We start from the raw sequence: 576716 nt of genomic DNA on the forward strand, positions 1-576716 counted from the left end.
TTTGTAGTGGAAGTGCCGTCATTCTCTTTGTTACCAGCCTCTGTTTGAAGACGTCCATTGAAGGGGAACTCACCACCTCTCGTGGCAGCCTGTTCCACTCATTAATCACCCTAACTGTCAAAAAGTTTTTTCTAATATCTAATCTGTGTCTCCTTCCATTTAGTTTCATCCCGTTGCTTCTAGTCTTTCCCTGTGCAAATGAGAATAAAGATGATCCTTCTACAATGTGACAGCCCTTGACATATTTGTAGACAGCTATTAAGTCTCCTCTCAGTCTTCTTTTTTGCAAGCTAAACATTCCCAAATCCTGCAACCGTTCCTCATAGGACATGGTTTGCAGACCAGTCACCATTCTGGTCGCTCTTCTCTGAACTTGTTCCAGTTTGTCTATGTCTTTTTTAAAATGTGGTGCCCAAAACTGTACACAGTATTCCAGATGAGGTCTGACCAAAGAGGAGTAAAGACCGATAATGACTTCACATCCAGCAATCCTCGAAGGAGGTAGAATATGCGCCAAAACGCTGACCACCTCAGGCCTAGCTGCTACTACATACATGCACTTTCATTCCAAGGAACAGAAAGCTAAGGAGGTGGATGGCCTCATGATCATGAATAATTTACTCGTTGTGTAGGAGGCCGACCACTGCTGCTGTCTACCTTCTGAACTTTGTGTTGAAGCCTGATTGACCCAGGACCCGCAATCCTCTATGTCTGGAGGACGTGTTGCATCCCAGTGTCCAACTGTGTCCCGGCTTCCTCAATATTAACCCAGTGTGAAGGCGTCAGTGAGATGGACCATTCCTGGCCACATTCACTTGTCCACGTGTTTGTGGTTAGGCTGTCCTTCCCACTAAATGCACTGGGGAGGGCACAGGTAATGTTTTGGTATGCGCGCTTGTGTATAAGGCGCACCGGGACAAATAGGGGAGGCTGGGGACCGTTTATGGACACCCGGCCACCCCCACGCGGCTGGGGACTGTGTGTGGGCACCCGGCTGCGGGGCGGCTGGGGACTGAGTATGGACACCCGGCTGCCCCCTGGCGGCTGGGGACTGAGTATGAATACCAGGCTACCGACGCAGCCATGACGTGGTGGCCAGATTCCACCTCCACATGCCTAAAAGGCCCAATTTCAAGTGCAAGCAAGCTAGCAGTATGGTATTGCAGCCTGGGGGTGGGTGGGTGGCAGGCTGCATACTTGCGCTTGTATTGCAAGTTATGGGGGAGGTACAATTGAACACTGCCCTGGGACAAGGACTTGCACGGGGATAGTTGCAAGTCTGCATCTTCCGATGCGGCAAGGATCACTTCTGATGGGCACACTTTTAGGCAGTGACCTGGGTGTCAGAGATGCTTCCAGGGGTCTTCCCCATGCTGTTCCCATGTCTTTTTAGCACTGTATGCATGTGTCACACAGCACATGGCCAGATAAGGTTGTAAAATGTTAAAATGACATTTCCCGGTGAATGCATTTGTCACGGTTGAAAGCAATACAAACGTGCAAAAACGCATAAAAAATGCTACTTGTGAACATAGCCCAAGGTGTGGAGGAGTATTTTTGTTTTTGGTTATTTATTTTACCTTATACACAAGTGTTTACCCTGGAAAGGATGTTCCTTAACCCCTTTCCGACCTGGTCAGTAATAGTACGCACCAGGTCGGGAAGGCCGGTTCAGCGGGGGCTCCGGCGGTGTGGCCGCACTGAAGCGAGCACATGTCAGCTGATTATTGGAATCGCAATCCACCCGCGGCTGTTAACATGTTAAATCTCTGACAGTGGCATTTAAATCGCGCTTCCGGGAGTCCTAAGCCCCGCCCATCAGTGACCCCGTCACGTGATCGCGGGTCACCAATGGGTGGGCATGACAACTCAGGGTCTGCAGCAGACGCCTGTCGTTGTCATGTCTCAATTGCTATGAGCGCCACCTAGTGGTCAGCGCTCATAGCAAGTGAGCATTTCTCCTGCATACAAGCGATCTGCTCATCGCTTGTATGCAGTAGAAGCAATCAGACAACTGCTGCTTCTAGTCTCCTCTGGAGACTACAGAAGCAACCAGAAAGTGTAAAAAAAAAAAAAGTTTTTAAAAAAATAAAAAATATATAAAGGTTTAATTCACCCCCCTTTCGCCCCATTCAAAATAAAATATATATATATAAAAAAAAAACCACATACACATGTTTGGTATCGCTGCGTTCAGAATCGCCCGATCTATCAATATAAAAGAAGAATTAATACAATCAGTAAACGGCGTAACGAGAAAAAAATTTTAAACGCCAGAATTAAGTTTTTTTGGTCGCTACAACTTTGCAATAAAATGCAATAACGGGCGATCAAAACATCGGATCTACCCCAAAATGGTATCAATAAAAACGTCAGCCCGGCACACAAAAAATAAGCCCTCACCTGGCCCCAGATCCCGAAAAATGGAGAAGCTAAGGGTCTCGGAAAATGGCGTCATTTTTTTTTTGTTTTTTTAGCAAGCTTTGGATTTTTTTTTCACCACTTAAATAAAAAAGAACCTATACATGTTTGGTGTCTATGAACTCGTAACGACCTGGAAAATAATGATGGCAGGTCAGTTTTAGCAATCTGTGAACGTGGTAAAAAAAGGACCCAAAAAACAACTGTGGAATTGCATTTTTTTGCAGTTTCACTGCACTTGGAATTTTTTTCCCATTTTCCAGCACACGATATGGTAAAACCAGTGATGGTGTTTAAAAGTACAACTCGTCCCGCAAAAAATAAGCCCTCACATGGCCATATTGAACGAAAATTTAAAAAGTTCTGGCTCTGGGAAGAAGGGGAGCAAAAAAGGACAACACAAAAACAGAAAGACCCATGGTCGTTAAGGGGTTAACATATTTCACAGGAAAGCACTTTCACTTTCGTTTTTGAACGTTTTATTGTGAGCCTGTAAAAGTGGCTTAATACCTCTGACCACGTTGTTGACAGCAGTGACCTGGGGGTCAGAAATGCTTCCAGGGGCGATCCCCATGCTGTCCCCATGTCATTTGAGCACTGTCACTATCGTTTTGGGCACTTTTTAGGCTTTCTACAGACTGCCGGGAGAGCCGCTGCAAAAATGTTCGGGTCTCCGATAGACTAACATTGGGCTCGTTGCTCGGGTCGAGCACCCGAGTATCACAGTGAGCTCGGCCCGAGCTTCGAGCTCCCGAGCATTTTAGTGCTCGCTCAACACTAGTAAAAATCATTACAATGGGATTTTCTGAATTTTCTGATTCTGTCTCTCAAATTTGAAGTGTACCTACGATAAAAATTACAGACCTCTCCATTCTTTGTAGGTGGGAAAACTTGCTAAATCGTCGATGTATCAAATACTTATTTTCCCCATTGTACATGTCTAGAGCTCACACAAGTCATATTAATAAATTCTTAGAATTTACTGTGAACTGTAAACTGTATGATAATAAATAAAATCACAGTAACCTGTACACGTTTCTCTAACTTCAAAAATATCACACACGCTTTTAATTTTTTTTATGGACACTGGAAAAAGTCACCTATTTTTACGGATTGCTCAGGAGTTTACAGATGGCTGGCAAACCTGGGTTGTCTGTGTAATTCAGAACAGGATAAGTCGCCCAAATTCGTCAATAGGGTAAATAAAATTGTGTTTTCTTACATTCCTTTTAACCATCATGAAGCTGTAACCAACTCTTATCCACCAAATAAACTGTTTCCAGTACAATTATTTTTTGGTAAATCCATTGATAGAGAAATTCATTTTGTTGCGCCCCCGGTAGTTGACTTCAAGTTCTCCATCATACTTAACCTAATACGGTGATTAGGGTCTTTTCTTATCAAATGTATTTTATAACCCCTTGCCTAACCCTTTCTGTTATCAGAAGCTCCATTTAGCATCTAAGCACCATCAAAACCTGATAAAATAGATCTAATTTATCACATCGCCATTTATGCCATTTATTATAATATTGTTCTCATTCTATCTGCTATGAGACAAAATGTTTTGTGGAAGACATTGTGACATCTTCATGATGACTCGATTGGAAGCATGGGGGTGAATCTGACAAAGACATTTATCAGATAATACTTTTTTTCCCTGTTATAAACAAGCACATAATCAACATCCGGGAACAGGGAAATTCATGTACTGCATCAAAGGAGCAATGGATCATATCTTAAGTAGATGACGTGTGTAGGCCTGTAGCATATGGGATGTCATTTATCTCTGCCAGCATGGAAGGAATGAGCCAAACACATTTTCTACCTAATTTGTCAAACCATAATACTGTAATGAGATAGATCCTTGTAGCAGCTTCAGCCGAAGCTTCAGAACAGCAGCTTTTAGATTGTCTTTTTGTGTCACATTATATAGTTTTTCTTGGTCATGTTGAGAGGAATAACTTTTTTTAGCTAGTATTAATTGCAAATGTAAACTATATAGTAAAATGTTAATATAAACATTAATTTACACTATAAAAGGTAGACATTTTATTACTTTCCATCAATTTTCCAACATTTACAAACTGGGTTGTTTTTCTTCCAGAATTAAAAAAAAAACAAAAGCTTTGTCCCACAGGTTTATTGACGCTGTATACAATAATCATAACTTACGTAAAAAGTTTATTATGTGTGTTTCACTGGTTGTAATCAAATATCTTTATTTTTATTAATTTCTTTTTGTTACTTTTATTATTTTATGTCCAAAAAGTTTTTGTTTTCTGATCTCCACTTTTAATGGCTATATATTATTACATAAAGGCCATACACATATGATGGCTGAAGCCAAAGTGTTCATTCAGCCATTGGCTATCTTTCACAACTCCCCATATACATTGATGTTTAGCTCAAGTGACTCTGGCTGCAGCTTAGGTCATGACAAAAGAGTCAGGCATTAGAATTCAAACTGCCCGACCCTTTTCTCTCTCGACATCATGTGTCGGGGAAGATTCGAGAGGATGCTGTATACATTAGACCATCTAACCCTGCCAATATAGATTTGTTTGGCTGACTTTGGTCTAATGTGTATGGGGGCCTTTAAAGGGAACCTGTCATGTAAAATAACGCTACTAACCTGCAGATATGGGGTCAATCTGAAAGTTAATAGTGCTCTGACACCGTGCTGTGCACGCACTGAGAGCCCCGCTGCTGGAAGGAAATGAACTTTAATCCCCCCAGCAGCATTCGGCATTCAGTCGCAGGGGTGTCATCAGCATGGTTTCAGTCATCGCTCTGTGTATAGAGAGCAGCAGCTGTAACCGCGCCCCCAGCACTGACTGACAGCCGGACCTAATGAAGAGCCTGCTGTCAGTCGGTGCTGGGAGCATGGTTACAACCACTGCTCTCAATACACAGAACGGTGGCTGAAACTGTGCCAGCGCCACCCCTATGACTGAAAGAGCGAGCCTGCCTGGAGGAATAAAGTTAATTTCCTCCCATCAGTGGGGCTCTCAGTGCTGGTGCTGCGTAGTGTCAGAACACTATTAACCTGCAGATTAACCCCATATCTGCATGTTAATAGCATTATTTTACATGGCAGGTTCCCTTTAAGCTCAGTGTTACTCAGTAATTCTAAGCCTACTTTAATATTTTACACTAAGAGCATAATGGCAGTGTCCATGATCAGCTATTGAAGAACATACAGAGCGTCTTATATATTGTCTTTGCACGGGGGTCCTCAGATGTCTAAGACTACCCCTGGTGCCCCTCACCTCCTATTCTGCCCTTGCAGCGCCCTTGCAGCTTTGATAGCAGCACATAGGAGGCATCAAAATGATAATCGTAGAATTCAAGTGCTTGAGTGTGGGGAAGGACATATTATAGTTGGTTCACAGAAAAAAAGGATAGTCCTAACATAATATTCTACAAAATATTCCTGGTTGACAATGACAATGTAAGTTTGGTGACCAGGTGCATAACTACTGAAGTGTTGTCTTGTAGGTACTTTGGTTGACATATTACAGAATGAACAGATATACTGGTAGGTGGGACTGGAAGTCAGTGAACGATAACTTTATCAAATGTACATATGGAACGTTCTACATGTAGAGGTTTTCCTTTACCTGGGGAAAAGATTCAGTTTGCAGCCCTAGCATCTAAATTATCTGCACATTGGCTCGTTTCTAACCCCTTGGCACCCGGTGCTTTGGGCAACTACTACATCTTTACAGCTCCATACCTTCATTATAAAGTTTGTGAAAGTCCTGGGTGGGTTGGAAGATGAGTAAATTGTGACAGAGAACACTGTACAGTCTATAAAATAATTGTAAAGGATTTATATACAGGGGACAAGACACTACATTATTATAGTATGTGGCCTGTGGCCAGAGTAGACAACTCCAAGCAGAAGTCGTCACCCGTGGAGACATGGATTTATGATCTGTAGCTGAAATTAAAGGTAAAGCTCAGGCTATTAAACACTATTTATCATTTCCTCTGTCACTCATATAATTCCTACAAGATTATTATCCACAGTGATTACTTAACTCTTTCCCCTTTTATACTTTCTTGTTCATTTTTCATAAAGCGATGATGTACGGCAGCTGATGACATATGAATTGTTTCTAGAGACATTCCTTGGTAGTTCGAGCTGGACTGGAGTCAGTTTTCCATGAAGAACTGTATTTTTCTTTTCTTTCATACATCTGTTTTGGTGATTATCAGTCCTTTCCCTGAATTGTTGCAATTTATGTGGCATTATTTATACAATTATTACAAAAGTTTATTTTAAAAAAATATCTAAAATGTTGTATTGATGTTTTCTGAGGTTTCATATCGTGAGATAATATCCACTTGCAGGGTGGAGAGATGAAGGATAGGTACTATAAATAAGCATCATGTATCCGTTCTGCAAAACAAATCAAATAGACATACATTGATTGGTAAAGGTAATGCAAATGTTTGATAGTTGTGGTCAGATCTATTGCAGGGCACAAAACAGGTGTATTTAGAAAACTAGTGAATTGTCAGTCCAAGCTATGTAACTTGCACTTGGAATATCCACATCAAACCTAAATCTTACATAGTTATTACTTTATTTGAAGATCATTTCTCTCTTTGAATAGAATTTTAAGGCCACATTCACACAATCAGTATTTGGTCAGTATTTGTGAGCCAAAATCAGGAGTGGAGCAATCAGAGGAAAAGTATAATAGAAACACGTCACCACTTCTGTATTTTCCACCCACTCCTGGTTTTGGTTTACAAATACTGATATAAAATACTGACCAAATACTGAACGTGTGGACGTGGCCTAACAATTCTATTTACTGCCAATTTTTACAATTTGTTAAAGCTGTAGTCTGATCCAAATCGATAAGTCTGCAGTCACTCTGTATGGAGCGGTCATGCTTGTGTGGAGCGAGGCTGCGCCCATTGGACAGGCTCTGGCGGGGAGTATGTATAACTTATACCGTTGAAACCATAAGTTCACATACGCTATATAAAAAGACACATCTGCATGTTTTTCTCGATATCTGACATGAAATCAGAATAAACCTTTCCCGTTTTAGGTCAATTAGGAATACCATAATTTTTTGTATTTGCCAAATGCCAGAATAATGAAAGAGAGAGAATGTTTTAAGGCATTTTTATTACTGCAAAGTCAAAAGTTTGCATACATTTCATCAGTATTTGTTGCCATTGCCCTTAAACTGAATTGCTTGGGTCAAACATATGAGATATCCTTCCACAAGCTTCTCACAATAGTTGGTTGGAATTTGGGCCCATTCCTCCTGACAAAACTGGTGTAACTGGTCCAGGTTTGTAGGTCGCCTTGCTCACACCTGCCTTTTCAGCTTTGCCCATAAATTTTTAATAGGATGGTATTGTTATCCTTAAGCCAAAATGGTAACAAAGTGGCTTATGGATAACAAAGTCAATGTTTTGGAGTGGCCATCACAAAGCCCTGATCTCAATCCTATTGAAAATTTATGGGCAAAGCTGAAAAGGCAGGTGCGAGCAAGGCGACCTACAAACCTGGATCAGTTACACCAGTTTTGTCAGGAGGAATGGGCCCAAATTCCAACCAACTATTGCGAGAAGCTTGTGGAAGGATATCTCATATGTTTGACCCAAGCAATTCAGTTTAAAGGCAATGGCACCAAATACTAATGAAATGTATGTAAACTTTTGACTTTGCAGTAAGTAATAAAAATGCCTTAAAACATTCTCTCTCTCTCATTATTCTGGCATTTGGCAAATATTATAAATTATGGTATTCCTAATTGACCTAAAACGGGAAAGGTTTATTCTGATTTCATGTCAGATATTGAGAAAAACATACATATGTCTTTTTATATAGTGTATGTAGACTTCTGACTTCAACTGTACATACCCTCCGGTCCCGGCTCAGAAACTGCGTTTAGATGAGTACATTTTTGCACATAAACATGTGTTAGTCAACTATTTCAAGGTGATTGACACTTGTTTAATGGTCCTTATACACAGGCCAATACCATCTGTATGGAGTCAGAATGATCGTTAATACAATTATTCTTCCCTCGTATAGCATGCATATTGTCAGTTTACACAGGGCAATGTGTGGCAAGAACAGTGTTTTCCATGGCTGAATAAATGATCCATCGGTCGACAATTGAATGTTTTGCTGGCTGATTGGTGCCATGTTTCCACAGGCCAATGATCGGGAATGGTAGTTCTTAAGCTCAAATTTAGAACTGTAGAAAATGGGCTTTTTAGAGAAATTGCTATTACTAATGCAGTCAGACAAACATCTTTCTCCTATGCCAATCTCAGCCATGGAAAATTATAAAGTTACATGCAAAAACCTGCTAATTTCATAATGATCTTTCTACATTATATATGTGTATTGACTTTTTTCCCCAAGTAATTGTGAGTCATATATACACTACTGTGCAAAGGTTTAGGCAGGTTGGAAAAAAATACTGCAAAGTAAGAATGTTATCAAATATAGAAATGTTAATAGTTTATTTTAATCAGTTAAAATATGAAGTGAATGAACAAAGGAGAAATCTAAATCAAGTCTGTATTTGGTATGACCACCCTTTGTGCAAGTTACCTAGAATAATTGATGCTGTTTTGAAGGAATTTGGCAGAGAGGTTGTTCCACACATCTTGGATAACTAACTATAGTTCTTCTGTGGATGTAGGCACATGCTAATCCTTCTGTCTCTTCATGTAATCTCAGACACACTCATTGATGTTGAGATCAGGGTTCTATGGTGGGCATTTCATCATATCCAAGATTTCTTGTTCTTCTCTACCTACACTGAAGATAGTTCTTAATAACATTACCTGTGTGTATTTGGTCATTGTCCTGCTGCAGTATAAATTTAAAGCCAATCAGATGCCTCCCAGGATAGATAGGTATCTGCTTGTATTTCTCAGCATGGAGGACATCATTAATCTTGACCAAATTATCAACTCTATTTGCTGAAATGCATCCCCAAACTAACAAGGAACCTCCACCATGCTTCACTGTTCTTGCAGACATTTAATATTGCACCACTCTCCAGCCTTTTGCAATGAAACTGCCTTCTATTACATCCAAATATTTTACATTTTGATTCATCAGTCCAGAGCACAGGCTGCCATTTTTTGCACTCTAGTTCTTACGTTTTCCGGCATAGTCTAGTAATGTAATCTTTCCATGTCAATGGTATTGTGTTTGGTCGCAATTCTGCCATAAAGACCACTTCTAGCCAGACTTTTCCGAACAGTATGTGAGTGTAGCAGGGACCCATTGATGGCTGCCTCCTGTGAGCTAATGTTACTGCTGGACATCTTCTGATTTTGACGAGAGGTTAGCAAGATGTGTCTTTTATCTGCTGCACTAAGCTTGCTTGGCTGACCACTCCATTTACTGTCCTCAATGCTTCCCATTTCTTGGTGTCCTAACTGGTATTGCAGATACTTATCCATCATGCAATCCTATCAGGCATCTAATTGGCTCATTCTGCTGCACGACAACAACCCAAAACATACTGCTAATATCATTAATAATTTTCTTCAGTGTAGAAAAGAACAAGGAGTCCTGGAAATTATGATATGGCCCCCAAAGAGCCCAACCTCCATGCCAACAACTGTTTGCAAGTACAACTAGAAGAATTGATGTGGTTTTGAAGGTAAAGGGTGGTCGCACCAAATAATGGTTTAATTTAGATTTCTCTTTTGTTCATTCCTTTTGCATTTCGTTAATTGATAAAAAATAAACTATAAACACTTCTATTTATGAAACCATTCCTACTTTGCAACATTTTTTCCACACCTGCCTGAAACTTTTGTACAGTACTGTATACTACAACTCTATGTCGAAAGTATTCTTGCCAGGCTGGCAGAATGTAGTTCTTCTGCCCACACAAGAAAAGCTTTGCCTATATGCCCAACTAGACATATTGATATCATAACATGGTCCTCTTCTTATGACACCCCCCATACTCATAATAGTGTAACGTGGCGCGGGGTGGTAGCCGTGGGAGAGGTACTTGTCTGTTGCACCTCGGCATGTTACATGAAAGTGGGGGTCCTGGCTGGGTGTGTGGGCTTGTGCTGTGAGGGTGCTACGCCATGCAGGCCACATTTAACCGATGTTGCTGGTTTGCCAGGACCAGTAGTTTGATATTTTAAAAAGGGAGAGACCACAAGTTCTTTGAAAAAGTAGTTTACGGAACAAAAGTCTGATGACAACTATATACAAGAGGTAGCGGGCACATTTCTTCTCTTTCATTACAATATCACAGAGCATCTCTTTACATATTCTCTTCACTTCCTTCACTTCTCTGGTTCCAGTCTCCACTAGTCTCACTTCTTTCTGCACAACCCAGCCTAGTAACACATTACATTCTGCGAAAGTCATATTTTCCTCCCGCGGTTCCGCATCTTTTCCCTTTTGAAGAAATACTGCCAATATGGCTGAAACTAGCTTGTCGTTTGTTGACACCTAAGGAACACCCGCCCGGGACACTCACTTCATTCCACGTTCTGGTCCGTCCAGTACCAGGACCCATCTCACTCAGTGTCCTAGTCCTCCGGTCAGTCCGCTGACCCTTCTCACCTTGATCACTCTGTAACTTGGTCAGTTCTTTCTATCTCCCAGTATTCAGAATCTCAATATTCTTTGCTTTGATCTCCCTTCTTGGCTAAGGGACACGCAAGAACGGAGGCACTGCACACACTGGACCTTAGGTCTGTCTCTGTCACTCGCGGTGCTTTAACTGACTTTCTAACAGGAATCTGTGTGTCTGTCCCTTGCCCTATCCCCTCCCACTATGGGCTAGTCCTAACGCTTAACTCTATCTTACCCTATTCACTGTCTGCTGCTGGACAGAACACTACAATGCATCATAACGCAATTTACATTACACATCACCCTCACAATAACGCATGACATTACACACAATACACTTTACATTGTGTATTGACCAATTCCCTGTAGATTTGGATTTCTTTTTCCCTTAATAATAAAGACCTTCATTTAAAAACTGCATTTTGTGTTTACTTGTGTTATCTTTCTCTAATATTTAAATTTGTTTTGTGATCAGAAACATTTAAGTGTGACAAACATGCAAAAGAATAAGAAATCAGGAGGGGGGAAACACTTTTTCTCACCACTGTATATATATCAAGATGGGGCTCAGAATAAAGGACATACACCAGGATGGGGGACATTTATACCAGGATAAGAGACACTTATATCAGGATGGGGGATATATATACCAGGATGGGGCACATATATACCAGGATGGAGGGCATATACAGTGTATATATATATATATATATATATATATATATATATTTATATACCTGGATGAGGGACATATACTGTATATCAGGATGGGGTATGGGGGCCATCATACTCTAGTTACGCCACTGCATACAATAGTGCAATTCCTCCGCAGTGGGCACTGCAATTGGGCCTAGCCAGCTAGAGCTTTCTGAAGTGATAATGGCTGATCATCAAGAATTTGACCTAGCGATTATCATTTATGACCAATGGCAATCATTAAATTAATGTTAACCAAACTCCTCAGATTCAGTAGAATTGGTTAAATATATGTATTAAAATATTTTTGCATACCTTAACGTCTTCCATTCAAGGGGTGGTGTATGCTGAATATTTTTTTCCATTTGATGTCAGTGTGAAAATGACCTAAGGCTCTGTTCATACTGCTTTAAAATTTAGCTATGGAATGATATTTCTAATGATGGGAATAATTTTCTCCAGTAAAGGGAACCTCTCAGCAGGTTTTTGTATGTAATCTGAGGACAGCATGAGATAGGGGTTAAAACACAGATTTCAACAATCACGTCAGGCTGTGTTCTGTTTACTTAAACTGAAGGTTTTATCAACTGGTGATTATCATTGTCTGGACTATAGCAGCCACGGCAGCGCCTTCTTGCTAGTCTGACTCTTCTCCTTCCTCTGATAGGCTCCTCACTGTCTACAGACATTGTACATAGAGAGCCTGGTGTGAGTGGGGTTAGCTTTCTCAGCTCTGTTTTATGCTACATCTAAGAACTCTGATTGTGTCAGAACGGCTGCACCCAGTAAACTAAGTGATACATCGATGGATTCAGGGTCTCTGCCTACATCATGCTGCTCTCAGATTAGGTAGTAAAAACTTGGTGACAGATTTCCCTCAATAATTCCCTTTCTTGTAAGAATCATGCCAGGATCTAAATCATGAAAGTTCATATTATTATGCTTGTTCAATGAAAGAGAATCTTTAAATCCATGGTCTGCTAGGCACCACTACAATTTATCCTTCCTTTGCTCAAACTCCAATACAATAGAAAATACATCTGCGCTATTCTAATCTGTTCCTTGGCTTTCTTGTAAACTAATCTATTTCCATCAGCACAATGACCTTGCGGCTAGACAACAAGGTTATATAAGTATATCCTTCTAATGGGCAAGTTTGAATTTGATGTTCCTGCCTGTGTTTGCATCCTGTGTAATACAGGTGTCGAACACTCCGGAGAGATAATCTAGTACATCAGAAATGCCAAACTAATAGTGAAAGTAAAAGAATTGTGTTACTGACTCATTTTCATGTTTTAGACTGGAATAGTAAACATGTCTCTAAATCCAGAAACAAGATTTAAATTAAAGCTTAACACTAAAGATGCATTGATTGCACTTAGGATGATTGTATCAGTTACATTTTAAGGAGAAATTGAAGATAAGCTGATAAATATTACTAAGTGTTCAAATTGATGATAAATGTGGATTTCACGCCACAGTGCTTTATGATAGGTCCATAGGGTATAAAAAAAACTGATCAGTGGGACCCGCACTGCTACGGAGAATGGAACATTTTTATTTACCTTCTTCACTGTCTTCACTACTGTCACTTTCACTAGCTGCCATAGTTTTGAACGAAGCCAAGTGCAGCAGACTTCACTCATCTGGTGGCCAAGATCAACTTGGGATTGTGAAGCTCACAAGCATGAGACGTCAAACAATGAGATGTCCTCTGGACCAGGATCAGTATAATGGGGCGGTAGAATCAGTGGTCACCTAGTGCACCATTGAAGGGGGGGCATAATTTAGAAATTTATTCTGCCACTTTTTACCAATGTAATATGGGGTTAATCTGCAGATAAATAGCGTTAAAATGATGCTGCTTGACCACCTTACTGAAAGTGCAGCTACAGGGAGAAAATGAAGTTATCTCCTCCCATGAGCCGCCGGCTTTCAGTCATGGGGTGGTGCAAGAGTGATTACAGTCATCACGTACAGCACTGATCACTATACTATGAGCTGCAGATGTAATTATAGTGAGTGCTGCTGCGAGATGTGAATGTAACTGCACTGTGCATGCAAGACTGAAAGCTAGCAGCTCGTGGGAGCATTGTAACACTATTTGCCTGCCGATTAACCCTATACTTACACTTAAATAGCATTTTCTGATGTGACAGTCAGTTAAGCTATGGGGTTAATTCCAGTATGCTGTTGTGATCTTAAGAATATCTTTCTTTTAGGTGAGCTGCTGTGACATTTCAAGTGGGTTAGCGTCAGGTAAACGTCTGTATTATCACAAATAGGTTTCTGTCAATCTTACTTGACTCATCACAGAATCAAAATTGAGTCATGGGAACTACTGTAACATAATATGTGAGGAAGGTTTACTGCCTGGACATAGGCATTACTACTAGGGTAGCCTTGTAGTCGTCGCTACAGACCCAATAGATAGTCAGATTCTGCTGATGGAAACCATGACAAAGTGGGGTCATTGGTTGTCAAGCAAGGTGAGGGAAAGAATAAGTTCAACACCAAGGAAGAAGGGAAGGAAGCCCAAACACTAGGGAAAGGGGGAGTGGAGACCCCTAGGCAGATCAAATATCACCCTGCCTACCCTACCATCCCTATATAGGTTCCACACCTATCGGCGAGCAGGAACCTAAGCCCTGAATGTCCCTAGGTCTTGGCCCTAGATAGGGATCGGACAGGGTGAGCACTAGTCAAGCCCCACAACAAACTACAGACAACAAGTTAGACAAACAAAGGGGATACACTTAGCTTGAACAGACACCATAGAGATAACACCAACTGTCCTCCAAGGGCACCAGAGAAGAAACTAGCCAACTGCTAGTGCTCCAAGCCAACACAGAGGTACATAAAACTATCACTGGAGCCTCTCTGGAGAAACTGAGAGTTTTTAACTACCAAGCAAGGGTGTGTCAATCAGCAGCAAGAAGGATACAACAATACCAAAGAGGTGAGAGGATCAAGAAGGCATCTGCAATGACAAGCACAGTGACCTTCTGCAGCCGGCTCCAGAGCAACTGTCTGTCACTCCTCACACATTCATGACATTGGTATATCTTTTGCAAAATAGTCTTAAAGGGAACCTGTCATCAGAAAAGACAATCTGCAGGATAATAGTGTTATTAACCTGCCCGGCACCTGCAGTTAGTTGAACACTCTGGGGAGAAAATAAACTTTATTCCCCCTAGCAGTGTTCCGTTTTCAGTCACAGGGGCAGCGTGGCACTGGTTCAGTCATCGCTCTTAGTATACAGAGCGGCATCTGTAACTGCGCCCCCACCCTGACTGACACTTGCTCTGCATTGGGGCCCGTTGTCAGTCAGTGCTCGGGGCACGGTTACAGATGCCGCTCTGTATACTAAGAGCGGTGACTGAACCAGCGCCAGCACCACCTCCGTGCCTGAAACCGGAATGGTGCCAGGGGAATAAAGTTTATTTTCTCCCTGCAGTGTTCAGCTAAATGCCAGCACCGCACAGGCTAATAATACTATTACCCTGCAGATTAACCCAGTATCTGCAGGTTAATAGCATTTTTTCTGATGACAGGTTCCCTTTAAAGAAAACCCATCACTTGCCCTAAATATGCCATTGTTTTAACCTTTTGACAATCCCACAGTTTTTCTGAATTTGGTGTTATTTTTCTCTTGTTCCTGCACTTCTCTATTCCAGTGATATGGACCCACTTCCTATTTGCACATGGGGCATACAGCTACAGAAAAATATGCGTATTGTTCCTTAGCCGACCCTGAAGCTAAAAATATGTGTCCCATTATTATCGGAATTATAGACCTTCCGATATTCCATATTTCGTGTCGGTGCCGGCGAGACTGCAGATTTCAGCTGGGACTCTCCTAGCCATTGTGAGTCATGTGACAGGATTTCTTTGAAGCTTAAAGGAGCCATTTCCTCTTTTGCCCTGTGTCTATTTATCGCAGGCCTGTGCCACTACAAGCTCCATTCGTATGGTAATGAGTTTGCCACCTCTAGCCTGTACTGCTATTTGCATAGAAGCAACTGGTTAAAGCGTCAGCTCTTCTACTCTGACAAATGGTAGATAGGGGAGGAGGGAAGAGTGATTTCAGAGGGAGAGAGAAATTCTTAATATTTTCTATGACAGTCATCAACTCTTCTCCATGGAAATTGTTATAGCCAACACCCAGTAAGCTAAAAAAAAATAGATTTTTATACAGGGAAGAAGAGGCCATATCTTATAAATAAATAATAACATCCGATTCAGAACAATGGCAATTGATGAATATTTAAAAAAAGTACATATAAAGTATATGGCAAGTGACAAGTTGTCACGCACAGTGTAGGAAAGACAAAGTGAAACATGAAGGGATGAGGGGAAGGGAGCCCAAACACTAAGAATGGAGGGGCTGGAGACCTCCTAGGCTGATCTGATATCACCCTGTCCTTCCCTACCGTCCCTATATTGGTTGCTCACCAATCGCCGAGCAGGAACCTAAAACCCTGTTTCTCCCTAGAGCTAGGGTCTGGCTAGGAAACATGGGGGATGAGCGCTAGTCAGTCCCCACTAACACTAAAGACAGCAAGGGGAGACCGACACAGAGGAAGTAGCTTAGCTTGAGTCGACTTCAGAGAGATTGCACACACGTCCTCTTAGCACCACAGAGGAAGTAAGAACTGCACTTGCTACAAGTCTTCACAAGGGGTCATGTGAATATCACCGGCGCCTCCCTATTTCAAAGGGAAGGTATTTATACACCCAGGCCAGGGTGTTAATTAGCAAGAGGAAGGTAGCCGCTGGTTCGTAAAGTGAGACAGATCTAAGAAGGTGTCTGTAATGCCAAACGAAGAGATCTCCTGCAACCAACTGCAGGGTGACTGTCTGTCACATCGGACACACCTGTGACACAAGTCCTCCTTAAACAGTAGCATCTACATTAAGATTATTTTTCTGTTTGAAAGGGGATAGCCAGGCTTGCTAAAAAGGTTTACTAACCTTGGAATAAGGCTTTCTTTAGTTATTAGTCCGTAAGACTTTAATTCACCATATCATATGAGAGATGAGCACATTTTTGTGGGGGTTTCACCTATTTACGTGTTGCCAGGATGTATTGGGTAAATCAGATTGCCAGGCGTTGGATTCATATGGTTGACCACATCTGCTTACTAAGCTGTTTTGTAGGGAAGAATGGGGTAAAATTCCTCCAAGCCGATGTGCAGGACTAATCAACAATGAGCAGAGATGTTTAGATGCAATTATTGCTGCACAAAGGATCACACCAGACACTGTGAAGCAAAGGTTCACATACTTTTGCTATTCACAGACGTGTGATTTTTTTTGAGTAGAATGATCCAATGATAAAGTCTAATATTTTTGACTCGTTCGTGAGATTTGGTTCTCTTTATTTCCTTTTAGGACTTGCGTGACAATCTTTTAGGTCAAATTTATACAGAAATGTGAAAAATTATGAAGGTTTTACAAACTTTCAAGCACTGGTTTATGTTTGCATAATTATTTTTACAAAATCTTTTTTTTGTTTAGTTTATGTGTTGTTTTTTTCAGATTTTCCTGTATTTCTCTTCTACTACTTGAAAACGAAGGTTCCAGATAAAATGGAGATTTAAGGACACCGACATGCAGGTGCTGCAGCATTAGTGACAGATGACCTTCATGCCCCAGATGGATTATGTACAATATTACCTATGCAACACATCAATCAGGAGCTCCTATTAATGTATTGATTTGAGTGTACCAAACCGTAGAATAGACTAGAGATCTATTTGGGCCATTAAATCATCCTAACAAAACTGCCGAGTGTGGATTGCACCTTCCTGCATAAGATATATCGCTGAGGAGGCTGCAAGGACGGAGGTTTTACTATAGAAATATTCTGTGCGTGCAGCCTTTTTGTGGCTGATGTGGAAAACAAACCTAAACGCTGCATGCATTGGAGACGCTGTGCTCTTATTGACATCTCTGGCCAGAGCAGAGACAGCCGCACAATGCTAATGGAAGGATGCTATACAGGATGCAATTGACTCTGCGCCAGCCTCTGCTCCAGCAATCTTTATAAAATAATTGCCTAGCAACAGGGGTGCGCTCTAGATGGAAGGATTGATTTTGTCTTTAATGAATCCCATGGAGGAGGCAGGAGGTTTGGAAATTGGCTGGAAACACATTGTGGGTGCCAGTCTCTGGCTGCTGTTTTTCAGACACATAATAAGGACTTTTAACGACACTTTCTAAAGCAGCGTTAACAACATTGGCCGAGACATTGTTTTCCTTCACACGTTACTGGGAGATGAAACATTTGGAAGGATAATAAAGATATTATCATCCATCTCCACTTTTTGCTCATACAAGAGATAATGAAGGACATTCATGAGCGGAAATAATATGGGTTAAAGCGGGCAAACTTGCCTGTCTAAGAGATCTGCAGCGCTAAAGCAATTTCCTTATCTATAGCCGGGTGTGGATTGATTGTGTGGCAATAAGGAGCCCAGGAGAACGCCATAGTCTATAATCATCCTTTTTACTGAGGCAGTGAGATGCTGGAATGGTGTAAATACATACTGTATATATTTTAGACACTTGTACCAGGCAAAAAGAATGAATTTGCAAACAGAGATCATTTGCTAATGTAGGGGGCATTAAAAGTTCTCTGTTTCTAACATTTACATCTAAAGATTATTATTGCTCTGGATTATAATATAGAGATAATAAAGTTACCAGTTTTCCACTTTGTTTTGCTATAGAACAGATGTTAGAGAGGACTCATCACTTGTCATAAATATGTAATTTTTGTTAACTTGGTGTAAATGCCTGGAAGGGGCATTGATTATTTTTTTGTTCCTGCACCTCTCTATTCCTGAGATATGGCCCCCTCTTCCCTGTATGTGTAACCGTGCACTGCAGGTGGTAGCCCGGCAACTCTTAATAGGGCTTGCATGGACAGGCTTTGCACAAGACAGTCAGCTTAGCAGGCCCCAGGTGAACCCTGGCCTTCATCCTTTAACCTCTATAAGTGTATCTAGACTTATGAAGGGCTCCCAGTGTTACATTCAAAGAGTGGCTGCTGGCCGGTGGAGATGGCTGGCAGAGAATTGTCCTGATGCCATATCTAAACCAGGAGCTCAAAGTTAATAAGTTAATAAGTTAAAATAAGCCAAGGTCAAGGACTAAACAACAGGAAATTCAGGATACAGGGCTAAACAAAACAACAGACCAGGATAAATACAGCTGACAACTAATGGGTAACCAGCGTGACTACAACTGATAATATCCACACTGCAGAAAGACATAGACTACCTGTCTGGCCAGGACCACAAGTCCCAACCAGAGAAACATAAAAAGGATTGGGCCTACATCCTCAACGTCGTCTGCAGTGCAAGCGCGGCACCACCTAGCGTCAGAAGCAACAGTCATAGAAGAGGGTTCCAACACAGACATAATGGTATATAATTCTTGTCTTATTATCCAACTGTGTGTAGTCCTCAAGAAGATGTCCACAGAGATGAGTTGAATACCATGTCCATTTGACTAAAAAGACTAGATTTACATAGAGGGAAGAACGGGGGCATATCTCAGGAATCAGAAAGGTGCTGTAACAAAACAAAAATAACTGTAGAGTTTGAAGAACAACAGCATTTACACAATGTAAAAAAATGATATGTTTATGGTAAGTGATGAGTCTTCTTTAACTTCCCAAAAGCTTTAACTCTCCAGACAGTCTGCATTTTCCTGTGCAATGACAATCTAAAACGTCACTGCAGAGTAAGCAGCGATCAGGCTATCGCCGGGTGCCAGGAGGGAGCAAGAACTGCTAGGATCTACCACCCCAGGCTAGCTCTGTTGTTCAACCAGGAGGTTGAATTTGCCCTGTAAGTGGAGCTAATATACCAGCCTCAGTTACAGATAAAATCAACAATATACGAATGCATTACAATGTTAAAATGCCTCACAAAGGCCTTTTATGTCTTTATGGGTGGGGGCACAATGTGTAAAATAAATAAATAAAACAAAATTGAAAAACGAAAGCGACAGCCAGTTCAAATCTCTATTTCTAATTAACTGATAGCATTTTTAGAGCAATTAAAACTACATTTATGAAAAAAAATCTGAAAATGTGTCCAGTCAGGAAAAGGGAAAAATGGCCCAGTCCTGAACTGGTAAAAAAGAAATATCTTTACGACAGAAGTTAGTAAATTAAAGCAACCTATAATATGACCTAATAGATTAGTAAAATGCAGCTTGCTCTAACCCAAGAGCAAGAAGGTGGAATTTATGTAGAAAAAAAATAGCCAAATTAGTTCTCTTGCTTTGCACTGAGGAAAGGCAAATATCCCAAAACACGTCTGCAAATTGCGCTTCTGGTTTTGCTTTTTATCCTAAGTCATATGGTAATGCTCGTTAAAGGGTCGATATTGACTTTTAGGATTGCTACTTCCAACAGGTGGCACTAGAGTTCCAGTTCTCTTCCTCTCTGAAGAGGTGATTTGCATATTTAAATTCCCCAGGAAGCATTGCACAGCCTATAATTCTCTTTATTAACTTGATCTTTTTTTTTATTGACAACGAGCAATATCCATATTTCAATCTCCAGTAAAATATCAAAAAAATATTTTAGCTCATCTAAAAAAGAGGAGAGTGCCTGTTCACATGTTCTCCTGCTATCTGTTATAGCTTCTTACATTAATTTGTAAGTCAAACACGTAAAAGTGAGATGAAGGAATAAGAGGTGATGCAGGTAAGTGTTAGGTGGATATCAATGGGGAAAATTGTGTATATTGTAAATGGGATTGGTGAAAAACTTTGGGGTAAGGCATATCTCCCAAGTGTCCCGTATTCAGCGGGACTGTCCCGATTTGAGGGCTCAGTCCCACGTTCCGTCGCAGCATAGCTGTTCTTTCAGAAAGTGCACTATGGGCCCAGTGAGTCGGGAGACCCCGGTACCAGCGCCCGAGAGTGGGCCCCCCCCCCCTCTTCCTCAGGGCCCCGGCACTTGCCATAGTAACTTAGCTCTCCTTGCTCCTCCGCCGCTCTGACGTCTTCTGTGACGTGTCAGGGCAGAGGTGTGCTGACGTCACTACACTGCGTCCTCTGCTCTGACAGTGCAGAGTGCGGGAAGACACTGAGGACTCCTGACCTGCCGCCAGCGAGGAGAGGTGAGTATTTGATTTTTTATATATATATATATATATATATATATATATATATATATATATATATATATATATGAGGCCCATAACATCCGTGACTATATATGGGCCCATACTGTATGTGGCTACATATATGGGGCCTATACTGTATGTGGCTATATATGGGGCTCATACTGTATGTGGTTATATATGGGACCCATACTGTATGTGGCTATATATTGGGCCCATACTGTATTTGGATATATTTGGGGCCCATACTATATGTGGCTATATATGGGGCCCATACTGTGTGTAGCTATATATGGGGCACATATTGTATGTAGCTATATATGGGGCCCATACTGAGTAGAGCAATATATGGGGCCCATAGTGAATGGAGCATTATATGGGGCCCATACTGAATGGAGCAATATATGGGCCCCAAACTGAATGGATCATTACATGGGTCCCGTACTGAATGGAACAATATATGGGGCCCGTTATACTGTATGGAGCAATATATGGGGCCCATACTGAATGGAGCAATGTATGTGGCCCATACTGAATTGAGCAATATATGGGGCCCATACTGAATTGAGCAATATATGGGGCCCATACTGAATGGAGCAATATATGGGGCCTATACTGTATGGAGCAATATATGGGGCCCGTACTGAATGGAGCTATATATGTTGCCCATTATTCTGCATGGAGCATTATATAGGACCCATTATTCTGTATGGAGCATTATATGGGACCCATTTTCTGTATGGAGCATTATATGGGGCCCATTATTCGGTATGAAGCAAAATATGAAACCCATTCTGCATTGAGCATTATATGGGGCCCATTATTCTGTATGGAGCATTATATTGGCTCACTAGATGGTGGCCCGATTCTAACGCATCGGGTATTCTAGAATATGTATGCGGCCGACCGGGCGCAACTAATCAGCAAAGCAATGTTTAAATGGGTTGCGCACTACTTTAAATTAACCCCCCAATTTATCCCCCTGGGGCCCCTAATGAATTTTGGAGGACCGGGGAGCGAGGCCGCCGGTCTGGGTACTTCTGCTGCGAGCAGCCGGGAGATGACCGGCTAGCACAGGGTGAGCATGGGAGCGGGTGAGCGTGGGAGCGGGTGAGCATGGGAGGGTGAGGGTGTGAGCGTGTGAGGGTGAGCGTGGAAGCGTGTGAGGGTGAGCGTGGGAGCGTCAGAGTGTGAATGTCCGAGCGTGAGCGTCAGAGCGTGAGCGTCAGAGCGTGAGTGTGAGCATCCGAGCGTGAGCGTCCGAGCGTGAGCATCAGAGCATGAGCGTGAGCGTCAGAGCGTGAACGTGAGCGTCAGAGCGTGAGCGTCAGAGCGTGAGCGTCAGAGCGTGAACGTCAGAGCGTGAGCGTCAGAGCGTGAACATGAGCGTCCGAGCCTGAGCGTCAGAGCCTGAGCGTCAGAGCATGAGCGTCAGAGCATCAGAGCGTGAGCGTAAGAGCGTGAGCGTCAGAGCGTGAGCGTCAGAGCGTGAACGTCAGAGCGTGAACGTGAGCGTCAGAGCGTGAGAGTCAGAGCGTGAGTGTCAGAGCGTGAGCGTCAGAGCGTGAGCGTGTGAGCGTCAGAGCGTGAGCGTGAGCGTCCGAGCGTGAGCGTCAGAGCATCAGAGCGTCAGAGCGTGAGCTTCAGAGCGTGAGCGTGGGCGTCAGAGCATGAGCGTCAGAGCATCAGAGCGTGAGCGTCAGAGCGTGAGCGTCAGAGCGTGAGCGTCCGAGCGTGAGCGTCAGAGCGTGAGCGTCAGAGCGTGAGCATCAGAGCGTGAGCGTGATCGTCAGAGCGTGAGTGTCCGAGCGTGAGCATCCGAGCGTGAGCGTCAGAGCGTGAGCGTCAGAGTCTGAGCGTGAGTGTCAGAGTCTGAGCGTCAGAGCGTGAGCGTCAGAGTCTGAGCGTGAGCGTCAGAGTCTGAGCGTCAGAGCGTGAGCGTCAGAGCGTGAGCGTGAGCGTCAGAGCGTGAGCGTCAGAGCGTGAGCGTCAGAGTCTGAGCGTGAGTGTCAGAGTCTGAGCGTCAGAGCGTGAGCGTCAGAGTCTGAGCGTGAGCGTCAGAGCGTGAACGTGAGCGTCCGAGCGTGAGCGTCCGAGCGTGAGCGTCAGAGTGTGAGCGTGAGCGTCAGAGCGTGAACGTGAGCGTCCGAGCGTGAGCGTCCGAGCGTGAGCATGTGAGCGTCCGAGCGTGAGCGTCCGAGCGTGAGCGTCCGAGCGTGAGCGTTAGAGTGTGAGCGTCAGAGCGTCAGAGTCTGAGCGTGAGCGTCAGAGCGTGAGCGTCAGAGTCTAAGCGTGAGCGTCAGAGCGTGAACGTGAGCATCAGAGCGTGAGCGTGAGCTCCGAGCGTGAGCGTGTGAGCGTCAGAACGTGAGCGTCAGAGCGTGAGTGTGAGCGTCAGAGTGAGCTCCGAGCGTGAGCGTGTGAGCGTCAGAGCGTGAGCGTCAGAGCGTGAGTGTGAGCGTCAGAGCGTGAGCGTCAGAGCGTGAGCTTCATAGCGTGAGCGTCAGAGCGTGAGCATGTGAGCGTCAGAGCGGGAGCGTCAGAGCGTGAGCATGAGCGTCAGAGCGTGAATGTGAGCGTCCGAGCGTGAGCGTCCGAGCGTGAGCGTGTGAGCGTCAGCGTGAGCGTCAGAGCGTGAGCATCCGAGCGTGAGCGTCAGAGCGTGAGCGTCAGAGCGTGAGCGTCAGAGTCTGAGCGTCAGAGCCTGAGCGTAAGAGCGTGAACGTGAGCGTCCGAGCGTGAGCGTCCGAGCGTGAGCGTCAGAGCGTGAGCGTTAGAGCGTGAGCGTCAGAGCGTCAGAGTCTGAGCGTGAGCGTCAGAGCGTGAGCGTCAGAGTCTAAGCGTGAGCGTCAGAGCGTGAACGTGAGCGTCAGAGCGTGAGCGTGAGCTCCGAGCGTGAGCGTGAGCTCCGAGCGTGAGCGTGTGAGCGTCAGAGCGTGAGCGTCAGAGCGTGAGTGTGAGCGTCAGAGCGTGAGCGTGAGCTCCGAGCGTGAGCGTGTGAGCGTCAGAGCGTGAGCGTCAGAGCGTGAGCATGAGCGTCAGAGCGTGAGCATGAGCGTCAGAGCGTGAATGTGAGCGTCCGAGCGTGAGCGCGTCAGCGTGAGCGTCAGAGCGTGAGCATCCGAGCGTGAGCGTCAGAGCGTGAGCGTCAGAGTCTGAGCGTCAGAGTCTGAGCGTCAGAGCCTGAGCGTGAGCGTCAGAGCGTGAGCGTGAGCGTCAGAGCGTGAACGTGAGCGTCCGAGCGTGAGCGTCCGAGCGTGAGCTTGTGAGCGTCAGAGCTTGAGCGTCCGAGCGTGAGCGTTAGAGCGTGAGCGTCAGAGCGTCAGAGTCTGAGCGTGAGCGTCAGAGCGTGAGCGTCAGAGTCTAAGCGTGAGCGTCAGAGCGTGAACGTGAGCGTCAGAGCGTGAGCGTGAGCGTGTGAGCGTCAGAGCGTGAGCGTCAGAGCGTGAGTGTGAGCGTCAGAGCGTGAGCGTGAGCGTCAGAGCGTCAGAGCGTGAGCATCAGAGCGTGAGTGTGAGCGTCAGAGCGTGAGCTTCATAGCGTGAGCGTCAGAGCGTGAGCATGTGAGTGTCAGAGCGTGAACGTGAGCGTCCGAGCATGAGCGTCCGAGCGTGAGCATGTGAGCGTCAGAGCGTGAGCGTCCGAGCGTGAGCGTCCGAGCGTGAGCGTCAGAGCGTCAGAGTCTGAGCGTGAGCGTCAGAGCGTGAGCGTCAGAGTCTAAGCGTGAGCGTGAACTTGAGCGTCAGAGCGTGAACGTGAGCGTCAGAGCGTGAGCGTGTGAGCGTCAGAGCGTGAGCGTCAGAGCGTGAGTGTGAGCGTCAGAGTGAGCTCCGAGCGTGAGCGTGTGAGCGTCAGAGCGTGAGCGTCAGAGCGTGAGTGTGAGCATCAGAGCGTGAGCGTCAGAGCGTGAGCTTCATAGCGTGAGCGTCAGAGCGTGAGCATGTGAGCGTCAGAGCGGGAGCGTCAGAGCGTGAGCATGAGCGTCAGAGCGTGAATGTGAGCGTCAGAGCGTGAGCGTCCGAGCGTGAGTGTGAGCGTCAGCGTGAGCGTCAGAGCGTGAGCATCCGAGCGTGAGTGTCAGAGCGTGAGTGTCAGAGCGTAAAAGTGAGCGTCCGAGCGTGAGCATGTGAGCGTCAGAGCGTGAGCGTCCGAGCGTGAGCGTCCGAGCGTGAGCGTTAGAGCGTGAGCGTCAGAGCGTCAGAGTCTGAGCGTGAGCGTCAGAACGTGAACGTGAGCGTCAGAGCGTGAGCGTGAGCTCCGAGCGTGAGCGTGTGAGCGTCAGAGCGTGAGCGTGAGCTCCGAGCGTGAGCGTGTGAGCGTCAGAGCGGGAGCGTCAGAGCGTGAGCATGAGCGTCAGAGCGTGAGCGTCCGAGCGTGAGCGTCCGAGCGTGAGCGTTAGAGCGTGAGCGTCAGAGCGTCAGAGTCTGAGCGTGAGCGTCAGAACGTGAACGTGAGCGTCAGAGCGTGAGCGTGAGCTCCGAGCGTGAGCGTGTGAGCGTCAGAGCGGGAGCGTCAGAGCGTGAGCATGAGCGTCAGAGCGTGAATGTGAGCGTCAGAGCGTGAGCGTCCGAGCGTGAGTGTGAGCGTCAGCGTGAGCGTCAGAGCGTGAGCATCCGAGCGTGAGTGTCAGAGCGTGAGCGTCAGAGCGTAAACGTGAGCGTCCGAGCGTGAGCGTCCGAGCGTGAGCATGTGAGCGTCAGAGCGTGAGCGTCCGAGCGTGAGCGTTAGAGCGTGAGCGTCAGAGCGTCAGAGTCTGAGCGTGAGCGTCAGAGCGTGAACGTGAGCGTCAGAGCGTGAGCGTGAGCTCCGAGCGTGAGCGTGTGAGCGTCAGAGCGTGAGCGTGAGCTCCGAGCGTGAGCGTGTGAGCGTCAGAGCGTGAGCGTCAGAGCGTGAGTGTGAGCGTCAGAGCGTGAGCGTCAGAGCGTGAGCTTCATAGCGTGAGCGTCAGAGCGTCAGAGCGGGAGCGTCAGAGCGGGAGCATGAGCGTCAGAGCGTGAATGTGAGCGTCCGAGCGTGAGCGTCTGAGCGTGAGCGTGAGCGTGTGAGCGTCAGCGTGAGCGTCCGAGCGTGAGCGTCAGAGCGTGAGCGTCAGAGCGTGAGCATCAGAGTCTGAGCGTCAGAGTCTGAGCGTCAGAGCCTGAGCGTGAGCGTCAGAGCGTCAGAACGTGAGCGTCAGAGCGTGAGCGTGAGCGTCAGAGCGTGAGCGTCAGAGCGTGAGTGTGAGCGTCAGAGCGTGAGCGTCAGAGCGTGAGCTTCATAGCGTGAGCGTCAGAGCGTGAGCATGTGAGCGTCAGAGCGTGAGTGTGAGCGTCAGAGCGTGAGCGTCAGAGCGTGAGCTTCATAGCGTGAGCGTCAGAGCGTGAGCGTGAGCGTCAGAGCGTGAGCGTCAGAGCGTGAGCGTCAGAGCGTGAGCGTCAGAGCGTGAGCATGTGAGCGTCAGAGCGGGAGCGTCTGAGCATGAGCGTCAGAACGTGAGCGTCCGAGCGTGAGCGTCCGAGCGTGAGCGTCAGAGCGTGAGCGTGTGAGCGTCAGCGTGAGCGTTCGAGCGTGAGCCTCAGAGCGTGAGCATCCGAGCGTGAGCGTCAGAGCGTGAGAGTCAGAGTCTGAGCGTCAGAGTCTGAGCGTGAGCATCAGAGTCTGAGCGTGAGCGTCAGAGCGTCAGAACGTGAGCATCAGAGCGTGAGCGTGAGCGTCAGAGCGTGAGTGTGAGCGTCAGAGCGTGAGCGTCAGAGCGTGAGCTTCATAGCGTGAGCGTCAGAGCGTGAGCGTCTGAGCGTCAGAGCGTGAGCATGTGAGCGTCAGCGTGAGCGTCAGAGCGTGAGCGTCAGAGCGTGAACATGAGCGTCCGAGTGTGAGCGTCAGAGCGTGAGCGTCAGAGCGTGAACGTGAGCGTCCGAGCATGAGCGTCCGAGCGTGAGCGTCAGAGCGTGAGCGTCCGAGCGTGAGTGTGAGCGTCAGCGTGAGCGTCCGAGCGTGAGCGTCAGAGCGTGAGCATCCGAGCGTGAGCGTCAGAGCGTGAGCGTCAGAGTCTGAGCGTCAGAGTCTGAGCATCAAAGCCTCAGCGTGAGCGTCAAAGCGTGAGCGTCAGAGCGTGAGCGTCAGAGCGTGAACGTGAGCGTCCGAGCGTGAGCGTCCGAGCGTGAGCATGTGAGCATCAGAGCGTGAGCGTCCGAGCGTGAGCGTTAGAGCGTGAGCGTCAGAGCATCAGAGTCTGAGCGTGAGCGTCAGAGCGTGAGCGTCAGAGTCTAAGCGTGAGCGTCAAAGCGTGAACGTGAGCGTCAGAGCGTGAACGTGAGCTCCGAGCGTGAGCGTGTGAGCGTCAGAGCGTGAGCGTGAGCTCCGAGCGTGAGCGAGCGTCAGAGCGTGAGCGTCAGAGCGTGAGTGTGAGCGTCAGAGCGTGAGCGTCAGAGCGTGAGCTTCATAGCGTGAGCGTCAGAGCGTCAGAGCGGGAGCGTCAGAGCGGGAGCATGAGCGTCAGAGCGTGAATGTGAGCGTCCGAGCGTGAGCGTCTGAGCGTGAGCGTGTGAGCGTCAGCGTGAGCGTCCGAGCGTGAGCGTCAGAGCGTGAGCATCCGAGCGTGAGCGTCAGAGCGTGAGCGTCAGAGTCTGAGCGTCAGAGTCTGAGCGTCAGAGCCTGAGCGTGAGCGTCAGAGCGTCAGAACGTGAGCGTCAGAGCGTGAGCGTGAGCATCAGAGCGTGAGCGTTCGAGCGTGAGCGTCAGAGCGTGAGCGTCAGAGCGTGAGCGTGAGCGTCAGAGCGTGAGCGTCAGAGCGTGAGCTTCATAGCGTGAGCGTCAGAGCGTGAGCATGTGAGCGTCAGAGCGTGAGTGTGAGCGTCAGAGCGTGAGTGTGAGCGTCAGAGCGTGAGCGTCAGAGCGTGAGCTTCATAGCGTGAGCGTCAGAGCGTGAGCATGTGAGCGTCAGAGCGGGAGCGTCTGAGCGTGAGCGTCAGAGCGTGAACGTGAGCGTCCGAGCGTGAGCGTCAGAGCGTGAGCGTCAGAGCGTGAGCGTGTGAGCGTCAGCGTGAGCCTCAGAGCGTGAGCATCCGAGCGTGAGCGTCAGAGCGTGAGCGTCAGAGTCTGAGCGTCAGAGTCTGAGCGTCAGAGTCTGAGCGTGAGCATCAGAGTCTGAGCGTGAGCGTCAGAGCGTCAGAACGTGAGCATCAGAGCGTGAGCGTGAGCATCAGAGCGTTCGAGCGTGAGCGTCAGAGCGTGAGCGTCAGAGCGTGAGTGTGAGCTTCATAGCGTGAGCGTCAGAGCGTGAGCGTCTGAGCGTCAGAGCGTGAGCATGTGAGCGTCAGAGCGTGAGCGTCAGAGCGTGAGCGTCAGAGCGTGAACGTGAGCGTCCGAGCGTGAGCGTCAGAGCGTGAGCGTCAGAGCGTGAGTGTCAGAGCGTGAGCGTCAGAGCGTGAACATCAGAGCGTGAGTGTGAGCGTCAAAGCGTGAGTGTCAGAGCGTGAGCGTCAGAGTGTGAGCGTCAGAGCGTGAGTGTGAGCGTCAGAGCGTGAGCGTCAGAGCGTGAGTGTCAGAGCGTGAGCGTCAGAGCGTGAACATCAGAGCGTGAGTGTGAGCGTCAAAGCGTGAGTGTCAGAGCGTGAGCGTCAGAGTGTGAGCGTCAGAGCGTGAGTGTGAGCGTCAGAGCGTGAGCTTCAGAGCGTGAGCGTCAGAGCGTGAGCGCCAGAGCGTGAGCGTCAGAGCGTGAGCGCCAGAGCGTGAGCGTCAGAGCGTGAGCGTGAGAGCGTGAGCGTGAGAGCGTGAGCGTGAGCGCCAGAGCGTGAACGTGAGCGTCCGAGCATGAGCATCCGAGCGTGAGCGTCAGAGCGTGAGCGTCAGAGCGTGAACATGAGCGTCAGAGCGTGAGCGTCCGAGTGTGAGCGTCCGAGCGTGAGCGTCCGAGCGTGAGCGTGTGAGCGTCAGAGCGTGAGCGTCAGAGCGTGAGCATCCTAGCGTGAGCGTCAGAGCGTGAGCGTCAGAGTCTGAGCGTGAGCGTCAGAGCGTGAGTGTCAGAGCGTGAGCGTCAGAGCGTGAGCGTCAGAGCGTGAGTGTGAGCGTCAAAGCGTGAGTGTCAGAGCGTGAGCGTCAGAGTGTCAGCGTCAGAGCGTGAGTGTGAGCGTCAGAGCGTGAGCTTCAGAGCGTGAGCTTCAGAGCGTGAGCGTCAGAGCGTGAGCGTCAGAGCGTGAGCGCCAGAGCGTGAGCGTCAGAGCGTGAGCGTTAGATCGTGAGCGTGAGAGCGTGAGCGTGAGCGCCAGAGCGTGAACGTGAGCGTCCGAGCGTGAGCGTCAGAGCGTGAGCGTCAGTGTGTGAGCGTGAGCATCAGAGCGTGAGCGTCCGAGCGTGAGTATCAGAGCGTGAGCGTCATAGCGTGAGCGTCAGAGCGTGAGAGCGTCAGAGCTTGAGCGTCAGAGCGTGAGCGTCCGAGCGTGAGCGCCCGAGCGTGAGCGTCAGAGCGTGAGCGTCAGAGCGTGAGCGTCTGAGGGTGTGAGGTTGAGCGGGTGAGGGTAAGCCGCTAACGGCCGACATCTTGTTCTCAAATCCCGCATCGCTGATTGGCCGCGGCCTGACCAATCAGCGACGTGGGATTTCCTGGACAGACAGACACACAGACAGACAGACAGACAGACGGGATAAGACAATTATATATATTAGATTACTCTGTATTGAGCATTATATGGGGCCCATTATTCTGTATGGTGCATTATATGCGTTCGATTATTATCTATGGAGTATTATATGGGGTCCATTATTCCGTATGGAACATTATATTGGCTCATTATTCTGTATGGAGCATTATATGGGGCCCATTATTCTGTATGCAGCATTATATGGGTTCCATTATTCTGTATAGTGCATTATATGCGCTTGATTATTATCTATGGAGCATTATATGGGGCCCATTATTCTGTATGCAGCATTATATGGGGCCCATTATTCTGTTTACAGCATTATATGGGATTCATTATTCTGTAAGGTGCATTATATGGGGTCCATTATATTCTGTATGGAGCATTATATGGGACCCATTATTCTGTATGGAGCATTATATGGGGCCCGTACTGTATGGAGCTATATATGGGGCCCATTATTCTGCAAGGGGCATTATATGGGACCCATTATTCTGTATGGAGCATTATATGGGACCCATTTTCTGTATGGAGCATTATATGGGGCCCATTATTCGGTATGGATTATTATATGGGGTCAATTATTCTGTATGGAGCAAAATATGGGGCCCATACTGCATTGTGCATTATATGGGGCCCATTATTCTGTATGGAGCAATAGCTTGGGTCACTATTCTGTATGGAACATTATATGGGGCCCATTATTCTGTATGGTGCATTATGTTCGATTATTATCTATGGAGCATTATATGGGACCCATTATTCTGTTTACAGCATTATATGGGGTCCATTATTCTGTAAGGTGCATTATATGGGGCCCATTATTCTGTATGCAGCATTATATGGGACCCATTATTCTGTATGTAGCATTATATGGGGCCCGTACTGTATGGAGCTATATATGGGGCCCATTATTCTGTATGGATATTATATGGGACGTACAAAATGAAGTTAGTGTATCAGCTCACCAGTCCTTGTATAAAGGTTTTTCCGGCTGTGCACGGATCATGAAGCTTGTTTCAGCAAACAAGTTGAAATCCCAATAGAAAAAATAGGATCCAGCACCTTCAGTCCGGAAATTTTTATTTAAAAAAAACAAAAAAAAAAACAACCAACAACATTATTCTGTATGGAGCAATATATGGGGCTCATTATGCTGTATGGAGGATTTAGTGGTGCCCATATCACTGTATGGAGGACTGTACTGTCCGGTCTGCACTGTCCGCTGCGAGGATTTGCTGGTTTCTGAGCTATTGTAGAATTTACAATAGATATCACTCATGTAATGTAAGAAGTGAAATCTTTGCATTGTACTATACCTATATTTCTCTGCGGTATCTGTGCATCATGAATCATGGTATGTGTGAAAGGGGCCACTGAGACTCTTTCGCCCGGGGCCCGTGAAAATCTGGAACCTCCCTGGGAGAAAGAAATGGTAAATGGGCGTGGATTGGCGTGTGTCTAGGGGCGTGTCCAAACTTTGCCACAACGCCTAACGCGCGCCACATGATGTGTCCTTCTTTCTCTTCTTCCAAAGTTGGGAGATAAGGGTAAGGACAGAACGGAGGACAATTACAGGAATGACTGTCTAATTGACAGATAGTTGAGGGGGTGCATTCTGAAACCCCTGCCCCAAGCACCAAGAGATTTTATTCTGTTATTCATGAACCTCCAAAGCCCACAGCCACTTGGTTAAAACCAGTGTATCGTCTGACAATACTTGCTTTAATGTTAAATGTGAGGAAAAAGAGCTATTACAGATTTGATGTGTATTTTTAATTCCTATTTTGGCAATAGGAGACTTAGTAATTATAAAATGTAGGCCTATTTGCCCTTCTCTATAGTGTCCACAATCTAATGTCAGAATATGATCCCTGCCACCTGTAAAGCAGAGTTTTATGCTAATCACACTTTACCCTGGTCAGTATAGATAAGTTGCTTGCTATCTGAATTCTTCTTTCAGTTGGAGCCACCTAGTGGCAGCATGATGAAAGTGTCTCTTACCTTGTGCGAAATTTGTTCTCTTCTTCCAGGGTGGACAAGCGACAACCTGCAAATGCAGAGCGCCGTATAAAGTAATTCAGTAAGGTCTTTTAGTAGAGACACAATGGGGAGTATATATTACATGTCACAATGTAAGCAGATAATTGATAAATTCTTATAACAGTTGCTACTATTGTTGAAATCCGTGTGTCGTAGGCCTCTTTTACACCATGTTTTTGTGGTGTACTAAACAATTCATTTTGTTCTGTGAAAAAACGTGTTTATATGGATATGTTTGTATTTGGATAGAATACAATAAGAAAGCGTATTTCAAATGAGTATCAGTTTGACATACTGAACATTTTTGGACATATCCGTTTCGTTCTGCTTTTTTACAGGATGAAAATAATGCAGCTGCTGCGCTTCTCTATGCTTTAAAGGGAATCTGTCACCACATTTGAGTGATCTAATCTATTAATTTGGGCATACAGGTTATAGACTGCTGAAAAAAGTCATCCCTGTATGCCTCATATCAGATGCCTTGTTGTTGAGAAATCTGCTTTTATCCAATTATGTATCTGACCTCTTCCAGGCTATGGGGAGAACACTACCTGGAAGATAAGTCTGCCTCCGCACTTCATTATGCTATGCATCGCCTCCCATAGCGTCATTCGGTCCCTGTGATGTCGGGCGCTTGGTTGGATATCTCGGGCCTGCACATTCCCAGTGCTGTCATTCCTCTTTGGTGTTCCGTGCTCCTATGGACATAGGCTTCACATTGCTTCTGTGCAGTCGCATCACTAGTACTTCCACTCCCAGTGATCTCCAGCGCGCAGACACCTTGTGCTACACAAGGGACTCTCTGTCATTTGACCTCTTGGTCTGCAGCAACTGGCAGTACGCCACTGGTCTAAATTGAAGATCAGGTCTGTGCCTGTTACTGATCCAGCCACGGGCCCATCACCCTCATCTCATCAGTCCATAAGACCTATGGAGAGTCTGTGTTCAGACATTTTCTTGACCAATTTTGATGTGTGAACTTCTGTGTCTTGTTCAGTGGTGGTCGGGTTTCAGCCTCCCTTACCTTCCTCATGTCTCTGAGCACTGAACATCTTGTACTTCTGGGCTCTCCACAGAGGCTGCAGGGCTGGAATTTGACAGCACTGGAGGATAATGGGTTCCTGGTCGCTTCATGTTTGATTCTTCTCAAATCTTTGGCTGATAATGTACGTCTTTTTTTCTCAACACATTTTTTGCAACCCTGTTGACTATTTGCAACAAAACTTTTGATGGTTCTGTGATCACGCCCCAACATCTTAGGAATTTCAAGAGTGTTTGAATTGCTCTGTAAAACATTATACAATTTTTGATTTTTTTACTAGTACTTGTGTAGTCCACTGCCTCCTCCTTCATTCTCCCTTTGCATTTTAGCTCTGACGTGTCAGTGCATCGGGCGCGATGGAGTCACTACTTCACGCCCGCTGTGCCGAGCAGTCAAGAGCTTCAGAACATATGCTATGGAGACTGGAGAAGTGGGGGAACGAGGAGGAAAGTATTCATTCATTTATCTTTTTAAATCAAAGATAACATTGTGGGGGTCATTATACTGATTGGAGTTCTATAAGGGTGCATTATATTATATGGAAGGCAAGGTGGGGCACATTATACTGTATGGAGGACTGTGTGGGGACCATTATAGTGTATGGAGGACCAGGGCCGGCTCCAGGTTTTCGTGGGCCCCGGGCGAAAGAGTCTCAGTGGGCCCCTTTAACACATACCACCAGTCATGACGCACAGATACAGCAGAGAAATATAAGTATACAATACAGGGCCCAGGCTGTCCCCTCATCTTTCACATATGCAAACATGCACACACACACAGTAGGCAGACGTGCACGCACACGCACAGTAGGCAGACATGCACACACGCATACACAGTACGCAGGCATGCACAGTACGCAGACATGCACACACGCACAGTACGCAGACATGTGCACACACAGTACGCAGACATACACACAGTACACAGACATACACATAATACGCAGACATGCACACGCACACAGTACGCAGACATGCACACATACACACAGTACGCAGACATGCACACACAAACAGTACGCAGACATGCACACACAAACAGTACGCAGACATGCACACACACAGTACACAGACATGCACATGCTGTCACGGGTGTGTCAGATGTGAAAGACAGTCGCCCTGCAGTTGGTTGCAGGAGATCTCTTTGTTTGGCTTTGCAGACACCTTCCTAATCTGTTTCACACTAGAACCCAATGGTTACGTCCCTCCTGCTGTAATTGACACCCAGGCCTGGGTGTATAAATAGTTTCACATTGCAACAGGGAGGTGCCGGTGATACTCACATGTTTCCATGTGAATGCTTGGAGCTCTCAGACTGCTAACTTCGTCTGTGGTGCCAGGAGGACGTTTTGAGTTATCTCTCTGAAGTCGGCTAAAGCTAAGTTACTTTCCCCCGTGTTTGTCTCTCTTGTTGTCTTTAGTTGTTAGTAGGGATTGATTAGTACTTACCCCCCACTTTCCTATCCAGGGCCAAGCGCTAGGGAAATACAGGGCCTAGGTTCCTGTGCAGCGATTGGTGAGGAACCAATATAGGAACTGTTAGGGGAGACAGGGTGATATCAGATCAGCCTTGGAGGTCTCCACTTATCCCTTTCCTTAGAGTCTGGGCTCCCTTCCCCTCTTCCCTTTGTGTTGCACTTAGTCTTTCCCACACCTTGCGTGACACATTCACACAATACGCAGACATGCACACAGTACGCAGACATGCACACACACATGCACACAGTACACAGACATGCGCACACACACAGTATGCAGACATGCGCACACACACGGTAAGCAGACATGCGCACACATGCCGGCATGCACACACATACACAAACATATACACAGATACGTACACATACAGACATACATACATATTTGAAACAAATTCTTAAAAACACATATTAAACAGACATAAATATATACACAGTTATACACCCTGACGTACAAAGATATTCACATCATACATGCACACATACACACATATTAGAAATATTTTTAATATGGGGATTGGGGAAGCTGGCAACTAGCCTCGCTCACCTGTCCCCGGCCTGTGACCCGTTCACCTCCTCTGGCATGTAGCTGTGCAGGGCCACCGGTATGTCTGTCTGCTATTAATGATGCGGCAGGGGCGACACGAAAGCACAATTAAAGGCGCAGTGTCTCCCCTGCCGTGTCATTACTACCAGACACAGACACACAGTGCACTGCGCGCAGTCATGTCTGGTAAAGTGCCGGAAATCAAGCAGCGCTGCCAGTCCTGCAGAGTGGCCTGGGCCCTGATGGCGAGTGGGCCCCTCTGATGGTCCAGGACCCCGGCACTTGCCCGGGTGCGCCGGGTGCTGATGCCGGCCCTGTGGAGGACTATGTGGGGCTCATTATACTGTATGAAAGACTATGTGGGGCCCATTATACTGTATGGAGGACTATGTGGTGCCCATTATTCTTTATGGAGGACTATGTGGGGCCATTATTCTGTATGGAGGGCTATGTGGGGGCCATTCTGCTGCATGGAGCACTATGTACTATGTGGGGTCAATTCTATTGTATTGAGGACTGTTTGGGGCACATTATACTTCATGGAAGGCAATGTGGGGCCCATTTTACTGCATGGAAGGCAATATGGGGCCCATTATACTGTATGGAAAGCTATGTGGGGCCCATTGTTCTATATGGAAGGCAATGAGTGGACCATTATACTGCATGAAGAGCTATGTGGGGCCCATTATACTACATGGAAGGCTATGTGGGGGACATTATAATATTTTGAGGACTATGTGGGGGCCATTATACTATTTGGAGGGCTATGTAGGAGCCTTTATACTTTATGGAAGGCTATGTGGGTGCCATTATACTGTTTTGAGGACTATGTGGGGGCCTTCATACTGCTTGGAGGGCTATGTGGAGGCCATTATACTGTATGCGAGCAATTATACAGTGTGAAGGTTTGTGTGGGGTCTATCATAATGTGTGGGGGCCTGTGTGGGACCATTATGCTGATTGGAAGGCTGTGTGGGGACATTATACTGTTTGGAGGGCTAGTGGGGGCCATTATACTGTTTGCAGGGCTATGTGGGGGGCCATTATACTGCTTGTAGGGCTACAGAGATACCATAATACTGTATGCAAGCCATTATACAGTGTAGAGGGCTGTGTTGTGTCCATTATGCTGTGTTGGGGCCATTGTATTGTTTGTTTGGAGGGCGGCATGGGGGTCACAGTTGGGGCATCATACCGTGTTGGGGTCACCAAACTTTGCCAGGTGAGTTGAAGGGGGGTACAGTAGGGTCATAATAAGGTGCGTGTGCAAGGTACTGTGTTGGGGGGGGGGCAATTTTGTTGGCATCATACTTTATGGGGCAATCTAGAGGCTTCAATGGGACGAAAATTACTTTGTAAGCTCTACAACATTGTGAGATATGCTCTTCTGTGTGTTTGAATATTCTTTTCTTTTCTTTTATAGGGAGGGGGGGCCAATTAGAACTTCTGCTATGGGACCCCATGATTTCTATATATGCCGCTGATTCAGACACCAGCAAGGTGGAGGTGGGATACTGCTATGGGTTGGTATTATTAAAGATCAGCTAATTGGGCCTTTTGGGTTTGAAGATGGACTCAAAATCAATTCCCAAACACACTGCCAGTTTTTCGAAGACACTTTCGGTCTAGATTTTCTGTCTACTTTCATAATAAATAATAGAACCAGCATAGTGTATGGGATTTTACAACATCTTAAAAGTAATCTATAATCAGAAAATGACTTATTATTTAAATCAGATTTTTATGTGAAATGAGGATAACTTTTTAACCCCTTACTGACATCTGCTGTACATGTACGGCGCAAGCTGGTAGCGGGTGTATGGAGCAGGCTTATTGTTTAAATCAGATTTTTTGTGAAATGAGGATAACTTTTTAACCCCTTACTGACATCTGCTGTACATGTACGGCGCAAGCTGGTAGCGGGTGTATGGAGCAGGCTCATGGGGTGAGCTCGCCCCATACTCGGCAGGTAGTGATGAGCGATAGTGATGAGCAAGTATGTTTTGTTAACCCTTTCGCCGAGTATACTTAGCCGAGCACCGAGTATTTATAGCGTGCTCCGGCTTTAAGTTTTCATCGCTCCGTGAACATGATTTGCGACTGTTTGACAGATTTAATACATGTGAGGAATGCTTGTTTTTCCAGCATTCCTCACATGTATTAAATCTGTCAAACAGTTGCAAATCATGTTCACGGAGCGACGAAAACTTAAAGCCCAAGCACGCTATAAATACTCGTGCTCGGCCGAGCATACTCGGCCAAAGGGATAACAAAACATACTCGCTCATCACTAATGAGCGAGAACTAAAATGCTAGGGTACTCGTTGCTCGGGTCGAGCAAATTGGAATACTCAGGTGCTCGACCCGAGCAACGAGCCCAATGTAAGTCTATGGGAAACTCGAGCATTTTTCAGGCGGCTCCCCCCGGCGGTCTGCAGAGGGCCTAAAAATTGCCCAAATCGATGGGAACAGTGCTTACATGGGGACAGCATGGGGAAGACCACTGGAAGCATTTCTGACTCCCAGGTCACTTCTGTCAACAATGTTGTCAGAGGTATTACACCACTTTTACGGACTCACAATAAAACATACCAAAACGAAACCAAAATGGATTTTCCTGGGAAATATGTTAAGGAACATCCTTTCCATGACATGTACAATGTATATAAAGTAAAATAAATAACCAAAAACAAAAATACTCCTCCACACCTTGGGCTATGTTCACACGTAGCGTTTTTGCACTTTTGCATTGCTTTATCTGGCCATGTGGTGTGTGACACATCATCAGACACATGCATACAGTGCTGAAAAGTAATGGGAACAGCATGGGGAAGACCTCTGGAAGCATCTCTGACTCCTAGGTCACTGCCTAAAAGTGTGCCCATCATAAGTGATCCTTGGCGCATGCGAAGATGCCTCCCGCCATGAACCTGTCGTTGCAGACTTGCAACAATCACCGTCCACGTCCTTGTTCCACTGCAGCATTCAGTTGTCCCTACCCCATTCCTTGGAATGCAAGCGCAAGTATGCAGGCAGCCAGGCACCCACAGGCTGCAATACTATACTGCCAAATTTTTGACAGCTGCTTGCACTTGAAATGTGGCCTTTTAAGCTCGTGGAGGCGGAAGCTTTTCATAACCTCATGCCGGCGGCAGCCGGGTGTCCATACTCGGTCCCCAGCCGTCACTATATTTCACGGTATCGCCTCCGCATTCCACAAGCACGGGTCCCACAACATTACCCGTGCCCTCCCCAGTGCACTTACTGGGAAGGACCGCCTAACCACAAACATGTGGACAGGTGAATGAGGCCAGGGACGGTACGGAGCCAGTCCACAACTTTTTTTGCTGACAGTTATATTTAGCTCGGTGAAAGGACTGGCATAGAGGGAAACCCTATCTACCCTGCATGTCATTTCTCACAGGAAGTCCTGTAATGCAGCTTGTTGCAGAAGCAATGGCAGCCCGTCCAACATCAACTCGCCCTTGTCGGTGGTGCTTTGACACACACACATCTGTCTTTGCGCATTTAATTTCTTGAATACAGAGTTGGACAATGGCCTGATCTGTAATGCGGTTTGAGAAATAACATGCATAAGCATGGCCAATCCACATTAAAAAAGCAGCCATAGAGTGTCCGGGAACCTTCCCCCACACTTCTCTTAGCCAGGGCTGCTTTTCGGCAGGGTTGGATGGGCCCACCAGAGAACTGGAGACTCCTCCGGCGGGCCCTGGCTTCTCTTTCAGGAGAGTTCATAGTGCCGAGGTGAGGCCATGATGATGATAGAGGCCACCATCTGCTTAGTTTTCTGTTACTTGGAATGCAAGTGCAAGTATGCAGCCAGCCACCCACCCACAGGCCGCAACACTAAACTGCCAGATTTCTGGGCAGCTTTTTGCACTTGAAATATGGCCTTTTAAGCTCGTGGAGGCGGAAGCTTTTCACAACCTCATGCTGGCGGCGGCCGGGTGTCCATACTCGGTCCCCAGCCGCCACTATATTTCCCGGTATCGCCTCCGTCTTCCACAAGCACCAGTCCCACAACATTACCCGTGCCCTCCCCAGTGCACTTACTGGGAAGGACCGCCTAACCACAAACACGTGGACAGGTGAATGTGGCCAGGGACAGTACGGAGCCAGTCCACAACTTTTTTTGCTGACAGTTGTATTTAGCTCAGTGAAAGGACTGGCATAGAGGGAAACCCTATCTACCCTGCGTGTCATTTCTCACACGAAGTCCTGTAAAGCTGCTTTCACTTGAAATGTGGCCTTTTAGGCTCGTGGAGGCGGAAGCTTTTCACAACCACATGCATCATGTCCATACTCGGTCCCCAGCCGTCACTATTTCTCCCGGTGTTGTCTCTGTGGCGCCCTGCTGCGCATTGGTGCCACAGAACCCAGAAGGGTGCATGGATGGACTTCTCCACAAGAGGCCCTCACACATTCACACACCTCCACCCTACCACCTCAGAGCAGCAGAGGAAGCCCTGAAAGGGACATATAAAGGGAGGGTGGAGCTAGGCAGCGCAGTTAGTTGTTAGCTCAGACAGAAGTGAGTCTGTGAGCTGAGAGCGTGCCGACGCTCAGAGAGCGGTGAAGACGCAGCACGCCAGCTGCGGAGTAGTGAGGGCCCCGAGTGTGGTCGACGGCGAGGAGAAAAGGAGAGTGGAGCTAAGGGGGCAGAGGAGCATAGTAAGCTCACCCCGTTATACAAACCGGACACCGGGTCCGAGCCTACAGGGACCCTTTACACCCAGTAGGAATAACCAGAATCCCAGGAGGACTACAAGTCCCTGGCAAACCTGAAGCTAGACATCTACAGGACCAGGAACCAAGAAGGCCCCGACATCCAGGGAAAGTGGTTACCAACCAGAGGTCCTACTTCAGAGCAACAGGTGAAGTAAAAGCAGGACACATAGTCTAGGCTCAGTTGCAGGCTGGCCAGGAACATACACAGAGACAGACACGGATCAGGAGGCCCTATACCCGCTCACTGGGGTGAAGTCCAAAAGTGCACCCTTCACCTGGAGTACCCTGGACCGTACCTAACAACAGCACCAGTAAAGGTAATGAAGCAAATCCCCTGTCTCTGTCCGTTACTTCTGCTGCACTATCACTCCCCCTGCACCACAACGCCCAGCGCAACCTGCATCATTCTCACTGCCCTGAGGCCTACTCCACCTGTGGGGAGCCGTTCCATCTCAAGCTGCCCTATCATCTGCCTCAGTGGACTGTTGCAGCGCTGGTGATCCTCACCAGACACCACAGGTGTCACGACAAATCCCCTATAAATATCCCCTTTTTGCACTGACCGCCCTGGGTCATGGACCGGGCCAGCCACCGTGATCTCCCCCAAAAGCAGCCATAAGGTCCGGCTGCGGAGTACCCTACGGCCCTGGGGGCGAGTCATCTCCGTCTTCTACAAGCGCGGGTCCCTGAACATTACTGCTGGTACTTTTCTGTGGGAATTTTCTTGCCTCCTACCAGCCTGGAATATTTCCAGCAAACTATGGTACTACGCCATGGTATTAGCACTGCCCCCAGTACCAGTAGCGAAGACATCCCTAATTTCCTTCTCAGGAATTTTATTTGGCAGACTGAGTGGCTGCCCAAATACATTTTCTCACAAAGGAGCTGAAGATAGAGTGGCAGTAGGTGCAAGTTTCTCCAGCCTGTTGGATATTAGAGGCTGAACGGCAGCACATTGGATCAGTGGTTAGCACTGAAAACTTGCAGTGCTGGGATCCTGGGTTCAAATCCCAGCAAGGACAACATCTGCAAGGACTTTGTATGTTCTCTCCATGTTTGCATGTGTTTCCTCCTCAGTAAAAAAGCAGCCATAGAGTGTCCAGGAACTGTTCCACACACTTTTCTTAGCCAGGACTGCTTCTTGGCAGGGTTGGACGGTCCCACTAGAGAATCCTCTGGTGTGCCTTGGCTTCTACCTCAGGAGAGTTCATGATAGCGCTAACTTTGCAGCTGCTATGGGGCTCTTGAGCGGGTGAGAAAGCTTAGCCCTCAGAATCAAATCCTCTGGTGGGCACAATGTTTTTCAATCTGAAACAGCTTCTCAGTGGGAGTTGTATTTCACCACAGCCATATTCTTTAGCTCGGTGAAAGGACTAGCATAGAGGGAAACCGTATCTACCCCGGCTGTCATTTCTCCGTCACCAGGTTCCGCCCATTGTCACACACGACCATGCCTGGCTGTATGTTCAGCGATGAGAGCCACAGATCAGGCTGCTGTGTTACAGCTTTCAACAACTCTGCAGTGCTGGGCGGTTTGTCAATTAACCATTAAGCATGTTATCTTCAGCACAGCCTGTTGCCGCTTGGCCAAGGCAGTGCTGCAGTGCTGTCAGCTTGTGACTGATGTGGTCATTTTGGAGATGGAGGAGGAGGTGCATGAGCTGAACAATGTGATTACATTGTTGTTAAATTGGTGACGCTGTTTTTTATACTAAAGAAAGATCTTATTGTTTTGGGGTTTTTTACGTTTTTTTTTTTAAGACAAATGCATTCACCGGGAAATGTCATTTTAACATTTTACAACCTTATCTGGCAATGTGGTGTGTGACACATCATCAGACACATCCTGTTTTATTTATGATGGAGGGACTCTGAAAGTCATAAAGCCTATTTTTATAGGGACATCAGACGGCCCTTACTATTCTTAAAAGGCCAGTAGTCGGCCGTAGCTATTGTTAGAGAGCCATCAGCCGGCTATGCTTTGTTGTTCCCATTATTAACAAGTGGGTCTCCTATACTGTTATTGCGTATCCAGTGACTGCAAGGGTTGGCAAAAATTTGGACACAACCCAATACCCCTTTGAAGAGACATAGTGGAGGGTCTCAGTAAAAAAAATGTTCCCATTATAAAGGAGCGGGTCTCCTATAGTGGTAATGCCCATGCTGTGACTGCAAGGGCTGCCAAAATTTGGGAAAAACCCCGCTAAGTATTTAAAGACACATAGAGCAGGGCCACAGTAACAAGTTATGACATGTTCCCATTAGAAAGGAGAGGGTCTGCTATACAGTTATAGGGTATGCAGTGAGTCCAACGGCTGACAATTTTAGTAAAAACCCCACTTAGAATTTAAAGACACATAGAGCAGGGCCACAGTAACAAGTTATGACATGTTCCCATTAGAAAGCAGAGGGTCTGCTATACAGTTATAGGGTATGCAGTGAGTCCAACGGCTGACAATTTTAGGAAAAACCCCACTAAGAATTTAAAGACACACAGATCAGGGCCACAGTAACAAGGTACGACATGTTCCCATTAGAAAGGAGAGGGTCTGCTATATAGTTATAGGGTATGCAATGAGTCCAACGGCTGACAATTTTAGGAAAAACCCCACTAACAATTTAAAGACACATGGAGCAGGGCCACAGTAACAAGTACGACATGTTCCCATTAGAATGGAGACAGTCTGCTATACAGTTATAGGGTATGCAGTGAGTCCAACGGCTGACAATTTTAGGAAAAACCCCACTAAGAATTTAAAGACACACAGAGCAGGGCCACAGTAACAAGGTACGACATGTTCCCATTAGAAAGGAGAGAGTCTGCTATACAGTTATAGGGTATGCAGTGAGTCCAACGGCTGACCAATTTTAGGAAAAACCCCACTAAGAATTTAAAGACACACAGAGCAGGGCCACAGTAACGACAAATTCCCATTAGAAAGGAGAGAGTCTCCCATAGTGTTGGCCTATGCAGTGAATGCAAGGGCTGCCAAAAATTTGGAGGCGCTTCAATGCCCATTGGAAGAGACGTGGAGGAGGGCCTCATAAAAAATGTTCCCATTAGAAAGGAGCGGTCCTCCTATACTTGTAATGCCCATGCACTAAGTGTATGGGCTGACAAACATTTATCCCATTTACATGAACAAACTGTATAAAAAAAATTTTTTACGGGCATCATAAACACCCTTTAAAAAAATTAGGTGGGTGCTGCATCACGGACCACGGACACCCTGGTGATATGGTGGTGGAGGATGGGGAGAAGGAGGAGGACAAGAGCAAATAGCCAAAATCAGGAAGCGTATACCCATGTGTGGGTGTGAAAAGGTGCATGGGAATACACCTCCCAAGAAAAGACACTGGATTGGAGTTTATGTTACGCTGCTCTCATTCGATGGTGTTGAGAAGTCTGGCTCAATCCAGCCCTTGTTCATTTTTATAAGAGTCAGCCTGTCAGCATTTTCAGTTGACAGGCGGATGCGCTTATCAGTTATTCAGTTATCAGTTATAATTCCACCAGCGGCACTAAAAACCCGCTCTGATAAAACGCTGGCACAGGGCAGGCCAGAACCTCCAAGGCGAAGAGAGCCAGTTCATTCCACGTATCCAGCTTGGATACCCAATAATTATAAGGCAAAGCGGAATCACGGAGGACGTTGGTACGGTCGACAAGGTACTCCCTCAGCATCTTCCCAAACTTTGCACTCCTTGTGAGAGTACCCCGTGCCTCAGGGCCTGTCCGATGGGAGGGTCTGAGAAAACTCTCCCAGAACTTTTACAGTGTTCCCCTGCCTCTGCTGGATTGAAGTTGTGTCTCTCTCGCCTGTACTCCTTGGTTGTCCAACAAGTGTGCCCTCTGCCGCCAGCGCTTTCAGATGGGAATTTTTTTAATAGTTCCGCAACAAGGGCCTTCTGGTCAAGTTTTGGGGGTATAGCTCAGTGGTAGAGCATTTGACTGCAGATCAAGAGGTCCTTGGTTCAACTCCGAGTGCCCCCTGAAGATAAATTTTCCACTGCGACCTTCACCCCTCTTCCAAGGAACATTGATATTGTCTTTTTTTTCCACTGTAACCTCCACCAGTCTTCTAAGGGGCATTGATATTTTCTTTTTATTCCACTGCGACCTCCACCACTCTTCCAAGGGGCATCGATAATGTCTTTTTAATCCACTGCGACCTCCACCACTCTTCCAAGGTGCATTAAAACCGTCTTGTTATGCTACTGTGACCTCCACGTCTCTTCCAAGGGGCATTAAACCGTCAATTTAAACCACTCTGAACTCCACAGCTCTTGCAAGAGGCATTGATATTATCTTTTTATTCCACTGTAACCTCCACCACTCTTCCAAGGGGCATTGATTTTGTCTTTTTAATCCACTGCGAGCTCCATCACTCTTCCAAGAAGCATTAAAACCATCTTGTTTAGCTACTCTGACCTCCACGTCTATTCCACTTTGCCTTAAAACCTTCTGGTTAAACCACTGTGAACTCCAAAGCTCTTCCAAGGGGCATTGATATTGTCTTTTTATTCCACTGTAACCTCCACCACTCTTCCAAGGGGCATTGATATTGTCTTTTTATTTTACTACGACCTCCTCCACTCTTCCAAGGGGCATTAATATTATCTTTTTATTCCACTGCGAACTCCACCACTCTTCCAAGGGTTATTGATATTGTCTTTTTATTCCACTGTAACCTCCAACACTCTTCCAAGGGGCATTGATATGGTCTTTTTATTCCACTGCGACCTCCACCTCTCTTCCAAGGGGCATTAAAACCATCTCCTAGACGTTAAGCTTACTGGTCTATAGTTCCCAGGGTCACTTTTACACCCCTTTTTGAATATTGGTACCACATTTGCTTGGCGCCAGTCTAGTGGGACAGTCCCTGTCCATAAAGAGTGCTTGAATATAAGATACAGCGGTCTGTCTATCGCATTACTTAATTCTTTTAGTACCCGGGGGTGTATGCCATCTGGGCCTGGTGACTTGTCTATTTTGATATTATTTAGGCGTTTCTGAACTTCCTTCTGGGTTAGGTGGGTGATATTTAGCGGAGGGTTTACTTTATCACTCTGCATTTCCTCCGATAAATGTGCCAGACGGAAGCTGTAGCTGACTTTCTAAAATGGGCACACAGGCGGCGTACTTTAACAAGCAGATCCGGCAGCTCCGGGTAGGATTTGAGAAACCGCTGAACCATGAGGTTAAGCACATGGGCCAGGCATGGTACGTGTGTGAGCTCACCTCGCCTCAGAGCCACCACCAGGTTCCGGCCATTGTCACACACGACCATGCCTGGCTGTAGGTTCAGCGGTGTGAGCCACAGATCTGCCTGCTCTTTCAGAGCTGTCCACAACTCTTCAACATTGTGCGGTTTTTCACCTAAGCATATTAGCTTCAGCACAGCCTGTTGCCGCTTAGCCGAGGCAGTGCTGCAGTGCTTCCAGTTTGTGACTGATGTGGTCATTTCGGAGATGGAGGCTGAAGAGGAGGAGGAGGCTGAGGAGGATGAGGTGCAGGAGCTGTTGACCGTGGGGGCAACCCTGATTGACCTAGGGCCCGCAATCCTTGGCGTCGGGAGGACGTGTTCCATCCCAAGGTCCGACTGGGTCCCGCCTTCCACTATGTTAACCCAGTGTGCAGTCAGCGAGATGTACCGTCCCTGCCCACAAGCACTTGTCCACGTGTCCGTGGTTAGGTGGACTTTACCGGTAACTGCGTTGTTGAGAGCACGGCTAGTGTTTTTGGACACGTGCTTGTGTAATGCGGGGACGGCACACCGGGAGAAATAGTGGCGGCTAGGGACCGAGTATGAGGGATGGCCGCCGCCATCAGGTTGCGGAATACTTCTGTCTCCACGAGCCTAAAAGGCAACATTTCGAGCGCAAGCAGTCATGAAATGTGAGAATTTAGTAGTGTGGCCTGTGGGGCGTTGGCTGCATATTTGCGCTTGTGTTCCAAGGACTGGGGTATGGACAACTGAACGCTGCGCTGGGACAAGGACATGGACGTGCTTCCTGATACTGCTACTTGAGAGTGTGCAACGACAGGTGCAGGGCAGGAGGCATCTTCGCATGCACCATGGACAGGGGATTGGCTTGCATGCACAACAGCGGAAGAAGCAATGGTGCCACCCGCAGACACTGTTCCTGGACCCTGGGGTTCGGCCCACAAAGTTGAGTGCTTTGCTGCCATGTGCCTGATCATGCTGGTGGTGGTCAGGCTGGTCGTTTTGCCACCCCTGCTGATGCTGGCCCGGCAGGTGTTGCAAATGGCCTTTTTGGGGTTATCGGCAGAGTCTTTAAAAAACAACCAGACTCGGGAAGACCTAACAATTGTACTGGCAACTTCCTTCGTGTTGGTGTTACGGGGAACGGTTGCCTGCCTTCTGTCTGCAGCCACCACACTGCTTCTTCCTGCCTGTTGGGGTGCTCTGCCTCCCTCCCCCTGTGTGCTGCTGTCCTCGCTCTGCATGTCCTCCAGGTTGGGTCAGTTACTATATCATCCACCACCTCGTCTTCCACTTCCGCACCCTGGTCCTCCTCCTGACTTTCTGGCAATTGTGTCTCATCATCGTCCACCTCTTGTGACACTTTCCCACCGTCACCTTTGTGTGACCGTGGCTGCTCAAATATTTGGGCATCTCTACACGCGATCTCCTCTTGCCCCGCTTCGAGTGGACCGGCCAAGAGGCCCAAGTCTATAAATGGAAAAGTGAACAGCTCTTCAGTGTGTCCAAGTGTGGGATCAGTTGTCTCTGGGTACTCGGCATGGTGGGATGAAGGAGGATCAGGGTGAGGAATATGCGGTCCAGACTCACGGCTACTGAGACTTGACCGTGTGGAAGACAGTGTGGTGGTGGTGGTGGTGGTGGCTAAGTGACTGGAAGCATTATCCGATATACAACCAACAACCTTTTGACACTGCTCTGGGTTCAATAGTGGTGTGCTGCGGTCCTCTAGAAATTGGGACAGGAAGGTCAGACGAGAAGATGTGGGCTTTTGTTGTGGCACAATTTCGGCTTGCCCATGGCCTTGTCCTCGGCCTCTGCATGCACCATTACCATCACGTCCAGTTACCCGTCCCTTGCCACGTGCCTTGCCCATTTTAAATGGAGGACAGTATCTTCCACGCTGACTACAAATGACTGAGTTTGGAGCGAATTTATATGTGATCCGTGTGACGGAGAAAACAGAGTTTTAAATACCTGGCCTGTAGGTAAGTAGCTTGACCAGCAAACTGCTGTGAATTGCTTCACTGACACACTGAAAGAAATTTTTAATGGAGGCCAGAAATGGCAGTATTTTCTGACAACGTATATGTGAGCTGTGTGATGGAGAAAACGCAGTTTTAGATACCTGGCCTGTAGGTAACTATTTTGAACAGCAATTTGGTGTCAATTGCTTCACTGACACACTGAAAATTTTTTTCAATGGAGGCCAGAAATGGCAGTATTTTCTGAAAACGTATATGTAATTCGTGTGACGGAGAAAACACAGTTTTAAATACCTGGCCTGTAGGTAACTGTTTTGAACAGTAAACCAGTGTCAAAAACTTTGCTGACACACTGAAAAAAAAATTTAATGGAGGCCAGAAATGGCAGTATTTTCTGAAAACGTATATGTGATCCGTGTGACGGAGAAAACACAGTTTTAAATACCTGGCCTGTAGGTAACTGTTTTGAACAGCAAACCAGTGTCAAAAAATTTGCTGACACACTGAAGAAATTTTTTATTGGAGGCCAGAAATGGCAGTATTTTCTGAAAACGTATATGTAGTCCGTGTGACGGAGAAAACACAATTTTAAATACCTGGCCTGTAGGTAACTGTTTTGAACAGCAAACCAGTGTCAAAAACTTTGCTGACACACTGAAAATTTTTTTCAATGGAGGCCAGAAATGGCAGTATTTTCTGAAAACGTATATGTAATCCGTTTGACGGAGAAAACACAGTTTTAAATACCTGGCCTGTAGGTAACTGTTTTGAACCAGTGTCAAAAACTTTGCTGACACACTGAAATTTTTTTTTAATGGAGGCCAGAAATGGCAGTATTTTCTGAAAACGTATATGTGATCCGTGTGACGGAGAAAACACAGTTTTAAATACCTGGCCTGTAGGTAACTGTTCTGAACAGCAAACCAGTGTCAAAAACTTTGCTGACACACTGAAAAATTTTTTTTAATGGAGGCCAGAAATGGCAGTATTTTCTGACAACGTATATGTGAGTCGTGTGATGGAGAAAACACAGTTTTAAATACCTGGCCTGTAGGTAACTATTTTGAGCAGCAATCTGGTGTCAATTGCTTCACTGACACACTGAAAATTTTTTTTAATGGAGGCCAGAAATGGCAGTATTTTCTGAAAACGTATATGTGATCCGTGTGACGGATAAAACACAGTTTTAAATACCTGGCCTGTAGGTAACTGTTTTGAACAGCAAACCAGTGTCAAAAACTTTGCTGACACACTGAAAAAAAAATTTAATGGAGGCCAGAAATGGCAGTATTTTCTGACAACGTATATGTGATCCGTGTGACGGAGAAAACACAGTTTTAAATAGATGGATTTTTAGTGCTGTAATATGGAAAGGACCTGGCTGTATTCTGAAGTGCCAACAAGCAAATGGCGCAGAAAAACCGTGTTTTCTGGATTGCTTTTTAAGCAAATAATGAGGATTAAGATGCAAAAAAAAATATTCCTGGCCCCTGAGACCTGGGCCTATTTCCAGAAATATCTAACAGCAGCAGCCGACAGAACTGGAATGGAGCCTCTTGTGCTATATGCACTGCAGTCTGCTATATACCCTGCCTGCCTATATACCCTGCCTGCCTGATATCTCTGCAGATGGATTAGTTAGTCCTCAAAAGGATTGTTTGTTAAAATGGATATGTGTAATGTACACTACCTAATACACAAGCAAATCTCTCCAGAGCTCAGCAGCAGCTCTCCCTACACTGTCTGATCTGGAGTGACTGTGACGCCAGGTCTGATATACACCTGATGACGCTGTGCGGCCAGCCAATCACTGTAATGCCCACAACCAACATGGCTACGGTATTACAGTGCATGGCAGGCAATCCCTGTATGTTCATTGGCTCTCTAAAGAGCGCCAAACATGCAGGGAGGGGACCCGAGTTCCCGCCCGAGCAACCCGGAAATACTCGCCGAGCTTGTCGAGCACCATGATGCTCGGGCGAGTACCGAGTAGTGGTGAGCACATTCGCTCATCACTATCGGCAGGTCATGGCTGTGTGTTAAAGCCAGGACCTGACTCTAACAACCAGCCATTATTGTTAACCTGTTAAATACCGCTGTCAAACTCTGTAATTCCATGCACCTATTGGCGCATCCATGATATGGTTGCAGATTGCCGATGGGTTGCTATGACTGCTGGGGTTCTGTTGAAGACCTCCAAGCTTGTAATTAAGGCTGGGCTTCAAAGGAGACCGTGATTTTACTATATGCAGCAATACTGAGGTTTTGCTGTTTATAGCACAAAAAATCAGACAGTCAACATGTTCAAGACCCTGCCTTAAGGGGACTAATAAGTACAGTGAAGAGTAAAAAAAAAGTTTTAAAAAATATGAAAAAAAAAAAAAAAAGTTCAAATCACCACCCTTTTTTACCCATCTCGTAATGCCGTGTTCAGAAAAGTCTGATCTATCAAAATATTTAAATAATTAACCCAATCGGTAAACACCCTAAACAGAAAAAAATCAAGACCGCCAAAATTACTTTTTTTGGTCGCTGCCACAAAAATTGCTGTAACAAGCGATAAAACTCTTATCAAATCTGTTTCAAAATGATTTCAATAAAAGCGTAATCTCGTCCCACAAAAAATAAGCCAACACACAGCTCGATCGACCAAAAACTTAAAGCATAAACAGTGGCACAACCCCCAAATTTTTTTTATAAAACTTCTGATGTTTTTTTACCACTAAAATAATAAAAAAAATAGACATGTTTGATATCACCGTTATCGTACTGCTGAGCAAAATCATACTGCAATGTCATTTTTAACACACAATGTACACCATAAAAACAATTCCCAAAAAGCAACGTCAGAGTTAAGTTTTTTTTCAAAATTTCACCACACTTGGAATTTTTTCCCCTTTTTTCAATACATTATGTGGTAAAATTAATTGTGTCATTCAAAAGTAAAACTCGTCCCGCAAAAAACAGAAATTTCTCTGGTTTTATGTTAGTAGGTTTGACACAGCGTGGGGGGTTTATCTTATCATGGATTTCCCCTTGTTTTTTCATGTTTTCTCATGTTTGGTATTTTTCGCATTTGGTATAAATAAAAGTATTGATTTACCTCATATGCTCCCACTGTTTGTTGCTTTTTTCTACCTGTGTATTATAGTGCATGTGGTGAGCTGATCCTTCCACTTTGGTAGTGCCCACTCCTCCATTTTTTATTAACACATTCATAGCCACAATGATTAGATTCTAACCTTATGTTTTGTACTGAAACATATAATGGTCATTGTGAAGGGAAGGGGAACAGGGTCAGCTGTAACATTGCCTATTATAACTGGTGGATCAGTTATACTAGCTGAGTATACAGGTGTTACCTATCATTGTGATCCTGCCTCTGCTGATAAGGAGTCTGCTGAAAACTCTTCCTGAAAGGACAGGAAGTATGCGACTAAAACAGCCCCAGTGGCCAATGTGAAAATTGCAAGATTACTCATTTTGTTTTTAATAAATATCTTTTTAAATACATGTAACACAAAAACATGATTTAAATAATAAGTAATTTTCTGATGATAGCATCCCTTTAATTATATACTAAATAAACAATCTGCAGCATAAATGTACCTGCAATGTTGATATAAAATCTGCAGCTTTTCTGTTTATGTTGCGGATTCCCATTGTAGATTTCACCCGTTACAATACAAGGTTGAAAGCCGTGGCGCATCTGCAATGATTCCACAGCAAAATCTTCTATATCTGGTGCTGACATTGTCCCTTTGGATTTTGCTGCAGATTAACCCTGTGTGGTTGTACCCAAAAAGTGATGATATATTGTAAAAAAAAAGTAAAAGCTTAAGATAATAGATCCTGATAGACTGATCAATATCAGTGTTGCAGGCATTTGTCTATTTTGTTATAAATATCACATTTTTGTGAATGTGATCTAGTCATTTATATGTCGTCTCCAGTAAGAGGATACATTTATATTTTTAGCTTACGGGGTAAGAATCAGAATTATCCTTCAACAAGTGATCATTTGCGACACAATAAAGCAGAGTACCTTCTCACAGCATAGTGATCTGCTATCTAACAAAAGCTAAATTACAGGCCCCTATAGAGATAAGCGATATAAAAACATGAGGCAGACATAATGTATCAATGGGTATCTGCTGGAGCTGCGGAGATAAACCCCGCAATTTCATAGTATTATACAGAAACGTGTATGAAGTGCTTACTGTTCTTCATGTCGTTCATCCATTTGTCAAGATCATCCATCTCAATCTCCATTACTGATGGAGTGTCCTCTTCAAAGATAGGACTGGAAAAGATGTAGAAAACAGCTGCTCAGTAATAGTAAAAGATGAACTGAGAATTAGAAAGAAATATGATAGAGAGCCACACGCTTAAACACGTGTGTGAAAAAATGGTACCGATGTCATCAGTGTTTGGTCCGTGTGTCCGTTTTTACCATCAGTGTTTTTCACATATGCATAAAAACAGAAATTACAAAGCTTCTCCTATACTTTGCAATGTACAACGGTTTGTCAAAAAGGGGCATGGTCTAACATACCTCACCCAGCACCCGATTCAGGACTGAATTCTTTCACACCAGTCTTAATGAGGAGGCGGGGTGGAGCGCGAGGCACCTGATCCACTAATGGGGTACACACCTCTTAATGAATCAGGAGAGGGGTGAAGTGTCGGGCACCTCTGTGTGCTTCCCAACAAATCTTACTCCAGTTAGGGACTGGAATAAGATTTGTGGAGTAAGGAACGCCACTGCTCGTCATGAATTTGACAAGCAGTGGGTCACCTCTCACTATCACACCCCAGCTCCTTACACTTATTCGAAGCCGGGTGAAAATGGTTTGATCATTACCACTGTCAATCAAGGCCAATGCTCATTGGGAGCATTCCCACAACTTTATGATGAACAACCTGGTGTGTGCAGGGAGAGCAGGGAGGAGGAGAAGAGAGATGGCTTCTCCTCCGCCTCCCTGCTCTCTCCGCACATGCCAGCATGTTAGTCACATTACAATGGCATTGACAGACAGCGGCCCCAGACCAGTCCGGTGGCTGCAGACAAGGACAATTAAACTCAGTTTTTAAACACTTACATTTAACATTTAGGGATAATACAGGCCTCATTACAGAGGTATCAGGAGGCTAATATGGTAACCTTCTCTTTAAAATAGTTGAAAGAGAGACACAAAAACACATGAACAGAGAAGGGAGTAAAGGAAATTTGCTGTCAAAGTACAAAATTTACTGGGATTATAAAACTAAGGACTTGCTCACACTTGTGTATAAAATGGCCGAGTGCTATTCGATATTTTATCAGATAGCACTAGCCCCAATGTTATACCATGGGGCAGTGCAGACTAGCAGCGTGAGAAAACAATAGCTGCATGCTGCGAGTGCATCCAAATCGGATCGCACTCACCCATTCAAGTCTATGGGTGTGTGTGAAACATCAGACTGCACTCGGATGACATCCAAGTGAAGTCCGATGTACTCACACAGAAACAATGGAGAAGATGGAGAAATTAATTTCTCCTTCTTCTCCGCACCTGTGATGCGATTATCTCATGCAAGAGAATCGGAGCACAGTAAGATGACACTGGGATCAAACTCTGACAGTTTGATCCGAGTGTCATTAGCATAATCAGTCCAATTCACTCGCATGAGAGAATATACGCATTGTGAGTGTACCTTTAGTTAAAAATACATTGAGGTTGTGTTCACTTACAGTCATGGCTGAATGTGTTGGCACCCTTGAAATTGTTTCAGAAAATGAAGTATTTCTCCCAAAAAATTATTGCAATTACACGTTTGGTTATACACATGTTTATTTCCTTTGTGTGTATTGGAACAGCACAAAAAAAAAACAGAAAAAAAGGCAAATTGGACATAATTTCATACAAAAGCCCAAAAATGGGCCTGACAAAATTGTTGGCACCCTCAACTTAATATTTGATTCCACACCCTTTGGAATAAATATCTGCAATCAATCACTTCCTATAGTCATAAACAAGCTTCTTACACCTCAAAACTGAAATTTTGGACCACTCTTCTTTTGCAAATGGCTCCAGGTCTCTCACATGTGAAGGGTGCCTTTTCCCAATAGCAATTTTAAGATCTCTTCACAGGTGTTCAATGGGATTTATTGGTGTTCATTGCTGCCACTTCAGAACCCTCCAGCGCTTTGTTTCCATCCATTTCTGGGTGCTTCTTGCAGTATGTTTAGGGTCATTGTCCTGCTGGAAGACCCATGACCTAGGACGCAAACACAGCTTTCTGACACTGGGCACTACATTACAACCCAAAATCCTTTGATAATCTTCAGATTTCATGATGTCTTGCACACAGTCAAGGCACCCAGTGCCAGAGAGTCAGCAAAGCAATCCCAAAATATCTTTGAACCTCCACCATATTTGACTTTAGGTTCTTTGTAGGCCTCATTCCGTTTTCGGTAAACAGTAGAATGATGTGCATTAACAAAAACCTTAATCTTGGTCTCAGCTGTTCACAAGACACTTTCCCAGAAGGATTTTGGCTTACGCACATACATTTTGGCAAACTGTAGTCTAGTTTTTTTATGTGTCTGTGTCAGCAGTGGGGTCCTCTTGGGTCTCCTGCCATAGAGTTTCATTTTTATTCAAATGTCGACAAATAGTTTGCGCTGACACTGATGCACCCTGAGCCTACAGGACAGCTTGAATTTCTTTGGAACTTGATTGGGGCTGCTTATCCTCCATCCGGACTATCCTGCATTGCAACCTTTCATCATTTTTTCTCTGCTATTCACGTCCAGGGAGATTAGCTACGGGGCCATGGGTTGTAAACTTCTTGATTATGTTGCTCACGGTGGACAAAGGAACGAACATCAAGGGCTCTTCATATGGACTTGTAACCTTGATATTGTTGATATTGTTCAACAATTTTGGTTTTCAAGTACTCAGACAATTCTCTTCTCCTCTTTCTGTGCTCAATGATTAGTGTGGCACACACAGACACACAATGCAAAGGTTGAGTCATCTTCTCCCCTTTTTATCTGGTTTCAGGTATGATTTTCATATTGCCCACACCTTTTACTTGCCACAGGTGAGTTTGAACGAGCATCACATGATTGAAACTAAAGTTGTTTACCCACAATTTTGGAAAGTTGACAACAATTTTGTCCAGCTCATTTTTGGGGTTTTGTGTGAAATTATGTCCAATTTGCCTTTTTTTCTCAGTTTTTTTGTGTTGTTCCAATACAACAAAGGAAATAAACATGTGTACAACAAAGCATGTGTAATTGCAATTATTTTCTGGGAGAAATACTTAATTTCCTCGAACAATTTCAAGGGTGCCAACTCTTTCAGCCATGACTGTATGAGAATTGAAATAAATAAAAGGTGAAAGGAAGCCTAGAAGTTTGCTGCATACTGTTTGATTAAGGCTACAATCCCACGATGAGCTTTGGGTGAGTTTTTGATGCTGCAGAATTTCTGCACCACCTCTTCACCCATTATTTAAATTAGGTTACTTTTTCATTGCGTTTTTTTGTCTCTTTTTGGTGAGTCATGCTTTAAATAAAGCTGCGTTGTTTTGATACTTCCTGGTATTTGGCTTTGACAAAACTTTATTGACATACATAGGTGCGGATTACATGTGTTTTTATGCGTTTCTGCTGCAGCAACGCACTTAAAATGCATGTGCCTTTCTTATCTGTGGAATTTCCGCACCTAATGTAAGTCTATGTGGAAATTCTGCACAGAAAACTCAGTGTACCAGCAAGACATGCTGCGGATTGGAAACACGCACGGCAGGTCAGTTTACGCTGCGTTAAAAAGAAGCACAGAGGGCATGTGATTTCTATAAATCCCATCCACTTTGCTGGAACTGTAAGCTGCGTTTTTGACGCAGTAAAATTACGCTGCATCAAAAACGCTTCTTTTGGTGAGTTTTTGATGTTGCAGATTTTTGCACCACTTCTGCACCCATAAAGTAAAATAGGTTACTTGCATTTTTTCGAAAGTACGCAGCGTAAGAAACTCACCAAAAAGTCATTGCGGGAACGTAGCCCAAGGGGTATTTAGGGTATGTGCACATGTTCAGTATTTGCAAAAGTAAAATTTGCTGCATATATTAATGTATTGGCTGAACAAAAATTTTTTTGCTACATTTTTGCAAGCGTTTTTGATGTGGGTTTTTAATGCGTTTTTTTCACATTTGTTAAAATGGGTGAAAAATGCTCAAAGAATTGACATGCTGCATATTTGAAACGGTTTCAAATCTGCAGGTAATAAGTAAGCAACAAGTGTATGAGATTTCAGGAATTTTATTCACTTTGCTGGGACAATAAAATTCTGCATTTTTATGGCAAAACGTGGAAAAAATACAACTTGTAAACATAGCCTAACAGGGTTTTCCAAAACTGCCCCCAATAAATAAAACTATATATAACCATTCAATTCTTACTGTTACAACATTGTGTTTCCCATTCCTCCTTACTTGTCATCTGTTTAATGGCTTCAACAGTGACATCACAAATTTCCCAAGTGACCACATGTCTTGTGCCTCGTACCCCAGAGTCCAAAGATTAGCCGCAGTGATTATGTGGGGTAACGGAACCGCTGCTGCATGTTAAGATGACCAGCAGAGAGGAACATGGATGCGGCACTGGAATAGCAGAATTAAATGGACACTTATACATTGTTTAGTTCTTTTATGTGTATGAGTTGCTGTGGGAAGATTTTTAATAACTTTGAAAACCCTTTTAAGGGAATAGATTTTATGCAGTGGGTTACTAAGTTTCCTCAAGGGGCAGTTACAGGCAGCCAAAATTGTATGTTGTTATTGTATTTTATGACTATACAGGACATTTAGAGAAACAAATAGCTCAAACTTGGTAGAAAGGTTTATTAAGAAACTAATAAACACTGAGGCCCCAATTCATCAAACTGTTTACCCCAGAAAACTGATATAAAACAATTTAAATAGACGAAGAATCTTTGGAAAAAATTTTGCGAACTTTACACCTTACAGGGTGTAAGGTGCAGCTATGCAAACCTGTCAAATTCAGCAAAACTGATGGAAGCGCACGCCATTGATAAGATGTACCGAACTCATTAAGTGGCATGTGCCCCTTACTAAGATTGACACATGATACACCAGTCTTAATGAATCGTGGACGAAATCTTGAATCCATTTAGAATAAAAAAGGGGAGGAGCATTGAATTTATAATGACTGTCCTGCAAAATATAGCAAACCTTGTCTAATCACTAAAGCTTGATTCGTAAAACAGTGTACCTGTTACCTGTTATTTATCACTGTTCCAGCTCATGCAAACACCTACTGTCAGACTGAAGAACATTGGGCCCACCAGAGGATTTGATTCTGAGGGACCACCTTTCTCCCCCACTCAAGAGCCCCACCGCAGCTGCAAGGTTTGCACTATGAACTCTCCTGAGGGAGAAGTCAGGGCCCACCGGAGGATTCTCCGGTTCTCTGGTGGGCCAGTCCAACCCTGCTGACACACCTGTATTTTCGGGCTGAGTGCTATCTGTGAAATAAACAGATCGCACTCGGACCAATTTTATTCAATGGGGCAGTGCAGATGAGATATATTTTTCACTGACGGAATCTGCGATTGAAATAAATCGCAGCATGCATTAGTTTCTTCCGGAAATCAGATGATATTCGCCCATTCATGTTTATGGGTGCCTAAAAAAATTCAGATACCGTACAGAACCACAGTAAGGCTATGTGCCCACGATGCAGAAATGCTCCAAATTTTTCCTGAGCGTTTCTGCATCTCCCTGGCAGAAAAAACGCATGCGGATTGTACATGCGGATTGTACATGCGGATTGTACATGCGTTTTTCCTGCCAGGGACATGCGGAGGTGAAGCGTTCTTCACATGCATTTCCGCATGCGGGTTGACAAGCGCTTTCCAAGCGATTTTAGCATCACTTGGAAAGTGCTTGTCAACTTGGTCACACTAAACCGGCATGGATTTATATAATGTGACCGAAAGAATGTTTAAAAATAAAAAATAAATCTATACTTACCTTCCAATGGCCCCCGGAGTCTTGCTTCACTCCGTCCTGGCTGCCGGCAGATCGCGGTACACTGAAGGACCTGCCAACGTCAGCATCGCGTGACCCGTCACATGACTATGACATCAGCGCAGGTCCTCCAGTCCATCGCGATCTGCCGGCAAGGGAGGAGGAGCGCACCGCGGGCCATCAGAAGGTAAGTATAACATTTATTTTTTATTTTATTCTTTTTTTTTACAGTTTTCTATGGTATCCGGGTCCGGAGGAGAGTCTCCTCTCCTCTAGACCTGGGTACCATCCGCACATTGAACGCATGTATTCCGCATGTGCTTATCTAGTGAAGCGTAATCTATGCGTTCCAATGCAAGTCAATGGCGGCGAAAACGCAGTGCTTCTGCAAAATAATTGGTAGTGCTGCGCTTTTTTCTGCAATGATAATCCGCAGCGGAAATTTCCGCAGCATGTTCACAGCACATGCGGATTATCATTGGGGACATGGCAGGCCTTCTACCATGCGTTTTTTAAGCGTTTCTGCAGTGTTTTTGCCGCTGCGGAAACGCTTAAAAAATACATCATGGGCACACAGCCTAAAGCATCCGATTTTTAGACACATTGCAATTCTGTAACATAGGAAACTGTAAATGATTTTGTAAAAGATTAATAGCTGCTTCTGTGAAAAAAAACAGATTGTATATGGATGACAAGTGAGAAAAAAATCATTCAACTTTTCTGGATGAAGCTATGACTCTCCACTACAGCAGTTTGTTTAAAAAAAACAAAAAAAAAACAAGCTGTGCTTTACTCACCCAACCCAAGTCCAAGCCTGAGATTCCGCCACTACTTGCTTTGTCTGTTATGGTCTGCAGTTCTGCCGTCACATCGACTGCACTGCAGACAATAGGCGAACTCATTGGCTATGCCTGAGTAGATGGCACAAGCCACTCAGAGCCACTATCATACATACAGTAGTGTTCAAAATAATAGCAGTGAGTTCAAAAACATGAGTTAAGCACAAAATCTATATACTAGTTTTTATTTCCGTGCATTTGGCAACATTGCACACTGTTTTCTAATTCAAAACATGAAGAGAATTGTATATAATCTTTAACTACTTTACAGAAAATAACAAAAAATGAACACTGGGCTGTTCTAAAAAATAGCAGTGTCTGCATTTGTCTTTACAAACTCACAATATGTACTCTTTTTTTTGAGGATTTAGCATTCATGTGAGTCACTAACCTAATATTTCGTTGTATACCCACAGTTTTTTAGAACTGTTTCACATCTATGTTGCATAGAGTCAGCCAACTTCTGCCACCTGTTAACTGTTATTCCAGCCCAGGATGCTGTGACTACATCCCACAATTTTTTGGCATTTGTTGGCTTTGCCTCAGAAACTGGATTTTTGATGTCACCCCACAAGTGTTCTATCGGATTGCTGGCCACTCCATAACCTCAATTTTGTTGGACTGAAAACAAGATTTTGCTTGTTTACTGGTGTGTTTGGGGTCGTTGTCTTGTTGTCTTTTTGAAACACCCATTTCAAGGGTATATCCTCTTCTGCGTAAGGCAACATGACCTCTTCAAGTATTTTTATATATGCAAACTGGTCCATGATCCCTGGTATGCGATAAATGGGTCCAGCACCATAGTAAGAGAAACATGCCCATATCATGATGCTTGCACCACCATGCTTCACTGTCTTCAGAGTGTACTGTGGCTTGAATGCAGAGTTTGGGGGTCATCTGACAAACTGTCTGCGGCCCTTGGACCCAAAAAGGACAAGTTTACTTTGATCAGTCCACAAAATGTTTCTCCATTTCTCTTTAGGCCAGTTGATGTGTTCTTTGGCAAATTGTATCCCCTTCAGTACATGTCATTTTTTTTAACAGTGAAACTTTACGGGGACTTCTTGCTAAGAGATTAGCTTCACACAGGCGTCTTCTAACTGTCACAGTACTCACAGGTAAATTGAGACTGTCTTTGATCATCCTGGAGTTGATCATTGGCTGAGCCTTTGCCATTCTGGCTATTCTTCGATCCATTTGAATGGTAGTCTTCCATTCTCTTCCATGTCTCTCTGGTTTTGCTTTGCATTTTAAAGCATTGGAGATCATTTTAGCTGAACAGCCTATCATTGTCTGCACTTCTTTATAAGTTTTGCCCTCTCCAATCAACTTTTTAATCAAAGTACGCTGTTCTTCTGAACAATGTCTCGAACTACCCATATTTCTCAGGCTTTAAAGGAGAAATGCATGTACAACATGTGCTGGCTTCACCCTTAAATAAGGGCCACCTGATTGACACCTGTTTCTTCACAGAATGAATGACCTCACTAATTGAACTCCACACTGCTATTATTTTGAACATACCCCCTTTCAATTAATTATTCAAATACACAGACTCAAAAACATGCAGATCATGAATGCTGAGTCTGTTGGTTTTCTTAGAATCTACTGCACCAACTGGTCAATTGTTTGACATGTGGTAATATAATTTATACCAAAAACAGAGATTAATCTGGTTAGTTATATTGGACCTCTATTATTTTAAATACTACTGTAGTTGTATAGGTTGAAAAAAGGCAAAGGTTCATTAAGTTCAACCTTACTCCACCAGTAATACTCTCTCCATCGCTTATTTATAACCCACAATGCCATGTCTTGTGAGAAAAACATTCAGCCCTTTTTTAAATGCTGTATCTGCCACTGCTACCTCTTGTGGTAGGGCATTCTGCAGTCTGACTGCTCTAACTGTAAAGAATCCTTTCCTACTAAACTGCTGAAATCGCCTTTCCTTCACATGTAATGAATGCCCCTGTTTTCCTGTAAGGTCTTTGTAAGGAATAAGTCGTGTGCCAGTCCTTTCTATTGACCACACATGTATTCATACATATATATATTAGATCTCCTCTGAGATGTCTTTTTTCTAAGCTAAACAAGTCCAACTTTTCCTCCCTCTCATCATATGAGATGCCTTTCATCCCATGTAATAATCTAGTTGTTGCCTTTAAACTGATTCTAACTTCTGAATATCCTTTTTAAAATTTGGATCCCATAACTGGATCCCATATTCTAGATGTGGCCTCACCAGTGATTTATAAAGGGGTAACAATACGTTGGATCACAGGATTTTATCTCTTTTTTTTTTTATAAACCCTAAAATCTTGTTTGCTTTTGCAGCTGCTGCTTGACATTGAGTACTGCTGCTCAGGTTACTTGTAACCTGAATACCCAAGTCCTTCTCCTGTTCTGTAATCCAAAGTATACTCCCATTTAAAGCAATAGGATTATTCCAGCCTGGGTGCATGAGGTCATAAAGCCCACAATTGATAAACATACTTAAATTAATAAAAGAACCACACTACCATTATATATGGGGTAAAACTTATTTATTGGTCGGGTACCTTTGTCAAGTTTAATCAAATAATCAATATAGTAAATCCATAAATAATCAAATACATTAAATATTAAAAATGCTCCAGACATAAATAAATAATTTAATAAATAACTCATTAATAATTATCTCCATACGGATCCACCCAAGTATCTGGTTGACCCATCCTCTGACCAAGCACCCAAACCTAGCAGTATAAATACCAAAAAACAAAATAACAGGGGCGGGAGGGCGGGGCTTCTTCAGCTCTTGAGGTAAAACTGACCCCTCCTGACAGGAGCCGTCGTCTTATATAGGCATATGCCCCCACTCTCCCCCCCTTTCAGAACCAATCAGCTGTTTTCCATTTACCGCTCAAAAAAACGGTTCAGGCCACATTTGTACCACTTCTGAACCTTCCAAGTAATATTGTCAGTTACCTCATAACCTGACTTGACCATATAATACATTAGGGGCTTATTCCCTCATGATGTCCCCATTTAAGGCAATGTGGCCATCTCATGAGGTCATAAAGCCCACAATTGATAAACATACTTAAATTAATAAAAGAACCACACTACCATTATATATGGGGTAAAACTTATTTATTGGTCGGGTACCTTTGTCAAGTTTAATCAAATAATCAATATAATAAATCCATAAATAATCAAATACATTAAATATTAAAAATGCTCCAGACATAAATAAATAATTTAATAAATAACTCATTAATAATTATCTCCATTCGGATCCACCCAAGTATCTGGGTGACCCATCCACCAGGACTCTGCTTAAAAAGCAGAGGCCCCCCCCCACAAAGCCACCTGACCAATGCTCGATCATAGTCTGAAAATCTAAATTCAGAATGTCATAACCGACATCCGAAAGATGAACGGAATCTCTACTATACATCCCTACTACATATCCCTCTAACTCTCTGTGCCTATGTAGAACAGGCAAGAAAGCTTGTAAGAGAACTTCAACATGACGTTTCAAGGATGGAACTAGACTGCCATCTACTGGCCAGATACAGTCAAGTGGAACCAAAATATGCAAGGGAAGTTGCAGGGAGAGCAGGTTCAGACGCTGGACCCGATCAGGTGACTTCCAGGAAGGAGTTCCGGGAGATAAGAGGCCAGCGCGCCAAACCTGAGGGGTCTTTGGCGCCAAGCAGCAGAAAGGAGCAGACGTGCTCCCTGCGTCCTGAGAAACCCCACGTGACAGGCCAAATCCAGAGGCCTGAGAGGTGCTCCAGCCCGGCACCGGTAAAAGAGCTCCGGATCCCTCACAGTTGTGACCCGAGTGCTGTGCCTGCTGAGGAGACTAGTGTTAGAACTCTCCTGTTAGGTTTTTTCTATTTTGCTGGTCACATGACCTTTTTGCCTATTTAATCCTGCTCCGCCCTTCTGGCCATGCTGGACTTCATTGTAATTTTTACTCTTAATCTAGCCAGGTGCTTTGTAACCTTTCTCAGTCAGTTTTGCTAGGTCTTTTGACCTTTATGTTCTATGTTGTGTGTTTGTCTTTTTACTGCTACAATTTCTGCTAGGAGGTGTCCATCTTTCTCCCAGTCCCTAGTTCTTGTAGGGATCCCTCCCTCACATCTATAGGTCTTCGTTCAGACTAGCTGAGGACTTTAGCGGGTCTGATCGCAGGATCAGGTTCCCCGTTACATCGTAGGGATCTAGCTTAGTTATATTGTAGGGACAGATCTCCTGTCTTTCCTTAGTGCTTGTAGCCTATCATAACAACTAGGAACCTGATCGCGGTGCTGAGTGAGTTCGCGGAACCCGACGACGCCCGCCGACAGACAAGGCCTGGACCCCCCTATCCAAGGCTCGAGAGACTGCCTCCAATGGCCAAGCAGAGAGGAGTTGAGAGACGGTTGCCCCAGGAAAGTCACGCCAGCGGAGGCAGAGGAGCTGCATACGTGAGCAGGGCCGTCACTTCCACTGTTCACCCACGGTACCGGGGACAATTGGGTTTAGGTACTCAAGTTGGGAGGGGAACGGTTGGGGCTAAAGTAGCACAACGTGATTTAATTGAATTTATCCAGAAGAGACTCACGGCCTAGCGGGAATAACCGGTGACCCCCGCTAGGGCCAAATGCACAGTTAAAGAACGTGCGTGGCATCTCCCATGATTGAGGGCATCACCTTACTTTGAGAGACTGCGCCTTACTTTGAGAGACTGCGCCTTACTTTGAGAGACTGCTCCTTACTTTGAGAAATTTCGTATTTTTCTGATATTTCAAACCACTGTTCATTACCCTTGTTGCTAATCCCTTGTTTCAGTATACCTGTTGTATAAAACTGTTTACAATCATCTCTGACTGTTCTCGCCTTGTGTCTCTGTGCGTTGCATTCCGGCACCTGCATTACACCTATAGCAAAAATGTTGAGGCTTGGCAAAAATTTGGAAAGATCCCTATTCACCTTACGCTTGATCTTTTCAAGAAAAAATACCCCATCCGATTTCCAACGGAGACGGGATATTATCTCCGAAAAGGCAATCGTAGTGACGCGCCCCTGGGCCTGTGTCGAGCTGCGTTGCGCATGCGGGAGCTTACCCGGAGCCGGATCTCTTGAGGGTTGTAGTCTCGTGGCGGTGATCCGGTCCGTGCCCAGGGTGTCAAACTAAGTGGCAGTCTATGGCAGTAGATGTTAACTTGGATGTCGACTACGCCACCCGTCGAGTGCGGCTTTACAGCCGCCGCTGCAGAACAGTCCGCTGAGGCCGGTGGTATGGGTGCAGCGATGATGTTATAACCCCCAACGGGAGGGGTATGGCCTCAGGGCAGCAGGAATAAATGATGGGGGTGATGGTGGTACACGAGCGCAACAAAGACAACTCGGAGTCTTGGTGGTGCAGTTCAGGGTCTTTACTCACGGTTACTCGGTTACTGCTCCAGGCCACCGCTGCAGAGGTGGCCGCCTGCGTCGCGCTGTGCTCACCAGGTGAGGGGCTCAGTTAACTCCCAGGTCTTTCTGGAGTGCTTTGCAGGACCCCCTTTATGTCCCCTGTCTCTGGTCTTCAACCCCACTAGTGACCACGCTTATGTCCAGCTGCCTCGGACCTTCTTGGTGGGCAAACGTTGGCCTGCGTTTCCCAGGTCCTATGTGGTGCCTTTCTAGCGGGTGTGGTGAGGGGCTGCTCCACATATAATGTCGCAGCCTCCGGTTCTTAGTTGAGGGTAGTTTCTCTCCTCCACTAATTTGGGATCCGGTTCCCATCTTCTTGACCTGACCCCCCTACTCAGGTAGCGGCGGGCGTGTGGTGGCTACCAGCCAGTCCACACCCCTGGGGTCCCCTCCGTCCTTCCTGGAGCCCAGTCTGCTCCTCTTCCTCCTTCTTCCCTCCTCCAGGCTCAGGCCTCCTGACAGGGCCTGCCTGTGGAGCAGAGCCCATAAAGCAGCTCTGCTCCCTGTCTTCTCCTCTCTCAACTCCCTCCCTTTCCAAGATGGTGCCTCCCTTTATACTCCTGTACAGAGTGCACCCAGGATCTACTTCCCCCACGCACACACTACCGGGTTCCCTTCTCTAGGTGTTCCCTCCCCCCACTCCAGCCAGGGACATGCTCACTCGTGCCTGCATAACTAATGGGAGCACCGTCGAGCTGTCCCCCGGAAATGTGGTGTAGTGCATGTGGGTGTTAGGGTCCTGAGCCACACTCCATCCTTACCTGGAAGTGAGATATCGCACATCTGGGTGAGATGCAATACCTCTGTAGCAACCGAACCCTCGGGGTGCTACATTCCCCCCTGGCAAAACCCAGCACGTCCGCGGGCTGGAACTGAGCAAAAGACAGGGTATACATTAGAACATGCAAATTTTTCATAAACAACAAGTATAACAGGTATCAACATTCAGTTTCCCTTTATGGGAACGGCTCTCTCTTAAACGGTATAAGTGCATATGTACTGTTCTGGAACTCTTTTTCATAGTAACACATTCTAGCATATAAATTTTTCATATCAAACATTTCTAGCAGCAGATCCACGAAGAAGTCTCTTTATAACAGGTCACAGTTTATTCTGCAACCAGGTGTCCATTTTCCTAAAACAGGGAGACGTAACCAGGTAGGGGTCTGTCCTGCCCCGAGTCCTTAACAGTCTTTTAGTCCATCCTGGGTTACGCTCCACTAACTGTACAAAGGATTCCCGGTAAATCCACCAAGGACTCCTATACATTACTAGAAACACATAATTATTTACAGGATATGGCCGCTCTCAGTCCTCGGCCAGGTAGGGGTGGCTGTTCTCAGTCCCCAGCCAGTTAGAGGGAAAAAGGGGTGGCTGTTCTCAGTCCCCAGCCAGGTAGGGGGTAAGGGAAACAGTTCTCTTTCTGTCCCAACGGGGACCACACTCTTAGTGGAAACAGTCCCACAACAGTCCTTATACCCGGTCGGGTAACTATTTACATCTCCTCTTTTACCGTTTACGATTAACGGTGTGCTCCACCCGCTCCTTTCTCTTTCTCAGGTTCAGACCCGTCCGGGCCCTCTTGGTACTCGGGGTCTGAGTGGTACTGTTAATGACGCCCGGGGTCAGGGGGTGCGACTTTGGGCCTGGGCGCGGGCCGGTGGTGGCAGTGCCCAGGTCTGGAGGGCTCGGCTGCAGGGCTTGTTGCGGGTTCCGGAGCAGGTCTGCGTCTGCAGCGCCCGGGATCGGCGGCTCCACCGGGTGGCCCGGGAGCAGGCTGATGCTGGCAGCGTCCGGGACAGGGAGACTCCTCTTACCTGCTCCCGCGACCGCTCCTGCGTCACGCGTCTTCTCCTGGTGCTGGTCGGGGCCCGCGACGGCTGGGGCGCTGCCGATGCTGGGCAGCTTAGTCTGCTGCCGGTCCGCCATCTTGCTGTCCGTTCCTGGTGTCCTCCTCCCCCCTGGTGGACCGTGGCCTGCCTGGCGATGATCCTCTTCCGTAGGCCGCGGCTCCGCAGTTGATCATCAGGGTCGAGGACCTTCCGTCGCGCTCCAGTGACGTCGGCGTCTGCTGGGCTCCTTCCAGGACCTTACGCAACGTCCGGACGTGAGGCGGGGCTTCAGTTCTCGCGCGCTTTCGGAGTCCACGCCCCTCTTCTTCCCGCGCGGCGTCCTCAAGATGGCGCCCAATGGCGGGAAAACTCCACAGATGGCGGGAAGAAGGCTGAAGATGGCGCCGGATGGCGGGAAAACTTCACGGATGGTAAGTTTTAAAAGTCTCTTTTTCAGGCACGCAGTACCCGGTGGTTGCGGGCACGAAATCCTGCCGACTACGCCAAAAGCTGACGCGCCCCTGGGCCTGTGTCGAGCTGCGTTGCGCATGCGGGAGCTTACCCGGAGCCGGATCTCTTGAGGGTTGTAGTTTCGTGGCGGTGATCCGGTCCGTGCCCAGGGTGTCAAACTAAGTGGCAGTCTATGGCAGTAGATGTTAACTTGGATGTCGACTACGCCACCCGTTGAGTGCGGCTTTGCAGCCGCCGCTGCAGAACAGTCCGCTGAGGCCGGTGGTATGGGTGCAGCGATGATGTTATAACCCCCAACGGGAGGGGTATGGCCTCAGGGCAGCAGGAATAAATGATGGGGGTGATGGTGGTACACGAGCGCAACAAAGACAACTCGGAGTCTTGGTGGTGCAGTTCAGGGTCTTTACTCACGGTTACTCGGTTACTGCTCCAGGCCACCGCTGCAGAGGTGGCCGCCTGCGTCGTGCTGTGCTCACCAGGTGAGGGGCTCGGTTAACTCCCAGGTCTTTCTGGAGTGCTTTGCAGGACCCCCTTTATGTCCCCTGTCTCTGGTCTTCAACCCCACTAGTGACCACGCTTATGTCCAGCTGCCTCGGACCTTCTTGGTGGGCAAACGTTGGCCTGCGTTTCCCAGGTCCTATGTGGTGCCTTTCTAGCGGGTGTGGTGAGGGGCTGCTCCACATGTAATGTCGCAGCCTCCGGTTCTTAGTTGAGGGTAGTTTCTCTCCTCCACTAATTTGGGATCCGGTTCCCATCTTCTTGACCTGACCCCCCTACTCAGGTAGCGGCGGGCGTGTGGTGGCTACCAGCCAGTCCACACCCCTGGGGTCCCCTCTGTCCTTCCTGGAGCCCAGTCTGCTCCTCTTCCTCCTTCTTCCCTCCTCCAGGCTCAGGCCTCCTGACAGGGCCTGCCTGTGGAGCAGAGCCCATAAAGCAGCTCTGCTCCCTGTCTTCTCCTCTCTCAACTCCCTCCCTTTCCAAGATGGTGCCTCCCTTTATACTCCTGTACAGAGTGCACCCAGGATCTACTTCCCCCACGCACACACTACCGGGTTCCCTTCTCTAGGTGTTCCCTCCCCCCACTCCAGCCAGGGACATGCTCACTCGTGCCTGCATAACTAATGGGAGCACCGTCGAGCTGTCCCCCGGAAATGTGGTGTAGTGCATGTGGGTGTTAGGGTCCTGAGCCACACTCCATCCTTACCTGGAAGTGAGATATCGCACATCTGGGTGAGATACAATACCTCTGTAGCAACCGAACCCTCGGGGTGCTACAGTAGCAGCAGGAAAAAAATTGGAAATCCAGAGAAGATCTTGTTTGACTTGCCAGAGAAGATCAGAAGACCGAAACTTGCCAATATCATTACCCAATAAATGTAAAATTAAAAAATCAGGCATGGGATAACGCAAAGATAAATCTAATAATACTTTCTTCAACTGTGACCAACGCATACCACGAATACCATGCCAGAAGATTTGAATTTTGGATGAACTAAACGATAAATTTTCAGAATAATTTCTTTTACTCGCCCTTCTCTGCGCCCAATAGATGTAAGAGTGCCCAATAATCCATATACATTTGGGCCCTACAAAATAAAAAGAATCAACATGTAAATAACAAGTCAGGGCGAACACCTCCCTAATTGCTTAATCAAATTCTCATCTAGTCCAGCTTGGGCAGCCGTAGTTGCTGCCCCTATCCTAAACTAATCACCTGTAATACGTAAATTCCCCAGTTTCAAATCGCTCAAGCATTTCCTCAATATGAAAGAAAATTGGAATTTAGTTACTGGGCTACCATTTTTATGAATGAATAAAAGGGAAAAACCAAGGGGGCGAATTGACAGCCATCTTCTCATGTTAGTCACAGGGCATAAGGGAGAATCACTGATTGCCCTTACTATGATTTTAGTGCCCCTGCCTATCTGATCTGTCTTAGACCTCCTTAAGAAAAGGAGTATACTGTGCTGTAGCACTGAAAGGTCAGATAACAGAAGCCCCGTAGGCCGAAGCCCATTATCTGACAATAACTCCCCCGTCCTCATTGCTGAAAAAAATAAAGTAATAAAAATGGCCCTAAAAAGAGTTGCTTCAAAAAGGTCGAAACAAACCTCAGAAACAACCGAACACAATTTAGACAAAAGTTCAATCGTAACTGGTCGTCTGGTATCTGCACAAAAAGAATTAGGTTTAAAACCCTTTAAAAATTGTTTCACCACAAATAATGACGACAGGGGAGCTGACCCATAAAGCTTTAAAAAAAAAATGATATCCCTGCTACATTTTTTGCCAAAGCCGAGTGAGACAACCCTTCATTCACTAACATGTCTAAAAATGACAAGACTGAAGTAGCAAAACATGCATGAGGATCAAAGCCATTAACTTGACAAAATCCCCGCCATCGCTCCCACGCGCATGTATAATCAGCCCATGTGCGTGGAGCTAAGGAATGAATAATGTATTTAGGAACATGAATTAAACCAGATCCCACAGGGACGTGGGAAACCACGTTCTGTCCGCTTCTGCCTCTGGATACTGCACAAGGAATTCTTCCACCCGCTGCTGAGACATAAGATCCGCCATTACATTACTATAATCTGTTGAAACGCAGGCTTTAAGCCAAATGTTGTGCTGAAGTAATATTAACATCAAATGCCTCAAAATTTTAGGGATCAACCCGTTTCTAGAAGACATAGTGTTAAGTGAAAAACAAAGACCTGGAGATCTGGAGCGCAACAAAATTCTACAATTATCGAGATGAGAACTCCAAAGGGAAAAAATAGCAAAAACTGCAAAGACTTCAAAAAAGGATATAGTAAAATCCCTACCGCAGAAAAAACCCGGTCAATGCTCTGAAATCCATGCACCGCTGAAAAATCCTCCAAAACCGGAAAGACTGGCTGCACAAAACAATTGCAGTTTATCCGCCGATTGAAATTCTGACTGCCAGCAAGACACACCATTATACTCGTCCAAAAACCAGTCCCACACCCATAAATCCTCCTTCAGATCAGGAGAAATAATAATCAAAGACGTCGGGGAGGTGTGGCCTTTGATAGCATCGTACAAATGCCTCAAAAAAATTCTCCCGACAGGTATCATGCGCAAAGCAAAATTTAATGCTCCTAATAAAGATTGAAAATCCTTCAAAGAAGCAGTTTCCCGTTGCAGAAAAAGGTAGACTAGTGATTTCAGCTTAATCACTTTATCCAGTGGCAGCCTACATACCATTTCATTAGAATCTAACTCTATCCCTAAAAATTCCAGTGTCGTACAAGGAAAAACCGTCTTATCTTCTGCAATGGGGACCCCAAAAATAACCATAATGGACAAAAAACGTGTCAACAATTGGGAACAAATGTCAGAACCGGAAGGGCCTAAGAATAAAAAATCATCTAAATAATGTAACACATGTCCTTGTGGGAAAATAGATTGAAGGCACCATTGCAGAAAAGAAGAAAAAATTTCAAAATAAAAACAGGATAACGAAAAACCCATTGGGAGACATCGGTCAAAAAAATATAATCCCTCAAAAACAAAACCCAATGAACAGGATGAACAGGAAGCAGGCGAAAAGCCGCTTGAATATCTTAGCTAGCATGGCATTGCAGCCGACATTCCGGAATAAATCTATGGCCATGTCAAATGAGGCATAATGGACAGACGCCTTAGTCTTATCCACCTGGTCGTTCAATGAATCGCCGGGAGGGAAAGATAAATGATGTATAAGGCGATAGGAACCCCGCTCTTTTTTCGGAACAACCCCTAATGGGGAGATCCTAAAATTCAAAAAAGGGGGATCAATGAATGGACCAGAACACCTACCGAGCTGTATTTCCTTAACGATTTTCTCTCTCGCTACTTCAGGAAAACGCCTGGCTGAAGGTAAATTCTCAATTACCTTGCAACCAGACCCTTCAAAACTAGGTACAAGAAAAAAACCTCTGTGAAACCTTTAAACAGTAGCAGGGCCTTCTCCCTGTCGTGATATTTGTTTAGAAACGGTAGCATTTCTGCCACCTTCACCGGTGTCTTTGCCATTAAGAAATGGCTCTTTTGCAATAGCCCTTTGAGGCGACTGAGTAAATTTCTTGAAGCATTTATTCATTGGGTGAGCCCCCCCGCAAATGGAACACTCATGCTTATAACGCCAATTGTGTAGCCATTTGCAGTAGGACTCATTAAACACGAAACATAGCCCTTTCCGAATCTGTTGAGAAACAGGGTTTTTAACAATATTAGGTTGCCTCTGTGGGACCATCATTTGTAGCCATAAGCCTACGTCTTTTACCCCCCATTTTAATGATGAGTGAACAGACAATTTTTGCCTAAAGGCTTCATCATACAGCAGCCAAGCAGTACCGCCAAAATGGCGGTAAGCCTACAATACGATATCTATATGTTGGAGTCCACAGCAAAAAGACGCTGATTTCTCCCCCAACACGGCCGCATAAATTAAGAAGGCCTATAGCCACGAATGAAAAGATTTAAAAATTTTCTTTTTTTCCTCATCCGGTTTATCGGTCCGAAAAGTATCTTTACCGGGAAGCAGGGAAAAAACATCCAAATACTCCCCAGCCCAGATCCTTTCTTTCACCGACACAGACAAGTAAAAACCCAAAGGGGAAACCTCGCAGGACAATGCTTCATTGAAGCAGGCTGCAGGTAAATGAGGCCTCTGAGAAACCTTAAGGGAGGACCCCATATCAAACCTAGAAAATCCCCTAAGGGCATCCTGCACAGCAATGTTAACTATCTCTTTAAGAGAGGCTGAGCTAGAAATAACATTATCAATTAAACTGTCATTATGCATTAGTATCTCACCATCCGAAGATCGAGCCAGAGATGTCTGCCTCTGTCCTTGTGTTCTCTATTCTCACACCAGACCCCTGAGTGGTTTGAGTGAAAGGGGCCATCCCGGTACTAGCCACAACCGCTGGGCTCCAGGCCTGGGACACAGCTGCAGCCGCCTGACAGCTCTTTTGCTGCGGCTGCAAGCCGGCGCCCTGGCTCCACGGAGTGGTCCCGACAGCTACAGCTGCACCACTGTCTTCATCCGTGGTGATGCCGGCTGGCTCACGGGACCACGCCCTCTCGCGGGACTATGCGAGAGCCTGCTGACAGGCTCCCCGCTTAACGATGCCGCCGGCCTCTTACTGCCCTGGCTCCGCCTGCCTCCTAATGGCGGCGGTGATGGTCGTCCTGTATGTCGCCATCTTCCGGCTCCTCAATCGCCCCCTCAACTGCCTTTTCCTGCGCCGCTGAATCTTCCTCCAGGCACCGCAGAAGCCAGTCCCGACCTCCCCCAGTGCTCGCCTTCTCCAGCAGCCGGCTCAGGAGCTCCTCCATCCCGTCTTCAGGCTTCTTCAGCTCTTGAGGTAAAACTGACCCCTCCTGACAGGAGCCGTCATCTTATATAGGCATATGCCCCCACTCTCCCCCCCTTTCAGAACCAATCAGCTGTTCTCCATTTACCACTCAAAAAAAACGGTTCAGGCCACATTTGTACCACTTCTGAAACTTCCAAGTAATATTGTCAGTTACCTCATAACCTGACTTGACCATATAATACATTAGGGGCTTATCCCCTCATGATGTCCCCATTTAAGGCAATGTGGCCATCTCATTACTCTACATTTATTTGCATTAATCCCCATCTGCCAAGTTTTTCCCCATGCAGACCTCTCATCCAGATTGTTCTGTAATATTATACTGCCAAGCTCAGATTGTATTAGACTGCATTGTTTTGTGTCATCAGCAAAGACTGACACTTTACTCTTACCCATAGGCGGATTATAATGAGGACGATCTGGGCTACCGCCCGGGGCCCGTTGCTCTGAGGGGGCCCATGGTCAGATCGCCCTCATTATAATGTTTTCTGCAGAGGCAGGGGCAGGGGGACCACACTGTACCATTAGACGCTGGCCGCATCAGGGAGACAGACACGCCCCCTGCACTGCACGCTGTGTGCTGCGTCTCCAGGACTGACGTCACACAACGGCGCCTGGAGCTGCTTCTCTTCAGCCTGCCGGAGAGGAGCTCCTGCATCAGTGGATGGCGGTAAATAGTAAATACGAGGTCGGGCCTAGGGCAGGATGTCTGGAGTCACAGTGAGGAGGGGGCTGCAGGACGCTGTTCCCCTCCTGATCAGTTCACATGGATCCCTTAGTGTCAGGTCAGCGGTCGCTCTGCTGGAGCTCAGTGTGACTTATTGCCAGAGTCTGACCTTTGCTGCAGATCAGGTCGCGCTGTCAGTGCCAGGTCATCTGCTCCAGTGTCACCAGATCTGCAGGAAAATTCACAGTCCTGCAATAAATCACACTGAACCCCAGCAGAGACCACAGACATCAGCATAGGGGATCCTGCACTGACTGATCAACCCTGAACCTGCAGGACGTCACATACTATACTGCTCCATATATGATATGTGAGGTCCTGTGTGCAGGTCCAGGTGTGATCAGTACAGTGTAGATACCTGTACAAAAAATGTCATCCAGTATACAGATTAATGTACGGTATACTGTGGTACAGACATCAGATGGGATATTACAATGTATATAGTATATAACATCTGATATCTGTATCACAGTATTACATACTAGCTATTGAACCTGTTCTACGCCCGGGTGGCGAGCTTTTTTTATTGGTATATGCTCCCCCATCCTGACCCCGTATCCTGGTATATGCTCCCCCATCCTGGTATATGCTCCCCCATCCTGGCCCTGTACCCTGGTATATGCTTCCCCATCCTAGTGTGTGCTCCCCTATCCTGGTATATTCGCCCCCGTCCTGGTATATGCTCCCCAACCTGGTATATGCTCCCCCATCCTGGTATATGCTCCCCCATCCTGGTGTATGCTTCCCCATCCTGGTATATGCTTCCCCATCCTGGTCCCCCATCCTGGTATATGCTCCCACATCCTGGTCCATGCCCCCCCCATCCTGGTCCATGCTCCCCCCCCCATCTTGGAATATGCTCCCCCATCCTAGTCCCCTATCCTGGTATATGTTCCTCCATCCAGGTCCCCTATCCTGGTATATGCTCCCCCCTCACCCTGGTCCATGCTCCCCATGTCCGCATAGCGCGATATCCAGTTTCATTTGAATGAATACAAATGTGCAGAGTGTATTCAACAAAATGGCACCAAAGTACGCGCATGCGCATACCACGCTGTCCATTTTGTCGAAGACACTGTTCATATTTGTCTTCACTAAAATAGCGCCGGAAATCGCAGTATGCGCAGGCGCCACACTCCTCCCCCGGCCTCTCCAGAGATGACAGGACCGAACAGGTATGTGTTTATGGTGCCGGAGATCGTGGTATGCGCTCAGTGCTTATGCATACCGCGATCTCCGGCGCCACGCTCCTCATCCCTGTCTGGGATGTGGATGTGTCTTTCTGTCTGCGGCCAGACTGTGCAGGTATTGCGCTTGCGCAGTCTATAGAGGCTTCTGACAGAAGGACACATCCCTGATTATACTATAGATACCAGTCATGTATTGTCGTATAGACTGTACAGGGCCATACCTAGGGGAATGTGGGGGGGCATGTGACCGGGGTACAGCCGTCAGGGGGTTGCCTTCGGGCCACCTCATGCGGTGGTCAGAGGTGTCTCACAGGTAGCTGCATTTTGCATTCGACCATTCATTGCATATAGGGAGCTATGTGGGTGCTCATACTGTATATAGGGAGATATGTACAGGCTCATATTGTATATAGGGAGCTATGTGGGGCTCATACTGTATATAGGGAGCTATGTACAGGCTCATATTGTATATAGGGAGCTATGTGGGTGCTCATACTGTATATAGGGAGCTATGTGGGGCTCATACTGTATATAGGGAGCTATGTACTGGCTCATACTGTATATAGGGAGCTATGTGGGGGCTCATACTATATATAGGAGGCTATGCGGGGGCTCATATTGTATATAGGGGCTATGCGGGGGCTCATACTGTGTCTAGGTAGCTATGCGGGGGCTCATACTGTATCTAGGGAGCTATGTGTGGGGCTCATACTATATCTAGGGAGCTATGTGCGGGCTCATACTGTATATAGGGGGATGTCAGCATACTTAATTCTGCTCAATATTAAGTCATACAATTAATATATTTTTTTTATTATTTTGTTAATATTTTTAATATTGAGCAGAATTAATTTCAGCCTATTGGTTCGGCTTCTACAACAGTCACGGTCTCTCATGTGGCCCCTCAAGGAAATTAATCTCCCACTGCTGTTCTACTATATATAGCGCTATTTTATGTATAGGGCTATGTACATAATGGAAAAATTTTTCCATCATTTTCCGTCTACAGATGTGACCAAAGCATCTGTGTGTTAGTCACATGACCTATCACATGATCTATCAAAGGGGATCATGTGAAATGTCATGTGATACATCGGGTACCTGTGGGGGGGGCCCACACCTTCTAAACTGCCCGGGACCCTGACTACTCTTAATCCACCGCTGCTCTTACCCCATCCACAAGGTCATTAATAAAGAGATTAAAAAGAATTGGCTCAATGACGTCACTTCGACAGCCCTGCAGACAATGACAGACACCTGGAGCAGCGGCGGAGACTCAGCGTTGGACCCGGGGAGGGTGAATAAAGGTCAGTTTGCTTTTAAAATAAACTGCTCTTGGGGCCAGAGGTTTTCTGAAAGTAGAAAACTCATTTAAGTAATTCTAAAATATTTATGGGAAATAGTACAGTATAGTAATAACAGTAACAGTAGGCAGTGACAGAAGCCATACCAGTGGCATAACTCCACAGTACCCAGTGTCCTACCTTAGCTTTTGTTTTAAACCAATGATTACATATTTTCCCCCCAAAAAAATCAAAGCCTAGCTACAATATTAGATTTGTGTCTTTTTCTTGAACAAACTCTTTGCAGAACATTTATTTTTGTTTATTTCTTGCTTTCATTTAGAGCACACATTTATGGTTTATGTTCTGATTATATTAGTTACAATTCAAACTTTTGCATGGGTGCGCATGATCTCTATGTGCGCCCCTGAGCAATACTACTGCTAAAAATGTGAACTCTGTAACCTGACATAAAAGTCCTGACCAAAGGAACAATTCCAGTTCTGTCTTGTAGAATATGAGGGTGGATTACACAATGCGGCACTGCAGACAATCAGGATAATCCTCCAGAGTGGTATATAAAAGTTTACCTTTTTGCATCTTCATTTCCTGGCAAATCTAAAAATGTTAAGGAAGAAAATGTATAATTAAATGGAAACCAGAAAGATATTTATGAAAATGTACATATTTATATTTAGTCTATACACCTTCATTTAACTTATATAGAAAAACAGCAGGAGGGAAAAAAATAAACTTAGAATCCTAGGAAACAAATGGCAACATTGTGAGCACTATGGCCAGGCTGACACATTGTGGTTGCTATGAATTTGTTGCAATTTCTTTTTCTTTTCATGTAAAAAATGTGAAATAAAAAAAATGTAGACAGTTTGGCCATTTTACCTGAGCCTAAGATACAGAGGATTTGTTAAAGATGTTATCCAGAGTTGGGGCAAAAGTCTGCAGTCACTTTATATGACTGCTGGCGGTATATGACTACCAGCACACACTGTCACAATCTTAGTATTGCCGATGCGAGCAGGCAGTTAAATGACCATATATATATGCACTTTACATAATATTGGTTACGCGGCGACCAGACTGGTCCGGCTTCTCTCAAATTTCTTCTTTTAAGACAAGCTGAGCACAAATAGTTGACACATAACCGCCCTGTCACATGGGGAATAACGTGGAATTGTGACTGTCAAAGTGACTGCAGAGTTTTATCCCATGCCTGGATAACACCTTCAAGGGCTCAGTAACATGAGCGTATAACACGGCCGAGTGCTATCTGATGGTTTATTGGATAGCACTCAGCCCAATGTTATACCGTGGGGCAGTGCCAAGTAGCGCTTTTTTCCTCATGCCAATTTGGCATCCAAAAACAATTGCAGCATGCTGGGGGTGCATCCAAGAATCGGACCATGCGCACCCATACAAGCCTACGGATGCGTGTAAAACATCAGACTGCACTTGGATGTCATCCGAGTGCCGTTCAACAACCGCACATCTGTTCTGCAATTTTCTCATGCGAGAATCGGATCACACACAGATCAGACTCGGACACAGTATGAGTGTCATTAGCATAATCGAGCCGATGCTCTCGCATGAGAGAAAATACGGCCGTCTGACCGCAGTCTTATACCTCACCAGTATCTCCCCTTTTCGCAGTCTCAGCTCCAGAACTATCGCCCTGTGATCAGAGCTGATGTGGGCTTAAAACAACCTCAGGTTTGCGGCGCTCTGCTTTGGAGAGATCTTACTTCTTAAGAGGGTCTTTTGGCAATAAGTTGATCAAAAAGTGTCTCCTGTTGGGACCGCCAGGAATCAGCTGTAATCTGTTGTAATTTTTAAGTAAGAGATCAATGTTTCTTAAGTGTCTCCAGAGGGGTATTGAAGCATTACATGATGCCCATACAAATTATAGGGGTTATCCCAAAATATATTATTTTTTCAACCTCCATGAGTGTAATAACCGCTCTAATGTACCCTAATTATGCCTTCAGATCGTCTCCGCTCAGTGATGCCCATATGACCACTGTAAACTACATGCAAAGTTGATTACGGTAGTTACTCTTCCAACTGCTCTGGGAAGTACTAGAGGCCTCTGGGGAAGAGCTGACAAGAGGAGACACGTGTGGTCTCGCTGCACAGTAAGGATGAGGTGAGGATACCCATTATAAAGAATAGCAGGTATCTACTGAGCATGTGCAACTTGTAATGAAAAAACTGCCTGGGCCGCTAGCAGGCAAAAGCCTCGGACACGCCTGTTGTCAGGGAATGCTAGCAGTGGCGAGCAGATTTGGAAATTGATTACATGTCACAATTTTATTTATTTTAGGATTTTAAGACACTGAACTCTGATTAATGTTGTAGGTTTAACTCTTTAATGAGCCATCTGTGAATGCAGGTCAGGTCTTACCCAGGGGGAAAATTCTATCTGTCACCACTCTCTACCATTCTTAAGAGATGAGGATCCAGAAAGAGAGACCCTGTCTATTAAAGGAATTTTCCACTTTAGAAACATGGACCCCAAAGGATACCTATTATGTAAAATAACAAAATCAGATAATACAAATCAAATCAAATCAAATGGGCTTTATTGGCTGGACTAAGAACATGTTAGCATTGCCAAAGCAAGTGGTAAAATAATAGGGGGGTGGGGATAGGGACACATCCAGGGTGGGGTATCTCAGTCCATGACATATCAGGCTGCTCTTGGAATATTCTCCCTGCCTGAATCCAGCTCAGGCTCTCCGCTTCTGCTCTGGTGCAGTGTTTTGGTTACAGTGGTGATGTCACATCGGCCGCTCACATCACTACTGCAGCCCATCACTGTGGTTCACAACATCTGCGTCAGCATGAGCTGCTGAGATCAGTAACTGGTGGAAGCGGTGATGTGAGCAGTCGATGTGATGTCACTTCTATGGCTAAAAGCAGGGGCGTATCTAACGGGGCAGGCGGGGCATGTACCCCGGGCGCAGCCGGCACTGGGGCGCAGTCGGGCCACCTAATGCGGCGGTCCGATGTGTCCCCCCTTTCCCAGCGTTCTGCCGCCCCCTAGACTGGGAGTCGGCAGTTCTCTGAGCAGGGTGTGAAGCTGACACCACACTCAGAGAAGCTGCAGATGCAGGCTCCCAGCATTGAAGCTCTGATCTCAGGATTACAGCGACGCCAGCAGCGTGATCCGGTCATGTGATCACACTGCTGACATCACTCACCGGCACTGCACCTCAAGCCGAGGCGGCCATTGGTGGAAAGTGCTCCAGTGAAGACACCGAAGATGGAGGTGAAGATTAATTGTGGGGGATGATTTATGCTATGGCTGGGGGGGGGTGATTTATGATATGGCTGAGGGGGTGAGTTATGCTATGGCTGTGGGGGATGATTTATGCTATGGCTTTGGGGAATGATTTATGATATGGGTGGGGGGGTGATTTATGCTACGGCTGGGGGGGTGATTTATTGTATGGCTGGGGGGTGATTTATGGTATGGCTGGGGGGTGATTTACTATGGGGGGTGACATGGTAAGGCTGGAAAAGATTTACTATGGGGAGAGATTTATTGTATGGCTGGGGGGGACATTTAGTGTGGGGGGAGGGGTGGGCGATATTTTGTGTGTGGGTGATTGGTGCGGACACAGAATGGGGAGGATGGGTGCATACGCAATATGAGGAGCGAAAGAGGGGAATGTATACGGACACAGTATGGGGAGAGAGGGTGATGTTATGTGTGCAGACCTAGTATGGGGAATTGGGGGGATGTGTGAGGAGTTAAATATATGAGGAGACAGTATGGTTAGCAGGGGGATGTCAGAGAAGACAGTATGAGGAGGAGGGGGAAATAATGGGGGGAGAAAAGTGTGAGTGGACACAGAATAGAGGCTAAGTAGTGTGGTGGGACAGTGTAAGGGCACAGCCATGAGGGCACGGAAAGCTGATGAGGGGGCACAGTATAGAGACTTGGCCCTATAGGGGGGACACAGTGTGAGGACAGTGTGAAGAGGGGGCCCAGTATGGAAAGGAGAGGGCAGTGTGGAGAGCATGTACCATAAGAGGGACAGTGTGGGGTCATATTTTGTGCAGGGAATATAGTGAGGGGCAATTATTTATTCAGGGGCTCAGCGTAGGGCAGATATTTGTATTCAGGAGCATTATAATGACACTGCTATCTTTAAGGGCATCGTGTGGGTATGAGCAGCAGAAGATCGGAGAAGATGGAAGTTTGCAGAGACGGCTGTGAATGAGAAAAGTCATCATGGAGTCTGGACAAGATGGAGAAGAAAGAGAACGACTCCGGAGACAACATCATCTATCAGGTACCTGGATGTAAATTTTATTTTTGATACTGACTAATGCTCATATTTTTATTTATGTTGGGAGCATTAAAGATGTTGTCCACATTTGTGATGAGTCTGCAGTCATTCTATGTGACTGCAGACTTCTGAATTCTCACAGTGCGCACTGCACACTGTCAGGATTCTCTGGTGCCGGCGATTTCTATACATGCGGTCATGTGCTGACTAGACATGTGTGGCCTTACTCAATGACAATGAATTGAGCGAGGCCGCACACGTCTAGTCGGAATGTGGCCAGAAGTAAACAAATCGCATACTTGTGCTGACATGACCATCCATTGTTGCCACCTGCAAGGTAGAATCCTAAAAGTGTTCAGTGCATGCGCTGTGAGAATTCAGAAGCCTGCAGGCACATAGAGTGACTGCAGACTTTAATCTCAAACCTGGACAAGCCCTTTAATTATAAAATGGAGCCCTGTAGCCAATCCTAATAGTGTATAATATACTCACAGGATTCAGCTCCGCTTGCAGGTTCCAGCAGTCATGGCCACTTCACTCATATGCGATTTTCATACTTACGGTCACCTGACTACGAGCTTCTCTTCCTGCTTCTCTCAGTTTTTCACTGAACATTGAGAGAATTAAGAAGAGCAGCTCGTCCGCACGTGACTAAGTATGGAAATCACATATGTGCTGAGGAGAGGGAGAGGGGGGCGCCAAACTGAACTCTTGCCCCGGGTGCCAGAAACCCTAGATACACCTCTGCCAAAAGACTGAAGCCAAAGCTGCAATGGAGATTCACAGACAGTACTGGACCCAGGGAGGGAGAATACTGTCTGAATTTGTTATTTACATACAATGCATTGTGAAAGTATTTGGCCCCCTTGAACTTTTCTACCTTTTGCCACATTTCTGGCTTCAAACATAAAGATATAAAATTCAAATTTTTTTGGGAAGAATCAACAAGTGGGACACAATCGTGAAGGGGAACAAAATTTATTGGATATTTTAAACTTTTTTAACAAATTAAAAACTGAAAAGTGGGGCGAGCAATATTATTCGGCCCCTTTACTTTCAGTGCAGCAAACTCACTCCAGAAGTTCAGTGAGGATCTCTGAATGATCCAATGTTGTCCTAAATGACTGGTAATGATAAATAGAATCTACCTGTGTGTAATCAAGTCTCCGTGTAAATGCACCTGCTCTGTGATAGTCTCAGGGTTCTGATGAGCGCATCATGAAGACCAAGGAACACACCAGGCAAGTCCAAGATACTGTTGTGGTGAAGTTTAAAGCCGGATTTGGATACAAAAAGATTTCCCAAGTTTTAAACATCTCAAGGAGCACTGTGCAAGCGATCATATTGAAATGGAAGGAGTATCAGACCACTGCAAATCTACCAAGACCCAGCCGTCCCTCTAAACTTTCATCTCGAACAAGAAGACTGATCAGAGATGCAGCCAAAAGGCCCATGATCACTCTGGATGAACTGCAGAGATCTACAGCTGAGGTGGGAGAGTCTGTCCATAGGACAACAATCAGTCGTACACTCCACAAATCTGGCCTTTATGGAAGAGTGGCAAGAAGATATCCATAAAAAGTCCCGTTTGAAGTTTGCCACAAGCCACCTGGGAGACACATCAAACATGTGGAATAAGGTGCTCTGGTCAGATGAAACCAAAATCGAACTTTTTGGCCACAATGCAAAGCGATATGTTTGGCATAAAAGCAACACAGCTCATCACCCTCAAAACACCATCCCCACTGTCAAACATGGTGGTGGCAGCATCATGGTTTGGGCCTGCATTTCGTCAGCAGGGACAGGGAAGATGGTTAAAATTGATGGGAAGATGGACGGAGCCAAATACAGGACCATTCTGGAAGAAAACCTGTTGGAGTCTGCAAAAGACCTGAGACTGGGACGGAGATTTATCTTCCAACAAGACAATGATCACAAACATAAAGCAAAATCTGCAATGGAATGGTTCAAAAATAAACGTATCCAGGTGTTAGAATGGCCAAGTCAAAGTCCAGACCAGAATCCAATCAAGAATCTGTGGAAAGAGCAGAAAGCTGCTGTTCACAAACGCCCTCCATCCACTCCATCCAACCTCACTGAGCTCGAGCTGTTTTGCAAGGAAGAATGGGCAAGAATTTCAGCCTCTCGATGTGCAAAACTGATAGAGACATACCCCAAGCAACTTGCAGTTGTAATCGCAGAAAAAGGTGGTGCTACAAAGTATTAACTCAAGGGGGCCGAATAATATTGCACGCCCCACTTTTCAGTTTTTAATTTGTCAAAAAAAGTTTAAAATATCCAATAAATTTCGTTCCACTTCATGATTGTGTCCCACTTGTTGTTGATTCTTCCCCAAAAAATTAGAATTTTATATCTTTATGTTAGAAGCCAGAAATGTGGCAAAGGTAGAAAAGTTCAAGGGGGCCAAATACTTTCACAATGCACAGTAATAGGCTACAATTGGGGTCCATTTTTCAAAATACATAACTCCTATATGGTGCCCAGAATTTATAATACGGACAGTCACCACTGAATATTATTTTTAGCCTTCTTTGGTGATTGTATTGCTCCTTTACATGGACAGTAAGCATTTAGTTCGCATTGTGTCATTACTCCTACTGAAAATGTACAGATGCAGATAATAAAGAAAGAATATACATACTTCAAATATTGCCATCCACAGAAATAATTAACTACAACAGTAAAATACTTGTTCCATTTAATGTCCCAGAAGATAGGTTCAGAATATCATTTAAAAAATTACATATTTTACCTTCTTGAAGGTTTTTCGTCTTTTGCGCTTTACAATGAAAATAACAATGGGTATCAGCAGCAGCACTAGGATGACGGCAGGAGCAGCATATGTCAGGATAGTGATCAGTTCTGAATCAGACCCATCAGGGGCTTCAGTGACTTTACTGTTTGATTCACTGAATACATCGGATGTGATTGTGGACAGGGTCTGGTCTCCATCTGTAAACACAGTGTATGTCTGGCTGGTTGGTGTGAGCTCTTCCTCTGTGGTAGTCTCCGCCATCTGTAAGTAAACACTAAGATTGTATACATTTACAACAACTAACCTAATACACCCATATTTCATCATAACAATTTTGATTGTCTGGTGACTTTACCCCTTTTAATGCTATACTGGCTCAGTAAGGTTTTACGTATGGAATTAGTTGTAGAGCTTTATAGGTGTTCATACCTTTTTGTAGAGATCTGATGTGCCAGTCAATAGAAATTTAGGGTAGAAATGTGTTAAAGGGGTGGTCCAGGTTTGGGATGAAAATCTGCAGTCACTCCATGTAACTGCAGACTTCTGAATCACCATGATGCGCACACTTCACATTGTCAGGATTCTCCGGTTCCGGCGGCGAGAGTGAGCATTCAAGTGACCACAAGTGTGCGATTTATATACCGTACATGCGGTCATGTGCTGAATAGACATGCTCATCCTCACTCAGTTCACTTGTATTCAGTGAGGCAGCAGATGTCTAGTCGGAATGTGGCAGGAAGTTAGTAAAACACATACTTGCGGTCACTTGACTGCCCACTCTTGCCACCGGCACCGGAGAATCCTGACAATGTCCGATGCACATGCTGTGAGGATTCAGAAGTCTGCAATCACATGGAGTGACTGCAGACTTTTATCCAAAACCTGGACAACACTTTTAATGATAAAATCTCAATCTAGTATTGAAGCTATAAGCAAATCAGGCTGGAAGTGCACAGGGGGCGTGTCAGTGCACTTGGATTGCTTCTTCATAGTGCATTGACACTCCCCCTCCCTCCCCTCCAAGTACACAGCCATACTATTGCCTTTAGTGCTCGTTCACACTGGCGATTAGCATCTGATGAATCTGTCATGCGAGAGAAGTGGATGCTATTTGCAAATGACCCTCGGCTCAAACTCTGCTGTGAGCGTGAGCCGAGGGCCACTTTACTGTGCATGAATCACAGGTGCGGAGAAGATGGGGAACTTCATTTCTCCATCTTCTCCATTCTGTGAGTCGGCGTATATCGGACTGCACTGGGATGACATCCAAGTGCAGTCCCATGTTTTGCACGCACCCATAGACTTGTATGGGTGTGCCGTCCGATATACTCTGCCAATTGCAGCATGCAGCGTGTTTTTTTCTCATGCCGACTTGGCATGAGAATATAAACGCTAGTCGGCACTGCTGAATAGTATAACATTGGAGTGAGTGTGATCTGATGAAACATTGGATACGCTGGCTACTAGCCAGTGTGAGCGAATCCTTATATGTAGAAATGTGCTTACAGTTTCCCTTTAAAATGTCAGGACTCGGAGCAGCAATCTATTACATATTGGCCAATGCAGTTGAGTTAGTATCACCGGGTGGCCCAGTCCGGGCATGCGTTCCACACTGGAATACACACACTATCCACTACCCACCAATGATATTAAAGCAATATAGAGGGATTTTTTGAACATTTACCCTGCACTTAATTGATGGGTTCATCTCACATCCTCTGTGATTGGCCAGAGGGATATATATATATAACATTACCATTGCTCTTTTCTATTATACACTCCTTGAGAAAGCAATCCGGCGAAACGGCGTTGGAGGTGGTGGGGCCTAGCTATATGGTATTTACAGTTAGGTCCATATATATTTGGACAGAGACAACATTTTTCTAATTTTGGTTCTAGACATTACCACAATGAATTTTAAACAAAACAATTCAGATGCAGTTGAAGTTCAGACTTTCAGCTTTCATTTGAGGGTATCCACATTAAAATTGGATGAAGGGTTTAGGAGTTTCAGCTCCTTAACATGTGCCACCCTGTTTTTAAAGGGACCAAAAGTAATTGGACAGATTAAATAATTGTAAATAAAATGTTCATTTCTAGTACTTGGTTGAAAACCCTTTGTTTGCAATGACTGCCTGAAGTCTTGAACTCATGGACATCACCAGACACTGTGTTTCCTCCTTTTTGTTGCTCTGCCAGGCCTTCACTGCGGTGGTTTTCAGTTGCTGTTTGTCTGTGGGCCTTTCTGTCTGAAGTTTAGTCTTTAACAAGTGAAATGCATGCTCAATTGGATTGAGATCAGGTGACCGACTTGGCCATTCAAGAATATTCTACTTCTTTGCTTTAATAAACTCCTGGGTTGCTTTGGCTTTATGTTTTGGGTCATTGTCCATCTGTAGTATGAAACAACGACCAATCAGTTTGGCTGCATTTGGCTGGATCTGAGCACACAGTATGGCTCTGAATACATCAGAATTCATTTGGCTGCTTCTGTCCTGTGTCACATCATCAATAAACACTAGTGACCCAGTGCCACTGGCAGCCATGCATGCCCAAGCCATGACACTGCCTCCACCGTGTTTTACAGATGATGTGGTATGCTTTGAATCATGAGCTGTACCACGCCTTCGCCATACTTTTCTGTTTCCATCATTCTGGTAGAGGTTGATCTTGGTTTCATCTGTCCAAAGAATGTTCTTCCAGAACTGTGCTGGCTTTTTTAGATGTTTTTTAGCAAAGTCCAGTCTAGCATTTTTATTCTTGATGCTTTTGAGTGACTTGCACCGTGCAGTGAACTCTCTGTATTTACTCTCATGCAGTCTTCTCTTTATGGTAGATTTGGATATTGATACGCCTACCTCCTGGAGAGTGTTGTTCACTTGGTTGGCTGTTGTGAAGGGGTTTCTCTTCACCATGGAGATTATTCTGCGATCATCCACCACTGTTGTCTTCCGTGGGCGCCCAGGTCTTTTTGCATTGATGAGTTCACCAGTGCTTTCTTTCTTTCTCAGGATGTACCAAACTGTAGATTTTGCCACTCCTAATATTGTAGCAATTTCTCGGATGGGTTTTTTCTGTTTTTTCAGCTTAAGGATGGCTTGTTTCACCTGCATGGAGAGCTCCATTGACCGCATGTTTACTTCACAGCAAAACCTTCCAAATGCAAGCACCACACCTCAAATCAACTCCAGGCCTTTTAATTGAGAATGACATAACGAAGGGATTGCCCACACCTGTCCATGGAATAGCCTTGGAGTCAATTGACCAATTACTTTTGGTCCCTTTAAAAACAGGGTGGCACATGTTAAGGAGCTGAAACTCCTAAACCCTTCATCCAATTTTAATGTGGATACCCTCAAATGAAAGCTGAAAGTCTGAACTTCAACTGCATCTGAATTGTTTTGTTTAAAATTCATTGTGGTAATGTCTAGAACCGAAATTAGAAAAATGTTGTCTCTGTCCAAATATATATGGACCTAACTGTATATGGTATTTATTCCTTCCTATGTGTTTACTTGGTCACATTTAATGCATTTAATTTAGCACTCTAATTTATGCATATCCACTGTGATTTAATTTATTTATATTTTTGAGTTGCTGCTATATGTATTTATTGCACTATGCACTTTAACATATAGTTTGGATTTGCCATTTATATTCTTCTTTTTACTGATCTATGCCCCACAGCAAATGAACTATTGGGTATTTATTATATATCCCTGAGTCTGTTTTTCTGTAATCATGTTTTTTGATTTATACATGTATGTATTTTTAATAGAAATTTATTAAATGAATAATTTTAAAATGATTGTGTGGTTGTTCATTGTTTATTTGAGTGGGTCTTGTATTTAAGATTAATGAATAACCCATTATAAATATACTATGCTATTTCTAGATAGTTGTGTTGTGAGTTAGTATCATGTTCAAGCACATCTTTCAGAATAATACGCTACTTTATGTAAGAAAAGTATATTAGTTGCCACTACGAGCACTGTGTATGTACATACACAGCAGCGTGTCAATCACCACTCTGAGGGACCGTAATTTTTTAGGCCTCCTAGTAGCTAAATGGCACAAGATTTTTAGTGCTGTTTTGATTTCTTGGAGTATGGACCTATAGCTGTAATATGCTGTAGCATGCTAAGCTGACAGATGTGTATTAGGATGAATTCACACATTGCATAATTTGTTGTAGAACGTTCTGCAACTGTCCCATTTATCTGAAACAACCACATTCAAATGTATGGAACCAATTTTTTAGTCGCAGAAATTAATCCACAAAAAAAACTTGCAAATTTGGGTGCTGAGTTTGCAGATGTGGATTTAACTGAAGATTTTCCTCTGCAGAAAATTTGCTTTGCATCAGTCCCATGGAAGCGTATCTTTTAGTCCATACCTTTGGACAAGTAATGGAGCAACGTTTTTTATCATAAACTCACCCATACTTCGTAAATATTGTTGGGAAAATCATGCGGGTCATCCTCACATTTCACCCTTTGCATTGCGAAAAGGGCAAATTATGTAGTGACATCCGAGGGATAAATTGACATGCAGCAGGTTTCAAGTCTATAGTGCTGATTACTTTATGCTGCAGATATTATTTCCAGCTTTCTTAAAGGGAATCTGTCAGCAGGTGTTTGCTCCTTCATCTGAGAGCAACATGACGTAGGCAAAGAGACCCTAAATCCATAGATGTATCACTTAGGTTACTGGGTGCAGTGGTTCTGACACAGAATTTTTAGATTTAGCATGTAGCAGTGCTCAGAAAGCTGCCCTGCCCACACCAGACAGTATGTATATAGTCTATAGACAGTGAGCTGCTTATCACAGGAGGGGGCGGAGTTGGAATAGCATGCAGGCCCTGCTGTAGTCCAGAAAATGATAATCACCAAGTGATAAAACCTTCAGAATAAGTAAACACAGCTTGACATGTGACACACCCTTGAAATCTGTATTTTAACCCCTACCTCATGCTGTCCTCAGATTATAATGCAAAAACCTGCTGACAGATTCCCTTGAAAATGTCAGTTACAATTCCGGTATTGTAAAACCAACTGAGCCTCCAACACCTCCCCCTCCAGTTCAGGATACAATGCCGAAATGACTACCCCCTTCTGTAATATCAGAGCAGGGTTCTCATGGTCACCACCACCAGGGAAGCTCCGGGACAAAGCATCAGCCTTGACATTTTTGACCCCTGGATGAAAAGTGACAAAAAATTGAACCTAGTAAAAAACAGGGACCATCTAGCTTGCCTAGTGTTGAGACGTTTAGCTGGCTGGAGATATGACAGGTTCTTATGGTCAGTAATAACAGTAATAGGATGGACAGTCCCCTCCAACCAATGTCGCCATACTTCGAACGCCAATTGGATCGCCAAAAGTTCCCTATTACCCACGTCATAATTTCTCTCAGCCGAAGACAATTTTTTAGAAAAGAAGGCACATGGACGCCATTTACCAGGGGACGGACCCTGAGACAACACAGCCCCAACCCCCACATCCGACGCATCAGCCTCCACAATAAAAGGTTGGGAAACATCGGCTTGACTGAGTATAGGTACAGTGGCAAAATGATTCTTTAAGGAAGAAAAAGCCTGGAGGGAAGCATCCGACCATTTGGAAAAATTAGACCCCTTCCTAGTCATGTCAGTAAGGGGTTTCACGATTGCTGAGTAGTTTTGGATGAATTTTCGGTAAAAATTAGTAAAGCCCAGAAAACGTTGTAGAGCCTTCAGATTCTCGGGACGGTCCCAATCAAGGACTGCACGGATCTTCTCTGGATCCATCCGAAAACCCAAAGATGACAACAACTACCCCAAAAACTGCACCTCCTGAATGGCGAAAACACATTCTTCTAGTTTGGCATATAGTTTGTTATTAGTGTTGAACGAGCACTAAAATGCTCGGGTGCTTGAAGCTCGGGCCGAGCTCGCCGTGATACTCAGGTGCTCGACCCGAGCAACGAGCCCAATGTTAGTCTATGGGAGACCCGAGCATTTTTGCGGCGGCACCCCCGGCAGTCTGTAGAAAGCCTAAAAAGTGCCCAAAACAATAGTGACAGTGCTCAAAAGACATGGGGACAGCATGGGCATCGCCCCAGGAAGCATTTCTGACCCCCAGGTCACTGCTGTCAACAACGTGGTCAGAGGTATTAAGCCACTTTTACGGGGTCACAAGAAAAAGTTCAAAAACGAAACTGAAAGTGCTTTCCTGTGAAATATGTTAAGGAACTTCCTTTCCAGGGTAAAGACTTGTGTATAAGGTAAAATAAATAACTAAAAACAAAAATAGTCCTCCACACCTTGGGCTATGTTCACAAGTAGCATTTTTTATGCGCTTTTGCACTTCTGTATTGCTTTCAACCGTGACAAATGCATTCACCGGGAAATGTCATTTTAACATTTTACAACCTTATCTGGCCATGTGCTGTGTGACACATGCATACAGTGCTGAAAAGACATGGGAACAGCATGGGGAAGACCCCTAGAAGCATCTCTGACACCCAGGTCACTGCCTAAAAGTGTGCCCATCAGAAGTGATCCTTGCCGCATCAGAAGATGCAGACTTGCAACTATCCCTGTGCACGTCCTTCTCCCAGAGCAGTGTTCAATTGTACCTCCCCCATTCCTTGCAATGCAAGCGCAAGTATGCAGCCTGCCACCCACCCACCCCCAGGCTGCAATAGCATACTGCTAGCTTGCTTAGGCATGTGGAGGCAGACGCCGGCCACCATGTCATGGCTGCGTCGGCGGCCTGGTATCCATACTCAGTCCCCAGCTGCCCGGCGGCCAGGTGTCCACACATGGTCCCCAGCCGCCTGGGGGCGGCCGGGTGTCCATAAACAATCCCCAGCCGCCCCTATTTCTCTGCTGAACTTCCCCCACACTTTTCTTAGCCTGGCCTGCTTTAGGGCAGCATTGGACGAGCCCACCAGAGAACAAGACTCCTCCGGTGGGCCCTGGCTTCTCCATCAGGGGAGTTGAGAGTGCCAAGGGGAGGAGCATGATGATGATAGAAGTTAGCATCTGCTTTGTTTTCTTGGAATGCAAGCGTAAGTGTGCAACCTGCCACCCACCCATCCCCAGGCTGCAATATCATACTGCTAGCTTGCTTACACTTCAAATTGGGCCTTTTAGGCATGTGGAGGCGGAATCTGGCCACCACGTCATGGCTGCATCGGCGGCCTGGTATCCATACTCGGTCCCCAGCCGCCCAGCGGCCGGGTGTCCACACACGGTCCCCAGCCGCCTGGGGGCAGTGGGTTGTGCATAAACGGTCCCCAGCCACCCCTATTTCTCCTGTCAACTTCCCCCCACACCCTTTTCTTAGCCCGGCCTGCTTTAGGGCAGCATTGGACGAGCCCACTAGAGAACCAGACTCCTCCGGTGGGCCCTGGCTTCTCCATCAGGGGAGTTGAGAATGCCAAGGGGAGGAGCATGATGATGATAGAAGTTAGCATCTGCTTTGTTTTCTTGGAATGCAAGCGTAAGTGTGCAGCCTGCCACCCACCCACCCCCAGGCTGCAATACCATACTGCTAGCTTGCACTTCAAATTGGGCCTTTTAGGCATGTGGAGGCAGAATCTGGCCACCACGTCATGGCTGCGTCGGCGGCCTGGTATCCATACTCAGTCCCAAACCGCCCGGCGGCCGGGTGTCCACGCTTGGTCTCCAGCCTCCAGGGGGCGGCCGGGTGTCCATACTTGGTCCCCAGCCGCCCCTATTTGAAGGACAGCCTAACCACAAACACGTGGACAAGTGAATGTGGCCAGGGATGGTCCATCTCACGCCTTCACACTGGGTTAATATTGTGGAAGCCGGGACACAGTTGGACACTGGGATGCAACACGTCCTCCAGACATAGAGGATTGCGGGTCCTGGGTCAATCAGGCTTCAACACAAAGTTCAAAAGGTAGACAGCAGCAGTGGTCAGCCTCCTACACAACGAGTAAATTATTCATGATCATGAGGCCATCCATCTCCTTAGCTTTCTGTTCCTTGGAATGCAAGAGCATGTATGTAGTAGCGGCTAGGCCTGAGATGGTCAGCGTTCTGGCACATATCCTACCTCCTCCTCCGAGGATTGCTGGATGTTTTCCTGCTACTATCCCAGTTCTATGACTCCTGTTAAAACAAAGCTTGAGGTGATGAATGATGGATGAGGTGGTGGCAAAGGAGAAAGAGCAGGAGGAACAGGGACCATTCACATCAATATCAGGCCAGTCAACCACTCATGTCTTGTAGGATATGTTTCTGTACCAAAAGGAGCTGTTCGGCTACACAGTTATAGGGCATACAGTGAGTGCAATGCCTAACAAAAATTTCGAGGCACTCCAATGCCCCTTGGAAGTGACATGGAGGTCAGAGGGCCTAACTAAATCGTTTTTTCCATTTATAGCAACTGTGTCTCCTGTGCACTGTTGGCCTAAGCTGTGAATGGAAGGCTTTCCAAAAATTATGAGGAACTGCAATGGTCTTGAAACAGATGTGGATTACAGCACACTAAAAACCTTCTACCCATTATTGGGGAGTGGGTCTCCCTTAGTGTTTGCCTATGCACTGAAAAGCAAAAGCTGACTAAAATTAGGAGGAAATGCAATGCCCGTTGGAAGAGTCATGGAGGTTAGAGTTAATTAAAAACAACATTTCAATGCCCCTTGGAAGAGCTGTGGAATTCAGAATGGTTTAACAAGATGATTTTAATGCCCCTTGGAAAAGTGGTGGAGGTCACAGTAGCTTAACAAGACGGTTTTAATGCCCCTTAGAAAAGTGGTGGAAGTCACAGTAGCTTAACAAGACGGTTTTAATGCCCCTTGGAAAAGTGGTGGAGGTCACAGTAGCTTAACAAGATGGTTTTAATGCCCCTTGGAAAAGTGTTGGAGGTCACAGTAGCTTAAAAAGATGGATTTAATGCCCCTCGGAAGAGACGTGGTGGTCCCAGTAGCTTAACAAGACGGTTTTAATACCCATTGGAAAAGTGGTGGAGGTCACAGTAGCTTAACAAGACGGATTTAATGCCCCTTGGAAGAGACGTGGAGGTCACAGTAGCTTAATAAGACGGTTTTAATGCCACTCAGAAGAGACGTGGAGGTCCCAGTAGCTTAACAAGACGGTTTTAATGCCCCTCGGAAGAGACGTGGAGGTCACAGTACCTTAACAAGACGGTTTTAATGCCCCTTGTAAAAGTGGTGCAGGTCACAGTAGCTTAACAAGACGGTTTTAATGCCCCTCGGAAGAGACGTGGAGGTCAGAGTAGCTTAACAAGATGGTTTTATTGCCCCTTGGAAAAGTGGTGGAGGTCACAGTAGCTTAACAAGACAGTTTTAATGCCCCTCGGAAGAGACGTGGAGGTCACAGTAGCTTAACAAAACGGATTTAATGCCCCTCGGAAGAGACGTGGAGGTCCCAGTAGCTTAACAAGATGGTTTTAATGCCCCTTGGAAGAGACGTGGAGGTCCCAGTATCTTAACAAGATGGTTTTAAAGCCCCTCGGAAGAGACGTGGAGGTCCCAGTAGCTTAACAAGACGGTTTTAATGCCCCTCGGAAGAGACGTGGAGGTCCCAGTAACTTAACAAGATGGTTTTAATGCCCCTCGGAAGAGACGTGGAGGTCCCAGTAGCTTAAGAAGACGGTTTTAATGCCCCTTGGAAAAGTGGTGGAGGTCACAGTAGCTTAACAAGACGGTTTTAATGCCCCTTGGAAAAGTGGTGGAAGTCACAGTAGCTTAACAAGACAGTTTTATTGCCCCTCGGAAGAGACGTTGAGTTCAAAGTAGCTTAACAAGACGGTTTTAATGCCCCATGGAAAAGTGGTGGAGGTCACAGTAGCTTAGCAAGACGATTTTAATGCCCCTCGGAAGAGACGTGGAGGTCCCAGTAGCTTAACAAGACGGTTTTAATGCCCCTAGGAAGAGACTTGGAGGTCCCAGTAGGTTAACAAGACGGTTTTAATGCCCCTAGGAAGAGATGTGGAGGTCCCAGTATATTAACAAGACGGTTTTAATGCCCCTCGGAAGAGACGTGGAGGTCCTAGTAGCTTAAGAAGATGGTTTTAATGCCCCTCGGAAGAGACGTGGAGGTCCCAGTATCTTAACAAGACGGTTTTAATGCCCCTTGGAATAGTGGTGGAGGTCACAGTAGCTTAACAAGACGGTTTTAATGCCCCTTGGAAGACACGTGGAGGTCCCAGTATCTTAACAAGACGGTTTTAATGCCCCTTGGAAAAGTGGTGGAGGTCACAGTAGTTTAACAAGACTGTTTTCATGCCTCTCGGAAGAGACGTGGAGGCCCCAGTAGCTTAACAAGACGGTTTTAATGCCCCTCGGAAGAGACGTGGAGGTCCCAGTAGCTTAAGAAGACCGTTTCAATGCCCCTTGGAAAAGTGGTGGAGGTCACAGTAGCTTAACAAGACGGTTTTAATGCCCATTGGAAGAGACGTGGAGGTCCCAGTAGCTTAGCAAGACGGTTTTAATGCCCCTTGGAAAAGTGATGGAGGTAACAGTAGCTTAACAAGACGGTTTTAATGCCCCTTGGAAAAGTGGTGGAGGTCACAGTAGCTTAACAAGACGGTTTTAATGCCCCTCGGAAGAGACGTGGAGGTCCCAGTAGCTTAACAAGACGGTTTTAATGCCCCTTGGAAGACACGTGGAGGTCCCAGTAGCTTAAGTAGATGGTTTTAATGCCCCGCGGAAGAGACGTGGAGGTCACAGTACCTTAACAAGACGGTTTTAATGCCACATGGAAAAGTGGTGGAGGTCACAGTAGCTTAACAAGACGGTTTTAATGCCCCTCGGAAGAGACGTGGAGGTCAGAGTAGCTTAACAAGATGGTTTTATTGCCCCTTGGAAAAGTGTTGGAGGTCACAGTAGCTTGACAAGACGGTTTTAATGCCCTTCGGAAGAGACGTGGAGGTCACAGTAGCTTTACAAGACGGTTTTAATACCCCTTGGAAAAGTGGTGGAGGTCACAGTAGCTTAACAAGATGGTTTTAATGCCCCTCGGAAGAGACGTGGAGGTCCCAGTAGCTTAACAAGATGGTTTTAATGCCCCTCGGAAGAGACGTGGAGGTCCCAGTATCTTAACAAGATGGTTTTAATGCCCCTCGGAAGAGACGTGGAGGTCCCAGTAGCTTAACAAGACAGTTTTAATGCCACTCGGAAGAGACGTGGAGGGCCCAGTAGCTTAACAAGACGGTTTTAATGCCCCTCGGAAGAGACGTGGAGGTCCCAGTAACTTAACAAGATGGTTTTAATGCCCCTTGGAAGAGACGTGGAGGTCCCAGTATCTTAACAAGATGGTTTTAAAGCCCCTCGGAAGAGACGTGGAGGTCCCAGTAGCTTAACAAGACGGTTTTAATGCCCCTCGGAAGAGACGTGGAGGTCCCAGTAGCTTAACAAGATGGTTTTAATGCCCCTTGGAAGAGACGTGGAGGTCCCAGTATCTTAACAAGATGGTTTTAAAGCCCCTCGGAAGAGACGTGGAGGTCCCAGTAGCTTAACAAGACGGTTTTAATGCCCCTCGGAAGAGACGTGGAGGTCCCAGTAACTTAACAAGATGGTTTTAATGCCCCTCGGAAGAGACGTGGAGGTCCCAGTAGCTTAAGAAGACGGTTTTAATGCCCCTTGGAAAAGTGGTGGAGGTCACAGTAGCTTAACAAGACGGTTTTAATGCCCCTTGGAAAAGTGGTGGAAGTCACAGTAGCTTAACAAGACAGTTTTATTGCCCCTCGGAAGAGACGTTGAGTTCAAAGTAGCTTAACAAGACGGTTTTAATGCCCCATGGAAAAGTGGTGGAGGTCACAGTAGCTTAGCAAGACGATTTTAATGCCCCTCGGAAGAGACGTGGAGGTCCCAGTAGCTTAACAAGACGGTTTTAATGCCCCTAGGAAGAGACTTAGAGGTCCCAGTAGGTTAACAAGACGGTTTTAATGCCCCTCGGAAGAGATGTGGAGGTCCCAGTATCTTAACAAGACGGTTTTAATGCCCCTCGGAAGAGACGTGGAGGTCCTAGTAGCTTAAGAAGATGGTTTTAATGCCCCTCGGAAGAGACGTGGAGGTCCCAGTATCTTAACAAGACGGTTTTAATGCCCCTTGGAATAGTGGTGGAGGTCACATTAGCTTAACAAGACGGTTTTAATGCCCCTTGGAAGAAACGTGGAGGTCCCAGTATCTTAACAAGACGGTTTTAATGCCCCTTGGAAAAGTGTGGAGGTCACAGTAGTTTAACAAGACTGTTTTCATGCCTCTCGGAAGAGACGTGGAGGCCCCAGTAGCTTAACAAGACGGTTTTAATGTCCCTCGGAAGAGACGTGGGGGTCCCAGTAGCTTAACAAGACGGTTTTAATGCCCCTCGGAAGAGACGTGGAGGTCCCAGTAGCTTAAGAAGACCGTTTCAATGCCCCTTGGAAAAGTGGTGGAGGTCACAGTAGCTTAACAAGACGGTTTTAATGCCCATTGGAAGAGACGTGGAGGTCCCAGTAGCTTAGCAAGACGGTTTTAATGCCCCTTGGAAAAGTGATGGAGGTAACAGTAGCTTAACAAGACGGTTTTAATGCCCCTCGGAAGAGACATGGAGATCACAGTAGCGTAACAAGACGGTTTTAATGCCCCTTGGAAAAGTGGTGGAGGTCACAGTAGCTTAACAAGACGGTTTTAATGCCCCTCGGAAGAGACGTGGAGGTCCCAGTAGCTTAACAAGACGGTTTTAATGCCCCTTGGAAGACACGTGGAGGTCCCAGTAGCTTAAGTAGACGGTTTTAATGCCCCTCGGAAGAGACGTGGAGGTCACAGTACCTTAACAAGACGGTTTTAATGCCACATGGAAAAGTGGTGGAGGTCACAGTAGCTTAACAAGACGGTTTTAATGCCCCTCGGAAGAGACGTGGAGGTCAGAGTAGCTTAACAAGATGGTTTTATTGCCCCTTGGAAAAGTGTTGGAGGTCACAGTAGCTTGACAAGACGGTTTTAATGCCCTTCGGAAGAGACGTGGAGGTCACAGTACCTTTACAAGACGGTTTTAATACCCCTGGGAAAAGTGGTGGAGGTCACAGTAGCTTAACAAGATGGTTTTAATGCCCCTCGGAAGAGACGTGGAGGTCCCAGTAGCTTAACAAGATGGTTTTAATGCCCCTCGGAAGAGACGTGGAGGTCCCAGTATCTTAACAAGATGGTTTTAATGCCCCTCGGAAGAGACGTGGAGGTCCCAGTAGCTTAACAAGACAGTTTTAATGCCACTCGGAAGAGACGTGGAGGGCCCAGTAGCTTAACAAGACGGTTTTAATGCCCCTCGGAAGAGGCGTGGAGGTCCCAGTAACCTAACAAGACGGTTTTAATGCCCCTCGGAAGAGACGTGGAGGTCCCAGTAGCTTAAGAAGACGGTTTTAATGCCCCTTGGAAAAGTGGTGGAGGTCACAGTAGCTTAACAAGACGGTTTTAATGCCCCTTGGAAAAGTGGTGTAGGTCACAGTAGCTTAACAAGGCAGTTTTATTGCCCCTCGGAAGACACGTTGAGTTCACAGTAGCTTAACAAGACGGTTTTAATGCCCCTCGGAAGAGACGTGGAGGTCCCAGTAGCTTAAGAAGATGGTTTTAATGCCCCTTGGAAAAGTGGTGGAGGTCACAGTAGCTTAACAAGACGGTTTTAATGCCCCTTGGAAAAGTGGTGTAGGTTACAGTAGCTTAACAAGACAGTTTTATTGCCCCTCGGAAGAGACGTTGAGTTCACAGTAGCTTAACAAGACGGTTTTAATGCCCCATGGAAAAGTGGTGGAGGTCACAGTAGCTTAGCAAGACGATTTTAATGCCCCTCGGAAGAGACGTGGAGGTCACAGTAGCTTAACAAGACGGTTTTAATGCCCCTCGGAAGAGAATTGGAGGTCCCAGTAGGTTAACAAGACGGTTTTAATGCCCCTCGGAAGAGATGTGGAGGTCCCAGTATCTTAACAAGACGGTTTTAATGCCCCTCGGAAGAGACGTGGAGGTCCTAGTAGCTTAACAAGACGGTTTTAATGCCCCTCGGAAGAGACGTGGAGGTCCCAGTATCTTAACAAGATGGTTTTAATGCCCCTTGGAATAGTGGTGGAGGTCACAGTAGCTTAACATGACGATTTTAATGCCCCTTGGAAGAGACGTGGAGGTCTCAGTATCTTAACAAGACGGTTTTAATGCCCCTTGGAAAAGTGGTGGAGGTCACAGTAGTTTAACAAGACTGTTTTCATGCCTCTCGTAAGAGAAGTGGAGGTCCCAGTAGCTTAACAAGACGGTTTTAATGCCCCTTGGAAAAGTGATGGAGGTCACAGTAGCTTAACAAGACGGTTTTAATGCCCCTCGGAAGAGACATGGAGGTCACAGTAGCTTAACAAGACGGTTTCAATGCCCCTTGGAAAAGTGGTGGAGGTCACAGTAGCTTAACAAGACGATTTTAATGCCCCTCGGAAGAGACGTGGAGGTCCCAGTAGCTTAACAAGATGGTTTTAATGCCCCTCAGAAGAGACGTGGAGGTCCTAGTAGCTTAACAAGACGGTTTTAATGCCCTTCGGAAGAGATGTGAAGTTCCCAGTATCTTAACAAGATGGTTTTAATGCCCCTTGGAAAAGTGGTGGAGGTCACAGTAGCTTAACAAGATTGTTTTAATATCCCTCGGAAGAGACGTGGAGCTCACAGTAGCTTAACAAGATGGTTTTAATGCCCCTCAGAAAAGTGGTGGAGGTCACAGTAGCTTAACAAGACGGTTTTAATGCCCGTCAGAAGAGACGCGGAGGTCACAGTAGCTTAACAAGACAGTTTTAATGCCCCTCAGAAGAGACGTGGAGGTCCCAGTAGCTTAAGAAGACTGTTTTAATGCCCCTTGGAAAAGTGGTGGAGGTCACAGTAACTTAACAAGACGGTTTTAATGTCCCTTGGAAAAGTGGTGGAGGTCACAGTAGCTTAACAAGACTGTTTTAATGCCCCTCGGAAGAGACGTGGAGGTCATAGTAGCTTAACAAGACGGTTTTAATGCCCCTTGGAAAAGTGATGGAGGTCACAGTAGCTTAACAAGACGGTTTTAATGCCCCTCGGAAGAGACGTGGAGGTCCCAGTAGCTTAACAAGATGGTTTTAATGCCCCTCGGAAAAGACGTGGAGGTCCCAGTAGCTTAACAAGACGGTTTTAATGCCCCTTGGAAAAGGGGTGGAGGTCACAGTAGCTTAACAAGACGGTTTTAATGCCCCTCGGAAGAGACGTGGAGGTCCCAGTAGCTTAACAAGACGGTTTTAATGCCCCTTGGAAAAGGGGTGGAGGTCACAGTAGCTTAACAAGACGGTTTTAATGCCCCTCGGAAGAGACGTGGAGGTCCCAGTAGCTTAACAAGATAGTTTTAATGCCCCTCGGAAAAGACGTGGAGGTCCCAGTAGGTTAACAAGACGGTTTTAATGCCCCTTGGAAGAGACGTGGAGGTCCCAGTATCTTAACAAGATGGTTTTAATGCCCCTTGGAAAAGTGGTGGAGGTCACAGTAGCTTAACAAGATTGTTTTAATACCCCTCGGAAGATACGTGGAGCTCACAGTAGCTTAACAAGATGGTTTTAATGCCCCTCGGAAAAGTGGTGGAGGTCACAGTAGCTTAACAAGACGGTTTTAATGCCCGTCAGAAGAGACGCGGAGGTCACAGTAGCTTAACAAGACAGTTTTAAGGCCCCTCAGAAGAGACGTGGAGGTCCCAGTAGCTTAAGAAGACGGTTTTAATGCACCTTGGAAAAGTGGTGGAGGTCACAGTAGCTTAACAAGACGGTTTTAATGTCCCTTGGAAAAGTGGTGGACGTCACAGTAGCTTAACAAGACTGTTTTAATGCCCCTCGGAAGAGGCGTGGAGGTCACAGTAGCTTAACAAGACGGTTTTAATGCCCCTCGGAAGAGACTTGGAGGTCCCAGTAGCTTAACAAGACGGTTTTAATGCCCCTTGGAAAAGTGATGGAGGTCACAGTAGCTTAACAAGACGGTTTTAATGCCCCTCGGAAGAGACATGGAGGTCACAGTAGCTTAACAAGACGGTTTTAATGCCGCTTGGAAAAGGGGTGGAGGTCACAGTAGCTTAACAAGACGGTTTTAATGCCCCTCGGAAGAGACGTGGAGGTCCCATTAGCTTAACAAGATGGTTTTAATGCCCCTCGGAAAAGACGTGGAGGTCCCAGTAGGTTAACAAGACGGTTTTAATACCCCTTGGAAGAGACGTGGAGGTCCCAGTATCTTAACAAGACGGTTTTAATGCCCCTTGGAAAAGTGTTGGAGGTCACAGTAGCTTAACAAGACGGTTTTAATGCCCCTCGGAAGAGACGTGGAGGTCACAGTAGCTTAACAAGATGGTTTTAATGCCCCTCGGAAAAGTGGTGGAGGTCACAGTAGCTTAACAAGAGGGTTTTAATGCCCCTCAGAAGAGACGTGGAGGTCACAGTAGCTTAACAAGACGGTTTTAATGCCACTTGGAAAAGTGGTGGAGGTCACAGTAGATTAAGAAGACTGTTTTAATGCCCCTCGGAAGAGACGTGGAGGTCACAGTAGCTTAACAAGACGGCTTTAATGCCCCTTAGAAAAGTGGTGGAGGTCACAGTAGTTTAAGAAGACTGTTTTAATGCCCCTCGGAAGAGACGTGGAGGTGCCAGTAGCTTAACAAGATGGTTTTAATGCCCGTCGGAAGAGACGTGGAGGTCCCAGTAGCTTAACAAGACGGTTTTAATGCCCCTTGGAAGAGACGTGGAGGTCCCAGTAGCTTAACAAGACGGTTTTAATGCCCCTCGGAATAGACGTTGAGGTCCCAATAGCTTAACAAGACGGTTTTAATGCCCCTCGGAAGAGACGTGGAGGTCCCAGTAGCTTAACAAGACGGTTTTAATGCCCCTTGGAAGAATCGTGGAGGTCCCAGTAGCTTAACAAGACGGTTTTAATGCCCCTTGGAAAACTGGTCGAGGTCACAGTAGCTTAACAAAACGATTTTAATGCCCCTTGGAAAAGTGGTAGAGGTCACAGTAGCTTAACAAGACTGTTTTAATTCCCATCGGAAGAGACGTTGAGTTCACAGTAGCTTAACAAGACGGTTTTAATGCGCCATAGAAAAGTGGTGGAGGTCACAGTAGCTGAACAAGATGATTTTAAAGCCCCTCGGAAGAGACGTGGAGGTCCCAGTAGCTTAACAAGACGGTTTTATTGCCCCTCGGAAGAGACTTGGAGGTCCCAGTAGGTTAATAAGACGGTTTTAATGCCCCTCGGAAGAGACGTGGAGGTCACAGTTGCTTTACAAGACGGTTTTAATACCCCTTGGAAAAGTGGTGGAGGTCACAGTAGCTTAATAAGATGGTTTTAATGCCCCTCGGAAGAGACATGGAGGTCCCAGTAGCTTAACAAAACGGATTTAATGCCCCTCGGAAGAGACGTGGAGGACCCAGTAGCTTAACAAGATGGTTTTAATGCCCCTTGGAAGAGAGGTGGAGGTCCCAGTATCTTAACAAGATGGTTTTAATGCCCCTCGGAAGAGACGTGGAGGTCCCAGTTGCTTAACAAGACTGTTTTAATGCCACTCGGAAGAGACGTGGAGGGCCCAGTAGCTTAACAAGACGGTTTTAATGCCCCTTGGAAGAAACGTGGAGGTCCCAGTAACTTAACAAGACGGTTTTAATGCCCCTCGGAAGAGAGGTGGAGGCCCCAGTAGCTTAAGAAGACGGTTTTAATGCCCCTTGGAAAAGTGGTGGAGGTCACAGTAGCTTAACAAGACGGTTTTAATGCCCCTTGGGAAAGTGGTGGAGGTCACAGTAGCTTAAAAAGACAGTTTTATTGCCCCTCGGAAGAGACGTTGAGTTCACAGTAGCTTAACAAGACGGTTTTAATGCCCCATGGAAAAGTGGTGGAGGTCACAGTAGCTTAGCAAGACTATTTTAATGCCCCTCGGAAGAGACGTGGAGGTCCCAGTAGCTTAACAAGACGGTTTTAATGCCCCTCGGAAGAGACTTGGAGGTCCCAGTAGGTTAACAAGACGGTTTTAATGCCCCTCGGAAGAGATGTGGAGGTCCAAGTATATTAACAAGACGGTTTTAATGCCCCTCGGAAGAGACGTGGAGGTCCTAGTAGCTTAACAAGACGGTTTTATTGCCCCTCGGAAGAGACGTGGAGGTCCCAGTATCTTAACAAGACGGTTTTAATGCCCCTTGGAATAGTGGTGGAGGTCACAGTAGCTTAACAAGACGGTTTTAATGCCCCTTGGAAGAGACGTGGAGGTCCCAGTATCTTAACAAGACGGTTTTAATGCCCCTTGGAAAAGTGGTGGAGGTCACAGTAGTTTAACAAGACTGTTTTGATGCCTCTCGTAAGAGACGTGGAGGTCCCAGTAGCTTAACAAGACGGTTTTAATGCCCCTTGGAAAAGTGATGGAGGTCACAGTAGCTTAACAAGACGGTTTTAATGCCCCTCGGAAGAGACATGGAGGTCACAGTAGCTTAACAAGACGGTTCCAATGCCCCTTGGAAAAGTGGTGGAGGTCACAGTAGCATAACAAGACGGTTTTAATGCCCCTCGGAAGAGACGTGGAGGTCCCAGTAGCTTAACAAGACGGTTTTAATGCCCCTCAGAAGAGACGTGGAGGTCCTAGTAGCTTAACAAGACGGTTTTAATGCCCCTCGGAAGAGACGTGAAGGTCCCAGTATCTTAACAAGATGGTTTTAATGCCCCTTGGAAAAGTGGTGGAGGTCACAGTAGCTTAACAAGATTGTTTTAATGCCCCTCGGAAGAGACGTGGAACTCACAGTAGCTTAACAAGATGGTTTTAATGCCCCTCGGAAAAGTGGTGGAGGTCAAAGTAGCTTAACAAGACGGTTTTAATGCCCCTCAGAAGAGACGCGGAGGTCACAGTAGCTTAACAAGACAGTTTTAATGCCCATCAGAAGAGACGTGGAGGTCCCAGTAGCTTAAGAAGACGGTTTTAATGCCCCTTGGAAAAGTGGTGGAGGTCACAGTAGCTTAACAAGACGGTTTTAATGCCCCTTGGAAAAGTGGTGGAGGTCACAGTAGCTTAACAAGACTGTTTTAATGCCCCTCGGAAGAGACGTGGAGGTCACAGTAGCTTAACAAGACGGTTTTAATGCCCCTCGGAAGAGACGTGGAGGTCCCAGTAGCTTAACAAGATGGTTTTAATGCCCCTCGGAAAAGACGTGGAGGTCCCAGTAGGTTAACAAGACGGTTTTAATGCCCCTCGGAAGAGACGTGGAGGTCCCAGTATCTTAACAAGACGGTTTTAATGCCCCTTGAAAAAGTGTTGGAGGTCACAGTAGCTTAACAAGACGGTTTTAATGCCCATCGGAAGAGACGTGGAGGTCACAGTAGCATAACAAGATGGTTTAATGCCCCTCGGAAAAGTGGTGGAGGTCACAGTAGCTTAACAAGAGGGTTTTAATGCCCCTCAGAAGAGACGTGGAGGTCACAGTAGCTTAACAAGACGGTTTTAATGCCCCTTGGAAAAGTGGTGGAGGTCACAGTAGATTAAGAAGACTGTTTTAATGCCCCTCGGAAGAGACGTGGAGGTCACAGTAGCTTAACAAGACGGCTTTAATGCCCCTTAGAAAAGTGGTGGAGGTCACAGTAGTTTAAGAAGACTGTTTTAATGCCCCTCGGAAGAGACGTGGAGGTGACAGTAGCTTAACAGGATGGTTTTAATGCCTGTCGGAAGAGACGTGGAGGTCCCAGTAGCTTAACAAGACGTTTTTAATGCCCCTTGGAAGAGACGTGGAGGTCCCAGTAGCTTAACAAGACGGTTTTAATGCCCCTCGGAACAGACGTTGAGGTCCCAATAGCTTAACAAGACGGTTTTAATGCCCCTCGGAAGAGACGTGAGGTCCCAGTAGCTTAACAAGACGGTTTTAATGCCACTTGGAAGAAACGTGGAGGTCCCAGTAGCTTAACAAGACGGTTTTAATGACCCTTGGAAAAGTGGCAGAGGTCACAGTACTTTAACAAGACTGTTTTAATTCCCCTCGGAAGAGACGTTGAGTTCACAGTAGCTTAACAAGACGGTTTTAATGCGCCATAGAAAAGTGGTGGAGGTCACAGTAGCTTAACAAGATGATTTTAAAGCCCCTCGGAAGAGACGTGGAGGTCCCAGTAGCTTAACAAGACGGTTTTAATGCCCCTCGGAAGAGACTTGGAGGTCCCAGTAGGTTAAGAAGACGGTTTTAATGCCCCTCGGAAGAGACGTGGAGGTCACAGTAGCTTTACAAGACGGTTTTAATACCCCTTGGAAAAGTGGTGGAGGTCACAGTAGCTTAATAAGATGGTTTTAATGCCCCTCGGAAGAGACGTGGAGGTCCCAGTAGCTTAATAAAACGGATTTAATGCCCCTCGGAAGAGACGTGGAGGTCACAGTAGCTTAACAAGATGGTTTTAATGCCACTTGGAAGAGAGGTGGAGGTCCCAGTATCTTAACAAGATGGTTTTAATGCCCTTCGGAAGAGACGTGGAGGTCACAGTAGCTTAACAAGACGGTTTTAATGCCCCACGGAAGAGACGTGGAGGTCCCAGTATCTTAACAAGACGGTTTTAATGCCCCTTGGAAAAGTGGTGGAGGTCACAGTAGTTTAACAAGACTGTTTTCATGCCTCTCGTAAGAGACGTGGAGGTCCCAGTAGCTTAACAAGACGGTTTTAATGCCCCTTGGAAAAGTGATGGAGGTCACAGTAGCTTAACAAGACGGTTTTAATGCCCCTCGGAAGAGACAAGGAGGTCACAGTAGCTTAACAAGACGGTTTCAATGCCCCTTGGAAAAGTGGTGGAGGTCACAGTAGCTTAACAAGACGGTTTTAATGCCCCTCAGAAGAGACGCGGAGGTCACAGTAGCTTAACAAGACAGTTTTAATGCCCCTCAGAAGAGACGTAGAGGTCCCAGTAGCTTAAGAAGACGGTTTTAATGCCCCTTGGAAAAGTGGTGGAGGTCACAGCAGCTTAACAAGACGGTTTTAATGCCCCTTGGAAAAGTGGTGGAGGTCACAGTAGCTTAACAAGACTGTTTTAATGCCCCTCGGAAGAGACGTGGAGGTCACAGTAGCTTAACAAGACGGTTTTAATGCCCCTCGGAAGAGACTTGGAGGTCCCAGTAGCTTAACAAGACGGTTTTAATGCCCCTTGGAGAAGTGATGGAGGTCACAGTAGCTTAACAAGACGGTTTTAATGCCCCTCGGAAGAGATATGGAGGTCACAGTAGCTTAACAAGACGGTTTTAATGCCCCTTGGAAAAGGGGTGGAGGTCACAGTAGCTTAACAAGACGGTTTTAATGCCCCTCGGAAGAGACGTGGAAGTCCCAGTAGCTTAACAAGATGGTTTTAATGCCCCTCGGAAAAGACGTGGAGGTCCCAGTAGGTTAACAAGACGGTTTTAATGCCCCTCGGAAGAGACGTGGAGGTCCCAGTATCTTAACAAGACGGTTTTAATGCCCCTTGGAAAAGTGTTGGAGGTCACAGTAGCTTAACAAGACGGTTTTAATGCCCCTCGGAAGAGACGTGGAGGTCACAGTAGCATAACAAGACGGTTTTAATGCCCCTTGGAAAAGTGGTAGAGGTCACACTTGCTTAACAAGACTGTTTTAATGCCCCTCGGAAGAGACGTTGAGTTCACAGAAGCTTAACAAGACGGTTTTAATGCGCCATAGAAAAGTGGTGGAGGTCACAGTAGCTTAACAAGACGATTTTAAAGCCCCTCGGAAGAGACGTGGAGGTCCCTGTAGCTTAACAAGACAGTTTTAATGCCCCTCGGAAGAGACTTGGAGGTCCCAGTAGGTTAACAAGACGTTTTTAATGCCCCTTGGAAGAGACGTGGAGGTCCCAGTATCTTAACAAGACAGTTTTAATGCCCCGCGGAAGAGACGTGGAGGTCCTAGTAGCTTAACAAGATGGTTTTAATGCCCCTCGGAAGACACTTGGAGGTCCCAGTAGCTTAACAAGACGGTTTTAATGCCCCTTGGAAAAGTGATGGAGGTCACAGTAGCTTAACAAGACGGTTTTAATGCCCCTCGGAAGAGACATGGAGGTCACAGTAGCTTAACAAGACGGTTTTAATGCCCTTTGGAAAAGTGGTGGAGGTCACAGTAGCTTAGCAAGACGGTTTTAATGCCCCTCGGAAGAGACGTGGAGGGCCCAGTAGCTTAACAAGATGGTTTTAATGCCCCTCGGAAGAGACGTGGAGGTCCCAGTAGCTTAACAAGAGGGTTTTAATGCCCCTCAGAAGAGACGCGGAGGTCACAGTAGCTTAACAAGACAGTTTTAATGCCCCTCAGAAGAGACGTAGAGGTCCCAGTAGCTTAAGAAGACGGTTTTAATGCCCCTTGGAAAAGTGGTGGAGGTCACAGTAGCTTAACAAGACGGTTTTAATGCCCCTTGGAAAAGTGGTGGAGGTCACAGTAGCTTAACAAGACTGTTTTAACGCCCCTCGGAAGAGACGTGGAGGTCACAGTAGCTTAACAAGACGGTTTTAATGCCCCTCGGAAGAGACTTGGAGGTCCCAGTAGCTTAACAAGACGGTTTTAATGCCCCTTGGAAAAGTGATGGAGGTCACAGTAGCTTAACAAGACGGTTTTAATGCCCCTCGGAAGAGATATGGAGGTCACAGTAGCTTAACAAGACGGTTTTAATGCCCCTTGGAAAAGGGGTGGAGGTCACAGTAGCTTAACAAGACGGTTTTAATGCCCCTCGGAAGAGACGTGGAAGTCCCAGTAGCTTAACAAGATGGTTTTAATGCCCCTCGGAAAAGACGTGGAGGTCCCAGTAGGTTAACAAGACGGTTTTAATGCCCCTCGGAAGAGACGTGGAGGTCCCAGTATCTTAACAAGACGGTTTTAATGCCCCTTGGAAAAGTGTTGGAGGTCACAGTAGCTTAACAAGACGGTTTTAATGCCCCTCGGAAGAGACGTGGAGGTCACAGTAGCATAACAAGACGGTTTTAATTCCCCTTGGAAAAGTGGTAGAGGTCACACTTGCTTAACAAGACTGTTTTAATGCCCCTCGGAAGAGACGTTGAGTTCACAGAAGCTTAACAAGACGGTTTTAATGCGCCATAGAAAAGTGGTGGAGGTCACAGTAGCTTAACAAGACGATTTTAAAGCCCCTCGGAAGAGACGTGGAGGTCCCTGTAGCTTAACAAGACAGTTTTAATGCCCCTCGGAAGAGACTTGGAGGTCCCAGTGGGTTAACAAGACGTTTTTAATGCCCCTTGGAAGAGACGTGGAGGTCCCAGTATCTTAACAAGACAGTTTTAATGCCCCGCGGAAAAGACGTGGAGGTCCTAGTAGCTTAACAAGATGGTTTTAATGCCCCTCGGAAGAGACTTGGAGGTCCCAGTAGCTTAACAAGACGGTTTTAATGCCCCTTGGAAAAGTGATGGAGGTCACAGTAGCTTAACAAGACGGTTTTAATGCCCCTCGGAAGAGACATGGAGGTCACAGTAGCTTAACAAGACGGTTTTAATGCCCTTTGGAAAAGTGGTGGAGGTCACAGTAGCTTAGCAAGACGGTTTTAATGCCCCTCGGAAGAGACGTGGAGGGCCCAGTAGCTTAACAAGATGGTTTTAATGCCCCTCGGAAGAGACGTGGAGGTCCCAGTAGCTTAACAAGAGGGTTTTAATGCCCCTCAGAAGAGACGTGGAGGTCACAGTAGCTTAACAAGACGGTTTTAATGCCCCTTGGATAAGTGGTGGAGGTCACAGTAGATTAAGAATACTGTTTTAATGCCCCTTGGAAGAGACGTCGAGGTCACAGTAGCTTAACAAGACGGTTTTAATGACCCTTGAAAAGTGGTGGAGGTCACAGTAGCTTAACAAGACGGTTTCAATGCCCCTTGGAAAAGGGGTGGAGGTCACAGTAGCTTAACAAGACGGTTTTAATGCCCCTCGGAAGAGACGTGGAGGTCCCAGTAGCTTAACAAGATGGTTTTAATGCCCCTCGGAAAAGACGTGGAGGTCCCAGTAGGTTAACAAGACGGTTTTTAATGCCCCTCGGAAGAGACGTGGAGGTCCCAGTATCTTAACAAGACGGTTTTAATGCCCCTTGGAAAAGTGTTGGAGGTCACAGTAGCTTAACAAGACGGTTTTAATGCCCCTCGGAAGAGACGTGGAGGTCAAAGTAGCATAACAAGATGGTTTTAATGCCCCTCGGAAAAGTGGTGGAGGTCACAGTAGCTTAACAAGAGGGTTTTAATGCCCCTCAGAAGAGACGTGGAGGTCACAGTAGCTTAACAAGACGGTTTTAATGCCCCTTGGAAAAGTGGTGGAGGTCACAGTAGATTAAGAAGACTGTTTTAATGCCCCTCGGAAGAGACGTGGAGGTCACAGTAGCTTAACAAGACGGCTTTAATGCCCCTTGGAAGAGACGTGGAGGTCCCAGTAGCTTAACAAGACGGTTTTAATGCCCCTCGGAAGAGACTTGGAGGTCCCAGTAGGTTAAGAAGACGGTTTTAATGCCCCTCGGAAGAGACGTGGAGGTCACAGTAGCTTTACAAGACGGTTTTAATACCCCTTGGAAAAGTGGTGGAGGTCACAGTAGTTTAAGAAGACTGTTTTAATGCCCCTCGGAAGAGACGTGGAGGTGCCAGTAGCTTAACAAGATGGTTTTAATGCCCGTCGGAAGAGACGTGGAGGTCCCAGTAGCTTAACAAGACGGTTTTAATGCCCCTTGGAAGAGACGTGGAGGTCCCAGTAGCTTAACAAGACGGTTTTAATGCCCCTCGGAATAGACGTTGAGGTCCCAATAGCTTAACAAGACGGTTTTAATGCCCCTCGGAAGAGACGTGGAGGTCCCAGTAGCTTAACAAGACGGTTTTAATGCCCCTTGGAAGAAACGTGGAGGTCCCAGTAGCTTAACAAGACGATTTTAATGCCCCTTGGAAAAGTGGTCGAGGTCACAGTAGCTTAACAAAACGGTTTTAATGCCCCTTGGAAAAGTGGTAGAGGTCACAGTAGCTTAACAAGACTGTTTTAATTCCCCTCGGAAGAGACGTTGAGTTCACAGTAGCTTAACAAGACGGTTTTAATGCGTCATAGAAAAGTGGTGGAGGTCACAGTAGCTTAACAAGATGATTTTAAAGCCCCTCGGAAGAGACGTGGAGGTCCCAGTAGCTTAACAAGACGGTTTTAATGCCCCTCGGAAGAGACTTGGAGGTCCCAGTAGGTTAAGAAGACGGTTTTAATGCCCCTCGGAAGAGACGTGGAGGTCACAGTAGCTTTACAAGACGGTTTTAATACCCCTTGGAAAAGTGGTGGAGGTCACAGTAGCTTAATAAGATGGTTTTAATGCCCTCGGAACAGACGTGGAGGTCCCAGTAGCTTAACAAAACGGATTTAATGCCCCTCGGAAGAGACGTGGAGGTCCCAGTAGCTTAACAAGATGGTTTTAATGCCCCTTGGAAGAGAGGTGGAGGTCCCAGTATCTTAACAAGATGGTTTTAATGCCCCTCGGAAGAGACATGGAGGTCCCAGTAGCTTAACAAGTCTGTTTTAATGCCACTCGGAAGAGACGTGGAGGCCCCAGTAGCTTAACAAGACGGTTTTAATGCCCCCCGGAAGAAATGTGGAGGTCCCAGTACCTTAACAAGACGGTTTTAATGCCCCTCGGAAGAGACGTGGAGGCCCCAGTAGCTTAAGAAGACGGTTTTAATGCCCCTTGGAAAAGTGGTGGAGGTCACAGTAGCTTAACAAAACAGTTTTAATGCCCCTTGGAAAAGTGGTGGAGGTCACAGTAGCTTAAAAAGACAGTTTTATTGCCCCTCGGAAGAGACGTTGAGTTTACAGTAGCTTAACAAGATGGTTTTAATGCCCCATGGAAAAGTGGTGGAGGTCACAGTAGCTTAGCAAGACTATTTTAATGCCCCTCGGAAGAGACGTGGAGGTCCCAGTAGCTTAACAAGACGGTTTTAATGCCCCTCGGAAGAGACTTGGAGGTCCCAGTAGGTTAACAAGACGGTTTTAATGCCCCTCGGAAGAGATGTGGAGGTCCCAGTATCTTAACAAGACGGTTTTAATGCCCCTCTGAAGAGACGTGGAGGTCCTAGTAGCTTAACAAGACGGTTTTAATGCCCCTCGGAAGAGACGTGGAGGTCCCAGTATCTTAACAAGACGGTTTTAATGCCCCTTGGAATAGTGGTGGAGGTCACAGTAGCTTAACAAGACGATTTTAATGCCCCTTGGAAGAGACGTGGAGGTCCCAGTATCTTAACAAGACGGTTTTAATGCCCCTTGGAAAAGTGGTGGAGGTCACAGTAGTTTAACAAGACTGTTTTCATGCCTCTCGTAAGAGACGTGGAGGTCCCAGTAGCTTAACAAGACGGTTTTAATGCCCCTTGGAAAAGTGATGGAGGTCACAGTAGCTTAACAAGACGGTTTTAGTGCCCCTCGGAAGAGACATGGAGGTCACAGTAGCTTAACAAGACGGTTTCAATGCCCCTTGGAAAAGTGGTGGACATCACAGTAGCTTAACAAGACGGTTTTAATGCCCCTCGGAAGAGACGTGGAGGTCCCAGTAGCTTAACAAGACGGTTTTAATGCCCTTCAGAAGAGACGTGGAGGTCCTAGTAGCTTAACAAGACGGTTTTAATGCCCCTCGGAAGAGACGTGAAGGTCCCAGTATCTTAACAAGATGGTTTTAATGCCCCTTGGAAAAGTGGTGGCGGTCACAGTAGCTTAACAAAATTGTTTTAATGCCCCTCGGAAGAGACGTGGAACTCACAGTAGCTTAACAACATGGTTTTAATGCCCCTCGGAAAAGTGGTGGAGGTCACAGTAGCTTAACAAGACGGTTTTAATGCCCCTCAGAAGAGACGCGGAGGTCACAGTAGCTTAACAAGACAGTTTTAATGCCCCTCAGAAGAGACGTGGAGGTCCCAGTAGCTTAAGAAGACGGTTTTAATGCCCCTTGGAAAAGTGGTGAAGGTCACAGTAGCTTAACAAGACGGTTTTAATGCCCCTTGGAAAAGTGGTGGAGGTCACAGTAGCTTAACAAGACTGTTTTAATGCCCCTCGGAAGAGACATGGAGGTCACAGTAGCTTAACAAGACGGTTTTAATGCCCCTCGGAAGAGACTTGGAGGTCCCAGTAGCTTAACAAGACGGTTTTAATGCCCCTTGGAAAAGTGATGGAGGTCACAGTAGCTTAACAAGACGGTTTTAATGCCCCTCGGAAGAGACATGGAGGTCACAGTAGCTTAACAAGACGGTTTTAATGCCCCTTGGAAAAGGGGTGGAGGTCACAGTAGCTTAACAAGACGGTTTTAATGCCCCTCGGAAGAGACGTGGAGGTCCCAGTAGCTTAACAAGATGGTTTTAATGCCCCTCGGAAAAAACGTGGAGGTCCCAGTAGGTTAACAAGACGGTTTTAATGCCCCTCGGAAGAGACGTGGAGGTCCCAGTATCTTAAAAAGACGGTTTTAATGCCCCTTGGAAAAGTGTTGGAGGTCACAGTAGCTTAACAAGACGGATTTAATGCCCCTCGGAAGAGACGTGGAGGTCACAGTAGCATAACAAGATGGTTTTAATGCCCCTCGGAAAAGTGGTGGAGGTCACAGTAGCTTAACAAGAGGGTTTTAATGCCCCTCAAAAGAGACGTGGAGGTCACAGTAGCTTAACAAGACGGTTTTAATGCCCCTTGGAAAAGTGGTGGAGGTCACAGTAGATTAAGAAGACTGTTTTAATGCCCCTCGGAAGAGACGTGGAGGTCACAGTAGCTTAACAAGACGGCTTTAATGCCCCTTAGAAAAGTGGTGGAGGTCACAGTAGTTTAAGAAGACTGTTTTAATGCCCCTCGGAAGAGACGTGAAGGTGCCAGTAGCTTAACAAGATGGTTTTAATGCCCGTCGGAAGAGACGTGGAGGTCCCAGTAGCTTAACAAGACGGTTTTAATGCCCCTTGGAAGAGACGTGGAGGTCCCAGTAGCTTAACAAGATGGTTTTAATGCCCCTCGGAATAGACGTTGAGATCCCAATAGCTTAACAAGACGGTTTTAATGCCCCTCGGAAGAGACGTGGAGGTCCCAGTAGCTTAACAAGACGGTTTTAATGCCCCTTGGAAGAAACGTGGAGGTCCCAGTAGCTTAACAAGACGGTTTTAATGCCCCTTGGAAAAGTGGTCGAGGTCACAGTAGCTTAACAAAATGGTTTTAATGCCCCTTGGAAAAGTGGTGGAGGTCACAGTAGCTTAACAAGATGATTTTAAAGCCCCTCGGAAGAGACGTGGAGGTCCCAGTAGCTTAACAAGACGGTTTTAATGCCCCTCGGAAGAGACTTGGAGGTCCCAGTAGGTTAAGAAGACGGTTTTAATGCCCCTCGGAAAAGACGTGGAGGTCACAGTAGCTTTACAAGACTGTTTTAATACCCCTTTGAAAAGTGGTGGAGGTCACTGTAGCTTAATAAAATGGTTTTAATGCCCCTTGGAAGAGACGTGGAGGTCCCAGTAGCTTAACAAAACGGATTTAATGCCCCTCGGAAGAGACGTGGAGGTCCCAGTAGCTTAACAAGATGGTTTTAATGCCCCTTGGAAGAGAGGTGGAGGTCCCAGTATCTTAACAAGATGGTTTTAATGCCCCTCGGAAGAGACGTGGAGGTCCCAGTAGCTTAACAAGACTGCTTTAATGCCACTCGGAAGAGACGTGGAGGGCCCAGTAGCTTAACAAGACGGTTTTAATGCCCCTCGGAAGAAACGTGGAGATCCCAGTATCTTAACAAGATGGTTTTAATGCCCCTTGGAAAAGTGGTGGCGGTCACAGTAGCTTAACAAGACTGTTTTAATGCCCCTCGGAAGAGACGTGGAGGTCACAGTAGCTTAACAAGACGGTTTTAATGCCCCTCAGAAGAGACTTGGAGGTCCAAGTAGCTTAACAAGACGGTTTTAATGCCCCTTGGAAAAGTGATGGAGGTCACAGTAGCTTAACAAGACGGTTTTAATGCCCCTCTGAAGAGACATGGAGGTCACAGTAGCTTAACAAGACGGTTTTAATGCCCCTTGGAAAAGGGGTGGAGGTCACAGTAGCTTAACAAGACGGTTTTAATGCCCCTCGGAAGAGACGTGGAGGTCCCAGTAGCTTAACAAGATGGTTTTAATGCCCCTCGGAAAAGACGTGGAGGTCCCAGTAGGTTAACAAGACGGTTTTAATGCCCCTCGGAAGAGACGTGGAGGTCCCAGTATCTTAAAAAGACGGTTTTAATGCCCCTTGGAAAAGTGTTGGAGGTCACAGTAGCTTAACAAGACGGATTTAATGCCCCTCGGAAGAGACGTGGAGGTCACAGTAGCATAACAAGATGGTTTTAATGCCCCTCGGAAAAGTGGTGGAGGTCACAGTAGCTTAACAAGAGGGTTTTAATGCCCCTCAGAAGAGACGTGGAGGTCACAGTAGCTTAACAAGACGGTTTTAATGCCCCTTGGAAAAGTGGTGGAGGTCACAGTAGATTAAGAAGACTGTTTTAATGCCCCTCGGAAGAGACGTGGAGGTCACAGTAGCTTAACAAGACGGCTTTAATGCCCCTTAGAAAAGTGGTGGAGGTCACAGTAGTTTAAGAAAACTGTTTTAATGCCCCTCGGAAGAGACGTGAAGGTGCCAGTAGCTTAACAAGATGGTTTTAATGCCCGTCGGAAGAGACGTGGAGGTCCCAGTAGCTTAACAAGACGGTTTTAATGCCCCTTGGAAGAGACGTGGAGGTCCCAGTAGCTTAACAAGATGGTTTTAATGCCCTTCGGAATAGACGTTGAGATCCCAATAGCTTAACAAGACGGTTTTAATGCCCCTCGGAAGAGACGTGGAGGTCCCAGTGGCTTAACAAGACGGTTTTAATGCCCCTTGGAAGAAACGTGGAGGTCCCAGTAGCTTAACAAGACGGTTTTAATGCCCCTTGGAAAAGTGGTCGAGGTCACAGTAGCTTAACAAAACGGTTTTAATGCCCCTTGGAAAAGTGGTGGAGGTCACAGTAGCTTAACAAGATGATTTTAAAGCCCCTCGGAAGAGACGTGGAGGTCCCAGTAGCTTAACAAGACGGTTTTAATGCCCCTCGGAAGAGACTTGGAGGTCCCAGTAGGTTAAGAAGACGGTTTTAATGCCCCTCAGAAAAGACGTGGAGGTCACAGTAGCTTTACAAGACTGTTTTAATACCCCTTGGAAAAGTGGTGGAGGTCACTGTAGCTTAATAAGATGGTTTTAATGCCCCTTGGAAGAGACGTGGAGGTCCCAGTAGCTTAACAAAACGGATTTAATGCCCCTCGGAAGAGACGTGGAGGTCCCAGTAGCTTAACAAGATGGTTTTAATGCCCCTTGGAAGAGAGGTGGAGGTCCCAGTACCTTAACAAGATGGTTTTAATGCCCCTCGGAAGAGACGTGGAGGTCCCAGTAGCTTAACAAAACTGCTTTAATGCCACTCGGAAGAGACGTGGAGGGCCCAGTAGCTTAACAAGACGGTTTTAATGCCCCTCGGAAGAAACGTGGAGGTCCCAGTAACTTAACAAGACGGTTTTAATGCCCCTCGGAAGAGACGTGGAGTCCCGAGTAGCTTAAGAAGACGGTTTTAATGCCCCTTGGAAAAGTGGTGGAGGTCACAGTAGCTTAACAAGACGGTTTTAATGGCCCTTGGAAAAGTGGTGGAGGTCACAGTAGCTTAAAAAGACAGTTTTATTGCCCCTCGGAAGAGACGTTGAGTTCACAGTAGCTTAACAAGACGGTTTTAATGCCCCATGGAAAAGTGGTGGAGGTCACAGTAGCTTAGCAAGACTATTTTAATGCCCCTCGGAAGAGATGTGGAGGTCCCAGTAGCTTAACAAGACGGTTTTAATGCCCCTCGGAAGAGACTTGGAGGTCCCAGTAGGTTAACAAGACGGTTTTAATGCCCCTCGGAAGAGATGTGGAGGTCCCAGTATCTTAACAAGACGGTTTTAATGCCCCTCGGAAGAGACGTGGAGGTCCTAGTAGCTTAACAAGATGGTTTTAATGCCCCTCGGAAGAGACGTGGAGGCCCCAGTATCTTAACAAGACGGTTTTAATGCCCCTTGGAATAGTGGTGGAGGTCACAGTAGCTTAACAAGACGGTTTTAATGCCCCTTGGAAGAAACGTGTAGGTCCCAGTATCTTAACAAGACGGTTTTAATGCCCCTTGGAAAAGTGGTGGAGGTCACAGTAGTTTAACAAGACTGTTTTCATGCCTCTCGTAAGAGACGTGGAGGTCCCAGTAGCTTAACAAGACGGTTTTAATGCCCCTTGGAAAAGTGATGGAGGTCACAGTAGCTTAACAAGAAGGTTTTAATGCCCCTCGGAAGAGACATGGAGGTCACAGTAGCTTAACAAGACGGTTTCAATGCCCCTTGGAAAAGTGGTGGAGGTCACAGTAGCTTAACAAGACGGTTTTAATGCCCCTCGGAAGAGACGTGGAGGTCCCAGTAGCTTAACAAGACGGTTTTAATGCCCCTCAGAAGAGACGTGAAGGTCCCAGTATCTTAACAAGATGGTTTTAATGCCCCTCGGAAGAGACGTGAAGGTCCCAGTATCTTAACAAGATGGTTTTAATGCCCCTTGGAAAAGTGGTGGAGGTCACAGTAGCTTAACAAGATTGTTTTAATGCCCCTCGGAAGAGACGTGGAACTCACAGTAGCTTAACAAGATGGTTTTAATGCCCCTCGGAAAAGTTGTGGAGGTCACAGTAGCTTAACAAGACGGTTTTAATGCCCCTCAGAAGAGACGCGGAGGTCACAGTAGCTTAACAAGACAGTTTTAATGCCCCTCAGAATAGACGTAGAGGTCCCAGTAGCTTAAGAAGACGGTTTTAATGCCCCTTGGAAAAGTGGTGGAGGTCACAGTAGCTTAACAAGACGGTTTTAATGCCCCTTGGAAAAGTGGTGGAGGTCACAGTAGCTTAACAAGACGGTTTTAATACCCCTTGGAAGAGACGTGGAGGTCCCAGTAGCTTAACAAGACGGTTTTAATGCCCCTTGGAAAAGGGGTGGAGGTCACAGTAGCTTAATAAGACGGTTTTAATGCCCCTCGGAAGAGACGTGGAGGTCCCAGTGGCTTAACAAGACGGTTTTAATGCCCCTTGGAAGAAACGTGGAGGTCCCAGTAGCTTAACAAGACGGTTTTAATGCCCCTTGGAAAAGTGGTCGAGGTCACAGTAGCTTAACAAAACGGTTTTAATGCCCCTTGGAAAAGTGGTGGAGGTCACAGTAGCTTAACAAGATGATTTTAAAGCCCCTCGGAAGAGACGTGGAGGTCCCAGTAGCTTAACAAGACGGTTTTAATGCCCCTCGGAAGAGACTTGGAGGTCCCAGTAGGTTAAGAAGACGGTTTTAATGCCCCTCAGAAAAGACGTGGAGGTCACAGTAGCTTTACAAGACTGTTTTAATACCCCTTGGAAAAGTGGTGGAGGTCACTGTAGCTTAATAAGATGGTTTTAATGCCCCTTGGAAGAGACGTGGAGGTCCCAGTAGCTTAACAAAACGGATTTAATGCCCCTCGGAAGAGACGTGGAGGTCCCAGTAGCTTAACAAGATGGTTTTAATGCCCCTTGGAAGAGAGGTGGAGGTCCCAGTACCTTAACAAGATGGTTTTAATGCCCCTCGGAAGAGACGTGGAGGTCCCAGTAGCTTAACAAAACTGCTTTAATGCCACTCGGAAGAGACGTGGAGGGCCCAGTAGCTTAACAAGACGGTTTTAATGCCCCTCGGAAGAAACGTGGAGGTCCCAGTAACTTAACAAGACGGTTTTAATGCCCCTCGGAAGAGACGTGGAGTCCCGAGTAGCTTAAGAAGACGGTTTTAATGCCCCTTGGAAAAGTGGTGGAGGTCACAGTAGCTTAACAAGACGGTTTTAATGGCCCTTGGAAAAGTGGTGGAGGTCACAGTAGCTTAAAAAGACAGTTTTATTGCCCCTCGGAAGAGACGTTGAGTTCACAGTAGCTTAACAAGACGGTTTTAATGCCCCATGGAAAAGTGGTGGAGGTCACAGTAGCTTAGCAAGACTATTTTAATGCCCCTCGGAAGAGATGTGGAGGTCCCAGTAGCTTAACAAGACGGTTTTAATGCCCCTCGGAAGAGACTTGGAGGTCCCAGTAGGTTAACAAGACGGTTTTAATGCCCCTCGGAAGAGATGTGGAGGTCCCAGTATCTTAACAAGACGGTTTTAATGCCCCTCGGAAGAGACGTGGAGGTCCTAGTAGCTTAACAAGATGGTTTTAATGCCCCTCGGAAGAGACGTGGAGGCCCCAGTATCTTAACAAGACGGTTTTAATGCCCCTTGGAATAGTGGTGGAGGTCACAGTAGCTTAACAAGACGGTTTTAATGCCCCTTGGAAGAAACGTGTAGGTCCCAGTATCTTAACAAGACGGTTTTAATGCCCCTTGGAAAAGTGGTGGAGGTCACAGTAGTTTAACAAGACTGTTTTCATGCCTCTCGTAAGAGACGTGGAGGTCCCAGTAGCTTAACAAGACGGTTTTAATGCCCCTTGGAAAAGTGATGGAGGTCACAGTAGCTTAACAAGAAGGTTTTAATGCCCCTCGGAAGAGACATGGAGGTCACAGTAGCTTAACAAGACGGTTTCAATGCCCCTTGGAAAAGTGGTGGAGGTCACAGTAGCTTAACAAGACGGTTTTAATGCCCCTCGGAAGAGACGTGGAGGTCCCAGTAGCTTAACAAGACGGTTTTAATGCCCCTCAGAAGAGACGTGAAGGTCCCAGTATCTTAACAAGATGGTTTTAATGCCCCTCGGAAGAGACGTGAAGGTCCCAGTATCTTAACAAGATGGTTTTAATGCCCCTTGGAAAAGTGGTGGAGGTCACAGTAGCTTAACAAGATTGTTTTAATGCCCCTCGGAAGAGACGTGGAACTCACAGTAGCTTAACAAGATGGTTTTAATGCCCCTCGGAAAAGTTGTGGAGGTCACAGTAGCTTAACAAGACGGTTTTAATGCCCCTCAGAAGAGACGCGGAGGTCACAGTAGCTTAACAAGACAGTTTTAATGCCCCTCAGAATAGACGTAGAGGTCCCAGTAGCTTAAGAAGACGGTTTTAATGCCCCTTGGAAAAGTGGTGGAGGTCACAGTAGCTTAACAAGACGGTTTTAATGCCCCTTGGAAAAGTGGTGGAGGTCACAGTAGCTTAACAAGACGGTTTTAATACCCCTTGGAAGAGACGTGGAGGTCCCAGTAGCTTAACAAGACGGTTTTAATGCCCCTTGGAAAAGGGGTGGAGGTCACAGTAGCTTAATAAGACGGTTTTAATGCCCCTCGGAAGAGACGTGGAGGTCCCAGTAGCTTAACAAGATGGTTTTAATGCCCCTCGGAAAAGACGTGGAGGTCCCAGTAGGTTAACAAGACGGTTTTAATGCCCCTCGGAAGAGACGTGGAGGTCCCAGTATCTTAAAAAGACGGTTTTAATGCCCCTTGGAAAAGTGTTGGAGGTCACAGTAGCTTAACAAGACGGTTTTAATGCCCCTCGGAAGAGACGTGGAGGTCACAGTAGCATAACAAGATGGTTTTAATGCCCCTCGGAAAAGTGGTGGAGGTCACAGTAGCTTAACAACAGGGTTTTAATGCCCCTCAGAAGAGACGTGGAGGTCACAGTAGCTTAACAGGACGGTTTTAATGCCCCTTGGAAAAGTGGTGGAGGTCACAGTAGATTAAGAAGACTGTTTTAATGCCCCTCGGAAGAGACGTGGAGGTCACAGTAGCTTAACAAGACGGCTTTATTGCCCCTTGGAAAAGTGGTGGAGGTCACATTAGTTTAAGAAGACTGTTTTAATGCCCCTCGGAAGAGACGTGGAGGTCCCAGTAGCTTAACAAGATGGTTTTAATGCCCCTCGGAAGAGACGTGGAGGTCCCAGTAGCTTAACAAGACGGTTTTAATGCCCCTTGGAAGAGACGTGGAGGTCCCAGTAGCTTAACTAGACAGTTTTAATGCCCCTCGGAATAGACGTTGAGGTCCCAATAGCTTAACAAGACGGTTTTAATGCCCCTCGGAAGAGACGTGGAGGTCCCAGTAGCTTAACAAGACGGTTTTAATGCCCCTTGGAAGAGACATAGAGGTCCCAGTAGCTTAACAAGACGGTTTTAATGCCCCTTGGAAAAGTGGTGGAGGTCACAGTAGCTTAACAAAACGGTTTTAATGCCCCTTGGAAAAGTGGTAGAGGTCACAGTTGCTTAACAAGACTGTTTTAATGCCCCTCGGAAGAGACGTTGAGTTCACAGAAGCTTAACAAGACGGTTTTAATGCGCCATAGAAAAGTGGTGGAGGTCACAGTAGCTTAACAAGACGGTTTTAATGCCCCTCTGAAGAGACATGGAGGTCACAGTAGCTTAACAAGACGGTTTTAATGCCCTTTGGAAAAGTGATGGAGGTCACAATAGCTTAACAAGACGGTTTTAATGCCCCTCGGAAGAGACGTGGAGGTCACAGTAGCTTAACAAGATGGTTTTAATGCCCCTCGGAAAAGTGGTGGAGGTCACAGTAGCTTAACAAGACGGTTTTAATGCCCCTCCGAAGAGACGTGGAGGTCCCAGTAGCTTAACAAGACGGTTTTAATGCCCCTTGGAAAAGGGGTGGAGGTCACAGTAGCTTAACAAGACGGTTTTAATGCCCCTCGGAAGAGACGTGGAGGTCCCAGTAGCTTAACAAGATAGTTTTAATGCCCCTCGGAAAAGACGTGGAGGTCCCAGTAGGTTAACAAGACGGTTTTAATGCCCCTTGGAAGAGACGTGGAGGTCCCAGTATCTTAACAAGATGGTTTTAATGCCCCTTGGAAAAGTGGTGGAGGTCACAGTAGCTTAACAAGATTGTTTTAATACCCCTCGGAAGATACGTGGAGCTCACAGTAGCTTAACAAGATGGTTTTAATGCCCCTCGGAAAAGTGGTGGAGGTCACAGTAGCTTAACAAGACGGTTTTAATGCCCGTCAGAAGAGACGCGGAGGTCACAGTAGCTTAACAAGACAGTTTTAAGGCCCCTCAGAAGAGACGTGGAGGTCCCAGTAGCTTAAGAAGACGGTTTTAATGCACCTTGGAAAAGTGGTGGAGGTCACAGTAGCTTAACAAGACGGTTTTAATGTCCCTTGGAAAAGTGGTGGACGTCACAGTAGCTTAACAAGACTGTTTTAATGCCCCTCGGAAGAGGCGTGGAGGTCACAGTAGCTTAACAAGACGGTTTTAATGCCCCTCGGAAGAGACTTGGAGGTCCCAGTAGCTTAACAAGACGGTTTTAATGCCCCTTGGAAAAGTGATGGAGGTCACAGTAGCTTAACAAGACGGTTTTAATGCCCCTCGGAAGAGACATGGAGGTCACAGTAGCTTAACAAGACGGTTTTAATGCCGCTTGGAAAAGGGGTGGAGGTCACAGTAGCTTAACAAGACGGTTTTAATGCCCCTCGGAAGAGACGTGGAGGTCCCATTAGCTTAAAAAGATGGTTTTAATGCCCCTCGGAAAAGACGTGGAGGTCCCAGTAGGTTAACAAGACGGTTTTAATACCCCTTGGAAGAGACGTGGAGGTCCCAGTATCTTAACAAGACGGTTTTAATGCCCCTTGGAAAAGTGTTGGAGGTCACAGTAGCTTAACAAGACGGTTTTAATGCCCCTCGGAAGAGACGTGGAGGTCACAGTAGCTTAACAAGATGGTTTTAATGCCCCTCGGAAAAGTGGTGGAGGTCACAGTAGCTTAACAAGAGGGTTTTAATGCCCCTCAGAAGAGACGTGGAGGTCACAGTAGCTTAACAAGACGGTTTTAATGCCACTTGGAAAAGTGGTGGAGGTCACAGTAGATTAAGAAGACTGTTTTAATGCCCCTCGGAAGAGACGTGGAGGTCACAGTAGCTTAACAAGACGGCTTTAATGCCCCTTAGAAAAGTGGTGGAGGTCACAGTAGTTTAAGAAGACTGTTTTAATGCCCCTCGGAAGAGACGTGGAGGTGCCAGTAGCTTAACAAGATGGTTTTAATGCCCGTCGGAAGAGACGTGGAGGTCCCAGTAGCTTAACAAGACGGTTTTAATGCCCCTTGGAAGAGACGTGGAGGTCCCAGTAGCTTAACAAGACGGTTTTAATGCCCCTCGGAATAGACGTTGAGGTCCCAATAGCTTAACAAGACGGTTTTAATGCCCCTCGGAAGAGACGTGGAGGTCCCAGTAGCTTAACAAGACGGTTTTAATGCCCCTTGGAAGAATCGTGGAGGTCCCAGTAGCTTAACAAGACGGTTTTAATGCCCCTTGGAAAACTGGTCGAGGTCACAGTAGCTTAACAAAACGATTTTAATGCCCCTTGGAAAAGTGGTAGAGGTCACAGTAGCTTAACAAGACTGTTTTAATTCCCCTCGGAAGAGACGTTGAGTTCACAGTAGCTTAACAAGACGGTTTTAATGCGCCATAGAAAAGTGGTGGAGGTCACAGTAGCTGAACAAGATGATTTTAAAGCCCCTCGGAAGAGACGTGGAGGTCCCAGTAGCTTAACAAGACGGTTTTATTGCCCCTCGGAAGAGACTTGGAGGTCCCAGTAGGTTAATAAGACGGTTTTAATGCCCCTCGGAAGAGACGTGGAGGTCACAGTTGCTTTACAAGACGGTTTTAATACCCCTTGGAAAAGTGGTGGAGGTCACAGTAGCTTAATAAGATGGTTTTAATGCCCCTCGGAAGAGACATGGAGGTCCCAGTAGCTTAACAAAACGGATTTAATGCCCCTCGGAAGAGACGTGGAGGACCCAGTAGCTTAACAAGATGGTTTTAATGCCCCTTGGAAGAGAGGTGGAGGTCCCAGTATCTTAACAAGATGGTTTTAATGCCCCTCGGAAGAGACGTGGAGGTCCCAGTTGCTTAACAAGACTGTTTTAATGCCACTCGGAAGAGACGTGGAGGGCCCAGTAGCTTAACAAGACGGTTTTAATGCCCCTTGGAAGAAACGTGGAGGTCCCAGTAACTTAACAAGACGGTTTTAATGTCCCTCGGAAGAGAGGTGGAGGCCCCAGTAGCTTAAGAAGACGGTTTTAATGCCCCTTGGAAAAGTGGTGGAGGTCACAGTAGCTTAACAAGACGGTTTTAATGCCCCTTGGGAAAGTGGTGGAGGTCACAGTAGCTTAAAAAGACAGTTTTATTGCCCCTCGGAAGAGACGTTGAGTTCACAGTAGCTTAACAAGACGGTTTTAATGCCCCATGGAAAAGTGGTGGAGGTCACAGTAGCTTAGCAAGACTATTTTAATGCCCCTCGGAAGAGACGTGGAGGTCCCAGTAGCTTAACAAGACGGTTTTAATGCCCCTCGGAAGAGACTTGGAGGTCCCAGTAGGTTAACAAGACGGTTTTAATGCCCCTCGGAAGAGATGTGGAGGTCCAAGTATATTAACAAGACGGTTTTAATGCCCCTCGGAAGAGACGTGGAGGTCCTAGTAGCTTAACAAGACGGTTTTATTGCCCCTCGGAAGAGACGTGGAGGTCCCAGTATCTTAACAAGACGGTTTTAATGCCCCTTGGAATAGTGGTGGAGGTCACAGTAGCTTAACAAGACGGTTTTAATGCCCCTTGGAAGAGACGTGGAGGTCCCAGTATCTTAACAAGACGGTTTTAATGCCCCTTGGAAAAGTGGTGGAGGTCACAGTAGTTTAACAAGACTGTTTTGATGCCTCTCGTAAGAGACGTGGAGGTCCCAGTAGCTTAACAAGACGGTTTTAATGCCCCTTGGAAAAGTGATGGAGGTCACAGTAGCTTAACAAGACGGTTTTAATGCCCCTCGGAAGAGACATGGAGGTCACAGTAGCTTAACAAGACGGTTCCAATGCCCCTTGGAAAAGTGGTGGAGGTCACAGTAGCATAACAAGACGGTTTTAATGCCCCTCGGAAGAGACGTGGAGGTCCCAGTAGCTTAACAAGACGGTTTTAATGCCCCTCAGAAGAGACGTGGAGGTCCTAGTAGCTTAACAAGACGGTTTTAATGCCCCTCGGAAGAGACGTGAAGGTCCCAGTATCTTAACAAGATGGTTTTAATGCCCCTTGGAAAAGTGGTGGAGGTCACAGTAGCTTAACAAGATTGTTTTAATGCCCCTCGGAAGAGACGTGGAACTCACAGTAGCTTAACAAGATGGTTTTAATGCCCCTCGGAAAAGTGGTGGAGGTCAAAGTAGCTTAACAAGACGGTTTTAATGCCCCTCAGAAGAGACGCGGAGGTCACAGTAGCTTAACAAGACAGTTTTAATGCCCATCAGAAGAGACGTGGAGGTCCCAGTAGCTTAAGAAGACGGTTTTAATGCCCCTTGGAAAAGTGGTGGAGGTCACAGTAGCTTAACAAGACGGTTTTAATGCCCCTTGGAAAAGTGGTGGAGGTCACAGTAGCTTAACAAGACTGTTTTAATGCCCCTCGGAAGAGACGTGGAGGTCACAGTAGCTTAACAAGACGGTTTTAATGCCCCTCGGAAGAGACGTGGAGGTCCCAGTAGCTTAACAAGATGGTTTTAATGCCCCTCGGAAAAGACGTGGAGGTCCCAGTAGGTTAACAAGACGGTTTTAATGCCCCTCGGAAGAGACGTGGAGGTCCCAGTATCTTAACAAGACGGTTTTAATGCCCCTTGAAAAAGTGTTGGAGGTCACAGTAGCTTAACAAGACGGTTTTAATGCCCATCGGAAGAGACGTGGAGGTCACAGTAGCATAACAAGATGGTTTAATGCCCCTCGGAAAAGTGGTGGAGGTCACAGTAGCTTAACAAGAGGGTTTTAATGCCCCTCAGAAGAGACGTGGAGGTCACAGTAGCTTAACAAGACGGTTTTAATGCCCCTTGGAAAAGTGGTGGAGGTCACAGTAGATTAAGAAGACTGTTTTAATGCCCCTCGGAAGAGACGTGGAGGTCACAGTAGCTTAACAAGACGGCTTTAATGCCCCTTAGAAAAGTGGTGGAGGTCACAGTAGTTTAAGAAGACTGTTTTAATGCCCCTCGGAAGAGACGTGGAGGTGACAGTAGCTTAACAGGATGGTTTTAATGCCTGTCGGAAGAGACGTGGAGGTCCCAGTAGCTTAACAAGACGTTTTTAATGCCCCTTGGAAGAGACGTGGAGGTCCCAGTAGCTTAACAAGACGGTTTTAATGCCCCTCGGAACAGACGTTGAGGTCCCAATAGCTTAACAAGACGGTTTTAATGCCCCTCGGAAGAGACGTGAGGTCCCAGTAGCTTAACAAGACGGTTTTAATGCCACTTGGAAGAAACGTGGAGGTCCCAGTAGCTTAACAAGACGGTTTTAATGACCCTTGGAAAAGTGGCAGAGGTCACAGTACTTTAACAAGACTGTTTTAATTCCCCTCGGAAGAGACGTTGAGTTCACAGTAGCTTAACAAGACGGTTTTAATGCGCCATAGAAAAGTGGTGGAGGTCACAGTAGCTTAACAAGATGATTTTAAAGCCCCTCGGAAGAGACGTGGAGGTCCCAGTAGCTTAACAAGACGGTTTTAATGCCCCTCGGAAGAGACTTGGAGGTCCCAGTAGGTTAAGAAGACGGTTTTAATGCCCCTCGGAAGAGACGTGGAGGTCACAGTAGCTTTACAAGACGGTTTTAATACCCCTTGGAAAAGTGGTGGAGGTCACAGTAGCTTAATAAGATGGTTTTAATGCCCCTCGGAAGAGACGTGGAGGTCCCAGTAGCTTAATAAAACGGATTTAATGCCCCTCGGAAGAGACGTGGAGGTCACAGTAGCTTAACAAGATGGTTTTAATGCCACTTGGAAGAGAGGTGGAGGTCCCAGTATCTTAACAAGATGGTTTTAATGCCCTTCGGAAGAGACGTGGAGGTCACAGTAGCTTAACAAGACGGTTTTAATGCCCCACGGAAGAGACGTGGAGGTCCCAGTATCTTAACAAGACGGTTTTAATGCCCCTTGGAAAAGTGGTGGAGGTCACAGTAGTTTAACAAGACTGTTTTCATACCTCTCGTAAGAGACGTGGAGGTCCCAGTAGCTTAACAAGACGGTTTTAATGCCCCTTGGAAAAGTGATGGAGGTCACAGTAGCTTAACAAGACGGTTTTAATGCCCCTCGGAAGAGACAAGGAGGTCACAGTAGCTTAACAAGACGGTTTCAATGCCCCTTGGAAAAGTGGTGGAGGTCACAGTAGCTTAACAAGACGGTTTTAATGCCCCTCAGAAGAGACGCGGAGGTCACAGTAGCTTAACAAGACAGTTTTAATGCCCCTCAGAAGAGACGTAGAGGTCCCAGTAGCTTAAGAAGACGGTTTTAATGCCCCTTGGAAAAGTGGTGGAGGTCACAGCAGCTTAACAAGACGGTTTTAATGCCCCTTGGAAAAGTGGTGGAGGTCACAGTAGCTTAACAAGACTGTTTTAATGCCCCTCGGAAGAGACGTGGAGGTCACAGTAGCTTAACAAGACGGTTTTAATGCCCCTCGGAAGAGACTTGGAGGTCCCAGTAGCTTAACAAGACGGTTTTAATGCCCCTTGGAGAAGTGATGGAGGTCACAGTAGCTTAACAAGACGGTTTTAATGCCCCTCGGAAGAGATATGGAGGTCACAGTAGCTTAACAAGACGGTTTTAATGCCCCTTGGAAAAGGGGTGGAGGTCACAGTAGCTTAACAAGACGGTTTTAATGCCCCTCGGAAGAGACGTGGAAGTCCCAGTAGCTTAACAAGATGGTTTTAATGCCCCTCGGAAAAGACGTGGAGGTCCCAGTAGGTTAACAAGACGGTTTTAATGCCCCTCGGAAGAGACGTGGAGGTCCCAGTATCTTAACAAGACGGTTTTAATGCCCCTTGGAAAAGTGTTGGAGGTCACAGTAGCTTAACAAGACGGTTTTAATGCCCCTCGGAAGAGACGTGGAGGTCACAGTAGCATAACAAGACGGTTTTAATGCCCCTTGGAAAAGTGGTAGAGGTCACACTTGCTTAACAAGACTGTTTTAATGCCCCTCGGAAGAGACGTTGAGTTCACAGAAGCTTAACAAGACGGTTTTAATGCGCCATAGAAAAGTGGTGGAGGTCACAGTAGCTTAACAAGACGATTTTAAAGCCCCTCGGAAGAGACGTGGAGGTCCCTGTAGCTTAACAAGACAGTTTTAATGCCCCTCGGAAGAGACTTGGAGGTCCCAGTAGGTTAACAAGACGTTTTTAATGCCCCTTGGAAGAGACGTGGAGGTCCCAGTATCTTAACAAGACAGTTTTAATGCCCCGCGGAAGAGACGTGGAGGTCCTAGTAGCTTAACAAGATGGTTTTAATGCCCCTCGGAAGACACTTGGAGGTCCCAGTAGCTTAACAAGACGGTTTTAATGCCCCTTGGAAAAGTGATGGAGGTCACAGTAGCTTAACAAGACGGTTTTAATGCCCCTCGGAAGAGACATGGAGGTCACAGTAGCTTAACAAGACGGTTTTAATGCCCTTTGGAAAAGTGGTGGAGGTCACAGTAGCTTAGCAAGACGGTTTTAATGCCCCTCGGAAGAGACGTGGAGGGCCCAGTAGCTTAACAAGATGGTTTTAATGCCCCTCGGAAGAGACGTGGAGGTCCCAGTAGCTTAACAAGAGGGTTTTAATGCCCCTCAGAAGAGACGCGGAGGTCACAGTAGCTTAACAAGACAGTTTTAATGCCCCTCAGAAGAGACGTAGAGGTCCCAGTAGCTTAAGAAGACGGTTTTAATGCCCCTTGGAAAAGTGGTGGAGGTCACAGTAGCTTAACAAGACGGTTTTAATGCCCCTTGGAAAAGTGGTGGAGGTCACAGTAGCTTAACAAGACTGTTTTAACGCCCCTCGGAAGAGACGTGGAGGTCACAGTAGCTTAACAAGACGGTTTTAATGCCCCTCGGAAGAGACTTGGAGGTCCCAGTAGCTTAACAAGACGGTTTTAATGCCCCTTGGAAAAGTGATGGAGGTCACAGTAGCTTAACAAGACGGTTTTAATGCCCCTCGGAAGAGATATGGAGGTCACAGTAGCTTAACAAGACGGTTTTAATGCCCCTTGGAAAAGGGGTGGAGGTCACAGTAGCTTAACAAGACGGTTTTAATGCCCCTCGGAAGAGACGTGGAAGTCCCAGTAGCTTAACAAGATGGTTTTAATGCCCCTCGGAAAAGACGTGGAGGTCCCAGTAGGTTAACAAGACGGTTTTAATGCCCCTCGGAAGAGACGTGGAGGTCCCAGTATCTTAACAAGACGGTTTTAATGCCCCTTGGAAAAGTGTTGGAGGTCACAGTAGCTTAACAAGACGGTTTTAATGCCCCTCGGAAGAGACGTGGAGGTCACAGTAGCATAACAAGACGGTTTTAATTCCCCTTGGAAAAGTGGTAGAGGTCACACTTGCTTAACAAGACTGTTTTAATGCCCCTCGGAAGAGACGTTGAGTTCACAGAAGCTTAACAAGACGGTTTTAATGCGCCATAGAAAAGTGGTGGAGGTCACAGTAGCTTAACAAGACGATTTTAAAGCCCCTCGGAAGAGACGTGGAGGTCCCTGTAGCTTAACAAGACAGTTTTAATGCCCCTCGGAAGAGACTTGGAGGTCCCAGTGGGTTAACAAGACGTTTTTAATGCCCCTTGGAAGAGACGTGGAGGTCCCAGTATCTTAACAAGACAGTTTTAATGCCCCGCGGAAGAGACGTGGAGGTCCTAGTAGCTTAACAAGATGGTTTTAATGCCCCTCGGAAGAGACTTGGAGGTCCCAGTAGCTTAACAAGACGGTTTTAATGCCCCTTGGAAAAGTGATGGAGGTCACAGTAGCTTAACAAGACGGTTTTAATGCCCCTCGGAAGAGACATGGAGGTCACAGTAGCTTAACAAGACGGTTTTAATGCCCTTTGGAAAAGTGGTGGAGGTCACAGTAGCTTAGCAAGACGGTTTTAATGCCCCTCGGAAGAGACGTGGAGGGCCCAGTAGCTTAACAAGATGGTTTTAATGCCCCTCGGAAGAGACGTGGAGGTCCCAGTAGCTTAACAAGAGGGTTTTAATGCCCCTCAGAAGAGACGTGGAGGTCACAGTAGCTTAACAAGACGGTTTTAATGCCCCTTGGATAAGTGGTGGAGGTCACAGTAGATTAAGAATACTGTTTTAATGCCCCTTGGAAGAGACGTCGAGGTCACAGTAGCTTAACAAGACGGTTTTAATGACCCTTGAAAAGTGGTGGAGGTCACAGTAGCTTAACAAGACGGTTTCAATGCCCCTTGGAAAAGGGGTGGAGGTCACAGTAGCTTAACAAGACGGTTTTAATGCCCCTCGGAAGAGACGTGGAGGTCCCAGTAGCTTAACAAGATGGTTTTAATGCCCCTCGGAAAAGACGTGGAGGTCCCAGTAGGTTAACAAGACGGTTTTTAATGCCCCTCGGAAGAGACGTGGAGGTCCCAGTATCTTAACAAGACGGTTTTAATGCCCCTTGGAAAAGTGTTGGAGGTCACAGTAGCTTAACAAGACGGTTTTAATGCCCCTCGGAAGAGACGTGGAGGTCAAAGTAGCATAACAAGATGGTTTTAATGCCCCTCGGAAAAGTGGTGGAGGTCACAGTAGCTTAACAAGAGGGTTTTAATGCCCCTCAGAAGAGACGTGGAGGTCACAGTAGCTTAACAAGACGGTTTTAATGCCCCTTGGAAAAGTGGTGGAGGTCACAGTAGATTAAGAAGACTGTTTTAATGCCCCTCGGAAGAGACGTGGAGGTCACAGTAGCTTAACAAGACGGCTTTAATGCCCCTTGGAAGAGACGTGGAGGTCCCAGTAGCTTAACAAGACGGTTTTAATGCCCCTCGGAAGAGACTTGGAGGTCCCAGTAGGTTAAGAAGACGGTTTTAATGCCCCTCGGAAGAGACGTGGAGGTCACAGTAGCTTTACAAGACGGTTTTAATACCCCTTGGAAAAGTGGTGGAGGTCACAGTAGTTTAAGAAGACTGTTTTAATGCCCCTCGGAAGAGACGTGGAGGTGCCAGTAGCTTAACAAGATGGTTTTAATGCCCGTCGGAAGAGACGTGGAGGTCCCAGTAGCTTAACAAGACGGTTTTAATGCCCCTTGGAAGAGACGTGGAGGTCCCAGTAGCTTAACAAGACGGTTTTAATGCCCCTCGGAATAGACGTTGAGGTCCCAATAGCTTAACAAGACGGTTTTAATGCCCCTCGGAAGAGACGTGGAGGTCCCAGTAGCTTAACAAGACGGTTTTAATGCCCCTTGGAAGAAACGTGGAGGTCCCAGTAGCTTAACAAGACGATTTTAATGCCCCTTGGAAAAGTGGTCGAGGTCACAGTAGCTTAACAAAACGGTTTTAATGCCCCTTGGAAAAGTGGTAGAGGTCACAGTAGCTTAACAAGACTGTTTTAATTCCCCTCGGAAGAGACGTTGAGTTCACAGTAGCTTAACAAGACGGTTTTAATGCGTCATAGAAAAGTGGTGGAGGTCACAGTAGCTTAACAAGATGATTTTAAAGCCCCTCGGAAGAGACGTGGAGGTCCCAGTAGCTTAACAAGACGGTTTTAATGCCCCTCGGAAGAGACTTGGAGGTCCCAGTAGGTTAAGAAGACGGTTTTAATGCCCCTCGGAAGAGACGTGGAGGTCACAGTAGCTTTACAAGACGGTTTTAATACCCCTTGGAAAAGTGGTGGAGGTCACAGTAGCTTAATAAGATGGTTTTAATGCCCTCGGAACAGACGTGGAGGTCCCAGTAGCTTAACAAAACGGATTTAATGCCCCTCGGAAGAGACGTGGAGGTCCCAGTAGCTTAACAAGATGGTTTTAATGCCCCTTGGAAGAGAGGTGGAGGTCCCAGTATCTTAACAAGATGGTTTTAATGCCCCTCGGAAGAGACATGGAGGTCCCAGTAGCTTAACAAGTCTGTTTTAATGCCACTCGGAAGAGACGTGGAGGCCCCAGTAGCTTAACAAGACGGTTTTAATGCCCCCCGGAAGAAATGTGGAGGTCCCAGTACCTTAACAAGACGGTTTTAATGCCCCTCGGAAGAGACGTGGAGGCCCCAGTAGCTTAAGAAGACGGTTTTAATGCCCCTTGGAAAAGTGGTGGAGGTCACAGTAGCTTAACAAGACAGTTTTAATGCCCCTTGGAAAAGTGGTGGAGGTCACAGTAGCTTAAAAAGACAGTTTTATTGCCCCTCGGAAGAGACGTTGAGTTTACAGTAGCTTAACAAGATGGTTTTAATGCCCCATGGAAAAGTGGTGGAGGTCACAGTAGCTTAGCAAGACTATTTTAATGCCCCTCGGAAGAGACGTGGAGGTCCCAGTAGCTTAACAAGACGGTTTTAATGCCCCTCGGAAGAGACTTGGAGGTCCCAGTAGGTTAACAAGACGGTTTTAATGCCCCTCGGAAGAGATGTGGAGGTCCCAGTATCTTAACAAGACGGTTTTAATGCCCCTCTGAAGAGACGTGGAGGTCCTAGTAGCTTAACAAGACGGTTTTAATGCCCCTCGGAAGAGACGTGGAGGTCCCAGTATCTTAACAAGACGGTTTTAATGCCCCTTGGAATAGTGGTGGAGGTCACAGTAGCTTAACAAGACGATTTTAATGCCCCTTGGAAGAGACGTGGAGGTCCCAGTATCTTAACAAGACGGTTTTAATGCCCCTTGGAAAAGTGGTGGAGGTCACAGTAGTTTAACAAGACTGTTTTCATGCCTCTCGTAAGAGACGTGGAGGTCCCAGTAGCTTAACAAGACGGTTTTAATGCCCCTTGGAAAAGTGATGGAGGTCACAGTAGCTTAACAAGACGGTTTTAGTGCCCCTCGGAAGAGACATGGAGGTCACAGTAGCTTAACAAGACGGTTTCAATGCCCCTTGGAAAAGTGGTGGACATCACAGTAGCTTAACAAGACGGTTTTAATGCCCCTCGGAAGAGACGTGGAGGTCCCAGTAGCTTAACAAGACGGTTTTAATGCCCTTCAGAAGAGACGTGGAGGTCCTAGTAGCTTAACAAGACGGTTTTAATGCCCCTCGGAAGAGACGTGAAGGTCCCAGTATCTTAACAAGATGGTTTTAATGCCCCTTGGAAAAGTGGTGGCGGTCACAGTAGCTTAACAAAATTGTTTTAATGCCCCTCGGAAGAGACGTGGAACTCACAGTAGCTTAACAACATGGTTTTAATGCCCCTCGGAAAAGTGGTGGAGGTCACAGTAGCTTAACAAGACGGTTTTAATGCCCCTCAGAAGAGACGCGGAGGTCACAGTAGCTTAACAAGACAGTTTTAATGCCCCTCAGAAGAGACGTGGAGGTCCCAGTAGCTTAAGAAGACGGTTTTAATGCCCCTTGGAAAAGTGGTGAAGGTCACAGTAGCTTAACAAGACGGTTTTAATGCCCCTTGGAAAAGTGGTGGAGGTCACAGTAGCTTAACAAGACTGTTTTAATGCCCCTCGGAAGAGACATGGAGGTCACAGTAGCTTAACAAGACGGTTTTAATGCCCCTCGGAAGAGACTTGGAGGTCCCAGTAGCTTAACAAGACGGTTTTAATGCCCCTTGGAAAAGTGATGGAGGTCACAGTAGCTTAACAAGACGGTTTTAATGCCCCTCGGAAGAGACATGGAGGTCACAGTAGCTTAACAAGACGGTTTTAATGCCCCTTGGAAAAGGGGTGGAGGTCACAGTAGCTTAACAAGACGGTTTTAATGCCCCTCGGAAGAGACGTGGAGGTCCCAGTAGCTTAACAAGATGGTTTTAATGCCCCTCGGAAAAGACGTGGAGGTCCCAGTAGGTTAACAAGACGGTTTTAATGCCCCTCGGAAGAGACGTGGAGGTCCCAGTATCTTAAAAAGACGGTTTTAATGCCCCTTGGAAAAGTGTTGGAGGTCACAGTAGCTTAACAAGACGGATTTAATGCCCCTCGGAAGAGACGTGGAGGTCACAGTAGCATAACAAGATGGTTTTAATGCCCCTCGGAAAAGTGGTGGAGGTCACAGTAGCTTAACAAGAGGGTTTTAATGCCCCTCAAAAGAGACGTGGAGGTCACAGTAGCTTAACAAGACGGTTTTAATGCCCCTTGGAAAAGTGGTGGAGGTCACAGTAGATTAAGAAGACTGTTTTAATGCCCCTCGGAAGAGACGTGGAGGTCACAGTAGCTTAACAAGACGGCTTTAATGCCCCTTAGAAAAGTGGTGGAGGTCACAGTAGTTTAAGAAGACTGTTTTAATGCCCCTCGGAAGAGACGTGAAGGTGCCAGTAGCTTAACAAGATGGTTTTAATGCCCGTCGGAAGAGACGTGGAGGTCCCAGTAGCTTAACAAGACGGTTTTAATGCCCCTTGGAAGAGACGTGGAGGTCCCAGTAGCTTAACAAGATGGTTTTAATGCCCCTCGGAATAGACGTTGAGATCCCAATAGCTTAACAAGACGGTTTTAATGCCCCTCGGAAGAGACGTGGAGGTCCCAGTAGCTTAACAAGACGGTTTTAATGCCCCTTGGAAGAAACGTGGAGGTCCCAGTAGCTTAACAAGACGGTTTTAATGCCCCTTGGAAAAGTGGTCGAGGTCACAGTAGCTTAACAAAATGGTTTTAATGCCCCTTGGAAAAGTGGTGGAGGTCACAGTAGCTTAACAAGATGATTTTAAAGCCCCTCGGAAGAGACGTGGAGGTCCCAGTAGCTTAACAAGACGGTTTTAATGCCCCTCGGAAGAGACTTGGAGGTCCCAGTAGGTTAAGAAGACGGTTTTAATGCCCCTCGGAAAAGACGTGGAGGTCACAGTAGCTTTACAAGACTGTTTTAATACCCCTTTGAAAAGTGGTGGAGGTCACTGTAGCTTAATAAAATGGTTTTAATGCCCCTTGGAAGAGACGTGGAGGTCCCAGTAGCTTAACAAAACGGATTTAATGCCCCTCGGAAGAGACGTGGAGGTCCCAGTAGCTTAACAAGATGGTTTTAATGCCCCTTGGAAGAGAGGTGGAGGTCCCAGTATCTTAACAAGATGGTTTTAATGCCCCTCGGAAGAGACGTGGAGGTCCCAGTAGCTTAACAAGACTGCTTTAATGCCACTCGGAAGAGACGTGGAGGGCCCAGTAGCTTAACAAGACGGTTTTAATGCCCCTCGGAAGAAACGTGGAGATCCCAGTATCTTAACAAGATGGTTTTAATGCCCCTTGGAAAAGTGGTGGCGGTCACAGTAGCTTAACAAGACTGTTTTAATGCCCCTCGGAAGAGACGTGGAGGTCACAGTAGCTTAACAAGACGGTTTTAATGCCCCTCGGAAGAGACTTGGAGGTCCAAGTAGCTTAACAAGACGGTTTTAATGCCCCTTGGAAAAGTGATGGAGGTCACAGTAGCTTAACAAGACGGTTTTAATGCCCCTCTGAAGAGACATGGAGGTCACAGTAGCTTAACAAGACGGTTTTAATGCCCCTTGGAAAAGGGGTGGAGGTCACAGTAGCTTAACAAGACGGTTTTAATGCCCCTCGGAAGAGACGTGGAGGTCCCAGTAGCTTAACAAGATGGTTTTAATGCCCCTCGGAAAAGACGTGGAGGTCCCAGTAGGTTAACAAGACGGTTTTAATGCCCCTCGGAAGAGACGTGGAGGTCCCAGTATCTTAAAAAGACGGTTTTAATGCCCCTTGGAAAAGTGTTGGAGGTCACAGTAGCTTAACAAGACGGATTTAATGCCCCTCGGAAGAGACGTGGAGGTCACAGTAGCATAACAAGATGGTTTTAATGCCCCTCGGAAAAGTGGTGGAGGTCACAGTAGCTTAACAAGAGGGTTTTAATGCCCCTCAGAAGAGACGTGGAGGTCACAGTAGCTTAACAAGACGGTTTTAATGCCCCTTGGAAAAGTGGTGGAGGTCACAGTAGATTAAGAAGACTGTTTTAATGCCCCTCGGAAGAGACGTGGAGGTCACAGTAGCTTAACAAGACGGCTTTAATGCCCCTTAGAAAAGTGGTGGAGGTCACAGTAGTTTAAGAAAACTGTTTTAATGCCCCTCGGAAGAGACGTGAAGGTGCCAGTAGCTTAACAAGATGGTTTTAATGCCCGTCGGAAGAGACGTGGAGGTCCCAGTAGCTTAACAAGACGGTTTTAATGCCCCTTGGAAGAGACGTGGAGGTCCCAGTAGCTTAACAAGATGGTTTTAATGCCCTTCGGAATAGACGTTGAGATCCCAATAGCTTAACAAGACGGTTTTAATGCCCCTCGGAAGAGACGTGGAGGTCCCAGTGGCTTAACAAGACGGTTTTAATGCCCCTTGGAAGAAACGTGGAGGTCCCAGTAGCTTAACAAGACGGTTTTAATGCCCCTTGGAAAAGTGGTCGAGGTCACAGTAGCTTAACAAAACGGTTTTAATGCCCCTTGGAAAAGTGGTGGAGGTCACAGTAGCTTAACAAGATGATTTTAAAGCCCCTCGGAAGAGACGTGGAGGTCCCAGTAGCTTAACAAGACGGTTTTAATGCCCCTCGGAAGAGACTTGGAGGTCCCAGTAGGTTAAGAAGACGGTTTTAATGCCCCTCAGAAAAGACGTGGAGGTCACAGTAGCTTTACAAGACTGTTTTAATACCCCTTGGAAAAGTGGTGGAGGTCACTGTAGCTTAATAAGATGGTTTTAATGCCCCTTGGAAGAGACGTGGAGGTCCCAGTAGCTTAACAAAACGGATTTAATGCCCCTCGGAAGAGACGTGGAGGTCCCAGTAGCTTAACAAGATGGTTTTAATGCCCCTTGGAAGAGAGGTGGAGGTCCCAGTATCTTAACAAGATGGTTTTAATGCCCCTCGGAAGAGACGTGGAGGTCCCAGTAGCTTAACAAAACTGCTTTAATGCCACTCGGAAGAGACGTGGAGGGCCCAGTAGCTTAACAAGACGGTTTTAATGCCCCTCGGAAGAAACGTGGAGGTCCCAGTAACTTAACAAGACGGTTTTAATGCCCCTCGGAAGAGACGTGGAGTCCCGAGTAGCTTAAGAAGACGGTTTTAATGCCCCTTGGAAAAGTGGTGGAGGTCACAGTAGCTTAACAAGACGGTTTTAATGGCCCTTGGAAAAGTGGTGGAGGTCACAGTAGCTTAAAAAGACAGTTTTATTGCCCCTCGGAAGAGACGTTGAGTTCACAGTAGCTTAACAAGACGGTTTTAATGCCCCATGGAAAAGTGGTGGAGGTCACAGTAGCTTAGCAAGACTATTTTAATGCCCCTCGGAAGAGATGTGGAGGTCCCAGTAGCTTAACAAGACGGTTTTAATGCCCCTCGGAAGAGACTTGGAGGTCCCAGTAGGTTAACAAGACGGTTTTAATGCCCCTCGGAAGAGATGTGGAGGTCCCAGTATCTTAACAAGACGGTTTTAATGCCCCTCGGAAGAGACGTGGAGGTCCTAGTAGCTTAACAAGATGGTTTTAATGCCCCTCGGAAGAGACGTGGAGGCCCCAGTATCTTAACAAGACGGTTTTAATGCCCCTTGGAATAGTGGTGGAGGTCACAGTAGCTTAACAAGACGGTTTTAATGCCCCTTGGAAGAAACGTGTAGGTCCCAGTATCTTAACAAGACGGTTTTAATGCCCCTTGGAAAAGTGGTGGAGGTCACAGTAGTTTAACAAGACTGTTTTCATGCCTCTCGTAAGGGACGTGGAGGTCCCAGTAGCTTAACAAGACGGTTTTAATGCCCCTTGGAAAAGTGATGGAGGTCACAGTAGCTTAACAAGAAGGTTTTAATGCCCCTCGGAAGAGACATGGAGGTCACAGTAGCTTAACAAGACGGTTTCAATGCCCCTTGGAAAAGTGGTGGAGGTCACAGTAGCTTAACAAGACGGTTTTAATGCCCCTCGGAAGAGACGTGGAGGTCCCAGTAGCTTAACAAGACGGTTTTAATGCCCCTCAGAAGAGACGTGAAGGTCCCAGTATCTTAACAAGATGGTTTTAATGCCCCTCGGAAGAGACGTGAAGGTCCCAGTATCTTAACAAGATGGTTTTAATGCCCCTTGGAAAAGTGGTGGAGGTCACAGTAGCTTAACAAGATTGTTTTAATGCCCCTCGGAAGAGACGTGGAACTCACAGTAGCTTAACAAGATGGTTTTAATGCCCCTCGGAAAAGTTGTGGAGGTCACAGTAGCTTAACAAGACGGTTTTAATGCCCCTCAGAAGAGACGCGGAGGTCACAGTAGCTTAACAAGACAGTTTTAATGCCCCTCAGAATAGACGTAGAGGTCCCAGTAGCTTAAGAAGACGGTTTTAATGCCCCTTGGAAAAGTGGTGGAGGTCACAGTAGCTTAACAAGACGGTTTTAATGCCCCTTGGAAAAGTGGTGGAGGTCACAGTAGCTTAACAAGACGGTTTTAATACCCCTTGGAAGAGACGTGGAGGTCCCAGTAGCTTAACAAGACGGTTTTAATGCCCCTTGGAAAAGGGGTGGAGGTCACAGTAGCTTAATAAGACGGTTTTAATGCCCCTCGGAAGAGACGTGGAGGTCCCAGTAGCTTAACAAGATGGTTTTAATGCCCCTCGGAAAAGACGTGGAGGTCCCAGTAGGTTAACAAGACGGTTTTAATGCCCCTCGGAAGAGACGTGGAGGTCCCAGTATCTTAAAAAGACGGTTTTAATGTCCCTTGGAAAAGTGTTGGAGGTCACAGTAGCTTAACAAGACGGTTTTAATGCCCCTCGGAAGAGACGTGGAGGTCACAGTAGCATAACAAGATGGTTTTAATGCCCCTCGGAAAAGTGGTGGAGGTCACAGTAGCTTAACAACAGGGTTTTAATGCCCCTCAGAAGAGACGTGGAGGTCACAGTAGCTTAACAGGACGGTTTTAATGCCCCTTGGAAAAGTGGTGGAGGTCACAGTAGATTAAGAAGACTGTTTTAATGCCCCTCGGAAGAGACGTGGAGGTCACAGTAGCTTAACAAGACGGCTTTATTGCCCCTTGGAAAAGTGGTGGAGGTCACATTAGTTTAAGAAGACTGTTTTAATGCCCCTCGGAAGAGACGTGGAGGTCCCAGTAGCTTAACAAGATGGTTTTAATGCCCCTCGGAAGAGACGTGGAGGTCCCAGTAGCTTAACAAGACGGTTTTAATGCCCCTTGGAAGAGACGTGGAGGTCCCAGTAGCTTAACTAGACAGTTTTAATGCCCCTCGGAATAGACGTTGAGGTCCCAATAGCTTAACAAGACGGTTTTAATGCCCCTCGGAAGAGACGTGGAGGTCCCAGTAGCTTAACAAGACGGTTTTAATGCCCCTTGGAAGAGACATAGAGGTCCCAGTAGCTTAACAAGACGGTTTTAATGCCCCTTGGAAAAGTGGTGGAGGTCACAGTAGCTTAACAAAACGGTTTTAATGCCCCTTGGAAAAGTGGTAGAGGTCACAGTTGCTTAACAAGACTGTTTTAATGCCCCTCGGAAGAGACGTTGAGTTCACAGAAGCTTAACAAGACGGTTTTAATGCGCCATAGAAAAGTGGTGGAGGTCACAGTAGCTTAACAAGACGGTTTTAATGCCCCTCTGAAGAGACATGGAGGTCACAGTAGCTTAACAAGACGGTTTTAATGCCCTTTGGAAAAGTGATGGAGGTCACAATAGCTTAACAAGACGGTTTTAATGCCCCTCGGAAGAGACGTGGAGGTCACAGTAGCTTAACAAGATGGTTTTAATGCCCCTCGGAAAAGTGGTGGAGGTCACAGTAGCTTAACAAGACGGTTTTAATGCCCCTCCGAAGAGACGTGGAGGTCCCAGTAGCTTAACAAGACGGTTTTAATGCCCCTCGGAAGAGACGTTGAGGTCCCAATAGCTTAACAAGAGGGTTTTAATGCCCCTCGGAAGAGACTTGGAGGTCACAGTAGCTTAACAAGACGGTTTTAATGCCCCTTGGAAAAGTGGTGGAGGTCACAGTAGATTAAGAAGACTGTTTTAATGCCCCTCGGAAGAGACGTGGAGGTCACAGTAGCTTAACAAGACGGCTTTAATGCCCCTTGGAAAAGTGGTGGAGGTCACAGTAGTTTAAGAAGACTGTTTTAATGCCCCTCGGAAGAGACGTGGAGGTCACAGTAGCTTAACAAGATGGTTTTAATGCCCCTCGGAAGAGACGTGGAGGTCCTAGTAGCTTAACAAAATGGTTTTAATGCCCCTCGGAAGAGACGTGGAGGTCCCAGTAGCTTAACAAGATGGTTTTAATGCCCCTCGGAATAGACGTTGAGGTCCCAATAGCTTAACAAGACGGTGTTAATGCCCCTCGGAAGAGACATGGAGGTCCTAGTGGCTTAACAAGACGGTTTTAATGCCCCTTGGAAGAGACGTGGAGGTCCGAGTAGCTTAACAAGACGGTTTTAATGCCCCTTGGAAAAGTGGTGGAGGTCACAGTAGCCTAACAAAACGGTTTTAATGCCCCTTGGAAAAGTGGTGGAGGTCACAGTAGCTTAACAAGACTGTTTTATTGCCCCTCGGAAGAGACGTTGAGTTCACAGTAGCTTAACAAGACGGTTTTAATGCGCCATGGAAAAGTGGTGGAGGTCACAGTAGCTTAACAAGACGATTTTAAAGCCCCTCGGAAGAGACGTGGAGGTCCCAGTAGCTTAACAAGACGGTTTTAATGCCCCTCGGAAGAGACTTGGAGGTCCCAGTAGGTTAACAAGACGGTTTTATTGCCCCTTGGAAGAGACGTGGAGGTCCCAGTATCTTAACAAGACGGTTTTATTGCCCCTCGGAAGAGACGTGGAGGTCCTAGTAGCTTAACAAGACGGTTTTAATGCCCCTCGGAAGAGAAGTGGAGGTCCCAGTATCTTAACAAGATGGTTTTAATGACCCTTGGAAAAGTGGTGGAGGTCACAGTAGCTTAACAAGACGGTTTTAATGCCCCTCGGAAGAGACGTGGAGGTCACAGTAGCTTAACAAGACGGTTTCAATGCCCCTTGGAATAGTGGTGGAGGTCACAGTAGCTTAACAAGACTGTTTTAATGCCCCTCGGAAGAGACGTTGAGTTCACAGAAGCTTAACAAGACGGTTTTAATGCGCCATAGAAAAGTGGTGGAGGTCACAGTAGCTTAACAAGACGGTTTTAATGCCCCTCTGAAGAGACATGGAGGTCACAGTAGCTTAACAAGACGGTTTTAATGCCCTTTGGAAAAGTGATGGAGGTCACAATAGCTTAACAAGACGGTTTTAATGCCCCTCTGAAGAGACATGGAGGTCACAGTAGCTTAACAAGACGGTTTTAATGCCCCTTGGAAAAGTGGTGGAGGTCACAGTAGCTTAGCAAGACGGTTTTAATGCCCCTCGGAAGAGACGTGGAGGTCCCAGTAGCTTAACAAGATGGTTTTAATGCCCCTCGGAAAAGATGTGGAGGTCCCAGTAGCTTAACAAGAGGGTTTTAATGCCCCTCAGAAGAGACGTGGAGGTCACAGTAGCTAACAAGACGGTTTTAATGCCCCTTGGATAAGTGGTGGAGGTCACAGTAGATTAAGAATACTGTTTTAATGCCCCTCGGAAGAGACGTGGAGGTCACAGTAGCTTAACAAGACGGCTTTAATGCCCCTTGGAAAAGTGGTGGAGGTCACAGTAGTTTAAGAAGACTGTTTTAATGCCCCTCGAAAGAGACGTGGAGGTCCCAGTAGCTTAACAAGATGGTTTTAATGCCCCCCGGAAGAGACGTGGAGGTCCCAGTAGCTTAGCAAGACGGTTTTAATGCCCCTCGGAAGAGACGTGGAGGTCACAGTAGCTTAACAAGACGGTTTTAATGCCCCTCGAAAGAGACGTGGAGGTCCCAATAGCTTAACAAGACGGTTTTAATGACCCTTGGAAAAGTGGTGGAGGTCACAGTAGCTTAACAAGACGGTTTCAATGCCCCTTGGAATAGTGGTGGAGGTCACAGTAGCTTAACAAGACGGTTTTAATGCCCCTCGGAAGAGACGTGGAGGTCCCAGTAGCTTAACAAGATGGTTTTAATGCCCCTCGGAAGAGACGTGGAGGTCCCAGTAGGTTAACAAGACGGTTTTAATGCCCCTCGAAAGAGACGTGGAGGTCCCAGTATCTTAACAAGACGGTTTTAATGCCCCTTGGAAAAGTGGTGGAGGTCACAGTAGCTTAACAACACGGTTTTAATGCCCCTCGGAAGAGACGTGGAGGTCACAGTAGCTTAACAAGATGGTTTTAATGCCCCTCGGAAAAGTGGTGGAGGTCACAGTAGCTTAACAAGAGTGTTTTAATGCCCCTCAGAAGAGACGTGGAGGTCACAGTAGCTTAACAAGACGGTTTTAATGCCCCTTGGAAAAGTGGTGGAGGTCACAGTAGATTAAGAATACTGTTTTAATGCCCCTCGGAAGAGATGTGGAGGTCACAGTAGCTTAACAAGACAGCTTTAATGCCCCTTAGAAAAGTGGTGGAGGTCACAGTAGTTTAAGAAGACTGTATTAATGCCCCTCGAAAGATACGTGGAGGTCCCAGTAGATTAAGAATACTGTTTTAATGCCCCTCGGAAGAGATGTGGAGGTCACAGTAGCTTAACAAGACAGCTTTAATGCCCCTTAGAAAAGTGGTGGAGGTCACAGTAGTTTAAGAAGACTGTTTTAATGCCCCTCGAAAGAGATGTGGAGGTCCCAGAAGCTTAACAAGATGGTTTTAATGCCCCTCGGAAGAGACGTGGAGGTCCCAGTAGCTTAACAAGACGGTTTTAATGCCCCTCGGAAGAGACATGGAGGTCACAGTAGCTTAACAAGACAGTTTTAACGCCCCTTGGGAAAGTGGTGGAGGTCACAGTAGCTTAACAAGACGGTTATAATACCCCTCGGAAGAGACGTGGAGGTTCCAGTAGCTTAACAAGATGGTTTTAATGCCTCTCGGAAGAGACGTGGAGGTCCCAGTATCTTAACAAGACAGTTTTAATGCCCATTGGAAAAGTGGTGGAGGTCACAGTAGCTTAACAAGACGGTTTTAATGCCCCTCGGAAGAGACGTGGAGGTCACAGTAGCTTAACAAGATGGTTTTAATGCCCCTCGGAAAAGTGGTGGAGGTCACAGTAGCTTAACAAGACGGTTTTAATGCCCCTCCGAAGAGACGTGGAGGTCCCAGTAGCTTAACAAGACGGTTTTAATGCCCCTCGGAAGAGACGTTGAGGTCCCAATAGCTTAACAAGAGGGTTTTAATGCCCCTCGGAAGAGACTTGGAGGTCACAGTAGCTTAACAAGACGGTTTTAATGCCCCTTGGAAAAGTGGTGGAGGTCACAGTAGATTAAGAAGACTGTTTTAATGCCCCTCCGAAGAGACGTGGAGGTCACAGTAGCTTAACAAGATGGTTTTAATGCCCCTCGGAAGAGACGTGGAGGTCCTAGTAGCTTAACAAAATGGTTTTAATGCCCCTCGGAAGAGACGTGGAGGTCCCAGTAGCTTAACAAGATGGTTTTAATGCCCCTCGGAATAGACGTTGAGGTCCCAATAGCTTAACAAGACGGTGTTAATGCCCCTCGGAAGAGACATGGAGGTCCCAGTGGCTTAAGAAGACGGTTTTAATGCCCCTTGGAAGAGACGTGGAGGTCCGAGTAGCTTAACAAGACGGTTTTAATGCCCCTTGGAAAAGTGGTGGAGGTCACAGTAGCCTAACAAAACGGTTTTAATGCCCCTTGGAAAAGTGGTGGAGGTCACAGTAGCTTAACAAGACTGTTTTATTGCCCCTCGGAAGAGACGTTGAGTTCACAGTAGCTTAACAAGACGGTTTTAATGCGCCATGGAAAAGTGGTGGAGGTCACAGTAGCTTAACAAGACGGTTTTAATGCCCCTCGGAAGAGACGTTGAGGTCCCAATAGCTTAACAAGAGGGTTTTAATGCCCCTCGGAAGAGACTTGGAGGTCACAGTAGCTTAACAAGACGGTTTTAATGCCCCTTGGAAAAGTGGTGGAGGTCACAGTAGATTAAGAAGACTGTTTTAATGCCCCTCGGAAGAGACGTGGAGGTCACAGTAGCTTAACAAGACGGCTTTAATGCCCCTTGGAAAAGTGGTGGAGGTCACAGTAGTTTAAGAAGACTGTTTTAATGCCCCTCGGAAGAGACGTGGAGGTCACAGTAGCTTAACAAGATGGTTTTAATGCCCCTCGGAAGAGACGTGGAGGTCCTAGTAGCTTAACAAAATGGTTTTAATGCCCCTCGGAAGAGACGTGGAGGTCCCAGTAGCTTAACAAGATGGTTTTAATGCCCCTCGGAATAGACGTTGAGGTCCCAATAGCTTAACAAGACGGTGTTAATGCCCCTCGGAAGAGACATGGAGGTCCCAGTGGCTTAACAAGATGGTTTTAATGCCCCTTGGAAGAGACGTGGAGGTCCGAGTAGCTTAACAAGACGGTTTTAATGCCCCTTGGAAAAGTGGTGGAGGTCACAGTAGCCTAACAAAACGGTTTTAATGCCCCTTGGAAAAGTGGTGGAGGTCACAGTAGCTTAACAAGACTGTTTTATTGCCCCTCGGAAGAGACGTTGAGTTCACAGTAGCTTAACAAGACGGTTTTAATGCGCCATGGAAAAGTGGTGGAGGTCACAGTAGCTTAACAAGACGGTTTTAATGCCCCTCGGAAGAGACTTGGAGGTCCCAGTAGGTTAACAAGACGGTTTTATTGCCCCTTGGAAGAGACGTGGAGGTCCCAGTATCTTAACAAGACGGTTTTATTGCCCCTCGGAAGAGACGTGGAGGTCCTAGTAGCTTAACAAGACGGTTTTAATGCCCCTCGGAAGAGAAGTGGAGGTCCCAGTATCTTAACAAGATGGTTTTAATGACCCTTGGAAAAGTGGTGGAGGTCACAGTAGCTTAACAAGACGGTTTTAATGCCCCTCGGAAGAGACGTGGAGGTCACAGTAGCTTAACAAGACGGTTTCAATGCCCCTTGGAATAGTGGTGGAGGTCACAGTAGCTTAACAAGACGGTTTTAATGCCCCTCGGAAGAGACGTGGAGGTCCTAGTAGCTTAACAAGACGGTTTTAATGCCCCTCGCTAGAGACGTGGGGGTCCCAGTAGCTTAACAAGACGGTTTTAATGCACCTCGGAAGAGAGGTGGAGGTCCCAACAGCTTAAGAAGACGGTTTTAATGCCCCTTGGAAAAGTGGTGGAGGTCACAGTAGCTGAACAAGACGGTTTTAATGCCCATTGGAAGAGACGTGGAGGTCCCAGTAGCTTAACAAGACGGTTTTAATGCTCCTTGGAAAAGCGTTGGAGGTCACAGTAGCTTAAAAAGGCGGGTTTAATGCCCCTCGGAAGAGATATGGAGGTCACAGTAGCTTAACAAGGCGGTTTTAATGCCCCTTGGAAAAGTGGTGGAGATCACAGTAGCTTAACAAGACGGTTTTAATGCCCCTCGGAAGAGACGTGGAGGTCCCAGTAGCTTAACAAGATGGTTTTAATGCCCCTCGGAAAAGTGGTGGAGGTCACAGTAGCTTAACAAGACGGTTTTAATGCCCCTCAGAAGAGACGTGGAGGTCACTGTAGCTTAACAAGACGGTTTTAATGCCCCTTAGAAGAGACGTGGAGGTCCCAGTAGCTTAAGAAGACGGTTTTAATGCCCCTTGGAATAGTGGTGGAGGTCACAGTAGCTTAACAAGACGGTTTTAATGCCCCTTGGAAAAGTGGTGGAGGTCACAGTAGCTAAACAAGACGGTTTTAATGCCCCTCGGAAGAGACGTGGAGGTCCCAGTATCTTAACAAGATGGTTTTAATGCCCCTTGGAAAAGTGGTGGAAGTCACAGTAGCTTAACAAGATGGTTTTAATGCCCCTCGGAAGAGACGTGGAGGTCACAGTAGCTTAACAAGATGGTTTTAATGCCCCTCGGAAAAGTGGTGGAGGTCACAGTAGCTTAACAAGACGGTTTTAATGCCCCTCAGAAGAGACGCGGAGGTCACAGTAGCTTAACAAGACAGTTTTAATGCCCCTCAGAAGAGACGTGGAGGTCCCAATAGCTTAAGAAGACGGTTTTAATGCCCCTTGGAAAAGTGGTGGAGGTCACAGTAGCTTAACAAGACGGTTTTAATGCCCCTTGGAAAAGTGGTGGAGGTCACAGTAGATTAACAAGACGGTTTTAATGCCCCTTGGAAAAGTGGTGGAGGTCACAGTAGCATAACAAGACTGTTTTAATGCCCCTCGGAAGAGACGTGGAGGTCATAGTAGCTTAACAAGACGGTTTTAATGCCCCTCGGAAGAGACATGGAGGTCACAGTAGCTTAACAACACGGTTTTAATGCCCCTTGGAAAAGTGGTGGAGGTCACAGTAGCTTAACAAGACTTTTTTAATGCCCCTCGGAAGAGTCGTGGATGTCCCAGTAGCTTAACAAGATGGTTGTAATGCCCCTCGGAAGAGACGTGGAGGTCCCAGTAGGTTAACAAGACGGTTTTAATGCCCCTCAGAAGAGACGTGGAGGTCCCAGTATCTTAACAAGACGGTTTTAATGCCCCTTGGAAAAGTGGTGGAGCTCACAGTAGCTTAACAAGACGGTTTTAATGCCCCTCGGAAGAGACGTGGAGGTCACAGTAGCTTAACAAGATGGTTTTAATGCCCCTCGGAAAAGTGGTGGAGGTCACAGTAGCTTAACAAGAGGGTTTTAATGCCCCTCAAAAGAGACGTGGAGGTCACAGTAGCTTAACAAGACGGTTTTAATGCCCCTTGGAAAAGTGGTGGAGGTCACAGTAGATTAAGAAGACTGTTTTAATGCCCCTCGGAAGAGACGTGGAGGTCACAGTAGCTTAACAAGACGGCTTTAATGCCCCTTGGAAAAGTGGTGGAGGTCACAGTAGTTTAAGAAGACTGTTTTAATGCCCCTCGGAAGAGACGTGGAGGTCCCAGTAGCTTAACAAGAGGGTTTTAATGCCCCTCGGAAGAGACGTGGAGGTCCCAGTAGCTTAACAAGACGGTTTTAATGCCCCTCGGAAGAAACGTGGCGGACCCAGTAGCTTAACAAGACGGTTTTAATGCCCCTCGAAATAGACGTTGAGGTCCCAATAGCTTAACAAGACGGTTTTAATGCCCCTCGGAAGACACGTGGAGGTCTCAGTAGCTTAACAAGACGGTTTTAATGCCCCTTGGAAGAGACGTGCAGGTCCCATCAGCTTAGCAAGACGGTTTTAATGCCCCTTGGAAAAGTGGTGGAGGTCACAGTAGCTTAACAAAACAGTTTTAATGCCCCTTGGAAAAGTGGTGGAGGTCACAGTAGCTTAACAAGACTGTTTTAATGCCCCTCGGAAGAGACGTTGAGTTCACAGTAGCTTAAGAAGACTGTTCTAATGCCCCTTGGAAAAGTGGTGGAGGTCACAGTAGCTTAACAAGACGGTTTTAATGCCCCTTGGAAAAGTGGTGGAGGTCACAGTAGATTAACAAGACGGTTTTAATGCCCCTTGGAAAAGTGGTGGAGGTCACAGTAGCTTAACAAGACGGTTTTAATGTCCCTCGGAAGAGACGTGGAGGTCACAGTAGCTTAACAAGATGGTTTTAATGCCCCTCGGAAAAGTGGTGGAGGTCAGAGTAGCTTAACAAGAGGGTTTTAATGCCCCTCAGAAGAGACGTGAAGGTCACAGTAGCTTAACAAGACGGTTTTAATGCCCCTTGGGAAAGTGGTGGAGGTCACAGTAGATTAACAAGACGGTTTTAATGCCCCTTGGAAAAGTGGTGGAGGTCACAGTAGCATAACAAGACTGTTTTAATGCCCCTCGGAAGAGACGTGGAGGTCATAGTAGCTTAACAGGACGGTTTTAATGCCCCTCGGAAGAGACATGGAGGTCACAGTAGCTTAACAACACGGTTTTAATGCCCCTTGGAAAAGTGGTGGAGGTCACAGTAGCTTAACAAGACTTTTTTAATGCCCCTCGGAAGAGACGTGGATGTCCCAGTAGCTTAACAAGATGGTTGTAATGCCCCTCGGAAGAGACGTGGAGGTCCCAGTAGGTTAACAAGACGGTTTTAATGCCCCTCAGAAGAGACGTGGAGGTCCCAGTATCTTAACAAGACGGTTTTAATGCCCCTTGGAAAAGTGGTGGAGCTCACAGTAGCTTAACAAGACGGTTTTAATGCCCCTCGGAAGAGACGTGGAGGTCACAGTAGCTTAACAAGATGGTTTTAATGCCCCTCGGAAAAGTGGTGGAGGTCACAGTAGCTTAACAAGAGGGTTTTAATGCCCCTCAAAAGAGACGTGGAGGTCACAGTAGCTTAACAAGACGGTTTTAATGCCCCTTGGAAAAGTGGTGGAGGTCACAGTAGATTAAAAAGACTGTTTTAATGCCCCTCGGAAGAGACGTGGAGGTCACAGTAGCTTAACAAGACGGCTTTAATGCCCCTTGGAAAAGTGGTGGAGGTCACAGTAGTTTAAGAAGACTGTTTTAATGCCCCTCGGAAGAGACGTGGAGGTCCCAGTAGCTTAACAAGAGGGTTTTAATGCCCCTCGGAAGAGACGTGGAGGTCCCAGTAGCTTAACAAGACGGTTTTAATGCCCCTCGGAAGAAACGTGGCGGACCCAGTAGCTTAACAAGACGGTTTTAATGCCCCTCGAAATAGACGTTGAGGTCCCAATAGCTTAACAAGACGGTTTTAATGCCCCTCGGAAGACACGTGGAGGTCTCAGTAGCTTAACAAGACGGTTTTAATGCCCCTTGGAAAAGTGGTGGAGGTCACAGTAGCTTAACAAAACAGTTTTAATGCCCCTTGGAAAAGTGGTGGAGGTCACAGTAGCTTAACAAGACTGTTTTAATGCCCCTCGGAAGAGACGTTGAGTTCACAGTAGCTTAAGAAGACTGTTCTAATGCCCCTTGGAAAAGTGGTGGAGGTCACAGTAGCTTAACAAGACGGTTTTAATGCCCCTTGGAAAAGTGGTGGAGGTCACAGTAGATTAACAAGACGGTTTTAATGCCCCTTGGAAAAGTGGTGGAGGTCACAGTAGCTTAACAAGACGGTTTTAATGTCCCTCGGAAGAGACGTGGAGGTCACAGTAGCTTAACAAGATGGTTTTAATGCCCCTCGGAAAAGTGGTGGAGGTCAGAGTAGCTTAACAAGAGGGTTTTAATGCCCCTCAGAAGAGACGTGAAGGTCACAGTAGCTTAACAAGACGGTTTTAATGCCCCTTGGGAAAGTGGTGGAGGTCACAGTAGATTAAGAAGACTGTTTTAATGCCCCTCGGAAGAGACGTGGAGGTCACAGTAGCTTAACAAGACGGCTTTAATGCCCCTTGGAAAAGTGGTGGAGTTCACAGTAGTTTAAGAAGACTGTTTTAATGCCCCTCGGAAGAGACGTGGAGGTCCCAGTAGCTTTACAAGAGGGTTTTAATGCCCCTCGGAAGAGACGTGGAGGTCCCAGTAGCTTAGCAAGACGGTTTTAATGCCCCTCGGAAGAAACGTGGAGGTCCCAGTAGCTTAACAAGACGGTTTTAATGCCCCTCGGAATAGACGTTGAGGTCCCAATAGCTTAAGAAGACGGTTTTAATGCCCCTCGGAAAAGACGTGGAGGTCCCAGTAGCTTAACAAGACGGTTTTAATGCCCTCTGGAAGAGACGTGGAGGTCACACTTGCTTAACAAGACTGTTTTAATGCCCCTCGGAAGAGACGTTGAGTTCACAGTAGCTTAAGAAGACTGTTTTAATGCCCTTTGGAAAAGTGGTGGAGGTCACAGTAGCTTAACAAGACGGTTTTAATGCCCCTTGGAAAAGTGATGGAGGTCACAGTAGATTAACAAGACGGTTTTAATGCCCCTTGGAAAAGTGGTGGAGGTCACAGTAGCTTAACAAGACTGTTTTAATGCCCCTCGGAAGAGACGTGGAGGTCACAGTAGCTTAACAAGACGGTTTTAATGACCCTCGGAAGAGACATGGAGGTCCCAGTAGCTTAACAAGATGGTTTTAATGCCCCTCGGAAGAGACATGGCGGGCCCAGTAGGTTAACAAGACGGTTTTAATGCCCCTCGGAAGAGACGTGGAGGTCCCAGTATCTTAACAAGACGGTTTTAATGCCCCTTGGAAAAGTGGTGGAGGTCACAGTAGCTTAACAAGACGGTTTTAATGCCCCTCGGAAGAGACGTGGAGGTCACAGTAGCTTAACAAGATGGTTTTAATGCCCCTCGGAAAAGTGGTGGAGGTCACAGTAGCTTAACAAGAGGGTTTTTAATGCCCCTCAGAAGAGACGTGGAGGTCACAGTAGCTTAACAAGATGGTTTTAATGCCCCTTGGAAAAGTGGTGGAGGTCACAGTAGATTAAGAAGACTGTTTTAATGCCCCTCGGAAGAAACGTGGAGGTCACAGTAGCTTAACAAGACGGCTTTAATGCCCCTTGGAAAAGTGGTGGAGGTCACAGTAGTTTAAGAAGACTGTTTTAATGCCCCTCGGAAGAGACGTGGAGGTCCCAGTAGCTTAACAAGATGGTTTTAATGCCCCTCGGAAGAGACGTGGAGGTCCCAGTAGCTAAACAAGACGGTTTTAATGACCCTTGGAAGAGACGTGGAGGTCCCAGTAGCTTAACAAGACGGTTTTAATGCCCCTCGGAATAGACGTTGAGGTCCCAAGACCTTAACAAGACGGTTTTAATGCCCCTCGGAAGAGACGTGGAGGTCCCAGTAGCTTAACAAGACGGTTTTAATGCCCCTTAGAAAAGTAGTGGAGGTCACAGTAGTTTAACAAAAAGGTTTTAATGCCCCTTGGGAAAGTGGTGGAGGTCACAGTAGCTTAACAAGACTGTTTTAATGCCCCTCGGAAGAGACGTTGAGTTCACAGTAGCTTAACAAGACAGTTTTAATGTGCCATGGAAAAGTGGTGGAGGTCACAGTATCTTAACAAGACGATTTTAAAGTCCCTCGGAAGAGAAGTGGAGGTCCCAGTAGCTTAACAAGACGTTTTTACTGCCCCTCGGAAGAGACTTGGAGGTCCCAGTAGGTTAACAAGACGGTTTTAATGCCCCTCGGAAGAGACGTGGAGGTCCCAGTATCTTAACAATACGGTTTTAATGCCCCTGGGAAGAGAAGTGGAGGTCCCAGTAGCTTAACAAGACGGTTTTAATGCCCCTCGGAAGAGACGTGGAGGTCCCAGTAGCTTAACAAGACGGTTTTAATGCCCCTTGGAAGAGACGTGGACGTCCCAGTAGCTTAACATGACGGTTTTAATGCCCCTTGGAAAAGTGGTGGAGGTCACAGTAGCTTAATAAAACGGTTTTAATGCCCCTTGGAAAAGTGGTAGAGGTCACAGTAGCTTAACAAGACTGTTTTAATGCCCCTCGGAAGAGACGTTGACTTCACAGTAGCTTAACAAGACGGTTTTAATGCGCCATGGAAAAGTGGTGGAGGTCACAGTAGCTTAACAAGACGATTTTAAAGCCCCTCGGAAGAGATGTGGAGGTACCAGTAGGTTAACAAGACGATTTTAATGCCCCTCGGAAAAGACGTGGAGGTCCTAGTAGCTTAACAAGACGGTTTTATTGCACCTCGGAAGAGACGTGGAGGTCCCAGTAGCTTAACAAGACGGTTTTAATGCCCCTTGGAAGAGACGTGGAGGTCCCATTAGATTAACAAGACGGTTTTAATGCCCCTCGGAAGAGACGTGGAGGTCCCAGTAGCTTAACAAGACGGTTTTAATGCCCCTTGGAAGAGACGTGGAGGTCCCAGTAGCTTAACAAGACGGTTTTAATGCCCCTTGGAAAAGTGGTGTAGGTCACAGTAGCTTAACAAGACGGTTTTAATGCCCCTCGGAAGAGACGTGGAGGTCGCAGTAGCTTAACAAGATGGTTTCAAAGCCCCTCGGAAGAGACGTGGAGGTCCCAGTATCTTAACAAGACGGTCTTAATGCCCCTCGGAAGAGACGTGGAGGTCCCAGTAGCTTAACAAGACGGTTTTAATGCCCCTCGGAATAGACGTTGAGGTCCCAATAGCTTAACAAGACAGTTTTAATGCCCCTCGGAAGAGACGTGGAGGTCCCAGTAGCTTAACAAGACGGTTTTAATGCCCCTTGGAAGAGACGTGGACGTCCCAGTAGCTTAACATGACGGTTTTAATGCCCCTTGGAAAAGTGGTGGAGGTCACAGTAGCTTAATAAAACGGTTTTAATGCCCCTTGGAAAAGTGGTGGAGGTCACAGTAGCTTAACAAGACTGTTTTAATGCCCCTCGGAAGAGACGTTGACTTCACAGTAGCTTAACAAGACGGTTTTAATGCGCCATGGAAAAGTGGTGGAGGTCACAGTAGCTTAACAAGACGATTTTAAAGCCCCTCGGAAGAGATGTGGAGGTACCAGTAGGTTAACAAGACGGTTTTAATGCCCCTCGGAAGAGACGTGGAGGTCCTAGTAGCTTAACAAGACGGTTTTATTGCACCTCGGAAGAGACGTGGAGGTCCCAGTAGCTTAACAAGACGGTTTTAATGCCCCTTGGAAGAGACGTGGAGGTCCCATTAGCTTAACAAGACGGTTTTAATGCCCCTCGGAAGAGACGTGGAGGTCCCAGTAGCTTAACAAGACGGTTTTAATGCCCCTTGGAAGAGACGTGGAGGTCCCAGTAGCTTAACAAGACGGTTTTAATGCCCCTTGGAAAAGTGGTGTAGGTCACAGTAGCTTAACAAGACGGTTTTAATGCCCCTCGGAAGAGACGTGGAGGTCGCAGTAGCTTAACAAGATGGTTTTAATGCCCCTCGGAAAAGTGGTGGAGGTCACAGTAGCTTAACAAGAGGGTTTTAATGCCCCTCAGAAGAGATGTATAGGTCACAGTAGCTTAGCAAGACGGTTTTAATGCCACTTGGAAAAGTGGTGGAGGTCACAGTAGATTAAGAAGACTGTTTTAATGCCCCTCGGAAGAGACGTGGAGGTCACAGTAGCTTAACAAGACGGCTTTAATGCCCCTTGGAAAAGTGGTGGCGGACACAGTAGTTTAAGAAGACTGTTTTAATGCCCCTCGGAAGAGATGTGGAGGTTCCAGTAGCTTAATAAGATGGTTTTAATGCCCCTCGGAAGAGACGTGGAGGTCCCAGTAGCTTAACAAGACGGTTTTAATGACCCTCGGAAGAGACGTGGAGGTCGCAGTAGCTTAACAAGATGGTTTTAATGCCCCTCAGAATAGACGTTGAGGTCCCAATAGCTTAACAAGACGGTTTTAATGCCCCTCGGAAGAGACGTGGAGGTCCCAGTAGCTTAACAAGACGGTTTTAATGCCCCTTGGAAAAGTGGTGGAAGTCACAGTAGCTTAACAAAACGGTTTTAATGCCCCTTGGAAAAGTGGTGGAGGTCACAGTAGCTTAATAAGACTGTTTTAATGCCCCTCGGAAGAGACGTTGACTTCACAGTAGCTTAACAAGATGGTTTTAATGCGCCATGGAAAAGTGGTGGAGGTCACAGTAGCTTAACAAGACGATTTTAAAGCCCATCGGAAGAGACGTGGAGGTCCCAGTAGGTTAACAAGACGGTTTTAATGCCCCTCGGAAGAGACGTGGAGGTCCTAGTAGCTTAACAAGACGGTTTTAATGCCCCTCGGAAGAGACGTGGAGGTCCCAGTATCTTAACAAGACGGTTTTAATGACCCTTGGAAAAGTGGTGGAGGTCACAGTAGCTTAACAAGACGATTTTAATTCCCCTCGGAAGAGACGTGGAGGTCACAGTAGCTTAACAAGACGGTTTCAATGCCCCTTGGAATAGTGGTGGAGGTCACAGTAGCTTAACAAGACGGTTTTAATGCCCCTCGGAAAAGACGTGGAGGTCCCAGTAGCTTAGCAAGACGGTTTTAATGCCCCTTGTAAAAGTGGTGGAGGTCACAGTAGCTTAACAAGACTGTTTTCATGCCTCTCGGAAGAGACGTGGAAGCCCCAGTAGTTTAACAAGACGGTTTTAATGCCCCTCGGTAGAGACTTGGGGGTCCCAGTAGCTTAACAAGACGGTTTTAATGCCCCTCGGAAGAGAGGTGGAGGTCCCAGCAGCTTAAGAAGACGGTTTTAATGCCCCTTAGAAAAGTGGTGGAGGTCACAGTACCTGAACAAGACGGTTTTAATGCCCATTGGAAGAGACGTGGAGGTCCCAGTAGCTTAACAAGACGGTTTTAATGCCCTTGGAAAAGTGATGGAGGTCACAGTAGCTTAACAAGACAGTTTTAATGCCCCTCGGAAGAGACATGGAGGTCACAGTAGCTTAACAAGGCGGTTTTAATGCCCCTTAGAAAAGTGGTGGAGATCACAGTAGCTTAACAAGACGGTTTTAATGACCCCTCGGAAGAGACGTGGAGGTCCCAGTAGCTTAACAAATGGTTTTAATGCCCCTTGGAAAAGTGGTGGAGGTCACAGTAGCTTAACAAGATGGTTTTAATGCCCCTCGGAAGAGACGTGGAGGTCCCAGTAGCTTAACAAGATGGTTTTAATGCCCCTTGGAAAAGTGGTGGAGGTCACAGTAGATTAACAAGACGGTTTTAATGCCCCTTGCAAAAGTGGTGGAGGTCACAGTAGCTTAACAAGACTGTTTTAATGCCCCTCGGAAGAGACGTGGAGGTCACAGTAGCTTAACAAGACAGTTTTAATGCGCCATGGAAAAGTGGTGGAGGTCACAGTATCTTAACAAGACGATTTTAAAGCCCCTCGGAAGAGAAGTCGCGGTCCCAGTAGCTTAACAAGACGGTTTTACTGCCCCTCGGAAGAGACTTGGAGGTCCCAGTAGGTTAACAAGAAGGTTTTAATGCCCCTCGGAAGAGACGTGGAGGTCCCAGTATCTTAACAATACGGTTTTAATGCCCATTGGAAGAGACGTGGAGGTCCCAATAGCTTAACAAGACGGTTTTAATGCCCCTCAGAAGAGACGTGGAGGTCCCAGTAGCTTAACAAGACGGTTTTAATGCCCCTTGGAAGAGAAGTGGAGGTCCCAGTAGCTTAACAAGACGGTTTTAATGCCCCTTGGAAAAGTGGTGGAGGTCACAGTAGCTTAATAAGACGGTTTTAATGCCCCTCGGAAGAGACGTGGAGGTCACAGTAGCTTAACAAGATGGTTTTAATGCCCCTCGGAAAAGTGGTGGAGGTCACAGTAGCTTAACAAGAGGGTTTTAATGCCCCTCAGAAGAGACGTATAGGTCACAGTAGCTTAACAAGACGGTTTTAATGCCCCTTGGAAAAGTGGTGGAGGTCACAGTAGATTAAGAAGACTGTTTTAATGCCCCTCGGAAGAGACATGGAGGTCACAGTAGCTTAACAAGACGGCTTTAATGCCCCTTGGAAAAGTGGTGGAGGTCACAGTAGTTTAAGAAGACTGTGTTAATGCCCCTCGGAAGAGACGTGGAGGTCCCAGTAGCTTAACAAGATGGTTTTAATGCCCCTCGGAAGAGACGTGGAGGTCCCAGTAGCTTAAAAAGACGGTCTTAATGCCCCTCGGAAGAGACGTGGAGGTCCCAGTAGCTTAACAAGACGGTTTTAATGCCCCTCGGAATAGACGTTGAGGTCCCAATAGCTTAACAAGACAGTTTTAATGCCCCTCGGAAGAGAAGTGGAGGTCCCAGTATCTTAACAAGACGGTTTTAATGCCCCTTGGAAGAGACGTGGACGTCCCAGTAGCTTAACAAGAAAGTTTTAATGCCCCTTGGAAAAGTGGTGGAGGTCACAGTAGCTTAATAAAACGGTTTTAATGCCCCTTGGAAAAGTGGTGGAGGTCACAGTAGCTTAACAAGACTGTTTTAATGCCCCTCGGAAGAGACGTTGACTTCACAGTAGCTTAACAAGACGGTTTTAATGCGCCATGGAAAAGTGGTGGAGGTCACAGTAGCTTAGCAAGACGATTTTAAAGCCCCTCGGAAGAGATGTGGAGGTACCAGTAGTTTAACAAGACGGTTTTAATGCCCCTCGGAAGAGACATGGAGGTCCCAGTATCTTAACAAGACGGTTTTAATGCCCCTCGGAAGAGACGTGGAGGTCCTAGTAGCTTAACAAGATGGTTTTATTGCCCCTCGGAAGAGACGTGGAGGTCCCAGTAGCTTAACAAGACGGTTTTAATGCCCCTTGGAAGAGACGTGGAGGTCCCATTAGCTTAACAAGACGGTTTTAATGCCCCTCGGAAGAGACGTGGAGGTCCCAGTAGCTTAACAAGACGGTTTTAATGCCCCTTGGAAGAGAGGTGGAGGTCCCAGTAGCTTAACAAGATGGTTTTAATGCCCCTCGGAAGAGATGGGGAGGTCCCAGTAGCTTAACAGGACGGTTTTAATGACCCTCGGAAGAGACGTGGAGGTCGCCGTAGCTTAACAAGACGGTTTTAATGCCCCTCAGAATAGACGTTGAGGTCCCAATAGCTTAACAAGACGGTTTTAATGCCCCTCGGAAGAGACGTGGAGGTCCCAGTAGCTTAACAAGACGGTTTTAATGCCCCTTCGAAAAGTGGTGGAGGTCACAGTAGCTTAACAAAACGGTTTTAATGCCCCTTGGAAAAGTGGTGGAGGTCACAGTAGCTTAATAAGACTGTTTTAATGCCCCTCGGAAGAGACGTTGACTTCACAGTAGCTTAACAAGACGGTTTTAAAGCCCCTCGGAAGAGACGTGGAGGTCCCAGTAGGTTAACAAGACGGTTTTAATGCCCCTCGGAAGAGACGTGGAGGTCCCAGTATCTTAACAAGACGGTTTAATGCCCCTCGGAAGAGACGTGGAGGTCCTAGTAGCTTAACAAGACGGTTTTAATGCCCCTCGGAAGAGAAGTGGAGGTCCCAGTATCTTAACAAGACGGTTTTAATGACCCTTGGAAAAGTGGTGGAGGTCACAGTAGCTTAACAAGACGATTTTAATGCCCCTCGGAAGAGACGTGGAGGTCACAGTAGCTTAACAAGACGGTTTCAATGCCCCTTGGAATAGTGGTGGAGGTCACAGTAGCTTAACAAGACGGTTTTAATGCCCCTCGGAAGAGACGTGGAGGTCCCAGTAGCTTAGCAAGACGGTTTTAATGCCCCTTGTAAAAGTGGTGGAGGTCACAGTAGCTTAACAAGACTGTTTTCATGCCTCTCGGAAGAGACGTGGAAGCCCCAGTAGCTTAACAAGACGGTTTTAATGCCCCTCGGTAGAGACTTGGGGGTCCCAGTAGCTTAACAAGACGGTTTTAATGCCCCTCGGAAGAGAGGTGGAGGTCTCAGTAGCTTAAGAAGACGGTTTTAATGCCCCTTGGAAAAGTGGTGGAGGTCACAGTACCTGAACAAGACGGTTTTAATGCCCATTGGAAGAGACGTGGAGGTCCCAGTAGCTTAACAAGATGGTTTTAATGCCCTTTGGAAAAGTGATGGGGGTCACAGTAGCTTAACAAGACGGTTTTAATGACCCTCGGAAGAGACATGGAGGTCACAGTAGTTTAACAAGGCGGTTTTAATGCCCCTTATAAAAGTGGTGGAGATCACAGTAGCTTAACAAGACGGTTTTAATGCCCCTCGGAAGAGACGTGGAGGTCCCAGTAGCTTAACAAGATGGTTTTAATGCCCCTTGGAAAAGTGGTGGAGGTCACAGTAGCTTAACAAGACGGTTTTAATGCCCCTCGGAACAGACGTGGAGGTCCCAGTAGCTTAACAAGATGGTTTTAATGCCCCTTGGAAAAGTGGTGGAGGTCACAGTAGATTAACAAGACTGTTTTAATGCCCCTCGGAAGAGACGTGGAGGTCACAGTAGCTTAACAAAATGGTTTTAATGCCCCTCGGAAGAGACATGGAGGTCCCAGTAGCTTAACAAGATGGTTTTAATGCCCCTCGGAAGAGACATGGCGGTCCCAGTAGGTTAACAAGACGGTTTTAATGCCCCTCGGAAGAGACGTGGAGGTCCCAGTATCTTTACAAGACGGTTTTAATGCCCCTTGGAAAAGTGGTGGAGGTCACAGTAGCTTAACAAGACAGTTTTAATGCCCCTCGGAAGAGACGTGGAGGTCACAGTAGCTTAACAAGATGGTTTTAATGCCCCTCGGAAAAGTGGTGGAGGTCACAGTAGCTTAACAAGAGGGTTTTAATGCCCCTCAGAAGAGACGTATAGGTCACAGTAGCTTAACAAGACGGCTTTAATGCCCCTTGGAAAAGTGGTGGAGGTCACAGTAGTTTAAGAAGACTGTTTTAATGCCCCTCGGAAGAGACGTGGAGGTCCCAGTAGCTTAACAAGATGGTTTTAATGCCCCTCGGAAGAGACGTGGAGGTCCCAGTAGCTTAACAAGACGGTTTTAATGACCCTCGTAAGAGACGTGGAGGTCCCAGTAGCTTAACAAGACGGTTTTAATGCCCCTCGGAATAGACGTTGAGGTCCCAAGAGCTTAACAAGACGGTTTTAATGCCCCTCGGAAGAGACGTGGAGGTCCCAGTAGCTTAACAAGACGGTTTTAATGCCCCTTAGAAAAGTAGTGGAGGTCACAGTAGTTTAACAAAAAGGTTTTAATGCCCCTTGGAAAAGTGGTGGAGGTCACAGTAGCTTAACAAGACTGTTTTAATGCCCCTCGGAAGAGACGTTGAGTTCACAGTAGCTTAACAAGACAGTTTTAATGCACCATGGAAAAGTGGTGGAGGTCACAGTATATTAACAAGACGATTTTAAAGCCCCTCGGAAGAGAAGAGGAGGTCCCAGTAGCTTAACAAGACGGTTTTACTGCCCCTCGGAAGAGACTTGGAGGTCCCAGTAGGTAAACAAGACGGTTTTAATGCCCCTCGGAAGAGACGTGTAGGTCCCAGTATCTTAACAATACGGTTTTAATGCCCCCTGAAAGAGACGTGGAGGTCCCAGTAGCTTAACAAGACGGTTTTAATACCCCTCGGAAGAGAAGTTGAGGTCCCAATAGCTTAACAAGACGGTTTTAATGCCCCTCGGAAGAGACGTGGAGGTCCCAGTAGCTTAACAAGACGGTTTTAATGCCCCTTGGAAGAGAAGTGGAGATCCCAGTAGCTTAACAAGACGGTTTTAATTCCCCTTGGAAAAGTGGTGGAGGTCACAGTAGCTTAACAAGACGGTTTTAATGCCCCTCGGAAGAGACGTATAGGTCACAGTAGCTTAACAAGACGGTTTTAATGCCCCTTGGAAAAGTGGTGGAGGTCACAGTAGATTAAGAAGACTGTTTTAATGCCCCTCGGAAGAGACGTGGAGGTCACAGTAGCTTAACAAGACGGCTTTATTGCCCCTTGGAAAAGTGGTGGAGGTCACAGTAGTTTAAGAAGACTGTTTTAATGCCCCTCGGAAGAGACGTGGAGGTCCAAGTAGCTTAACAAGATGGTTTTAATGCCCCTCGGAAGAGACGTGGAGATCCCAGTAGCTTAACAAGACGGTCTTAATGCCCCTCGGAAGAGACGTGGAGGTCACAGTAGCTTAACAAGACGGCTTTATTGCCCCTTGGAAAAGTGGTGGAGGTCACAGTAGTTTAAGAAGACTGTTTTAATGCCCCTCGGAAGAGACGTGGAGGTCCCAGTAGCTTAACAAGATGGTTTTAATGCCCCTCGGAAGAGACGTGGAGATCCCAGTAGCTTAACAAGACGGTCTTAATGCCCCTCGGAAGAGACGTGGAGGTCCCAGTAGCTTAACAAGATGGTTTTAATGCCCCTCGGAATAGACGTTGAGGTCTCAATAGCTTAACAAGACAGTTTTAATGCCCCTCGGAAGAGACGTGGAGGTCCCAGTAGCTTAATAAGACGGTTCTAATGCCCCTTGGAAAAGTGGTGGAGGTCACAGTAGCTTAATAAAACGGTTTTAATGCCCCTTGGAAAAGTGGTGGAGGTCACAGTAGCTTAACAAGACTGTTTTAATGCCCCTCGGAAGAGACGTTGACTTCACAGTAGCTTAACAAGACGGTTTTAATGCGCCATGGAAAAGTGGTGGAGGTCAAAGTAGCTTAACAAGACGATTTTAAAGCCCCGCGGAAGAGATGTGGAGGTACCAGTAGGTTAACAGGACGGTTTTAATGCCCCTCGGAAGAGACTTGGAGGTCGCAGTATCTTAACAAGACGGTTTTAATGCCCCTCGGAAGAGACGTGGAGGTCCTAGTAGCTTAACAAGACGGTTTTATTGCCCCTCGGAACAGACGTGGAGGTCCCAGTAGCTTAACAAGACGGTTTTAATGCCCCTTGGAAGAGACGTGGAGGTCCTATTAGCTTAACAAGACGGTTTTAATGCCCCTCGGAAGAGACGTGGAGGTCCCAGTAGTTTAAAAAGACGGTTTTAATGCCCCTTGGAAGAGACGTGGAGGTCCCAGTAGCTTAACAAGACGGTTTTAATGCCCCTTGGAAAAGTGATGTAGGTCACAGTAGCTTAACAAGACGGTTTTAATGCCCCTCGGAAGAGACGTGGAGGTCGCAGTAGCTTAACAAGATGGTTTCAATGCCCTTCGGAAAAGTGGTGGAGATCACAGTAGCTTAACAAGAGGGTTTTAATGCCCCTCAGAAGAGACGTATAGGTCACAGTAGCTTAGCAAGACGGTTTTAATGCCCCTTGGAAAAGTGGTGGAGGTCACAGTAGATTAAGAAGACTGTTTTAATGCCCCTCGGAAGAGACGTGGAGGTCACAGTAGCTTTACAATACGGCTTTAATGCCCCTTGGAAAAGTGGTGGAGGACACAGTAGTTTAAGAAGACTGTTTTAATGCCCCTCGGAAGAGATGTGGAGGTCCCAGTAGCTTAAGAAGATGGTTTTGATGCCCCTCGGAAGAGACGTGGATGTCCCAGTAGCTTAACAAGACGGTTTTAATGACCCTCGGAAGAGACGTGGAGGTCGCAGTAGCTTAACAAGACGGTTTTAATGCCCCTCGGAAGAGACGTGGAGGTCCCAGTAGCTTAACAAGACGGTTTTAATGCCCCTTGGAAAAGTGGTGGAGGTCACAGTAGCTTAACAAAACGGTTTTAATGCCCCTTGGAAAAGTGGTGGAGGTCACAGTAGCTTAATAAGACGGTTTTAATGCCCCTCGGAAGAGACGTTGACTTCACAGTAGCTTAACAAGACGGTTTTAATGCGCCATGGAAAAGTGGTGGAGGTCACAGTAGCTTAAGAAGACGATTTTAAAGCCCCTCGGAAGAGACGTGGAGGTCCCAGTAGGTTAACAAGACGGTTTTAATGCCCCTCGGAAGAGACGTGGAGATCCCAGTATCTTAACAAGACGGTTTAATGCCCCTCGGAAGAGACGTGGAGGTCCTAGTAGCTTAACAAGACAGTTTTAATGCCCCTCGGAAGAGACGTGGAGGTCCCAGTATCTTAACAAGACGGTTTTAATGACCCTTGGAAAAGTGGTGGAGGTCACAGTAGCTTAACAAGACGATTTTAATGCCCCTCGGAAGAGACGTGGAGGTCACAGTAGCTTAACAAGACGGTTTTAATGCCCCTCGGAAGAGACGTGGAGGTCCCAGTAGCTTAGCAAGACGGTTTTAATGCCCCTTGTAAAAGTGGTGGAGGTCACAGTAGCTTAACAAGACTGTTTTCATGCCTCTCGGAAGAGACGTGGAAGCCCCAGTAGCTTAACAAGACGGTTTTAATGCCCCTCGGTAGAGACTTGGGGGTCCCAGTAGCTTAACAAGACGGTTTTAATGCCCCTCGGAAGAGAGGTGGAGGTCCCAGTAGCTTAAGAAGACGGTTTTAATGCCCCTTGGTAAAGTAGTGGAGGTCACAGTACCTGAACAAGACGGTTTTAATGCCCATTGGAAGAGATGTGGAGGTCCCAGTAGCTTAACAAGACGGTTTTAATGCCCCTTGGAAAAGTGATGGAGGTCACAGTAGCTTAACAAGACGGTTTTAATGCCCCTCGGAAGAGACATGGAGGTCACAGTAGTTTAACAAGGCGGTTTTAATGCCCCTTAGAAAAGTGGTGGAGATCACAGTAGCTTAACAAGACGGTTTTAATGCCCCTCGGAAGAGACGTGGAGGTCCCAGTAGCTTAACAAGATGGTTTTAATGCCCCTTGGAAAAGTGGTGGAGGTCACAGTAGCTTGACAAGACGGTTTTAATGCCCCTCGGAAGAGACGTGGAGGTCACAGTAGCTTAACAAGATGGTTTTAATGCCCCTCGGAAAAGTGGTGGAGGTCACAGTAGCTTAACAAGACTGATTTAATGCCCCTCAGAAGAAACGTGGAGGTCACTGTAGCTTAACAAGACGGTTTTAATGCCCCTCAGAAGAGACGTGGAGGTCCCAGTAGCTTAAGAAGACGGTTTTAATTCCCCTTGGAAAAGTGGTGGAGGTCACAGTAGCTTAACAAGACGGTTTAAATGCCCCTTGGAAAAGTGGTGGAGGTCCCAGTAGCTTAACAAGACAGTTTTAATGCCCCTCGGAAGAGACGTGGAGGTCGTAGTAGCTTAACAAGACAGTTTTAACGCCCCTCGGAAGAGACGTGGAGGTCCCAGTATCTTAACAAGATGGTTTTAATGCCCCTTGGAAAAGTGGTGGAGGTCACAGTAGGTTAACAAGATGGTTTTAATGCCCCTCAGAAGAGACGTGGAGGTCACAGTAGCTTAACAAGATGGTTTTAATGCCCCTCAGAAAAGTGGTGGAGGTCACAGTAGCTTAACAAGACGGTTTTAATGGCCCTCCGAAGAGACGAGGAGGTCACAGTAGCTTAACAAGATGGTTTTAATGCCCCTCGGAAAAGTGGTGGAGGTCACAGTAGCTTAACAGAAGGGTTTTAATGCCCCTCAGAAGAGACGTGGAGGTCACAGTAGCTTAACAAGACGGTTTTAATGCGCCTTGGTAAAGTGGTGGAGGTCACAGTAGTTTAAGAAGACTGTTTTAATGCCCCTCGGAAGAGACGTGGAGGTCCCAGTAGCTTAACAAGATGGCTTTAATGCCCCTCGGAAGAGACGTGGAGGTCCCAGTAGCTTAACAAGACGGTTTTAATGCCCCTCGGAAGAGACGTGGAGGTCCCAGTAGCTTAACAAGACGGTTTTCATGCCTCTCGGAAGAGACGTGGAAGTGCCAGTAGCTTAACAAGACGGTTTTAATGTCCCTCGGTAGAGACTTGGGGGTCCCAGTAGCTTAACAAGATGGTTTTAATGCCCCTCGGAAGAGAGGGGGAGGTCCCAGTAGCTTAAGAAGACGGTTTTAATGCCCCTTGGAAAAGTGGTGGAGGTCACAGTACCTGAACAAGTCGGTTTTAATGCCCATTGGAAGAGATGTGGAGGTCCCAGTAGTTTAACAAGACGGTTTTAATGCCCCTTGGAAAAGTGATGGAGGTCACAGTAGCTTAACAAGACGGTTTTAATGCCCCTCGGAAGAGACATGGAGGTCACAGTAGCTTAACAAGGCGGTTTTAATGCCCCTTAGAAAAGTGGTGGAGATCACAGTAGCTTAACAAGACTGTTTTAATGCCCCTCGGAAGAGACGTGGAGGTCCCAGTAGCTTAACAAGATGGTTTTAATGCCCCTTGGAAAAGTGGTGGAGGTCACAGTAGCTTAACAAGACGGTTTTAATGCCCCTCGGAAGAGACGTGGAGGTCACAGTAGCTTAACAAGATGGTTTTAATGCCCCTCGGAAAAGTGGTGGAGGTCACAGTAGCTTAACAAGACTGATTTAATGCCCCTCAGAAGAAACGTGGAGGTCACTGTAGCTTAACAAGACGGTTTTAATGCCCCTCAGAAGAGACGTGGAGGTCCCAGTAGCTTAAGAAGACGGTTTTAATGCCCCTTGGAAAAGTGATGGAGGTCACAGTAGCTTAACAAGACGGTTTTAGTGCCCCTTGGAAAAGTGGTGGAGGTCACAGTAGCTTAACAAGACAGTTTTAATGCCCCTCGGAAGAGACGTGGAGGTCCTAGTAGCTTAACAAGACAGTTTTAACGCCCCTCGGAAGAGACGTGGAGGTCCCAGTATCTTAACAAGATGGTTTTAATGCCCCTTGGAAAAGTGGTGGAGGTCACAGTAGCTTAACAAGATGGTTTTAATGCCCCTCAGAAGAGACGTGGAGGTCACAGTAGCTTAACAAGATGGTTTTAATGCCCCTCAGAAAAGTGGTGGAGGTCACAGTAGCTTAACAAGACAGTTTTAATGGCCCTCCGAAGAGACGAGGAGGTCACAGTAGCTTAACAAGATGGTTTTAATGCCCCTCGGAAAAGTGGTGGAGGTCACAGTAGCTTAACAGAAGGGTTTTAATGCCCTTCAGAAGAGACGTGTAGGTCACAGTAGCTTAACAAGACGGTTTTAATGCGCCTTGGAAAAGTGGTGGAGGTCACAGTAGTTTAAGAAGACTGCTTTAATGCCCCTTGGAAGAGACGTGGAGGTCCCAGTAGCTTAACAATATGGCTTTAATGCCCCTCGGAAGAGACGTGGAGGTCCCAGTAGCTTAACAAGACGGTTTTAATGCCCCTCGGAAGAGACATGGAGGTCCCAGTAGCTTAACAAGACGGTTTTAAAGCCCCTTGGAAGAGACGTGGAGGTCCCAGTATCTTAACAAGATGGTTTTAATGCCCCTTGGAAAAGTGGTGGAGGTCACAGTAGGTTAACAAGATGGTTTTAATGCCCCTCAGAAGAGACGTGGAGGTCACAGTAGCTTAACAAGATGGTTTTAATGCCCCTCAGAAAAGTGGTGGAGGTCACAGTAGCTTAACAAGACGGTTTTAATGGCCCTCCGAAGAGACGAGGAGGTCACAGTAGCTTAACAAGATGGTTTTAATGCCCCTCGGAAAAGTGGTGGAGGTCACAGTAGCTTAACAGAAGGGTTTTAATGCCCCTCAGAAGAGACGTGGAGGTCACAGTAGCTTAACAAGACGGTTTTAATGCGCCTTGGTAAAGTGGTGGAGGTCACAGTAGTTTAAGAAGACTGTTTTAATGCCCCTCGGAAGAGACGTGGAGGTCCCAGTAGCTTAACAAGATGGCTTTAATGCCCCTCGGAAGAGACGTGGAGGTCCCAGTAGCTTAACAAGACGGTTATAATGCCCCTCGGAAGAGACGTGGAGGTCCCAGTAGCTTAACAAGACGGTTTTCATGCCTCTCGGAAGAGACGTGGAAGCCCCAGTAGCTTAACAAGACGGTTTTAATGTCCCTCGGTAGAGACTTGGGGGTCCCAGTAGCTTAACAAGATGGTTTTAATGCCCCTCGGAAGAGAGGTGGAGGTCCCAGTAGCTTAAGAAGACGGTTTTAATGCCCCTTGGAAAAGTGGTGGAGGTCACAGTACCTGAACAAGACGGTTTTAATGCCCATTGGAAGAGATGTGGAGGTCCCAGTAGCTTAACAAGACGGTTTTAATGCCCCTTGGAAAAGTGATGGAGGTCACAGTAGCTTAACAAGACGGTTTTAATGCCCCTCGGAAGAGACATGGAGGTCACAGTAGCTTAACAAGGTGGTTTTAATGCCCCTTAGAAAAGTGGTGGAGATCGCAGTAGTTTAACAAGACGGTTTTAATGCCCCTCGGAAGAGACGTGGAGGTCCCAGTAGCTTAACAAGATGGTTTTAATGCCCCTTGGAAAAGTGGTGGAGGTCACAGTAGCTTAACAAGACGGTTTTAATGCCCCTCGGAAGTGACGTGGAGGTCACAGTAGCTTAACAAGATGGTTTTAATGCCCCTCGGAAAAGTGGTGGAGGTCACAGTAGCTTAACAAGACTGATTTAATGCCCCTCAGAAGAAACGTGGAGGTCACTGTAGCTTAACAAGACGGTTTTAATGCCCCTCAGAAGAGACGTGGAGGTCCCAGTAGCTTAAGAAGACGGTTTTAATGCCCCTTGGAAAAGTGGTGGAGGTCACAGTAGCTTAACAAGACGGTTTTAATGCCCCTTGGAAAAGTGGTGGAGGTCACAGTAGCTTAACAAGACAGTTTTAATGCCCCTCGGAAGAGACGTGGAGGTCCTAGTAGCTTAACAAGACAGTTTTAACGCCCCTCGGAAGAGACGTGGAGGTCCCAGTATCTTAACAAGATGGTTTTAATGCCCCTTGGAAAAGTGGTGGAGGTCACAGTAGCTTAACAAGATGGTTTTAATGCCCCTCAGAAGAGACGTGGAGGTCACAGTAGCTTAACAAGATGGTTTTAATGCCCCTCAGAAAAGTGGTGGAGGTCACAGTAGCTTAACAAGACGGTTTTAATGGCCCTCCGAAGAGACGAGGAGGTCACAGTAGCTTAACAAGATGGTTTTAATGCCCCTCGGAAAAGTGGTGGAGGTCACAGTAGCTTAACAGAAGGGTTTTAATGCCCCTCAGAAGAGACGTGGAGGTCACAGTAGCTTAAGAAGAAGGTTTTAATGCGCCTTGGAAAAGTGGTGGAGGTCACAGTAGTTTAAGAAGACTGTTTTAATGCCCCTCGGAAGAGACGTGGAGGTCCCAGTAGCTTAACAAGATGGCTTTAATGCCCCTCGGAAGAGACGTGGAGGTCCCAGTAGCTTAACAAGACGGTTTTAATGCCCCTCGGAAGAGACGTGGAGGTTCCAGTAGCTTAACAAGACGGTTTTCATGGCTCTCGGAAGAGACGTGTAAGCCCCAGTAGCTTAACAAGACGGTTTTAATGCCCCTCGGTAGAGACTTGGGGGTCCCAGTAGCTTAACAAGACGGTTTTAATGCCCCTCGGAAGAGAGGTGGAGGTCCCAGTAGCTAAAGAAGACGGTTTTGATGCCCCTTGGAAAAGTGGTGGAGGTCACAGTACCTGAAAAAGACGGTTTTAATGCCCATTGGAAGAGATGTGGAGGTCCCAGTAGCTTAACAAGACGGTTTTAATGCCCCTTGGAAAAGTGATGGAGGTCACAGTAGCTTAACAAGACGGTTTTAATGCCCCTCGGAAGAGACATGGAGGTCACAGTAGCCTAACAAGGTGGTTTTAATGCCCCTTAGAAAAGTGGTGGAGATCGCAGTAGCTTAACAAGACGGTTTTAATGCCCCTCGGAAGAGACGTGGAGGTCCCAGTAGCTTAACAAGATGGTTTTAATGCCCCTTGGAAAAGTGGTGGAGGTCACAGTAGCTTAACAAGACGGTTTTAATGCCCCTCGGAAGAGACGTGGAGGTCACAGTAGCTTAACAAGATGGTTTTAATGCCCCTCGGAAAAGTGGTGGAGGTCACAGTAGCTTAACAAGACTGATTTAATGCCCCTCAGAAGAAACGTGGAGGTCACTGTAGCTTAACAAGACAGTTTTAATGCCCCTCAGAAGAAACGTGGAGGTCCCAGTAGCTTAAGAAGACGGTTTTAATGCCCCTTGGAAAAGTGGTGGAGGTCACAGTAGCTTAACAAGACGGTTTTAATGCCCCTTGCAAAAGTGGTGGAGGTCACAGTAGCTTAACAAGACAGTTTTAATGCCACTCGGAAGAGACGTGGAGGTCCTAGTAGCTTAACAAGACAGTTTTAACGCCCCTCGGAAGAGACGTGGAGGTCCCAGTATCTTAACAAGATGGTTTTAATGCCCCTTGGAAAAGTGGTGGAGGTCACAGTAGCTTAACAAGATGGTTTTAATGCCCCTCAGAAGAGACGTGGAGGTCACAGTAGCTTAACAAGATGGTTTTAATGCCCCTCAGAAAAGTGGTGGAGGTCACAGTAGCTTAACAAGACAGTTTTAATGGCCCTCCGAAGAGACGAGGAGGTCACAGTAGCTTAACAAGATGGTTTTAATGCCCCTCGGAAAAGTGGTGGAGGTCACAGTAGCTTAACAGAAGGGTTTTAATGCCCCTCAGAAGAGACGTGTAGGTCACAGTAGCTTAACAAGACGGTTTTAATGCGCCTTGGAAAAGTGGTGGAGGTCACAGTAGTTTAAGAAGACTGTTTTAATGCCCCTCGGAAGAGACGTGGAGGTCCCAGTAGCTTAACAAGATGGCTTTAATGCCCCTCGGAAGAGACGTGGAGGTCCCAGTAGCTTAACAAGACGGTTTTAATGCCCCTCGGAAGAGACATGGAGGTCCCAGTAGCTTAACAAGACGGTTTTAAAGCCCCTTGGAAGAGACGTGGAGGTCCCAGTAGCTTAACAAGACGGTTTTAATGCCCCTTGGAAAAGTGGTGGAGGTCACAGTAGCTTAGCAAGACGGTTTTAATGCCCCTTGGAAAAGTGGTGGAGGTCACAGTAGATTAAGACGACTGTTTTAATGCCCCTCGGAAGAGACGTGGAGGTCACAGTAGCTTAACAAGACGGCTTTAATGCCCCTTGGAAAAGTGGTGGAGGACACAGTAGTTTAAGAAGACTGTTTTAATGCCCCTCGGAAGAGATGTGGAGGTCCCAGTAGCTTAACAAGATGGTTTTAATGCCCCTCGGAAGAGACGTGGAGGTCCCAGTAACTTAACAAGACGGTTTTAATGACCCTCGGAAGAGACGTGGAGGTCGCAGTAGCTTAACAAGACGGTTTTAATGCCCCTCAGAATAGACGTTGAGGTCCCAATAGCTTAACAAGACGGTTTTAATGCCCCTCGGAAGAGACGTGGAGGTCCCAGTAGCTTAACAAGACGGTTTTAATGCCCCTTGGAAAAGTGGTGGAGGTCACAGTAGCTTAACAAAACGGTTTTAATGCCCCTTGGAAAAGTGGTGGAGGTCACAGTAGCTTAATAAGACTGTTTTAATGCCCCTCGGAAGAGACGTTGACTTCACAGTAGCTTAACAAGACGGTTTTAATGCGCCATGGAAAAGTGGTGGAGGTCACAGTAGCTTAACAAGACGATTTTAAAGCCCCTCGGAAGAGACGTGGAGGTCCCAGTAGGTTAACAAGACGGGTTTAATGCCCCTCGGAAGAGACGTGGAGGTCCCAGTATCTTAACAAGACGGTTTAATGCCCCTCGGAAGAGACGTGGAGGTCCTAGTAGCTTAACAAGACGGTTTTAATGCCCCTCGGAAGAGACGTGGAGGTCCCAGTATCTTAACAAGACGGTTTTAATGACCCTTGGAAAAGTGGTGGAGGTCACAGTAGCTTAACAAGACGATTTTAATGCCCCTCGGAAGAGACGTGGAGGTCACAGTAGCTTAACAAGACGGTTTCAATGCCCCTTGGAATAGTGGTGGAGGTCACAGTAGCTTAACAAGACGGTTTTAATGCCCCTCGGAAGAGACGTGGAGGTCCCAGTAGCTTAGCAAGACGGTTTTAATGCCCCTTGTAAAATTGGTGGAGGTCACAGTAGCTTAACAAGACTGTTTTCATGCCTCTCGGAAGAGACGTGGATGCCCCAGTAGCTTAACAAGACGGTTTTAATGCCCCTCGGTAGAGACTTGGGGGTCCCAGTAGCTTAACAAGACGGTTTTAATGCCCCTCGGAAGAGAGGTGGAGGTCTCAGTAGCTTAAGAAGACGGTTTTAATGCCCCTTGGAAAAGTGGTGGAGGTCACAGTACCTGAACAAGACGGTTTTAATGCCCATTGGAAGAGACGTGGAGGTCCTAGTAGCTTAACAAGACGGTTTTAATGCCCCTTGGAAAAGTGATGGAGGTCACAGTAGCTTAACAAGACGGTTTTAATGACCCTCGGAAGAGACATGGAGGTCACAGTAGCTTAACAAGGCGGTTTTAATGCCCCGTAGAAAAGTGGTGGATATCACAGTAGCTTAACAAGACGGTTTTAATGCCCCTCGGAAGAGACGTGGAGGTCCCAGTAGCTTAACAAGATGGTTTTAATGCCCCTTGGAAAAGTGGTGGAGGTCACAGTAGCTTAACAAGACTGTTTTAATGCCCTTCGGAAGAGACGTGGAGGTCACAGTAGCTTAACAAGACGGTTTTAATGCCCCTCGGAAGAGACATGGAGGTCCCTTTAGCTTAACAAGATGGTTTTAATGCCCCTCGGAAGAGACATGGCGGTCCCAGTAGGTTAACAAGACGGTTTTAATGCCCCTCGGAAGAGACGTGGAGGTCCCAGTATCTGAACAAGACGGTTTTAATGCCCCTTGGAAAAGTAGTGGAGGTCACAGTAGCTTAACAAGATGGTTTTAATGCCCCTCGGAAGAGACGTGGAGGTCACAGTAGCTTAACAAGATGGTTTTAATGCCCCTCGGAAAAGTGGTGGAGGTCACAGTAGCTTAACAAGAGGGTTTTAATGCCCCTCAGAAGAGACGTATAGGTCACAGTAGCTTAACAAGACGGTTTTAATGCCCCTTGGAAAAGTGGTGGAGGTCACAGTAGATTAAAAAGACTGTTTTAATGCCCCTCGGAAGAGACGTGGAGGTCACAGTAGCTTAACAAGACGGCTTTAATGCCCCTTGGAAAAGTGGTGGAGGTCACAGTAGTTTAAGAAGACTGTTTTAATGCCCCTCGGAAGAGACGTGGAGGTCCCAGTAGCTTAACAAGATGGTTTTAATGCCCCTCGGAAGAGACGTGGAGGTCCCAGTAGCTTAACAAGACGGTTTTAATGACCCTTGTAAGAGACGTGGAGGTCCCAGTAGCTTAACAAGACGGTTTTAATGCCCCTCGGAATAGACGTTGAGGTCCCAAGAGCTTAACAAGATGGTTTTAATGCCCCTCGGAAGAGACGTGGAGGTCCCAGTAGCTTAACAAGACGGTTTTAATGCCCCTTAGAAAAGTAGTGGAGGTCACAGTATTTTAACAAAAAGGTTTTAATGCCCCTTGGAAAAGTGGTAGAGGTCACAGTAGCTTAACAAGACTGTTTTAATGCTCCTCGGAAGAGACGTTGAGTTCACAGTAGCTTAACAAGACAGTTTTAATGCACCATGGAAAAGTGGTGGAGGTCACAGTATCTTAACAAGACGATTTTAAAGCCCCTCGGAAGAGAAGTGGAGGTCCCAGTAGCTTAACAAGACGGTTTTACTGCCCCTCGGAAGAGACTTGGAGGTCCCAGTAGGTTAACAAGACGGTTTTAATGCCCCTCGGAAGAAACGTGTAGGTCCCAGTATCTTAACAATACGGTTTTAATGCCCCTTGGAAGAGACGTGGAGGTCCCAGTAGCTTAACAAGACGGTTTTAATACCCCTCGGAAGAGACGTTGAGGTCCCAATAGCTTAACAAGACGGTTTTAATGCCTCTCGGAAGAGACGTGGAGGTCCCAGTAGCTTAACAAGACGGTTTTAATGCCCCTTGGAAGAGAAGTGGAGGTCCCAGTAGCTTAACAAGACGGTTTTAATGCCCCTTGGAAAAGTGGTGGAGGTCACAGTAGCTTAACAAGACGGTTTTAATGCCCCTTGGAAGAGACATGGAGGTCACAGTAGCTTAACAAGATGGTTTTAATGCCCCTCGGAAAAGTGGTGGAGGTCACAGTAGCTTAACAAGAGGGTTTTAATGCCCCTCAGAAGAGACGTATAGGTCACAGTAGCTTAACAAGACGGTTTTACTGCCCCTCGGAAGAGACTTGGAGGTCCCAGTAGGTTAACAAGACGGTTTTAATGCCCCTCGGAAGATACGTGCAGGTCCCAGTATCTTAACAATACGGTTTTAATGCCCCTTGGAAGAGACGTGGAGGTCCCAGTAGCTTAACAAGACGGTTTTAATACCCCTCGGAAGAGACGTTGAGGTCCCAATAGCTTAACAAGACGGTTTTAATGCCTCTCGGAAGAGACGTGGAGGTCCCAGTAGCTTAACAAGACGGTTTTAATGCCCCTTGGAAAAGTGGTGGAGGTCACAGTAGATTAAGAAGACTGTTTTAATGCCCCTCGGAAGAGACGTGGAGGTCACAGTAGCTTAACAAGACGGCTTTAATGCCCCTTGGAAAAGTGGTGGAGGTCACAGTAGTTTAAGAAGACTGTTTTAATGCCCCTCGGAAGAGACGTGGAGGTCCCAGTACTTAACAAGATGGTTTTAATGCCCCTCGGAAGAGACGTGGAGGTCCCAGTAGCTTAACAAGACGGTCTTAATGCCCCTCGGAAGAGACGTGGAGGTCCCAGTAGCTTAACAAGACAGTTTTAATGCCCCTCGGAATAGACGTTGAGGTCTCAATAGCTTAACAAGACAGTTTTAATGCCCCTCGGAAGAGACGTGGAGGTCCCAGTAGCTTAATAAGACGGTTTTAATGCCCCTTGGAAAAGTGGTGGAGGTCACAGTAGCTTAATAAAACGGTTTTAATGCCCCTTGGAAAAGTGGTGGAGGTCATAGTAGCTTAACAAGACTGTTTTAATGCCCCTCGGAAGAGACGTTGACTTCACAGTAGCTTAACAAGACGGTTTTAATGCGCCATGGAAAAGTGGTGGAGGTCAAAGTAGCTTAACAAGACGATTTTAAAGCCCCTCGGAAGAGATGTGGAGGTACCAGTAGGTTAACAGGACGGTTTTAATGCCCCTCGGAAGAGACGTGGAGGTCCCAGTATCTTAACAAGACGGTTTTAATGCCCCTCGGAAGAGACGTGGAGGTCCTAGTAGCTTAACAAGACGGTTTTATTGCCCCTCGGAACAGACGTGGAGGTCCCAGTAGCTTAACAAGATGGTTTTAATGCCCCTTGGAAGAGACGTGGAGGTCCCATTAGCTTAACAAGACGGTTTTAATGCCCCTCGGAAGAGACGTGGAGGTCCCAGTAGTTTAAAAAGACGGTTTTAATGCCCCTTGGAAGAGAAGTGGAGGTGCCAGTAGCTTAACAAGACGGTTTTAATGCCCCTTGGAAAAGTGGTGTAGGTCACAGTAGCTTAACAAGACGGTTTTAATGCCCCTCGGAAGAGACGTGTAGGTCACAGTAGCTTAACAAGACGGTTTTAATGCCCCTCGGAAGAGACGTGGAGGTCACAGTAGCTTAACAAGAGGGTTTTAATGCCCCTCAGAAGAGACGTATAGGTCACAGTAGCTTAGCAAGACGGTTTTAATGCCCCTTGGAAAAGTGGTGGAGGTCACAGTAGATTAAGAAGACTGTTTTAATGCCCCTCGGAAGAGACGTGGAGGTCACAGTAGCTTAACAAGACGGCTTTAATGCCCCTTGGAAAAGTGGTGGAGGACACAGTAGTTTAAGAAGACTGTTTTAATGCCCCTCGGAAGAGATGTGGAGGTCCCAGTAGCTTAAGAAGATGGTTTTAATGCCCCTCGGAAGAGACGTGGAGGTCCCAGTAGCTTAACAAGACGGTTTTAATGACCCTCGGAAGAGACGTGGAAGTCGCAGTAGCTTAACAAGACAGTTTTAATGCCCCTCAGATTAGATGTTGAGGTCCCAATAGCTTAACAAGACGGTTTTAATGCCCCTCGGAAGAGACGTGGAGGTCCCAGTAGCTTAACAAGACGGTTTTAATGCCCCTTGGAAAAGTGTTGGAGGTGACAGTAGCTTAACAAAACGGTTTTAATGCCCCTTGGAAAAGTGGTGGAGGTCACAGTAGCTTAATAAGACTGTTTTAATGCCCCTTGGAAGAGACGTTGACTTCACAGTAGCTTAACAACACGGTTTTAATGCGCCATGGAAAAGTGGTGGAGGTCACAGTAGCTTAACAAGACGATTTTAAAGCCCCTCGGAAGAGACGTGGAGGTTCCAGTAGGTTAACAAGATGGTTTTAATGCCCCTCGGAAGAGACGTGGAGGTCCCAGTATCTTAACAAGACGGTTTAATGCCCCTCGGAAGAGACGTGGAGGTCCTAGTAGCTTAACAAGACGGTTTTAATGCCCCTCGGAAGAGACGTGGAGGTCCCAGTATCTTAACAAGACGGTTTTAATGACCCTTGGAAAAGTGGTGGAGGTCACAGTAGCTTAACAAGACGATTTTAATGCCCCTCGGAAGAGACGTGGAGGTCACAGTAGCTTAACAAGACGGTTTCAATGCCCCTTGGAATAGTGGTGGAGGTCACAGTAGCTTAACAAGACGGTTTTAATGCCCCTCGGAAGAGACGTGGAGGTCCCAGTAGCTTAGCAAGACGGTTTTAATGCCCCTTGTAAAAGTGGTGGAGGTCACAGTAGCTTAACAAGACTGTTTTCATGCCTCTCGGAAAAGACGTGGAAGCCCCAGTAGCTTAACAAGACGGTTTTAATGCCCCTCGGTAGAGACTTGGGGGTCCCAGTAGCTTAACAAGACGGTTTTAATGCCCCTCGGGAGAGAGGTGGAGGTCCCAGTAGCTTAAGAAGACGGTTTTAATGCCCCTTGGACAAGTGGTGGAGGTCACAGTACCTGAACAAGACGGTTTTAATGCCCATTGGAAGAGATGTGGAGGTCCCAGTAGCTTAACAAGACGGTTTTAATGCCCCTTGGAAAAGTGATGGAGGTCACAGTAGCTTAACAAGACGGTTTTAATGCCCCTCGGAAGAGACATGGAGGTCACAGTAGCTTAACAAGGCGGTTTTAATGCCCCTTATAAAAGTGGTGGAGATCACAGTAGCTTAACAAGACGGTTTTAATGCCCCTCGGAAGAGACGTGGAGGTCCCAGTAGCTTAACAAGATGGTTTTAATGCCCCTTGGAAAAGTGGTGGAGGTCACAGTAGCTTAACAAGACGGTTTTAATGCCCCTCGGAAGAGACGTGGAGGTCACAGTAGCTTAACAAGATGGTTTTAATGCCCCTCGGAAAAGTGGTGGAGGTCACAGTAGCTTAACAAGACTGATTTAATGCCCCTCAGAAGAAACGTGGAGGTCACTGTAGCTTAAAAAGACGGTTTTAATGCCTCTCAGAAGAGACGTGGAGGTCCCAGTAGCTTAAGAAGACGGTTTTAATGCCCCTTGGAAAAGTGGTGGAGGTCACATTAGCTTAACAAGACGGTTTTAATGCCCCTTGGAAAAGTGGTGGAGGTCACAGTAGCTTAACAAGACAGTTTTAATGCCCCTCGGAAGAGACGTGGAGGTCGTAGTAGCTTAACAAGACAGTTTTAACGCCCCTCGGAAGAGACGTGGAGGTCCCAGTATCTTAACAAGATGGTTTTAATGCCCCTTGGAAAAGTGGTGGAGGTCACAGTAGCTTAACAAGATGGTTTTAATGCCCCTCAGAACAGACGTGGAGGTCACAGTAGCTTAACAAGATGGTTTTAATGCCCCTCAGAAAAGTGGTGGAGGTCACAGTAGCTTAACAAGACGGTTTTAATGGCCCTCCGAAGAGACGAGGAGGTCACAGTAGCTTAACAAGATGGTTTTAATGCCCCTGGGAAAAGTGGTGGAGGTCACAGTAGCTTAACAGAAGGGTTTTAATGCCCCTCAGAAGAGACGTGGAGGTCACAGTAGCTTAACAAGACGGTTTTAATGCGCCTTGGAAAAGTGGTGGAGGTCACAGTAGTTTAAGAAGACTGTTTTAATGCTCCTCGGAAGAGACGTGGAGGTCCCAGTAGCTTAACAAGATGGCTTTAATGCCCCTCGGAAGAGACGTGGAGGTCCCAGTAGCTTAACAAGACGGTTTTAATGCCCCTCGGAAGAGACATGGAGGTCCCAGTAGCTTAACAAGACGGTTTTCATGGCTCTCGGAAGAGACGTGGAAGCCCCAGTAGCTTAACAAGACGATTTTAATGACCCTCGGTAGAGACTTGGGGGTCCCAGTAGCTTAACAAGATGGTTTTAATGCCCCTCGGAAGAGAGGTGGAGGTCCCAGTAGCTTAAGAAGACGGTTTTAATGCCCCTTTGAAAAGTGGTGGAGGTCACAGTACCTGAACAAGTCGGTTTTAATGCCCATTGAAAGAGATGTGGAGGTCCCAGTAGCTTAACAAGGCAGTTTTAATTCCCCTTAGAAAAGTGGTGGAGATCACAGTAGCTTAACAAGACGGTTTTAATGCCCCTCGGAAGAGACGTGGAGGTCCCAGTATCTTAACAAGACGGTTTTAATGCCCCTTGGAAAAGTGGTGGAGGTCACAGTAGCTTAACAAGACGGTTTTAATGCCCCTCGGAAGAGACGTGGAGGTCACAGTAGCTTAACAAGATGGTTTTAATGCCCCTCGGAAAAGTGGTGGAGGTCACAGTAGCTTAACAAGAGGGTTTTAATGCCCCTCAGAAGAGACGTATAGGTCACAGTAGCTTAACAAGACGGTTTTAATGCCCCTTGGAAAAGTGGTGGAGGTCACAGTAGATTAAGAAGACTATTTTAATGCCCCTCGGAAGAGACGTGGAGGTCACAGTAGCTTAACAAGACGGCTTTAATGCCCCTTGGAAAAGGGGTGGAGGTCACAGTAGTTTAAGAAGACTGTTTTAATGCCCCTCGGAAGAGACGTGGAGGTCCCAGTAGCTTAACAAGATGGTTTTAATGCCCCTCGGAAGAGACGTGGAGGTCCCAGTGGCTTAACAAGACGTTTTAATGACCCTCGTAAGAGACGTGGAGGTCCCAGTAGCTTAACAAGACGGTTTTAATGCCCCTTAGAAAAGTAGTGGAGGTCACAGTAGTTTAACAAAAAGGTTTTAATGCCCCTTGGAAAAGTGGTGGAGGTCACAGTAGCTTAACAAGACTGTTTTAATGCCCCTCGGAAGAGACGTTGAGTTCACAGTAGCTTAACAAGACAGTTTTAATGCACCATGGAAAAGTGGTGGAGGTCACAGTATCTTAACAAGACGATTTTAAAGCCCCTCGGAAGAGAAGTGGAGGTCCCAGTAGCTTAACAAGACGGTTTTACTGCCCCTCGGAAGAGACTTGGAGGTCCCAGTAGGTTAACAAGACGGTTTTAATGCCCCTCGGAAGAGACGTGTAGGTCCCAGTATCTTAACAATACGGTTTTAATGCCCCTTGGAAGAGACGTGGAGGTCCCAGTAGCTTAACAAGACGGTTTTAATACCCCTCGAAAGAGACGTTGAGGTCCCAATAGCTTAACAAGACGGTTTTAATGCCCCTCGGAAGAGACGTGGAGGTCCCAGTAGCTTAACAAGACGGTTTTAATGCCCCTTGGAAGAGAAGTGGAGGTCCCAGTAGCTTAACAAGACGGTTTTAATGCCCCTTGGAAAAGTGGTGGAGGTCACAGTAGCTTAACAAGACGGTTTTAATGCCCCTTGGAAGAGACGTGGAGGTCACAGTAGCTTAACAAGATGGTTTTAATGCCCCTCGGAAAAGTGGTGGAGGTCACAGTAGCTTAACAAGAGGGTTTTAATGACCCTCAGAAGAGACGTATAGGTCACAGTAGCTTAACAAGACGGTTTTAATGCCCCTTGGAAAAGTGGTGGAGGTCACAGTAGATTAAGAAGACTGTTTTAATGCCCCTCGGAAGAGACGTGGAGGTCACAGTAGCTTAACAAGACGGCTTTAATGCCCCTTGGAAAAGTGGTGGACGTCACAGTAGTTTAAGAAGACTGTTTTAATGCCCCTCGGAAGAGAAGTGGAGGTCCCAGTAGCTTAACAAAATGGTTTTAATGCCCCTCGGAAGAGACGTGGAGGTCCCAGTGGCTTAACAAGACGTTTTAATGACCCTCGTAAGAGACGTGGAGGTCCCAGTAGCTTAACAAGACGGTTTTAATGCCCCTTAGAAAAGTAGTGGAGGTCACAGTAGTTTAACAAAAAGGTTTTAATGCCCCTTGGAAAAGTGGTGGAGGTCACAGTAGCTTAACAAGACTGTTTTAATGCCCCTCGGAAGAGACGTTGAGTTCACAGTAGCTTAACAAGACAGTTTTAATGCACCATGGAAAAGTGGTGGAGGTCACAGTATCTTAACAAGACGATTTTAAAGCCCCTCGGAAGAGAAGTGGAGGTCCCAGTAGGTTAACAAGACGGTTTTACTGCCCCTCGGAAGAGACTTGGAGGTCCCAGTAGGTTAACAAGACGGTTTTAATGCCCCTCGGAAGAGACGTGGAGGTCCCAGTGACTTAACAAGACGTTTTAATGACCCTCGTAAGAGACGTGGAGGTCCCAGTAGCTTAACAAGACGGTTTTAATGCCCCTTAGAAAAGTAGTGGAGGTCACAGTAGTTTAACAAAAAGGTTTTAATGCCCCTTGGAAAAGTGGTGGAGGTCACAGTAGCTTAACAAGACTGTTTTAATGCCCCTCGGAAGAGACGTTGAGTTCACAGTAGCTTAACAAGACAGTTTTAATGCACCATGGAAAAGTGGTGGAGGTCACAGTATCTTAACAAGACGATTTTAAAGCCCCTCGGAAGAGAAGTGGAGGTCCCAGTAGCTTAACAAGACGGTTTTACTGCCCCTCGGAAGAGACTTGGAGGTCCCAGTAGGTTAACAAGACGGTTTTAATGCCCCTCGGAAGAGACGTGTAGGTCCCAGTATCTTAACAATACGGTTTTAATGCCCCTTGGAAGAGACGTGGAGGTCCCAGTAGCTTAACAAGACGGTTTTAATACCCCTCGGAAGAGACGTTGAGGTCCCAATAGCTTAACAAGACGGTTTTAATGCCCCTCGGAAGAGACGTGGAGGTCCCAGTAGCTTAACAAGACGGTTTTAATGCCCCTTGGAAGAGAAGTGGAGGTCCCAGTAGCTTAACAAGACGGTTTTAATGCCCCTTGGAAAAGTGGTGGAGGTCACAGTAGCTTAACAAGACGGTTTTAATGCCCCTTGGAAGAGACGTGGAGGTCACAGTAGCTTAACAAGATGGTTTTAATGCCCCTCGGAAAAGTGGTGGAGGTCACAGTAGCTTAACAAGAGGGTTTTAATGCCCCTCAGAAGAGACGTATAGGTCACAGTAGCTTAACAAGACGGTTTTAATGCCCCTTGGAAAAGTGGTGGAGGTCACAGTAGATTAAGAAGACTGTTTTAATGCCCCTCGGAAGAGACGTGGAGGTCACAGTAGCTTAACAAGACGGCTTTAATGCCCCTTGGAAAAGTGGTGGAGGTCACAGTAGTTTAAGAAGACTGTTTTAATGCCCCTCGGAAGAGACGTGGAGGTCCCAGTAGCTTAACAAAATGGTTTTAATGCCCCTCGGAAGAGACGTGGAGGTCCCAGTAGCTTAACAAGACGGTCTTAATGCCCCTCGGAAGAGACGTGGAGGTCCCAGTAGCCTAACAAGACGGTTTTAATGCCCCTCGGAATAGACGTTGAGGTCTCAATAGCTTAACAAGACAGTTTTAATGCCCCTCGGACGAGACGTGGAGGTCCCAGTAGCTTAATAAGACGGTTTTAATGCCCCTTGGAAAAGTGGTGGAGGTCACAGTAGCTTAATAAAACGGTTTTAATGCCCCTTGGAAAAGTGGTGGAGGTCACAGTAGCTTAACAAGACTGTTTTAATGCCCCTCGGAAGAGACGTTTACTTCACAGTAGCTTAACAAGACGGTTTTAATGCGCCATGGAAAAGTGGTGGAGGTCAAAGTAGCTTAACAAGACGATTTTAAAGCCGCTCGGAAGAGATGTGGAGGTACCAGTAGGTTAACAGGACGGTTTTAATGCCCCTCGGAAGAGACGTGGAGGTCCCAGTATCTTAACAAGACGGTTTTAATGCCCCTCGGAAGAGACGTGGAGGTCCTAGTAGCTTAACAAGACGGTTTTATTGCCCCTCGGAACAAACGTGGAGGTCCCAGTAGCTTAACAAGACGGTTTTAATGCCCCCTGGAAAAGACGTGTAGGTCCCATTAGCTTAACAAGACGGTTTTAATGCCCCTCGGAAGAGACGTGGAGGTCCCAGTAGTTTAAAAAGATGGTTTTAATGCCCCTTGGAAGAGACGTGGAGGTCCCAGTAGCTTAACAAGACGGTTTTAATGCCCCTTGGAAAAGTGGTGTAGGTCACAGTAGCTTAACAAGACGGTTTTAATGCCCCTCGGAAGAGACGTGGAGGTCGCAGTAGCTTAACAAGATGGTTTTAATGCCCCTCGGAAAAGTGGTGGAGGTCACAGTAGCTTAACAAGAGGGTTTTAATGCCCCTCAGAAGAGACGTATAGGTCACAGTAGCTTAGCAAGACGGTTTTAATGCCCCTTGGAAAAGTGGTGGAGGTCACAGTAGATTAAGAAGACTGTTTTAATGCCCCTCGGAAGAGACGTGGAGGTCACAGTAGCTTAACAAGACGGCTTTAATGCCCTTTGGAAAAGTGGTGGAGGACACAGTAGTTTAAGAAGACTGTTTTAATGCCCCTCGGAAGAGATGTGGAGGTCCCAGTAGCTTAAGAAGATGGTTTTAATGCCCCTCGGAAGAGACGTGGAGGTCCCAGTAGCTTAACAGGACGGTTTTAATGACCCTCGGAAGAGACGTGGAGGTCGCAGTAGCTTAACAAGACGGTTTTAATGCCCCTCAGAATAGATGTTGAGGTCCCAATAGCTTAACAAGACGGTTTTAATGCCCCTCGGAAGAGACGTGGAGGTCCCAGTAGCTTAACAAGACGGTTTTAATGCCCCTTGGAAAAGTGGTGGAGGTCACAGTAGCTTAACAAAACGGTTTTAATGCCCCTTGGAAAAGTGGTGGAGGTCACAGTAGCTTAATAAGACTGTTTTAATGCCCCTCGGAAGAGACGTTGACTTCACAGTAGCTTAACAAGACGGTTTTAATGCGCCATGGAAAAGTGGTGGAGGTCACAGTAGCTTAACAAGACGATTTTAAAGCCCCTCAGAAGAGACGTGGAGGTCCCAGTAGCTTAACAAGACGGTTTGAATGCCCCTCGGAAGAGACGTGGAGGTCCCAGTATCTTAACAAGACGGTTTGAATGCCCCTCGGAAGAGACGTGGAGGTCCCAGTATCTTAACAAGACGGTTTTAATGACCCTTGGAAAAGTGGTGGAGGTCACAGTAGCTTAACAAGACGATTTTAATGCCCCTCGGAAGAGACGTGGAGGTCACAGTAGCTTAACAAGACGGTTTCAATGCCCCTTGGAATAGTGGTGGAGGTCACAGTAGCTTAACAATACGGTTTTAATGCCCCTCGGAAGAGACGTGGAGGTCCCAGTAGCTTAGCAAGACGGTTTTAATGCCCCTTGTAAAAGTGGTGGAGGTCACAGTAGCTTAACAAGACTGTTTTCATGCCTCTCGGAAGAGACGTGGAAGCCCCAGTAGCTTAACAAGACGGTTTTAATGCCCCTCGGTAGAGACTTGGGGGTCCCAGTAGCTTAACAAGACGGTTTTAATGCCCCTCGGAAGAGAGGTGGAGGTCCCAGTAGCTTAAGAAGACGGTTTAAATGCCCCTTGGAAAAGTGGTGGAGGTCACAGTACCTGAACAAGACGGTTTTAATGCCCATTGGAAGAGATGTGGAGGTCCCAGTAGCTTAACAAGACGGTTTTAATGCTCCTTGGAAAAGTGATGGAGGTCACAGTAGCTTAACAAGACGGTTTTAATGCCCCTCGGAAGAGACATGGAGGTCACAGTAGCTTAACAAGGCGGTTTTAATGCCCCTTAGAAAAGTGGTGGAGATCACAGTAGCTTAACAAGACGGTTTTAATGCCCCTCGGAAGAGACGTGGAGGTCCCAGTAGCTTAACAAGATGGTTTTAATGCCCCTTGGAAAAGTGGTGGAGGTCACAGTAGCTTAACAAGACGGTTTTAATGCCCCTCAGAAGAGACGTGGAGGACACAGTAGCTTAACAAGATGGTTTTAATGCCCCTCGGAAAAGTGGTGGAGGTCACAGTAGCTTAACAAGACTGATTTAATGCCCCTCAGAAGAAACGTGGAGGTCACTGTAGCTTAAAAAGACGGTTTTAATGCACCTCAGAAGAGACGTGGAGGTCCCAGTAGCTTAAGAAGACGGTTTTAATGCCCCTTGGAAAAGTGGTGGAGGTCACAGTAGCTTAACAAGACGGTTTTAATGCCCCTTGGAAAAGGGGTGGAGGTCACAGTAGCTTAACAAGACAGTTTTAATGCCCCTTGGAAGAGACGTGGAGGTCCTAGTAGCTTAACAAGACAGTTTTAACGCCCCTCGGAAGAGACGTGGAGGTCCCAGTATCTTAACAAGATGGTTTTAATGCCCCTTGGAAAAGTGGTGGAGGTCACAGTAGCTTAACAAGATGGTTTTAATGCGCCTCAGAAGAGACGTGGAGGTCATAGTAGCTTAACAAGATTGTTTTAATGCCCCTCAGAAAAGTGGTGGAGGTCACAGTAGCTTAACAAGACGGTTTTAATGGCCATCCGAACAGACGAGGAGGTCACAGTAGCTTAACAAGATGGTTTTAATGCCCCTCGGAAAAGTGGTGGTGGTCACAGTAGCTTAACAGAAGGGTTTTAATGCCCCTCAGAAGAGACGTGGAGGTCACAGTAGCTTAACAAGACGGTTTTAATGCGCCTTGGAAAAGTGGTGGAGGTCACAGTACTTTAAGAAGACTGTTTTAATGCCCCTCGGAAGAGACGTGGAGGTCCCAGTAGCTTAACAAAATGGTTTTAATGCCCCTCGGAAGAGACGTGGAGGTCCCAGTAGCTTAACAAGACGGTCTTAATGCCCCTCGGAAGAGACGTGGAGGTCCCAGTAGCCTAACAAGACGGTTTTAATGCCCCTCGGAATAGACGTTGAGGTCTCAATAGCTTAACAAGACAGTTTTAATGCCCCTCGGACGAGACGTGGAGGTCCCAGTAGCTTAATAAGACGGTTTTAATGCCCCTTGGAAAAGTGGTGGAGGTCACAGTAGCTTAATAAAACGGTTTTAATGCCCCTTGGAAAAGTGGTGGAGGTCACAGTAGCTTAACAAGACTGTTTTAATGCCCCTCGGAAGAGATGTTTACTTCACAGTAGCTTAACAAGACGGTTTTAATGCGCCATGGAAAAGTGGTGGAGGTCAAAGTAGCTTAACAAGACGATTTTAAAGCCGCTCGGAAGAGATGTGGAGGTACCAGTAGGTTAACAGGACGGTTTTAATGCCCCTCGGAAGAGACGTGGAGGTCCCAGTATCTTAACAAGATGGTTTTAATGCCCCTTGGAAAAGTGGTGGAGGTCACAGTAGCTTAAAAAGACGGTTTTAATGCCCCTCAGAAGAGACGTGGAGGTCCCAGTAGCTTAAGAAGACGGTTTTAATGCCCCTTGGAAAAGTGGTGGAGGTCACAGTAGCTTAACAAGACGGTTTTAATGCCCCTCGGAAGAGACGTGGAGGTCCCAGTAGCTTAACAAGACGGTTTTAATGCCCCTCGGAAGAGACGTGGAGGTCCCAGTAGCTTAACAAGACGGTTTTCATGCCTCTCGGAAGAGACGTGGAAGCCCCAGTAGCTTAACAAGACGATTTTAATGCCCCTCGGTAGAGACTTGGGGGTCCCAGTAGCTTAACAAGATGGTTTTAATGCCCCTCGGAAGAGAGGTGGAGGTCCCAGTAGCTTAAGAAGACGGTTTAAATGCCCCTTGGAAAAGTGGTGGAGGTCACAGTACCTGAACAAGTCGGTTTTAATGCCCATTGGAAGAGATGTGGAAGTCCCAGTAGCTTAACAAGACGGTTTTAATGCCCCTTGGAAAAGTGATGGAGGTCACAGTAGCTTAACAAGACGGTTTTAATGCCCCTCGGAAGAGACATGGAGGTCACAGCAGCTTAACAAGGCGGTTTTAATGCCCCTTAGAAAAGTGGTGGAGATCACAGTAGCTTAACAAGACTGTTTTAATGCCCCTCGGAAGAGACGTGGAGGTCCCAGTAGCTTAACAAGATGGTTTTAATGCCCCTTGGAAAAGTGGTGGAGGTCACAGTAGCTTAACAAGACGGTTTTAATGCCCCTCGGAAGAGACGTGGAGTTCACAGTAGCTTAACAAGATGGTTTTAATGCCCCTCGGAAAAGTGGTGGAGGTCACAGTAGCTTAACAAGACTGATTTAATGCCCCTCAGAAGAAACGTGGAGGTCACTGTAGCTTAACAAGACGGTTTTAATGCCCCTCAGAAGAGACGTGGAGGTCCCAGTAGCTTAAGAAGACGGTTTTAATGCCCCTTGGAAAAGTGGTGGAGGTCACAGTAGCTTAACAAGACGGTTTTAATGCCCCTTGGAAAAGTGGTGGAGGTCACAGTAGCTTAACAAGACAGTTTTATTGCCCCTCAGAAGAGACGTGGAGGTCCTAGTAGCTTAACAAGACAGTTTTAACGCCCCTCGGAAGAGACGTGGAGGTCCCAGTATCTTAACAAGATGGTTTTAATGCCCCTTGGAAAAGTGGTGGAGGTCACAGTAGCTTAACAAGATGGTTTTAATGTCCCTCAGAAGAGACGTGGAGGTCACAGTAGCTTAACAAGATGGTTTTAATGCCCCTCAGAAAAGTGGTGGAGGTCACAGTAGCTTAACAAGACGGTTTTAATGGCCCTCCGAAGAGACGAGGAGGTCACAGTAGCTTAACAAGATGGTTTTAATGCCCCTCGGAAAAGTGGTGGAGGTCACAGTAGCTTAACAGAAGGGTTTTAATGCCCCTCAGAAGAGACGTGGAGGTCACAGTAGCTTAACAAGACGGTTTTAATGCGCCTTGGAAAAGTGGTGGAGGTCACAGTAGTTTAAGAAGACTGTTTTAATGCCCCTCGGAAGAGACGTGGAGGTCCCTGTAGCTTAACAAGATGGCTTTAATGCCCCTCGGAAGAGACGTGGAGGTCCCAGTAGCTTAGCAAGACGGTTTTAATGCCCCTCGGAAGAGACGTGGAGGTCCCAGTAGCTTAACAAGACGGTTTTCATGCCTCTCGGAAGAGACGTGGAAGCCCCAGTAGCTTAACAAGACGGTTTTAATGCCCCTCGGTAGAGACTTGGGGGTCCCAGTAGCTTAACAAGACGGTTTTAATGCCCCTCGGAAGAGAGGTGGAGGTCCCAGTAGCTAAAGAAGACGGTTTTAATGCCCCTTGGAAAAGTGGTGGAGGTCACAGTACCTGAACAAGACGGTTTTAATGCCCATTGGAAGAGATGTGGAGGTCCCAGTAGCTTAACAAGACGGTTTTAATGCCCCTTGGAAAAGTGATGGAGGTCACAGTAGCTTAACAAGACGGTTTTAATGCCCCTCGGAAGAGACATGGAGGTCACAGTAGCTTAACAAGGCGGTTTTAATGCCCCTTAGAAAAGTGGTGGAGATCACAGTAGCTTAACAAGACGGTTTTAATGCCCCTCGGAAGAGACGTGGAGGTCCCAGTAGCTTAACAAGATGGTTTTAATGCCCCTTGGAAAAGTGGTGGAGGTCACAGTAGCTTAACAAGACGGTTTTAATGCCCCTCGGAAGAGACGTGGAGGTCACAGTAGCTTAACAAGATGGTTTTAATGCCCCTCGGAAAAGTGGTGGAGGTCACAGTAGCTTAACAAGACTGATTTAATGCCCCTCAGAAGAAACGTGGAGGTCACTGTAGCTTAACAAGACGGTTTTAATGCCCCTCAGAAGAGACGTGGAGGTCCCAGTAGCTTAAGAAGACGGTTTTAATGCCCCTTGGAAAAGTGGTGGAGGTCACAGTAGCTTAACAAGACGGTTTTAATGCCCCTTGGAAAAGTGGTGGAGGTCACAGTAGCTTAACAAGACAGTTTTAATGCCCCTCGGAAGAGACGTGGAGGTCCTAGTAGCTTAATAAGACAGTTTTAACGCCCCTCGGAAGAGACGTGGAGGTCCCAGTATCTTAACAAGATGGTTTTAATGCCCCTTGGAAAAGTGGTGGAGGTCACAGTAGCTTAATAAGATGGTTTTAATGCCCCTCAGAAGAGACGTGGAAGTCACAGTAGCTTAACAAGATGGTTTTAATGCCCCTCAGAAAACTGGTGGAGGTCACAGTAGCTTAACAAGACGGTTTTAATGGCCCTCCGAAGAGACGAGGAGGTCACAGTAGCTTAACAGAAGGGTTTTAATGCCCCTCAGAAGAGACGTGGAGGTCCCAGTAGCTTAACAAGACGGTTTTAATGCCCCTCGGAAGAGACGTGGAGGTCCCAGTAGCTTAACAAGACGGTTTTAAAGCCCCTTGGAAGAGACGTGGAGGTCCCAGTAGCTTAACAAGACGGTTTTAATGCCCCTTGGAAAAGTGGTGGAGGTCACAGTAGCTTAATAAAACGGTTTTAATGCCCCTTGGAAAAGTGGTGGAGGTCACAGTAGCTTAACAAGACTGTTTTAATGCCCCTCGGAAGAGACGTTGAGTTCACAGTAGCTTAACAAGACGGTTTTAATGCGCCATGGAAAAGTGGTGGAGGTCACAGTAGCTTAAAAAGACGATTTTAAAGCCCCTCGGAAGAGACGTGGAGGTCCCAATAGCTTAACAAGACGGTTTTAATGCCCCTCGGAAGAGACTTGGAGGTCCCAGTAGGTTAACAAGACGGTTTTAATGCCCCTTGGAAGAGACGTGGAGGTCCCAGTATCTTAACAAGACGGTTTTAATGCCCCTCGGAAGAGACGTCGAGGTCCTAGTAGCTTAACTAGACGGTTTTAATGCCCCTCGGAAGAGACGTGGAGGTCCCAGTATCTTAACAAGACGGTTTTAATGACCCTTGGAAAAGTGGTGGAGGTCACAGTAGCTTAACAAGACGGTTTTAATGCCTCTCGGAAGAGACGTGGAGGTCACAGTAGCTTAACAAGACGGTTTCAATGACCCTTGGAATAGTGGTGGAGGTCACAGTAGCTGAACAAGACGGTTTTAATGCCCCTCGGAAGAGACGTGGAGGTCCCAGAAGCTTAACAAGACGGATTTAATGCCCCTTGTAAAAGTGGTGGAGGTCACAGTAGCTTAACAAGACTGTTTTCATGCCTCTCGGAAGAGACTTGGAGGCCCCAGTAGCTTAACAAGACGGTTTTAATGCCCCTCGGTAGAGACGTGGGGATCCCAGTAGCTTAACAAGACTGTTTTAATGCCCCTCGGAAGAGACGTGGAGGTCACAGTAGCTTAACAAGACGGCTTTAATGCCCCTTGGAAAAGTGGTGGAGGTCACAGTAGTTTAAGAAGACTGTTTTAATGCCCCTCGGAAGAGACGTGGAGGTCCCAGTAGCTTAACAAGATGGTTTTAATGCCCCTCGGAAGAGACGTGGAGGTCCCAGTAGCTTAACAAGACGGTCTTAATGCCCCTCGGAAGAGACATGGAGGTCCCAGTAGCTTAACAAGACGGTTTTAATGCCCTTCGGAATAGACGTTCAGGTCCCAATAGCTTAACAAGACAGTTTTAATGCCCCTCGGAAGAGACGTGGAGGTCCCAGTAGCTTAACAAGACGGTTTTAATGCCCCTTGGAAGAGACGTGGACGTCCCAGTAGCTTAACAAGACGGTTTTAATGCCCCTTGGAAAAGTGGTGGAGGTCACAGTAGCTTAAAAAAACGGTTTTAATGCCCCTTGGAAAAGTGGTGGAGGTCACAGTAGCTTAACAAGATGATTTTAAAGCCCCTCGGAAGAGATGTGGAGGTACCAGTAGGTTAACAAGACGGTTTTAATGCCCCTCGGAAGAGACGTGGAGGTCCCAGTATCTTAACAAGACGGTTTTAATGCCCCTCGGAAGAGACGTGGAGGTCCTAGTAGCTTAACAAGACGGTTTTATTGCCCCTCGGAAGAGACGTGGAGGTCCCAGTAGCTTAACAAGACGGTTTTAATGCCCCTTGGAAGAGACGTGGAGGTCCCATTAGCTTAACAAGACGGTTTTAATGCCCCTCGGAAGAGACGTGGAGGTCCCAGTAGCTTAACAAGACTGTTTTAATGCCCCTTGGAAGAGACGTGGAGGTCCCAGTAGCTTAATAAGACGGTTTTAATGCCCCTTGGAAAAGTGGTGTAGGTCACAGTAGCTTAACAAGACGGTTTTAATGCCCCTCGGAAGAGACGTGGAGGTCGCAGTAGCTTAGCAAGACGGTTTTAATGCCCTTTGGAAAAGTGGTGGAGGTCAGAGTAGATTAAGAAGACTGTTTTAATGCCCCTCGGAAGAGACGTGGAGGTCACAGTAGCTTAACAAGACGGCTTTAATGCCCCTTGGAAAAGTGGTGGAGGACACAGTAGTTTAAGAAGACTGTTTTAATGCCCCTCGGAAGAGATGTGGAGGTCCCAGAAGCTTAACAAGATGGTTTTAATGCCCCTCGGAAGAGACGTGGAGGTCCCATTAGCTTAACAAGACGGTTTTAATGACCCTCGGAAGAGACGTGGAGGTCGCAGCAGCTTAACAAGACGGTTTTAATGCCCCTCAGAAGAGACATGGAGGTCACAGTAGCTTAACAATACGGTTTTAATGCCCCTTGGAAAAGTGGTGGAGATCACAGTAGCTTAACAAGACTGTTTTAATGCCCCTCGGAAGAGACGTGGAGGTCCCAGTAGCTTAACAAGATGGTTTTAATGCCCCTTGGAAAAGTGGTGGAGGTCACAGTAGCTTAACAAGACGGTTTTAATGCCCCTCGGAAGAGACGTGGAGGTCCCAGTAGCTTAACAAGACGGTTTTAATGCCCCTCGGAAGAGACGTGGAGGTCCCAGTAGCTTAGCAAGACGGTTTTAAAGCCCCTTGGAAGAGACGTGGAGGTCCCAGTAGCTTAACAAGACGGTTTTAATGCCCCTTGGAAAAGTGGTGGAGGTCACAGTAGCTTAATAAAACGGTTTTAATGCCCCTTGGAAAAGTGGTGGAGGTCACAGTAGCTTAACAAGACTGTTTTAATGCCCCTCGGAAGAGACGTTGAGTTCACAGTAGCTTAACAAGACGGTTTTAATGCGCCATGGAAAAGTGGTGGAGGTCACAGTAGCTTAAAAAGACGATTTTAAAGCCCCTCGGAAGAGACGTGGAGGTCCCAATAGCTTAACAAGACGGTTTTAATGCCCCTCGGAAGAGACTTGGAGGTCCCAGTAGGTTAACAAGACGGTTTTAATGCCCCTTGGAAGAGACGTGGAGGTCCCAGTATCTTAACAAGACGGTTTTAATGCCCCTCGGAAGAGACGTCGAGGTCCTAGTAGCTTAACTAGACGGTTTTAATGCCCCTCGGAAGAGACGTGGAGGTCCCAGTATCTTAACAAGACGGTTTTAATGACCCTTGGAAAAGTGGTGGAGGTCACAGTAGCTTAACAAGACGGTTTTAATGCCTCTCGGAAGAGACGTGGAGGTCACAGTAGCTTAACAAGACGGTTTCAATGACCCTTGGAATAGTGGTGGAGGTCACAGTAGCTGAACAAGACGGTTTTAATGCCCCTCGGAAGAGACGTGGAGGTCCCAGAAGCTTAACAAGACGGATTTAATGCCCCTTGTAAAAGTGGTGGAGGTCACAGTAGCTTAACAAGACTGTTTTCATGCCTCTCGGAAGAGACTTGGAGGCCCCAGTAGCTTAACAAGACGGTTTTAATGCCCCTCGGTAGAGACGTGGGGATCCCAGTAGCTTAACAAGACTGTTTTAATGCCCCTCGGAAGAGACGTGGAGGTCACAGTAGCTTAACAAGACGGCTTTAATGCCCCTTGGAAAAGTGGTGGAGGTCACAGTAGTTTAAGAAGACTGTTTTAATGCCCCTCGGAAGAGACGTGGAGGTCCCAGTAGCTTAACAAGATGGTTTTAATGCCCCTCGGAAGAGACGTGGAGGTCCCAGTAGCTTAACAAGACGGTCTTAATGCCCCTCGGAAGAGACATGGAGGTCCCAGTAGCTTAACAAGACGGTTTTAATGCCCTTCGGAATAGACGTTCAGGTCCCAATAGCTTAACAAGACAGTTTTAATGCCCCTCGGAAGAGACGTGGAGGTCCCAGTAGCTTAACAAGACGGTTTTAATGCCCCTTGGAAGAGACGTGGACGTCCCAGTAGCTTAACAAGACGGTTTTAATGCCCCTTGGAAAAGTGGTGGAGGTCACAGTAGCTTAAAAAAACGGTTTTAATGCCCCTTGGAAAAGTGGTGGAGGTCACAGTAGCTTAACAAGATGATTTTAAAGCCCCTCGGAAGAGATGTGGAGGTACCAGTAGGTTAACAAGACGGTTTTAATGCCCCTCGGAAGAGACGTGGAGGTCCCAGTATCTTAACAAGACGGTTTTAATGCCCCTCGGAAGAGACGTGGAGGTCCTAGTAGCTTAACAAGACGGTTTTATTGCCCCTCGGAAGAGACGTGGAGGTCCCAGTAGCTTAACAAGACGGTTTTAATGCCCCTTGGAAGAGACGTGGAGGTCCCATTAGCTTAACAAGACGGTTTTAATGCCCCTCGGAAGAGACGTGGAGGTCCCAGTAGCTTAACAAGACTGTTTTAATGCCCCTTGGAAGAGACGTGGAGGTCCCAGTAGCTTAATAAGACGGTTTTAATGCCCCTTGGAAAAGTGGTGTAGGTCACAGTAGCTTAACAAGACGGTTTTAATGCCCCTCGGAAGAGACGTGGAGGTCGCAGTAGCTTAGCAAGACGGTTTTAATGCCCTTTGGAAAAGTGGTGGAGGTCAGAGTAGATTAAGAAGACTGTTTTAATGCCCCTCGGAAGAGACGTGGAGGTCACAGTAGCTTAACAAGACGGCTTTAATGCCCCTTGGAAAAGTGGTGGAGGACACAGTAGTTTAAGAAGACTGTTTTAATGCCCCTCGGAAGAGATGTGGAGGTCCCAGAAGCTTAACAAGATGGTTTTAATGCCCCTCGGAAGAGACGTGGAGGTCCCATTAGCTTAACAAGACGGTTTTAATGACCCTCGGAAGAGACGTGGAGGTCGCAGCAGCTTAACAAGACGGTTTTAATGCCCCTCAGAAGAGACATGGAGGTCACAGTAGCTTAACAATACGGTTTTAATGCCCCTTGGAAAAGTGGTGGAGATCACAGTAGCTTAACAAGACTGTTTTAATGCCCCTCGGAAGAGACGTGGAGGTCCCAGTAGCTTAACAAGATGGTTTTAATGCCCCTTGGAAAAGTGGTGGAGGTCACAGTAGCTTAACAAGACGGTTTTAATGCCCCTCGGAAGAGACGTGGAGGTCCCAGTAGCTTAACAAGACGGTTTTAATGCCCCTCGGAAGAGACGTGGAGGTCCCAGTAGCTTAGCAAGACGGTTTTAAAGCCCCTTGGAAGAGACGTGGAGGTCCCAGTAGCTTAACAAGACGGTTTTAATGCCCCTTGGAAAAGTGGTGGAGGTCACAGTAGCTTAATAAAACGGTTTTAATGCCCCTTGGAAAAGTGGTGGAGGTCACAGTAGCTTAACAAGACTGTTTTAATGCCCCTCGGAAGAGACGTTGAGTTCACAGTAGCTTAACAAGACGGTTTTAATGCGCCATGGAAAAGTGGTGGAGGTCACAGTAGCTTAAAAAGACGATTTTAAAGCCCCTCGGAAGAGACGTGGAGGTCCCAATAGCTTAACAAGACGGTTTTAATGCCCCTCGGAAGAGACTTGGAGGTCCCAGTAGGTTAACAAGACGGTTTTAATGCCCCTTGGAAGAGACGTGGAGGTCCCAGTATCTTAACAAGACGGTTTTAATGCCCCTCGGAAGAGACGTCGAGGTCCTAGTAGCTTAACTAGACGGTTTTAATGCCCCTCGGAAGAGACGTGGAGGTCCCAGTATCTTAACAAGACGGTTTTAATGACCCTTGGAAAAGTGGTGGAGGTCACAGTAGCTTAACAAGACGGTTTTAATGCCTCTCGGAAGAGACGTGGAGGTCACAGTAGCTTAACAAGACGGTTTCAATGACCCTTGGAATAGTGGTGGAGGTCACAGTAGCTGAACAAGACGGTTTTAATGCCCCTCGGAAGAGACGTGGAGGTCCCAGAAGCTTAACAAGACGGATTTAATGCCCCTTGTAAAAGTGGTGGAGGTCACAGTAGCTTAACAAGACTGTTTTCATGCCTCTCGGAAGAGACTTGGAGGCCCCAGTAGCTTAACAAGACGGTTTTAATGCCCCTCGGTAGAGACGTGGGGATCCCAGTAGCTTAACAAGACTGTTTTAATGCCCCTCGGAAGAGACGTGGAGGTCACAGTAGCTTAACAAGACGGCTTTAATGCCCCTTGGAAAAGTGGTGGAGGTCACAGTAGTTTAAGAAGACTGTTTTAATGCCCCTCGGAAGAGACGTGGAGGTCCCAGTAGCTTAACAAGATGGTTTTAATGCCCCTCGGAAGAGACGTGGAGGTCCCAGTAGCTTAACAAGACGGTCTTAATGCCCCTCGGAAGAGACATGGAGGTCCCAGTAGCTTAACAAGACGGTTTTAATGCCCTTCGGAATAGACGTTCAGGTCCCAATAGCTTAACAAGACAGTTTTAATGCCCCTCGGAAGAGACGTGGAGGTCCCAGTAGCTTAACAAGACGGTTTTAATGCCCCTTGGAAGAGACGTGGACGTCCCAGTAGCTTAACAAGACGGTTTTAATGCCCCTTGGAAAAGTGGTGGAGGTCACAGTAGCTTAAAAAAACGGTTTTAATGCCCCTTGGAAAAGTGGTGGAGGTCACAGTAGCTTAACAAGATGATTTTAAAGCCCCTCGGAAGAGATGTGGAGGTACCAGTAGGTTAACAAGACGGTTTTAATGCCCCTCGGAAGAGACGTGGAGGTCCCAGTATCTTAACAAGACGGTTTTAATGCCCCTCGGAAGAGACGTGGAGGTCCTAGTAGCTTAACAAGACGGTTTTATTGCCCCTCGGAAGAGACGTGGAGGTCCCAGTAGCTTAACAAGACGGTTTTAATGCCCCTTGGAAGAGACGTGGAGGTCCCATTAGCTTAACAAGACGGTTTTAATGCCCCTCGGAAGAGACGTGGAGGTCCCAGTAGCTTAACAAGACTGTTTTAATGCCCCTTGGAAGAGACGTGGAGGTCCCAGTAGCTTAATAAGACGGTTTTAATGCCCCTTGGAAAAGTGGTGTAGGTCACAGTAGCTTAACAAGACGGTTTTAATGCCCCTCGGAAGAGACGTGGAGGTCGCAGTAGCTTAGCAAGACGGTTTTAATGCCCTTTGGAAAAGTGGTGGAGGTCAGAGTAGATTAAGAAGACTGTTTTAATGCCCCTCGGAAGAGACGTGGAGGTCACAGTAGCTTAACAAGACGGCTTTAATGCCCCTTGGAAAAGTGGTGGAGGACACAGTAGTTTAAGAAGACTGTTTTAATGCCCCTCGGAAGAGATGTGGAGGTCCCAGAAGCTTAACAAGATGGTTTTAATGCCCCTCGGAAGAGACGTGGAGGTCCCATTAGCTTAACAAGACGGTTTTAATGACCCTCGGAAGAGACGTGGAGGTCGCAGTAGCTTAACAAGACGGTTTTAATGCCCCTCAGAAGAGACATGGAGGTCACAGTAGCTTAACAATACGGTTTTAATGCCCCTTGGAAAAGTGGTGGAGATCACAGTAGCTTAACAAGACTGTTTTAATGCCCCTCGGAAGAGACGTGGAGGTCCCAGTAGCTTAACAAGATGGTTTTAATGCCCCTTGGAAAAGTGGTGGAGGTCACAGTAGCTTAACAAGACGGTTTTAATGCCCCTCGGAAGAGACGTGGAGGTCACAGTAGCTTAAGAAGATGGTTTTAATGCCCCTCGGAAAAGTGGTGGAGGTCACAGTAGCTTAACAATACTGTTTTAATACCCCTCAGAAGAGATGTGGAGGTCACTGTAGCTTAATAAGACGGTTTTAATGCCCCTCAGAAGAGACGTGGAGGTCCCAGAAGATTAAGAAGACGGTTTTAATGCCCCTTGGAAAAGTGGTGGAGGTCACAGTAGCTTAACAAGACGGTTTTAATGCCCCTTGGAAAAGTGGTGGAGGTCACAGTAGCTTAACAAGACGGTTTTAATGCCCCTTGGAAAAGTGGTGGAGGTCACAGTAGCTTAACAAGACTGTTTTAATGCCCCTCGGAAGAGACGTGGAGGTCGCAGTAGCTTAACAAGATGGTTTTAATGACCCTCGGAAGAGACTTGGAGGTCCCAGTAGCTTAACAAGACAGTTTTTATGCCCCTTGTAAAATTGATGGACGTCACAGTAGCTTAACAAGAGGGTTTTAATGCCCCTCAGAAGAGACATGGAGGTCACAGTAGCTTAACAAGACGGTTTTCATGCCCCTTGGAAAAGTGGTGGAGGTCACAGTAGCTTAACAAGATGGTTTTAATGCCCCTCGGAAGAGACGTGGAGGTCCCAGTAGGTTAACAAGACGGTTTTAATGTCCCTCGGAAGAGACGTGGTGGTCCCAGTATCTTAACAAGACGGTTTTAATGCCCCTTGGAAAAGTGGTGGAGGTCACAGTAGCTTAACAAGACGGTTTTAATGCCCCTCGGAAGAGACGTGGAGGTCACAGTAGCTTAACAAGATGGTTTTAATGCCCCTCGGAAAAGTGGTGGAGGTCCCAGTAGCTTAACAAGACGGTTTTAATGCCCCTTCGAAGAGACGTGGACGTCCCAGTAGCTTAACAAGACGGTTTTAATGCCCCTTGGAAAAGTGGTGGAGGTCACAGTAGCTTAACGAGACGGTTTTAATGCCCCTTGGAAAAGTGGTTGAGGTGACAGTAGCTTAACAAGACGGTATTAATGCCCCTCGGAAGAGACGTGGAGATCCTAGTAGCTTAACAAGACAGTTTTAATGCCCCTCGGAAAATACGTGGAGGTCCCAGTATCTTAACAAGATCGTTTTACTGCCCCTTGGAAAAGTGGTGGAGGTCACAGTATCTTAACAAGATGGTTTTAATGCCCCTCGGAAGAGACGTGGAGGTCACAGTAGCTTAACAAGACGGTTTTAATGCCCCTCAGAAGAGACGTGGAGGTCCGAGAAGCTTAACAACATGGTTTTAATGCCCCTAGGAAAATTGGTGGAGGTCACAGTAGCTTAACAAGACGGTTTTAATGCCCCTCAGAAGAGACGCGGAGGTCACAGTAGCTTAACAAGATGGTTTTAATGCCCCTCAGAAGAGACGTGGAGGTCCCAGTAGCTTAAGAAGACGGTTTTAATGCCCCTTGGAAAAGTGGTGGAGGTCACAGTAGCTTAACAAGATGGTTTTAATGCCCCTTGGAAAAGTGGTGGAGGTCACAGTAGCTTAACAAGACTGTTTTAATGCCCCTCGGAAGAGACGTGGAGGTCACAGTAGCTTAACAAGACGGTTTTAATGCCCCTCAGAAGAGACTTGGAGGTCCCAGTAGCTTAACAAGACGGTTTTAATGCCCCTTGTAAAAGTTATGGAGGTCACAGTAGCTTAACAAGAGGGTTTGAATGCCCCTCGGAAGAGACATGGAGGTCACAGTAGCTTAACAAGATGGTTTTAATGCCCCTTGGAAAAGTGGTGGAGGTCACAGTAGCTTAACAAGATGGTTTTATTGCCCCTCGGAAGAGACGTGGAGGTCCCAGTAGGTTAACAAGACGGTTTTAATGCCCCTCGGAAGAGACGTGGTGGTCCCAGTTTCTTAACAAGACGGTTTTAATGCCCCTCGGAAGAGACATGGAGGTCACAGTAGGTTAACAAGACGGATTTAATGCCCCTTGGAAAAGTGGTGGAGGTCACAGTAGCTTAACAAGACGGTTTTAATGCCCCTTGGAAAAGTGGTGGAGGTCACAGTAGATTAAGAAGACTGTTTTAATGCCCCTCGGAAGAGACGTGGAGGTCACAGTAGCTTAACAATATGGCTTTAATGCCCCTTGGAAAAGTGGTGGAGGTCACAGTAGTTTAAGAAGACTGTTTTAATGCCCCTCGGAAGAGACGTGGAGGTCCCAGTAGCTTAACAAGATGGTTTTAATGCCCCTCGGAAGAGACGTGGAGGTCCCAGTAGCTTAACAAGACGGTTTTAATGCCCCTCGGAAGAGTCGTGGAGGTCCCAGTAGCTTAACAAGACAGTTTTAATGCCCCTCGGAATAGACGTTGAGGTCCCAATAGCTTAACAAGACAGTTTTAATGCCCCTCGGAAGAGACGTGGAGGTCCCAGTAGCTTAACAAGACGGTTTTCATGCCCCTTGGAAGAGACGTGGGGTCCCAGTAGCTTAACAAGACGGTTTAAATGCCCCTTGGAAAAGTGGTGGAGGTCACAGTAGCTTAACAAAACGGTTTTAATGCCCCTTGGAAAAGTGGTGGAGGTCACAGTAGCTTAACAAGACTGTTTTAATGCCCCTCGGAAGAGACGTTGAGTTCACAGTAGCTTAACAAGACGGTTTTAATGCGCCATGGAAAAGTGGTGCAGGTCACAGTAGCTTAACAGGATGATTTTAAAGCCCCTCGGAAGAGACGTGGAGGTCCCAGTAGCTTAAAAAGACGGTTTTAATGCCCCTCGGAAGAGACTTGGAGGTCCCAGTAGGTTAACAAGACGGTTTTAATGCCCCTCAGAAGAGACGTGGAGGTCCCAGTATCTTAACAAGACGGTTTTAATGCCCCTCAGAAGAGACGTGGAGGTCCTAGTAGCTTAACTAGACTGTTTTAATGCCCCTTGGAAAAGTGGTGGAGGTCACAGTAGCTTAACAAAACGGTTTTAATGCCCCTTGGAAAAGTGGTGGTCACAGTAGCTTAACAAGACGGTTTTAATGCCCCTCGGAAGAGACGTGGAGGTCACAGTAGCTCAACAAGACGGTTTCAATGCCCCTTGGAATAGTGGTGGAGGTCACAGTAGCTTAACAAGACGGTTTTAATGCCCCTCGGAAAAGACGTGGAGGTCCCAGTAGCTTAACAAGACGGTTTTAATGCCTCTTGTAAAAGTGGTGGAGGTCACAGTAGCTTAACAAGACTGTTTTCATGCCTCTCGGAAGAGACGTGGAGGCCCCAGTAGCTTAACAAGACGGTTTTAATGCCCCTCGGTAGAGACGTGGGGGTCCCAGTAGCTTAACAAGATGGTGTTAATGCCCCTCGGAAGAGAGGTGGAGGTCCCATTAGCTTAAGAAGACGGTTTTAATGCCACTTGGAAAAGTGGTGGAGGTCACAGTAGCTGAACAAGACGGTTTTAATGCCCATTGGAAGAGACGTGGAGGTCCCAGTAGCTTAACAAGACGGTTTTAATGCCCCTTGGAAAAGTGGTGGAGATCACAGTAGCTTAACAAGACGGTTTTAATGCCCCTCGGAAGAGACGTGGAGGTCCCAGTAGCTTAACAAGATGGTTTTAATGCCCCTTGGAAAAGTGGTGGAGGTCACAGTAGCTTAACAAGACGGTTTTAATGCCCCTCGGAAGAGACGTGGAGGTCACAGTAGCTTAACAAGATGGTTTTAATGCCCCTCGGAAGAGACGTGGAGGTCCCAGTAGGTTAACAAGACGGTTTTAATGTCCCTCGGAAGAGACGTGGTGGTCCCAGTATCTTAACAAGACGGTTTTAATGCCCCTTGGAAAAGTGGTGGAGGTCACAGTAGCTTAACAAGACGGTTTTAATGCCCCTCGGAAGAGACGTGGAGGTCACAGTAGCTTAACAAGATGGTTTTAATACCCCTCGGAAAAGTGGTGGAGGTCCCAGTAGCTTAACAAGACGGTTTTAATGCCCCTTCGAAGAGACGTGGACGTCCCAGTAGCTTAACAAGACGGTTTTAATGCCCCTTGGAAAAGTGGTGGAGGTCACAGTAGCTTAACGAGACGGTTTTAATGCCCCTTGGAAAAGTGGTTGAGGTGACAGTAGCTTAACAAGACGGTATTAATGCCCCTCGGAAGAGACGTGGAGATCCTAGTAGCTTAACAAGACAGTTTTAATGCCCCTCGGAAAATACGTGGAGGTCCCAGTATCTTAACAAGATCGTTTTACTGCCCCTTGGAAAAGTGGTGGAGGTCACAGTATCTTAACAAGATGGTTTTAATGCCCCTCGGAAGAGACGTGGGGGTCACAGTAGCTTAACAAGACGGTTTTAATGCCCCTCAGAAGAGACGTGGAGGTCCGAGAAGCTTAACAACATGGTTTTAATGCCCCTAGGAAAATTGGTGGAGGTCACAGTAGCTTAACAAGACGGTTTTAATGCCCCTCAGAAGAGACGCGGAGGTCACAGTAGCTTAACAAGATGGTTTTAATGCCCCTCAGAAGAGACGTGGAGGTCCCAGTAGCTTAAGAAGACGGTTTTAATGCCCCTTGGAAAAGTGGTGGAGGTCACAGTAGCTTAACAAGATGGTTTTAATGCCCCTTGGAAAAGTGGTGGAGGTCACAGTAGCTTAACAAGACTGTTTTAATGCCCCTCGGAAGAGACGTGGAGGTCACAGTAGCTTAACAAGACGGTTTTAATGCCCCTCAGAAGAGACTTGGAGGTCCCAGTAGCTTAACAAGACGGTTTTAATGCCCCTTGTAAAAGTTATGGAGGTCACAGTAGCTTAACAAGAGGGTTTTAATGCCCCTCGGAAGAGACATGGAGGTCACAGTAGCTTAACAAGATGGTTTTAATGCCCCTTGGAAAAGTGGTGGAGGTCACAGTAGCTTAACAAGATGGTTTTATTGCCCCTCGGAAGAGACGTGGAGGTCCCAGTAGGTTAACAAGACGGTTTTAATGCCCCTCGGAAGAGACGTGGTGGTCCCAGTTTCTTAACAAGACGGTTTTAATGCCCCTCGGAAGAGACATGGAGGTCACAGTAGGTTAACAAGACGGATTTAATGCCCCTTGGAAAAGTGGTGGAGGTCACAGTAGCTTAACAAGACGGTTTTAATGCCCCTTGGAAAAGTGGTGGAGGTCACAGTAGATTAAGAAGACTGTTTTAATGCCCCTCGGAAGAGACGTGGAGGTCACAGTAGCTTAACAATATGGCTTTAATGCCCCTTGGAAAAGTGGTGGAGGTCACAGTAGTTTAAGAAGACTGTTTTAATGCCCCTCGGAAGAGACGTGGAGGTCCCAGTAGCTTAACAAGATGGTTTTAATGCCCCTCGGAAGAGACGTGGAGGTCCCAGTAGCTTAACAAGACGGTTTTAATGCCCCTCGGAAGAGTCGTGGAGGTCCCAGTAGCTTAACAAGACAGTTTTAATGCCCCTCGGAATAGACGTTGAGGTCCCAATAGCTTAACAAGACAGTTTTAATGCCCCTCGGAAGAGACGTGGAGGTCCCAGTAGCTTAACAAGACGGTTTTCATGCCCCTTGGAAGAGACGTGGGGTCCCAGTAGCTTAACAAGACGGTTTAAATGCCCCTTGGAAAAGTGGTGGAGGTCACAGTAGCTTAACAAAACGGTTTTAATGCCCCTTGGAAAAGTGGTGGAGGTCACAGTAGCTTAACAAGACTGTTTTAATGCCCCTCGGAAGAGACGTTGAGTTCACAGTAGCTTAACAAGACGGTTTTAATGCGCCATGGAAAAGTGGTGCAGGTCACAGTAGCTTAACAGGATGATTTTAAAGCCCCTCGGAAGAGACGTGGAGGTCCCAGTAGCTTAAAAAGACGGTTTTAATGCCCCTCGGAAGAGACTTGGAGGTCCCAGTAGGTTAACAAGACGGTTTTAATGCCCCTCAGAAGAGACGTGGAGGTCCCAGTATCTTAACAAGACGGTTTTAATGCCCCTCAGAAGAGACGTGGAGGTCCTAGTAGCTTAACTAGACTGTTTTAATGCCCCTTGGAAAAGTGGTGGAGGTCACAGTAGCTTAACAAAACGGTTTTAATGCCCCTTGGAAAAGTGGTGGTCACAGTAGCTTAACAAGACGGTTTTAATGCCCCTCGGAAGAGACGTGGAGGTCACAGTAGCTCAACAAGACGGTTTCAATGCCCCTTGGAATAGTGGTGGAGGTCACAGTAGCTTAACAAGACGGTTTTAATGCCCCTCGGAAAAGACGTGGAGGTCCCAGTAGCTTAACAAGACGGTTTTAATGCCTCTTGTAAAAGTGGTGGAGGTCACAGTAGCTTAACAAGACTGTTTTCATGCCTCTCGGAAGAGACGTGGAGGCCCCAGTAGCTTAACAAGACGGTTTTAATGCCCCTCGGTAGAGACGTGGGGGTCCCAGTAGCTTAACAAGATGGTGTTAATGCCCCTCGGAAGAGAGGTGGAGGTCCCATTAGCTTAAGAAGACGGTTTTAATGCCACTTGGAAAAGTGGTGGAGGTCACAGTAGCTGAACAAGACGGTTTTAATGCCCATTGGAAGAGACGTGGAGGTCCCAGTAGCTTAACAAGACGGTTTTAATGCCCCTTGGAAAAGTGGTGGAGATCACAGTAGCTTAACAAGACGGTTTTAATGCCCCTCGGAAGAGACGTGGAGGTCCCAGTAGCTTAACAAGATGGTTTTAATGCCCCTTGGAAAAGTGGTGGAGGTCACAGTAGCTTAACAAGACGGTTTTAATGCCCCTCGGAAGAGACGTGGAGGTCACAGTAGCTTAACAAGATGGTTTTAATGCCCCTCGGAAAAGTGGTGGAGGTCACAGTAGCTTAACAAGACGGGTTAATGCCCCTCAGAAGAGACGTGGAGGTCACTGTAGCTTAACAAGAAGGTTTTAATGCCCCTCAGAAGAGAAGTGGAGGTCCCAGTAGCTTAAGAAGAAGGTTTTAATGCCCATTGGAAAAGTGGTGGAGGTCACAGTAGCTTAACAAGACGGTTTTAATGCCCCTTGGAAAAGTGTTGGAGGTCACAGTAGCTTAACAAGACGGTTTTAATGCCCCTCGGAAGAGACGTGGAGGTCCTAGTAGCTTAACAAGACGGTTTTATTGCCCCTCGGAAGAGACGTGGAGGTCCCAGTATCTTAACAAGATGGTTTTACTGCCCCTTGGAAAAGTGGTGGAGGTCACAGTAGCTTAACAAGATGGTTTTAATGCCCCTCGGAAGAGACGTGGAGGTCACAGTAGCTTAACAAGATGGTTTTAATGCCCCTCGGAAAAGTGGTGGAGGTCACAGAAGCTTAACAAGACGGTTTTAATGCCCCTCAGAAGAGACGCGGAGGTCACAGTAGCTTAACAAGACGGTTTTAATGCCCCTCAGAAGAGACGTGGAGGTCCCAGTAGCTTAAGAAGACGCCCCTTTTAATGCCCCTTGGAAAAGTGGTGGAGGTCACAGTAGCTTAACAAGACGGTTTTAATGCCCCTTGGAAAAGTGGTGGAGGTCACAGTAGCTTAACAAGACTGTTTTAATGCCCCTCGGAAGAGACGTGGAGGTCACAGTAGCTTAACAAGACGGTTTTAATGCCCCTCGGAAGAGACTTGGAGGTCCCAGTAGCTTAACAAGACGGTTTTAATGCCCCTTGTAAAAGTGATGGAGGTCACAGCAGCTTAACAAGAGGGTTTTAATGCCCCTCGGAAGAGACATGGAGGTCACAGTAGCTTAAAAAGACGGTTTTAATGCCCCTTGGAAAAGTGGTGGAGGTCACAGTAGCTTAACAAGACGGTTTTAATGCCCCTCAGAAGAGACGTGGAGATCACAGTAGCTTAACAAGATGGTTTTAATGCCCCTCGGAAGAGACGTGGATGTCACAGTAGCTTAACAAGATGGTTTTAATGCCCCTCGGAAAAGTGGTGGAGGTCACAGTAGATTAAGAAGACTGTTTTAATGCCCCTCGGAAGAGACATGGAGGTCACAATAGCTTAACAAGACAGATTTAATGCCCCTTGGAAAAGTGGTGGAGGTCACAATAGTTTAAGAAGACTGTTTTAATGCCCCTCGGAAGAGACGTGGAGGTCCCAGTAGCTTAACATGATGGTTTTAATGCCCCTCGGAAGAGACGTGGAGGTCCCAGTAGCTTAAGAAGACGGTTTTAATGCCCCTCGGAAGAGACATTGAGGTCCAAATAGCTTAACAAGACGGTTTTAATGCCCCTCGGAAGAAACGTGGAGGTCCCAGTAGCTTAACAAGATGGTTTTAATGCCCCTCGGAAGAGACGTGGAGGTCCCAGTAGCTTAACAAGACGGTTTTAATGCCCCTTGGAAAACTGGTGGAGGTCACAGTAGCTTAACAAAATGGTTTTAATGCTCCTTGGAAAAGTCGTGGAGGTCAAAGTAGCTTAACAAGACGGTTTTAATGCCCCATGGAAAAGTGTTGGAGGTCACAGTAGCTTAACAAGACGATTTTAAAACCCCTCGGAAGAGATGTGGAGGTCCCAGTAGCTTAACAAGACGGTTTTAATGCCCCTCGGAAGAGACGTGGAGGTCCTAGTAGCTTAACAAGACGGTTTTAATGCCCCTCGGAAGAGACGTGGAGGTCCCAGTATCTTAACAAGACGGTTTTTATGACCCTTGGAAAAGTGGTGGAGGTCACAGTAACTTAACAAGACGGTTTTAATGCCCCTCGGAAGAGAAGTGGAGGTCACAGTAGCTTAACAAGACGGTTTCAATGCCCCTTGGAATAGTGGTGGAGGTCACAGTAGCTTAACAAGACGGTTTTAATGCACCTCGGAAGAGACGTGGAGGTCCCAGAAGCTTAACAAGACGGTTTTAATGCCCCTTGTAAAAGTGGTGGATGTCACAGTAGCTTAACAAGACTGTTTTCATGCCTCTCGGAAGAGACGTGGAGGCCCCAGTAGCTTAACAAGACGGTTTTAATGCCCCTCGGTAGAGACGTGGGGGTCCCAGTAGCTTAACAAGGTGGTTTTAATGCCCCTCGGAAGAGAGGTGGAGGTCCCAGTAGCCTCAGAAGACGGTTTTAATGCCCCTTGGAAAAGTGGTGGAGGTCACAGGAGCTTAACAAGACGGTTTTAATGCCCATTGGAAGAGACGTGGAGGTCCCAGTAGCTTAACAAGACGGTTTTAATGCCCCTTGGAAAAGTGATGGAGGTCACAGTAGCTTAACAAGACGGTTTTAATGCCCCTCGGAAGAGACATGGAGGTCACAGTAGCTTAACAAGATGGTTTTAATGCCCCTTGAAAAAGTGGTGGAGGTCACAGTAGCTTAACAAGACGGTTGTAATGCCCCTCGGAAGAGACGTGGAGGTCCCAGTAGCTTAACAAGATGGTTTTAATGAACCTTGGAAAAGTGGTGGAGGTCACAGTAGCTTAACAAGACGGTTTTAATGCCCCTCGGAAGAGACGTGGAGGTCACAGTAGCTTAACAAGATGGTTTTAATGCCCCTTGGAAAAGTGGTGGAGGTCACAGAAGATTAAGAAGACTGTTTTAATGCCCCTCGGAAGAGACATGGAGGTCACAGTAGCTTAACAAGACAGCTTTAATGCCCCTTGGAAAAGTGGTGGAGGTCACAGTAGTTTAAGAAGACTGTTTTAATGCCCCTCAGATGAGACGTGGAGGTCCCAGTAGCTTAACAAGACGGTTTTAATGCCTCTTGTAAAAGTGGTGGAGGTCACAGTAGCTTAACAAGACTGTTTTCATGCCTCTCGGAAGAGACGTGCAGGCCCCAGTAGCTTAACAAGACGGTTTTAATGCCCCTCGGTAGAGACGTGGGGGTCCCAGTAGCTTAACAAGACGGTGTTAATGCCCCTCGGAAGAGAGGTGGAGGTCCCAGTAGCTTAAGAAGATGGTTTTAATGCCCCTTGGAAAAGTGGTGGAGGTCACAGTAGCTGAACAAGACGGTGTTAATGCCCATTGGAAGAGACGTGGAGGTCCCAGTAGCTTAACAAGACGGTTTTAATGCCCCTTGGAAAAGTGATGGAGGTCACAGTAGCTTAACAAGACGGTTTTAATGCCCCTCGGAAGAGACATGGAGGTCACAGTAGCTTAACAAGACGGTTTTAATGCCCCTTGGAAAAGTGGTGGAGATCACAGTAGCTTAACAGGACGGTTTTAATGCCCCTCGGAAGAGACGTGGAGGTCCCAGTAGCTTAACAAGATGGTTTTAATGCCCCTTGGAAAAGTGGTGGAGGTCACAGTAGCTTAACAAGACGGTTTTAATGCCCCTCGGAAGAGACGTGGAGGTCACAGTAGCTTAACAAGATGGTTTTAATGCCCCTTGGAAAAGTGGTGGAGGTCACAGTAGCTTAACAAGACGGTTTTAATGCCCCTCGGAAGAGACGTGGAGGTCACAGTAGCTTAACAAGATGGTTTTAATGCCCCTCGGAAAAGTGGTGGAGGTCACAGTAGCTTAACAAGACTGTTTTAATACCCCTCAGAAGAGATGTGGAGGTCACTGTAGCTTAATAAGACGGTTTTAATGCCCCTCAGAAGAGACGTGGAGGTCCCAGTAGATTAAGAAGACGGTTTTAATGCCCCTTGGAAAAGTGGTGGAGGTCACAGTAACTTAACAAGACGGTTTTAATGCCCCTTGCAAAAGTGGTGGAGATCACAGTAGCTTAACAAGACGGTTTTAATGCCCCTCGGAAGAGACGTGGAGGTCCCAGTAGCTTAACAAGATGGTTTTAATGCCCCTTGGAAAAGTGGTGGAGGTCACAGTAGCTTAACAAGACGGTTTTAATGCCCCTCGGAAGAGACGTGGAGGTCCCAGTAGCTTAACAAGATGGTTTTAATGCCCTTTGGAAAAGTGGTGGAGGTCACAGTAGCTTAACAAGACGGTTTTAATGCCCCTCGGAAGAGACGTGGAGTTCACAGTAGCTTAACAAGATGGTTTTAATGCCCCTCGGAAGAGACGTGGAGGTCACAGTAGCTTAACAAAATGGTTTTAATGCATCTTGGAAAAGTGGTGGAGGTCACAGTAGCTTAACAAGACTGTTTTAATGCCCCTCGGAAGAGACGTGGAGGTCACAGTAGCTTAACAAGACGGTTTTAATGCCCCTCAGAAGAGACTTGGAGGTCCCAGTAGCTTAACAAGACGGTTTTAATGCCCCTTGTAAAAGTGATGGAGCTCACAGTAGCTTAACAAGAGGGTTTTAATGCCCCTCGGAAGAGACATGGAGGTCACAGTAGCTTAACAAGATGGTTTTAATGCCCCTTGGAAAAGTGGTGGAGGTCACAGTAGCTTAACAAGATGGTTTTATTACCCCTCGGAAGAGACGTGGAGGTCTCAGTAGGTTAACAAGACGGTTTTAATGCCCCTCGGAAGAGACGTGGTGGTCCCAGTATCTTAACAAGACGGTTTTAATGCCCCTCGGAAGAGACAAGGAGGTCACAGTAGGTTAACAAGACGGATTTAATGCCCCTTGGAAAAGTGGTGGAGGTCACAGTAGCTTAACAAGACGGTTTTAATGCCCCTTGGAAAAGTGGTGGAGGTCACAGTAGATTAAGAAGACTGTTTTAATGCTCCTCGGAAGAGACGTGGAGGTAACAGTAGCTTAACAATACGGCTTTAATGCCCCTTGGAAAAGTGGTGGAGGTCACAGTAGTTTAAGAAGACTGTTTTAATGCCCCTCGGAAGAGACGTGGAGGTCCCAGTAGCTTAACAAGATGGTTTTAATGCCCCTCGGAAGAGATGTGGAGGTCCCAGTAGCTTAACAAGACGGTTTTAATGCCCCTCGGAAGAGTCGTGGAGGTCCCAGTAGCTTAACAAGACAGTTTTAATGCCCCTCGGAATAGACGTTGAGGTCCCAATAGCTTAACAAGACAGTTTTAATGCCCCTCAGAAGAGACGTGGAGGTCCCAGTAGCTTAACAAGATGGTTTTCATGCCCCTTGGAAGAGACGTGGAGGTCCCAATAGCTTAACAAGACGGTTTTAATGCCCCTTGGAAAAGTGGTGGAGGTCACAGTAGCTTAACAAAACGGTTTTAATGCCCCTTGGAAAAGTGGTGGAGGTCACAGTAGCTTAACAAGACTGTTTTAATGCCCCTCGGAAGGGACGTTGAGTTCACAGTAGCTTAACAGGATGGTTTTAATGCGCCATGGAAAAGTGGTGCAGGTCACAGTAGCTTAACAAGATGATTTTAAAGCCACTCGGAAGAGACGTGGAGGTCCCAGTAGCTTAAAAAGACGGTTTTAATGCCCCTCGGAAGAGACTTGGAGGTCCCAGTAGGTTAACAAGACGGTTTTAATGCCCCTCAGAAGAGACGTGGAGGTCCCGGTATCTTAACAAGACGTTTTAATGCCACTCAGAAGAGACGTGGAGGTCCTAGTAGCTTAACTAGACTGTTTTAATGCCCCTTGGAAAAGTGGTGGAGGTCACAGTAGCTTAACAAAACGGTTTTAATGCCCCTTGGAAAAGTGGTGGTCACAGTAGCTTAACAAGACGGTTTTAATGCCCCTCGGAAGAAACGTGGAGGTCACAGTAGCTCAACAAGACGGTTTCAATGCCCCTTGGAATAGTGGTGGAGGTCACTGTAGCTTAACAAGACGGTTTTAATGCCCCTCGGAAAAGACGTGGAGGTCCCAGTAGCTTAACAAGACGGTTTTAATGCCTCTTGTAAAAGTGTTGGAGGTCACAGTAGCTTAACAAGACTGTTTTCATGCCTCTCGGAAGAGACGTGGAGGCCCCAGTAGCTTAACAAGACGGTTTTAATGCCCCTCGGTAGAGACGTGGGGGTCCCAGTAGCTTAACAAGACGGTGTTAATGCCCCTCGGAAGAGAGGTGGAGGTCCCAGTAGCTTAAGAAGACGGTTTTAATGCCCCTTGGAAAAGTGGTGGAGGTCACAGTAGCTGAACAAGACGGTTTTAATGCCCATTGGAAGAGACGTGGAGGTCCCAGTAGCTTAACAAGACGGTTTTAATGCCCCTTGGAAAAGTGATGGAGGTCACAGTAGCTTAACAAGACGGTTTTAATGCCCCTCGGAAGAGACATGGAGGTCACAGTAGCTTAACAAGACGGTTTTAATGCCCCTTGGAAAAGTGGTGGAGATCACAGTAGCTTAACAAGACGGTTTTAATGCCCCTCGGAAGAGACGTGGAGGTCCCAGTAGCTTAACAAGATGGTTTTAATGCCCCTTGGAAAAGTGGTGGAGGTCACAGTAGCTTAACAAGACGGTTTTAATGCTCCTCGGAAGAGACGTGGAGGTCCCAGTAGCTTAACAAAATGGTTTTAATGCCCCTTGGAAAAGTGGTGGAGGTCACAGTAGCTTAACAAGACGGGTTAATGCCCCTCAGAAGAGACGTGGAGGTCACTGTAGCTTAACAAGAAGGTTTTAATGCCCCTCAGAAGAGACGTGGAGGTCACAGTAGCTTAAGAAGAAGGTTTTAATGCCCATTGGAAAAGTGGTGGAGGTCACAGTAGCTTAACAAGACGGTTTTAATGCCCCTTGTAAAAGTGTTGGAGGTCACAGTAGCTTAACAAGACGGTTTTAATGCCCCTCGGAAGAGACGTGGAGGTCCTAGTAGCTTAACAAGACGGTTTTAATGCCCCTCGGAAGAGACGTGGAGGTCCCAGTATCTTAACAAGTTGGTTTTACTGCCCCTTGGAAAAGTGGTGGAGGTCACAGTAGCTTAACAAGATGTTTTTAATGCCCCTCGGAAGAGACGTGGAGGTCACAGTAGCTTAACAAGATGGTTTTAATGCCCCTCGGAAAAGTGGTGGAGGTCACAGAAGCTTAACAAGACGGTTTTAATGCCCCCCAGAAGAGACGCGGAGGTCACAGTAGCTTAACAAGATGGTTTTAATGCCCCTCAGAAGAGACGTGGAGGTCCCAGTAGCTTAAGAAGACGCCCCTTTTAATCCCCCTTGGAAAAGTGGTGGAGGTCACAGTAGCTTAACAAGACGGTTTTAATGCCCCTTGGAAAAGTGGTGGAGGTCACAGTAGCTTAACAAGACTGTTTTAATGCCCCTCGGAAGAGACGTGGAGGTCACAGTAGCTTAACAAGACGGTTTTAATGCCCCTCGGAAGAGACTTGGAGGTCCCAGTAGCTTAACAAGACGGTTTTAATGCCCCTTGTAAAAGTGATGGAGGTCACAGCAGCTTAACAAGAGGGTTTTAATGCCCCTCGGAAGAGACATGGAGGTCACAGTAGCTTAAAAAGACGGTTTTAATGCCCCTTGGAAAAGTGGTGGAGGTCACAGTAGCTTAACAAGACGGTTTTAATGCCCCTCGGAAGAGACGTGGAGGTCCCAGTAGCTTAACAAGATGGTTTTAATGCCCCTCAGAAGAGACGTGGAGGTCCCAGTAGGTTAACAAGACTGTTTTAATGCCCCTCGGAAGAGACGTGGTGGTCCCAGTATCTTAACAAGACGGTTTTAATGCCCCTTGGAAAAGTGGTGGAGGCCACAGTAGCTTAACAAGATGGTTTTAATGCCCCTCGGAAGAGACGTGGATGTCACAGTAGCTTAACAAGATGGTTTTAATGCCCCTTGGAAAAGTGGTGGAGGTCACAGTATCTTAACAAGACGGTTTTAATGCCCCTCAGAAGAGACGTGGAGGTCACAGTAGCTTAACAAGATAGTTTTAATGCCCCTCGGAAGAGACGTGGATGTCACAGTAGCTTAACAAGATGGTTTTAATGCCCCTCGGAAAAGTGGTGGAGGTCACAGTAGATTAAGAAGACTGTTTTAATGCCCCTCGGAAGAGACATGGAGGTCACAGTAGCTTAACAAGACAGCTTTAATGCCCCTTGGAAAAGTGGTGGAGGTCACAGTAGTTTAAGAAGACTGTTTTAATGCCCCTCGGAAGAGACGTGGAGGTCCCAGTAGCTTAACATGATGGTTTTAATGCCCCTCGGAAGAGACGTGGAGGTCCCAGTAGCTTAACAAGACGGTTTTAATGCCCCTTGGAAAAGTGGTGGAGGTCACAGTAGCCTAACAAAATGGTTTTAATGCCCCTTGGAAAAGTGGTGGAGGTCAAAGTAGCTTAACAAGACGGTTTTAATGCCCCATGGAAAAGTGTTGGAGGTCACAGTAGCTTAACAAGACGATTTTAAAACCCCTCGGAAGAGATGGGAGGTCCCAGTAGCTTAACAAGACAGTTTTAATGCCCCTCGGAAGAGACGTGGAGGTCCTAGTAGCTTAACAAGACGGTTTTAATGCCCCTCGTAAGAGACGTGGAGGTCCCAGTATCTTAACAAGACGGTTTTTATGACCCTTGGAAAAGTGGTGGAGGTCACAGTAGCTTAACAAGACGGTTTTAATGCACCTCGGAAGAGACGTGGAGGTCCCAGAAGCTTAACAATACGGTTTTAATGCCCCTTGTAAAAGTGGTGGAGGTCACAGTAGCTTAACAAGACTGTTTTCATGCCTCTCGGAAGAGACATGGAGGCCCCAGTAGCTTAACAAGACGGTTTTAATGCCCCTCGGTAGAGACGTGGGGGTCCCAGTAGCTTAACAAGACGGTTTTAATGCCCCTCGGAAGAGAGGTGGAGGTCCCAGTAGATTCAGAAGACGGTTTTAATGCCCCTTGGAAAATTGGTGGAGGTCACAGGAGCTTAACAAGACTGTTTTAATGCCCATTGGAAGAGACGTGGAGGTCCCAGTAGCTTAACAAGACGGTTTTAATGCCCCTTGGAAAAGTGATGGAGGTCACAGTAGCTTAACAAGACGGTTTTAATGCCCCTCGGAAGAGACATGGAGGTCACAGTAGCTTAACAAGACGGTTTTAATGCCCCTTGAAAAAGTGGTGGAGGTCACAGTAGCTTAACAAGACGGTTTTAATGCCCCTCGGAAGAGACGTGGAGGTCCCAGTAGCTTAACAAGATGATTTTAATGCCCCTTGGAAAAGTGGTGGAGGTCACAGTAGCTTAACAAGACAGTTTTAATGCCCCTCGGAAGAGACGTGGAGGTCACAGTAGCTTAACAAGATGGTTTTAATGCCCCTTGGAAAAGTGGTGGAGGTCACAGAAGATTAAGAAGACTGTTTTAATGCCCCTCGGAAGAGACGTGGAGGTCCCAGTAGCTTAACAACACGGTTTTAATGCCTCTTGTAAAAGTGGTGGAGGTCACAGTAGCTTAACAAGACTGTTTTCATGCCTCTCGGAAGAGACGTGGAGGCCCCAGTAGCTTAACAAGACGGTTTTAATGCCCCTCGGTAGAGACGTGGGGGTCCCAGTAGCTTAACAAGACGGTGTTAATGCCCCTCGGAAGAGAGGTGGAGGTCCCAGTAGCTTAAGAAGACGGTTTTAATGCCCCTTGGAAAAGTGGTGGAGGTCACAGTAGCTGAACAAGACAGTGTTAATGCCCATTGGAAGAGACGTGGAGGTCCCAGTAGCTTAACAAGACGGTTTTAATGCCCCTTGGAAAAGTGATGGAGGTCACAGTAGCTTAACAAGACGGTTTTAATGCCCCTCGGAAGAGATATGGAGGTCACAGTAGCTTAACAAGACGGTTTTAATGCCCCTTAGAAAAGTGGTGGAGATCACAGTAGTTAACAATACGGTTTTAATGCCCCTCGGAAGAGACGTGGAGGTCCCAGTAGCTTAACAAGATGGTTTTAATGCCCCTTGGAAAAGTGGTGGAGGTCACAGTAGCTTAACAAGACGGTTTTAATGCCCCTCGGAAGAGACATGGAGGTCACAGTAGCTTAACAAGATGGTTTTAATGCCCCTCGGAAAAGTGGTGGAGGTCACAGTAGCTTAACAAGACGGGTTAGTGCCCCTCAGAAGAGACGTGGAGGTCACTGTAGCTTAACAAGAAGGTTTTAATGCCCCTCAGAAGAGACGTGGAGGTCCCAGTAGCTTAAGAAGAAGGTTTTAATGCCCATTGGAAAAGTGGTGGAGGTCACAGTAGCTTAACAAGACTGTTTTAATGCTCCTCGGAATAGACGTTGAGGTCCCAATAGCTTAACAAGACAGTTTTAATGCCCCGCGGAAGAGACGTGGAGGTCCCAGTAGCTTAACAAGACGGTTTTCATGCCCCTTGGAAGAGACGTGGAGGTCCCAGTAGCTTAACAAGACGGTTTTAATGCCCCTTGGAAAAGTGGTGGAGGTCACAGTAGCTTAACAAAACGGTTTTAATGCCCCTTGGAAAAGTGGTAGAGGTCACAGTAGCTTAACAAGACTGTTTTAATGCCCCTCGGAAGAGACGTTGAGTTCACAGTAGCTTAACAAGACGGTTTTAATGCGCCATGGAAAAGTGGTGCAGGTCACAGTAGCTTAACAAGATGATTTTAAAGCCCCTCGGAAGAGACGTGGAGGTCCCAGTAGCTTAACAAGACGGTTTTAATGCCCCTCGGAAGAGATTTGGAGGTCCCAGTAGGTTAACAAGACGGTTTTAATGCCCCTCGGAAGAGACGTGGAGGTCCCAGTATCTTAACAAGACGGTTTTAATGCACCTCAGAAGAGACGTGGAGGTCCTAGTAGCTTAACTAGACGGTTTTAATGCCCCTTGGAAAAGTGGTGGAGGTCACAGTAGCTTAACAAGACGGTTTTAATGCCCCTCGGAAGAGACGTGGAGGTCACAGTAGCTCAACAAGACGGTTTCAATGCCCCTTGGAATAGTGGTGGAGGTCACAGTAGCTTAACAAGACGGTTTTAATGCCCCTCGGAAAAGACGTGGAGGTCCCAGTAGCTTAACAAGACGGTTTTAATGCCTCTTGTAAAAGTGGTGGAGGTCACAGTAGCTTAACAAGACGGTTTTAATGCCCCTTGGAAAAGTGGTGGAGGTCACAGTAGCTTAACAAGATGGTTTTATTGCCCCTCGGAAGAGAGGTGGAGGTCCCAGTAGGTTAACAAGACGGTTTTAATGCCCCTCGGAAGAGACGTGGTGGTCCCAGTATCTTAACAAGACAGTTTTAATGCCCCTCGGAAGAGACATGGAGGTCACAGTAGGTTAACAAGACGGATTTAATGCCCCTTGGAAAAGTGGTGGAGGTCACAGTAGCTTAACAAGACGGTTTTAATGCCCCTTGGAAAAGTGGTGGAGGTCACAGTAGATTAAGAAGACTGTTTTAATGCACCTCGGAAGAGACGTGGAGGTCACAGTAGCTTAACAATACGGCTTTAATGCCCCTTGGAAAAGTGGTGGAGGTCACAGTAGTTTAAGAAGACTGTTTTAATGCCCCTCGGAAGAGACGTGGAGGTCCCAGTAGCTTAACAAGATGGTTTTAATGCCCCTCGGAAGAGACGTGGAGGTCCCAGTAGCTTAACAAGACGGTTTTAATGCCCCTCGGAAGAGTCGTGGAGGTCCCAGTAGCTTAACAAGACAGTTTTAATGCCCCTCGGAATAGACGTTGAGGTCCCAATAGCTTAACAAGACAGTTTTAATGCCCCGCGGAAGAGACGTGGAGGTCCCAGTAGCTTAACAAGACGGTTTTCATGCCCCTTGGAAGAGACGTGGAGGTCCCAGTAGCTTAACAAGTCGGTTTTAATGCCCCTTGGAAAAGTGGTGGAGGTCACAGTAGCTTAACAAAACGGTTTTAATGCCCCTTGGAAAAGTGGTGGAGGTCACAGTAGCTTAACAAGACTGTTTTAATGCCCCTCGGAAGAGACGTTGAGTTCACAGTAGCTTAACAAGACGGTTTTAATGCGCCATGGAAAAGTGGTGCAGGTCACAGTAGCTTAACAAGATGATTTTAAAGCCCCTCGGAAGAGACGTGGTGGTCCCAGTAGCTTAACAAGACGGTTTTCATGCCCCTTGGAAGAGACGTGGAGGTCCCAGTAGCTTAACAAGTCGGTTTTAATGCCCCTTGGAAAAGTGGTGGAGGTCACAGTAGCTTAACAAAACGGTTTTAATGCCCCTTGGAAAAGTGGTGGAGGTCACAGTAGCTTAACAAGACAGTTGTAATGCCCCTCGGAAGAGACGTTGAGTTCACAGTAGCTTAACAAGACGGTTTTAATGCGCCATGGAAAAGTGGTGCAGGTCACAGTAGCTTAACAAGATGATTTTAAAGCCCCTCGGAAGAGACGTGGAGGTCCCAGTAGCTTAACAAGACGGTTTTAATGCCCCTCGGAAGAGACTTGGAGGTCCCAGTAGGTTAACAAGACGGTTTTAATGCCCCTCGGAAGAGACGTGGAGGTCACAGTAGCTTAACAATACGGCTTTAATGCCCCTTGGAAAAGTGGTGGAGGTCACAGTAGTTTAAGAAGACTGTTTTAATGCCCCTCGGAAGAGACGTGGAGGTCCCAGTAGCTTAACAAGATGGTTTTAATGCCCCTCGGAAGAGACGTGGAGGTCCCAGTAGCTTAACAAGACGGTTTTAATGCCCCTCGGAAGAGTCGTGGAGGTCCCAGTAGCTTAACAAGACAGTTTTAATGCCCCTCGGAATAGACGTTGAGGTCCCAATAGCTTAACAAGACAGTTTTAATGCCCCGCGGAAGAGACGTGGAGGTCCCAGTAGCTTAACAAGACGGTTTTCATGCCCCTTGGAAGAGACGTGGAGGTCCCAGTAGCTTAACAAGTCGGTTTTAATGCCCCTTGGAAAAGTGGTGGAGGTCACAGTAGCTTAACAAAACGGTTTTAATGCCCCTTGGAAAAGTGGTGGAGGTCACAGTAGCTTAACAAGACTGTTTTAATGCCCCTCGGAAGAGACGTTGAGTTCACAGTAGCTTAACAAGACGGTTTTAATGCACCATGGAAAAGTGGTGCAGGTCACAGTAGCTTAACAAGATGATTTTAAAGCCCCTCGGAAGAGACGTGGAGGTCCCAGTAGCTTAACAAGACGGTTTTCATGCCCCTTGGAAGAGACGTGGAGGTCCCAGTAGCTTAACAAGTCGGTTTTAATGCCCCTTGGAAAAGTGGTGGAGGTCACAGTAGCTTAACAAAACGGTTTTAGTGCCCCTTGGAAAAGTGGTGGAGGTCACAGTAGCTTAACAAGACTGTTTTAATGCCCCTCGGAAGAGACGTTGAGTTCACAGTAGCTTAACAAGACGGTTTTAATGCGCCATGGAAAAGTGGTGCAGGTCACAGTAGCTTAACAAGATGATTTTAAAGCCCCTCGGAAGAGACGTGGAGGTCCCAGTAGCTTAACAAGACGGTTTTAATGCCCCTCGGAAGAGACTTGGAGGTCCCAGTAGGTTAACAAGACGGTTTTAATGCCCCTCGGAAGAGACGTGGAGGTCCCAGTATCTTAACAAGACGGTTTTAATGCACCTCAGAAGAGACGTGGAGGTCCTAGTAGCTTAACTAGACGGTTTTAATGCCCCTTGGAAAAGTGGTGGAGGTCACAGTAGCTTAACAAGACTGTTTTAATGCCCCTCGGAAGAGACGTTGAGTTCACAGTAGCTTAACAAGACGGTTTTAATGCGCCATGGAAAAGTGGTGCAGGTCACAGTAGCTTAACAAGATGATTTTAAAGCCCCTCGGAAGAGACGTGGAGGTCCCAGTAGCTTAACAAGACGGTTTTAATGCCCCTCGGAAGAGATTTGGAGGTCCCAGTAGGTTAACAAGACGGTTTTAATGCCCCTCGGAAGAGACGTGGAGGTCCCAGTATCTTAACAAGACGGTTTTAATGCACCTCAGAAGAGACGTGGAGGTCCTAGTAGCTTAACTAGACGGTTTTAATGCCCCTTGGAAAAGTGGTGGAGGTCACAGTAGCTTAACAAGACGGTTTTAATGCCCCTCGGAAAAGACGTGGAGGTCCCAGTAGCTTAACAAGACGGTTTTAATGCCTCTTGTAAAAGTGGTGGAGGTCACAGTAGCTTAAAAAGACGGTTTTAATGCCCCTTGGAAAAGTGGTGGAGGTCACAGTAGCTTAACAAGATGGTTTTATTGCCCCTCGGAAGAGAGGTGGAGGTCCCAGTAGGTTAACAAGACGGTTTTAATGCCCCTCGGAAGAGACGTGGTGGTCCCAGTATCTTAACAAGACAGTTTTAATGCCCCTCGGAAGAGACATGGAGGTCACAGTAGGTTAACAAGACGGATTTAATGCCCCTTGGAAAAGTGGTGGAGGTCACAGTAGCTTAACAAGACGGTTTTAATGCCCCTTGGAAAAGTGGTGGAGGTCACAGTAGATTAAGAAGACTGTTTTAATGCACCTCGGAAGAGACGTGGAGGTCACAGTAGCTTAACAATACGGCTTTAATGCCCCTTGGAAAAGTGGTGGAGGTCACAGTAGTTTAAGAAGACTGTTTTAATGCCCCTCGGAAGAGACGTGGAGGTCCCAGTAGCTTAACAAGATGGTTTTAATGCCCCTCGGAAGAGACGTGGAGGTCCCAGTAGCTTAACAAGACGGTTTTAATGCCCCTCGGAAGAGTCGTGGAGGTCCCAGTAGCTTAACAAGACAGTTTTAATGCCCCTCGGAATAGACGTTGAGGTCCCAATAGCTTAACAAGACAGTTTTAATGCCCCGCGGAAGAGACGTGGAGGTCCCAGTAGCTTAACAAGACGGTTTTCATGCCCCTTGGAAGAGACGTGGAGGTCCCAGTAGCTTAACAAGTCGGTTTTAATGCCCCTTGGAAAAGTGGTGGAGGTCACAGTAGCTTAACAAAACGGTTTTAATGCCCCTTGGAAAAGTGGTGGAGGTCACAGTAGCTTAACAAGACTGTTTTAATGCCCCTCGGAAGAGACGTTGAGTTCACAGTAGCTTAACAAGACGGTTTTAATGCGCCATGGAAAAGTGGTGCAGGTCACAGTAGCTTAACAAGATGATTTTAAAGCCCCTCGGAAGAGACGTGGAGGTCCCAGTAGCTTAACAAGACGGTTTTCATGCCCCTTGGAAGAGACGTGGAGGTCCCAGTAGCTTAACAAGTCGGTTTTAATGCCCCTTGGAAAAGTGGTGGAGGTCACAGTAGCTTAACAAAACGGTTTTAATGCCCCTTGGAAAAGTGGTGGAGGTCACAGTAGCTTAACAAGACTGTTTTAATGCCCCTCGGAAGAGACGTTGAGTTCACAGTAGCTTAACAAGACGGTTTTAATGCGCCATGGAAAAGTGGTGCAGGTCACAGTAGCTTAACAAGATGATTTTAAAGCCCCTCGGAAGAGACGTGGAGGTCCCAGTAGCTTAACAAGACGGTTTTAATGCCCCTCGGAAGAGACTTGGAGGTCCCAGTAGGTTAACAAGACGGTTTTAATGCCCCTCGGAAGAGACGTGGAGGTCACAGTAGCTTAACAATACGGCTTTAATGCCCCTTGGAAAAGTGGTGGAGGTCACAGTAGTTTAAGAACACTGTTTTAATGCCCCTCGGAAGAGACGTGGAGGTCCCAGTAGCTTAACAAGATGGTTTTAATGCCCCTCGGAAGAGACGTGGAGGTCCCAGTAGCTTAACAAGACGGTTTTACTGCCCCTCGGAAGAGTCGTGGAGGTCCCAGTAGCTTAACAAGACAGTTTTAATGCCCCTCGGAATAGACGTTGAGGTCCCAATAGCTTAACAAGACAGTTTTAATGCCCCGCGGAAGAGACGTGGAGGTCCCAGTAGCTTAACAAGACGGTTTTCATGCCCCTTGGAAGAGACGTGGAGGTCCCAGTAGCTTAACAAGTCGGTTTTAATGCCCCTTGGAAAAGTGGTGGAGGTCACAGTAGCTTAACAAAACGGTTTTAATGCCCCTTGGAAAAGTGGTGGAGGTCACAGGAGCTTAACAAGACTGTTTTAATGCCCCTCGGAAGAGACGTTGAGTTCACAGTAGCTTAACAAGACGGTTTTAATGCACCATGGAAAAGTGGTGCAGGTCACAGTAGCTTAACAAGATGATTTTAAAGCCCCTCGGAAGAGACGTGGAGGTCCCAGTAGCTTAACAAGACGGTTTTCATGCCCCTTGGAAGAGACGTGGAGGTCCCAGTAGCTTAACAAGTCGGTTTTAATGCCCCTTGGAAAAGTGGTGGAGGTCACAGTAGCTTAACAAAACGGTTTTAATGCCCCTTGGAAAAGTGGTGGAGGTCACAGTAGCTTAACAAGACTGTTTTAATGCCCCTCGGAAGAGACGTTGAGTTCACAGTAGCTTAACAAGACGGTTTTAATGCGCCATGGAAAAGTGGTGCAGGTCACAGTAGCTTAACAAGATGATTTTAATGCCCCTCGGAAGAGACGTGGAGGTCCCAGTAGCTTAACAAGACGGTTTTAATGCCCCTCGGAAGAGACTTGGAGGTCCCAGTAGGTTAACAAGACGGTTTTAATGCCCCTCGGAAGAGACGTGGAGGTCCCAGTATCTTAACAAGACGGTTTTAATGCACCTCAGAAGAGACGTGGAGGTCCTAGTAGCTTAACTAGACGGTTTTAATGCCCCTTGGAAAAGTGGTGGAGGTCACAGTAGCTTAACAAGACTGTTTTAATGCCCCTCGGAAGAGACGTTGAGTTCACAGTAGCTTAACAAGACGGTTTTAATGCGCCATGGAAAAGTGGTGCAGGTCACAGTAGCTTAACAAGATGATTTTAAAGCCCCTCGGAAGAGACGTGGAGGTCCCAGTAGCTTAACAAGACGGTTTTAATGCCCCTCGGAAGAGATTTGGAGGTCCCAGTAGGTTAACAAGACGGTTTTAATGCCCCTCGGAAGAGACGTGGAGGTCCCAGTATCTTAACAAGACGGTTTTAATGCACCTCAGAAGAGACGTGGAGGTCCTAGTAGCTTAACTAGACGGTTTTAATGCCCCTTGGAAAAGTGGTGGAGGTCACAGTAGCTTAACAAGACGGTTTTAATGCCCCTCGGAAGAGACGTGGAGGTCACAGTAGCTCAACAAGACGGTTTCAATGCCCGTTGGAATAGTGGTGGAGGTCACAGTAGCTTAACAAGACGGTTTTAATGCCCCTCGGAAAAGACGTGGAGGTCCCAGTAGCTTAACAAGACGGTTTTAATGCCTCTTGTAAAAGTGGTGGAGGTCACAGTAGCTTAACAAGACGGTTTTAATGCCCCTTGGAAAAGTGGTGGAGGTCACAGTAGCTTAACAAGATGGTTTTATTGCCCCTCGGAAGAGAGGTGGAGGTCCCAGTAGGTTAACAAGACGGTTTTAATGCCCCTCGGAAGAGACGTGGTGGTCCCAGTATCTTAACAAGACAGTTTTAATGCCCCTCGGAAGAGACATGGAGGTCACAGTAGGTTAACAAGACGGATTTAATGCCCCTTGGAAAAGTGGTGGAGGTCACAGTAGCTTAACAAGACGGTTTTAATGCCCCTTGTAAAAGTGGTGGAGGTCACAGTAGATTAAGAAGACTGTTTTAATGCACCTCGGAAGAGACGTGGAGGTCACAGTAGCTTAACAATACGGCTTTAATGCCCCTTGGAAAAGTGGTGGAGGTCACAGTAGTTTAAGAAGACTGTTTTAATGCCCCTCGGAAGAGACGTGGAGGTCCCAGTAGCTTAACAAGATGGTTTTAATGCCCCTCGGAAGAGACGTGGAGGTCCCAGTAGCTTAACAAGACGGTTTTAATGCCCCTCGGAAGAGTCGTGGAGGTCCCAGTAGCTTAACAAGACAGTTTTAATGCCCCTCGGAATAGACGTTGAGGTCCCAATAGCTTAACAAGACAGTTTTAATGCCCCGCGGAAGAGACGTGGAGGTCCCAGTAGCTTAACAAGACGGTTTTCATGCCCCTTGGAAGAGACGTGGAGGTCCCAGTAGCTTAATAAGTCGGTTTTAATGCCCCTTGGAAAAGTGGTGGAGGTCACAGTAGCTTAACAAAACGGTTTTAATGCCCCTTGGAAAAGTGGTGGAGGTCACAGTAGCTTAACAAGACTGTTTTAATGCCCCTCGGAAGAGACGTTGAGTTCACAGTAGCTTAACAAGACGGTTTTAATGCGCCATGGAAAAGTGGTGCAGGTCACAGTAGCTTAACAAGATGATTTTAAAGCCCCTCGGAAGAGACGTGGAGGTCCCAGTAGCTTAACAAGACGGTTTTAATGCCCATCGGAAGAGACTTGGAGGTCCCAGTAGGTTAACAAGACGGTTTTAATGCCCCTCGGAAGAGACGTGGAGGTCCCAGTATCTTAACAAGACGGTTTTAATGCACCTCAGAAGAGACGTGGAGGTCCTAGTAGCTTAACTAGACGGTTTTAATGCCCCTTGGAAAAGTGGTGGAGGTCACAGTAGCTTAACAAGACGGTTTTAATGCCCCTCGGAAGAGACGTGGAGGTCACAGTAGCTCAACAAGACGGTTTCAATGCCCCTTGGAATAGTGGTGGAGGTCACAGTAGCTTAAAAAGACGGTTTTAATGCCCCTCGGAAAAGACGTGGAGGTCCCAGTAGCTTAACAAGACGGTTTTAATGCCTCTTGTAAAAGTGGTGGAGGTCACAGTAGCTTAACAAGACTGTTTTCATGCCTCTCGGAAGAGACGTGGAGGCCCCAGTAGCTTAACAAGACGGTTTTAATGCCCCTCGGTAGAGACGTGGGGGTCCCAGTAGCTTAAAAAGACGGTTTTAATGCCCCTCGGAAGAGAGGTGGATTTCCCAGTAGCTTAAGAAGACGGTTTTAATGCCCCTTGGAAAAGTGGTGGAGGTCACAGTAGCTGAACAACACGGTTTTAATGCCCCTTGGAAAAGTGTTGGAGGTCACAGTAGCTTAACAAGACGGTTTTAATGCCCCTCGGAAGAGACGTGGAGGTCCTAGTAGCTTAACAAGACGGTTTTAATGCCCCTCGGAAGAGACGTGGAGGTCCCAGTATCTTAACAAGATGGTTTTACTTCCCCTTGGAAAAGAGGTGGAGGTCACAGTAGCTTAACAAGATGGTTTTAATGCCCCTCGGAAGAGACGTGGAGGTCACAGTAGCTTAACAAGATGGTTTTAATGCCCCTCGGAAAAGTGGTGGAGGTCACAGAAGCTTAACAAGACGGTTTTAATGCCCCTCAGAAGAGACGCGGAGGTCACAGTAGCTTAACAAGACGGTTTTAATGCCCCTCAGAAGAGACGTGGAGGTCCCAGTAGCTTAAGAAGACGGTTTTAATGCCCCTCAGAAGAGACGTGGAGGTCCCAGTAGCTTAAGAAGACGGTTTTAATGCCCCTTGGAAAAGTGGTGGAGGTCACAGTAGCTTAACAAGACGGTTTTAATGCCCCTTGGAAAAGTGGTGGAGGTCAAAGTAGCTTAACAAGACGGTTTTAATGCCCCTTGGAAAAGTGGTGGAGGTCACAGTAGCTTAACAAGACTGTTTTAATGCCCCTCGGAAGAGACGTGGAGGTCACAGTAGCTTAACAAGACGGTTTTAATGCCCCTCGGAAGAGACTTGTAGGTCCCAGTAGCTTAACAAGACGGTTTTAATGCCCCTTGTAAAAGTGATGGAGGTCACAGCAGCTTAAAAAGAGGGTTTTAATGCCCCTCGGAAGAGACATGGAGGTCACAGTAGCTTAAAAAGACGGTTTTAATGCCCCTTGGAAAAGTGGTGGAGGTCACAGTAGCTTAACAAGACGGTTTTAATGCCCCTCGGAAGAGACGTGGAGGTCCCAGTAGCTTAACAAGATGGTTTTAATGCCCCTAGGAAGAGACGTGGAGGTCCCAGTAGGTTAACAAGACTGTTTTAATGCCCATCGGAAGAGACGTGGTGGTCCCAGTATCTTAACAAGACGGTTTTAATGCCCCTTGGAAAAGTGGTGGAGGCCACAGTAGCTTAACAAGATGGTTTTAATGCCCCTCGGAAGAGACGTGGATGTCACAGTAGCTTAACAAGATGGTTTTAATGCCCCTCGGAAAAGTGGTGGAGGTCACAGTAGCTTAAAAAGAGGGTTTTAATGCCCCTCAGAGGAGACGTGGAGGTCACAGTAGCTTAACAAGACGGTTTTAATGCCCCTTGGAAAAGTGGTGGAGGTCACAGTAGATTAAGAAGACTGTTTTAATGCCCCTCGGAAGAGACATGGAGGTCACAGTAGCTTAAGAAGACAGCTTTAATGCCACTTGGAAAAGTGGTGGAGGTCACAGTAGTTTAAGAAGACTGTTTTAATGCCCCTCGGAAGAGACGTGGAGGTCCCAGTAGCTTAACATGATGGTTTTAATGCCCCTCGGAAGAGACGTGGAGATCCCAGTAGCTTAACAAGACGGTTTTAATGCCCCTCGGAAGAGACATTGAGGTCCCAATAGCTTAACAAGACGGTTTTAATGCCCCTCGGAAGAGACGTGGAGGTCCCAGTAGCTTAACAAGACGGTTTTAATGCTTCTTGGAAGAGACGTGGAGGTCCCAGTAGCTTAACAAGACGGTTTTAATGCCCCTTGGAAAAGTGGTGGAGGTCACAGTAGCTTAACAAAATGGTTTTAATGCCCCTTGTAAAAGTGGTGGAGGTCAAAGTAGCTTAACAAGACGGTTTTAATGCCCCATGGAAAAGTGTTGGAGGTCACAGCAGCTTAAAAAGACGATTTTAAAACCCCTTGGAAGAGATGTGGAGGTCCCAGTAGCTTAACAAGACGGTTTTAATGCCCCTCGGAAGAGACGTGGAGGTCCTAGTAGCTTAACAAGACGGTTTTAATGCCGCTCGGAAAAGACGTGGAGGTCCCAGTATCTTAACAAGACGGTTTTTATGACCCTTGGAAAAGTGGTGGAGGTCACAGTAGCTTAACAAGACGGTTTTAATGCCCCTCGGAAGAGACGTGGAGGTCCCAGAAGCTTAACAAGACGGTTTTAATGCCCCTTGTAAAAGTGGTGGAGGTCACAGTAGCTTAACAAGACTGTTTTCATGCCTCTCGGAAGAGACGTGGAGGCCCCATTAGCTTAACAAGACGGTTTTAATGCCCCTCGTTAGAGACATGGGGGTCCCAGTAGCTTAACAAGACGGTTTTAATGCCCCTCGGAAGAGAGGTGGAGGTCCCAGTAGCTTCAGAAGACGGTTTTAATGCCCCTTGGAAAAGTGGTGGAGGTCACAGTAGCTTAACAAGATGGTTTTAATGCCCCTCGGAAGAGACGTGGAGGTCACAGTAGCTTAACAAGATGGTTTTAAAGCCCCTTGGAAAAGTGGTGGAGGTCACAGAAGATTAAGAAGACTGTTTTAATGCCCCTCGGAAGAGACATGGAGGTCACAGTAGCTTAAAAAGACAGCTTTAATGCCCCTTGGAAAAGTGGTGGAGGTCACAGTAGTTTAAGAAGACTGTTTTAATGCCCCTCGGAAGAGACGTGGAGGTCCCAGTATCTTAACAAGACGGTTTTAATGCCCGTTGTAAAAGTGGTGGAGGTCACAGTAGCTTAACAAGACTGTTTTCATGCCTCTCGGAAGAGACGTTGAGGCCCCAGTAGCTTAACAAGACGGTTTTAATGCCCCTCGGTAGAGACGTGGAGGTCCCAGTAGCTTAAGAAGACGGTTTTAATGCCCCTTGGAAAAGTTGTGGAGGTCACAGTAGCTTAACAACATGGTTTTAATGCCCCTTGGAAAAGTGGTGGAGGTCACAGTAGCTTAACAAGACTGTTTTAATGCCCCTCGGAAGAGACGTGGAGGTCACAGTAGCTTAACAAGACGGTTTTAATGCCCCTCAGAAGAGACGCGGACGTCACAGTAGCTTAACAAGACTGTTTTAATGCCCCTCGGAAGAGACGTGGAGGTCCCAGTATCTTAACAAGACGGTTTTAATGCCCGTTGTAAAAGTGGTGGAGGTCACAGTAGCTTAACAAGACTGTTTTCATGCCTCTCGGAAGAGACGTGGAGGCCCCAGTAGCTTAACAAGACGGTTTTAATGCCCCTCGGTAGAGACGTGGAGGTCCCAGTAGCTTAAGAAGACGGTTTTAATGCCCCTTGGAAAAGTTGTGGAGGTCACAGTAGCTTAACAAGATGGTTTTAATGCCCCTTGGAAAAGTGGTGGAGGTCACAGTAGCTTAACAAGACTGTTTTAATGCCCCTCGGAAGAGACGAGGAGGTCACAGTAGCTTAACAAGACGGTTTTAATGCCCCTCAGAAGAGAAGCGGAGGTCACAGTAGCTTAACAAGACGGTTTTAATGCCCCTCAGAAGAGACGTGGAGGTCCCAGTAGCTTAAGTAGACGGTTTTAATGCCCCTTGGAAAAGTGGTGGAGGTCACAGTAGCTTAACAAGATGGTTTTAATGCCCCTTGGAAAAGTGGTGGAGGTCACAGTAGCTTACAAAGACTGTTTTAATGCCCCTCGGAAGAGACGTGGAGGTCACAGTAGCTTAACAAGACGGTTTTAATGCCCCTCAGAAGAGACTTGGAGGTCCCAGTAGCTTAACAAGACGGTTTTAATGCCCCTTGTAAAAGTGATGGTGGTCACAGTAGCTTAACAAGAGGGTTTTAATGCCCCTCGGAAGAGACATGGAGGTCACAGTAGGTTAACAAGACGGTTTTAATGCCCCTCGGAAGAGACGTGGAGGTCACAGTAGCTTAACAATACGGCTTTAATGCCCCTTGGAAAAGTGGTGGAGGTCACAGTAGTTTAAGAAGACTGTTTTAATGCCCCTCGGAAGAGACGTGGAGGTCCCAGTAGCTTAACAAGATGGTTTTAATGCCCCTCGGAAGAGACGTGGAGGTCCCAGTAGCTTAACAATACGGCTTTAATGCCCCTTGGAAAAGTGGTGGAGGTCACAGTAGATTAAGAAGACTGTTTTAATGCCCCTCGGAAGAGACGTGGAGGTCACAGTAGCTTAACAATACGGCTTTAATGCCTCTTGGAAAAATGGTGGAGGTCACAGTAGTTTAAGAAGACTGTTTTAATGCCCCTCGGAAGAGACGTGGAGGTCCCAGTAGCTTAACAAGATGGTTTTAATGCCCCTCGGAAGAGACGTGGAGGTCCCAGTAGCTTAAGAAGACGGTTTTAATGCCCCTCGGAAGAGTCGTGGAGGTCCCAGTAGCTTAACAAGACAGTTTTAATGCCCCTCGGAATAGACGTTGAGGTCCCAATAGCTTAACAAGACAGTTTTAATGCCCCGCGGAAGAGACGTGGAGGTCCCAGTAGCTTAACAAGACGGTTTTCATGCCCCTTGGAAGAGACGTGGAGGTCCCAGTAGCTTAACAAGACGGTTTTAATGCCCCTTGGAAAAGTGGTGGAGATCACAGTAGCTTAACAAAACGGTTTTAATGCCCCTTGGAAAAGTGGTGGAGGTCACAGTAGCTTAACAAGACTGTTTTAATGCCCCTCGGAAGAGACTTTGCGTTCACAGTAGCTTAACAAGACGGTTTTAATGCGCCATGGAAAAGTGGTGCAGGTCACAGTAGCTTAACAAGATGCTTTTAAAGCCCCTCGGAAGAGACGTGGAGGTCCCAGTAGCTTAACAAGACGGTTTTAATGCCCCTCGGAAGAGACTTGGAGGTCCCAGTAGGTTAACAAGACGGTTTTAATGCCCCTCGGAAAAGACGTGGAGGTCCCAGTAGCTTAACAAGACGGTTTTAATGCCTCTTGGAAAAGTGGTGGAGGTCACAGTAGCTTAACAAAACGGTTTTAATGCCCCTTGGAAAAGTGGTGGAGGTCACAGTAGCTTAACAAGACGGTTTTAATGCCCCTCGGAAGAGACGTGGAGGTCACAGTAGCTCAACAAGACGGTTTCAATGCCCCTTGGAATAGTGGTGGAGGTCACAGTAGCTTAACAAGACGGTTTTAATGCCCCTCGGAAAAGACGTGGAGGTCCCAGTAGCTTAACAAGACGGTTTTAATGCCTCTTGTAAAAGTGGTGGAGGTCACAGTAGCTTAACAAGACTGTTTTCATGCCTCTCGGAAGAGACGTGGAGGCCCCAGTAGCTTAACAAGACGGTTTTAATGCCCCTCGGTAGAGACGTGGGGGTCCCAGTAGCTTAACAAGACGGTTTTAATGCCCCTTGTAAAAGTGATGGTGGTCACAGTAGCTTAACAAGAGGGTTTTAATGCCCCTCGGAAGAGACATGGAGGTCACAGTAGGTTAACAAGACGGTTTTAATGCCCCTCGGAAGAGACGTGGAGGTCACAGTAGCTTAACAATACGGCTTTAATGCCCCTTGGAAAAGTGGTGGAGGTCACAGTAGTTTAAGAAGACTGTTTTAATGCCCCTCGGAAGAGACGTGGAGGTCCCAGTAGCTTAACAAGATGGTTTTAATGCCCCTCGGAAGAGACGTGGAGGTCCCAGTAGCTTAACAATACGGCTTTAATGCCCCTTGGAAAAGTGGTGGAGGTCACAGTAGATTAAGAAGACTGTTTTAATGCCCCTCGGAAGAGACGTGGAGGTCACAGTAGCTTAACAATACGGCTTTAATGCCCCTTGGAAAAGTGGTGGAGGTCACAGTAGTTTAAGAAGACTGTTTTAATGCCCCTCGGAAGAGACGTGGAGGTCCCAGTAGCTTAACAAGATGGTTTTAATGCCCCTCGGAAGAGACGTGGAGGTCCCAGTAGCTTAACAAGACGGTTTTAATGCCCCTCGGAAGAGTCGTGGAGGTCCCAGTAGCTTAACAAGACAGTTTTAATGCCCCTCGGAATAGACGTTGAGGTCCCAATAGCTTAACAAGACAGTTTTAATGCCCCGCGGAAGAGACGTGGAGGTCCCAGTAGCTTAACAAGACGGTTTTCATGCCCCTTGGAAGAGACGTGGAGGTCCCAGTAGCTTAACAAGACGGTTTTAATGCCCCTTGGAAAAGTGGTGGAGGTCACAGTAGCTTAACAAGACTGTTTTAATGCCCCTCGGAAGAGACGTTGCGTTCACAGTAGCTTAACAAGACGGTTTTAATGCGCCATGGAAAAGTGGTGCAGGTCACAGTAGCTTAACAAGATGCTTTTAAAGCCCCTCGGAAGAGACGTGGAGGTCCCAGGAGCTTAACAAGACGGTTTTAATGCCCCTCGGAAGAGACTTGGAGGTCCCAGTAGGTTAACAAGACGGTTTTAATGCCCCCCGGAAAAGACGTGGAGGTCCCAGTAGCTTAACAAGACGGTTTTAATGCCTCTTGGAAAAGTGGTGGAGGTCACAGTAGCTTAACAAAATGGTTTTAATGCCCCTTGGAAAAGTGGTGGAGGTCACAGTAGCTTAACAAGACGGTTTTAATGCCCCTCGGAAGAGACGTGGAGGTCACAGTAGCTCAACAAGACGGTTTCAATGCCCCTTGGAATAGTGGTGGAGGTCACAGTAGCTTAACAAGACGGTTTTAATGCCCCTCGGAAAAGACGTGGAGGTCCCAGTAGCTTAACAAGACGGTTTTAATGCCTCTTGTAAAAGTGGTGGAGGTCACAGTAGCTTAACAAGACTGTTTTCATGCCTCTCGGAAGAGACGTGGAGGCCCCAGTAGCTTAACAAGACGGTTTTAATGCCCCTCGGTAGAGACGTGGGGGTGCCAGTAGCTTAACAAGACGGTTTTAATGCCCCTTGTAAAAGTGATGGTGGTCACAGTAGCTTAACAAGAGGGTTTTAATGCCCCTCGGAAGAGACATGGAGGTCACAGTAGGTTAACAAGACGGTTTTAATGCCCCTCGGAAGAGACGTGGAGGTCACAGTAGCTTAACAATACGGCTTTAATGCCCCTTGGAAAAGTGGTGGAGGTCACAGTAGTTTAAGAAGACTGTTTTAATGCCCCTCGGAAGAGACGACGAAGTCCCAGTAGCTTAACAAGATGGTTTTAGTGCCCCTCGGAAGAGACGTGGAGGTCCCAGTAGCTTAACAATACGGCTTTAATGCCCCTTGGAAAAGTGGTGGAGGTCACAGTAGATTAAGAAGACTGTTTTAATGCCCCTCGGAAGAGACGTGGAGGTCACAGTAGCTTAACAATACGGCTTTAATGCCCCTTGGAAAAGTGGTGGAGGTCACAGTAGTTTAAGAAGACTGTTTTAATGCCCCTCGGAAGAGACGTGGAGGTCCCAGTAGCTTAACAAGATGGTTTTAATGCCCCTCGGAAGAGACGTGGAGGTCCCAGTAGCTTAACAAGACGGTTTTAATGCCCCTCGGAAGAGTCGTGGAGGTCCCAGTAGCTTAACAAGACAGTTTTAATGCCCCTCGGAATAGACGTTGAGGTCCCAATAGCTTAACAAGACAGTTTTAATGCCCCGCGGAAGAGACGTGGAGGTCCCAGTAGCTTAACAAGACGGTTTTCATGCCCCTTGGAAGAGACGTGGAGGTCCCAGTAGCTTAACAAGACGGTTTTAATGCCCCTTGGAAAAGTGGTGGAGGTCACAGTAGCTTAACAAAATGGTTTTAATGCCCCTTGGAAAAGTGGTGGAGGTCACAGTAGCTTAACAAGACTGTTTTAATGCCCCTCGGAAGAGACGTTGCGTTCACAGTAGCTTAACAAGACGGTTTTAATACGCCATGGAAAAGTGGTGCAGGTCACAGTAGCTTAACAAGATGCTTTTAAAGCCCCTCGGAAGAGACGTGGAGGTCCCAGTAGCTTAACAAGACGGTTTTAATGCCCCTCGGAAGAGACTTGGAGGTCCCAGTAGGTTAACCAGACGGTTTTAATGCCCCTCGGAAAAGACGTGGAGGTCCCAGTAGCTTAACAAGACGGTTTTAATGCCTCTTGGAAAAGTGGTGGAGGTCACAGTAGCTTAACAAAACGGTTTTAATGCCCCTTGGAAAAGTGGTGGAGGTCACAGTAGCTTAACAAGACGGTTTTAATGCCCCTCGGAAGAGACGTGGAGGTCACAGTAGCTCAACAAGACGGTTTCTATGCCCCTTGGAATAGTGGTGGAGGTCACAGTAGCTTAACAAGACGGTTTTAATGCCCCTCGGAAAAGACGTGGAGGTCCCAGTAGCTTAACAAGACGGTTTTAATGCCTCTTGTAAAAGTGGTGGAGGTCACAGTAGCTTAACAAGACTGTTTTCATGCCTCTCGGAAGAGACGTGGAGGCCCCAGTAGCTTAACAAGACGGTTTTAATGCCCCTCGGTAGAGACGTGGGGGTCCCAGTAGCTTAACAAGACGGTTTTAATGCCCCTCGGAAGAGAGGTGGAGGTCCCAGTAGCTTAATAAGGTTTTAATGCCCCTTGGAAAAGTGGTGGAGGTCACAGTAGCTAAACAAGACGGTTTTAATGCCCATTGGAACAGACGTGGAGGTCCCAGTAGCTTAACAAGACGGTTTTAATGCCCCTTGGAAAAGTGATGGAGGTCACAGTAGCTTAACAAGACGGTTTTAATGCCCCTCGGAAGAGACAAGGAGGTCACAGTAGCTTAACAAGACGGTTTTAATGCCCCTTGGAAAAGTGGTGGAGATCACAGTAGCTTAAAAAGACGGTTTTAATGCCCCTCGGAAGAGACGTGGAGGTCCCAGTAGCTTAACAAGATGGTTTTAATGCCCCTTGGAAAAGTGGTGGAGGTCACAGTAGCTTAACAAGACGGTTTTAATGCCCCTCGGAAGAGACGTGGAGGTCACAGTAGCTTAACAAAATGGTTTTAATGCCCCTCGGAAAAGTGGTGCAGGTCACAGTAGCTTAACAAGACGGTTTTAATGCCCTCAGAAGAGACGTGGAGGTCACTGCAGCTTAACAAGAAGGTTTTAATGCCCCTCAGAAGAGACGTGGAGGTCCCAGCAGCTTAAGAAGAAGGTTTTAATGCCCATTGGAAAAGAGGTGGAGGTCACAGTAGCTTAACAAGACGGTTTTAATGCCCCTTGCAAAAGTGTTGGAGGTCACAGTAGCTTAACAAGACGGTTTTAATGCCCCTCGGAAGAGACGTGGAGGCCCTAGTAGCTTAACAAGACGGTTTTAATGCCCCTCGGAAGAGACGTGGAAGTCCCAGTATCTTAACAAGATGGTTTTACTGCCCCTTGGAAAAGTGGTGGAGGTCACAGTAGCTTAACAAGATTGTTTTAATGCCCCTCGGAAGAGACGTGGAGGTCACAGTAGCTTAACAAGATGGTTTTAATGCCCCTCGGAAAAGTGGTGGAGGTCACAGAAGCTTAAGAAGACGGTTTTAATGCCCCTCAGAAGAGATGCGGAGGTCACAGTAGCTTAACAAGACGGTTTTAATGCCCCTCAGAAGAGACGTGGAGGTCCCAGTAGCTTAAGAAGACGGTTTTAATGCCCCTTGGAAAAGTGGTGGAGGTCACAGTAGCTTAACAAGACGGTTTTAATGCCCCTTGGAAAAGTGGTGGAGGTCAAAGTAGCTTAACAAGACGGTTTTAATGCCCCTTGGAAAAGTGTTGGAGGTCACAGTAGCTTAACAAGACGGTTTTAATGCCCCTTGTAAAAGTGATGGAGGTCACAGCAGCTTAACAAGAGGGTTTTAATGCCCCTCGGAAGAGACATGGAAGTCACAGTAGCTTAAAAAGACGGTTTTAATGCCCCTTGGAAAAGTGGTGGAGGTCACAGTAGCTTAACAAGACGGTTTTAATGCCCCTCGGAAGAGACGTGGAGATCCCAGTAGCTTAACAAGATGGTTTTAATGCCCCTTGGAAGAGACGTGGAGGTCCCAGTAGGTTAACAAGACTGTTTTAATGCCCCTCGGAAGAGACGTGGTGGTCCCAGTATCTTAACAAGACGGTTTTAATGCCCCTTGGAAAAGTGGTGGAGGCCACAGTAGCTTAACAAGATGGTTTTAATGCCCCTCGGAAGAGACGTGGATGTCACAGTAGCTTAACAAGATGGTTTTAATGCCCCTCGGAAAAGTGGTGGAGGTCACAGTAGCTTAACAAGAGGGTTTTAATGCCCCTCAGAAGACACGTGGAGGTCACAGTAGCTAAACAAGACGGTTTTAATGCCCCTTGGAAAAGTGGTGGAGGTCACAGTAGATTAAGAAGACTGTTTTAATGCCCCTCTGAAGAGACATGGAGGTCACAGTAGCTTAACAAGACAGCTTTAATGCCCCTTGGAATAGTGGTGGAGGTCACAGTAGTTTAAGAAGACTGTTTTAATGCCCCTCAGAAGAGACGTGGAGGTCCCAGTAGCTTAACATGATGGTTTTAATGCCCCTCGGAAGAGACGTGGAGGTCCCAGTAGCTTAACAAGACGGTTTTAATGCCCCTCGGAAGAGACATTGAGGTCCCAATAGCTTAACAAGACGGTTTTAATGCCCCTCGGAAGAGACGTGGAGGTCCCAGTAGCTTAACAAGACGGTTTTAATGCCCCTTGGAAGAGACGTGGAGGTCCCAGTAGCTTAACAAGACGATTTTAATGCCCCTTGGAAAAGTGGTGGAGGTCACAGTAGCTTAACAAAATGGTTTTAATGCCCCTTGGAAAAGTGGTGGAGGTCAAAGTAGCTTAACAAGACGGTTTTAATGCCCCATGGAAAAGTGTTGGAGGTCACAGTAGCTTAACAAGACGATTTTAAAACCCCTCGGAAGAGATGTGGAGGTCCAGTAGCTTAACAAGACGGTTTTAATGCCCCTCGGAAGAGACGTGGAGGTCCTAGTAGCTTAACAAGACGGTTTTAATGCCCCTCGGAAGAGACGTGGAGGTCCCAGTATCTTAACAAGACGGTTTTTATGACCCTTGGAAAAGTGGTGGAGGTCACAGTAGCTTAACAAGACGGTTTTAATGCCCCTCGGAAGAGACGTGGAGGTCACAGTAGCTTAAGAAGACGGTTTCAATGCCCCTTGGAAGAGTGGTGGAGGTAAAAGTAGCTTAACAAGACGGTTTTAATGCACCTCGGAAGAGACGTGGAGGTCCCAGAAGCTTAAAAAGACGGTTTTAATGCCCCTTGTAAAAGTGTTGGAGGTCACAGTAGCTTAACAAGACTGTTTTCATGCCTCTCGGAAGAGACGTGGAGGCCCCAGTAGCTTAACAAGACGGTTATAATGCCCCTCGGTAGAGACGTGGGGGTCCCAGTAGCTTAACAAGACGGTTTTAATGCCCCTCGGAAGAGAGGTGGAGGTCCCAGTAGCTTAAGAAGACGGTTTTAATGCCCCTTGGAAAAGTGATGGAGGTCACAGTAGCTTAACAAGACGGTTTTAATGCCCCTCGGAAGAGACATGGAGGTCACAGTAGCTTAACAAGACGGTTTTAATGCCCCTTGGAAAAGTGATGGAGGTCACAGTAGCTTAACAAGACGGTTTTAATGCCCCTCGGAAGAGACGTGGAGGTCCCAGTAGCTTAACAAGATGGTTTTCATGCCTCTTGGAAAAGTGATGGAGGTCACAGTAGCTTAACAAGATGGTTTTAATGCCCCTCGGAAGAGACGTGGAGGTCACAGTAGCTTAACAAGATGGTTTTAATGCCCCTCGGAAGAGACTTGGAGGTCCCAGTAGCTTAACAATACGGCTTTAATGCCCCTTGGAAAAGTGGTGGAGGTCACAGTAGATTAAGAAGACTGTTTTAATGCCCCTCGGAAGAGACGTGGAGGTCACAGTAGCTTAACAATACGGCTTTAATGCCCCTTGGAAAAGTGGTGGAGGTCACAGTAGTTTAAGAAGACTGTTTTAATGCCCCTCGGAAGAGACGTGGAGGTCCCAGTAGCTTAACAAGATGGTTTTAATGCCCCTCGGAAGAGACGTGGAGGTCCCAGTAGCTTAACAAGACGGTTTTAATGCCCCTCGGAAGAGTCGTGGAGGTCCCAGTAGCTTAACAAGACAGTTTTAATGCCCCTCGGAATAGACGTTGAGGTCCCAATAGCTTAACAAGACAGTTTTAATGCCCCGCGGAAGAGACGTGGAGGTCCCAGTAGCTTAACAAGACGGTTTTCATGCCCCTTGGAAGAGACGTGGAGGTCCCAGTAGCTTTACAAGACGGTTTTAATGCCCCTTGGAAAAGTGGTGGAGGTCACAGTAGCTTAACAAGACTGTTTTAATGCCCCTCGGAAGAGACGTTGCGTTCACAGTAGCTTAACAAGACGGTTTTAATGCGCCATGGAAAAGTGGTGCAGGTCACAGTAGCTTAACAAGATGCTTTTAAAGCCCCTCGGAAGAGACGTGGAGGTCCCAGGAGCTTAACAAGACGGTTTTAATGCCCCTCGGAAGAGACTTGGAGGTCCCAGTAGGTTAACAAGACGGTTTTAATGCCCCCCGGAAAAGACGTGGAGGTCCCAGTAGCTTAACAAGACGGTTTTAATGCCTCTTGGAAAAGTGGTGGAGGTCACAGTAGCTTAACAAAACGGTTTTAATGCCCCTTGGAAAAGTGGTGGAGGTCACAGTAGCTTAACAAGACGGTTTTAATGCCCCTCGGAAGAGACGTGGAGGTCACAGTAGCTCAACAAGACGGTTTCAATGCCCCTTGGAATAGTGGTGGAGGTCACAGTAGCTTAACAAGACGGTTTTAATGCCCCTCGGAAAAGACGTGGAGGTCCCAGTAGCTTAACAAGACGGTTTTAATGCCTCTTGTAAAAGTGGTGGAGGTCACAGTAGCTTAACAAGACTGTTTTCATGCCTCTCGGAAGAGACGTGGAGGCCCCAGTAGCTTAACAAGACGGTTTTAATGCCCCTCGGTAGAGACGTGGGGGTGCCAGTAGCTTAACAAGACGGTTTTAATGCCCCTTGTAAAAGTGATGGTGGTCACAGTAGCTTAACAAGAGGGTTTTAATGCCCCTCGGAAGAGACATGGAGGTCACAGTAGGTTAACAAGACGGTTTTAATGCCCCTCGGAAGAGACGTGGAGGTCACAGTAGCTTAACAATACGGCTTTAATGCCCCTTGGAAAAGTGGTGGAGGTCACAGTAGTTTAAGAAGACTGTTTTAATGCCCCTCGGAAGAGACGTGGAGGTCCCAGTAGCTTAACAAGATGGTTTTAATGCCCCTCAGAATAGACGTGGAGGTCCCAGTAGCTTAACAATACGGCTTTAATGCCCCTTGGAAAAGTGGTGGAGGTCACAGTAGATTAAGAAGACTGTTTTAATGCCCCTCGGAAGAGACGTGGAGGTCACAGTAGCTTAACAATACGGCTTTAATGCCCCTTGGAAAAGTGGTGGAGGTCACAGTAGTTTAAGAAGACTGTTTTAATGCCCCTCGGAAGAGACGTGGAGGTCCCAGTAGCTTAACAAGATGGTTTTAATGCCACTCGGAAGAGACGTGGAGGTCCCAGTAGCTTAACAAGACGGTTTTAATGCCCCTCGGAAGAGTCGTGGAGGTCCCAGTAGCTTAACAAGACAGTTTTAATGCCCCTCGGAATAGACGTTGAGGTCCCAATAGCTTAACAAGACAGTTTTAATGCCCCGCGGAAGAGACGTGGAGGTCCCAGTAGCTTAACAAGACGGTTTTCATGCCCCTTGGAAGAGACGTGGAGGTCCCAGTAGCTTAACAAGACGGTTTTAATGCCCCTTGGAAAAGTGGTGGAGGTCACAGTAGCTTAACAAAACGGTTTTAATGCCCCTTGGAAAAGTGGTGGAGGTCACAGTAGCTTAACAATACTGTTTTAATGCCCCTCGGAAGAGACGTTGCGTTCACAGTAGCTTAACAAGACGGTTTTAATGCGCCATGGAAAAGTGGTGCAGGTCACAGTAGCTTAACAAGATGCTTTTAAAGCCCCTCGGAAGAGACGTGGAGGTCCCAGTAGCTTAACAAGACGGTTTTAATGCCCCTCGGAAGAGACTTGGAGGTCCCAGTAGGTTAACAAGACGGTTTTTATGCCCCTCGGAAAAGACGTGGAGGTCCCAGTAGCTTAACAAGACGGTTTTAATGCCTCTTGGAAAAGTGGTGGAGGTCACAGTAGCTTAACAAAACGGTTTTAATGCCCCTTGGAAAAGTGGTGGAGGTCACAGTAGCTTAACAAGACGGTTTTAATGCCCCTCGGAAGAGACGTGGAGGTCACAGTAGCTCAACAAGACGGTTTCTATGCCCCTTGGAATAGTGGTGGAGGTCACAGTAGCTTAACAAGACGGTTTTAATGCCTCTCGGAAAAGACGTGGAAGTCCCAGTAGCTTAACAAGACGGTTTTAATGCCTCTTGTAAAAGTGGTGGAGGTCACAGTAGCTTAACAAGACTGTTTTCATGCCTCTCGGAAGAGACGTGGAGGCCCCAGTAGCTTAACAAGACGGTTTTAATGCCCCTCGGTAGAGACGTGGGGGTCCCAGTAGCTTAACAAGACGGTTTTAATGCCCCTTGTAAAAGTGATGGTGGTCACAGTAGCTTAACAAGAGGGTTTTAATGCCCCTCGGAAGAGACATGGAGGTCACAGTAGGTTAACAAGACGGTTTTAAAGCCCCTCGGAAGAGACGTGGAGGTCACAGTAGCTTAACAATACGGCTTTAATGCCCCTTGGAAAAGTGGTGGAGGTCACAGTAGTTTAAGAAGACTGTTTTAATGCCCCTCGGAAGAGACGACGAGGTCCCAGTAGCTTAACAAGATGGTTTTAGTGCCCCTCGGAAGAGACGTGGAGGTCCCAGTAGCTTAACAATACGGCTTTAATGCCCCTTGGAAAAGTGGTGGAGGTCACAGTAGATTAAGAAGACTGTTTTAATGCCCCTCGGAAGAGACGTGGAGGTCACAGTAGCTTAACAATACGGCTTTAATGCCCCTTGGAAAAGTGGTGGAGGTCACAGTAGTTTAAGAAGACTGTTTTAATGCCCCTCGGAAGAGACGTGGAGGTCCCAGTTGCTTAACAAGATGGTTTTAATGCCCCTCGGAAGAGACGTGGAGGTCCCAGTAGCTTAACAAGACGGTTTTAATGCCCCTCGGAAGAGTCGTGGAGGTCCCAGTAGCTTAACAAGACAGTTTTAATGCCCCTCGGAATAGACATTGAGGTCCCAATAGCTTAACAAGACAGTTTTAATGCCCCGCGGAAAAGACGTGGAGGTCCCAATAGCTTAACAAGACGGTTTTCATGCCCCTTGGAAGAGGCGTGGAGGTCCCAGTAGCTTAACAAGACGGTTTTAATGCCCCTTGGAAAAGTGGTGGAGGTCACAGTAGCTTAACAAAATGGTTTTAATGCCCCTTGGAAAAGTGGTGGAGGTCACAGTAGCTTAACAAGACTGTTTTAATGCCCCTCGGAAGAGACGTTGCGTTCACAGTAGCTTAACAAGACGGTTTTAATGCGCCATGGAAAAGTGGTGCAGGTCACAGTAGCTTAACAAGATGCTTTTAAAGCCCCTCGGAAGAGACGTGGAGGTCCCAGTAGCTTAACAAGACGGTTTTAATGCCCCTCGGAAGAGACTTGGAGGTCCCAGTAGGTTAACCAGACGGTTTTAATGCCCCTCGGAAAAGACGTGGAGGTCCCAGTAGCTTAACAAGACGGTTTTAATGCCCCTTGGAAGAGACGTGGAGGTTCCAGTAGCTTAACAAGACGGTTTTAATGACCCTTGGAAAAGTGTTGGAGGTCACAGTAGCTTAACAAGACGATTTTAAAGCCCCTCGGAAGAGATGTGGAGGTCCCAGTAGCTTAACAAGACGGTTTTAATGACCCTTGGAAAAGTGGTGGAGGTCACAGTAGCTTAACAAGACGGTTTTAATGCCCCTCGGAAGAGACGTGGAGGTCACAGTAGCTTAAAAAGACGGTTTCAATGCCCCTTGGAATAGTGGTGGAGGTCACAGTAGCTTAACAAGACGGTTTTAATGCACCTCGGAAGAGACGTGGAGGTCCCAGTAGCTTAACAAGACGGTTTTAATGCCCCTCGGTAGAGAAGTGGGGGTCCCAGTAGCTTAACAAGACGGTTTTAATGGCCCTCGGAAGAGAGGTGGAGGTCCCAGTAGCTTAAGAAGACGGTTTTAGTGCCCTTGGAAAAGTGGTGGAGGTCACAGTAGCTTAACAAGACGGTTTGATGCCCATTGGAAGAGACGTGGAGGTCCTAGTAGCTTAACAAGACAGTTTTAATGCCCCTTGGAAAAGTGGTGGAGGTCACAGTAGCTTAACAAGACTGTTTTAATGCCCCTCGGAAGAGACGTTGCGTTCACAGTAGCTTAACAAGACGGTTTTAATGCGCCATGGAAAAGTGGTGCAGGTCACAGTAGCTTAACAAGATGCTTTTAAAGCCCCTCGGAAGAGACGTGGAGGTCCCAGGAGCTTAACAAGACGGTTTTAATGCCCCTCGGAAGAGACTTGGAGGTCCCAGTAGGTTAACAAGACGGTTTTAATGCCCCCCGGAAAAGACGTGGAGGTCCCAGTAGCTTAACAAGACGGTTTTAATGCCTCTTGGAAAAGTGGTGGAGGTCACAGTAGCTTAACAAAACGGTTTTAATGCCCCTTGGAAAAGTGGTGGAGGTCACAGTAGCTTAACAAGACGGTTTTAATGCCCCTCGGAAGAGACGTGGAGGTCACAGTAGCTCAACAAGACGGTTTCAATGCCCCTTGGAATAGTGGTGGAGGTCACAGTAGCTTAACAAGACGGTTTTAATGCCCCTCGGAAAAGACGTGGAGGTCCCAGTAGCTTAACAAGACGGTTTTAATGCCTCTTGTAAAAGTGGTGGAGGTCACAGTAGCTTAACAAGACTGTTTTCATGCCTCTCGGAAGAGACGTGGAGGCCCCAGTAGCTTAACAAGACGGTTTTAATGCCCCTCGGTAGAGACGTGGGGGTGCCAGTAGCTTAACAAGACGGTTTTAATGCCCCTTGTAAAAGTGATGGTGGTCACAGTAGCTTAACAAGAGGGTTTTAATGCCCCTCGGAAGAGACATGGAGGTCACAGTAGGTTAACAAGACGGTTTTAATGCCCCTCGGAAGAGACGTGGAGGTCACAGTAGCTTAACAATACGGCTTTAATGCCCCTTGGAAAAGTGGTGGAGGTCACAGTAGTTTAAGAAGACTGTTTTAATGCCCCTCGGAAGAGACGTGGAGGTCCCAGTAGCTTAACAAGATGGTTTTAATGCCCCTCAGAATAGACGTGGAGGTCGCAGTAGCTTAACAATACGGCTTTAATGCCCCTTGGAAAAGTGGTGGAGGTCACAGTAGATTAAGAAGACTGTTTTAATGCCCCTCGGAAGAGACGTGGAGGTCACAGTAGCTTAACAATACGGCTTTAATGCCCCTTGGAAAAGTGGTGGAGGTCACAGTAGTTTAAGAAGACTGTTTTAATGCCCCTCGGAAGAGACGTGGAGGTCCCAGTAGCTTAACAAGATGGTTTTAATGCCACTCGGAAGAGACGTGGAGGTCCCAGTAGCTTAACAAGACGGTTTTAATGCCCCTCGGAAGAGTCGTGGAGGTCCCAGTAGCTTAACAAGACAGTTTTAATGCCCCTCGGAATAGACGTTGAGGTCCCAATAGCTTAACAAGACAGTTTTAATGCCCCGCGGAAGAGACGTGGAGGTCCCAGTAGCTTAACAAGACGGTTTTCATGCCCCTTGGAAGAGACGTGGAGGTCCCAGTAGCTTAACAAGACGGTTTTAATGCCCCTTGGAAAAGTGGTGGAGGTCACAGTAGCTTAACAAAACGGTTTTAATGCCCCTTGGAAAAGTGGTGGAGGTCACAGTAGCTTAACAATACTGTTTTAATGCCCCTCGGAAGAGACGTTGCGTTCACAGTAGCTTAACAAGACGGTTTTAATGCGCCATGGAAAAGTGGTGCAGGTCACAGTAGCTTAACAAGATGCTTTTAAAGCCCCTCGGAAGAGACGTGGAGGTCCCAGTAGCTTAACAAGACGGTTTTAATGCCCCTCGGAAGAGACTTGGAGGTCCCAGTAGGTTAACAAGACGGTTTTTATGCCCCTCGGAAAAGACGTGGAGGTCCCAGTAGCTTAACAAGACGGTTTTAATGCCTCTTGGAAAAGTGGTGGAGGTCACAGTAGCTTAACAAAACGGTTTTAATGCCCCTTGGAAAAGTGGTGGAGGTCACAGTAGCTTAACAAGACGGTTTTAATGCCCCTCGGAAGAGACGTGGAGGTCACAGTAGCTCAACAAGACGGTTTCTATGCCCCTTGGAATAGTGGTGGAGGTCACAGTAGCTTAACAAGACGGTTTTAATGCCTCTCGGAAAAGACGTGGAAGTCCCAGTAGCTTAACAAGACGGTTTTAATGCCTCTTGTAAAAGTGGTGGAGGTCACAGTAGCTTAACAAGACTGTTTTCATGCCTCTCGGAAGAGACGTGGAGGCCCCAGTAGCTTAACAAGACGGTTTTAATGCCCCTCGGTAGAGACGTGGGGGTCCCAGTAGCTTAACAAGACGGTTTTAATGCCCCTTGTAAAAGTGATGGTGGTCACAGTAGCTTAACAAGAGGGTTTTAATGCCCCTCGGAAGAGACATGGAGGTCACAGTAGGTTAACAAGACGGTTTTAAAGCCCCTCGGAAGAGACGTGGAGGTCACAGTAGCTTAACAATACGGCTTTAATGCCCCTTGGAAAAGTGGTGGAGGTCACAGTAGTTTAAGAAGACTGTTTTAATGCCCCTCGGAAGAGACGACGAGGTCCCAGTAGCTTAACAAGATGGTTTTAGTGCCCCTCGGAAGAGACGTGGAGGTCCCAGTAGCTTAACAATACGGCTTTAATGCCCCTTGGAAAAGTGGTGGAGGTCACAGTAGATTAAGAAGACTGTTTTAATGCCCCTTGGAAGAGACGTGGAGGTCACAGTAGCTTAACAATACGGCTTTAATGCCCCTTGGAAAAGTGGTGGAGGTCACAGTAGTTTAAGAAGACTGTTTTAATGCCCCTCGGAAGAGACGTGGAGGTCCCAGTAGCTTAACAAGATGGTTTTAATGCCCCTCGGAAGAGACGTGGAGGTCCCAGTAGCTTAACAAGACGGTTTTAATGCCCCTCGGAAGAGTCGTGGAGGTCCCAGTAGCTTAACAAGACAGTTTTAATGCCCCTCGGAATAGACATTGAGGTCCCAATAGCTTAACAAGACAGTTTTAATGCCCCGCGGAAAAGACGTGGAGGTCCCAATAGCTTAACAAGACGGTTTTCATGCCCCTTGGAAGAGGCGTGGAGGTCCCAGTAGCTTAACAAGACGGTTTTAATGCCCCTTGGAAAAGTGGTGGAGGTCACAGTAGCTTAACAAAATGGTTTTAATGCCCCTTGGAAAAGTGGTGGAGGTCACAGTAGCTTAACAAGACTGTTTTAATGCCCCTCGGAAGAGACGTTGCGTTCACAGTAGCTTAACAAGACGGTTTTAATGCGCCATGGAAAAGTGGTGCAGGTCACAGTAGCTTAACAAGATGCTTTTAAAGCCCCTCGGAAGAGACGTGGAGGTCCCAGTAGCTTAACAAGACGGTTTTAATGCCCCTCGGAAGAGACTTGGAGGTCCCAGTAGGTTAACCAGACGGTTTTAATGCCCCTCGGAAAAGACGTGGAGGTCCCAGTAGCTTAACAAGACGGTTTTAATGCCCCTTGGAAGAGACGTGGAGGTTCCAGTAGCTTAACAAGACGGTTTTAATGACCCTTGGAAAAGTGTTGGAGGTCACAGTAGCTTAACAAGACGATTTTAAAGCCCCTCGGAAGAGATGTGGAGGTCCCAGTAGCTTAACAAGACGGTTTTAATGACCCTTGGAAAAGTGGTGGAGGTCACAGTAGCTTAACAAGACGGTTTTAATGCCCCTCGGAAGAGACGTGGAGGTCACAGTAGCTTAAAAAGACGGTTTCAATGCCCCTTGGAATAGTGGTGGAGGTCACAGTAGCTTAACAAGACGGTTTTAATGCACCTCGGAAGAGACGTGGAGGTCCCAGTAGCTTAACAAGACGGTTTTAATGCCCCTCGGTAGAGAAGTGGGGGTCCCAGTAGCTTAACAAGACGGTTTTAATGGCCCTCGGAAGAGAGGTGGAGGTCCCAGTAGCTTAAGAAGACAGTTTTAGTGCCCTTGGAAAAGTGGTGGAGGTCACAGTAGCTTAACAAACGGTTTGATGCCCATTGGAAGAGACGTGGAGGTCCTAGTAGCTTAACAAGACAGTTTTAATGCCCCTTGGAAAAGTGATGGAGGTCACAGTAGCTTAACAAGACGGTTTTAATGCCCCTCGGAAGAGACATGGAGGTCCCAGTAGCTTAACAAGACGGTTTTAATGCCCCTTGGAAAAGTGGTGGAGGTCACAGTAGCTTAACAAGATGGTTTTAATGCGCCTCGGAAAAGTGGTGGAGGTCACAGTAGCTTAAAAAGACGGTTTTAATGCCCCTCAGAAGAGACGTGGAGGTCACTGTAGCTTAACAATACGGTTTTAATGCCCGTCAGAAGAGATGTGGAGGTCCCAGTAGCTTAAGAAGACGGTTTTAATGCCCCTTGGAAAAGGGGTGGAGGTCACCGTAGCTTAACAAGACGGTTTTAATGCCCCTTGGAAAAGTAGTGGAGGTCACAGTAGCTTAACAAGACGGTTTTAATGCCCCTTGGAAAAGTGGTGGAGGTCACAGTAGCTTAACAAGACTGTTTTAATGCCCCTCGGAAGAGACGTGGAGGTCACAGCAGGTTAATAAGACGGTTTTAATGCCCCTCGGAAGAGACTTGGAGGTCCCAGTAGCTTAACAAGACAGTTTTAATGCCCCTTGGAAAAGTGATGGAGGTCCCAATAGCTTAACAAGACGGTTTTAATGCCCCTCGGAAGAGACATGGAGGTCACAGTAGCTTAACAAGACGGATTTAATGCCCCTTGGAAAAGTGGTGGAGGTCACAGTAGCTTAACAAGACGGTTTTACTGCCCCTCGGAAGAGACGTGGAGGTCCCAGTAGCTTAACAAGATGGTTTTAATGCCCCTCGGAAGAGACGTGGAGGTCCCTGTAGGTTAACAAGACGGTTTTAATGCCCCTCGGAAGAGACGTGGAGGTCCCAGTATCTTAACAAGACGGTTTTAATGCCCCTTGGAAAAGTGGTGGAGGTCACAGTAGCTTAACAAGACGGTTTTAATGCCCCTCGGAAGAGACGTGGAGGTCACAGTAGCTTAACAAGATGGTTTTAATGCCCCTCGGAAAAGTGGTGGAGGTCACAGTAGCTTAACAAGAGGGTTTTAATGCCCCTCAGAAGAGACGTGGAGGTCACAGTAGCTTAACAAGACGGTTTTAATGCCCCTTGGAAAAGTGGTGGAGGTCACAGTAGTTTAAGAAGACTGTTTTAATGCCCCTCGGAAGAGACGTGGAGGTCCCAGTAGCTTAACAAGACGGCTTTAATGTCCCTTGGAAAAGTGGTGGAGGTCACAGTAGCTTAACAAGACGGTTTTAATGCCCCATGGAAAAGTGTTGGAGGTCACAGTAGCTTAAAAAGACGATTTATAGCCCCTCGGAAGAGATTTGGAGGTCCCAGTAGCTTAACAAGACGGTTTTAATGCGCCTCGGAAGAGACGTGGAGGTCCCAGGATCTTAACAAGACGGTTTTAATGACCCTTGGAAAAGTGGTGGAGGCCACAGTATCTTAACAAGACGGTTTTAATGCCCCTCCGAAGAGACGTGGAGGTCACAGTAGCTTAACAAGACGGTTTCAATGCCCCTTGGAATAGTGGTGGAGGTCACAGTAGCTTAACAAGACAGTTTAATGCACCTCGGAAGAGACGTGGAGGTCCAAGAAGCTTAAGAAGACGGTTTTAATGCCCCTTGGAAAAGTGGTGGAGGTCACAGTAGCTTAACAAGACTGTTTTCAAGCCTCTCGGAAGAGACGTGGAGGCCCCAGTAGCTTAACAAGACGGTTTTAATGCCCCTCGGTAGAGATGTGGGGGTCCCAGTAGCTTAACAAGACGGTTTTAATGCCCCTCGGAAGAGAGGTGGAGGTCCCAGTAGCTTAAGAAGACGGTTTTAATGCCCCTTGGAAAAGTGGTGGAGGTCACAGTAGCTTAACAAGACGGTTTTAATGCCCATTGGAAGAGACGTGGAGGTCCCAGTAACTTAACAAGACGGTTTTAATGCCCCTTGGAAAAGTGATGGAGGTCACAGTAGCTTTACAAGACGGTTTTAATGCCCCTCGGAAGAGACATGGAGGTCACAGTAGCTTAACAAGACGGTTTTAATGCCCCTTGGAAAAGTGATGGAGGTCACAGTAGCTTAAAAAGACGGTTTTAATGCCCCTCGGAAGAGACGTGGAGGTCACAGTAGCTTAACAAGATGTTTTTAATGCGCCTCAGAAGAGACGTGGAGGTCACAGTAGCTTAACAAGATGGTTTTAATGCCCCTTGGAAAAGTGGTGGAGGTCACAGTAGTTTAAGAAGACTGTTTTAATGCCCATCGGAAGAGACGTGGAGGTCACAGTAGCTAAACAAGACAGCTTTAATGCCCCTTGGAAAAGTGGTGGAGGTCACAGTAGTTTAAGAAGACTGTTTTAATGCCCCTCGGAAGAGACGTGGAGGTCCCAGTAGCTTAACATGATGGTTTTAATGCCCCTCGGAAGAGACGTGGAGGTCCCTGTAGCTTAACAAGACGGTTTTAATGCCCCTCGGAAGAGACGTGGAGGTCCCAGTAGCTTAACAAGACGGTTTTAATGCCCCTCGGAAGAGACATTGAGGTCCCAATAGCTTAACAAGACGGTTTTAATGCCCCTCGGAAGAGACGTGGAGGTCCCAGTAGCTTAACAAGACGGTTTTAATGCCCCTTGGAAGAGACGTGGAGGTCCCAGTAGCTTAACAAGACGGTTTTAATGACCCTTGGAAAAGTGTTGGAGGTCACAGTAGCTTAACAAGACGATTTTAAAGCCCCTCGGAAGAGATGTGGAGGTCCCAGTAGCTTAACAAGACGGTTTTAATGCCCCTCGGAAGAGACGTGGAGGTCCTAGTAGCTTAACAAGATGGTTTTAATGCGCCTCGGAAGAGACGTGGAGGTCCCAGTATCTTAACAAGACGGTTTTAATGCCCCTTGGAAAAGTGGTGGAGGTCACAGTAGCTTAACAAGACGGTTTTAATGCCCCTCGGAAGAGACGTGGAGGTCACAGTAGCTTAACAAGATGGTTTTAATGCCCCTCGGAAAAGTGGTGGAGGTCACAGTAGCTTAACAAGAGGGTTTTAATGCCCCTCAGAAGAGACGTGGAGGTCACAGTAGCTTAACAAGACGGTTTTAATGCCCCTTGGAAAAGTGGTGGAGGTCACAGTAGTTTAAGAAGACTGTTTTAATGCCCCTCGGAAGAGACGTGGAGGTCCCAGTAGCTTAACAAGACGGCTTTAATGTCCCTTGGAAAAGTGGTGGAGGTCACAGTAGCTTAACAAGACGGTTTTAATGCCCCATGGAAAAGTGTTGGAGGTCACAGTAGCTTAAAAAGACGATTTATAGCCCCTCGGAAGAGATTTGGAGGTCCCAGTAGCTTAACAAGACGGTTTTAATGCGCCTCGGAAGAGAAGTGGAGGTCCCAGGATCTTAACAAGACGGTTTTAATGACCCTTGGAAAAGTGGTGGAGGCCACAGTATCTTAACAAGACGGTTTTAATGCCCCTCCGAAGAGACGTGGAGGTCACAGTAGCTTAACAAGACGGTTTCAATGCCCCTTGGAATAGTGGTGGAGGTCACAGTAGCTTAACAAGACAGTTTAATGCACCTCGGAAGAGACGTGGAGGTCCAAGAAGCTTAAGAAGACGGTTTTAATGCCCCTTGGAAAAGTGGTGGAGGTCACAGTAGCTTAACAAGACTGTTTTCAAGCCTCTCGGAAGAGACGTGGAGGCCCCAGTAGCTTAACAAGACGGTTTTAACGCCCCTCGGTAGAGATGTGGGGATCCCAGTAGCTTAACAAGACGGTTTTAATGCCCCTCGGAAGAGAGGTGGAGGTCCCAGTAGCTTAAGAAGACGGTTTTAATGCCCCTTGGAAAAGTGGTGGAGGTCACAGTAGCTTAACAAGACGGTTTTAATGCCCATTGGAAGAGACGTGGAGGTCCCAGTAGCTTAACAAGACGGTTTTAATGCCCCTTGGAAAAGTGATGGAGGTCACAGTAGCTTTACAAGACGGTTTTAATGCCCCTCGGAAGAGACATGGAGGTCACAGTAGCTTAACAAGACGGTTTTAATGCCCCTTGGAAAAGTGATGGAGGTCACAGTAGCTTAAAAAGACGGTTTTAATGCCCCTCGGAAGAGACGTGGAGGTCACAGTAGCTTAACAAGATGTTTTTAATGCGCCTCAGAAGAGACGTGGAGGTCACAGTAGCTTAACAAGATGGTTTTAATGCCCCTTGGAAAAGTGGTGGAGGTCACAGTAGTTTAAGAAGACTGTTTTAATGCCCATCGGAAGAGACGTGGAGGTCACAGTAGCTAAACAAGACAGCTTTAATGCCCCTTGGAAAAGTGGTGGAGGTCACAGTAGTTTAAGAAGACTGTTTTAATGCCCCTCGGAAGAGACGTGGAGGTCCCAGTAGCTTAACATGATGGTTTTAATGCCCCTCGGAAGAGACGTGGAGGTCCCTGTAGCTTAACAAGATGGTTTTAATGCCCCTCGGAAGAGACGTGGAGGTCCCAGTAGCTTAACAAGACGGTTTTAATGCCCCTCGGAAGAGACATTGAGGTCCCAATAGCTTAACAAGACGGTTTTAATGCCCCTCGGAAGAGACGTGGAGGTCCCAGTAGCTTAACAAGACGGTTTTAATGCCCCTTGGAAGAGACGTGGAGGTCCCAGTAGCTTAACAAGACGGTTTTAATGACCCTTGGAAAAGTGTTGGAGGTCACAGTAGCTTAACAAGACGATTTTAAAGCCCCTCGGAAGAGATGTGGAGGTCCCAGTAGCTTAACAAGACGGTTTTAATGCCCCTCGGAAGAGACGTGGAGGTCCTAGTAGCTTAACAAGATGGTTTTAATGCGCCTCGGAAGAGACGTGGAGGTCCCAGTATCTTAACAAGACGGTTTTAATGACCCTTGGAAAAGTGGTGGAGGTCACAGTAGCTTAACAAGACGGTTTTAATGCCCCTCGGAAGAGACGTGGAGGTCACAGTAGCTTAACAAGACGGTTTCAATGCCCCTTGGAATAGTGGTGGAGGTCACAGTAGCTTAACAAGACGGTTTTAATGCACCTCGGAAGAGACGTGGAGGTCCCAGTAGCTTAAAAAGACGGTTTTAATGCCCCTCGGTAGAGAAGTGGGGGTCCCAGTAGCTTAACAAGACGGTTTTAATGGCCCTCGGAAGAGAGGTGGAGGTCCCAGTAGCTTAAGAAGACGGTTTTAGTGCCCCTTGGAAAAGTGGTGGAGGTCACAGTAGCTTAACAAGACGGTTTTAATGCCCATTGGAAGAGACGTGGAGGTCACAGTAGCTTAACAAGACAGTTTAAATGCCCCTTGGAAAAGTGATGGAGGTCACAGTAGCTTAACAAGACGGTTCTAATGCCCCTCGGAAGAGACATGGAGGTCCCAGTAGCTTAACAAGACGGTTTTAATGCCCCTTGGAAAAGTGGTGGAGGTCACAGTAGCTTAAAAAGATGGTTTTAATGCGCCTCGGAAAAGTGGTGGATGTCACAGTAGCTTAACAAGACGGTTTTAATGCCCCTCAGAAGAGACGTGGAGGTCACTGTAGCTTAACAAGACGGTTTTAATGCCCGTAAGAAGAGACGTGGAGGTCCCAGTAGCTTAAGAAGACGGTTTTAATGCCCCTTAGAAAAGGGGTGGAGGTCACAGTAGCTTAACAAGACGGTTTTAATGCCCCTTGGAAAAGTGGTGGAGGTCACAGTAGCTTAACAAGACGGTTTTAATGCCCCTTGGAGAAGTGGTGGAGGTCACAGTAGCTTAACAAGACTGTTTTCATGCCCCTCGGAAGAGACGTGGAGGTCACAGCAGCTTAATAAGACAGTTTTAATGCCCCTCGGAAGAGACTTGGAGGTCCCAGTAGCTTTACAAGACAGTTTTAATGCCCCTTGGAAAAGTGATGGAGGTCCCAATAGCTTAACAAGACGGTTTTAATGCCCCTCGGAAGAGACATGGAGGTCACAGTAGCTTAACAAGACGGATTTAATGCCCCTTGGAAAAGTGGTGGAGGTCACAGTAGCTTAACAAGACGGTTTTACTGCCCCTCGGAAGAGACGTGGAGGTCCCAGTAGCTTAACAAGATGGTTTTAATGCCCCTCGGAAGAGACGTGGAGGTCCCTGTAGGTTAACAAGACGGTTTTAATGCCCCTCGGAAGAGACGTGGGGGTCCCAGTAGCTTAACAAGACGGTTTTAATGGCCCTCGGAAGAGAGGTGGAGGTCCCAGTAGCTTAAGAAGACGGTTTTAGTGCCCCTTGGAAAAGTGGTGGAGGTCACAGTAGCTTAACAAGACAGTTTTAATGAACATTGGAAGAGACGTGGAGGTCCCAGTAGCTTAACAAGACAGTTTTAATGCCCCTTGGAAAAGTGATGGAGGTCACAGTAGCTTAACAAGACGGTTTTAATGCCCCTCGGAAGAGACATGGAGGTCCCAGTAGCTTAACAAGACGGTTTTAATGCCCCTTGGAAAAGTGGTGGAGGTCACAGTAGCTTAACAAGATGGTTTTAATGCGCCTCGGAAAAGTGGTGGAGGTCACAGTAGCTTAACAAGACGGTTTTAATGCCCCTCAGAAGAGACGTGGAGGTCACTGTAGCTTAACAAGACGGTTTTAATGCCCGTCAGAAGAGACGTGGAGGTCCCAGTAGCTTAAGAAGACGGTTTTAATGCCCCTTAGAAAAGGGGTGGAGGTCACCGTAGCTTAACAAGACGGTTTTAATGCCCCTTGGAAAAGTGGTGGAGGTCACAGTAGCTTAACAAGACGGTTTTAATGCCCCTTGGAAAAGTGGTGGAGGTCACAGTAGCTTATCAAGACTGTTTTAATGCCCCTCGGAAGAGACGTGGAGGTCACAGCAGCTTAATAAGACGGTTTTAATGCCCCTCGGAAGAGACTTGGAGGTCCCAGTAGCTTAACAAGACAGTTTTAATGCCCATTGGAAAAGTGATGGAGGTCCCAATAGCTTAACAAGACGGTTTTAATGCCCCTCGGAAGAGACATGGAGGTCACAGTAGCTTAACAAGACGGATTTAATGCCCCTTGGAAAAGTGGTGGAGGTCACAGTAGCTTAACAAGACGGTTTTACTGCCCCTCGGAAGAGACGTGGAGGTCCCAGTAGCTTAACAAGATGGTTTTAATGCCCCTCGGAAGAGACGTGGAGGTCCCTGTAGGTTAACAACACGGTTTTAATGCCCCTCGGAAGAGACGTGGAGGTCCCAGTATCTTAACAAGACGGTTTTAATGCCCCTTGGAAAAGTGGTGGAGGTCACAGTAGCTTAACAAGACGGTTTTAATGCCCCTCGGAAGAGACGTGGAGGTCACAGTAGCTTAACAAGATGGTTTTAATGCCCCTCGGAAAAGTGGTGGAGGTCACAGTAGCTTAACAAGAGGGTTTTAATGCCCCTCAGAAGAGACGTGGAGGTCACAGTAGCTTAACAAGACTGTTTTAATGCCCCTTGGAAAAGTGGTGGAGGTCACAGTAGTTTAAGTAGACTGTTTTAATGCCCCTCGGAAGAGACGTGGAGGTCCCAGTAGCTTAACAAGACGGCTTTAATGCCCCTTGGAAAAGTGGTGGAGGTCACAGTAGCTTAACAAGACGGTTTTAATGCCCCATGGAAAAGTGTTGGACGTCCCAGTAGCTTAACAAGACGGTTTTAATGCCCCTCGGAAGAGACGTGGAGGTCCTAGTAGCTAAACAAGACGGTTTTAATGCGCCTCGGAAGAGACGTGGAGGTCCCAGTATCTTAACAAGACGGTTTTAATGACCCTTGGAAAAGTGGTGGAGGTCACAGTAGCTTAACAAGACGGTTTTAATGCCCCTCCGAAGAGACATGGAGGTCACAGTAGCTTAACAAGACGGTTTCAATGCCCCTTGGAATAGTGGTGGAGGTCACAGTAGCTTAACAAGACGGTTTTAATGCACCTCGGAAGAGACGTGGAGGTCCCAGTAGCTTAACAAGACGGTTTTAATGCCCCTTGTAAAAGTGGTGGAGGTCACAGTAGCTTAACAAGACTGTTTTCATGCCTCTCGGAAGAGACGTGGAGGCCCCAGTAGCTTAACAAGACGGTTTTAATGCCCCTCGGTAGAGACGTGGGGGTTCCAGTAGCTTAACAAGACGGTTTTAATGCCCCTCGGAAGAGAGGTGGAGGTCCCAGTAGCTTAAGAATACGGTTTTAATGCCCCTTGGAAAAGTGGTGGAGGTCACAGTAGCTTAACAAGACTGTTTTCATGCCTCTCGGAAGAGACGTGGAGGCCCCAGTAGCTTAACAAGACGGTTTTAATGCCCCTCGGTAGAGACGTGGGGGTCCCAGTAGCTTAACAAGACGGTTTTAATGCCCCTCGGAAGAGAGGTGGAGGTCCCAGTAGCTTAAGAAGACGGTTTTAATGCCCCTTGGAAAAGTGGTGGAGGTCACAGTAGCTTAACAAGACGGTTTTAATGCCCATTGGAAGAGACGTGGAGGTCCCATTAGCTTAACAAGACGGTTTTAATCCCCCTTGGAAAAGTGATGGAGGTCACAGTAGCTTAACAAGACGGTTTTAATGCCCCTCGGAAGAGACATGGAGGTCACAGTAGCTTAACAAGACGGTTTTAATGCTCCTTTGAAAAGTGATGGAGGTCACAGTAGCTTAACAAGACGGTTTTAATGCCCCTCGGAAGAGACGTGGAGGTCCCAGTAGCTTAACAAGATGGTTTTAATGCCCCTTGGAAAAGTGGTGGAGGTCACAGTAGCTTAACAAGACGATTTTAATGCCCCTCGGAAGAGACGTGGAGGTCACAGTAGCTTAACAAGATGGTATTAATGCGCCTCAGAAGAGACGTCGAGGTCACAGTAGCTTAACAAGATGGTTTTAATGCCCCTTAGAAAAGTGGTGGAGGTCACAGTAGATTAAGAAGACTGTTTTAATGCCCATCGGAAGAGACGTGAAGGTCACAGTAGCTAAACAAGACAGCTTTAATGCCCCTTGGAAAAGTGGTGGAGGTCACAGTAGTTTAAGAAGACTGTTTTAATGCCCCTCGGAAGAGACGTGGAGGTCCCTGTAGCTTAACAAGACGGTTTTAATGCCCCTCGGAAGAGACGTGGAGGTCCCAGTAGCTTAACAAGACGGTTTTAATGCCCCTCAGAAGAGACGTGGAGGTCACTGTAGCTTAACAAGACGGTTTTAATGCCCGTCAGAAGAGACGTGGAGGTCCCAGTAGCTTAAGAAGACGGTTTTAATGCCCCTTAGAAAAGGGGTGGAGGTCACCGTAGCTTAACAAGACGGTTTTAATGCCCCTTGGAAAAGTGGTGGAGGTCACAGTAGCTTAACAAGACGGTTTTAATGCCCCTTGGAAAAGTGGTGGAGGTCACAGTAGCTTATCAAGACTGTTTTAATGCCCCTCGGAAGAGACGTGGAGGTCACAGCAGCTTAATAAGACGGTTTTAATGCCCCTCGGAAGAGACTTGGAGGTCCCAGTAGCTTAACAAGACAGTTTTAATGCCCATTGGAAAAGTGATGGAGGTCCCAATAGCTTAACAAGACGGTTTTAATGCCCCTCGGAAGAGACATGGAGGTCACAGTAGCTTAACAAGACGGATTTAATGCCCCTTGGAAAAGTGGTGGAGGTCACAGTAGCTTAACAAGACGGTTTTACTGCCCCTCGGAAGAGACGTGGAGGTCCCAGTAGCTTAACAAGATGGTTTTAATGCCCCTCGGAAGAGACGTGGAGGTCCCTGTAGGTTAACAACACGGTTTTAATGCCCCTCGGAAGAGACGTGGAGGTCCCAGTATCTTAACAAGACGGTTTTAATGCCCCTTGGAAAAGTGGTGGAGGTCACAGTAGCTTAACAAGACGGTTTTAATGCCCCTCGGAAGAGACGTGGAGGTCACAGTAGCTTAACAAGATGGTTTTAATGCCCCTCGGAAAAGTGGTGGAGGTCACAGTAGCTTAACAAGAGGGTTTTAATGCCCCTCAGAAGAGACGTGGAGGTCACAGTAGCTTAACAAGACTGTTTTAATGCCCCTTGGAAAAGTGGTGGAGGTCACAGTAGTTTAAGTAGACTGTTTTAATGCCCCTCGGAAGAGACGTGGAGGTCCCAGTAGCTTAACAAGATGGTTTTAATGCGCCTCGGAAGAGACGTGGAGGTCCCAGTATCTTAACAAGACGGTTTTAATGACCCTTGGAAAAGTGGTGGAGGTCACAGTAACTTAACAAGACGGTTTTAATGCCCCTCGGAAGAGACGTGGAGGTCACAGTAGCTTAACAAGACGGTTTCAATGCCCCTTGGAATAGTGGTGGAGGTCACAGTAGCTTAACAAGACGGTTTTAATGCACCTCGGAAGAGACGTGGAGGTCCCAGTAGCTTAACAAGACGGTTTTAATGCCCCTCGGTAGAGAAGTGGGGGTCCCAGTAGCTTAACAAGACGGTTTTAATGGCCCTCGGAAGAGAGGTGGATGTCCCAGTAGCTTAAGAAGACGGTTTTAGTGCCCCTTGGAAAAGTGGTGGAGGTCACAGTAGCTTAACAAGACGGTTTTAATGCCCATTGGAAGAGACGTGGAGGTCCCAGTAGCTTAACAAGACAGTTTTAATGCCCCTTGGAAAAGTGATGGAGGTCACAGTAGCTTAACAAGATGGTTTTAATGCGCCTCGGAAAAGTGGTGGAGGTCACAGTAGCTTAACAAGACGGTTTTAATGCCCCTCAGAAGAGACGTGGAGGTCACTGTAGCTTAACAAGATGGTTTTAATGCCCGTCAGAAGAGACGTGGAGGTCCCAGTAGCTTAAGAAGACGGTTTTAATGCCCCTTGGAAAAGGGGTGGAGGTCACCGTAGCTTAACAAGACGGTTTTAATGCCCCTTGGAAAAGTGGTGGAGGTCACAGTAGCTTAACAAGACGGTTTTAATGCCCCTTGGAAAAGTGGTGGAGGTCACAGTAGCTTAACAAGACTGTTTTAATGCCCCTCGGAAGAGACGTGAAGGTCACAGCAGCTTAATAAGACGGTTTTAATGCCCCTCGGAAGAGACTTGGAGGTCCCAGTAGCTTAACAAGACATTTTTAATGCCCCTTGGAAAAGTGATGGAGGTCCCAGTAGCTTAACAAGACGGTTTTAATGCCCCTCGGAAGAGACATGGAGGTCACAGTAGCTTAACAAGACGGATTTAATGCCCCTTGGAAAAGTGGTGGAGGTCACAGTAGCTTAACAAGACGGTTTTACTGCCCCTCGGAAGAGACGTGGAGGTCCCAGTAGCTTAACAAGATGGTTTTAATGCCCCTCGGAAGAGACGTGGAGGTCCCTGTAGGTTAACAAGACGGTTTTAATGCCCCTCCGAAGAGACGTGGAGGTCCCAGTATCTTAACAAGACGGTTTTAATGCCCCTTGGAAAAGTGGTGGAGGTCACAGTAGCTTAACAAGACGGTTTTAATGCCCCTCGGAAGAGACGTCGAGGTCACAGTAGCTTAAAAAGATGGTTTTAATGCCCCTCGGAAAAGTGGTGGAGGTCACAGTAGCTTAACAAGAGGGTTTTAATGCCCCTCAGAAGAGACGTGGAGGTCACAGTAGCTTAACAAGACGGTTTTACTGCCCCTTGGAAAAGTGGTGGAGGTCACAGTAGTTTAAGAAGACTGTTTTAATGCCCCTCGGAAGAGACGTGGAGGTCCCAGTAGCTTAACAAGACGGCTTTAATGCCCCTTGGAAAAGTGGTGGAGGTCACAGTAGCTTAACAAGACGGTTTTAATGCCCCATGGAAAAGTGTTGGAGGTCACAGTAGCTTAAAAAGACGATTTTATAGCCCCTCGGAAGAGATGTGGAGGTCCCAGTAGCTTAACAAGACGGTTTAAATGCCCCTCTGAAGAGACGTGGAGGTCCTAGTAGCTTAACAAGACGGTTTTAATGCGCCTCGGAAGAGACGTGGAGGTCCCAGTATCTTAACAAGACGGTTTTAATGACCCTTGGAAAAGTGGTGGAGGTCACAGTAGCTTAACAAGACGGTTTTAATGCCCCTCCGAAGAGACGTGGAGGTCACAGTAGCTTAACAAGACGGTTTCAATGCCCCTTGGAATAGTGGTGGAGGTCACAGTAGCTTAACAAGACGGTTTTATTGCACCTCGGAAGAGACGTGGAGGTCCCAGTAGTTTAACAGGACGGTTTTAATGCCCCTTGTAAAAGTGGTGGAGGTCACAGTAGCTTAACAAGACTGTTTTCATGCCTCTCGGAAGAGACGTGGAGGCCCCAGTAGCTTAACAAGACGGTTTTAATGCCCCTCGGTAGAGACGTGGGCGTCCCAGTAGCTTAAAAAGACGGTTTTAATGGCTCTCGGAAGAGAGGTGGAGGTCCCAGTAGCTTAAGAAGACGGTTTTAATGCCCCTTGGAAAAGTGGTGGAGGTCACAGTAGCTTAACAAGACGGTTTTAATGCCCATTGGAAGAGACGTGGAGGTCCCAGTAGCTTAACAAGACGGTTTTAATGCCCCTTGGAAAAGTGATGGAGGTCACAGTAGCTTAACAAGACGGTTTTAATGCCCCTCGGAAGAGACGTGGAGGTCCCAATAGCTTAACAACATGGTTTTAATGCCCCTTGGAAAAGTGGTGGAGGTCACAGTAGCTTAACAAGATGGTTTTAATGCGCCTCGGAAAAGTGGTGGAGGTCACAGTAGCTTAACAAGACGGTTTTAATGCCCCACGGAAGAGACGTGGAGGTCACTGTAGCTTAACAAGACGGTTTCAATGCCCCTTGGAAAAGTGATGGAGGTCACAGTAGCTTAACAAGATGGTTTTAATGCGCCTCGGAAAAGTGGTGGAGGTCACAGTAGCTTAACAAGACGGTTTTAATGCCCCTCAGAAGAGACGTGGAGGTCACTGTAGCTTAACAAGATGGTTTTAATGCCCGTCAGAAGAGACGTGGAGGTCCCAGTAGCTTAAGAAGACGGTTTTAATGCCCCTTAGAAAAGGGGTGGAGGTCACCGTAGCTTAACAAGACGGTTTTAATGCCCCTTGGAAAAGTGGTGGAGGTCACAGTAGCTTAACAAGACGGTTTTAATGCCCCTTGGAAAAGTGGTGGAGGTCACAGTAGCTTATCAAGACTGTTTTAATGCCCCTCGGAAGAGACGTGGAGGTCACAGCAGCTTAATAAGACGGTTTTAATGCCCCTCGGAAGAGACTTGGAGGTCCCAGTAGCTTAACAAGACAGTTTTAATGCCCATTGGAAAAGTGATGGAGGTCCCAATAGCTTAACAAGACGGTTTTAATGCCCCTCGGAAGAGACATGGAGGTCACAGTAGCTTAACAAGACGGATTTAATGCCCCTTGGAAAAGTGGTGGAGGTCACAGTAGCTTAACAAGACGGTTTTACTGCCCCTCGGAAGAGACGTGGAGGTCCCAGTAGCTTAACAAGATGGTTTTAATGCCCCTCGGAAGAGACGTGGAGGTCCCTGTAGGTTAACAACACGGTTTTAATGCCCCTCGGAAGAGACGTGGAGGTCCCAGTATCTTAACAAGACGGTTTTAATGCCCCTTGGAAAAGTGGTGGAGGTCACAGTAGCTTAACAAGACGGTTTTAATGCCCCTCGGAAGAGACGTGGAGGTCACAGTAGCTTAACAAGATGGTTTTAATGCCCCTCGGAAAAGTGGTGGAGGTCACAGTAGCTTAACAAGAGGGTTTTAATGCCCCTCAGAAGAGACGTGGAGGTCACAGTAGCTTAACAAGACTGTTTTAATGCCCCTTGGAAAAGTGGTGGAGGTCACAGTAGTTTAAGTAGACTGTTTTAATGCCCCTCGGAAGAGACGTGGAGGTCCCAGTAGCTTAACAAGACGGCTTTAATGCCCCTTGGAAAAGTGGTGGAGGTCACAGTAGCTTAACAAGACGGTTTTAATACCCCATGGAAAAGTGTTGGACGTCCCAGTAGCTTAACAAGACGGTTTTAATGCCCCTCGGAAGAGACGTGGAGGTCCTAGTAGCTAAACAAGACGGTTTTAATGCGCCTCGGAAGAGACGTGGAGGTCCCAGTATCTTAACAAGACGGTTTTAATGACCCTTGGAAAAGTGGTGGAGGTCACAGTAGCTTAACAAGACGGTTTTAATGCCCCTCCGAAGAGACATGGAGGTCACAGTAGCTTAACAAGACGGTTTCAATGCCCCTTGGAATAGTGGTGGAGGTCACAGTAGCTTAACAAGACGGTTTTAATGCACCTCGGAAGAGACGTGGAGGTCCCAGTAGCTTAACAAGACGGTTTTAATGCCCCTTGTAAAAGTGATGGAGGTCACAGTAGCTTAACAAGACTGTTTTCATGCCTCTCGGAAGAGACGTGGAGGCCCCAGTAGCTTAACAAGACGGTTTTAATGCCCCTCGGTAGAGACGTGGGGGTCCCAGTAGCTTAACAAGACGGTTTTAATGCCCCTCGGAAGAGAGGTGGGGGTCCCAGTAGCTTAAGAATACGGTTTTAATGCCCCTTGGAAAAGTGGTGGAGGTCACAGTAGCTTAACAAGACTGTTTTCATGCCTCTCGGAAGAGACGTGGAGGCCCCAGTAGCTTAACAAGACGGTTTTAATGCCCCTCGGTAGAGACGTGGGGGTCCCAGTAGCTTAACAAGACGGTTTTAATGCCCCTCGGAAGAGAGGTGGAGGTCCCAGTAGCTTAAGAAGACGGTTTTAATGCCCCTTGGAAAAGTGGTGGAGGTCACAGTAGCTTAACAAGACGGTTTTAATGCCCATTGGAAGAGACGTGGAGGTCCCAGTAGCTTAACAAGACGGTTTTAATCCCCCTTGGAAAAGTGATGGAGGTCACAGTAGCTTAACAAGACGGTTTTAATGCCCCTCGGAAGAGACATGGAGGTCACAGTAGCTTAACAAGACGGTTTTAATGCTCCTTTGAAAAGTGATGGAGGTCACAGTATCTTAACAAGACGGTTTTAATGCCCCTCGGAAGAGACGTGGAGGTCCCAGTAGCTTAACAAGATGGTTTTAATGCCCCTTGGAAAAGTGGTGGAGGTCACAGTAGCTTAACAAGACGGTTTTAATGCCCCTCGGAAGAGACGTGGAGGTCACAGTAGCTTAACAAGATGGTATTAATGCGCCTCAGAAGAGACGTCGAGGTCACAGTAGCTTAACAAGATGGTTTTAATGCCCCTTAGAAAAGTGGTGGAGGTCACAGTAGATTAAGAAGACTGTTTTAATGCCCATCGGAAGAGACGTGAAGGTCACAGTAGCTAAACAAGACAGCTTTAATGCCCCTTGGAAAAGTGGTGGAGGTCACAGTAGTTTAAGAAGACTGTTTTAATGCCCCTCGGACGAGACGTGGAGGTCCCTGTAGCTTAACAAGACGGTTTTAATGCCCCTCGGAAGAGACGTGGAGGTCCCAGTAGCTTAACAAGACGATTTTAATGCCCCTCGGAAGAGACATTGAGGTCCCAATAGCTTAACAAGACGGTTTTAATGCCCCTCGGAAGAGACGTGGAGGTCCCAGTAGCTTAACAAGACGGTTTTAATGCCCCTTGGAAGAGACGTGGAGGTCCCAGTAGCTTAACAAGACGGTTTTAATGACCCTTGGAAAAGTGTTGGAGGTCACAGTAGCTTAACAAGACGATTTTAAAGCCCCTCGGAAGAGATGTGGAGGTCCCAGTAGCTTAACAAGACGGTTTTAATGCCCCTCGGAAGAGACGTGGAGGTCCTAGTAGCTTAACAAGATGGTTTTAATGCGCCTCGGAAGAGACGTGGAGGTCCCAGTATCTTAACAAGACGGTTTTAATGACCCTTGGAAAAGTGGTGGAGGTCACAGTAACTTAACAAGACGGTTTTAATGCCCCTCGGAAGAGACGTGGAGGTCACAGTAGCTTAACAAGACGGTTTCAATGCCCCTTGGAATAGTGGTGGAGGTCACAGTAGCTTAACAAGACGGTTTTAATGCACCTCGGAAGAGACGTGGAGGTCCCAGTAGCTTAACAAGACGGTTTTAATGCCCCTCGGTAGAGAAGTGGGGGTCCCAGTAGCTTAACAAGACGGTTTTAATGGCCCTCGGAAGAGAGGTGGATGTCCCAGTAGCTTAAGAAGACGGTTTTAGTGCCCCTTGGAAAAGTGGTGGAGGTCACAGTAGCTTAACAAGACGGTTTTAATGCCCATTGGAAGAGACGTGGAGGTCCCAGTAGCTTAACAAGACAGTTTTAATGCCCCTTGGAAAAGTGATGGAGGTCACAGTAGCTTAACAAGATGGTTTTAATGCGCCTCGGAAAAGTGGTGGAGGTCACAGTAGCTTAACAAGACGGTTTTAATGCCCCTCAGAAGAGACGTGGAGGTCACTGTAGCTTAACAAGATGGTTTTAATGCCCGTCAGAAGAGACGTGGAGGTCCTAGTAGCTTAAGAAGACGGTTTTAATGCCCCTTGGAAAAGGGGTGGAGGTCACCGTAGCTTAACAAGACGGTTTTAATGCCCCTTGGAAAAGTGGTGGAGGTCACAGTAGCTTAACAAGACGGTTTTAATGCCCCTTGGAAAAGTGGTGGAGGTCACAGTAGCTTAACAAGACTGTTTTAATGCCCCTCGGAAGAGACGTGAAGGTCACAGCAGCTTAATAAGACGGTTTTAATGCCCCTCGGAAGAGACTTGGAGGTCCCAGTAGCTTAACAAGACATTTTTAATGCCCCTTGGAAAAGTGATGGAGGTCCCAGTAGCTTAACAAGACGGTTTTAATGCCCCTCGGAAGAGACATGGAGGTCACAGTAGCTTAACAAGACGGATTTAATGCCCCTTGGAAAAGTGGTGGAGGTCACAGTAGCTTAACAAGACGGTTTTACTGCCCCTCGGAAGAGACGTGGAGGTCCCAGTAGCTTAACAAGATGGTTTTAATGCCCCTCGGAAGAGACGTGGAGGTCTCTGTAGGTTAACAAGACGGTTTTAATGCCCCTCGGAAGAGACGTGGAGGTCCCAGTATCTTAACAAGACGGTTTTAATGCCCCTTGGAAAAGTGGTGGAGGTCACAGTAGCTTAACAAGACGGTTTTAATGCCCCTCGGAAGAGACGTCGAGGTCACAGTAGCTTAAAAAGATGGTTTTAATGCCCCTCGGAAAAGTGGTGGAGGTCACAGTAGCTTAACAAGAGGGTTTTAATGCCCCTCAGAAGAGACGTGGAGGTCACAGTAGCTTAACAAGACGGTTTTACTGCCCCTTGGAAAAGTGGTGGAGGTCACAGTAGTTTAAGAAGACTGTTTTAATGCCCCTCGGAAGAGACGTGGAGGTCCCAGTAGCTTAACAAGACGGCTTTAATGCCCCTTGGAAAAGTGGTGGAGGTCACAGTAGCTTAACAAGACGGTTTTAATGCCCCATGGAAAAGTGTTGGAGGTCACAGTAGCTTAACAAGACGATTTTATAGCCCCTCGGAAGAGATGTGAAGGTCCCAGTAGCTTAACAAGACGGTTTTAATGCCCTTCGGAAGAGACGTGGAGGTCCTAGTAGCTTAACAAGACGGTTTTAATGCCCCTTGTAAAAGTGGTGGAGGTCACAGTAGCTTAACAAGACGGTTTTAATGCCCCTCGGAAGAGACATGGAGGTCCCAGTAGCTTAACAAGACGGTTTTAATGCCCCTTGGAAAAGTGGTGGAGGTCACAGTAGCTTAACAAGACGGTTTTAATGCCCCTCGGAAGAGACGTGGAGGTCCCAGTAGCTTAACAAGATGATTTTAATGCCCCTTGGAAAAGTGGTGGAGGTCACAGTAGCTTAACAAGATGGTTTTAATGCGCCTCGGAAAAGTGGTGGAGGTCACAGTAGCTTAACAAGACGGTTTTAATGCCCCTCGGAAGAGACGTGGAGGTCACAGTCGCTTAACAAGACGGTTTCAATGCCCCTTGGAATAGTGGTGGAGGTCACAGTAGCTTGACAAGACAGTTTTAATGCACCTCGGAAGAGACAGGAAGGTCCCAGTAGCTTAACAAGACGATTTTAATGCCCCTTGTAAAAGTGGTGGAGGTCACAGTAGCTTAACAAGACTGTTTTCATGCCTCTCGGAAGAGACGTTGAGGCCCCAGTAGCTTAACAAGACGGTTTTAATGCCCCTCGGTAGAGACGTGGGTGTCCCAGTAGCTTAACAAGACGGTTTTAATGGCCCTCGGAAGAGAGGTGGAGGTCCCAGTAGCTTAAGAAGACGGTTTTAATGCCCCTTGGAAAAGTGGTGGAGGTCACAGTAGCTTAACAAGACTGTTTTAATGCCCCTCGGAAGAGACGTGGAGGTCACAGCAGCTTAATAAGACGGTTTTAATGCCCCTCGGAAGAGACTTGGAGGTCCCAGTAGCTTAACAAGACAGTTTTAATGCCCCTTGGAAAAGTGATGGAGGTCCCAGTAGCTTAAGAAGACGGTTTTAATGCCCCTCGGAAGAGACATGGAGGTCACAGTAGCTTAACATGACGGATTTAATGCCCCTTGGAAAAGTGGTGGAGGTCACAGTAGCTTAACAAGACGGTTTTACTGCCCCTCGGAAGAGACGTGGAGGTCCCAGCAGCTTAACAAGATGGTTTTGATGCCCCTCGGAAGAGATGTGGAGGTCCCAGTAGGTTAACAAGACGGTTTTAATGCCCCTCGGAAGAGACGTGGAGGTCCCAGTATCTTAACAAGACGGTTTTAATGCCCCTTGGAGAAGTGGTGGAGGTCACAGTAGCTTAACAAGACGGGTTTATTGCCCCTCTGAAGAGACGTGGAGGTCACAGTAGCTTAACAAGATGGTTTTAATGCCCCTCGGAAAAGTGGTGGAGGTCACAGTAGCTTAACAAGAGGGTTTTAATGCCCCTCAGAAGAGACGTGGAGGTCACAGTAGCTTAACAAGACGGTTTTAATGCCCCTTGGAAAAGTGGTGGAGGTCACAGTAGTTTAAGAACACTGTTTTAATGCCCCTCGGAAGAGACGTGGAGGTCCCAGTAGCTTAACAAGAGGGCTTTAATGCCCCTTGGAAAAGTGGTGGAGGTCACAGTAGTTTAAGAAGACGGTTTTAATGCCCCTCGGAAGAGACGTGGAGGTCCCAGTAGCTTAACAAGATGGTTTTAATGCCCCTCGGAAGAGACGTGGAGGTCCCAGTAGCTTAACAAGACGGTTTTAATGCCCCTCGGAAGAGACGTGGAGGTCCCAGTAGCTTAACAAGACGGTTTTAATGCCCCTCGGAAGAGACGTTGAGGTCCCAATAGCTTAACAAGACGGTTTTAATGCCCCTCGGAAGAGACGTGGAGGTCCCAGTAGCTTAACAAGACGGTTTTAAAGCCCCTTGGAAAAGTGGTGGAGGTCACAGTAGCTTAACAAGATGGTTTTAATGCCCCTTTCAAGAGCCATACAGTACAGCATATTACAAACATTATTCCCATTATTGGGGAGTGGGTCTCCCATAGTCTTTGCCTATGCCTTCCAAGCAAAAGCTGCCAAAAATTAGGACGGAGGAACTTGCAATGCCCCTTACAAAAGCCAATCAGTACAGCATATTACAAACATTATTCCCATTATTGGGGAGTGGGTCTCCCATAGTCCTTGGCTATGCCTTCCAAGCAAAAGCTGCCAAAAATTAGGACGGAGGAACTTTCAATAATGGCAACACGGACCACGGTCACCCTGGTGGTATAGTGGTGCTGGAGGCTGAGGATAAGGAGAAGAACATAAAACAGCCGAAATGAGGAAGCGTATACCCATGTGTGGGTGTGAAGCGGTGCATGTGAATACACCTCCCGAAATAACACAGTGGATTTGACTTTATGTTACTCTGCTGTCATTTGGTAGTGATGAGAAGTCTGGCCCAATCCAGCCCTTGTTCATTTTAATAAGGGTCAGCTTGTCAGCATTGTCAGTTGACAGGTGAGTGCGCTTATCAGTTATAATTCCCCCAGCGGCACTAAAAACGCGCTCCGATAACACGCTAGCGGCAGGGCAGGCCAGGACCTCCAAGGCGTATAGAGCGAGTTCATTCCAAGTGTCCAGCTTGGATACCCAATAATTAAAAGGCACAGAGGAATCACGGAGGACGCTGGTACGGTCAGCAAGGTACTCCCTCACCATCTTTTGAAACTTTCCACTGCTTGTGAGAGTACCCCACGCCTCAGGGTCTGTCCGAAGGGAGGGTCTGAGAATACTGTCCCAGAACGTTGACAGTGTTCCCCTGCCTCTGCTGGATTGGAGTTGCGTCTCTCTCGCATGTACGCCTTGGTTGGTCAACAAACTGTGACCTCTGCCGCTAGCGTGTTCAGATGGGAATTTTTTTCACAGTTCTGCAGCAAGGGCTTTCTGGTACTACCCCATTTTTGTAGACCTCTCCAGTTCAGGAATAAGAGAGTGAAAGTTCTCCTTGTAGCGGGGGTCTAAAAGTGTCAGCAACCAGTAATGACTGTCACCAAACATTTTGACAACGCGAGGGTCACGGTTAAGGCAGTGTAACATAAAGTCAGCCATGCGTGCCAGACTGGTAAAGGGCAAGACTTCCGTGTCCTCACCAAGATGACGACTGACCATGCTCTCCTCCTCCTCCTCCTCCTCCTCCCCCCTGTCCTCAGGCCACCCACGTTGAACCGACGGTATGACAGTTGTACAGGTACTACCGTCTACAGTGCATGATACTAGCTCCTGTTCTTCCTCCTCCTCCTCCTCTCCCTCATTGTCCCCCAATGCACGTTGGGATGAGATGAGGCTGGGCTGTGTGTAATCGACCGCTACGGCTTCTTGATCCATCTCATCATACTCTGGCTGCAATGCCTCCTCTTTAATTCTCTGCAGAGAGCGTTGTAAAAGACAGACAAGTGGCATTCTGACGCTAATGATGGCGTCATCGCCACTCACCATCTTGGTGGACTCCTCAAAGTTTGTCAAGATGGTACATATGTCAGACATCCAGGCCCACTCCTGAGGTCTTATGTGTGGAGTCTGACCTGAATATCGACAGCCTTGTTGCAGCTGGTACTCCACAACTGCTCTCTTCTGCTCACAAATCCTTTGCAACATGTGGAGGGTAGAGTTCCAACGTGTGGGGACATCACACACCAGTCGGTGTGCCGGAAGCTGTAAACGCTGCTGCAACACAGCAAGGGCGGCGGAAGCTGTAGCCGACTTGCGAAAATGAGCTGACAGGCGGCGTACTTTCACGAGCAGATCTGGCAACTCGGGGTACGATTTAAGAAACCGCTGAACCACGAGGTTAAGCACATGAGCCAGGCATGGTACGTGTGTGATCTCGCCTCGCCTCAGAGCCGCCACCAGGTTACGGCCATTGTCACACACGACCATGCCTGGATGTAGGTTCAGCGGTGTCAGCCACAGATCTGCCTGCTCTTTCACAGCTGTCCACAACTCACAAGCAGTGTGAGGTTTCTCACCTAAGCTTATGAGTTTCAGCACAGGCTGTTGCGCTTGGCGGAGGCAGTACCGCAGTGCTTCCAGATTGTAACTGATGTGGTGATATCTGAGATGGAGGCTGAACATGAGCAGTAGGAGGAGGATGATGCACAGGAGCTGTACACTGTGGGGGCAACTTTGACTGACATAGGGCCCGCAATCCTCTGTGTGGGGAGGATGTGTTCCGTCCCAAGGTCCGACTGGGTCCCGGCTTCCACTATGTTTACCCAGTGTGCCGTCAGGGAGATGTACCATCCCTGGCCACAAGCACTTGTCCACGTGTCCGTTGTCAGGTGGACTCTCCCAGTAACTGCGTTGTTGAGGGTACGGCAGATGTTTTGGGACACGTGCTTGTGTAGTGTGGGGATGGCACACCGGGCAAAATAATGTCAGCTGGGGACCGAGTACCGAGGGACGGCCACCACCATAAGGTTGCGGAAGGATTCCGTCTCCACCAGCCTAAAAGGCAGCATTTCCAACGCAAGCAGTCGTGAAATGTGCGAATTTAGGACTGTGGCCTGTGGGGCGTTAGCTACGAATTTCTGCTTTCGTTCAAAGGTCTGGGATATGGACAATTGAACGCAGCGGTGGGACGTGGACGTTGATGCTGTTTCTTGAGAAAGACTGAGAGGAGGGGGCATCTTTGCATGCAATATGGACAGGGGATTGCCTTGCACACACAACAGGGGGTTCTATTGCACGCACAACAGCGGAAGAAGCAGTGGTGACACCCGCTGACACTGGTCGTGGACCCTGGGGTTCGCCCCACAAAGTCGGGTGCTTTGCTGCCATGTGCCTGATCATGCTGGTGGTGGTCAGGCTGGTAGTTTTGTCACCCCTGCTGATGCTGGCATGGCAGGTGGTACAAATGGTCTTTTTGTGGTTATCAGCAGAGTCTTTAAAAAAATTCCAGACTCTGGAAGACCTACAGGTTGAACTGGCAACGTCCCTCGTGTTGGTGTTACGGGGAACTGTTGCCTGCCTACTGTGTGTGGCCACCACACTGCTTCTTCCTGCCTGTTGGGGTACTCTGCCTCCCTCACCCTGTGTGCTGCTGGCCTCGCTCTGCATGTCCTCCTGCCACGTTGGGTCAGTTACTAGATCATCCACCACCTCCTCCTCTTCCACTTGCTCACCACGATCCTCCTCCTCACTTCCTGGCAATTGTGTCTCGTCATCGTCCACCTCTTGTGACAAATTGCCAGCGTCGACTTCCTGTGGCCGTGGCTGTTCAAATATTTGGGCATCGCTATATGGGATCTCCTCTTCCACCACTTCAAGCGGAGCAGGCGAGGGGCACAAATCTGGAAATGGACCAGTGAACAGCTCTTCAGAGTGTCCAAGTGTGGGATCAGTTGCTGTCTGACGACACTCGGCATGGTGGGAGGAAGGGGCATCAGGGTGAGGAGGAGTATGCGGTCGAGACTCATGGCTACTAAGATTTGACCGTGTGGAAGACAGACCGGAGGTGGTGGTGCCCAGGTAACTGGAAGCATTATCTGCTATCCAATTAATGTTCACACTGATCAGTTCGCAATACTGGTGTTGTTCTGTGCTTTCCTAGTAATTCGGTCAAGAAGTGGGAGCGAGAAGATGTGGCTGTTGGTTGTGGCACATTTTCACCTTGGCCACGGCCCCGTCCTCTGCACGCACCATCACCAGAATGTCCAGTTCCACGTCCCTTGCCACGCGCCTTGCCCATTGTAAAGGAAGTAAAATAGCTTACACTCGTACTATCAATGGAAAAAGGGTAAAGTAGAGTAGAACCGTGGAAGAGGAAAACCACAGTTCTATTTCTCTGGCCTACACGCGACTCTTTTAAACAATCTGAACAATCAGGGAGAAACTATTACTGTTTTTCTTTACGTAAAAAATACCAAAAGCTGGATAATAGAGATTTTTTACTGTGGGACGGCAAAACCACAGTTATAATTTACTGGTGTAAAGCAGACTCTTTTAAACAGATATATTGGGGTCTGAACAATCAGGAGACACTATTACTGTTTTTCTTTACGGCAAAAAATGCCAAAAGCAGGATAATACAGAGATTTGACCCGTGGAACTGCAAAACCACAGTTCTATTTCTTGGGCCTACACCAGACTATTTTCAACAGATATATTTGTGTCTGAACAATCAGGAGACACTATTACAGTTTTTTTTTATGGCAAAAAATGCCAAAAGCAGGATAATAGAGATTTTTACCATGGAACAGCAAAACCACAGTTATAATTTACTGGTGTATACCAGACTTTTTTAAATATATATTTGCGGCTGAACAGTTAGCGACACACTCAAACTGGGTTTTTTTAGATACAAATGGCCCAAAAGTGGATAATACAGAGGTTTGAACCGTGGAACTGCAAAACCACTCTTCTGTTTCTCTGGCCTACACCAGACTATTTTCAACAGATATATTTGTGTATGAACTGTCACAGACACACTTTTTTTGGGGGGGGGAGACGGACACCAAAAGGTTAATAAGACGGGTATTTGTACAGTGTGAAGGACGGGAAAAAAAAAGAGGATTTAGATGAAAAAAAAAGGATTTTTCCTGGCCCCCGAGACCTGGAGCTAAGTCCAGCAATTTCAGCAACAGGAGCACACAGGACTGTAATGCAGCGTTTGCTGGTATAACCACTGTGTCTCCTATACAGCCTGCCTGCCTGATATCTGGGATGGATATTAGTCCTGAGAAGGACTGTTTGTTTGATCTGGCAGCCTTTACAGACCCTACACTAACTATTTCGCACTATATATCTCTCCCTAAATCAGCAGCGCTGCCCCTACACTGTCTGATCCCAGCCGTCTGTGTTCAAGATGGCGGCGCCCGGTTTTAAATACGCGAGGTGACACTGTGCGGCCAGCCAATCAATGTAATGCCCACAACCAACATGGCTGCGGCATTACAGTGACTGGCTGGCAATCCCTGCATGTTCATTGGCTCAGTAAAGAGCGCCAAACATGCAGGGCGGGGACCCGAGCTCCCGCCCGAGTAACCCGGAAGTGCTCGGTGCTCGCCAAACATCCCGAGTAGCGTGATGCTCAGACGAGTACCGAGCAGTGTTGAGCATGTTGGCTCAACACTATTTTTTATCCCTTAATATCTGGAGCACCGGTTTAACATGATCCCGATGTGTCTCCAAATCAAGTGAGTAAACCAAAATGTCGTCCAGTTAGACCACCACAAACCTCCCCACCAAATGATGGAAAATATAATTTATGAAATGTTGGAACACCATAGATGCATTGGTCAAACCGAAAGGAATAACCAGACTCTCGAGATGCCCTTCAGGGGTATTGAATGCTGTTTTCCATTCATCCCCTTCTTTGATTCTAACCAGATTGTAGGCTCCCCTTAAATCCAACTTGGAAAATACCTTAGCTTTGACAACCTGGCTGAACAAATCTGGAATCAGAGGAAGAGGGTGTGGATCTCGGATGGTAATTTGATTTAATACCCCGAAATCTAAACAGGAACGTAGGCCGCCATCTTTTTTCTTCACAAAGAAGAACACTGCAGCCATGTGCGAAGATGAGGGCCTGATGTGTCCCTTCTCCAGACTTTCCACAATGAAATCCTTCATGGCTTATCTCTCTGGGCCAGAAAGATTATATAGTCTGGACTTTGGTAGTTTAGCTTGGGTCAGGTTGATAGGACAGTCATATGCATGATGAGGAGGCAAATCCTGACACCCCCTCTCACAAAAAAAGTCCTCAAAACCAGACAGAAAAGCAGGTAATATTTCCGTACAGACTGTAGCAAGGAAAATATCTAAACAGTTCTCATGGCAGTAATCTCCTCATTCAATGATCTCTCTGGCTTGCCAATTCACCAACGGATTATGTTTCACCAACCAGGGGAGACCCAAAACAATTGGGGTGGGAAGACCGTCCAGGACATAGCAAGCGATTATATCACGATGAACCGACCCCGCCCTCAGTTTTACATTATGTACAATCTGAATTAATGCTTTCTGTGCAAGTGGTGCTGAGTCGATGGTGAAGATGGGAATAGGTTTAGCTAAAGTACAGCAAGCAAGACCATGAGTTTTCACAAACTCAGCATCAACCTTGATGACTCCGGCTCCACTGTCAACAAACACAGAAATTTTCTCAGTTTTGCTCTCTAGCACCACCTATGCTATCAGGACAAACCGGGAACTGCAGGTTGGCTATAAATACACCCCTTGCTTATCCAACTCCAGACTACCAAGGGTTAATTGAGTTTCCTTTTACTTAGGAATCGAAGGACGGGCCCCAATAAAATGTCCCTTTTTACCACAAAAAAATGCCTTTTTTCTTGCGAATCTCCGGGGAAATGTATGATGCAGAGGCACCCCCTAACTGCATGGGTTCCTCCACCTCCCCCAGTACCGGTTCACCACCAGACCGCTCCCCCGGCAGAGGTACTTCCTGACAAGAAGGCCCCGGAGCAGGTTGTCTCACCCTCCTTGTAGTGCCGGCGTCCCTGCCCTCTGCTAGGCAGGGACGCTGTTCCCCTCACCGCTCTGCTCCGTGCCCGGCGTCCCTCTCCCGCTCTGCTGGCAGCGCGCGCTCTTTCCCGGCCACTGTGCTTAGGGCGCGCGCGCGCGCCCTCCCTCCCTCTTAAAGGGGCCGCGCGCGCCGTCCTAAGGAGTCCCCGGCCAATGGCCGGAGGACTTTACCATATATAAGGCACCTCCTCCAAAATGGAGGTGCCCGAGCAATGTTGTTGCACCATTCTACTCTGCTTCAGCCCTCAGGTCCCGTTGCCAGTTACCTGCCAGTTACCTGCCAGATTCCTGCCAGCTTGCTGTCCTAATCCTGCCTTATTTCCTGTTACCTGCCTGCCTGCCTGAGGTCCGACGGTCTGCCTTACAACTCCGGTCAGTCTGTCTAAGGACCAACTTGCCCGCTCACCTGGGAGCGCACATCAGCTACCTGCCTGCCTGCCTGAGGTCCGACGGTCTGCCTTACTACTCCGGTCAGTCTGTCTATGGACTCTTGCCCGCTCACCTGGGAGCGCTTCTCCGCTACCTGCCTGCTTGCCTGCCCGGAGGCTCCGCTGTCACGTGCTGTGACCACCAGCTATTCCAGACTCTTGCCCGCTCACCTGGGAGCGCTTCTCCGCTACCTGCCTGCTTGCCTGCCCGGGGGTTCCGCTGTCACGTGCTGGGACCACCAGCTATTCCAGAGACTCTTGCCCGCTCACCTGGGAGCGCTTCTCCGCTACCTGCCTGCTTGCCTACCTGGAGGCTCCGCCGTCACGTGCTGTGACCACCTGCTATTCCAGAGACTCTCGCTTGCTCACCTGGGAGCACACATCCTCCATCTGCCTTGCTAGCCTACCTGAAGGTTCAGCCATCACAGGTCGTACCTACCCTTTACCTAGAGACTGCCCCGGTCACTTGCCGTGACCTCCAGCCCGTTCTTCCAGAGACTGCCCCGGTCACTTGCCGTGACCTCCAGCCCGTTCTTCCAGAGACTGCCCTGATCACTTGCCGTGACCTCCTGCCCGTACACCCAGAGACTGTCCCGGTCACCTGCTGTGACTGCCTGCCTGGTCGCCACCCGCTCCCTTACAAGGACCGCTCCCTTGTATAGTAGCCCAGAGGTTCCGCCTCCCAGACCCGTTACACTCCTATCCCGAAGGGGTCTATCAATACTTATAGCCAATGACATGTCAGCCTCCAAGGACTCAGGGGTTTCCTATACTGCCAAAGCATCTTTCAACCTTTCAGTAGGGCCCTCACAAAATTGGCTTTTAAGGGCTGAGTCGTTCCATTTAGAATTCATTGCCCATCTACGGAACTCAGAACTGTACGTCTCCACTGACCGAGTTCCCTGTTGAAGGCGACGTAGTAGCCTAGACTCAGCTAAGGCAACTCGGTCAGGGACATAATAGATGAGGACCAGGGCCCCAAAAAAAACCTCCACAGACTGGAGACCAAATGAATCCTGCGGTAAAGAAAATGCCCAGGATTGCGGATCTCCCTGCAGCAGTGAGTTCACAATTCCCACTCATTGTTCCTCACATCCGGAGGAGTAAGGATCAAGTTTAAAGTAGAGTTTTCAGGCCTCCTTGAACACCAAATACTTGTCTATAGCTCCTGAAAACCTGTCCGGGAGGTCAACCTTGGGTTCAGGCTGGACAGGCCTACTGTTGTGATCAGTAACAAGAACTAAGGAAAGATAGGGGAAAGCTGTCCCTACAGTAAGACTAAGCTGAATCCCTACGATGTAGGGGGCTGCCTGTTCCTAGTGAACAGACCCGCCTTCGTCCTCGGCTAGTCTGAACGAAGACCTATAGAATTAAGGGAGGGGTCCCTAAAAGAACTAAGGACTTGGACAAAAATGGGACACCTCCTAAACAGAAATTGTTGTAGAACACAAAAGACAAACTGACAAAAAGTATTAGAGGTCCCAGAGGACCAAGCAAACTGACAGAGAAAGGCACCGAAGCACCAGGCTAGCAAAACAGTCAAAACAACACTGAAGTCCAGCAAAGCCAGAAGGGCGGAGCTGGAATATATAGGCAGATGGTCACGTGATCGCAAAACACAAGATAGAAAAAACTAACAGGAGGGTTCTAACATTACCCCCTCTTTTATGAGGATCCTCCGGATCCTCAAGGCCCAGGCATATCCGGAAACCTCCTGTGGAAAGCTTTAACAAGCATAGGAGCAGAGACATCATCCATACTTACCCAGGAGTTGTCTTCGGGACCGAAACCCTTCCAGGAGACAAGATACTGTAATCTCCCTCTATGCCATCTAGAATTCAAGATACGCGAAATTTCAAATTCGCCGTCTTCCACCACAGGGGGAACTGTGACAGTGGCGTCCCTATCAGATACGTCAGCCTTTTTCAACAAGGAAACATGAAACACAGGATTAATCTTCCAGGAAGTAGGAACATCCAACCTAACAGCAGACGGGTTAACAACCTGAAGCACTTTAAATGGACCCACAAACTTAGGACCCAGTTTTTTAGAGGGAATCCTCAACCGCAGGTTCTTCGAGGACAACCAAACCATGTCACCCACAGTAAACAAAACCTCTTTACGTTTCCTGTCAAAATACTTCTTGGACTTCTTGTTAGCCTCTTGAAGGTTGCAACGTACATTAGTCCAAACTCTCTCCAAATCAGCGGAAAAATTCTCCTCCTCCGGCACCGCCAACCCTAATTTGGAGAACGAACCAAAAGACGGATGTCTCCCAGTACAACAAAAAAAAGGACAACACCCAGCAGAGGAGGATGTATGATTGTTAAGAGCAAATTCTGCGAGAGGCAGAAACTCAGACCACACCTCTTGATTGTCTGCTACAAAACAACGCAAAAACTGTTCAACATCCTGGTTCTTTCTTTCAGTCTGTCCATTAGACTCAGGATGATAACCAGACAAAAATGACAAATGGACTCCCAACCTTTCACAAAAAGCACGCCAAAAGCAAGCCACAAACTGAGGTCCTCTATCAGAAACAATATCAGTGGGAACGCCATGGAGTTTGATAATCTCATCTCCTTAACAAACGCCTTAGCGAGTGTCTTGGCGCAGGGCAACTTAATGAACGGAACCAAGTGACACATCTTACTAAAATGGTCCACGACCACCCAGATGACAGTGAAACCCTCGGACAAAGGAAGATCAGTAATAAAATCCATTGTGAGATGCGTCCAAGGCGCACTAGGAACTTCCAGAGGGCAAAGCAACCCCGCAGCAGGAGTATGTGAAGCCTTTGACCTAGCACACACAGTACATTGATGCACCCACTTGATGACTTCCTTCTGCCATCCAGGCCACCAAAAACTGTGACTGATAAGTCTCTTAGTTTCCGAAATTCCTGGATGACCTGCCAACCGAGACTCATGACACTCCACAAACAAATCTCTCCTAAAGGCTCTAGGCACGAACAACCTCCCATGGGAAGTGTTAGATGTAGCATCATCTTGAGCTTTCAGAATCCCATTCTCCAAAACGGAGTCCAAAGCCGCCACCACAACTCCTTTCTGTAAAATGCTCTCCTCCTCCTCGGCACTGACCATAGGAGAGAAGCTGCAAGATAAAGCATCGGCTTTAACATTCTTAGTACCAGGGATATAGGTAACAGAAAAATGAAACTGAGAAAAAAAAAGTGCCCACCTACCTTGACGGGCATTCAAGCGCTTGGCAGCATCCAGATAGATCAAATTCTTATGATCTGTGAAAACCTGAATAGGAAATCTAGCGCCTTCCAAAAAATGACGCCAATGTTCAAACGCAAGTTTAATAGCCAGCAACTCCTGATTTCCAACATTATAATTCAGTTCGGTTTCAGAAAATTTCCTCAAAAAGAAGGCACAAGGATGCATTCCACCCTTGTTCTTCTGAGACAAAACTGCTCCGACCCCCACCGATGAAGCATCGACCTCGACCAAAAAAGGCTTGGTCTCATCAGGCTGCATAAGGATAGGGGCAGAACTGAACCTCTCTTTGAGATACTCAAACGCTTCAATGGCCTCAGTAGTCCACTGGGCCGTATTCGCACCTTTCTTGGTGAGAACGGTTAGAGGTTTAACAATTACAGAAAAATTCTTAATGAATTTCCTGTAATAATTGGCAAAACCAAAAATTCTCTGTATAGATTTCAAACCAATAGGCCTAGGCCATTCCTGCACAGCCTGAACCATCACAGGGTCCATCTCAAAGCCCTCGCTGGAGACAATGTAGCCCAAAAAACAAATTTTCTGCTCAGCGAACTCATAGAATCATAGAATCATAGAATGGTAGAGTTGGAAAGGACCTCCTGGGTCATCTGGTCCAACCCCCTGCTCAAAGCAGGATTCACTAAATCATCTCAGACAGATGTCTGTCCAGCCTCTGTTTGAAGACGTCCATTGAAGGGGAACTCACCACCTCTCGTGGCAGCCTGTTCCACTCATTAATCACCCTAACTGTCAAAAAGTTTTTTCTAATATCTAATCTGTGTCTCCTCCCATTTAGTTTCATCCCATTGCTTCTAGTCTTTCCTTGTGCAAATGAGAATAAAAATGATCCTTCTACAATGTGACAGCCCTTGACATATTTGTAGACAGCTATTAAGTCTCCTCTCAGTCTTCTTTTTTGCAAGCTAAACATTCCCAAATCCTGCAACCGTTCCTCATAGGACATGGTTTGCAGACCTGTCACCATTCTGGTCGCTCTTCTCTGAACTTGCTCCAGTTTGTCTATGTCTTTTTTAAAATGTGGTGCCCAAAACTGTACACAGTATTCCAGATGAGGTCTGACCAAAGAGGAGTAAAGACCGATAATGACTTCACGTGATCTAGACTGTATGCTTCTGTTAATACATCCCAGAATTGTATTTGCCTTTTTTGCTGCTGCATCACACTGTTGACTCATGTTCAGTCTATGATCTATTAGTATACCTAAGTCTTTTTCACATGTACTGTTGCTTAGCTCTATTCCTCCCATTCTGTATATGCTTTTTTCATTTTTATTGCCCAGATGTAGTACTTTGCATTTTTCCCTGTTAAAAACCATTCTGTTGGTTGCTGCCCACTGCTCCAGTTTATTTAGGTCTTTTTGAATCCTCTCTCTCTCTTCTCTAGTATTAGCTATCCCTCCTAGCTTTGTGTCATCAGCAAATTTAATCAGTTTACCCTCAATTCCTTCATCTAAATCATTGATAAAGATGTTGAACAATACAGGTCCCAGGACGGAGCCCTGTGGTACCCCACTTGAGACATTCATCCAGCTGGATGTGAAGCCATTTACAACCACCCTTTGAGTCCGATCACTAAGCCAGTTATGAATCCACCTAACAGTTGCCTGGTCCATTGCATACTTGGTCATTTTTTCAATAAGGATGGTGTGAGATACTTTGTCAAATGCTTTGCTGAAGTCAAGATATACTATATCTACAGCATTTCCCTGATCCACCAAGTCAGTGATTCTGTCATAGAAGGAAATTAAGTTAGTCTGACATGACTTGTTAGTTACAAACCCATGCTGACTCTGGTTAATCACTTCATTCTTATCCATGTACTTACATACATGTTGTTTAATAATTTGTTCAAAGATCTTTCCCGGTATAGAAGTCAGACTCACCGGCCTATAGTTCCCTGGGTCCACCTTCTTCCCCTTTTTGAAGATAGGAACAACATTTGCTCTTCTCCAGTCTTCTGGGACTTCTCCTGTTCTCCAAGAATTTTCAAAGATTATGGAGAGTGGTTCTAAAATTTCTTCTACGATCTCCTTCAGTACTCTGGGGTGTAATTCATCTGGACCTGGAGACTTGAACTCATTTATGTTAGCTAAATATTCCCTCACAATCTTTCTGTTTACAGATAACTTGGATTCCTCTATTCCTTTAAAAGGACAGTGAAGATCAGTTGATGTTACATTTTCTTTCTGAGAGAAAACAGATGCAAAATAGGAATTAAAAAGTTCGGCCTTCTCAACATCCTCTCTTACCATTTCTCCATTTTCATCCTGTAAAAATCCTATAGCATCTTTGACTTTTCTTTTACTTTTGACATACCCCCAAAATCCTTTTTTTTGCTTTTGACATCTCTTGCAAGCCTTAATTCATTGTCAGCTTTAGCTACCCTGATACGTGCCCTACAGGATCTGCAGACTGCATTATAATCTTCTTTAGATATGCCTCCCTCTTTCCATTTAATAAACATTTCTTTCTTTCTTTTTAGCATGTGTTTAAGTTCTGTGTTCATCCATCCTGGTTTCCTTAAATGCTTCCCATTCTTCCTACTTTTCGGGATTGTTAACGATTGTGCTTTGAGAATCTCATTTTTAAAAATTTCCCATCCTTCCTGGACATTTTTGTCATTAAGGACATCCAGCCATTGGATCCCTCCTATTCTCTTTCTGAGTCTCTTAAAATCTGCCTTTCTAAAATCTAACCTTGAAGTTTGAGTCTTCACATGTCTTCCTCCTCTAGTGATCCAAAATTCTATAATAGCATGATCGCTGCCTCTTAGGGTCCCAGCCACCTTTACCTCCTCAACCATTTCCTCCCTGTTTATAAGGATTAGATCCAAAGTAGCAGATCCCCTTGTTTTCTCCCCTACCTTTTGGAAGATAAAGTTGTCAGCAAGAGAGGATAAGAATTTGCTTGACCTGTTAGTTTTACCTGAGAGAGATTCCCAACAAATGTCTGGATAGTTGAAATCTCCCATGACCACTACGTCATATTTTTTGCAGAACTTGGTCATTTGATACATAAAGAGTTCATCCATATCTTCAGCTTGCCCAGGTGGCCTGTAGTAAATGCCTACAATGGTGTCCTTTCCGTTGTTCTCTCCTTGTATTCTTACCCAAACAGTTTCCACAGAACTCCCAGTCTCTGAAGCTTCAATCTCTGTGCATATATACGCTTTTCTAACATACAATGCGACACCTCCTCCTCGTTTATCAAGTCTGTTTCTTGCAAATAAGTTGTATCCTTTTAGCCTTTTATTCCAATCATGTGTATCGTCCCACCAAGTTTCAGTGATTCCAATGACATCATATTTCTTTTCCTGCATTAGTAGTTCCAATTCTCCTTGTTTGTTGCCCATGCTTTGTGCATTTGTATAAAAACATTTTAGTTTGTGATTGGTTTCTCTTCCTCCCATATTTTTATTATTTAAATTGTTTTGTCTTTGTTCTTCCTTTCCACTTCCAGTAGCAGAGATCTCAATAGTATTTGTCAGCTGTATTGCTTTTTCTGGCCTTTTGCTTCCCTTCCCACATTGTTCTAGTTTAAAGCTCTTCTGATGAGTGTAGCAAGGCGACTTCCAAATACATGTTTTCCAGTCTTCGTAAGGTGCACCCCATCTCTAGCAAGTAGTCCATCGTATAGGTAATTCATTCCGTGATCCAGAAATCCAAATCCTTGTTGACGGCACCATCGACGTAGCCAGTTGTTCACCTGTAGAATCTTATTCCACCTCATTGTTCCATGGCCATCCACTGGGAGGATGGATGAGAAGACCACCTGCGCTCCCAATTCTTTCACTTTCTTGCCTAAGTCTTCAAAGTCACTGCATATGGTTTCCAGGTCCTTTCTTGCGGTGTCATTTGTCCCCACATGTATTAGCAGGAATGGGTAGTGATCTGTAGGTCTGAAGAGTCTTGATATCCTGTCAGACACATCTTTAATTTTTGCTCCTGGAAGACAGCACATTTCTCTTGAGGTTATGTCTGGTCTGCAGATAGCGGCCTCTGTTCCTCTTAACAGGGAATCCCCCATGACCACCACTCTCCATTTTTTCTTCACAACATTCTTCTTTCTCCATCCAGGAGGATTCTGAGGGCTTACAAGGTTATTCATTGCTGGCAAAGTCTTATTTTGCTGTATTTCTTCATGGTTCTCCTGCGTGAGAGCCTGGTACTGGTTCCTGAGCAGTATGGGTGCTGACTGCCTCTCGATCCTCCTGCTTCTGTGGGTCACATGCTTCCATTCCTCTGTTTCGTCAGGTGCAGTTCGAATTTCTTCTCTTTCTGAATCATGAAGAGATAATTCTGCTCTGTCTAAGAACTCTTCACCTTCCTTAATGATTTTCAAGGTAGTTAACCTCTCTTCTAGATTTCGCAACTTTTCCTCCAACAGGGACACAAGCTTGCATTTCTGGCATGTGAAGTTTGGCTTTTCCACTGGCAAGTCTGTGAACATGTAGCAGGATATGCAGCTCACCAAATGGCTCCTGGACTCTTCCATATTCTTACTGTTAATGTTCCCAAAATGCAGTGGGAATATGCAAATTATCTCACATTTCTCCAGTTTAGCAAAGAGTGAATTATCACTCAATAACTGCAAAACTTCACGTACACTCTGCCAATGGGACTCCAGATCTGGCGAATAAATCAAAATGTCATCCAAATACACAACCACATTCTTACCAATCAAAGGTCTCAGGATGTCACTAATAAGGTTCTGAAAAAATTCAGGTGCATTGGTAAGACCAAAAGGCATCACTAGATTCTCAAAATGACCTACCGGAGTGTTAAAAGCAGTTTTCCATTCATCACCCTCCTTCACTCGTAACAAATTGTATGCCCCCCGGAGATCAATTTTGGAGAACCACTTGGCTCCCACTATCTGGTTAAACAAGCCAGGAATTAACGGCAATGGGTAGGAATTGCGTACGGTAATCTTATTAATTTCACGAAAATCCAGACATGGACGTAAACCGACGTCCTTTTTTTTAACAAGGAAGAATCCAACTGCCACAGGCGACTTAGAAGGTCTAATGTGACCAGCAGCCAGGCTAGTCTCTATGTACTCCTCCAAAGCCTTTCTTTCAGGGATAGTCAGATTAAACAAGCGACTTTTGGGAAGAGTAGCACCCAGATCAAACTCAATGGCGCAATCATAATCCCTATGAGGAGGTAAAACTTGCGACTCCTCCTCCGAAAAAAAACTCCAAAAATCCTGAATAGGTACAGGTAATTCCCCTTTTTCCACAGCCGCAATGCGACCATTACAACATTTATCATAGCATTTCGGACTCCAAGACTTAATCACATTAGTAGACCAGTCCAATAAAGGATTGTGCAGTTTTAACCAAGGCAATCCTAGAACAACTGGAGAGGGCAAATTATCCAAAGCAACCAAGTCCAAAATTTCTTGGTGAACTCTATTGATAGTGAGAGGAAATGCAGCAGTCTTGTGAGTAATACATTTCAAAGGAGTGTTATCAATTGCAGCCACAGAAATAGGTGATGACAAAGGTTTGGATTTCAATTTAAGGTTTTCCAAAAACCCTTTATCAAATCACATTAAGTGTTGAACCACAATCCACAAATACCTGAAATTCAATCAAATCTCCCTGCAGAGTAGTACTCCCAGAAAGAAATACTCCTGCAGAGCATAAACAAGCTATACGGGCGTAACTGACATTTTTTTTTTTCTTTACTTAAACGACGCTCATGTGTCACCCCAGGCCTGGATGCCACAAATATTAAAGGCTGTGTCTGAGAGCAGGAGGGAGGTTCCCTGGTCAGGGACCATTAGCATGCAGCACCTCCTGTCCCAGGCCAGTAGGGGGAGCTGGCTGCCCTATAAAAGCTGGAACTGGGGCAGGGTTAGAGAGACCAGAACCCACTTCTGAAGTGACCAGAAGGGTTCTCAGAGAAGAGGGACAGGTCAGCAGCAGCTGAGGAGTCTGTAAGGCAGAGGAGAGACTGCGAGCCAGGGACAGAGGCGATGAGAGCCGGTCCTGGCTGAGAGAATCACACAACCGGACATTTGGGTCCGAGGCTGTCAGGGTTATAAGCCCAGCAGCAGAGAACCAACCTGCGAGGGATTTCAGGTCCCTTGGCCTAAGAAGCCTGGAGGCTCCGCCACAAAGAGGGACCAGTACAGCGAGGAGAAAGCAAAAGGTACCCAAGGCTCGAGTCGCAAGCCATACAGGCGAGAAGTACACGGCCAGCTCAGGGACGTGGGCTATTACACCACGAAGAGGGGGATAGTCAGAAAGAGCATAGAGAGAACGGTAGGCCTACACACTCACCCTGACCAGTGGGGTTCCCCGAATGCTCTCAGACACCCAGGCCCATTCCTAACCGGTACTACTGTTGGGTCATTAATAATATCTACAATAAAGACCCTGAACTGTTTGAAGCGGACTCTGAACTCTTACTATTGCGGCCTGCACTATCACCCCCAACATCCACCTACACTATCCTGGGGCTACACTCCTCCCGTGGGGAGTTATCCTACCTCTGTGCTGCACACCAACACCAGCCCCAGGGGCCTGCCCTGCAGGGGCGGTTATCCCTGACCGCAATCCACGGGTGGCGTAGTCGGACATTTAAAGCACTGATTGATAGACTGCCACAATTTGGTCGGACCACCCTGAGCCACGGGATTGGGTTGCCACTACTACCCCCAGCATCGTACAGAAGCCCGGTCTCGAGTGCCCCACGGCCCAGGGGGCGAGTCAGCTTTGGCGTAGTCGGCAGGATTGTGACCAACCCGCCACAAACGGGTATTGCGTGCCTGAAAAAGACTTTATACATACCTGAGTGAAGTTTCCCGCCATTCGGCGCCATTTCCCGCCAATCGGAGCCGTTTCCCGCCATCGGGCGCCATCTTCGGGGCGCCGCGCGGGAAGAAGAGGGGCGTGGACGTCAAAAACACGCGAGACCTGAAGCCCCGCCCTACGCTGAGACGCTGCGCAAGGTCCTGGAAGGAGATCCAGCGGACGCCGACGTCATCACCGAGCGACGCAAGGTCCTCACCCAGAGCATCGCGAGCGGAGCCGCGGCCTACAGAAGAGGATCGCCGGAAGGTAGGCCACGGTTAACTAGGGGGGAGGAAGATGTCGGACGCGGAGGCACCCTCTACCACCAACGTAGCCGCTGCAGCTGTGATGCTGTTTTCCATGCCCTATATCCCCGGAGCGGCCTGGCTGCCACAGTATGCCGGCGAGTCGCATACCTTGGGCGACTTTAAAGAAAGGCTGTATAGCCTGTTCAAAGTTTATCCCCTGACAGAAGAACAGAAAGTAAGCATACTGATAGGGCAGTTAACTGGTGCAGCCAAGCGGGAGGTAAAGTCTTGGACAGCTGAGGAGAAAAGGACTGTAAGGGGGGTTCTGACCCGTCTACGGGACACCTTTGATACCCATACCTCAGCAGAAATCAAAATGCGGTTCTATGGATGTAAGCAGCGAGCTCAAGATAGCATCAGAGATTACGCCCTAAATTTACAGGAAGCCTTGGGGGCAATTAAGCAAGCTGACCCTGGCAGCGTGCAGGATCCAGATAAACTATTGACTGACCAGTTCATACAAGGTCTGCTGTCCAGCACCCACAGAACTCAGCTGCGCCTCATGGCCCTACAGAACCCCGATTTGACTTTTGCACAGTTCAAAGATAGGGCCATCCGGGTGCTCCGAGAACCTGCACCGGGTGGCGCTGTAGCTTCCCGGCGCCCTGCCATCACTTACCACCAGGGGGCGGTGCCCTACCCCGCAGACCTTGTGGGGGCTGATGCGCAGGCCCTAAACCCATCCCCGCCTGCAAACCTGCACCATCAGGTCCAAGAACTAACAAAGAGTGTAGCTGCATTGACCAGGACCGTACAGTCATTACAGATGGACCCGTCAGGACCAATCAAGCTGGCTTCCAGTCCGGAGGATGTCCCGTGGCGTCGACAGAGGAGGATCCCGTCGTTCAGAGGGAGGCCCACCGACCGTTACACGGAGGATGGACAGCCGATTTGCCGCCGTTGCAGCCAGCCTTGACACGTAGCCAGGTACTGTACTTTAAACGGGTCCGACGTGGGGCAGAGGGCCAACCCCCAGGCATAAGGTCATCAGGCCCGTCTAACTGACGTGATAAGTACGTGGGGGGACGCCCAGTTTTACTCGTAGTGCTGGACGGTATCCCCATGAGTGCACTGCTGGATACCGGGTCACAAGTAACTACCATCCCCTATGTACTTTTTAAGCAGTATTGGAGTGACACTGACATAACCCGCTATCCAGACAATGACTTGAACATCATCACCAGCAATGGCCAGCCCGTGCCACAGGTGGGGTTCAGAGAGATGACCATTAAGATTGGTAAAGTTGAACTGCCGGCACAGAGAGTGATCATTGTGGACATTGACCGTCGAGAAAGTCACTCTAAAATAACCTTGGGTACTAACGTGATTGAAAATCGTCTTTCAGAAGTAATTGTAATTTTGCAGCAGTTGGCGATGAATGCGAGCTCCAGCCAACAGAGGGTCCTCCAGAAGGAGATAAGAGCCCTGATGAGACGACAACAGGTAGAACTGTCTGGTGGTGAGATCGGTAGCGTGAGGATGAGCGACCCGTTCCCCATTGCCATGCTTCCCAAAAGTGAAATGATGATCTGGTGTTGGACTGCAATTGGGTTAAGAGGGAGAGACTACCAAGCCATGGTAGAACCCGTGTACTCAGACAGCAGGCCCACCATTTTGACAGCCCTGGGCGGCTCCCTTAGTTTTGGTAAAAAAGAAAGACGGTATCATGAGAATGTGCGTGGACTATAGAAAGGTCAATCGTATCACCCATAAAGATGCGTACCCGTTACCTAGAATAGAGGAGTCTTTAGCCGCCCTAAAATCAGCTAATTTCTTCTCTACTTTGGACCTTACTAGCGGGTACTGGCAGGTTCCTGTGGCAGAGGCTGACAAGGAGAAGACCGCCTTCACCACCCCGAAGGGACTAAGTGAATTCAACTGTATGCCCTTCGAACTCTGAAATGCACCCGGGACCTTCCAGAGGCTGATGGTATGCTGTCTAGGGCACCGAAACTTTGAGACGGTCCTACTTTACCTGGACGACGTGATTGTATATTCGAAGACCTACGAGGACCATCTGAAACACCTGGCAGAGGTGTTCGAAGCCCTGGCAGGCTTTGGCCTGAAGGTGAAGCCCTCAAAGTGTCACCTGTTGAAACCGAAGGTACAGTACCTAGGACACGTGGTGAGTGCAGAGGGAGTAGCCCCCGACCCCGACAAGGTTACAGTAATCAAGAGCTGGCCAAGCCCCTCTAACATCAAAGAAGTGAGGCAATTCCTCGGGTTGGTAGGCTACTACCGAAGGTTCATCCCCGGGTTCACAAAGATGGCAGCTCCTATGCAGGACCTCCTGATAGGACAATCTAAGACCAGAAGCCAAAAGCCACCCTTCAAGTGGGACAAGCCGGAAGAGGAGTCCTTCCGCCAGCTGAAGATGGCCCCCACGGGGGATGAGATCCTGGCCTACCCCGATTATGGCCAGCCTTTTATCCTCCACACAGACGCCAGTAATGTGGGGCTGGGAGCCGTACTGTCACAGAACCAACAGGGCAGAGAAAGAGTGATAGCGTATGCCAGCCGGAAGCTGAGGCCCACTAAAAGGAACCCGGAGAATTACAGCTCCTTCAAGCTAGAATTCTTGGCAGTGGTGTGGGCCGTCACAGAACAGTTTAAACTGTAACGGGTCTGGGAGGTGGAACCTCTGAGGAACTATATAAAGGGGCAGTCCTTGTAAGGAAGCGGGTGGCTCCCAGGGAAGACGGGCAGGTAGTCACGGCAAGTGACAGGGACAGTCTCTGGATAGAAGGGGCAGGAAGTCACGGCAAGTGACAGGGACAGTCTCTTGACAGGCGGATGGTCACGGCAAGTGACAGCTGGGTAAGAGTCTCTAGACGGGCAGGTGGTCACGGCAAGTGACAGCAGGGAAAGAGTCTCTAGATGGGCAGGTGGTCACAGCAAGTGACAGCAGGGAAGAGTCTCTAGATAGGCTAGCAGGCAGGTAGCAGGTGAGCGCTCCCAGGTGAGCGGGCACGAGTCTCTGGACAGGCAGGTGGTCACGGCAAGTGACGGCAGGGCCTCCAGGTAGGCTAGCAGGCAGGTAGCAGGTGAGCGCTCCCAGGTGAGCGGGCAAGAGTCTCTGGACAGGCAGATGGTCACAGCGAGTGATGGCTAAGCCTCCAGGTAGGCTAGCAGGCAGGTAGCAGGTAAGCGCTCCCAGGTGAGCGAGTAAGAGTCTCTAGACAGGCAGGTGGTCACAGCAAGTGACGGCTAAGCCTCCAGGTAGGCTAGCAGGCAGGTAGCAGGTGAGCGCTCCCAGGTGAGCGAGTAAGAGTCTCTGGACAGGCAGGCAGGTATCAGGCAGGTATCTGGCAGGTACTTCCTGGTCCGCAGGCGGACTGATCCATAGACAGACTGGCAGGTGCTGGTAGGCAAACTGTCGGACCACAGGATAGCAAGCAGTTAAACAGATATCAGGCAGGTATCAGGCAGGTATCAAGCAGGAATCTGGCAGGTGACTGGCAGGTAACTGGTAACGGGACCTGAGGGCTGAAGCAGAGTTGAAAGGCTTTGCAACAACATTGCTCGGGCACCTCCATTTTGGAGGAGGTGCCTTATATATGGTGAGGTCCTCCGGCCATTGGCCTGGGACTCCTTAGGACGACGCGCGCGTCCCCTTTAATAGAGGGGGAGCGCGCGCGCCCTAAGCACAGAGGCCGGGAAGCAGTGCGCGCTGCCAGCAGAGCGGGAGGAAGACGCCGGGCACGGAGAGGAGAGGTGAGGGGAACGGCGTCCCTGCCTAGCAGGAGGCAGGGACGCCGACGCTACAGTACCCCCCCCTTTAGGCCCCCCCTTTTTTAGGCCAGACAGAAATTTATCAAGGATGAGCGGGTCATGGATGTTCTCCCATGTTCTCTCCTCAGGACCAAACCCCTTCCAATCCACTAGAAAAAAGGTTCTTCCTCTTACCCTTTTTGTGGCCAGAATGTTCTCTACCTCAAACTCGTTTTCAGCAGAAACCGGAGGAGGAGGCGTACCTGTAGACTTGGAAAAAGAGTTAAGTATCACGGGTTTGAGTAGAGATACTTTGATGGATTTAGGAATCCGCAAATTGGCCGGGAGTTTCAATTTATAGGCCACCGGGTTGATCTGTTTGATAACTTCCAGTGGGCCGATGAACCGAGGCCCTAACTTGTAGGAAGGAATCTTGAGCCGGACATATTTGGACGAGAGCCAGACCTTATCTCCAGGACGGAATTGTGGTGGATCCAGACGTCTCTTGTCAGCCTGTTTTTTCATCTGCTCGGATGACTGAAGAAGTGCGGATCTGGTACTTTCCCAAATGGAGGAAAATTCGTTAACGAGAGATTCCGCAGCCGGATTGTCCACCGAGGCGGAGACGGGAAACGGGATCCGAGGATGCTGACCGAAGACTACAAAAAACGGGGATTTGGAGGAAGATTCGCTCTCGTGATTATTGTAAGAAAATTCGGCCCACGGTAAAAGGTCCACCCAGTCGGAATGGTGAGCATTAACAAAGTGCCGGAGGTAACTGGTTAAAATTTGGTTGATCCGTTCTACTTGGCCATTGGACTGTGGGTGATAAGCAGAAGAAAAGTCCAAGGTGACCCCCAGCAGTTTACACATGGCTCGCCAAAAACGAGAGGTGAACTGAACCCCTCGGTCGGATACGATGTGGAGAGGAAGACCATGAAGACAGAAGACATGATGGAAAAAGTCTTTAGCTAACTCTGATGCAGACGGGAGACCCGGCAGGGGAATAAAGTGAGCCATTTTGGAAAAGCGGTCAGCGACCACCCATATGACCGTACAACCGGCAGAGACAGGGAGGTCCGTTATAAAGTCCATAGCTATATGCTGCCACGGGGCAGCAGGTACAGGAAGAGGAAGGAGATGGCCGGCTGGCAGATGTCTCGGAACCTTGTTGCGGGCGCAGGACACACAGGCTGAAACAAAGTCTATTACGTCCTTGTGCAGGGTAGGCCACCAGTAATGCCGGGAAATAAGCTGGAGGGTCTTTTTCTGACCAGCGTGGCCAGCTAGCTTGGACGAGTGTCCCCAGTGTAGAACCTTCTCACGATCAGGAACAGTTACGAACGTCTTACCGGGTGGAAGACGATTTAGATTCACGGGGGCCACCTGCATTACGTTGGCGGGGTCGATGATGTGTTTAGGCTCCTCCTCAAGATCAGAGACCAAAAAGGATCGGGATAAGGCATCAGCTTTGATGTTTTTGTCAGCCGGGCGAAAATGAAGAATGAAATTAAAGCGGGCGAAGAACAAGGACCACCGGGCTTGGCGCGGGTTAAGTCTCTGGGCACTCTGGAGGTAAGCCAAGTTCTTGTGGTCCGTGTAAATTATTACCGGGTGAAGAGCCCCCTCGAGCAGGTAACGCCACTCCTCCAGTGCCAGCTTAATGGCCAACAATTCTCGGTCTCCTATAGAATAATTGCGCTCAGAAGAGGAGAAGAGTTTGGAGAAGAAGCCGCAAGGTACCATTCTTCCGGAAGACGACTTTTGGGTAAGTACTGCTCCGGCTCCGGAGGAGGAAGCGTCGACTTCTAGAAAGAATTGTTTGTTGCCGTCCGGACGATGCAGCACAGGGGCGGAGGAAAAAGCTCGTTTTAAGGAAAGGAAGGCCCTCTGCTTCGGGCGGCCATTCTCTGAGATTAGCGCCCTTACGGGTGAGCGCCGAGATAGGGGCAGTCCAGGAAGAGAAGTGCGGAATGAAGAGGCGGTAGTAGTTGGCGAAGCCCAGGAACCGCTGAATAGCCTTCAACCCCTCTGGTCGGGGCCACTTCTCGATGGCAGACAGTTTCTCAGGGTCCATTTGTTGGCCGGTCTGAGAGATTATGTAGCCCAGAAACGGAAGCGAGGTCTGCTCAAAGAGGCACTTCTCATATTTAGCGTAGAGGTGGTTCTGCCTGAGCCTGAGCAGGACCTGACGAACGTCCCTCCGGTGAGTGAGAAGATCCGGAGAGAAGACCAAGATGTCGTCCAGGTACGCCACCACGCAGGAGTAGAGAAGGTCACGGAAGATATCATTGACCAACTCTTGAAAGACGGCGGGAGCGTTACAGAGACCGAAGGGCATTACAAGATATTCATAGTGGCCATCCCAGGTGTTGAATGCCGTCTTCCATTCATCCCCCTGACGGATACGGACCAGATTATACGCCCCACGGAGGTCCAGCTTGGTGAAGATTCTAGCCCCCCTCAGACGGTCAAATAATTCAGGAATGAGCGGAAGGGGGTATTTATTCTTCACTGTGATCTGGTTAAGGCCTCTATAGTCTATACAGGGACGGAGTGAGCCGTCCTTCTTTTTGACGAAGAAGAAGCCTGCTCCCGCCGGGGAGGTAGATTTCCGGATAAATCCCCGGGCCAGATTCTCCTCAATATATTCAGACATGGACCGGGTCTCAGCAGCGGACAAAAGGTAAATACGCCCATGGGGAGGAGTAGCGCAAGGCATCAGGTCAATTGGGCAGTCGTATGGTCTATGAGGGGGTAATGTCTCTGCTTCTCTTTTATTAAAGACGTCCGCAAAAGACCAATAGGGAGCCGGTAGGCCGGGTAGATTGGCTGGGGTAGGAGAAGGACGAGCAGGATGAACGGGAACTAAACAAGTCTTATGGCAGTCCTGTCCCCAGCGAAGAACTTCTTCGGTCTGCCAATCAAGCACGGGTGCGTGTTTCTGGAGCCAAGGTAGGCCTAGCAAGAGGGCGTGAGAGAGTCGAGGCAGAACATGGAAGCAGATGCTCTCAGAGTGCAGCATTCCCACCTGCAGAGTTATGAATTCGGTGATGAGTTGGATGGATGAGTTATCCACGGCGGCGACTGATAAGGGTACAGCCAGGGGTTTGGTGGGAATGCGGTATTTCTCTACCAGGGACTGAGAAATGAGATTTCCGGCAGCTCCAGAGTCAAGTTGAGCCAGTTCAAAATAACGGTTCTCCCCGGAGATGATAGAGACCGACAGGATTAGAGATGGAGAGGGTTTATTTCTGTCTAGGGTGACCTCTCTGAGCGATCCTAGACACAGGCGTTTCCCGATCTCTCCGGGCAGGAACGGATCCGGTGCTCCTTATTGCCACAGTAGAAGCAGCTCCCCTCGGCACGGCGTAATTCCTGATGGGTCTTGACCATCTTGGTCTGGTCGACCTGCATAGGCTCGGGTGAGTGCGCCGGAGGAGTAACGGAGGAAGTAACGGATCTCTGGAAGGTAGGGGCAAGGCGTGGAAACCTCTTCTCACGGGTGACCTCTTTGGTGCGCTCCTGGAACCGGATGTCAATCCGGGTGGCAAGTGTAATTAAGTCGTCGAGAGTGGTAGGAATGTCCCGACCGGCGAGTTCATCTTTAATACGGCCGGACAGACCCTCCCAGAAGACGGACACCAGGGCGTCGTTATCCCAGGCAAGCTTCGAAGCAAGGGTACGGAACCGTATGGCATATTGGCCCACGGTGAGACTTCCTTGGCGGAGGCGTAGCAGAGATGAGGCAGATGAGGTCCTCCGTCCTGGTTCGTCGAAGACCTTCCGGGAAAGCCGAGAGAAAGGCTGGCAGATTGGACACCAGGGGGTCTCCTCTCTCCCATAGAGGATTTAGCCAAGCCAGCGCCTCCCCCGTGAGATGGGACATGATGAAGGCTACTTTGGCTCGGTCGGTGGAAAACTGGTGTGCCAACAGTTCGAAGTGCAGAGTGCACAGGTTAATGAAACCCCGTGCCTGACCGGGATCTCCGCCAAAACGAGGCGGGGCGGTGAGGGGGGGACCGGGAAGAGATGCCATGGAATTGATGGGCAGCGGCGCTGCCGGGGTAGGAGTCGTGCGACTGGAAACCGGTCCCGAAGATGTAGTCAGTGTGTCCAGGCGGGAGTTAACCATACGCAGGTGGCTCAGGATGGACTCCTGTTGGGACCTCTGACGGGACAGTTCATGGCATAGGTCCGAGAGCGAGGGAGCTTGGGTGCCACCGGGTTCCATGGCCCGAGCAAACTGTAACGGGTCTGGGAGGTGGAACCTCTGAGCAACTATACAAAGGGGCAGTCCTTGTAAGGAAGCGGGTGGCTCCCAGGGAAGGCGGGCAGGTAGTCACGGCAAGTGACAGGGACAGTCTCTGGATAGAAGGGGCAGGAAGTCACGGCAAGTGACAGGGACAGTCTCTTGACAGGTGGATGGTCACGGCAAGTGACAGCTGGGTAAGAGTCTCTAGACGGGCAGGTGGTCACGGCAAGTGACAGCAGGGAAAGAGTCTCTAGACGGGCAGGTGGTCACGGCAAGTGACAGCAGGGAAGAGTCTCTAGATAGGCTAGCAGGCAGGTAGCAGGTGAGCGCTCCCAGGTGAGCGGGCAAGAGTCTCTGGACAGGCAGGTGGTCACAGCGAGTGACGGCTAAGCCTCCAGGTAGGCTAGCAGGCAGGTAGCAGGTAAGCGCTCCCAGGTGAGCGAGTAAGAGTCTCTAGACAGGCAGGTGGTCACAGCAAGTGATGGCTAAGCCTCCAGGTAGGCTAGCAGGCAGGTAGCAGGTGAGCGCTCCCAGGTGAGCGAGTAAGAGTCTCTGGACAGGCAGGCAGGTATCAGGCAGGTATCTGGCAGGTACTTCCTGGTCCGCAGGCGGACTGATCCATAGACAGACTGGCAGGTGCTGGTAGGCAGACTGTCGGACCACAGGATAGCAAACAGGTAAACAGATATCAGGCAGGTATCAGGCAGGTATCAAGCAGGAATCTGGCAGGTGACTGGCAGGTAACTGGTAACGGGACCTGAGGGCTGAAGCAGAGTTGAAAGGCTTTGCAACAACATTGCTCGGGCACCTCCATTTTGGAGGAGGTGCCTTATATATGGTGAGGCCGGGGACTCCTTAGGACAAAGCGCGCGGCCCCTTTAAGAGAGGGGGAGCGCGCGCGCACCCTAAGCACAGTGCCCGGGAAGCAGCGCGCGCTGCCAGCAGAGCGGGAGGAAGACGCCGGGCACGGAGCGGAGAGGTGAGGGGAACGGCGTCCCTGCCTAGCAGGAGGCAGGGACGCCGACGCTACATAAACATTACCTGGCCTCCGCAAAGTTCACTGTGTACACGGACAACAACCCTTGACACACCTGGACAATGCAAGACTTGGTGCCCTGGAACAGCAGTGGATGGCCCGGCTATCAAATTATGACTTCACAATCAAATACCAGGCAGGCAGAACCAACGCCAATGCAGACGCCCTATCAACAATGCCCCACCTACCCGAAGGAGAAGAAGACTCAGAAGATCTGGAGGAAGTAGAGCTCCCTGCGTTCCACCGGTATGGGGCCACTCAGTATTCTCACCGAGTAAGAGACAAAGACCTAACCACCGTCATGTTGAACCTCTTACCCCACCATGGCTGGGCTGAAACGCAACATAGTGACCCTGCAATTCGCCTGGTGAAAGACCTGTTAACCCAGGCACACGCTAGCCCTGGCCCGGACGCTCCAGAGGAAGCCAAGCAGTTATGGAAGGAGAAAAGCAGGCTATTCCTCTGCGAAGGTAAGCTGTGCAGAAGGCTTGTCAACCACCGGATGCACGAGCTGACCTGGCAGGTAGTGGTCCCAAGACGAGATGCAGCAATGGTCCTGGAGGCCTACCATGACAGAGCGGGACACTTCGGGTGGAAGAAACTGGAGATCCTACTGAGAGAGCGGTTCTTCTGGATCGGTATGAGAGGGGCCATAGAGAAGTGGTGCAGGGACTGCGGCCCATGTAACCTCAGAAGGAAGGACTGTACCAGCCAGAAGACACCCTTGAGGCCCATCATCACCAGGCAGCCTCTTAAGCTGGTAGCTCTGGACCATGTGAAGTTGGCTCCAAGCCGGTCCGGCTACATCTATGCCCTCACGATTGTGGACCATTACTCCCGGTTCCTGGTGGTGGTTCATGTTAAAGACTTGACAGCCCAAACAGCGGCCAGAGCCTTCCAACAACACTTCTGCCGTCCACACGGGTATCCGGAACAGGTCTTGACAGATCAAGGTCCAGCGTTTGAGGCTGAAGTCTTCCAGGAGTTCTGCAACCTCTACGGCAGTAAGAATATTCGGACAACGCCTTACCACCCGCAAACCAACGGGCTGTGTGAGAAATTGAATAATATTGTCATTGATCTCCTCAAGACGTTGCCCCTGGAAGAACGCAGCCTGTGGCCGGAGAAGCTGCCAGACCTGATAGACTTATACAACCATATCCCGGTGAATGCTACAAATTGCACCCCGGCTTACCTGATGCGAGCAAGACCAGGTAAGCTGCCGGTAGACCTGGAGATGGGAGTCCTGACACCCGAGGACACCTCCCCAGACGCGGACTGGGATACAGAACGGCGGCTACAGTACAAGAAGGTACAGGAGAGTGTGGAGAGGAGTCTGGCTCAAGCGAGAGAAAAGCAAGAGAGGCTCTTCAACCAACACGCCCCTGCTGGTCCCCTGGAACCTGGTGAGCAGGTCCTGAAGTGGAAGAGAAGGCTTCACAAACTAGATGACCAGTGGGAGAGCAACCCGTACACAGTACTGCAGTCCGACCACAACAACCCGAAGGTATGTGTAATTACCAAGGATGGAGGAGAAACCACTAGCACCGTCTCCAGAGACCACCTAAAACGGTGCCCCGAGCAACTGCAGAGTCCAAGTGAAGATCAAGATGACCTTGAGCCCGCAGTGGACAAGGAAGAAATGGTCAGCACCGTTCTTGGAGAGTTCCCCCGGTCCTGGACTCGGATAAACGACGCAATAGTGGTACCCGTCCTACACTTCCTTCAATCAACCCAGCAGGAACCTACAGGAGAGTAGGAAGAATCAGAAGACCAAGCAGCCCCAGAGGCAGAAGAACCCATGCCAGCAGCCCAGGAGAGTCAACCCACTGCTGACAGTGAGCCTGCCATGCCTGCGGTAAACCAAAGGACCCGCAGACAGCAGCCTGCACTGCCTGTAAACCCAGCTAGTAGCTGTACCCTAAATGCTAGTGGGGAAAGCCAGGTTAGACCACCACCAGACAGTGGGCTACGCAGGTCAACCCGGAGCACTAGGGGTCAAATACCAGCTTGCTGGAAGATCTAAATGCAAAGTATATAGTTAATGTTTTATGTTTGTTACCTGGTTATTAATAATGTTTTTCCAGTTTTTCCTAGTTCAATGGACTGACTGGTCATGGACACTGAATGGCCGGAACTGTCTTGTAGATAGTTGCACTTGGTGCCCTCTTGCGAAGATGGCCACAGAAGAAAAACCTGTCCGGCGTGGCCCTCTTGTGGCCCAAAGTAGGTAGCTCAGCCTTGTCGCCACGCCCAAGGCCAGGAACTTGGGGTTTATGGAGACAGGTTCCCGCACCGTTCAAAACTTCACCTTATTGGGTGACATGGACACCCGGTCGCGGAAGCGCCGAGGCCTTAAGGACAAAATGTACTTGTATATATGTTATGTTATCATTTATACCCTGTATTTGTGTTTCCTGTTTAGTCTGGAGTACTAAATTTTACTAGGGGGGATGTGTCACCCCAGGCCTGGATGCCACAAATATTAAAGGCTGTGTCTGAGAGCAGGAGGGAGGTTCCCTGGTCAGGGAACATTAGCATGCAGCACCTCCTGTCCCAGGCCAGTAGGGGGAGCTGGCTGCCCTATAAAAACTGGAACTGGGGCAGGGTTAGAGAGACCAGAACCCACTTCTGAAGTGACCAGAAGGGTTCTCAGAGAAGAGGGACAGGTCAGCAGCAGCTGAGGAGTCCGTGAGGCAGAGGAGAGACTGCGAGCCAGGGACAGAGGCGACGAGAGCCGGTCCTGGCTGAGAGAATCACACAACCGGACATTGGGGTCCGAGGCTGTCAGGGTTATAAGCCCAGCAGCTGAGAACCAACCCGCGAGGAATTTCAGGTCCCTTGGCCTAAGAAGCCTGGAGGCTCCGCCACACAGAGGGACCAGTACAGCGAAGAGAAAGCAAAAGGTACCCAAGGCCCGAGTCGCAAGCCATACAGGCGAGAAGTACACGGCCAGCTCAGGGACGTGGGCTATTACACCACGAAGAGGGGGATAGTCAGAAAGAGCATAGAGAGAACGGTAGGCCTACACACTCACCCTGACCAGTGGGGTTCCCCGAATGCTCTCAGACACCCAGGCCCATTCCTAACCGGTACTACTGTTGGGTCATTAATAATATCTACAATAAAGACCCTGAACTGTTTGAAGCGGACTCTGAACTCTTACTATTGCGGCCTGCACTATCACTCCAAACATCCACCTACACTACCCTGGGGCTACACTCCTCCCGTGGGGAGTTATCCTACCTCTGTGCTGCACATCAACACCAGCCCCAGGGGCATGCCCTGCAGCGGCGGTTATCCATGACCACAATCCACGGGTGGCGTAGTCGGACATTTAAAGCACTGATTGATAGACTGCCACAATTTGGTCTGACCACACTGAGCCACGGGATCGGGTTGCCACTACTACCCCCAGCATTGTACAGAAGCCCGGTCTCGAGTGCCCCACGGCCCAGGGGGCGAGTCACTCACAATACTTAATCAAATGGTCAGCTTTACCACAATAAAGACATAAACCCTCGGCGAATCTCCGGTGTCTTTCCTGAGAGCAGAGTGACATTGCCCCCACCTCCATTGGTTCTCCGCTGTCAGAGCAGAACTTCTGGGAACTAGGACCTGACGTTACAGGAGTTTTTACATCATTCACCCTGGACCTCAGTCTCCTGTCCACACAAACAGCTAATTGCATAGCTTCCTGCAGAGTCTCAGGTGCAAGGAATGCAATTAGAAAATCCTTAACCCTTTCACTCAGACCAGCAAGAAATAAACATCTCAGCGCAGAATCATTCCATTTAACTTCTGAGGCCCATCTCCTGAAGTGTGTGCAATAATTTTAAACATCATCTGACCCCTGATTCAAACGTCTAAGTTCTGATTCAGCAGATGAGATTCCATCAGGATTGTCATATAATAGCCCCATAGTAGAAAAAAATTCTTCAACAGAACTTAAACACGGATCATTAGGCTGGAGAGAAAAGGCCCAACCCTGTGGTTCTTTGCGCAAAAGTGACATAATAAAACCAATGCGCTGTGATTCATTCCCAGAGGATCTTGGTCTCAAACGAAAATATAACAAACAAGCATTTTTAAAAAAATCTTGCTGTTTACCATAAAAAACATCAGGCAGTCCTACCTTCGGTTCGACAAAATGCGCTCCAGGACAGCTACTCACGTGTTGCTGAAGCTCGGCCACCTCCAGAGATAATCCCTGCAGGCGTTGAGCCAAATCCTAGACGGAAACCATACTGATCCCCGAATTTCTTTCCTTTAAGTTTTTTGGGCTGGACTTACTGTTGTGATCTGCAAAAAGAACTAAGGAAAGATAGGGGAAAGCTGTCCCTACAGTAAGATTAAGCTGAATCCCTACGATGTAGCGGGCTCCCTGTTCCTAGTGAACAGACCCGCCTTCGTCCTCGGCTAGTCTGAACGAAGACCTATAGAATTAAGGGAGGGGTCCCTAAGAGAACTAAGGACAGGGACAAAAATGGGACACCCCCTAAACAGAAATTGTTGTAGTACACAAAAGACAAACTGACAAAAAGTACTAGATGTCCCAGAGGACCAAGCAAACTGACAGAGAAAGGCACCGAAGCACCAGGATAGCAAAACAGTCAAAACAACACTGAAGTCCAGCAAAGCCAGAAGGGCGGAGCTGGAATATATAGGCAGATGGTCACGTGACCGCAAAACACAAGATAGAAAAAACTAACAGGAGGGTTCTAACACCTACCTGCAGAGACCCCTACATTAGCGACCTGTAGGGGCTGATGCTGTTGCTGAACCACACAGCGGAGGTCATTCACCTCCAGAGACAGACTGTGCAGCCACTCTGCAAGCTCTGCAACTGAACCCATACCAAGGAAGAAAGGAAAAAAAAACACTCCCGAAAAAAAACCACACAAATTAACCCAAGTGTCAGTTGTTGTTTTTTTTCTCTAAATGTGCACGGTCGGTGATAATGTCACGCAAGGTGTGGTAAAAACTAAGTGAAACCCGAAGGGAAGAGGGGAAAGGAGCCCAGACACTAGAGAAAGGGGGAGTGTAGACCTCCTAGGCTGATCTGATATCACCCTGTCTCCCCTATCGTCCCTATATTGGTTCCTCACTAATTGCTGCGCAGGAACCTAAACCCTGTATTTCCCTAGAGCTTGACCCTGGGTAGGGAAGGGGGGATGAGCACTAGTCAGTCCCCACTAACAACTTAAGACAACAAGGGAGACAAACATGGGGGAAAGTAACTTAGCTTGAGCCGACTTCATAGAGATTACACCACACGTCCTCCAATTTATGTGCAAAATGGCAGGATAATTAATGTGTGTCATATCAGCTGCTGATGCAGAAGATTATTGCGTTTATTGAAGTATAGTAGCACTATATTCAGGCCCGGACTGTTAATCTGCCTTATCGGGCAGATGCCCAGTGGGCTAGTCTGTTAGGTCATAAAATGGGCTGCCTGGCTACTGTTGTCAGTGTACCATTGTGTATCAGTGAGTCATGCATTCTGTGTGGAGTCTGAGGTTATCTGCTTATCTACTTATCTTTATGGTAGGTAAACAATACAATACAATACAAATAGGCTTTATTGGCAGAACCAAAATACAATTAGTGTTGCCAAAGCAAGAAAAAAAGAAATAAATAAAAAATAAAGGTGACGGGGAGGAGGCTTGTGGGGATGGGGTGTTGGAGGGATCAATTTGGTCAGTAATAGACCATTCAGGGGTCTTACGTTCCTTTCAGTTTATGACATGCGGTGACATATTGGACAGCGATCTCCACCGTTGATTCCTCTTCCCCCAGTAGGATGCGGAGTTTCCTATCCTCGTCCATGGATGGGAAGTCCGGGATGTGAGTGGAGAGTCTCTGGAATTGGGAGGCCCTCACTGCTGAGTATTTGAACAAATGACTGGACAACTCAGAGTTCTAAGAGTTTAGGATTGGCAATCCAGACATAGATTTGACTTTGAAAAGCTGGTCTTGTATATTGTGCACAAATTAATAGCTTCTAATGCCTCTGAAGAGTCTGTCATTGTCAGAACAGTCATTCACACAGGTACCATTCCTCCAGTATTCACTGGGAAAATACTAATGTGGTTACAAAATTACAGTGTTCATGAAGAAGAGCTGGGCTATGTTAAGGTGGCAAGGGTTCCAGAAGTGACAAGGTGCCAGGCTGAGACCGTGCAAATCGAAGTATCTGTATATACACACACTGCACAGTGCCACTATTCCTGTCCTGTATATACACACACTGCACAGTACCACTTCTCCTGTCCTGTATCTATACACTGCACAGTACCACTTCTCCTGTCCTGCATATACACACCGCACAGTACCACTCCTCCTGTCCTGTATATATACACCGCACAGTACCACGTCTCCTGCCCTGTATATATACACTGCACAGTACCACGTCTCCTGTCCTGTGTATATACACTGTACAGTACCACTTCTCCTGTCCTGTATATATACACTGCACAGTACCACTTCTCCTGTCCTGTGTATATACACTGTACAGTACCACGTCTCCTGTCCTGTGTATATACACTGTACAGTACCACTTCTCCTGTCCAGTATATATACACTGCACAGTACCACTTCTTCTGTCCTGTGTATATACACTGTACAGTACCACGTCTCCTGTCCGGTATATATACACTGCACAGTACCACTCCTCCTGTCCTGTATATACACTGCACAGCACCACTCCTCCTGACCTGTATATATACACCGCACAGTACCACTCCTCCTGTCCTGTATATATACACACTGCACAGTACCACTTCTCCTGTCCTGTGTATATACATTGCACAGTACCACGTCTCCTGTCCTGTGTATATACACTGTACAGTACCACTTCTCCTGTCCAGTATATATACACTGCACAGTACCACTTCTCCTGTCCTGTGTATATACACTGTACAGTACCACGTCTCCTGTCCGGTATATATACACTGCACAGTACCACTCCTCCTGTCCTGTATATACACTGCACAGCACCACTCCTCCTGTCCTGTATATATACACTGCACAGTACCACTCCTCCTGTCCTGTATATATACACACTGCACAGTACCACTTCTCCTGTCCTGTGTATATACATTGCACAGTACCACTTCTCCTGCCCTGTATATATACACTGCACAGTACCACTTCTCCTGTCCTGTGTATATACACTGCACAGTACCATGTCTCCTGTTTTGTATATATACACTGCACAGTACCACTCCTCCTGTCCTGTGTATATACACTGCACGGTACCACTTCTCCTGTCCTGTATATATACACACTGCACAGTACCACTCCTCCTGTCCTGTATATATACATTGCACAGTACCACTTCTCCTGTCCTGTATGTGTACACTGCACAGTACCACTTCTCCAGTCCTGTTGTCGGAGAAGCGTCAATATTGGTTTAGCATTTTCAATATTACTATGGCCAAATAAAAATAAATATTGGAAAACCTGTTTAAATTGATTATCCCAAAGTAATCTCCTCTCCTCTGGATAGGGGAAAACTGTCCAATCGCTGGAGATCCGACTGTTGGGACCCCCATGAAGCCGAGAATCGGAGCTCTGTAGAGCATCATGTAAATATAGCTGTGGCCGATCATACGCACTTGCGCTGCGTGCAATCTGTAGCGGCCAGATGTTACAGCATAGTGGATGGGATTTGTAGAAAATCCCTGCGAATCACCAGCGGACAAGGATATGTGGCGCGTCTTTTCAGACCTCAGCATGTCAATTTCTCTTGCGAAGACGCTGGTCTCCACAAGAGAAATTCTTTCAGTACAATGTATAGGATGCCGTGAATCCGCATGGTTCAATGAACACATGCGGATTCACCTGCATGCAGCGCTATGGACGCAGCATAAAGTATACTGTGTTGAAAATGCTGCCAATACTGACTGTGTGCATGTAATGGAGGCAAGAGAGCCTTTAAGAGAATTCTTACAGGATGCTTCAAAGATGGAGAGATTGCCATCTGCTGGCCAGGCACAGTCAAGCGGAACCAAGATGCACAAGGGAAGTTGAAGGGGGAGCAGATTTAGACGCTGGACCCAGTCAGGTGACTTCCAGGAAGGAGTTCCTGGATAAAAGAGGCCAGCGCACCAAGCTTGAGGGGGTTTTGGCGCCAAGCAGCCGAGAGGAGCAGATGTGCTCCCTGCATGCTGAGAAGCCCCGTGTGGCAGGCCTGAGCCAGAGGCCTGCAAGGTGTCACAGCTGGATACCGGTGGATGAGCTCCGGATCCATCACAGATGTGCCCCGAGTGCTGTGCCTACTGAGGAGAGTCGGAACCTGCTTGCGGTGCTTTATGAGCTCTCGGAACCCGGCGTCGCCCGCCGACAGATGAGGTCTGGACCCCCCTATCCACGGCTTGAGAGACTGCCTCCAAAGGCCAGGAAGAGAGGAATTGGGAGATGGCTGAGCCAGGAAAGTCACACCAGTGAAAGCAGAGGAGCTGCATACGTGAACAAGGCCGTCACTTCTACTGTTCACTCACGGTACCGGGGCCAGTTGGGTTTAGGTACTCAGGTTGGGAGGGGAACGGTTGGGGCGGAAGAAGCTAAACGTGATTTGATTGACTTTGTCCAGAAAAGACTTCGGGCCTAGCGGGAATAACCGGTGACCCCCGCTAGGGCCATATACAGAGTTAAAGAACTGATGTGGTGACTCCCATGATTGGGTGCACCACACTACCTTGAGAGACTTCGTATTTGGTTAATATTTAAAATTACCGTTCATTACCCCTGTTGCCATTCCCTTGTTCAGAATACCTGTTATATATTAAAACAGTTTGTATTCATCTCTGACTGTCCTCGCCTTGTGTCTCTGTGTGTTGCATTCCGGCACCGGCATTACATGCACATACCCTTATAGTATGTGGGCTGGTGGGGTTCGTGTGGCAGGGCTGCTTTTTTTGACCCAGTCCGGCCCTGACTGTATTAGACATGAAAGAAAAAAGCTGGTAAACGAGATATTATGTATGAAATGGTCTGTCGTCTCAGGTGACTTTTCACAATATGTTTTCTTATGTACATGAGGAATAACAATATTTCTATTCACTGTAACAGCTGCAGCACCTTCTCTGTGTCTTTGCTCCTGTCTTCCTGCAATTCCACCCCTCCCCTCTTCATTAGGCTGCAGCTGTAAGCTGATCCCTCAGTAATGACAGATTTGAAGACAGATTTGAGCAGTGAATTCAAAGTGAATGATCGCTGCAGGAAACAGGAATGGGGAGAAGTGCTGATGTGAATGTTGTTGTGAAATTACTGTACAACCTTTATTTCTATGCTGGAAACTTCCTTTTACGTAATATCTATTGGTAATCATTCTGCAGTATCACCGCCCTTAGGTTTTGATATTACAACATCTTGCTGTCTCCTTCCACTATTTTTGTGTTTTGATGATCTACCCCAGGAGAAGTACGGCATACCTCTGAACCGCTATCTAAGTACATTTATCTCCGACATCTTACTTCCCCTTTATGAACACGGTATAAAAAAGATTAATTTACAATATAGCTACTGCCAGTATCACAGCTATAGCTACTATGCTTTTACTTTGACATTTAAAACTTCATTTTGCTATGTGCCATTTTATGTTATATTTTATCTATTTCCTGGCAACCGTATTGTATTTTCCGGTTTTATTTTAACATACTGTATATTGCTTGAGCTTAAAAAATAGAGATCACAAATACATACTGTGCTGCACATACAACACTTGTTGCTGTGATAATTTTTACAGTATTGACAAACCCAAAATAGACTGAATCATAAGTCCATGTTCACATGATGCATTTTTTTGCCACAACTTTCCATTAACTCTAAGCATTTTTACTATGTTTGTTAATTTTGGAAAATTGAGGCAAAATATCTATACAAATACGTTGTGTGGACATGGCTCAACATTAAAAGAAAAACATAGTATAGTCCTAGACACCTATATTTACCAAACATAACTGACACATTGTTAAATACTAGAGCTTCCAAGGCATAACATTTAAAAAAAAAAAGCATAAAAATGTATGTTGCTAAAAGTTGTACCTAAGCAAAGCCTGAGATGTGCAAAACCTTCCAAAAATAAAAACACAAATATGCAGAGTTCACACATGTCACTTATGACTGTGTATTTTTTTTTAATTAATGTGTGTATGGCTCAATGAAATTCTATGGATCAATGTGCTGTCTGTGAAAAAAACAGACAGCACTAGGACGTGTCACATGGATGTGTGAGTAAAGTCTTAATTGTGTGTGTTGGATGTCTGTAAATATGTATTCCATAACAAAAGATTATATGATCGTTTCTCAATACTCCTGCGTCTACTTGGATTTTTTTATTTGACTTTTTGTGGTGCCCCTTGTTTTTATTTATTAAACTGAGATTCCATAGACAGTTGATCTTAAAGGGGTTGTCTACTACCTGGGCAACTCTTTTTTAAATGTGGTAAAAGTAAAATGTAAAAGTAGTCACCATTATAAGATAAAAATAACATATACTCAGTAATGTAAACGCCTGGTCTCCCAGGGCCCGCATAATATAACAATCAGCGGCTGCTATCTTATTCTTTGCACTTACTTCCCTTGGATGAACTTCAAACCGATGGATGTAGTGAGATCGCAGTAGCCTAATAGCGGCCGCAGATTGTCTGCAGGGCTCATGTGACATAATGTCATACAAGCCCTGGGAGACCTAGCACCAATATTGCTGGAATGGCGCCACTACAGGAGGTCTCTGGTTGTTTTTTTCCCAAGGGGGAATACTATAGTTAAAAAAGGGGCTGTCCAGGTAGTAGACAACTTTATAAGGAGAGTGAGGCCCAATTAAATCCTTATATCTACGCAAGATCATCAAACCTGAAGTGACCAAATGTAATTATGATCCAGTGCCCAGTAAACATTTGAGTTCTAGACCGATAAATGTTGATTTTATACAAATATAGAAAACCGCCAGCACAACTATGCAATCTGTACCTGTGCAATTCAGACAATAAGGGCTCATACTCATCTGTGTTTAAAACGGACTAGTGCAATCCGATAAAAAATTGGATTGCCCTCTGACTAATGTTAGTAAATGATTCTGTGCTCATCTGCGATTTTTTATTTTTTTTTTCTCAGCTCGGATTGGACTGAGAGTGGCCGCGTATATCGGACTAGACTTGCCAATGCAAGTCAATGGATGCAAGAAAAAAATCGCACGGCACACGGACAATTTTTACGCACCCATCAAATAGGAAACCTGACATTTCATTAGTCGAGTACAGTAAAACTCAGCGTGAACCGTCAGAATAGAATCGATATATAGATAGAAAGATGTCAGTGAGAAATATATTTAGTGCAGTGCATGTGTAGCTTACTGTACATTAATTTAGCTAATCAATAAATTAAAGAAAAAAACAGAGTAGGTTCCCCTTTAATTTTCATACCAGCTGAGGGAAAGCCACCAGCTGGGGGCTGATGTAAAAAATTATGAGGGGTCCTTCTATATTTAATTACCAGCAAAGGCTAAACAGACAGCTGTGGGGGGGATAGTAATAGCCTAGGAAGAGGCCATGGATATTGCTTCCCTCCCTAAGAACATCAGCCCTCAGCCACACCCAAAATGGCGCATCCATCAATTACGCCAATTCTGGCTCTTAGCCTTCGCTCTTCCCACTTGCCCTGGTAAGGTGGCAAGTGGGGTAATAGTTATGGGGTTGATGTCAGCAGTTTTATGGCCACTGACATCAAGCCCAGGGTTTAGTAATGGTGAGGCTGTAAGACAACCCCATTACAAACCCCATAGTCAAATGTAATAAAGACACAGAGTAAAGTCCTTTAATTTAAATAAACACTCCCCACCCTCTTTTACCCATTTATTATTGTAAAAATAATAAAACACAATATTCCTCACCTGTCCACCGATAATCCATTTGTCCCACAAAGAACAGCCCAATTCAGCTACATCTGGATGCCTTGCTGACTGGTGGCACTTGCATGGTTAAACTCACATGACACTTGCATGACACTTGTCCTACTTTTCTGGAACAACATCGGACCGATTTTATTCACGCTGATGTATGTGAGCCCTTAGTGGGAACTCGGCAAACACATTAGATTTTGCATGGTAAGGCTGCAGTTCACACGCTGTGGTGCTGGAGTGTCCGAAAACTGCAATAACGCTGAGCCACTGTGGTCTTATTACTTCTTCTTAAATCACTTCATTTTGCAGTCAAAAGCTGTTCAAATTGCAAAACTGCACAGCTAGTCGTAACTACTGCATGTATTTGCAGGTGACATTGCTCTTCCATCAAAAATTAAATGATTGTTTAACCCCTTTTTGACGTGAGGAGTAATACGTCTGTGTGCCCTGGGCCTTAATGACCAGGTATGTATTATTACGCCTTGGCGATCGCGCCCACACAGAGGCTGTGTGGGCACGATCGCCGCCGGGTGTCAGCTGATTCTGACAGCTGACACCCGGCACTCTGTGCCAGGAGACGTCCCGCACATTAACCCCCGAAATGCTGCGATTAAAGTCAATTGCAGCATTTCGGGAGCAGGCAGAGATAAGACAGCCCCCTCTTACCTTGGATCGGAGACCCCGCGTTGTCAGCGCGGGGTCCCAATTGTTGCCATGGTGACCCGATGTCGTCATGATCCGGGTTACCAGGCACTGGAAAGTTAGTTAGATCATGCGCAGTGCATGATCTATCTAACATGTCTCAGTGCAGAGATGACAGCCTGCATAGCATAGGGATGGAAAAATGATAGCTATCAAAATATGGCGATGAAAAAACTAGTCTGCAAAAAAAAGTGTCTTTTAGTGGGTCTAATGGATGGGACGGGGTCGACCGGGATATATTGTTTGGTTTATGTCCTGTACATGTACCAGTTGGAGGAAAGATATACCTCCACTGGACATTCACCACTTATTAACAACCTTTGATGTGGGTAATGAATGATTCGTGTATGGAACCACATATATAATAACCTATCCACAGAAACTGATTTATATATATATATATATATATATATATATATATATATATATATATAATATAAATTATTATTTTTTTTTTCTAATATTTTCTTCCTTTTTCTAACAATGTGCCTATCCCCCTATCTGAGATGCATCTCTAAGCATAGCACAGCATAATAATTTATGCTGTGCTGTGTGTGAAAATTTATGTGCAATATTGACTATTACATCTATGGCTGCCACACTTGACATGCCTAATGTGATTAACATCTCACTAATCCTGTTGGGATTAATAACTGCTATTGGACTGTCTTGCTGTGTTCTCTTATAACTTGTCACCAATCCGATGCATGTGATGTTGAAGTTTGTATCTTCATATGAGTGACATTGTCTCACTATCTGGCTGCACAGACCTGCCTTTACACAGCGCTGCTGCCTAAACCGATCTACCCTGTTTGTATATCCGGTTGCTAGCCAACCGGATCATGTGATTATGACACATTTCCGGTTTGACGACGCACAACTGCGTCTCCTTGGTTACCACGTCACATGTTTATGATGCATTTCCGGTCCGATGGATACCGCTGAGAACGCTGAGAGCGGTAATTATAAACCTATATAAACTTCTGTTTTAGAAGCATGTGGTTATCCCCTGATGAAGCTGCAGCCCTAGGCAGCGGAACGTGTGGGGTGGGCCATGGGGACCTCTTGTTCTCATTTATGTCTGGTAATATTGTGGGAGACTATTGCTTCGCCACCCTTGGTCACAGATGTTTCTTATTATTGGGGAAATACATTGACTTGCCTGATCACCATTTGGATGTTATTCATCCAGCAATGGATGAAATTACTAATTTGCCAACTTACTTCCCAAGAGTGTTGCATTACTCATAAGGGCAATAATACCTATACTTTCTCTTTCAACCATCTAGATCAGGGGTCCTCAAACTACGGCCCGCGGGCCACATGCGGCCTGCGGAGGACTTTTATCCCGCCCGCCGGGCTATGGGTGGAGGAGAGGGGAGCGGTGTCAGCGCCCGCCCTTCCCCCCCGCTTGCTCAGGGCCCCGGCAGGCGGATACTTACCTCTCCCCGTGCCTCTGCAGATCCGCTGTCTTCCTGCTCTGCGCTTCCTGTGACGTCTCAGGTCAGAGGACGCGGTGACGTCTTTACACCGCGCCCTCCCAAGTGCCGTCAAAGGCAGCGCAGAGCGGGACAAGGCCGCCGCGACACTGGAGTCCAGACCAGAGTAGAGCAGCGGCAGCAGGTGAGGAGGAGTGAGGTGAGTATTGGATTTTTTTTTTTTAATGTATGGAGGCATAGGTCATTATATGGGGGGGTGACATCCTGCAAGGGGTATAATATGGGGGGGTGACATGCTGCATGTGGCATTATATGGGGGGGTGACATGCTGCATGTGGCATTATATGAGGGGGTGACATGCTGCATGTGGCATTATATGGGGGGGTGACATGCTGCATGTGGCATTATATGGGAGGGTGACATGCTGCATGGGGCATTATATGGGGGGTGACATGCTGCATGGGGCATTATATGGGGGGTGACATGCTGCATGGGGCATTATATGGGGGGGTGACATGCTGCATGGGGCATTATAAAGACGGGAGTGATATCCTGCATGGGGCATTATATGGGGGGGTGACATGCTGCATGGGGCATTATATGGGGGGGTGACATGCTGCATGGGGCATTATATGGGGGGGTGACATGCTGCATGGGGCATTATATGGGGGGTGACATGCTGCATGGGATATTATAAAGACAGGGGAGTGATATCCTGCATGGGGCATTATATGGGGGGTGACATCCTGCATGGGGCATTATATGGGGGGTGACATCCTGCATGGGGCATTATATGGGGGGGGAGGGACATCCTGCATGGGGCATTATATGGGGGGGGGAGGGACATCCTGCATGGGGCATAATATGGGGGGGTGACATGATGCATTGGGCATAATATGGGGGGGAACAGCCTGCATATGGCATTATAAGGGGACATGCTGCGTGGGGCATTATGTGGGGGGGGTGACATGCTGCGTGGGGCATTATATGGGGGGGTGACATGCTGCATGGGGAATTATAAGGGGGGGAACAGCCTGCATGGGGCATTATAAGGGGTGGAACAGCCTGCATATGGCATTATAAGGGGGAAACAGCCTGCCTATTGGGAACATTTACCTGCCCATTGAGGACCTATGCTGCCTATTGGGGACGTTTACCTGCCTATTGGGGACATTTACCTGCCTATTGGGGACCTATGCTGCCTATTGGGGACATTTACCTGCCTATTGGGGACATTTACCTGCCTATTGGGGACATTTACCTGCCTATTGAGGACCGATGCTGCCTATTGGGGACATTTACCTGCCTATTGAGGACCTATGCTGCCTATTGGGTACAGTTACCTACCTATTGAAATACCGGTTGATTTAACTTTACTTGTTCTTCATTTTAAATATTGTATTTGTTCCTGTATTGTTTTTTTTTTTTACTACAAAATAAGATATGTGCAGTGTGCATAGTAATTTGTTCATAGTTTTTTTAAAAAAACTATATTCCGGCCCTCCAATGGTCTGAGGGACCGTGAACCCTGTTTAAAAAGTTTGAGGACCCCTGATCTAGATGATGCTAAACTTACGGGCCCTCACTCAGACTCATATAATTATATGGGGCATCTTTTTATATATAGGCTCTTTATTATACTTAAGCTATCTTGGTGTGAAGTGCTAAGTATTTACAGATGCCATAGGGGTTGGTTTCCCATTTAAGGATTCCACACTACTCCCTTTTGAGATTGTATTGATATACTTTATTTGCAAGTGTGTGATTATTCCTCTAAATACTGCTAACATCTGTTTGCTTACTTTCTGTGACATAATTGATTATTGTGACTAGCCACCCACTATTGCATTGTTATGACTCTTGGGTATACACCTTTTGGGTCAACTAGTATGTGCTATATTTTGTTATCATGATCATAATTTATTAATGATTAATTCTATCACGCACTATTGATGGATTAAATTACCTATAATTACCTAATTGCTATATTCGTGTTTTCCCTGATCTTTGTACTCTGTACTTGACTACTTGAGGTTCCCTTGTGTGTGTTTTTAAATGGTTTTACTCTGTCTTTGTCCACATGCTTGTAAATAAACTTGTACTTTTTTGCTAATTAATTCTGGTGTGCTCCCTCCCTATTATATGCCATTTCTTTTTCTTGCTTCTAACGTATTCAATATGATGACTTAATGTTATCAAATTCTGTGTCGTACCTCTGGTTTGAAAATGTTCATGATGCCCCTTGTAAAAATCCAGGAGGGGTCTAGTTTCCAAAATGGGGTCACTTGTGGGGGGTTTCCACTGTTTAGGCACATCAGGGGCTCTCCAAATGCAACATGGCGTCCGCTCTCGATTCCAATTTTGTGTTCAAAAAGTCACAGTGCTCCTTCCCTTCTGAACCCTGCTATGCGCTTAAACAGTGTTTTTTCCCCACATATGGGGTATACTCAGGAGAAATTGCACAACAGTTTTTGGGATCCATTTTCTCCTCTTACCCTTGTGAAAATAAAAAATTTTGGGCTAAAAGATCATTTTTGTGGAAAAAGTTAGATTTTTTTATTTTCATGGCCCTACGTTATAAACTTCTGTGAAGCACCTGGGGATTCAGGGTGCTCACTAGTGTTGAGTCACCCCCGTAGTGTTCGAGTTCGGTTCTGTTCGTCGAACACCCGTATGTTCACCGAACTATTCGTCGAACTGTTCGTCGAACACCGTTAAAACCAATGGCAGGCAAACAAAAACACATAGAAACACATAGAAAACACTTCAAAGGTGTCCAAAAGCTGACAAACTGCTCAGAAGACACAACTAACACATGGAAAAGTGACAAGTACATATAGTCATGTGAAAAGAAAAGAGGTGGAGGAGTAAAAGGAGGGGAAGACGCAGATATAGGCATGTCATGCCCTTCTAAAATCAAGAAAGGCTGGAGTAAAAATCTAAAATCAGCCTACCAACACCCAGACGTCGTGACAAGAAAATTAAAACAAGAAATATCTTTAGGTAGAATGGCGGTTCCATTCAGAACACTTTCCTTACAAGACGCAGTGGTATCCCCGTTGTGAGTTGTGCCAAAAGCGGAACCCAATACATTTGGACTAATCCACCATTTGTCATATAAAAGGGGCAGGTCAGTAAACGACAACATCGACGCGGAACCAAGTACAGTATTATATACTGTACATCCTTTGACAAGGCAATCAGGCGGATCAAGAAGTTGGGAAGGGTCACCCTAATGGCCAAAACAGACATTGATGCGGCGTTCCGGTTACTTACTACCTGTGCCTCCGAATAGTGTTCACCAATTGGGCTGCTTCTGGGAAGGAGCATACTATATAGATCGCTGTTTGCCCATGGGGTGCTCCAGATCCTGCTCACTATTTGAGGCGTTTAGTTGCTTCCTCGAATGGGTTGTAATGGACGTTTCTAAGAGGGCACATATTATCCATTACCTCGACAACTTCTTATGCCTGGGCCCAAAAGATTTGCCACAGTGTGAATACACGTGGTAGTCCACCTGTGAGAAGGAGAGAGCTGGAGGGAGAGCGGACACCACAGAGCCGAGGGGTTAGATGGAGAACGGAAGAAGGAAAGAGGGCGAGGGAGGTAAGGGAGTACAGTGGAAGGCTGACCTGAGCTCCCCCATGTTCCTGCTGGGCGGGGAACAGCCCTGGGAAGAAAAGCCGCTTGCGCATCCCTTTGAGGTTACGGGCGCCAGCGGGCAGAGGGACTACGCTGGAGTGCGAAGCCGACACGGCCAGTCCGTTCCTGCCCGTGCGACCCTGACGACCAGCCCCCCTCTCCCAATACTGGTGCCTGTCCGCTGGTGGGTTGAGCCCCCCCGCGGTGGGGGGAGAGTAACATCTGCTGAAGAAAGACCATCTTCCAGCCAAACTAAGATGTCTACTTCTTTTCATGGACAATGTGATACGATCCCTTTCTTACGGACATGCCCATCGCTACAAATTCCAGATGAGGCACAAAAACAGCAGGTGCTTCAACGGATATCAAGTGCTCCTTCAAGTGGGCTCTCCTCCACCTCAACTTCAATATCACAAATACTCCAGTCCTCAGGTGTCACCCCAATCGCACTTGCTTCCTCACAGCTCCCAAGTCTCCAGCTGCCCGTCTGAGTATGGGGTAACACAGATGGTTGAGTCTGCACAGCTGTTTACTCATACTATAGCCTGGGAAACGGAGGTCTGCTCCAGAGCTTCTGTTAATCCAGACGAGGAAATGATCTGCACTGATGCCCAGAATCTTTGAGTCGGATCCAGGACCAGATGAAGAAGGTTCTGAGCATAATGTAGACCCTCGTTCCCAAACTGTAACTCCTGTTGGTGGAGACAATGATGAAGACGATGATGAGACTCAAATACCTGATTGGAGCGACAACTTGACTTTTCGGTCAGGGCAGGAAGAGGTTGGCTCTGAGGACGACGTGTGTGAGAACACACAGGGTGATGATGACGAGGTTGGAGATCCCACTTACTGTCAACCCACAGTCAGCCAGTCGATGAGGTCAGCAGAGGAGGTGGAGGAGGATGTGACTATCCCAGGGGATGGGGATGACTCGGTACCAGGGCCTTTGCCTGGCCTTTGGGATGTTGCGGTGGTCGGCTCCCAGGCCTGTACCCTGGGGTCACTCTTTAAAAGGGTGGATAATTGTTAATTTTATAAGAGTTCGTGACGCCACCTGTGGTATCTGGTGAGAAGCACCAGCGCTGCAGCAGTCCACTGAGGCCGGTGATAAGGCAGCTCGATGGTATAGCTCCCCACAGGTGGTGCTAGGCCTCAGAAAAGCGTATGCAGGGGGAATGCAGGACAGGCGAGACCCAGCTGGGTCAGAGCAAGAATGGGAACGGACACGGTAGTCACTTCAGTACCTTTTACTGGTGGAAATTCAGGCACATCCCGGAGAACTGTAGGGTGAAGGGTGCATATCAGGATCCTCCCCAATGAGCGGGTGTAGGGCCTCCTGTTTCTTGCCTCTGCGTAGTAAGTTTCTGACCTGCCTGGAGCTAGGCCTAACTTTGTCTCTGTCCTGCGCTGGCTGACCTTGTCGTAGGGCCTTGTCTTGGAGTTCACGCTCCCAGTATGCGGGGCCTAAGCATCTCCTGGCTCTGTTACGTATCAGCACCTTAGCGATCCTGGGACTTGTAGTTCTCCAGGGATTCCGGTTATGCCTTACTGGGTCATAGAGATCCCGGTAAGCTCGGATCCGGTGTCGGGTAAATGCTTCGGGGTGAGCTGGTTAAGCTCCTCTGCCCCCTATGTACTAACTCTCCACTCGCCTTCGGCCTACTCGGGCCCTCACTAGGCTATACACACTAAAGGCAGCTTGCCGCGCTTCACTGATCTAATGGCGCCGGCACACCTTAAGCTCTAACTGGGCTCCCTGAATCTAGCTAGCAGGAGCCTCGTGCTCCACTGCTGAACTATTAACTGAGTTCTCTAGACTAGACTGAGCTCCACTGCAGACTGACCTCTCTTAGGCTTTTCTACTGCAGGAACTCTTCAGAGGAACTGAACTGCCTAGCTCCACCTTCCCTATTTATATCCCTAACAGGCTCCCTCTGCTGGTCTGAGGTGGAAGGTGGAGATGTGTGAATGTTTATGGGGGCCTCTTGTGGAGGATTCCATCAATGCACTCTTCTAGGATCTGTGATTCCAAATGCAGCTGGGCGTCACAGATGCTATTGACGACGAGGTTAGGTTGCGCCTTCCTGGACAGAGATGGAGTACTGGAAGCACGTCAACAACTGCATCCTCAACCACAACTCTGCCTCTGACCACAAGTCGTGGTGGCTCTTCAGGTCGCATGGGCTCTAAGCCTTGCATAGCCTGGGCATTTTTTCAGATCGATAAGGATGACACAACTCGTGTTATCTGTAATATTTGTCACCAAAAGCTAAGAAGCTGCCAAAAAATCTATAGTTTGAGTACTTCATGCATGAACCGTCACATGGATATGAAGCATAAGTTGCAGTGGGAGCTCACTGTGCTACAATGCGGCCTAGCGGGCCGGGCCAACCACCATCTGCCCCATCTTGTGCATCCGCGGCCTCTTCATCCTCTGTGACTGGGGGGACAGCAGTCACACATGTTTTTGGACGTAGACCTGCCACCTCTTTACCCGCAACAGCCAGTGTGATTGGCAGGTCATCATTTCATTTGGAAGTGGAAACACCAGCTGGTGTTGAGCACTCTCCGACATCGAGAGCACCACCTTTGGATCAAGGAAACCTAACTTTTCCGCCTGCATCTTCCTCACAGACCGGCAGTTTGCCGGGGACTCCCTACTCAACCCCGTCTAAGCACAACAGCTAGCCCTCGGTCCCTCAGATGTGGACAAGTGAAAGACCATTTCCTCCTAGCCATGACAAAGCGAAGAGGTTGAATTTCACCATCTGCAAGCTGTTGACTACAGAAATGCTGCCTTTCCGCCTGGTGGACACAGAGGATTTTCGAGACCTTATGTCCGTCTCAGTGCCCCAGTACCAGATGCACTACTTCTCAAAGAAAGGTGTGCCTGCGCTACACCAGCATGTCGCACACAACATCACCGCTTCATTGAGAAACTCTGTGTGTGACAGCGTGCATTTCACCACAGACACTTGGACGAGTAGGCATGGACAGGGGCGTTACATGTCGCTGACTGGGCACTGGGTAACTATGGTGACAGCAGGACAAGGGGCTGCTGTCCAAGTTCTGCCGTCCCCACGAGTTGTGCGTCAATCCTCTTTATCTCGAAGTTCCTCCACTGCTTCTGCCTCCTCAACCTCCTCTCGGTCCTCCACCTGCACCCAAAGCCTGTCTGGTAATGCCACCCGCTTTCTAACTGCGCAGAAGGAATCCTGCACACCTCCTTACTATGCTGGCAGCAGGGCTCAACGGCATCAGGCGGTATTTACTTTGAAATGTCTGGGAAATGTGAGCCACACAGCTGAGGAGTTGTGGTCAGCTCTGGAGACCCAGTTTCATGAATGGTTGTCTCCACTGGACCTGCAATCAAGGAAGGCCGTGTGCGACAATGCTGCAAACTTGGGTGCAGCCCTTTGCCGGGGCAATGTCACACACGTGCCTTGTATGGCTCACGTGTTGAACCTGGTTGTCCAGCAATTTTTAGCCCACTATCCCGGACTAGATGGCCTTCTGCAGAGGGCACGGTCGCTGTGTGCTCACTTCCGCCGTTCGCATCCCGCAGCTCAACGACTTACATCTCTACAGAAGTCATTGTGCCTACCAGTTCACCGGCTGAAATGAGATGTGCCGACAGGGTGGAATTCAACTCTGCACATGTTGCAGCGACTGTGGCAGCAATACGTTCTGACGTATAGCCTGGGCCAACGAGATCCAGAGGTGGGGCAAATCACGCTGCAGGAGTGGTCTCAGATCAGGGACCTATGAAGTTGACGCGCCCCCTGGGCCGTGGGGTACCCAGAGCCGGGCCGGTAGACGCTGGGGGTTGTAGTCACTGTGGCGGTGACCCGGTCCGTGACCCTGGACAGTCAATCCAAGGGTAATTTGTATATATGGGTTTTATAATGTCCGACTACGCCACCTGTGGAGTGCGGCCAAAGGGGCCGCCGCTGCGGAACAGTCATCTGAAGCTGGTGGTTTTGCAGCAATGGTATTATTACTCCCCACAGGAAGAGTGTAGCTTCAGGGCAGTGTGGGTGGATGATGGTGGTTGTAGTGCAGGGAGTCAGTAATGAACACAGAGTCCGTGTGATGCAGTCCCAAGATTTTTACTCACAGTTGTTGCAGTCCAGATTACAGGTACCAGAGAAATCTCCCCTGTCGTGCTGTTCGTACTCAGTGAGGGGCTCAGTCCACCCCCAGATAGCTCTGGAGTACTTAGCAGGACCCCCTTCTGTGTGTCCTTTCTCTGGCCTTCTCCCTGCACCTCACACCCAGTGACACTTCTATCCGCTATCCTCGGGCCTTGGCAGGCGACGTGTGTTCCGTCCCCTGGGTCCTATGTGGCTACCTTCTTAGTGAGACTGGTGTGGACTTTGGCCTGCAGTACATGAAATGCTGCAGCCTCCGGTTTCTAGTTGAGCCTTGCTGTTTCTCCGCTAGTTGAGGGACCGGTTCCCCTTATCTGGCCTGACCCCTCTACCTCCTGGTAGCAGCGGGAGTACGGGTGGCCTTCTGCACGGCCCGTACCCCTAGGGTCCCTTCGGTTCCTGGAGCCTTCCTGCTCCCACTCCTCTCTTCTCTCCTTCAGTCCTGGGCCTCCCAGGCTAGACCCTCCTCCGGAGCAGAGCTCATGCAGAGCCTCTGCTCCTGTCACTTCTCCTCCTCTGACTGGCTTGCTCTTTCTAAGATGGCTTCCTATTTATACTCTCCCTGTCATGTGCTACCCTAAGCTGCTTTCTCCACCCACACCCACTACATAGGACCCTCCCGCCAGCTAGGGACCTGGGACTGTGCTCTCCCTTAGGAGCAATCTCTCCCTACCCCGTCTGCGGGTATGTGTTGGATGCAGGTGTTAGGGTCCCGAGCCATACTCCTTCCTTACCTGAGGGTGAGATACCACACCTCTGGGTGAGATGCAGTACCCCTGTGGCGACTGAACCCTCAGGGGTGCCAAACACCCTTCTGCACCGTTTTGAAATGGCGACGAAGATGTTTAGTGCTGACGACGATGCCATTATCAGCATGACTATTCCAGTGATTTACATGCTGGAGCACACGTTAAACAGAATTCAGTCAGGTGGTGGGACAAGAGGAGGTGGAGGAAGTAGAGGAGTCGTATGCGGAAGGGAGAACATCTCCAAGGTCCAGATGGTCGACAGCACCAAGGCGGCAGGCATGGGAGGGTGGGGGAGAGGGATTAACCAGGGCGCATGGTAGCAGCCAAACTGTTGAGGAAGGTGCAGGAGCCGAGGAAGAAGTGGAGGACGAACTGGCGATGGGCATGTAAGACTCATCAGATGAGGGAGACCTTGATCACATTTCTGTTGTGCGAGGTTGGGGGGAGAGGACAGAGGAAGGAAGCATGATTCTTACCTCGCTACCAACACAACAAGGACTTGGTCCTCCTGGATGCGCAAGACACATGAGTGCCTTCTTGCTGCACTACCTGCAACATGACCCTCGGATTGTCAGAATTCGAAGTAATCCCGACTACTGGGTTGCCATACTCTTAGATCCCCGGTACAAAAGTAAATTTGCCGAAATAATTCCTGCCATAGAAAGGGATTCACGCATGCAGGAGTATCAGCAGAGGCTGTTGCAGAATCTTACATGTGCTTTTCCACAAAACACCAGTGGTGCACGTAGTGAATCTCACAATTCTAACTTGCCAACCGTGGGACTGTCGAGTCTTCATCACTCAAACCGTAACAGTAACACAGTATCTGCTGGTAACAGCAATTTTGTGGAATCGTTTCACCACTTTTTTAGACCATCCTTTGCAAGGCCACAGGAGACGAGAAGTCTGACACATAGTCAACGCCTAGAGAGGATGGTACATGAGTATCTCCAAGTGAACATCGAAGCCATGACTGTGTCACTGGACCCTTGCTCATTTTGGGATTCCAATCTGGAAAAATGTCCGGAGCATCGCCAATCACGCCTTGGAGATCTTGTCATGCCCTGCAGCCAGCGTTCTCTCTGAACGTGTGTTCAGCGCTGCTTGTGGTGTGCTGACAGATAAGCGCACGCGGCTGTCCACTGAGAATGTAGACACTCACGTTCATAAAGATGAACAAATCATGGATCCGCAAGGACTTTTCTACCCCTGTGTCATCCTGGGGAGACTAAAAGCTTGAGGATTTGGTAAAATCACCTCACCAACCGTTTTAAGCAACTCTGGGGCAATTGATGCCACTTAAGTGGTGTCTGTGCCACATTTTTTGGAAAAAATTGAGACTCTTTTTGAAGTCCCCTTGCTGTGTTTTACGTGACGTTGGCATCGTCAATTACAGGTGGGTTGGGTCGCCCCCTCCCTTTTAACTGTAAGAAACTACATACACTATGGCTTGGGGTAACACAGATGGTTGAGTCTGAAGAGCTGTTTACTCAGAGGTCTGCTCCAAAGTTTCAGTGTCTGCTAGTCAGCGTAGAATTTTTAACTGCATCTAGCCTAGGCAATACTTTGGGCATAGTAGCCCAGCTGCGAAGCAAGCTGCACCGCCTGTGTATCTAATTAGAATTTTTAAATGCATCTAGCCTAGGCAGACTGTGGGGACCCCCAACCAAACCCAGACGCTCAGCCCCCCTACCGCCCCCCTTTCCTTGACAATACAATAATGTAACTCTTACAACTGGATGGGTGAGGATCGGTCACAGCTTTATTAACTCTTTATACTCATTCCATTAGAAAGGCATTTTATTTCTAAAATAATTCAGCTTGTTGCAGCATGCCCTGGGTCTCCACACCGGCAAGTTGGCCAACAAGTGTAACTCTCCAACATGTCCTTTCTATTTACAGGCCACGGAGGATCCTGCGTACTCGTATGCAGGACTCTGACCCCCATTCATCACTCTTAACGCTTGTTCCACTCCGTCCTGGAGTCCTGACAGGAATATGTCCAGTCCAATATCCATTAAGTGAACACCGTCGGGCCGAATGAGGCCTGCTTTATCTCCTTCCAGTTGCTGGTATTGTATCACTACACCGCCTCTGTCTCTTCTAAATTTTGCCATCCGAATATTTATTACCCGCCTTGTCCGTTCGATGGCCGTGATGTCTCGCGCACCTTGCCATACCGCTATCGGCACAATCTCTGACCATACTATAGTTAGTTTTGTGAAAAATTCTCTGAAGCGCTCAGTGTCTAGTTTCATTATTGCCATTAGTTATGCGCTCTTGTGATGACCTAGGTCGTTTCCCCCGGCCTGTATAACTAAGATGACCGGACCTCTTGCCTCTCTCCCTACCTTGATTACCTCCATTAGTACCTGTGGCCATAGCAGGCCTCTAATACCTCTCCAGTTGAAATATGTGTTATGAAACTCTAATTTCCTCCCGCCTGGGCGGACTTTTGCCCTTTTTTCTGCCCAATATATATACGAGTGGCCTATCACCCACACTGTTAACTTAGCGTCACCTGTAAAAGAAACAAACCACGTTAGGATAACAAGTCCGGTCTTATGTATCTTGCCAAACACATGGATCGCCATCTCCCTATCCTCTGAACTTCCGTTTCTGTCAGTCCTGCTCTTGCTGCTTCCGTGGCCCCGCCTATGCGGAATGAGTGTGTCCCGTAATCTTTGGGGTGGTTCCCTGACGATGTTAGGCATTTATTAAATATAGCTTGGAACTGGTGTCTTGATAATGGCGTTCCATCAATATGTGATAGGAAGAAATTACTTTGTGATCTGATGGTTATATATGTTTTTACTATTGTTACCCGACTCAGTGTACCGTTTGTGGGTTGTAGAAGTACCCAAGTGCCCCTGCCCGCTGGAACCGTTTTCGATTGGCGTATGCATAGACGTATTGCATTATTGGCTATGACTACGTCCTGGTGTAATAAGCCTCCACTGGTGGTAATTTTGGATTGAGGGACTAATTCGCTTATGCATAGCGCCCCGAAGAAGGCGATCACAAATGCAGTAGACAGTAGTGTTGCTTCAAATTGTGAGTGTCATGTTAATGGTGTTAGGGATATGATGTGAGAAATCCGTTTTAGTGACACGGGACGGGACGTCTACACTCCTGACTTGGCTGACCCCTTTTCCACCCTTTTATGGATTGTCTGATGATGAATCTTTGTCACATCTCCCCAATTCAGTAGTTGGAAGTGAAATGCTACTCTGGTCAGACACCGCGGCGCTGACGCCCCTGATATGCCCCTCATCATTAGCTGGTGGAGGAATTCTATGGTGACTTGTAATCTGGCTTGTTCACATTGGTTAACCCGTCTGCCTGCTACAAGTCGTGTCCACTCTTCCCATGCCTTACCGTATGCTTGCCACGTCGACGGGGCAACTGACGCTCTGATTAATGACATCAACTATTCGCCACTAGATCCCATAGGGAGGGTGGGCAACTGTTGCCCGATGGGTGGGCGTTGGGGAGGAGCTCTGTGAAAATCTGCCTATTGAATTGTGATAAAGCGTTAGCAGCAGCTTTAGACCCCTCAGCATCGTGGCTAGCGCGGACCCATACATTGTGTTTTAGGCACAGGAATGCTAGCCGGCGTAGTAGGCCTAGCACTGGGAGAGACGATGATGCCATCTTATTAATGCAGTGCGCTAGGCTGGTGTTTTTTGTTATGAAGCGTATATTTTTGTTAGCCAGGCGCGCCCCATATTTCTATTGCTACCACTATTGGGAAGAAAAATTATTTTCCGGGCTAGATGCAGCTAAAAATTATTATTAACTTCAAAGCTGGTGGAGCTTGGTATAGATGGCCTAATACAATGAGTACCACACACTACTACTATGCCCACAATTATTTTCCAGGCAAGATGCAGATAAAAATTATTAGTAATTTGAAAGCTGGTGGAGCTTAGTATAGATGGCCTAATAGAATGAGTACCACACACTGCTAATATGCCCAAAATTATTTTACAGGCAAGATGCAGCTAAAAATTATTATTAATTTCAAAGCTGGTAGAGCTTGGTATAGATGGCCTAATACAATGAGTACCACACACTGCTACTATGCCCAAAATTATTTTCCGGGCTAGATGCAGCTAAAAATTATTATTAATTTCAAAGCTGGTGGAGTTTGTTATAGATGGCCTAATACAATGAGTGCCACAAACTGCTACTATGCCCAAAATTATTTTCCAGGCAAGATGCAGCTAAAAATTATTAGTAATTTGAAAGCTGGTGGAGCTTAGTATAGATGGCCTAATAGAATGAGTACCACACACTGCTAATATGCCCAAAATTATTTTCCAGGCAAGATGCAGCTAAAACTTATTAGTAATTTCAAAGCTGGTGGAGCTTAGTATAGATGGCCTAATAGAATGAGTACCACACACTGCTAATATGCCCAAAATTATTTTCCAGGCAAGATGCAGCTAAAAATTATTAGTAATTTCAAAGCTGGTGGAGCTTGGTATAGATGGCCTAATAGATTGAGTACCACACACTGCTACAGGCCCAAAAGGTTTTACTTGGCTAGGTGCAGTAAAAAAATTGTATTACATACACAGGTGGTGTAGCTTGCAACACAGATAGGCTACTCCACTGACTAACACACACTGCAAGAGGCCCAAAAGGATTTGCTTAGCTAGATTTAGCCAAATGCTGTGAAAAACACTTGCACAGCACTAAAACAGACCTGCCTGGCAAAAAGTGATAGGAACTGCTGTAACCTAGCCCTCAAAAGGGCTGGAATTACAACTAGTCACTACTCCCAACCTACAGTGCCAGCAAAAAAAATCTTTACAAATTCAAAGAAACCACAAAATCTTAACGTTCAAGTGTTTTATTGCGGATATTTCGTTACAATTAGTATTTTAATTAATTAGTATTGATATTTACATTTTACTAAGCCAGTTTTGCTATTATATAGTTTTTGATTATCTCCTTCATTGTGTGCACTTTTAAGAAGTGAAATCATGATGAGGATTTTACACGTAAAGTTTTTTTTTACCGCACAAATATAAAGATTTTTTTTGCCGGCACTGTATCTGTCGATTTAAGAGCACAGACCTGCCTGCTAAAAGTGCTAGGAACTGCTGTAACCTAGCCCTCAAAAGGGCTGCAATTACAAACTAGTCCCTACTCCCTAAACCTTTCTGTCTATTTAAGAGAAAATTCGCTTGCAATTCAGTTACACAATATAGCGCTAACAGCAGCAGCAGTGAGAAAATGGTGGCGACGGGGAAAATGGCTGGGTCTTATAGGGCAAAGACATGTGACATACACAGCCAATGACGCATGCCCTTGCTTGTGTGAAAAAAAGCAGTTCGCTCCGTGTATGCGCTGCTGATAGGCTGACAGATTGCACCTCCCCACTGTAAATGCGGGAAAGAGAAAAAAAAATGGAGATCTTCATTATTTCTGCAGAGATCCATCCCCTGTCCCTCCCCCCGCCCCGCTGTACCTCAAACTGCGTATTAACATTGATTATCAGCATTACTGTGAAAAAATCCAGTTACGATTTCGGTGCACGAACAGTTATCGAACATAACCTCGAACAGCCGGATTTTTTTCAAATCGTTCGTGTTCGCCGAACGGCTCGAACACCGCCCAAAACTGCTCAAATTTGAGATTGGCGAACAGTTCGATTCGAATACCGCTCATCTCTAGTGCTCACCACACATCTAGATAAGTTCCCTGAGCGGTCTCGTTTCCAATATGGTGTCAATTGTGGGAGGATTCTACTGTTTAGGCACATCAGGGGCTCCCCAAATGCGACATGGCGTCCGCTAATTATTCAAGCAAATTTTACATTCAAAAAGTCAAATGACGCTCCTTGCCTTCCGAGCCCTGCCATGTGCCCAAACAGAGGTTTTCCTCCACATATGGGGTATTAGCGTGTTCAGGAGAAATTTCACAACACATTTTGTGGTCCATTTTTTCCTGTTACCCTTGCAAAAATAAAAAAGTAACATTTTTGTGAAAAAAAGTTAAATGTTCATTGTTTTCTTCCACATTCCAAAAATTCCTGTGAAGCACCTGAAGAGTTAATAAACTTCTTGAATGTGGTTCTGAGCACCTTAAGGGGTGCAGTTTTTAGAATGGTGTGACTTTTGGGCATTTTCTGTCATATAGACTCCTCAAAGTCACTTCAAATATGATGTGGTCCCTAAAAAAAATGGTTTTGTAAATTTTGTTGAAAAGAGAAATCGCTGGTCAACTTTTAACCCTTATAGCTTCCTAACAAAAAAAAAATGTTGGTTCCAAAATTGTGCTGATGTAAAGTAGACATGTGGAAAATGTTATTTATTAACTATTTTGTGTGACATATCTCTTTGATTTAAGGGCATGGAAATTCAAAGTTTGAAAATTGTGAAATTTTCTACATTTTTGCCAAATTTCCAATTTTTTCACAAAAAAACGCAAGTCATATTGAAGAAGTTTTACCACTATTATGACGTACAATATGTCACAAAAAACAATCTCCGAATCAGTGGGATCCGATGAAGTGTTCCAGAGTTATTATCTCATAAAGTGACAGTGGTCACAATTGTAAAAATTGGCCTGGTCATTAACGTGCAAACAACCTTCGGGGGTAAAGGGGTTAAAGAATAATTAAAAGACTGCAGCACAGCTGCAGTTTTTGGCTACTTCACAGTTACAGCTTAGCCACAACGTGTGAACGCGGCCTTAGGCTGCGTTCAATGGTGCAGTAATGTGCCAAGCATAAATTGGACCCTTTACAATACATGTTTTGCCTGTGAAACTGGGCATGCAATAGCCAAACAAAGTCGCAGTGTAATACAGCTCATGCAAACCCAGCCTGAGGCCACATTCACACGTTCAGTACTTGGTGAGTTTTTTACCTCAGTGTTTCTAAGTCAAAACCAGGAGTGGGTGAAAAATACAGAAGTGATGATGTATTTCTATTATTCTTTTCCTCTGATTGTTGCACTCCTGGTTTTGACTTACAAATACTAAGCTAAAAAAAACTCACCAAATACTCAATGTGTGCAAGTGACCTAATAGTGTAAAAAATAAATTTTCAGCACAAAATTGAATCATTATTCAGAATGCTGCTGAGTGGTGGACTGAGCTTGACACACAGATGGCGGCCATTTTGTGCTATGCACGCTTTAGCCTGGAAGTGACAAACTTGTATGTTCCACAATAATGTCTTAAACTACCTGAATAAAAAAGTGCGATTGCAAAAAATTCCACTGCATTATTGTATGAATATTCTGATTTGGTGCAAAGGGTGATTAAAGAAAAATAAAACAAACAAACATGTAAGGCCGTATTCACACATCTGTGCTTCACGGTCTGAGTACAAACTGTAATGTTTGAACTGGCCATTGCTCCCCTAACCTGAACGCGAGAGTCTCGTCTATGAGGCTACTGAGTGTAGGTCAGGAGACCCACGGCTGATGTCTGCCATTACTGCTATTATTCACTGCTCCATTCTGTGTCTCCAAACTTACTCTAACATAAGCTCTGCTATATTGCACTAGTGTGCTTCCTGACATACTGGGCTCTGCTACTTTTTCTGTGTGTGCCTTCAGGCATACCGAGGTCTGCTACTACACTGGACTCTGCTTCTTTGCTTCATTGAGGCCTGCTCTACCACTTGTGCTCAAGTTCTGTCTGGTCTCTAAAGCATCTGAAGTTTCAACCGAACCACCCTGTTGCATTCACATCATCAGTACGTGTATTACACACGTGGTTGTGCCACGGTCTGGGGAGAGTCTGGAAAGGCATAACTGAGTGAATACCTGGTTCTTCACTAGAGCTCCTGATGGCGTGATTAGACTTGAACCCAGGTGGACGCCATGTTCGAGTCCAGGACAGACCCCGGAGCTGTGGAAGTTGACCCCCAAAGGGGCAGGGAAGCTGGACCGGCCAGGAACTGGCTAACAGGAGGGATATGGCTGGTAGGCAGATACGGAATCAGGCAAAGGCAGGACAGGTATAGGAACACGGGATGGCCAAAAGTACAGGATCACAGGTACAAGTTCACAGGTGCTTGTTCAGACAGATCAGGACTAGGCACAGGCAGGACAGGTTCGGGTATAGATACAGCAGGATGGACTGGAACAGGTTCAGACAGGACTGGCAGGATCAGGTACACGGGACGGACAGGATCAGATTCAGAGAGCACAGGTACGGGGACCTTAGAACTAGATAACAGGAAACTCATTGATAATAACATTGCTAAGGCACCTCCCATGTGGGGAAGGTGCCTTAAATACCTGTGTGCCGTGCACAAGCCCTGGGAGGAGACAGAGATGGCGGGATCCAGAGCAGCATGGAGTGGAGAGGTGAGTCAACATGCTGGAGTCCCTGCTGAGAGGGTGAAGGGGACTCATTCAGGGGCACTGGAGCTGTCCCAACAACATGTTGTATACTGTCTGCTCTTCTGAACTGTGTGCTTCAGTGATCTACTTCACCAGGTGAGACAGCATCCTTTAGTTTTAGCCTCTGCCAGGGCAGTTTTCTGCTGATCGGTGGGGGTGCTAAGGGTGCAAGACCCCCCACGATCTCATATTGATGACCTGTCCAAGGACAGATCATCGATTGTTAAGTCCTGGACAACCACTCTAATAACTTTATCAAACTACAAACAACATGTGCTATCCGATGGAGAGATGCTTACAGTTGAGCAGAAAAATGGATATCCACTCTGCCTGAGGTCGACCTAAAAGGCAGTTGCAATGTGTTGGCTGATTATTTTTTTTCAGCAGAGAAACTCTGCAAAGGTAAGTTTGGTCCATAAACCAATAAATCTTCCTCCAGATTACAAAGTAATGTGGATACCTTTTTCACAAGAGAAAACAGACAAAGAACCAATTTTGCTCCTTCCATTAGAACAACCCAAGAGGCCTAGATGCTTTCTACCAGCCTTGGACAAAAACCTTATGTATTTCATTCTAACTTGTTCTCTATTTCTGAAGGTCCTGAGAAATATTATGGATGACAAAGCAAGGCAAAATAGGTTTCTCGTTTCCTTTCACCATTAAAGGTCAAAAATGCTTCAGCATTTTCATCTCACTGCTTGGATGCTAAAAGTCTGATGTTAATCTTTAAGGGCCTTTCAGATGCTATTATTGACATCCCGCGCCATAGCGAAAAAAAATCAGGTCCATTGTAAAATATATTCTTGTACATGGAAGTTTTTCCTGTCCCTTATAGACCACCTTCTTCCAATAATCAATCAGATATTGTGTCTATTTTGCGCTGTCTCCAAGCAGGTTTTGACAAGGAACTAGTACCCTGAAACATAACATGACAGGACTTAGTATCTTCCTGGATATTAAACTTGCAAAATAAACCAAGGGTTTGTTAGAAAGTCCTCTAGAATTTAACCTCATATCTATGTATCACTCTGGAATTTGGTTCTTTCACTGATGTCTCCCTTCTAATCATTCTTCTGTTTTCTTATCTTCACAACTGCCCTACTTCTGGCATTTACTATTGGTTGTAGAGTTGAGGAAATCTAAGCCTCCTGTTCCAAGCCATCTTATTGGACTATCCTGGATGACATAATTTGATAAAAAAAAACTCTATTGTTTCCAGGTTTTATTGTCAGCAGGAAGTTTCCTATTTTCTTCCAAACCTTAAGTCTCAAAAAGACTTTAATCTGGATTTGAGAAGATGTATTCTTCTGTATTTGCAAAGAACTGATTTTTAGGAAAAAGACTTTTAGGGTGCTATCACATTGCGCTTAGTGCACATAAGGTGGTCCCGTCGGGGCATACGTCTGAACCCCTCTGCATAACAGGATTCGGATGTATGCGCTGACAGGAATATAGGCTATAATGGTGCCGGTGGAGCGAACGTGCACTCTGCCATGCATTATTTTCAAGCATGAACACCTACTGGAGACTGACATTCAGACTTAGTAGACTACGCCTGAGTGTCTGCTTCCAGTAGGCGTACACGTTCGCTCTGCCGGCACCATTAAAAGCTATGATTGAATCCCATTTTGCGGGGGAAGGGGGGGTTTGGACGTATGCCCCGACAGAGCCACCGAGTGTGTCCTAAACACAATGTGAACATACCCTTATGAAACATGACTACAAACCCTAGTCCAATACCAGCGACCAAACATCGGTTGCTGTGCCACTGAGATCACAATTTCCAGATCAGTTTGGTCACCTCTGAGTTATATCAATGCATGGAAAAGTCCCCTCTATGTATAGATCATACTAATAGAGCAATTTTTCACATCCTAGATTGAGTGTTTTGACCTCCTTAAAAAGAATTTCTAGTGTTTCAACCTGGTCCACGCCAAACACCTTCTTCAAACACTAAAAAGTAGTTGTCTCCAACCAGGACTTCTCTTTTGGCTGCAAGGTTTTGTCTGCCAGTGGTGTATCTAGGAAGGAGCAAGTGGGGAATTTGCTCTGAGCGTAGACGGCGGGGGGAGCGGTGAGGGCTGTCTGGTGCAGTGGTCCAAGGTATCTCTCAAGCGGCTGCATTTTGCCAGCCCCGAAGTGGAATTTGGACATCAAAAACACAACTGGCTCGGAGAAGGTGTAAAACCCTGTCTGCCAGCACTTCCGGGTAACGGCAACTTTAGCAGCGTGATCAGGTCAGTTGATTAAGCTGCTGACGTCAGTCTCCTGTGCTGCAGAGGAGGTGAATGTTGTTATGGTAAGCACTCTAAAGGAGCTGAAGAAACTAGAGTTTTAATGTCAAGGGGAATTTTGTGAGGGAACAATATGGGAGGGTATAAGGAGACTGTACGGGGTGGGGAGACAGTATAGGAAGGGGGAAATGTGTGAAGAGACAGTATAGGGAGGGGGCAAATGTGTGAGGAAACAGTATGGTGAGGGGATGTCTGAGTAGACAGTATGGGGATTGGTACATCCAACGAAGAAAAAAAATGCCAGGACCAAAATACATCCACATTATTTAAAAAGATGTAAATTTTATTGAATAAAAGACACAGATGAATATTATAGGAATCTAACAACAGGTATAATGATGCACAGAAAAGTGAGTGAGCAACAGAGATAGCCCAATACTGTATATACTCTAATTAATTCTGTAGGTATAAAGTGACATAGTGCTCAATAAATCTCTGATCATATAAATAATACATCAAATACATATATATAAAGAAAATATATATGTGTACACTCAAACCCCCTGACGAAGCTATTGTGAAATGCGCATTGGGTTGTTGGTGAGTGAGCAGTGACTATGTTACTCTATATTCATGGATTGCTTATATGCTTAAAGTTGAGGGATAGTACCCAATTATGTATGTAGGTTTGATTCACAAATACATTGATTTATGATTATGTTGATTATATACTCCCTTTGAGTGTACACATATATATTTTCTTTATATATATGTATTTGTATTTGATGTATTATTTATATGATCAGAGATTTATTGAGCACTATGTAACTTTATACCTACAGAATTAATTAGAGTATATACAGTATTGGGCTCTCTCTGTTGCTCACTCACCTTTCTGTGCATCATTATACCTGTTGTTGGATTCTTATAATATTCATTTGTGCCTTTTATTCAATAAAATTTACATATTTTTAAATAATGTGGATGTATTTTGGTACTGGCATTTTTTTTTTTTTTTTCGTTGGATGTATTTATAGGTAATAATGCCCTCTAGGACACCTTATATATACCAGGGATTCGTTGCAGTTTTTTGTAAGTATGGGGATTGGGTAAAATGTGTGAGGAGACAGAAGGGGGAGCTGGATGCAATATGTGAAGAAACAGTATGGGGAGGAGAGGTGGGGAATATGTAAGGAGGCAGTATGGGGAGGGGGAGATGTAAGGAGAAAGTATGGAGACTGGGGAGAATGTGAGAAGACAGTTTGGGAAGCAGGGGTGGGGAAATGTGTGAGGAGACAGTATGGGGAGGGGGAAATGTGTGCAGAGACAGTATCGGACAGGGGTAATGTGTGAGGAGGCAGTATGCAGTGTGCGCACTGTGAGAAATAAGAAATCTGCAGTCACAAACATTGAGAGAATTAAGAAGAGCAGCTTTAAATTATGTGACTATAAGTATGCAAACCGCTTATGCACAGTCACACTACAACTACTCACACCGCTTAAGCTGTGTATAGGAGGGGGTAACAAACTGTATTTGGATTCGCCTTTGTTGTCCGCAACAGTTTTCCTTATGTTTTTTTTTCTTGCAACTCCTCCATGTGGTGCTATTATAGGGGTATAGGGAAAAGATTTTCCTGTAACTTCAATGACTGCGCAGAGTTTGGTGCATCACTATTTTTGCATGTTTACACATATTTTCTAAGAGTGTTTTGCAGGCTCTGATAGTCCTGTAAAATTACTGAGACGGCATATGGAGACGGCCACACTGTCTTAGGCTGGTTTCACACATCCGTATATTTCCGGTACCGGAAAACATGGTACTGGAGATATCCATGTCCCGTGTGTCCGTGTGTGGTAACCGTATGCCGCCTGTGTGCTGCATTAGAATCACACATACCGGCACGTGGGAATCAGTGTACAGTTAGCCCTATTCCCAAATGCCGGGTTCTCAAAGCTGCTCTCATCATGGTTCCCTGCTGGTGCTGCGATCAGCACCAGCAGGGACAATGATGACTGTAGTAGTGTCTGCTCCTGCAGTATCTGACAGTAAAAATAAGAATAAAATAAAAAATCCTTATACTTACCTGTCCTAAGTGTCCCCTGCTGTAATCCATGCGATTGATCAGCAGAGAAGCCGGGAAGAATGAAGCGCTGCAGCGAGCGGCCCCGGACCTCTGCTGAGCTCAGGAGTGGTGTCCTGTCACTCTCTGAGCGCAGCTCTGGGGCCGCTCACTGGAGCGGCTCATTCTCCCCTCCCTGGCTCCTCTGCTGATCGGTCACATGGATTACAGCGGGAGACACTTAGGACAGGGGAGTATAAGGATTTTTTATTTTATTCTTATTTTTACAGTTGGACACTGCAGGAGCAGACACTACTACCCTCATCATTAACCCCTGCTGGTGCTGATTGCAGCACCGGCAGGGAACCATGATGAGGGCAGCGTTCAGCACCCGTTGCTTGGGAACAGCGCTGTTACACGGACGCATCGACTTGAATGGGTCCGTGTGATCTGTGCTGTCATCCAAAAACAGACATGTTAGCGTGTGGATCACACGGGCACACGGTCTGTGGAAAAACACTGACATGTGCACAGACCCATATATTTGAATGGGTCTGCGTGTGTCAGTGTCCCCGGTACGTCTGTAAAATGTCACCACACGTACCGGACACACGGACGTGTGAAAGAGTCCTTAAGGAGGTCATGGGGTGGGTGGACCCACCTAGTAGTGCTGTTGCGGAGGTTACAGGAAATTTGATTACTGATGAGCATAATTATCTTTTCCAATTGTGGATCCCATCTGTTCTAGGAAAATGTCATCACTTGCTTGTGTTGAATAAAAATGCTTCAATCTTACATTTTGTTTAAAGGTCAGAGACCATTTTGTGACAAATTAGAAAAAATAGAGGCAATATGTGGTTTATACATAACCTGTGTTATTAGCAATTCATATATAGTTTACATATGTAACACCTGCACATGGAACTGTCAGAGCAGCTACTGGTATACTGGGACTTACAGACACTAAACGTTTTTTCCCTGAGCTGCAGTGGACTACAATTCCCATGGACCCTTGTTTCAGTCAGATGACACAGCCTGGAATGATAGGAGGGAGGAGGGACTTGGGGGAGGGAGCTGGAGAGACAGTGAAAGAAAAACTAGAGAGGAAAGGGAGTGTGGCAGCTTGTTGTTGTGAAAGACGGAGTGCTGTGGACTTGTATCCCACTACGCTGCGGAGCGTTGCCGTCCCCTCTGATATACCCGCGCTGCTGGAGAGAGCGCGGGCCTGTCACCCGGTGAAGCAAGTGACATCAAGGACTTGGAGAGTTCTGCCGGCACTCCCACTGTATAAAGGCCTGAATCCTACCGCCCCCAGCTGGTGTCCAGGGAAACATACGACCGGTTGAGACGCACCGTGAGTGCCCCTTTTGAGACTTGTGGTTCTACCAGCGCTAGTTACAGTGAGTACACTACGCCCCAGAATTTTTACGTTAATGTTCATCTAAGTGCACCAACGGTTATAAATTTGCGCGCCAACATCCGCGGCAACTGGGCCCCAACGTTTGGACTGAGTTAATACAAGAAAAGGGAAACCCTGCTACTTTATATTTGCAGGGTTGGGGAACAATTAGATTGTGATGTGTATATGATTTTTATAGAGCACCGTTACCTGTATTGTATGTTATTTCTTTAAATCCACCTCATTTCTGCTGCATAGCAATAAACCTGTTAAACCGTTTTACTCCTGTCCCGGATGAGTGTGTACTGAGCTGTGGCAGGGGCTTCCCGAATCAGCCCCTGGCAGAAGATACCAGTCCTTCTGCAGTCCCAGTGAGAGCTCCAATCAAGATTCGGGTGGAGGCACTGCGCCCTAGAGAGGTGAGACCCCCCATAACACCCAGCGTACCGTGGTAGCCCAAAAGGGGTGTTACAGTGGAGGCACTGCTGAGATCCAGAACTAAAACAGGAGTATTTACTATGGAGACTTTAACAGAGCAAGAAGTGTATTTGTGGTGTGAAGAGATGGATGTTACAGCTAAACAAAGCTTTGCAGTGAGTGGTGAGCTCTGTGATGCGTCTGATGAAGAGATACTGAAAATAGCTAACCGACTCACTGAACTTGCCCACCCTAAAGTGGTCGACCGCAGGAAGGAAAAGGGGGGACAGTTACCCACAGCCCTGATCTCAACCGGGCAGACATTGAGGAAAGAATACTTCCCATCCATGATAGCCGTGTCCCCAGAGTATGGTCGACAATGGAAGATCACTTGGCCTACTGAGTCCGAAGTTGAGACCCGGCAACAGGAATCAACCACTCAGCCTAGAAAGACTAGTATATGTCCGCCCTCAACTCCACTTAGAGCCAGTCCTGAAGAGACAGCGGCCCCTGCTGATGTGCTTATGACAGCTATGGAAAAGTTAGTCAGTCAGTTTGCAAAGATGCAGCAAGAAGGGAACTACCGTCGTCTAAGAACTTTCTCGGGTGCCCTCCCCACCCCTGCTGGAGAAGAAGGATATGATACTTGGAGGGATGTCACTTTACTGTGCTTAGAAGAGTGGCAGTGCACTGATGCCGTAAAGAAGCAGAGAATAGTAGAAAGTTTGAAGGGTACTGCTATGGAAGTGGTGCAGGCTGCTTGGCAGAGCAAGCCACTAGCAACTTATCAATATTATATGAGTGCTTTAGAAGATGCTTTTGGGTCCCCTGAAGATGCTACTGATCTACTCTATAAACTCCGTACCACCTACCAACTGCCAGATGAGAAGATGTCCGACTATCTATACCGACTAGATAAGCTGGTTCATAGAATAGTATCTAAAGGTGGAGTCAGCCCTAAAGAAGTTGATCAGTGTCGTCTGGAACAAGTGCTCAGAGGAGCTCTCACGCATGATCCAATTGCCCAGCGGATGAGGTCTTGTGATAAAGAGAAGATTCCCAGTTCTTTTCATGAGTTGCTTAAGGAAGTTCGCAAGGAAGAGGTTATTTTGGCCGCAAGAGAGAAGACATCCCCTCGGGTGACTACTGTTGCCCTGAAGCCAGCAGCCGATTGCTGAGAGATGGAACTGTTGAAAGTCATCGAGAAACAGGGGGAGCAGATTACACAATTGTTAAGTGCTCAGGCCAAGACAATACAGCGGCTACAAAGTGCTGCAGAGGTGGCCGAGAAGCAAACCCTGGCTTCAGGAAGAGAGAATGATGACCTGTGTAGAGTGGAGAGTAGGAAACCAGAAGGGTGCTTTGTCTGTGGGAATCCAGGCCATATAGCTCGTCAGTGTCCAAAGAGGTGGAGTTCAAAGAACTCTTCACATTTTCCCCATCACCCTCAGAGGCAGTCGGGAAACGGGAAAGGGGGCCAGTAGAACCCCATACTGAGCCCCCATCAGCAACTAAGACCTACTCTACCTCCCCCTCCAATAGTGCCTCATCGAAAACACTGCCTGAAGGGTTAGTGGGACCAGCCCCACATGTCCCCGCATATATCAATGGTCAACCTTGTTCAGTATTGCTGGATAGCGGATCTCAAGTGTCCATCATCTTCGAAGGATGGTATAAGAGATATTTATCCAATGTGCCTCTGAAACCGCTGTCTGGACTCGTGGTGTGGGGACTGAGTGAGCACAGCTATCCCTACCGAGGATACGTGTCCGTGACACTACGATTCCCAGAGACTGTTGTTGGAGTGGATAAAGAGGTACCCATCATAGCGCTAATCTGCCCGGAGGCAGAGGCAGATGAGAGACCAACACCTGTCATAGTGGGAACAAATGCCAACATCTTCCGTACGTTAGCTCAGTGGTGTCGTGAAGTTGGGGGAGAAAATTACTCGCAGACCCTATCCATCCACCCCATCTGTCTGGAAGCCTATGTGAGGATGGAGGAGGAGAAGAGGGAACTGCAGCCTGAAAGCTTTGACCCTTGTTTTGAAGGAAGTGAGCTGAAAGGAGAAGAGAGGAGGCTAGTCATCGACGGCATGATGATGCGGGGGGCGGCTTTCTCTTTAGGCGAATGGGACATGGGCCTTGCCCAAGGAGTAGAGCATCGCATTCGGTTGAAAGATCAAAAGCCTTTCCGAGAGAGATCCCGAAGATTGGCCCCGGCGGATATCGAGGATGTTAGGCAGCATCTACGCGGTATGTTAGACACAGGAGTCATGATAGAGTCTAGTAGCCCCTATGCTTCCCCCATCGTGATAGCCCGGAAGAAAAATGGAGCTATTCGGATGTGTGTGGATTATCGTACCTTGAACAAACGTACGGTTCCTGACAAGTACACTGTGCCCCGAATTGATGAAGCTCTAGATTGCCTGCAAGGGAGCCAATGGTTTTCTGTGTTAGATCTCCGGAGTGGCTACTATCAGATACCCATGTCAAAGGAAGATCAAGAGAAGACTGCTTTTATCTGCCCCATTGGGTTCTTTGAGTTTCAGAGACTGCCTCAAGGACTGACAGGTGCTCCAGCCACTTTTCAGAGATGTATGGACAAAGTAGTGGGGGACATGCAGTTACGTGAGGTCTTGGTTTATCTAGACGATCTTATTGTTTTTGGGAAGACTCTGAAAGAACACAACCAGCGGTTGTTCAAGGTGCTGGATCGGTTGAAGGAGGCTGGGTTGAAGTTGTCCCTTGATAAGTGCCGGATTTGCCAGACGACTGTGAAATATGTGGGGCACATAGGCAGCAGAGAAGGAATTTCCACCGACCCTGCCAAAGTGGAGGCTGTGGTAAACTGGCCTAAGCCCACCAAGCTGAGGGAGCTTAGGTCCTTTTTAAGATTTTGTGGATACTACTGAAGATTTGTACCCCAGTACTCTCGGATTGCGAAGCCGTTAACTGCCCTTACCCAGGGGTATCCCCCTTCCGGCGGGACAGCCCACCCCTCAAGGTCAGGAAAGAGAGACTACTTCCGAGTTAATGAACTTTTTGAGAAAAGATGGACACCCTTATGCGACGAGGCATTCGAGAAACTGAAGTCATGTTTGACCCAAACTCCAGTGTTGGCCTATGCAGACCCCAGTAAACCATATGTGTTACATATAGATGCTTCTCTCGACGGACTAGGAGGGATTCTCTATCAGGACCATGATGGCTGTCTACGTCCCGTTTACTACATTAGTCGAGGATTGACTCCCAGTGAACACAACTACCCAGCTCACAAACTGGAGTTTCTGGCTCTGAAATGGGCTGTAGCGGACACGCTGCTTGACTATCTCTATGGGGTACACTTCGTGGTTCATACCGACAACAATCCATTAACCTACGTGAGAACCACAGCAAAACTGGATGCCACGGGGTACTGGTGGCTTGCCGCACTCTCTCTGTATGATTTCAGCATAAAATATCGACCAGGGATCAGTAACATTGATGCAGACACACTCTCTCGCCTGCCTAGTGAACCCTTAAATGAGGAAGAAGAAGGAGGATGGATAGAGGTCCCTGCCCCTGAGGTGAAGACTCTGTGCCATAGACATCAAACTGATGCCCTCCCTATACAGTGCTGTGCTAAATTCTTAGGAGCATCTAGTGAAGCGCTCCCGTTGTCGTACTGCCAAGTGACAAATGTAACCCCAGACTCTCTCCCTCAACTGACTCGTAATCAAGTCAGAACGGCGCAGCAGGAGGATCAGTCAGTGGGGGTAGTTCGATGGTGGGTGAAGAGGGGCTGGAGGCCCGAAAAGAATGCATTAAGAACAGAGGAGTCTGTCTTGCTGACTCGGCAGCTAGAGTCGCTAGTAGTAAGAAATGGACTACTATACCGGGAGGCAAAGGGCCAGAAGGGAGGAGTCCGCAGACAGCTGGTGTTACCCACCCGATTTCGGAAGATGGTCATGAAGTCCCTGCATGATGACCATGGACATCTTGGCATCGAAAAGACCACGAGTCTTGTGGCCGACCGATTTTACTGGCCTCGCATGGAAGCGGATATTGAAGAATACTGCAAATCATGCTCCCGGTGTGTGTTGAGAAAAACCTTGCCTTTGAGTACAGCCCCCCTTGTGAACATTACCAGTGATGGCCCACTTGAACTAGTGTGCATTGATTTCCTCTCCATCGAGCCTGATGAAAGCAATGTCAGTAATGTGTTAGTGGTCACTGACCATTTCACCCGATATGCCCAGGCCTACCCTACTAAAGATCAAAGGGCAATTACTGTGGCAAAAACATTATGGGAGAAGTTCTTCGTACATTACGGGCTGCCTGCCAGCATCCATACCGATCAAGGAAGAGATTTCAAAAGTAGACTAATCCAGGAGTTATGCGCTCTCTGTGGGATCAAGAAATCCAGAACCACACCATATCACCCCCGAGGGGATCCTCAACCTGAGAGATTCAATCGTACCCTTCTGAACATGTTAGGCACTTTGGATCCCAGGAAGAAGGGACACTGGAGCAGGCATGTGAGCCAGTTGGTTCATGCCTACAATTGCACCACAAATGAGTCAACTGGATACTCTCCTTATTTCCTCATGTTTAGAAGAAAAGCCCGACTACCAGTGGATATTAGTTTTGGGACATCCATTGACCGTTCTAATGGGAAGACCTACTTAAAATATGTGTCCCAGTTGAAAGATGATTTGACAAAAGCTTACAGATTGGCAGAGCAGGCCTCTGGTCGGTCAGGGAAGCGTAATAAGACTCGCTACGACTGTAGGGTTCGAGAACAAGTTTTACTGCCTGGAGATAAAGTCCTTATCCAACTTCTGGGCCTTCCTGGGAAGCACAAGCTTGCTGATCGGTGGTGTCCTGACCCTTACGTGGTGATGGAGAAGTTGCCCGGTGTCCCGGCCTACAGAGTGAAGCCTGAGAGAGGTTTTAACAGCTCCGCCCCCTATCATCGACACCATCTGTTGCCTGTGGGAAAAAACATCCCTTTGCCCCCATTTCCAACTCAAGGAGGTCATACAACTCTTCCGTGCAATAGGAGAAGTCGAAGGTGTAAAAAACCACCCCAGACTGGAGTTGCCTCAGGAGGAAGTGATAGCGAGTCTGGGGATGAATGGGGACCTGACGGTCAATGGAGCTACAGGGGGACCGAGGACCCATGCCCCATGGGCGTAGACCCTGAAAACCAGACCCCTGAAGTAGAAACAAAGAAAAGGGACATTTGTCAGGAGGCGAGTGCACCGTGCCCACAATTGGGGGAAAGTTCTGAAGAGGGACATTTATTGAATGAAGAGATCCCCATGGAGGAGCCCGTTCCTGAGAGACAAGAGTCGGGGGCTAAGGAGGGGGGCCCCTCAGTACACACTCGTCCCAAGCGGGACACTAGGCCACCCATGATGTTGACCTATGATAGAATGGGACATACCACTGAGGTCCCCAGGTTGATACACCCTAATTCAAATTTTGTTTGGCCTTATTTCTCGGTATCTCCCATGTGTCTAGGAGGTGGTTTGTGTGCATGCAAATTTGGTGTTAGTCAGGATGCCTTAACCCCCATTCATGTTTCAGGTGGTGAGTCCTCATGTCGTGATGGGACACTTTCAATGACTCACCAGGGGGAGAATGTAACACCTGCACATGGAACTGATAGAGCAGCTACTGGTATACTGGGACTTACAGACACTAATCGTTTTTTCCCTGAGCTGCAGTGGACTACAATTCCCATGGGCCCTTGTTTCAGTCAGATGACACAGCCTGGAAGGATAGGAGGGAGGAGGGACTTGGGGGAGGGAGCTGGAGAGAAAGTGAAAGAAAAACTAGAGAGGAAAGGGAGTGTGGCAGCTTGTTGTTGTGAAAGACGGAGCGCTGTGGACTTGTATCCCGCTACGCTGCGGAGCGTTGCCGTTCCCTCTGATATACCCGCGCTGCTGGAGAGAGCGCGGCCCTGTCACCCGGTGAAGCAAGTGACATCAAGGACTCGGAGAGTTCTGCCGGCACTCCCACTGTATAAAGGCCTGAATCCTGCCGCCCCCAGCTGGTGTCCAGGGAAACATACGACCGGTTGAGACGCACCGTGAGTGCCCCTTTTGAGACTTGTGGTTCTACCAGCGCCAGTTACAGTGAGTACACTACGCACCAGACTTTTTACGTTAATGTTCATCTAAGTGCACCAACGGTTATAAATTTGCGCGCCAACATCGGCGGCAACTGGGCCCCAACGTTTGGACTGAGTTAATACAAGAAAAGGGAAACCCTGCTACGTTATATTTGCAGGGTTGGGGAAGAATTAGATTGTGATGTGTATATGATTTTTATAGAGCACCGTTACCTGTATTGTATGTTATTTCTTTAAATCCACCTCATTTCTGCTGCATAGCAATAAACCTGTTAAACCGTTTTACTCCTGTCCCGGATGAGTGTGTACTGAGCTGTGGCAGGGGATTCCCGAATCAGCCCCTGGCAGAAGATACCAGTCCTTCTGCAGTCCCAGTGAGAGCTCCAATCAAGATTCGGGTGGAGGCACTGCGCCCTAGAGAGGTGAGACCCCCCATAACACCCAGCATACCGTGGTAGCCCAAAAGGGGTGTTACACATATTATCAGCGTTAGTTTAGGAAACATTCTTGTTACCCATAAACCCTTTTGATCAGTCTATCAAAGTATTGCCCTACTCTGGGATTAGTAGTTTCACAAGAAACCTTGTCACCAGGTTGAGCGATCTATTTGTTCCTTACAAGAAATTAAAGGGCGGCAGCTGCGTGTACTGCTCATATCATCAGAAAAGTCATTTGAGGACGTAATGCACATTTAGTAATGTGGTCCAGAAATTACTATTCTTTTCTAGGAGTAAAAATTGAGAATGTCAGAAGAATATCATATACAAACATTGGAAGCTTGAAAATGTGGGGTCTTTTCTTGTTATAAAGTGTAACATATTAAGGCAGCATTTATCTCCCCTTCTTCCAGTACCTCCCAGTATCAGCTGTCTGACCAGAGACTATCCTAAAAATGTAAACTGAGAAGCAGATAGAACTGTAGTAACACTGCAGCTGCTGTGTACAGGAAACATTAATTCCACATGTGAATGCACAGTCTGGAGGTCTATTCACTGTACACATAGAATCCTACATTGTACACAAGTTAAGTCACCAGTATAAACATGAGAACATACAAAAATTGACCATAACACAGGATTGTGCAAGCAAAGGACCATCTGTCAATGTTGGTATGTCACTTTTCTTACCTGATCTCTGATCTTCTCGACTTTTTTCTATTTTTCTTTGCTCTTTTTTTCAAAGGAACTTCAACATTTCCTGTTTCCTTTAAATTTATCTGTGAACTTTTTCTCATCAGAGCGAAGGAGATATATTCAAGTGTGTGCTTAGGAAGTGATGTAACACAGCCAGGGCTTGTTGAAACAGCTACTTGCTAGAGAAAAAAATTTAATTCCAGCACCTGGATGACACACACTGGTTATGAATACTTGTTGACTTTTATGGCATGTTTTCCCTTGTTTTGGTGACACACCAGGATCTTTAGCCTTTTACAGTACCTTTTATGATTTACAGCCCTTTTCACAGAGTGAATATACAGTATACTGACCTATATGCACATGTGGACAAAATTGTTTGTACCATTCTGTTAAAGTGAACCAAACAGCTGATACATGCTTCCATGAATCAGGCACTGGCTGTATTATCTTAGCCAGTTACAGTGGGTACGGAAAGTATTCAGACCCCTTTAAATTTTTCACTCTTTGTTTCATTGCAGCCATTTGGTAAATTCTAAAAAGTTCAAAGGGTGCTTCTACTCAATGCTGAGCAAAGGGTCTGAATACTTATGACCATGTGATATTTCAGTTTTTCTTTTTTTAATAAATTTGCAAAAATTTCTATATTTCTGTCTTTTTCAGTCAAGATGGGGTGCAAAGTGTACTTTAATGAGAAAAAAATGAACTTTTTAGAATTTACCAAATGGCTGCAATGAAACAAAGAGTGAAAAATTTAAAGTGGTCAGAATACTTTCCGTACCCACTGTATATTTGTCTTTGTGCATATAGACAGAGACCTGTCACTCCAGGGCAGAGGGCGGGAAGAAGCCGTCGGGGACAAGCCTGGCCGACTAATCTACAGCATTTCAGAGTACAATCTGTTCGCGGCTTGGGCAGCATGTATCAACTGTCCGGTTCACTTTAAAGTAAAAGATCCTACAATGGTCACTGAAATATCAGACATTGCTTTTGAATTGTGATTTAGCATAAAAATAAAAAAACTAATTACAATGGCATGGACAAAAATTATGGCACAGTGAGGGGTGGAACCGTGACATATATTAAGAAAAATATGGATTACTTTGGAATAAAATATCAAGGTATTATTTTTTTGTTCAACTTTCTATGATGTACATGGCCATATAGGCGGGTTAGGAAGATCCTATAGAAATATTGTGGAAGGGCATTAAGCAAGTCGTTTATGGGAGAAAACCCACCAACAAAATATAGAGGAATGGGCTTAAATTCCTCTAAGCTGATATGCAGGACTAATCAACAATTAGCAGAAAAGTTTAGATGCAGTTATTGCTACAAAAAAACATAACGCAAGATACTGAGACCAAGGGTTCACATACTTTCACCACACACAGATATGTTTTTTAATAATTTTTCTAATTTAAAAAAATGACAAAGTCTAAACTTTTGACTCATTTGTTTGATTTGGTTCTCTTCAATTTTAGAACTTTTAGAAATGTTGAAAACTATTAAAGGTTCACAAACTTTCAAGCTTCACTGTGTGTGTGTGAATATATTTAGATATGTAGTACTATCACTTCATATGAGATATAGTGCAAAAATCCAATTAAAGGGAATTTGTCAGGTGATTCATGTTGCCCAAACGAGGGCAGTATAAATTGCAGCCTGGCTCACTTCAAGGGAGCGTTTCAGAGAAAATATACTTTGAAGATCTGGCCGGAAAGAAGACTAGTCGGAGCTATTTCAGAGAATAATATCCCGGGCTGCAATAGTGCAGCCAAGCTCTAATTCAAGCTGTCTTTAATTTGGGCAGCAAGAATTGCCTCACAGGTTCCCTTTTTTGCAAAAAATAATAAAACAGTGTTATGGGGTGACTCGTACAGCTTATAAGCGCCATCTTACTCACTGTGTGCACCATTCTGCTCCTTCCAATGACAAACCATCTTGTTGAGCTGCCTTGTGTACTGTAATATCAAGAAATAAAATTCATTCTGCATATGGTCAAAATTACTGTTATTGTGATCAGTTAAGCAAGTTGAAGATGAAATGATCTCTTAAAGGCCTAAAGTTAAAGATGACACATTTCCTTTGTATTTTAGGCAAAAAATAAATACAGTACATTGTCATTTTTTGCATTTTAAAAATTACAAAAAGGAAAATTGGCCAATGCAAAAGTTTGGACACCCTTGGAGATTTGTGTGCTCATATAACTTTGACCAAGGTTTCAGACCTTAATTAGCCTTCTAGGGTTATGGCTTGCTCACTATCAGAGTTAGGAAGGGCCAGGTGATGCAAATTTCCCAGCTTTATAAAATCTCAGCCTCCTCTAACTTTGTGCCAATAAACAGCGGCCATGAGTTCTTCTAAGCAGCTGCCTAGCACTCTGAAAATGAAAATGGTGGAGGCCACAAAGCCGGAGAAGGCTATAAGAAGATAGCAAAGCATTTTCAAGTTGCCCTTTCCTCAGTTTGAAATGTAATTAAGAAATGGCAGTTAACAGTAACAGTGGAGGTCAAGATAAGGTCTGGAAGAACAAGCAAAATTTCAGTGAGAGCTGCTCATCGGATTGCTAGAGAGGCAAATAAGAACCTCCAATTGACTGCAAAAGACCTTCAGAAAGATTTAGCAGACTCTGGAGTTGTGGTACATTGTTCTACTGTTCAGAGACACCTGCACAAATATGGCCTTCATGGAAGAGTCATCAGTAGAAAACCTCTGCTGTGTCCTCACCATAAAATTCAACGTCAGAAGTATGCAAAAGAAGCTCTAATCAAGCCTGATGCATTTTGGAAACAAACTCTGTGGGCCAATGACGATAAAATAGAACTCTTTGGCCACAATAATCAAAGGTATGTGTGGAGAAAAAAAGAGCACAGAGTTTCAGGAAAAGAACATTTCGCCAGCCATTAAGCATGGGGTGGATCAATCATGCTTTGGGGTTGTGTTGTAGCCAATGGCACAGGGAACATTTCATGGGTAGAGGGAAGATTCAATGAAATTTGAGCAAATACTTGATGCAAACATAACACCATCTGTAAAAAAGCTGAAGTTGAAAAGAAGATTGCTTCTACAAATGGATAATGATCCTAAACACACGTCAAAATCCAAAATAGACTACCTCAAAAGATGCAAGCTTAAGGTTTTACATTGGCCCTTGCAGTCCCTAATTCTGAACATCATTGAAAATCTGGGACTAGACCTCAGAATAGCAGTGTATGCCCACTGCATCTGCCTGGCATACCGTATTTTTCGGATATTAAATGCACTTTTTTATTCCAGATTTGGGAGGAAAATGGTGGTGCTTCTTATAATCCAAAGGTAGTTTACCTTGGGGGGTGGCTGAGGTGGAGCAGGGTCACAGGAGGCAGGGTCGCTGCTTCAGGAGGCCGGCGGCTCGAGTGGGGTGATGCTGCGGGACCTGGGCTCGCATAAGATGTCAGCGCCGGTGAGCGCAATCCCCTTTCCAATTGATTTACCTGCGGTGGCCTTCGGGAAAATGACCACCGGAGGTGGCGCATGCACAGATTGAGATCTCAGGAGGCATTCTCTGAGAGCCCAGGGCCCGCAGCATTGCCCCACTCCTGACACTGCCGGCATCCTGAAGTAGCAATCCTGCCTCCTGTGATCCTAATCCACCGCCGATGCCCTGCCGGTAAGCTGCCGTTAAAATGAACTATAAGACGCACCACCATTTTATTTAAAAAACATTTTTTCTGCTGTGTTTTGCATCAAGTTTCCAACATCAAGGAAGAGTTGAATTAATAAAACAAAATCACAGGCTGCAAATAACCACCAGCCTCATTTTTAATTGAGTCATGACGCACGTTAAAACCTAAACATTTCCACCCTTTTATTTTAATCCGTATCACCTACTGTTCTATGATCTAAAGGAAAGCACAGGACTCCATACTGCAATTCCTGATCATGATAAATCGTCAGTTCCCTGATCCAACAGGACCAAGAGAGCTGACAATGGAGAACTGGAGCAGTCTGCAATTACATTTATGTTATGAAAACACTGTTTTGAAAACAATAATGGCAAAGCTACCCAATTATGGAGCCAAATGGAGTGGTCTCAACTGGCCCACCCCTTTCTATATGCTTTTATTAGAACACATGGGTGTCATAGAGGGCAAAACCAGCCGATTGCTGAGGGTCTTCAAGACCAGTCACACATGATCAGTTGATTACCAGCAAGTCCTCATTTAGGACTGTTAGGCCGGGCTCACACTAGCTTCATAAAGCACCCAAATGTGCAGATTTTCCTTGGAATCTTTTTATTATTATTATTATTATTAATTTATATCTGCTATCTGGTCAATAATTGTTTTTTTAAATCATAGAATCATTATAAAAATCACAGCATGGGACACATGATCCAGCGCTTTAATGTAGTTCTGAATCCCACTACTAACCCCCTATTTATACAATGTATGAGTGAGGTCCTAAGTGAAGAGTTCCCTACCTGGACTTCAGCTGTCAGTCTCTAATGAAACAAGATGGCTCAGGTTTTGCACTTTGTACATTCTATACAAATTGTGATGTTATATGATGTCTATGATGTTTGTGTGCTTTGTGAAAACTGCCTGTTTAACTCCTTCCCTCCCAATGACATACTTTGATTTTTTGAACAGTTTATTTTGATGCAACGGTGCAGACTATGAAGGGACAATGGTGGTAATCATTCAAAACTATTTATTTTTCTACCACAGAAAGTAAATCTAACTATAGGGACATATACACACGTGGTCAAAATTGTTGGTACCCCTCGTTTAATGAAAGAAAAACCCAAAATGGTCACAGAAATAAATGGTCACAGAAATAACTTGAATCTGACAAAACTATTAATAAATTAAAAATCTATGAAAATGAAAGTCAGACATTGCTTTTTAACCCTGCTTCCACAGAATTTAAAAAAAATTAAACTCATGAAATAGGCCTGGACAGAAATGATGGTACCCCTGAAAATAATGTGACAAAAGGGACATGTTAAATCAAGTTGTGTCCACAAATTAGCATCACAGGTGTCTACAATCTTGTAATCAGTCAGTGGGCCTGTATATAGGCTACAGATACTCACTGTGACATGGTGTGTACCACACTCAACATGGACCAGAGGAAGCAAAGGAAAGAGATGTCTCAGGAGATTAGAAAGAAAATTATAGACAAGCATGTTAAAGGTAAAGGTTATAAGACCATCTCCAAGCAGCTTGATGTTCCTGTGACTACAGTTGCACATATTATTCAGAAATTTAAGATCCATGGGACTGTAGCCAACTTCGATGGACGTGGCCGCAGGAGTAAAATTGATGACAAATCAAAGAGACGGATAATACGAATGGTAACAAAAGAGCCCAGGAAAACTTCTAAAGAGATTAAAGGTGAACTTCAAGCTCAAGGAACATCAGTGTCAGATCGCACCATCCATCGTTGTTTGATCCAAAGTGGACTTCACGGGAGACGACCAAGGAGAACACCATTGTTGAAAAAAAAGCATAAAAAAGGCAGACTGGAATTTGCCAAACTACATTTTGACAAGCCACAAAGCTTCTGGGAGAATGTCCTATGGACAGATGAGACAAGAATGGAAGTTTTTGGCATGGCACATCAGTTCACAGATGGAAAAATGAAGCATATCAAGAAAAGAACACTGTCCCTACTGTGAAACATGGTGGAGGCTCTGTTATGGTCTGGGGCTGCTTTGCTGCATCTGGCACAGGGTGTCTTGAATCTGTGCAGGGTACAATGAAATATCAACACTAGCAAGGGATTCTACAGAGAAATGTGCTGCCCAGTGTCAGAAAGCTTGGTCTCAGTTGCAGGTCATGGGTCTTGCAACAGGATAATGACCCAAAACACACAGCTAAAAACACCCAAGAATGGCTAAGAGGAAAACATTGGACTATTCTGAAGTGGCCTTCTATGAGCCCTGACCTAAATCCTATTGAGCATCTTTGGAAAGAGCTGAAACATGCTGTCTGGAAAAAGCAACCTTCAAACACGAGACAACTGGAGCAGTTTGCTCATGAGGAGTGGGCCAAAATACCTGTCGAGAGGTGCAGAAGTCTCATTGACAGTTACAGGAATCGTTTGATTGCAGTGATTGCCTCAAAAGGTTGTTCAACAAAATATTAAGTTAAGGGTACCATCATTTCTGTCCAGGCCTATTTCATGAGTTTAATTTTTTTTTAATTCTGTGGAAGCAGGGTTGAAAAGTAATGTCTGACTTTCATTTGCTCATTTTCATAGATTTTTAATTTATTATTACTTTTGTCAGATTCAAGTTATTTCTGTGACCGGTGTGGGCTTTTCTTTCATTAAACGAGGGGTACTAACAATTTTTACCACATGTCCCTATAGCCATACAGGTGCATCTCAGTAAATTAGAATATCATTGAAAAGTTAATTTATTTCAGTTTTTCAATACAAAAAGTGAAACTCGTACATTATATAGAGTCATTACAAACAGAGTGATCTATTTCAAGCGTTTATTTCTGTTAATGTTGATGATTATGGCTTACAGCCAATGAAAACACAAAAGTCATTATCTCAGTAAATTAGAATAATTAACAAAAAACACCTGCAAAGGCTTCCTAAGCGTTTAAAAAGGTCCCTTAGTCTGTTTCAGTAGACTTCACAATCATGAGGAAGACTGCTGACTTGACAGATGTCCAGAAGGCAGTCATTGACACACTCTACAAGCTCCCATAGTTCCAATTTTCATTTGGAAATCAAGGTCCCAGAGTCTGGAGGAAGAGTGGAGAGGCACACAATCCAAGCGGCTTGAGGTCTAGTGTGAAGTTTCCACAATCAGTGATGGTTTGGGGAGCCATGTCATCTGCTGGTGTAGGTCCACTGTATTTTATCAAGACCAAAGTCAGCGCAGCCATCTACCAGGAAATTTTAGAGCACTTCATGCTTCCCTCTGCCGACAAGCTTTTTGGAGATGGAAATTTCATTCTCCAGCAGGACTTGGCACCTGTCCACACTGCCAAAAGTACAAATACCTGGTTTAAAAATAACAGTATAACTGTGCTTGATTGGCCAGCAAACTCACCTGACCTTAACCCCATAGAGAATCTATGGGGCATTGTCAATAGGAACATGAGAGACACCAGACCCAACAATGCAGACGAGCTGAAGGCTGCTATCAAAGCAACCTGGGCTTCCATAACACCTCAGCAGTGCCACAGGCTGATCGCCTCCATGCCACGCCGCATTGATGCAGTAATTGATGCAAAAGGAGCCCCGACCAAGTATTGAGCGCATTTACTGAATATACATTTCAGTAGGCCAACATTTTAGATTTTAAAAACATTTTTCAAGCTGTTGTTATACAGTATTCTAATTTACTGAGATAATGACCTTTGTGTTTTCAATAGCTGTAAGCCATATTCATCAACATTAACAGAAATAAACACTTGAAATAGATCACTCTGTAATGACTCTATATAATATATGAATTTCACTTTTTGTATTGAAGAACTGAAATAAATTAACTTTTCGATGATATTCTAATTTACTGAGATGCACCTCTATATGTGTATATCTATATATATTTATATATGTATATGGATATAAGCAGGTAAACATAATGTTAGGAGCAATAATAAAAAGAGCAGTACAGTACTTTATGACACTTATTAAACTAATTCCAATATCTTATTCAACATTCTGTTTGAATACACTATCCTCATGGTTCAACGGTCAACCGAATATTGATGCCTTTCTGTCTTATCTCAATGGGTGCCATTCTCAACACTAGGCCCATCGTTGTCGTATTCTCTACATGCGCTTTTGATTGTTACACTGGCACTAACGGGGGTCACTGGTATTTCTCTCTAGGCTGCAGTCCTTCATAAGGGAGTCACTTAGTACCCTGCATGTTGTTAGGCGTCAGGTGTTTGAAATGGGTTCAGAACCATCCGTGGATTCTGTGGTCTCCCATTCCAGTCCAGCCAGGGCTGATGTTGCTCAGCATCATTGTCAGTCCCAACACCTAGGTGGTGCACGAGATGTACAAGTTGTCTCTCGGGTCTTTGTTCCTAGCAACATGAAGCGTAGGTTGCGGAGGGAAATAGGGCTGCTACAGCCTAAGTCCAGGATTCACTGCACTGAGCATACCCGTGACATAGCAGACCGTGATTGGTGGTTTGGGAGTCAGCTGATCCGGTGACCTGGCACCACCTGATTGGTCGCGGGTGACGTCACCAATAGTGTGACGGTGGGCAGTGCTTAATCTTTAAATAGCCCGCCCACAAACATGGCGGCGCGCTCTGATCATTGAGCTGTGATGGTGTTGTGTGGACGCTTGGTCGTATGGGCTCCACGTGTGCTTTAGCTTCTGACAGGCAGGTTTAGCGGGGGATAGGCAGCCTTAGATGAAGTGAGGCAGGTAGCTTCATCTGACAGTCTGGCTCCGACAAAGGGGTCGCCATACACCCCGAGCAGTCTGAAGACGCCGTATTCCTGGCATCACCTGTAAGCCACGTGGAGAGATACTCCTCAGTCCGGTAGCACGCCGGCTGGGAACACATATTCGCCGTCGTGAGTCACACACGTCCCAGCTCCTACTGCGTAGCCTCTGTGCAGTTAACAGGGCTACAGCTACATTATTTATCGCACATCTCTCGTGCAGTTGACGGAGATAGTGCAAATCCCTATTCCTGTTCCGCTGTGTAGTAACACGGAAGGGATTGATATATCAGTTGGTTGTTTTACCTTCTTACCCGGAAGATGTTCGGCCACAGTCCTCTAGGCTGCATTGCGGACCCCGGGTTTGGTTGCTTTCCATTATTTAATAAAGTTGTTTGCAACCGTCCCCTTAACACCTGCTCATTACACTAGCTGCCCTCATTCTCTTCTGAAGCGTGGCCACAGCACACACCATTTACTGTATGTCTAAGTTGAAAGTAATGGCCCACAGGAACAGTACGCTGCTACAGCAGGATCATCTCTCAAGCCTGATTCGGTTCTGGTCACGGTCTTCTACTGCCGTGGGTCACGGTATTCTACTCATCTCATGCCTTCTTTGGGATCTGATTGCCCTTGGACCCTTCTGTGACTATGGTGGCTGTAAGCCCACTTAGTTTCCACACGATCTGCCTGGTCCAGGCTCTGGCACGAACTGCTCCCTTCTCTGCCTAGCCAAGCCTTTTTATACTTTGTCACTGTGACACAACTGTCACCTGACCCGGCGTCGTCTTCCATCTCTTCACCGGAAACATGCACTTCCACTCTTGGGGTTCCTAATACTATAATCATGCTTGCTTTCATGTTCTCTATAGTTTTTGACCAGCAGGTGGTGGGGTTCGCTTGCAGTTACTCTGCTTGACCTTAAAGCGAACCTGTCACCAAGTCAATATGAGGTAAGATCACCACTTTTCACCACCCCCAACCCGGCCTGCAAGACAAGAAAAAGATGTTTCATTTTACTCACCTGTGGGCGGTCCAATCTGAGGAGCGCCGCTCGTCCTGGTACGGCGCCTCCATTCTTCTTGCATTCTCCTTCTTGCTTCGTGTAGATGACGCTTTCCGTACATCATCCACACAGTCTCCCTGGCATCGCGCTCCTGTGCAGGTGTAGTTTTCTGCCCTGACGAGGACAGAGTAAAGCACTGCAGTGCATATGCACCAGGGCTCTTTAACCTATTCCTGCGCATGCGCACTGCAGCACTTTGCTCTGCCCTGTTCAGGGCAGAGAAGTAGGCCTGTGAAGGAGTGTGATGCCGGGAAGACTGTGTGGATGACATAAGGACTAGTGTTGGCCAGTATGTCATTTACCCTTTCGATAAGCACGCTCGGGTGCTCGCCGAGTATTTTGGCATGCTCGGCATTTCTTTTACTCTCGCCGCGGCTGCAAGTGTCATTGCTGGATCATAGGCCAGACGGCGTCCACAGTGCCTCCATCTGCCTCATTATGGGCAATCTTATGTCGGGGATTCTGTCTGAATCAAGTATTTCAGAAACTTACATGGAAATCCCGATGTAAGCGTTCAGCATAGAGCGCAGGATAAATGTGAGCCGAGCCTTACTGTGATCAACAAACAAATCAACAGCAGGTGAAGAATTGATTTTACTTATTTTTTACGCCGTTCCTCGTGCGGTATAAGTGATTAGACAATTTTCTTATCCAGTTTGATACGATTACAGCAATACTAGGTTTATATGGGGTTTTTATGTTTAGCTGCTGTCACACACAAAACCACTTTTTTTTGTAAAAACAAGTTTTTGCATTGCCATATTTTGAGAGCTATAATTTTTCTATATTTCTGCCGACAGAGTAATGTGAGGGCTTGTTTTTTGCTGAATGAGTTGACATTTTTATTGGTACCATTTTCGAACACATAACATTTTTTGATCACTTTCTATTCCGATTTTTGGGAGGCAGAATGAACAAAAAACAGCAATTCAAGAATTTTTTTTATGCCGTTCACTGTGTGGTTGAAGTGATAAGACAACTTTATTCTTCGTATCAGTACAATTACAGCGATATCACATTTATATTATGTTTTTATCGCTTCTACACAATAAAAACAATATTATAGAAAAAATATTGTTTTTGCATCGTCACTATATTCTGAGAGCTATAGTTTTTTATTTTTCCACCGATGGAGCTGTATGGTGGCTTGTTTTTTAACATGACAAGATGACGTTTTCAGCAATATCATTTTTATTTACATTCATCTTTTTCATAGCTTTTTATTCCACTGTTTTTCCAGCGGTATGATGAAAAAGAATAGTGTTTGTCATGTTTGTTATCTTTATTTTTTATGGCGTTCACTGTAGGGGTTAACTAGTGAGATCGTTTTATAGATCGGGTCGTTCTGGACGTGACTATACCAAATATGTGCACTTTGTTGGTTTATTTTTGTGTTAACATATGTATTTATTGGTTTAATATTTTTTATTCTTTATTTAGTGGTTTGTTTGTTTTTTTAATATTTTCAATCTTCTTAACTTTTCTTTATCTTTTTCCTTAGTCCCTCTATGGGATTTTAACTTTTATTATTCTGATCACTGGTTTCATGCATTGCAATGCACAAGCACTGCAATGCATGAGACCTGTGATATTACACAGGCAGATTGCCTATTACACCCTGACTGAGGCTGTGTGTAAGAGGCCATTGTACCTGGCACACCAGGAGATCATTGTTTGACCTCTAGTTGCCATGACAACCATCGGCTCCTCGTGATTTTGGCACAGTGGTCCTGATGGGGGTGTTAGAACCCTCCTGTTACTTTTTTCTATCTTGTGTTTTGCGGTCACGTGACCATCTGCCTATATATTCCAGCTCCGCCCTTCTGGCCTTGCTGGACTTCAGTGTTGTTTGACTGTCTCTCTAGCCAGGTGCTTCTGTGCCTATCTCTGTCTAGTTCGCTTGGTCCTCTGGACCTCTAGTACTTTTTGTCAGTTTGTCTTTTGTGCTCTGCAACAACTTCTGTTTAGGAGGTGTCCCATTTTTGTCCCAGTCCTTAGTTCATTTAGGGACCCCTCCCTTAATTCTATAGGTCTTCGTTCAGACTAGCCGAGGACTAGGCGGGTCTGTTCGCAAGGAACAGGCAGCCCGCTACATCGTAGGGATTCAGCTTAGTCTTACTGTAGGGACAGCTTTCCCCTATCTTTCCTTAGTTTATGTTGCAGATCATAACAGTAAGTCCAGCCCAAAAAAAAACTAAAAAGAAAGAAATTCGGGGATCAGTATGGTTTCCGTCCAGGAGTTGGCTCAACGCTTGCAGGGATTGTCTCTGGAGGTGGCCGAGCTTCAGCAACATGTGAGTAGCTGTCCTGGAGCGCATTTTGTCGAACCCAAGGTAGGACTGCCTGATGTTTTTTATGGTAAACAGCAAGATTTTTTTAAAAATGCTTGTTTGTTATATTTTAGTTTGAGACCAAGATCCTCTGGGAATGAATCACAGCGCATTGGTTTTATTATGTAAGTTTTGCGCAAAGAACCACAGGGGTGGGCCTTTTCTCTCCAGCCTAATGATCCGTATTTAAGTTCAGTTGAAGAATTTTTTTCTGCTATGGGGCTATTATATGACGATCCTGATCGAATCTCATCTGCTGAATCAGAACTTAGACGTTTGAATCAGGGGTCTGATGATGTTGAAAATTATTGCACACACTTCAGGAGATGGGCCTCAGAAGTTAAAAGGAATTTCGGAGACTAAGAGACTGATCAGTCGCAGTTTTTGGTGGCCTGGATGGCAGAAGGAAGTCATCAAGTGGGTGCGTCAGTGTATGGGGTTGCTTTGCCCTCTGGAGGTTCCTAGTGCGCCTTGGACACATCTCACTATGGATTTTATTACTGATCTTCCTTTGTCCGAGGGTTTTACTGTCATCTGGGTGGTCGTGGACCGTTTTAGTAAGATGTGCCATTTGGTTCCATTCATTAAGTTGCCCTGCGCCAAGACACTCGCTAAGGTGTTTGTTAAGGAGATTGTCAAGCTCCATGGCGTTCCCACGGATATTGTTTCTGATAGAGGACCTCAGTTTGTGGCTCTCTTTTGACGTGCTTTTTGTGACAGGTTGAGAGTCCATTTGTCATTTTCGTCTGGTTATCATCCTGAGTCTAATGGACTGACTGAAAGAAAGAACCAGGATGTTGAACAGTTTTTGCGTTGTTTTGTGGCGGACAATCAAGAGGTGTGGTCGGAGTTTCTGCCTCTCGCAGAATTTGCTCTTAACAATCATACATCCTCCTCTGCTGGGTGTTCTCCTTTTTTTGTTGTACTGGGAGACATCAGTCTTTTGGTTCGTTCTCCAAATTGGGGTCGGCGGTGCCGGAGGAGAATTTTTCCGGTGATTTGGAGAGAGTTTGGACTAATGTACGTTGTAACCTTCAAGAGGCTAACAAAAAGTCCAAGAAGTATTTTGACAAGAAACGTAAAGAGGTTTTGTTTACTGTAGGTGACATGGTTTGGTTGTCCTCGAAGAACCTGCGGTTGAGGATTCCCTCTAAAAAACTGGGTCCTAAGTTTGTGGGTCCATTTAAAGTGCTTCAGGTTGTTAACCCGTCTGCTGTTAGGTTGGATGTGCCTACTTCCTGGAAGATTAATCCTGTGTTTCATGTTTCCTTGTTGAAAAAGGCTGACGTATCTGATAGGGACGCCACTGTCACAGTTCCTCCTGTGGTGGAAGACGGCGAATATGAAATTTCGCGTATCTTGATTTCTAGATTGCATAGAGGGAGATTACAGTATCTTGTCTCCTGGAAGGGTTTCGGTCCCGAAGACAACTCCTGGGTAAGGACGGATGATGTCTCTGCTCCTAGGCTTGTTAAAGCTTTCCACAGAAGGTTTCCGGATAGGCCTGGTCCTGGAGGATCCAGAGGATCCTCATAAAAGAGGCAGTACTGTTAGAACCCTCCTGTTAGTTTTTTCTATCTTGTGTTTTGCGGTCACGTGACCATCTGCCTATATATTCCAGCTCCGCCCTTCTGGCCTTGCTGGACTTTAGTGTTGTTTGACTGTTTCTCTAGCCAGGTTCTTCTGTGCCTATCTCTGTCTAGTTCGCTTGGTCCTCTGGACCTCTAGTACTTTTTGTCAGTTTGTCTTTTGTGCTCTGCAACAACTTATGTTTAGGAGGTGTCCCATTTTTGTCCCAGTCCTTAGTTCATTTAGGGACCCCTCCCTTAATTCTATAGGTCTTCGTTCAGACTAGCCGAGGACTAGGCGGGTCTGTTCACAAGGAACAGGCAGCCCGCTACATCGTAGGGATTCAGCTTAGTCTTACTGTAGGGACAGCTTTCCCCTATCTTTCCTTAGTTTATGTTGCAGATCATAACAGGGGGTGAGAGAGGGAGCCCACTCCCTCTCACGACCTTCCAAATGTCGCGATCGCTCTCAATCACGGCATCTGCAGGGAACTGACACCTGCTCATGATGTGCTATGTCCGTCACTCGTTGTAAAGGGGTTAAAAGTATTTATTGTTGTGTTATGCCGCATAGACCTTAAATGAGACATAGGTTTCTCTTTTACTTGGAATCTTTCTTTACTCTATTATTCATTAAGTTAAATTCGTTATTTATTGGTTAATATACACGGTGTTTGACATTATATAGCGATATTACTCTATTTTGCAATAAAATTGGTTATCTTGTACTATTTCTATATAACTACATGGTGGGCCCCAAGAATGATTTTTCTCTGGAGGGCCCAAGGTACTCCAGTCCGACGCTGCCTGTACCACTGAATTTTATCTTGCCCACAAATACAGTCTTTTTGGACAAAGATCCACGCTTTTATATCAAATCACCTGACCAGTTTTGCCACGTTTGGTACCATGTAGGCAATTTTCGGATATCTGGATACTGCAACATTTTGATGCAATGCTGGTGTAAGGAAACCTTTATGTGTAGTAGCAGCAGGATCCAAAACAATACTACATACATGGCTTATTCCGCATCCCCTTTCATACAAATTGTTTTTCGAAAAACTGGCCTTTTTGATGAAGATGGACTGGGTGGAGATGTCTCTTCAAAAGAAACATATATATCAAGATTTTTGTTAAGCTCACTTGGTGAAGTGATCCTCTAAGCTTCAGGTCCATTGATTGGCGTTGATACAGCAAGCAGGAAAGCAAGTGGGAAGCAATGACTTGGCACAATTAGGAATCTGAGGAGCAGCAGAACAGATGAAGTGGAACCAGCAGGGATGGAAGTAAGTCAAAGCACAGTATGAACAGAAGGTGGAGCACACTGAACATAGAAGTCTAGAGTCTCAGTTCCAAGACATAGGTGTGTGTTTTAATGGGCCTTAACGGGATTCTGTCATGTAAAATAATGCTATTAATCTGCAGATATGGTGTTAATCTGCAGGTCAGTAGCGTTCTTAGACCGCGCGGCGCCCACACTGACAGTCCCACTGTCGAGAAAAAATTAACTTTATTCCCCTGGCAACTTTCGGCTTTCTGTCATAGGGGTGGCGCAAGCATGGTTTCAGTCACCGCTCTGTGTATAGACTACAGAGGCTATAACCGCGCCCCTGGCACTGACAGAAAGCAGGCTCATCATTAGGGCTAGTTGTCAGTCAGTGTTGGGTGGACAGTCACTCTTCCCTATACCCAGAGTGTTGACTGAATCCGTGCTGGCGCCACCTCTATGACTGGAAGCCCAAGGCTGCCGGGGAAAATTAAATTAATTTCTTCCTCCTGGTATTGGGGCTCTCAGTGCTGGCGTTGCACAGTGTCAGAACGCTATTAACCTGCAGAGTAACCCCCATATCTGTAGGTTAATAGCATTATTTTACATGATAGGCTGCCTTTAAGTTGGTCTAGGCAGATGACTTTCAAAACTCAACGTGGAGCGCAACAGAGGGCAGGTGACCCAGCGGAAGGATACTGGGGACAGATGTATAACAATTTCTTTGACATTTGGGAGAGTTTCATAGTTTTATCTTACCACATTCATAAATCCTAGCAAGATGGTTTCAACAAAGGCTGTTTGATGGCAGCTTCTCCGATAATGTTATTTTAGTCTTCCACTATAGGTTATGTGTGCGGCAAGGAGATACAAATTCATGAGGATGAGATCCTCTACTACTATTTAGTCTACAATCACTATAATTTTCCTTGATGGGAGAGAGGAGTAAACATGGGCAATTGTTGTTTTTGGCGCTCGTTTGACGCCATTGTTAAAGCTTATTTTATTGTGCATTAACCAATTGTGCAGCAATTTATATTGTTACATTGACTTATATAGAAAATGTTAAAAAACTTTTCTTTTTTAGTTGAATCAACCATTTATTTCTCGATTTCCTTTGCTTGTATACTTTATGCTTTTGTAATCCTAAAAATGTTAATATAAACATTCTGTAAAAAAATAAATCTTTGATAGTTAACATTTTTTAAGGACACATTTCATAATTTTAAAGTGGTTGTCTGTTCAAAACCAATAAGTCTGCAGTCACTCGGTCTGACTTATGAACAGTTCATGCGCTTCAGGGATTTGCTGGTTTCAGACCCTGTAACACAGGGTATACATACCCCCAGCCAGTGAGCGTGGCCTCGCTCCATTCACTTGTATTGAGCTGCGGCCACACCCTGACCAGTGACGCGACCGACCAGTGGGCATGTCCGACTAGAGGGTGTGGCCTCGGTCCATACAAGTGTATGGAAAGCAAGGCCGTGTCCACCAGCCAGGGTTATGTATAACATATACATACACTCTGGTCCTGGGTCTGAAACCGGCAAATCCCCGCAGCACACAGTGGGTGCGCTGGGGGATTCATAAGTCTACAATCACACAGAGTACCTGTAGACTTATCAGTTTTGACGGGACAACCCCTTTAAGGAACAATAAAGATTATATGTGATACAGTGGAGAAAATAAGTATTTGATACACTGCCGATTTTGCATGTTTTCCCACCTACAAAGAATAGAGAGGTCTGTAATTTTTATCATAGGTACACTTCAACTGTGAGCGACATAATCTAAAATTTAAAAGAAAACAGAAAATCACATTGTAAGATTTTTAAATAATTAAATTGCATTTTATTGCATAAAATAAGTACTGTAAATGATCACCTACCAACCAGCAAGAATTTGGGGTCTAACAGACCTGTTAGTTTTTCTTTAAGAAGTCCTCCTACTCTGCACTCATTACCTATATTAATTTCCCCTGTTTGAACTCGTTACCTGTATAAAAGACACCTGTCCATACACTCAATCAATCACACTCCAACCTATCCACCATGGCCAAGACCAAAGAGCTGTCTAAGGCCACCAGGGACAAAACTGTAGACCTAACAGAAATAATAGGATATTTCCTACCTGGAAAGGATACTGAAAGTTCCCAGTGTCTGTGGTGTGTTGGAATGATAGACCAGACTTGTCTGTCCAATGTCCACCTGAATGAATAAGCTGCTTAAGAGCAGAACATAGAAGGTTCTGCTTGAACGATAGGACAAAGTCAGTAGCACGCCAGTCCAGTAGCAACCCAGTTTACAAACTGGATTGTTTTTCTTCCAGAATTAAAAAAAAACAAAAGCTTTGTCCCACAGGTTTATTGACGCTGTATACAATAATCATAACTTACGTAAAAAGTTTATCATGTTTGTTTCACTGGTTGTAATCAAATATCTTTATTTTTATTAATTTCTTTTTGTTACTTTTATTATTTTATGTCCAAAAAGTTTTTGTTTTCTGATCTCCACTTTTAATGGCTATATATTATTACATAAAGGCCATACACATATCATGGCTGAAGACAAAGTGTTTATTCAGCCATTGGCTATCTTTTACAACTTCCCATATACATTGATGTTTAGCTCGGCAGAGAAAGCCGCTGCCAAGTGACTCTGGCTGCAGCTTAGGTCATGACAAAAGAGTCAGGCATTAGAATTCAAACTGCCCGACCCTTTTCTCTCTCGACATCATGTGTCGGGGAAGATTCGAGAGGATGCTGTATACATTAGACCAGTGGTCCCCAACCTTTTTTGCACCAGGGACCGGCTTGAAGCAAGATCATTTTTCCATGGCCCAGCAAGGAGGGGGTGGGGTGGGCGGGGCTTTGGTCATATGGGGGCGGGGTAATGGAGGGATTTGGAGTTTAGTGCATACTTATCATATAGTGTAGACCAGGTCCCCGCCAGGAGCCCCACATAATGTGCTGTGCCAGGAGCCGCATCACTGAGGCCCCATCACGCCCTGCAGCAGGACAGGGCAGCTGTCCTGACAGCTGCTGTTCATCTGCATTTACTTCATCCCAGGGGCGGACACAGACTGTAGTGGGCCCCTGTGCAAGAAATTTTTGGGGCCCCCCCCCGCCCTTCATAAGGCAACAAAGTTATGTAAACATAACCCCCCCATGTGCATCTCTCACCCCCCCATGTGCAGCTCACCCCCGTGCATCTCTCATCCCCCTCCGTGCATCTCTCATCCCCCTCCGTGCATCTCTCATCCGCCCCCCGTGCATCTCTCATCCACCCCCCGTGCATCTCTCATCCCCTCCGTGCATCTCTCATCCCCCCGTGCATCTCTCACCCCCCCGTGCATCTCTCATCCACCCCCCGTGCATCTCTCATCCCCCCCGTGCATCTCTCACCCCCCCGTGCATCTCTCATCCACCCCCCGTGCATCTCTCATCCCCCCCGTGCATCTCTCACCCCCCCGTGCATCTCTCATCCACCCCCTGTGCATCTCTCATCCCCCCCGTGCATCTCTCACCCCCCGTGCATCTCTCACCCCCCCGTGCATCTCTCATCTCTCCCCTCCCTCCCATGTGCATCTCTCATCTCTCCCCTCCCCCCATGTGCATCTCTCATCTCTCCCCTCCCCCCATGTGCATCTCCCATTCCCCCCACTCCTAGTTAATTGTATTTAAAAAAAATAAAACTTGTTATACTTACCCCCATGCGATCCCTGCAGAATCCTGGCGCTCGTCCAAATCGCTGACACCAGGTTCTCCTGACTTCCGGCCATGTGACGGCGCCGTCACATGACCGGAAGTCAGGGGAATCATGAAGGTGCTGCCGCAGCAGCGCAGCGCTAAGATGTTCCGGACCCGGCGCTTAGCATGCGGCCGGGGGCCCCATGAGGAGAGAGACGCACAAGAGGGGGGCTCCGAGGGGGCTCCTACCGGCCGGGCCCCATACTGGAGTCAGGGCAGTCATGCCCTGATGGCGGCCCTGCTGGAGGCTGGAGGGGCCCCCTCTCCCTGCGGACCGGCTGAAAAACCCCAACGGCCCGGTCCTGGTCCGCGGACCGGCGGTTGGGGACCTCTGCATTAGACCATCTAACCCTGCCAATATAGGTTTGTTTGGCTGACTTTGGTCTAATGTGTATGGGGGCCTTTAAATGGAACCTGTCATGCAAAATAACGCTACTAACCTGCAGATATGGGGTCAATCTGAAAGTTAATAGTGCTCTGACACCGTTCTGCGCACGCACTGAGAGCCCCGCTGCTGGAAGGAAATTAACTTTAATCCCCCCAGCAGCATTCGGCATTCAGTCGCAGGGGTGTCATCAGCATGGTTTCAGTCATCGCTCTGTGTATAGAGAGCAGCAGCTGTAACCGCGCCCCCGGCACCGACTGACAGCCGGACCTAATGAAGAACCTGCTGTCAGTCGGTGCTGGAAGCACGGTTACAACCACTGCTCTCAATACACAGAACGGTGGCTGAAACTGTGCCAGCGCCACCCCTATGACTGAAAGAGCGAGCCTGCCTGGAGGAATAAAGTTAATTTCCTCCCGGAAGTGGGGCTCTCAGTGCTGGTGCTGCGTAGTGTCAGAACACTATTAACCTGCAGATTAACCCCATATCTGCATGTTAATAGCATTATTTTACATGGCAGGTTCCCTTTAAGCTCAGTGTTACTCAGTAATTCTAAGCCTACTTTAATATATTACACTAAGAGTATAATGGCAGTGTCCATGATCAGCTATTGAAGAACATACAGAGCGTCTTATATATTGTCTTTGCACGGGGGTCCTCAGATGTCTAAGACTACCCCTGGTGCCCCTCACCTCCTATTCTGCCCTTGCAGCGCCCTTGCAGCTTTGATAACAGCACATAGGAGGCATCAAAATGATAATCGTAGAATTCAAGTGCTTGAGTGTGGGGAAGGACATATTATAGTTGGTTCACAGAAAAAAGGATAGTCCTAACATATAATATTCTTCTAAATATTCCTGGTTGACAATGACAATGTAAGTTTGGTGACCAGGTGCATAACTACTGAAGTGTTGTCTTGTAGGTACTTTGGTTGACATATTACAGAATGGACAGATATACTGGTAGGTGGGACTGAAAGTCAGTGAACGATAACTTTATCAAATGTACATATGGAACGTTCTACATGTAGAGGTTTTCCTTTACCTGGGGAAAAGATTCAGTTTGCAGCCCTAGCATCTAAATTATCTGCACATTGGCTCGTTTCTAACCCCTTGGCACCCGGTGCTTTGGGCAACTACTACATCTTTACAGCTCCATAACTTCATTATAAAGTTTGTGAAAGTCCTGGGTGGGTTGGAAGATGAGTAAATTGTGACAGAGAACACTGTACAGTCTATAAAATAATTGTAAAGGATTTATATACAGGGGACAAGACACTACATTATTATAGTATGTGGCCTGTGGCCAGAGTAGACAACTCCAAGCAGAAGTCGTCACCCGTGGAGACATGGATTTATGATCTGTAGCTGAAATTAAAGGTAAAGCTCAGGCTATTAAACACTATTTATCATTTCCTCTGTCACTCATATAATTCCTACAAGATTATTATCCACAGTGATTACTTAACTCTTTCCCCTTTTATACTTTCTTGTTCATTTTTCATAAAGCGATGATGTACGGCAGCTGATGACATATGAATTGTTTCTAGAGACATTCCTTGGTAGTTCTAGCTGGACTGGAGTCAGTTTTCCATGAAGAACTGTATTTTTCTTTTCTTTCATACATCTGTTTTGGTGATTATCAGTCCTTTCCCTGAATTGTTGCAATTTATGTGGCATTATTTATACAATTATTACAAAAGTTTATTTTAAAAAAATATCTAAAATGTTGTATTGATGTTTCCTGAGGTTTCATATCGTGAGATAATATCCACTTGCAGGATGGAGAGATGAAGGATAGGTACTATAAATAAGCATCATGTATCCGTTCTGCAAAACAAATCAAATAGACATACATTGATTGGTAAAGGTAATGCAAATGTTTGATAGTTGTGGTCAGATCTATTGCAGGGCACAAAACAGGTGTATTTAGAAAACTAGTGAATTGTCAGTCCAAGCTATGTAACTTGCACTTGGAATATCCACATCAAACCTAAATCTTACATAGTTATTACTTTATTTAAAGATCATTTCTCTCTTTGAATAGAATTTTAAGGCCACATTCACACATTCAGTATTTGGTCAGTATTCGTGAGCCAAAATCAGGAGTGGAGCAATCAGAGGAAAAGTATAATAGAAACCCCTCACCACTTCTGTATTTTCCACCCACTCCTGGTTTTGGTTTACAAATACTGATATAAAATACTGACCAAATACTGAACGTGTGGACGTGGCCTAACAATTCTATTTACTGCCAATTTTTACAATTTGTTAAAGCTGTAGTCTGGTCCAAATCGATAAGTCTGCAGTCACTCTGTATGGAGCGGTCATGCTTGTGTGGAGCGAGGCCACGCCCATTCGACAGGCTCTGGCGGGGAGTATGTATAACTTATACCGTTGAAACCAGAAGTTTACATACGCTGTATAAAAAGACACATCTGCATGTTTTTCTCGATATCTGACATGAAATCAGAATAAACCTTTCCCGTTTTAGGTCAATTAGAATTACCATAATTTTTAATATTTGCCAAATGCCAGAATAATGAAAGAGAGAGAATGTTTTAAGGCATTTTTATTACTGCAAAGTCAAAAGTTTACATACATTTCATTAGTATTTGGTGCCATTGCCCTTAAACTGAATTGCTTGGGTCAAACATATGAGATATCCTTCCACAAGCATCTCACAATAGTTGGTTGGAATTTGGGCCCATTCCTCCTGACAAAACTGGTGTAACTGATCCAGGTTTGTAGATCGCCTTGCTCACACCTGCCTTTTCAGCTTTGCCCACAAATTTTCATTAGGATGGTATTGTTATCCTTAAGCCAAAATGGTAACAAAGTGGCTTAAGGATAACAAAGTCAATATTTTGGAGTGGCCATCACAAAGCCCTGTTCTCAATCCTATTGAAAATTTATGGGCAAAGCTGAAGAGACAGGTGTGAGCAAGGCGACCTACAAACCTGGATCAATTACATCAGTTTTGTCAGGAGGAATGGGGCCAAATTCCAACCAACTATTGTGAGAAGCTTGTGGAAGGATATCCCAAACATTTGACCCAAGTCATTCCGTTTAAGGGCAATGGTGCCAAATACTAATAAAATATATGTAAACTTTTGACTTTGCAGTAAGTAATAAAAATGCCTTAAAACATTCTCTCTCTATCATTATTCTGACATTTGGCAAATATTAAAAATTATGGTAATCCTAACTGACCTAAAACGGGAAAGGTTTATTCTGATTTCATGTCAGATATTGAGAAAAACATGCATATGTCTTTTTATATAGTGTATGTAGACTTCTGACTTCAACTGTACATACCCTCCGGTCCCGGCTCAGAAACCGGCGAATCCTCGCAGTGTACAGTGCGTGCGCTGTAGAGGATTCATAACTCTGCAGTCACACAGAGTGACTGCAGACTTATCGATTTGGACAACCCTTTAAACTGCGTTTAGATGAGTACATTTTTGCACATAAACATGTGTTAGTCAACTATTTCAAGGTGATTGACACTTGTTTAATGGTCCTTATACACAGGCCAATACAATCTGTATGGAGTCAGAATGATCGTTAATACAATTATTCTTCCCTCGTATAGCATGCATATTGTCAGTTTACACGGGGCAATGTGTGGCAAGAACAGTGTTTTCCATGGCTGAATAAATGATCCATCGACAATTGAACGTTTTGCTGGCTGATTGGTGCCATGTTTCCACAGGCCAATGATCGGGAAGCTCAAATTTAGAACTGTAGAAAATGGGCTTTTTAGAGAAATTGCTATTACTAGTGCAGTCAGACAAACATCTTTCTCCTATGCCAATCTCAGCAGTGGAAAATTATAAAGTTACATGCAAAAACCTGTTAATTTCATAATGATCTTTCTACATTATATATGTGTATTGACTTTTTTCCCCAAGTAATAGTTCTGAGTCATATATACACTACTTTGCAAAGGTTTAGGCAGGTGGGAAAAAATACTGCAAAGTAAGAATGTTATCAAATATAGAAACGTTAATAGTTTATTTTAATCAGTTAAAATATGAAGTGAATGAACAAAGGAGAAATCTAAATCAAGTCTGTATTTGGTATGACCACCCTTTGTGCAAGTTACCTAGAATAATTGATGCTGTTTTGAAGGAATTTGTCAGAGAGGTTGTTCCACACATCTTGGATAACTAACTATAGTTCTTCTGTGGATGTAGGCACATGCTAATCCTTCTGTCTATTCATGTAATCTCAGACACACTCATTGATGTTGAGATCAGGGTTCTATGGTGGGCATTTCATCATATCCAAGATTTCTTGTTCTTCTCTACCTACACTAAAGATAGTTCTTAATAACATTACCTGTGTGTATTTGGTCATTGTCCTGTGTAACATTCCTGGCGGCGTGCTTGCATGGTGCACCACCTCCCACCATGCAAGACCGCAATCTTACCTGTCAGTCCAGGCTGCACATTTTGTTTCAGTATCTGCTGTGTCCATGTCTCTTGTCTGACTGCTTAGGGCGTCGACGCGGCTTCTGCCTGTTTCTTATAGTTACTGTGCGCACAGTCCTAATGCGTCCCCAGCCTATTGCTGTGAGTCACTGAATACTTAAACCCCCTCCACATTTTCACTCAGTTTGTCTTTTGCAACTGAGTTGCCAGGTCCTGTCCTGACTCTAGTCTGTTTCTGCCACCCTGGGGGCTGAGTACCCAGGGCCTCTACCTGCACCTGTGACTTCTAGTCAGTTTCTGCCACCCTGGGGGCTGAGTTCCCAGGTTCATTCCTGTATCTTGCTCCTGGTTCAGATCCTGTCTGAACAGTGTCCTAGTCCGTTACTTGTTTGTCTCTATGTCTGTATCTTCCTTCTTTCCTGCAGTATCTGAACCTGCACCTAACTCCAACTCGTTATCTCTGTACTTCTGTTTGTGAGTCTTGTGTCCACTCGCTACTTCATTCTAAGTACCTTGTGTGTATATGGTTCTGCTCACTCTGTTTCCATCCCTCTGTATCTATCTCCTGTGTTCCTGCTATCTTCTTGTGTTTTCCAGTCTGTTTCATGTGAACAGAGCCCTGTCCTGTCTACCTCATCTGCGGGTTTTGCTTTGCTTTTCTCTGCTTGCTCACCGCACCTGCGGTTTTGCTCTGCTTTGCTTGTTCACCGCATCTGCGGTTTTGCTCTGCTTTGCTTGTTCACCGCATTTGCGGGTTTTGCCCTGCTTTGCTAGCTCACCGCATCTGAGGTTTTGCTCTGCTTTGCTTGTTCACCGCATCTGCGGTTTTGCTCTGCTTTGCTTGTTCACCGCATTTGCGGGTTTTGCCCTGCTTTGCTAGCTCACCGCATCTGAGGTTTTGCTCTGCTTTGCTTGTTCACCGCATCTGCGGTTTTGCTCTGCTTTGCTTCTCTACCGCACCTGCGGCTCTGTTCCTGTATCCCAGTCTGTACTGGTCCCTATCCTGCCTACGTTTCTACTTGCCAGTACCCGCCTGTCTGCATGTCAGCCGTGCCTCCCTGTGCCCACCTGTCTGCATGCCAGCCGTGCCTGCCAGTGCCCGCCTATCTGCATACCAGCTGTGCCTGTCAATATCCACCTGTCTGCATACCAGCCGTGCCTACCAGTACCCACCAGTCAATATGCCAGTTTAACCTGCCTGTTCCTGCATTTCCCGGGGTGGGTCAACAGCTATGACCGGGGTCCGACCTGGAGTAGCACCTGGTCCCTCTGCTCGGTTCCTCTCTGGTTCACGGAGTCGACTGAGCCGCCGTGTGACCTTGGTCGGATTGGGTTGATACTTAGTTACGCCCCTCCAGGCACTCCTCGGTTCATGGTACAGTGGGATCACTAATCACGCTCACGCCAGTCTGCTCGGGCGTGTGCTTAACATCCTGCTGCAGAATAAATTTAAAGCCAATCAGATGCCTTCCAGGATAGATAAGTATCTGCTTGTATTTCTCAGCATGGAGGACATCATTAATCTTGACCAAATTATCAACTCTATTTGCTGAAATGCATCCCCAAACTAACAAGGAACCTCCACCATGCTTCACTGTTCTTGCAGACATTTAATATTGCACCACTCTCCAGCCTTTTGCAATCAAACTGCCTTCTATTACATCGAAATATTTTACATTTTGATTCATCAGTCCAGAGCACAGGCTGCCATTTTTTGCACTCTAGTTCTTACGTTTTCCGGCATAGTCTAGTAATGTAACCTTCTTTCCATGTCAATGGTATTGTGTTTGGTCGCAATTTTGCCATAAAGACCACTTCTAGCCAGACTTTTTCGATCAGTAGATGAGTGTAGTAGGGACCCATTGATGGCTGCCTCCTGTGAGCTAATGTTACTGCTGGACATCTTCTGATTTTGACGAGAGGTTAGCAAGATGTGTCTTTTATCTGCTGCACTAAGTTTGCTTGGCTGACCACTCTATTTACGGTCCTCAATGCTTCCCATTTCTTGGTGTCCTCACTGCTATTGCAGATACTTATCCATCATGCAATCCTATCAGGCATCTAATTGGCTCATTCTGCAGCACGACAACAACCCAAAACATACAGCTAATATCATTGAGAATTATCTTCAGTGTAAAAAAGAACAAGGAGTCCTGGAAATTATGATATGGCCCCCAAAGAGCCCAACCTCCATGCCAACAACTGTTTGCAAGTACAACTAGAAGAATTGATGTGGTTTTGAAGGTAAAGGGTGGTCGCACCAAATAATGGTTTAATTTAGATTTCTCTTTTGTTCACTCCTTTTGCATTTTGTTAATTGATAAAAAATAAACTATAAACACTTCTATTTATGAAACCATTCCTACTTTGCAACATTTTTTCCACACCTGCCTGAAACTTTTGTACAGTACTGTATACTACAACTCTATGTCAAAAGTATTCTTGCCAGGCTGGCAGAATGTAGTTCTTCTGCCCACACAAGAAAAGCTTTGCCTATATCCCCGCCTAGACATATTGATATCATAACAGGGTCCTCTTCTTATGACACCCCCTATGCTCATAATAGTGTAACGTGGCGCGGGGTGGTAGCCGTGGGAGAGCTACTTGTCTGTTGCACCCAGGTATGTTACATGAAAGTGGGGGTCCTGGCTGGGTGTGTGGGCTTGTGCTGTGAGGGTGCTACGCCATGCAGGCCACATTTAACCGATGTTGCTGGTTTGCCAGGACCAGTTGTTTGATATTTTAAAAAGGGAGAGACCACAAGTTCTTTGAAAAAGTAGTTTACGGAACAAAAGTCTGATGACAACTATATACAAGAGGTAGCGGGCACATTTCTTCTCTTTCATTACAATATCACAGAGCATCTCTTTACATATTCTCTTCACTTCCTTCACTTCTCTGGTTCCAGTCTCCACTAGTCTCACTTCTTTCTGCACAACCCAGCCTAGTAACACATTACATTCTGCGAAAGTCATATTTTCCTCTTGCGGTTCCGCATTTTTTCCCTTTTGAAGAAATACTGCCAATATTGCTGAAACTAGCTTGTCGTTTGTTGACGCCTAAGGAACACCCGCCCGGGACACTCACTTCATTCCACGTTCTGGTCCGTCCAGTACCAGGACCCATCTCACTCAGTGTCCTAGTCCTCCGGTCAGTCCGCTGACCCTTCTCACCTTGATCACTCTGTAACTTGGTCAATTCTTTCTCTCACCCAGTATTCAGAATCTCAATATTCTTTGCTTTGATCTCCTTTCTTGGCTAAGGGACACCCAAGAACGGAGGCACTGCACACACTGGACCTTAGGTCTGTCTCTGTCACTCGCGTTGCTTTAACTGACTTTCTAACAGGAATCTGTGTGTCTGTCCTTTGCCCTATCCCCTCCCACTATGGGCTAGTCCTAACACTTAACTCTATCTTACCCTATTCACTGTCTGCTGCTGGGCATCATAACACAATTTACATTACACATCACCCTCACAATAACGCATGACATTATACACAATACACTTTACATTGTGTATTGACCAATTCCCTGTAGATTTGGATTTCTTTTTCCCTTAATAATAAAGACCTTCATTTAAAACTGCATTTTGTGTTTACTTGTGTTATCTTTCTCTAATATTTAAATTTGTTTTGTGATCTGAAACATTTAAGTGTGACAAACATGCAAAAGAATAAGAAATCAGGAAGGGGGCAAACACTTTTCACACCACTGTATATATATCAAGATGGGGCTCAGGATAAAGGACATACATCAGGATGGGGGGACATTTATACCAGGATAAGAGACACTTATATCAGGATGGGGGATATATATACCAGGATGGAGGGCATATATATATATATATATATATATATATATATATATATATATATATACAGTTAGGTCCATATATATTTGGACAGAGACAACATTTTTCTAATTTTGGTTCTAGACATTACCACAATGAATTTTAAACAAAACAATTCAGATGCAGTTGAAGTTCAGACTTTCAGCTTTCATTTGAGGGTATCCACATTAAAATTGGATGAAGGGTTTAGGAGTTTCAGCTCCTTAACCTGTGCAGCCCTGTTTTTAAAGGAACCAAAAGTAATTGGACAGATTAAATAATTGTACATAAAATGTTCATTTCTAGTACTTGGTTGAAAACCCTTTGTTGGCAATGACTGCCTGAAGTCTTGAACTCATGGACATAACCAGACGCTGTGTTTCCTCCTTTTTGATGCTCTGCCAGGCCTTCTCTGCGGTGGTTTTCAGTTGCTGTTTGTTTGTGGGCCTTTCTGTCTGAAGTTTAGTCTTTAACAAGTGAAATGCATGCTCAATTGGGTTGAGATCAGGTGACTGACTTGGCCACTCAAGAATATTCCACTTCTTTGCTTTAATAAACTCCTGGGTTGCTTTGGCTTTATGTTTTGGGTCATTGTCCATCTGTAGTATGAAACGACAACCAATCAGTTTGGCTGAATTTGGCTGGATCTGAGCACACAGTATGGCTCGGAATACATCAGAATTAATTTGGCTGCTTCTGTCCTGTTTCACATCATCAATAAACACTAGTGACCCAGTGCCACTTGGCAGCCATGCATGCCCAAGCCATCACACTGCCTCCGCCGTGTTTTACAGATGATGTAGTATGCTTTGGATCATGAGCTGTACCACGCCTTCGCCGTACTTTTCTCTTTCCGTCATTCTGGTAGAGGTTGATCTTGGTTTCATCTGTCCAAAGAATGTTCTTCCAGAACTGTGCTGGCTTTTTTAGATGTTTTTTAGCAAAGTCCAGTCTAGCATTTTTATTCTTGATGCTTATGAGTGGCTTGCACCGTGCAGTGAACCCTCTGTATTTACTTTCATGCAGTCTTCTCTTTATGGTAGATTTGGATATTGATAGACCTACCTCCTGGAGAGTGTTGTTCACTTGGTTGGCTGTTGTGAAGGGGTTTCTCTTCACCATGGAGATTATTCTGCGATCATCCACCACTGTTGTCTTCCATGGGCGCCCAGGTCTTTTTGTATTGATGAGTTCACCAGTGCTTTCTTTCTTTCTCAGGATGTACCAAACTGTAGATTTTGCCACTCCTAATATTGTAGCAATTTCTCGGATGGGTTTTTTCTGTTTTTGCAGTTTAAGGATGGCTTGTTTCACCTGCATGGAGACCTCCTTTGACCGCATGTTTAATTCACAGAAAAACCTTCCTAATGCAAGCACCACACCTCAAATCAACTCCAGGCCTTTTATCTGCTTAATTGAGAAAGACATAACGAAGGGATTGCCCACAACTGTCCATGAAATAGCCTTGGAGTCAATTGTCTAATGATTACTTTTGGTCCCTTTTTAAAACAGGGTGGCACATGTTAAGGAGCTGAAACTCCTAAACCCTTCATCCAATTTTAATGTGGAGACCCTCAAAGGAAAGCTAAAAGTCTGAACTTCAACTGCATCTGAATTGTTTTGTTTAAAATTCATTGTGGTAATGTCTAGAACCAAAATTAGAAAAATGTTGTCTCTGTCCAAATATATATGGACCTAACTGTATATATATATATATATATATATATATATATATATATATATTTATATATATATATATCAAATATATATATATATTTATATACCAGGATGAGGGACATATACTGTATATCAGGATGGGGTATGGGGGCCATCATACTCTAGTTACGCCACTGCATACAATAGTGCAATTCCTCCGCAGTGGGCACTGCAATTGGGCCTAGCCAGCTAGAGCTTTCTGCAGTGATAAAGGCTGATCATCAAGAATTTGACCTAGCGATTATCATTTATGACCAATGACAATCATTAAATGAATGTTAACCAAACTCCTCAGATTCAGTAGAATTGGTTAAAAATATGTATTAAAATATTTTTGCATACCTTAACGTCTTCCATTCAAGGGGTGGTGTATGCTGAATATTTTTTTCCATTTGATGTCAGTGTGAAAATGACCTAAGGCTCTGTTCATACTGCTTTAGAATTGAGCTATGGAATGATATTTCTAATGATGGGAATAATTTTCTCCAGTAAAGGGAACCTGTCAGCAGGTTTTTGTATGTAATCTGAGGACAGCATGAGATAGGGGTTAAAACACAGATTTCAACAATCACGTCAGGCTGTGTTCTGTTTACTTAAACTGAAGGTTTTATCAACTGGTGATTATCATTGTCTGGACTATAGCAGCCACGGCAGCGCCTTCATGCTAGTCTGACTCTTTTCCTTCCTCTAATAGGCTCCTCACTGTCTAAAGACATTGTACATAGAGAGCCTGGTGTGAGTGGGGTTAGCTTTCTCAGCTCTGTTTCATGCTACATCTAAGAACTCTGATTGTGTCAGAACGGTTGCACCCAGTAAACTAAGTGATACATCGATGGATTCAGGGTCTCTGCCTACATCATGCTGCTCTCAGATTAGGTAGTAAAAACTTGGTGACAGATTTCCCTCAATAATTCCCTTTCTTGTAAGAATCATGCCAGGATCTAAATCATGAAAGTTCATATTATTATGCTTGTTCAATGAAAGAGAATCTTTAAATCCATGGTCTGCTAGGCACCACTACAATTTATCCTTCCTTTGCTCAAACTCCAATACAATAGAAAATACATCTGTGCTATTCTAATCTGTTCCTTGGCTTTCTTGTAAGCTAATCTATTTCCATCAGCACAATGACCTTGCGGCTAGACAAAAAGGTTATATAAGTATATCCTTCTAATGGGCAAGTTTGAATTTGATGTTCCTGCCTGTGTTTGCATCCTGTGTAATACAGGTGTCGAACACTCCGGAGAGATAATCTAGTACATCAGAAATGCCAAACTAATAGTGCAAGTAAAAGAATTGTGTTACTGACTCATTTTCATGTTTTAGACTGGAATAGTAAACATGTCTCTAAATCCAGAAGCAAGATTTAAATTAAAGCTTGACACTAAAGATGCATTGATTGCACTTAGGATGATTGTATCAGTTACATTTTAAGGAGAAATTGAAGATAAGCTGATAAATATTACTAAGTGTTCAAATTGATGATAAATGTGGATTTCACGCCACAGTGCATTATGATAGGTCCATAGGGTATAAAAAAAACTGATCAGTGGGACCCGCACTGCTACGGAGAATGGAACATTTTTATTTACCTTCTTCACTGTCTTCACTGCTGTCACTTTCACTAGCTGCCATAGTTTTGAAGGAAGCCAAGTGCAGCAGACTTCACTCATCTGGTGGCCAAGATCAACTTGGGATTGTGAGGCTCACAAGCATGAGACTTCAAACAATGAGATGTCCTCTGGACCAGGATCAGTATAATGGGGAGGTAGAATCGGTGGTCACCTAGTGCACCATTGAAGGGGGGGCATAATTTAGAATTTTATTCTGCCACTTTTTACCAATGTAATATGGGGTTAATCTTCAGATAAATAGCGTTAAAATGATGCTGCTTGACCACTTTACTGAAAGTGCAGCTACAGGGAGAAAATGAAGTTATCTCCTCCCATGAGCCGCCGGCTTTCAGTCATGGGGTGGTGCAAGAGTGATTACAGTCATCACGTACAGCACTGATCACTATACTATGAGCTGCAGATGTAATTATAGTGAGTGCTGCTGTGAGCTGTGAATGTAGCTGCACTGTGCATGCAAGACTGAAAGCTAGCAGCTCGTGGGAGCATTGTAACACTATTTGCCTGCCGATTAACCCTATACTTACACGTAAATAGCATTTTCTGATGTGACAGTCAGTTAAGCTATGGGGTTAATTCCAGTATGCTGTTGTGATCTTAAGAATATCTCTCTTTTAGGTGAGCTGCTGTGACATCCCAAGTGGGTTAGCGTCTGGTAAACGTCTGTATTATCACAAATAGGTTTCTGTCAATCTTACTTGACTCATCACAGAATCAAAATTGAGTCATGGGAACTACTGTAACATAATATGTGAGGAAGGTTTACTGCCTGGACATAGGCATTACTACTAGGGTAGCCTTGTAGTCGTCGCTACAGACCCAATAGATAGTCAGATTCTGCTGATGGAAACCATGACAAAGTGGGGTCATTGGTTGTCAAGCAAGGTGAGGGAAAGAATAAGTTCAACACCAAGGGAAGAAGGGAAGGAAGCCCAAACACTAGGGAAAGGGGGAGTGGAGACCCCTAGGCAGATCAAATATCACCCTGCCTACCCTACCATCCCTATATAGGTTCCACACCTATCGTCGAGCAGGAACCTAAGCCCTGAATGTCCCTAGGTCTTGGCCCTAGATAGGGATCGGACAGGGTGAGCACTAGTCAAGCCCCACAACAAACTAAAGATAACAAGTTAGACAAACAAAGGGGATACACTTAGCTTGAACAGACACCAGAAAGATAACACCAACTGTCCTCCAAGGGCACCAGAGAAGAAACTAGCCAACGTCGTCTGCAGTGCAAGAGCGGCACCAACTAGCGTCAGAAGCAACAGTCATAGAAGAGGGTTCCAACACAGACATAATGGTATATAATTCTTGTCTTATTATCCAACTGGGTGTAGTCCTCAAGAAGATGTCCACAGAGATGAGTTGAATACCATGTCCATTTGACTAAAAGACTAGATTTACATAGAGGGAAGAAGGGGGGCATATCTCAGGAATCAGAAAGGTGCTGTAACAAAACAAAAATAACTGTACAGTTTGAAGAACAACGGCATTTACACAATGTAAAAAAATGATATGTTTATGGTAAGTGATGAGTCTTCTTTAACTTCCCAAAAGCTTTAACTCTCCAGACAGTCTGCATTTTCTTGTGCAATGACAATCTAAAACGTCACTGCAGAGTAAACAGCGATCAGGCTATCGCCGGGTGCCAGGAGGGAGCAAGAACTGCTAGGATCTACCACCCCAGGCTAGCTCTGTTGTTCAACCAGGAGGTTGAATTTGCCCTGTAAGTGGAGCTAATATACCAGCCTCAGTTACAGATAAAATCAACAATATACGAATGCATTACAATGTTAAAATGCCTCACAAAGGCCTTTTACAGTATGTCTTTATGGGTGGGGGCACAATGTGTAAAATAAATAAAATAAATAAAACAAAATTGAAAAACGAAAGTGACAGCCAGTTCAAATCTCTATTTCTAATTAACTGATAGCATTTTAGAGCAATTAAAACTACATTTATGAAAAAAAAAATCTGAAAATGTGTCCAGTCAGGAAAAGGGAAAAATGGCCCAGTCCTGAACTGGTAAAAAATAAATATCTTTATGACAGAAGTTAGTAAATTAAAGCAACCTATAATATGACCTAATAGATTAGTAAAATGCAGCTTGCTCTAACCCAAGAGCAAGAAGGTGGAATTTATGTAGAAAAAAAATAGCCAAATTAGTTCTCTTGCTTTGCACTGAGCAAAGGCAAATATCCCAAAACACGTCTGCAAATTGCGCTTCTGGTTTTGCTTTTTATCCTAAGTCATATGGTAATGCTCGTTAAAGGGTCGATATTGACTTTTAGGATTGCTACTTCCAACAGGTGGCACTAGAGTTCCAGTTCTCTTCCTCTTTGAAGAGGTGATTTGCATATTTAAATTCCCCAGGAAGCATTGCACAGCCTATAATTCTCATTATTAACTTGATCTTTTTTTTATTGACAACGAGCAATATCCATCTTTCAATCTCCAGTAACATATCAAAAAAATATTTTAGCTCATATAAAAAAGAGGAGAGTGCCTGTTCACATGTTCTCCTGCTATCTGTTATAGCTTCTTACATAAATTTGTAAGTCAAACACGTAAAAGTGAAATGAAGGAATAAGAGGTGATGCAGGTAAGTGTTAGGTGGATGTCAATGGGGAAAATTGTGTATATTGTAAATGGGATTGGTGAAAAACTTTGGGGTAAGGCATATCTGCCAACTGTCCCGTATTCAGTGGGACTGTCCCGATTTGAGGGCTCAGTCCCAGTCCCATCACAGCATAGCTGTTTTTTTCAGAAAGTGCACTATGGCCCGGTGAGTCGGGAGACCCCGGTACCAGCGCCCGAGAGTGGCCCCCCCCTCTTCCTCAGTGCCCCGGCACTTGCCATAGTAACTTAGCTCTCCTTGCTCCTCCGCCGCTCTGGCGTCTTCCGCATCTCCTGACTCTGTGACGTGTCAGGGCAGAGGTGTGCTGACGTCACTACACTGCGTCCTCTGCTCTGACAGTGCAGAGTGCGGGAAGACACTGAGGACTCCTGACCTGCCGCCAGCGAGGAGAGGTGAGTATTTGATTTTTTATATATATATATGAGGCCCATAACATCTGTGACTATATATGGGCCCATACTGTATGTGGCTATATATATGGGGCCTATACTGTATGTGGCTATATATGGGGCCCATACTGTATGTGGCTATATATGGGACCCATACTGTATGTGGCTATATATGGGGCCCATACTGTGTGTGGCTATATATGGGGCACATACTGTATGTGGCTATATATGGTGCCCATACTGTGTGCAGCTATATATGGGGCACATACTGTATGTAGCTATATATGGGCCCATACTGTATGTGGCTATATATGGGGCCCATACTGTATTTGAATATATTTGAGGCCCATACTATATGTGGCTATATATGGGGCCCATACTGTGTGTAGCTATATATGGGGCACATACTGTATGTAGCTATATATGGGGCCCATACTGAGTGGAGCAATATATGGGGCCCATACTGAGTGGAACAATATATGGGGCCCATAGTGAATGAAGTATTATATGGGGCCCATACTGAATGGAGCAATATATGGGCCCCAAACTGAATGGATCATTACATGGGGCCCGTACTGAATGGAGCAATATATGGGGCCCGTTATACTGTATTGAGCAATATATGGGGCCCATATTGAATGGAGCAATGTATGTGGCCCGTACTGAATGAAGCAATATATAGAGCCCATACTGAATTGAGCAATATATGGGGCCCATACTGAATTGAGCAATATATGGGGCCCGTACTGAATGGAGCAATATATGGGGCCCAAACTGAATGGATCATTATATGGGGCCCGTACTGTATGGAGCTATATATGGTGCCCATTATTCTGCATGGAGCATTATATGGGACCCATTATTCTGTATGGAGCATTATATGGGACCCATTTTCTGTATGGAGCATTATATGGGGCCCATTATTCGGTATGAAGCAAAATATGGAGCCCATTCTGCATTGAGCATTATATGGGGCCCATTATTCTGTATGGAGCATTATATTGGCTCATTACTCTGTATTAAGCATTATATGGGGCCCATTATTCTGTATGGTGCATTATATGCGTTCGATTATTATCTATGGAGTATTATATGGGGTCCATTATTCTGTATGGAGCATTATATGGGGCCCATTATTCTCTATGCAGCAATATATGGGCCCATTATTCTGTTTACAGCATTATATGAGGTCCATTATTCTGTAAGGTGCATTATATGGGTTCCATTATTCTGTATGCAGCTTTATATGGGGCCCATTATTCTGTATGGAGCAATATATGGGGTCCAATATTCTGTAAGGCGCATTATATGGGGTCCATTATTCTGTATGGGAGCATTATATGGGACCCATTATTCTGTATGGAGCATTATATGGGGTCAATTATTCTGTATGGAGCAAAATATGAGGCTCATTCTGCATTGAGCATTATATGGGGCCCATTATTCTGTATGGAGCATTATATTGGCTCATTATTCTGTATGGAGCATTATATGGGGCCCATTATTCAGTATGCAGCATTATATGGGTTCTATTATTCTGTATGGTGCATTATATGCGTTTGATTATTATCTATGGAGCATTATATGGGGCCCATTATTCTGTATGAAGCATTATATGGGGCCCATTATTCTGTTTACAGCATTATATGGGGTCAATTATTCTGTAAGGTGCATTATATGGGGTCCATTATTCTGTATGCAGCTTTATATGGGGCCCATTATTCTGTATTGAGCAATATATGGGGTCCAATATATTCTGTATGGAGCATTATATGGGACCCATTATTCTGCATGGAGCATTATATGGGGCCCGTACTGTATGGAGCTATATATGTGTCCCATTATTCTGCATGGAGCATTATATGGGACCCATTATTCTGTATGGAGCATTATATGGGACCCATTTTCAGTATGGAGCATTATATGGGGCCCATTATTCGGTATGGATTATTATATGGGGTCAATTATTCTGTGTGGAGCAAAATATAGGGCCTATTCTGCATTGTGCATTATACGGGGCCCATTATTCTGTATGGAGCAATAGCTTGGGTCACTATTCTGTATGGAACATTATATGGTGCCCATTATTCTGTATGGTGTATTATGTGCATTCGATTATTATCTATGGAGCATTATATGGGGTCCATTATTCTGTATGGAACATTATATGGGGCCCATTATTCTGTATGCAGCAATATATGGTGCCCATTATTCTGTATGCAGTGTTACGTTTACTCCCGGACTGACTGGCGTGAGCGTGATTTGTGATCCCACTGTACCATGAACCGAGGAGTGCCTGGAGGGCGTAACTAAGTATCAACCTGGCGGCTTAGTCGACTCCGTGAACCAAGGAGGAACCGGGCAGAGGGACCAGGTGCTACTCCAGGTCAGACCCCGGTCACTGTTGTTGACCCACACTGGGGAACGCAGGAACAGGCAGGTTAGACTGGCATACAGGCAGGTGGGTATTGGCAGGCACGGATGGTATGCAGACAGGTGGGTACTGGCAAGCACGGCTGGTATGCAGACAGGTGGGCACTGGCAAGCACGGCTGGTATGCAGACAGGTGGGCACTGGCAAGCACGGCTGGCATGCAGACAGGGAGATACCAGCAAGCACGGCTGGAGTGCAGACAGGGAGGTAATAGCAGGTTGGAGCGCAGGCTGGATAGGGTCCAGTACAGACTGGGAGACAGGAACAGAGCCGTGGATGCGGTAGACAAGCAGAGTAAAGCGAAACCGCCAGAGCAGAGGACAAGGCAGAGCAGAGCTGAACCGCCGGAGCTGTGGACAAGGCAGAGTAGAGAAGAACCGCCGGTGCGGTGAGCAAGCAGAGCAGAGCGAAACCGCAGGTGCGGTGGACGAGGCAGAGCAGAGCAAAACCACCGGAGCGGTGAACAAGGCAGAGCTGAGAGTAACCGCTAGTGCGGTGAGCAAGACAAAGCAGAGGGAAACCACTGACGCGGTGAGCAAGCAGAGCGGAGCGAAACCGCAGGTGCGGTGGACAAGGCAGAGCAGAGAGGAACCGCCGGAGCGGTGGGCAAGACAGAGCAGAGGGAAACTGCTGACGCGGTGAGCAAGCAGCGCGGAGCGAAACCGCAGGTGCGGTGGACAAGGCAGAGCAGAGAGGAACCGCCGGAGCAGTGGGCAAGACAGAGCAGAGGGAAACTGCTGACGCGGTGAGCAAGCAGCGCGGAGCGAAACCGCAGGTGCGGTGGACAAGGCAGAGCAGAGAGGAACCGCCGGAGCGGTGGGCAAGACACAGCAGAGGGAAACCGCTGACGTGGTGAGCAAGCAGAGCGGAGCGAAACCGCAGGTGCAGTGGACAAGGCAGAGCAGAACAGGGCTGAAGGTGCAGGCAGAGAGGACAGGGCTCTGTTCACATGGAACAGACTGGAAAATGCAGGAAGATGGCTAGAACACAGGAGGTAGATACGGAGGAAGGGAAAAGGGACAAGCAGAACCAGATACACACAAGGTACTTACTATGAAGTAGCGAGTGGACACAAAACTCACAAACAGAGGTACAGAGACAACGAGTTGAAGTTAGGTGCAGGTTCAGATACTGCAGGAAAATGGAAGGTACGGACATAGAGACAAACAGGTAACAGGCTAGGATACAGTTCAGACAGGAACTGCTACTGCAACGAGATACAAGAACGAGCCTAGGTATACAGCCCCCAGGGTGGCAGAAACAGACTAGAAGTCACAGGTAACAGGCCTGGGTATACAGCCCCCAGGGTGGCAGAAACAGACTAGAAGTCACAGGTAACAGGCCTGGGTATACAGCCCTCAGAGAGGCGGAAACAGACTAGAAGTCAGAGATAACAGGTCTGGTTATGCAGCCCCCAGAGTGGCGGAAACAGACAAGATACAGGACATGACCTGGCAATTCAGTTGCAAAGACAAACTGAGTGAAGGTGTTGCTCAGGCACACCCTTCTGGGTGGAGGTGGTTTAAATATCCTGTGACTCACAGCAATAGGCTGGGGACGCATTAGGAGCGCGCCCACAGCAGCTATAAGAATCAGGAAGTAACCGGGCCGCTGCCCTAAGCAATCAGACAAGAGACATGCACACAGCATGAACTGGAGCAAGGTTTATAGGCTGGATTGATGGGTAAGATTGCGGTCTTGCATAGTGGTAGGTGGTGCACTATGCAAGCACACCGCCAGGGATGTTACATGCAGCATTATATGGGATCCATTATTCTGTATGGAGCATTATATGGGGTCCAATATTCTGTATGGAGCATTATATGGGGTCCGTACTGTAGGAAGCTATATATGGGGCCCATTATTCTGTATGGTGCATTATATGCATTCGATTATTATCTATGGAGCATTATATGGGGTCCATTATTCTACATGGAGCATTATATGGGGCCCATTATTCTGTATGCAGCATTATATGGGGCCCATTGTTCTGTTTACAGCATTATATGGGGTCCATTATTCTGTAAGGTGCATTATATGGGGTCCATTATTCTGTATGCAGTATTATATGGGGCCCATTATTCTGTATGGAGCAATATATGGGGCTCATTATTCTGCATGCAGCATTATATGGGACCCATTATTCTGTATGGAGCATTATATGGGGTCCAATATTCCGTATGGAGCATTATATGGGGTCCAATATTCTGCATGGAGCATTATATGGGGCCCGTACTGTATGAAGCTATATATGGGGCCCATTATTCTGTATGGTGCATTATATGCATTCGATTATTATCTATGGAGCATTATATGGGGTCCATTATTCTACATGGAGCATTATATGGGGCCCATTATTCTGTATGCAGCATTATATGGGGCCCATTGTTCTGTTTACAGCATTATATGGGGTCCATTATTCTGTAAGGTGCATTATATGGGGTCCATTATTCTGTATGCAGTATTATATGGGGCCCATTATTCTGTATGGAGCAATATATGGGGCTCATTATTCTGCATGCAGCATTATATGGGACCCATTATTCTGTATGGAGCATTATATGGGGTCCAATATTCCGTATGGAGCATTATATGGGGTCCAATATTCTGTATGGAGCATTATATGGGGCCCGTACTCTATGGAGCTATATATGGGGCCCATTATTCTGTATGGATATTATATGGGCCGTACAAAATGAAGTTAGTGTATCAGCTCACCAGTCCTTGTATAAAGGTTTTTCCGGCCGTGCACGGATCATGAAGCTTGTTTCAGCAAACAAGTAGAAATCCCAATAGAAAAAATAGGATCCAGCACCTTCAGTCCAGAAATTTTTATTTTTTTTTTAAAAAAAAACAAACAACAACGTTATTCTGTATGGAGCAATATATGGGGCTCATTATGCTGTATGGAGGATTTAGTGGTGTCCATAACACTGTATGGAGGACTGTACTGTCCGGTCTGCACTGTGCACTGCGAGGATTTGCCGGTTTCTGAACTATTGTAGAATTTACTATAAATATCACTCATGTAATGTAAGAAGTAAGTGAAATCTTTGCATTGTACTATACCTATATTTCTCTGCGATATCTGTGCATCATGAATCATGGGCGTACCCACCGTGGGGCATGGGGGGCAGCTGCCCCGCCTAGAAGCAGGGACGCACGCCGCACACCAGGGCCGGTGTCAGCACCCGGCGAACGCGGGCAAATGCCGGGGCCCTGAGCAGGCGGGGGGGCCCCTCACCATCAGCGCCCGCTCCCCCCGCTTGCTCAGGGCCCCGGCACCCGGCAGAATCCTTACCCTTCCCCGTGCCTCGGCAGCAGGTCCTCTCTCTTCCGCGGCTGCTGCACTGTGACGTCTCAAGTCAGACGGCGCGGTGACGTCTTTAGACCGCGCTCTCTCCTGAGCAGTCACAGCGCAGAGCGGGATGAGGCCGGCGATGCTGAGGAGTCCGGAGCAGCGGCAGCAGGTGAGAAGTGAGGTGAGTATTTGATTTTTTTTTTTTTTATTGTATGGAGGCATGGGGTGAGGTGGGGGTGTGTGAGATCCTACATGGCCATTATAAGGTGGGGGGGGTGACATCCTGCATGGGGCATTATAAGGGAGGGGGGGTGACATCCTGCATGGGGCATTATAAGGGAGGGCGGGTGTGTGACATCCTGCATGGGGCATTACAAGGGACGGGTGTGTGACATCCTGCATGGGGCATTATAAGGGAGGGGGGGGTGACATCCTGCATGGGGCATTATAAGGGAGGGGGGTGTGACATCCTGCATGGGGCATTATAAGGGAGGGGGGTGTGACATCCTGCATGGGGCATTATAAGGGAGGGGGGGTGACATCCTGCATGGGGCATTATAAGGGAGGGGGGGTGACATCCTGCATGGGGCATTATAAGGAAGGGGGTGTGTGTGTCATCCTGCATTGGGCATTATAAGGGGGGTGACATCCTACATGGGGCATTATATGGGGGGGAACAGCCTGCATGGGGCATTATGTGGGGGGAAAAGCCTGCGTGGGGCATTATGTGGGGGGGAACAGCCTGCATGAGGCATTATGTGTGGGGAACAGCCTGCATGGAGTGTTATATGGGGGCCAGTATTCTGTATGGAGCGTTATATGGGAGCCAGTATTCTGTATGGAGCGTTATATGGGGGCCAGTATCCTGCATGGAGCATTATATGGGGGCCAGTATCATGCATGGGGCGTTATATGGGGGCCAGTATTCTGTATGGAGCGTTATATGGGGGCCAGTATTCTATATGGAGCGTTAAATGGGGGCCAGTATCCTGTATGGAGTGTTATATAGGAGCCAGTATTCTGTATGGAGCATTATATGGGGGCCAGTATTCTGTATGGAGCGTTATATGGGGGCCAGTATTCTGTATGGAGCGTTATATGGGGGCCGGTATCCTGTACAGAGTGTTATATGGGGACCAGTATCCTGTATGGGGCATTTTATGGCAGCCAGTATACTGTGTGGAGCGATTCGCCGGTTTCTGAGCTATTGTGGAATTTACAATAGATATCACTCATGTAATGTAAGAAGTGAAATCTTTGCATTGTACTATACCTATATTTCTCTTCTGTGCATCATGAATCATGATATGTGTGAAAGGGGCCACTGAGACTCTTTCTCCCAGGGCCCATGAAAATCTGGAACCGCCCTGGGAGAAAGAAATGGTAAATGGGCGTGGATTGGCGTGTGTCTAGGGGCGTGTCCAAACTTTGCCACAACGCCTAACGCGCGCCACATGATGTGTCCCTCTTTCTCTTCTTCCAAAGTTGGGAGATAAGGGTAAGGACAGAACGGAGGACAATTACAGGAATGACTGTCTAATTGACAGATAGTTGAGGGGGTGCATTCTGAAACCCCTGCCCCAAGCACCAAGAGATTTTATTCTGTTATTCATGAACCTCCAAAGCCCACAGCCACTTGGTTAAAACCAGTGTATCGTCTGACAATACTTGCTTTAATGTTAAATGTGAGGAAAAAGAGCTATTACAGATTTGATGTGTATTTTTAATTCCTATTTTGGCAATAGGAGACTTAGTAATTATAAAATGTAGGCCTATTTGCCCTTCTCTATAGTGTCCACAATCTAATGTCAGAATATGATCCCTGCCACCTGTAAAGCAGAGTTTTATGCTAATCACACTTTACCCTGGTCAGTATAGATAAGTTGCTTGCTATCTGAATTCTTCTTTCAGTTGGAGCCACCTAGTGGCAGCATGATGAAAGTGTCTCTTACCTTGTGCGAAATTTGTTCTCTTCTTCCAGGGTTGACAAGAGACAACCTGCAAATGCAGAGCACCGTATAAAGTAATTCAGTAAGGTCTTTTAGTAGAGACACAATGAGGAGTATATATTACATGTCACAATGTAAGCAGATAATTGATAAATTCTTATAACAGTTGCTACTATTGTTGAAATCCGTGTGTCGTAGGCCTCTTTTACACCATGTTTTTGTGGTGTACTAAACAATTCATTTTGTTCTGTGAAAAAACGTGTTTATATGGATATGTTTGTATTTGCATAGAATACAATAAGAAAGCATATTTCAAATGAGTATCAGTTTGACATACTGAACATTTTTGGACATATCCGTTTCGTTCTGCTTTTTTACAGGATGAAAATAATGCAGCTGCTGCGCTTCTCTATGCTTTAAAGGGAATCTGTCACCACATTTGAGTGATCTAATCTATTAATTTGGGCATACAGGTTATAGACTGCTGAAAAAAGTCATCCCTGTATGCCTCATATCAGATGCCTTGTTGTTGAGAAATCCGCTTTTATCTAATTTTGTATCTGACCTCTTCCAGGCTATGGGGAGAACACTACCCAGAAGATAAGTCTGCCTCCGCACTTCATTATGCTATGCATCGCCTCCCATAGCGTCATTCGGTCCCTGTGATGTAGGGCGCTTGGTTGGATATCTTGGGCCTGCACATTCCCAGTACTGTCATTCCTCTTTGGTGTTCCGCGCTCCTATGGACATAGGCTTCACATTGCTTCTGTGCAGTCGCATCACTGAGTGATACTTTGCCAGGCGACTTTTGAGCTTGAAAACTTCTTCCTCTAGCTCAGTTACTCGCCTCTCAGCAGCCCATCTCTGAAGCTCTTCCTGCTTCAGCTGCTCCTTTAACATTAGAGTTCTCTCAGACCTCTCTGTCTCCAATGCACCCACTCGGCTCTCAACAGCCAGTCTCTCAAGCTTCTCTTGCTTCAAATGGGCTTGTAGCGACTCCTTGAGCTCCTTGATCTCGGCTCCTATATCCACCGAATCATCCGAGCTCGTATTATTCAAGGAGGTATCTGTTTCATGCCTCCCATCTCCAGTGGCCAACTCCTGGCCCTGGTCTGTGGCTTCTCCGATAGACTCCTCCATCTTTTTCCGCTCAGCTTCCATCTTGCTGATTCTTTCCTTAAGGCACGTATCTGCCCTCTGGATATTATCACAGAACGTCTGCAGCTCCTTCACCTGAGCTTCCAGACCTAGGGTCTTTCTGCGGAGATCACCATTTTCATCACGGGTGTCCTGCAGAGTGGTCTCAGCCACTTGACGCATGCATAGGCGGATTATAATGAGGTCAATCGGGGCTACCGCCCGGGGGCCCATGAATTGCTCCCATTATAATGCGCATTTTTTTCGGTCACAGGCACAGCCGCGCTGGCCGAAGGTTAGATGATCACGGTCACCGCTGCGGGCCCGCAGCTGTAGGCGGTTTGAATCATGCTGTGTCGCCCCGCCCTGCCAGTGCCACATGACGCTCCCATCTGGCTGCCGCAGCTGTCTATTCACTAGCACGGGCGTGCAGTTTAAATGCTGTTGGGACCGCCCTGCCTGACGTCATGTGGCAGGGCGGTCCCAACATCATTTAAATTGTCCGCCCCTGATAGTGAATATACAGCCGGAGCGGCTGCGTGATGCAGGCGGCCAGCGTGTCTGTGAGTGGCTGGCTGCTGTTGGGACCACCCTGTCTGACGTCATGTGGCAGGGCGTTCCCAACATCATTTAAATTTCCTGCCGGTGCAACTGCAATTACAGAGCTGCCTGATGCAGCCAGCGTGTCTGTGAGTGGTTGGCTGCTGTTGGGACCGCTCTGCCTGACGTCAAGCAGGGCGGTCCCAACAGCAGCCAGCCACTCACAGACACGCTGCATCACGCAGCCGCTCCCATCAGGCCAGCTGCAGATCCACCGGGGCGGGCAGTTTGAATGATGCTGGGACCGCCCTGCCACATGACGTCAGGCAGGGCCCAGCATACACAGGGGCACGGGTCTATTTAAAAGTTCATGAAATGGCTGACATGAGCCAGTGTCATTCTGCCCTGCAGCATCTGCTGAAGAGGAGCCGCTACCCACGCACAGTGACCCACAGTTTGTCTGCAGCCTGCCTAGTCTCCTGCTGAGCCCTGCTGCTTCAGTCTCAAAGTGTGTATTCTGTCTTAAAGGTATGTTTTTTGTATATCAATGAATAATGGATGGTCCCTTGTAGTTTTATACAGAGTGCTTGCTGGCTGCCTTCTAGTGTTCCTGCCACTTGCCACAGACAAACATTAGCTTATATCATCGTCTGTCTCAGACAGTGTCTGTGGACTGTGGCAGTGGAACGGGGTGGGCAGCCAGCAGCACTTTGTATGAAAGGGCAGAGGATCATTGTCATTTTTAAAATTTGTACATAATGTTGGGGATGGGAGAGGAGTGGACTGAAACTACATAAAGACAAATGCCCCTGCACACTGTGTGCTACCTCCCCCCATCATCTTAGAAATTTTGCTTGCATCATGTATTTCATTATTTGTATAAATATACAAGCAAAATTTCCAAGGTGGAGGGGTACATAGTGTGCAGGGGCATTTGCCCCATGTAGTTTCAGTCCACTCCCATCTCCCACATTTTTTACACAATGAAAGGATCCTTGCCCTTAGATACAGAGTGCCACTGCAAATTCTGCTTGTACATGCCCATGATCAGGATTCAGGAATGGTAGCGTTTTGGATGCAGCGTATTTTCGCTGCATTGTAATTACAGCACTTGTGTTTAGTTACATGCAGAGTTACCTCATCTAATGACATGCTATTGGTCATACACTGAAGACACTGGTCTTTGCTACAGAAATTCACATGCAGCCATGCTTCATCTTGTAAACCCGCACCACGGGTGAGATTACATGTCATTAGGCGGGTTTCACACATCCGACTATTTCCGGTACTAGAAAAACCGGTACTGGAGATATCCATGTCCGAGTGTGTCACACATGATGTGCCGCCCGTGTGCTGCATCAGGATCACACAGACCAGTGCCTGGGAATCAGTGTACAGTTAGTACTTTTCCTAAGCGCCGGGTGCTGAACGCTGCCCTCATTACAGTTCCCTGTGATCAGCAAGAGCAGGGACAATGATGAGGGTAGAAGTGTCTGTCCCTATGTAAAAATAAGATTAAAATAATAAAATCCTTATACTCACCTTTCCTAAGTGTCCCATGTTGTAATCCACTGATGCAGCCTGGGAAAATGAGCCACTCCACAGCTGCGCTCAGGAGCGATGTCCTGTCACTCACTGAGCTCAGCTACAGAGCGACTCATTCGCCCCAGCTCCTCTGCAGCAGCGGTCGCATGGATTACAGCGCGGGACACCTAGGAGAGGTGAGTATAAGAATTTTATTATTTTAATCTTAATTTTGCAGGTGGATCATGCGGAAGCAGACAGACACTACTACTCTCGTTATTGTCCCTGCTCGTCCTGATCACAAGGATCCATGATGAGGGCAGCGTTCAGCCCCCGGGGCTTGGGAACAGAGCTAACTGCAACGCTGATTCCCAGGCGCCTGTACGTGTCACACTGATGACACACGGATGTTTACATATTAAAGTTGGTCTGTTCAATACTATAGGTTAAAGTATTTTTTTTAACTGAAGGTATATTTTAGATTAACGGCTGTTTTTTAGGTTAGTTTCACTCGGCAGCTATTTTTTTTCAATAATAATGTTTCAGGTATATGGTGACCCCCCCGACCCGTCATGGGGGGGGGGGGCACGCAGTCTCAACTGCCCGGGGCCCTGGCTATCCTTAATCCACCCCTGGGCGCATGTGTTCTGCACCCGCCTTGTCATCCTCTAGTTTTTCTTTAACCCTGAGGAGATCCTCATAATAGTCTCTCTTGATTTGTTGCAGTTCCCCACTGCGTTCGCTATATTCCTTCTTGGAGTCATACAGCTCTCGGTTGAACTCTTCGCTCAGTCGTTCTAGGTTTTGTTCACGCCCAGAAACTTCATCCTGCAGCGCCTCTTTGAGGGCAGACAGCTCTAACTGTACCAGGGAGAAGCGATCTTTCACCTCGCATAACTCATCTTCACACACCGCTTTGTCAATCTCTAATTGAAACACCTCCTCCTTGATTTTGCGGCGGTCCTCCTCTATTTCGTAGAATGCTTCCTTCCATTGGTTAACCTCCTCGTCGCTTCCCTCCAGGTCTCGCTGGTCTGAGGACACATTCCCCAGGTTTTCCCTTAGTTGCTGCATGTCACTCTGACACTGCTGCCTGATAGGCTCCAGCTCTTAGGACTGGCCGCCTCCTCTTTCAGGGCTGTCAGATCCTTCTGACTCAGTACTGTACCGGATGTTGCTATTGGCAACGTCACCTCCTCTTCTACCTCTAATGGAGGATCCACACTTGAAACAAGTAAGCGATCCCAGTAGCCTCGGAGGGCCAGAGACTCGGAAGGCAAGAACCTGAAAGGCGGAGGCTGGATGTTGGCTGTGTAAGCATACCAGTAGCCTTGGATGGTACGAGGGCTGGAGACCCCCATCTGGGAAGCCATAAAGCCACAGTGGTGGCAGAATAAACCTGAAGCAGTTAAAAACCCGCCAAAGGTAAAAACACTGCGTTATACAGTGGTGGCCAAAAGTATTGGCACCCCTGCAATTCTGTCAGATAATACTCAGTTTGGAACAGCCATATTAACTATTATTGTAGGCATTGTAGGATTTCAGTCCTAGCTACAATGCAATAATGACTGTTCCCTAGTTGTTTTACGTTTTCTCTTGCTAGTTACCTTGCCTTAGGAGCCCTCACTCCACAATTGACATATATGGTATGGATATGTGGGGGAGGTCACCAGCTGTTTAGTGCTGCTATTTCCTGATCCTATGGTTCCCTATCCCTAAAATGCTGTGATTTTCACTACTCTTTTTGATATTTATGTATTAATAAAGATTATTTTTCTAAATAAGTCACTCCATGTTTTCTCCTTGTTTTTAAGATGCTTCTGGAGTGGAGCTCATGTTGACCTAGAATATATGTTTTAACAGCTATGTTTGCTCTTGTGCATTTAATTAAGGCTGTTGCATGTATGTTAAATAAACAATCTGCAGCATAAATGTACCTGCAATGTTGATATAAAATCTGCAGCTTTTCTGTTTATGTTGCGGATTCCCATTGTAGATTTCACCCGTTACAATACAAGGTTGAAAGCCGTGGCGCATCTGCAATGATTCCACAGCAAAATCTTCTATATCTGGTGCTGACATTGTCCCTTTGGATTTTGCTGCAGATTAACCCTGTGTGGTTGTACCCAAAAAGTGATGATATATTGTAAAAAAAAAAGTAAAAGCTTAAGATAATAGATCCTGATAGACTGATCAATATCAGTGTTGCAGGCATTTGTCTATTTCGTTATAAATATCACATTTTTGTGAATGTGATCTAGTCATTTATATGTCGTCTCCAGTAAGAGGATACATTTATATTTTTAGCTTACGGGGTAAGAATCAGAATTATCCTTCAACAAGTGATCATTTGCGACACAATAAAGCAGAGTACCTTCTCACAGCATAGTGATCTGCTATTTAACAAAAGCTAAATTACAGGCCCCTATAGAGATAAGCGATATAAAAACATGAGGCAGACATAATGTATCAATGGGTATTGAGATAAACCCCACAATTTCATAGTATTATACAGAAACGTGTATGAAGTGCTTACTGTTCTTCATGTCGTTCATCCATTTGTCAAGATCATCCATCTCAATCTCCATTACTGATGGAGTGTCCTCTTCAAAGATAGGACTGGAAAAGATGTAGAAAACAGCTGCTCATTAATAGTAAAAGATGAACTGAGAATTAGAAAGAAATATGATAGAGAGCCACACGCTTAAACACGTGTGTGAAAAAATGGTACCGATGTCATCAGTGTTTGGTCCGTGTGTCCGTTTTTACCATCAGTGTTTTTCACATATGGATAAAAACAGAAATTACAAAGCTTCTCCTATACTTTGCAATGTACAACGGTTTGTCAAAAAGGGGCATGGTCTAACATACCTCACCCAGCACCCGATTCAGGACTGAATTCTTTCACACCAGTCCTAATGAGGAGGCGGGGTGGAGCGCGAGGCACCTGATCCACTAATGAGGTACACACCTCTTAATGAATCAGGAGAGGGGTGAAGTGTCAGGCACCTCTGTGTGTGCTTCGCAACAAATCTTACTCCAGTCAGGACTGGAATAAGATTTGTGGAGTAAGGAATGCCACTGCTCGTCATGAATTTGTCAAGCAGTGGGTCACCTCTCACCATCACACCCCAGCTCCTTACACTTATTTGAAGCCGGGTGAAAATGGTGTGATCATTACCACTGTCAATCAAGGCCAATGCTCATTGGGAGCATTCCCACAACTTTATGATGGACAACCTGGTGTGTGCAGGGAGAGCAGGGAGGAGGAGAAGAGAGATGGCTTCTCCTCCGCCTCCCTGCTCTCTCCGCACATGCCAGCATGTTAGTCACATTACAATGGCATTGACAGACAGCGGCCCCAGACCAGTCCGGTGGCTGCAGACAAGGACAATTAAACTCCGTTTTTAAACACTTACATTTAACGTTTAGGGATAATACAGGCCTCATTACAGAGGTATCAGGAGGCTAATATGGTAACCTTCTCTTTAAAAGAGTTGAAAGAGACACCAAAACACATGAACAGAGAAGGGAGTAAAGGAAATTCGCTGTCAAAGTACAAAATTTACTGGGATTGTAAAACTAAGGACTAGCTCACATTTGTGTATAAAATGGCCAAGTGCTATTCGATATTTTATCAGATAGCACTAGCCCCAATGTTATACCATGGGGCAGTGCAGACTAGCAGCGTGAGAAAACAATAGCAGCATGCTGCGAGTGCATCCAACTCGGATCGCACTCACCCATTCAAGTCTATGGGTGTGTGTGAAACATCAGACTGCACTCGGATGACATCCAAGTGAAGTTCGATGTACTCACACAGCAACAATGGAGAAGATGGAGAAATTAATTTCTCCTTCTTCTCCGCACCTGTGATGCGATTATCTCATGCAAGAGAATCGGAGCACAGTAAGATGACACTGGGATCAAACTCTGACAGTTTGATCCGAGTGTCATTAGCATAATCAGTCCAATTCACTCGCATGAGAGAATATACGCATTGTGAGTGTACCTTTAGTTAAAAATACATTGAGGTTGTGTTCACTTACAGTCATGGCTGAATGTGTTGGCACCCTTGAAATTGTTTCAGAAAATGAAATATTTCTCCCAAAAAATTATTGCAATTACACGTTTGGTTATACACATGTTTATTTCCTTTGTGTGTATTGGATCAGCACAAAAAAACAGAAAAAAAGGCAAATTGGACATAATTTCATACAAAAGCCCAAAAATGGGCCGGACAAAATTGTTGGCACCCTCAACTTAATATTTGATTCCACACCCTTTGTAATAAATATCTGCAAACAATCACTTCCTATAGTCATAAACAAGCTTCTTACACCTCAAAACTGAAATTTTGAACCACTCTTCTTTTGCAAACTGCTCCAGGTCTCTCACATGTGAAGGGTGCCTTTTCCCAATAGCAATTTTAAGATCTCTTCACAGGTGTTCAATGGGATTTAGATCCGGACTCATTGCTGGCCACTTCAGAACTCTCCAGCGCTTTGTTTCCATCCATTTCTGGGTGCTTCTTGCAGTATGTTTAGGGTCATTGTCCTGCTGGAAGACCCATGACCTAGGACGCAAACACAGCTTTCTGACACTGGGCACTACATTACAACCCAAAATCCTTTGATAATCTTCAGATTTCATGATGTCTTGCACACAGTCAAGGCACCCAGTGCCAGAGAGTCAGCAAAGCAATCCCAAAATATCTTTGAACCTCCACCATATTTGACTTTAGGTTCTTTGTAGGCCTCATTCCGTTTTCGGTAAACAGTAGAATGATGTGCATTAACAAAAACCTTAATCTTGGTCTCAGCTGTTCACAAGACGCTTTCCCAGAAGGATTTTGGCTTACGCACATACATTTTGGCAAACTGTAGTCTAGTTTTTTTATGTGTCTGTGTCAGCAGTGGGGTCCTCTTGGGTCTCCTGCCATAGAGTTTCATTTTTATTCAAATGTCGACAAATAGTTTGCGCTGACACTGATGCACCCTGAGCCTACAGGACAGCTTGAATTTCTTTGGAACTTGATTGGGGCTGCTTATCCTCCATCCGGACTATCCTGCATTGCAACCTTTCATCATTTTTTCTCTGCTATTCACGTCCAGGGAGATTAGCTACAGGGCCATGGGTTGTAAACTTCTTGATTATGTTGCTCACGGTGGATAAAGGAGCATCAAGATCTCTTCATATGGACTTGTAACCTTGATATTGTTGATATTGTTCAACAATTTTGGTTTTCAAGTACTCAGACAGTTCTCTTCTCTTTCTGTGCTCAATGATTAGTGTGGCACACACAGACACACAATGCAAAGGTTGAGTCAACTTCTCCCCTTTTTATCTGGTTTCAGGTGTGATTTTCATATTGCCCACACCTGTTACTTGCCACAGGTGAGTTTGAACGAGCATCACATGCTTGAAACTAAAGTTGTTTACCCACAATTTTGGAAAGTTGACAACAATTTTGTCCAGCCCATTTTTGGGGTTTTGTGTGAAATTATGTCCAATTTGCCTTTTTTTCTCTGTTTTTTGTGTTGTTCCAATACAACAAAGGAAATAAACATGTGTACAACAAAGCATGTGTAATTGCAATTATTTTCTGGGAGAAATACTTAATTTCCTCGAACAATTTCAAGGGTGCCAACTCCTTCAGCCATGACTGTATGAGAATGGAATTAAATAAAAGGTGAAAGGAAGCCTAGAAGTTTGCTGCATACTGTTTAATTAAGGCTACAATCCCACGATGAGCTTTGGGTGAGTTTTTGATGCTGCAGAATTTCTGCACCACCTCTTCACCCATTATGTAAATTAGGTTACTTTTTATTGCGTTTTTTGTCTCTTTTTGGTGAGTCATGCTTTAAATAAAGCTGCGTTGTTTTGATACTTCCTGGTATTTGACAAAACTTTATTGACATGCATAGGTGCGGATTACATGTGTTTTTATGCGTTTCTGCTGCAGCAACGCACTTAAAATGCATGTGCCTTTCTTATCTGTGGAATTTCCGCACCTAATGTAAGTCTATGTGGAAATTCTGCACAGAAAACTCAGTGTACCAGCAAGACATGCTGCGGATTGGAAACACGCACGGCAGGTCAGTTTACGCTGCGTTAAAAAGAAGCACAGAGGGCATGTGATTTCTATAAATCCCATCCACTTTGCTGGAACTGTAAGCTGCGTTTTTGACGCAGTAAAATTACGCTGCATCAAAAACGCTTCTTTTGGTGAGTTTTTGATGTTGCAGATTTTTTGCACCACTTCTGCACCCATAAAGTAAAATAGGTTACTTGCATTTTTTCAAAAGTACGCAGCGTAAGAAACTCACCAAAAAGTCATTGCGGGAACGTAGCCTAAGGGGTATTTAGGGTATGTGCACATGTTCAGTATTTGTAAAAGTAAAATTTGCTGCAAATATTAATGGATTGGCTAAACAAAAATTTTTTTGCTAAATTTTTGCATTTTTGCGAGCGTTTTTGATGCGGGTTTTTTATGCTTTTTTTTCACATTTGTTAAAATGGGTGAAAAATGCTCAAAGAATTGACATGCTGCATATTTGAAACGGTTTCAAATCTGCAAGTAATAAGTAAGCAACAAGTGTATGAGATTTCAGAAATGTTATTCACTTTGCTGGGACAATAAAATTCTACAACGTGGAAAAAATGCAACGTGTAAACATAGCCTAATAGAGTTTTCCAAAACTGCCCCCAATAAATAAAGCTATGTATAGCCATCCAATTCTTACTGTTACAACATTGTGTTTCCCATTCCTCCTTACTTGTCATCTGTTTAATGGCTTCAACAGTGACGTCACAAATTTCCCAAGTGACCACATGTCTTGTGCCTCGTACCACAGAGTCCAAAGATTAGCCGCAGTGATTATGTGGGGTAACGGAACCGCTGCTGCATGTTAAGCAGATGACCAGCAGAGAGGAACATGGATGCGGCACTGGAATAGCAGAATTAAATGGACACTTATACATTGTTTAGTTCTTTTATGTGTATGAGTTTCTGTGGGAAGATTTTTAATAACTTGGAAAACCCTTTTAAGTGAATAGATTTTATGCAGTGGGTTACTAAGTTTCCTCAAGGGGCAGTTACAGGCAGCCAAAATTGTATGTTGTTATTGTATTTTATGACTATACAGGACATTTAGAGAAACAAATAGCTCAAACTTGGTAGAAAGGTTTATTAAGAAACTAATAAACACTGAGGCCCCAATTCATCAAACTTTTTACCCCAGAAAACTGATATAAAACAATTTAAATAGTCGAAGAATCTTTGGAAATAATTTTGCAAACTTTACACCTTACAGAGTGTAAGGTGCAGCTATGCAAACCTGTCAAATTCAGCAAAACTGATGGACGCGCACGCCATTGATAAGATGTACCGAACTCATTAAGTGGCATGTGCCCCTCACTAAGATTGACACATGATACACCAGTCTTAATGAATCGTGGACAAAATCTGGAATCCATTTTGAATAAAAAAAAGGGGAGGAGCATTGAATTTATAATAACTGTCCTGCAAAATATAGCAAGCCTTGTCTAATCCAGGGGCGGACACAGACTGTAGTGGGCCCCTGTGCAAGAATTTTTTTTGGGCCCCCCCCCTGCCCTTCATAGTGGGCATGAAGGGCCCCCCCCCCGTGCATCTCACATCCCCCCTGTGCATCTCTGATTCCCCTCACTCCTAGTTAATTAGTTGTATTTAAAAAAAATAAAACTTGTTATACTTACCCCCAGGGCCGGCTCCAGGTTTTTGTGGACCCTGGGCGACAGAGTTTCAGTGGGCCCCTTTAACACATACTATGATTCATGATGCACAGATACCACAGAGAAATATATTTATAGTACAAGGCCAAGGATTTCACTTCTTACATTACACGAGCGATATCTATTGTAAATTCTACAATACCTCAGAAACCGGCGAATCCTCACAGTGCAGACCGGACAGTATAGTCCTCCATACAGTATTATGGGCACCATATAATGCTCCATACAGGATACTGACCCCCTTACAATGCTCCATACAGGATACTGGTCCCCATATAACGCTCCATACAGGATACTGTCCCCCATATAACACTCCATACAGAATATTGGCCCCCATGTAACGCTCCATGCAGGCTGTTCCCCCCTTATAATGCCCCATGCAGGATGACACCCCCCTTTTAATGCCCTATGCAGGATGTCACCTCTACCCCCCATAAAATGCCCCATGCAGGATGTCACCTCCCCCCCCCATATAATGCCCCTTGCAGGATGTCACTTCCCCCCTTTTCAATGCCCCATGCAGTATGTCTGACCACCCCCTCCCTTATAATGCCCCATGCAGGAAGTCACACCCCCCCTCCTTATAATGCCCCATGCAGGAAGTCAATTCCCCCCTCCCCCTCTTATAATGCCCCATGCAGGATGTCACTTCCCCCCCTTCCCCTCTTATAATGCCCCATGCAGGATGTCACACTCCCCCCCCCACCCCCATATAATGCCCCATGCAGGATTTCACACACCCTCCCTTATAATGCCCCATGCAGGATGTCACTTCCCCCTTCCCCTCTTATAAAGCCCCATGCAGTATGTCACCCCCCCATATAATGCCCCATGCGGTATGTCATCCCCCCCATATAATGCCCCATGCAGGATGTCAATTCCCCCCTCCTCCTCTTATAATGCCCCATGCAGGTTGTCACACTCCTCCCCACCCCCATATAATGCCCCATGCAGGATTTCAATTCCCCCCTCCCCCTCTTATAATGCCCCATGCGGGATGTCACGCTCCTCCCCACCCCCCATATAATGCCCCATGCAGGATGTCACTTCCCCCATTCCCCTCTTATAATGCCCCATGCAGGATGTCACACACCCCCCACCCCCAAATAATGCCCCATGCAAGATGTCAAGTCCCCCTCCCCCATATAATGCCCCATGCAGGATGTCAATTCCCCCCTCCCCCTCTTATAATGCCCCATGCAGGATGTCACACACCCCCACCCCCAAATAATGCCCCATGCTGGATGTCAATTCCCCCCTCCCCCATATAAAGCCCCATGCAGGATGTCAATTCCCCTCTCCCCCTCTTATAATGCCCCATGCAGAATGTCACTTCCCCCCTTCCCCTCTTATAAAGCCCCATGCAGTATGTCACACACACCCCCATATAATGCCCCATGTGGTATGTCACCCCCCATATAATGCCCCATGCAGGATGTCACGCCCACTCCCCCCCCATATAATGCCCCATGCGGTATGTCACCCACCCTCCCCCATATAATGCCCCATGCAGGATGTCACGCCCACTCTCCCCCCCATATAATGCCCTATGCAAGATGTCACGCCCACTCTCCCCCCACCATATAATGCCCCATGCCCCCATACATAAAAAAAAAAAAAAATCAAATACTCACCTCACTTCTCACCTGATGCTGAGCATCGCCCGCGTCTTCGCGCTGTGACAGCTCAGGAGAGATCGCGCGCGGTGATATGTTTACATACGTCACAGTCAGAGGACGCGGAAGACGCTGCGGAGGCACGGGGAGGGGTAAGTATTGTGCCGGCGCCGTCACATGACCGGAGATGTCCCTGCGCTCAGCATGGGGCCGGGGGCCCATGCTGAGTGCAGGGACATCTCCGGTCATGTGACGGCGGGGGGTCATGTGACGGCGGGGGGTCCTGCGGGGGGCCCCATGAGAAGACGCACAAGAGGGGGGCCCCAACGGGGCTCCGAGGGGGCCCCGACAGCCTGGGCCCCATGCTGGAGTCAGGGCAGTCATGCCCTGATGGCGGCCCTGCTGGAGGCTGGAGGGGCCCCCTCTCCCTCGGGGGCCCCCGTTCAATGAACCGGCTGCACGGGCAGTAGGTCCGCCCCTGGTCTAATCACTAAAGCTTGATTCGTAAAACAGTGTACCTGTTACCTGTTATTTATCACTGCTCCAGCTCAGGCAAACACCCACTGTCAGACTAAAGAACATTGGGCCCACCAGAGGATTTGATTCTGAGGGACCACCTTTCTCCCCCACTCAAGAGCCCCAAAGCAGCTGCAATGTTTGCACTATGAACTCTCCTGAGGGAGAAGTCAGGGCCCACCGGAGGATTCTACGGTTCTCTGGTGGGCCAGTCCAACCCTGCTGACACACCTGTATTTTTGGGCTGAGTGCTGTCTGTGAAATAAACAGATCGCAGTCGGACCAATTTTATTCAATGGGGAAGTGCAGATGAGCGATATTTTTCACTGACGGAATCTGCATGTGAAATAAATCGCAGCATGCACTAGTTTCTTCCAGAAATCAGATGATATTCGCCCATTCATGTTTATGGGTGCCTAAAAAAATTCAGATACCGTACAGAACCACAGTAAAGCATCCGATTTTTAGACACATTGCAATTCTGTAACATAGGAAACTGTAAATGGTTTTGTAAAAGATTAATAGCTGCTGCTGTGAAAAAAAAACAGATTGTATATGGATGACAAGTTAGAAAAAAAACATTCCACTTTTCTGGATGAAGCTATGACTCTCCACTACAGCAGTTTGTTTAAAAAAAAACAAAAACAAACTGTGCTTTACTCACTCTACCCAGGTCCAAGCCTGAGATTCCGCCACTACTTGCTTTGTCTGTTATGGTCTGCAGTTCTGCCGTCACATCGACTACACTGCAGACAATAGGCGAACTCATTGGCTATGCCTGAGTAGATGGCACAAGCCACTCAGAGCCACTATCATACATACAGTAGTGTTCAAAATAATAGCAGTGAGTTCAAAAACATGAGTTAAGCACAAAATCTATATACTAGTTTTTATTTCCGTGCATTTGGGAGCGTTGCACACTGTTTTCTAATTCAAAACATGAAGAGAAATGTATATAATCTTTAACTACTTTACAGAAAATAACAAAAAATGAACATTGGGCCGTTCTAAAAAATAGCAGTGTCTGCATTTGTCTTTACAAACTCACAATATATACTCTTTTTTTTTGAGGATTTAGCATTCCTGTGAGTCACTAACCTAATATTTAGTTGTATACCCACAGTTTTTTAGAACTGTTTCACATCTATGTTGCATAGAGTCAACCAACTTCTTGCACCTGTCAGCTGTTATTCCAGCCCAGGATGCTGTTACTACATCCCACAATTTTTTGGCATTTATTGGCTTTGCCTCAGAAACTGGATTTTTGATGTCACCCAGGTAAGGCGGCGGTGTTCACACCGTGCAGTAACTGAGGCAGTGACCCAAGCAAGTCCAACATAAACAGCTTTATTCAGCAACTCACGGGTAAACAGAAAGTCCTCCAGTTCACAGCCGGGTTAACACAAGTCTTTAAACAACGGTTGCCGTGGGCAACGGCCGCGCCGGGCCGCTCAGAGCCTGACAGGTGCAGAGGCATCCCAGGCGTGGGTTCAGCCACACTCAATCCTGCTAAGCTTTCCTGCTATGCTCCTAGCAGGTTCCAACATAGAACACCACTAATCCTTAGTGCAGGGATTTTAAAGGACCTGTGGCAAGAGCCACTGGAAAACCCGGGTTGGAGGGAGGAGGCAGCCCCACTGCCTCCTGTGACCTCCTCCAAGAAATGAAGGCCCTGCCAGGTTTTGCTTAATCTGCCTTAGCCAGGTAGTCTGACCAGGTCATTGCTCACCTTCATTCCTGCATTGCAGCCGCAGCTGTGTCTGTGACTGCAATGCACTCCAATGGATTTAATAGGTCTCTGTACACATTCTGGGGGATATATAACGTCCCTCGTATACGATCCCGGTCACTGCCTCACATATCCACCCATCCTAAGTTCAAACTTGTGGGGTTGAACATTTGCCACCATACAGGGTGCCCGGGACAGGGCATCCGCGTTTGCTTTCAACTTCCCAGGGCGATGTTCTACAGAGAAACTGAAATTTTGCAGTGACAGGAACCACCTGGTGACTCGCGTATTCCTCTCCTTGGCATTCCTCATCCATACCATGGGTGAGTCGTCCGTCACCAAGCGGAACTGATGCCCGAGTAAATAATAACGTAGTGATTCCAAGGCCCACTTAATAGCCAAACACTCCTTCTCTACCACGCTATAGTTTTTCTCTGCCGGGACAAGTTTTCTACTCAAGTAGGTGACCGGGTGCTCTTCACCATTCACTTTTTGTGACAATACCGCCCCTAGGCCTACCTCCGAGGCATCTGTCTGTACAATGAAGGTTTCCTTGAAGTTGGGGCTGATGAGGACCGGCTGTCCACACAGAGCCAGCTTCATGGACTGAAAAGCTTCTTCTGCCTGAGGGTTCCACCGAACCATTACCGATTTTTTTCCTTTCAAGAGATCGGTCAGGGCCGCCGTTCGCCCAGCAAAATTAGGTATAAACCGGCGGTAATACCCAAGGATGCCAAAGAACGCCCTCACCTGTTTTGTACTTGACGGTTTAGGCCAGTTTTTTATGGCCTCAACTTTATTGATTTGGGGCTTGATAGCTCCTCGGCCTATCACATACCCCAAATATCGGGCTTCCTCTAGCCCTATCGCACATTTTTTGGGGTTTGCCGTTAACCCCGCGGCTCTGGGAGAATCCAGCACCGCTTGTACCTGTGGTAGGTGCGTATGCCTGTCGGTGCTAAAGATGATAATATCATCTAGATACGCCGATGCGTACTCCTGATGAGGCTTGAGCACTATGTCCATCAACCTCTGGAATGTAGCCGGGGCCCCATGTAACCCAAAAGGTAAGACCACATAGTGGTATAGACCCTCCGGAGTTACGAAGGCGGTCTTTTCCTTCGCCGAATCTGTGAGAGGTACCTGCCAGTAACCCTTGGTGAGATCGAGCGTGGTAAAGTACTGGGCCTGCCCCAGTCTCTCAATCAGCTCGTCCACCCTGGGCATTGGATAAAGATCAAACTTTGACACTTCATTCAATTTCCAGAAATCGTTACAGAATCGTAACGATCCGTCTGGTTTTGGAATCAGTACGATGGGGCTCGCCCACTCACTCCGTGATTCCTCTATGATGCCTCACTGAAGCATTTGTTTTACCTCAGCCTTGATGGCTTGCCTCCAGGCTTCGGGTACCCGGTACGGTCTTATTCGCACCCTTACCCCAGGTTCATTGACAATGTCTTGTTGGATAACCGTAGTCCTACCTGGTAGCTCTGAGAACACGTTGGTATTGTGCTGCACCAGCGAGCGAGCCTCCCGTCGCTGCTGTTTAGTGAGGGCATCACTTATCCTGACCTCCCCCTCGGACGCTTCCCTGGCTGAAGGTAGAGGACTCTCTGGTGATATGCCCGGGGTGACGTCTGTAACTAAACACTCTCGATCTTTCCAAGACTTTAGCAGGTTTACATGGTAAAGCTGCTCAGGTTTCCTCCTTCCGGGCTGATACACCTGGTAATTTACCTCCCCCACTTTTTCTCGAATCTCATATGGCCCTTGCCACTTGGCCATGAGCTTACTCTCGGCTGTGGGTACCAGTAGTAACATCCGATCGCCCTTGTTAAAAGACATGACTCTGGCTCTTTTATTATATGTGCTCCTCTGGGCTGCCTGGGCATCTAACAGATGTTCTTTCACGATGGGCATGACCGCCGCGATCCGGTCCTGCATACTAGCCACGTGTTGAATTATACTCCTATGTGGAGTCGGCTCTTGTTCCCATGTCTCTTTGGCTACGTCCAACAGACCCCTAGGGTATCTGCCGTACAATAACTCAAAGGGAGAGAACCCTGTGGAAGCCTGGGGTACCTCACGGACAGCGAACATCAAATAGGGTAGCAACATGTCCCAATCCCTTCCGGCTTTAGAAACCACCTTTTTTAACATGGACTTGAGGGTTTTATTGAACCGTTCTACTAGCCCGTCGGTTTGAGGGTGGTACACCGAGGTGCGCAATTGTTTAATTTTTAGCAATTTGCACAGTTCCCTTGTCACTTTGGACATAAAAGGGGTCCCCTGATCCATCAAGATCTCCTTAGGTAGTCCAAGGCGACAGAACATGGCAAACAGCTCCCGTGCAATCAGTTTTGCCGAGGTGTGGCGTAGTGGTATAGCCTCCGGGTACCGGGTGGCATAGTCGACGACCACCAGTATATGTTGGTGGCCATGGGCGGATTTTACAATGGGCCCTACCAAATCCATTGCAATCCGTTCAAAAGGTACCTCTATCTCTGGCAGGGGTACCAATGGGCTACGGAAACTTGCGGTGGCTGAGGTCAACTAACATTCGGGGCAGGATTCGCAGTACCTTTTGACCTCCGCGTAAACCCCAGGCCAAAAGAACCGCTGCAAGATACGTTCTTGCATTTTTCCCCCCTAAGTGTCCACCCAGCAAGTGTGTGTGTGCCAAATCTAGAACCACCCGACGGTACGACTGAGGTACTACCAACTTTTCCACGACCTTGTCCCTGATCTTATCTATCCTATAGAGCAACTCACCGTTGACTACCATGCGTGGAAATACAGTATCTGCATTGGGCTGTTGGGCTACGCCGTTTACCTCTATCACCCTTTCCCGCGCCTGAGTCACGGTGGTATCCTGTAGCTGAGCCGTCCCAAACGTGTCCCGGGATACTTCCAGCTTGGGTCCTCGACCTCTCCTGCCAGCACCTCTAAGGGAAACCTATCGGGGTCACACTCTGTCACTAGGTTGGACACCCCAATGGCAGGTTCGTCGGGTACAGCGTCTGTAATACATTTTACCGGGGGAGAGTGGATTTTGTTTTTCCACAGAGTCCAGAACAGGGGCAAGTCTCTTGCCAACACAGTCCCGTAGGGAAGAGTTTTTACCACTCCCACCACATGTTTTATGTCTCCACATGGCGTGGACAAAACTACCTCCGCAGTTGGGTACTCTCGGAGGTCCCCATGGATACACACAACCCCAACTGGCCGTCCACTGGGGTTGTCTCCTGCCACCAGCGACCCATGTACTAGAGTCACGAGGCTCCCTGAGTCCAGGAGGGCCTCCGTGGGGTACCCATTAACCAGTACTTGGCATAGTTGGAGTTCACTGTCCCGGCGGTCGGCGCTCGCTGTGCAGACGGTCTGGGCATACATTGAGACCCGGCGGCTATTTGCGCAGTCCATGGGTTCCATAGTCAGGGGACAATTAGCAACCACATGTCCCGGCCCCTGACACCGCCAGCACCTAAGGGTGGAGGTACTGTTAGGTCTTATGACAGTTTGGGAGGGAATCGGTCTCCTGCCTCTCTCACTCCGAGGTTCCCGTTCAGCACGGGTACGGTGCTGATTGTACCCAGCGGAGGGACGCTACCCCTTTCCCGACTCCTGGGTTGGCAGGGATCGGCATGACAGCCGCGAGGGGGCAGAGTCCCGGATAAAGTCCTGAGTGGCCGAGTAGCGCTTGATCAGGCTGACAACCTGGTCGAGTGTGCCGGGGTCCCCTTGCCCCACCCAACGTTGGATAGCGGCTGGCAGAGTCCTCACCAGCCGGTCAACCACCACCCTCTCCACCATCTGGGCTGGAGACAAAGTCTCAGGCTGGAGCCACCTCTTTACCAGATGCAGGAGGTCATAAGCCTGAGACCGGGCGGGTCGGGTCTCCACATAGGCCCACGAAAACACACGCTGAGCCCTCGCATATGTATTGACCCCCAGCCGGGCAAGGATCTCACCTTTGAGCCTCTGGTAGTCCTGGGTGTCCTCTCGACTTAGGTCGAAGTAGGCCTTTTGGGCATCGCCGACCAGAAAAGGAGCCACCACTTCTGCCCACTGGCCGGTCGGTAGGTTTTCTTGCTCCGCTGTGCGTTCATAAATGGTTAGGAAGGCTTCCACGTCGTCCTCCGGTCCCATCTTCCTCAATGCTGAGCGAACCTTGTCCCGGGCCTCTCGACGTTCCGGGGCTGATGCCATCGGTGTCTCCCGCAGGGCAGCAATCTGTTGCAGCAGCAGTTCATTTGTTTTTTGCTGCTGCTGGTGCAATAGCTGTTGCTGCTGATTACGCTGCTGCTCCCGCTCCTGCTGTTGCTGCTGGAGGCTCTGTTGCTCCTCTTGCTGTTGCCGCTGAGACTGCAGCAGCTGCTGCTGGGCGAGTGTCAGCTGCTTTAATAGTTCGTCCATTTTGTCGACGGGGTGGGACTGAAAGGTGGCAGGCCGGATTGTAGTCATGCAGCTGCCGGTGGGGTATGCCTCAGTCACAATGCCCGCATTCTCCACCAAGCTGTAAGGCGGCGGTGTTCACACCGTGCAGTAACTGAGGCAGTGACCCAAGCAAGTCCAACATAAACAGCTTTTTTCAGCAACTTACGGGTAAACAGGACAGTCCTCCGGTTCACAGCCGGGTTAACACAAGTCTTTAAACAACGGTTGCCGTGGGCAACGGCCGCGCCGGGCCGCTCAGAGCCTGACAGGTGCAGAGGCTTCCCAGGCGTGGGTTCAGCCACACTCAATCCTGCTAAGCTTTCCTGCTATGCTCCTAGCAGGTTCCAACATAGAACACCACTAATCCTTAGTGCAGGGATTTTAAAGGAGCTGTGGCAAGAGCCACTGGAAAACCCGGGTTGGAGGGAGGAGGCAGCCCCACTGCCTCCTGTGACCTCTTCCAAGAATTGAAGGCCCTGCCAGGTTTTACTTAATCTGCCTTAGCCAGGTAGTCTGACCAGGTCATTGCTCACCTTCATTCCTGCATTGCAGCCACAGCTGTGTCTGTGACTGCAATGCACTTCAATGGATTTAATAGGTCTCTGTACACATTCTGGGGGATATATAACGTCCTTCGTATACGATCCCGGTCACTGCCTCACACCCCACAAGTATTCTATCGGATTAAGGTCCGGGGATTGTGCTGGCCACTCCATAACCTCAATTTTGTTGGACTGAAAACAAGATTTTGCTTGTTTACTGGTGTGTTTAGGGTCGTTGTCTTGTTGTCTTTTTGAAACACCCATTTCAAGGGCATATCCTCTTCTGCGTAAGGCAACATGACCTCTTCAAGTATTTTAGTATATGCAAACTGGTCCATGATTACTGGTATGCGATAAATGGGACCAGCACCATAGTAAGAGAAATATGCCCATATCATTATGCTTGCACCACCGTGCTTCACTGTCTTCAGAGTGTACTGTGGCTTGAATGCAGAGTTTGGGGGTCGTCTGACAAACTGTCTGCGGCCCTTGGACCCAAAAAGGACAAGTTTACTTTGATCAGTCCACAAAATGTTTCTCCATTTCTCTTTAGGCCAGTTGATTTGTGTAACATCCCTGGCAGCGTACTTGCATAGTGCACCACCTCCCACCATGCAAGACCGCAATCTTACCCATCAGTCCAGCCTGCAAACCTTGCTCCAGTTCATGCTGTGTGCATGCCTCTTGTCTGATTGCTTAGGGTGGCGGCCCGGTTACTTCCTGATTCTTATAGCTGCTGTGGGCGCGCTCCTAATGCGTCCCCTGTCTATTGCTGTGAGTCATTGGATATTTAAACCCCTCCACCCAGATGGAGGTGCCTGAGCAACACCTTCATTCAGTTTGTCTTTTCTACTGAATTGCCTGGTCCTGTCCTGTATCTAGTCTGTTTCTGCCACCCTGGGGGCTGTATACCCAGGCCTGTTACCTGTCTGTTTCTTCCACCCTGGGGGCTGTATACCCAGGCCTGTTACCTGTGACTTCTAGTCTGTTTCCGCCACTCTGGGGGCTGTATACCCAGGCTCGTTCTTGTATCTCGCTGCAGTAGCAGCTCCTGTCTGAACTGTCTCCTAGCCTGTTACCTGTCTGTCTCTATGTCCGTACCTTCCCTTTTCCTGCAGTGTCTGAACCTGCACCTAACTCCAACTCGTTGTCTCTGTACTTCTGTTTGTGAGTTTTGTGTCCACTCGCTACTTCATTGTAAGTACCTTGTGTGTATCTGGTTCTGCTTGTACCTTTTCCCTTCCTCCGTATCTTCCTCCTGTGTTCTAGCCATCTTCCTGTATTTTCCAGTCTGTTTCATGTGAACAGAGCCCTGTCCTCTCTGCCTGCACCTTCAGCCCTGTTCTGCTCTGCTTGCTCACCGCGCCAGCGGTTTCTCTCTGCTCTGCCTTGCCCACCGCTCCGGCGGCTTCTCTCTGCTCTGCCTTGCCCACCACTCCGGCGGTTCCTCTCTGCTCTGCCTTGTCCACCGCACCTCCGGTTTCGCTCTGCCCCACTTGCTCACCGCACCTGCGGTTTCGCTCTGCTCTGTCTTGTCCACCGCTCCGGCGGTTCCTCTCTGCTCTGCCTTGTCCACCGCTCCGGCGGTTTCGCTCTTCTCTGCCTTGTCCACCGCACCTGCGTTTTCGCTCTGCTCTGCCTTGTCCACCGCTCCGGCGGTTCCTCTCTACTCTGCCTTGTCCACCGCTCTGGCAGTTCCGCTCTGCTCTGCCTTGTCCTCCGCTCCGTCGGCTTTGCTTTACTCTGCTTGTCTACCGCATCTGCGTCTCTGTTCCTGTCTGCCAGTCTGTACTGGACCCTATCCAGCCTGCGCTCCAACCTGCTAGTACCTCCCTGTTTGCACTCCAGCCGTGCTTGCCAGTATCTCCCTGTCTGCACTCCAGCCGTGCTTGCCAGTACCCACCTGTCTGCATACCAGCCGTGCTTGCCAGTGCCAACCTGTTTGCATACCAGCCGTGCTTGCCAGTACCCACCTGTCTGCATACCAGCCGTGCTTGCCAGTACCCACCTGTCTGCATACCAGCCGTGCCTGCCAATACCCACCTGTCTGTATGCCAGTCTAACCTGCCTGTTCCTGCATTCCCCGGTGTGGGTCAACAGCTGTGACCGGGGTCTGACCAGGAGTAGCACCTGGTCCCTCTGCTCGGTTCCTCCTTGGTTCCCGGAGTCGACTGAGCCGCCGTGCGACCTTGGTCGGATCGGGTTGATACTTAGTTACTCCCCTCCAGGCACTCCTCGGTTCATGGTACAGTGGGATCACTAATCACGCTCATGCCAGTCAGTCCGGGCGCGAGCGTAACAGTTTGCTCAGGCCATGGTTCCCGTTGAGCCCCACGGCCCTTTGCTCTCAGAGACATTTGCATCCTTGTCTGGCGAATACGTGCACCAAGAAAAAAAATTTTTGCAAGCCGAGGTCCGGCGATTTACGCACCAGCCCAAATGGAGCTATCAGCACTCGCTCCTGCGGATCCGCCACGGTACTATGAGGATCCAAAACGAAGCCGTGCGTTTGTGGAGCAATGCATGCTGCATTTCAAGTTCTATGCTCACTATTTTCCTACCGATCAGGTTAAAGTGGCATTTATGTCCTACCTAGCAGGTGACGCCTTGAAATGGATCACCCCCTATGGGAAGCATGGGATCCTATTGTCTTTGACCTGCAGGCCTTCCTGGTGGCCTTTCTAATGGTCTTCGATGACCCTAATCCTGAAGCCTCTGCTAAAGCTTCCCTTCCCAATATCCCAGAGCAGCCCCGATGGGTAATGTGTGTAGGTAGCCTACCAGTCCTCCAGCCCGAAGAGACTGCTGCCCACCCAGAATCCACACAGGATGACTATGCTCCACAGAATACTTCTCTTCCCAACCTCAAGAGGCAGTACAGACGTGCAAGGCATAGAGGTAAACCGTCACGCCAGGTTCTGTCCTCCCAAAGACCTCCTGTTCCCCAGCCTGTAGAGGCAGCTCTCCGCACAGAATCCATGAAGGATGACTATGTTCGTCAGGCAAAGCAGAGGCCAGAACTCAGCCACAAAATCGGATTGCGGTCCCGCTGCGGTTGTTTGGGACCCCCTGACGGTCTTTGTTCAGCGAAGGTTGGAGAATCCCAAGACATTAGGCCTGTAGGAGAGGCTGCCCTTGGCGTTAGTGTTTCCTCTCCACAGATGACCATGACTGTCTCCGTGGCAAGTGAAGGCCTCGGATTAACCGGAAGTTTCGGGCTTAAAGCCTTGAAGAGTCGGTGTCTGATTCCCGTCCGACAACTCCAGAAGCCGGTTTGGGCATTGTCAGCAGAAGGACGAGAGTAAAAATATCTCTGTACAAATTAAGCTCCAGATTGGAGCATTACACATGAAGAAGTTCACATTCCAGGTGCTGACTGGCTTACCCACAGGTCGTCCAGAGCCGAGAGATCTAGTGCCCGCTCAGGTCTGGAGATCCTGCATGGTGTATCCTGGGGGACTGCTAAGGTACAAGGGGTGTCCAGTCCCCATATCATCAGGACAGTCAGCAGTTTCTTCTTCTTCTTCTTCTTCACCAGATCTGCTAGTCGCTGACTCGCTGTGTGCTAAAGTCTCCGAAGGAAGAGAAGCGGAGGCGATGTCCCCACACAGTCTCGACGATTATACCAATGATCTGGCTTCAGGTACCGTCCCGCCTCACAGACATGTCATCTCTGAAACCAGATTGAAGATGGTCCCAAAGCAAGGATCCTCCGTCTCTAATAAATCTGGTCTTACGTCCATCAAGGCGGTGTTTACCCCCGAGTCTCTGCACCCCTCCAACCAGGCGGAGGACCTCCAGTTGTTTCCTGAATCCTCCGGGGTGCTACCTGATAACAAATGGAGAGAGACTTTCCTACACCCTGTACCTGGTACTTCGCCCACTTCTTCCAGTAAACTTGGCAAAGTGTACTTCGAAGCAGTGATTACCCCCGAGTCTCTGCACCCCTCCAACCAGGCGGAGGACCTCCAGTTGTCTCCTGAATCCTCGAGGGTGCTGCCTGATAACAAATGGATTGAGACTTTCCTACGCCCTGTACCTGGTACTTCGCCCACTTCATCCAGTAAGCTTGGCAAAGTGTACTTCGAAGCAGTGATAACCCCCGAGTCTCTGCACCCCTCCAACCAGGCGGAGGACCTCCAGTTGTCTCCTGAATTCCCCGGGGTGCTACCTGATAAACAGAGAGAGACTTTCCTACACCCGGTACCTGGTACGCCGCCCACTTCATCCAGTAAGCTTGGCAAAGTGTACGTCAAGGCGGTGGTTACCCCCGAGTCTCTGCCCCCCTCCAACCAGACGGAGGACCTCCAGTTGTCTCCTGAATCCACCAGGGTGCTACCTGATAACAAATGGAGAGAGACTTTTCTGTGTGCTGTTCCTGGTACTTCACCCACTTCATCTGTTGCTGAGGATGGTTTGATAGGAGGAAGCATCCTAGTCACCAAGATGATGAGACCAGTTTTGTTTCCTCTAGTGGACAGAAGAGGTAATCCTCTTGAAGAGAAGGATTGGCCTCCTAATTCTCGGCAGAAGACCCTTGCAGGCTTGAAGAAGAGGGGGCGTAAAGGGGGGGGGGACTGTAACATCCCTGACGATGTGCTTGCATAGTGCACCACCTCCCACCATGCAAGACCGCAATCTTACCCATCAGTCCAGCCTGCAAACCTTGCTCCAGTTCATGCTGTGTGCATGTCTCTTGTCTGATTGCTTAGGGCGGCGGCCTGGTTATTTCCTGATTCTTATAGCTGCTGTGGGCGCATTCCTAATGCATCCCCAGCCTATTGCTGTGAGTCATTGGATATTTAAACCACCTCCACCCAGATGGAGGTGCCTGAGCAACACCTTCACTCAGTTTGTCTTTTCAACTGAATTGCCAGGTCCTGTCCTGTATCTAGTCTGTTTCTGCCACCCTGGGGGCTGTATACCCAGGCCTGTTACCTGTCTGTTTCTGCTACCCTGGGGGCTGTATACCCAGGCCTGTTACCTGTGACTTCTAGTCTGTTTCCGCCACTCTGGGGGCTGTATACCCAGGCTCGTTCTTGTATCTCGCTGCAGTAGCAGTTCCTGTCTGAACTGTCTCCTAGCCTGTTACCTGTTAGTCTCTATGTCCGTAGCTTCCCTTTTCCTGCAGTGTCTGAACCTGCACCTAACTCCAACTCGTTGTCTCTGTACTTCTGTTTGTGAGTTTTGTGTCCACTCGCTACTTCATTGTAAGTACCTTGTGTGTATCTGGTTCTGCTTGTCCCCTTTCCCTTCCTCCGTATCTTCCTCCTGTGTTCTAGCCATCTTCCTGTATTTTCCAGTCTGTTCCATGTGAACAGAGCCCTGTCCTCTCTGCCTGCACCTTCAGCCCTGTTCTGCTCTGCTTGCTCACCACGCCAGCGGTTTCTCTCTGCTCTGCCTTGCCCACCGCTCTGGCGTCTTCTCTCTGCTCTGCCTTGCCCACCGCTCCGGCGGTTCCTCTCTGCTCTGCCTTCTCCACCACACCTGCGGTTTCGCTCTGCCCCGCTTGCTCACCGCACCTGCGGTTTCGCTCTGCTCTGCCTTGTCCACCGCTCCGGCGGTTCCTCTCTGCTCTGCCTTGTCCACCGCTCCGGCGGTTCCTCTCTGCTCTGCCTTGTCCACCGCTCCGGAGGTTCTGCTCTGCTCTGCCTTGTCCACCGCACCTGCGGTTTCGCTCCGCTCTGCTTGCTCACCGCACCAGCAGTTCCTCTCTGCTCTGCCTTGTCCAGCGCTCTGGCGGTTTCGCTCTACTCTGCCTTGTCCACCACACCTGCGGTTTCGCTCTGCTCTGCTTGCTCACCGCACCAGCGGTTCCTCTCTGCTCTGCCTTGTCCACCGCTCCGGCGGTTCCGCTCTGCTCTGCCTTGTCCTCCGCTCCGGCGGTTTCACTTTACTCTGCTTGTCTACCGCATCTGCGGCTCTGTTCCTGTCTCCCAGTCTGTACTGGACCCTATCCAGCCTACGCTCCAACCTGCTAGTACCTCCCTGTCTGCACTCCAGCCGTGCTTGCCAGTATCTCCCTGTCTGCACTCCAGCCGTGCTTGCCAGTGCCCACCTGTCTGCATACCAGCCGTGCTTGCCAGTGCCCACCTGTCTGCATACCAGCCGTGCTTGCTAGTGCCCACCTGTCTGCATACCAGCCGTGCTTGCCAGTGCCCACCTGTCTGCATACCAGCCGTGCTTGCCAGTGCCCACCTGTCTGCATACCAGCCATGCTTGGTAGTGCCCACCTGTCTGCATACCAGCCGTGCTTGCTAGTGCCCACCTGTCTGCATACCAGCCGTGCTTGCCAGTGCCCACCTGTCTGCATACCAGCCGTGCTTACCAGTATCCACCTGTCTGCATACCAGCCGCGCCTGCCAATACCCACCTGTCTGTATGCCAGTCTAATCTGTCTGTTCCTGCATTCCCCGGTGTGGGTCAACAGCTGTGACCGGGGTCTGACCTGGAGTAGCACTTGGTCCCTCTGCTCAGTTCCTTCTTGGTTCATGGAGTCGACTGAGCCGCCGTGCGTCCTTGGTCGGATCGGGTTGATACTTAGTTACGCCCCTCCAGGCACTCCTCGGTTCATGGTACAGTGGGATCACTAATCACGCTCACGCCAGTCAGTCCGGGCGCGAGCGTAACAGTGTGTTCTTTGGCAAACGGTATCCCCTTCAGTACATGTTGGTTTTTTTAACAGTGAAACTTTACGGGGACTTCTTGCTAAGAGATTAGCTTCACACAGGCGTCTACTAACTGTCACAGTACTCACAGGTAACTTAAGACTGTCTTTGATCATCCTGGAGCTGATTATTGGCTGAGCCTTTGCCATTCTGGCTATTCTTCGATCCATTTGAATGGTAGTCTTCCATTCTCTTCCACGTCTCTCTGGTTTTGCTTTGCACTTTAAAGCATTGGAGATGATTTTAGCTGAACAGCCTATCATTGTCTGCACTTCTTTATAAGTTTTGCCCTCTCCAATCAACTTTTTAATCAAAGTACGCTGTTCTTCTGAACAATGTCTCGAAACACCCATATTACTCAGGCTTTCAAGGAGAAATGCATGTACAACATGTGCTGGCTTCACCCTTAAATAAGGGCCACCTGATTCACAACTGATTCTTCACAGAATGAATGACCTCACTAATTGAACTCCACACTGCTATTATTTTGAACACACCCCCTTTCAATTAATAATTCTAATACACAGACTCAGAAACATGCAGATCATGAATGCTGAGTCTGTTGGTTTTCTTAGAATCTACTGCACCAACTGGTAAATTGTTTGACATGTATTAATATAATTTATACCAAAAACAGTGATTAATCTGGTTAGTTATATTGGACCTCTATTATTTTAAACACTACTGTAGTTGGATAGGTTGAAAAAAGGCAAAGGTTCATTAAGTTCAACCTTACTCCACCAGTAATACTCTCTCCATCGCTTATTTTGTGTTTACCATCAACTACATTGAGACCTGCTTTCTTCCTCAGTCTGTCAAGTTTTTTTTTCTTATTGATAATAAGGTGATGTTGCAATTTTTTCTAAAAATCCTGTACTGTCTCCTGGACAGGCTCAAAAGATGATCTGCTCACCTTCCACGATAACTTCAACAGGTTCCACCCAACCATCAAGCTCACCCTCAACTTCTCAAAATCCCAAATACATTTTCTGGACACGACTATATACATCAAAGACAACACCATACAAACATCAATTTACCATAAGCCCACAGGCCGTCCGGCATATCTTAGATGGAACAGCTTTCATCCAAGACGCACAAAAAAATCCATCATATACAGTCATGCTCTGAGGTACATTCGAATATGTTCAGACAATAAAGACAGAAAACTACAGCTACTATCACTGAGGAATACATTCCTACAACAAGGATACCATCCACTGGAAATAGATGAACAGATTCACAGAGCTACAAGAATCCCAAGAAGTAGCCTCCTGAATTACAGACAAAGGGCGGACAACAACAGGGTACCTCTTGTGGTCACATACAACCCCCACATGAACATCCTAAGGAAAATTGGTGCTGATCTCCTACCCATATTCCACAGAGACCACAAACTGAAAGAAATATTCCCAGAACTACCACTTCTCTCCTACAAACAGCCCCCTAACTTAAGGAATCTCCTTGTCAGAAGTGTCCTCTCATCACCATCAGTGACGGGCACATTCCCATGTAAAAACAAAAAAATGCAAAACTTGTACCCACATACAGTGCTGGCCAAAAGTATTGGCACCCCTGCAATTCTGTCAGATAATACTCAGTTTCTTCCTGAAAATGATTGCAATCACAAATTCTTTGGTATTATTCTCTTCATTTAATTTGCTTGCAATGAAAAAACACAAAAGAGAATGAAGCAAAAATCAAATCATTGATCATTTCACACAAAACTCCAAAAAAGGGCAAGACAAAAGTATTGGCACCCTCAGCCTAATACTTGGTTGCACAACCTTTAGCCAAAATAACTGCGAACAACCGCTACCCATAACCATCAATGAGTTTCTTACAATGCTCTGCTGGAATTGTAGACCATTCTTCTTTGGCAAACTGCTCCAGGTCCCTGATATTTGAAGGGTGCCTTCTCCAAACTGCCATTTTGAGATCTCTCCACAGGTGTTCTATGGGATTCAGGTCTGGACTCATTACTGGCCACCTTAGAAGTCTCCAGTGCTTTCTCTCAAACCATTTTATAGTGCTTTTGAAAGTTTGTTTTGGGTCATTGTCCTGCTGGAAGACCCATGACCTCTGAGGGAGACCAAGCTTTCTCACACTGGGCCCTACATTATGCTGCAAAATTTGTTGGTAGTCTTCAGACTTCATAATGCCATGCACACGGTCAAGCAGTCCAGTGCCAGAGGCAGCAAAGCAACCCCAAAACATCAGGGAACCTCCGCCATGTTTAACTGTAGGGACCGTGTTCTTCTCTTTGAATGCCTCTTTTTTTTTCCTGTACACTCTATGTTGATGCTTTTTCCCAAAAAGCTCTACTTTGGTCTCATCTGACCAGAGAACATTCTTCCAAAATGTTTTAGGCTTTCTCAGGTAAGTTTTGGCAAACTCCAGCCTGGCTTTTTTATGTCTCGGGGTAAGAAGTGGGGTCTTCCTGGGTATCCTACCATACAGTCCCTTTTCATTCAGACGCCGACGGATAGTACAGGTTGACACTGTTGTACCCTCGGACTGCAGGGCAGCTTGAACTTGTTTGGATGTTAGTCGAGGTTCTTTATCCACCATCCGCACAATCTTGGGTTGAAATCTCTCGTCAATTTTTCTTTTCCGTCCACATCTAGGGAGGTTAGCCACAGTGCCATGGGCTTTAAACTTCTTGATGACACTGCGCACGGAAGACACAGGAACATTCAGGTCTTTGGAGATGGACTTGTAGCCTTGAGATTGCTCATGCTTCCTCACAATTTGGTTTCTCAAGTCCTCAGACAGTTCTTTGGTCTTCTTTCTTTTCTCCATGCTCAATGTGGTACACACAAGGACACAGGACAGAGGTTGAGTCAATTTTAATCCATGTTAACTGGCTGCAAGTGTGATTTAGTTATTGCCAACACCTGTTAGGTGCCACAGGTAAGTTACAGATGCTGTTAATTACACGAATTAGAGAAGCATCACATGATTTTTTAAAGGGTGCCAATACTTTTGTCCACCCCCTTTTTTAGGTTTGGTGTGGAATTATATCCAATTTGGCTTTAGGACAATTCTTTTTGTGTTTTTTTTCATTGAAGACAAATTAAATGAAGAGAATAATACCAAAGAATTTGTGATTGCAATCATTTTCAGGAAGAAACTGAGTATTATCTGACAGAATTGCAGGGGTGCCAATACTTTTGGCCAGCACTGTATTACCATCAAATACAGTCCATATACCAACACAAATAAGGACTACAAAGTCATGGATGTCTTTTCATATACATCCTCCAATGTGGTGTACATGATACAATGTAAAAGGTGCCCGGAAGGAATTTATATTGGAGAAACTATGCAAAAACTGCAAATGAGAATGAATTTACACAGACACACAATTACGAATGAACTGGACACACCTGTGGGAAAACATTTCTCTGGCCGGGGACACTGTATGAAAGATCTAAAAGTTTTAATGCTAAAAGGTCACTTCAAGGGCAACAGAGAAAGAAAAATTTGGGAATTCAAATTGATAAGGATGTTCAGTTCTCTGACAATAGGACTAAATATAACACCTGGGTTTATGACTCACTACATGGACACAATTCACACCTCCAGATAATTAAACATTCCCAAGGCCTCTCATTTTTCAACAAAAAAAACTAATTTGATCTCCCTGACTTATCATTAGGAGGCATCACAACTTGCACCTCATGAACAAATGTCTTGTTGTAACATCTCTCAAATGTTGTGCCTTTTGTCTTATGAATTCATTTGTAATCTTGCCTCTGTGCTGTGAAAGCTTGCATATACAATACAGACTAAAAGTTTGGACACACCTTCTCATTTAAAGATTTTTCTGTATTTTCATGACTATGAAAATTGTACACTCACACTGAAGGCATCAAAACTATGAATTAACACATGTGGAATTATATACTTAACAAAAAAGTGTGAAACTACTGAAAATATGTCTTATATTCTAGGTTCTTCAAAGTAGCCACCTTTTGCTTTGATGACTGCTTTGCACACTCTTGGCATTCTCTTGATGAGCTTCAAGAGGTAGTCACCAGAAATGGTTTTCACTTCACAGGTGTGCCCTGTCAGGTTTAATAAGTGGGATTTCTTGCCTTATAAATGAGGTTGGGACCATCAGTTGTGTTGTGCAGAAGTCAGGTGGATACACAGCGATAGTCCTACTGAATAGACTGTTAGAATTTGTATTATGGCAAGAAAAAAGCTGCTAAGTAAAGAAAAACTAGTGGCCATCATTACTTTAAGAAATGAAGGTCAGTCAGTGCGAAAAATTGGGAAAACTTTGAAAGTATCCCCAAGTGCAGTTGCAAAAACCATCAAGCGCTACAAAGAAACTGGCTCACATGAGGACCGCCCCAGGAAAGGAAGACCAAGAGTCACCTCTGCTTCTCAGGATAAGTTTATCCGAGTCACCAGCCTCAGAAATCGCAGGTTAAAAGCAGCTCAGATTAGAGACCAGGTCAATGCCACACAGAGTTCTAGCAGCAGACACATCTCTTCAACAACTGTTAAGAGGAGACTTTGTGCAGCAGGCCTTCATGGTAAAATAGCTGCTAGGAAACCACTGCTAAGGACAGGCAACAAGCAGAAGAGACTTGTTTGGGCTAAAGAACACAAGGAATGGACATTAGACCAGTGGACATCTGTGCTTTGGTCTGATGAGTTCAAATTTGAGATTTTTGGTTCCAACTACCGTGTCTTTGTGCGACTCAGAAAAGGTGAACGGATGGACTCTACATGCCTGGTTCCCACCGTGAAGCATGGAGGAGGAGGTGTGATGATGTGGGGGTGCTTTGCTGGTGACACTGTTGGGGATTTATTCAAAATTGAAGGCATACTGAACCATCATGGCTACCACAGCATCTTGCAGCGGCATGCTTTTCCATCCGGTTTGCGTTTAGTTGGACCTTCATTTATTTTTCAACAGGACAATGACTCCAAACACACCTCCAGGCTGTGTAAGGACTATTTGACCAAGCAGGAGAGTGATGGGGTGCTATGCCAGATGACCTGGCCTCCACAGTCACCAGACCTGAACCCAATCGAGATGGTTTGGGGTGAGCTGGACCGCAGAGTGAAGGCAAAAGGGCCAACAAGTGCTAAGCATCTCTGGGAACTCCTTCAAGATTGTTGGAAGACCATTTCCGGTGACTACCTCTTGAAGCTCATCAAGAGAATGCCAAGAGTGTGCAAAACAGTCATCAAAGCAAAAGGTGGCTACTTTGAAGAACCTAGAATCTAAGACTTATTTTCAGTTGTTTCACACTTTTTTGTTAAGTATATAATTCCACATGTGTTAATTCATAGTTTTGATGCCTTCAGTGTGAATGTACAATTTTCATAGTCATGAAAATACAGAAAAATCTTTAAATGAGAAGGTATGTCCAAACGTTTGGTCTGTACTGTACTGTACTCGTATGTATATTTTTTTCTGGTTAGCCAATAAAGGTATCACTCCGAGAATACTTTTGTCATTTTTGGCATAAAAGTATTTACATCGATTTTTCTGGCTAACACAGTACCACAATATAACTTTGTATTGTGCATCAGAGATTTACATTGAAACCCTGGTGTAAGCGCTCAGCGTAGAGCACAGGATAAGACCTGTTTCACACGTCTTGATATTTCCAGTTCTGGAAAAAAAGCTACCAGAGATATCCGTGTCCGTGTCTACCTGTGTGGCATACGTGTGGCAACCGTGTGCCGCATCAGGATCACACATACCAGCGACTGGGAATCAGCGGTGCAGTTAGTGCTGTTCCCAAACGCAGTTAGATATAGTGACTGCAGAATTTCAGCACAAATTTGGAAAACCCCTTTAATGCTCCTAACATAAATAAAAACATAGTAATCCTTAACTTGTCAGATAGCGCAGGTCACCTGCCCCCATGTCCCTGACCCCCATGTCCTTGACCCCCATGTCCCTGGCTCCCATGTTCCTGGTCCCTGGCCCCCATGTCAATGGCACCCGTCCCCCATGTCCCTGGTCCTCATGTTCCTGGTCCCTATGTCCCTGGTCCCTTGCCCCCATGTCACTGGCCTCCATGTCCCAGATCCCTCGTCCCATTTCCCTGGTCCCCGGCCCCCATGACCTTGATCCCCATGTCCTTTGTCCCTGGCCCCCATGTCCCTGGTCCCCGGTCCCCATGTCCCCAGCCCCCATGTCTCTGATCCCCAGCTCCCATGTCTCTGGTTCCCAGCTCCCATGTCCCTAGACCCCATTTCCCTGGTCCCCATGTCCCTGGCCCCAGGCCCCATGTCCCCGGCCCACATGTCCCTGGTCCCCGGCCCCCATGTCATGTCCCTAGTCCCCATGTCCAAGGTCCCCATGTCCCTGGTCCCTGGGCCCCATGTCCCTGACCCATATGTCCCTGGTCCCTGGCCTCCATTTCCATGGTCCTCATGTCCCTGGCTCCCATGTCCCTGGCTCCCATGTCCCTGGCCCCCATGTCCCTGGCTCCCATGTTCCTGGCCATGTCCATGGATCCCATGTCCCTAGCCCCCATGTCCCTGGTCCCCAGCCCCCATGTCCCTGGCCCACATGTCCCTGGTCCTCATGTCCAAGGCCCCCTTGTCCCTGGTGCCCATGTCTCTGACCCCTATGTCCCTGGCCCCTATGTCCCTGGTTCTTGGCCTCCATTTCCATGGTCCCTGGCCCCCATGTACCTGGTCCCCGGCCTCCATGTCCCTGGTCCTCATGACACTGGCCTCATGTCCCTGTTCTCCATGTCCCTGGTCCCTGGCCCCCATGTCCCTGGTCCCAGGCCTCTGGCCCCCATGTCCCTGGCTCCCATGTCCCTGGTCCCTGGCCCCCATGTCCCTGGCCCCCGTGTCCCTGGCCCCTTTGTCCCTGATCCCTATGTCCTTGGTCCTGGCGCCCATGTCCCTGATCCCTAGTCCCAGGCCCCCATGTCCCTGATGCTATGTCTCTGGTACCAGGCCCCCATGTCCCTGGTCCCCATGTCCCTGGTCCCATGTTCCAGGTCCCTGGCCCCATGTCCCTAGTATGTGGCCCCTATGTCCCTGGTCCCTGGCCCCCATGTCCCTGTACCCCATGTCCCTAGCCCCCATTTGCCTGGTCCCCATGTTCCTGGTCCTTGGCCCCCATGTCCCATGTCCCTGGTCCTTGCCCCACATCAAGCCACATCCACAGAAAAATAAAAAAAATTATTCTTACCTGCTTGTCCTTTCCCTTCAGAGCCGGCACGGTTGTGTTATTATGGCCGTCGACCTATCAGGGCCGGGGGATGATGTCAGTGCGCCTGTTGAGGTCACTTTCATGCCCCATGTCCTTGGTCCCCGGCCCCCATGTCCCCAAACCCCATGTCTCTGGTCTCCAGCTCCCATGTCACTGGCCCCCATTTCCTTGGTCCCCAGCCCACATGTCTGTGGTCCCTGGTGCTCTTGTCCCTGGCCCCCATGTCCCTGATCCCTGGCCCCCATGTCCCTGGTCCTTAACCCCCATGTCCCTGGTCCCTGGCCCCCGTGTCCTTGCCCCCATGTTCCTGGCCCCCGGCCCGAATGTCCCTGGTCCCCGACCCTCATGTCCCCGGCCCACATGTCCCTGGCCCCCATGTCCACTCACCCATGTCTCTGGCCTCCATGTCCCTGGTCCTCATGTCCCTGGCTCCTATGTTCCTGGCCCCCTTGTCCCTGGTCCTGGCCCCCATGTCCCCAAACCCCATGTCTCTGGTCCCCAGCTCCCATGTCACTGGCCCCCATTTCCTTGGTCCCCAGCCCACGTGTCTCTAGTCCCTGGTGCTCATGTCCCTGGCCCTCATGTCCCTGATCCCTGACTCCCAAGCCCCTGGTCCCTAACCCCCATGTTCCTGGTCCCTGGCCCCCATGTCCCTGGTCCCCATGTCCAAGGCTCCCATGTCTCTGGCCTCCATGTCCCTGGTCCCCATGTCCATGGCCTCATGTTCCTGGCCCCCTTGTCCCTGGTCCTGGCCCCCATGTCCCTGGCACCCTGGTCCCTGACCCCATGTCCCTGGTCCCCATGTCCCTGGTCCTCGCCCCACATCATGGCACATCCACAGAAAAAAAAAATTCTTCTTACCTGCTTGTGCTTCCAGCGTCGTGTTAAAATAGACGCCGACCTATCAGAGGCCGGGGGCTGACGTCAGTGCGCCCATTGAGGTCACTTTCATGCGCCGCCTGCAACATGTGCATTGATGTCAGCCAGCGGCCATGTTAACTATTGCGGTGTAGACTTTCTGCACCACAATACATTTCAACTTAATGTGCGTCCTCGGATGCACATTCAGTTGAAATCAGCAGGCACCCTCTATGTTCGACTTGGTGGTCCTCCGAGGACCCGGGCCCACCGGAGAGTCACCTGGTGTCCTGGTACTCCAGTCCAACCATACTCGACAGTACGGACTCTGGAACTCTTACCAGGACTGAGACAGGTGCAGGTTCTAGTACTGACAGAACGGTTACAGGTTCAGGTACCAGCCGGTGTGGCTTCATGTTTTTTTTTTATTACCGAAAAGCCAAAATATGGGGTCAGACATATGGAGAGCAGGATGGGAACATATAAGGCTAGGATGTAGACATATGGGACATGGGGCCAGGATGGAGACATAGGGGGCCAGAATGGAGACATGGGGCCAGATGCAGACACATGGGGACCAGGATGGAGACATATGGGGCCACGATAGAGACATATGGGGCCAGGATGGAGACATGTAGGGCCAGGATGGAGACATGTAGGGCCAGGATGGAGACATGTAGGGCCAGGATGGAGACGTGGGGCAAGGATGGAGACCAGGATGGAGACATATGGAGCCAGGATGGAGACATATGAGGACAGGATGGAGACATATGAGGCTAGGATGGTAACATATGGGACCAGAATGGAGACATATGGAGCCAGGATGGGGGACATATGGGGAGGAGGATGGAGGACATATCCAGGATGGGGGAAATGATTACAAAAAGGGGCTAGGATAGAGGACATTATTAAGTAGAGAAGCAAAGATGAGGCACATTACAGAAAGAGGCCCAGGATTGAGGACATTACAGGAAGGGGCCAATGGTGTAGGACTTTACCACAGAAAGGTGCCAGAATGTAGGACATTATTACAGGAAGGGGCCAGGATTGGGGAAATTATTACTGCAGGGGCTAATTAAGGGATATTATTACTGCTGTGATGTATTTTATTTTTGAGAATATTGTTTTGAATGGGAAGGAGGTTTTGTTACCGTACAGGGCCCCTACCCAGGTAACCCTAATTACAGCTCTCTATGCAAAGACCAACACTGTTATTACCGCCATATAGTGGTAGATACCAGTCCTGAAGAACATATAAAAGATTACAGTAGTCAGGGCAGGAGTCAGGTAACCAACACTTTGACCACTTACTCTCTTTTAACTATGTTTCTGTTAGCTCTCACTTTTTCCTCTATAATCCTCCACTTTCTATCAACCCCTCAAATCCCTACACCTAGTAAGGAACTTTTCATCTCTCCCTCCATCCTCCCCACTCATCTCACCTCCTCCTCCGAATTATTCCTCAACATTCAATCCTGGATCTCCAAACACAGACAGCCACCTCATGCTCTCTCTTGCTCCCACCTGCTAACACTTTCTCTGCTCCTCCTCACTGCTGGAGATATCTCTCCAAATCCTGGTCCTCCTCGCTATATCCCCACAGTTACTTCTACCTCCTATCCACGACCTTCCACAAACTGTCGCATCCCTTCTAACCTCATACCCATCCAACTAATCCCCACTTCCTCAGTTTCTCTAACAGGAGCTCTATGGAACGCTCGCTCTGTCTGCAACAAACTTTCCTTCATCCACGATCTTTTCATTACACACAAACTTTCCTTCCTCGCCATCACTAAAACCTGGCTCACCCCCTCTGACACAGCCTCCCCAGCTGCACTTTCATATGGCGGATTCCACCTTTCCCACACCCCCCGCCCCAACGGCAAACATGGCGGAGGCGTAGGTTTTCTCCTATCAGAACACTGCGCTTTCACCCAAATCCCACTGCCACTCTCCATTACACTCCCCTCTTTTGAGGTGCACTGTGTGCGCGTCTATTCCCCCTCCAACCTCCAACTGGCCGTCGTTTACCGACCCCCAGGGCAAGCCACCACCTTCTTAGACCACTTCACCACCTGGCTGCTTTACTTCCTCTCCACTGACATCCTCACTATCATAATGGGTGACTTCAACATCCCCATTAACACTTCCCACTCGCCTGTCTCTAAGTTCCTATCTCTCACTTCCTCCTTCGGACTCACTCAATGGTCTTCCACACCCACCCACAAAGATGGCCACACACTGGACCTCATCTTCACCCGCCTCTGTTCCCTATCTAACCTCTCTAACTCACCACTCCCTCTCTCTGACCATAACCTCCTCACATTCTCTACCCTCTCCTCTCCAGGCGCACAATCCCCACTCCACAAACTTACACACCCTCGCAGAAATCTCAAACACCTTGACCTACACTCACTCTCTGAATCCCTCCTCCCTCTTACAGACCTAAATTCCTTACACGATGCAGACGTTGCTGCTGCTTCATATAACACCACAATAGCTGCAGCTCTAGACTCTATCGCCCCTCTCACACACACCACATCTCGCACATTCAACAGGCAACCCTGGCACACTAAACTTACTAAAGAACTGCGCCGGGCCTCTAGGGTTGCGGAGCGGAGATGGAAAAGGTCTCACTCCATCGAGCACTTCATCGCATTCAAGCAATCCCTCACTAATTTCAAATCTGCACTCACTACAGCAAAACAAACCTACTTCTCATCTCTCATATCCTCCCTATCTCACAACCCTAAACAGCTATTTAACACTTTCAACTCTCTCCTTCGTCCCCCAGCACCTCCTCCCTCTTCTCTCATCTCAGCCGACGACTTTGCCTCATTCTTCAAACAGAAGATTGACACCATCAGACAAAACTTTTGCCTAAAGTCCACACAACCCCTCCTCATATTTACTCAACCCTCCTCCTCCAAACCCCACTTCTCCACCATTACAGAAGGTCAAGTCTCCTCTTTACTCTCCAAATCACACCTCACCACCTGTGAACTTGACCCAATCCCATCCCACCTCATCACTAACCTTACCACAGTCTTCATCCCAACCCTAACCCACCTCTTCAATCTGTCACTAACAACCGGTGTCTTCCCCTCATGTTTCAAACATGCCGCAATCACACCTATCCTCAAAAAGCCCTCCCTTGACCCTTCCTCTCTGACTAGCTACCGCCCCATATCACTCCTCCCCTTTGCATCAAAACTACTAGAACAACATGTCCACCTTGAACTGTCCTCCCACCTCTCCTCCTGCTCCCTCTTCGACCGCCTGCAATCTGGCTTCCGACCGCATCACTCGACTGAAACTGCCCTGACCAAAGTCACCAACGACCTACTAAATGCCAAATCCAAGCGACACTACTCCATCCTCCTCCTTCTGGACCTGTCATCTGCCTTTGACACAGTGGACCATTCCCTCTTACTCCAGATTCTCTCATCTCTTGGCATCACGGACTTGGCTCTATCTTGGATCTCCTCATACTTAACAGACAGGACATTCAGCATCTCCCACTCATGCACCACCTCCTCATCTTGCCCCCTATCTGTCGGTGTCCCCCAAGGTTCAGTTCTAGGACCTCTGCTCTTCTCCATCTACACCTTTGGCCTGGGACAGCTCATAGAGTCTCATGGTTTTCAGTATCACCTCTATGCTGACGACACACAGATCTACCTCTCTGGACCCAATATCTCCTCCCTACTAACCAAAATCCCACAATGTCTGTCCGCCATCTCATCCTTCTTCTCTGACAGATTTCTAAAACTCAACATGGATAAAACAGAGTTCATCATCTTTCCACCCTCTAATTTACATCCCCCATCTGACCTAGCCATCAACGTCAATGGCTGTTCACTCTCCCCAGTCCCACAAGCTCGCTGCCTTGGAGTAACCCTGGACTCTGATCTCTCCTTCAAGCCACATATCCATGCCCTTTCCACTTCCTGCCGACTCCAACTCAAAAACATCTCCCGGCTCCATGCATTCCTCAGCAAAGACAATGCAAAAACACTAGTGCATGCACTCATCATATCCCGCCTCGACTACTGCAACCTCCTGCTCCGTGGCCTCCCTTCCAACACTCTTGCACCCCTCCAATCTATCCTAAACTCTGCTGCTCGACTAATCCACCTGTCCCCCGCTATTCCCTGGCCTCTCCTCTCTGTCAATCTCTTCACTGGCTCCCCATTGCCCAGAGAATTCAGTTCAAAACTCTAACCATGGCATACAAAGCCATCCACAACCTGTCTCCCCCATACATCTGTGACCTAGTCTCCCGTTACCTACCTGCACGCAACCTCCGATCCTCACAAGATCTCCTTCTCTACTCCCCTCTTATCTCCTCCTCCCACAATCGTATACAAGATTTCTCCCGTGCATCCCCCCTACTCTGGAACTCTCTACCCCAACACATCAGACTCTCGCCGACCGTGGAAACCTTCAAAAGAAACTTGAAGACTCACCTCTTCCGACAAGCCTACAACCTGCAGTAACCACCGCTGCACGACCAGCTCTACCCTCACCTAATGTATCCTCACCCATCCCTTCTAGAATGTGAGCCCTCGCGGGCAGGGTCCTCGCTCCTCGTGTACCAGTCGCTGACTCGTTTTGTTAAGATTATGTAAATGCTTTTGTTATGTATATCCCTATCACATGTAAAGCGCCATGGAATAAATGGTGCTATAATAATAAATAATAATAATAATAGTTATTGATGGTGACTTTCAGCTGATGTTCCTCCTGGTGGAGTTATTCACTTTTCCCGTCTTTTCCATTTGGCCCAGACGGACACGGTAACTTCTTCCAGCCAGGACTCGGCTGCAGAGATTACAACAAAGACACATCTGACTTCTCACATTTCAGTCACCGTTATTCCCAACCTGCACAAACTACATATCCTGCTGATACCCCAATACTGAGTGCCTATTACTGCACCTACTATGTGCCCTCTAATTTTCCGCCTACTGGAGCCCTAGATTCCCCTTTCATTGCATTCATACAGTATATGGCCCTACTGCACCCCACGCCTCAACTGCCCCGGAAAAGTATAGTGACCCCAACACAGTATGATCCCCCAACTGTGATTCCCACACAGCCCTCCATACAGTATAATGGGCCTGCATACAATATAATGCCCCCCCACCTCTCCACACTGTATAATGGCCCCCACACAAACCTTCACACTGTATAGTTGCTTGCATATAGTTTAAAGTCCCCCGCATAATCCTCCATACAGTATAATGCACCCCATAGACTATACAGTATAATGCACCCCCATAGCCCATACAGTATAATGCACCCCATAGACCATATAGTATAATGCATCCCCATATAGTATAATGCACCCCCATAGCCCATACAGTATAATGCACCCCCAAAGCCCATACAATATAAAGCACCCCCATAGCCCATACAGTATAATTCCTCCCATAGTCCATACAGTATAATGCATCCCCATATAGTATAATGCACCCCTATAGCCCATTCAGTATAATGCACCCCCATATAGTATAATGCACCCCATAGCCCATTCAGTATAATGCACCCCCATAGCCCATACAGTATAATGCATCCTCACAGCCAATTCAGTATAATTCACCCACATATAGTATAATGCATTCAATATAGTATAATGCACCCTATAGCCCATTCAGTATAATGCACCCCCATATAGTATAATGCACCCAATAGCCCATTCAGTATAAGGCACCCCCCATGCAGTATAATGTACCACATAGCCCATTCAGCAAGATGCACCTCCATATAGTATAATGCACCCCTATAGCCCATTCAGTATAATGCACCCCCATATAGTATAATGCACCTCATAGCCCATTCAGTATAATGCACCCCATAGCCCATTCAGTATAATGCACCCCCATAGTCCATACAGTATAATGCACCCCCATAGTCCATACAGTAAAATGCACCCCATAGCCCATACGGTATAATTCACCCCCATATAGTATAATGCACCCCATTCAGTATAATGTACCACCATTCAGAATAATACAAACCCATATAGTATAATGCACCCCATTCAGTATAATATATCCACCTATAGTATTATGCACCCTATATAGTAGAATACACCCCCATTCAGTATAATACAGCCCCATTCAGTATAATGCACCCCATAGTCCTCAATACAGTTTAATGGGCACCACAATTGTTCTAAAAAAAATAATAAAATACAATATTCACCTCTCCTTGTTGTTCCTCGCTGATCCAGTCGCCGCAGCTTGTGTTGTAAGCATCGCACATCTCAGTTTAGAGGACACCACTTAGTGACATCATCGTCCTGAGACATCAGACGCCGAGGAACAATGATGGGGGAGGAATCGTCAGTTGACACTCCCTCCTCCATCGCTTTCAACTGTGTCAGACGCCGATACAGTTGAACTTGCGGCGGGTCCCAGCTCACGGACCCCATAGCGGCAGTGCAGGTAGATTGTGTGTCCCTGCTCTGCCGCAGAGTTTAACTGTATCGGCGCACGCTGATACGGTTAAACGCAGCGTAGCTCCGGGTGGGCCCCTCAGAACGCGGCGCCTAGGGCGGCAGCACCATCTGCTCCCCTGGTAGCTACGCTACTGAGCTACACCAATGCTTATCCCTATTTGCCAACAAACAAGAAATTGCAATCTGTGTGCCCATGTAACTCATCCCATCCTGGACTGGTCGCAAACTATTAACCTGTCTGCTGCTAACTCACTGTTGCTGGGTAGGAAATAGATAAACAACATATCAAAACATCACAATACATTATATTACCATCAAATCTTCAAGGAGCAGTGTGGGCAACTGTTACACTGCTTCACAGTTGCGGGACATTTCATTACTACTTGACAAAGAAACAGAGGCCATCGTAATAACATGAGACTGAAAGGTGTTTCTGAAACTGGGCCTCAGAAGTCACTACATGAAAAGGTGCTGGTCATTTTCAATATAATGACTGGCAGACCATTAGATTCAACAAATGCGATTGAGTCCACAGTGTAGCCAGGTCTAACACTAGGGTCTTCTCTATCCCAAGAAATGTACTGCGTTGCATGCACTATTATGTTGATAAGGAACAGATCCTTCAAAAGGCCTGGTCCTAAAGGCCTATAAGCCTAGACGGAACTACCTAGTAACATGGTAACATAGTAATGTAGGTTGAATAAAGACTTACCCGTATATTCCGGCGTATAAGACGACTTTTGAAGACTGAAAAATCTTCTGTCTAGTCTGGGGTCGTCTTATACGCCGGTAATGCTTTTGAACTTTCAGAAATTGACATGCGGGGATACTCTGGGGGTGTTAATAAGCTGCCGTGGCCATATCCCTGCCATGTCGGAGTTAATATAAGGTGGAGGGAGTTAAAATACGGTGGCGGTAGGTCCAGACGGTCAGCGCTTCTGTGCTGAAACGGACACATCGCTGCGTATTCCCAGCTCCGGACACAGCGCAGGGCTTCTGTGCCGACAGCTTTCACTTGTCACAGAAGCGCTGCGCTGTGTCCGGAGCTGGGAAGTTTGCATCGCTTCTGTGACAATATATGAAAAGCCGGCAATTCAGCAGCGGCATAAGCCGGCACCCGACAATTTAGAATAGAAAGAATAGAGCTTCACACATAGATTAGATAGATAGAAACATGTCAGTCACATATATATGAAGTACAGTGACAGTATTGCTTACTGTACTTGTCATTTAGTGTAAAGGATTTATTAAAACAAATAATAGTGTTTTCATGCACCGTCTCTTTAAAAAAGCCGGCCGGCAATTCAGCATCTGTACCCGACAATTTATAACAGACAGAATAGAGCTTCACACATAGATTAGATAGATAGAAACATGTCAGTCACATATATATGAAGTACAGTGACAGTGTTGATTACTGTACTTGTCATTTAGTGTAAAGGATTTATTAAAACAAATAATAGTGTTTTCATGCACCGTCTCTTTAAAAAAGCCGGCCGGCAATTCAGCATCTGTACCCGACAATTTATAACAGACAGAATAGAGCTTCACACATAGATTAGATAGATAGAAACATGTCAGTCACATATATATGAAGTACAGTGACAGTGCTGGTTACTGTACTTGTCATCTAGTGTTAAAATAACGGATTTATTAAAAAAAAAATTGGCGTGGGGTTCCCCATAATTTTAGTCTCTAGCGGAGGTTAAGCAGACAGCTGGGGCAGATGTTTGAAGCCTGGGAAGGGGGTAATACCCACGGAGCTTCCCAGGCTACTAATATCAGCCCCCAGCTGAATACCTAGCCTTTACTAGCTATTAAAATGGGGGATCCCAAAAAAATGACGTGGGGTCCCCCCTATTTTAATAGCTAGCAAAGGCTAGGCAGACAGCTGGAGGCTGATATTAATAGCCCAGGAAGGGTGCCATGAATATTGGCCCCCTCCCAGGCTAGAAACACCAGCCGTCAGCCGCCCCAGAAATGGCGCATCCATAGGATGCGCCAAATCTGGCACTTAGCCTCGCTCTTCCCACTGCCCTGTAGCGGTGGCAGTGGGGTAATAGGGCTGGGGTTGATGTCAGCTTATAATGCCAGCTGACATCAAGCCCAGGTTAGTAATGGAGAGGCGTCTATAAGACACCCCCATTACTAACCCCATAGTCAAAGTTAAAAAAAACACAACACCCAGAATAAAGTCCTTTAATTGAAATAAAGACACAATCCTTTATTGTTCTAAATTAAACCATACTTACCATCACGCCCATTCCAGCTGAAGCCAACGATCTCCTGCAATAAAAGTAAAATAATAAAGCAACCTCATCCTTACCTCTCCATGGTTCCCACGACAGCTTCAGCTCTGCTACATCGAGATGACAGGCTGGACCGCAGCAGAACGCTGCCATCCAGCCTGTCATCCCGCAGACACTGAGAAGCGCAGGCATGCTTGCGCTCCTCAGTGTCTGGCTGTGACGGCATCCAGATGAGCCGACAATGAACTCAGCTCACCTCATGCACGTCCGTCACTGACAGCGTGGGAAACTTCTACTGCGCATGCGGGGAGCAGGAGAATTTTCCCACGCTGTCAGTGACGTGCATGAGGTGAGCCGAGTTCATTGGACATGATCTCGGCTCATCTGGATGCCGTCACAGTCAGACACTGAGGAGCACAAGCATGCCTGCGCTTCTCAGTGTCTGCCGCATGGCAAGCTGAACGGCAGCGTTCTGCTGCGGTGCAGCCTGTCATGTGAATGTAGCAGAGCTGGACCGGTCCTGGGAACCATGGAGAGGTAAGGATGAGGTTGCTTTATTATTTTACTTTTATTGCAGGAGATCGTTGGCTTCAGCTGGAATGGGCGTGATGGTAAGTATGGTTTAATTTAGAACATTAAAAAATTGTGTCTTTATTTCAATTAAAGGACTTTATTCTGGGTGTTGTGTTTTTTTTAATTACTTTACTAGAAATTCATGGTGGTCATGTCTAATATTGGCGTGACCCCATGAATTTCGGGCTTAGGGCCAGCTGATAATGCCAAGCTGGCCTTAACCCCTTTATTACCCAGTGAGCCACCGCACCAGGGCCCTGGATGAGTTGGGTACAGCGCCAGAAGATGGCGCTTCTATGAACGCGCCATTTTCCGGGGTGGCTGCGGACTGCAATTTGCAGCGGGTGGGGCCCAGAAAGCTTGGGCCTCCCTGCGCTGCGGATTCCAGTCCCCAGCTGCCTAGTTGTACCTGGCTGGACACAAAAATAGGGCGAAGCCCCACGTATTTTTTTTTTAAATTATTTCATGAAATAATTTAAAAAAAAAGGGCTTCCCTATATTGTTGTGTCCGGCCAGGTACAAATAGGCAGCTGGTGGTTGGGGGCAGCCCGTTCCTGCCTGCTGTACCTGGCTGGACACAAAAATATGGCGAAGCCCCACGTCAACATTTTTGGGAAAAATTAATTACAAAATTAATAATTTAGGGACTGCATCTTTATTAACCCCTCAATTGTCATTTAGTGTTAAAATAAAGGATTTTTTAAAAAGAAAATTGGCGTGGGATCCACCATCATTATAGTCTCTAGCGGAGGTTAAGCAGACGGCTGGGGCAGATGTTTGAAGTCTGGGAAGAGGGTAATACCCACGGAGCTTCCCAGGCTACTAATATCAGCCCCCAGCTGAATACCTAGCCTTTACTAGCTATTAGAATGGGGGACCCCCCCAAAAAATGACGTGGGGTCCCCCCTATTTTAATATGTTTATGAGTGACAGTTTTCCTGCTATATACCTGCATGTCATAAGAATTTAAATTAAAAAAGGACCATGTTAAATTCAAATCTGTTTTTTTAAAATTTTTACCGGTGTTTGGTATGCGTTGGAAAAGGGGTAGTCTTATACGGTGAATATATCCTAAACTCTATATTTTAACAGGAAAGTAGGGGGGTCGTCTTATACACCAGGTCGTCTTATACGCCGGAATATACGGTAGGTCCATCAAGTTCAACCTTCCTCCCCCAACTTACTGGGACTAGGCCTCACAAATGTATTATTATTACCATTTTTATTATTGCTGCTCTGTTACAATCAAAAATGTACCCGTTTATAATTTTTTTAATTAGTTTTATATTTTTTATAGTGAGTCTAATAAAGGTATTACTGAAATCCCTATGCCTAAATCTGTTGATCCAGAAGAAGGAAAAAACCCCAGGACACATTCAGCTAATTTATGTCATAGGGGAAAAATTCCTTCTTGACCCCGAGAAAAGGCGATCAGTCCTAGAACCCTGGATCAAATCGAATTATGAAACTAGTTATGCAATTACTATTATCGTATTAAATGTACTACTGAAGGTGTAAAATTTTGTCTAATTTAACTGACACCCACAATGTTATGTGTATTGAGGAAATCGTCCAGCCCTTTTTTGAAAGATGTTATACTGTAGTGTCTGCCATTACTACCTCTTGTGGTCGGCATTCCACAGTCCACCTGCTCTGACTGTAAAGAACCCTTTCCTGTTTAGGAACTGGAATAGCCTTTCTTCCATCCTTAATGAGTGCCCCCTTGTTCCTTAGTATGGTCTTTGGAAGGAATAAATCATGTACCAGTCGTTTGTACTGACCACACATATATTTATACATGTAAATGAGATCCCCTCTGAGGTGTCGTTTTTCTAAGCTAAACAAGCTCAACTTTTTCAACCTCTCATCATATGAGAGACCTCCATCCCTTGTAGTAATCTAGTTGCAGCCTTTGAACTAACTCTAACTTCTGAATATCCTTTTTAAAATGTGGAGCCCAAAACTGGACCCCATATTCTAGATGTGGCCTCACCAGTGATTTATAAAGGGGCAAGAGTACTTTGGGATCGCGGATTTTATTTCTCTTTTTATACATCTTAAAAGAATCGGAATAAGGCTCGGCTCACATTTATCCTGTGCTCTCCTCTGAGTGCTTACGTTGGGGTTTCCGTGTAAATTCACCAAAATTGCAAATCAGACAAAAAACCCAGATGGAGCCACTCACTTATGAGGCAGATGGAGTCCCTTTGGACTGGTCTCTGTTTCAGCGGTGTACCATCGTACCATCATTTTAGGCTTTTTTTTAGCGCACAAGTGTGGACGACCACAGATCTGTGCATGTGTAGCGCCCCGAGGGTTTGGCCGCTACAGGGGTATTGCACCTCAGACCAGAGGTGTGATATTCCACTCCCAGGCAAGGATGGAGTATGGACCAGGGCTCAGTTAGCTGCATACAGCACACACACCCCATTTCCGAGGGACAGCTCAACGGTGCTCCCACTAGACAGAAGTGCAGGCACGACCGACTATGTCCCTGCCTGGAGTGGGGAGGGGGGTGGAACACCCAGTGCTGTAGGGGCAGATAGGGGTTGGTTCCTGAGCATAGGAAGGAGCCCATTGGTTGCTGGTCACCTGGGCTCATGGTCAGAGGGAGGTATAAAAGGTGGGCACCATCTTAGCTCTGGGAGAAGTTCTGTCCAGAGAGGAGAAGACAGTGAGTAGAGGCTCTGTAGGAGCTCTACCCCAGGAGGGCCTAGTGAGAGGCCGAGGAGGAGGTGAAGGGGAGCTGTGGTGCCACCTGAGCCCAGCTCCAAGAGAAAGGAACAGGAAGGAACGGAAAGGGAGAAGAAGAGACAGAGAAACAGAAGGGCTCAGGAACAAGAAGGTGGAAGGGACCCTAAGAACCCACGAGAATCCAGGGTGAAGGGTCAGGCAGATTAAGGGTACCGGATCCCAAGTTGGTGGATGAGAAACTACCCTCAGCCAAAGACCGGTTGTCATGATCATCTATTGGTGCGACACCTCATCAAACCTGCTAGGAAGGCACCATATAGGACAGCGGAGGACGGGGCCCACGTTTAACCGCACAAGTCCGCGACAGCTGGACAAAAGTGGGTCACTGGTGAGGCAGGCCAGAGAAAGGATTAAAGGGGGTCCTGTGCCATGCTCCTGAACTGCCTGGGAGTTGACCGATCCCCACACCTGGTGGACGCAGCACGGCTCGGGCGGTCACTACCTGTACAGAAGTGACCTGGAGTACCTGAACTGTGAGTAAACGACATTGGACTGCAGTACGTTGTCGGTGTGCTCTTTCGCTTCTCCAGCACTATCAGCACCGGGACTCTCACTACCATCACTCCCAACATCCACTACACTGCCCTGGGGCCGCACTCTTCCCGTGGGGAGTCACACCATCCCAGCTGCACACGTCATCAGCCCCAGCGGACTGCCTTGCAGCGGCGGTTCCTAACAACCGCAATCCACGGGTGGCGTAGTCGGACTTTATCGTCGGTACGTAGCAGGCTACCATTGGTCTGACCACCCTGTGCCGCGGGACCGGGCCGCCACTACTACCCCCATCGTTCCCCTATCGCCCGGATCCGCGTGCCCCACGGCCCAGGGGGCGAGTCACATGCCTAAAAATATGGAGACCACCGGGACTGACGTCAAACGGAGCCGAAAGTGTCTCCATCTGCTTCTTTGTGGTGGGTGGTTCCATTGGGGGTATCGTCTGAATCGCATTTTTTTGTGGGATTTACACAGAAACTCCGACGTAAGTGCTCAGCGTACACGGACGATCCAGTGTTATTCTGCAAGCAATCGAATATTATGTACCCAAAAATGTTACTAATAAAACCCCTAATTTATCCCACACAAAACCAGCCCCCTCTCAGGTCCGTCATCTGTCACTGGAACTATAGGGAGTTCCACGTTACTGGTAGAACAAAGACTCTGGAAAAGCTACATGGCTCCCATCCCCTCAAATAAAATCCAGTGAATTCTTCACTCCCAAATCCAAATGCCCCACTGTGTCTAAACCGCAATAAGTGGCCACATATTTGGCATTATTGTAGCGGGGAGAGCACTTACTAATTTACAGGGTGTGTGTCACCAGGAGAAATGTATGGGGGCGCTACAATATATGAGGGCACTACATTTTATGGGGGCACAATATATGGGCACTAAACTGGCATATTTGGAATTCTCCAGAATAAAGCCTGGCGTAGATGTTACATAATAGTCACTGCAGCAGTAGATTAATTCATTGAGATGTGTAACTTCTACAATGGGGTCACTTTTGTTTTTTTTCTGCTATTCTGGCACCTTTGGGGCTCCGCAAATGTCGCCTACAAACTATTCTACCAAAATCTATGCTCCAAAAGTCAAATAGTGCTCCTTCCTTCCCAGCGCTGACGTGTGGCCTAACAGTAATTTCTGATGACATATGGGGCATCATCGCGTTCGGGAGAAATAGCATAACAAATTATGGGGTTCGTTTTCTTCTATTATCCATTGTAAAAATTACAAATATGGGGCTAAAACTACATTTTCGTGAAAAAAAAATGATATAAATACTTTTATGCCCAAAAATGACGAAAGTATTCTCGGAGTGATACCTTTATTGGCTAACCAGAAAAAAATATATATATGCAAGCTTTCAGAGCACAGAGGCCCCTTCTTCAGGCATAATATTACCTGAAGAAGGCGCCTCTGTGCTCTAAAAGCTTGCATATACAGCTGTGCTCAAAAGTTTACATACCCCGGCAGAATTTTTCCTTTCTTGGCCTTGTTTCAGAGAATATGAATGGCGACAAAAAAACTTCTCCACTCATGGTTATTGGTTGGGTGAAGCCATTTATTGTCAACCTACTGTGTTTTCTCTTTTTAAATCTTAATGACAACCAAAAACATCCAAATGACCCTGATCAAAAGTTCACATACCCCAGTTCTTAATACCGTGTATTGCCCCCTCTAACATCAATGACAGCTTGCAGTCTTTTGTGGTAGTTGTGGATGAGGCTCTTTATTTTCTCAGTTGGTAAAGCTGTCCATTCTTCTTGGCAAAAAGCCTCCAGTTCCTGTAAATTCCTGGGCTGACATGACACCCACAGATCATTCCATCAAAGTCTGCGTTCCAAACGTCACTCCTTCCTTTCCAAGCCCTGCTGTGTGCCCAAACAATAGTTTTCCCCTACATATGGGGTATGTCCGTACTCAGGAGCAATTGCACAACAAATCTTGGGGTCCATTTTCTCCTGTTACCCTTATGAAACCTGAGGGGTCTCGTTTCCAAAATGGGGTCAGTTGTGGGGGGTTTCCACTGTTTAGGCACATCAGGAGCTCCCCAAACGCAACATGGCGTCCGCTAAATATTCAAGCAAATTTTACATCCAAAAAGTCAAATGGCGCTCCTTCCCTTCCGAACCCTGCCGTGTGCCCAAACAGTGGTTTTCCCCCACATATGGGGTATCGGCGTACTCAGGAGGAATTGCACAACAAATTTTATGGTCCATTTTCTCTCGTTACCCTTGTGAAAATAAAAAAATTGTGTCTGATGTAAAGTAGACATGTGGGAAATGTTATTTATTAACTATTCTGTCTGACATATCTCTCTGATTTAAGGGCATGAAAATTCATTTTCGCCAAATTAGCGATATTTTCACAAGTAAAAGTAAGTCATATCGAAGAAATTTTACCACTATCATAAAGTACAATATGTCATGAAAAAACAATCTCAGAATCAGGGGGATCTGTTGAAGCGTTCCAGAGTAATTACCTCATAAAGTGACAGTGGTCAGAATTGTAAAATTTGGCCTGGTCATTAAGGACATAAGGGCTCTGTCCTTAAGGGTTTTAGGTAATTAATAACATGAATTCACACAAGGTGGTGACAAACAGCAGAAGGAGATATGCATGTGAGATATACAGTATACAGTGCCTACAAGTAGTATTCAACCCTCTGCAGATTTAGCTGGTTGACACATGTGGAATTAACTTGGCATTGTTACATTTGTACTGTAGATCAGCCTGGAAGTGGGAAATGCACTGCAGCAAATTTTTTTTTTTTTTTTTTTAAAACGTTAAAAGTTAATTCAGCGTGTCATTTATTATTCAACCCCTCAAACCACAAGAATTCTGTTTGGTCCCCCTAAAGTATTAAGAAGTAGTTCAGGCACCAAGAATAATGAGCTTCACATGTGTGGATTAAAGATCTCTTTTGCCAGCCTTTTCTGACTATTTAAGACCCTCCCCAAACTTGTGAACAGCACTCAGACATGGCCAACATGGGAAAGACAAAGGAGCATTCCAAGGCCATCAGAGACAAGATCGTGGAGGGTCACAAGGCTGGCAAGGGGTACAAAACCCTTTCCAAGGAGTTGGGCCTACCTGTCTCCACTGTTGGGAGCATCATCCGTAAGTGGAAGGCTTATGGAACTATTGTTAGCCTTCCACGGCCTGGACAGCCTTTGAAAGTGTCCTCCCGTGCCGAGGCCAGGCTTGTCCAAAGAGTCAAGGCTAACCCAAGGACAACAAGGAAGGAGCTCCGGGAAGATCTCATGGCAGTGGGGACATTGGTTTCAGTCAATACCATAAGTAACGTACTCCACCGCAATGGTCTCCGTTCCAGACGAGCCTGTATGGTACCTTTACTTTCAAAGCGTCATGTCAAGGCTCGTCTACAGTTTGCTCATGATCACTTGGAGGACTCTGAGACAGACTGGTTCAAGGTTCTATGGTCTGATGAGACCAAGATCGAGATCTTTGGTGCCAACCACACACGTGACGTTTGGAGACTGGATGGCACTGCATACGACCCCAAGAATACCATCCCTACAGTCAAGCATGGTGGTGGCAGCATCATGCTGTGGGGCTGTTTCTCAGCCAAGGGGCCTGGCCATCTGGTCCGCATCCATGGGAAGATGGATAGCACGGCCTACCTGGAGATTTTGGCCAAGAACCTCCGCTCCTCCATCAAGGATCTTAAGATGGGTCGTAATTTCATCTTCCAACAAGACAACGACCCAAAGCACACAGCCAAGAAAACCAAGGCCTGGTTCAAGAGGAAAAAGCAAGGTGTTGGAGTGGCCTAGTCAGTCTCCTGACCTTAACCCAATTGAAAACTTGTGGAAGGAGCTCAAGAATAAAGTCCACATGAGACACCCAAAGAACCTAGATAACTTGGAGAAGATCTGCATGGAGGAGTGGGCCAAGATAACTCCACAGACCTGTGCCGGCCTGATCAGGTCTTATAAAAGACGATTATTAGCTGTAATTGCAAACAAGGGTTATTCCACAAAATATTAAACATAGGGGTTGTATAATAATTGACCCACACTTTTATGTTTAAAATTTAATAAAATTCAACTGAGCAACATAACTTTTTGGTTTGTAAGATTTATGCTTCTGTTCATAAAACCTACTCTCGTTTGCAGTTTGACGGCTCTAACTTATTTGCATCTTATGAAACCAGCTAAATCTGCAGGGGGTTGAATACTACTTGTAGGCACTGTATGTATGTGAACGATATCTACTATATAATCGGCTTATCCCGTCTGTCTGTCCGTCCAGGAAATCCAGCATCGCTGATTGGTCCGGCCGCGGCCAATCAGCGACACGGGATTTCAGAACAAGATGGCGGCCGTTAGCGGCTCATCTGCCGCACGGAGGTCAGCGGCGATGCAGCCCGGGAGATGACCGGCGCTAGCCGGTCATCTCCCGGCTGCTCGCAGAGGAAGTACCCGCACAGGCAGCGCCGCTCCCCGGTCATCACTAACACGGTTCGCTGATTGGCCGCGACCAATCAGCGATATTGGTGCGAAATTTAAAACACCACTGTCCTGATTGGTCGCGGCCGGCGGCCGCCACCAATCAGCAACGAGCGCAGTCCGGCCACGAATTGGCGCCAGATTTGAAACACGCTTCACTGATTGGTCGCGCCCGCCCGGCCGCGACCAATCAGCGATATTGGCACGAAATTTAAAACACCGCTTCTCTGATTGGTTGGGGCCAGCAGGCCGCGACCAATCAGCGACAGGCGCAGCCCGGCTGTGAATTGGCGCCGGATTTGAAACACGCAGGCCACCGTCAGGAGATCAGCGGCGACGCAGACGGATGACCGGTGCTAGCCGGTCATCTCCCGGCTGCTCACAGAAGTACCCCGACCGGCGGCATTGCTCCCCGGTCCTCCCTTATCACTTGCCGCGTGGTCAGCGATGTTGTCACAAGCAGTATTGACAACATGACGTAATTACAAAATTCATTAGGGACCCCGGGGGGATACATTGGGGGGTTAATTTAAAGTAGTACACAACCCATTTAAACACTGCTTCGCTGATTAGTAGCGCCCAGTCGGCAGCATACATATTCTAGAATACCCGATGCGTTAGAATCGGGCCAGCCATCTAGTTTATATACATTTATGTTGATATACTTGTTTGCACTATGCACTTCATATTAATTGGTCCCATGTGGTTATTTCGATTGACTTGTATATACTATACATACATATACTATACATACATATCTCCTTCTGCTGTTTGCCGCCACCTTGTGTGAATTCATGTTATTAATTACCATAACATAATAAAGATTTATATTTTATTTAGAACGTCTATCTTTTGTGATTATACTTTTTATGTGAACTGGTACAATATGAAGCTGAAATAAAGCTGTTCCCAGATGTCCATATTCCATATTCTATTTATGCGGCACCAAATACAACCTATTCTTTCAAAAATTAAAGACACTTATGCCTCGTGCAGATAGGGACACCACTTCAATCTTATTGTTCGCAAAGGTGACTGTACGTTTCTCCTGAAAAAGCATGAAGATCTCTGTGGGCTGTTCAGCTTCTTGGAAATTGACCATATTCCGGGTCCAGATTGGCTCTACCTAGATGCATTGGATGCCCTTCCTCATAGGGAATGAAGACTTAGATTCAGCACTTTCTCATCTGTCAAAACAGTATCCTTTCCCTTGTCCAATTCGCCTGTAGGCTCACTTGACCTCCCTATGGAACCTTGACTTTGTTATCTGGTCCCATAAGAATTCCAGACTGTTTGTCTGGTGGTCGCTGTTTCAGATGATCTCCCCTAGCCTACTGATATTCCTCATATTAATATATTAGAGTTGTCTGGGATAATTATTTCTATATGTTGCTTGGCATAATTACCTGTTCCATAAAAAAAGGTGGGTTACAATCTAGAGATCTCACTAAAAATAGAAAATAGAGTGCAGCCCCTTTATTTTTGTTTGACTCATTGGCAAGAGTTTTATAAGATTGTTCCCTCCCTCTCACCGTTGTTGAGGGAGTGAATTGTTTGTTGTTTACTTGCAAGCCGTTGGGCTCTCCACTCATGGTACGCCATGTTTCCCACTTAATCACCTTAAGATTTTCCTTGGCTGGTTCTAAGGCCTAGTTGATTTTTGTAAGCTAGTTCTTTCTTACCGCTTCCTTGATATTTTCTTTACATTGTTCTTGCTCCTCTTTATCCTCTCACTTTCTTATCTTTGTACGTATTTCCTACTTTTTTTTTTACTCCTCCCCCTTTTTTTTTTCTTCTCTCACCTTCTACTTCCTAATAGATAACCATCCTAGTCCTGACTATGTTATTTCAGTCAGAACTGCAGGTGGGCTCGCTGAACGTCAAGGGTCTTTATAGTTCTTAAAAATGCTCTATTCTGTTAAACCTACTGAAGAGAAGCCAGTTACAGGTAGCCATCCTACAAGAAACCCATTCCTGTTCAGGTAAACCCTACAGACTTTCTGATAGGTGGTTTCCCTTTGTTTACCATTCTCTCTTCTCCTGACCCAAAATCCAGAGGGACTAGCATTCTGATTTATAGCTTTCTCCCCTGGGAGTTTATGGAGTCTCGTACCGATGAAGAAGGCAGGAAGTTATTACTAAAGGGTCAAATTGCCTCTCAAATATACACGTTTGCATCTCTTTACCTTTCCAATTCGGGTGAATGCTAAGCGTTTTCTGAGGGTATGCTGGTGTTGTGGGGGCAACTTTAATGTGACGCTTGACTCCTCCATTTTTGTCTCTAGGGGTGTCTCTTGTATGACCCAGGCTGCTCTATGGTGTATTAGGCGGGGTGTACACAAACATCAATTACTTGATATTTGGCGCCTTCTACACTCTTCAGACAGAGATTATGCCTACCATTAATCTGTTCCCATTTGGATCACTTCTTTATCAGGCACAGTGATCTACATTCCCAAGTAGATGTCTCTATTGACAGTATCCAGTTCTCTGACCACGCGCTGGTGATTTTGTCTCTCTCTAATCCCATTCCCAGACAATGACAATTAAATTTGATACTATTAAATCATCCGATAGTTGTTTAAAATACTCTGACTTTTTTACTAATAATTCTACAGAGGGTATGTTCCCCAATATAATCCGGGAGGTCCACAAATTTGTAATCATGGGGGTCTTTATTAAGCATGGGTCACATATAAAACTAGAATGGGCCTCAACAATAAATGCTCTGTTGGCAGATATCCGGGTGCATGAAACTCGCCATAAGGGCCTCCCTGACTACAACACTAAAACATCTCATTAAAAAAAGTCCTTCTATACACAAAGCTAACGGTGCACTCGCCAAATGCAAAAGACATTTTTATAAATTTGGAAATAAAAGCAGCAGAGCACTTAGGATCCAAAGGTCCATCGGTTTCATATCATCGATCTGGGCTCCTTCAGGGGGTAAAGTTAATATGCCTGGAGACATTGCTTCCTCCTTCAAGGTGCATCATGCCTCATTGTATTCTTCCATTGATAAAACAAACGCTGAAACCTGCCCATGTTGATTTCCATAACTGCACACAAGAATACATTAGGAACTCAGGCCTTCCATCTTTGAAGGGTGACGATTCTGCAGACCTAGAGAGGCCCCTGGCCCTGATGGCTTACCTCCTGTGTACTATTAAAGATATAGTGCCTCATTACTTACTCCCCTACTCTCTGCCATCAATAACAAGTCTACCTGCCAGGAAAAGACCCTGCTAAATGTTCTAGTTATCGCAAAATCTCTCTACTTAATATAGATACCTGAAAAAATGAACTGGAATGTAAATTGATGTGCATGGAGCATGTAAGAGCATGTTCACATATTGCCATTTAACAGTAAAAAACAAAGACAGAAACACAATACACAAATACCCTGCAATAAATAAATATACCGCAATAGTGCATGAAAATAATATAGGGTACTTAGTTAACATAATTTTCATCAAAATAATGCAAAAGCCATCCCACCTCGTCACGGTGACCATATTTGGTACAGTCCTAACTCTAATATTTAAACCTTACTGTTTGTCAAGTGACATGCATGTGGATAAGGGCTGAGAGACTGAACCCAGCTAGTGGAGACACAGACCTGGGAAGCAAGATGAATAAACCCACTCCTTGAGCTGGAATGTTTATTATGTTAACTAAGTACACCATATTATTTTCATGCACTATTGCGGCTTATTTATTTATTGTAGAGTATTTGTGTATTGTGTTTATGTCTTTGTTTTTTACTTAATGTAGATATTAAACTTTTACCAAGACTCTGGCAACCAGGTTGGCACCTCTGCTCGAAAGCATCATTTGCCCTGACCAGGCTGGCTTTATGGCTGGCAGAGAGGCGAGAGACAACACTACCAAGGCTCTGAACACACACAATATACATCACAAATAATGTTTGGGATTAGTGTACAGAATTTGGAGTTATTTTGTTAATTCTTAAATTGGTGAAAGAAAAAAAAATAATAGCAAAACAAAATGTGGGCAGTTTTTATTTTTATTTTTTCCCCCACTTTGAAAAACATAAAAATTATGAAAACAATATACAAAAAAAAGAAAAAGTCAGGCAAACATCCTGCAAACACCCCTTCCTTCCAGCAGAGAGGCAGTAGTGTAATCCAGCTCAATGTGAGCCAGTAGGTTCCAGCTCCTCATGGAAGCATATTAAATCGAAGAACAGATGGAAATCTTCTAGCGTCCGTCTACAAGAAGCCTGGAAAGGAGATAGGAAACATATGTTATGGCTCGTGTGTCATGGATCTGCTTTACCTTTATCACCGGAGATCACATAAAGATCCATTACCCAGATTGAGGCCTTGAAAATGAATTCTGTCGTTCTAATAATTACTTCTTGCCTTCTACATTTTATGCATATTTAATACATTAGGGGGGGGACATTTTTCTTTTTGGCTTCCATTTCCCATTTATAAATATTCTGTAAGGGTGCCATTCATGCTCGCTCTCACAACTCCACAGAACAATGAATGTCCGGCTGTATGTCTTCTATGAGGAGAGCAGCGTATAGACCACCATACACCTTAGATATCTGTTGGCCGGAGACTATCTCGTTCCACTTTCCCATACACAGACACACACATGCTTGGCCGAGTGCTACTGTGTTCTCTAGGAGCCGATGCCAGACAGACATCTGAGGTGGCCAATCTCAGGGAGAACAAAAGACTCGGCAGTGCGAAATCAGACAAGACTTATCCACATCTCCTCCGACATCATCTGTTGGGGGAAAAGTAAGGAGGTCTCATCCACATTATCCAGTTTCTCACAAATCTGCTCGTTTGTCCAACTTTAATATGTATGCCAGCCGTAAGTACTAGCATGCCACTCACCACCAGTGCGGAGTTGGCAAAAGACACTCCTTGTTCCCCCACAAGATATCTCCCCTTTAAAAATTTGATGGGGATCTAGAGGGTTGTAGGCTCCAAAGGAATAATTCTTTAAAACTAGATTACATTTACAATATATTTAAAATGACATAACAGGAATTTAAATCCTATAAGATTCACCTGTTTGTATATTCCCATAGGGCTAAGGACATTAAAAAGTCTGAATGGAGAAGTCACTCCTACAAAAATGGATGTTTAAAAAGAAAAAGTGGAGAAGGCCTTATTCTCATCTCTTGTTTAATATCCCAAAACCTTTCACTCTTGTACATTGTGTGAAGTTTGTGCTCCTGAGAGCAGAATACTCACCATCTGAGCATCTCCGCTTTCCATAAGCGGCTGATATGTTGCATTGTCCTCTCTTGATACCTGCCGTTGTCTCCTTCAGGCCCTGCATTGAGGAGCGCGCTCTGGAGAACGTGTCTTGGGTTTGTTTTACAGTTGCTAAATATCTTGCACATTTCTCGAAGCCATGAGACAACGCCACAGCTTCAGCGGTGAGCCCTTCCTTATTACACAGACTGCAGAGAAGAACACAAGCCACCATCATTCACCTCCTTCAGACAGTACGCTATACAATCCAGCCTAAGGTCTACCATCAGCCGATCAAGTTATATAAAGACTTACTCCAGTCTGGCGTCGTGAGCAACAAGCACGCTGAGGCACTCCAAACTCCCACAGCGTGCCGCTTTGTGGATCAGAGTTTCTCCAAAGAAGTCCTAGGAGAAAACGGCAATAGATAATAACTAATATGTAAAACCAAGGTACATGTATACAATGTAATTGGACTACAACAGAGTTCATAGGGGTCTTTCCATCTCAAAGGAAGGCCTCATTCACACATCCGTGTTGTGTACATTTTTTTTTTCAGTATCATGGATGAAAAGGGCCAATCCAAGTCTATGGGTGTGTAAAAAAACACATACAGCACATGGATGGCACTTTAAAAGCTGCTTTTCCCCGCCCGCTGCTCTGGATTGACAGGTCTTCGCCTATACATGCACGTTGACTGTTCACATCCCCGGCTCCACCCCGATGGCTGGAAGCGAGCAGCTGCAGGAAGAATATAACTTGACTTTCTCCCTGCAGTCGCACCTTCCTGCTGAAGAGAACCGGTCAACAGTATTTTTTGCTTACAAACCCTGACCATCACATTTAATATCCTGTGAATGGGGTTCCTACAACCGCTTTATATCCTCAGAGGTGCCTCTGCATACCTCCAAAAATGTGTTTTATAAATGTCCCGCACTGCACGTAAATTGCACAGTCCGGTCCAATGGGCGTCTCCAGATTTGCGATCAGCGCTGCCCCGGTCCCTTCAAACGCTGCCTCTCTTCTAAAACCAGGAGGGGAACAATCAGAGGAAAAGTATCATCCAAACACGTCACCACTTCTGTATTTATCACCCACTCCTGGTTTTAACTTACAAATACTGATGTAAAATACTGATCAAATACTGAACGTGTGGACGTGGCCAGAAGCTGAGATTCTGTGAACGTGGCCTTAATTTGAGGGTGTTCACATCCTAATTGGAGTAAGGGTTTAGGATTTACAGCTCTTTAATATGTAGCTGCCTCTTTTTAAAGGGACCAAAATGAATTGGAAAATTATCTCAAAAGCTTTTTAATGGGCTGCATGGGCTATTCCCTCGTTAATCCATCAAGAATTAAGCAGGTAATAGGTCTGTAGCTGATTCCAGGCGTGGCATTTGCATTTGGAAGCTGTTGCTGTGAACCCACAACACGCGGTCAAAGGAGCTCTCAATGGAAGAGAAAAAGACCATCATTAGGCTGAAAAAAAGAAGAAATCCATCAGAGCGATAGCTGAAATGTTAAGAGTTGTCAAATTAACAGTTTGGTACATTCTTCAAAAAAAAGCACAGTGGTGAACTTGAGAACTCTAAATGGGCTAGACGTCCACTGAAGACAACAGTGGTGGATGATCACAGAATCCTTTCCATGGTGAAGAAAAACCCCTTCACAACATCCACACAAGAGAAGAACACTCTCTACAGGAAATAAGTGTTACAGTATCTAGACTTTATGACAACAAATACCGAGGGTTCACCACAGGGTGCAAACCATTAATCAGCCTTAAAAATAGAAAGGTCAAATTAGACTTTGCAAAAAAATATCTCAAGAAGCTGCCCAGTTCTGGAAAAACATTCTTTGGACAGATAAAACCAAGATTAAGCTGTACCAGAATGATGGGAAGCAGAAAGTATGGAGATGGCTTGGAACTGCTCATGATCCAAAACACACCACACCCTCTGTAAACATGGTGGAGGCAGTATGATGGCAAGGGCATGCTTGGCTTCCAATGGCGGTGGGTCACTAGTGTTTATTGATGATGTGACTGAAGACAGAAGCAGCCGGATTAATTCTGAAGTGTACAGGGCAATACTTTCTGCTCAGATTCAACCAAATGCAACAAGGTTGATTGGATGACACTTCAAAGGACAGATGGACAATAACCCAAAACATACTGAGAAAGCAACCCAGGAGTTTAATGCAAAGAAGTGGAATATTCTGCAATATCCGAGTCAATCACCGGATCTCAACCCCATCAAGCAGCATTTCACATGCTTAAGACAAAATTTAAAGCAAATCTGTCACATTAAAAAACGCTATTAACCTGCTGATATGGTGTTAATCTGTAGATTAATAGCGTTCTGAACCTGCCTGGCGCCCGCACTTAGACCCCTGTCAGGGATTCCTCAGCAACGACACCGGGGAGACCACGCAATATCTCGCCGTTGCTGTCACTCGGTCTGGATTTCGTCAGGGCCGCACAGCCCTCCATGTGCTCGCCAGAGGTAGCCTGACTGCCATTAGGTACCAAGATGAGATCCTCAGACCCCTTGTGAGACCATATGCTGGTGCAGCTGGCCCTGGGTTCCTCCTAATGCCGGACAATGCCAGACCTCATGTGGCCGGAGTGTGTCAGCAGTTCCTGCAAGATGAAGGCACTGAAGCTATGGACTGGCCCGCCGGTTCCCCACACCTGAATCCGATTGAGCACATCGGGGACATCATGTCTCGCTCCATCCACCAACGTCACGTTGCACCACAGACTGTCCAGGAGTTGGCTTCTGCTTTAGTCCAGGTCTGGGAGGAGATCCCACAGGAGACCATCCGCAACCTCATCAGGAGCATGCCCAGGCGTTGTAGGGATGTCATACAGGCACGTGGAGGCCACACACAATACTGAGCCTCATTTTGACTTGTTTTAAGGACATTACATCAAAGTTGGATCAGCCTGTAGTCTTTTTTCCACTTTAATATTGGGGGTGAATCCAAATCCAGGACTCCATTGGATAATAAATTTGATTTCCATTGATGATTTTTGTGTGATTTTGTTGTCAGCACATTCAACTTTGTACAGAACAAAGTATTCAATGAGAATATTTCATTCATTCCGATCTAGGATGTGTTATTTGAGTGTTCCCTTTATTTTTTTGAGCAGTGTAGTATCTTAACCCCCCTGTCAATGAGTATGGATCAGTCTTCAGTTGGCTCTTTTATGCCTAAGGGGAGATCTGCACACAGACCCCTGTGGTGACATCATGTGGGCTCGGGCTCCACCCTTCATGATTTTCTTAAAATAACTAACTTCCGCGATAACTTATCCCTGGTTGCTTGCAGAAGCCCAAAAGTGATATAATATTTTCTGTTATGAATTTACCTTTCCGTAGAGACCACGCATGGTGTATCTGCGATCCGTTATTCTGGTGCTTTTGCGCTACAGCTCCATGGAGGTGTTTACAGTGACAGGAAAATATCCCTATCGTTCCCTAGCTGACCCTGTCACTTAAAATATGGGTCCCATCATTATTGGATGTATGCAACTTTAGTTATTCCATATTTCGTTTCAGCTCCGAAGGGCCTGGAGACTTTTGTTAAACTCTCTTTGAAGCCCTGGGAATGAAATTGCAACAGGTATCTGTAGATTTATCGCAAGCCTGCATCTAATTGTCCCCTGCCTTTGCCAGGGGAAATATACTCTCATTTTAAGTAGGTTGGTGGCACCTATCTTGCCAGCATTTGTTTACAGGGCCTTACTCATGAGTGTGTTAATTGGGTTTTTGTGCTGAGATTTACATGGAGACAGCTCTTGTACTGACAAGTGGTCTATTGCTAGCTCTTGTCTTGTGACAAAAGGTGGATAAGGGAAGGGTGAGAGGGGCTTGGGAGAAATGGTTCTTAATTTCTATGACAGGGGGAGATAGAATATTTTCAATATTTCTCAATACGTCCCTGACAACCCCCGCTGCCAGGAGAAAATGAACTTTATTCCTCTCAGCAGCGTTCCGTTTCAGTCATAGGGGAGGCGCTGGCACAGGTTCTGTCACTGCTCTATGTATAGTGAGTGGCGGCTGTAACTGCTCCCCCGACACTGGCAAATAGCAGCTCAGCATTATCTACAGGTTAATAGCATTTTTTTATGTGCCAGGTTCCCTTTTTGGCACAAAGACCCACAAACAAGCAAGAACTGAAGTCATCTGCAGTAAAAACATGACCAAGCATCACAAAGGAGGAAACCCAGCGTTTGGTGACGTCCATGGCTTCCAGACTTCAGGCAGTCATTGCCTGCAAAGGATTCTCTACAAAGTATTAAAAATAAACATATTATTTATGGTAAAATTAATTTGTCCAATTACTTTTGAGCCCCTGAAATGAGGAGGCTTTGTAGAAAAATGCTAGCAATTCCTAAACCTTTCACAAGAAAAAAAAATTTTAGTACATCTTGTTTGTGTGTTCTTCTCGTGTCAAAAACTAGTTATTTTATAATGTTTATCGTCATGTATTAAGTATATTCATTTATTTTGAAAGGGGGAACTTCATCATTCTCTGATTCGATGATCCTAGCCCCCTTACTTGTGTACTCTGGCTCTCCTTGTTAAAGGGAACCTGTCAGGACATCCATATTGTCTTCTGTGGAGTAGAAGTGTCAGGCGCGCTGATCGTAACTGTGTTTTTTTCTGCATTAAAGAGCACCTGTCAGCAGGATTTCACCCCCAAAACTATTTATATATACATGTAGCTCTTCCAAATACAAGTCCATCAACACCTTTACATGTCTGGTTCATTCCTCCAATACTGAGAAATCAGGGTTTGAATTAATAAGATTGTTTTATGCCATTTTTCTCCAGCTCTGCGAAAATTAGCAGGATGGGGGCATAATGCCACCTGACTGGACGAAGATTTGTGGTGAAGCGAAGAGCGTGGTGTAAATTAAGACAGATACAGTGGGTACGGAAAGTATTCAGACCACTTGAAATTTTTCACTCTTTGTTTCATTGCAGCCATTTGGTAAATTCTAAAAAGTTCATTTTTTTCTCATTAAAGTACACACTACACCCCATCTTGACTGAAAAAAAACCAGAAATGTAGATGACTCGCCCCCTGGGCCGTGGGGCACGCGGATCCGGGCGATAGGGAGACGCTGGGAGTAGTAGTGGCGGCCCGGTCCCGCGGCTCAGGGTGGTCAGACCAATGGTAGTCTGCTACGTGCTTCAGATTATGTCCGACTACGCCACCCGTGGATTGCGGTTATTAGGAACCGCCGCTGCAAGGCAGTCCGCTGGGGCCGATGATGTGTGCAGCTGGGATGGTGTGACTCCCCACGGGAAGAGTGCGGCCCCAGGGCAGTGTAGTGGATGGTGGGAGTGATGGTGGTGAGAGTCCCAGTACCGGTAGTGCTGGAGGCGCGAAGGAGCACACAGACAACAAGTTACAGTCCAGGGTCTTTACTCACAGTTCATTTGTTCCGGGTCACTTCTGTACAGGTAGTGACCGCCCGAGCCGTGCTGCGTCCACCAGGTGTGGGGCTCGGTCAACTCCCAAGCAGTTCAGGAGCATGGCACAGGACCCCCTTTAATCCTTTCTCTGGCCTGCCTCACCAGTGACCCACTTTTGTCCAGCTGCCGCGGACTTGTGCGGTTAAACGTGGGCCCCGTCCTCCGCTGTCCTATATGGTGCCTTCCTAGCAGGTTTGATGAGGTGTCGCACCAATAGATGATCACGACGACCGGTCTTTGGCTGAGGGTTGTTTCTCCTCCACCAACTTGGGATCCGGTACCCTTAATCTGCCTGACCCTTCACCCTGGATTCTCGTGGGTTCTTAGGGTCCCTTCCACCTTCTTGTTCCTGAGCCCTTCTGCTTCTCTGTCTCTCCTTCTCTTTCTCTGTTCCTTTCTGTTCCGTTCTCTTGGAGCTGAGATTAGCCAAAATCTCAGCTCCCCTTCACCTCCTCCTCGGCCTCTCACTAGGCCCTCCTGGAGTAGAGCTCCTACAGAACCTCTACTCCCTGTCTTCTCCTCTGGCTGAACTGACCCAGAACTAAGATGGTGCCCACCTTTTATACCTCCCTCTGACCATGAGCCCAGGTGACCAGCAACCAATGGGCTCCTACCTACGCTCAGGAACCAACCCCTATCTGCCCCTACAGCACTGGGTGTTCCACCCCCCTCCCCACTCCAGGCAGGGACATAGTCGGTCGTGCCTGCACTTCTGTCTAGTGGGAGCACCGTTGAGCTGTCCCTCGGAAATGGGGTATGTGTGCTGTATGCAGCTAACTGAGCCCTGGTCCATACTCCATCCTTACCTGGGAGTGGAATATCACACCTCTGGTAGAGGTGCAATACCCCTGTAGCGGCCGAACCCTCGGGGCGCTACATAGACATTTTTGCAAATTTATTAAAAAAGAAAAACTGAAATATCACATGGTCATAAGTATTCAGACCCTTTGCTCAGTATTGAGTAGAAGCACCCTTGTTAGCTAGTACAGCCATGAGTCTTCTTGGGAATGATGCAACAAGTTTTTCACACCTGGATTTGGGGATCCTCTGCCATTCTTCCTTGCAGATCCTCTCCAGTTCCGTCAGGTTGGATTGTGAACGTAGGTGGACTGCCATTTTCAGGTCTCTCCAGAGATGCTCAATTGGGTTTAGGTCAGGGCTCTGGCTGGGCCAGCCAAGAATGGTCACAGAGTTGTTCTGAAGCCACTCCTTTGTTATTTTAGCTGTGTGCTTAGGCTCATTGTCTTGTTGGAAGGTGAACCTTCGGCCTCTGGAATTGGCTGCAATGAAAGAAAGAGTAAAAAATTTTAAGGGGTCTGAATACTTTCCGTACCCACTGTATATATGCGGGCCTCTGACAGGAGTAACATTTCTGGAGGTGGCACAAGGTAGATGAATGATGCGCAAAATTCATTAATAAAAGTACACCTCAATGAATTTGGCACATCATCAGCGCACACTTCTTTACGACTAGTGTACAAAACGTCAGTCTAAACCAAAACGTCAGACTAAACCACGAGTATGGAATCTGAAGAAGATGCGACACAGATGGTTGCAGGTTTTGGTATTCCATGATTTGTATACCAACTACACGCTGTTTTGTTATATGGTAAGGCACCTATATGGAGTCATAAAAAGATAACAGGTAATTCCATCTAATAGATGGCGCTGGGTGGTGCAGGGCCTGGGATTTTTTTTTATTACAGCAGTTGGCAGGAGTAAAGATGCACTTGGATTCTTGCCCCATCATTCTCCCACGCAGGACAAATGTCATGAGAGAGATATTACTGCAGGGTGTGAGTGGAAAACACTACGGAAAATCTGCACTAAAGACAATGGGTGAAATCAATTTTGGGAATCAGCTTCAGATGCTGCCAGGGTATGCTGCATATTACTTATACTGATTTTTGCTGCATGTATGCTAAGTTACGGCATACGTTTTGGGTGCAAAGAATTGACAATAAAAATCTGTCCCATTTCTCTGAGAATTTTGCAGCATGTGAGTCTACCCAAAATGCCCCAAGAGCAAATGATACCAGATTGCATAATGGATGGACACAAGCCGTCAGAGATTCCCGAATATAGTACATTGAGGAACAGGGTGATAAGTTGGTAGAACGTTTATCTTGTTTGTGTGTTCTTCTCATGTCAAAAACTAGTTATTTTAAAATGTTTGTTGTCATCTACTAAGTATATTCATTCATTTTGAAGGTGGAACTTTATAATCCTCTGATTCGATGATCCTATCCTTCTTACTTATATACTGTATATTGGCTCTCCTTATTAAAGGGAACTTCTCATGACATCCATATTGTCTTCTGTGGAGGAGAAGTGTCAGGCGTGCTGATCGTAACTGTGTTTTTTTCTGCATTAAAGAGCACCTGTCAGCAGGATTTCACCACCAAATCTATTTACAGTTATATGAAAAAGTTTGGGCACCCCTAATAATCTTAAGCTTAATGTTTTATAAAAAATTGGTGTTTTTTCAACAGTTATTTCAGTTTGATATATGTAATAACTGTTGGACACAGTAATGTTTCTGCCTTGAAATGAGGTTTATTGTACTAACAGAAAATGTTCAATCTGCATTCAAACAAAATTTGACAGGTGCATAAGTATGGGCACCCTTATCATTTTCTTGTTTTAAATACTCCTACCTACTTTTTACTGACTTACTAAAGCACTTTTTTTGGTTTTGTAACCTCATTGAGCTTTGAACTTCATAGCCAGGTGTATGCAATCATGAGAAAAGCTATTTAAAGTGGCCACTTGCAAGTTGTTCTCCTGTTTGAATCTCCTCTGAAGAGTGGCATCATGGGCTCCTCAAAACAACTGTCAAATGATCTGAAAACAAAGATTATTCAACATAGTTGTTCAGGGGAAGGATACAAAAAGCTGTCTCAGCGATTTAACCTGTCAGTTTCCACTGTGAGGAACATAGTAAGGAAATGGAAGAACACAGGGACAGTTCTTGTTAAGGCCAGAAGTGGCAGGCCAAGAAAAACATCAGAAAGGCAGAGAAGAATGGTGAGATCAGTCAAGGACAATCCTCAGACCACCTCCAGAGAGCTGCAGCATCAACTTGCTGCAGATGGTGTCACTGTGTATCGGTCAACTATACAACGCACTTTGCACAAGGAGAAGCTGTATGGGAGAGTGATGCGAAAGAAGCCGTTTCTGCAAGCACACCACAAACAGAGTCGGCTGAGGTATGCAAAAGCACATTTGGAGAAGCCAATTTCTTTTTGGAAGAAGGTCCTGTGGACTGATGAAACCAAGATTGAGTTGTTTGGTCATACAAATAGGCGTTATGCATGGCGGCAAAAAAACACAGCATTCCAAGAAAAACACTTGCTACCCACAGTAAAATTTGGTGGAGGTTCCATAATGCTTTGGGGCTGTGTGGCCAATGCCGGCACCGAGAATCTTGTTAAAGTTGAGGGACGCATGGATTCCACTCAGTATCAGCAGATTCTTGACGATAATGTTCAAGAATCAGTGACAAAGCTGAAGTTATGCAGGGGATGGATCTTTCAGCAAGACAATGATCCAAAACACCGCTCCAAATCTACTCAGGCATTCATGCAGAGGAGCAATTACAATGTTCTGGAATGGCCATCCCAGTCCCCAGACCTGAATATCATTGAACATCTGTGGGATCATTTGAAGAGGGCTGTCCATGCTCGGCGACCATCAAACTTTACTGAACTGGAATTGTTTTGTAAAGAGGAATGGTCAAAAATACCTTCATCCAGGATCCAGGAAATCATTAAAAGGTACAGGAAGCGACTAGAGGCTGTTATTTTTGCAAAAGGAGCATCTACTAAATATTAATGTCACTTTTCTGGTGAGGTGCCCATACTTATGCACCTGTCAAATTTTGTTTGAATGCAGATTGCACATTTTCTGTTAGTACAATAAACCTCATTTCAAGGCAGAAACATTACTGTGTCCAACAGTTATTACATATATCAAACTGAAATAGCTGTTGCAAAAACACCAATTTTTATAAAACATTAAGCTTAAGATTAATAGGGGTGCCCAAACTTTTTCATATAACTGTATATGCACATATACAGCAGTATTCAAAATAATAGCAGTCCAATATGACTAACCAGGTGAATCACTTTTTTTTTATTAAATTATATTACTACATGTCAAACAATTTACCAGTTGATGTAGTAGATTCTAAGAAAACCACCAGACTCAGCATTCATGATCTGCATGTTTTTGAGTCTGTGTATTTGAATAATTAATTGAAAGGGGGTGTGTTCAAAATAATAGCAGTGTGGAGTTCAATTAGTGAGGTCAATCATTCTGTGAAGAAACAGGTGTGAATCAGGTGGCCCTTATTTAAGGGTGAAGCCAGCACATGTTGTACATGCATTTCTCCTTGAAAGCCTGAGAAATATGGGTCGTTCGAGACATTGTTCAGAAGGACAGCATACTTTGATTAAAAAGTTGATTGGAAAGTGTAAAACATATAAAGAAGTGCAGACAATGCTAGGCTGTTCAGCTAAAATGATCTCCAGTGCTTTAAAATGGAAAGCAAAACCAGAGAGACATGGAAGACTACCATTCAAATGGATTGAAGAATAGCTAGAATGGCAAAGGCTCAGCCAATGATCAGCTCCAGGATGATCAAAGACAGTCTCAAGTTACCTGAGAGTACTGTGACAGTTAGAAGACGCCTGTGTGAAGCTAATCTCTTAGCAAGAAGTCCCCGCAAAGTCTCACTGATAAAAACAAGACATGTACTGAAGCAGATACAATTTGCCAAAGAACACATCAACTGGTCTAAAGAGAAATGGAGAAACATTTTGTGGACTGATGAAAGTAAAATTGTTCTTTTTGGGTCCAAGGGACGCAGACAGTTCGTCAGACGACCCCCACACTCTGCATTCAAGCCACAGTACACTCTGAAGACAGTGAAGCATGGTGGTGCAAGCATCATGATATGGGCATGTTTCTCTTACTATGGTGCTGGACCTATTTACCGCATACCAGGGATCATGGACCAAGATCTCAATGTTAGCATGTGCCGGCTCATGCGGCCATTTTCCCGGAGTCCACCGCATAGGACAGTATGGAAGGTGCGGGGCTCCGGCTGCTACAAAATGTCAGCGGAGCCCCCGCACCACCGAACACCTCCCGCAGAGCGTGGCAGACACCATGGGGCTCGCAGCCATCTCCTGACTCCTGCCTCCGAACACCCCATCCTGCCTCCGCAGCATCTCCGGGACCCCGCAGCATCTCCTGCCTCAGCGTCAACCCTGAGATCCTGCTCTACCAACGCCGCCACCCCATTTAAGTTGATTATAATACGCACCAGTTTATTAAAAAACATTATTTTCCTATTTTCTTCCCCAAAATTTGTGGTGCATCTTATAAGCCGGTGCGTCTTATAATCCGCAAAATACGGTATATATTGTGATTTTTTTTAAAGAAAAATGTTGACACTGCTATTTTTTAGAATAATGTTCTTTTTTTGTTATTTTCTGTAATGTAGTTAAAAATTATATACATTTCTCTTCATGTTTTGAATTAGAAAACAGTGTGCAATGTTCCCAATGCATGAAAATAAAAACTAGTGTAAAGATTGTGTGCTTAACTCATGTTTTTGAACACACTGCTATTATTTTGAACCCTACTGTAGTTCTTTCAAATAGAAGTCTAGCAATACCTTTACATGTCTGGTTCATTCCTCCAATACTGAGAAATGAGGGTTTGAATGGATAAGCAATTGATTATGGTAGATCTGAAGTCTCTGTTATGCCAGCTCTATTCCCCACCCAGTGTCGCCTCCGCCTCCTTGATTCGAGGCGATGTTGGGTAAGGAATAGAGCTGGTTCTCAGTAAGGCTATGCTCACATGTGCAGTAATGATCCATTAGAATGCATCCAGCAGAAATCTGTTAGGAAAAATATAATATACACCTGTTTATATTGAATATGTGTTCATTCCCCTATTATCTACATATATTCCATGTTCATTCCTCACCTATCAAGCACAGTAATATAATATACACCTGATTATATAGAATATGTGTTCATTCCCCTTTTATCTACATCAATTTCATGTTCATTCCTCACCTATCAAGCACAGGGAATATAATATACACCTGTTTATATGGGATATGCGTTCATTTCCCTATTATCTACATATATTTCATGTTCATTCCCCACCTATCAAGCACAGGGAGTATAATATACACCTGTTTATATGAGATGTGTGTTCATTCCCCTATTATCTACATACAGTGGGGAAAAAAGTATTTAGTCAGCCACCAATTGTGCAAGTTCTCCCACTTAAAAAGATGAGAGAAGCCTGTAATTGATATTATAGGTAGACCTCAACTATGAGAGACAAAATGAGAAAACAAATCCTGAAAATCACATTGTCTGATTTGGAAAGAATTTTTGTTTCAAATTTTGGTGGAAAATAAGTATTTGGCCAATTACAAAAGTTCATCTCAATACTTTGTTATATATCCTTTGTTGGCAATGACAGAGGTCAAACGTTTTCTGTTAAGTCTTCACAAGGTTGGCACACACTGTTGCTGGTATGTTGGCCCATTCCTCCATGCTGATCTCCTCTAGAGCAGTGATGTTTTGGGGCTGTCGCTGGGCAACACAGACTTTCAACTCCCTCCAAAGGTTTTCTATAGGGTTTAGATCTGGAGACTGGCTAGGCTACTCCAGGACCTTGAAATGCTTCTTACGAAGCCACTCCTTCGTTGCCCTGGCAGTGTGCTTGGGATCATTGTCGTGCTGAAAGACCCAGCCACGTTTCATCTTCAATGCCCTTGCTGATGGGAGGAACTTTGCACTCAAAATCTCTCGATATATGGCCCCATTCATTCTTGCATGTACACGGATTAGTCGCCCTGGTCCCTTGGCAGAGAAACAGCCCCAAAGCATGATGTTGCCACCCCCATGCTTCACAGTAGGCATGGTATTCTTTGGATGCAACTCAGCATTCTTTCTCCTCCAAACATGGCGAGTTGTTTTTCTACCAAACAGTTCTACTTTGGTTTCATCTGACCATATGACATTCTCCCAATACTCTTCTGGATCATCCAAATGCTCTCTAGCAAACTTCAGATGGGCCAGGACATGTAATGGCTTAAGCAAGGGGACACGTCTGGCACTGCTGGATCTGAGTCCCTAGTGGCGTAGTGTGTTACTGATGGTAGCCTGTGTAACATTGGTCCCAGCTCTCTGCAGGTCATTCACTAGGTCCCCCTGTGTGGTTCTGGGATTTTTGCTCACCGTTCTTGAGATCATTTTGGCTCCACGTGGTGAGATCTTGTGTGGAGTCCCAGATCGAGGGAGATTATCAGTGGTCTTGTATGTCTTCCATTTTCTAATTATTGCTCCCACAGTTGATTTCTTCACACCAAGCTGCTTGCCTATTGCAGATTCAGTCTTCCCAGCCTGGTGCAGTGCTACAATTTTGTTTCTGGTGTCCTTTCACAGCTCTTTGGTCTTCACCATAGTGGAGTTTGGAGTGTGACTGTTTGAGGTTGTGGACAGGTGTCTTTTATACTGATAACAAGTTCAAACAGGTGCCAGTACTACAGGTAACGAGTGGAGGACAGAGGAGCCTCTTCAAGAAGTTACAGGTCTGTGAGAGCCAGAAATCTTGCTTGTTTGTAGGTGACCAAATACTTATTTTCCACCAAACTTTAAAAAAAATTTCTTAACAAATCAGACAATGTGATTTTCAGGATTTGTTTTCTCATTTTGTCTCTCATAGTTGAAGTGTACCTATGATGTCAATTACAGGCCTCTCTCATCTTTTTAAGTGGGAGAACTTGCACAATTGGTGGTTGACTAAATACTTTTTTTCCCCACAGTATATTTCATGTTCAATCTTCACCTATCAAGCACAGGGATATAATATACACCTGTTTATATGGGATGTGTTCATTCCCCCATTATCTACATATATTTCATATTCATTTCCCACCTACCAAGCACAGGGAATATAATATACCCCTGTTTATATGGGATATGTGATCATTCCCCTGTTATCTACATTTGTTCTATGTTCATTCCTCACCTATCAAGCACAGGGTATATAATATACACCTGTTTATATGGAATATGTGTTCATTCCCCTATTATCTACATATATTCATGTTCATTCCCCACCTACCAAGCACAGGGAGTATAATATATACCAATTTAAAAAATAAATCGAACTTCCATCCATTAAATGAATACTCTGCAGTATTTAATAGCTTCCAAAAGAACGTCATCAATGATATCTGTCGCATTAGCGATCCAAAATGCTCTAAATTCAAATATAACCTAACGGTTTGTGAACATAGAGGGATTAAACAACTTCAGACCAATCAAAAAATTGTCATACGCCCGGCAGACAAAGGAGGAGGTATAGTGGTGCTGGACTATGACTAGTACCATAAAGAGTCAATGAGGCTGCTAAGCGACAGCCATAAGTATAAAATAATGGAGAATGACCCCAAACAGACATACTTAATGGAAATGAAGGCCCTCATCACTACAGGCCTACAAGTGGGGCTCCTAAACAAACAAAAGTTTGAATATATTAACCCCTTACTGACATTGTCAGTTATAGTACGTCCCTGTGCCCTAGGCCTTATGGACCAGGTACGTACTATTACACACAATGTGATCGCAATCGCACAGAAGCTGTGTGGGGCGATCGCTGCCAGGTGTCAGCTGATTCTCACAGCTGACACCTGGTACTATGTGCCAGGAGTGGTCTCGAACTGCTCCCAGAACATTAACCCCCGAAATGCTGCAATCTAAGTCGATAGCAGCATTCGGGGAGCAAGGAGAGGTAAAAGAGACCCTCTTACCTTGAATCAGGACCTCGCGCTGTGTGCTTGGGGTCCCGATCATTGCCACGGTGGCCCAATGTCGTCATGACGACATCCGGGTCACCAGGCATCAGGAAGTTACTTTGATCATGCGCAGTGCACGTGTTTGCAGGGCTGACAGCCTGCATAGCATAGGGAATGCTCCTGCATCACTATGCTTTGCAAGCGATCAGCCTGTAAAAAATGAAAGTCCCATAGTGGGACAGAGTATAAAAGTAAAAGAAAGTGTCAGAACGTGAAAAAAACAAAATTAATTGTAGAAATATTTTAAAAAAAAGAATAAAAAAAAATAAAAATATACTGTACCCATGAATAAATATTATTATGAAAAAACAAAGCAATGAAAGTACACATATTTGGTATAGCCGCGTCCAGAACGACCTGACCTATAAAACTGTCCCACTAGTTAACCTCTTTAGTGAATACGGTAAAAAAAAAACAAAGCAATAAACGATGGTTTATCATCATACTGTCAAACTAAAAATGGAATAAAACACGATCAAAAAGGCGAATGTAAATAAAATTGGTACTGCTGAAAACCTCATCTTGTCCCGCAAAAAACAAGCTGCCATACAGCTCCATCAGCCGAAAAATAAAAAAGTTATAGCTCTCAGAATAAAGCGATGCAAAAAAAACAATTTTTTCTATAAAATAGTTTTTATTGTGTAAAAGCGCCAAAACATAAAAAAAAGATATAAATGTAGTATCGCTGTAAACGTACTCATCCGAAGGATAAAGCTACCTAATCAATTTTACCACAAGCGGAACGGCATAGAAAAAACAATTTCTGAATTGTTGGTTTTTATTTATTCTGCTCCCAAGAATCGGAATAGAAAGCAATCAAAAAATGTCACGTGCCTGAAAATGGTACCAATAAAAACGTCAACTTTTCCCGCAAAAAACAAGCTCTTACATGACTTTGTTGGCCGAAATATGGAAAAATTATAGCTCTCAAAATATGGCGACGCAAAAAATAGTCTTTGCAAAAAAAAAAGGGTTTTTTAGTGTGTGACAGCTGTCAATCATAAAAACCTGATATGAATCTGGTATCGCTGTAATCGCACCGACCCGAAGAATAAAGTCATCCACTCACTTATACCGCACGAGGAACGGCGTAAAAAATAAACTCTAAGGTTGTGCTAGGGTTGTGCTAGGGTTAGGGTTGTGCTAGGGTTAGGGTTAGGGTTGTGCTAGGGTTAGAGTTCTGCTAGGGTTAGGGTTGTGCTAGGTTTAGGGTTGTGCTAGGGTTAGGGTTGTGCTAGGGTTAGGGTTGTGCTTGGGGCTAGTGTTAGGGTAGTGTTGGGGTTGGGATTTTTTCAAAACTAAAGAAAAGAAATGATGACGATATGGCTACTAGTGTTGAGTGCAAGTGCTCATATGTACCGAGTATCGTGGGTGCTCGAGTGACATGCTCGAGTCTCCTCCCCATATGTTTTGCGGCTGTTATACAGCCAAAAAAAACTTGCGGGGATTGCCTGCCATGCACGAGCGATCCCCGCATGTTTTTTTTCAGGTGTCTAACAACCGTGAAACATGTGAGGCGGGGACTCGAGCATGTCAGTCGAGCACCCACAATACATGGTGAGCACCCAATGCAAACTCAAGTAGCGAGCACTTGCTCAAGACTAATGACAACTTATTCAATATGATGACCTAATGTTATCAAATTCTGTGTCGTACCTCTGGGTTCAAAATGTTCACTATACCCCTTGATAAAATCCTTGAGGGGTCTAGTTTCCAAAATGGGGTCAGTTGTGGACAGTTTCCACTGTTTAGGCACATCAGGAGCTCTCCAAACGCGACCTGGCATCCGCTAATTATTCAAGTAAATTTTACATTCAAAAAGTCAAATGGTGCTTCTTCCCTTCCGAACCCTGCCGTGTGCCCAAACAGTGGTTCTCCCCCACATATGGGGCATTGGCTTACTCAGGTGAAATTGCACAACAAATTGCATGGTGCAATTTCTCCTGTTACGCTTATGAAAATGCAAAATTGGGGGCTGAAAAACATTTTTGTGGGGAAAATGTGAAAATGTTATTTTTATGGCCCAATGTTATAAACTTCTGTGAAGCACCTGGGGGTTCAAGGTGCTCAGCACACATCTAGATAAGTTCCCTGAGGGGTCTAGTTTCCAAAATGGTGTCACTTGTGGGGGGTTTCCACTGTTTAGGCACATCAGGGACTCCCCAAACCCTACACAGCTGGACCGGGGAGAGTCAGTGGATGTTGTATACCTTGACTTCTCCAAAGCGTTTGATACCGTGCCAAACAAAAGGTTGGTATATAAAATGAGAATGCTTGGTCTGGGGGATAATGTGTGCAAGTGGGTAAATAGCTGGCTGAGTGATAGAAAGCAGAGGGTGGTTATCAATGGAGTAAGCTCAGGGTGTGTCAGGGTTACTAGCGGGGTGCCTCAAGGGTCTGTCTTGGGCCCTATATTATTTAATATATTTATTAATGATCTAGTGGAAGGGTTGCATAGTAAAATAGCAATATTTGCAGATGATACTAAACTTTGTAAAGTAGTTAATACAGATGAGGATAGGGCACAGCTACAGGAGGATTTAGATAAATTGGGGAGTTGGGCCAAAAAATGGCAAATGGGGTTCAATGCCGATAAATGTAAGGTCATGCACATGGGAAAGAAAAACAGCAGTCACCCATGCATATTAAATGGGAAACCGTTGGGGAAATCTGACATGGAGAAGGACCTGGGCGTCTTGGTTAACAGCAAATTAAATTGGAGTGCCCAGTGTCAGCCAGCAGCTGCGAAGGCAAATAGAGTCATGGCATGCATCAGAAGAGGAATAGGGGCATATGATGAGAACATTGTTCTTCCTCTGTATAAAGCGCTGGTAAGGCCGCACTTAGAATATTGTGCACAGTTCTGGGCTCCGGGGCTCAGGAAAGACATATTGGAGCTAGAGAGGGTACAAAGGAGGGCAACTAAGGTAATAAAGGGAATGGAGGGACTAGAATACCCAGAGAGGTTGTCAAAATTAGGCCTATTTACGTTGGAAAAGAGAAGGCTTAGGGGAGACCTCATAAACATGTATAAATACATCAGGGGGCAGTACAGAGATCTCTCCATGACCTGTTTATACCAAGGATGGTGACAAAGACGAGGGGGCACACTATGCGTCTGGAGGAAAGGAGGTTCCTGCACCAGCACAGAAGGGGATTCTTTACGGTCAGAGCCGTGAGACTCTGGAACTCTCTGGGAGAGGAAGTGGTGATGTCCAACTCACTTAATGAGTTCAAGAGAGGCCTGGATGCCTTTCTTGAGAACAATAAAATTACATCTTATGCTTAGTGATAGTTAATTAATCCAGGGATTTAATCTGACTGCCAGATTGGAGTCGGGAAGTGAATTTTTCCTCAATGATGTAAATTGGCCTATACCGCATGGGTTTTTTTTACCTTCCCCTGGATCAACGCTGCGGAATAGCTGCAGTGCACAAGAAATAGGCTGAACTGGATGGACGCTTGTCTTTTTTCGGCCTTATAAACTATGTAACTATGTAACTATGTACATGGCATCCGCTAATTATTCAATCAAATTTTACATTCAAAAAGTCAAAAGGCGCTACTTCCCTTCCAAGCCCTGCCATGCACCCAAACAGTGATTTTTCCCTATATATGGGGTATCGGTGTGCTCACGAGAAATTGCAACACAAATTTTGGGTCCATTTTTTCCTGTTACCCTTGCAAAAATAAAAAACTTTGGGTCTAAAGTAACATTTTTGTGAAAAAAAGTTACATTTTCATTGTTTTCTTCCACATTCCAAAAATTCCTGTGAAGCACCTGAAGGGTTAATAAACTTCTTGAATGTGGTTTTGAGCACCTTGAGGGGTAGAGTTTTTAGAATGGTGTCTCTTTTTGTTATTTTCTGTCATAAAGGCCCCTCAAAGTCACTTCAAATGTGATGTGGTCCCTAAAAAAAATGGTTTTGTAAATTTTGTTGGAAAAATCAGAAATCGCTGGTCAACTTTTAACCCTTATAACTTCCTAACAAAAAAAAAATTTGGTTCCAAAATTGTGCTGATGTAAAGTAGACATGAAGGAAATATTATTTATTAACTATTTTGTGTGACACATCTCTCTAATTTAATGGCATGAAAATTCAAATTTTGAAAATTGCAAAATTGTAAAAATTTTCGCCAAATTTCCAATTTTTTTACAAATAAACGCAAGTCATATCGAAGAAATGTTACCACTATAATGAAGTACAATATCTCATGTGAAAACATTCTCAGAATCAGGGAGATACGTTGAAGCATTCCAGGGTTATTACCTCATAAAGTGACAGTTGTCAGAACTGAAAAAATTGGCCTGGTCATTAACGTGCAAACCACCTTCGGGGATAAAGGAGTTAATATCCTCCACCCAAGAATGCCCGTATTTTATTATTTACCAAAAATCCATAAAACTCTTGTGAATCCCCAAGGCAGACCAATTATTTTGGGCATCTAACTTATGCAGGTACGTCGACCATCGCCTCCATGACCTAGTGCCCTTACTCCCAGCCTATCTTAAAGATAGTAAACATAGTCTACAACTACTAAACCAAGTAACATGGCAATATAATTACATTTTGGGCACTCTGAGCATATCCTCGTTATATACGGTCATCCAAAACGATAAAGGCTGTGAATCAGCCATCTATTTTCTTCAAAAATACAATAAACTACCTTTGGACCAAATTACATTTATCCAAGATTATACTGACTCACAATTTTTTTAAACATGAAACGAGCTACTATACCCAAGCAGTGGGGCACAGGCATGGGGACCAGGTTCACGCCCAGCTATGCTGACCTGTACGTTGGCAGGTGGGAAGACTCCATCATTTACCCCGATGGAGTACTGTGCACAAACCTGGTCCTCTGGCACCATTTTATAGATGACGTGATTTTCATCTGGTCTGGCGACCAAACGTCACTCAATGAATTTTTAATTGATATTAATAAAAATGAATTTTATTTAGATTTCACCTCCAACACTAGTACCCAGCAAATTTACTTTTTAGACCTTATATTGATCATGGTCAGGTATGCACTCTCACTTTTACATAACCCACCGACTCTAACAGTTACATTTCCATTGAAAGCTGCCACCTTCCCAGCTGCCTCTTGAATATACCACGTGGACAATTTATGAGGTTACATCGCAATTGTTCAAAACGTCATGACTTTGAAAAGGAAGCTGACATCCTAACAAACAAATTCCTAGATAAAGGCTACAACCAGCTATTTCTTGAGGCTGCCAAGGAAAGCGTAAAAAAGATACCAAGAAAAGAACTCTTGGACAATAACAACAAAAAAATCCAAGGATCAACTGAGACCAACATAGATGTTCCTATTATTACGCCATTCAATTCCAACACACATTTCCTTAGGAATATAGTCAACAGACATTGGGACATCTTAAAAGATGACAAAATCCTAGGTGATAAAATACTGCCACGTCCTAGATTTATGTTTAAAAAGGCATGCAACCTGGACAACATCATTGCTCCTTCAGTACGGAACCCCCCTAGACACATCGCCTCACTCCCCCCCTTTTACTAAGAACCTGGTAGGTTTCTTTCCCTGTAAAAAACGCATGGTTTGTAGAAACCTACGCACCACAAAAAAAATGCTTAAAAAAGGCGAGATCGAGTATGCTATTACAGATTTCATAACCTGCTCCACGAAAGGGGTCATTTATGGTCTAAAATGCCCTATATAGGACGTACCAAACGCACCATAAATAAGAGAATAAACGAACACCTTCGCAATGTTAAGAATAAATATTATGGTCATCCCCTTTCTAAACATTTCTTAGAGAAACACGGGGGGGGGGCGTATTCATGGCATACAGGTGATGGGCATGCAAATTGTGCACAAACACTGGCGCCAAGGGGATTATATTGTCCCGCGCTGAAAGCAGCTGGATCTTTAAACTGGACACATTGAGACCAAAAGGTCTAAATAGTGAAATTGAGCTGTTTGCCTTTAATGATTGACCCTTCTGATGACACCAGTGAGACATATAAAAAGGACCACATACCACCCCAGGACCAACCCTGATGAAGGAAACCGTTTAGTTTCTGAAACACGTTGGTTTTTGGTCCTCCTAGCCATCCATACCAGTTCTACCACATGACCATCACGTGCTCTGACGTCACGCAGGTCCTGCTTGTACCATCACAAGCGCGCCAACGACCAGGAAAGTAGCCAGGATTGTGAGTCACAGGCCAGGACTCCACTCCGCTATGCACCTCGGCATCTACTGCAACCTTTGCAGGCCCCCGACCCTCGGAATATTCAAGAGTAAGTAGATCCTACTAGCGGGTCTCCGATCCTCGGACTATCGGATCATTTGAAGAGGGCTGTCCATGCTCGGCGACCATGAAACTTAACTGAACTGGAATTGTTTTGTAAAGAGGAATGGTCAAAAATACCTTCATCCAGGATCCAGGAACTCATTAAAAGCTACAGGAAGCGACTAGAGGCTGTTATTTTTGCAAAAGGAGGATCTACTAAATATTAATGTCACTTTTCTGGTGAGGTACCCATACTTATGCACCTGTCAAATTTTGTTTGAATGCAGATTGCACATTTTCTGTTAGTACAATAAACCTCATTTCAAGGCAGAAACATTACTGTGTCCAACAGTTATTACATATATCAAACTGAAATAGCTGTTGCAAAAACACCAATTTTTATAAAACATTAAGCTTAAGATTCATAGGGGTGCCCAAACTTTTTCATATAACTGTATTTACTTTGGAAAAACAAAGTCTTAGGGGTTATCTTATTACTATGTACAAGTATATGAGGGGACAGTACAAAGACCTTTCTAGTGATCTTTTTACTCTGAGGCCTGAGACGGGGACAAGGGGGCATCTTCTACGTCTGGAGGAAAGAAGGTTTAATCATAATCAGATGCAGATTCTTTACTGTAAGAGCAGTGAGATTATGGAACTCTCTGCCGCATGATGTTGTAATGAGTGATTCACTACTAAAATTTAAGAAGGGCATGGATGCCTTTCTTGAAAAGTATTGACGCACCCCCTGGGCCGTAGGGTACTCGGCAGCCGGGCCTCTGTGTATGCCGGTGGGGGATATCACGGTGGCTGGCCCGGTCCGTGACCCAGGGCGGGCAATAAAAAGGGGGATTTCTATTTATATGGGGTTTTTAGAATAGTGTTCGTGACGCCACCTGTGGATTGCAGCTAAAGGGTGCCGCTCCGGAGCTGGTGTTACGGCAGCAGGGAGGGTGTGGCTCTCCACAGGTAGAGCAAGTTCCAGGGCAGTGTAGGTAGTGTAAGTTGTGCTGGGCGTTGTAGTGTCGGGAGGGAGAGATGGCGCAGATGAAAGAAGCGACGGAGGCAGTACGGTGCAGTCATCCGAGTCTTTACTCACAGTTCTTATGACAGTTCCACTGGTGCACTGTACGGGTGTCAGCCTCCCACGTCGCGCTGCGTTCACCAGGCAGGGGTTCAGCACTTCCTCAGGCAGATTAGGAGTACCTGACAGAACCCCACTTTCTTGTGTTCCTAGCTAGACCGTCTTCACGCTGGGTCTTTCTCCCTCCTGCTTTTTTTTAGCAAGATAGTTAAAATATAACATTTATTAGATATGTATAAAAATTATCTTTCAAGTAAAAAAAACCCCAATAAGGGCCAAATAGTGAACCCTGGGTCTTCTGAAATTACCAACAATAATTTATGATGGTGTATACATGCGAACCACACCTCAACATGTCAAAAGCCAAATGTGTAGGGTTTAGAAAAGATCAACCTCCATTCATCCAGAGCATTGAGTTAAACACTACCTTTACTAGTATCAATTGGCATTTTAGTAATAACAATATATACGGACACCATATGTGGCACCCCAGGGGTCTGGTTTCCACAGTAATAGCAATATTACGTCTGTGAGCAGGTGGGAGGTTTCCTGGTCAGACATCCTATGCATGCCACACCTCCTGCCCAGTCCTGGGAGGGGAAGAACTTCCCCTATATAAAGCTAGGGCTGAGGCAGGGTTAGGGAGAGAAAGAGCAGAGAACACAGACAGAGACACAGTCTGGTCTGTAGTGGAGCAGCTTTAGGAACAAGAAAGATCAGGAGCTCTGTGGGAGCTGTGCTAAAAGAGATCAGGGGCTGGAAGCTGTAGAGCTCGCCCTGATTGAAGAGTTCTTACCGGACCCGGAGTCCGAGGCTGTGGGGACTAATCCTTACCCAGCAGCAGAAACCGCCCGGCAGGGGATTTCAGGTCCTCTGGCCAAGAAACCCGAAGGCACGGTCACACGCAAGGGACCAGCACCGCGACGTGGAGCGGAAGCTACAAAAAGGCCCCGAGTCACCGGCCATACGGGTGAGCACCACACGGTACACTCAGGGACGTGGGCTACTTTTACCCGCCTCTAGCAAGGTAGCCAGAAGAGTACGATTAGTTGGGGAGGCCTACAACTCCGCCTGGCCAGGGGAGATCCCATCAGCTCACGGACTGACCAGGCCCCGATCGCTAGCCAGTACTCCGGGAGGGTTTACCTTGTCACCAGTAAAGACCCAGAACTACATCGCACCGTCTCTGAGTGGTTCCTGCTACCCCCTTCAAACACGTCGGCTGCCCTGAGGCCATACCCCTCCCGTTGGGGGTTCTACCAGCTACCCTGCACAACCTTACCACCGGCCTCAGCGGTCTGCCCTGCAGCGGCGGCTTCATAGCCGCATTCAACGGGTGGCGTAGTCGAACACTCTAACATCTACTGCTAAAGACTGCCATTTAGTTTGACACCCTGGGCACGGACCGGGTCACCGCCACGAGGACTACTACCCCCAACAGATCCGGCTCCGGGTATTCCCCGCGTGCGCAACGCTGCACCACAGCACAGGCCCAGGGGGCGCGTCAACTTTTGGCGTAGTCGGCAGGATTCCGTGCCCGCAACCACCGGGTACTGCGCGCCTGAAAAAGAGACTTTTAAACTTACCTGTGGTGAAGATTCCCGCCATCCGACGCCATCTTCTGCCTTCTTCCCGCCATCCGTGGAGTTTTCCCGCCGTTGGACGCCATCTTCTGCCTTCTTCCCGCCATCCGTGGAGTTTTCCCACCGTTGGACGCCATCTTGAAGACGCCGCGCGGGAAGAAGAGGGGCGTGGACTCCGAAAAGCCCGCGAGAACTGAAGCTCCGCCTCGCGTCCGGACGTTGCGTAAGGTCCTGGAAGGAGCCCAGCAGACGCCGACATCACAGGAGCGCGACGGAAGGTCCTCAACCCTGACGATCCACTGCGGAGCCGCGGCCTACGGAAGAGGATCATCGCAAGGTAGGCCACGGTCCACTAGGGGGGAGGAGGATGTCGGATACGGAGGAGAGCTTCACTGCCACAGCCAGCGCCACCGCTGCAGCGGTCATGCCTTTCACGATGCCCTATATCCCGGGGGCAGCCTGGCTACCCCAGTACTCAGGGGAGTCACATACCCTGAGTGACTTTAGAGAAAAGCTGGATAGCCTCTTCCAGGTGTACCCCCTCACAGAAGAGCAAAAAGTGAGCATCCTGGTGGCCCAACTAACCGGGGCAGCCCAAAGGGAGGTAAAGTCCTGGCCACCTGGGAGGAGGACTGTCGCAGGGATATTAACCCGGCTGAAGGACACCTTTGATACCCGCACCTCAGCCGAGATTAAGCTTAGATTCTACGGGTGCAAGCAGCGAGCGCATGAGAATATAAGGGACTATGCACTAAACCTACAAGAGGCCCTGAGAGCCATTAAGCAGACCGACCCTGACGGCGTGGGAAACGAGGACAGGCTGTTGACCGAACAGTTTATAGAGGGACTATATTGCAATGCCCGCCGAACCCAGTTGCGGGCAATGGCCTTACAGGATCCTCATCTGGACTTTGCACAGTTCAAGGACAGAGCCATCCGGGTGCTCCGAGAACCGGCACCGGGTGGCGTTGTGACCCACAGGCGCCCTACTACCGCTTACCACCAGGAGGCGGCGCCCTTGTCGGCAGGGCCTGTGGGAGCTGATGCGCAGGCTTTGAACAATGACCTGGCTCCAGACCTGCACCATCAGGTCCAAGAGCTAGCTAAAAGCGTTGCTGCGCTAACCGGAACTGTGCAGTCTTTACAGGTTGCTGCTCCAGGGAAGATCCAGCTGGCATCCGGACCGGAGGACATCCAGTGGCGTCGATCAAGGAGGACCCCACCGGCCAGAGGAAGACCCAGCGACCGATACAACGAGGACGGACAACCCATCTGCCGCCGCTGCAATCAACCCGGACATATGGCAAGGTACTGTCCTTTAAACTGGCACAACCTGGGGTAGAGGGCCAACCCCTAGGAATAAGATCACCAGGCCCATCGAACTGGCGTGACAAATATGTGGGAGGACGTCCAGTCTTGCCTGTGGTACTGGATGGCATTCCTATGAGTGCCCTACTTGACACCGGGTCACAGGTCACCACCATCCCGTACGTGCTCTTCAAGCAGTACTGGAATGACTCGGATATAACCCGCTACCCTGACGACGACTTGAGTATCATCGCCAGCAATGGTCAACCCGTGCCACAGATCGGATTCAAAGAGATGACCATTAAAATCGGTAGAGTCGAACTGGCAGCACAGGGACTGATCATTGTAGACATTGACAAGCGCGAGAGTCACCCAAAGATAACTCTAGGAACTAATGTGATTGAAAATTGTCTTGCAGAGGTGATTTTCATTTTACAGCAGGTTGCCAAGAACGCCAGCTCCGGCCAGCAGCGAGTGCTCCAAAAAGAGATCCGGGCACTGATGCGGCGGCAACAGGTGGAACTCTCCGGTGGTGAGATTGGTAGCGTGAGAATGTGTGACCCTTTCCCTATTGCCATACCCCCGAAAAGTGAAATAATGATTTGGTGCCGGGCAGCTATTGGTCTAAGAGGTAGAGACTACCAAGCAATGGTAGAACCCGTCTACTCAGACAGTAGGCCCACTATTCTGACAGCACGGGGGGTGGTTGATGTACGCCATGGGAGGGTGCCCGTTCGCATAATAAACATCGGGAAGAGAGAAGTACACCTGCCCCGGTATGCCACGCTAGCTAAATTGTTCACCATAAACCAGAATTCTGTACAGGCCGTGGAACCCTTGCCTCCATCTCAACCAGAGGAAGGTAACGGCTCTAAGAAACCAATGGAGGACTGGTGTCAGCAACTACATCTGGGTACTGACTCCACTCCCTCACACCAGAAACAAGGAGTCTATCGGGTGGTTCAAGAGTACGAGAGAGTGTTTAGTAAACACCCGTTAGACTTCGGGCGAGTAAAGGGGGTAGAACACCACATCCCCACGGGAGACCATCCTCCCATAAAGGAGAGATACCGACCCGTACCCCCTGCACACTACCAACACGCCAAGGGGATGCTTAGAGACATGAAGGAGGCTGGGGTAATCAGGGATAGCTGTAGCCCCTGGGCAGCTCCACTAGTCTTGGTTAAAAAGAAAGACAACACCATGAGAATGTGTGTAGATTACCGGAAAATCAACCGTATCACACACAAAGATGCGTACCCCTTACCACGGATAGAGGAGTCTTTGCTGCTTTAAGATCTGCTAACTTCTTCTCTACTTTGGATCTCACTAGCGGGTACTGGCAGGTTCCTGTAGCAGAGGCGGACCGGGAGAAGACCGCATTCACCACCCCGATGGGACTTAGCGAGTTTACCTGCATGCCGTTCGGACTCTGCAACGCACCAGGAACCTTCCAACGGTTGATGGAATGCTGTCTGGGACACCGAAACTTCGAGACGGTCCTGTTATACCTGGACGATGTCATCGTCTACTCCAAGACCTACGAGGACCACCTGAAACACCTGGCAGAAGTGTTCGAAGCCCTGGCAAACTACGGCCTAAAGGTGAAACCCTCCAAGTGTCACCTCCTGAAACCAAAGGTGCAGTACCTGGGACACGTGGTGAGTGCTGACGGAGTGGCTCCCGACCCTGATAAGATCACCGCAATTATGGAATGGCCAAGCCCCTCCAGCGTAAAGGAAGTGAGGCAGTTCCTCGGGTTGGTAGGCTACTACCGAAGGTTCATTCCCGGTTTCACCAAAAAGGCAGCTCCTATGCAGGACCTCCTGATAGGCCAGTCCAGGAAGGCCAAGAACCAGAAGCCGCCCTTCAGATGGGAGAAGTTGGAAGAAGAGTCCTTCCGCCAGCTGAAGATGGCCCTCACGGGGGATGAAATCCTGGCGTACCCTGATTACAGCCAGCCCTTTATCCTCTACACCGACGCAAGTAACATCGGGCTAGGAGCCGTACTGTCCCAGATCCAGCAGGGGAAAGAACGGGTAATTGCTTACGCCAGCCGATAACTGCGACCCACCGAAAGAAACCCTGAGAATTACAGCTCATTCAAGCTAGAGTTCCTGGCAGTGGTGTGGGCAGTCACCGAACGCTTTAAGCACTACCTCGCCTCTTCCTGGTTTACCGTGTACACGGATAACAACCCGTTGACACATCTGGACACAGCAAGACTCGGTGCCCTGGAGCAGAGATGGATGGCCCGCCTGTCCAACTTTGAGTTCACAATCAAATACCGGGCAGGACGCTCCAATACCAACGCGGATGCCTTGTCCAGAATGCCAAACCTACCGGACGTGGGGGAAGATCCAGAGGGACTGGAAGAAGTTGAACTTCCCGCGTTCCACCGGCATGGGACTATCCAGTATTCCCACCGTGTAAGGAGTAAGCAATCCGCTACGTTCAACCCCTTACCTCATTACAACTGGGCGGAAACGCAAGACAGTGACCCCGCCGTCCGACTGGTGAAGGAGATGCTGACTCAGCCAGATGCCCGCCTTGACCCAGACGCTCCGGAGGAGGCCAAGCAACTGTGGATTGAGAAGAGTCGACTGTTCCTTTACAAGGGGAAGTTGTGCCGCAGAATGGTTAACTCCCGGACGCATGAACTGATCTGGCAAGTAGTGGTGCCAAGAAGAGACGCGGCTATGGTGCTGGAGGCATACCACAACGGAGCTGGGCACTTCGGATGGAAGAAGCTGGAGTTCCTGCTGCGTGCGCGGTTCCACTGGGTAGGCATGAGAGTAACCATCGAGAGGTGGTGCAGAGACTGTGGCCCATGCAACCTAAGAAGGAAGGACCGTGCCAGCCAGAAGACTCCCCTGCAGTCCATCGTCACCAGGCAGCCGTTGGAACTGGTAGCCTTGGATCATGTAAAATTGACCCCCAGCAGAAGTGGCTACGTCTATGCGTTAACCATCGTGGATCACTACTCCCGGTTCTTGGTTGTCGTCCCCGTCAAGGACTTAACGGCTCAAACAGCAGCTAGAGCCTTCCAGCAGCACTTCTGCCATCCACACGGATACCCGGAGCAGGTGCTGACGGACCAGGGACCTGCCTTTGAAGCGGAAGTCTTCCAGGAGTTCTGTACTCTGTATGGCTGCCGGAAGATAAGAACAACACCCTATCATCCGCAAACCAATGGGCTCTGCGAGAAAATGAACCAGGTGGTGATAGATCTTCTGAAAACATTGCCCCTGGAAGAACGCAGTCTGTGGCCTGAGAAACTGCCTGATCTGGTGGACCTATACAGCCACATCCCGGTAGGTTCTACCAACTGTACCCCGGCTTACCTAATGAGAGCAAGACCTGGTAAGCTTCCTGTTGATCTGGAGATGGGAGTCCTGACACCCGAGGACACTTCACCAGAAGCAGACTGGGGCACAGAAAGGCAGCAGCAGTACCGGAAAGTACAGGAGAGCGTGGAGCGAAGTCTCTGTCAAGCTAGAGAAAGACAGGAGAAGACTTACAACCAGTATGCTCCCGCTGTTCCCCTGGTACCTGGAGAGCAGGTCTTGAAGAGGAAGAGACGCCTCCACAAGTTGGACGACCAGTGGGAGAAGGACCCGTACACCGTACTGCCCTCAAGCCATGAGAACCCGAAAGTCTGCATAATCAGTAAGGACGGAGGAGAAACCACAGCCATTGTCTCCCGAGATCACCTGAAGAAGTGTCCCGAACAGCTACGAAGCCCTGAAGAAGAGCAAGAAGACCCTCGACCCGCAGAGGAAAGGGAAGATATGGTCAGTACTGTGCTCGGAGACTTCCCTCGGTCTTGGACTCAAGTCAATGGCACTGTTGTGGTACCCGTCCTCACCTTCCTCCAACCAGCATCTCAAGTACCTACGGAGAGACAGGTAGAGCTGGAAGAGCAGCCGGTCCAGGAGGCAGAAGACCCCACACAAGCAGACCAGGAGGATCAACCCTCTGCTTATAGTGAGCCTGCCGTACCCCTAGTGAGCCAAAGAGCCCGTAGACAGCTGCCCAGTTTAGTTTTGACAGCTCCTACCACCCGTAGCTCAGGACCAGTCAGTCAGCTCCGTAGGTCCACTAGGGTCACTAAAGGCCAGTTGCCCGTACGTTGGAGGATCTAGGTGTTTAAACTGTTTATTTGTATTTACCTGTTTTCTGTTACTTGTAAATAATTGTGTATTTTTAGTTATTTTATAGGTGTCGTTTAGGGATTATCCGGAATCCTTTGTACATATGTTGGAGCGTAACCCAGGAATGGACTAAAGACTGTTAAGGACTCGGGGCAGGACAGACCCCTACCTGGTTACGGCTCCCGGTCTCTTGGTGAAATGGACACCTTTGTTTTCTTCAAAGACTGCACCCGGTTGCGGACATGCCGTGACCATCCTAATGTGTTTTTCTTTATTGTACCGTTTCTGTTTTTACTTGTTATGTTTTACAAAAATATGTTTAGTCCCGGAGTACTAAATTTCACTAGGGGGGAATATGGCACCCCAGGGGTCTGGTTTGCACAGTAATAGCAATATTACGTCTGTGAGCAGGTGGGAGGTTTCCTGGTCAGACATCCTATGCATGCCACACCTCCTGCCCAGTCCTGGGAGGGGAAGAACTTCCCCTATATAAAGCTAGGGCTGAGGCAGGGTTAGGGAGAGAAAGAGCAGAGAACACAGACAGAGACACAGTCTGGTCTGTAGTGGAGCAGCTTTAGGAACAAGAAAGATCAGGAGCTCTGTGGGAGCTGTGCTAAAAGAGATCAGGGGCTGGAAGCTGTAGAGCTCGCCCTGATTGAAGAGTTCTTACCGGACCCGGAGTCCGAGGCTGTGGGGACTAATCCTTACCCAGCAGCAGAAACCGCCCGGCAGGGGATTTCAGGTCCTCTGGCCAAGAAACCCGAAGGCACGGTCACACGCAAGGGACCAGCACCGCGACGTGGAGCGGAAGCTACAAAAAGGCCCCGAGTCACCGGCCATACGGGTGAGCACCACACGGTACACTCAGGGACGTGGGCTACTTTTACCCACCTCTAGCAAGGTAGCCAGAAGAGTACGATTAGTTGGGGAGGCCTACAACTCCGCCTGGCCAGGGGAGATCCCATCAGCTCACGGACTGACCAGGCCCCGATCGCTAGCCAGTACTCCGGGAGGGTTTACCTTGTCACCAGTAAAGACCCAGAACTACATCGCACCGTCTCTGAGTGGTTCCTGCTACCCCCTTCAAACACGTCGGCTGCCCTGAGGCCATACCCCTCCCGTTGGGGGTTCTACCAGCTACGCTGCACAACCTTACCACCGGCCTCAGCGGTCTGCCCTGCAGCGGCGGCTTCATAGCCGCATTCAACGGGTGGCGTAGTCGAACACTCTAACATCTACTGCTAAAGACTGCCATTTAGTTTGACACCCTGGGCACGGACCGGGTCACCGCCACGAGGACTACTACCCCCAACAGATCCGGCTCCGGGTATTCCCCGCGTGCGCAACGCTGCACCACAGCACAGGCCCAGGGGGCGCGTCACATATATGCGCTCAAAACAACTAGGTGTACAAAAGAACCTCCCATATGCCCTTTAAACACAGAAGGTACCATGGATTATACAATAGAATCCCACATGACCACTATTCAAAAAGGTACCGTGGATTATGTCAGGGAAAATCAACAAAGTCCCACTGAAAGATTCCTTCGGGTTATTGTTATATCAAACAAAATGAAACAATCTCACCCAATCCTAAAGTGCATCATGGCTTGATTCATCCTGGCGAAATGTTATCCTAAAATTCATGACCAAACATACTGGAGGTATCCTGCTCCCAACGCGTTTCCTCTTAAAGTAGATTCATCAGGGGAGACTGAAAAAGGGGGCTGAGGGTCTCCACCATTTCAATCAGCCCTTATCCTCCTTTCAAAAGACCCAGGGTTCCACCTGTCACTTCCTACACCGTGTCTCCTTTTAAATGCCGCGCCAAGCGACACACCGCTGCGTCACTTCCGGTCACGTGGGCTGGTATATCCAGTATCTGGAACGCAAACCATCGGGTGGAACGCATATGGAGTCCCGCCGACGTCACATCCGGTGACGTCCTTCCTGTTTCTGGTAAATGGAACGCATGCATACAGAAATGAAGCGCATCTCAGGCACACTAGCGCTTCAGACCAACCGCAACCGCTGATCCAAACAGCGGTGATTGGGGAGGGAGAGAAAAGATATAATAAACCGCTCTCACAGACATATAGACTGGGAGGTATAAAGCCCCTCTTCTCCTACAATTACAGATATATTCTCCTCTACAATCCTGCAGCAGCATATCTGACAATGGGACCAGATAATTCATTCAACTTTTTGAAAAAAAGGAAGCATCCATAGTCCCACCCCTTAGGGGTTAAGCATGACCTCCCACCATAGGGCTTATCTTAACCAGACAGCCAGGCAGGCATCAATAGAAGGCTAAGACCAAACATGCATTTGTCCGCAAAAATTCATTTGGAACATAGTCCAAAGGGTATAACAAAAGTCAGCCTCTGAAATACGGGGTAGAAGGAAATAAACAAGCACACACCATGGGGTAGATTAATAGATGATACATTACTAGAATCGAATTAAATAAATAAAGGAAACCCTGGCGATAAAAGTAGCCCCAATAAAAAGTAGCCCCAATAAAAATGCCAGAGGGATACATAATGGCACACCTAATCATTTCTACACTGGCCCTAGGCCCCAATCCCTACCAAACAGCGGAGGTTGGCACCCTAGACCTGCGCAGTGGCGCCCCCACTCAACGTCGGCTGTCCCTACACTCCTTTCCCTAGACGGTCCCTCGACCCATAGGAAACATTTATACGAGATTTGTTCATTTAATCCACTAGGTGCCAGCGTACGCAGATAATGTATCCATCTGGCCTCCCTCTGAAATAGAGCCTTATCCAAATTTCCTCCTCTCTGTGGAAACTTGACCTTATCAATACCTATGAATCTAACCAAATCAACTTTACCCCTCATGCATAGTGTTAACATGTTTAGCTAGAGGTGTGTCTTTTTTATTAACAATGTCACGCAGATGTTCACCTATACGCCTCCTGAGTTCTCTTTTCATTTTACCCACATACTCGATATTACATTGACATGTAGCTTTAGAAATAATCCACTTGGATTTACAATTTATGAAGGAATTGATATAGTATATTTCTCCAGTCACTTTGCTCTCGAAAGTTTTACTTTGTGTGATCACTTTGCATGCCACGCACCCACTACATTTGAAACACCCCTGGCCAATTGATCTAAGCCACTCAGTACCCACTCCACCAACATAGTGGCTATGTACAAGCCTATCTCAAAGGGATCTTTCCCTCTACGGTATGCAATCTGTGGGGTAGACTTAACATAGCTCCCTATGTCTTTATCCAACTGAAGGATCTTCCAATGCTTCTGGAGAATTTTTCTAACTTCATGTGCCTTATTAGAGTAGGTAGTGATCACTCTACATGTGTAATTTGTTCCCTGATCCTGTAGTGATGGATAAAGAAGAGTCGTACGATCCTTCGCCAGAGTTTCCTCGTAAGCTTTGGCTAGAACTTTTTTAGGGTACCCTCTTTCAATAAATCTATCCCGTAGTTCACAGGCCTGCTGATCAAAAACCATGTTATCTGTGCAGTTTCTACGAACCCTCAGATACTGGCCCTTCGGGATCCCTTTCTTCAAGGGCAAGGGGTGATTGTTCTCCCATTTCAACAATGAATTTGTGCCTGTTTTTTTCCTATATGTCGAGGTAGAAATACTACCATCCTCCTTCTTACATAGCAAGATGTCCAAAAAAGGCAAGGTATTTATACCCACTTCACATGTAAACCACAGGTTAGGACTATTTTTCTTGAGCACCTTCACAAAGGTATCAAATTGTGTGGAGTCCCCCTTCCAAAAAATTAGGATATCATCGATATACCGTATCCATAGGGCTATCCTCTCACTGCCTTCCACAGGATGTTCCCCAAATACAATTGTTTCCTCCCACCAGCCCAGGTAAAGATTAGCATACGATGGGGCACAGGGACTCCCCATTGCAGTCCCCTGAGCTGGTGGAAGTACTGGTTATCAAATAGAAAGACGTTTCTGTTCAAACAAAACTCGATAGACTTTTTAACAAATTCATTATGGTCGGCAAATTGACATTCTCTACTGCGCAAAAAATATTCCACCGCCTCCAGGCCCTTTTCATGAGGAATTGATGAATAAAGGGATTCTACGTCAATACTAGCCAGCATAACATCAGGATCCACAGATATGCCATCCAGTTTTCTCAATAGGTCACTAGTATCCCTAATGTGTGAATTAAGGCCAATGACAAATGGTCTCAAAATTTTATCAAGATAGACACCTAAATTTTGGGTAAGGCTGTCCTCCCCTGCCACTATAGGACGAAGGCTTCAGAGGACTCGTCCTTTTATGCACCTTGGGGAGGCTATAGAAGGTGGCCATTATCAGAAAATTAGGGCAGATGAAATCAAATTCTTTCTTACTGATAACCCCACTTGTCAGACCCTCAGATGCCAATAATTTCAAATCATCCAAATATTCACCGATGGGATTACCCCTCAAGACCCTATAGTAATCTTTATCACACAAGATATTCAGGCACATCTGATGATAATTACTGGAATCCATAACCACAACTTTGCCCCCTTTATCTGAGGGCTTAATAGTTATTGACTGATCCCTTCCAATTTACATAAAGCTTGCATCTCGAGTTTTGTCAGATTATATTTATATCTTGTTTTTTTCTTTTCCAAGGCGGTCAGGTCTTCTGTGACCAAGTCCAGAAACACATCAATGGGGCCAACATCCACTTGTGGTGGCGGCATGTTGGTATTTTTCAATTGTAAATCAGTAAAGGGACCCCTGCCCTCCAGATAAAAAGAAGGGACGGAGACAGTACGGTGCAGTCATCCGAGTCTTTACTCACAGTTCTTATGACAGTTCCACTAGTGCACTGTACGGGTGTCAGCCTTCCACGTCGCGCTGCGTTCACCAGGCAGGGGTTCAGCACTTCCTCAGGCAGATTAGGAGTACCTGACAGAACCCCACTTTCTTGTGTTCCTAGCTAGACCGTCTTCACGCTGGGTATTTCTCCCTCCTGCCCTGCGCTTCCCTCTCCCAATCCCACTCGGGTGCTCTGAAGTCCCTCCTGTCTTGTTGGAGTTCCCGGACCTGCTTGACCCTCACGGGGATTAGAATGAGGCTTCGGCAACTGACTATATAAGCCAGAAGCCTCCGGTTTTCCCAGCCGAGACTTAGAGTAACACGGCTGGACTAGGGGCCGGTCCCCTTCTTGCAGCCTACAATCCCTCTGTCTTCTGACCGATTCGGGACATAAGGGTGCCGTCCTGCACTCGCCGTACCCCCTAGGATCCCTTCTGTAGATCAGAGCCTACTCCTCTGCTCCCCACCTGGGTCTCTAGGACTGGGCCCTACTTGTGGAGCAGAGCTCCTAAAGAGACTCTGCTCCTTGTCTGTTCTCCACTGACTGCACTGACCTGCCACCCTAAGATGGCTTCCCTTTTTATATCTACTACTATGGTGCTCCCCTAAACTGCTTCCTCCACCCACACCCACTACTAGTTCCCCCTACTTTTGGGTTCCCCACACTCCAGCCAGGGACAGGGCTCAGCAGCTGCGCACATGCATGTTGCCCTTCCTGCCGGCCTGGAGCAGTGTAGTGTTGAATGTGGGTGTTGGGGTTCTGGGCAGCACTCCCTCCTTACCTGAGAGAAGGAGACACCACACCTCTGGTTGAGGTGCAGTACCTCTGTGGCGACTGAACCCTCAGGGGCGCCACAGTATAATATTACAGGTTATATATACTAGATTCCTTGATAGGGCGTTGATCCAGGGAACTAGTCTGATTGTCGTATGGAGTCAGGAAGGAATTTTTTTCCCCAATGTGGAGCTTTGTGTTTGCCGCATGTTTTTTTTTTGCCTTCCTCTGGATCAACATGTTAGGCTATGGGTTGAACTAGATGGACTTAGTCTTCCTTCAACCTTAAAAACTATGTTACTATGTTACACCTGGCCTTTTACTATTCTAGTTACCTCATTGCAGACCAATCTACTTTACACTGCAACACCCTCCTCTCGATACAGCCTCTTATACAGCTGCCTAGAGGACACAACAGTCATTCTACATACCACCACCAGGTACTATGGTACTCTAAATTGTGTATGAGATTACACTAACTCTTATCCTGTCTGGCTTTACAGTTGTGCTCAAAAGTTTACATACCCCGGCAGAATTTTTCCTGTCTTAGCCTTGTTTCAGAGAATATGAATGATAACGAAACAACTTTTTCTCCACTCATGGTTATTGGTCGTGTGAAGCCATTTATTGTCAAACTACTGTGTTTTCTCTTTTTAAATCTTAATGACAACCAAAAACATCCAAATGACCCTGATCAAAAGTTCACATACCCTGGTGATTTTGGCCTGATAACATGCGCAGAGTTTGACACAAATGGGTTTGAATGGCCATCCTCACCTGTGACCTGTTTGCTTGTAATCAGTGTGTGTGCATAAAAGCTGAGTGAGTTTCTGGGATCCAGACAGACTCTTGCATCTGTCATCCAGCCACTGACGTTTCTGGATTGTGAGTCATGGGGAAAGCAAAAGAATTGTCAACGGATCTACGGGAAAAGGTAGTTGAGCTGTATAACTCAGGAAAGGGATACAAAAAAAATATCCAAGCAATTGACAATGGCAGTCAGCAGCGTTCAAACTGTGATTAACAAATGGAAAATGGCTATGTAAACTTTTGAGCACAACTTTATATCCCCTCTAGCCATCACCCAGCCGACAAGCCGGCGATACATTGCTGTCTTCTCTCCTTGAACGCACCAGGTATCTCACGTCCAGTCTATGTTAATGTGTGCTCCTTTTTCTCCTCCCTTTACCAGAGACGTTTGCTCTCTCCTTTTCTCTTTTTTAGGGGATGACTACCTGCCTTATCTTAGCCAAAGATCCCCTAAGCTAAACATCTTCACTATTTACTAACGGCGTATGAATCATATCCACCCTTGGATCCTACTTACCACCAAAGACATTCACCCCCTCGCTTGTGACTGTATATTTTAAATTTAATATGAATAAATTATTATTTTTTTAAAAAACACTCCTCCACTTCATCCTTTACACTGATCTATTAGCCCAGCGTGAATATCTATCTCATTTTTCTAAACTTATAAATTTGACAACCTGTGGTAGTTGTCTCATTTGCAGCAGGCCTAATAGACATACCTACCAGCGCCACTAACCTAACTCTACTCTTTATAATATACTCCTGTTTATATGAGATATGTGCTCATTCCCCTATTATCTACATATATTTCATGTTCATTCCATGTCCAAAATGCACAAGAAATCTGTAATACCTCTCCATATGTTTGGACCTATAAGTTATTATGTTCATTCTTTTTATTTATTACTTTTCTTCATTCATTTTCTGTTTAATGTATAAAGGGGTTTCATATGAGTTGAAAAATTCTTAACCTTAATAATTTCAATGCATTTTCTTTTGCTTTGATGTTTTTTCTGGTACCATCAAGGCCATATTAGCCACTAGGCACTTGAGGGCGGGTGCCCAGGGTGGCAGATAAAAGGGACGGCGCCATCTTGAAAGAAAAAAAATATGTATATTTTTAAACCCCCTTCCCCTTGGCCAGACAAGTATCAAAACTGGTGTTTTTTAAGGGGGAGGGGGAATTCGATGTGCGAGTGTGCAGCAGGGGCAGGGAGCTTTAATTAGCTTCCTGACAAAATGGCAGAAAATACCTACCAATGGTACAGGACCTGTGATGACATCATGATCATGTGACTTAAGGGGGAGGGGCCACATAGTTTTTCCAGCTGGAAACTGCAGAAGAAGCTGGAGGAGATGAGAGGTAATGAGGGAGCAGGGTACATGGGGAGTGCAGGGTGTATGTGATAGAGGGGTGCAGGCTCTGTGGGCGATGGGGGTGCAGACTGACAGGAATGTGTGGGGGGGCTGTGGGTAATAGAGGGGTCTAAACTGTGACAGAAGGGAGCGGGGGGTGTGGGATAAGGGGGTGTGAGATAGAGGAGAGCCGGAGTGTGAGATTAGGGGGTGTGAGATAAGGGGGTGTGAGATAAGGGGGTGTGAGATAGAGGGGTGCAGGGGGTGTGAGATAAGAGGATGTGAGATAGAGGATAGCTGGAGTATGAGATAAGGGGGTGTGAGATAGAGGGGTGCAGGGGGTGTGAGATAGAGGGGTGCAGGAGTGTGAGATAAGGGGGTGTGAGATAGAGGAGAGCTGGAGTGTGAGATAAGGGGGTGTGAGATAGAGGGGTGCAGGGGGTGTGAGATAAGGGGTGTGAGATAGAGGGGTGCAGGGGGTGTGAGATAAGGGGTGTGAGATAGAGGAGTCCAGGGGGTGTGAGATAAGGGGGTGTGAGACAGAGGGGTGCAGGGGGTGTGAGATAAGGGGGTGTGAGACAGAGGGGTGCAGGGGGTGTGAGATAAGGGGGTGTGAGATAGAGGGGTGCAGGGGGTGTGAGATAAGGGGGTGTGAGATAGAGAACCACAAAGAAGGTGAAGTCGAGGGAGAAGGTAAGTGCTCCATCGTGGAGCTGAAGACGTGAGGAACTTTTACTGTTGTCTGTGGGAGGGGGAATAGGGGCGCTCACTCAGTATACAAAGTAAGGGCACAGTATATGAGGCAGTATGCAAAAGTAAGGACACATTGAAAAAGGAGAAGAAATGAGTATTGCGGCATAAAAAACATTATTTAATTCAATCAAGATTGCATAATGGCAAATACAAAAAGTCACATAACATGATAGGAGATATAAAGTGCGAGGTGCCAGATATCAAGGGGTCACACGGATGATGGGTCATACAGATTATGCGGATATGGGTAGCTCCATATAGATACAAATGATGGGTGTGGGAATATATATCAGACAAGTTTCTAGGCATCAATTCTTAGTAGTATGCTGCTCAGTGCTAATAGAGAGCTGTTAAGCCCAAATGTGTAAGTGATCCCATTTGGTACTTAGCCCACCCCCTTATCATTTTATAGTATCCCATGTATAACTCACCCAGGAATGACCCCCCCGACAGGTGTGGTGATGAGGATAACGGCGCGCCCCGATGCGCATTTCGCCAATCTTTATCAAGAGGCGCATCATTTGCTATTATGTAATCTTGATTGAATTAAATAATGTTTTTTATGCCACAATACTCATTCCTTCTCCTTTTTCAATGTATTGATCATATGAGTAGGCAACAATCGGTCCAATATCTGGTACTTATGACCAGACATTATGGTCTGCTTTATAAGGTGGGCCACTGTTTGTTCAAAAGTAAGGACACAGTATGTAGGGGGGCAGTATACGAGGGACAGCATGAGGGCACATTATGGAGGCTGTGCGGTGTATGGAGGGGGCACTGTATGGAGAGAGGGCAGTGTGGGGAGGGGCACTGAAGATGTGGACAGTGTATAGGCCATAGTTGTTAAGGGGAGATGGTTTGTCGGATGTTGTTCATATGGAAAGCAAATGTGGCGGCCATAGTTAATGCAGTAGGGATGGTGGTTATAGTATATATGGGGGACAATGTGGAGACCAAGTATCATAAAGGTGACAGTGTGCGGGTCACTTTTTGGGCAGGGAGCACAGTGGCGCAAATATTTATTCAGGTGAACAGCATAATGCTTATTTAGTGCACAGCATGTACGGATATTTTTTATTTCGGCATAATTATAATGATACTGTTGTTTTTAAGGGCAATGTGTCGGGATTTGCTGCAGAAGACCAGAAAAGAGGGAAGTCTGCAGAGACGAACTGTGGATGTCCAATGTCATCATGGCGTCTGGATCAGATGAAGAAGAATAGGATGAGAACATTTCCAATCAGAGAAGATGTCAACCAATAAGGTACCTGGATCTAAGGAGGCATTTTCACTAGACAATCGTCGTATTTAAACGACCGCCGACTGGTTAAATGAAGCCAATCATAAGTCATCTAATAGCCTGTGACTGCAGATTTCTGAATCTCCACAGCATGTGCACAGCACGCTGTCAGGATTCTCCAATAACGGTGGTGAGAGCGGTCGGTCATGTGGCTGTAAGTATGAGATATGCAACTTCTGGCCACATTTTCTAGACATGCGTGGCCTCACTCAGCTCACTTGTATGACATGACAAACCTAGACAACTCCTTTAATATGCTCCTTCTGTGCACATACTATATAATAGGATTGTTCTTGACAGCACGTTTAAACAGGATTATCAGCTGCCAAGAACAATGATATTTAAAGAGGTTGTCCATTACTTTAACATCAATGACTTATTGTTAGGATAGGTCATCAGTGTAGGTGCAATCAGCTGTTCTCGGTGTCGGTGGCCAGAACTGCTTAGATGCGGAGCTGCACAGCTCAGGGGGCAAACTTGCAGTACTCGGCCTCAACCACTTTACAATAGATGGAGCTGTGCAGCTCTGTAACTGAGCAGTTCCAGTCGCCTCTGACATCAGCACGTTGATATCAGCGGGTTTGGCCGACCTTAGTCTAATGTGTATGGAGACTTCAAATGGAACCTGTCAGGTCCCCTATGCCCTCTAATCCAGCAGTATTCAGCCAAGTATGATGAAACTCCCTCCCTGACCAACCCCGTGTAATATAATTCGGTTAAAATAAATGCGGTAAAAAATAATTTATAACCCTTGCTTTCCCTATGCTAATGAGGGCTTTGACTAGTCAATGGGGCGTAAGTTTCCCAGACTAGTCAACCCTCGTTCCATGTTATCACACCCCTGTGGGCATGATAAGAACATAATTTGCACAAGCAGCGTCATCACCAGGTCATGCAAATCTGCGCAGGCATGGCACTCATTCTAAGTGTCATCAGTGTCATCAGTGTATGGTCCATGTGTCATCAGTGTACGGTCCAAAATTAAAATAAGGGCTTGCTCCCACTTGCGATGCAATCAGATGAATGCAATCCAATAAAAAATTGGATTACACTTGGCCCAATGATACCCTATGGTGCAGCTCACCTCTGCGCTTATTTTCTCATGCTGATTCGACATGCGAAAACAATCACAACATGCTTTGTTTGCATCCCTGAATAGGACCGTACGCACCCATATAAGTCTATGGGTGCGAATGAAACATTGTACTGCACTTGGATATCACCCGAGTGCAGTGCGATTTCCGCCAACACCAGCAACAGAGGAGATGGAGAAATTTCTCCGTCTCCTCTGCAGCTGTGCTGTGATTCTCTCATGTGAGGGAACCGGAGCACAGAGCACTGACACTCGGCTCCAGCTCGCAGCAGAGCGTATCACACCCAATGTTCTTGCATCTGATGTGGTTCGCTAATGTGACTCCGACCTTATAGTCATGGCAGAATGAACACAATATAAAGAAGACACAGACACAATGAATAGAGTTTATTAATTTTTATTCTTATCTATTAAATTTAGTTTAATTTAATCATCCAGTGCCATTATAGGATTTACTGCATAAAAAGGATGTGAACCAGAGGAAAGCAAAACAACCCCATGTGTGGGGAAAAATTCCTTCCTGACCCCAAGTCCTGGCGATCGGCTAATCCCTGGTTCACTGCAGTGTCAGCTCTGGATGGGGCCTGTTACACCTTTACATGGAATATTTTATACATATATTTCTATCTTATCTTTATATCTAGACTATTTAAAGCTTATGTATAACTAAGGGGGCACTTACACTGGTCGATTATCGGAAATGGGCGTTCTTAGGAACCATCATTTTCCGATACTTGTGCAGTGTAAACAGGCTGTCGATTACCGGACCAACAAACAAAAGGTTGGTTGCTTAATAATTATGCGCTCATTCTGCCCCACGTGTATACTGTATTTTTCGGACTATAAGACACACCGGACCATAAGATGCACACACACACACTGACTGATACAAATGGGCATGTATATGTTTCATATTCATGTAAATACATACACATATATACATATTTATATATGTGGGCAAATATATACACACAGTGCTCAGCATAAATGAGTACACCACCTTTAAAAAGTGAGATTTTAATCAATGTCTCACTGAATACAAGAACAATCTCCAAATTTTCAAATTAGTTGATGCAAAAATGAATATCCCCCACATCACAAATTACTACATCTAGTATTTTGTATGACCTCCATGATTTTTAAGAACAACACCAAGTCTTCTAGGTATGAAATGAACAAGTTGGTGACATATTGCAACATCTTTCTTTTTCTATTCTTCAAAAATGACCTTTTATAGCCTGGATGCTGGATGGAGAGTGATGCTCAATTTGTCTCTTCAGATTTCCCCATAGGTGTTTGATTGGGTTCAGATCAGTAGACATACCTGGCCACTGAATCACTTTCACCCTGTTCTTCTTCATAAATGCAACAGATGCATCAGCAGCACTCATGCAGCCCCATATAAGGACACTGGGATCACCATGTTTCACTGTAGGCTCCATGCATTTTTCTAAATTCATTATTCTAAATGCATGGTACCTACAGTGAAAGATAGTGGTAGCAGTGCCCTTATGTTGGGTTACATGAGTGTTGCTGATGTCAGGGAGCTACATTTTATTGAGGGTATCATAAATTTATAGATACACTGCTTTATATTGATAGAGAAGATGCTACCTTCACCCCGTGCCCTTGGTAGACGTGCACTTTTCCAATATGACAATTATTCAAATCACACATCTAAAGTCATTGTTGCATTTCTGAAGAGAACAGGGTGAACGTGATCCATTGGCCAAATTTGTCTCCTGATTTGAACCCAACCAAAGACCTATGGGGAATTCTGAAGAGACAAGTTGAGCATCATTCTGTAACCAGCATTCAAGCCCAAAAAGAGGTCGTTGTTCCATGCCTAGAAGAGTTGGTGCAATTCTTAAAAATCATGGCGGTCATGCAAAATACTAGATGTAATAGTTTTAGATGAGAGGTGTATTCATTTTTGCATCAACTAATTTGAGTAAAGCTGAAGATTTAGTAATGAAAGTTATATTATTAACTTCCTTTTCATGCTATGGATAAAAAAAAAAAACATTCTCTGAAACTCAGTCTTGTCAAAAAAATTTAAATTGTTCTTGTATTCAGTGAGATATTGATTAAAATCTAACTTTTCAAAGGGGGTGTACTCATTAAGGCTGAGCTCTGTGTGTGTGTGTGAGTGTATATATATGTGTGAATATGAAACATACATATGTCTGTTTGTATCAATGCATATTAATGTGTGTAAATGAGTCATAAAGTGCATGGGTATATGTGCTACACAGTCCACATGTATGTATTTTGCAGGTGTGATTAAATGTACAGATAGCCACTGCGGCACACATACATCATTGGAGGTGACATGGAGGGATGGACATCAGGTTCCTGACTCAATTGAAAGCTAGCATTGCTCTAGATTACTTGGAGGCAAATAAGCAAGGACTGAAAAAAGTGTAATAATGATGTACGATGGATTATTTCTACTATGGTTTCTCTGAATTAGAAACCCCTGAACAATTCTACATATTTTTTTCATTTATTTACTATAAATATCACAAAACTATAATTACCTATACTTATCCTTTCTTATCCTTACCTATAATTATAATTTCTTACCTATACTTATTCCTTCTTACCTATACTTATTCTTTATTACCTATACTTATCCTTACCTACCTATACTTATCGTCTTTTTCTTATTTTTATTGAATTTTTAATATACTTCTCCTTTCTTACCTATATTTACCTACACTTATCATTTTTTTTACCTATGCTTATCCTCTCCTACTTATACTTACCCTTTTTACTTATACTTTGTTCCCTATACAAATTATTACTTACCTATGCTTATCATTTCTTACCTATACTTATCCTTACTCACCTATACTTATCTTTTTTCTTTTTTTATTGAATGTTAAATATATTTATCATTTTTTACCTATACTTATGATTTCTTACCTACATTCTTACACTTATTCTTTTATACCTATACTTATCTTTTCTTACCTATATTTACCTTTACTTATCCTTTCTTACCTATCCTTTTTAACCTATACTTATTATTTTTTACCTATACTTATCCTATCTTAACTATATTTACCTGCACTTATACTTTGTTACCAATATTTACCTATAGTTATTCTTTCTTACCTACAGTATACTTATCTTTTTTGCTATGCTTATCCTCTCGTACTTATCCTTACGTACCTTACTTATACTTTCTTACCTATACTTATCCTTACTTACCTATACTTATCCTTTCTTAGCTATACTTACTTATACTTATCCTTTTTACCTATTCTTAGCCTTTCTTACTTATACTTTTTTCCTTATTGTTATTGAATTTTAAATATACTTATCCTTTCTAGCCTATATTTACCTAACTTATATTATAGTTATCTATGTGGAGGTTCCTCATGATGTTGGACATCCGATCTTCTGGACTTCTCTGCATGATCTTCTGGGAGCTCAGGTAGACAGCTTGCTCTGATATTATTGAGCTGGTGTCTTGTTGAGGGTTTTCTAGTTGACAAATGAAAACCCTCTGAACATGGCCTGGTCTTCTGGTGTTATCGATAACATAGCCTCTGCCGCTTGGATCTTGTCAAGCTTAAAAGCACGGAACCTGGGCTTAGGCTTAGTTGGCTATAGAAAAAGATTCAGAAAAAGTAATGGTTAACTTGGTGACTAATCAAAACAGTCTTGACTCTTGAAAAAAAAAATTGCTCAATTTTAAAGGAACGTTTTCAAATGTAAATATAATATAATATCAAAACCAGCACCACGAGCATTGCAGCTCAAGGGCAGTACTTCAATGAGCTGCAGTGCCACTAATCATCTATATGGCCAATCATACTTCTGTTTCATCCTGCATAGGATGCAGAATTCTGTGCAGGTAACATGCAGTAGCTCAAGTATGGTTAGAACAAAAAGTTTTTAAATAAGTACAATCTGTACTTATCACTTCAACTCTGAACACTTTGACCTGTTGACTTTCTCCGAATTGGGCTAGCTCCATCAGTTCTATTTTTGACAAAATTGGTTCAAGTTTTTTATTATATTTTTCTTCTTGTCAAAATCAGCAGTGGAGACTATAAAGAGGAGAATTATTATTGAAAAATGTAAACTAATCTTCTACAGATTCACTTCCAGGTCTGCCTGAAAATGTATCAAAATGTTGTGAACTAGTCCTTATGAAGAGCTCATTTCAATTTTTTTTTTTCGTCAAGGGTCATCTTCTCTAGCTACAGCTACAGATGCCTATGCAATGCTTTGTCAGATTAAATGGCTTGCACCTGACAGAACTTAGAACTAGTTAATTATTTGCATATAGCCTGCAAAGCAGTCTGAAAAAAGTACAATATTATAGACTGGACACGCATCGTTAATAAATTAAACTGTCCAACCAGCCTGATCATTTATAATACTAATGTAAAGATTAACGCCATCCAAATTATTTTCCAACCCTGACATTAAACATAATGTACCACAGAGCCAAAAGCGTAAAAGATTGTGGGAGAGTATCTTATTCAGATCCATGTGACAATTCTGTACATTTACTTACTACAGGGATGTATGGTGGGGCCATCCTAAGGGCTTCCACTGAGACCCAATCAATTCCCTGGAAGAAGGGGTGTTCTCGAATGTTACCATTGACTCCTAATCGCTGGACAGGATCTTCCTGGAGGAGCTGATCAATGATGTCCTTGGAAGAATCATCATAGAGTGTGGGATGGTAACTACACCCGCTGGTCAGCATTTCGTTTAAGATGACTCCAAACGAATACCAGTCTACTCCAGCGTTATACTCCTCCATGTCCAGGATCTGCCATAGAGAAGCATTATTAGTAGTGCTACCTCTTGTATGTCACCATACTTATATGTCACTAATATTGTTGTGTAATTATATAGTAAATTATACTGGGTCTTACTACTTAATCAAGAGACAAAAAGGATCTTTATTAATTTCATTTATAGAGCGTAATTTTGAAAAGGTATGAAAAATTAAAATTAATGTATTATATATAATACATAAATAATTATGATGGCACACAACACTCGGCTCAGTGTGTTACCGGCTCAGACTTTAACATCTTCACTCCCGGGCGCTCTTCGTTTTTTGTGTTTTCGTTCCCCCCCCCCCCCCCCCCTTCTTCCAAGAGCCAAAACTTTTTTATTTTTCCATTTTCTATTTGTTTTTTTTTTGCAGGATGGGACGAGTTGTACTTTTGAATGACATCACTCATTTTATTATGTGATATACTAGAAAGCGGTAAAAAAAAATCTAAGCGCATTAAAGTTGCAAAAAAAACAAGAGTGCAAGTTCACAATTTTTTATTTTAATTTACTGTGTTCACTATGTGGTAAAACTGACCTGGCAATATGATCATCCAGGTCAGTACAATTACGCAGATATCAAACATGTATAGTTTTTTTTTTTAAGTTTTGAAAAGAAAATCAGAAATTTGTAAAAATAGAAAAAACCTTTGCTTGTGTCACCATTTTCTGAGACCTGTTACACTTTAAATTTTCAGGATATTGTGCTGTGATGGATTATTTTTTGTGTCCTGAGATGACTTTGTATTGATACCATTTTGGGGTAGATTCAATGTTTTGATCACTTCTTATAGCATTTTATTACAATGTTGCAGGGGCCAAAAAACGTAATTCTGCCGTGTTGATTTTTTTCTCATTATGGCGTTTACTGATTTATTTTAGATTTTGATTGATCAGACTTTTACAAGCACAGCGACACCAAACATTTGTAGTTTTTTTTCTATTGTTTTATTTTTAATGGGGCAAAAGGAGGGTGATTTGAACTTTTCTGTTTTTTTTTTTTATTTTCCTCATATTTTTTAAAACATTTTTTTAACTTTTTACTGTATTTATTAGTCCCCTTTGGGGAATTGAAGCTGTGACTGATCTCTGATGCACTGCTATGTTTAGCTAAAACCTCAATCTCCTATGAATGCCAGCTAAACGCTGGCTTTCACAGGAGTACTGTTCCACCACCTGGCAGTCCCACTGATTAGCTGTTATCTTCTCCGCCAGTGGTTGGATATAACCAATAAACAGACGTCATAGCTCCACTCACTGGTTAGTGGCGGCTGCTGGTACTACAGATTAGTCCCTATTGAAATGAACACGGGCTGATCTGCAGATCTCGGCACTGACCACTAAACAGTACAGAGGTGCGATGTTCTGCTCTGATTACATCAGGTTGCTGCTAGAGGTAAAAGCAGCTAATCTGTGTGATCGGACCCTCAATGATTTTATATTGATGAACTAGCCTAAATAAAGCTCATTAATGTGAAAGTGCCCCGAAAAAACTTTTATATAAAAAAAAAATGCTATTCTCACCTCAGGAGCCATGTAACCCATGGTCCCAGCGAAACTGGTGACTGTCCGGTCTCTGTGCATGTTCTCAAGTGCAAGACCGTAATCTGTGATCTTAATGTGGCCCGTATCAGTCACCAGGATGTTCTCGGGCTTCAGGTCTCTGTAAGAAAAAGAAAAATAACTTGAGTATAAAGTAAGTGTTCTTATATGTGTGGTCAAATGATGACATACGAGAATAAACATATTTCCTCTTACTGCTGTACTTTCCTCTGAGATAACTCCTTTACTCGATGCCCTAACTCAGTGGTCCCCAACCTTTTTTGCACCAGGGACCGGCTTGAAGCAAGATCATTTTTCCATGGCCCAGCAAGGAGGGGGTGGGGTGGGCGGGGCTTTGGTCATATGGGGGCGGGGTAATGGAGGGATTTGGAGTTTAGTGCATACTTATCATATAGTGTAGACCAGGTCCCCGCCAGGAGCTATGCCAGGAGCCCCACATAATGTGCTGTGCCAGGAGCCGCATCACTGAGGCCCCATCACGCCCTGCAGCAGGACAGGGCAGCTGTCCTGACAGCTGCTGTTCAGCTGCATTTACTTCATCCCAGAGGCAGACACAGACTGTAGTGGGCCCCTGTGCAAGAAATTTTTTGGGGCCCCCCCCGCCCTTCATAAGGCAACAAAGTTATGTAAACATAACCCCCCCATGTGCATCTCTCACCCCCCCATGTGCAGCTCACCCCCGTGCATCTCTCATCCCCCTCCGTGCATCTCTCATCCCCCTCCGTGCATCTCTCATCCACCCCCCGTGCATCTCTCATCCCCTCCGTGCATCTCTCATCCCCCCCGTGCATCTCTCACCCCCCCGTGCATCTCTCATCCACCCCCCGTGCATCTCTCATCCCCCCCGTGCATCTCTCACCCCCCCGTGCATCTCTCACCCCCCCGTGCATCTCTCATCCACCCCCCGTGCATCTCTCATCCCCCCCGTGCATCTCTCATCCCCCCCGTGCATCTCTCACCCCCCCCGTGCATCTCTCACCCCCCCGTGCATCTCTCATCTCTCCCCTCCCTCCCATGTGCATCTCTCATCTCTCCCCTCCCCCATGTGTATCTCTCATCTCTCCCCTCCCCCCATGTGCATCTCTCATCTCTCCCCTCCCCCCATGTGGATCTCTCATCTCTCCCCTCCCCCATGTGCATCTCTCATCTCTCCCCTCCCCCCCATGTGGATCTCTCATCTCTCTCCTCCCCCATGTGCATCTCTCATCTCTCCCCTCCCCCCCATGTGGATCTCTCATCTTTCCCCTCCCCCATGTGCATCTCTCATCTCTCCCCTCCCCCCATGTGCATCTCCCATTCCCCCCACTCCTAGTTAATTGTATTTAAAAAAAAATAAAACTTGTTATACTTACCCCCATGCGATCCCTGCAGAATCCTGGCGCTCGTCCAAATCGCTGACACCAGGTTCTCCTGACTTCCGGCCATGTGACGGCGCCGTCACATGACCGGAAGTCAGGGGAATCATGAAGGTGCTGCCGCAGCAGCGCAGCGCTAAGATGTCCCGGACCCGGCGCTTAGCATGCGGCCGGGGGCCCCATGAGGAGAGAGACGCACAAGAGGGGGGCTCCGATGGGGCTCCTACCGGCCGGGCCCCATACTGGAGTCAGGGCAGTCATGCCCTGATGGCGGCCCTGCTGGAGGCTGGAGGGGCCCCCTCTCCCCGCGGACCGGCTGAAAAACCCCAACGGCCCGGTCCTGGTCCGCGGACCGGCGGTTGGGGACCTCTGCCCTAACTGACCCACTGTAGGGATCACTGTATTACATGTGACAGACGCTCAGCTGCAGCTTCCTGACAGTGATGCCAGATAGGACTACTAGACACCAGCTATGGGGCAGAGATCTGCAGGTCACCAGGGTGGAGGGATCGAGTGCAGCTAAGCTTTAAGGCCTTGTGCACATGACCATATTTTTGGGGCCGATTTTTACCTCAAACCTATTGCAGCATGCCCGAGTTGGATCCAATTATCGGATCACACTCAGCCATGCAAGTCAAAGAGTCCGTGGAAAACATCGGACTGCACTCGGATGGCATCTGAGTTCAGTCCTCTTTCCACAGACTGACAGAATGAGGAAGATCGAGAATTTTTTATCCACCTTTCACTCATCTGAAAAATCGGATCACACTCTGATCAAATTCTTTTCATAGTTTAATCAAAGTGTGATTTGCATAATTGTCCGGATTCTCTTAGATGAGAGAATATACGCTGCTGTGACCCAGCCTCACACTGACTATATTACCTGTGGATGACGCCCTTAGAATGGAGGAACTGGATCCCACACACTAGTTCGGCGTCATAGAATCTGACAAAGAGAAAAGGAATAAGTATCAGATCCCATAGATAGTAAACTTAGAAATTCATATTAGTCAATACAAGCATTATTCTATATTATTCCGCTCATAGGGCCATTTTCTATCATTACTCTAAGCATTTTCATTTCAGTTACTTTACCCAACAATCAGAATGAATCTGAGCTCCTGAAGAGACTGTTATAAAGTATTTCCACATTCAGAAATAGAGAGAATCTCAGGACTTGACATGTCAGGAGCGGAAGTAACACTGAGACCTACTGTATCTAACTTCCCTTTTATATACAAAGTAGCTTAGAGGTTTCTTAAAGGGGTTGTCCAGTCTCAGAAGAAAAGTCTGCAGTTACTCTATGTGACTGCCGAATCGTGACGGTGTGAGAAGCGCACACTGTCAATATTGTAATCTCGGGAATACATGTGTGAAAATTACATACTCGCAAATATTTGCCGACTAATCTCCTGAACGTCTCTCAATTCTCTCCTATTAAGAGAAGCCGGTGAGACTAGTTGGCACATGATCACAAGTATGCAAATTGTACCCGTGATCACAGGATCGCCCACCTGAATGGGAAAAATAGGGAAATTGTGAGTGTACGCATTGTCATGGAGAATGATTGCTGACTTGTCTTCTGAGACCGGACAACTCCTTGAACACATTACCTGGCACTGGTGATGTCAAGCGGCCCCTTCCTGTGTAGAAGTTGGTAAAAGTCCCCGCAGCTCATGTATTCCATGCCAAGAAAAACATTCATCTGTAACATGGAACATTTGCATTTATGATCCAGTAAAGACAAATACAGACTTTAGTACTTGAAGAGGTTTTTCCATCAAAGAAAATTAAAGTATATTGCTAAGATATGTAGTCACTCAATAAAAAAGGTGGTTTAACTTCTGCGACCCCTAAAATTCTAAACAATGATATATAATATATTAATAAATTTAGAAATTCTTGTTTCAGCCAATGTTTGGTAATTACTATTTTTCTTTTGATTATAGACGTTGGCCAAGATTCATACTTTGTATTTTTTAATCACTTTGCTTTTTGGTCTTGTTGTATTTGTTTTTGGTGCCAATCCACATTCTTCAAAATGGCGCACACAATTCAATAATTTGGTGCAAAGTCAAAAATGGTCTTTTTTCTGCCTTGAACTGTTTTTGCAACTTTTTGGTCCTAAAAAGCACACATTTTGCAAATTGGCCCAAAAATTGAGCCAAAAAAACTGTTAGGCTGTATGCCCACGATGCGTTTCTCAAGCGTTTATGCTGCGGAATTTCATCCAGACCTGGGTACCATAGAAACTGTAAAAAAAAAGAATTTAAAATAAAAAATAAAGTTTATACTCACCTTCCGATGTCTTCCTGGTGTTTTGTCTGCTCCGTCCAGTGTCTTGCAATGTTCGCGTTGTTGTGAAGGACCTGCCATGACGTGACTGAGTCATGTGACCCATCACATGGCTCAATGACGTCACCGCAGGTCCTTCACACCACCACAAGCAGTGCAAGACACTGGACGGAGCAGACAAAACACCGGGAAGACATCGGAAGGTGAGTATAAACTTTATTTTTTTTATTTTTCACCATTCTTATTCTTTTTTTTAACTAACTTGGTCACACTACTATAAATCCATGCTGGTTGCATGGATTTATATAGTGTGAACAAGTTGTCAAGCACTTTTCTAAGTGATGCTAAAATCTCTTGGAAAAGCGCTTGATAACCCGCATGTAGAAATGCATGTGAAGAACGCTTGACAAACGCTTCTACCTGGCGGGAAAACCGCATGTAAAAAACGCATGCGTTTTTCCTGCCAGGGAGAAGCGGAAAAAATATGCAGCATTTCTGCATCGTGGGCACATAGTCTCATACTCAAAAAATACACCAAAGGGGAGTAGAAGGAAGATTGCGTCACATTTGCAACTTTTTAAAAAAATCACAATTGGTGACTCAGGTGGAAAACATCTGGAATCACTAAACTCTGCCCACAGAGTCCAACCTCAAAAAAATTAATAAACATTATCCAATACAATATGTGCACTCTAAAATGTTGCAATTAAAAATACAGCACTTCATGCAAAATTAAATATAGACTTTCAAATAGCTAAAGTGAGAGAAGATTACAAAAGTCACAGCTTTTAAACTGCGGAGAAGAAAGAACAAAATGAACATTGCGTCTCTCTTACAGCCTTTGCTGCTTCTTTATGGGGTTAAAGGGGTCATTCAGGTTAGAAAAATTACTTGCTTTTCTTCCAGAAAAAAAGTGTTGCTGCCCATGAGCTGCTTCTGTTATTTCAGCTCAGCCACATTCAAGATTATACAGAGCCATTTTGTTCTGTACATTAATACCCTCTATAGAGTTTGTCCCTGGCAGAGGTATTGTCCATTGCAGTGAAGCTTGTAGTGAACGCAGTGCCATTTGTTAAAGGGCTTTTCTACTGTTATGATGTACCTATCCTTAGAATAGGTCATTAATATCAGACTTGTGGGGGTCCAATCAGCTATTACCATCTCCACCAAAAGCCAGATGTAAGCAGTGTATAGAGCAAACAAGGTTTAGTGGTCGCTCCTGGTACTGCAGGACAGCTCCTATTCAGACAAATAGGTCATCAACATGTCATGCCTCAGGATACGATCTGGCAGTCTTGTGTTTGTCTGCCGGCGTCTCTATCCGCTGAGCCACAGGAGATCCTGTCGCAGTTCGGGTGCTGATTATCCTTTGCCTTTCGTCCACTCCTTTCTTACAGCAGGTGTTTTCCATTTGCTATTTGGCCTATGCTATCACTCTGCAGGGGCTTCTATTTAAACCTCACTGCTGCCTCTGTTCCCTGCTGGTGATAGCTTACAACTACCCAATTTGTTGTTGAAAGAGTCGTCCTTATTTGTAGTTATCTGTTGGTGTTTATCTCTAACAGTTATCTGCATGGTTTTGAGATAGTGTGTATTTGCTTATCCTCTCCCATTTGGTTGATCCCTCCTCCTGTTCCCTTGATTTCCACTTTGTTGTTTCAGGACAGTCTGTGTCCCCTGTCTGTCTGCTTTGTGCTATCTGATTCACGTTGGTCCCATACCGCCAATGTGCATTAAGGAGGTCAGTAAGGCATGTGGCCCCAGCATTCTCACTATCAGAGGTAATCCGAGGAGCAGAGATAGCTGGGCGCCTCCTAGCTTTAGGAACAGAAAAGGAGCTTATTGCCCCGGGAAATACAGTTACAGTATCGTGACACAACATCAAAGAAGTAGCAAAACATTTTAGCACTAAGTCACAATTATACTTTGGTCTGGAATGCAAAGTCTGCGTGGACGAGGAAGGGGCTTCCAGATGCCAGCTGAGGAACTCGCCTCTCCACCATGACATCCAGCCTATCACCGGCGGCTAGCAGGGCTCTTTTGCTGATGATCTTAATAGCAAATTCTTGGCGGGTTAAAGTATCTTCCGCTATGAGGACCTTTCCAAAGTTTCCGACACCAAGCACATGGTGGAATAATAATCTCTCCTTGATGGAATGAGAGATCGTGCTGGAGCTGGATGGCCGTACACCGCTGCATCCTATTGGGAGATAAATGGGAAATATCACAATAAATCTAACATATTCAGGACGTTATTCAGACTGAGGAAATATTCTGTTCTAAGTAAAGCTTGTACATCATTTTATAAATTGTGTTAATGGATTTTATTAATAAGCAACTTAGGATTCATGTAATCAATCTTACATGGTTTTGTCTGTTAAAAAGGAGAAGTCATAAAATGATGATATTTCCATTATACACTTGGTTGTTATGATGTTGAACAATATGAATTTTTAAAGGGTTTTTCCATAATGACACATCACTAGAGATAAATTGCATGAATTTTACCGGGACATTTGATTTACAGTGAATTTATTCTAAGCGAATTTAATTTCCTTTATTAAGCTCTGGTGTACTGGGGTATGGAAAGACTCCCAAAGCATAGTAAAGAAAGGATGTAGAAAAAAAGACCTAAAGAACTCATACTCATCTCACGTCTCACCTTTTCTGCTCTCTGTCCCCAACAAGGTCCTTGGCCCTGCTCCGTACTGCCAGTGTGTGCTGATGGAACATGGTCATCTTCATAATAAGCCAGGACTTCCGGCTGTGACTAGGCCTGGGATGTCCCTGCGCATGCAAAGGAATATCCCGGGCCTACTAGCAGTTGGAAGTCCTGGTGTAGCGTCATGAAGCAAGTCATGATGTTACGACATGCGCCACGACCTTACGGCGAGCACTCTAGACCAGAACTTCCAGACACAGGGACATCCAGGGTCTACTCCCAGCCTAGTGTGAAGACGCCTGAGGTGTCAGTGCACGGTGATGGTAAGTAGAGGTGTTGAGGACCGTACGTGGGACACTGAGCAGCAGAGATATTCGTTTTTGTAACCTTTTGCCAACCCCGTACAGTGGGCACCATTTTGCTGAATTCCTGCAGAGCAAACTACAAAAAATATGGAAAAGAATACTGATTTTTTTAAAATTCAACTTCACTTGAATAAGCTCTTTCAACTCTACTTCTCACCTATCTTATTCTGGGACCCTCACGATCACTAGAACAGGACACCTGCAATTGATCAGTGCAGGGGGGATTTGATAGGATGGTGGTAAAACATGCATATTGGTATTTTCAACTCAATATTTATGGAACTGACCGAAACAGCAAAGTGCCACAGTATTCTGCAGGCAACTCTAGATGGGAGACCTGAAAAGATGTTTAAACGTGTTGTACCTCTCAGTAGGGCTTTAGCAGCAGTTAATTGATAATCTGGTGCACAGTGCTAACCACAAATGCTTTCTGGGAGTTCCCTAACACTAGGCATGTGGACGGGCATCTGGAAGGATGATACAACTTATTTTTCTTTTTAATGGGGACAGGGCTAGAAACAGTGATTCTGACTGGCAGGGTTTTTTAGTTGTTGTTTTTTTTTATTTAAGCTTTTTATTCTATTTTATTTTTGCTTTTTTCATTTTTTTTTCATATATTTTGCAAACTATGCCCTACATAAGACCTTAAAAGACCTTTGGGGGACATTTTAACATATTAATATTGTTGTTATTTCTAATTTTCCCTTGAACTGACGCTGGTTTATTAGCCCCAGTTACAGCTCCTGTTCCTTCCCTGCAGCTAGCGATCACATGTTTCCTGGATCTGGGGGAGGCAGCAGGTCAGTGCTTCCTAATCGCTTCTTAATCTGTATACAAAAGTGCTGGTTTAGCAGAGATGGTAAGTATGTTTCACCCTCTGTCTGGGAAGTCTGGCTGTGTATGACAGTATAGCTGCACTCTGAAATGCTAAGAATAATACATTTAGAAAATTGGACCTGCATTACTATTTAGAAAATAGGTAGACGCTACATTATGTACATATGGAATATTGGAAAAAATAGAACTGCAATATTGCTATAGAAAGGTTACAGTAAAAATAATGTAGCTGGCACCTGTACACACAAGTTTGAATGTGCTGTTCAGTTTTTCTTTTTGTAGCAAACTACTATGACATGTGTGCTCCCACTCCCATCAGCCTTAGGTGGTTTTAATTAGCTGGTTCCTTCCTGCCCCATAAATTGTAGACTTTGTAGTCCAGTGTCTTATCAGGACAGGGACCCAACAATGAGGTACGCCTTGACGATGGCTGTTGGGCTCACATATACTGGCAAATTTATGCGCTAAGTACCTTCTTTTTACTGTAATTTTTCTATAGCAATATAGTATTGCAGTTCCATTTTTTTAATATTCCATATTTACATACTGTAGCGTTTACCTATTTTCTATGGCAGTAATACTGTTCCAATTTTCTAAATGTATTATTCTTAGTACTTGAGAGTGCAGCTATATTTTCTCTTAGAGTTATTGCCTTAGCTGGCTTCTGTACACACTAGGTTGGATGTGCTGGTCACTTGTTTTGTTTGGCTGAGTATGACAGCCTGCTCCCCACCCCACAGCTTCATGATCTTGTGCTGCTTACACTCCTAGAACGTCAATGCAGAGTAGTGAGTGGACCGCCCGGAAATGTATAATCTAGGGGTCGTCCAGAAGTTTACTTCATCCCACCTCAGTTACACCTACACATCTGCCTTCATCATAGGAAATTGGGTCTTGTGATCTCCAGTCTGACAACTATTCTAGTACATGCACTAATGTGTTGACAGGAGTCAGTCTCTGATGCATGTGATCAGTAAGATGACCTCATCACCTATCAAATCCCTTCTGGCAGCTCAGACTCTTCCCCGCACCCCCAGCTTCAGCCTCCTGGTCGCTTTGTACATCGTCCCATGCTGATATGTTTGCAGACTTGTCTAAAGAAATCCTTTCTTTGCTGCCATAGCAGCCAATCATAGAGCAGCTTTCATTTAGTTTATATAAGTGAACAGTGACATAGTAGGGGAGACCTTAGTATCAGCATTTGGATATATAGATCCATTATTATGCTAGTAGGCTAGATGGGAGTCTCCAGTTTCAATCATAATTGATCATCTACAGTCAAAATCTGACGTACATTCGAATCTGTTCAGACAGCAAGGACAGAAAACTGCAGCTACTATCACTGAGGAATACATTCCTACAACAAGGATATCATCCGCTGGCAGTAGATGAACAAATCCACAGAACTACAAGGATCCCATGAAGCAGCCTCTTGAATTACAGACAGAGGGAGGACAACAACAGGGTACCTCTGGTCACATACAACCCCCGCATGAACATCTTAAGGAAAATTGGTGCTGATCTCCAACCCATATTCCACAGAGACCACAAACTGAAAGAAATATTCCCAGAACTACCACTTCTCTGCTACAAACAGCCCCCTAACTTAAGGAATCTCCTTGTCAGAAGTGTCCTCTCATCACCATCAGTGACGGGCACATTCCCATGTGAAAAAAAAAATGCAAAACTTGTAACCACATATTACCATCAAATACAGTCCATATACCAAACACAAATCAGGACTACAAAATTATGGATGTCTTTTCATATACATCCTCCAATGTGGTGTACATGATACAATGTAAAAGGTGCCCGGAAGGAATTTATATTGGAGAAACTATGCAAAAACTGCAAACGAGAATGAATTTACACAGACACACAATTAAGAATGAACTGGACACACCTGTGGGAAAACATTTTGCTGGCTCGGGACACTGTATGACAAATCTAAAAGTTTTAATACTAAAAGGTCATTTCAAGGAAGACAGAGAAAGAGAAATTTGGGAATTAAAATTGATAAGAATGTTCAATTGCTAGACAACAGGACTCAATCTAACACCTGGATTTATGACTCACTACATGGATTCACTTCACACCTCCACCAGATGGTCTGCAGATAATTAAACATTCCAACAGCCTTGCCATTTGCAACTAAAACCCTACATTTGATCTCTTTGACTTATCATTAGGAGGCATCACCCCTTACACCTCATGAACAAATGTCCTGCTCTAACATATCTTAAATGTTGTGCCTTTTGTCTTATCCATTCATTTGTAATATTGCCTGAAGAAGGAGCCTCTTTTTTTCTGGTTAGCCAATAAAGGTATCACTCCGAGAATACTTTTGCCATATTTGGGCATAAAAGTATTTACATAAATTTTTCTGGCTAACACGATACCACAATATAACTTTATATTGTACATAATCATAATCCAAAAAATGCCCCATTCTAATTTTATGAACAATAATTATAATTGTGTATACAGAATACTATGGTCCATTATCAATTTAATAAATCTTTATTGAACACATCTAACAAAACCACTATAAAATTGTCCCTAAAAAGTCCCATTAAAAACAGTTGGGCAGTGTGTGGTACAACAATGACAGTATTAAGGCACAGTAGAATACCGGGTAAGTACAGGTGAGTATACAGACAATTCATCAAATAAATACGTAGATACAAATAAATATATTACTCAATTCATATATAACCAATAAAGTGATCACATATACAATACTATATATAGTCAGTAATCCTATTGTTAAACCGTATAGTTAACCTGGCAGTATATTTATAGAAGTTCTCAACTCATGAGTAACTGAAACGGTCACCAGTAGCTAAGACCATGTGCCATGTTGTATCCAAACTGCCCAGTACCCCTATGCGCATAGTGGCAACGAAGCAACACGAGAAACGCGCCTAGGGATACTGGACAGTGTGAATACAACATGGCACATGGTTTGTAATATCAATCTATATATGTGTACAGGCCAAGACTGCTAATCTGCCCTTCAGGGCACTTTCCCGGTGGACCACTGGGTGGCGCTGCTTGCGGGGCCACCAGCCTGTTTTTCCTGGTGCCGGCCCCTTTAATTTTCCCGGTGCCTTGTAGTGGTGGTTCAGTGTCACTGGGGCGGGGCGTGCACGCAGCGTTCATCAACTGAACGCTGCGACGCACGGGTGCCTGGAGCGCGCTGACAGTGACACTGTCATATGTCAGTGCGGTCTGCTCTCCTGCCCTAGCAACACTGCAGCCGAGCCCCTGCCGGAATAGCGGGTAATGAGAGGAGCCGGGGAGGTGAGTATTTTTTTTTTTTAAATCAATCAGTACTTTGCGAGGGCCATGATTCATCATACTATATGAGGGACTATATGTGTAGGACTATATGAGGGATTATATGTGCAGGACTATATGGGGGATTATATGTGCTGTGAAGGACTATATGAGGGACTATGTGTGTAGGACTACAAGAGGGATTATATGTGCTGTGCAGGACTATATGGGGGATGATATGTGCTGTGAAGGACTATATGGGGGATTATATGTGCTGTGCAGGACTATATGGGGGATTATATGTGCTGTGCAGGACTACATGGGGGTTTATTTGTGCTGTACAGGACTATATGGGGGATTATATGTGCTGTGCAGGACTATATGGGGGATTATACGTGCAGGACTATATGGGGGATTATATGTGCAGGACTGTGAAGACCTGGCCATTTACTAAATACTTTTCCAGCACTGAGCACCCATTTTTGCCGATCTTATTTTTGTATTTTGTTAGGAATTTGCTTGCTGTGTTTTGTTAGTGATTTGTTTGCTCATCAGTTCAACCTCCGGTATCAATTCCATTTAGTGACCTCATCTCAGGAGCCTTGGGCCATTGTTCTTTCATCCAACAACCCCCTTATGTAGATGGAAAGAAGGGGACACAGTGGAACCATCACCACAGGAGGTCTTACATGCAGTCTAATGTTAAAGTAAATGCTTAAGGGGGAGGGTGTCATCACTTCTGACCTTTAGAGGGGGCTGACCCCAGGGAGGAAAAGAGAAACATGTTTTAGTGAGGAGTTGTGTGGAAGGACATTGAAAGAAGAGGATGGAGACGGTGGACTTGGAAGGATGGGTGGATAAACATGTTACCATTATGGATTATGTCGTTTGGATTTAAACTTTCTTAAGAGGACTGTTGCTGCTGGATACTTGCTCTTCCATCATTTTATCTGCTGTCTGGAGGATCGTAAACTGTGGCTACAGACTATACTGGCTGGAGAAACGAAATCTGTGGGCCAACCAAAAAGTTGGGAGACAGTGTCAGTGAGTATGGCCTTATTCAAAGCCAGTGGAACTACTGAACCCAGATTGGGAATTTAAGGACTGAGAGAACTGTATTTTGGCCATTTACCTGGAATTGCTTTATTAAGATGGCTGTGATTAATAAAATATTGTTGCATCGTTAACCTGCCTAGGTGATTACTTACAACCCACAATCTCAGATCTCTACAAGGACTATATGGTGGATTATATGTGCAGGACTATATGCGGGGCCATCATGCTGTTTGCAGGACTGTATGCGGGGCCATCATGCTGTGTGCAGGACTGTATGCGGGGCCATCATGGTGTGTGCAGGACTGTATTCAGGGCCATCATGCTGTGTACAGGACTGTATGCGGTGCCATCATGCTGTAGGCAAGACTGTATCCAGGGCCATCATGCTGTGTACAGGACTGTATGAGCTGCCATCATGCTGTGTGCAGGACGGTATGGGGGCCATCATACTATGTACAGGACTGTATGCGGGGCCATCATAATATGTACAGGACTGTACGCGGGGCCATCATACTATGTACAGGACTGTATGCGGGGCCATCATGCTGTGTGCAGGACTGTATGCGGGGCCATCATGCTGTGTGCAGGACTGTATGCAGGGCCATCATGGTGTGTGCAGGACTGTATGCAGGGCCATCATGCTGTAGGCAAGACTGTATCCAGGGCCATCATGCTGTGTACAGGACTGTATGAGCTGCCATCATGCTGTGTGCAGGACTGTATGGGGGCCATCATACTATGTACAGGACTGTATGCGGGGCCATCATACTATGTACAGGACTGTATGCGGGGCCATCATACTATGTACAGGACTGTACGCGGGGCCATCATACTATGTACAGGACTGTATGCGGGGCCATCATGCTGTGTGCAGGACTGTATGCGTGCCATCATGCTGTGTTCAGGACTGTATGCGGGGCCATCATGCTGTGGGCAGGGCTGTATGCCGGGCCAGCATGCTGTGGGCAGGGCTGTATGCGGGGCCATCATGCTGAGTGCAGGACTGTATGCGAGGCCAGCATGCTGTGGGCAGGGCTGTATGCCGGGCCAGCATGCTGTGTGCAGGACTGTATGAGGGGCCATCATGCTGTGTGCAGGACTGTATGAGGGGCCATCATGCTGTGTGCAGTACTGTATGCGGGGCCAGCATGCTATGCGCAGGACTGTATGCAGGGCCATCATACTATGTACAGGACTGTATGCGGGGCCAGTAAAATAGCAATATTTGCAGATGATACTAAACTTTGTAAAGTAGTTAATACAGATGAGGATAGGGCACAGCTACAGGAGGATTTAGATAAATTGGGGAGTTGGGCCAAAAAATGGCAAATGGGGTTCAATGCTGATAAATGTAAGGTCATGCACATGGGAGAGAAAAACAGCAGTCACCCATACATATTAAATGGGAAACCGTTGGGGAAATCTGACATGGAGAAGGACCTGGGCGTCTTGGTTAACAGCAAATTAAATTGGAGTGCCCAGTGTCAGGCAGCAGCTGCGAAGGCAAATAGAGTCATGGCATGCATCAGAAGAGGAATAGGGGCATATGATGAGAACATTGTTCTTCCTCTGTATAAAGCGCTGGTAAGGCCACACTTAAAATATTGTGCACAGTTCTGGGCTCCGGTGCTCAGGAAAGACATATTGGAGCTAGAGAGGGTACAAAGGAGGGCGACTAAGGTAATAAAGGGAATGGAGGGACTTGAATACCCTGAGAGGTTGTCAAAATTAGGCCTATTTACGTTGGAAAAGAGAAGGCTTAGGGGAGACCTCATAAACATGTATAAATACATCAGGGGGCAGTACAGAGATCTCTCCCATGACCTGTTTATACCAAGGATGGTGACAAAGACGAGGGGGTACACTATGCTTCTGGAGGAAAGGAGGTTCCTGCACCAGCATAGAAGGGGATTCTTTACGGTCAGAGCCGTGAGACTCTGGAACTCTCTGGGAGAGGAAGTGGTGATGTCCAACTCACTTAATGAGTTCAAGAGAGGCCTGGACGCCTTTCTTGAGAACAATAAAATTACATCTTATGCTTAGTTAATTAATCCAGGGATTTAATCTGACTGCCAGATTGGAGTCGGGAAGTGAATTTTTCCTCAATGATGTAAATTGGCCTATACCGCATGTTTTTTTTTGCCTTCCCCTGGATCAATGCTGCGGAATAGCTGCAGTGCACAAGAAATAGGCTGAACTGGATGGACGCTTGTCTTTTTTTGGCCTTATAAACTATGTAACTATGTATGTAACTATGTAACTATCTAACATGCTATGTGCAGGACTGTATGCGGGGCCATCATGCTATGTGCAGGACTGTATGCAGGGCCATCATACTATGTGCAGGACTGTATGCGGGGCCATCATACTATGTGCAGGACTGTATGCGGGGCCATCATACTATGTGCAGGACTGTATGCGGGGCCATCATACTATGTGCAGGACTGTATGCGGGGCCATCATACTATGTGCAGGACTGTATGCGGGGCCATCATACTATGTGCAGGACTGTATGCGGGGAAGTCATACTATGTGCAGGACTGTATGCGGGGCCAGCATGCTGTGTGCAGGGCTATTAGGTTTTTTGCTATGGGGCCCCATGATTTCTATGTACACCCCTGGTGGCTGTCTAATCCGCTCCAGACCAGCAGTCAGCCGCAGTGTGTTGTCGATTCTGCCCCAAGCTGCAGTGATCTGGGTCACTGGGTGAGTTTGTGTTCTATCCCATCCCAGAGACACATTTAGTAAATTTTAAAGGGGTTGTGCACTGCTTTAACATTGATGACTTATCCTTAGGATAGGGCAGCAATGTTTGATCTGTGTGGCTGTGACACCCAGCACCACCGCAGATCAGCTGTTCTCAAAGCTCAGTTATGGCACAGCACAGCTCCGCCTACTGTATAGTGGCCGGGTACTGTACATTCATCACCTATTTAAATCAATAAGGGGCGGATGTGCAGTACCCAGTTGCGGCCACTATACAACACACGGAGCTGTGCAGTTCTGTAACTGAGCGGTTCCTGCCGACACCGAGAACAGCTGATCTGTGGGGGTGCCACGTATCGCACCAACACCGATCAGACTTTGCTGACCTATCCTAACAATAGGTCATCAGTATTAAAGTAGTGCACAACCCCTTTAAATATTCATGTTTCCCTCCTCTGGTCCAGAACTGGCTGGTGGCTGACTTTTGGGGCTGATGATGATTATAATTTCTCCCTACTAAAAACGGCCAGTCCTCCAGCCAGTTTTGCACCAGGAACTCATTTGTCCAAGAACATATGATTTCTATAAGTGCTGGACAATCAGTCCCTCATAGTGTTGAGCGAGTATGTTCTATTAACCCTTTCGCCGAGTATGCTTGGGCCGAGCTCCGAGTATTTATAGCTGCTCGGTGATATGGTTGAATCGCTCCCGTGTGCATGATTTGCAACTGTTTGACAGTTTTATTACATGTGAGGAATGTCTATTTCTTACACATTTAATTTTTTCTTTATGTGGTGATAACATTAAGGGCTCACACGATCAATGATAATCATTATGGTAATTACATTGATCACACTCTGGTCAGAGTTTGATCAGTGTCAGTTTACTGTGATCGGATTCTCTCGCATAAGAGTCGTATCTCAGGTGCGGAGAAGATGGAGAGCTGAATTTCTCCATCTTCTCCATTGTCTGTGTCCGCTTATATCAGACTGTAGTTGAATGACGTCCGAGTGCAGTCTGATGTTTTAGACTTGTACGGGTGATCCAAGATCCAGAGCCACTCACAACTTGCTGCAAATTTCAGACCCATTTTGTCTAGAGAACAACGCAGATCTGCACTGCCCATAGTATAACATTGGGTAGAAAGCTATCTGATAAAACATCGGATAGCACTGAGCTGTGTTATACACTAGTGTGAACGAGGCCTCACTGTGCCAAACACATTCACATCTGCTTCCCTCAATAGAAAAGTAAGAGAATTGGATGAGAAGTGATGAGAATGTGTTTGGCGGATCACATACTTATGGTCACGTGACAACTGCCTGAACCGCCTGGTAAAGCCGAATCCCAACATTACATTCTGTTAGTCAGCAGTGCAGCTCGCAGAACACTAAAAATGTGCACTGGGTGGGAAACCCCTTTAACAAGGTGGGAGGATGGACTGAGTGTATACAGTCTAATTATGCACTGACCTTAGGTCCTCCTGCAGCTAGGGGCATACATAGAAGGTATGGGACCCCATAGCAGAAGTCTTAATTCTGGTTCACCTTTCCAAAAGTAAAAAATTCTCAGCAGGCTCACGGGGCATAGGTGCAGTCACAGAATGGCGGATCTCCCATCTTTTAGTGAGAGGGACATGTATTGTCATTTTTCCCATATTAAACTCCCATAGTGTTCTCCCCCCTCAAACTGATCGCAAAGATACACTCCTGTTTGAAAACAGCGATTTGCATGTGGGCTGCTTTGGTTTGTGCACCAGGGCTGATTTTCAGTCCCAGTCCGGCCGTGTATGTGTATACCATATGGTTTTAGCTACTGGTGACCGTTTCAGTTACTCATGAGTTGAGAACTTCTATTAATATACTTGCAGGTTAACTATACGGTTTAACAACGGGATTACTGACTATATACAGTTAGGTCCATATATATTTGGACAGAGACAACATTTTTCTAATTTTGGTTCTAGACATTACCACAATGAATTTTAAACAAAACAATTCAGATGCAGTTGAAGTTCAGACTTTCAGCTTTCATTTGAGGGTATCCACATTAAAATTGGATGAAGGGTTTAGGAGTTTCAGCTCCTTAACATGTGCCACCCTGTTTTTAAAGGGACCAAAAGTAATTGGACAATTGACTCCAAGGCTATTTCATGGACAGGTGTGGGCAATCCCTTCGTTATGTCATTCTTAATTAAGCAGATAAAAGGCCTGGAGTTGATTTGAGGTATGGTGCTTGCATTTGGAAGGTTTTGCTGTGAAGTAAACATGCGGTCAAAGGAGCTCTCCATGCAGGTGAAACAAGCCATCCTTAAGCTGCAAAAACAGAAAAAAAACCATCCGAGAAATTCCTACAATATTAGGAGTGGCCAAAATCTACAGTTTGGTACATCCTGAGAAAGAAAGAAAGCACTGGTGAACTCATCAATGCAAAAAGACCTGGGTGCCCACGGAAGAAAACAGTGGTGGATGATCGCAGAATAATCTCCATGGTGAAGAGAAACCCCTCCACAACAGCCAACCAAGTGAACAACACTCTCCAGGAGGTAGGCGTATCAATATCCAAATCTACCATAAAGAGAAGACTGCATGAAAGTAGATACAGAGGGTTCACTGCACGGTGCAAGCCACTCATAAGCATCAAGAATAAAAAGGCTAGACTGGACTTTGCTAAAAAACATCTAAAAAAGCCAGCACAGTTCTGGAAGAACATTCTTTGGACAGATGAAACCAAGTTCAACATCTACCAGAATGATGGAAAGAGAAAAGTATGGCGAAGGTATGGTACAGCTCATGATCCAAAGCATACCACATCATCTGTAAAACACGGCGGAGGCAGTGTGATGGCTTGGGCATGCATGGCTGCCAATGGCGCTGGGTCACTAGTATTTATTGATGATGTGACACAGGACAGAAGCAGCCGAATGAATTCTGATGTATTCAGAGCCATACTGTGTGCTCAGATCCAGCCAAATGCAGCCAAACTGATTGGTCGTCGTTTAATACTACAGATGGACAATGACCCAAAACATAAAGCCAAAGCAACCCAGGAGTTTATTAAAGCAAAGAAGTGGAATATTCTTGAATGGCCAAGTAAGTCACCTGATCTCAACCCAATTGAGCATGCATTTAACTTGTTAAAGACTAAACTTCAGACAGAAAGGCCCACAAACAAACAGCAACTGAAAACCACCGCAGTGAAAGCCTGGCAGAGCATCAAAAAGGAGGAAACACAGCGTCTGGTGATGTCCATGAGTTCAAGACTTCAGGCAGTCATTGTCAACAAAGGGTTTTCAACCAAGTACAAGAAATGAACATTTTATTTACAATTATTTAATCTGTCCAATTACTTTTGGTCCCTTTAAAAACAGGGTGGCACATGTTAAGGAGTTGAAACTCCTAAACCCTTCATCCAATTTTAATGTGGATACCCTTAAATGAAAGCTGAAAGTCTGAACTTCAACTGCATCTGAATTGTTTTGTTTAAAATTCATTGTGGTAATGTCTAGAACCAAAATTAGAAAAATGTTGTCTCTGTCCAAATATATATGGACCTAACTGTATACTATTGTATATGTGATCACTTTATTGATTATATATTGTAATGCAGCAGCTTGCTAGCATTACTGTAAATGGTCCAGGATGTGTTTTACCTGACCATGTACCTTCCCCTTTAACTGACTGGTCACATGACTGTGACATCACACAGGTCCTGTATGCACAGTAAAGGTCTGTACACATGACTGGGACAGCACACAGGACCTATACACACAGCTGACTGATCACATGACTGTGACATCAGCAAGGTCCTGTCAGTATGGGTGTATGTGTGCACAGGATATATAAACCCCGGTAATTGGAGACAGGAGGGTTCGGTGTGAGAGACATGAGGCCTGTTCCCCATGTGTGTGGGACACCATTCTGCCTAGTGAGGCTGAGTGAAGCCTGGCAGCCTGAAAGGCTGAGACTGGATCCTGTGAGTGGATGCTAGTGGCCTTGGAAGGCAGAGGCTTGGTGAAGAGTCCGGAAAGGCGCAGACTGGATGTGTGTGAGTGAAACATTCCAGTAGCCTTAGACGGGACGACGGCTAGAGACCCCTACCTGGGAAGCCACAAAGCCACAGTGGTGGCGGATTAAAGGGACTGCAGCAACTAAACCCGGCAAAGGTAATACACTTTGTTACATGGACTGTGTTATGGACATTGCTATAGTATTACCTTGCTGAAGGCTATGTCCTGGGCCAATTGGGCCTGTCTGCTATTTGAGAGACTCCCGGATGTTAAGTGTGTAAACATGCCGGTGACTAACTAAGATGGACATTATGTGTGTGAACAGCGGTTTATGATAACATAATAAACTGCTGTATTGAGAAAATACCGGAAGGACATTGCACGTGTGCTTAATTTACCCGGCGCAGCGAGTATCCCCCAGTATGATGACTAGTGCTGCCTTACAATATGAATTGAGTAATATATGTATTTGTATCTAAGTATTTATTTGATGAATTGTCTGTATACTTACCTGTACTTACCCGGTATTCTACTGTACCTTAATACTGTCATTGTTGTGCCATACTGCCCAACTGTTTTTAATGGAATTTTTTTAGGGGCAATTTTATAGTGGTTTTGTTAGATGTGTTCAATAAAGATTTATTAAATTGATACAGGACTATAGTATTCTGTATTCACAATTATAATTATTGCTCATAAAATTAGAATGGGGCATTTTTTGGATTATGATAGTAGGGGAGACCGGCTGAAGCCGCATCACATAAAGCATCATCAAACCTGTCTAAGGCTATGTGCACACATTATGGCTAAGTGTCCACGATGCAGAAATGCTGCAGATTTTTTCCGCTTCTCCCTGGCAGGAAAAACGGATGTGGATTGTACATGCGGATTGTACATGCGTTTTTCCTGCCAGGGACAAGCGGATATGAAGCGTTCTTCACATGCATTTCTACATGCGGGTTATCAAGCGCTTTTACAAGCGATTTTAGCACCACTTGGAAAAGTGCTTGACAACTTGGTCACACTATATAAATCCATGCTACTGGCAAGTAACCAAGTAATAGTTAAAAAAAGAATAAAAATGGTAAAAAAAATAAAAAATAAAGATTATACTTACCTTCCGATGGCCCCTGGTGTTTTCTCTGCTACGTCCGGTCTCCCCATGTCTCACGGTGGTCTGCGGTGACGTCATTTAGTCATGTGACAGGTCACGCGACGTCAGCGGTCGAGTGACCTGTCACATGACTAAATTACGTCATCGCAGGTCCTTTTAGACCATCGCGACCCGCACAAGAGACCGGACGTAGTGGAGAAAACACCGGGGGCCATCGGAAGGTAAGTATAATCTTTATTTTTTATTTTAAATTCTTTTTTTTAACAGGTACTATGGTACCCGGGTCTGGAGGAGAGCACGTGTGCTCATGCGGATATTATGCGTTTCAATGCAAGTCAATGGCGGCAATTACGCTGTGTGTCCGCAAAATTAATGGACATGCTGCGTGTTGTTCCGCAATGATAATCCGCAGCGGAAATTTCCACAGCATGTGCACAGCACATGCGGATTATCATTGGGGACCATGGGGTACGTATTCCCAAGCATTTTTTAAGCGTTTTCGCTGCGGAAATTCCGTGGCAAAAACGCTTGAAAAACGCATAGTGGGCACGCAGCCTAAGTATTTGGTGCAGAAATTTCTACATCCCTTGGTGCAGCTTTTTTCCCACTCATTAGTATGGGTGAAATCTATATTAAAAATGCTGAAAACCTTGACATGCTGCAGATTTAAGTCTGCACCAAATCTGTAAGTCACAAATAAGCAACGTGTGTATGAGACTTAAGGATTCTCATTCACTTTGCTGGCATCTAGAAATGCTTCAGGTTTTGTGACAAATCTGCACTGAAAAAAATGCAGCAAAAAGACAACGTGTGCACTGTGCCTTACAGTGGGACTGTCCACTTTGCCCATAACAACCAATCAGAGATAAGCTTTCATTTTACCAAAGCAGCTTGAGAAATGAAAGCTGAGCTCTGGTTGGTTGCTATGGACAACAAACACAATCTATCGAACAGTTTTGATAAATGAGGCTCTGAGACTCTGCATTATACATCAGGGGGCAGCAGCTCATTGTCACTGATCTACCACTGCTGTCAGGAGATGGGAGCAAGTACAATTGATGAGAATGTAGCAATATGGGTAATATGGTCTACATTACAGGAACCATATAGGAGAAGACCTCAATATGGCTGATAACGCAGACATGGCACATCCGCTACAGCAGGTACACAAGGCATACACAAGGATTTCTAAATGTACAGCGTATGGTGCTGAGAAACAAATGCAATACTCATGAAATAAACCTCCTAAGAGACGGACAATCCTTTACACGTATCACTAGGATTATTATTATTTATTATTATTATTTATTTTCCTGTTCCTATTTTAGTGTTCAAAGCTTTCTATGTCACTGTTTTATGGCCTCTTTGTTTAACATTGGGTGTTTACTCTGCATAGCATTGCCTGCTCTGGCCTCGTGCTAATTGACTAATTACTCAGTATGACCAACTGGTGCTGGTTTTTAGTAGACATTTCATTTCATATATATTCAGCTCTGGCTCGGGATAGCACGCGTGCAATAGATTTTAAGTGCAATAGTTAAAAGTGCAGCTATACAATGGCAGGTGGACAGGGCAGGAGACAGGTAAGGTGCATAAGATATTCATACAAACATGCTTCTCGGTCAGTCATACTGCATTATGCATTAATCTTATCAATCTGATTTTTATTTGTTTTCACTTCTGCTTTCTCACAACTTGCCCGCCCTTTAACACATTCTGTGCACTCTCTCTATATCAACCCCTCCCTTCTCCCCTCTCCCATGTATAACTCTGAGGCTCTACTGACATTCCTCACCCACTGCAAACCACCCTCTACCTCCATGCAGCACTCAAAACGTTCATACAAATCATTGCACCACCTGCTCTTTCTCTTCTTTCTCCTTTTACTAGTCGCAGGCGACATTTCCCCCAACCCTGGGCCCCCCTCCACTAGCATACATTACTCTCCTCCAGCTGTATATAGAAACCCTGCTAATCTTATTAACGTTCAGTGCATGCCCTCTCCTATCGATTTCCATTGCGCTCTCTGGAACGCACGGTCTGTGTGTAACAAACTAACTTACATCCATGATTTTTTCCTCTCTAATTCCCTTAACCTTCTGGCTATCACAGAAACCTGGATTCAGCAGCCAGACACCACCGCTGCTGCTGCTCTCTCGTTTGGTGGGCTGAAATTTTCACATACTACCAGACCTGGCAACAGACAGGGTGGAGGTGTTGGTCTGCTCCTTTCCTCACAATGTGCTTTCCAGGTCATCCCCCCGGTTCCCTCACTTATGTTTCCTTCCTTTGAAGTCCACACCATCAGACTCTTTAAACCCTTCTCCCTGCGAGTGGCAGTTGTGTATCGCCCTCCAGGCTCCTCCCAACAGTTCTTGGATCACTTTGCCACCTGGCTTCCTCACCCTCATCATGGGCGACTTTAACATCCCCATCGATGATCCCCTCTCCCAATCTGCCTCTCATCTACTTTCTCTAACCTCTTCATTCCGTCTCTCAGTTTACTAATTCTCGTACCCATGCATACGGGAATACTCTGGACCTGTTTTTTTCCAGTCTCTGCTCGCTGCATGATTTTACCAACTCCCCTCTCCCGCTCTCGGACCACAACCTTCTTTCCTTCTCTGTCAAGAATTGTCTCCTCACCCGGGACACCCCCACTTACCACACTTATAGGAATACATGTACCATTAATACCCAGCTGCTTATGGACAATCTCCACACATCTTTAGCCCCCATCTCCTCCTTCTCCTGTCCAGACTTAGCATTGTCACACTATAATAATACACTGAAGAGTGCCCTAGATGAAGCCGCTCCTTCTACTCTCAGAAAGACCCGATACAGACAACGGCAGCCCTGGCACACGATGCAAACACGTTTTCTTCAACGTTGCTCAAGGTGTGCTGAGCGTCAGTGGAGAAAATCTCTTTTAGCAGAGGACTTCATCCACTATAAATTCATGCTCAAAACCTATAACTCTGCCCTTCATCTGGCCAAACAATCCTACTTCACCACCCTCATCACTTCAATGTCCAACAATCCAAAACGACTTTTCGAAACCTTAAACTCCCTCCTGAAACCTAAAGCACAGGCCCCCACCACCAACCTCAGCAGGGAGGATCTGGCCTCTTATTTCTTTGAAAAAATCAACCACATCCATCAAGTCATCTCAGCCAAATCTCCTCAGTGCCTGGATCCCCTTCCCTGCCGCACTTCAAGCTCACTTGCCATCTTTGAGCCTGTTACAGAAGAAGAAGTTACCCAGCTCCTCGCTTCTTCTCGGCCTACAACCTGCAACAGTGACCCCATTCCTTCACATCTCCTGCAGTCCCTCTCACCGGTGGTCACCACTCACCTAACTAAAATATTTAACCTCTCTCTTTCTTCAGGTATCTTTCCCTCCTCATTTAAACATGCCATCATAACCCATTTACGTAAAAAGCCATCCCTGGACCAGAACTGCACTGCTAACTACAGACCTGTCTCTAATCTTCCCTTCATCTCTAAACTCCTGGAACGCCTGGTCCACTCCCGTCTAATCCGCTATCTCTCAGATAACTCTCTCCTCAACCCTCTACAATCTGGTTTCCGCTCCTTACACTCCACTGAAACTGCCCTCACTAAAGTCTCTAATGATCTACTAACAGCCAAATCCAAAGGTCACTGCTCCCTGCTGATCCTCCTGCATCTCTCTGCAACATTTGACACTGGATCACCAGCTCCTCCTCACTATGCTCCGCTCTATAGGCCTCAAGGAAACCGTTCTCTCCTGGTTCTCCTCCTACCTCTCTGACCGCTCCTTCACTGTATCTTTTGCCGGCTCCTCTTCCCCTCCTCATCCCCTTACTATCGGGGTTCCGCAGGGCTCAGTCCTAGGCCCCCTCCTCTTCTCTCTATACACTGCCCCTATTGGACAAACAATCAGCAGATTTGGGTTCCAGTATCATCTCTATGCTGACGACACCCAATTATACACTTCTTCCCCTGACATCACCCCTACCCTAATACAGAATACCAAGGATTGTCTGTCTGCTGTGTCTAACATCATGTCCTCCCTCTATCTTAAACTGAATCTCTCCAAAACTGAACTTCTTGTGTTTCCCCCCTCTACTAAACTAACATCGAAATTACCTTGGAGGGTTCAACCATAACTCCCAAGCAGCACGCCCGCTGCCTTGGGGTCATATTCGACACTAACCTTTCCTTTTCTCCCTATATCCGATCACTCACTCGCTCTTGTCACCTGCATCTTAAAAACATCTTGAGAATCCGATCTTTTCTCACTTTTGAAACTGCTAAAACTCTTACTGTCGCTCTTATTCACTCTCGTCTGGACTACTGCAACTCTCTTCTGATCGGTCTCCCTCTTACCAAAATTTCCCCTCTCCAATCTGTCCTGAATGCGGCAGCCAGGGTCGCATTTCTGTCCAGCCACTTCACCGATGCCTCCACCTTGTGCCAGTCATTACACTGGTTACCCATTCGCTACAGGGTCCAATATAAACTCATTGCTCTCACCCACAAAGCTCTCCACAGTTCTGCACCACCTTATATCTCCTCTCTCATCTCAGTCTATCGTCCTACACATGCCCTCCGTTCCACAAATGACCTAAGACTAACATCCCCCATAATCCGAACCTTGCACCTCCATCTCCAAGACTTCTCTCGTGCTGCGCCAGTTCTCTGGAATGCTCTACCCTAGACGATCCGATTGATGCATAGCCCCAATGTCTTCTAGCGTGCTTTAAAACCCATCTCTTTAAACAAGCCTACCACCTCAAATACCCAGTAAACTAACTTTCCCCTGTTCCCTCCTAAATACTATTCAGAATCTGCTCCCTACTGTTCATCTGTCTCTACACCCTCCATGCACACGATAACTGCACTCGGTAATTGAGTATTGCACTTGAACATACAGGCTGATGACCGGATCATACAGCTTTATATGATAATCCCGATTTATTATATTTGCCAGACCTGAAATAACTAGCACTTTCCACCTATTGTGTCCCCCCATTTCCTTGTAGAATGTAAGCTTGCAAGCAGGGACCTCACTCCTAATGTAACTGTTTAAACAGTCTCACCTTGTATTGAATTTATTGTCTGTACATGTCCCCGTTTAATTGTAAAGTGCTGCGGAATATGTTGGCGCAATATAAATAAAAATTATTATTATTATTATGGTGCCATTTATTCCATGGCGCTTTACATGTGAGAAGGGTATACATAGTAAAGACAAGCACAATAATCTTAGATAATAGTCGGCAACTGGTACAGGAGGAGTGAGGACCCTGCCCGCGAGGGTTCACAATCTACAAGGGATGGGTGAGGATACAGTAGGTGAGGGTAGGGCTGGTCATGCAGCGAATGGTGGAGCAAGGGTTACTGCAGGTTGTAGGCTTGTCGGAAGAGGTCGGACTTCAGGTTCCTTTTTAAGGTTTCCACGGTAGGCGAGAGTCTGATATGTTGGGGTAGAGAGTTCCAGAGTAGTGGGGAAGCACGGGAGAAATCTTGCATGTGATTGTGGGAAGAGGAGATAAGAGGGGAGTAGAGAAGGAGATTGCAACATTTTAACATTTGCATAAATTTGGTAACTTATTGGACCGTTCTCTGCAGAGAAGTGATTTAAGGGTTTGTCCACTACTTGCCAACCCCTTCTGAAATGATACAGTGACCCAAATAAAGTAAAAACACTTCATACTTACCTCAGTGCCAACATCGTTGGAATGGCGCCATTCCAGGAGGGATGTGTGTTTGATTTTATTTCAGGCACTGCAGCATTTAAAGGGGTATGTCACCAAGGTTTTGACACCTATTCTGAGATATAATATATAGGGAGATATATAGATATTGTAAGGCAGCGCTAGACATCATAATGGGGAATACTCTCTTCGCTGGGTAAATTAAGCACACGTGCAATGTCTTTCCGTTTTTAAACAATGCTCAGCAGTTTATTACTTCATAAACCGCATATGACCGGGTCCAACTCAGTGGCACGCCGACACACATATATATAATATTCATGAGCCAAGTGACACACAGGCCCACTTGCTCCAGGTACAACCTTCAGCAAGGTAATCATATAGCAATGTCCATATAACGTAGTGTATTACCTTTGCCGGGTTTAGCTGTCTCAGTCCATTACTCCGCCACCACTGTGGCTTTGCGGCTTCCCAAGTGGGGGTCTCTAGCCGTCGTTCCCTCAAAGGCCACTGACATCCACACAGGATCCAGGCTTTGCCTTTCAGGACTCTTCATCAAGCCTCTGCCTTCCAAGGCCACTAGCATCCACTCACAGGATCCAGTCTCGGCCTTTCGGGCTGCCAGGCTTCACTCGGCCTCACTAGGCCTCACACGGTCGGTGTCCCACACACACGGGAACAGGCCTTACGCCTCTCTCACAGAACGCACCTGTCTCCCATCAAGCAGGGTTTATATATCCATCCCGTGCACACACACACACAGACAGGACCTTTCTGATGTCACAGTCATGTGATCAGACAGACATTCTGTGCGCGCAGGACCTGTGCTATGTCACAGTCATGTGACCAGTCACCTGAGGGGGAAGGTACATGGTCAGGTAAAACACATCTTGGACCATTACCGTAATGCCAGCAAGTCGCTGCATTACATATCCCCCCCTCTGTTCAAACTTGTGGGGTTGAACACATAATATACACAATGACATTATAACCCCCAGTTCACTTAGAGACCATGTACTTTACAATTGTGCTACTCAGCCCTGGAACATTAGTCAACGACATTAGCCCATTCCATAGGGGCCTACCATTTGTCACTGTCACTGACTTCGTCAGGTCACCTTTCCGGGTCATAACCTTGTCAGAGCTCCCCCGCTCCCAGCGGTCAGTCATAATCTTGTCAGACCTCCCCCGCTCCCAGCGGTCAGTCGTACAGCGGTGTGACTCACATGCCCTGGTATCTAAGGTCCGGTTCGACTCCGTACTGTCCCGTCCTCTATTGGGTCGTTTGTATGGGCTGCTCAAACCTGAGTTACTGGAGGTCTCACTACCTCTAAACCCACGCCCACTACTCTCAGGACATCTTGAAAGGTCCCTAACTCCAGCTATAGCTGTTCTGTTATTTAGGGGGCCCTTTCTCTGTCTGGTCTCATAATTTCTAGACGGCTGCCATCTTCTGCTACTCAGATGATGCTGTCTATCCACTCGCAGTCTAGCGAGATTCAACTGTTCTACCTCTCGCAGGTAGGTCACTCGGTACTCCAACAGCATGCGCATATATCCCAGGCTTTCTTCTGTTCCTACAACGGAGAATGATACCATGCCGTCTTCGTCTGGTATCCAGTCCTGACGATCACGTGGACTGCTTACTTTCACCACACCAGACTTCTTGACCATCATCTGCATGGCTCGACCATTTCTCCCAACGAGCTTCCTCACCAGAACATGAGGCACCCGGATGACCTCTTCACGCATACTGTGAGCTTTCCTCATCAACTCCTGTTGTCTAACGGCTTGTTCCGTCTTCAACCGGAGAAACCGCTTTGTGCGAATACATCGCCAGTGCATGTCACTTAGGATAGCCACCCACTTCACTGTGACTTCGGTTGTGGACAGGACCACCAGCTGTTTAGCTTCTGAGGTCAAGTACACCTTAGAGGCTCCCACGGCCTTCTTAAACTCCTCATGCACGGACTCACTGGTGCATTCTTCCCTCAAATCCTCGGGCACATCTACGAGGCACTTGTACCAAGACGTTTCGGTCTCACCAGTGGTTTCCATACGATCAACCAGCTCAGGATTCAGGGACAACTGACTTTCAGCTTCTTCCCCCTTTACGCTTCCCCTGAGCTGACTCACAGCTACAAATTCACCAATTTTCGTCTTGACCCCTTCCATCTCATATTTATCTGTGGTTAACACTCTCTTAGCTCTCCTCAGGCCCACCCTCTCTTGGTATAAGGGAGTGAGTGCAACGTGTTCGCCCTTTTCCTTCTCCAAGAAGGCCTCGTTCACTGAGTGATACTTTGTCAGGCGACTTTTGAGCCCGGAAACTTCTTCCTCTAGCTCCGCCACTTGCCTCTCAGCGGCCCGTCTCTGAAGCTCCTCTTGCTTCCAATGGGTTTGTAGCGACTCCTTGATCTCGGCTCCTACATCCACCGAATCATCCGAGCTTACATCGCTCGAGGAGGTATCTGCTTCATTCCTCCCATTACCAGCAGCCCACTCCTGGCCCTGGTCTGTGGCTCCTCCGATAGACTCCTCCATCTGCTTCTGCTCAGCCTCCATCTTGCTGAGCCTTTCCTTAAGGCACGTCTCTGCCCTCTGGAGATCATCACAGAACGTCCGCAGCTCCTTCACCTGAGCTTCCAGACCTAAGGTCTTTCTGCGGAGATCACCATTTTCATTACGGGTGTCCTGCAGAGTGGTCTCAACCACTTGGCGTATGTGCTCTGCATCCACCTTATCATCCTCTAGTTTTCCTTTAACCCTGAGGAGATCCTCATAGTCTCTCTTGATTTGTTGCAGTTCCCTATTGAGCTTTTCACCATATTCCTTCTTGGAGTCACATAGCTCCCGGTTGAACTGTTCGCGCAGTCGTTTTAGGTTTTGGTCACGTCCGGAAACTTCAACCTGCAGCGCCTCTTTTAAGGCAGACAGCTCTCTATCCCTCTGGTGTAGTCCCTCATCCAGCTTTTGCTTCACTTGTATCAGCTCTACGTGTACCAGGGAGAACCTATCTTTCAACTCGCACAGCTCATCTTCAAACTCCGCTTTGTCAAGCCCCAACTGAAAAACCTCCTCTTTATTTCTCTGGAACTTTTCCTTCCAATTGTTGACTTCCTTGCTGTTTTCCTCCAGTTCTCGCTGCAAGTTGCTCACAACCTGGTTTATTTTCTGCTGTTCAGACTCCAGGCCCAGCTGGTCTGAGGACACGATCTCCAGGTTTCCACATAGTTGCTGCACATCACTCTGACCCTGCTGGCTGATAGGCTCCAGCTCTTGGTCACGACTGGCCGCCTCCTCTTTCAGGGCTGTCAGATCCTTCTGACTCGGTACCGTACCGGAGGTTGCTACTGGCAACGTCACCTCCTCTTCTGCCTCGGAAGGAGGATCCACCCATGAAACAAAGGCACACCGTACTACATTTTCCTTATTTTCACTTTCAGCCAAGTCTACAGGAGCAACCTTTTTGTGGCCCTTGCGCCGTCTACGAGATGGGGACTTTCTCACCTCGTCTAACCCCCCATGACTGACCTCTCCTTCCACTTTCGTAGTGTCACCGTCAGCTACGGGGTCTGTGTCACTCCCCATGGTGTTGTGGAGTAACAGGTCACCTCCCACTTTGACGTCACCCCCTTCTACTGGAGCTACCCCGTTATCAACGGTCACATTGTCATTTTTAGGAGGTACCAACCCACCACCAGTAATTCCTTTTGATTTTCTATCCTCCACGCTGTTTTGAACAACCGCCCCTTTTTTAGACTCCGCCCCCTTTTCCACAACCACACCGGCAGGGGAATTTTTACAAGAAAAATCAACAATAGTCTTAGGACTCAGTTCACAACAGCTCTTACCACCTCCCTGGGCACTCTGGGACAACAAGAGCGCCCCCGGAGAGTTCAAGGAATGGTCCGCTACCGCCTTTCTGTAAAGGGCCAACAGCTCCTGCCCTTCCTGCACCACGACCTCTTGTCGTTTCTCCCATACCTGCTGTTGTTTCTCAAATGCCTGCTGCGAGTCCTGTTGTTGTTTCTTCAATGCCTGCTGCGAGTCCTGTTGTTGTTTCTCCAATGCCTGCTGCTGCGACTCCAACAGGCATTTCAATCGCTCAACAGCTTCAGACTCATCTGCTGCTCCCTTCACAGCCATCATTATCTGCTCCTGCATTTCTTCAGGAAACTCCATTATGCCGAAGAGCGATTGCACACGGTCATCTATCTCCTTCTCCATTCCATCTGGAGATACTGCACCATTCATGGCCAACACGGTACACACTAGACACTTTATACCGCTCTCCCCGAAAATTTTCGTGGCCCCGCCGAGCCACAGCAAATCCGGATTTGAGTGCGACGACAACCTTCGCAACCCCGCCGAGTTGCAGCCAGATGCTTTAAACTTCGTGAGCCCCGCCGAGCCACAGCAAACCAGGTTTGAGTGCGACGACAATCTTCGCAACCCCACCGAGTTGCAGCCAGATGCTTTAATCCACACTCGTCGTCCTGTGCCGTTGCCCCTAGCAACCGGGTTGTCGTTGCCTCTAGCAACCGGGCTGCAGTTGCCCGCATTCTCGAACCATATGTAAGGCAGCGCTAGACATCATATTGGGGAATACTCGCTTCGCTGGGTAAATTAAGCACACGTGCAATGTCTTTCCGTTTTTAAACCATGCTCAGCAGTTTATTACTTCATAAACCGCATATGACTGGGTCCAACTCAGTGGCACGCCGACACACATATATATAATATTCATGAGCCAAGTGACACACAGGCCCACTTGCTCCAGGTACAGCCTTCAGCAAGGTAATCATATAGCAATGTCCATAGCAATGTCCATATAACGTAGTGTGTAGTGTATTACCTTTGCCGGGTTTAGCTGTCTCAGTCCATTACTCCGCCACCACTGTGGCTTTGCGGCTTCCCAGGTGGGGGTCTCTAGCCGTCGTTCCCTCAAAGGCCACTGACATCCACACAGGATCCAGGCTTTGCCTTTCAGGACTCTTCATCAAGCCTCTGCCTTCCAAGGCCACTAGCATCCACTCACAGGATCCAGTCTCGGCCTTTCGGGCTGCCAGGCTTCACTCGGCCTCACTAGGCCTCACACGGTCGGTGTCCCACACACACGGGAAAAGGCCTTACGCCTCTCTCACAGAACACACCTGTCTCCCATCAAGCAGGGTTTATATATCCATCCCGTGCACACAGACACAGACAGGACCTTTCTGATGTCACAGTCATGTGATCAGACAGACATTCTGTGCGCGCAGGACCTGTGCTATGTCACAGTCATGTGACCAGTCACCTGAGGGGGAAGGTACATGGTCAGGTAAAACACATCTTGGACCATTACCGTAATGCCAGCAAGTCGCTGCATTACAATATATAATGTCTGAAGAGAAATGTGTCACTTATTGGGTTGCTTTCTGTAGTTTTGATAAAATCACTGTTTTATCAGCAGATTATCGCTAGAGGACTGCTGCCAGGTAGTCATCCATATTCATGAGTTCTGTATAACCCCGCCCCCACCACTGATTGGGAGCTTTCTGCCTCTGCACAGGGTACACAAAAAGCTGCCAATCAGTGTTGTTAGCAGGGTTATTCAGAGCTCAGCATTCAGAGAACTGGTAAATCTGTAGCAGATAAAACTGTGATTTTATCAAAATTATACCATGTAGCCCAATCAGTAGTACATCATTAGTATAAGGGTCTCTGCCCCTATATCATGCTGCTCTCAGATAGGGTAACAAAACACTGCTGTCAGATTCCCTTTAAAAAGGGTGTCAGTATTTTCCATGTCTTGTGGTAAATCTCAGCAGAAATGAACACAATAAGAACATTTAATCATGATTTGAGAACAGATAACGCTGACCACTTTATAATGGTAAACTGTCTACAACTCCTATGATCATCTGCTCTACTATAAAACTGGTTTGGGTAATTTTTTCATTATAAAGGTAGATTTGGAATTATTTTACTGACTTTATCCCTGGATTACATGTGGATGTATAAAACATGTACAATAACTTTTCCTGTAATTATTAGTTACATTTTTCTTCTTACCTGAGCCTCCCACGTCTTCTTTCTTCTGGCTATTGGCCTGGATTGATGGTGTCTTTCTTTCCTTTGAAAAGTCCAACCTGATTCTTCTGTTCTTCGGTCCTTTACTCTGAGCAATGACGTCTTCATCCACTCGCTCCATCTCTGGGGTGGCAGACGTCTTCCTTCCTGAGTTTGGATTCTTCCTCTTTATTCCCCTCCTTTTGGGTTTTTTGCTTGAAGACTTCTCATCAGCCGATGAGTCCAAGTGTCTTCTTTCTCTCTTCCTCCCTACAACTTCCTCTTTCTCCATACTAGCGCTTTGCTCACAGTCCGCAGACAGCGTCTTCAGCGACACCAACTCCAACTGTCACTTTCCTCAACCGTCAACTGAGCGCACGGGCACCTGGATGGCACTGGTCATGTGATCAGTACCTGACCAATAAGAATCCAAGGTATATGCTACAGTATAAGTATGGGAATGTATCAGTTTGATATAAGGGCAGTAATAAAATTAAATCTTTTTCTGTTCTACTGTTTTTAGTTAGTTGATTTAAACTTTATCTTTTCCATTTTCCATCACTTCAGTTTTATCTCACAGATAATTTTAGGATTTTAACAATATACTAATATATAATATATTTATCCACACGAAAATAAACTATATACTTGACCATTGTACTTATTGAGAAACAGTTGAGAGCTGTACATTATTTGCATAGAGTGGCTGCGAACAAAGCGAACGAGATGAGTTTCTCAACCACTGCTTTACTCAGCATAAGCAGCGGCTGAAATGACAAAGCCAAGTATAATAAAGTTTGTTTTGATTGCTGCCTATGCAGAGTGCAGAAGTCTATGACAAACTCATTTTGACTTCAGTGCTATGCATAAGTAGTGACCAAAATGAGAGAAAATGAGGAGCGAATTATTGAAGACAGCTCTAATCATGTGCAGCGCATATAACCAGTATTCATTTATTAGCTACTCATTTTCTGTTGTCTCGGTATCTGCCTACGTAGAGTGAAGCACTTGAGATGAATTTGTCATAGTCTGCTGTGCTCTGCATAGGCAGTGACTTATATGATAAAGCTCACTTCATTATACTAAGCATTGTAATTTTGATCTTTGCTTATGTAGAGAGCAGCAGCCAGCAGAAAACTCATCTCACCTTCTGCGCTCTGCATAAGTAGCGTTGGGTGGGCATTCGCTTTACCTCTCAATACTGTCTTCATTTATTACTTAAGTTGCTTTTATAATTTTACATTTTTTTTCTAACCCGAACTAGTTTTACAAGTAAGGCAAGGGACTGGTTTAGGTTTATGGTTAGGGCTAAGGCTAGCCTTAGGGCAGGGGTTAGGGACCAGATTAGGATTAGGATTATGGTTAAAATTAGGAATAGATCTAAGGTAATAAAATTGTTGCATAAAAAATGTAATAAAAAAATAAAAAGCAAACAAATAAAATAATGTGTAAAGTTTTAGATATTTAAAATTTGAGATCTTATTTCAGCAAAAAGCAGAAAAAAATTAAGAGATGAAATTGCAAAGTATAATTACATCAGAATATTCCTTAAATTACAATACATGTGCAATACTGGGCTTTTGGAAAGGACTCGGGGAGTACTAATGGTTCACAGGTTAGGGGGCACATACTTGTCTTGTCCTAGGTGCTTGTAACCCACGCTATGCCAGTGTGCTATCAGCATAGTGCACAGCAGCCAGAAAGTTTTTTTTTATTTATTTTTTTCTGCATTTTTTTCACCTGTAACCTAAAAGACAACAGGTAAATATTAAATGCACTTCAAACCTCAGGCTTTTTTTTATAGTGTGATAGCTCACTTTAGATGTGTTTTTTGACAAGCCCTAAGTGTGGCGTTTCTTTCATGTGTTTTCCCATAAGTTTCTTTGTAGGACTTAAAGGCATAAAAAAGACACAAACATATCTGAATTAAATAAAATGAATTCTGGAAAAAGTTGGTAATAACATGCATGAAAACAATGGAGTTGATTACAAGTTAAAAAAAAAAATCCACAAAAAAATGTGTGGGAAAAGAGTCTATTGATGGTCTTTATAAAAGAAGTCTGTGAGACTTTGTCTCATCTTGTCTTCTGAAGGACACTGCTCTCCGCCTCTTTGCTTGCTGGGGTATTGCGCTCTTGCTTAAAGGGGTTGTCCACTACTAGGACAACCCCTTCTAAATGTAAATGTTTGCCCCTGTTAAAATACTTTCATTTTTTAAATTCCTCTGATAAAGTGAAAGCTGCATGTGAACGGCTGTTATGGGCAATTGTGGGATTAAATGGGTTCTGCAGGCTGTGTCTGTGACATTCATCCCCAATGTATCTTTTATGTGTAAATTGTGATATATGTATGTTATAAAACCATCTTATATTGATTACCAGTATGAGGTGCTGCCAGATACCGGTATGTACATACACACTACTGCGTGCATTCATTTCAGGAAAGCTTTGTCTTCATTACACCTGGTGGGTTGCATTTTCCCAGCATGTCTGCTCTTCTACACATATCTGGAATGATTTTTCTAGATAACAAACAGAAAACCATAATTAAATAAACTATTCTCCAAAAGAAGTGACTTGTGGTGCTATGAGTTTACAAGTATGACCCTCTAAGCGTATTACAGTAATTTCTACAAAAACTTATGGTTATGCCTCATCAGGGATATATTTGTAGATAAAATAAGATAATAATGAATTGGCAAGAGCATAATATTCAGTACTTAATTAATGTGCATTATGAAATCTAATTTATACAGTGGCATGTAAAAGTTTGGGCACCCTTGGTCAAAATTACTGTTATTGGGAACTGTTAAGCAAGTTGAAGATGAAATGATCCCTAAAAGGCTTAAAGTTAAAGAGGACACATTTTCTTTGTATTTTAGGCAATATATACACTGTATATTTTTATCTTTTACACTTTAAAAATTACAAAAAGGAAAATGGGCTGATGTAAAAGTTTGGGCACCCCACATGTTTAGTACCTAGTAGCACTCTCTTTTGAAAATAACACAACTTGTAAACACTTTTTGTAGCCAGTTCATTTGCTGCTTGAGGGATTTTCATCCATTCTCCCTTGGAAAATTCTTCCAGTTCTGTGAGATTCCTGGGCTGTCTTGCATGCACGGCTATTTTGAGGTCTAGCCACAGATTTTCAATGATGTTCAGATCAGGGAACTATGAGGAATATTGTAAAACAGGGTACAGGGATGTGTTCAAGAACTTGGAATGTTATGTTTATTTCTTTCAAAGTGATAAGGTATGGGCAAATAGGTTTTTCTGCACCGAATACTCGATTTATGTTGGGACATGCAGTTTTGTATATGCTGGGTAGTCTCCCCAACATATACGAGACCGCATGGACACGTTATAGCATAGACTACAAAGGTAGTCCACATCACTTGGACTGGTATGGTGGTATTTCTCTTATAGTTATTTATTTCTCCTGTTCCCCTTTTCTCCCTCTTCTTCTCTCCGTTCTTCTCCTTACTGGTTCTTCTCATGGTGGGTTACATAAATGTGTCAATCAATTCTATATAATCTTTGCTTCACTTTCCCTTTCTTTTTCCTTTTTTCCACTCTCCCATCTTCTATTATTTTTTATTAAATTTTTTATTTATTTGTTATTTTTTTACATTTTATTTTTATTCTTGCTTATATTTTTTTTTTAGTTTTTTTATTTTCTGTATCTTTATTTTATTTTCATTAATTTTCAGTTTTTTTCTTCCTTCTCCACTGCTACATATCTCTCCTATTCTGTTTTTTTATGTTAAGATTCCTATATAGTACTGTTCCAAGACATCATAACATGACAATAGTCTTATGCCCTCGAATATACTTGTTATTAAACGTCATGTGTAAATGGGACACATTCCCCGCTCCCATGCCCACCAACATGGCGCTTGCAGGCGACAGTTTTCCACCTGTGATACGCCGAGACCGGATACTGGTTAACTCCAGGAAGTATTCATGCGCAGCGCTCTATTTAGAATGCCATGGACCTCATTCCTCCAGCGCCATTCCTCATGCACGGTTGTGCTCTTTACTACAGCGCATTTTCTAATTTTTTTTCTGCTCTGAGGCCTTATTTGGTGAGTAACATGTACCCAGCAAGTATATATGTTATTACATGCTTACAAATGATACAGGCAATCCTATACAATGTAACATATGGTATTCTTTGTATATCTCTTTTAGACTCCTTGAACTTGCCGTGGACTGAGCAATTCTCTGGTAAAAATTAAAAATTATGGTTCTCTTGTACTGTAGTTAATATTGTTCTGCCCTATCTGCCTATTAGTTATATCTGACATTATAACTTATACTGTCCTGCTCTATGTGCCTACTAGTTAGGTTTGGCATCCATTTAAGGGCTACTACCCTTTTCTATGTAATCCTATGTCAGTCAGTCATGTTCACTCTTAGGCTGTGTGCCCACAATGCGGATTTAATGTGTTTCTGCGGCAGCATTTCCGCTGCGGAAATGCATTAAAAACGCTTGTTAAGTTGTCTGCCATGTTTCCCAATGATAATCCGCATGTGTTGTGCACACGCTGCTGAAATTTCCACCGCAGATTATCATAGCGGAAAAATCCGCAGCACAACCATTATTTTTGCGGAATCACAGCGTAAATCGCCGCCATTGACTTGCATTGAACCGCATAACATCCGCATGTATACATGTGTGACACCCCAGGGGTCTGGTTGTCACAGTAACGTAATGTTATGTCTGAGAGCAGGTGGGAGGTCCTTTAGTCAGGGATCCTGTGCATGCCACACCTCCTGCCCAGTCTTGGGAGGGGAAGAACTTCCCCTATATAAACCTGGGGCTGAGGCAGGGTGAGTGAGTAGAAGAAGAGAAGAAGTAGAGACAGCATAGGAAGAAACAGCAGTTACAAGGAGTCAGGGGCTGGCAGCTGCAGAGTTCGCCCTGACTAAGAAGACTTTTTACCGGACCCGGAGTCCGAGGCTGTGGGGACTAATTCCTGCCCAGCAGCAGAATCCGTCAGGCAGGGGATTTCAGGTCCTCTGGCCCAGAAGCCCGAAGGCACGGTCACACGCGTGGGACCAGCACCGCCATCGTGGAGCGGAAGCCATTAGAAGGCCCCGAGTCACCGGCCATACGGGTGAGCACCACACGGTACACTCAGGGACGTGGGCTACTTACATCAGCTCCTAGCAAGGTAGCCAGAAGAGTACAGTCAGTTTGGGAGGCCTACAACTGCGCCTGGCCAGGGGAGATCCCATCTGCTCAAGGACTGACCAGGCCCCATCCGCTAGCAAGTACTCCGGGAGGGTCTTTTGTTGTTACCAGTAAAGACCCTGAACTACACCGTACCGTCTCTGAGTGGTTCCTGCTACCCCCATCATCCACGTCGGCTGCCCTGAGGCCATACCCCTCCCGTTGGGGGTTATACTATCACGCTGCACAATCCCACCATCGGCCTCAGCGGTCTGCCCTGCAGCAGCAGCCCCCTGGCTGCACTCAACGGGTGGCGTAGTCATCAACCATTTACTACTAATGGACTGCCGTCTAGTTTGACTCCCTGGGCACGGACCGGGTCACCGCCACGAGACTACAACCCTCCACAGATCCGGCTCCGGGTAAGCTCCCGCATGCGCAGCGCAGCGCGACACAGGCCCAGGGGCGCGTCAACTTTGGCGTAGTCGGCAGGATTTCGTGCCCGCAACCACCGGGTACTGCGTGCCTGAAAAGCAAAGACTGTTCAAACTTACCAGTGGTGAAGATTCCCGCTATCCGTGGAGGTTTCCCGCCATCCGGCGCCATCTTCTACCTTCTTCCCGCCATCGGTGAAGTTTCCCGCCATCCGGCGCCATCTTCGGCCTTCTTCCCGCCATCCGTGGAGTTTTCCCGCCGTTGGACGCCATTTTGGGGACGTCGCGCGGGAAGAAGAGGGGCGTGGACTCCGAAAGCGCGCGAGAACTGAAGCCCCGCCTCACGTCCGGACGTTGCGTAAGGTCCTGGAAGGAGCCCAGCAGACGCCGACGTCACAAGAGCGCGACGGAAGGTCCTCAACCCTGACGATCCACTGCGGAGCCGCGGCCTACGGAAGAGGATCATCGCAAGGTAGGCCACGGTCCACTAGGGGGGAGGAAGATGTCGGATACGGAGGAGAGCTTCACTGCCCCAACCCCCACCAGCGCTACCGCTGCTGCAGTTATGCCCTTCACCATGCCCTATATCCCGGGAGCAGCTTGGCTACCCCAGTACTCAGGGGAGTCACATACCCTGCATGACTTTAGAGAAAAGCTGGATAGCCTCTTCCAGGTGTACCCCCTCACAGAAGAGCAAAAAGTGAGCATCCTGGTGGCCCAACTAACCGGGGCAGCCAAAAGGGAAGTAAAATCCTGGCCACCTGGGAGGAAGACTGTCGCAGGGATACTAACCCGGCTGAAGGACACCTTTGATACCCGCACCTCAGCCGAGATTAAGCTTAGATTCTACGGGTGCAAGCAGCGAGCGCATGAGAGTATAAGGGACTATGCACTAAACCTACAAGAGGCCCTGAGGGCCATAAAGCAGACCGACCCTGATGGGGTGGGAAACGAGGACAGGCTGTTGACTGAACAATTTATAGAGGGTTTATATTGCAATGCCCACCGAACCCAGTTGCGGGCAATGGCCTTACAGGATCCCCATCTGGACTTTGCACAGTTCAAGGACAGAGCCATCCGGGTGCTCCGAGAACCGGCACCAGGTGGCGTTGTGACCCACAGACGCCCCACTACCACTTACTACCAGGAGGCGGCGCCCTTGTCAGCAGGGCCTGTGGGAGCTGATGCGCAGGCTTTGGACAATGACCCGGCTCCAGACCTACACCATCAGGTCCAAGAGCTAGCTAAGAGCGTTGCTGCGCTAACCCGAACTGTGCAGTCTTTACAGGTTTCCACCCCAGGGAAGATCCAGCTGGCATCCGGACCGGAGGACATCCCGTGGCGTCGACCAAGGAGGACCCCACCGGCCAGAGGAAGACCCAGTGACCGATACAGCGAGGACGGACGACCCATCTGCCGCCGCTGCAATCAACCCGGACATATGGAAAGGTACTGTTCTTTAAACGGGCACAACCTGGGGTAGAGGGCCAACCCCCAGGAAAAAGATCACCAGGCCCATCGAACTGGCGCGACAGATATGTGGGAGGACGTCCAGTCTTGCCTGTGGTACTGGATGGCATTCCCATGAGTGCCCTACTGGATACCGGGTCACAGGTCACCACCATCCCGTACGTGCTCTTCAAGCAGTACTGGAATGACTCGGATATTACCCACTACCCTGACGACGACTTGAGTATCATCGCCAGCAATGGCCAGCCCGTGCCACAGATCGGATTTAAGGAGGTGGCCCTCAAAATCGGTAGAGTCGAACTGGCCGCACAGGGACTGATCATTGTAGATATTGATAAACATGAGAGTCACCCAAAAATAACTCTAGGAACTAACGTAATTGAAAATTGTCTTGCAGAGGTGATTTTCCTTTTACAGCAGGTTGCCAAGAACGCCAGCTCCGGCGAGCAGCGGGTGCTCCAGAAAGAGATCCGGGCACTGATGCAACGGCAACAAGTGGAACTCTCCGGCGGTGAGATTGGTAGCGTAAGAATGTGTGACCCTTTTCCTATTGCCATGCCCCCAAAAAGTGAAATGATGATTTGGTGCCGGGCAGCTATTGGTCTGAGAGGAAGAGATTACCAGGCAATGGTAGAACCAGTTTACTCAGACAGTAGGCCCACCATTTTGACAGCACGGGGGGTGGTCAATGTACGCCATGGGAGGGTGCCCATTCGCATAATAAATATCGGGGAGAGGGAAGTGTACCTGCCCCGGTATGCCACGCTAGCCAAATTATATACCACTAATCAAAATTCTATACAATCTGTGGAACCCTTGCCTCCATCTCACCCGGAGGAAGGTAACGGCTCTAAGAAAGACATGGAGGACTGGTGTCAGCAACTACATTTGGGTACTGATTCCACTCCCTCACATCAGAAACAAGGAGTCTATCGGGTGGTTCAAGAGTATGAGAGAGTGTTTAGTAAACACCCGTTAGACTTCGGGCGAGTCAAGGGGGTAGAACACCGCATCCCCACGGGAGATCATCCTCCCATAAAAGAGAGGTATCGACCCGTACCCCCTGCACATTACCAACACGCCAAGGGGATGCTTAGAGACATGAAGGAGGCTGGGGTAATCCGGGATAGCTGTAGCCCCTGGGCAGCCCCACTAGTTTTAGTCAAAAAGAAAGACAACACCATGAGGATGTGTGTAGATTACCGGAAAATCAACCGTATCACACACAAGGATGCGTACCCCTTACCAAGGATAGAGGAGTCATTGGCTGCTTTAAGATCTGCTAACTTCTTCTCTACCTTGGATCTCACTAGCGGGTACTGGCAGGTTCCTGTAGCAGAGGCGGATCGGGAGAAGACCGCATTCACCACCCCGATGGGACTTAGTGAGTTCACCTGCATGCCGTTCGGACTCTGCAACGCCCCAGGAACCTTCCAACGATTAATGGAGTGCTGTCTGGGCCACAGAAACTTCGAGACGGTCCTGTTGTACCTGGACGATGTCATCGTATACTCCAAAACTTATGAGGACCACCTGAAACACCTGGCGGAGGTGTTCGAAGCTCTGGCGAGTTACGGCCTAAAGGTGAAACCCTCCAAGTGTCACCTCCTGAAACCAAAGGTGCAATACCTGGGACACGTGGTGAGCGCTGACGGAGTGGCTCCCGACCCCGATAAGATCACCGCAATTAAGGGATGGCCAAGCCCCTCCAGCGTAAAAGAAGTGCGGCAGTTCCTAGGGTTGGTAGGCTACTACCGAAGGTTTATTCCCGGTTTCACCAAAAAGGCAGCGCCTATGCAGGACCTCCTGATAGGCCAGTCCCGGAAGGCCAAGAACCAGAAGCCGCCCTTCAAATGGGAAGAGCTAGAAGAAGAGTCCTTCCGCCAGCTGAAGATGGCCCTCACGGGGGATGAAATCTTGGCGTACCCAGACTATAGCCAGCCCTTCATCCTCTACACCGACGCCAGTAACATCGGGCTAGGAGCCGTACTATCCCAGATTCAGCAGGGGAGAGAACGAGTGATCTCCTATGCCAGCCGAAAACTGCGACCCACCGAAAGGAACCCCGAGAATTACAGCTCATTTAAGCTAGAGTTCCTGGCCGTGGTATGGGCAGTCACCGAGCGCTTTAGGCATTACCTCGCTTCTTCCCGGTTCACCGTATACACGGATAACAACCCGTTGATACACCTGGACACGGCAAGACTCGGTGCCCTGGAGCAGAGGTGGATGGCCCGTCTGTCCAACTACGAGTTCACAATCAAATACCGGGCAGGACGCTCCAATACTAACGCGGACGCCCTGTCCAGGATGCCCAACCTGCCGGACGAAGGAGAAGATCCGGAGGGACTGGAAGAAGTTGAACTCCCTGCGTTCCACCGTCATGGGACTATCCAGTATTCCCACCGGGTAAGGGGTAAGCAGGCTGCTACGTTGAACCCCTTACCCCACTACAACTGGGCGGAAACGCAAGACAGCGACCCTGCCGTCCGACTGGTGAAGGAGATGCTGACTCGGCCGGAGGCTCGCCTTGAACCAGACGCTCCGGAGGAAGCCAAACAACTATGGGCGGAGAAGAGTCGACTATTCCTTTACAAGGGGAAGTTGTGCCGCAGAATGGTCAACTCCCGGACGCATGAACTACTCTGGCAAGTAGTGGTGCCCCGAAGAGACGCAGCCATGGTGATGGAGGCATACCACGACGGAGCTGGACACTTCGGGTGGAAAAAGCTGGAGTTCCTGCTGCGCGAGCGGTTCCACTGGGTAGGCATGAGGGGAACCATCGAGAAGTGGTGCAGAGACTGTGGCCCGTGCAATCTGAGAAGGAAGGACCGGGCCAGCCAGAAGACTCCCCTGCAGTCCATCGTCACCCGGCAACCGTTGGAACTGGTAGCCTTGGATCATGTAAAACTGACCCCAAGCAGAAGTGGCTACGTCTACGCGTTAACCATCGTGGATCATTACTCCCGGTTCTTGGTTGTCGTCCCCGTCAAGGACTTAACGGCTCAAACAGCAGCTAGGGCCTTCCAGCAGCACTTCTGCCGTCCACACGGGTACCCGGACCAAGTGCTGACGGACCAGGGACCTGCCTTTGAAGCGGAGGTCTTCCAGGAATTCTGCAATCTGTATGGCTGCCGGAAGATAAGGACGACACCCTACCATCCGCAAACTAATGGACTTTGTGAAAAAATGAACCAGGTGGTAATGGATCTTCTAAAAACATTGCCCCTGGAAGAACGCAGTCTGTGGCCTGAGAAGTTGCCCGATCTGGTGGACCTATACAACCACATCCCGGTAGGTTCCACCAACTGTACCCCGGCTTACCTAATGAGGGCGAGACCTGGTAAGTTACCTGTTGACCTGGAAATGGGAGTCCTGACACCTGAGGACACTTCACCAGAAACAGACTGGGACACAGAGAGGCAGCAGCAGTACCGGAGAGTACAGGAGAGCGTGGAGCGAAGTCTCTGTCAGGCTAGGGAAAGACAAGAGAAGACTTACAACCAGTATGCTCCCGCTGTTCCCCTGGTACCCGGAAAGCAGGTCTTGAAGAGGAAAAGACGGCTCCACAAGTTGGATGACCAGTGGGAGAAGGACCCGTACACCGTACTGCCCTCAAGCCACGAGAACCCGAAGGTCTGTACCATCAGTAAAGACGGAGGGGAAACCACAGCCATTGTATCCCGGGACCACCTGAAGAAGTGTCCCGAACAACTGAGGAACCCTGAAGAGGAACAAGAAGACCATCGACCCGTGGGAGAAAGGGAAGATATGGTTAGTACCGTGCTCGGGGACTTCCCTCGGTCTTGGACTCAAGTCAATGGTGCAGTTGTGGTACCCGTACTCACCTTCCTCCAACCATCATCCCAAGAACCTACGGAGCAACGGGTAGAGCTGGAAGAACAGCCGGTCCAGGAGGCAGAAGACTCCACACAAGTAGAACAGGAGAATCAACCCTCTGCTTATAGTGAGCCTGCCGTACCCCTAGTGAGACAAAGAGCCGGTAGACAGCTGCCCAGTTTACCCTTGACAGCTCCTACACCCTGTAGTTCAGGGCCAGACAGTCAGCTCCGTAGGTCCACTAGGGCCACTAGAGGCCAGTTACCCGCACGTTGGAGGATCTAAATGTTTAAGCTATTTTATAATGTTTACCTGTCTATAGTTGCTTGTGTGTAATTTTGTATTTCTAGTTGTTTTTAGGAATCCTTGGTGGATTTACCGGGAATCCTTGTATATAGTTGGAGCGTAACCCAGGATGGACTAAAGACTGTCAAGGACTCGGGGTAGAACAGACCCCTACCTGGTTACGTCTCCCTGTGTTGGTGAAATGGACACCTTGCTTTCTTCAGAGACTGCACCCGGTTGCGGACACGCCGTAACCATCTTTATGTGTTTTCTTATTGTATTATTAATGTTTTGCCTTGTTATGTTTTCTAAATGTGTTTAGTCCCGGAGTACTAAATTTTGCTAGGGGGGAATGTGACACCCCAGGGGTCTGGTTGTCACAGTAACGTAATGTTATGTCTGAGAGCAGGTGGGAGGTCCTTTAGTCAGGGATCCTGTGCATGCCACACCTCCTGCCCAGTCTTGGGAGGGGAAGAACTTCCCCTATATAAACCTGGGGCTGAGGCAGGGTGAGTGAGTAGAAGAAGAGAAGAAGTAGAGACAGCATAGGAAGAAACAGCAGTTACAAGGAGTCAGGGGCTGGCAGCTGCAGAGTTCGCCCTGACTAAGAAGACTTTTTACCGGACCCGGAGTCCGAGGCTGTGGGGACTAATTCCTGCCCAGCAGCAGAATCCGTCAGGCAGGGGATTTCAGGTCCTCTGGCCCAGAAGCCCGAAGGCACGGTCACACGCGTGGGACCAGCACCGCCATCGTGGAGCGGAAGCCATTAGAAGGCCCCGAGTCACCGGCCATACGGGTGAGCACCACACGGTACACTCAGGGACGTGGGCTACTTACATCAGCTCCTAGCAAGGTAGCCAGAAGAGTACAGTCAGTTTGGGAGGCCTACAACTGCGCCTGGCCAGGGGAGATCCCATCTGCTCAAGGACTGACCAGGCCCCATCCGCTAGCAAGTACTCCGGGAGGGTCTTTTGTTGTTACCAGTAAAGACCCTGAACTACACCGTACCGTCTCTGAGTGGTTCCTGCTACCCCCATCATCCACGTCGGCTGCCCTGAGGCCATACCCCTCCCGTTGGGGGTTATACTATCACGCTGCACAATCCCACCATCGGCCTCAGCGGTCTGCCCTGCAGCAGCAGCCCCCTGGCTGCACTCAACGGGTGGCGTAGTCATCAACCATTTACTACTAATGGACTGCCGTCTAGTTTGACTCCCTGGGCACGGACCGGGTCACCGCCACGAGACTACAACCCTCCACAGATCCGGCTCCGGGTAAGCTCCCGCATGCGCAGCGCAGCGCGACACAGGCCCAGGGGCGCGTCACATGCGGATGTTATGCGTTTCAATGTGCGGATGGTACCCGGGTCTGGAGAAGAGGAGATTCTCCTCCGACCCGGGTACCATTAGTAAAAAAAAGAATTAAAATGTTAAATATATAGGATATGTGTTCATTCCCCTATTATCTACATATATTTCATGTTCATTCCATGTCCAAGTTGCACAATAAATCTATAATACCTCTTCATTTGTTTGGACCTATAAGTTATTATGTTCATTCTTTTTATTTATTCCTTTTCTTGATTATTTTCAGTATGTCCCACGATCTCCCTGCACTACCGCTCTCACCACCGTAGGATGATGCAATGGTTGAGGCGACGGCGCATGCACAATAAGGTCAGTACACCTCGGCCATTGCATCATCCTGGTGTGGCTGAGAGCCAGGCCAGGACTGCTAATCTGCCTTATTGGGCAGATGCCCGGTGGGCTGGTCTGTTAGGTCATAAAATGGGCTGCCTGGCTACTGTTGTCAGTGTACCATTGTGTATCAGTGAGTCATGCATTTTATGTGGAGTCTGAGGTTATTTGCTTATCTACTTATCTTTATGGTAGGTAAATAAACAAATGACTGGACAACTCAGAGTTCTAAGAGTTTAGCCCCCGTCTCACATAGCGAGATCGCTAGCGAGATCGCTGCTGTGTCACGGTTTTGGTGACGCAACAGCGACCTCACCAGCGATGTCGCTATGTGTGACACTTTGCAGCGATCAGGCCCCAGCTGTGAGGTCGCTGATCGCTGCAGAATGTCCTGGACCTTTTTTTGGTCGTTGCCCTCCCGCTGGTCAGCACACATCGCTGTGTGTGACCAGCGGGAGCAGCGATCAGGCTGGTAACCATGATAAACATCGGGTTACTAGGGGCACACGCGCACCTAGTAACCCGCTGTTTATCATGGTTACGAGCCTGCTACGGTGAGCGGGAGGTTACCGCTTACCGTAGCAAGCTCGTAACCATGATAAACAGTGGGTTACTAGGGGCACGTGTGCCCCTAGGGGCACGTGTGCCCCTAGTAACCCGATGTTTACCATGGTTACCAGCCTGCTCCTGCTTCAGCAGGCTGGTAACCAGGAGCAGGACATCGTGGAAAGCTTCTTTCCACGATGTCGCTGCTCCCCTGATCGTTGGTGAGCCTGCCTGTTTGACAGCTCACCAGCGACCACATAGCGACGTAGCAACGATCCCTGACAGGTCGTATCGTTGTCGGGATCGCTGCAGCGTCGCTAAGTGTGACGGGGCCTTTTAGGATGGGCAATCCAGACACAGATTTGACTTTGAAAACCTGGTTTTGTATAGTGGGCACTAATTAATAGCTTCTAATGCCTCTAACTGCAGAGTTTGCTCTGAAGAGTTTGTCATTGGCAGAACAGTCATTCACACAGGTACCATTCCTCCAGTATTCACTGGGAAAATACTAATGTGGTTACAAAATGACAGTGTTCATGAAGCAGAGCTGGGCTATGTTAAGGTGGCAAGGGTTCCAGAAGTGACAAGGTGTCGGGCTGAGACCCTGCAAATCTAAGTATCTATACACTGCACAGTACCACTCCTCCTGTCCTGTATATACACTGCACAGTACCACTCCTCCTGTCCTGTATATACACTGCACAGTACCACTCCTCCTGTCCTGTATATATACACTGCACAGTACCACTCCTCCTGTCCTGTATATACACTGCACAGTACCACTCCTCCTGTCCTGTATATATACACTGCACAGTACCACTCCTCCTGTCCTGTATATATACACTGCACAGTACCACTCCACCTGTCCTGTATATATACACTGCACAGTACCACTCCACCTGTCCTGTATATATACACTGCACAGTACCACTTCTCCTGCCCTGTATATATACACTGCACAGTACCACTCCTATTGTCCTGTAGATATACACTGAACAGTACCACTGCTCCTGTCCTGCATATACGCTGCACAGTACCACTCCTCCTGTCCTGCATATACGCTGCACAGTACCACTCCTCCTGTCCTGTATATATACACTGCACAGTACCGCTCCTCCTGTCCTGTATATATACACTGCACAGTACCGCTCCTCCTGTCCTGTATATATACACTGCACAGTACCACTTCTCCTGTCCTGTATATACATTGCACAGTACCACTTCTCCTGTCCTGTATATACACTGCACAGTACCACTTCTCCTGTCCTGTATATATACACTGCACAGTACCACTCCTCCTGTCCTGTATATGTACACTGCACAGTACCACTCCTCCTGTTCTGTATATATACACTGCACAGTACCACTCCTCCTGTCCTGTATATATATACTGCACAGTACCACTTCTCCTGTCCTGTATATATACACTGCACAGTACCACTTCTCCTGTCCTGTATATACATTGCACAGTACCACTTCTCCTGTCCTGTATATACACTGCACAGTACCACTTCTCCTGTCCTGTATATATACACTGCACAGTACCACTCCTCCTGTCCTGTATATGTACACTGCACAGTACCACTCCTCCTGTTCTGTATATATACACTGCACAGTACCACTCCTCCTGTCCTGTATATATACACTGCACAGTACCACTCCTCCTGTCCTGTATATATACACTGCACAGTACCACTCCTCCTGTCCTGTATATGCACTGCACAGTACCACTTCTCCATTCCTGTATATATACACTGCACAGTACCACTTCTCCTGTCCTGTATATATACACTGCACAGTACTTGTCCTGTGTATATATACACTGCACAGTACAACTTCTTCTGTCCTGTATACTGTATATACACTGCACAGTACTTCTCCTGTCCTGTATGTATACACTGCACAGTACCACTTCTCCAGTCCTGTTGTTGGAGAGGTGTCAATATTGGTTTAGTATTTTCAATATTACTATGGCCAAATAAAAATAAATATTGGAAAACCTGTTTAAATGGATTATCCTAAGTAATCCCCTCTCCTCTGAATAGGGGATACCTGTCCAATCGCTGGAGATCCGACTGTTGGGACCCCCATGATGCCGAGAATCAGAGCTCTGTAGAGCACCATGTAAATGGGGCTGTGGCCAATTATACGCACTGTGGCGCCATTCACATGCGGCTCTTCAAATCACTCCTTTTAGGAGAGTGAGGGGCACGACAAAGTAAAGCAAAATTCACTGATCGGGGTAATGAGTGTTAGGTACGTGCACACGATTAGTAATTGCTGCGGATTGCACGCAGATGTTACAGCATAGTGGATGGGATTTGTAGAAATCCCATGTCCACTATGCGTCTCCGTGCACCTGTTGATCACCTGTGGACACGGATATGTGGCGCGTCTTTCCAGACCGCAGCATGTCAATCTCTCTACGCTAGTGTCCGCAAGAGAAATTCTTTCAGTACAATGTATAGGATGTGGTTAATCCGCATGGTTCAATGAACACATGCGGATTTACCTGCGTGAAACGCTTTGGACGCAGCATAAAGTATGCCATGTTCAAAGTGCTGCCAATTCCGACCGTGTGCACATACCCTTAAAGTATCTGGGCTGGAGAGGTTTGTCTGGCAGAGCTGCTTTTTTGACCCAGTCCGACCCTGCTGAGAGTGGTAGTACAGGGACATCAATGCGTTGGTTTGCCCAGTGTGCTCATTGGGATCCTGGATTAGGTGAGATATATGATATTATTTATTTACTTAAAACTTTTGGTGTGACTGTGGGGGCATCATAGAGTGTGGCGGACCCTAATACAGTTGGGAGGGGGAATTCTCATACATTTTAGGGGCTACTGTTGGGGCCCCTCAAAGTGTGGGTGCCATTATACAGCATGGGAGCTAATGAGGGTGTCCTCATACAGAGTGGGGGCCAATATACAGTTTAGTGACTAATGTGGGGGCCCTCTTACTGTATAGGAGCTAATGTGGGGGCCCTTAAACAGGGGACTACTGTGAGGGTCACTGTGATGAAAGCCGGCCGGTGGGTGCAGCTCTCTGGCGCCCCCTTACCTCTCAGGTCAGTCAAGGTACTGCACCTAGAGAAAGTAGTGCCAGGTAGCTGCAACCAGCGCAGGGAACACGGTAGTGTGTTATCCCTTCAACGTCACTAAACCGTAACGTCACTACACAGCACAACTCGCTAGCGCCCTCTTAGCCTCAGGTCAGTCAAGGAACTGCACCTAGGATAAGCGTTCGCTAGGGAGACTGTCCTGTAACCTACTGGGTATCGGGGCCCTCTGTAGTGAGGGCGGTATATATATCTTCCTTGGCCGCGCCAGGAATATATATATCTGAACCTCCGACCGTCACTACCAGCCTTCCCCAATCCCCAGTTGGTATGCTGCCACCAGTCCCTATTTTAGATATACGCCCAGTCCGTGAATGGGCCTATATCGGGTCAGGAACCAACCCTGGGTAGCGTTTTTGGCTTGAGCCGAGCTCACACGGACGTGCGTTCGTTATGCAGAATAAAAGGCAGGCCCACAATTACTTGAGGTAATTGATTATAATAATACACTAGATACACGATATACAACTAAATATACACAGGTATAAGGTCAGGCTAAACTATACAACAATGGAATACAACACACAGAATCACCACAGCATATCAGTTACCGGTTTCTTGATTTTCTTGTGACGCAGGGAGAGGATTCTGCGATCGCAGGCACGGTTCTTTGTTACAGGCTGAGGCCTACCACCGCATGGTCAAACTGCTCCTCCCCTTGGTGGCCTCAGCTGGTGCTCAGATGTTCAGCACACCACTCTTGGGTCAAGACTGACTTGTCTCTTGTCTGTCCTGCTATCTTACCTGCCCCGTCCCGCCCACTGCTGGTGAGGTCAGCTGGCTCAGTCTCCACCCTCAGGTCTAACTTCGATCAGAAGCCCAAATTCTATGGAACCCAATAACTTCTTCTGGGATGGTCTCAGGATACCCCCAGGGGTTCCCATGGATTCGGGCCGCCGTAACCGACCTTTTGATATCAATTATGATACCATACGGTCCTCAGGAATGGCTCCGCGCTATATCTTGGCTTCCAGAGCACGTACAAACGTCTACCGCGGAGGCTTGTGTGCGCAATGGCTCCGGGACGCCGTGATATTTTTTTATTGGCCCATCCCACGCAACATGCGTGTACTATTCATGTTTCTATATCTTATGCCTCCATGCTTGTGACAGACAAAGAAACTAGTCCTATGGGACAAATGGTCAGGTACAGATAGACGAAGCACCCCCCCCTGCTGGCTGTGTTTCCTCTCGAAGTCTTTGAAGCTCCTAGCATTCAAGTGTTAAGTAGGCTTCTTATCTTACAGGAGCCTGGATGGGGGGAAACTATCTAGTTGACGTTTTAACAGAAGGTCCCAAGGGTGGGGGCTGCTGAAGTGTGGCCATCCCTGGATATGATTTATCATTACCAAGATGGCGGCTACAGGTTCATCACACCTCCCCCTATACGAGGGCGCGAGGGGGTAGCACATTCCTGTGTTCCCCCGTGCGTCCTTCTGCACCCTCCCCTTGCCGGGATAACCCGTCAGCGTTACCGTGGTCACGGCCTCTTCTGTGGCGAATGGAGAAGTGGTACTGCTGGAGAGCGAGGCTCCAGCGTAGCAACCTGCCATTCGACCCAGAGACCGTGTGTAACCAGCTGAGGGGGTTGTGGTCCGTCTCCACGGTGAAATGGCTCCCGTACAAGTAGGGCTGCAGACGCTGCAGGGCCCATACAATTGCCAGGCATTCTTTTTCCACCGTGGAGTAAGCCACCTCCCGGGGCAGTAGCTTCCTGCTCAGGTACAAGACAGGATGTTCCTGGCCTGTCGTGTTGACCTGACTTAGCACAGCACCGAGGCCAAAGTCACTGGCGTCGGTCTGTACCACAAACGGCCGGTCGAAGTCGGCAGCTTGCAGTACAGGGGAGCTACTTAGGGCGGCCTTGAGTGCCCCGAAAGCTGTCTCGCAGGCGACTGTCCAGTCGACTGCGACGGGCAGCTTCTTCTTGGTGAGGTCCGTCAGGGGCTTGGCCAGGGTGCTATAGTGTGGGACGAACCTCCTATAGTACCCGGCGGTCCCCAAGAAGGACATCACCTGCTTTTTGGTCCTAGGAGTGGGCCAGGATGCGATGGCATCCACTTTCCCCGGTTCTGGCTTCAGAACCCCCCCGCCTACCCGGTGACCCAGGTAGAGGACCTCACTCATGCCCAGCTGGCACTTTTCCGGCTTGATGGTCAAGCCTGCCCGGTGGATCCGACCGAGCACCTGCCGCAGGTGCTCTAGGTGATCCTCCCAAGTGGGACTGAAGACTGCAATATCGTCCAAGTACGCAGCCGCGTACCCTTCAAGTCCCTCAAGCAGCGTATTGACCATCCGCTGAAAAGTGGCAGGGGCATTCTTCATGCCGAATGGCATCACTGTGGACTCGTACAGTCCAAAAGGGGTGATAAAGGCAGAGCGTTCCCTTGCCGCGGGGGTCAGAGGAATCTGCCAGTACCCCCGGCTCAGATCCATGATGGTCAGGTACTTAGCCCCGGCCATCCGATCGAGCAGGTCATCGATGCGTGGTATGGGGAACGCATCGGTGGCCGTTACAGCGTTGAGCCCCCGGTAGTCCACGCAGAACCGTGTAGTTCGGTCCTTCTTTGGTAAGAGGACTACAGGCGAGGCCCACGCGCTGCTGGATGCCTGGATCACCCCCAGCTTCAGCATCTCGTCTATCTCTTGGCGCATGTTTCCCTGCACCTCGAAAGAGACCCGATATGCTGAACGCCGGATCGGCGGGTGATCGCCAGTGTCCACGTCGTGGACAGCCATCTCAGTCCTTCCGGGCAGGCTGCTGAACAGCCCCCGGAAGGGGTGCAGGGTGGTCCCCAGCTGGGACCGTTGGTCCTCCGTGAGCTGGTGGCCAACCCCCACATCCTCGATGGACCCACCCGCCTTGGCTTGGGTGAGCAGATCCAGGAGGGTTTCTACCTCTCCTTCCTCGGGAAGGTTGCACACTGGGTGGGCAGTCGCTTCCCGCTCATGATGAGCCTTCATCATGTTCACGTGGAAGGCCTTCCTCCTTCCACGGGCGTGATCCAGGGTGACCAGATAGGTGACGGCATTGAGTTTCTGGTGCACGAAGTAGGGACCTTCCCAGGCTGCCTGAAGCTTGTTCTGTGGTACGGGGACCAGTACCCACACCTTTTGACCCACCTGGTAGGTCCTCTCACAAGCATTCTGGTCGTACCACCGCTTCTGGTCGGCCTGGGCCTGGGCCATATTGTCCTGCACCAGCTTTGCCAAGGCCATCATCCTGTCCCGGTGGCGCACGACATACTCGATGACCGACACCTCGGGGGTGGCCAAATCCCCTTCCCATGCTTCCTTCACCAGAGCCAGGGGGCCCCGTACCCGTCGCCCGTACAGGAGCTCAAAGGGGGAGAACCCCGTTGAGGCCTGCGGAACCTCCCGGTAAGCAAATAGGAGGTGTGGGAGGTAACGCTCCCAGTCTCTCCCGTGGGAGTCGACCAACATCTTAAGCATCTGCTTTAAGGTGCCATTGAACCGCTCACACAGGCCATTAGTCTGTGGGTGATACGGGCTGGCCACCAGATGTTGCACCTGCATTTGCTTACAGAGGGACTCCATCAGCCGCGACATGAGCTGGGTCCCTCGGTCGGTGAGCATTTCTTGGGGGAAACCCACTCTGGAGAAGATCTCCAGTAAGGCGGTAGCCACCTTGTCGGCCCGAATGGACGACAAAGCTACCGCTTCCGGGTACCGGGTGGCATAGTCCACTACCGTGAGTATGAAGCATTTCCCGGAGTGGCTGGGAGTGGACAGAGGTCCAATAAGATCCACAGCGACCCTCGAGAAAGGCTCTTCGATGATTGGCAGAGTTACCAGTGGGGCTTTGGGGCGCGGCCCCGCCTTCCCCACCCTCTGACAGGTGTCACACGAACGGCAGTAGGCACCCACCGCGGCTCCCATCCCAGGCCAGTAGAAATGCTGAGCTATCCTGGCCTTGGTTTTAGCGATCCCTAGGTGTCCGGCCATCGGAATCTCGTGTGCGATCCGCAACAATTCCGCCCTGAACGGATAGGGTACCACTAACTGTCGGTCCCTGGGCCACGCCTCCGGTGAACCCTGCTGGACCGTTACCCGGTACAGCCGTCCCTGGTCCCAGACCACACGCTCGCAGTCTGACTCCATGGGAGGCTGTGCCGCCTGTTCCTTGAGAGCTTTCAGGCTGTCGTCTGCTTCCAACGCAGCCTGAAATTCCTGACTTGATGTGGCCAGAATCAACGAAACTGCCACATCCTCCGTCAGCCCCTCCGGGCATGTCACCTGGCCGCTGTCTGACCCGGCAGACACTTGGTCAGAAGTGGGGAAGCCGTCGGACCTCTGCAAGGCTCCTTGGGCTCCGGCGCTCCCACTCCTGGTGACAGCGGCTATGACCGCTGTGACCGTGGGTAGTGCCCGCTTCCCCTCTGTTTCTGACCAAGCCGCCCGATCAGGCAGGCTTCCTAGGCCTTTGGACATCTCGGATGTGGGGAACTCCTGCCCTGGGGTCTTACCTGGCGGCTCCTCTCTTGGGACACCCCCACCCCCCATGGCCTGTTCCTCCCCCTGCAGTGGGCCTATACTCAGCAGCCTGGATACCCCTGGGAGCCCTACACTGCCGGTAGCTGCCCCCCTCTCCATCCCTGAGCTTCCCTCTACAGAATCCTGCCCGCCCCCTCCCTCACCGGAGGACAAGAGGTCACGGCACGCCGGCTGAGCACCTCTGCGGGCATCCCCACACTCCCCACCTGCTTTCACTAACCCTGTTTGTGTTGTGTCTGTGCAGGTGTTACCCTCAGGTTTCACTCCCTCCTCCTCAGCAGGACACACACTACATACAACATGGTTGGCATTAGCAGCAGACAAATCAATACACTCTTGGGGGGCCGAACTTGGGGGTTCAGAGGGTACATACTGCGATACTAGACGCCCCAAGTCGGTCCCTAATAAAACATTTGCGGGAATATTTGGCGTTACTCCCACCTCCCGCATCCCCCTTCCGGCACCCCAGTCCAAATACACCATGGCAACGGGAAGTGCCGGCTCCACGCCTCCAACCCCGGAGACGGAAAGAGTCTTTCCTGGTACCAAGTCCTGGGGGGACACCACCTCAGGCCGTACCAGTGTTCGTTCAGCGCCCGTGTCCCGCAGTCCCATGACCGCAGAACGGCCTATGGTGACGGGTTGGATGTTGTCCAGGGACCTACCACCACCCCCTCCCACACACAAAACATTGGGCGCTCTCTGGGACTGGGATGGGGTCTTTTGGCGCTGGGGACACTCAGCCCTAAAGTGTCCTGGTTTGTTGCATAGATGACAACGTCTTACGTCTGGTCCTTGCCTGGAGAGGGCAACAGGGGGATACACCCCTTGTGTTCTAGGGGCCGGGGAAACAGGGGCATGACTGGGCTTACCCCCTCTCCAGGTGCTGCTGGCAGACTTCTTCAGCTCAGGCGCCCTGTTATTGGCATACTCGTCTGCCAGGGCGGCTGTAGCAGAAGCCCCTGTTGGTTTTCGGTCACGGAGGAACTGTCGGAGGTCCTCTGGGCAGTTCCACAAGAACTGCTCCGTGACGAACAGTTCCTGGACCTCCTGGCGGGTAGTAAGCGCTAGACCCGAGGTCCAGTGCTCTGCGGCTCTCAACAGCGCCCGCATATGATCGGTCCAGGTGTCCTTGGGGCCACGCAGCAGGCTCCGGAACTTCTGGCGGTACGACTCGGGAGTGAGGTTGTACTGCCGGATCAGGGCCCGCTTGATGCAGTCGTAGTTCTGTACCTCCCCGGCAGGTAAGTCCCCCAAGGCATCCAGGGACTTACCCCTCAAACGGGGGGTCAGGTATCTGGCCCACTGATCCCGGGCCAGATGGTGCTGAAGACAGGTCCGTTCAAATGCCACCAGAAAGGAGTCCAGGTCCCCATCCTTCTCCAGTAGAGGGAAGTCCTCAGCTCGGACTTTGGACGACTTGGTCTCCTGATGGGTTGGTTGCTCTAGCGGAAGCCCCCGCTGGGCCAGGTCCAGTTGGTGCTGGCGCTCCGCAGCTCGCTCTGCACGCTCCGCAGCCTCCCGGCGCTCTGCAGCTTCACGCTCCGCAGCCTCCCGGCGCTCCGCAGCTTCGCGCTCCTCCTCCGCTGCCTTCTCTGATGCTGCCAGGAGGGTTTTGTAGACGGCATCGCCATGAGACTGGAGACTTGCCATAGCCGCTTGTAAAAGGGCTTGTGATCTGGACAGGCTGGGCTGGGTAGGTGGTGGGCAGCCCACTGCAGGACCGTATACTGGGGACTGGCTCCCTGAGGTGCCCGGGCTGGACTCCTCCTCGCCATGAGTAACAATGTCCTCCCCTCCTGCCACACGGACCGTAGCATTAGCCTCTTGCAGGGTCTTGCTCCTGGTGCCGTCTGCCATCTTGGTAACCGACACCGCTGCAACCCTGAGTTTGCACACACCTTGTTATACTTTTAGCCTGACCGTCTAACGTTGGGCTGACCTTAAGACTCCAGCAGTGGAAGTTACCACTGGCAGTCTTTAGTGCCTGGGAGTAGGGGTCCCACAACACTATTATTCTGCAATCCCACCGCTCTGCCACCAATGTGATGAAAGCCGGCCGGTGGGTGCAGCTCTCTGGCGCCCCCTTACCTCTCAGGTCAGTCAAGGTACTGCACCTAGAGAAAGTAGTGCCAGGTAGCTGCAACCAGCGCAGGGAACACGGTAGTGTGTTATCCCTTCAACGTCACTAAACCGTAACGTCACTACACAGCACAACTCGCTAGCGCCCTCTTAGCCTCAGGTCAGTCAAGGAACTGCACCTAGGATAAGCGTTCGCTAGGGAGACTGTCCTGTAACCTACTGGGTATCGGGGCCCTCTGTAGTGAGGGCGGTATATATATCTTCCTTGGCCGCGCCAGGAATATATATATCTGAACCTCCGACCGTCACTACCAGCCTTCCCCAATCCCCAGTTGGTATGCTGCCACCAGTCCCTATTTTAGATATACGCCCAGTCCGTGAATGGGCCTATATCGGGTCAGGAACCAACCCTGGGTAGCGTTTTTGGCTTGAGCCGAGCTCACACGGACGTGCGTTCGTTATGCAGAATAAAAGGCAGGCCCACAATTACTTGAGGTAATTGATTATAATAATACACTAGATACACGATATACAACTAAATATACACAGGTATAAGGTCAGGCTAAACTATACAACAATGGAATACAACACACAGAATCACCACAGCATATCAGTTACCGGTTTCTTGATTTTCTTGTGACGCAGGGAGAGGATTCTGCGATCGCAGGCACGGTTCTTTGTTACAGGCTGAGGCCTACCACCGCATGGTCAAACTGCTCCTCCCCTTGGTGGCCTCAGCTGGTGCTCAGATGTTCAGCACACCACTCTTGGGTCAAGACTGACTTGTCTCTTGTCTGTCCTGCTATCTTACCTGCCCCGTCCCGCCCACTGCTGGTGAGGTCAGCTGGCTCAGTCTCCACCCTCAGGTCTAACTTCGATCAGAAGCCCAAATTCTATGGAACCCAATAACTTCTTCTGGGATGGTCTCAGGATACCCCCAGGGGTTCCCATGGATTCGGGCCGCCGTAACCGACCTTTTGATATCAATTATGATACCATACGGTCCTCAGGAATGGCTCCGCGCTATATCTTGGCTTCCAGAGCACGTACAAACGTCTACCGCGGAGGCTTGTGTGCGCAATGGCTCCGGGACGCCGTGATATTTTTTTATTGGCCCATCCCACGCAACATGCGTGTACTATTCATGTTTCTATATCTTATGCCTCCATGCTTGTGACAGACAAAGAAACTAGTCCTATGGGACAAATGGTCAGGTACAGATAGACGAAGCACCCCCCCCTGCTGGCTGTGTTTCCTCTCGAAGTCTTTGAAGCTCCTAGCATTCAAGTGTTAAGTAGGCTTCTTATCTTACAGGAGCCTGGATGGGGGGAAACTATCTAGTTGACGTTTTAACAGAAGGTCCCAAGGGTGGGGGCTGCTGAAGTGTGGCCATCCCTGGATATGATTTATCATTACCAAGATGGCGGCTACAGGTTCATCACAGTCACCATAAAATGTGGGGACTACAGAGAGGACCATCATATAGCGTGAGGGCCATTATACAGTTTGGTGGTCATTATACAGTGTGAGGACTACTTTGGGGGCATTATACTCTGTTTTGGGGGAGCAGTAAGGACATCATACTATGTATAGGGGAGCAGTGGGATCATTATACTATACGTAGGGGATCTGTGATCCCATCATTATGTATAGGGGAGCTACGAGCCCATCATACTGTGAATAGGGGAGTTGCGGGCTCTTCATACTGTCTATAGGGGAGCTGCGGTCTCACCATACTGTGTATAAGGGAGCTGTGGGTCCATTATACAGCATATAGGTGAGCTCTTGAGGCATTATACTACATATAGGGAAGCTGTGGGGGGCATTAAACTGTGTATAGAGGAGCTGTGGGGTATTATACTTAGTATAGGGGAACTGGGGGTCCATTATACTCTGTATAGGGAGCTGTGAAGCAACATACTGTGTATAGACGAGCTGTGGGGGTATTATACTATGAATGCGGGAGTTGTGGGCCCATCATATGACCGTCAAAGGCAGGGACGGAATGAGACTGAAATTCAGCCCTGGCATTTCAAATCACACAGGCCGTTGCTGTCCCCGCCCCTGAGCACCATATGGGGATATATTACTAATATTACTGTGACTGGAGGAAATCAAGCTTTACTACAAAACCAATATTTCTAATAATATCAATAATATTTCTATATAAGATTAAATAATTATAATATCAAAATAATAATATTGCATTATTACAGACAAGTATGAACAAACCATAACCAAATATTACCAGCATATACAATATTGATAATACCTCTATACTAATTGTTAAAGGGGCTGAGGTTAAAGTCTATGTAACTTCAGACTTCTGAATCCTCATAGCGGATTTTCCGATGCCAGCATTGGGAGCGGCTGTCATGTGACTGCAAGTATGTGATTTTCACACCTCTGGCCACATTTCGACTAATTGTACTCAGCTTTGCTAATTTCACTTGTATTGAGCGAGGCCGTGCACGTCTAGAGCCTAGGGGGCCCCAAAAGTCCCTTTGGCCTATATGAAAAGAGCAATGCTATTGAAGACTTGCAATAAAACTCCCAGGGCCAGCATCGGTGAATCTCACAGCGCGCAAGCTCTGTGAGGATTCAGAAGTCCGCAGTCACTTAGAGTCACTGTAGACTTTAACTTCAAGCTTGGACAACTACTTTAACCAAATACACTGTACGAAGACTGATATTACCACCATACAGAGACCATATAATAGTAATATCAGTTTTACCCCAGTGCTCTGCAGTGGTATATTGTGCAGGTTCTCACCAGTGACGTTCTCGCTGATTGTTGTCATTCTTTTTCCCTTTTCCTCTGCATTCGGTCGAGACCACTCTGACCTCTACTTCCATCCACAGCTCGTCCCTACAAAATGTAATGACTCACCCCCTGGGCCGTGCGGTACCCGGAACAGGGCCTTCTGGTGTATGGTGCTGATGGGGGTAGTAGTGGCAACCCGATCCCGTGGCTCAGGATGGTCAGACCAAATGGCGGCAGTCTATTTATCAGTGTTTTGGGAATGTCCGACTACGCCACCCGTGGATTGCGGTCAGAGATAACCGCCGCTGCGAGGCAGACCACTGAGGCTGGTGTTGGTGTGCAGCACAGTGGTAGGACAACTCCCCACGGGAAGAGTGTAGCCTCAGGGCAGTGTAGGCGAATGCTGGGGGTGATGGTGCAGGCCGCATTAGTAAGAGTTCAGAGTCCGCTTCAAACAGTCCAGGGTCTTTATTGCAGATGTTATTACTGACCCAACAGGAGTCCCGGTTAGGAGTGGGCCTGGGTATCTGAGAGCATTCGGGCAAGCCTCACTGGTCAGGGTGAGTGTGTAGGCCTACCGTTCTCTCTATGCTCTTTCTGACTATCCCCCTCTTCGTGGTGTAATAGCCCACATTCCTGAGCTGGCCGTGTACTTTGCCTGTATAGCTTGCGACTAGGCCTTGGGTACCTTTTGCTTCTCCTTGCTGTACTGGTCCCTCTGTGTGGCGGAGCCTCCAGGCTTCTTAGGCCAAGGGACCTGAAATCCCTCGCGGGTTGGTTCTCTGCTGCTGGGCTTGCAACCCTGACAGCTTTGGACCCCAATGTCCGGATGTGTGCTTCTCTCAGCGAGGACCGGCTCTCGTCGCCTCTGTCCGTGGCTTGCAGTCTCTCCTCTGCCTCACGGACTCCTCAGCTGCTGCTGACCTGTCCCTTCCTCTAAGGAACCCTTCTGGACACTTCAGAAGTGGGTTCTGGTCTCCCTAACCCTGCCCCAGTTCCAGCTTTTATAGGGGCAGCCTGCTCCCCCTACTGGCCTGGGACAGGAGGTGCTGCATGCTAATGGTCCCTGACCAGGGAACCTCCCTCCTGCTCTCAGACACAGCCTTTAATATTTGTGGCATCCAGGCCTGGGGTGACACAGTAACATACAGACATCTTCGCTTTACTGTTTTTCCAGGACCCTCTTCACATTCTACCACCTCTACAAAAACCACAACTTGTGACACCTTATAAGAATTCCCCTGTGCCCCCTTTAATAATGCTCCCCCTTGACTTCTTATAATAATGACCCTGTAACTCCTTATAATAATAAAAATTTCCCCTGTGATTTCTTATATTAATAATAATGACTCATAGTTTCCCTTAAAATGATAACAATCCCCCCATTGGGCCTCCTTATAATAACGACCCCTAGTGCCTCTTTATTGTAATAATGCTCCTGAGCAGGGGCGTACATGGAATTAACAGGCTCCCCATAGAAAAAGTCCTATCACGTCACAGTCAAAGAAGAGCATATCTCCCAACATTTTAAGAAATGTACAGTGGTGGCCAAAAGTATTGGCACCCCAGCAATTCTGTCAGATAATACTCAGTTTCTTCCTGAAAATGATTGCAATCACAAATTCTTTGGTATTATCTTCATTTAATTTGTCTTCAATGAAAAAACACAAAAAGAATTGTCCTAAAGCCAAATTGGATACAATTCCACACCAAACCTAAAAAAGGGGGTGGACAAAAGTATTGGTACTGTTTGAAAAATCATGTGATGCTTCTCTAATTCGTGTAATTAACAGCACCTGTAACTTACCTGTGGCACCTAACAGGTGTTGGCAATAACAATCACACTTGCAGCCAGGTAACATGGATTAAAGTTGACTCAACCTCTGTCCTGTGTCCTTGTGTGTACCACATTGAGCATGGAGAAAAGAAAGAAGACCAAAGAACTGTCTGAGGACTTGAGAAACCAAATTGTGAGGAAGCATGAGCAATCTCAAGGCTACAAGTCCATCTCCAAAGACCTGAATGTTCCTGTGTCTTTCGTGCGCAGTGTCATCAAGAAGTTTAAAGCCCACGGCACTGTGGCTAACCTCCCTAGATGTGGACGGAAAAGAAAAATTGACGATTTAAACGCAAGATTGTGCGAATGGTGGATAAAGAACCTCGACTAACATCCAAACAAGTTCAAGCTGCCCTGCAGTCCGAGGGTACAACAGTGTCAACCCGTCGGCGTCTGAATGAAAAGGGACTGTATGGTAGGATACCCAGGAAGACCCCACTTCTTACCCCGAGACATAAAAAAGCCAGGCTGGAGTTTGCCAAAACTTACCTGAGAAAGCCTAAAACGTTTTGGAAGAATGTTCTCTGGTCAGATGAGACAAAAGTAGAGCTTTTTGGGAAAAAGCATCAACATAAAGTGTACAGGAAAAAAAGAGGCATTCAAAGAAAAGAACACGGTCCCTACAGTTAAACATGGCGGAGGTTCCCTGATGTTTTGGGGTTGCTTTGCTGCCTCTGGCACTGGACTGCTTGACCGTGTGCATGGCATTATGAAGTCTGAAGACTACCAACAAATGTTGCAGCATAATGTAGGGCCCAGTGTGAGAAAGCTGGGTCTCCCTCAGAGGTCATGGGTCTTCCAGCAGGACAATGACCCAAAACACACTTCCAAAAGCACTATTAAATGGTTTGAGAGAAAGCACTGGAGACTTCTAAGGTGGCCAGCAATGAGTCCAGACCTGAATCCCATAGAACACCGGTGGAGAGATCTCAAAATGGCAGTTTGGAGAAGGCACCCTTCAAATATCAGGGACCTGGAGCAGTTTGCCAAAGAAGAATGGTCTACAATTCCAGCAGAGCATTGTAAGAAACTCATTGATGGTTACCGGAAGCGGTTGTTCGCAGTTATTTTGGCTAAAGGTTGTGCAACCAAGTATTAGGCTGAGGGTGCCAATACTTTTGTCTGGCCCATTTTTGGAGTTTTGTGTGAAATGATCAATGATTTGATTTTTGCTTCATTCTCTTTTGCGTTTTTTCCTTGCAAGCAAATTAAATGAAGATAATAAGACCAAAGAATTTGTGATTGCAATCATTTTCAGGAACAAACTGAGTATTATCTGACAGAATTGCAGGGGTGCCAATACTTTTGGCCACCACTGTAGTATGAGGTTCCCCTCAACATCCCCTATATAGTATGATGGTACACCTCACAGCTCCTTATATATTATGATGGTACACCTCACAACCCCTATATAGTATGATAGAACCCACAACAGCCTCCCATATATTATGATGTTTCACCTCAGTACCCCCAGATAGTATGATGGTCCACATCACAGCCCCCTCTGTAGTATGATGGTCCACCTCACAGGCCCCCTATATAGTATAATGGTCCCTCCAAATAGTATGATGGTAAACCCCACAGCTCCTTATATATTATGATGGTACCCCTCACAGACCCTATATATAGTATGATGGTACTCCCAACAGCCCCCTATGATGGTCCCCTGAATAGTACACTATATAGTATGGTGGTCCACCTCACAGCACCAAATATAATGTGATGGTCCCCCACAGTCTCCCAAAAAAAAAAAAAAAAATCCCTATACTCACCTAATCCAGACACCTCATCCTCCGCAGCCTGTCTCCTCATCCATCCATTCTCGCAGTGGATGCTGGTTATGCGATGCAGTGACGTTGTTGCACCGCCGACGTCCCCTGCTTGGTGCTGGCCTACAGCAGGTCGCATACAGAAGGGACTCCCGTGGCCTGCTGGGGTAAGTGATGGAGACAGCGACTTTATGCTCTGTCACAACTGTTAACAGTATGGGCGTCTTGAGGATGCAAATTCTGATAAAAATGAAGCAGACAAGGCAGCCCACGACCAGACAAGCCCTTCTGGCATTTGCCAGAATTGTCAGTCCGACCCTGGTCAAAGGTGCACATGGGGCATTATTACATGCTAGAAGCATAATTGGACACGGTTTTCTAGGACTCTTGTATAGGGCATTAATATTTTATAGCGGTGATAGCAGTGCTCCTCTCCTCCTGGTGAAAGCAGTTACCCCCCCCCCCCCCTGGTGATAGCGGTGCTCCTCCTGGTGATAGCAGTTATCCCCCAGATGATGGCGGCTATCCCCCTGGTGATAGCGGTGATCCCAATGGTGATAGCGGGGCTCCTCCTGGTGATAGCAGTGATCCCCCTGGTGATGGCGGTGATACACCTGGTGATGGCGGCGATCCCTTTGGTGATAGCAGTTTTCCCCCAGGTGATGGCTGTGATCCATCTAGAAACGGCGATGATCCTCCTGGTGATGGCGGTGCTCCCCCTGGTGATGGCGGTGCTCCCCCTGGTGATGGCGGTGCTCCCCCTGGTTATTTCGGCGATCCCCCCGGTTATTTCAGCGATCCTCCCCGGGTGATGGCGGCGCTCCTCCTGGTGATGGCGGCGCTCCTCCTGGTGATGGCGGCGATCCTCCTGGTGATAGTGGTGATCCTCCTGGTGATGGCAGCGCTCCTCCTGGTGATGGCGGCGCTCCTCCTGGTGATGGTGGTGATCCTCCTGGTGATGGCAGCGCTCCTCCTGGTGATACTCCTGGTGATGGCGGCGCTCCTCCTGGTGATGGCGGCGCTCCTCCTGGTGATGGCGGCGCTCCTCCTGGTGATGGCGGCGCTCCTCCTGGTGATGGCGGCACTCCTCCTGGTGATAGTGGTGATCCTCCTGGTGATAGTGGTGATCCTCCTGGTGATGGCGGCGCTCCTCCTGGTGATGGCGGCGCTCCTCCTGGTGATAGTGGTGATACTCCTGGTGATGGCAGCGCTCCTCCTGGTGATGGCGGCGCTCCTCCTGGTGATGGCGGCGCTCCTCCTGGTGATAGTGGTGATCCTCCTGGTGATGGCAGCGCTCCTCCTGGTGATGGCGGCGCTCCTCCTGGTGATGGCGGCGCTCCTCCTGGTGATAGTGGTGATCCTCCTGGTGATGGCAGCGCTCCTCCTGGTGATGGCAGCGCTCCTCCTGGTGATGGCGGCGCTCCTCCTGGTGATAGTGGTGATCCTCCTGGTGATGGCAGCGCTCCTCCTGGTGATGGCGGCGCTCCTCCTGGTGATGGCGGCGCTCCTCCTGGTGATAGTGGTGATCCTCCTGGTGATGGCAGCGCTCCTCCTGGTGATGGCGGCGCTCCTCCTGGTGATGGTGGTGATCCTCCTCGTGATGGCAGCGCTCCTCCTGGTGATGGCAGCGCTCCTCCTGGTGATACTCCTGGTGATGGCGGCGCTCCTCCTGGTGATGGCGGCGCTCCTCCTGGTGATAGTGGTGATCCTCCTGGTGATAGTGGTGATCCTCCTGGTGATGGCGGCGCTCCTCCTGGTGATAGTGGTGATCCTCCTGGTGATGGCGGCGCTCCTCCTGGTGATGGCGGCGCTCCTCCTGGTGATAGTGGTGATCCTCCTGGTGATGGCGGCGCTCCTCCTGGTGATACTCCTGGTGATGGCAGCAATCCTCCTGGTGATGGCGGTGCTCCTCCTGGTGATGGCAGCGCTCCTCCTGGTGATAGTGGTGATCCTCCTGGTGATGGCGACGCTCCTCCTGGTGATACTCCTGATGATGGCGGCGCTCCTCCTGATGATGGCGGCGCTCCTCCTGGTGATGGCAGCGCTCCTCCTGGTGATGGCGGCGCTCCTCCTGGTGATGGCGGCGCTCCTCCTGGTGATGGCGGCGCTCCTCCTGGTGATGGCGGCGCTCCTCCTGGTGATGGCGGCGCTCCTCCTGGTGATAGTGGTGATCCTCCTGGTGATGGCGGCGCTCCTCCTGGTGATGGCGGCGCTCCTCCTGGTGATAGTGGTGATCCTCCTGGTGATGGCAGCGCTCCTCCTGGTGATGGCAGCGCTCCTCCTGGTGATGGCGGCGCTCCTCCTGGTGATGGCGGCGCTCCTCCTGGTGATGGCGGTGCTCCTCCTGGTGATGGCGGCGCTCCTCCTGGTGATTGCGGTGCTCCTCCTGGTGATGGCACTGGCAGCGCTCCTCTCATCTGCTCCTCCATCACGTCCAGCCTCCTTGGCTGTTAGCCCCGGGCTGAGTCCGCACATTGGCTCCACCACAGTGGAGACGACCGACGTGATCCATACGGCTCTGTACTCGGAGTACATCCGGAGCCCCGCCCCTCACTGGGCACGTGATGCCTCATGGTGCCAGGCAACAGTTACCAGGGTGACCAAACAGCGGTCATGAGATACGCGCTCTCCGTACACCCGCGGGTGAGTGGGTGACCGGTGCCCCGGGGCCTGTAGGAATAAGGTGTGTACTACCGCACCAGGACAGGAGGGGGACAACAAGTCTCAGCAAGTGACGCATTGCATACTGCACGCTGAGAAGGCTGCTTCCGCCGTGTCTGCTGCACCCCGGGCTGGAGCAGCGCCCCCTGCTGATGACTGATGTCATTTTGCTGCAGTTTAGTTTCGGGTCTCCCCCTAAAAATGACAAATATGTTACTGCTCACTCGGAGGGGCAGAATATGGGAGAGCAGTGACCAGCCGTCTAACCTCCGGCAGGGACGGTGTTTTGCCCCCCTGCGTAGGGACGGTGTTTTGCCCCCCTGCGTAGGGACGGTGTCTGGGCCCCCTGCGTAGGGACGGTGTCTGGGCCCCCTGCGTAGGGACGGTGTCTGGGCCCCCTGCGTAGGGACGGTGTCTGGGCCCCCTGCGTAGGGACGGTGTCCGGGCCCCCTGCGTAGGGACGGTGTCCGGGCCCCCTGCGTAGAGACGGTGTCCGGGCCCCCTGCGTAGGGACGGTGTTTGGGCCCCCTGCGGAAGGACGGTGTTTTGCCCCCCTGCTTAGGGACGGTGTCTGGGCTCCCTGCGTAGAGACGGTGTCCGGGCCCCCTGCGTAGGGACGGTGTCTGGGCCCCCTGCGTAGGGACGGTGTCCGGGCCCCCTGCGTAGGGACGGTGTCCGGGCCCCCTGCGTAGAGACGGTGTCCGGGCCCCCTGCGTAGGGACGGTGTCCGGGCCCCCTGCGTAGAGACGGTGTCCGGGCCCCCTGCGTAGGGACGGTGTCTGGGCCCCCTGCGTAGGGACGGTGTTTGGGCCCCCTGCGGAAGGACGGTGTTTTGCCCCCCTGCTTAGGGACGGTGTCTGGGCTCCCTGTGTAGGGACAGTGTTTTGTCCCCCTGCGTAGGGACTGTCAGGCCCCCTGCGCAGGGACGGTGTCTGGTCCCCCTGCGTAGGGACGGTGTCTGGTCCCCCTGCGTAGGGACGGTGTCTGGTCCCCCTGCGTAGGGACGGTGTCTGGGCCCCCTGCGTAGGGACGGTGTCTGGGCCCCCTGCGTAGGGACGGTGTCTGGTCCCCCTGCGTAGGGACGGTGTCTGGTCCCCCTGGGTAGGGACGGTGTCTTGTCCCCCTGGGTAGGGACGGTGTCTGGTCCCCTTGCGTAGGGACGGTGTCTGGTCCCCACGCGTAGGGATGGTGTCTGGTCCCCTTGCGTAGGGATGGTGTCTGGTCCCCCCGCGTAGGGACGGTGTCTGGTCCCCCCGCGTAGGGACGCTGTCTGGGCCCCCCGCGTAGGGACGCTGTCTGGGCCCCCCGCGTAGGGACGCTGTCTGGGCCCCCCGCGTAGGGACGCTGTCTGGGCCCCCCTCGTAGGGACGCTGTCTGGGCCCCCCGCGTAGGGACGGTGTCTGGGCCCCCCGCGTAGGGACGGTGTCTGGGCCCCCCGCGTAGGGACGGTGTCTGGGCCCCCTGCGTAGGGACGGTGTCTGGGCCCCCTGCGTAGGGACGGTGTCTGGGCCCCCTGCGTAGGGACGGTGTCTGGTCCCCCTGCGTAGGGACGGTGTCTGGTCCCCCTGGGTAGGGACGGTGTCTTGTCCCCCTGGGTAGGGACGGTGTCTGGTCCCCTTGCGTAGGGACGGTGTCTGGTCCCCACGCGTAGGGATGGTGTCTGGTCCCCTTGCGTAGGGATGGTGTCTGGTCCCCCCGCGTAGGGACGGTGTCTGGTCCCCCCGCGTAGGGACGGTGTCTGGTCCCCCCGCGTAGGGACGCTGTCTGGGCCCCCCGCGTAGGGACGCTGTCTGGGCCCCCCGCGTAGGGACGCTGTCTGGGCCCCCCTCGTAGGGACGGTGTCTGGGCCCCCCTCGTAGGGACGGTGTCTGGGCCCCCCGCGTAGGGACGGTGTCTGGGCCCCCCGCGTAGGGACGGTGTCTGGGCCCCCCGCGTAGGGACGGTGTCTGGGCCCCCCGCGTAGGGACGGTGTCTGGGCCCCCCGCGTAGGGACGGTGTCCGGGCCACTGTGTAGGGACGGTGTTTGGGCCCCTGCGTAGGGACGGTGTTTTGTCCCCCTGCGCAGGGACGGTGTCTGGGCCCCCTGGGCAGGGACGGTGTCTGGTCCCCCTGGGTAGGGACGGTGTCTGGTTCCCCTGCGTGGGGACGGTGTCTGGTTCCCCTGCGTGGGGACGGTGTCTGGTCCCCCTGCGTGGGGACGGTGTTTGGTCCCCCTGCGTGGGGACGGTGTCTGGTCCCCCTGCGTGGGGACGGTGTTTGGGCCCCTGCGTAGGGACGGTGTTTGGTCCCTCTGGGTAGGGACGGTGTCTGGTCCCTCTGGGTAGGGACGGTGTCTGGTCCCTCTGGGTAGGGACGGTGTCTGGTCCCTCTGGGTAGGGACGGTGTCTGGTCCCCCTGGGTAGGGACGGTGTCTGGTCCCCCTGGGTAGGGACGGTGTTTGGGCCTCTGTGTGGGGACGGTGTCTGGGACCCCTTCAAATACTGAAGTAAAATACTGCCCGTGTGCGCGTAGTCTAATGATAAGAACGACACAGGACAAAGATGGCTGACTAGATTCTACGAGCTTATTACAGATCGGCTATTTTTTCTTTTAATAAAAAAAACAACCCAAAGCCGTATGTGAACACGTCCCATCACCTCTGGTTTTATTACAGGTTTCATTGGGCGCGGTCTTTTCATTCTCTTGTTACTTGTGTTCTGCTCATACTTCTTTCTCATTCCTATAGAGAACCCTATAGGAAAAGGACTAATAATATCTCATCCTAAGCATCAATAGAAAGTAGGACCCCACAACCCGCAGTATGTGCCGTGTGCTGAATACTTGTCACATCTGCGGCCAGAGGGGTCCTGAGTGACGGCCGTCCGTCTGACCCTCATCTGTCGTGTTCAGAATCTGATCCGGGAACTGATTGCTTTTGACCTTGGGAAATTCCACATTTTATTGCAGCTATCGGACTTTCTGGATTATCAGATGCCAGATTAGAGGAGTTCTGCTGTATTGATGAATTATTAGTAGTAATATTAGAGATACTTCTAGGCTACATTTCCTTTTCATACCTTTATTACATTGATTCCGTGTGTACATTCGATTATTACAGAGTCATGCTGCATCTGTTATTTTTTATGGCGTATATACGTAAACCAATTATATCATATAGGTGCTGTGTTTTTTTTGCTGTGAGAAAAGCGCCACAAAAACCATTGTGTGTGAATACACCCTGACAGATGAGAATGGCATTACATCGCTACAGTGCTCCAGAGCTCCCCCTAGTGGTGACTGGAGACAGCCAGCATTTCATTAGTTCTATCATCTATGCAGTGCACAGATCATGACCCCTATAAGTCAGAAGAGAATGTGGGAGCACAGCCTGGTGATATACGGTGGATACGGTGTTCCTCCTCCTCCTCCTCTTTGTATCTGATGTACAGTATATAATGTACCGCACATGGCAGACTCTGGATGCGCTCGGTGCAGACAAGTTCTGATTAGTAATGAATTGCTTTTCTTTCAGGACAGTTGTGCTTACCATGAAATCACTATAAACAGCACCACATAGGTACAACACGCAGTCACCAGAATGGAGAAACTGACCTCGGAGCCTCTGCCAACCAGCAAAGGACGTGGCATCTTGTACCGCGTCAGCCGCATGCCCGACTTTCCGCAGAATATTCAAGGTGAGACCCGACAGTCTGTAGGTGTATATTTATACTGCCATCAGGGGACGTGAGGGGCTTATTACAGACCACCTCTCTGAAAAGACCCCCAACTTATTTAGAGCAGAATTCCTGTGACAGATTTTCAGATCCGCCATACATTAATAACCCTAGAGGTCGTCACTAAGAGATTTCATTGTATTTAAAGGGGTTTTCCCACTAACAGAAGTTGATTTTAATCAATAGATCTTGGAATAATAATAATTTCCACAATTGGATGTGGTTAAATAAAATGTTCCCGTGCTGAGATAATCTTATAAATGTGCCCCTGCTGTGTACTGTGTAATGTCTGTGTCTCACCATGCAGGAACATGGTCTGATCATACCACATCTCCTGGGCAGGGGAGGAAGGAAAAGAGTATACAGACATTACAGCAGGGGATCACAGCTGATTCTTTCTTTGAAGTAAAACATTGTTTAAAAACAGTTAGTTAAATGTTTTACCTCATAAAAAGAATCAGCTGTGATCCCCTGCTGTAATGTCTGTATACTCTTTTGCTTCCTCCCCTGCCCAGGAGCTGTGGTATGATCAGACCATGTCCCTGTACAGTCAGACACAGCCATTACACAGTACACAGCAGGGGCACATTTATAAGATTATCTCAGAACAGGAACATTTTATTTAATCCAATTGTGGAAATTATTATTATTCCAAGATCTATTGATTAAAATGAACTTTTGTTCTTGGGAAAACACCTTTAACTGCCTTAGGAGGGGTCCGATGGGTATATTTCATGGTCTTAACACAGACCCCATAGCCCGGGCTGACTGTGAGTCTTGCAGGCTCATAAACACATGAGGCTGTAAATTACCAACACAAGAAGTAAATGGTGCATATGAATCTCATAAAATATAACTTTTATTAAGGTAATAAATACAAAAAAATAAAAACATGAATAAAGAGTAAAACAGAATTCTCCATTGGATGACTACATGAAAAATAGCATATTATATAAATAGGTATATGTATAGATTAATTCAATAGTTAAAATACCAAGGACAAAGTGCTAATGGGTTGACTACATACGCCAGAGAAAGACTGAGCTATCTAAAGTGTTGTGTGCAAAGCATATAAGTGAGAGTGTGTAAGCACCCTCTTAACAGGTAACATGTGAGTATCAATGTGAGATTACGTGTATATAACACCCCTAGTGGGGATAGGCCTGTCTATGAGACAATATTAGTATTAGAGTACTTACATATTGTGATATGGCAGGTAAGAGGAGCATGTGGTCCTGCCCCAACACGCATTTCACCCTTGCTTCGTCAGGGGGTGTCAAGCAAGATGAAGGGTAAAACGCGCGTTGGGGCAGGACCACATGCTCCTCTTACCTCTATACTGACCAAATACTGAACATGTGAATGCGGCCTTACCGTTATGCAGGCATTCAGGACAATCTACTTTTGGAGTGTTCCCAGCTATGTTTGTCTTCAGGGATTAGCCCGCAATCAGGGGTACAGCCAGAACACAGACATTTCTCTTGTAAATTGACAATAATGTAATGGGAGTCTTCAGAGTGAGGGGTTCTCGTTGTAGGGGCTCTCCTACCTTTGATGACTAAAGTTGGTAGACGCACATCCTCCAGCTTGTAAGTGACACCACAGAGCCCCCGCTGTATATCTGTTTAATCGAAGGTGAACACTTATACATACGCCCATGTTGTGTGAAATAATTAGAAAACAGATCTCTATAGAATCAGGTCTTGTTCACACTACATGTGTGGTGCTGGTCTGCAGTACACACTGAGCAAAGCTCTTGATGTATACAGCAGATATAATGCTATTGACTTTGCCATCAGTGTCTGTCTCTTATGTTCAGACCGTTATATTAAAAAATTCATCTGACCGTGCTCAGGGAGATTTGGCATGAAAACAAATACTTTATATACCATAGGAGTCGCTGGTCTAGATATTTAATTCTACAGGGTACAGTATGTGCCTAACATGCACCCAAACTGCAGCTCAGTCACATTTCTGTGTCCTCTTCATGGATCTCACATGCTGTTACATCCCCTAAATGGTGCCACTCCATCCATTGGCTTTGTCTGATATTGCAGTTGTGCCTTAATTAAGTGAATATGAGAAATTGGACAAGACTGGCACTGTTTCTAGGGAAAGAATAACGACAATCCCTTTAACTTGGGATATTGTGTAAGAGGTAAGATGAAGTTAATAAATTGGTGATTGATCAGAACATGTGTGGGTAGGTGACCAGCAAGGAGCGGATATACAGTGCATTGTGAAAGTATTTGGCCCCCTTGAACTTTTCTACCTTTTGCCACATTTCTGGCTTCAAACATAAAGATATAAAATTCTACTTTTTTGGGGAAGAATCAACAACAAGTGGGACACAATCGTGAAGTGGAACGAAATTTATTGGATATTTTAAACTTTCGTCCATGGATTCAGGAAAGGGTAATAATGACACGGATACTAATGAACTCCCTGTCGTGCCCCATGTGAGGTCTCCCGTCCTGACAAGGACAGTCCCCAAGTGGGGTCCTGTCCCACTAATTTTCCCTCCCAAGGAATTTCGTCCCCCAGCACCGGTTGGCTCCTCAGGGAAGTAAAATAGTCGTGATGGTAACAATGGGATAGGAGCCTCTAAGGGTAGGACACCCTATTATTTGAAAAAATGGGGACAAATAATTAGGGGCCTGTAATGACAGGACTCCCTACAGACCGGCAGAGTAGTGTCTTATGTGTGGCGATTTAATATCACTATGTCTTTTAGACTTTTCCGTATTCTTGGGTATAGCCTCCATTTTAATATTATCAAAAAAGTTAGGTTTTCTCGTACCTTTATAGATCTGCTTCTTGCTGGTTACCTATTATCTACTGATTGGACCCCCTTACCCCTGGTTATAGGCACTGTGCTCCATTATCAGAACATGCCTCTTCCATTTACAGGCCGTAGTCGTGCCAGCTTACTAGACACTGCTGAACAGTACCTAAAAGACAGGATTGAAAAAGGAGATAAACTGGCCCGCTTCCTTCTGGGACAACTTTGCTTTGAGGAGGTAATAACATTGCCCCATGTTCCTTCTGACTCTCAAAACATTTTCTAACATTGTTTAAATTTTTGTGCATATAAAATAAGGGCGCAGAATTCCAGACTCAACGGGTTACACTTGAAGACGAACAATCACTGGATTGTTTTAATTTAAACCGAGTCCCTCCTCCAATTGACGCTGCTCCACTGGTTCTGGAGCAGTTTTTGTTTTCTTCTGTGCCCCTATGTTATGCCTCCTGGTAAGAAATAGTGCCCAGTATGTACATTTTCCCTTCATCTAACTGGGCGTATATCACAGAACTTATCTGTGGGTGTTTTTTTTATCCTATGACCTTGGTTAATCCAAAAATATCCACTTCATAAATGGGGAAAAGTAGACACTGACAGAGAAGGTCCCAGCTGCAGCCTGACTCAGTGTGTTCTCCTGACACAAGATTTGTCTCCTGAACACGCAAAGAACTCCAAATTTAAATTGTAGGCCCAAAGAGATGGCCATAGCAGCCGCCTGGTTCAGTGTGTTCTTATCCGTAGTTGCTGCCTGTTATTGGAGGATTAGATCACAGGAGAGCAGCAGCGGTGGAGTGCAGGAGAGCAGCAGCGGTAAAGTTCTGGAGCACAGGAAAGCAGCAGTAGTGGAGCACTGGAGATCAGCAGTGGTGAAGCGCCAGGGCACAGGAAAGCATCAGTGGTGGATGCCCAGAGCACAGGAGAGCAGCAGTGGTGGAACGCCGGAGCACAGGAGAACAGCAGCAGTGAAGTGCCGGAGCACATGAAAGCAGGAGGGTTGGAGCACCAGAGCACTGCAGATCAGTAGTGGTGAAGTGCCAGAGCACAGGAGAGCAGCAGTGGTGGAACGCCAGAGCACAGGAGAGCAGTAGTGGTGGAATGCCGGAACACAGGAGAGCAGCAGTGGTGGAATGGTGGAACACAGGAGAGCAGCAGTGGTGGAATGGTGGAACACAGGAGAGCAGCAGTGGTGGAATGGTGGAACACAGGAGAGCAGCAGTGGTGGAATGGTGGAACACAGGAGAGCAGCAGTGGTGGAATGCTGGAACACAGGAGAGCAGCAGTGGTGGAATGGTGGAACACAGGAGAGCAGCAGTGGTGGAATGCTGGAACACAGGAGAGCAGCAGTGGTGGAATGCTGGAACACAGGAGAGCAGCAGTGGTGGAATGCTGGAACACAGGAGAGCAGCAGTGGTGGAATGCTGGAACACAGGAGAGCAGCAGTGGTGGAATGCTGGAACACAGGAGAACAGCAGTGGTGGAATGCTGGAACACAGGAGAGCAGCAGTGGTGGACACAGGATAGTAGTGGCAATGGAGAGATGAAACACAGGAGAGTAGCAGCGGTGGAGCACAGGAGATCAGCAATGATGGAGTGCTGGAGCACAGGAAAGCAGCAGCAGTGGTGGAATGCCAGCGCACAGGAGAACAGTATCAGAGGAGTGCCAAAGCACAGGAGAGCAGCAGCTGTGGAGTGCCAGAGCACAGGAGATCAGCAGTGGTGGAATGCTGGAACACAGGAGAGCAGCAGTGGTGGAATGCTGGAACACAGGAGAGCAGCAGTGGTTGAATGCCAGAGCACAGGAGAGCAGCAGTGGTGGAATGCCGGAACACAGGAGAGCAGCAGTGGTGGAATGCTGGAACACAGGAGAGCAGCAGTGGTTGAATGCCAGAGCACAGGAGAGCTGCAGTGGTGGAATGCCGGAACACAGGAGAGCAGCAGTGATGGAATGCCGGAAAACCGGAGAACAGCAGTGGTGGAATGCTGGAACACAGGAGAGCAGCGGTGATGGAATGCCAGAGCACAGGAGAGCAGCAGTGGTGGAATGCTGGAACACAGAAGAGCAGCAGTGATGGAATGCCGGAGCACAGGAGAGCAGCAGTGGTGGGCAGCAGTGGTGGAATGCCAAAGCACAGGAGAACAGCAGTGGTGGAATGCTGGAACACAGGAGAGCAGCAGTGGTGGAATGCTGGAACACAGGAGAACAGCAGTGGTGGAATGCCGGAACACAGGAGTGCAGCAGTGATGGAATGCTGGAACACAGGAGTGCAACAGTGGTGGAATGCCGGAGCACGGGAGAGCAGCAGTGGTGGAATGCCGGAACACATGAGAGCAGCAGTAATGGAATGCCGGAACACAGGAGAGCAGCAGTGGTGGAATGCCGGAACACATGAGAGCAGCAGTGATGGAATGCTGGAACACATGAGAGCAGCAGTGATGGAATGCTGGAACACATGAGAGCAGCAGTGGTGGAATGCCGGAGCACAGGAGAGCAGCAGTGGTGGAATGCTGGAACACAGGAGAGCAGCAGTGGTGGTGAGCTGGAGAACAGGAGAAAATCAACACAGTGCATTGCCTGTAACACAGTTGGTCCGGCACTCCAGAGCTGCTGCTGTCCTGTTCTCCATCAGTGGAAAGGGACACTGAGACTGTGAATGAGAATACCCGGAGCAAGGCTGCAGCTGTGACCTTCTCTGTGGGGTGTACTATTTAAATTCATGTTAAATTACATTCATTCTGGAGCATCTTTTCTTTAACTCCACAATTCGTTCCTCTATTTCTCCTCCTGGTAACATCTTGTTAATTTGTTCATACATTTCCCTTTAGTGCTTTCCTGTGCACACTGACATAATCACAGATCTCAGAAAAGTTGCTCCAGTTTTTTCATAGGGTAGTTACTGGAATAAATGTGGGGGGGAAGGTAAATCTTTGTGTCAGATTCATCAAGTAATTCTGCCAGTTTTCTGGCGTCAAACTGATTTAAATGTCAAAAAAAATTGCAACAGTTTCTGTTTCTACGCCAGTCCTAGCCAACTCCGCCAACTTTTAGAAAAGTGGGTGGAACTCAACCTGGAGGCTGTGTGGCCGAATGTGTCTGAAAAATCCATCATAATTTATTCCACAAAAGTGGCTGAAATTATGACAGAAATGCACAGCAGTCTCTGCCTGAGGTTTGTTTCTGGCGGTGGCGCGTGGCAGCTGAAAGATGCTCCAAATTCAATAAGATGAGCAGGTTTTGAGATGTTGGGGTTTTTGTTTATTCACCTTTATTTTTTAATCTACATTTTGTTTGGAGCTTGTGGGGCCTTTGTAATATCTTCCATATTGTTCTGTGTTTTGTTTTCCTCTTTTTTTTTTCTAAAAACTGCAGGTATAAGCTGTGCTGGTTGTTTTCTATGAATAATTGATTCTAATGTACATTAGTCCTAACCCCTGTAACTGGCGCAGCAGGACTGTAATGACTCTGCCGCTCCTTGTGTATCTTCCAGGGATGGTATGAACATGCATTATTTCACTTCGAAAAAGTCAAAGACGAGGATTATCAAGCTTTATACCAAGTAGGAGTGATGTATTACGACGGTCTGGGAACTGGAGAAGATGAAGTAAGTGTCTCTTATTATTTTATTTATCAATATAAATGATTGGAGTTTCCTGATAGCATTACACAGAACGCTGGCAGGTTGGCACTGTCTGATTGGCGCAGAAATGCCAGGGCTACCAAAGCTTTGTGCGATATCCCCTTCTTCTGCAGCCGTCCTGTGTGCATAAAGGAGAATTACATCTGGCCTGAATGATTATTCTGTTATCAACCATTTTGGCAAATTTAGACTGTTTAGTTGCAGGGTGGGCAATTAATTTTCCTGACGAGCCAATGAGAGACCCTGACTGTTGTAGATGATCGAACCAGTAGGTTGAAATGAATTCTGCTCAATATAAATTTTAACTTTATTATTTTATATTAATATTAATTGTGTCACGTAATATTGAGCAAAATTAAGTATGCTGACATCCCCCTATATACCATATGAGCTTGCACAGTCCCCTATATACAGTATCAGACCCACACAGCCCCCCTTTTTACTGTACGAGCTCACACACAAGCCCATATATACAGCATGAGCCTACACATAGCACGCATATATACATACACACATCCCACACACATTCACAGAACACACAAAAAAAACCCACATACATTCCTCCTGTCTTCCCGGTGCTCTTCTCCGGTCTTTGCAGCATGCAGTGGTGCTCCACACAGCAGACGCGATGTAGTGACATCATCACATCTGCTGTCTCACTTGCACATGCAGAATGATGGAAAAAGGAGCAGGGCAGTACGGTGGCTCAGTGGTCAACACTGTTGCTTTACAGCACTGGCGTCTTGGGTTCAAATAAAACCAAGGACAACATATGCATGGCGTTTGTATGTTCTCCCCATGTTTGTGTGGGTTTTCTCCGTGTACTCTTGTTTTCTCCCACACTCCAAAGACATACTGATAGGGAACCTAGATTGTGAGCCCCAATGGGACAGCAATATATGAATGCGCTATATAAGTAAGCATAATATATAACAGGAAGGAGCCGACGGCTCCCTCCTCCACCATTATGTTCACCACTACCTGGATCTTGAGTTTTTTCACCATTGTGGAAATTTTTCCCCATTTTTTTCCCCTAATTTAATCAGCCGTCTTTTGCCTTTAACTGCTGCAGGTGGGCACCAATGGGTTGTCATGACAGTGGGGGTCTGCTGAAGACGTTCATAGGAGATCGTGATTTCTGCTATACATAGCAGGGCTGATGCACTGCTATGTATAGCACAAGTGATTGGACGATCGCAGCTTCAAGTCTCCTAAGGGGACTATTAAATAAAGTAAAAAGTGAAAAAAAAGTTTTTTAAAAATATGAAAACAAAAATGAAAAAAAAAAAACAAGTTCAGATCACCCCCCTTTTGCCCCATTGAAAATAAAACAAAAATACACATATTTGGTATTGCCGCTTTTAGAATTTTCCTATCTATTAAATATAAAAGTAATTAATCCGATCGGTAAACTTCGTCATGAGAAAAAAAATCGAAACTCCAGAATTACGTTTTTTTGTGGCTGCCGCAAACATTGCAATAAAATGCAAGCTGAGGCAATCAAAACATCATATCTATGCCAAAATGGTATCAATAGAAATGTCAGCTCAAGTCACAAAAAATAAGCCATCACCCAGCCCCAGATCCCGAAAAATGGAAATGCTTCAGGTCTCGGAAAATGGCGACATAAGCAAAAACTTTTTTTCATACAAAGTTTGGAATTTTGTTTCACCAATTAAATGAAAAATAAACTACAGTACAGACCAAAAGTTTGGACACACCTTCTCATTTAAAGATTTTTCTGTATTTTCATGACTATGAAAATTGTACATTCACACTGAAGGCATCAAAACTATGAATTAACACATGTGGAATTATATACTTAACAAAAAAAGTGTGAAACAACTGAAAATATGTCTTATATTCTAGGTTCTTCAAAGTAGCCACCTTTTGCTTTGATGACTGCTTTGCACACTCTTGGCATTCTCTTGATGAGCTTGAAGAGGTAGTCACCGGAAATGGTCTTCCAACAATCTTGAAGGAGTTCCCAGAGATGCTTAGCACTTGTTGGCCCTTTTGCCTTCACTCTGCGGTCCTGCTCACCCCAAACCATCTCGATTGGGTTCAGGTCTGGTGACTGTGGAGGTCAGGTCATCTGGCGTAGCACCCCATCACTCTCCTTCTTGGTCAAATAGCCCTTACACAGCCTGGAGGTGTGTTTGGGGTCATTGTCCTGTTGAAAAATAAATGATGGTCCAACTAAATGCAAACCGGATGGAATAGCATGCCGCTGCAAGATGCTGTGGTAGCCATGCTGGTTCAGTATGCCTTCAATTTTGAATAAATCCCCAACAGTGTCACCAGCAAAGCACCCCCACACCATCACACCTCCTCCATGCTTCACGGTGGGAACCAGGCATGTAGAGTCCATCCATTCACCTTTTCTGCGTCGCACAAAGACACGGTGGTTGGAACCAAAGATCTCAAATTTGGACTCATCAGACCAAAGCACAGATTTCCACTGGTCTAATGTCCATTCCTTGTGTTCTTTAGCCCAAACAAGTCTCTACTGCTTGTTGACTGTCCTTAGCAGTGGTTTCCTCCAACCCCCAAGGGGGACACGAAAGGTGCAGAGCACAGGCAGTGGCTGGGGCGAATAAAGGAGAGGGAGAAGGGTTTATGAATGAGATGTGCAGTTTGTGGGGAATATTTTTTTCATAAGAATTTGGGAAAGTTATGAAATGTCCTATTAATGTCTGTCCTATTCCTGATCTAAGGGTCTAGACTTTTAGCTGAGATGAATCTGTGCTACAGTAAATTTATCATGTAAACATGAGCCATGTATGAGGGAGTCGTGGAGTCTTAGTTGGAGTCGGTGTCATGGAAATTGAGGAGTCGGAGTTGGAGTCGGAGGTTTGGCTTACCGACTCCACAGCCCTGGTTGAAGCAACAATCTTGACAGGACCTTTCAAAGGTGAAGATGTCCTCATTCCTCGCATTCCTATGATTCCATTGGATATGCCATTTCAATTTAAGAGATTGCAATTCCCAATTTGATTTGTGTTTGCAATCACCATCAACAAAGCTCAGGGCCAAACTATAGAATTGTGCGGTTTAAATCTAGACACGGATTGCTTCTCACATGGACAATTATATGTTGCGTGTTCTAGTGTCGGCAAACCAGACAATCTCTATATCTACACAGACAATGGAACGACAAAAATATTGTATACCCACAAGCATTGTGAAATTAAATATTGCTTTCTCTTTTCTTTCTTTTCCACTTAACCACACTGAGCCACAGCAACGCGTGCCCGGGTACAGCTAGTATCAGATAAAATATTTAGTATTTATCGTATTTCTGCATAAAGTCATTAGTCATCCTGCTACACCAGTAGGTTTGCATGGATTGCTGCCTCATCCAGATTAGTGATTGGCACACAGTGCAGTCAGAGAAGAACGGGGCAGATTTACCAATACTATGTAATTCTTAGACACTGCAAACTTCTCCTACACTGTCTTAAATATGCCAAATTTATCACATTGGCTTATGCTGCTTGATAAATATGTTTAATTTTAAGACAGTTTAGTCTAAGTTGACACCACCCATTATTTGGCACACTGTGCCTTAAATGTGCGCCACAATTTTGGCTCATTGTGTCCCATCCATGACCCATTTCTGATAAACCCCACCATCCATTTACGCACAACCGCACCCCCTGTCAGTCAAGTTGTAAAAATAAATATGGTGAAAATCATGAAAGACCAGTTTTTATTTTTGGACACAAATTTTGTTGAACCTGATAAGATATGCCTCTGTCTTTTAGCGCCTGCTGCCTGCTATACTCCATGTCTTGCACTTTAATGTTTGAGTCATTGAGTAGTGAAGCAGTTTTGCAAATATTTGCTAGAAATGCGGAAAGAAATCTGCATCTAATCCTGTGTCATCAGTCCTTGTCACTGACGCTTCATTAAAATGTGAATTTACATTGCAAATACAGTAAAATCTCTTTAACCCAGCATTAAAGTCAGTTGTTTGTACCGGATAACTAAATATTCTGCAAAGTGGGACAGTAGATGAATGTCTCCTGGAAGAAAAGTCAAAATGAATTGTTAAAGCACCACTCCAGCGTCTCTTTTTTATTGCAGCGCTGGAGCGGTGCCACTAATGAAAGCTCCCTGTCCCTAGTCTAATACTTTTTAGTGTGTAAGTCTATGAGCCTGAACGGGTCTCTCATAGACTGACATTGAGAGCTTGTGACTGTTACCTCTGATTGCCGGTCAGTCAGAAGTTGCGGTCACAAGATGGCGGCGCCGGAAAAAAACTGAAGACGGCGGCTGGTAAGTTAATTACTAGGGTCAGGGAACTTAGATTAGTGACACCACTCCAGCGCTGGAATAAAGAAAAAAACCGCTGTAGTGGTGCTTTAAGATATATATTTGTGTAAGTTGTTCTTTTTTTTTTTTTTTTTTAAGAGGAATTTTTGGCTAAAATGAATGTCATTCTAATAAGTGACTACAAGCAAATGCCACTGCTCAGTTTCCCCTTTCGTCCCATAAATTTGACATTATTGTCATCAGTACGTTCCCAATTTATGCAAGTTTTATGTCTGCATATAAGATGCAATCTGAGACAAAGTCGTGAATGATCATTTGTTGTTCGATGGCTGGGCAATGATTGGGAACTTACATCCGAGTGTGGATTGCCCCATAGATATGGCCCGAGCCTTAAGCCCCCGTCTCACATAGCGAGATCGCTGCTGTGTCACGGTTTTGGTGACGCAATCGTGACCTCACCAGCGATGTCGCTATGTGTGACACTTTGCAGCGATCAGGCCCCTGCTGTGAGGTCGCTGATCGCTGCAGAATGTCCTGGACCATTTTTTGGTCGTCGCCCTCCCGCTGGTCAGCACACTTCGCTGTGTGTGACCAGCGGGAGCAGCGATCAGGCTGGTAACCATGATAAACATCGGGTTACTAGGGGCACACGTGCACTTAGTAACCCGTTGTTTATCATGGTTACGAGCCTGCTAAAGTGAGCGGTAACCTCCCGCTCACCGTAGCAGAATGGTAACCATGATAAACAACGGGTTACTAGGTGCGCGTGTGCCCCTAGTAACCCGATGTTTACCATAGTTACCAGCCTGCTCCTGCTTCAGCAGGCTGGTAACCAGAAGCAGGACATCGTGGAAAGATTCTTTCCATGATGTCGCTGCTCCCCTGATCGCTGGTGAGCCTGCCTGTTTGACAGCTCACCAGCGATCACATAGTGACGCAGCAACGATCCCTGACAGGTCATATCGTTGTCGGGATCGTTGCAGCGTCGCTAAGTGTGACGGGGCCTTTACACCAGGTTACTGGTATCAGCCTGCATCTTGCTTCTCTTCCAGAGGAGAGGAGTGGAGCACATGAGGAGGATTCTCAGCTCCAGCAGCCGCCGAGGAGCTAAACACCTGAAGTATGCCGCTGCGTACAATCTAGGGCGAGCGTGTTATGAAGGCTGCGGGATGCGTCACTCTGATGAAGAAGCAGAGAGGTGATTATCTTTCTTCAGGCCCTCGCTGAGCAGCCAGTCTCCGTATTTCACATCTATGTTTCCCTTCTCTGTAGGTGGTGGCTTATAGCTGCAGATAATGGCAACCCCAAAGCCAGTGTGAAAGCCCAGAGCGTCCTCGGACTGTTCTATTCCCGACCTGCCAACAAGAATCTGCAAAAGGTTATTCACATTATCTCAATCATGTAATCAAAGTATTGTCCCGACCTGTGTATCCGGAGCGTGCGGTACTGTGCATGTGCAGCGCTTACATAGTACTGCTGCTTTACAGTACAGGCTTTCCTGACAGTAACAAGTAATGGCATATTGCTGGATGTACCGTAACCGATCAATGGGGTGTCATCTCGTGACCCTGGCCACTAGGAGAAGACTGCAGAGTTTGTAAAGCCCAGCGCCTCTTCAGTTTTTTTTTTCTTTTGCTTAAAGGGAATCTGTCTTGTTGCACGTGCAGTCTGATCTGTGGACTCCATTATATAGAAGGAGAAGCTGAGCAGAAGGATTGGATTCATTCTAATCCCTGGTGTTTGTAATCATGAGTCCAGTAGGTGGTCCTATTAGTGATTGACAGCTACCTCTGCATACACAGTCATACAGGAAAGACTGTCAATCACTGATAGGACCACCCACTGGACTCCTATGAATACAAACACCAGTGATTTCAATGACTAAAATGCAAGTTTTACTGAAAAATTTCCCACAAAATTGTACTCAATCTGATCAGCTCTTCTAGGTCTATATCATCCTGTCGGCAGGTCAGACGCCATTTACACATGACAGGTTCCCGTTAATAGTACTCCTCTGAAAAGCTCAGGAACTGCAACCACATTCACTTTAAAAGACAGCGCTCTGCACAACATCCGGTCAAGAGCAGCACTTTTCTGGGAAAAAAAAAGTGAAAGGGGCCTGTGCTCTTCATTTTAAAGGGAGTCTGTTTCCATCCATCTCTGCTCTTCTCTGGCTCTATGAAGCCAGATCTGTCAATCAAATAGGGGAGGTGACGATAGACAGAAAACAAGGGGAAGGTGTATATAAATGGCCCCGCCATTAAGCACCGAGCAACAGGACTTGGTTTGAACAATCATTCGGTGCTGACAGTCCCTTTTAAAGGGAAGGTGCCGCAGTTTTTTTTTTGTATTAATAATTATTGATTATATAATCAGTTATTTTTAATACAAAATTAAATTCACTGTTTGAACCGTTTTTTTATTATTATTATTTTAGTCAACAGCTGGGGGCTGCCATTTGCATTTGCTGGTGTGTAACAGCAGTTACACACCTCAAATACGGCAGCCCCTGTACATAGGACTCTGCAGTCGGCCTCCGACTGCATAAGCTGCATTGAAACAGCTTTAGCTGTGACCTAAGCACGCCCACTGGGCTGTCCAGGTCACATCTATGGGAGGAGATCGGCGCCATCTTTCTGAAGCCCACAGCTATGCTGCGAGCTCCAGTTTCCCCCTGGATGATGTCACAGCAGTGGGCGGGGCCTTCTCCTCCACCTGGAAGCTGCCCTGTGCTCATGTTGCCGACTCCAAGCAGGAGATAGGTTGTGTGAGAGCTGAGTGGCTGTATGATTGAGCTGTGGAGATGGGTGGGGGGGAGGGGGAGAGAGGGGCACAAGACACAGACAGACGCTGGGGTACAAAGACAGACACCTCCAGAGCTGCAGTCACTATTCTGTGTCATCATGTAACAGAATAGTGAATGCTGCTCTGGAGGTGACTGGAGAATAAGACAGCACGTCTTATTCTCCAGTCACCTCCAGAGCTGCACTCACTATTCTGTTACATGATGACACAGAATAGTGAGCGCAGCTCTGGAGGTGACTAGAGGATAAGACACAATGTAACAGCAGAATATTGAGTGCTGCTCTGGAGGATAAGACGTGATGTCTTATTCTGCAGTCACCTCCAGAGCAGCATTCACTATTCTGTTACATGATGACACAGAATAGTGACCGCAGCTCTGGAGGATAAGACACAATGTCCAGTCACTTCCAGAGCTGCGCTCACTATTCTGCTGTTACATCTGGTCTTATCCTCCAGTCACCTCCAGAACTGCACTCACTATTCTGCTGTTACATCTTGTCTTATCCTCCAGTCACCTCCAGAGCTGTGGTCACTATTCTGCTGTTAAATCTGGTTTTATCCTCCAGAGCTGCGGTCACTATTCTGCTGTTACATCTGGTTTTATCCTCGAGCTGCGGTCACTATTCTGCTGTTACATCTGTTTTTATCTGCCAGAGCTGCGGTCACTATTCTGCTGTTACATCTGGTTTATCCGCCAGAGCTGCGGTCACTATTCTGCTGTTACATCTGGTCTTATCCTCCAGTCACCTCCAGAGCTGCGCTCACTATTCTGTGTCATCATGTAACAGAATAGTGAATTCTGCTCTGGAGGTGACTGAAGAATAAGACAGCACGCCTTATCCTCCAGTCACGTCCAGAGCTGCAGTCTGTGTGCCCACGATGCGTTTTTTAAGCGTTTCCGCAGCGGCAAAAAGGCTGCAGAAACGCTTAAAAAACGCTTGGTAGAAGGCCTGCCATGTTCCCCAATGATAATCTGCATGTGCTGCGGAAATTTCCGCTGCGGATCATCATTGCGGAAAAAAACGCAGCACTACCAATTATTTTGCGGAAGTGCTGCGTTTTCGCCGCCATTGACTTGCATTAGAACGCGCCAATTCCGCAAGACTGCATCTGTACTTGCGTAATTGGCGCGTTCTAATGTGCGGATGTGTCTCCTCCACACCCAGGTACCATTAAAAGCTGTAAACAAAGAAAATAAAAAATAAAGATTATATTCACCTTCCGACGGCCCCCGGACTCCTTCCCTGTGCTTGCCTGCAGATCGCGCAGGACTGAAGAACCTGCGGTGATGTCACAGTCATGTGACGGCAGGTCCTTCAGTACAGTGTACAGCGATCTGCCGGCAGCCAGCACAGGAGCGCAGCAAGTCTCGGGGGCCATCGGAGGGTAAGTATACATTTATTTTTTTATTTTTTGACATTCTCTCGGGTCACACTATATCACACTATGCTGTTTACATGGATTTATATTGTGTGACCGAGTTGTCAAGCACTTTCCAAGTGATGCTAATATCGCTTGGAAAGCTCTTGACAATGTGCATGCTAAAATGCATGCAAAAACGCTTGATTTGCGCTTGTGTTTTGCGGGAAAACGCATGTGAATTAGGCTTGCGCTTTCCCGCAGCAGGGGGATGCGGAAATGATGCAGAAATTTCTGCTTAATTTACGCAAAGTGGTCACATAGTGGTCACAAAGTGGTCACATCAGACCTTGCTGCATAAGGATCTGCATGTAGTTGTGTGTTGGTATCACTTTGTGTCTACAACAAAATGGCTCCTCACTGTGAGAGATCCTAATTCCTAAACTTCATTGTCTCTTATCCATTTGTAAACACCCCGAAAGGGAGGGGGGAGGAGGAGACATCAGACATGGAGCAAATCCAGCCCAGATTTTCAGCAGTCGTAATGCATGCCAGCTCTACACAAGGTTTTCATGCCAAATTTCAGTAGCTGCTCCCCCTAGTGTTTCAAAGTGGAACATGTCAAACTTTTTAAATTATTTTTCATATTTTACTCCATTAAAAAAATATGATAATATTGGAAAAACGAATCAAAACAATAATACTTTAAGTTTTCGCAATTGTTGAAAAAAATTTAAGGACTGCATAGATCCCCACTGAGCAGTGACTCCTTGCAAAGGTAGCACAACACATAATCAGCAGTATGTGGGGGCACTGCTAATGATGATGAGAAAGAAACAGCACACCAAAGGACCCACCGCAGCGGACACATTTGGCAGATGAATGCTTAGTGCGGACGGATTCTAGGTTTCCTAATACATTAGAATATAGATGGAGCTGCCCTGTCCTTCCTTTGTATTACTAGATAACGTTTCGCATTTTCCAGGCTTTCTTCTGGCATTCAGAAGCTTGTGGTAATGGCAGTGTGGAGTCGCAGGGAGCTCTGGGGGTGATGTATCTGCACGGCCTGGGGATACGGAGGAATCTGCAGTGTGCGCTGGAGTGCCTGAAGGAAGCGGCAGAACGTGGAAACGTGTATGCACAAGGCCATCTGGTCAGTCACTACTACGAGCGGAAGCTGTACACAATGGCAGCGCAGCAGGCCAAGAAGTAAGAGCTCGTGCCTGGAGCAGACTAACCCCACATCTGACATCTACACGTTACCAGACAACATACGGCACCACCACAATCCTGTGTACAAATGTTTTCATCCAGTGATGATAGGTTTTTTTTGCAGTTATTTCTCATTTTGGTCCAGATGCAGATCTTAGATTAGACCAAACCATAACGTTATTCACTGCTCAGATGAGAACTCACTGCCCTCCAAATACTCGTCATCTTATGGACAGATCAATGCTTGGTGCAGTGCACAATTCCTGGTCACTTCAATAATGGCCATTTGTTAGCAGCCATCCACATAACATTGCTATACCGCCATCATATCCTAGATATGTGCTGAACTCGTCTCAGGCACCCCGTATAAAACATGTACGTGAAAAACTGCTAACTGTGTCATCAGTGATTTTAATCAGCGTGTCATCCATGTGTCTTTTACCATCAGCGTGTCATCCGCGTGTCCGGTTTTACTATAGTGTCATCTGCGTGTCATCCGTGTGTTTTTACATCAGCGTGTCATCCGTTTTTACCATCAGCGTGTCATCCGTGTGTCTGTTTTTACATCAGCGTTTCATCAGTGTGTCCGATTTTACCATCAGCGTGTCATGCGCGTGTCCGTTTTTACATCAGCGTGTCATCCGTGTGTCCGTTTTTACATCAGCGTGTCATCCGCGTGTCCGTTTTTACATCAGCGTGTCATCCGCGTGTCCGTTTTTACATCAGCGTGTCATCCGCGTGTCCGTTTTTACATCAGCGTGTCAACCGCGTGTCCGTTTTTACATCAGCGTGTCAACCGCGTGTCCGTTTTTACATCAGCGTGTCATCCGCGTGTCCGTTTTTACATCAGCGTGTCAACCGCGTGTCCGTTTTTACATCAGCGTGTCATCCGCGTGTCCGTTTTTACATCAGCGTGTCATCCGCGTGTCCGTTTTTACATCAGCGTGTCAACCGCGTGTCCGTTTTTACCATCAGCGTGTCATCCGTGTGTCTGTTTTTACATCAGCGTTTCATCAGTGTGTCCGATTTTACCATCAGCGTGTCATGCGCGTGTCCGTTTTTACATCAGCGTGTCATCCGTGTGTCCGTTTTTACATCAGCGTGTCATCCGTGTGTCTGTTTTTACATCAGCGTTTCATCAGTGTGTCCGATTTTACCATCAGCGTGTCATCCGCGTGTCCGTTTTTACATCAGCGTGTCATCCGCGTGTCCGTTTTTACATCAGCGTGTCATCCGCGTGTCCGTTTTTACATCAGCGTGTTATCCGCGTGTCCGTTTTTACATCAGCGTGTCATCCGTGTGTCCGTTTTTACATCAGCGTGTTATCCGCGTGTCCGTTTTTACATCAGCGTGTTATCCGCGTGTCCGTTTTTACATCAGCGTGTTATCCGCGTGTCCGTTTTTACATCAGCGTGTCCTTTTTTACATCAGCGTGTCCTTTTTTACATCAGCGTGTCAGTGTTTTTCACGGATGGAAAAAGAAAGAAATGACAAAGCTTCTTATAATTTCCATCCGATTTTCATCCGTATGTGATCCATTTTTCTACCACATTAAAAATGTACATGATCGAATACAATTTCCTAGGTTTATAGCAAAAATAGTTACATAAAAAAAAATAAAAAAAAACAGATGCCACTAGGATGTTTCCTGCGGGATCCACATTTTTTTTTTTTAAGACACCCATAGTGAATGTTAGTCTCATCCAAGACTTGGAAGAAAGTAGTGCGTGCTGCAGTTTTTTTTTTCTTACAGAAAGCCAGAATGAGAAAATAAAAGCGTAGATCTGAACAGCCGTATTGAATACCATGGTCAGTGCTGCCTGTGAGACCTGATGAGACTCCGCACACATCCGATTTATACGCTCGTCTGCAGGAGCCCTAAACCCGACCGCACTCGCTCCAAATATTACTCAGTACGGCTGTTCAGTTAACAGATTTTTCATACTGAAGGGCTGTGAAAAAAGAACAAATATCGCAGCCTGCACTTGAATAGGGAGCAATACAGACAAGACAAGTCTATAGATCCTGAAAAAGAAAAAAAAAAATCAAATCCCACACAGATAATCCATATAGCATCCGTTTTACGGATGCATTGGAAACTGTGTTTGGTCTTGTAGATTTTACGAACTACTGAAGAATAGAAACAAATGGCACATGGATGGCATACGGAAGACAACAGAAGAAAAATCAACTTTTTTTTGGATGAAAATTGGATGATTTTTTTTAATAAAGTCGTGTGAAGTTAGCCACATCAAAACGATTGGAGAACGAAGCTACACTTGGTGCCATTATTCTTCTAGTCTTCACAAAGGCTGGGATATATAACTCATGGGATTGGCGCCACCTAGTTGTGAGATGCAGTCATACATCTTCTGTAGAAAAAAACCAAACACCTCTTCAAACCAGTATTGTAATGTAATGTGAGCCAATGACTGGTCTGCGGAGCAGGAGAGCGATATCATCATCTGTCTTACAGCCTGTGTCACTAAGGGCACAATGATCTAATATAGGGAAACTACAGATAAATGCAAAAGTCACAAAATAAACTCCACTGCTTGGATATACATACACACAGATAGTTACAAACTTGTTCTGAACACATTTTGGCAGGATTCATACAGTTTACCAATATGTAAATAGTTTTTTTTTTAGTATAGGACTCCAAAAATCAAAAGATCTAATTTTTATAAAAATTATTACAGCGACATATCCTCCCCTTTCTTTTTAACAAAAGTTTACATAATAGTCTCAATACTTCTCAGTATTTTACAGCCTCTATGCTATAGACTGCTCACCAGACACACGACATAATGAGAATATACAGTGGTTGTGTTATTTACTTTTATTTTCACTTTTTATAGAATTCTACAATATGACGACATTGACTTATTAGCAAATTCAGAAGGTTGTCTTCCTGTGTACACGGCCAAAGGAATTGCTATGGCCAACTTCTACCTTGCTAGATGTCTCCATCTAGGTTTGGGCATAAAACAAGACACAACTGCTGCAAAACAGCACTACAGAAAGGTGAGCAAATATTGAAGTTTTCAATAGGCTTTATACTAAATATGTCGCTAAATATACAAACATGTATAACAGTAATTATTGTATATACCAACTTAAAGTGAACCGGTCAGAAAATAATGGCATTAACCTGCAGATATAGGGTTAATCTGCAGGTTATCAGCATTATTATGCTGCCCAGCACCTGCATTTAGCTGAATGCACCAGGGAGAAAATTAACGTTATTCCCCCCGGCACCGGTCCAGTTTCAGTCACCTACTGTAACCATGCCCCTGGCCTTGACTAACAGCTGAGGCCAAGTGCAGAGCCAGTGTCTGTTGGGGCCAGCGGCGCAGTTTCAGCCGTAAGGTGGCGCCAGAGTGGGTTCAGTCATCGCTCGGAGAATACTGAGCGGTGGCTGACTGACACTGGCTCTGCATTGGGGCCCAGCTGTTAGGGTCAGGGGAGCAGTTACAGCCACCGCTCTGTATTCTCAGATCGATGATTGAACCCATGCTGGCGCCGCCCCCGTGATTGAAACCCAAATGCTGCTGGGGAGAAAAGTTAATTTTCTCCCTTGACCGTTTGGCTACATGCAGGCGCTGGGCAGCATAATAACGCTATTAACCCCATACCTGCAGGTTAATAGTGTTTTTTTCTGATGACAGGTTCCCTTTAAGATTCACCTTGTGAGGTTTGCATGCAACTTCCCAAGAGCCATGTAAGGCTGTGTTCACACAGGGTTTTTTTCTCGCCACTTGGTAAACTTTCTATGATTAAAAAACAACAACATGTATTTCAGTTGTTTTTTTTAAGGAGATGCTGATGCAATCTGCTCCAAACTAGACAATGTAAAAAGACGTAGTTACTTACTGGTAAAGGGATTTCTCGGAACCCATGACGGCACCATGGAGAGAGGGGATCCGCCCTTCAAGGACAGGAAACCTACAGATAAAAAGGGCGGCACCTCTCTCCCGCATCAGTTGTTTACAGAGCACAGAGAGGACCGCCAGGTTAGTAACACAAATTTTAACATCTTAAAAGGAGCTTGCCAGACACACCCTGTGACTAAGCATAGGTAATAAATAAATAAATGTGCACACCCATGTGTGAAGGGAGGGAATGTACGGGTGCCGTCATGGATTCCGAGAAATCCAGTTACCGGTAAGTAACTACGTCTTTCTCTTTCCCCATGACGGCACCACGGAAAGATTTGCAGAGAAGTGCTGATTAGGGAGGGACCATCGCTTCCAGAACCCTTCTGCCAAAGGTAAGGTCCGAGGAAGAGGTTAGATCCAGCCGATGGTGCTTAAAGAATGTAGACGGGGAAGACCACGTTGCTGCTCTACATATCTGCTCGATTGAAGCCCCAGCTTTCTCCGCCTAGGAGGCTGCTACTGCCCTAGTCGAGTGAGCCTTTAAATCTTCTGGCGCGGACTCCCCGCTTGAGGAGTAAGCCAGGGAGATGGCGTCCCTTATCCACCTTGCCAGGGTGCTCTTGGAGGCCTTCCGTCCCTTCCAAGATCCCTGGAAGCACACAAAAAGAGCCCTATTCTTCCTACACTCCCGTGTGGCCTCTAAGTACTGGATGATGCTCCTCCTGACATCTTAAGGTGTGAAGGGCTTCTTCCCCCTTGTTTTTTGGGTCTGAGCAAAAGGAAGGGAGGGTGACCTCCTGCGACCTGTGAAAAAGTGATCCCACCTTAGGAAGGTATGCTGGGTCAGTCCTAAGTGTCACCCTGTCCTCTAGAATTTGCGTAAAGGGGGGCCCCGCTGATAAGGCTTGTATGTCGCTAACCCTACGTGCCGATGTGAGGGCTACTAGAAGGGACGTCTTGAGAGATAGGATTCTAAGAGATGCATCCGCTAGAGGCTCAAAGGGACGTTTGGTCAGGGCTGACAGAACTAAATTTAAGTCCCAAGGAGGAGCATTCTGGGAGAGGATGGGCCTGGACCTATGAGATGTCCTGATAAATCTGGAGATCCACCTATCCCTGGCCAGGTCGCAGTTATATAGGGCTCCCAGTGCCGCCACCTGAACCTTTAGAGTGCTTGTGGCCAACCCCCGCTCCAACCCTTTTTGAAAGAACTCCAAGATGGCAGTAATGGGGGCCTCCCCTAATACTTTCGAACCCGTGAATGAGAGGAATTTTTTCCAGGTTTTACCGTAGAGCCTGGTGGTTACGGGTTTCCTACTCTGCAGTAGGGTGGAGATTAAATTGGGGGAAAACCCTCTATCCTTTAAGAGCGCCCTCTCAAAATCCAGGCTGTCAGGTGCAGGTTTGCTACCTGAGGGTGAAGGACCAGTCCCTGAGACAGGAGATCCGGAAAGACCCAGCCAGGAAAACAAAGGCCTCTTCGGCCAGATGGGGGCAATCAGAATTATGTTTGCCTCGTCTTCCCTGATTTTCCTCAGAACCGCCGGAATGAGAGCAATCAGAGGAAAGGCATACGCTAGCTGGTGGTTCCATGGGATTGAGAAGGCATCTAGTGCTGCTGGGTTCCCCTTGGGGTCAATTGAACAGAACATGTCCACTTTTTTGTTCCGCCAGTTGGCGAATAGGTCTATGGAGGGGTTTCCCCAAGCCCTCGCGATTTGGTTGAACACTAGTTGATTCAGCTCACACTCGCCCTGTTTCAGCTGGGTCCTGCTCAGGAAGTCTGCCGTGATATTCTCTGTCCCTTTTATGTGGAGTGCCGCTAGGGACTCTAGATTGTGCTCTGCTATCTGGAGGATAGAACTTGACACTTGTAGAAGAGAATGGGACCGGGTCCCCCCCTGGTGATTTAAATATGCCACCACTACCTTGTTGTCCGAAAAAACTCTTACATGATGCCCCCGTAGAGAGTTTAAGAATTCTAAGAGGGCATATTTTACCGCCAGGAGTTCCCTCATGTTGGAAGATACCCCTTCCGAATCCTTCGACCAGACTCCCTGAGCTACCTGGTCGTTTAGATGAGCCCCCCACCCCTTGGGGCTTGCATCTGTCGTTAGGACCTGTGACACTGATATTGTCAATGGAACGCCCCTGGTTAAATTGTCCCCCTATGTCCACCATGTCAGGGAAAGCAAGGTTTTTGATGATCAAGTCAGCCGACCTTCTAAGTGGCCTCTTAGTGACCTTTCCGCCCCCAAGATTTCCCATTGTAAGACCCTGGTGTGCAACTGAGCCCAGCGGACCCCCGGGATGCAGGCAGTCATGGAACCTAGGAGGGACATTGCACCCCGCAGTGTCATGTAGGGATGGTCTTTTACGTGGGATACTCGGGCCATCATGCTCTGGATTTTCCCTGCCGGGAGACGGCATTCCTGATTCCTTGAATCTAATAGGATGCCCAAATACTCCTGCACTTGATCTGGCTCCAACCTGGATTTTTCTAGATTCAGAAGCCAGCCTAAATTTGTCAAAGAACCCATGACTCTTGCCAGATGGTCCTTGCAATGGTTGAACGAGTTGCCTATTATAAGCAGATCGTCCAGGTACGGGATTATTAGGATGTTCTGCTCCCTCAGATGGGCCATAACCTCTGCCACTATCTTTGTAAAGACACTTGGGGCTATCGCTAACCCGAAGGGGAGGGCCGCATATTGGTAGTGTTTGATTATGCCCTTCAGCGGTATCGCTACTCTCAGGAATTTTCGGTAGGCTCTATGTATGGGGACATGATAATAGGCGTCCTTCAGATCCAGGACGGCCATAAAACAGCCCGGGAAAAACAAATTTACTGATGTTTTTATTGATTCCATCTTGAACGATTGTACCTTTAGAAATCTGTTCAACTTTTTTAGGTTCACAATAGTCCTGAATGTTCCGTCCGTTTTTTTCCTGAGGAACAGAGGGGAGTAGAATCCTTCGCCTTCCTCCTGAGCTGGGACTTCCTGAAGGACTGCTTTGCCTACTAAACCTAGAACCTCCTGTTCTAGAGCCAGTTGTTCTGCCCCTGAAGACCTCACGGGGGTTATAACAAAATTTGGACCGGGAATGGAGAGGAACTGGAATCTTAGTCCTGATTTTATCAGGCCTAAAATCCAACGACTGATATTTTTTCCCAGGCCGGGAGGAAATGGAGAAGTCTCCCCCCCCACCTGGGGCTGCCTTTCATTGGGCAGGTTTCCTATTGTCACTGGGGGGCCTGTTAAACATAAACCCCTTGCACTTTTTTTTGTCTCATGTCCTCCCACCTGTCCTGGTCTTTGGGGGGTTTTCTCCGCATGAATTTCCTGCTCCGAAAGGATTTCCTAAATGAAGTACCGGAGAGGACCGGGAAGCGTTTTTTATTATCCCCCGCTTTGTCCAGGATATCGTCCAGGGTAGATCCGAATAGGAACTCCCCCTCACAAGGGATGGAGCACAGCCTAGACTTTGTTTGGGGGTCGCCCGGCCAGCATTTGAGCCAGAGGGCCCGTCTAGCTGCGTTAGAAAAAAACTCCCAGCCCTGGCTGCCAGTCTGACGGAGTCGGCTGAGGCGTCAGCTAGAAAAGCTGCTGCGCCCTTCATTATTGGGATGGAGCCTATTATGTTATCCCTTGATGTTTTACTTTTTAATTGCGTTTCTAGCTGATCCAGCCAGATCATTAAAGATCTGGCTGTGCATGTGGCTGCCACTGCGGGTTTTAGGCCCCCTCCTGCCGCCTCCCAAGCTCCTTTCAGAAAGGAGTCGGCTTTTTTGTCCATTGGGTCTTTCAGCACCCCCATGTCCTCGAACGGCAGGGAAAATTTTTTAGAGGCCTTGGCTATGGCTACATCTATTTTAGGCGCCTTCCCCCAGAAGGAGCATACTGGGTCCTCGAAGGGGTATTTCCTTTTGGGCGATAACAATCCTTTCCTTTCAGTTTCTTTCCATTCCCTCTTAATCAGAGTGTACTTTATCATTAAGAGGGATCTCCTTTTCTTCTGCTCCAGGCCACTAAACATTATATCCTGGACTGTTTTTTTAGGGCGAGGATCTACGAACCCCATAGTGGACCTAACCGCTTTAATCAAGCTATCAGTTCCATCTATAGGGAAACAGCTACGACCCCCATCCCCCGAAGATGACGAAGACAATGAGCAGGATGAATCGGAGACTACCCCCTCCTCGTCTGAACTACTAGATTAGGCGTCTGCTTTTCCCTGGTTTCTTCCCCCCCGTCTGTAGGGACTTAAAGGTATCCTCAACCTGAGACTTAATCAGGGATCTGAGTTCTGAAGCAAACTTAAGGGTCTCCTCACAGATTGTCTGTTCGATGCACGAGTTGCACAGTCTTTTTTGCCACGTAGTGGGCAAATCCTCTGCGCAAAGTGCGCAGGCCCTGTGCTTGAACTTGCCCGTACTCTTCCTTCCCGGATTTGAACAGGAACCTGTCCCAGTAGCTGGGTCTTTCTTCGAGGTTGACGCCAAGCTGGAGTCCTTGCCACGTTGTGAAGACCTGCCAGACCGTCCGCTCCCGCCGTCACCTTAGCTGTGTTGGCGTGAAGGGTCACTGGAGGGTCCTTTTGTACGCTTCCCGCGTCTCTGAGGTGATGGTGAGTGGGGGTGCAGGGGCTGCACCTCCTGTAGCTCCTGCTCGCTCATCGCTGAAGAGTGCCAGAGCCTGCCAGGAAGCACTTCCCCTGTGCTTCCCTGGCATTTTAACCTCTATAGGGGTCCGCCTCCCCATTGGCCTGCCACCTCTGAGCCCCCCTCGTGCGCTCCAGTTTCCCGTGCGCGCATTCAAACGCCGCTCCCAGAGGGACCCGCGGCACGCGTCACTTTCGGAGCATGCCCCAGCCGCGTCAGAGGGAGCGCCTCCCCCGGAAGCCCAGGCAAGCATCAGACCTGGGCCCCAGAGCTCAGGCCTACTCACTAACCTGAGCCCCAGAAGCCCCGCCATACTTGCCAACCTGGGCCCCGACACCACTGGAGACCGCGGCGGTCTAATCCCTGCGTCGCGTCTCCCTGCCACCCTAGAGGCCCACTGACCCCAGCGGTGGCGCTACAGGACACCGCACCAGCCGAGGCAGGGAACCCCCGCTGCCTGAACCGGTCTGGCCGGGCCTGGTAAGTCCATCTTTTCTTCTATCTTCGTTTCTTTCACTTTCTTTCTTTCTTCTCATCTGTAGGTCCCCGTCAAGGACAGGAAACCAACTGTCCTTGAAGGGCGGATCCCCTCTCTCCGTGGTGCCGTCATGGGGAAAGAGAAAATAACACTTCAGAAAAAAAGACTGTGCCGAAACCTGTTTCCTGGTGCAGTTTCGACTTGAAAAAGTTGGCAGATTTCTGAGCCTCAAAAAACTGTGACAACAGCCTAAAAGTAGGACGTTTTTGCCTAAATGTTCATGTCTCTTGTGGCTGGAAAACACACCAAATTAACTTTTATTACACTTTTGCAAGTTCAGCTTATGGCCGGATTCAGACGGCCGTATTTCATGGTCTGTTTATGGACTACAATGCACGGACTGACCACGGCTCACATAACCCGACCTTACAGCTTCATGGCTGACTGAGTTCAGGTTGGGACACTCAGTCAGGCAGTGGATTGCAGTCTGTATGACTGTGAAATACTGCCGTCTGAACAGGGCCTAAGGGTTCAAATATCAGAAGGTTTTTCCCCCCATTTGAGTATCAGTAAGGAACTTGCAATTCAATCCACAAAGCAGCTATTTACTGTGTTCAGTAACGGCCACTGTGGTTCTGTGTAATGAACGGTCTAAGGGTAGTAAGGTTAGTGAATAACACTGAAATAGAACAGAAGCAAAAATAAATCTACAGTTTTTTTGCAGTTTCCAGAACAGAAACATCAAGGTTTTTTTTTGTTTTGTTTTTTTTTAAGAGTTTTGAGGTTTTTAGGAGGTTTTCAAGCGTTTCCACTCAGGAGTTTCTGTTCCAAAACCTTAAATAAATAAAAAAATGTTCTTTCGTGGAAACTGATAGAGATCATTTGATTCTTCAGGTTTCTAGGGTTTTTCACAACATGGATAATGCTGCACCCTAGGCCCTTCTTTCTGTCAAGAACCTCAAACGTTCAGTGAGAATGAAGCCTTAGTCATCTGGACAATGGAAGATAGTTATTTATGACTAGGCCTATGGGAATGCTCGTAGATACAGGTGCTTCTCACAAAATTAGAATATCGTCAAAAAGTTAATTTATTTCAGTTCTTCAATACAAAAAGTGAAACTCATATATTATATAGAGTCATTACAAACAGAGTGATCTACTTCAAGTGTTTATTTCTGTTAATGTTGATGATTATGGCTTACAGCCAATGAAAACACAAAAGTCATTATCTCAGTAAATTAGAATATTTTATAACAGCTTGAAAAAGGTTTTTAAAATCTGTAATGTTGGCCTACTGAAATGTATGTTCAGTAAATCTTGTAGCTTGTGAGCCCTCGCGGGCAGGGTCCTCGCTCCTCCTGTACCAGTCACTGTCACATTGTGTTCAAGATTATTGTACTTGTATTTGCTATGTATACCCCTTTTGACATGTAAAAGCGACATGGAATAAATGACGCTATAATAATAAATAATAATAAATGCAGTCAATACTTGGTCGGGGCTCCTTTTGCATCAATTACTGCATCAATGTGGCGGGGCATGGAGGCAATCAGCCTGTGGCTCTGCTGAGGTGTTATGGAAGCCCAGGTTGCTTTGATAGCAGCCTTCAGCTTGTCTGCATTGTTGGGTCTGGTGTCTCATCTTCCTCTAGATAATACCCCGTAGATTCTCTATGGGGTTAATGTCAGGTGAGTTTGCTGGCCAATCAAGCACAGCGATACTGTTGTTTTTAAACCAGGTATTGGTACTTTTGGCAGTGTGGACAGGGGCCAAGTCCTGCTGGAGAATGACATTTCCATCTCCAAAAAGCTTGTCGACAGAGGGAAGCATGAAGTGCTATAAAATTTCCTGGTAGACGGCTGCGCTGACTTTGGTCTTGATAAAACATAGTGGACCTACACCAGCAGATGACATGGCTCCTCAAACCATCACTGATTGTGGAAACTTCACACTAGACCTCAAGCAGCTTGGATTGTGGCCTCTCCACTCTTATTCCAGACTCTGGGAACTTGATTTCCAAATGAAATGCAAAATTAACTTTCATCTGAAAACACCTTGGATCACTAAGGAACAGTCCAGGTCTTTTTCTCCTTGGCCCAGGTAAGACGCTTCTGGCGTTGTCTATTGGTCATGAGTGGCTTGACACAAGGAATGTGACACTTGTAGCCCATGTCCTGGATACGTCTGTGTGTGGTGCCTCTTGAAGCAATGACTCAGCAGCTGTCCACGCCTTGTGAATCTCCCCCAAATTTTTGAATGGCCTTTTCTTAACAATCCTTTCATGGCTGCGGTTATCCCGGTTGCTTGTGCACCTTTTTCTACCACACTTTTTCTTCCACTCAACTTTCCATTAATATGCTTGGATACAGCACTCTGTGAACAGACAGCTTCTTTAGCAATGACATTTTGTGGCTTACCCTCTGTGTGGAGTGTGTCAATGACTGCCTTCTGGACATCTGTCAAGTCAGTCAGTCTTCCCCTTGATTGTGGAGCCTACTGAAACAGACTAAGGGACCTTTTAAAATGCTTAGGAAGCCTTTGCAGGTGTTTTTTGTCAATTATTCTAATTTACTGAGATAATGACTTGTGTTTTCATTGGCTGTAAGCCATAATCATCAACATTAACAGAAACAAACATTTGAAATAGATCACTCTGTTTGTAATGACTCTATATAATATGAGTTTCACTTTTTGTATTGGAGAACTGAAATAAATTAACTTTTTGATGATGTTCTAATTTTGTGAGAAGCACCTGTAGCTGAGAAAGCGAGCTCATACTCGGAATTATGTTCAGCAGTAACCTCATACCATCATGACCCATCCAGTCTTCATGTTCAGCGATATAAAATGTAATTCATAAGAAATCCTATTTTTCAGGCTTTTTGCATTGATTCCGATGTAACGAGTGATCTCCAATGTGATGTGATACACGGAAAGGTGTAGCAGGCCGTCGCGTCACACCCTATGGGCACAGTCACACGGTACTTACAGCGTCCTGCAAACTAAACCTGGCTGCTCCGTCTCCACTATCTGGTGTCCAGCCACAACGATTTGTCAATGTGAAATCTGAACAATATTAAATTCACCCATGGAGCAAAGTGTTTTCCTCCTTACTTTCATCTCATATGTGAATGGGTTTTCCTCGGTTACAAAGTTAGTTTTCTTTTTGTACAGATAATTGCAGTCATCAACGTAGCGGGTAAACAGAAATGAGTTCATTTTTTTATTTATTGCTTACAAATAGTTTAAATAATGGGCAGTCTTTGGTAAAAATAAAAGCAATCAAGAATAAAATATTCACAATTACATTACATAAAGTATTGCACAAAACATTCTTCAATACACCAGAAATAATAAAGGAATGTTCAAGATCCTCAATGAGGAAATGATCTGTACAACATTCAGTTTTGTCTCACCACTATCTTACATAACAACTCTGTGAACGTGGCGCCCGTCCAGCGCCCATCGTGCCACTGAACAGGTTAGATGTCCCCGTCACAGTGCGGGGCGCATTCTAGAGAGAACGGTAACCAAATAACATTTCATAAATAAAACCCATATCAATGCAGCATTATCTTCTATAATTTCTATAGTAACAGCCTCCTCCGTCTGTAAATACCACATAAAATAAAGACACAGGAGAAACAGTAGTCCTCAGTCGGCCCTCTACGGAAAAGAGGAAAGTAATTAGCATGTCTGTGGGTCCACAGACATTAGGAGTAGTGGTCACTTTGTGCCGTCACACGCTGGTCCAGCTTTCAGCTGCTCTAAATGAGTCCTTAATTCTGGACACAACTCTACTAGAAGCACCTCGAGCAATACCTGAACGGAGAGATACAGAAAGGTTATTAGGCATGGGATGACTGCGCCCTATTTCATACAGCAACAATATGGCATAAAAATGATTATATATATATATATATAAAATAATCAGAAAATATACATTATCTATCCCTAGATAATGTTAGATTGGTGGGGATATAGTCCCCCACCCACACAAAGCACCAGTAACCCACAGATGAGGAGGCATGTATGTTGCTCCATATGACTGGGCCGCATTCATTGGCTATGGGACTTAAAGATGGGGGAGCTGTATGCTGCTATTTCCTGCAGTCCCAATGACAGGGAATGGAGTTGATGTCAAGCAGGGGCACTTCCACTCCATTCAAGATGGTTGTAGTTCCCACTCTCTGGACCACTGAGGATCCCAGAGGTGAGACCCCCAATGATCAGCAAGTTCTCTCTTAACTGACGTATAGGGGATAACTTGTTATTTTGTGATTAACCCTTTAAAAGGGAACCTGACAGTTGATACACACTGCCCGTGTATGGTGACTATATGATTTCAGTCATGTATGTTTGATTCTGAGAGAAAGGCACTTTAAAAGCCGCCTAGCTGACTAGTCAGACAGATGGGTTCCTGCAGGCTACGTCCCTCCACTGCCAGTGACTCTCAGGCCTCTCCCTCTCCAGTCACTCCAGGGAAGTGACTAGTCCCGCCAGTCCGACTAGTCTCCAGCACGGCTCGGTCCCTGGCGACTTTTAAAGTATGTGTGTCTCTTGAACTTTGCAGCATTTCAGAGTCAAACATAACTGGCTGAGATCATACAGTCCGTACCGGATACATGCTTGTATCAACGGTCAGGTTCCATTTAAGTGTATATCTTGGTCCCACAATTAATATAAAGTAAAAATTTACCAAGACCCGTAGATCTGAAATGCTCTTTCTTGCACTGTGATCCACTGTTCTGTTACATTGGGCCCTGAACTTGGATGGCTCTATGTCATCCTGGTGCAGTTCCCGGTCTTCAGACAGCGTACAGTATATATCTCTAGGTGTCACAGCAATATGTGCTCCAGGTGAATAAAGCTAAGTATGGTGAGGCAGAAGGCAGTGGGGGACACAGAAATCCACCCAGCAGCCATACAGAGGGATGATTCACAGCTTCATGTGGCTGAAACAAGGCACGGCACCTTCGTCTTTGCTATGGTTGTATTTTGTTAAGCTCCGCTTGATGGAAATTCAACAAATATAGAAGGGGATGTTCAAGATTTAAAGGGGCTGCCTACTGGACAACCCCTTCTTGATATCATCTATGTGGCAAAAAATTAGTATACTTCGCAGATCGCTTCCGTAGCCCCCCATCTTTGCGCTCATAGCAGTCATGTGACAAGGTCACACACCCACTGATTGGCTATTCCATCTGAGTGCACTTCTGCTCTGGCGGTAAAGAGAAGGCTGCAGCCAATCAGCTGTCATGTGACCACAGGAAGACACAGCACGGAGAGCGGTCAAACAACTTTGGCCTGGGAGGCAAGATATGGTAGCTTTCTAACAAACAGCCACCTTCATCCGTAGGTTTTTTCTGACATTGCATCTTTACTACAGGACATTAACGTGAATGGGGCTGAGCTACTATTCCCCCCAGCCTGTCGACAGATCTGGATCTGTATTTGGAAGAAGGTAAAACACTTTCTGTAATCCTAAACAACCCATTCAACCCATTTGTAGCATTTCAGCTCATGATCCTGCTAGACAATAAGACATTAATTGTAAGGCTTGGTGTGTGGACCACGTCTTCTCCCTATATCCCATCGCTTAGCTTTACCCCTGCTGATCTCCCTCCAACATATAGGGATAGCGCTGAGGTCTTACATACAAGGACTGGGGGTGACACACGCTGAAGGCAATGATTGGAGCAGTCACGCTATGGCTTACATAGAGCAGGTGTTTATTGGCTCGGTTTTCTTGGAGTGCATTGAATATTTTTATGATCCCATGCCGGGCATTCTGCTGTCCGACCAGGTTCTGGAGCGCATCTGTAAGACAAGAAATGTGCATTATATATCACCATAGTCTCCGTGCCAGGATGCATGGTCAGAGGCACTCGTCACTGGAAATAATTTGTGCCTTTATTTCTCATAGGAGATGGAAGTGACATTAGCTGCCACTTAACCTATTAATTCATATTAAACCCATCAGGGTTCCCGGAGAAGAGACTCCTTGTATATCCTTATAACGTCAGATACAGAGGTCCATCATCCATCCATAGTATAATAAAGGCTCATTGGTAGTTCTAGAGAGTGAAGGCTTCTGATGTTTTCTGACTAATTTCACCAAGGACTGAATTTGGCCATTTAGTGGAGAACACAACCTTTCTATCCAGTTTCTCCCGTCCCTGAGCCGTGTGTGTTAAGATCTGATATTAGCAGGTATTCTAGGATTGAATCGTGCATCCTCCATAGCAGCATGCTGGTACTATCACCACTATAATAGCATAAAATATCAAACTAGATTTTCCTTCATTAAAAGGAATCTGTCTGTAGGCTTTTGCTCTCTAATCCCAGAGCAGTATGATGTAGGGGCAGAGACCCTGATTCCAGGGATGTGTCACTTATTGGGCTGTGTGTTTCAATAAAATCATTTTATCAGCAGTAAATTATCACTACAGGACTTTGTCTGGTGCCATGTAGTCCTGCACTGTGTAACCCTACCCCACCACTTATTTGCAGCTTTCTGTGTACACTTTATATTAACAGAAAGCAGCCAAACAGTGGTGTTTGCGAGGTTACACAGAGCTCAGCATTCAGAGCTCTGCAGCAGAGAAAATAGCGATTGTATTAAAGTGACAGCCAGCAGACCAGCAAGTGACACACCACTGGAATCAGGGTCTCTGTCCCTACATCATGCTGTTCTCAGATTATATCCAAAAAACCTGGTGGGTGACAGATTCCCTTTAATACACATTTATAAAGAATATGCGCTCATTTGTCCTACAATTTCTTTAGTGCACCAATATCATTGTGCATTATTTTAGTTATTAGATACTGATGATTGAATTAATGCCTTAATTCTCATCAACATTCACACGTCTATGCCACTAATAAAACTCGTTAGGATAAATATATTAATGGATACACACAATATTAAAGGGTGTACAAGGGGAAAACACATCTGAGCAAATCCTTTGCTTCACTTGTCCTGGTTGAGGCGATATCTATAATTTAGAGCTGGGACTGGTTTAGATGCCCAAAATTTTATAGGTAATTTTTATATGCACGGTAAGTGTAATATACATCATCTAGGGCATGAGTGACTGCACATAAATCAGGACTAGGCAACTAGTTTCTAGACTTGGTAGCCATCAAGACCACATTGTAGGGCCTGGTGCACACAGTTCCAGGGATGTATGAGCCTCCCCATGGGGCAGGATTACGCCCCCGCTGGTAGTAAGGATGGGGCACTCCATTCTTCCCTTTACTAATCTACTATATAATTGTCTTATCCCGTCTGTCTGTCTGTCTGTCTGTCTTGGAAATCCCGCGTCGCTCATTGGTCCGGCAGCGGCCAATCAGCGCCGCGGGATTTCTGAAAAAAGATGGCGGCCAGTAGCGGCTCATCTGGCGGACGGAGGTCAGCGGCGATGCAGCGGGGAGATGAGCGGCGCTAGCAGCACAACTACCCCGACCGGCGCTGCTGACCTCCATGCGGCTAACGTCGGAAGGTCAGCGGCTTGGCTCGCTGATCTCCCGACATCAAGTGTGAACGGAGGACCGGGGAGCGGCGCCGCCGGTCATCTCCCGGCTTCTCGCAGCAGAAGGAGCCGCACAGGCAGCGCCGCTCCCCGGTCCTCGCTAATACGGAGCCGCACAAGCAGCGCCGCTCCCGGGCCCACACTAATACGACGCTGATTGGTCGCGGTGGCCGGCCGCGACCAATCAGCGAGATGGGCGGCAAATTTAAACGCCGCTCTGCTGATTGGTCGCGGTGGCCGGCCGGCCGCGACCAATTAGCAGAGCGGCATTTAAATTTGCCGCCCATCTCGCTCATTGGTCGCGGTGGCCGGCAGCGACCAATCAGCGAGATGGGCGGCAAATTTAAACGCCGCTCTGCTGATTAATCGCGGCCAGCCACCGTGACCAATCAGCGAGATGGGCGGCAAATTTAAACGCCGCTCTGCTGATTAATCGTGGCCGGCCACCGCGACCAATCAGCGAGATGGGCGGCACATTTAAACGCCGCTCTGCTCATTGGTCGTGGTGGCCAGCCGCGACCAATGAGCGAGATGGGCGGCACATTTAAACGCCGCTCTGCTGATTGGTCGCGGTTGGCCACCGCGATCAATCAGCGAGATTGGCGCTAAATTTAAACACCGCTCTGCTCTTTGGTCGTGGCCGCCGGCCGACCGCGACCAATCGGCGAGGTTGGCGCCAAATTTAAACAACGCTCTGCTGATTGGTCGATTTTATCGCCAAATTTAAGTAACACAGTTCGCTGATTGGTCGCGGCCGCCATCCGTGACCAATCACCGATATTGCCGCCAAATTTAAACACCGTTTTGATGATTAGTCGCGGTTGCCGGCCGCGACCAATCCGATTTTGGCGCCAAATTTAAACAACGTTCTGCTGATTGCGCCCGGTCAGCCACATACATATTCTAGAATACCCGATGCGTTAGAATCGGGCCACCATCTAGTTTGTAATATTTGTCCTACAGCACTGATTGCATGTTACCCGTACACCACCTGTGATGTCACCTGTTGGCACCAGATTTACACAATGTCTGTATGTCATCCAGCTCTCAGCATATGCCTGAACACCTTTTCTCCTGACAAGTACATTACGGTATAAGAAGCAATGGCCGCCACAGTCTACAGATTTCCAGTACAATTACCGATCAGAGCCCCGATCTAACATGACCACCATAGGCGTGAGCTCACCGGGGATGTTTTCAAGTAGTTTTTGCTGTGCTTTATGTTTTGTTTCCTGACACTGCAGCTCTGTTCTTGAGGTTTTCGGAGAAGCCAATTTTCCATTAGGCCAGAATGCATCTCTGAACACATTGATATAGTACACCAGCATCTGCTCACTGAAAATCCAATTGACTGTGTCTCGGATCTGTCTGCGTGGAAAAAGACCCATAAATCAACCATTGAAATTACAGCAAACAATAACAATTTGCAGACTGCTTACTTAGAAAGTATTTTCTGGTGGAATAACAGCAGTTTTAGGGGTCAATCACAGTTTCTGCTTTGTCCAGAAGAGAACACATGAATATTAATTGCTCATGCAGCAGATAGGAGTCAGTGGTATTGTTACACTGTATCCCAGGAGCAGGAACCCAACCTGGGCAGCTACAGAGAGTGGTGGTGGGCTATACAGGGTCACAAAGGGTAAGGGGAGCCTGCAAGGAGGGTTGGGGGGAGGCTGCACAAGGTCAAAGAGGGTAGGGGGAGCCTGCAAGGAATGTTGGGGGGGGAGGCTCCACAAGGTCAAAGAGGGTAATGGGGCCTGCACGGGGTCACAGAGGGAAGGGGGAGCCAGCAAGGAGGGCTGGGGAGAGGCTGCACAAGGTCAAAGAGGGTAAGGAGGCCTGCACAGGGTCACAGAGGGTAGGGGGAGCCTGCAAAGAGAGTTGGGGTGAGGCAGCACTAGGTTAAAGAGGGTCTTCACGGGGTCACAGAGGGTAGGGGGAGCCTACAAGGACAGTTGGGGGGAGGCAGCACTAAGTCACAGAGGGGGGAGGCAGCACTAAGTCAAAGAGAGTAAGCGGCGCTTGCACAGGGTCAAAGAGGATAGGTGAACCAGCCACAAATATATTTTAAGAAGGAATAGATCGGTAGCATTAGGTAGCATAAGGCCCGAGCAAGTTTAGATTTCCATTTACACTGAAGAGGGGTTTAAATAGACAGCACAGGGATTTCCATCCGCAACATGAAGCTTGTTAGAGATCAGTACTATGGTAAGTATTTATAACAATATGAGTGACATAACTTTGTGACATGATTATAATGTGGTTTGTGCATTAATAACTGCACATACTGGGTGTTTGGTTAATTTTATGGTTGTATGCTTCAGGACATTCTAAAAAAAAAAAATCAGATCCGTAGAAGGTCTTAAGACTACGGTAAGTAAATACAACCTCAGATGAACAACACATGACAAATTGAACTGTGTAATTTATGTAACAAAAACTAGGCCAAAATGCAGAAAATACGGGGGTAAGTAGCAGTCAGATTCTGCTAATCAAATGTCCTTAATTATTAATCAACAAATGTGACCACTTCTCTAAAAGCAGCAGTTTTGGCAATTTGCATTGTGTTAACACACTCCTAAATGCTCTAGACCAGCAAAGGAGGAAAGAAATCAGCAATGTTCTCATAGAAACATATGTTGCTGCCCATCAATCAGGGAAGAGTTATAAGGTCATTTCCAAGCAAACAATTTGGGGTTCATGATTCTACAATAAAAAAGATTATTCACAAGCATAAAACATTCAAGACAATTGACGATCTTTCCAGGAGTAGACGTCACAGCAAACTCATGCCAAACTCAGACCAAGCAATGCTCAAGTTCATGACGGTACAACTAGGAAAAAACTAACAAGTACAGGTGGTTTTGGAACAGTTGCCAGAAGAAAGCCTCTTCGTTCTAAGGAGAACATGTCAGCACAGTTGCATCTGAACAAACCACAAGGCTTCTGGACCAACGTTCTATGGATATTCGAGACCACAGTGGAGAGGTTTGGCCATAATGCCCTGTACTACTTTTGGCAAAAATCAAAATAGCAAATCAGAGCAAACATCTCATATCAATTGTTAAGCACGGTGGTGGAGGGTTGATGATTTGAAATTGTTTTGTAGCCACAAGACCTGGGCATCTGCCAGTCATTGACAGTACCATGAGCTGAAATGTGAAGACATATCCACAAGCTAAGGCTTGGCTTAAACTAGGTAATGCAACAGGACAATAGAGCCAAGCACACCAGCAAATCTCCATCAGAATGGTTTAAAAACAAAAAAAATGCTAGGTGTTGCAATGACCCAGACCTCAACCCAATTGAAAAGGTGTGGCAGGACCTTTGGTGAGCTGTGCATAAACCAATACTTACAAACCTCAGTGCAAAGCATTGTAAAGACGAGTGGGTCAAAATCCCTCCAACGTGGGAGACTGAAAGTCATTAAAAAAACGAATACTCCAAGTTATTACTGCCAAAGGTGGTTCCACAAGCTATTGATCCATGAGCTGTAAATATATTTTCACACTCTGCTTCTACATTTTGGCCCAGTTTTTAGTAAATACATAGACACTGTAATTTGTCATCTGACTTGTTGTATTCACCTAATTTTAAGACTTTCTAAGAACCAGATGTTTTTTTATATCTTATTTATTATGCATACTTACAATTGAAACCAGAAGTTTACATTCTCTATATAAAAAGACACATATGCATGTTTTTCTCAATATCTGACATGAAATCAGAATAAACCTTTCCCGTTTTAGGTCAATTAGGATTACCATAATTTTTAATATTTGCCATATGGCAGAATAATGAGAGAGGATGTTTTAAGGCATTTTTATTACTTACTGCAAAGATAAAAGTTTACATACTCTAAGGTTACTATGCTTTTAAACAATTCTGAACTACCCATATGATGAGGTCATGTGTTTGGAAGCTTCTGATTGTATTTTTGGCAACATCTGAGTTAGTGTGGTTGTATTTTAATGCACACCTGAAACACACTGCTTCTTTGTGTAGCATCATGTGAATGTCTAAAGAAATCAGCCAAGATATCAGGAAGAGCATTGTGGACTTGCACAAGTCTGGCTCATCCTTGGGTACAATTTCAAGATACATGAAGGTGCCTCGTTCATCTGTACAAACAATTATACGCTAGTGCAAACAAGATGGTAATGTCCAGCCATCATACCGCTGAGGAAGGAGACGGGTTCTGTGTCCCAGAGGTGAACGTGCTTTGGTCCGACATGTGCATATCAACCCAAGGACAAAAGCAAAAGACCTTGTGAACATGATGGAAGCTGGTAAGATTGTGTCAATATCCACAGTGAAACGAGTACTGTATCAACATGGGCTGAAAGGCCACTCTGCCTGGAAGAAGCCATTACTCCGAAAGAAACATAAAAAAGCTAGATTAATGTTGGCAAATGCACACAGGAACAAAGACCTTAATTTTTGGAGACATGTCCTGTGATCTGACGAAACGAAAATTGAACTTTTTGTTTTGGGCATAATGACCATCGTTACGTTTGGAGGAAAATGGGAGAAGCTTGGAAGCCTAAGAACACCATTCCAACTGTGAAACACAGGGATGGTAGCATCATGGTAGCATCATGTTGTGGGGTTGTTTTGCTGCAGGAATGACTGGTGCACTTCACAAAATAGATGGCATCATGAGAAAAGAAGACTATGTGGTAATACTGAAGCAACATCTCAAGACATCAGCCAGAAAGTTAAAGCTTGGGCGGAAGTGGGTCTTACAAATGGACAATGACCCGAAGCATACTGCCAAAATGGTAACAAAGTGGCTTAAGGCGCACCTGTCAGCAGGATTGTGCTCAGATTACACAAGAACCACAGCACGGATTTCATCAACTAAGGTATCATATTAATCAGTGTAATGTCGTCCACCTGACAGTGTATGTAGTTTACTGAGCACAATCCTGTTGACAGGTGCGCTTTAAGGATAACAGAGGCAATGTTTTGGAGTGGCCATCACAAAGCCCTTATCTCAATCCTATTGAAAATTTATGGGCAAAGATGAAAAGGCAGATGCGAGCAAGGCGACCTACAAACCTGGATCAGTTACACCAGTTTTGTCAGGAGGAATGGGCCCAAATTCCGACCAACTATTGTGAGAGAAGCTTGTGGAAGGATATCTCAAATGTTTGGCCCAAGTCATTCAGTTTAAGGGCAATGGTACCAAATATTAATGAAATGTATGTAAACTTTTGACTTTGCAGTAAGTAATAAAAATGCCTTAAAACATTCTCTATCTCTCATTATTCTGGCATTTGGCAAACATTAAAAATTATGGTAATCCTAACTGACCGAAAACGGGAAAAGTTTATTCTTATTTCTTGTCAGATATTGACAAAAACATGCAGATGTGTCTTTTTATATAGTGTATGTAAACTTCTGGTTTCAACTGTATATAGCGCCATCATATTCCCCAGCACATTACAGACATCATCATCACTGCCCCCATTGGGGCTCACAATCTACATTCCCTATCAGTATGTCTTTGGAGTGTGGGAGGAAACCGGAGAACCGACGCAAACACGTGGAGAACATACAAACGCCTTGCAGATGTTGTCGTTGGTGGGATTTGAACCCAGCAATGCAAAGCTGCAGTGCTAACTACTGAGCCACTTTGCTGCCCAGATGGTGTACTTAGTTTTTCTCATGACTATGTGTCTAGTGTGTATGCATTACTTGTGTCACATGTGCGTTGTGCTTCTGTCTAATATGTCAGCCGTGAGCATTGTGCTTATTTGATGTGTTTGCTGCAATTATCTGATGCCTAAAGTGAGATGTTCTGATGTGTGTACCATATGTTCTTGTTGTATGACATGTTACTTAAAGGTGTAATTTGACGGTTTACTTTCACATTGGGAGGCGAGTGGTGTCCGTGACGTCACATTTACGGGACATACATGTGTACGTGCTCCTCCACTAGCAGTCACTGTATGGACAGGACAGCAGGAGGAGAACCGGACATACCTGTATAATAGTAAGTGCCGCAAAATTATGTCTCCAACAGATCTGTTAAAATAATGATGATGGGGCCGGCAGCCAGCAATAGATAGTGTAATACAGCGGGCTATAGGCCAACGGTGCACAATTTTTAATGAAATCCAAATGCAAAACTGATTTTTAGTCCAAATTGTATACATTTAAGAGAAAAAATTTTCCCCAGAGGTGGACAACCCCTTTAAGCACAGCAAAGACTCTACAGAGCTAAAAAAAAAAAATGGCGATAGTATACAGAGGTCTATTGGTTTTGAACATCATGGAAATGTGACTTCAATAGGCTCTCCCTAACTGAATAGAGGGGGGGCTAAGTAGTGGGTTCTCCAGCCATCGGTGAGCCACAGTGGGTCATGCTTTATTCCATGGCTTCATGTGCATGTCCTTCACTGCATTTGTGAAATTCATCAAGTTTATTCTTTTGGTACCACCCATGCCAAGGTGGAAAAGCCTTCATTTAAATGGGGACTTCATATTATTACCACAAGATAATGGGCAAACAGTGATGGCACAGAACCACGAAGACCAAGAGCAGAACCTCGCAGTCTGTGCACCACTTGGTAAGTTATTGTGAAAACCAAGTCAGAGACAGAGAGAATAATCTTGATTGGGAGATATAAGATTGGGGCTCAAAGCAGGAGTGGAAACCTTTAAAAAGTAGAGCTAGAGTAGTATCACAGGAACACAATTATACGCAGAACTGAAGCCGTCTCCAGACGTTGGAGGTTCTGGTCACACACTAAACCTGAACCAGCACATCTGATATGTAAAGGGATATGGAAAATTAGTCTCAGCACTCAGCAGAACATGGAACATGAATGGACTTACTTGTTTATGGTCCTTCCAAATGTGATCTGCACCAAGGCAATCAGCGTTTTCCTAACCCACTTAAACACTGAAATAAAACAGAAAGACGCTTTGTAATAGCGTAGAAAATTTTCCAGTCCAAAATGACATAAGTGGCATAAAATTTCCATTTAGTACTCCAATAACTCAAGATATGTGACTCGAGGGAGACGTTTAGTGACTGATTAATTTCACTAAGATCTGGACCACTGAAATGACCAGAGACGTCTAGTATTTGTTATACCGGTCATCGCCGATCACTCAGATATGCCTGCGCTACAAAGTACTGAGATGGGCAATAAAGTGCACCCCTCCTGCTGCCAAAAGGATCAGACACCAGATTACTAGCAGTCTGCTCAAACATGCAATCAGCAGGTTCTTGGGAAGTAGAGTGAAAGTAGAGAAAGCCACGAGACAGCACTGAGAAAGGAAGCAAGAACTGATTGTTTTTGGTGCAATTCTAGCAAATATGATCATGATCACCTCTATGGAAAAAGCACAGAATAAAAGAGGCTCCTCACAAATTATCCATGTGGAGTGACAAATAGTGGACCATTTTCTGGAGCTCTGCAGTCAGCCTATGGATACAATGGACTTTGGATTTAACGTCCCATTCATAAACTATTACCCACCCTCTGCCATTTACACTGCTCCCAGACCAGAAATTATAGGTCACCCTGCATTGCCATAAAGCTACATCTCTCTTTATCCTCATTTATTTCCTCCTGTGCGGAGTCTTCAGCCTCGCTCTTCATGAATCAGGAAGAAGAGTGTAAAGACTCATGAATGGGTTTGTGGGGACAACACTTGACCGAGTTATAAATGATCCCCTCCCAAATCAAAAAAATTGTTTGTTTTTTGTGTTCTCCACTTCTTCCAAGTGTCATAAATTAGTTTTATTCTTCTGCTGACATAGCCGTATGGGGGCTTATTTTTTTGTTGTTGGACGAATTGTAGTTTTGACACCATTCATTTTCCCATACAATATGCTGAAAAATGGGGAATAAAACCAATAAGAAAAAGCACAATTCCACCATAGTTTAGCTTTTTTTTTTCACGACGTGTGATCAGCAGTAAAAATAACAGCAATATGATTAGTTTGACAGCAATATGATTATGGCAATAGCAAACTTGTGTAGGTTTATATTTACACACATATAGGTATAGATAGATACAGACATACATAGATAGACATATTGCGGATGCGGATATAGGTTTATTTTTTAATTTACGTATAAGGAAAGGGGGGCATGATTGAAAACTTTTTTATATTTTAAAAAAAACTTTTTTTCCTTCAATTTTCTTTAGTTGCCATAGGGGACCTGAACCAGCATTTTTTTTGCTTGTACTATATACTGTAAAACTACGATATTGCAATATGTAGTAAAATTTCTGATATCTTATGAAGTTCAGCTGCAGGGTGGGCCTCATAGGACAACAAAACATGGTGGAGAAAAGAGCCCCTGGCTGCAATGACAACCGATCATCAACTCGTGATCGCATCGGGGTGAAACAGATGGGCACCCATATCCGCGTGCCACCAGAACCGCACCATATAAATGCCGCTGTCAGAGTGCTGATCACTGCTGTCGGAGGCAGATGCTGGCTGTTTGAACACAAACGGAATCTGCTGTGTATGGAGCAGGCTCAGCACCTGGGCCCGATCTATACATCTGCACTTGACATGCCTCTTTCATTTAAGCTGGATGTTGGGAAAAGGTTAAAAAGGTCAGGATTGAAACATCTTGGAGAACATCTGAAGTGAGTGAAACATTTCTATGCACATAATGTTTAACTAAAAAGACAAAACGCACTTCCTCGCAACTCAAAAATCTCCACAATCAGCATGAAGCATGGCTCAGCCAAGGCATCTTTTTTCCCATCCATATCATCACCACAGTCAGATAAGTCACTGTCTTCTTCCATTTCATCCTGTGTAGACAAAAGTTAAAAGAATACATTTGGCTTTGCAAAAAAAAAAAAAAAAGGTTCAGACAGAGCAAACAACAGGAGCAAGAAAACTACAGAACATACAAAGCCCTACACAAAACTCTTAAAGGCAATCTGTCAGTAGGATTAACCCCACTAAGAAATCTATATGGGCATGTAGGTCATAGGAAGTTGAATACAATGACACCTCGATATCTGTAATCTAATGCCTTATTCCCAAAAAATCCAATTTTTTCTTAATATGTAAATGAGTTGTTAAACTCTGGAGGCAGATTCTTAGGGAGGCCTGTGCTGGACCCATAGATCTTATTTTAAATGAAAGGGGGATTACCAGTGTGAGACATGTAGATCAGGAAAGCAGACTGTCAATCATTACATGTCTCACATTTATAACACCCCTTTCATTTAAAATAAGCTCTGGATGCAGACTCTCATGGAGATCAGTGTCCGGAACATAGATCTTAACAGCTCATTTACATATTAAGAAAATGTGGATTTCTCTGGACTAAAACATCAGATCACAAATACCAGGATATCTTTTTATTCACCTTCCTATCACCTACCTGCCCATATAGACGGCTTAGGAGGGTTTATCCTACTGACAGATTCCCTTTAAAAGAGAAGAATGCATTTTGAGAATACAGGACAGTCATGGAAATGGAATATGCTGGAGCGATATAATAAGGAATACGATTTTATTAGCCCTATATATACAATCATTAGAAAATAATAGGTCACTAGAAAAGCTCTACTCTTGTCACCATATGTCACTATAAGATCTTCATCACGTAATGTATATCATAAATAGGCTGTGCCACAAAGATAGAAAAAGACAAATACAAATGACTAGAAACTATGATTCACCAAGACTTAAACCTGGACAGCATGAGTCACTGACGGATCTAGGCATCCAATCAATTATAACCGAAGCATCACTATGACACACAACTGCACACTGTGACGTGAACACATTACACACAACAGCAGCCAGGCTACGTCTATCTGGAATTAAATCTATAAATCACCACCAAGAAGCAACCCTTAAAGAGGAATCGGCAGCTTTACATTTATCTTCCTGCAAACATTGGACATTTCACACTATATATAAAAGTCCCATGATCTCAGGGGGAGATAATCATTCACTCCAGAGAACTCCGCTCACTCCTGAGCAGGCAGAGAGTAGAAGAGCCCGGCGGGAAACCTAAAGGGAATCTGTCTGCCGGATTTCATCCCACAAACTATTTACATGTGGCTTTT

The 576716-nt window shown here is 46.7% G+C and overlaps 3 protein-coding genes, 2 long non-coding RNA genes and 1 other non-coding gene across 9 annotated transcripts in view; 3 read left to right on the plus strand and 3 right to left on the minus strand.

The window, feature by feature from the left end:
- Positions 1–4549: 4549 nt before the first annotated feature.
- Positions 4550–74407, minus strand: LOC141172158 (uncharacterized). Its single transcript, XR_012252428.1, has 4 exons — positions 74369–74407; positions 50778–50860; positions 31491–31536; positions 4550–6829 (listed from the first exon to the last, which is right to left on the minus strand). It is a non-coding gene; the product is annotated as an uncharacterized lncRNA (long non-coding RNA).
- On the plus strand, positions 43267–43338 carry TRNAC-GCA (transfer RNA cysteine (anticodon GCA)). Its single transcript has one exon. It is a non-coding gene; the product is annotated as a tRNA-Cys (tRNA).
- Positions 74408–76743: 2336 nt separating the features above from the next.
- LOC141172161 (uncharacterized) lies at positions 76744–459141 on the plus strand. The gene is made up of 3 exons (XR_012252429.1): positions 76744–77064; positions 77955–78094; positions 459009–459141. It is a non-coding gene; the product is annotated as an uncharacterized lncRNA (long non-coding RNA).
- On the minus strand, positions 419258–434967 carry ANKRD37 (ankyrin repeat domain 37). The gene is made up of 5 exons (XM_073651843.1): positions 434900–434967; positions 421506–421587; positions 420879–420970; positions 420561–420772; positions 419258–419566 (listed from the first exon to the last, which is right to left on the minus strand). The coding sequence occupies exons 1-5, from the start codon at positions 434965–434967 to the stop codon at positions 419556–419558; spliced, it is 465 nt and encodes a 154-aa protein (XP_073507944.1). The 3' UTR covers positions 419258–419555.
- Positions 459142–530147: 71006 nt separating the features above from the next.
- On the plus strand, positions 530148–562774 carry LRP2BP (LRP2 binding protein). 3 transcript variants are annotated; one of them, XM_073642566.1, is made up of 9 exons: positions 530148–530268; positions 533798–533960; positions 536910–537019; positions 540288–540401; positions 545768–545913; positions 545988–546093; positions 549865–550088; positions 552953–553118; positions 561991–562774. In XM_073642566.1, the coding sequence occupies exons 2-9, from the start codon at positions 533864–533866 to the stop codon at positions 562054–562056; spliced, it is 1029 nt and encodes a 342-aa protein (XP_073498667.1). In that variant the 5' UTR covers positions 530148–530268; positions 533798–533863; the 3' UTR covers positions 562057–562774. The 3 variants fall into 3 exon arrangements, with proteins under 3 accessions (XP_073498667.1, XP_073498663.1, XP_073498676.1); XM_073642562.1 differs by having other exon boundaries at positions 530166–530308; XM_073642575.1 differs by having other exon boundaries at positions 530190–530308; positions 533803–533960.
- Positions 562324–576716, minus strand: part of SNX25 (sorting nexin 25) — a 308205-nt gene continuing 293812 nt past the window's right edge. For both annotated transcript variants that reach the window (XM_073642554.1, XM_073642545.1), the window contains exons 15-19: positions 575324–575441; positions 573492–573558; positions 567835–568016; positions 564833–564933; positions 562324–562935 (exon numbers count right to left, since the gene is read on the minus strand). In XM_073642554.1, the coding sequence (XP_073498655.1) occupies positions 562840–562935; positions 564833–564933; positions 567835–568016; positions 573492–573558; positions 575324–575441 (564 nt within the window). In that variant the 3' untranslated portion in view covers positions 562324–562839. The remainder of the gene's footprint in view (positions 562936–564832; positions 564934–567834; positions 568017–573491; positions 573559–575323; positions 575442–576716) is intronic.

This window comes from Phyllobates terribilis, unplaced genomic scaffold, assembly GCF_046119375.1.
Source record: "Phyllobates terribilis strain yellow unplaced genomic scaffold, ASM4611937v1 Scaffold_1__5_contigs__length_1240528914, whole genome shotgun sequence".
In the NCBI taxonomy this organism is placed as follows: domain Eukaryota; kingdom Metazoa; phylum Chordata; class Amphibia; order Anura; family Dendrobatidae; genus Phyllobates; species Phyllobates terribilis.

What these genes read in the sequence shown, in the direction of transcription:
- LRP2BP (XM_073642566.1), top strand. Translation starts at nt 533,864, where the DNA reads ATGGAGAAACTGACCTCGGAGCCTCTGCCAACCAGCAAAGGACGTGGC. An exon ending in CCAACAAGAATCTGCAAAAG is followed by an intron (nt 546,094 to 549,864) that starts GTTATTCACATT and finishes CGCATTTTCCAG; the next exon opens with GCTTTCTTCTGGCATTCAGA. An exon ending in GCAGCGCAGCAGGCCAAGAA is followed by an intron (nt 550,089 to 552,952) that starts GTAAGAGCTCGT and finishes CACTTTTTATAG; the next exon opens with AATTCTACAATATGACGACA.
- ANKRD37 (XM_073651843.1), bottom strand. Translation starts at nt 434,967, where the DNA reads ATGACGACATTGGGCCACCGTGGCAATGATCGGGACCCCAAGCACACA. An exon ending in GCGCGAGGTCCTGATTCAAG is followed by an intron (nt 421,588 to 434,899) that starts GTAAGAGGGTCT and finishes TCCTGGTTTTAG; the next exon opens with AAGAGAGGCAGCGTTTGAAG. An exon ending in GACCGGACTGTGCAATTTAC is followed by an intron (nt 420,971 to 421,505) that starts GTGCAGTGCGGG and finishes GTTTTCTCCTAG; the next exon opens with GACTTCTTTGGAGAAACTCT.